At 37.3% G+C, this 576,716-nt stretch overlaps 3 protein-coding genes, 1 long non-coding RNA gene and 1 other non-coding gene across 49 annotated transcripts; 2 read left to right on the top strand and 3 right to left on the bottom strand.

Annotated features, from left to right (window-relative positions):
- Window positions 1-21,943: 21,943 nt before the first annotated feature.
- On the bottom strand, window positions 21,944-22,028 carry TRNAQ-UUG (transfer RNA glutamine (anticodon UUG)). Its single transcript has one exon. It is a non-coding gene; the product is annotated as a tRNA-Gln (tRNA).
- Window positions 22,029-65,646: 43,618 nt separating this feature from the next.
- LOC132674895 (gamma-crystallin F) lies at window positions 65,647-68,273 on the top strand. Its single transcript, XM_078450942.2, has 3 exons — window positions 65,647-65,752; window positions 65,844-66,086; window positions 67,934-68,273. The coding sequence occupies exons 1-3, from the start codon at window positions 65,744-65,746 to the stop codon at window positions 68,204-68,206; spliced, it is 525 nt and encodes a 174-aa protein (XP_078307068.1). The 5' UTR covers window positions 65,647-65,743; the 3' UTR covers window positions 68,207-68,273.
- Window positions 68,274-68,276: 3 nt separating this feature from the next.
- On the bottom strand, window positions 68,277-126,168 carry LOC132673459 (uncharacterized). 4 transcript variants are annotated; one of them, XR_009608065.3, is made up of 4 exons: window positions 125,516-126,168; window positions 71,338-71,473; window positions 69,967-70,111; window positions 68,277-68,703 (listed from the first exon to the last, which is right to left on the bottom strand). XR_009608065.3 is itself a non-coding variant. In XM_078450940.2 (3 exons), exons 1-3 carry the CDS (start codon window positions 125,990-125,992, stop codon window positions 106,413-106,415), a joined length of 603 nt encoding a protein of 200 aa, XP_078307066.2. In that variant the 5' UTR covers window positions 125,993-126,168; the 3' UTR covers window positions 106,049-106,412. The 4 variants fall into 4 exon arrangements, 3 of the variants coding, with proteins under 3 accessions (XP_078307066.2, XP_078307065.2, XP_081652476.1); XM_078450940.2 differs by lacking the exons at window positions 68,277-68,703; window positions 69,967-70,111; window positions 71,338-71,473 and adding exons at window positions 106,049-106,420; window positions 107,749-107,866; XM_081796350.1 differs by lacking the exons at window positions 68,277-68,703; window positions 69,967-70,111; window positions 71,338-71,473 and adding exons at window positions 110,335-110,921; window positions 115,183-115,248.
- Window positions 126,169-290,505: 164,337 nt separating this feature from the next.
- On the top strand, window positions 290,506-572,300 carry MAP2 (microtubule associated protein 2). 42 transcript variants are annotated; one of them, XM_060623309.3, is made up of 19 exons: window positions 290,506-290,795; window positions 359,636-359,685; window positions 433,303-433,370; window positions 470,319-470,396; window positions 495,171-495,452; window positions 518,418-518,531; window positions 520,837-520,914; window positions 530,473-530,718; window positions 532,502-536,257; window positions 536,459-536,665; window positions 536,840-536,974; window positions 539,839-539,900; window positions 543,826-543,996; window positions 544,975-545,122; window positions 550,029-550,369; window positions 561,507-561,599; window positions 563,825-563,906; window positions 568,031-568,143; window positions 568,371-572,300. In XM_060623309.3, the coding sequence occupies exons 5-19, from the start codon at window positions 495,191-495,193 to the stop codon at window positions 568,584-568,586; spliced, it is 6,024 nt and encodes a 2,007-aa protein (XP_060479292.3). In that variant the 5' UTR covers window positions 290,506-290,795; window positions 359,636-359,685; window positions 433,303-433,370; window positions 470,319-470,396; window positions 495,171-495,190; the 3' UTR covers window positions 568,587-572,300. The 42 variants fall into 42 exon arrangements, with proteins under 42 accessions (XP_060479292.3, XP_060479300.3, XP_060479301.3 ...); XM_060623317.3 differs by having other exon boundaries at window positions 495,168-495,452; window positions 520,840-520,914; XM_060623318.3 differs by having other exon boundaries at window positions 495,168-495,452; window positions 536,843-536,974.
- Window positions 512,995-530,462, bottom strand: LOC132671899 (uncharacterized). Its single transcript, XR_009607307.3, has 3 exons — window positions 527,324-530,462; window positions 520,098-520,292; window positions 512,995-513,144 (listed from the first exon to the last, which is right to left on the bottom strand). It is a non-coding gene; the product is annotated as an uncharacterized LOC132671899 (long non-coding RNA).
- Window positions 572,301-576,716: the final 4,416 nt, after the last annotated feature.

Raw genomic sequence — 576,716 nt, 5'->3', positions numbered from 1 at the left:
GTACTGTCAGCCTAAAACCATTTCAGTATCATTGTCACAGAAATGTATGGAAACATCCTGCATTTAGTAAAACAAAATATTTTACTTAGCCCTCATAGGGACACACGTGGGAAGTTGATGTGATACAGCAAGCCAAGCTAAGTGACCCCAGGAGCCTACTCTGGATTGTCTGAACAACGAACCAGGAGGGACTAGAACCAATATCAGAGACCTGAGACTTTGGCAGGATGGCTTCAGTATCTCCAGGAGCTGGATATCTTGATTCCAAGGCACCTCTTGTTAAAAGTTAGTGCCCCGAATCTAGACTGGCACCAAGCAGTATGGATATTTGCTCACTGACAAAGCTACTTTCCCATGGCTGCCTTTATAGACATGACCTTTAGAGCTGGAGACCCACAGGATGGAGGCATTCCCTTCAACTGAAATGTGACGCTAGCATTGCTCTGTCTCTGACACGTGTCCGTGTGGGATGATAGGGAAGAGTGAAGATGCCTTCACTCCTCTTATGGCTGATCCTGGTCTTAAGAGTTTACTTTGGTGTGAAAAAGCCTATTCTGTAGCCCATGTTAATGTTGTACAACCGGTCCTGAACTCTAGTGTACCACAGAGGGCACCCAGATGGCATGCCTAGACATGGTAATACACTTTTAAAAAATCAATAAACTACCTTCAGTGGAAGAAATCTTAAATGCCTTCTCAATATTTCTTTATTATATTGTTATGTTTAAATAAAATTGTATCGTCATTGTCATATACAGATCACAGATTCACAACAAAGATTTTTACCAAAATAAGAATAGCATAATTAAAAGCCTGTTTCTACAATTGGGTATTTCCCCAATAAAAAGACTATCGGTCTCATATACTTGAATACTTTTGTTATTAGAGATATTCCATTCTCAACTTTTACAACTATAGACCTAATGGCTATTTCAGATCTACTCAGAGTTAATGGAGTTCACCATCCCAGACAATGATTAACTTAATTACATGAAGTCAAGTTCCTTAGACATTAATTTTGAAAAACAGCTAGAGAAGTTAATCTGCTCCACAAACTTACCCATGGTACTACAAGCTCAATTCAAAAGACATTAAGGCCATTCATTTCCTTTTGATTATTATCTTTATTATAGACGCTAGAGGGCTAACTGCATTACAGGCTTACATTATAGTTGTTACCTTTAGTTTAGTGGAACAGGGTAACAGTCCTGACTCCTGTTTGGGACAAAGCTGTGCTTGGAAGCTCGGTTTCCAAAACAAGTAGTAGCAGAAGTCATTGTTTTCCAAGAGATTTGGTGAGTAGGGTGGAAGCAACGAGATGATCACATGACTGATCATAGTACCATAACAGATAGCTGGACAACTACTTTACTCTGGTCTGCACCCTCCTACTTCAGTTGGAAGTTTTTCCTGGTCAACCTTGGGTTTTTTTTTTTTTTCTTCTCTTGTGTTCCTACTGATGTGTGCCTGTGGCTCTCCCCCATAACACTTCCCAGTCTTGGTTGAAGGAAACTTCATTCTTTGTGTTACTGAAGCCCAAAGACATGAAGTCAAGTTTGACTTCTTTCTTCCCACAGCAAATCATGCTGGCTGTACCTTGATAATAATTCCAGAATCTGAACACTTCCTACCCCTTCCACCTACAATTCAGGCCCAAGTCACTACATGTCTAGCCTGGATTACTTTAATAACCTCAAGAATATATGTTCTTTATGCTTCTACCTTGGTCCGTGACAATTGATTAGTTTAATCATTAAGCTAAATGATACAATTCCTTTGCTCAGAACTCTACAATGGTTTCCATCATCACCGAGAATAAAAACCAAGCCTACATGACATATATGTTCTAGTCCATTTTATTTCCTTATTTCTTTAATTTCTTCTGTTCTATTCTACAGTGGCCTTCTTACTATTCCTGAAGTAGTTTAGGCATGCTGTTGCTTTTGATCCTTTGCCTTAGACACTTCACCCTCTTAGAATCCTTGCCCTCAGATATCTACATGGCTAATACACATCCTTCCTGCCTTTTTTCGATTGTTACTAGGTAACAGTTTTTCAACTGTCCTAATTAGGTAAACCATGACTCTCTTATTTAAAACTAAACCCTAGCCTTGTCTCTGGTACTCTGGATCCTGCTTGTATAACTCTTTTTTCATTTTTCTCATAGGACTTAATAATAAATATAATAAAACTTATTAAGGTATATTTCTCATTTATGGTCTGTCTCCTCATCCTTCTCAGACACATAGTATGTCATCTACACAAGAGTAGGGATATTGACATGTTTTATTCATTGGCATATAGTAGAGGTCCTAAAAATATTTGCTAGATTGAATTGAATTCAAAATAACAGCAATCTAAGCTGTTATTGCTAAGGTTGCAACTGTAATAAATAGCATGGAGTTGATATCCGTACGTAGATATCTGGTTTATCTTGAAAAATGAATTCTCTTTCTTAAGAGATTATATATATGTATGCATGTATGTGTATAATATATATGTCAAAATATATATGTACAAAAGCATTTAAGGTTTTTTGTTCTTTTTCTGTTTTTTTGTTTTGTTTTGTTTCATTTTGTTTTGTCTTGGTAAATCAGTCCAGTGTCGATAATGGTAAAGCTGTAAAAGTAAAGAAATTTAAAAAAAATTTAGAGAGATAATTAGTCTTTTCCGTCTCCTTTCAATTCTTGATATGTCTAACCAAATGGACTCACCATTAATAATGATAAAAGGGTATTTCATCTTTTTCTTGAGACGTCACATATTTTTAATAAGTACCTGAGATTTTGTGATTTATAATAAGGAATATATATATATATATATATATATATATATATATTGGGTATCCTTCCCTGTTTCTGGACAGAGCTCATAAATCCCTTAGAATTTGCTAAGTGCTGACAGCTATAAAAGTGTCTTTTGTTATGTGAAGGAGGTGACTTTTGAACTACACTTGAGGATGGGGCTTGTTGTCAGGGGAGTCAACCTTGACACTGGAGGATTGGAACTGTCAGTCCTGCCTCTGACTTTTGGGGAAGGGGCAGGGGCTGGAGGTTGAAATAAATTTCTAACGGCCAATGATTTCATCAACCCAACCTACATAATGAAGCCTCCATACAAATCCGGAATGACGTGGTTTGGAGAGCTTCTGGATCTGTAAACACACAGAGATTTGGGGAGAGTGGCACACTTCAGAGAGAGCATGGAAACTCTGCTCCCCTCCCTCATACCTTGCCCAACGCGTAGCTTCCATCTGGCTGCTCCTGAGCTCTTTATATAGTCAACTGGTAATCTAGTAAGTGACATGTTCCTCTGGGTTTTGTGAGCGACTCTAGCAAATTAGCGGAAGCCGAGAAGGACTGGTATGAACCTCTGATTGATAGCCAGTCAGCCAGAAGGCTTAACACTGGCCTCTGAAGTGTGTGAGGGCAATCTTGCAGGACTAAACCCTTGACCGGTGGAATCTGATGCTGTCTCTGGGTTGTGTCAGAACTGAGTTGAATTGTAGGACACCCAGTTGGTGTCCAAGAATTGCTTGGTCGTGTGTGGGGAAAACCCCCTCCCCTCAGTAGAATTGGGTCCAAAATACCAAAGAGTATCAAATAACTATTTTAAAATATACTTTGACTTTTAAATCAGTGATCCTTATATGTTTTAAAAATAAAAAAAAAAATTTAAAAAGTCATACTTTGAGAAGTTTCTGTCTCCCTGTGTTCCTGTCACCTGTATGTCTTTTACTTCACATACCTATACATTTATTGATTAGTTCTTCATATATCCTCTGGCATTTCTTCGTGCTGTTAATAAACAAGTAAAACTACAGATTTATAATCATCCTTTTCCTCCATGTACACTGTTTTGAAACTTGTTTTTTTTTTCTCATTTAACATTCCATTCTGAATTTCTGCATATTTGTACATTAAACATCTAGATGCATAACATACCATGGAGACTACACCAAAGTTATATTAAACAGTCCCCTATGCTGAAGTTTTGTCAAGACCATATAAAGTTCACATTTTAAATACCTGACTTTGACTGCCAAGTCCATGAACATGAAAGCAAAAATCATGGAAACTGGAAAGTTGCTCATTATGATACATTGCCTAGAGTTATATATAGGCACCTGTGTTTGCATTATTCAAGACTATGCAAGTAAGATAAATGACGCTGTTATGACAGCTATGCAGAACATGTGCTACACTTTACTGGAAAGACTTTCTGTTCTAAGGAAGGTGGAAGGTGGCTTATATTGTGTGATTATAAATTGAACATTGATTCACTAGCTACAAAACTCTTGGCTTTCATCTCTGCTTCTCACTTTTTGACATTTTTGTAATACCTTAGCTAAGTCCTTCTTTAGGAGGAATACGGTCGACCTATATAATTGGTCTGTTAACATTTTGACACACTGATATTATCTTTCAAATTACTGAGATTCGATTATACAATTCTAACACTTCAAATAATTGTTCTTGGAAGAGGGTCAAAGTTAACTATCTTTTAAAACATGAAAACGGATTTGGTGTTACATGTAAAAGTTTCAAATTCGGCACACCTGGGTGACTCAGCCGGTTGAGCATCCGACTTTGGCTCAGGTCATGATCTCATGGTTTGTGAGTTTGGGCCCTGCATTGGGTTCTTCTGTCTTGACAGTCCAGAGCCTGTTTGAGGCTTCTCTCTCCCTCTCTCTGCCCCTTCCCCATTCTCTCTAAATAAATAAATAAACCTAAAAAAAAGAGAGAGAGAGAGAGAGAGAGAATAAAAGGATAAACCACAGACTGGGAAAACATTTAGCAATGCTATTTAGAAAGCTGAAAGCTAGTTCCCTCTCAGTTTTGTTTTTTTTTTTTTTGAGGCAAAACTACAGGTCCAACTACATCCGTGAAAGTCATTGGCAGCTTTCAGACTACAGAATTTTGAATTGTGTGAGGTGTCAAATGAGTGGAATTTGAAAGAGAGCCGTGTAAACAGTAACATATGTACACTTTATCAGCAAAATCCAAAATAAAATACAGATGGTCTCCGACTTGTGGTAGTCTGACTCACTAGTTTTTGACGTCATAAGGGTGTGAAAGCGTCACACACTCAGGGGAAACGGTACTCCAGATTTTGAATTTCCACCTTTTCCCAGGCTGGTGCTATGCAATGCGATCCTCTCTTGAGAAGCCAGGTAGCAGCAGTGAGCCATAGCTCCCAGTAGGCGACGTGATCACAAGGTAAACAATACCCTCGCAACCATTACTATCCCCACAACCATTGTATTTTTCACTTTCAGTGCAGCGTTCAATGAACTACAGACATATTCAATACTTGATTATCAAATAGGCTTGGTGTTAGATGGTTTTGCTCAACTGTAGGCTGATGTAAGTGTTCTGAGCACAGAAGGCCAGGATAAGCTATAATACTCAGTAAGTCAGATGTATTAGATGCATTTTCAACCTACATTATTTTCAACTTACGGTGGATTTATTGGAATATAACCCCATCATAAGTTGAAGATGAACTGTAAATCCAGTTCCTGACTATGCCCCCACCAAATAAAATAGGGCAGAGTAAGTTTTCTTCTGAATTGGGCAGGAAGAGACTGAAATATTTAGAAGAGTGACATGATCTGATTTATATTAATATTTCTTTCAAAACATTCCACTGCCAAAGAAGCAATGTTAAACATCTGGCAGAGATTTACCACACCACGTGCCCAGTAGATCATTTATGTCAAAACGAAAAAAAAAAACTAATGAGTCAAAATCCCACAAGAGCCCCAAAGCTCTTTTCTAATTTTTATTTCTCCATGGTTGCCTCTTATTCTAATTTTGTGAATAGAAATATAAGAGGATGAGTGACATTATGGTAGTGTATAAAGAAGACCAATTTTTATTAAGGCGCTCTCTTCATTGTCATAAAACTGTCCATTTTATTAAATAAAAATATCATTTAAAATATCACTAAATCAGACAACATTTGTTACATGAAACTATGTGTTTAAAAAACACATCACAGAAGGAATTGCCTATCAAGGAATTATAGAACGAAAAGAAGATAAGAGCCCTCAGATGAGAAAAGTTTATAGCCTGCTCAGAAAACAGCATAAATTGATGCTAAGCAAAAGGAAGCCTAAAATACCTCGAAAACAAATGAACCTCTGGTAGGCCTATTCTCATCAATATATTATATAGAAACACACACGCTCCTCTTGTCACTCTCTATATTACCGATTATTATTCTGGTTCACTTTCTTCAATGCACTTATTGCTGCTAGAAACTTATTTATTAATTTTTCTTCAACCACAAGACTACCAACTTCATGCGAACTGGAAAAATGTCTACTTTGTACATCTGTGTCTTTGCGGTCTAGAACATTTGACATACAATAAACACTTATAAATGCTTAGGTGATGTTTAAATGGATGGATGTGTGAACAGAGTATTTAAAGCTGATGCTGAGGTGAGGTGTCTGGAATGGCTGAGGAGCTAAGCAAATTCTCTGCCCTGTGGCAGAGCATGGAGAAAGAGGTTCTAGCAGGCGTAATAATGGAGAAGCAGGAAACGTATATGGCGAAAGGCCAAGTGTGGGCTACTTTACCAGAATAGAACAGGACCCATGAGAGGTCCAAAAAACAGGAGTGGGAAATCTCACTCACTTAAGTACCATTGTGCATAGTCCACAGGTGCTAACAGGTAAGACTGGAAAAGAACAGGAGGACTGAGGACTGAGGAGGGCTGGGGGGGGTGGGGCACCAACCCATCTTTTCCCTCTTTTCTCTCTTAGAGAGTAAAAGCCTGAAAACACTGGGAGAGAGGTAGGAAGTATTGTCTAAATTAAGCGGAAAGGGAACTTATTACGGTGATGAAAGTGTTTTGTATCTTGATTTTTTTTAAAATTTTTTTAATGTTTATTATTTTTGAGAGAGAGACAGAGACAGAGAGCAAGCAGGGGAGGGGCAGAGAGAGAGGGAGACACAGAATCGGAAGCAGGCTCCAGGCTCTGAGCCATCAGCCCAGAGCCCTACGCGGGGCTCGAACTCACAGACCGCGAGATAGTGACCTGAGCCGAAGACAGCCGCTCAACCGACTGAGCCACCCAGGCGCCCCTTGTATCTTGATTTTGATGATGGTTACACAACTATGTGCATTTACTAAAATTAATAAATGCTACAACTAAAGAGTGCGAAATTAGTTGTGGCATTTATGAATCTTAGTAAATTTTTTCTCTACAAACCTGACTTTAGAAAAATTACTACTATGAGTTTTATGAATTTTAGTAAGTTATTTCTCTGTAAACCTTATTTTAGAAAAATTACTTTTCAACTCTACAGAGTAATGATTATGCATTTAGACCATGAAATTTCACAACTATTCTAAACTAAACGTCTTTGGTGAAAGAGGGAGTGGCTGGTTTAGGGGTGGACTGAGGCAGATGGCTCGTGTGTGTGTGTGTGTGTGTGTGTGTGTGTGTGTTTCTTTTAGGATGATGGAACTTAAGCAAACTTGTACGTTGAGGAAGAAGAGTGAATAAAGCTGGAGAAGTTGAGAGTGAAAAAAAAACTGATAGAGGTTACTATATAAACAAACACAAATTAAAAATAAGAGGCTTAATTCTCCTGGTTAAAAAAAAAAAAAAAAGAGCTATCCCCCTTTGTTTATTTTAGAAAACTTGTAAGTTCTTTCATTGTCTTCTTGAAAGGTATAGAAGTCATCTTAAAGACTCAATCAGCCAGCTTTACAACCCAGAAATGTTTTCTCCAGAACCTGAGAACTAGCTCCTTGAAATGTAATCATCAGAAAAGAAAATACCCCCATCTCCCAGCCTCTGGGAGAGGGTGAGAGCCTTACGTCAGTGGGCATCTTGCTTCCAGTTTTAAAACTACTTCCTGTCAAAAGATGCAGCAAGTTCATTTTCCCTTTGATAATCAATACTGATGATCATCCTAATAACCGGGTGATGAGCTATGGGTGACAAATGGTGCTATCAAGTCCTGTTACTTGAAGACTGTTGTTATCTCTCTTGAGAACATGTATGTAATAGGTCATATCTACTTGGCTGTATAAAAAGGTGAGATTTCTTTTTGTCTTGCCATCTCTTTCTCAGATTGTCTATGATGTGTATCATGTTGTGGTTTAATGGTGATTCGATAAGGAAACTATTTTTTTATTCTACATTTACATTTTCAAGGTTGAGAGAAGATTTTGTTTTTATTATATTTCCCACACATTAACTTTTAGAGACATATCCATCCAGCGGCAGAAGTGAGTAGAATTCCTTGCACACAAGGAGTAGTTAATTTAGAAAACAAGGAAGAAAAAAAAATCTGGGGACATGAGAATTAACAGTATTAGTCTTTGGGAATAGTATGACCAAATACCATAGGCTGCATGGTTTAAATAACAGAAATTTATTTTCTCATGGTTTGAAAGGTGGAAGTCCAAGATAAAAGGTTCAGGCCGATTCCTGGTGAGAGCTCTCTCCCTGGTTTGGAGATAGAGAGAGAGAGAGAGAGAGCAGAAGAGAGAGAGAGAGAGAGTTCTCTGATGTCTCTTCTTTATAAAGGCACCAATCCAGTCAAGAGGGTCTAACCCTCCTGACTTCTTCTAAACTTAATCAAAGTCCCAAAGGACCTACTGGTTAATACTATTACACTGAGGAGTAGGGTTTCAACAGATGAATTTTAGAGGTACACAAGTCAGTCCAGAGCTATAGACAATATTTATTGTAGACAAAATTTATCCAGTTATTATAATTATTATATTACATTTTTATATATTACATTATATTTTCAATTAGTATTAGAGAGAATCATGAAAATTCTCATGACACTGTACAGCCTAACAAGCATCTTAATCAGAATACATTTTTGTCTCCCTGAAATTCATCAAATGTACAGTTAGATAGACAGATAAATAGATAATAGAGAATATAAATTTAGACATAGAATGCTTTTTGACCAATAGTATAAGACAAAAATTTTGGTATGCAAAAATTAAAGATTGCTATAGTAACATGTATCATTTGTTTAGATAATTCAAGCATACAAATTTCCAAATTGGTAGTTTGTGCATATTAATACACCAATGAATATGTTTTGAGCAGAAATTACTTCTTTTTATACAAAACTTTTCCTTCCTGCTTAATGAATCATGGTTAAAAAACTCAACAAAGTGTATGCATCATGTTTATGAATTTTTCTTTGAATTTACATATACATTTGTCCACTCTCCCTCACACACACATCCAGAGCCATTTTTCAGAATCAGAAAATAATTGAGGGCCAGCAGTGACACTAAGAAATTAAGCTGTGGCTGGTATATTCTACAGAAACTCTGTATTCTTCCTTTCCTTTCCTTTCCTTTCCTTTCCTTTCCTTTCCTTTCCTTTCCTCTTTCCCTTCCCTTCCTTCCCTTCCCTTTCTTTCCTTTCCTCCCCCTCTTACTGAAACCATACTGTTAATACAATATAAAATGTTTACAAACAGTAACTAAACACATTTCCAGGGCTACTGCTTATAGCCACATTCAGCTCTACAGGGTAGTGTATTAGTTTGCTAGGGCCACCATAACAAAGTACCACAGATTGAGTGGCTTAAACAAAAGAAATTATTTACTCACAGTTCTGGAGGCTGAAAGTCCAAGAACAAGGTACTGTCAGGGTCATTTTCTGGCAAAACCTTTCTTCCTGGCCTGCAGACAACCACCTTCTTGCTCTTTACATAGTTTTTCCTCTGGTTATGTGTAGAGACAGAGAAAGATCTGTTGTCTTTTCCTTTTCTTGTAAGGACTCCAGTCCTATTGGATTAGGGCCCCACTCTTATAACCTCATTTAACCTTAATTACCTCCATAAAGGTTCTATCTCCAAATATAATCACTTTGGGAGTAAGGCTTCAAAATTAGACTTTGGGGATGATACAATTCAGTCCATTAACAGGCAATAAGAAGATCCACCTTCTATCATGATTGGAGCTTGGGTTTCTGTGATGTCTTATCCATACCCTACAGTGTCACCTAAAGTTCACTCAATTTCAAATGGATAGAAAGAGAAGCCATAAGATCCTGCTGCATAGCCAGTCCAGTGACATTAAAATCATGCTGGGTGCAATTACTGCCAACATGACTTGACATAAGCGAGAATTATACGGCAGAGTCCCTAAACGTCAGTGGTGTCAGCAGCCAAATCAGGATATGAATAAGGCAGTCACAGGGGATTCATGAGGTTTCCCTTTTGGGATCCCTGTATCATGATCCTATTAACAATTAGGTTCTTTTTTTAAGTTTACTTACCCATTTTTGAGAGAGGAAGGGAGAGAAAGTGTGTATGGCCAGGGGAGAGGCAGAGAGAGAGAGAGAGAGAGAACCCAAAGCAGGCTCCACACTGTCAATGTAGGGCCAGATGTGGGGCTTGATCTCACAAACTGTGAGATCATGACCTGAACCGAAATCAAGAGTCAGACTTTTAACCAACTGAGCTACCCAGATGCCCAGAATTAGTTTTTTATTTAGTAATGACTTCTTGTATTCTTTCCCTTAGAGTGATATTGTTGGCCATGGTGATTATGTTGTATTGTGAGGGGCTAGGATATATTACCTGGAAGGGACTAGATAGGTTTCTTCTAAAGAAAGTAGTATGTTAGGAGCAGATGGTACCCACGAGGATCTGTGTGGTGACCTCCTTCCAGCCTCTAGGTTGCACACAGACGTTCAGCAGCAATTTCATCAGGCTGAAAAGCTAATGGTAGGTCGGTATGGACATTTAGGTTCTCCTACTGACCTTCACTGACACCTTGTGGTGTCACATATAAATGAGAAGGGGCTTCCTGGTGCTACTGGGAGAGACTAGGAGATCAGGCTTTCCACTAGGCTTTAACTGTGGAACTTAAACTGTCCTGGCTGGGAGAGGGAAGGGCACCTCATTACTTCTCATTACTGTCTCTACTGTCACTGTAGTGGGGTGGCCTTGTTGCCACTAAATGTTGGAGGAAGTCCTGCCTCTCCACTACATGGCCTCTGACACCTTCCCCACGTCCCACCCCCCAAACAAAGAAGGGGAAGGGTAGAGGTCCACTGATACCATGAAAGTGGGGAGGTCAGGTGGGACCGGGGCTGTCTTTCCACATGATCGTCTCTGACGCCATTTTGGCAGGGAACAGAAATCTGGTCTCTCCCCTCCACCTTTGCTGGTGGAGGTGGGAGAGGGACTGAGGCTTTTACTTGGTTTGCCGGAGCGGAGTTTTCTGTTTGCCAGGCTGCTCTTCACCTGCTTCTTTACTAGTGAGAGCTGGCTTTTCTTGAGGCTTTCTTCGCCTGAGCCCATTGGCAACTCGATAATGCCAGGTTCTCGTACTTAGGCTGGCGCTCACGGGCAAGAAGAGAAGCTAAGGCGCTGGTCAGCATGTCATTCTTCAGGTTCCAAGGTCTCTAGACAGCGTGTCTTCTTGTCTTTCACCTTTCAGAGGCTCCTTATGTTTGTTTTATGTATAGTGCCCAGGGTTTCTAGTTGTATTGAAAAAGAAGAATAGGGAAAAGTATGTGTACTCCATCATCCCTGAAACTGAGTCCAGAAACTGAGTTTTTGTTTCAGTCCACTTACATTTTGTTATTTCACATGATAATACGTTATTCTTATATGGGAATGAGATCTGCAACTCTCGTTAAAATGTCACGCAAAAATTAAGTCATATATACAAATTATCATAGAAAGAAGTAAAAGTGTTGCCATTAAGAGCTAAGTATGTTTTGTAGAATATAAAAAATGACTATGAGAGAAAAAAAATAAGTGGTTTTCACCATGACAAGTTGGTTCTTTGAGGCTTGTGTAATTGATCTTTTAGAATGCAATTATGTTTTCTTACTGAAAGTTATTAATATAGTGTCCAAATACAACTTTTATGTGTCAAACTGACTATAGAAAGATTTAAAAGAGAAAACTCTAAAATCTCCTCTTCTTTTCAGTTTTCTGTTAACGTGGGGGCACTGTATCAACTTCCTTTCCAAGGCTTTCAGCAAAAAGGTTCCTGCAGATAGAACCTGACGATGTGAGGGACCCAGGAAAAAGAGTCAGTTAAGCAATAGCATCATGGATCCTGAAGATGGGATTCTGATGGCATAAAATTTTCCACCACGGTCTCTGTAGCATATATTATGATAGGAACTGCTGTCAGGATGTAGACGTATTTGGCACTTAGGTTCCAACAGCAGAGAAGCTGCAGCTAAAGAGAATAAAGATGGGTGTAAGGCAAGATGGACAATGATGAGTGTCACTGGATGGAAATTTTCTGTGTTTGATCCTGTCACTGACTCTGAGGTCATGGGTTTTACTTAAACACGAAGAGCCTTGATTGCTTTATTTATAAAATGGAATGATTATAGTACCTGCCTCAGAGTGTTTTAAGGTATAAATGCAAGAATGTACCTAAAGATTTTAGCAAATATGACATTCCTACCCTTGCTACCAATGGTGGGGGGTGAGAGGTTATCACCATTTTTTTATAATGGAAATAAACCACACTTATTAAGCACTGGCTGTGATAGCCAAGATTCTAGGCATGCCAACCTTATTGTTAATTTCCTTATAAGGGCAGACCACCATGGAATAGGCGTTATAACTAAGATAACTAAGGCTCACATTGAGTAATTTCCCCTGATTTCTAGTTAGTATGCAACAGAAACAAAGAAGGAAGAAGAGAGAAGAGAGGAAAATTAAAGAAAAGAATTTAGAATAGGGTTTGTTCATTCTATTTAATGTGTGTCAGATGTGTTGTTAGACCCTGGGACTAAAAACATGAACGAACATGATGTTCATGGGTGCTTTTAGATTAAAGTGGAAAAACAAGCAAGTGGATCACACAATTATATAATTAGGAATTAGGATCAAAGTCAGCCCTAGCCTGAGAATATATAGGAGAGACGCCTAACTCAATGGAAGAAGCCAGAAGTGTTCTCCAAGAGATGCCTAGGTTGGGATCTGAAATGAAGCAGAAATTTATTGAGCCTTACCCACTCTACTGTGCTGCCTGGTGCACTGTTTAGATTTCAGAGTATAGTTGGGATCTGTACAGCTTCTGTGTAGACCTCAGATTTGAATTAATTTGCCAGATTGGTTTGGGACAATTTGGGACTGGTCAGAATGATCTTCCCTCTGCAGGGAAGGATGGATAACTAAAAAACACCAGAAGAACAATGACAGGTTTGGCTTTTTAAAATTCCACATATAAGTGAGATCATATAGTACTTTTCTTCCTCTGCCTGACTTATTTCACTTAGCGTAAAGCCCTTGAGACTCCTTCATGTTATCACAAATGACAGAATTTCCTTCTTTTTTTTCTGAGTGTAATATTAAATTGTGTGTGTGTGTGTGTGTAACATTTTCTTTATCTATTCATCCAACAATGGACATTTAGGCTGTTTCCATGTCTTGGCTATTATAAATAAAAGCTGAACTCATAGAAACAAAGAGTAGAATGGTGGTTGCTGGAAAATGGGGGAAACGGGGAGACACTGATCATAGAGTACAGACTTTCAGTTGTTAGATGAATAAGTTCTGGAGACTTAATGTAAAGCGAGATGACTATGGCTAACAATACTGTATTATATACTTGAAAGTTGTGAAAAGAGTAGATCTTACATGTTCTGATTACCCTCTACCCACCCCCCCCAACATAACTGTGTGAGATGATGGATATGTTGACTAACATTATTGTGGTCATGATTTCACAATATATACATGTATCAAATCATGGTGTTGTACACCTTAAACGTACACAACGTTATACATCATTTATGTCTCAATAAACCTGTGGGGGTGGGGGGATGAAGAACAGTGATAGGTTAGTAAACAGGTGTGCAGTGGGTGGGGGTTAAGTAGGCAGCAAGAGCAGAATTTAAGCAGAGAGCTAGAATCTGGGACATCCGGTGGGAGGTGGTCATAGTCCAGCCGCTACAAATGCATTCGAAGGCAGACCCTGATTTCTGAAAGACTGAGTCAAAGGAAAGCAGTACTCCAGATTTAGGGGAACTGAGATGTGGTTAGGATTTCAGGTTCAAAGTGAAGGTGGAGGAACAAGACCTGGGCAGAGTCATAATGGAGGATTTAAATAAAAATAAATTAGAAAAATCAAACATCATAATGTAAAGTAGAAGAGATAAGAAACTGACTGATGGGTTGAAGACGATGTACCAAAAACCAACCAACCAACCAAACAAACAAACCTAGGAGAGCAAGGTCTCGAAGAAATCAAGTTCCAGGTGTCATTATAAAATTGGAGTCCATGACCCCCAATCTCTTTCGTATCTCAAAAGTAATATCATGGACTCCTGCGCTTTTTTATATACAGTTTTCCAGAAGAGATGATCTCTTTGCACGGACTTAATTCCTGCATTTTGGTAATGATTTGCCATCAGTAGTTCACACTTTGTCAAAATCTCCAGGTTTTTAATCACGATTTCCTCCTTCTGCACCACAGTGCAGCCTCATCCCAGCTGCGACCCAGGCTGATTTGTCCTGGTACAGTTTCTAAGTGGACGGGAATTATATTATAGGCCAAATAGCCCTGACTTGGAAGTTTTAAGTAAGTGGTCTATCCAGGAAGATACCAGATCTCCAACCATAATAAATATGGGTCATTTTACCTTATTCCAAAGTCAGTGTCTTCTGTCAAAATTTTTCACCATGACATATACCTCTATAGTCTTTTTCCTGAATTAGGAAGTTTTGAACAATACTTGACTGATCTCTATTATGTTTAGCTTTTTCTATACCTGTTTGAACTCCTGATTAAATCCAAGTTCATATATTAAGAGTAATTTTAGCCATCTCTTGCATGGCCTGCAACATCAAATTCTCCTTTATAATCCCTAAAGTTTCCTAAGGCTGATTCATATTAATTTTCTGCACTGTTTTTTATTGAAGGTCATGACTTTTAGGCTATTGTGAGAATAGTAAAGCCCAGTTTGTTACTCCCATTAAAGAATTTAGAAAATAATCACTACACAAAATAAAAGGGTATGCTTGTGCTGTTATTAAATATTTCCCCATAATAATTTTCTTGATCATTCAAGAACTAATTATTTACTCCACAACAAATTAGTTTTTCAAGTGCTAAATATTAATACAATCACTGGCTTTTCCTTTTTCAATAGCTACTTTTAATGGTTCCTTTTCACTGCTGTTTGTAAGGTTCTTTACCGTGGCACAGCCAACAAATATTGGGGTAAACAATATTTACAGGATGCAGTTTCACATTCAGCTGCCTGCCCTCTTCCCATTAGTGATTTTTTTAATGTTGTTATTTCTTTTTTTTAAATTTAAATTCAAGCTAGTTAATATAGAGCGTGGTATTGGTTTCAAGAGTAGAATTCAGCAATTCATCACTTACACCCAGTGCTCATCACAAGCGCCCTCCTTAATGCCCATCCCCCATTTAGCCCACCCACCACCCACCCACTTCCTCCATCAACCCTCCATCAACCCTCCATCAAACCCAGTTTGTTCTCTATATTTAGAAGTCTCCTATGGTTTGCCTCCCTTTCTGTTTTTATCTTATTTTATTTTTCCTTCCCTTCCCTATGTTAGCTGTTTTGTTTCTTAAATTCCACATATGAATGAAATCATATGGTATTCGCCTTTCTCTGACTGGCTTACTTCGTTTAGCATAATGCACTCTAGTTCCATCCACATTGTTGCAAGTGGCAAGATTTCTTTTTGATTGCCAAGTAATATTCATTGTGTGTGTGTGTGTGTGTGTGTGTGTGTGTGTGTATGTGTATCTTTTTTATCCACTCATCAGTCAATGGACATTTGGGCTTTTTCCATAATTTGGCTATTGTTGACAGCACTGCTATGAACATTGGGGTACATGTGCCCCTTCGAATCAGCATTTTTGTATCCTTTAGATAAATACCTAGTAGTGCATTGCTGAGTCGTGGGGGAATTCTACTTTTGACTTTTTGAGGAACTTCCACACTGTTTTCCGGAGCGGCTGCATCAGTTTGCATTCCCATCAACAGTGCAAGAGGGTTCCCCTTTCTCCCCATCCTCGCCAGCATCTGTTGTTTCCTGAGTTGTTAATTTTACCCATTCTGACAGGTGTGAGGTGGTGTCTCATTGTGGTTTGGATTTCTATTTCCCTGATGATGAATGGTGTTAAGCATCTTTTCCTGCGTCTATTATCCAAGTGATGATATTGTGAAGTTAGATGAGATAGCTCACGTGGGCATGGCAGATGACTGTAATATTAGGCATGATGCATTCAACACCTACATGTCAGCTGACACTAACAACAGCAGTAAAAATAATAACAAAAATAATTTTATAGTTATACGCTGTATATTTGTGTCACTGAAGATAAATTAGCAACGCAAAATTAGATTCATTTTAACTTGAATAATACAAAATAAGGTAAAATAGATGGCTTAGTAATTGGCTATAATAAGCAAAGTAATAAAATATCAAGTGAACTTCTCAAGAACTGCTTATCATTGCTGATGAAACCTAAAAAATGAAACGCTGTATAATAATCAACTCAGAAAGAAATACAAGTTTAAAAATAAGAAATCCAGAGCACTTAGATAATATATCCGTGTAGTTAGGGGAAAATGTTTATCTTAATTACCAAGTGATAATTAAGAATTTTTTTGTGAGAAATGGTGGTACTCAAACGGACCCTCAAATAAGTGAGACATATTGACTAACAAGCCATAGAAGTGCAAAAAAAAAAATATGTTGTCATTGGAAAAGTCTGGTTAAATATGACTACAGTAATGGGTTCTCAGTAAATCTACATAATCCAGTTTTTCCAGTTGGAAATTTAACTGAATTAACTAAATAATATCTGTGCCACCATCTTTCAAAATTTCTTCCAAAGTGTAAAATGTCCAGAGAAATATTTATGATAAATACAAGAGATGGAGAGACAGCTGGGATTTTGAGCTGGGGTCTATAGAGTCCTGTATTTGCTTTGTTGGGGTTGAACCACCTCAATAATATGCAAGTGCCCATGTGTATGCCTCAATGTAATGAAAATTTAGGGAAGAGAATGTCCCAAACATTTACCAGATCCTTAAGAATATCTATACAGACAAAATACTAAAACTTTCTAATTTAGAGGTCACATATGAAATGAATCAGATATTAAGACAAAAGATAAACTGTAGGAATGCTAAAAGCTGAAGAGTAAACTCAGGGAAAATGAAAGAAGCTATTAGATTGATAATTAGAAAAATGAGAAAAATAAAAGTCAAAGGAAAATATATGGTAACACAAATTAGCCTTCATTAAGAATTCTTTTGTCCCACTTTAAAGCAGGACAAATTCCTTTTTTTAATGTATCATTTATTTATTTTGAGGGAGAGAGAGAGAGCTCGCGTGTGCAAGTGAGAGAGGGAGGGGCAGAGAGAGCAAGAGAGAGAATCCTAAGCAAGCTCCATGCTGTCAGCACAGAACCCGACTCGACTCGGGGCTCCTTCCCACAAACCAAACCGTGAGATCACGACCCGAGCCAAAATCAAGAGTCAGACATTTAACCAACTGAGCCACCCAGGCAGCCCGGGGAAAAAAATCTCCTAAGCGGCTCTACATTGGAGTTATTGGGAATTCAGTCTGAGAAAGTTTTCAAATCCTTCAACTATGTAGATTACAACAATCATGGAAAGGAATTGGTTAGATTTCTTTTCTTTGAAGAAACATGGGAAAGTGACATATTTTAATAATAGAAGTAAAAATAGAGCCAATTCTGAAATTCTGAAAAGCATTTTTGATAACTATTTTATCATTAAATAATAGATGAGTTCTGAATTAACAGCTGAAAGCAAATATACTGAATAATATTGTTGAGTTAGAATTAGAGAGTTTTCAAATGACATATTTCATGTTTTATCTTCAGTGCTTTGAAACTTACTTTAAAATACATCAATCATGCAAGTTTTACTACTGTCATCCAAAATAAGGTTGCCAATTATGCTTCAAGAATATTCCCAGGCTAGATTCTAAAGACTGGCAGTTTCCATCTCTCTAGAAGAGCAAGTAACACTGATACTATGATCTTAATAGCTTGGAAACAGAGGCCAGGTTTTACCTAAGCAGGGCAAATAGTTCTTCGTATGATGTCATCTGAAAGCCACTTATGAAACTTACCCATGCTAGTGTTTCAATTCCCTTAAACATGATACTTCCAATTTAAAGCTTGCTGAAAGAGATCACACAATTAACAATGGTTTTGCTGACGTGACTTCTCTGTCTCCTTCTGCAACAAAATTTGGTTGCAAGCAAAAGAAATTGCCTCCTACTTTCTTAAGAACAATAAAAGGAGTTTATTGGAAATACAGAAAATTGATGATAGAGTAGAAAAATCAGGAAAAATGATCAAAAGTTAAGTGGTGATAAAAACTAAAACAGCACAATGATTCTTTTCATTCAGGAAAAAAAAAATCAGTAATTGTCTAGCTGGACTACCACACCAACTGTTGGATACTGCTCCTTTACCTTTGCTTCCCAGGAAGGAGAATCAAGTTCCTGAAGTTCCTGTACTTAAGCCCTGTCTATAAGGAAATGGGGTAAGGAAGATTGGCCAACACCACTCACTGTAGTGCAAAGTGAAGAAAACCTTTGTACGTCAGCGTTTGTCAGGATTTACTCTTGGCCTTTCACATAGGACAGTATTTAGGACAGCAAATAGGACAGGAATTTAGGTGCTTAGGAAGCTACTGGAGAGCAGGAGATGGGAAGGTGAGGAAATTGTTCAGGTCTCACATTTACTTCTATCCTTCAGACATGGGAGACAGACCAAGGCCAGGAATGGCGGTTGCCTAAAGTGTTTGGGGAGATAACTTGTGGTGGAATTTTTAGATGATGTCCCTAAAAAAATATCTGCTGCTGCTCATTGTTGACCTGCCACTGCCGTATGAGGGGAGAAGGGCTTCTGGTTCCTTTCAGCTTTCTAAATTTTGTGCAATGCATCATTTGTTAGAATATAGACAGAACTCTGATGGAAAGGGATTCTAGAAAATGTAGTTCTATGGGGCGCCTGGGTGGCTCAGTCGGTTAAGCGTGCTGACAGCTTGAAGTCTGGAGTCTGCTTCAGATTCTGTGTCTCCCTCTCTCTCTGCCCCTCCCCTGCTTGTGCTCTGTCTCTCTCTCAAAAATAAATAAACTTAAAAAAAAATGTAGTTCTAGAAAACGTTGCCTCTGTGATGAATAGGAGAGCCTAGGAGAGGGAAAAGATGTATCTGACGCAGCACATCTTCACAGGGTCAAAACCCATAACCGGCAATTTCCTCAACGGACGTGGAAGTTGCATATTGGCCAGCCAGAAGAATGACAGAATGCTTACCACTGATCACATTCAAAATTCTCTTAGGGAAATTCATCAAATCATTATCAAAACAAATACTATAAATAATAAAGTTAAATTAATAGGACGTTTTGGGGAGGGAGGCTGACTTTCAAGCAACAGCTGAAAAACTCAGGACATTAGGTATGCAATCTAGCCCCTAATAGGGTCAGACCCAAGGGCTGGGTGTCTTTGCTCATTCAGTCTGTGCTGAACCAGAGGGAACTGTGGCTCTGAGCGACTGTCCTCCCCGGAAAGAACCACCTTCCTTCTGTGTTGTCCCAGGGGACTCGTGAATGCTATGCCCAGCGTCAGCGAGAACTAGGTGATTTGGGAGCCAGTCCCTCCAGTGGCAGCTGTAACACTCGGGGTGCTGGACGTGTGGAGGCTCTGCTCCAGGAAGAAGCTGGAGGCTTGGTTTTGCTGTTAGAGCGAGTGGTGTGGGCTTGGGGGAGGCAGCAAGGAAGCTGCCTGCCAACTCCCGGGAGAAGCCCTGTCAGCTCCCACACGCAGGCTGATTAGAAGCTGGAATCCCAGCAGCAGCTGGGAGGATTGTAGTCGACTCCCATCAGGGAGCACCTCAGGAATGGATGATTTCGCTTGCTCTCTCTGTCCTGGGCCCGGGGTGGACAGCTGAGGCAAGTGCTTGCACGCCCGTTTGAAAATGACCTTTTTTTGGTTTAACATGGTCCTGTGGGACTTGTCAATGCTGAGCCCCACTGGACTCTGAGCTAGGTAATTTGAGGGCTCATTCCTCAGGTGACAGCTTCAAACATTGGGGTGCTAGGTGTGCGGACAAGCTTCTTTCAGGGAGAAACTGGAGACATGGTTTCACCTTTGGTGTAAGCCAGGGGAGACAGCGGGGGAAGAGCCTCCTGGCTCCCGTAGGCTCCCAGCAGGATCCCATTGGGCACCTACATGTAGGCTACTTAGAAGCTGGTCCCTCCTGCAGCGGCTGGGAAAATACGCAGTCGAAGCCCTTCCAGGGAGAAACTGGGCGACGAGTGTTCTTGCCTGCTCCTCTGTGGTGAGCCCTGGTTTACGGCCAGGTGGAGTTCTGGTGTGCCTATTTGAAACCTGCTTCTGTGTTTACTATAAAGTCCTGTGGGTCTTGTGAATACAAGCCCCCCCTGGCTACCAGAGCTTGGTGATTCAGAGGTCCATTTCGCGTTTCTTGGGTGGCAGACGCTGGGGTGCTCGATGTGCAGACAAGCGGTTCCTGGGGGATGCTGGCAAGCTGGCTTTATCACTGGAGTGAACGAGAGGGAGAAGGAGGGAGAACTGTGCACTATGTGCACTACCTCCTTCGGGCTCTCGGGAGGACCCCACTCAACGTAAAACGCAGGCTGATTGGAGGCTGGACCCTCAGGCAGCGGCTGGGAGAGAATACAGTGCCCCCGCCAGGGAAAAAACTGGAGATGGGTGTTTTTGCCTGTTTCCTCTGCCCCGAGGCCAGCCGTAGAGAGTGCGCATGTGCCCACTCAACAGCTGCTTCTATATTTGTCGTAGTTCTATGGGACTCATTATGGCAAGTCCCCTTGGCTCTCACAGCTAGGTGATTTGGAGGCCATCCCTCAGGTGGCAGCCTTAAAAGTTGGGGTGCTGTATGTGTGGTCCAAACCCTCCTCTCCTCCAGGAGAAGCTGGGACTTGGCCGGGAGTCCCTCCTGACTGTAAGGCACTGTGCCTTGGATGGGGTTTATGGGGAGCAGGTGTCTCAGCCTTTACCGGTTTTGATGACTCAGTGCAGCAGTCGTTCAACCGGTTTCTGGATTTCTCTTTGTGTATGAATTTTTGGCGCATCTGTGGGAGGAGAGAAATTCAGGAGCCTCCTATATCATCATTGTGGTGACATTTTCTAAAATTTCTTTTTAATATCACCAAAATAGAATGTAAAATCACAAATTAAAAGGGAAAACTTATTTTCCTTGAGAACTCATCAAGTTAGTGTTGTAAGTACAGATGGCCTGTTTTTTCTTCACTGAGCTAATAAAAATATAATCAATTATTAAATGATACAAAGGCAACTTTGTTTAAGAGGTAATTCTATTCCCAACCTCGCTGGCATTTAACAAGACTTTCTTAAATAAAGTACTGACAAAAAGACACCCTGTGTTTCATAGATACTTTGTATCAAAACTTTCATCTCATATTTTCTCTTAAATTGAACAGGTATGACTGTAATAAAACTCTTATCAACAGATAAAATCAAATTACAACTGTCCCCAAAATAACCAGGGTTAAACCCTGATTAACTTTTGTGGTATATTACTCATTTACAGAGGTTAAATTTAAATGAATTATTGATCAGTTAAATGAATTATGCATTTATCTTTGAAATCAAATTCTCAATTATTTATGTTTAAATTTTATAATTCTATTTTTTTTCTAAAAATATTTTCTTATGACAAATTTAGGACAAAATATGATAAATTTAAGCTGATGAGAACATGATTGGTTTTCTAAGAGAATTAACCCCAATATTAAAAAAAAAATTTTTTTTTAATTTTTTTTAACGTTTATTTATTTTTGAGACAGAGAGAGACAGAGCATGAACGGGGGAGGGTCAGAGAGAGAGGGAGACACAGATTTTGAAACAGGCTCCAGGCTCTGAGCAGTCAGCACAGAGCCCGAAGTGGGGCTCGAACCCACAGACCGCGAGATCATGACCTGAGCCAAAGTCAGGCGCTTAACCGACTGAGCCACCCAGGCGCCCCTAATATTCAAAAAATTAAAAAAAACCATCATTCAAACACAAAGGTAAAGGAAGAAGTAATTGTAAAAGATAAATCACTTAAATTCTCTTCCTTAAATAAGATTATTTTCTTCTAAGTAGGTTTCTGAGATAATATGAGTCAACTTACTCCCATTTTTTCTCTGAAAACTAATCATCCAGACTTTATCTTTTATTCACACAGGTAGAGGTGTGCATAATGTGTGCATAATGTGTGCACAATGTGACTCAGTAGCCTAATGCACCTGCTTATGACATTTGGCAGTTCAGTACCAAGTGATAAAAATCCATTTAAGGTCAAAAGAAATTCAGGATCCATTAGCAATACCTCTCTATAAGCATTTGAATCTCTCTCTAAAGCTCTTTACATGCTTAGTCTTAATAAATAATTTATCCTCAGATTTTTGGAGTGTGTATCACTATCTAAAAATGTGTTAGCACATGGATGCCTTCCCAGGAACCGCTTCCCATTTTTTTGGTCGTATTAACTTCCTGTCTCCTGGTATCATCTCTCACGCATTTTCTGTTGCCAGGGCTGTCACAGACTGAATGCCACCTGGAAGTGCAGAAGTTCTCACCCTGGAGACATGAGTTCCCATCATATTAGAAGTGATTTGGTTTTTAACGAGACCATCAATCCATAGTCACAATCTGTGAGCAACTTTTTGAATCCATGGGGATGAGTACGTTTGCTGATGAATAAATCATAAATATTAAATTTTTCTCAAAAATTCTCTAATCGGAAAACCACTAGCGAGCTATTAAGCCACGCAGACTACGAAGACGTGATTGAATCTTTTTTTTTTTTTCAGTGCCACTGCTGTTTTTCTTTTAATTGTGGTAAGGACTTTCAACATGAGATTATCTACTTAAAATTTTAACTGTAGGATACAATACTGTTAACTATAGACAGTTGTATAGCAGTTCTCTAAAACTTACTGGTTTTGCATAACTGAAACTTTATACCTATTGAACAATGTCCCTGTTTTCCCCTCCCCATCACCACCTAGCAACCACCATTCTCTCTGCTGCTATGAGTTCGACTAGTTCAGATACCCTCATTTAAGTGAAATTACTATATTTCTATCTGTGACTGGCTTTTTTCACTTAGCATTATGTTGTCCAACATGTTATTATATATGCCAGGATTTCTTTCTTTTTTAAGCAGAATATTATTCCATCGTGTATACAGTTAACCCTTGAACAATGTGAGGATTAGGGGCACAGACTCCTCGTGCAGTTAAAAATTGGCATATGTTGGGGTGCCTGGGTGGCTCAGTTGGTTCAGCTTCCGACTTCAGCTCAAGTCATGATCACATGGTTTGTGGGTTCAAGCCCTGCATTGGGCTCTGTGCTGACAGCTCAGAGCCTGGAGCCTGCTTCGGATTCTGTGTCTCCCTCTTTCTCTCTGACCCTCCCCTGCTTGTGCTCTCTCTCAAAAATAAATAAACATTAAAAAAAAAAAGTTAGCGTATAACTTTTGACTCCCTCAAAATGTAAATACTAATAGCCTACTATTGACTAGAAGCCTTACTGGTAACATACCAGTCGATTAACACATACCTTATGTTATATGCATTATATACTGTAGTCTTACAACAGAGTAAGCTGGAGAAAAGAAAATGTTATTAACGAAATCATAAGGAAAGCAAAATCCATTTACAGTACTGTATTTATCGAAAAAAAATCCACATGTAAGTGGACCAGAACAATTCAAACCTGTGTTGTTCAAAGCTCAATCTTCTGTTTCTTTTATCTGTTGGTAGACATTTAGGTTGTTTCCATGTCTTGGCTCTTATGAATAATGTTGCAGTGAATATGGGTGTGCAGATATATCTTCTAGAGCCTGACTTCAATCCTTCTGGATATATATCCGGAAGTGAGATTGCTAGATCATGCAGTAGTTCTATTTGTAATTTCTTGAGTTACCTCCAAACTGTAGCTACACCATTAGCAGCTACACCATTTTACATTCCCATTAACAATGTACAAGGGTTCTAATTTCTCCACCTTAAAGGCATATCTCTAAGTGAAAACGGGCAGTTTGAAAAGGCTACATACTTTATGATTCAACTTATATGATATTCTAGAAAAGTCAAAACTGCAGGGACAATAAGCAAATCTGTGGTCGTTGGGGTTTTAGGGGAGGCGGGGGGGGGGTTGGGTGGGAGGGGCAGGGGGGGTAGGGAATGGTTTAGGATGGTGGAACTATTCTTCATGACACTACACATGTCAAACCCCACAGAAAAGAACTTTACAGCACAAAGGGTAAATCTTAATGTATGCAAAATTTAAAAATGTTTAGGAGGTGGGGGAACCCCCATAGTGAACGCGGACTGTGACAGAAAAGTCTAACTATATTAAAAATGTATGAAACAGTTTCACTAAAGAAAGTGATGGCAAAATGTGCTGACATAAGCAACTTTGGCAATGAGAGGAATCTGTAAGACTCAAAGCAAAAAGTAGCTTACCACTTCAGTTGAAAAAGTTATTTCGCATGGGATACAGTTTCATAATTCTGATCATGCATCACATATATATTTTAATTGAACAGTAAAGTAAATAGATGGAGGTTGGGGGGAGCCAGATTTCTCATTGTTGCAGAGGGAGGTCATAGGAAGAAGCAAAGGAAGAAGGCCCAGAGTTGGGAATATCAGTATGAATTCATATTCGGCATAATGCAGATAAAGATGGACATATATCTAGAAATATTTAGAGCTATGTGTTTATAAAGAGGTTAGTATAAAACTGTATGTATTTTTTTCTGTTGGGTAATGTCATAAAAGATGTGACCCCTGAACTGACATTCGAGTTGGACCCAGGCACTCGGAGGTTCCTTATTCTCTCCCCTGTCCTCGGAATGTGGGTTCCACTTGTCTTTCCTGCCCCAGAGGTTTCTCCAGGGACACAGCCTGCAGATGGTGATGTGGTGTCGAAAACATCTGCATGGTATACATGACTGAGCCCAGTTAGGGCCTCTTTATAAGCTTCTGTGATTTGGAGGGCAGGCGTGGGGATCCATTTGTCTTGCTGGCACCCAAGAAAAGCCTCAGATGTAAGTTTCCTTTGCTGATGAACCCTGCCACCTGCCAACTTGGAGTGGCCTGAATCTTCTGTCTCTGGAAGCCAGTTTCAGATTACACCTGAGAAGCTCCTAAGAGAGTTGAGAACCAACACTTCCTCTGTCAGCTGAGAGGTCAAGCAACAATAATCCCAGTGACAGTGAACAGTATAACCTCCAGATCTTGGTTTCTAATGGCATTTCCCAATCAAATGAACCAATGCTCCTTATAGAAATAAATGATTCTATGGAAGGGTAAGGAATATATAAGATGAGCCTGGAGTATCTTCTAGCCTGACAGAAAGGAGTTACTTTGAGATTAAAAAGGAAAAACAACAACAACAACAACAACAACAACCACAACCACCACCCACAAGACCAGTGGTATGCCATAGGAACTCAGGTGCCAACTGAAAGAGCTTCCAGTGGCCAAAGCTAGAATAATTCAAGTAATAAGATAAATTAAATAGCATTGGATTATAACCCAAAGTATAAAATAAATATCCATGAGCCTTACTGGTATAAATAAATGATTAAATAAATAAACACACTGAGGAGAAGAGACAAACCTCCTAAACAGAAGTATTCCAAATAATTTATGTAAAAATTCTACCCTCAAAGAGATGGAGTATAACTCTCAACTCCCTAAGAGTAGGATTCCCATGTGACGTCCACACTAAAAGTACAATATGGAAAGGGGAAAAGGAAAGAAAGAGCAACAGTATAGTGGAGAATCTTGACAAACACTACCTCAGCCAGAGGACCAAGATTCATAGGAAGAGTGGTAGGTCATGTTAATTATATGTACCCTATCAAGGGTGGTATCTCTGTGGTCTGCCTTCCAAACACTTATAAACCCAATACAATCACAAGAAAACCACCAACAATTCCCAACTGAGGGGCATTCTACAAAATACCTGACCACTATTTCTCAAAGCTGTCAAGGTCATAAAAACCAGAAAAATCTGAGAAACTATCCCAGCCAAGGAGGAAGCCAAGGAGATATGAAGACCTACTGTAACTTGGTGTCCTGGATGGCATCTTGGAATAGAAAGAGGACAGATACGGGGCGCCTGGCTGGCTCAGGCATTGGAACATGCGACTCTTGATCTTGGGGTTTTAAATTCGAGCTCCACGTTGGATGTAGAGATTACTTAAAAACAAAACCTTTTTTAAAAAAAATGTTTAATGTTTTTATTCATTTTTAAATATAATTTATTGTCAAATTGGCTTACATACAACACCCAGTGTTCATCCCAACAAGTGCCCTCCTCAATGCCAACCACCCATTTTCCCCTCTCCCCCACCCTCCCCGTCCGCCTCAGTTTGTTCTCTGTATTAAAATCTTTTTTTTTTTTTTTAAAAAGAGGACAGATGTAAACTAAGGAAATCTGAATAAGGCATGGGCTTTAGTTAATAATAATGTACTAATACTGCTTTATTCGTTGTGACAAACGTACCACACAAGTAAGACGTTAGTAATAAGAGAAGTTGAGTTGGTGGTATAGCAGAGAGTACTGCCCATACTGTCATCACTTTTGTGTAAACCTAAACCTGAATATTTATTTAAAAAATAAGACTCAAAAAAAGGTTAATGTAAGAATGATAAATTGCCTATGAGTCATTCAGCAAAATAAATTACTTTTCCTTTGAATTCTGCTGAGTAGGTTATTTGCTGGATTCAAGTGCAGTGGCCTGACAATCACTTTCTAGAATTTATTCTGAGAACAAGAATTATATAAAGGGAAAATCTTCAGGGGATCAAAAGGAAACAAATCTAAGCAATACAAATGGGTGGACCAATTTAGAACCAAGAAGGGCTGACTTCTGTACTTAGAATTCAAATTAGCTCTCTAAGAGTCCGTCAAGAAAAACAGCGATGAAAAATACTGTGATTTCTATATGCCTGAAAAGTCAAGAAATAGTATTGAGGTGATTAGAATATACCAGTGGTACAATATTGCTGAAGAGGTAAAAAGTATATGAATTTAGCTAAGAATTAGAGTTTGGAAGGAGAGTACCAAAGAATTAAAATATGAAGTTAGGAGAAATTAAGCAGAGTAGATGCTAAAAATGGAGGATTTTATTGTGAACTCTGAGTAGCAACTTACATGCTCTTACATCTAAAAACGCTATTTGAGGATATGAGGGCAATCTGGCTGTGACATCTGTCACCCCATTGATTGCCAGGGTTGAGTTGGCTGATCTGGCTGGCTAGGCAGGTGTCCCCTTCCTCCCTCACCTTTCCATGTGCGTCCCTCCCAAAGCTGTGCGTGCTCAGTCGAAGAAGACAACCTTCCCCGATAGAGGAGGACTGTTCTTCCTTCAAGGGTATACGAATAGCTGTGCTCCCCTCCTAGAACCTCCAAACAAGCTTTCAAGGTCCATTTGTAAGAGAGGGTAAGGTAGACAAGCTTCCAAGACTCCAGACACTTCCAAATGAGGTGCTGCACGTGGCAGTCTGCCTTTCTTTATAAATAAATAAATATGTTATTTGAGCCCAATCAATCAATCAGAATGGTACTTGTTTACCTTATCTTTTGGTCAACACCAGGATCAGAAAGTATCATTATGCTGGGGAATGAATAAAAAGAAGAAAAAAAAAAGAAGAAAAGAGATCAAGAGAAAAGACATAAGAAAAAAGGAAGATATTGAGGATATGAAAAGGAAACTGTAAAACCAGAAGACAGATCACAGAATTCTTTAGCATTTTCAGAAGAGTACACAACTTTTCAGATGTGGGGGAAAAAATAAAGAGAACTATAATCCCTAGGTAAGGGACAAAAATGGCATAAAAGGAGACTGGATGGAATAAAAAGGTGATAGAATGTGGGGGGAGCAACGGCAAATGAAATAAAATAAAAATTTTAAAGAAACATTGAATTTACTTAGACTGCAAAAGAAAATGTGCAAAAAAGTGTAGCATAGAAATTAAAATACTGGTATAGAACATACACTTAAACATATATTAGGGTAAAGGACAAAGAAAGGAAAACAGAAAAAAAACACTAGTTATAGACAGCGAATAATGCAAAAGCAACAACAGATACAACTAGTCTTTGAGAAAGATCAAGAACATGTTAGAGAAAAGAAAAAATTTTTATAATTTAGGGAGAAATTCATGGGAAGTTTACCCTTCCCCCTAATTATTATTGTAAATTTTTAAATGTTCTGATTTCAAGATACAGTTTAAACTCATTTTTAAAAGCAGCGTAAGTATACTAAATTACTATGACTTATACAACAAATATACTCACATAGAGTGTACATACAATATACAGTAAAATCTTGGTTTGTGAGCATAATTCATTCCAGAAACATGCTTGTAATCCAAAGCACCTGTATATCAAAGCAAATTTCCCCATAAGTAATGGAAACTCAGATGATTCGTTCCACAACCCAAAAATATTCATATAAAAATGATTACAATACTATAATACAAAATAATCAACAAAATACAAAATATAAAAAAAATAAACAAATTAAGCTGCACTTACCTTTGAAAACCTTCGTGCCTGGTGTGAGGGAGACAAGAGAGAAGGGTTATGGTGTAGGACGACTTTCACTATCACTAACGGAATCACTGCTATCTATCTATTGGCTCAATGGAATCTTTATCTTTTCATGCAACTTTAACAAGGAAACTATCCAATGACACTTGCTTTTGCCTCCTTTTGAGGATTTTGCAGAAATGCGACATTGCATTACCGTTAAACAGATTCATTGCTCGTGCAGCTACAACCTTATTCAGGTGGTCTTTTCTACAGAATTTTTCACTGTTTCCCACATTTTACACATCTCCCTAATCTCATTTAAGTGAGGGATTCCTCCACCCTTTTCTCCTCTTCCTCTGCAGACCAGCTGCAGACATAGACTTATAAAATCTTGCAATTTCAGCCACTCGCATACCTTGTTTGTACTTCTCAACGATTTCCTTCTGAACTTCTACTGTAATCATCTCCTTCTTACTACCTTTGTTTTCAACCTTTTTCTGCATGGGGGCCATTGTATACGTTCAAATGGATGTTGACTACAGTACAGTATAATAAACTCTTGTCATATACTATATTGAATGTAATTGGCAATAAGGAGCAGAGGAAAGGGTCTATGTCTGCAGGCAGCCTGACCTAGAATGAAGCAAAGCATTCCTAAGCTTACTCTTGTATGGAAAAGCGAAGGACTGTCCAGAGGTGCTTTGACATGACAAAAAAATACACTTCCAACGAAAAATCATTGATTTATGCCAAACACCGCAGCCTGAGAGCAAGCATCTGAGCATGGGAGAGATCACCCACAATCTCACAGAGACAGAGATAGAGAGAGAAGAGAGAGAAGAACCATTGACTCAGTTGTGATGTTCGGCATCACGTACTACTCATATTGCAAGATATCATTCATTTATCAAATTAAAATTTATTAGAAATTTTTGCTTGTCTTGTGGAACACTCACAGAACAAGTTACTCGCAATCCAAGGTTTTACTATATACATGCTTGGTTTGTTTTATTTGGATAATATATTATATATGTGTGTGTAAATATATATACACATTCCAACATAAAACATTGGCAGATTTATTACAATAATAAAATAACATACCATTCCAGCAATAGCTGATTGACTTGCTTAAGACCAATATTTTTTTTCAATCAAGGAAAATTAGAATATCTAGGAGAAAACCTGAAAAGAAATGTTTGAAGTCAAGGGAAACCTTGAGGGCCTGGAATCCTACAGTGAACGGAAACCCAGAGGGCACAGTGAAGTATTCAGCATTGCTTTTCTTCTTGAGGAATTTAGTGCTGTGAAATTAGCAACTTAGAGACCAAGAGTGTGAACAGGACTTTTAGCGGCCTTATAGAGCTGCTGGTAAAAATAGGAGGTTCAAAACTGTTAACTGGGGGGCGCCTGGGTGGCTCAGTCGGTTAAGCGGCCGACTTCGGCTCAGGTCATGATCTCACAGTCCGTGGGTTTGAGCCCCGCGTCAGGCTCTGTGCTGAAAGCTCAGAGCCTGGAGCCTGTTTCAGATTCTGTGTCTCCCTCTCTCTGACCCTCCCCCATTCATGCTCTGTCTCTCTCTGTCTCAAAAATAAATAAATGTCAAAAAAAAATTTTTAAAAACTGTTAACTGGGAGGTTCTGTGATAAAGATATCAGGCTTCCAGTAAGGACTCCCAAGGAATTGTGTGCTTAGAATGAGGGTGAAACTGAAATAGACGAGCCCTCAAGATGGAAGTTAATGTTCAGCTCCCTTCCATCAATGATTGGCTTAGATCGGTTTTACCCTATCCTGATTGCACTTGGTTTCCAGAAACAAAAGGAAATCCTGTCTGAAGGAAGATAACACCCATAGTCTCAATTTATCTCCATAATTTTTCATAAACATGATGTGGTATTCTGTAAAAAATGCTCAGGCATGCAAAAAAAGAAAGAAAGAAAAAAAAGAAAGAAAGAAAGAAAAGAAAAAGAATCATATCCTGTTTCCCTCTGCATGGTGGTGATGGAGTTGGGTCACCCTGATCTCCTCTTGAGAGCAATCTGCAGAAAACAGAGCTGACTGACAGCATCCATCAGCCATGTCTGTAGAGACACTGAAGTGTCATGCCTAAGTTACACTTTCCCCAGGCTGTTCCCAGTGAAAACTGCACATGGCAGGTATATCAGAGCTGGGACATTTCTGCCTGGTGCACAGGACAACTTTTGCACTCAAACTTTTTTCAAAATCAAGAATTGATGGATGAGCAAAAGATTTCCAGGCACAAAAGGAAAATACTGCATTATCATCCCATTAGTCTCCTTACAGTGAGCACTTTTTCACAAAATGTTTTGTGACAAAAACCTAGACCTCCCAATTTGGTAAAAGAATATGTGACCATATTCTTTTATTTTTATGTTTGCCCTTCGAATTTCACTTGATCCTGTTTATAGATGGTCAAAGGCTAAAAGTGGGCACGCATACAAAGATGACGGGAAGGACATTGAAGATGCAGTAACTTAAGAACAATTATTGGATTGACCATTCTACCTAGGGATTCTAAATCTGAAAATGAAAACATTTTGTAATTACAGAGCAAGAAATGGTTATCATCTTTTCAACCAAATTATGAGTCGACAATTTCAAAGGTGTTGAATTTTGATAATACAAGTACAAGAAGAATTTGAGGTGAATGGAAACCAGAACCTATTAGAGATTCATTTGAAATCTGAAGTCAATATTCATAAGATGGATGTATTCCAAGTGAAAAGCGTTCATTACATTGAAGTCATCTTGTTAAAACAAGATGATGCAGGAAAAAACTGGATGCTATGACTAATTCTTATTACAATTTCCAGTAAAGTTCGTTACACTCTTTATTCTTACTTTCGTAAATTACTCTAGAATAACTTAAAGTATAAAATCAAAAGGTCCTTTGCATCTAAGTAGTAAATGTTGATGGCTACTTTTACTGGCATAATTGAAGGTCAATACATCCATCCACAGTCAACTAATTGCCCTACTCTTTTTGGCAACATTTCATCCAGAGATACTTCATCAAAATATACATTCCATTTCCAAGCAGGCTGAAATAATGTTCATTATGTTCAGGTAAATTGTAGTGGAATATCCACATTCTGATAATTCTCGGTGCATTTATTCTATTTCTGAGTTTCCTGGAAATTGTGTAAGTGGGTTTCAATCTCAACTACTGAATATCAGATATCCTACAAGGATTAATTGGAACATTCCAGCCAAATTTTAAAATCTTGCTGGTTCCTGTGAATTGGTGACAGATGATGTAGACAAGGCTGACAGGAAACTTCCTTAGTATTCATGCAGCATAGCAATGATGAGGCCTGAATTTCACCCCTTAAAGGAGAGAAATATAATAGAATCATCCTCATATTTTGTGTGTGTATTCAAAACTTTAATATTGGGGAATCTTTTAATTCATCTCTGAATGAATCTTTGAATGCAAACACACACACACACACACACACACACACACACACACACACTGAACAGGGATTGGAATAGAGTTTAACATATTAAGATTTTCTGCATTCGACGTTCTAGCAAGGGTGAACCACTTTATTAAGACCAATTTTCTCACCAAGAACAATTAGAAAATTTAGGTTGAAAAATGCAAAAAAAAAAAAAAAAAAAGTCTATTTGAAATCAAGCCAAGACTTGAATGGCAAAGACCCTGGAGCATAGGAACCCAGAATAATTAGACATATTTACAAAAATTGACACAAATCTTGTTATCTAAGAAGGAAATTGAATTGGTAATTAGAAATCTTCCCACAGAGAAAACTTCAGGCCAAGATTACTCCACTGGTGAATTCTATGAACAATTTGAAGTATAAATAATATTCAAATTATAACTCCTTCAGAATGTGAAAAAAGAGGGACATCCTTTACTCATTTTATGAGAACAGCCTAAACTTGTGATCGACCCTTTATAAAGGCATTCCTAAGAAGGCAAAATGTAAACCAATACCCCTCATAAATATTGACAAAAAAGTCCTCAACAAAATATAAGTAAATTAAGTACAATAATATGTAAAAAAAATAATAATGTAACATGGCCAAGTAAAGATTTTCCTGAAGCTAAAGTTTTATTTTACATTCAAACATCAATTATTTAATTCTAGTTTTCATCTGGAAATGTAGGGATAAACAAAAGAATGTTGTTCTCCTACTTATAAAAACAAAAAGAAAAACAAAAATCTGGACAGCCAGCCAAGTCTGTGATTCTTCTTGAAATTATCCGACAGCAGAGGTTGGAAGGCAAGCAGCAAAACTGAAATCTAAGGAGAGCCAGAAGTCTGCAGGCAGAAAGAGGGGGCCAAACCCCTAATAACCAGGAGCAGGTGCAGTTTGACACCAGCAAGGATTCAGTTAGAACAGTTCATCTGGAGGCCTGGTGTGAGATGTTGGGAGAGGATAGAGCCTCTGAGGGTGAAAACCTATGAAGGAGAGTATGCAAGTGGTCCCCCCGTTAGCAAGAATCATGAGAAAACATTCCCTCGTGGTGCAGGTCTGGGAGAGGAAAACAATACTTAATGCAAAAATGCCATAAAACTCCACTGGTAATCTCCCCTATGGCACAAAATGACTCTGTCAATGGACAATTTCTTTCCCTCCTGGGGTCTCTGAAAGTGGACTTTGGTAATCTCTAAACTAGATAATAAAAAACAATATTAACTTCTGCAGGAAAAGAAAGTGTACATTTTTTGAATTTATGTTGTACATGTAATAAATAAGAACAAAACATGAGATATTGCTATATTTCTTCTCAATTCTTTTCCTCTAAAATGTGTGGCTAGGTCTCTGTGCTAATAATGAACTGTATGACAGTAAGTTGTTAACCCCATTATTCTTCTTGCTGGAAACTTCCTGAGGAAAGCCTTACCTCTGTGAAGTGGTATTTTGTACCAGCAGGAAATAGCAGCACTGGTTAATTCAGACCAGTATAAACCTAGGGACATCTGTCTTACTATGATATTTGCCAATTATTAATTTCTTCTTTCAACAAATATTTATTTAGTGCCACTTATGTGTCAGTCACTTTCATATAATAAGGATTCATGGACCTTATATACCTATTGGGAGAGAGAGAACTTATCAAATAACAAAAAGAGCAAGGTTATCATACCCGAAATTAGTATTAAACAGGAGAGAATGGTTGTTCTCTGACAGCTTATTACAAAAGACTGTCTAGACCGGGATGTTGCAGAGGGCTTCTCTGAGGAACCATGTCAGTGAGCTCAAAGAATAAACAGAGGAAGGATGGGGAACAGAAGATGATTGGGGAATGTGCTACATACAAAGTGCCTAAGGCCTGTACAGATGTCTGTACAATAGCCCTGGGGCAGAAGGGCCACGAGATCAAGATGCTGAAAGAAGACAAGAGACTAGAACCAAGAAACAAAGACTTGAGAAGGCTGCGATAAGCCAGGAAGAGAGGGAACCTAGCAGCTCTGTGAAGGAAGTTGGTCTTTGTCCCAAAGGAAATGAAAAGCTACTACAGAGGTTTGAATTAAGCTAGGCCAAACTGGCAACAGCTTTGCATTTTGAGTAGCGCCTCTTAGTGGCCATGCTAGGAACAGCTGTGAGGAAAGCCAGATGATGACAGAACTGTTCAGAGACCTTTGCCGTCACCCAGGTAGGACTTCACGCAGCCTTGCTGTCTGAGCCCACGTGGTTGTGGTTGCTGTTGTCCCTTGGCTTGTTTGGCTGCATTTCTCAGATCCAACTGACTTGAAAACAGTGTTGTTGCTGTTTTGTTTTTTTTTTTTCTATTTCAGGAGAAATATATATGCAAAGAAAAGTGATGTACAAGAACGATGTGAGCTTGGCTGTGAGAAGCTGTCCAATGTTAATCCCTAACAATGGAAATATTAATAAGCAAAATCATTGCTTTTCCTTAAAGGAACTTACAATCACTCATTTTATTATCACAGCAGAGACACTTGATTCTCTAACACTGAAGCAGAGTCAAGAGATACACTTGGTGAGTTCTTTAGGACTACTTTCCCCACACGGAAACAGCTCATACTGTGATGCTGCAACTTAGGCAATGGCATTAGAATTAAATTGTTGAGACCTTCATTCCTACATTCAGGGTTTTGCAAACGCCACAGTTCTTAATCCATAATCTCTTCTGTGATCATTAAGCAATATAATGGTAAAATTCAAACACATTTTCAGAATGACTTATCAAATACATAATCAAAAGAATAGCTCCATAACCTTTAAGGTGTGATTTCTCTTTTTTAATTTTTTATTATTTATTTATTTATTTAAAAAAAATTTTAACGTTTATTTATTACTGAGAGACAGAGACAGAGCACGAGCACGGGAGGGGCAGAGAGAAGGGGAGACGCGGAATCTGAAGCAGGCTCCAGGCTCTGAGCTGTCAGCACAGAACCCGACGCGGGGCTTGAACTCACAAACCATGTGCTCATGACCTGAGTTGAAGTTGGACACTTAACCGACTCAGCCACCCAGGCACCCCTCTCTCTTTTCTTTAGAAGTCTGATATGATTTGGACTACTTCAAAAGAACTTCATGTCATGGTTACTTCATGATATGGAGGATGTGGAAAACAGATCATTGACTTGTAATAATATTCAATTACATAGTAACATTTTAATACACAGGTCATGGCTTATGCCACTGGGAGTCAAAAATGTGAGTGATCTTGGAGAGTGTCTTGCCCATGTTCCCAATAGGATGAATGTTGGCCTCTCCTATACTTTATTTTTTTAATTCTTTGTTTTACGTTTATTCATTTTGAGAGAGAGAGAGAGAGACAGAGACAGAGAGCGGAAGGGGCAAAGAGAAAGAGACAGAGAGAGAGAGAGAGAGAGAGAGAGAGAGAGAGAATCCCAAGCAGGCTCCACACTGTCAGTGAAGAGCCCAATTCAGGGCTTGAATTCATATACCGTGAGATCATGACTGAGCCAAAATCAAGAGTCAGATGCATAACTGACTGAAACACCCAGGCGCCCCAGCCTCTCCTTCACTTTCTAACTAACATGGAAGATACAGGGGCAGTTGCTCTCCTCAGAGAGATGGTGTGGTCACTTTGGGTCACTCTAAGGGCAGAGGTTCTTAACACTGCTGTCAATCCATATTTTCTTGCAGTAAACAAAGTATGTTTTAAAGCATTTATGGCATCATAGTCTTCTTACTCCCAAGAAAGCTTCTTTTCCCACTGATCAGAAAGATGGATGTTACAACTGCAAGAATAAAAATAAATAACTTTTTAAATGAGGGTTGACGAGCGTACCAGCAAAGAATAACTAAAAGGCTAAAAAGACAAAAGAGAACTCACTTCCTGAAAGTCACAGGACCACAGGCAAGGGCAGCTGCAATCGACCTGTGAGGTCAGTGAGCTGGAGGGAGGTTAGGATGGACAGAGAGCTGAAAAAAGGCCCTGAGACAACATGATTTCCAGGTCAGGGCTTGTGAAATCACAGTTCATGAACTGACCCTGGAAATCAACAGTCATCAATGCTTTTCTCTCTGCATCACTTCGCTTTCTGCTCGTTACACTTTATTTGGAAGCAAAGTAGAATCAATAAAATATTTTTTCGGGCAATCCACGAACTTCAGAAAACTCGGCCTTCCACTTGGCCAAAGTTTATTTTAGAGCAGAAAGACAGATTTCATGATCACGCTGATAGTCGAGGGGCCTGTAGGTCTCTGATAACCTCAAACCAACTCTGCTTCCCTGTATCAGGTGCACCTGCTCTGGCAGCAAATACTGTCAGGCCTTTTGCTGCTTCTTCCTTACCCATCAGTGATGAGCTTGTACTAATTTGATAAGAAAAGAAAAAGTATTCCTTGGTGAATGCTTTTATATCAGTGGATTTTTAAGTACTTCTAAAAAGACTTCTGAACAGGAACTATGGTCAAGGGAAGTAGGTTTAATTTTTCTCCTTGCTCCCAATGTGGTCATACCTGAATCTAAGCCAAGATATTCTGATTTAATGTCACTCAAGGTAACTATGGAGCATTGCAGCCCCTTCAAATTGTTGGGAAAGGTTTTTTTTGATGGGCTATTTCCTCCTTTTCCTTTTTATCTGACTCTTTTGTAGTTTTTTTTTTTTTTCTTTAGCATGAGTTAAACATACAATAAAAATGTCCTTTGAATTAACCTTTTGATGCTAACCTTTAGTAAAGTATTTTAGAAATGCCACTGCATAGGTGAAAACATATCAGGAATGGCTGGGTCCATCTACATGTGGAGATAAACAAGTTCCATCAGGTGTAGAACCATGTCGGTAGACCAGTGCTGGCCACTCAGGTAGCAAATGGTCTCATACAAAAACAAGACAGATGCAAAACATCAAAATACATTGAGCAGTTCTTTCTTCCACTGTGGGATGAGAGCAAATTAGCTTAACAAATATTTACTGAGACACCTTTTGTCTTCACTGATGGCTAGTGCCCAGTAAAAATATTCAATGAGGCTTGATAAAGTAACAATATGAAAAACAGGTTGAAATTGTATTTAATTTGCACAAAAATGTATTATTTGCTTATTTATTTATAGTGAAGCAACCCCCTCTAAGAGTTAACCAATTTGCCAGTTGGATTGAAAGATCACTATCTGTTAGCAGATCTTTAGATGGTCTGTGAAAGCACCTTGGTGATAATAAGACTACTTTAGAAAACCTCCTTAGCATTTGGATTTTGAGGGGCACATGGTTTTCCCTGTGATGAAGGTGTGACTTCCAGAAATCTCACGCCTCAGTCCAGATAAGAGACATATCACATGGCCTGAGGTGTTGAATAGAGAGCACTGTGCAAGCCCTATATGTGGGGAAATGAGTGAGTCTGTCAGCCATCTTTATTTTTAAAGACTCATTTACTAGATCTGAATTTTTAGAAAAAAAAAAATATCCACCCTCGATTCTTTGTTTATTTTTCTTTAGGGAGACAACCCTGAAATTGGAGGAGCAAAATGTAAACAAAAAGACCTCTGGCTAAGATATTAGTTGATATTTTCTGAAGACTGACTGCCAGGCTTTTTATTGGCGTCCACTTGAATGCTAAACTAGCTTTTCTTACTATCCTCCGGCAAGAAATCTTCCTTAGAATTCTGCCTATCCAGTAGCTCAGGCTTTGTCCCCACTTTAGAAAATGTAGCCCATCAGCATGCCTTAAACCAAATCCAGCTCCCTTGCTTTTTACTCAGTCCTTGGAGTTTATGCTAAAATTTGTATGACATTATAGACCTTTTTTCCCCTCTTGGTATATTTCTTTTAAAGTATCTCTCACCATACTTCACTTTTTAAAGAATTCTGCCCTAAAATGTGTATTTAAAAACGATTCTTCTTTTCAAGGCAATAAATACCAAAATAATTTTAGTTTTTCCTGTTCAAATTTATTCTGAGGCAAAGAGAAGAATTCTTTCAAATATAAGCCCTGCTAAGAATGAATTCAAATTTGGCAGCAGTCTTATTCATTTCAAGGAGCTTGGTAATTAGAACTTATCCAAATATGTTACTTTCATTGTTTCTTAAAATCTCTGGTCCAGGTGCCATCCCTGATCTGCTGAATCAAAATCTTTGATGTTAGGGCCTTTATTTCAAAGCACCCACAAGTGATTTGCTGGGCGCTTCTGGTTAGAGACTTAAATTTTATATCTGGCATCCTTTCAGGGAGATCAATGTTTAATATGCTAATCAATTGGCTTACCTAATGACACTTGGGGAAATCATTAACTAACCTTACATGTAAAAGTCACTTTCATTTTTATTCATTTTGGACTGTACCACATGGAGCTATCATGACAAAGAGATTGATTAGGAATCAACACCAGCCATCCAAAGCCTTCTGACCTTGTAAGTTTTTTTGGTAGGAAAAAAAAAAAAAAACAAAAAACACACAAAAACAACAAAACCAAAACCCACTGGTTTTTGTTTGGTCTGGTTTGGATCCTCCCTACAGCATGTGACTACTGAATGGTATGCGACTGTTCCTTAATTTCTACAGGTTAGAGGGATCACTACTGATCCATATGAGGTGTTCATTCACTAGGACTTCTTGAAGTGAGCTTGCTGTATGTCATAGGGCCAATTTTAAGTGATATCACACCAAGAATATTCTTCACATTTTCGGATACTCTGACCTCAGTAGTGAATGTCCTAAAACTGTCTGCCTCAAGATGTCCTGATTGAATTTTGAGTCTATCCACACGTGCAGATATTACATAAGATCATTCCAAACATACCTTCCAAATTTTGTCGATTTTTTTTGTCCAGTCATTTTTGTGGAATGTGGTAGTAGACAAACAATTCAGAAACTTTATTTGTAAAACTGGGTAAGAGAGCTGGATTGTTAATGCACAGGGCAATGAAAGGGTAAAATAATGTTTTAGGAAGACTGTCTTAGAGGTAACATGCAAATGAAATTAGGATTTGAAATAGACAGGAATCAGGGACATAGAACAATAAGGTAGGTGTGATTTCAAACCCACAGACAGATTAGGGAAGGTGAAGATGTGAATCCCGGGTGGGAATGAGCAGAGCTGGAGGCGCTGTGAAGGAGTCTATTCTACAGGAACAAATATAACACCTAAGGGCTGGCCAGACTATACAGTTATAGCTCTTGTATGCATGCCACAATGCATGCAACCTAAACAGTAGATATTACCTGCAGGATTGTATACATAAAGCATTTAAGAAGATAGCTGGCTGATACCATTGCACAAATCTGGTTATCAGCACAGACAGGATTTGAATTGTAAAGCCTTTGACTCTTTTGTTCTGCTGCCGTTCAAGGAAGCAGCTGGTGTTGAAAGCTCACTACACAGTTTCCAACAATAAAGGCAGATGAAGGAAGCATTGCGGCAGGAGAGCCACAGCCAAGAAAGCAACTGACAAAGAGGAGTATGTCATCAGTTTAGGAGACAACATTGGATGAAACAAACCAACCCAATAATCAGAGCACAGTGAAAGTAACAATGTATTACAAGGTAAAACTCTTCCAGCCTTCATTATGTGCTGCTTCCTTTTCTAAGCATTGCATATCTTTTAAGGCATTTTTCTCCTTGTAACCACCATGTGAGCGGAGAATCATTATCCTTATTCTGCAGAGAAGTTAAGTGACTTGCACAAGGTTTCCATAGCTAGAAAGTGAAGAAGCTGGAATTTGAACAGACTCTTTTTTATTACAGGTAGGCACTTAAAACGAAGAGAATTATTCAGATTGCACAGACCGGCTACACAGCCAAGCCTAACATCTATTGTAATGAAGTTCAAGGAATCTCTACAGAATGAGGGCATGGATAGATGCATGAGTAAAAGAGGACGGGAAGTGAGAAGTAAGTAAAACATGGAAGGAGCCCACGAGGAAGTGGTGAAAAGAAAGCAGGTCTGAGAAGTCTGGGGCATGTATGAGTTCTAATCAGTCTAGTGGAGCGATCTTGCAATGATTTGGAAACAGAGAACTAAATAAGAGGTGACAGAGTTGGATGAGAGTGGTTTTTGCACTGTTTAAAAACTTCCAGACATGATAAAATATTTAGAAAATACCTGAAAATGTAATAAAGCATAAAATTCCATATTCCTCTACCTGAAGATAAACACTGTTAATGTTTTCTATGCCCATGTGTAAAAAAAAAAATCTTTGTCAGAGAAAAATTGGTATTTTCAACCAAACTTGCTTGTGACTCCTTTTGTTCTAAAGCAAAGCACATGGTTTGTATTCATGGGCAATGTAAGTCGCTTTCCTATTGAAAGGGCGGGCCTACGCCGGCCAACTCCATCTTCTTCTGTGTCCTTCACCTAGACCACGCCTCCTCCCCTTGAGTAACCTCCCGCTCACCCGTTCAAACTTCCTGATCAAAACACGCCCAGCGACCTGCGTAACAGGACTCCGACCCTTCCCCAGCCAATCAGCTGAGGCCACAGCCATTACCTCACCAACTGCCCCTAGACCCCTATAAAACCTTTGTGCTTTTGAAACTCACTCTCTCTCCCTGGTATCTCACCGCTGCGTAGGTGCAGGTAGGGGATTGAGCTCGAGCTAGCTCGAATAAAGGCTCTTTTGCTTTTGCATCGGACTCGGCTCCCTGGTGGTCTTTGGGGATCACGAATTCTGGGCATAACACTATAGGCACCGGTGAGAGAATATGAAAATTTCTAAACCTCTTCCAGTTTTATTTTTTTCCTAAAAGTCAGAAACCTGGACAACAGGACACAGTAGAGCCTTTCGGTGTACAGAGTTAGGCTTGTAGATGAGAAGGGGCTTCAGAGCTGAATTGCCCAGTAAAATAAAGTGGAAACATTGGCATTTGGATGAAGCCAAAAGAACTTTCCTAAAGGAGATAAGTAAAGGTCCTAGAAAGCAATGAAACACGATGGTAGGATGAGCCGAAAGATATTTTACGATATTATATTTTACAAAACATTCTTTACAAGTGTTTCTATTGAGCACTGTAAACCACACACACCCATCTCCCTGAAGTTTCAGGAAAGCCCGTATTCTGAGAGTCTATGTCTGTGAAAATCAAGTACACAGGCAATTTTCCTATCTCTAGTAAGATGGTATACAAGAGGGACACTATTGGATGATGAGATAATTTACTTACTGAACTAAAATAATGAGTGTTGTGGCTTATACCAGGAAGGACCATTAAAAACAGGAGCCACCCTCCCACAGCGGCTCTTTCTCCCTAGGCTCTACTACTTGTTAGAGCAGTGATTACATTATGAGCTGTGTAAGGACTGTCTTGCTTAACAATAAAATTGATTTAAACTATCAGTATGGAGACCTTTGCCAGTGTTACTCGACCCTCCCTATATATTACAATCCCTTGGATAGCTTTTAAAATATATCATGCTCAGGCCGCCCCCAAAGATTCTCATTTAGTTGCTTGGTAACTGGTTTAGTTGCAACTCGTAGAAATGTAGATACGGGGAAGATCAAGTCAGGAGAACATGCAGAAGTGAAACTATAGAGAGAAATGCCCAGGGCAAAGGAGAGAGCATTTGAAAGTACCTACAGTGAGGAAGCGGAAAAAGAAAAAAACAAAACAAAACAGAAAAATTGAAATTAGAAGAAAAGAAACAAATATCCAGGAGAGAACAGCTTATGATACAGCCTCTGGATGAAGAGTCAAGAGCGATGAGGAAGGCGTACTGTCACATGCTGCTGAAGTTAACTCGATGATAAATCCCCTGGATTTGGTAAGCAGAAGGTCATAGGGAGTGACAGACAGACGAGGCTATGTAAGTGTTGGGGGTGGGGGTGTATTCAAGGGAGGAGTGGACAGGATCTGTCAGGTGAGAGATGGGGGAAGGGAGGGGTAAGGAGTGGATGCAGCAGGTGAGGAAGACATATCTTCAGCGAGGTTTGCACTTGAAGGAAAGAGAGCCATAAGGGGCTGACCATGTAGAAGTGGTGGGCTCAAGGGAACATTCTTTTGAAGACTGGAGAGAACTGAGACTGTCTGAGAGCAAACGGGAAGCAACGCTTGGAAATTGTAGAGAAAATATTGTAGGAAAATTGTAGGAAAATATTGTAGAGAAAAGGGGTATTTTAAAAAGCGACAATGAGGAGAAAGCATGAACCCCAGAGTCTAGGAGCAAAGAGCACAGTATCTGGAGGTGGATTGCTCAGTGTGACCCCTGGCCACGCCACCTCCCAGGTGGCATTTTGTAAGTGCCACACGGCGTGTGATTTTGCGTGAAGGAAATGTGGGATTTTGATTAAATTCTTTAACCTTCCCGTGTGTCGATTTCCACTTCTATAAAATGAGCATAATATCTTAAAGAGTTATTGCGAGGAATATATGAGTACGTACAAAAAAAGACATTAAGGCAGTGTAGCAGTGTTGGTTTGCTGTTATTATTAATGATATCTTTGACCCATCTAGCTTTATGTTCATAGAAAACCACACACAAAAATAAATCCCTACTATTCCTAAGAGCATTTTTCTAAAGAAAAAACTGGGGTATCTGGAGCTCCCACGAATTGAACCTGGTTTTTGAATGAAGGAGGAAGAAAGCCAGGCCAGTGCAGAATCCAAGTGCCTATGGAAACGTAAGAATGCCCTTCTTTTCAATCTAAGTTGAATAGCTGTTGGAATTGATGACTGCAGGGAATCATTTCCTTCCTTTGATACCTACTTTGCCTCCTTTAAATCAGATTCAGTTATGATCCTGTGGGTATAATGATCTTTAAAATATAGAGCATCTCACACAAAAGGCAATGCAGAGGGACCTGAAGCCATTAATGTTTTCAGTACAAGACAGGAAGCAGGGATTATGGAAGGCTATTTTCTTCATGTTTTGATAGCAAGCTATTAATATAAGGCACCTCCCTCAATTTCCAGGGGAGTCTTTTATTTTCCCTTTTTCCAAGTAATAACTTGGGGTATTATAGATGGGAGTGCCATTATTTTCCCAGTTTGGTTGTTCTGAAATTGCACAGCCTGCTCATAACCTCTCACTTCTATTTCTTGCTGGACCCTAGTGATTTTTTTTCCCTGACGACTCCTCCGTTGGCCATCTCTGGGTAGTCACCAATTGTGCATTGATTGCATTTCTGTCCTGCTCGCAGAGACTCATCCCTGTTCCCGTAACTTAGTAAATAATAGAGCTTTGTATTCATAGGTTTTTAATACCTCCAAGCTCCTTGCACTGGACTCTGCTCTTTTTGTTTGACTTCCAAGATTTTTATTATAATTTCAAATCCAAAATGTTTACTATGAAGACAGATCTGTAAGGCTCCTGTTAATCAAACGTGGTTGCTTTTTTTTATTATTTTTAAAAAAATTTTTGTTTTAATGTTTATATATTTTTGAGAGAGAGACAGAGAGACAGAGACAGAGTGCAAGCCGGGAAGGGGCAGAGAGAGAGAGGGAGACACAGAATCCGAAGTAGGCTCCAGGCTCTGAGCTGTCAGCACAGAGCCTGATGCAGGGCTCGAACCCACAAAGCATGAGATCAAGACCTGAACTGAAGTTGGACGCCCAACCAGCTGAGCCACCCAGGTGCCCCTGTGGTTGCTTTTTCTAAATTATGGCTGAAGATGGCTGCTAGCTTGGAACCGCCTGACAATATTGTTTTCTGCTTCCATTAAAAGCCTTCTAATCACATCTTGGAGGTAGATGAACAGCCTACCAAGGCCCTACTAGGAAAAAAGAATTGAAAGGAAAATTGAGGTCTAGTGATGTATGTACTGCAGAGGTATATCAGGTATTGACAGGAAGGCCACTGGGCTGGAGACCAATGGGATAGAAGTCACTAGCTGGTCAGCAAAAGCAAAAAGTAGGAAGAAAAAGAAAAAAGATGCTGAACAACAGCCAAGGAACCGAATGACCTTTTTCTGGCAACCCTGGAGAAGATTCTTAAAATTCTCCAGCCTATAAGGGCACCTGGGTGGCTCAGTCTAGATTTCACCTCAGGTCATGACCTCGCAGTTCGTGATTTCCGGTCTCAAAATGGGCTCTACACGAACAGTGCAGAGCCTGCATGGGATTGTCTCTCTCCCCCTCTCTCTCTGCCCCTCCTGTGCTATCTCCCTCTCTCTCTTTCAAAATAAATAAATAAACTTAAAAAAAGAAAACTCTCCAGCCTAGAGATTAAAATGTGCAAAGATTTTATTAGAAGAAATTCCTGGGGAGAGAAGATGGGGAATAAGCTAACAAAGACCAGGGGACCTTTCAGATTATGAAGCAAGTGTGACCCTGACTGAAGGAAATAGGGAGAGAAAGATGAATGGAAACATCCAAACTGGCATGTAGATTCTTACACTGCCATCCAGTCTAAGGAAGGTTTAGCAAGACCACCGAGGAGTCCATGAACCGAATTCAGTCATCACAGGAGTCCTGTGTCTTCCATGAATGGGCTTGCCTGAGTGGCCCTATTGCATTCAGTCAGCAGGTGGAAAATGTGGTTTCCACAGAACTTAGGGAAAAATTTCAGAGTGTAGCAGCTGGGCCCTTGGCCGATGACTCAAAATTTAGTGATCTGTAAGGCGCATTCTCATGACAACCGCAAGATCCGTATGAAGTTTACACACTTGGTATCTAAATATGTGTGTTTTTAGAATTATGCCTCATATAACTTATGGCAACAACATATTTCCAGAATTTCTGATGTTTTTCAGGAATGAGGTAAGAGTGGAATGAGCCCCTGGCTATACTCCACTGGAGACATAACGAACACTTGCGGTCATGGCACTACATACGTTATGTGTCTACCGTGGCTTCTCTAGGCTTTCTTTTTGTAAATAGTGATCTCCAGAAGGGCAGAGTCCATGCCTGAGTCTGTGTGATTTGCCAAAAAACACATCAAAGAGGGGGTAGATAAATACTGACCACCAGCCCTGACTAGATCACATAGTAATGGTGAGACATTGGAAAAGTCATGTCACTTCTTGGGCTTTGAGTTTCTCCTTAATGAAATACTGGGACTAGGTTACATTACTTTTGAGATCTCTTTGGGCTCAAAAATGTTTAGTTTTGAATGCTCCCACTTGAGTATCAAACAATAGCCTTCTTACAATTTGGAGAAGCATGAAACATTTTTTTAAGTGTGCGGAGAAAATGAAACATGTTTCCTTAATTATGCAGGAAGCCTACATAATTATGTAGGGTCTGAAAGGAAAAGTGGAAATAAAGATTACTGCAAATAGTCAAAATGTGTTTCCACTTAGAGTGTCCCAAGCCCTGAGCTGCACAGCAACAAACCACAAGTTCTCACACCCCCAAGATCCTTGCAGACTGTGTATAGGCTACGTTGTCTTTCAATCTTTGATCTGTTACTACTGAGCACATCATCAATAGAGAGGACATTTTGTTGTTTTTACTAGAACAATTTTTTTAAAAAATATGCCCCACATTTGAGGATTTTTTCCTGATACATTTTGAATCTAATATGGATAGATGGTTCTGAGGCTTTCCTGTTTAAAGAAATTGTTATGAAATCATCCAGAATCAATAGTTGAAGGTCTGTAGCCTTTTTAATTCATCAAATTTGATCAAATTTTAAGTGGCATTAATTAAATCAAAACACATTTACAGTTCTAGTTTTAAATACTCTCAGTGTTCTTTAGAAATAAGCATAATGCAACTTCTCAGAGAATTAAATTCTTCAGAGAAGAATGAATGAACAGTGCAACAAGAAAGAACACGCTTAAGTAATGGAAAGAGCTTTGTTCTTAGAAAATGTACATGCTTTGAGACTAGTGCCTAAAACTTTTAGTCACAAATCTTATAACAGTGGTATCTGGTGTAAGAAAATCTAATCAACATTCATCAATGACACAAAAAACACCTTCATCATGAATTCGAAGGAGAGATAGCTCAATTAAATGGGGACATATACAATATAACAAAAAGCTTTTTAATTCTTTGGATCTTGCAATTCTGCCACAAATAGAGGAAGAAAGCATAATATTAAATCAAAACCATACCTGTGATTTAAAAATATCGTTAATCTAGGCAATGGAGATAAAGCTTTAATAGCATTAAATTTAATAGCACTGAGATAAATTTAATAGCACTGAAAACCTTTCCATGAATTAGACTGGATGATATAAAAACTGCAGAAACCCTTGGAAGTCCGGATGACAGGTATTGCTGGAGGTTGTCTGAAATTGGCTAAAATGTCAGGAGTGTAATATTTCCCTAATGCTTCAAGAAACAAGAAGTTAAAAAGAGGCACCTGGGTGGCTCAGTTGGTTAAGCATCTGACTCTCAATTTCGGTTCAGGTCATGATCTCGTGGTTCATGGGTTCAAGCTCTGCATCGGGCTCTGTGCTGACAGCAGAGAGCCTGCTTAGGATTCTCTCTCTCCCTTTCTCTCTGCCCCTCCCTTCCTCATGCTCTCTCTCGCTCTCAGAATAAATAAATAAATATTTTTTAAAATTAAAAAATAATAAGTTAAAAACAAAAGAAAAAGTCATCTCCCTGTTTTCTGGCATTCACCAAAATTGCCAACCAGTTCTTTTTTTTTTCCCTTCCAAGATTTTATTTAAATGCAAGTTAGTTAACACACAGCATATAGTGTAATATTGGTTTCAGGAGTAGAATTTAGTGATTCATCACTTACATACAATACTCACCATAACAAGTGCCCTCCTTAATGCCCATCCCCCATTTAGCCCATCCCCCCACCCGCCTCCCATCCAGAAACCCTCAGTTTGTTCTTCAGAGTTAAAAGTCTCTTATGGTTTGCCTCCATCTGTGTTTTTATCTTATTTCATTTTTCCTTCCCTTCCCCTGTGTTATCTGTTTTTTTTTTTTTTCTTAAATTCCACATATGAGTGAAATCATATGGTATTTGTCTTTCTCTGGCTGACTGACTTCCCTTAGCATAATACCTTCTACCTCCATTCACATTGTTGCAAATGGCAAGATTTCATTCTTTTGCATGGCTGAACAATATTTCATGGTATTTATATACCGCATCTATTTTATCCACCTGGTTCTTATCTAATGTCCTGGTCCTATTGCCAACAGACTGAATGAAATTTTAATTCCAAGCAGCTGCCAGCAAGGAAGCCATCTTTCGCGGTGACCAAAAGGGATGGGACTTTCATAGACATTCACTTGCTCAAAGTGAGTTTCTTTTTGGTAGAAAGAAAAGCAAGAGTAAATTGATATTCCAACCTCTAATATCAAATAACAAGCTATTCTGAGACACATGATAACTAGCTTCTGGACCTGGGCCTGCTATGGCCTCACTAAAGTGCCTTGCACATGATAGTTAGGGTCACATAGGCTGGAGCTCCAGCAGAATGTGTACAAGTGAAGACCTCACACGTGGAGTTGTGTGGCCCACATATTCCCACATCCCCTCCGGCTGTAACACTCCAAGACCATCACTGCACCGTCCAGGGCACACGATCATGAACTATTGGAACAGCTATGTGGAGAAAGCCACAGGAGCTCATTTAGCCTTTTAATTAACAGCCATTTTTGTTGAGGATTTTTTGCTATTTCTCCACCTTTGTGAACCTTAGCCAATTTTTCTTGCTAGGCAGTTTCCTATTTCATTTCTGGTAAGAAACAAATATTAGAAAACTTCTTGTTGCAAACCAGTGACACTTAGGTCAACCAGCCTTGAGAGCTATTTAGTTTAGTCCTATAGACCTCTATAGTGTTTGAAAGGCAAGGTCACTAGGCAGGTGCTTTGTGATGCAGGCAGCTTAGCGGCTGATTTACAGTCAACCTCCTTCATGTATTGATGTTTTATGCTTGACCACTATAGACCTGAGTTTGCACTGAGATAAACTTTGCTTTTATACAAGACAGGAAAAGTAGACTGATGCACAGAATTATTTTTAAAGATTATTTAATGATTTAAAGATTATTTAATGTTTATTTTTTTTTATTTTTTTTTTATTTTTTAACATTTATTTATTTTTGAGACAGAGAGAGACAGAGCATGAACGGGGGAGGGTCAGAGAGAGGGAGACACAGAATCTGAAACAGGCTCCAGGCTCTGAGCTGTCAGCACAGAGCCTGACGCGGGGCTCGAACTCACGGACCGTGAGATCATGACCTGAGCCGAAGTCGGCCGCTTAACCGACTGAGCCACCCAGGCGCCCTTAATGTTTATTTTTGAGAGAGAGAGTAAGAGCACGAGCAGGGGAGGGGCAGACAGAGGGAGGCAGAGGATCTGAAGCAGGCTCCGTGCTGTCAGCACAGAGCCTGACATGGGGATTGAACTCACAAACCACGAGATCGTGACCTGAGCTGAAGTCAGACCTTTAACCAACTGAGCCACCCAGGTGCCCGTAAAGATTATTTTAAATAATTAGTACTTGTCTTTTTTTTCTCACAAAACCTCAAGGTATCATGTGCTACTTAGGGAAGCTGCTAAGAAGACACAGACACACACACTCACACATGCACACACAAGAACAATTCAACTTTGATAAAGTTATCCAGAGTTCTGTAGTTAGAAATATTTTTTTTAAACATTTATTTATTTTTGAGACAGAGAGAGACAGAGCATGAACAGGGGAGGGGCAGAGAGAGAGGGAGACACAGAATCTGAAACAGGCTCCAGGCTCTGAGCTGTCAGCACAGAGCCCGACGCGGGGCTCGAACTCACGGACCGTGAGATCATGACCTGAGCCGAAGTCGGACGCTTAACCGACCGAGCCACCCAGGCGCCCCAGAAATATTTTTTTTAAAGCTCTTGATTCCTCTCCTGCAGTTGCACTTGCTGGTTTGGAGGGTTGACCGTACTGTTTCATCACTGGCCCCCAACCCCAAGCCTTCCACACCTGACTCCTCTCATTCAAACATGCTGTACATTTTCTGACAACTTTCTATGCAGGTGTGAGATCTGGGGCTGGATCTGGTAGGTCTGGATTTGGATTCACTGCTTATAGGTTATTTAAAGTAAGTAATCTACTTTCTTTCCCAGCTGGGCTAAGGCATGGCCGGTGGAAGGTTTTATTTGCTCTCGTTTTTTATTTGTACACATTTAAAACTGTGTGAAAATGTTGAAATTTAGGTGGCACCATATAGCAAACTGAAGTTCAAAATGAGAATTTTGAAAAACAGAAATAATATAAGGAAGGAAAAGTTAGAAAATATAGTCATTCAAGATAATTTATTGATTCTTCCCTCTTTACCTTCTTACCTCATGATTCTGTTGTACTTTCTGAGTGAGGTCTACAATTTCCCAGAGCCCTCCCCACAGAAAAGAGAAGCTGTGTCTGAAGTCTGTGTCTCCTGTTTCTGGCTTGGGAATAAAAGCATAATTGGTCCATTTGAACAGGGGTTGGGGGGAAGGAATAAAAGTGATAAGCACTAATGTGGAAATAACTAAATAACAGCTCGCTAGACAGCAAAACTTCAGTCAAAAAAACTCACCCATAAAATGTTATTTCCAAAAGCAGTTCTGAATTTGAACTCTTCCCTGGTGATCCATACAACCCTAAGTACTGGGCTGCCCACTGGGACCTTTCTTGTCCCTCCCTCTTTGCTCCTAGGCTACCCATGTGCCCAGTAAGGTCACCGTTTTTAGAAGGGTCAAGATAATGAAGAGTCTGATCTGTTTAATAAGGGTCAAGTTTGGCAAAACAGAATTCACTTCTTCAACTGCTTTATATAGGCTGCAAATGTAATTTTCCATACTTCCATAGGTAATATTTTCCAGCAGTTTTTCAAGGAAAATTAAAACTAGATAAAGAGGGGAACCCGGGTGGCTCAGTTGGTTAAGTGTCTGAGTTCAAGTCAGGTCATGATCTCACAGTTTGTGGGTTTGGGCCCAGCATCAGGCTCTGGGCAGACAGCTCAGAACCTGGGCCTGCTTCGGATTCTGTGTCTCCTTCTCTCTCTGCCCTTCCCAGCTCGTGCTCTATCTCACTCTCTCTCAAAATAAATAAATGTAATAAAAAAAATTTTAATAAAAAAAACTAGATAAAAGAGTGATAATAACATATTCTAATGGATTTCATTAGCCCCTTCCCCATGATAATCAGAAATTATAAATAATCAGAAATATGTAATGTTGTAAGATACTAACATAGTATATCATATATATCTGGTATAATAAATAATCAGAAATTATTTGCATAACTGTAGGTGACTCTCACAATAGCCCATCCCTGTGTCAATTAGGTAATTTCATGTTACCTTATTCTTATTAGCTTTTCAGTTAAGCTTGACAAAGAGAAACAAATTTTGAGGAAAAACAAAAATCACGAATCTTACTTTTTAATTTTTAATTTAACAAATATAGGTTATTACCTGTACAATATTTTAACCAGAACAAATAAATTAAAAATTAATTAATTAATACTGAGAGAAAGGCAATGGAACAATAAGTAACTGTCATTGTATGGGAGGTTGACATCCAGAGGATTTACATGTAAAATTATGGAACTGGACGGTATTATGCTGAGTGAAATAAGTCAGTCAAAGAAGGACAGATATCATATGTTTTCACTCATATGTGGATCTTGAGAGACTTAACAGAAGACCATGGGGGAAGGGAAGGGGAAATAAAAGTAGATACAGACAGGGAGGGAGGCAAACCACAAGAGACTCTTAAATACTGAGAACAAACTGAGGGTGGGTGGAGGTGGGGGAGAGGGGAAAATGGGCGATGGGCATTGAGGAGGGCACTTGTTGGGATGAGCACTGGCTTTTGTATATAAGTCAATTTGACAATACATTATATTCATTTTAAAAATGTAAAATTATGTTTTTGAAAGGATATTATTTCTTTGGTATGTTAATTCAACTATCTACCAGGAACAGCTCAAGGAAGATTCAAATTAAATTTGCCAATGTTTTATAAAATATCCATAACTGTAGGGGCGCCTGGATGGTGCAGTCGGTTAAGCGTCCGATCTCACAGTTCATGAGTTCCCAGGTCATGATCTTGCAGTTCATGAGTTCAAGCCCTGCGTCGGGCTCTGGGCTGACAGCTCAGAGCCTGGAGCCTGCTTCAGATTCTGTGTGTCCCTTACTTTCTGCCCCTTCCCTGTTCATGCTTTCAATCTCTCTCTCTCAAAAAATAAACATTAAAATTTTTTTAATATCCATAAATTTTATTATCTCTTATTACTTGTAATGGCATAGACACACTTACAATGGACATAAACTAGCAGGTGTTCAACCTTGCTTTTTCTGAACCAAGTAATGATGAGATTTAGGTGTCCACCCCTCTCTAATGAAATCGATGTGACTAAGGAAAAGATGATTCTCATCTCGACCAGTTTCATGGCAATTTCATTACCTTGTGCCCCAGAGCCTTGGCTAATGCTAATTAAAGCATGGTATTTCCCTAAGGGTACCATTGTTCTAGATTGCCCTACATTTATGTAAAGATAAATGTCATTATTTATTCCAGTGTGAGTTAGGTATTTACTTGTATTCAAATGTACCCTATCTGAAATCTTTTTGTCAACAATTTTTGATATCATATCACCACATTTATTTTATAGTTAATGAAACTGAGGTACCCAGTGTCCATAGGATGAAACTTACAATTCTAGAACTGCCTGTTTTCTTCAAAACACAAGATCTGCCCCTGATAGAGGCTTTCTCCAGTTCCGAGGAATACTCAATAATTATGTCTGTGTTTATTTTCTTCCTGTTATTAGCTTTTTTTGTACGGGGGCACCCACTGAAGATACAGTAATTATTTTTTGGACCAGAAGTTTAAATAATAATATGGAGCCTCCAGAACTTCATATTCCTTTGATAATTATAAAGCTTCTTTCATTTATTTATTTATTTTTTGTATGGAAGAGGACATCTATGACATTAATGGACTGATGATTGAAACACTAAGAAGCTACTCTTTTACTTTGAGAAAACATTTTATTCATTTTCTTAAATGCATGTGGACCCATGTCAGGATGGTTCATTTGTCCAGCATTTTTTTTTTTTTGACATTGTAACACTATTGATGGTAACACTGAGTACTCTAGAAACTTTTTGAAAGTTCCCTAGAAAATATACAAATGTGCCACTGTTCATACTATGAATGGAGATAGACTGGGGCCTTTGGAGCTCTGTTTAGCTACAAGGAGACAGAATAACATAATAGAAAGAGCATTGAACTAACACTAAAGAAAATCAACTTCTGGTCTAGATTCTGATAAAAATATTCTGAACCTCATCTGAAAAACAGAACATTCATCCAAATAACTTCCAAAGTCCTTTCTAGTCTGAAATGGCACATATTAACAGGGTCTTTTTCTACTGAACATGGAAAAGATAAGTTTTAATCTCAAGGAGGCATTCCCTGACCTAAACTGTTATGGGGCATGAAATTTTTTGCCACATGAAATTGAGATTCTTCTTCACAAGACTTCAAAGACGAGAAAATCATCTCCTCAGACTAAGGTTTGTGCACATTTCCAAAAAGGCATGAGGGTCAGGCACTAGAGGGAGTTTCAAGGTATCTGATCAGAAGATTCTCAATTCCATTTGCAACAGTTCACCGTAACAAACAAAAATCATAGTCTAGAACACTGGGTCTGCTGGGCTATAAATGTTGCTTAGTGTAGTGAACTCCATTGACAATTGGGAGACTCTCTGTGTTCCGCCTGATGCTCTCCAGGCAATGTGTCTACATTTGGATAGTTACCAAAATCATGGAAGCCACTTCTCTAAATTGGCTGCATGGCCATTAACTTGGATAATTAATGACACTCAATAGAAGTTTGTGAGCAATTAGGAGTTAGGCAATTTACTAGATTATTTTCACATCTAATCCCTAGAACAACTATATGAAGTAATATAGTGATTTTAAAAATCTTTATTTATTTTGAGAGAGAGAGAGAGAGAGGAAGAGAGAGAGAGGGAGAGAGACGGAATCCCAAGCAGGTTCTGTGCTGGTAGTGTGGAACTGTGAGATCATGACTGAAATCAAGAGTCAGACAGTTAACTGACTGAACCACCCAGGTGCCTCATAGTGATGTTTTAGTCTTATCCATAAAATATAAAAGAAAAAAAAAATTGTGAAGTTTTGAGGGAATCAGGGAAATAATACACATAATGTATCTTAATATTTTTGGTTTGTGCTGAGCCTTACACAAATTCAAATTTCTATGTAAGCACTTTGCCACTAAGGGCCAACAGGATTCCAAAGATCACACCAGCATAGTTATAGTTCCTGTTCCTATAAGACAAAACAAACAAAAAAAGGCGTAATATAGAGTAACGGTATAGTCCACAGAGAACTTAAAAGTAATCCTTTAAAATTCTAACTGACCTGACTCATGTAACATAATTGTATCACAGAACAAAGAGCAGGATTATTTATTTTTTTTTAATTTTTTTTTCAACGTTTATTTATTTTTTTGGGACAGAGAGAGACAGAGCATGAACGGGGGAGGGACAGAGAGAGAGGGAGACACAGAATCGGAAACAGGCTCCAGGCTCCGAGCCATCAGCCCAGAGCCTGACGCGGGGCTCGAACTCACGGACCGTGAGATCGTGACCTGGCTGAAGTCGGACGCTTAACCGACTGCGCCACCCAGGCGCCCCAAGAGCAGGATTATTTAAATGAATGCAAAAAACAGGGGCACCCGGGTGGCTCAGCTGGTTAAGCATTCCACTCTTGATTTCGGCTCAGGTCATGACCTCACGGTTCCTGAATTTGAGCCCCACATTGGACTCTGCTCTGATAGCATGGGGCATGCTTGGAATTATCTGTCTCCCTCTCTCTCTCTCTGCCCTTGTCTACTCATGCTTTTTCTCAAAAATAAATAAATAAACATTAAAAAACAATAAAACAAAGATATGCAGAAAACAAAAACAAACATACACAAAAAAAACCCCCCAGCACCAAAATGTAAAATTCACAATGTCTGGCATCCAATCAAGAATTATCAGCTATGTCATGAAGCAGAAAAATATGATTTATAATTATAATAAAAATCAGTAAATAGACACAGACCTAGAAATGATAGCACTGATGGAATTGCAGGCACAGACACTTAAGAAATAGATACTATAAATGTGTCCTATAAATTAAAGACAGTACAAAAAAAATGAACATAAAGAGTAGAAAAGTTTAAGTTATAAAAAAGACTCAAGGGAACCTCTAGAGATATATAGCACATTGTATCTGAAATGAAAATTACACTGGATAGGAACTAAGCATATTAGATACTTCAGAAGAAAACATCAATGAACTCAAAGACACAGCAATATAAAGTACGCTAAAATAAAGGACAAGGAGGCAAAAGACTGAAAAAACATAGAGCCTCAGTAATTTGGGGGACAATATCAAGCAGTCTGATAAGTATGTACATGGGATCCCAAAAGGTGATGCGAGGTATAAAAATATTAGAAAAAATAATGACTTAAAACTTTCAATTTAATGAGAACTATTAAAACACAGATCCAAGAAGATCAATAACCCTGAAGCAGAATAAACAGAAGTAAAACCACTCCAAAGCATAAAATAATTGAAATGCTGAAACCAAATAATAAAGTGAAAATTTTAAATGCCATCAGAGAAAAGAGACACATTTTATACAAGGGAATAAACACAGGAATGATAGTAGCCTTTTCATTAGAAATTAGGGAAGTGAGGGGCACGTGGTTCAGCTGGTTAAACATCCAACTCTTGGTTTCGGCTCAGGTCATGATCTTGCTACTCAGGAGTTCAAGCCCTGCATCTGGTTCTGTACTGACAGCATGGAGCCTGCTTGGGATTCTCTGTCTCCCTATCTTTCTGCCTTTTCCCCCCACTCATACTTTCTCTCTGTCTCAAAAATAAATATTAAAAAAAAAATAAATTAAGGAAGTGAAAAGACAACAGAGTGGCATCTTTAAAGTGCCTTTTTTAAAAAAACATTTTTTTTAACGTTTGTTTATTTTTGAGAAAGAGAGAGAGCATGAACGGGGGAGGGTCAGAGAGAGGGAGACACAGAATCTGAAACAGGCTCCAGGCTCTGAGCTGTCAGCACAGAGCCTGACGCCGGGTTCGAACTCACCGTGAGATCATGACCTGAGCCGAAGTCGGATGCTTATCGGATGCTTAACCGACCAAGCCACCCAGGCGCCCCTTTAAAGTACCTTTTAAAAGGACTGTCAATTTGCAAATGCTGTATATAATGACGGTGGTGGTCATTATAGAACAGTATGCATTTTTCAAAAATCATGTAATTGAGCACCTAAAAGGGGTAAAGGTTAAGAAGTGCAAATTCAAACTCAATCAAATGAATTTAAAACAATATATACATATATATTGTTATTTTTTTATGTTTTATTTTTGAAACAGAGAGAGACAGACCATGAGCAGAGGAGGAGCAAAGAGAGGAGACACAGAATCTGAAGCAGGCTCCAGGTTCTGAGCTGTCAGCACAGAGCCCGACATAGAGCTTGAACCCACAAACCGCGAGATCATGACCTGAGCCAAAGTCAGATGCTTCACTGCTTAACCATCTGAGCCATCTAGGTGCCCCTAAAACAATATATTTAATGATCATGAACAGCATTGGAAAACTGAAGGTATATTGCTCATTACTTATTGAAAATTGAGAACATTATTTCTATAGGTAGTTGTTGAGTTTACAGTGGCTTTTCTGAAAAGGTACGTTAATGGGACCACCATTAATTTTTAGTATCAGCAATTCATAACTGTCAAAGCCTCTGATGAAAGCTTCTCTATGTAGAAATGATTCTAAATGTATATGATAACATTTTCTTTTCATTGTGGGAGGTTCTTGGCTTGGTTGCCTGCCGTCCATCCACATGTTCAAGTTGAGAATCCCTTGTCTATTTACAGAATTTAACCATTTTAAAACTACCAGGCTCTGAGCCACGTGAAGGTAGCCAGACACTGTGATCATCTTGTGATTGTGCAGGACTTATTAGTATGCACATTTATAGTGCACACAGAAGGGATAGAGTCAAGCCATCACTATTGATGGGCATCCAAAGCTTATATCCTCCTCTGCTTTTTGAGTGATCTTGTTTCTGTGATGACCAGTCAGTAATCAGTCATAAATGTAACCATAGATGAATCTATTGGCAAGTATACTTGAGCATGTGGGTTCTCTGCATTCTCATTCTTTCTCCCTTTTTGGATAGTATTCATATGAATGTAACAAAATTTATTTCTTTATTCTTCTCTTGAGGGACATTTATGCTGTTTTCAGTTTGGAGCCATTAAGAAGAAAACTTCTCCGAATCTTGGGTGGATAGGTGTTTTCATTTCTCTTACATATAATATATACCCATATAAAATGGGTATACCCATAATATGACCCATATAGAATGGGTCATAGGGCAGGAGTAAGATAAACTCTATGAGAAACTTCAAATGGTTTCCCCAATTGGTTATAAATACTACCTCCCACTAGAAATGTTCAGCTTTTAAAATATGTTCCCTCTAATAAAGAGTATTAACAATGACTTATGGGTATTATTTGTGTTTCCTTAAGAATTAAGAGTTTAAGCACTTTTTGTTGTGACTGTTGGATTGTATTACATCGTTTGTGAAGAGTTTATTCATGTTTTATGCATATTTTTAATTGGTTTATTTGACTTTTGGGTGTTTATTTGTAAGAGTTCTTTGAATATTTTGATACAAGTTCTTTTTCAGATACAAATGAAATGAAATGCAAATCCTGCACTATCTTGTGCCCCCCTCCAACTACCTTTCCCAACTTTCTCTTCCTTTGGGGATAATTTCCACGAAATAAATTAAAAACATAACTTGTGTTGAGGTTTAGAACAAAATATATCTATGATAAAATCTGCTTCATATAAATAGAATCCATCCCTTCCTCTTAAATGTTGTGCTGTTGCTATTTTATCACATAATAATTAATAGCTATTTCAAGTATGTCTATCAAAATAATAACTTTCAAATATCAGTTGATCTTTCAGTATCTATTAATCACATGATGAAAAGACCTAAAAATGAAATTAGTTATAAACATATAGGTGTTTAATTTAAAAGTTACAGTGAATAGTATAAAATGTGCAATTTCTAAGATTGGATGGAGTTTTCGCCTCAGTTTTCCCTAATTTAGTGCCATAAATAAGAGACTTATAAGTGAGAAAGTAATATAAGTAAAATATATAAATATATTTTATTTATATATTTAATTTAAATATTTAAATATTCACCATTTATATTTTTATTATTACACTTTTATATATAACAAGAATTTTCACTTGGAGAAGACTTCCAATCATCCTTCCCAGATAAAAATTAACTAATTAGGCAACCAGAATCTTCCATATGGAAGATGGAATCTAATACTTTGTTCCTTACAAAATTGAAAAGAAACTTTATTTTTTTATGTTATATTCTTAAATGTAATTTTTGATGATGCATTACAATGTGATTTAGAATGTAAAGTAGACAAATTAAAAAAAAAAAAAAAAGAAATGGGTGTGTCTGGGTGGCTCAGTCGGTGAGCATCCGACTTTGGCTCATATCATGATTTCATGATTCACGGGTTCAAGCCCCGCATTGGGCTCTGTGCTGACAGCTTGGAGTCTGGAGACTGCTTTGGATTCTGTGTGTGTCTCTCTCTCTGCCCTTCCCCCACTTGTGCTCTGTCTCTGTCTTAAAAATAAATAAATGTTAAAAAAAAAGAAATCATTATAAAATAAAACTTTCTACATTCCCACCAACTTATTTACATGAGCACTCATTCTCAATCTTTACAATCAGGAAGTTTAAAAAATAAGAAAAAATATGTTTTTAAATAATTTAAAATTTGGTTTGCCTGTCACTGACTGAATGGTAGCCTGCCTATCTTCCTTCCAAAAACAGAACACTTTTTTGTTTTGTCTAACATACTCTTGTATCAGCTTCCAGGTAAGACATTTCAGACTATAAATTCCATGAGGGCACATATCTTGTATGATTTGGTTTACCAATAATCTAAATCTAAATTTTAATTTGCATTTTTTTCTAATCAAGACATTGCCACAACCACGGTCTTTCTACTTTAGCTTCTTGTTTTCATGTTTTTACACCTATGTGAAAAGTCCCAGAACCCATGAATTACTAGTTTTCTGTGATGAATTTTATAAAATGCAGTTTGCATCTTTTCTGGTCCCATTAAAATCACTAAGTTCTAATGACTCCCTGAGTTTACCTTAAATAGCCAGGATTTGTTTGCTTTTTTATTCTTTTTATTCATTCATTACTTTTTTGCTTATAGATTGTTCCACTTTACCCATAACATTAATCCAGGTAAAATATGAAATGATAGCAGTTGTGTAGATCTTCCTTCTTCCCATGAACATCACCACCAGTTTGCCAAAAGAAGAGCCTTTATAATTACCAAAGGATTATAAATGAATTTATTGTGTCCACTGGAGATGGGATGTATTATTTTTTGCATCAGCTAAGATAAGACATTTTTTTCCACCAGAGAGGACCTCTCCCTTCAGACTATTTGGAAAAAAACATTATCCACTAAGGACATTTGAGAGGTGTACATATAGAAAAGTCTGTTAACCATTAACCCCACAAAATGCATTCGAGGATCAATTAAAATTAGTCTCATTATAAACAGATCGAGAGAGCTGAATTATGGACAGGGATTGTCCCTAGGGAAAGCCAAATTGAGAAAAGATTTTTTATCAATACAAGGAAAAATAATAGGCTAAATCATAAAAATTTAAGTAGTAATGAGGGAAATGATGACAAAAGGGATAACAAACAAACTATGAAAAGGAAAGATGTGACAATAAAGGGATACAGTGTCAAGGGGAATACAATCCTAATGTCTTTGATGGAAGCAATTTTGCAATTGTCCTCTTTTCCTGAGAATCATGAATTAGCAGTCACTTGACTCTATATCTAGAGTGGAGAGTGAATTAAGAATGATGGAGAGAGTGAATTAAGAATGATGGAGATAGTGAATTTTCTATGTAAGAAGAAAATCCGTATATAATTCAGTAATAACCATCTAAGAAAATGCATTACCTATCATTGAGTATATAAATCAGAATGAACAAGTAGGGATAAAGAATTCAATATATTTTTAGCCATTTTGAAAAAGGTATGCTTTAATCCATACAGATAAACACAGGGTTTCAAGTACATATTGGTAAGTCACAGAAAAAGACAATTGCATAAAGTCTACCTGGAGATGCTCAAAGACTACCACAGGACAACATTCTAGTCTGTGACCCACAGTTAGAACTCTTCCCAAATATATGTTACAAATGCAGAATGAATTGCCACATCCTCTGTTCTCCTCGAAAAGTTTAAGCATTTAATAACCCAGCCAACAGAGATATTTCATTGAGGATTTTGGCAAGAATCTGCTTGAGCTTATCTGGGGCCATTAGTTGACTGGTCTGGTTTTCCCCAATCTCATCCTCATAAACCTTTTAAACTGATTGGCTGCCATTTTGTGATATTTTACGCACTTACAATAGAAATATTAAGCTCTCCATGGATTTGTCTTCAAGTTTTACAAAGCATTTTAGTTAAGCACCATGTTTAGCTTTTGATCTACTAAGGAATTCCTATACCTTCTAAAGTAACTCTCTTAATTCATGAATTGTTTACTTTCTGAAGAGTTGACAGAGGAGTTAAAAAGAAAAACCTCTTTATTTCCTTAGCATTCCAAAGTCAGGAGTCACTAAAAATACACTGGCCATCAGTATATATGTTTAGTCTTAATATTTAATACAATGAATGCTTTATAGCATGACACAAGTTTGGCTAAATTGAACAAAATATGCCTTTCATAAAGAATTGTCTAAGAAAGTCTATAAGAGTTATTGTGTATTAACCTGTTACTGACTTTTCCCCTTTATGATAAATCCTGTCAATAAACAATATTAATTTGGAATTCGGTAAGGGAATATTCAAAAGATCTGTTTTTTGAATGAACATATATTAAACAAACATAATGATGACATTCTCTTTTTTTGGATAAGATTAATAAAGAAGCAGGGTTGATTGCTACACCTGTAAATAGTTATATGGAAAGGGAAATGTAAGAATATTTCATCATGCTGAATCAACTGTAGAAAAAAGCAGGTTAAATGGTTCTAGGAGCTCCCAGAGGGCTAAAATCAGTTCATGATCCCACTATCCAGTGTGGGAAAACCTCCTTTCTTTCCAGTTTTTACATGGCTTACCACATTTAAAAATAAAACTTAGTTATTTGACTACTTTCAGGATCCACTTCCTTCGGTTAGACTAAAATTCAAGCGGCACCTGGATGGCTCAGTTCCTTAAGCTTCTACTTTGGCTCAGGTCAGGATCTCATGGTTTGTGAGTTTGAGCCTCACCTCAGGCTCTTCTGCTGTCAGCATGGAGCTGCTTTGGATCCTCTGTCCCCTGTCTCTCTGCCTCTCCCCCTCTCTCTCTCTGTCTCTCAAAAATAAACACTTAAAAAATAATTTAAAAAAAGAATAAAATTCAAAAAGGTGGAAGTCTTTGCCTGCTTTGTGTGCGGATATATTCCGATCACCTAGAACGGAATTGCACAAAGAGTAGTATAAACATTAAGAGTAAACTTTTCTTTCTGAATCATAATTAAAAGAATAAAGCTTAACTTCTCTTTTGAAGAGGGTTTATAATGATGGTGATTTAATTCCAGTTTAGATAGTTGAGGTGTACTTTGTTCTGATGGAAAGGATTTAAAAATAATAGAAAGAAAATAGTGTTTAAGGCAGATTTTAGAAATTAGATATTAGCTAGAGTGGGACTGTGGAAAGAAATAATCCGTTATTTTAGCTGCTGCTTTATGTTCTCGAAGACAAGGTGAATTAATGGTCTCAACATTAAGATGATAATGAAATAAATTTCTCTAAGGATCAATAGTTCTGTTAAGGTAATTTGCATATAAATAAACAATTTATCTGTTAAATTAAATAATAAGCTGAGAAAACAACAGGGAGTCTATCACATCTTTTGTTTGGTAACCTAATTTTCAGTTTAAAATAAAAAAAGGATCAAAAAACTAGTCCTGCTCTTTTGCCCCTGCTTACACTTTTTTCTCCTTGTGTCGTGATGAATAGAACTTTATGTGTTAAAGATGACCTCGAACGTCTCCAGAATCTCTAAATTGAACACCCTCATTTGGTAGTAAAAGGAAACCACAGAGGTTTTGTGAGTTACTACTGTAGAGCTGAAAATATACAAAATGTATTTTAGTCATACATTATATTATTATATATCACAACCTCTAGGTTTTCAAGTATAGTATCACACATTCTGTTGTGGGGTTTTAGTAACCAACATTGCTTAATTTTAGAATTTAGTATTAATTTTTTGTTCTAGCAGCCAATATGTTTTGAATTTTCCTATTATAAACAACAACAAAAAACCACTCTGCTATTTTTTAGATATGTAGACCAACCATACAAGTATCTTTTTTTCACTTTCCTTCCAAGAAAAAAAAAATGCAGACTTTATTTTATTTTTTCAACGTTTTTTTTTTTTTTTTTATTTATTTTTGGGACAGAGAGAGACAGAGCATGAACGGGGGAGGGGCAGAGAGAGAGGGAGACACAGAATCGGAAACAGGCTCCAGGCTCCGAGCCATCAGCCCAGAGCCTGACGCGGGGCTCGAACTCACGGACCGCGAGATCGTGACCTGGCTGAAGTCAGATGCTTAACCGACTGCGCCACCCAGGCGCCCCCAGACTTTATTTTATTGAGGTTTGATCTACATAACTACTTATTTAATGTTGATATACAAAAAGCTCTTAGGGAAAAAAAGAAAACAATTTACAAAGATTTTCTCTGGGCAACACTATTATTAGATTCTCTTATTTATATTCCGTCAAAGGGATGATGCTTCTTACACATTAGTAACAACAGCACAAAGAAATGGAAGGCAAGATACGAATCATCACTTTTTGCAATGTTTATTGGCTTATGTTTTTATTTTGCTTAAACCTTATTTTTTTTTTTTCAGTTAGAAGTGTGCTATCATTCCTAGTTTAACTGTTAGTGACTATTTAATAAAGAAAGGTAATGGCTAAAATTTTTCCAGTAAAAAAAAATTCAGCAATCTTGCTCCCTGAGTATTTTTAAAATTTCTTTTCTCGTGGTTTTATTGATATACTTGAAATTAGATATTTAAAATGTATTACATTTTAATCCTTTGGCAAAAAAAATAGGTTAGCCACTTCAAATAGGAAAAATAATCTCATATCTTTAATTGTAACTTTATTTTCTCATCTGGCATTTTGGGGTCAGAGTTCTTTTTCATTATTTAAATATATATTATATACATAATCACAGATGTAGTTAGAATTTGAATTTCTTAAAATCCATAGGATGCAATATACCTCTTCTTTCCTCTTTTTCTTATTGACCTGAAATTGGAAATTTAACTTTATTTTTAGCATCTCTTTTAGCATGCTAACACGAGGGGTGGATTTTTTTACCCATGTTTTGTACGGTTTGCATTTCACAAACTGATCAAGCATGAATTGCCTTTATTTTCTGCTATCTGCAAGAATGCTGCAAATTCAATAAAAGCAAATAGCTATATTAAATATGCAGACGGTTTGTAAGACTTTGATAAAAGACATTTGTGATGGACAGAGTCACTCCTGCCTCAACTGATTAATGATCAGGCTAATAACACTTTGTATTTCTCTGCATGGCTCATTTGAGAACCTTGGTACTTCTCTGTGATCAGTGTTGGGGGAGGGCAGCGCCTCTTCCTGAAACAAACCCAATTACAGAATGTCATTGTATAGCCTGTGATTTGGAGTAGAAACATAATTTGTTGGCTGTAATATTTAATCCCCAAGATGCCTTTAAAATACTTCAGGAAAGAATACAATTACTTGGAAATTCATTATTTGATACTTGTTTAGGGAAAATAAACACTGATCAAAAGACTTAAATAATAGAGCAGTCAGTTGGAAGAAAGTTTACTACAGCCTTTTGGGAAAACATGTCATCTTCAGAAGAAAGACCCTGGTGATTCAAGTTTTTCATATTCTCTTGCCAACATACTTAGTATCACATGCTTTCTTTTGCAGGGCTTCAATTCCCATTTTACTCTGCATTATTTTCTAAAGGACTGTTTCTCGTGCTTTGCTTTTTTCCCTCAAGAGCTTGGAGATAAAGCTTAAGTGCCTCAGTAGTACTTTCGGAGATGAGATGAAAACATATTCCTGTTAAGCTATGTGCCCGTGTCTCCACACTATTTGTCCTTTTCTGTTCATACAGTTATAAAGTCTTTCACCAGATTTCCTAATATAGAAATTGGTGTTATTCATTTTCAGTGTCCTGGAAAGTTTTAGTTAAGAAGGCAACTACTCAAGGGCACCTGGGTGACTCAGTCGGTTGAATGTCCAACTCTTGATATTGGCTCAGGTCATGATCCCAGGGTTGTGAATTGAGCCATGCATTGGGCTCCACACTGAGTGTGGAGATTGCTTAAGATTCTCTCTCTCTCCTGGTGCACCTGGGTGGCACAGTAGGGTAAGTGTCTGACTTCAGCTCAGGTCACAATCTCACAGTTCCTGGGTTTGAGCCCTGCATTGGGCTTGCAAAATTGTGGTATTTAAAATTTTGTTATATGTGCACATTAACTAGCAGCTAGATCCAGATTCAGATTCTGTGTCTCCCTCTCTCTCTGCCCCTCCCCTGCTCACACTCTCTCCTTCTCTAAAAAAACCAACCAAACAAAAAAGGAATCTACTCAGTACTAAAGTCGAAATTTAAAAAGCATCATGAATAACTGAAATGATCCTTAGTGAGTTAAAAAAAGTAAACAAACCAATAAATCCCTAATTTCATCTTCAGATACTGACCATAAAGGATATTTTGAAACCTTCAAAACAGAGCCCCAAACTAAAATCAGCTTCTGGACCAGACTGAATTTGTTTGAGCCCAGTTTTAGCACATTCTCTCTGCCAGCTCTTCAAACCCTTTTTCCTGTGCCCACTGTTCATAAGCTAATCTCTGGTTGTCCAGAACATTCCACGTGGAATCCACCTCATTCTTGTTCTCTTTGGCAAGATGCCATGATCCAATGTTTCCAGACTTTATCACAACGAAATCTATCAGGCTTATGTTTGATTCTCTCAAGATCTTTTCATGAGGAACTAGCTAGCCGTCCTGGGAAATGCATTTACACTGATACAAAAAAGGATGACAATTTTATCATGTGCTGTGGTCAGTAGGCATTGTGAGAGTCACAGTACCTAAAATCAATGGTTTTCAAATATTTATTTTTTAAAAATTATTCTTAGCTAGTGATAAAACTCTGTTGTCAAATAAGGTTTATACAAAACAGATCCAAGTGAAGATGCTCAGTTTGTAGTGAAGGGATAAGATCAGGGGCACTCTGCCTTTCCCTCCAACTTGCTGTCTGAGTGGCTCCAGAGCATCTCTGAGGAATTTCTACAGTTCCCGACAGTCTACAGACCATCCTATTAAGGCAGTGGAGTAGCTAATGGGAGAACTTTAGGTATATGGTTCGCACCTTTAGATCAGTACTTTTCAAGGGGGAGGGGGGTGTCCCCCCCCCCAGGGATGTTTGGTAATATCCGAAGACATTTTTTGGTTGTCATAACTTGGGGAAGCAGAACAGGATGCTTCTGGCATCCAGTGTGTAATAGACAGGGATGTTGTTAAATACCCTACCTACGATGTACAGGACAGCCACCCACACAGAAAGTTTTTCAGTCTAAAATGTCAAATAGTGCTGAGGTTGAGAAAGTCTGCTCTAAAGAGAGTAGGGCATCAGGAACTGCTAGGGGAGGGTGGGTTGGTCTTGCTGCAGAGGAAAGAAGACTCCAGCCCCTGGAGCCAGAGCCTTAACTACCTAGCAACCACGGCTTGCCCAGGGCTGGGAAAGGTAGAGAAGACAAAAGCCTTGCAAAATTGTGGTATTTAAAATTTTGTTATATTTGCACATTAACTAGCAGCTAGATCCAAACAAATAAGCTTAGCACTTAGCAAAATTATTAAATAGAAAGCTACAGAGTAAGAACAACAAACTTGCACCTCACGAATTCCAAAGGTGAGGGTTTCCTAGCCAGAGGTGCCCCAGCTGAGGCTCCAGAGATGGCCCTGATCCCGCCCAGTGTCCGGGGAGCAGAGCAGAGGCCAGGTGCCTACACAGCACGCTTCCTCGGGGTCCAAGCCCCTGTCACCCCTCCTCAAGTGTGTCAGCATATCTGCTGTAGCCACTTGCCAGCCTGTAGGTTCAGAGAAGGGACCTCTTGGAGGGAAATCCCATCTAATTTCAAACGTATTGTGGAGAAGGCGGTTCTTGTCCCTGCTCAGACCCTCACACCAAGGAAATGCTCTCTAATCCAGATGCCTCATGCTGGGGCCTATGCTGACCTCGGTCTCAGTCACTACCCGGCCTTGGTAGTCAAAAAGGAGATCATTTTGAAACTGTAAAAGATAACCCAAATACCTCATTACAATTATTAACTGGCTAAGGGCCTTTGCTCAGTTCCAAATTCCTAAACAGGCTTCATTTAAAGGCCCCACAGGCACCAAGTGACAGTTTTAACGCGGGTCATCAGTTCGAAAGCACTGGAGAGTCTAAGAGGAAACATACAATAAGTCCCCCACCCCACCCCCGCCGTCATTATGTAGAAAAGAGCGAGAGAAAATCCCCTCCTCACCCCGCGGGCCCCTTTTGTGTTGTTCTTGCCAACGCAGCAGCCCTCGTGCTATATAGACCCGCGCGCCGGCGGCCCATCACTGACCTCCATCCACCAGCCATGGGGAAGGTGAGCCCAGCGCAGCCGCAGGCCGGGAGGGGGCCCCGCGCCCCGGGGCTGGGGGCCAGGCCTCTGAGCCTTTCCTCCCCTTGCCTTGCAGATCACCTTCTACGAGGACCGGGGCTTCCAGGGCCGCCACTACGAGTGCAGCAGTGACCACCCGAACCTGCAGCCCTATTTCAGCCGCTGCAACTCCATCCGCGTGGACAGCGGCTGCTGGATGCTCTACGAGCAGCCCAACTACTCGGGCTGCCAGTACTTCCTGCGGCGCGGGGACTACCCGGACTACCAGCAGTGGATGGGCCTCAGCGACGCGGTCCGCTCCTGCCGCCTCATCCCCCACGTGAGTCCGGCCCCGCGGGCCCCGCCGAGCCCCGGAGCCACATGGGTGCTCCAGAGGCGGCATTCGTCGTGCAGGGTGGCGGCCTCCTTTGGCTGCCTCTCGCCATGGTCTCCTCTCCTTTGTCAACATCTCTAAGCTTTCCTTCCACTGCAGAAGTATGCGAGGGGACGCTTCTCTTTTAAAAGTTCATTCTGCTCTGCTACAAGTAAACTCACCTCTACTGGGAGAAAGTAGGGCACCCGGTCCGTTCAGAGAGTCTATGCCCCAGGCGAGGCGGTGAATAAGCAGCACCTTAGCACCTTTGCATCAGGTGGCCTGGGCTACTTCCTGGGGCTCTCTCTCTCTCTTCTTCTGTAGAATGTGAAGGCGGCTAGCTCACAGGGCTGGAACGAGGGTGAGAGGTGGGCACCTGGCACCTGGCAAGCCTCCCCTCCCCCAGCCACCACTGTTAGCATGAGCCTCCCGCCCTGCTTCCCGATCAGGCAAAACAAGTGGCCGACTGTGTGATTCCAGCCGCTCCGGCCAAGCCCGCCGTTACCCAAATAAAGCCCCAGCGGCCTGGAATTCTGCAGTTAGGGATTCTCTAACCTGACTGCGACCCAGTCCTGTGGAAAAGGTACCGCTCCGGCCACGTCTGAAACCCCCTCGGAGGGTTTAACGCCTTGATAAGACCCAGCCCAGCACGAGGAGCCTGAAAACCTGGGTTTCCACGTGCCTGCCCCGACCTTCCACGTGACACGCTGAGAGCTCTAGTCACGAGCTTCTCCTAAAAGAAGAAACAGGTGTGGGGCTGGTGTGGCGACCAAATCACGTGGTGTACACGTGGGTCCTTGACGACCATGGAAGATTCCTCACTAGCAGCCCTTAATGCTGCAGGATGATTGCTCGGGAGAATTTCCTGTTTATTACCTAAAGCAGATTTGCAGGAGCATATCCTAGAGCTGAGAATTGAAGCTAATCTTTGTGATGGCTCTTGCTTTTCAGGATCTTAGAGTAGCAGGGCTTAAAGGAGAAGGGAAGGGTCTTAGGATTGCCTGGACTGGACTCTCTTCTTGAATTGCCACCAGTCTGTGGCTTCCCCTGAAGGAAAAGCAACTTGACTTCCTTTCCCACTAGCTTCTTCTAATACTGTTGAGATTCAAAATTATAACTTTTTTTTTTTCCAGGGATCATTTTAAAAAATTTATTTAAATAAATATATATAAATTATTACTTATATATAAATAGTATATAACATATAAATTTATAATACATAAATAATAAATTTAATTAATAAATTTAATAAATATATAAAATAAACATAAATTTAAAATGTATATGATATATATAAAATATACATAAATTATTACTTAAGAATGGTACTAAGGGTGCCTAGGTGGCTCAGTCAGTTGAGCATCCGACTTTGGCTCAGGTCAGTGGGTTGGAGCCCCGTGTCGGGCTCTGTGCTGATAGCTTGGAGTCTGAAGTCTACTTTGGATCCTGTGTCTCCCTCTCTCTCTCTGCCCCTTCCCCACTCAGGCTCTGTCACTCTGTTTCAAAAATAAATAAACATTAAAAAAAAAAAAAGAATGATATTAACTAGGGCCAGTATGTGTGGTTCATGTAGGTTGTGGTCTTAGCTCTAGGGAGCACCATGCATCTCTTTACGCGAATGACACCTTCTTCAGTTCTGCAGTATACAGCCTATTCAGTTGCACACAGCTGCCCTGGTGTTGGCTATCTTTAAAATTTGTCATCTTTGATGTAGAAAAGAGAAGGGAACGTCCAGTCCCTTGGGGGTTGTGTCCCTGGTTGCTAAGGGCTAGATTTTCTGACTTTTCCTCATCTGCTAATTGCTGAACCCACAGACCAGCTCCCACAGGATCAGGATTTACGAGCGAGAGGACTACAGGGGCCAGATGGTAGAGATCACCGAGGACTGCTCCTCGCTTCACGACCGCTTCCACTTCAGCGAGATCCACTCCTTCCAAGTGCTGGAGGGCTACTGGGTCCTCTACGAGATGCCCAACTACCGGGGGCGGCAGTACCTGCTAAGACCGGGGGACTACAGGCGCTACCACGACTGGGGGGCCACGAGTGCCCGAGTGGGCTCTTTGAGGAGAGCCGCGGAATACTATTGAAATATTTTTACTCTACCTTGTTCTCCATCTGGAAGCTAATAAAATATTTCCTGCGTGTTTGATGCAATCACGTGGTCCTCTTTTCCTTTTAGGCTCAGGAGAAAGAAAGCTGGGGATAATGTAAATTTGCTTATACTTACCAGTGGAAAGGGTGGTATGGGATAGCAGTTAAAAGAGCAGCCTCTGGGACCCAAATGCCTGGTCCAAACCCTTACTAGCTATAGGTGATGGGGCAAATTCCTTAGCATTTCTGGGCTTCAGTTTCCCAACTTGTAAAACTCGGGGTGATAACACTCTTCATCTCATAAGGTTGTGATGTGATTCCATGAGTTTTTATTTTAAAGTCACTGACACAGTTGAGCTTTGCATATAGTAGTTTCTAAGAAGCTGTTCTGTGAGCTTGCTGGTGAAACATCTGGCCACCTTCTTGCTAGTCTTTCTTAGTAGAATTCACTTTTGGAGATTGCATTAAGTGGGACAGCTAAGTGAAGTTGCATCTGAGGGAGACAGAGATAGATAAGTTTGTTAAGGTAACTACATCTGACATGTCTTAGGTCTAAAAATATGTGACTCGGCTGAATAGATTTATTATTTATGTATCCAGAGCATAAATATAAGAACAAAGTGTCACCTAAATAAACAGCCCAAAGGACTCTTCCAGATATTTTTCTACTTATGGGAGGTACAGAGCCCTCAGGTATTATGCTCTGCTAAAATGAGCACAGAGTGATAAAGTAAAGGCAGAAGGTACACATGATCAGGAAAATGAAATGTAATCATGCAAAGTTCGTAAACCTATTATTGGCCAGGCTGACATGGTCTCCTAACTTGAATCAATCTTCATTACATCTAATTCATGAATCAGCATTTGATAATAATAATAATAACAGCACTAAGAAAGAAAAAAAAAACTTATGGATACTATTCATTTAATTAAGTTCAACATTTCTTTGCAGGCAGATGAATTTCCTCAAATGAAATCTAAGTAGGTATTCTATTACAGTACTTCTCAATTTCTGATGTTTACATGTAATTGAGAAAAAAAACAAATTTCTTTCCAATTAGGGGTTTGCCTTAATTGTGAGAATGGCAACCTCTTGTTGAAATAGGGTCTTGGTGAGCTGAGCAGCCACAATTATGAAGGAATCACTGAAAATGATTTTCTACTTGGAGAAAAAAAAAAGGGAATATGATCAGCTAGGAAATACATTGCTTCTCAAACCTCCAACATTAGAGGAATAACGTAGTCATAATCTTTTTTTTTTTTAACGTTTATTTATTATTAAGAGACAGAGCGTGAACAGGGGAGGGGCAGAGAGAGAGGGAGACACAGCATTGGAAGCAGGCTCCAGGCTCTGAGCTGTCAGCACAGAGCCCGATGCGGGGCTGGAACTCACAAACCACAAGATCATGACCTGAGCCGAAGTCGGACGCTTAACCAACTGAACCACCCAGGCGCCCCTGTAGTCATATTCTTTATGCATTTTACTTCCCTAACACACATGCATGCTCCTAGGTGTGTGAAGAAGCATTAAGAGCATTTAGATCTGCACTGCCCAAGGCAACAGCTGTCATCACATGACATTACCAGACCACTGAAATGAGATGAACCCAAGCAAAGTCGTCCTAAGTATAAAATACACACTGGATGTCAAAGGCTTGTACAAAAAGTAGAATGCCAAAGATCTCATTATTTTTCATATGAATTTAAATGAAATTATAGTATTTTTATATATTCACTTTAATGAAATCTATTTTACCTGTTTCTTTCAATCATTTTCATGAAAATTTGAGATTCCATTTGTGTTTCTCATTCTGTGCCTATTGAGCAGACACCCAGGCTGAAGGATGAGTTGTAATTTGTATTCAGATACAGCTCAGCCTGAATACTGAATTATATAAAACCTGCAAATGAAAAGGTGGCAGAGGTCATGTTTGAGTTTTATATAGTCATCAAACATCCATTCCGTTATGAGGAGGTACTCGGTGAAGTTATCTTGGTCACCTCCCACGGACTGAGGCAGTGAGGGAATGGGTCCCTGCCTTGTCTCATCACGTGGATTTTCCACTAACTACACTGAACTGAAGTTACAACAACAAATAGGAATGATCCTCCACTCTAGAGGGCAAGCTCCTTCTTTCCTCAGCTAGTTTTTCCCATCCCTTTCCCTGTTCAGTGGTGGCCATTCAATTACAGCGTTTTTATTCTGGAAGCTGACATGATTGCCTCCCCTACCCAATTTAAAACTTCTAGAGCTAGGGATAATATCTCAAACACATTTATATCTTCTGAAGGATCTAGCAGAGTGTGCCTAATACAAAGCAGGTCCAGTGATGTTGAATGAACACATTCAAAAAAAGAGAAAGTATATGTGAGTCCGTGGTTTCTGAAGATTGGATAAAAGAGTTTAATATGTTCTTTTCTGGAAACAGTACGTTGACCTAAGTGAGGTAAAAGGGGTAAGTCTAAATGCCTTGGGTGGCCAAGAAGGTAATGGGAATGTGAGAAGCTGTTGGTAGATACTAATAGGGTGGTGAGGTTTATGACTAACTGGAAAGTACGCATCCTACTTAACGGCATTATGACTCAACAAGTTTAAAACACTTGGAAAATACGATCCATCTGAACCTAAGGGCTGCTCCTTTGCCACCTCTGCACAGACACAATCTACTCTAAAAAGAATGCTTTAGGCAAAAAGAGACAGGTTTTCATACAGGACAGTTTTTGGGAACCAGACCTTTAAATCCCACCCAGTCTGGTGACCATGGGACATCCCTTCACATAGCTCATTTCTCATGTGTTCAACTCATTATCCACAGAGACCAAATAGAACCATGTCCTCCAAGTTAAAAGGAAATTTTTCAGGGCACCTGGGTGTCTCAGTTGGTTAAATGTCCGACTCTTGGTTTCGGCTCAGGTCATGATTTCACGGTTTGTGAGATCGAGACCCGAGTCGGGTTCTCTGCTGATAGCTGCTTGGGATTTCTTACTCTCTCCCTCTCTTTCTGCCCCTACCCAGGTTGCTCTCTCTCTGTCTGTCTCTCAAAAAATAAATAAACATTAAAAAAAAATTTAAAGCAAAACTTTGCACCAAGAGCTATAGGCAGACAGGCAGGAAATGGCCACTTACCAGCCTGAAGCTGGGCTACTCCCTCAATGCACTTTCTTACATGGCCTTGTTCAGCCTGCAGTTTACATTCTCACATGATGGTAGTAGAAAACACTTCAGTTATCTTTTCTCTGTGGGCCTTCTGTTTATCTCCACCCTGTTTCATGAAAGAAAACAGAATTGTCATTTCCCCGTTGAGCCCATTAGTAACAGGAAGCGAATTCATGCTGGAGTTTCCAAAGATCTGCCCCATTGTGCCACATTCTCTACCCTCCTGGCCTCTCAGCCTCTGCTGTTCTTCTCCCTGTACAGCATCAAAAAAGAGCCTGCAGCTTTCAGCACCACTGAGGTATAATTTTACATTCTCATTTTTTACTTTCCTCCCAGTATTGCTGAAAATAGTTTGCATCCTTGATTCACCTTTTCACTTTTGTAAGATGCGTATGAGGAGAAGAAAACTGTCTTGTGCCACATATTCACACTAAACTTTTGTCTTGCAGTGGGACATAAAATGGGGAGATGAGCTCAAGGTCAAGGTGGGGAGTTGATCATCTGAACAGAGCGGTCGTGAAAAGTCCTTGATGATTACATCCAGTGCTATAGACTTGGGAGATATCTTCATGGAGATGATGGGCGAACCCGTAGAATTGTCTGACATATACAAGAACAGTGTAGGAGAGATGAAGGAGCCCAGATGAGAGAAATTCCTAGTAAGCTGGTGAAAAACAAATTGTTTAAGACAATGAATTAGAAGAAACCAGTTGGAAATCAAGATTGCCAGTACTGCTTTGCTCAACCGTTTGAAAATTTGTTAAACCAAGGATTAGGTTTCACACTTTTATGCTTTAAAATAACTTTTGTCTGTTCTTCGAGATTTTTTTAGTTTTTTTTAAATTTTAATTTCAAATTCATTTTCATTCAATCATGGCTGCCCTGAATTATTTATAAGAGAGATACATTTTAGGTAATATGCAGACCAACAATAAAGTATTGTCTAAGTGATGACTATACATTTATAAATTAAAAACTATGGAGTCATTTAACAATATTGTATAAAATGGATCTTACAGTCAAAGATAAATCTTTAAAATACAATTCGATATATTAAAATTATGTGTGTTTTCACACAAATGTGTATAGAAATTGATCTGAAATTATATATGCATATATGTGTGTATAGAAGGAAGTTTCACCAAAATATACCATATGATATTAAAGTGGTTGTCTCCATATAGATGAGATTACGTATGTCTTATTTTGTCAGTTTACTTGTGTATATTTTCTGATTCTTCTCTTAAATTATTCATTGTTTTTACAAAAAATGAAGCAAATCAAATAAACTGAAGGAGAGAAACAATCAAACTCTAAAAGAAAAAAAAAGATTTTTAATACATCCCTTAACTTTTCAAACACTGTTGACATTGTTATAGATTTTACAAAAAGCATGAAAAATCACTGTCTAAAATATATTTATCTTTGACTTTATCCTGGCCAGATCAGTGCCTTAGCCATTTCTGAACAGGGTCACTTGCTAGTACTTAGGGGAAGAACCAGATTTTATAGAAGTTGTAATGATGAGAAAAACCTCAATCTGCTAAAAAGGTAAAAGTGGTACATATAGTGGAACGTAAGAAAGAGGAGTGGAACCTCCTGGAAGCCACTGTCACTGATGCTGGAATGTCCCTCTATTTCCATTTCCCTCTATTTATTCACTCTACTTTTCCAACTACTGGGAAAAAAATCAGACAAGATGGAGTCCAGTTTGACAGTCCCTGAAATTGGAATCTAGTCTGGGAGGAAGCATAATTAAACAAGAGGGATCTAGATGCTTCTAACTTATCAATGGTCCTGACACATCTATAAGATTTTGAATAAGTTCTTGTTCCAAATATGGGATGACAGCGAAATCCTGTATTTCAGTTATAGAGGAGTTCAAAGAGAGATTTTTTTTCCCCTTCAAAATGCAGGCTCTGATATTTTGCAGAAATAGTTGAAAATGTTTGTCAAGTAGCGGGATGAGAGTAGCTATATGTGGAATATAATGTGAAAAATAAAACCCAGAGAACCTAACTATTCATTAACATGCCCAGCCAAAAACCTGGACACTGCATACTGTTCTATTTGAATAAATGTTGATAGATCAAAGGCAAAGAAAACGCCATATCAAAAAGGGACATTTTTTTTTTTTTCAAATTATATGCTGGTCTTCAAAGCTCAATTCAAGTACGTTTTTGACAAGATGAGGGCAATGGGAAGTTTCTGTTTGTTCTGACATGCAATTATTTTCACCCAGCCACATTTGTAGCAATAAAGAAAGATGCTATCAGGCTGGCTGACTGAAGGAATTCTCCGCAGTGGAGGAAACTAGAGTTTTGATAAAAGACTCTGAGTAACAAAGTGATAAACTCTACACAGCCCCGAAAAGGTAAAGAGTTACTTTAGTAAGAGTTACCTGTACTGATTAGTCTCATGAAGAACCTTTACTCTAGCCAGGAGAGGAGCTCAGGGTCATACTTACTAATTAAATGGAAAGAGAAAAACTGAAAACTTTGATTCATAACAAATACACATTGATAGTAGTTCAGCCTTACAAGTAGTGTGCATTTCACCCAAGAGGACCACGCGCAATACATAGCCATTGGTTATGTTCACTCACAAGCTTATGCCAGATGTGAGCCAAATCAAACCTGCTATCAGATCACAGAGGGACATAAGAGAATGCAGAAAAAAGTATGTCTGTCTGCAGGATTCAGAGTTTGTTTTCTATTTTGTTGTCCACATATCTCCTTTGTGAAAATGTAGGCAGTGGAGCACTTTGGAAACTAATTTCCCAGAGAGTCTCAGGCTACACGCCCACCACCCTCAGAACACGCATTATCGGAGGAGAAGACATCACACATTCCTCAATTTATATAAAAATGTGTGCCTTGCCCATGTTCTTGTCTTTAATCATGCCCTTGTGCCTTGTATTTTTTTAAATGGCACTCCTAATTACTAATAGTTTAGCTCCAGTAAGAACACGTTCACGTTAGTCTAACGGGTTTTAGTGCAAGTTGTTTCGTGGCAGAGTGAATTAGGGATGGTCTTGGAGTCAAAGCATTGGCATTGGCTTCTTGCTCTTCCAGGCACAGACGTGTGCCTTTGGGCATACTATCAAACCTTTAAAAGTCTTGATTATTTTGTCTGTCAAGTAGAGACAGTGAAATATTGCATTGTATTTGCCTTGCATGGGGCCAAGTGCAGACTGGGTGTTCAATGATTGTGCTCGTCTTTTCCTTTCCTCACCAAAACTGATGGCTCTATTTGCCTGGTAATTCATGGTGGAACACTTTGCTTTGTTGAAGATAGTAGGAAAAGCATGAATTTCAGTCAAATGGAGGTATAAAGAAAAATGAAAATACTACCTATCCGACACGTAATAAATGCCAGTTTGATTTTCTTTCTTTTCTTATATTAAAGGGACTGTATTTGAGATTAAAGTTGACAGGGGCGCCTGGGTGGCGCAGTCGGTTAAGCGTCCGACTTCAGCCAGGTCACGATCTCACGGTCCGTGAGTTCGAGCCCCGCGTCAGGCTCTGGGCTGATGGCTCAGAGCCTGGAGCCTGTTTCCGATTCTGTGTCTCCCTCTCTCTCTGTCCCTCCCCCGTTCATGCTCTGTCTCTCTCTGTCCCAAAAATAAATAAACGTTGAAATCAGATTGCTTATCTGTTTCATTAAAAAAAAAAAAAAAAAAAAAAAAAAAAAAAAAGAAGAAAGAGATTAAAGTTGACAATATTAGATTTACAAATTATACCAATCTAATCTTTCTGCTATTGGATTGGTTTTATCCAGTGAGTTGCCATCACTAAACAGCAAAACAATAGAGCAATAAGTTAGAACAGAAAATCTTGGTTCCCTGAATTCTAATGTCTCTGTTACATATTGACGAGATTACACTTAATGCCTTCCAATGCTTCCTCTGTCTCTGTCCCTCCCCTGCTTGTGCTCTCTCTCCCTCTCTCCCTCTCAAAATAAATAAATAAACCTTAAAAAAAATGTAAAAAACATTATACTCAATGCCTTCCTACACTAACTCCATCAGTAAATTAGGTCAGTCTATAAAATATTCACAGGACAATCAGGGTTTATCATCCTTTTGTAAGGTTTTCCTTATTCTGAAACTGTTTTTCCTTTGAAACTCATCAGTGGAGAAAGGGAGTGTCCCAGGAACAGGACGGTGAACTTCTGAACTGAAATCTGCTCCGATTTGAGAAATAATAAAGAAGTAAATAAGTAGGTAAGTAAGTAAATAAATAAATAAATAAATAAATAAATAATTTTGTCTTCTTTGCTTCAGGATGTATTATGTTAGATCTCCCTTGTTTGCAGGGGATGGGTTCCCTCACCCCCAGTGGATGCCCGAAAGTGGAGAGCACCAAACCCTATATATATTATGTGTTTTTCCTATATTTATACACCTATGTTAAAGTTTAATTTATAAATTAGGCACAGAAGAGATTAAAATAATAACCAATAATAATATAGAGTGATCATAACTATGTACTGTAATAAAACTTACGTGAATGTGGTCTTTCTCTCTCTCAAGATATCTTACTGTGCTGTGCTCACCCTTCTTCTTGGGTCGATGTGAGACAATAAAATGCCAATGTGGTGAGATGAAGTGAGGGGAATGATGTAGGCATAGCACGGATCATCAGGCTACTATTGACCTTCTGACATATTGTCAGATCATCTGCTTCTAAACTGTGGTTGACCTGGGGTAACTGAGGCCCTGGATAAAGGGAGACTACTGTATTTCCAGTCGGTGCATGGTGATATGAGACAAGTGCTCGTGTGAACTGGAAGCTTCATTTTTAAGAACCAGAAAATAAACTGGATAAGAGAATGCTCATCCAGAATGGGCATCAGTGCTGACTGAATGCGGAGAAACGAGATTTACTCAGAGGTTTTTGGTATTCAAAAAAAAAAAAAAAAATCGCTCAGTGTCCTCAGGATTCTCAAATTCTGTCTCAGTGTCCCTTGTCAGGAATCATCAGAATTAAGGAAAAGAAGTGACAAGATGAGGGTCTGCCCCTTCTTTCATGTGATTCATTTATTTATCCTCATTTTATCATAGTGTTCCAAAAGGGGAAAGATGGTCACTCGTGAGAACAAGGTTTTGATATTATAGGCTCAGTAATGATACTGCTGATGATGATTATAGTACAAAAATAATAATTCAAAGGATTATATTGCTACTAACTTTAAGGACCATAATGCACATGTAGTTAATGGATTTAACTCCTATTTCCATTTCATCTCTCCTTTCCCTCCTGGATGATGCATCACCGTACTGTTTCCACCAGATCCAAGCTCAACATTGAAATCGGGTAAGTGGTGGTTCCTTTGAATATTTTCTGAAATTGAAATCTAATTACTTCTAGAGTGCTACTTCTGAGTTACCATGTTTCACCCGGGCAAGGTTTTATTCACATTATCAGTCCAATGTTAAGAGGAGAAAACAACATTACCACGGGGATAATTTTTCCTTGTATTTCCTGTCAGTCACTGTCTCTTCTTCTCCGAGTTTCCTGACCGTGTGGTGTAGATGTGGACCAACCACTGTTGACTGGATATCTACCATCTATTCTTCCTTCTCTTGGAAAATCCAAATTGTGCTCAAGTGTTCAGCCTTCTCCATGTGCTCTGTGATTCTCAGGGGAGGCAACCCCAGCCCCAGCTCAGAAGCGGTTACGAATTCTAAACCAATTGTGTTAATCCTGCCTGCCCATCCAATTAAGGAATTCAGCTTTAAGCCAGACAGATCAAGACATCCTCCTGATGACTGATATCAGATGAGAGTTGACATATGACCTAAACTGGCTTCCCCATACTAAAGAAAAGCCAGTTGTTACATATTGGAGTCAAAGCTTTCTCTTTGTCCTGCTGGGTTACTTTAGCTATCTGGAAACGTCATGGGTAGGTTTGCAGTACTTAAAAAGTCCAGAAACAACTTCATTTTAGTAAAGCCAATTCATGGGGGAAGGCAGAGCCAAGGAAATTGCAGAGAAGCCAGAATCCCATTTTGACCATACTTGGAGACTGTCCTCTCTTTGAACTTCCTATTATGTGAAATACTAAATATCTTTATAGTTTAAGCTAATTTGAGATGGAGTTTCCATTACAAGTAGCCCAAAGCATCGTAACAGAGGCAGGGAAGAACTCACTGTACCTGGAGCTCCTGAGAAGGCCCTCCTGGACTTAAACCAATTACATTTTTCCAAACTTCACACTTTGCGGCTGAGATTTGGGCACATGACCAGGTCTGTCCCATCAGGGTGGAAGAGCTTCAGATCTGCAAATGGAAAGTTTGGAGGAACTGAACTTTCTTTTGATTCCCCAGTGGATAAGAATGAGACCGGATATAGCTCTGGTATCTACACTAAACCAGTGAGCTTCCTCTTCCCTTATGCCATTTTAGATTGAATTTTCTGTGCCTTACAACTGAAAGCATCCTACATGAGAGTTAAGCCTCTAAAAAAATACCAGTGTGGGTATATTTCTATTGGAGTTTTCATTTTTTTGTGCATGATCTACATTCGACGACTGCAATTATTTTTCAAAAGGATTTGCAGGTTTGAAAGGGCCAGAAACCCACTCATTTAACGTTTATTTTTGAGACAGAGAGAGATAGAGCATGAATGGGGGAGGGTCAGAGAGAGAGGGAGACACAGAATCTGAAACAGGCTCCAGGCTCTGAGCTGTCAGCACAGAGCCCGACGCAGGGCTCAAACTGCGAGATCGTGACCTGAGCTGAAGTCGGACGCTTAGCCGACTGAGCCACCCAGGCGCCCCCAGAAACCCACTCATTAAAAAATAATAATAATAAATATTCAACTGGGAAATTAAGCCAATGTGAAGACAACATATCTTTTCCTTTAAAAATTTTATAGTCGGTGGAGAACCTGTATTAGAGTTCCTCCCTTTATGCAATTCACGCACAGAGAATGGCAGATTGGTCAGCTGCCGTTTTCCAAGAGGCCATGAGACAAGCTGCAGAACATAAGAGATCATCTTCATTAAAACTGCCGTGGTGTGTTTTCACTTGTCTCAGGCCAGGCACAAACACTCCATGTTCCACATCAGGAAAATAACGAAAGTTGATGCTTACACCACTTTTACCTGCATAATAACACAACTCGTACTTTCAACACAAAGTTAAACACTAACATTAGTGCCAGAGTTTTCAATGTGGTCCTGCTGAGAAGTTATTCACATTGCTATGGCTCAGGAAAATTTGGGGGCTTATTCTTGTTTTGAAACCCTGCTATAGCATTCGACATATTCTTTCGACAATTGTCCGTGACAGCAAATCTCCTATTAAGTGTGGAAGCAGCTTGTGCATCAGCACCAGTGATGTAGCAGGACGAATTAGGTGAGGGATTCAACCAGCAAGGCAGCTTTTGATCAAAACAATGAAGTGAGGTTATGAAAAACCCAGGCACGCAAGCAAGTGCAGAATATTTTTGCCTCTGATTCCAGCGGGACCATGAAAAATACCTGCTACCATCTTCAGAAAAACAGAAAAATGTTCAACGAGTCAACCAAAATTTTCCTAGAATACTAGTCTACTATGAGAATGTATTCCCCCAGTTAGAAGAGCATTTTCCTCTTTTAGAATGTTCTCTGAGCATGCAAACATCTCTGGGTGGGACAGATGGAGGATAAGCTGCTGATCTGATACTTAATCAAAAATAGTACGAATATGATGGGGTAGGGGCCCCTGGGTGGCTCAGTCGGCTAAGCATCAGACTCCTGGTTTTGGTTTCAGTCATGATCTGATGGCTTCATGGGTTCGAGCTCCACATCAGGCTCTGTACTGGCAGTGCGGAACCTGCTTAGGATTCTCTCTCTCCCTCTCCCTCTCCCTGCCCCTACCCCACTCACACTGTCTCTGTCTCTCTCAAAATAAATAAACAAAAAAACCCCAACATGGTGGGGAAAGTGGGAACTGGAAGAGATAGTGTTAAATACATGGTTATTGAAAGGGGCAGAGAGGATGTTGATTTGAAACAACAATCTGTGTCTCCTGTGAAGTTCTGCCTAGGCCTTACCTATGGGATAGGGAAAGAATGGGTACTGTGTGATGTTCTCATATCACAAAAGGCCCCGGCAGGTATTGGGGAAGAGATACTGCCCCAGGTCCTATGAATGATAGAATTTATTGCATCTCACTTTCAGTAATTCAAAAGCTTCACCCACCCATTACCTTCTCACACTCTGAAAGACTTTATGACTTCTTTGTGTTGGTGAAGACAGTTGGACCTCGATGATTTCACATACCCCAGGTAGCTTTAGACTTCATTCTCAGGGACACTGCTCACTTTCCATGGCATGAAGAGAACAAAAAGTGACTTTTTTTCTTTAATAGATAAAGAACTGTAAGTACCTTTTTCATTTCTCCCAGTATTTTTATTTCAAAGTTTTGCCATGTCTGTTTCTGAAAGGAATGGAGATGACTTAGAGATTAAAATGGACAGGGAAAGAGCCATTTACATCTAAAACAAACCAGATCCCATTTCAAGCTAACAAAATTCACTTTAGTTGAGTAGACCTAAAGCACTTTGCGACAGTGAAGTAACTATCTCCAAGTTCTCTGGCATCTACTGCAAATAGGGGAAGCATAATGGTCTGCATAGCTTTTATTTTCTGGCAATTTCAAGTGGGTCCATTCATCTCTAGATATAAATTTTTGCTTAGACTGAAACCTCAGGTTATATTTCTCATGGGGACCCTTGTTTATAAACGGAGGGGAGGGACTTTGTGCTGGAAAGTGTACAGCCAGGAGAAGGTGGCTTGATGGGAACAAGGGGATGGTTTCCTTCATCAAATAAAACCAACTCTGCTGAGAGTTACAGGACATGTAAACTTGGAAAAACATAGAGTAGCTACTACAATTCAATAATAAAAAGATAAATACCTGAAATAAAATAGGTAAAAGGATCGGAATAGATATTTCTCCAAAGAAGATATGAAAAGATATTCAACACTAGTAGCCATCAGGGAAATGCAAACCCAAACCCCCATGAGATAACACTTCATACTCACTTGGGTGGCTCTAAAACAAACAAACAAACAAAGAAACAAACAAACAAACAAAAAACGTAAGTGTTAGAGAGGACGTGGAGAAATTGGAACCCTCATACACTGCTGGTAGGAGCATAAATGGTATAGCCGCTCTGGAAAACAGTCTGGAAGTTTCTCAAATAGTTAAATGTTATATATTTACCCAAGAGAAATGAAAGGATATGTTCATATACAAACTTGTTTATAGTTTGTATACAAAAACTTGTTTATAGTTTGTATACTTATACAGCCTAAGATGGAAACAACACAAATGTCCACCAACTGATCAACAGACAGGCAGAATGTGATATATTCATACAGTGGAATATTATTCAACAATAAAAAGAAGTAAAGTACATGCCACAACATGGGTCAGCCTCGAAAGCATAATGCTGAGCAAAGAAGCCAGCCATAGGAATTGCATACTGTACGGTTCCATTAGTAGAAAATTTCCAGAATAGACAAAGCTACAAAGATAGGAAGTAAGTTGGTGGTTGCCTAGGGATAGGGTGAATGATTGGGTTGAATGTGAATTATATCTTAAAACATTTCAAAAACGTAGAGGACGGCTTCAGGGTGTCGGGCTCACAATGTCACAGACAAAATAATCTTAGAATTTTTAAGCCTTTTTTTTTCTCTTGTTAAATTTCTTGCTCTACAATAAAATTTTATATTTGATGCTTTAACCAGAAAGTTGATAAAAAGATAATTTTTCTGAACTAAAGGATGTGCAGGACGTATAAGTGGTTTCCACAAAGTCCTATGCAATCAGTAACAGATGTGCAAACAGAAGCCTGGTTTTCTGACTTCAACCTAGGACTTGGTCTCTTAGCAACACAGCCCTTCAAATTGCTGGTTTCGAATACTCAAGCCCAGAAAATGGAATTGTATTAAACAGCGAGGAAATATGGTCACAGGGACGCAACTTCTATTTTATTCATTATTTAAGCTTATTTTATTAAAATTAATTGCCTATTTTATTCGATGAAAATAAAAATGTACAGATTTTGACCCCAGACCTTTAGAAAATACAGTACAAACAAGTCGGAGTTAATTCAAGCCAAAGTTAAAAGGGATCATTTCTCACCTCCAATTGTGATTTTTGAAAAGAGTGTCTCATTCTTCCTTGAAAGAGTGATTTCTTAGAGAGAAGGCGCAATCCGTGGTTGAGGTCAATTTTTTCCCCTCTCACTCACTGATCTTCGAATTGTATTTAGTGCTCAGTGTATTAGTGAGATGAAAAATACTGGTGAAAACTAGGAGTCTAGAAAGAACAGAGTGTTCTAAGACAGACTAGGAGGGGCTGAAAGTTAAAGAGGTCTTTTTGGCGACCCATTGAAACTCTTATTTCAGTTGGCTCTGTCCTATTTAATAGCTCAAATCAAATGAATTCTTAATGCCATCTATGCCCTGCAGATGAAATGGAAAACTGTCTGTTTGAAAGGAATGCAGAAACACAAGCAGTTTCCTAAAAGTTCCCTGTGTCTGGTGTGCTGTACCATTCATTAACTTCTTATTTTTCTTGTTCCTGTTAACATTTCTGTCATTTTACCTTCCCTTAAAGGCTTGGAGCTGTTTTAGACTTTTGGTCTCTCTGGTATCTACATGAGTTTCCTCTACAGAATAGGGACTCACAAACGTCTTAGTTGAAGGTGCTGATCTTCGTTTTGGTGACCATTTTTTTTTTTTATTTTCCTGCTTTCATGTTGTCGGCACCTAAAAATCCCACCTTTTCCAGACCCACATCTTTGTCTTCCTTATGCCTCTTCACCAAATGAATTACATTTCTAGGAATGAGGACTCACGTCCAGTCTGGGACCATGGTTAGGGTTTCATTAAAATGAACCTAAGAGAAGTACAGAGGTCGCCCTGTGGTTGTGGAGCTGGAATGCTCTGACTGATGACAGGTAACCAATAGGAGGGGCAGTCACTAAGGTTTCAGAAGAAAATGCTGCACTTCAAATTATATTTGCTTACATGTTGTTTCAATTGGTTATGTCTTTGTTGGATGCTCACTTCACGGTTTGGCTGATGGACAATGTCAAATAGTGTTGGCCTCTGGCGACTGGAATGAAAAGGAAGCTATATGCAGCCTCTTCCCAACCCCAAATCTCTACCATTTGGTAAGGAGGTAAAATTTGGCTAAACATAAATGTTGATTAGCAAGCAAAGAGATGAAGGGGCCAATAACTGAGCCAGAGTAGAAATCAAGGCATGCCATTGGCAGGCAGTAAAGCCTCTCCCGGCTCCTATCTTTGGACAAAATTAGCATCTTGTGGTAAAATAGTTGGCTATATATACCTCTGTTCTTGAATCACCTTTTCAAAAAACTTGATTCTTGTCTTTCTTGCTTTCGTGGTGTCTGTGCTTTTTAGGTATTTACAGTTTCACTTCAGTTTTGGAAGTAGAGTATAAAAAGCGTAAAAACAGGTATTATGTGAGGTCCCATACAGTGACAAATTGCTTTAAAAAACTTTAAAAAACTTTTTAAAAAACTCTTTAAAAAACTGCTACGCCCGTTTAAACCTCACGTAGATGCTCTAATCAATGTTTTGAGTTATTTTCACTTGTTACTACTAACTTAAATATCCTTCACCTGCCAGGCTGCCAAACTGTGTCACTTCCCCTTTCAAAACCTGGTTTTGAATTCATATCCCTTATCTTTTCAGTTACTCAAAATTAAAAAGAAAACATTTGGGTTATGCTTGACTCCTCTTCTTTACTATTCCACATGTAACCCACCTGTCAGCTTTTTCTTCAGTGCATCTCCGTAACCCTATCCCTTCTCCTTAGGTCCGCGACTTGCACGCTGGACTAAGTGCGCCATCATCTGTTGCCTGGGTTTACGACAATAAATAGTCTTGTGGAAGGCCCTCGGCATCTCCTTTTCTTCCACGGTGTACTTTCAACAAAGGAGCCGGTATGATCCTTTTATAACAAGTTATGTTATGTTACTTTTCTGCTAAAACTCTGGCACCGTGTTTCCATCAATTAAAGTAAACGCTGAAGTCTTTATTTTAGCCTAAAAGTCCCTATGATCTGACAGTTATCTCACTGGCCTCCTTCCCTGTTATTCTTCTGTTTGTTTTTTACTTTGAAACACTTAGATGGAGCAAGCCAGCAGGCTCTCACGTTAGAGGTTTTTCTTTAGTTATACCCTCTGCCTGATGTGTTCTTCTCCAGATACCTTCCTGACTAGCAATTTCCTAACCTTCAAGTTTGCTCAAAGGGCTCTTGTGGATCATCCCATTCCATACTACAAACCTTCCAATTCACTGCCTGCTCCAGTGTGACTAGTCACCATTACTCTACTTTTCCTTTTGACGACCCATAGAAACTGCCTCCCTTGAACATATTCTAAATTAGTTTTTACTGTAGTCTGTCTCCATCCACTAGAGTTAAGCTCCATAGGGACATAAACTTTTGCTGTGTTACTTGATGATTTCCTTGTCCACTGAACTGCACTTGGCACATGATAATTTACTCAACAAATGTATCTCTTTATGTTAAGACAGTGAGTCACTGAAACGGAGATTTGAGTTGCGATGGCTCATTTTAGTCCATTTTGTTGGAATATGTGTTTGTCATGGAACCACACGGAGACCAGGATATTGGGTAGTTGACATGTTTATCATCCCCAGTATCTCAGCTTAAATGGAATGTCTAATAGAGGTTCACTTATGAACCCCTGGGTTTTTAAATAAAAATATCTAACTCATGACAACCATTTGTCATTCACTTTACCAAATCCTGATGCAAAACAAGAACGATGGATAAGTCAGCTCCATGATTCATCTGTATTTTTTCCTTATCTGCTGATCTGTCCCTTTCACTCTTCGATCTCTTCCTATTCCATAAATCATTTCTTTTTTTTGCAGTTCCCTGATTTCTTTCCTTTCTTTTCCCTCTAATTCAAACTTCAATAAAAATAATAAATATATAGCAAATAAGATAAATGTATCAGTGAAACAAATCAAAACAAAAAAGCCTTGATGCCATGGCTTAGATTTTATATGAAATATTGTTTTATGTTACCCTTTTTTGTATATATCCATAATGTAGGGATTTTTGATATCTCCATCAGTACATTGTTGGTTTTATGTGTGTGTGCATATATGTGTGTGTGTTGGTAGGTGACATTTCATTTTCATACATATGTAATATATATATGGGTTTTTGTTTTTTTTTTTTGGAGAGAGAGAGAGAGTGAGCAGGGAAGAGGGGCAAGAGGTAGAGAGAGAGAAAATCTTAAGCAGTTTCCATGCTTAGTGAGGAGCCCAACACAGGCCTTGATCCCACTACCCTGGGACATGACCTGAGCCCAAATCAGGAGTCAGATACTTAACCAACTGAGCCACCTAGGTCCCTCTATACATATATATATTTTTAATTCCAGTATCATCTGTTATAGAAACTGGGAAAAATAAGAGAAAATATAAATAAGAAATTATGGTCACAAAAATCGCACCACTGAGAGGCAATCACTGGTTACATTATATTAGAGATCATCACTATTTACATATCTGTGTCTTAAAAATATGTTAGCTATTTCCTCCTTAATTAAAAAAAAAAACCCAAAATTGTAGTTTTAACTAGAGCTGTGTATTATCTTTGGGGATTTTATACATTTGGCATTCATTATATATGCGTTATATAAAATGGTATCATTACCATCAAACAATATAGAAAAGAGCAAAGGAAACAGTTCCAAATCCATTAAGAGTAATAATTTTTAAATCACTAGAGCTTTTTTCAAACAAGTGTCTATACTGGAAATAGGATAAAGAGAAGTAAGTTTTTTTTTTTACTTTACATCATTTTCCCATTCTATTTTTGTTAAACAGGAAGAAAGAAAATGTACTTGAATTTATCAAAAGAAAATTGAAATGAATATATGAAATTATTTTCACAGCAAGATATTTTAGGAACTAAAGTATCTAAGTTGATTTTTTTTTAAAGTGGCCTGTACTAACATATTTCAACTTCCCATGTTAACTATTGAACTACTATAAAACACTAAGGCAATTATTGTACTTACAATTTCTTCCATATCCCATTTTCTATAATTTCATGATTTTTATATTACCAAAAAACTTAATATGGAGGTAGAGTCAGTATTCGCATCCATCCTTTACTGTAGTTTCTCCATAACTGACATGGTAGGCAGGATAATGGCTCCCAAAGATATCCACCCTATAATCCCCAGGACCTGTGAATACACTACCTTACATTGCAGAAAAGACATCGTAAATATGATTAAGTTAAGGAGTCTGAGATGGGAGATGATCCGGGATTATCTGGGTGGGTCCAATATCATCACAACACAATGTTTAATATAAAGAATCCTTAGAAGTAACGGGCGGGGGGGGGGGGGGGGCAGGCACGTGAGAGTCAGAAAGAGATTTGAAAATGCTGTTCTGCTGGATTTGAAGAGAGAAAATGGCTATGAGCCAAGGAGAGTAGGCAACTTCTAGTCTCTGGAAAAGGCAAGGAAACTGATTTTTTTCTAGAGTCTCTAGAAGTTTCACCCACTCTTGATTTTAGCCCAGGAAGGCTCATTTTGGACTTCTGACCCACAGAACTGGAAGATAAGAAACTTGTGCTGTTTTAAATTTACAAAGTTGGTGTTATTTATTATAGCAGCAATAGGAAACAAATATACCTGATTTTTTTGTTCTGATTTGTGTCTTTAATATTTGGGTTTGGTCCAATAGGCTTTCATGAGTGTTCAAGATGCTGTATTCCCTGAGTTCTTAAATGTTTGAGAATATACACCTCTTGTGTTTATGTCAAAAACATACCAGCGTATCTTGCTACTCAGATCCTTTTTTTTTTTTAATATTTACTTATTTTTGAGGGAGAGAATATGAGTATAGGAGGGGCAGAGAGAGAGGAGGACAGAGGATGTGAAGCGGGCCCTGTGCTGACAGCAGCAAGCACTATGTGAGGCTCAAAGTCACAAACTGTGAGATCATGACATGAGATGAAGTTGGATGCTCCCTGTACTTAGATCTTTTTGTAAACATCACTCCACTCTCTTCTCATATTATGATTATTCCTAGAGAAGTTTTTTTCTCCTTTCTTCAAGACTAAGTTTTCCTGCCTTGATATTCTAAGATTCTTGAATTGTAGTAAACTTTACAAGTCTGCCTCTTGGTATTGATTATTTTCTGTCTATATTTTCACTCTGGAAAGTTTTTTGATCTACAGAGTGCATGTTTATTTTGGGGAAAGGTTTCTCCCATATATCCTTGGTTTGTAATTCTACATGCTTCTATCTTAGGAAAACTCAGTTAGGTTAATGCTGAACTTTCTTTATCTTTTACATACATAATCTTTATAATTTATATTTTGCATATGTTCTTTACCTTACTGAGTTTTGAAATTTCTTCAATCCTGAATACTATCACCCTGACTACAATTTCACTCTAAAGTACTTCTTCCTGTGGCTTCTAATATGACTTTGCCTCTGGAGTGTTTTTGCTTTACATCCTTTCCTCCTCACTGTCATCTAGTTTGTTTTTCTTTTTTTTTTTTTTTTTTTTTTTTTTTTTTGTCTTCTAATCTTTCCTTTAAACCTCACTGTGCCTTTGTGGAGATTTTTCTAGATAATATTTCACTTGGGACTGATTATGGAGAATTATTTACCAGATGTCTTCCTCTTCTCCATTTAGTGAGTCTCTTGCAATTCATTGTTTTCACTTGCCTTTTGCTCAAGTTTCTTCAGAGATGTTTTCATTGATTCCACACATTTCTTTATACTATTGATTTTCTTTGAATGGGGAGACCTATTTGTGAGATGTGAGCTTGGGCAGTGGCAGCTTTTGTTTGGTTTTTGATTTTTAAGAGACCCTCTTTCACTGGAGGAACATGTTTCCTTTCAGTTTTCAACATTCTTACAGGGAATCAACTACTTGACATCTAAGGATGTCTAATCTAAATCTTGAAGTTAACAGCTTACAAATTGAGCAATCTTTGCCTGCCAATTAACAACAACATTATTCTTCTGGTTTTTAAGTCAAAAACCTTGGGTCGTCCATGATGCTTCTATTTCTCTTTCTCCCTCCAATCCAACCCACAGAAAATCCTTACATTCAAAATATATCCAGGATCCATTCACTTATGTCTTGCTGTAGACTTCTCTCTGATCTCACCGTTTGGAACTAGCAACCTTAATGTCTTTTCTGCAGACAGCCACAGAGGACTACAGGTAAGTAGGTTAGATCATGGTAATCCTTGACCCAAAACTCTCCAGTGTTGTCTGTATCATGCAGAATAGAAGCCAAAGTCCTCTTGTGGTCTAATTTCCCTCTTGATCTGGGCCCAGTCTTATCACTGATTCCCTACAACTCTCTTGCTCAGTCTACTCCAACCACTGGCTTCCTCTCTGCTGTTCTAGAATACTAGGTAAGTTTGTACCCCATTCCTTGGCCTGCTGTTCCTTTGTCTAGAGTGCCTTCCCCAGGTCTCCATGTGATTTGCTACCTTTCCTATTTCAGGCTTGCCCAACTGCCATTTTCTCAAGTAGAACATCCCTGGACACTCTTAACTGAAATTTCAAACTTTCCTCCTGTGCCCCCCCCCAATCTTACTATCTATTTTCCCACTTTATTTTACCCTATAGCATTTATCATAATCTAAAATACCATATATTTGTTGAATAACTATATTTTCCCCATGAAACTAATATAACAGTATGCTAACTAAATGAAATTAAAATTTTAAACAAGAAAAAAGAGAGAGAAAATGCCATATATTTTTCACACTAATCTTGTGTGTTGCCAGTTTCCCCTGTAGAATATAAGGTTCGTGTCATAGGGCTGGTCTAGGGTGAGGTAAAGAGATGCTCAGGGTCATGCTAGTGCAGGCACTCCAGCCCCAGCCTTGCTTTCTTAAAGGCAGAGATTTTTATCCATTTGTTGGTGGACACCTCCAATATGCCCACAGTGGTACCTGGCATCTAGCAAATGTTGGACAAATGTTTACTGGTTGAAAATCGCTCATAGACTTAATAATTTCAGAAAACCCAACATATCCCAAATAGTATCTGCTGGTCAGTATTGGAGCTTAATAACAAGTTCACCTCCAGTGACCTATTTTAATTCCATTAAGTAGTTTCACATTAACAAGGTATAAAACGCTTGATAGGATATTCAACTTCACCCATATAGGCATATTTTCACACCTGATTCAGAGATGGGGTTAGTGAGAAATAGTTCTTTATCCATGGGTAGGTATTTAAAATCCTCTCCCACATGCCAGAGGTTATAAAATGCACACCTGTATTGTGCACATGTACATTTATTTGCATATTATACTTGCCTTAACATGCAAAATAAAACACATTGGCCTTAAAATACTTTGTATTTTAAACAGCTAAAACTACTCTTGTTTTGATTCGTTTTGGTTAGTTAGTTCCCTGCTATGGAGATCTACAGTCTGAGGATCATGTTATATTCCTTTAGTTTTTTCACCGCATTGCTTTTTAATTTATGTGAGAACAGAGTGGGGCAGAAGGAAGAGCACAGCATTTATCGCAAGGCTACCACGCTATAAGTGCCCTAATCCTATGCTGAGAACATTCGGCGACATTTATCGACCAGTTGAGTCAAGAAAATTCCATTAGAGCTGGATGGTAGAGAAAATTTCTAGGGATAAAACTTAGGTTATGCCTAGTATTCTAGTTGCAAAAAAGGCAAGCATCCATTATACTTGAAATTCAAATTTGTAACACGTGGGTTAGAAAAGAGACTAAAATACTGAATTCTAATATCACAAAGAGTTATTTTCTAAAACAGTTTTCTGGGATTCAACATCAGGTGACTTCTTTCTTTTTTTCTTTCTTTCTTTCTTTCTTTTTTTTTTTTTTTTTTTTTAGCTTTTAATTAAACCTTAATTTGGTCATGACATTTTGAGAGATTTAGACAATTTTCAACCTTCCCACAGTGATTCATCATTCTCCCCTTTTGACAGTGAGTTCTTCCCACACAGAGAATTTCAGCTGAACAAATATAATTAGTAGCAATATTGCATTCAATTCCATGTTTAAACACACGTACAAGAATTATTAATGATTTTGAAATAATTAAAGAAGTGGAAAGAAATTACTTTTCATTACGAAGCAGAGAACATCAAAACATTTCAGTCCAGTCTCTGGGAAAAGTGAAACAAGGAGAAAATGTGGGGAAGGAAGGAGAGTGGGGAAGAGGCAGAAAGAGAAAACTTATTCAGAGTTTTTAACCCTGTGTAGAAATGTCTGTTGTAGGGATCCCATTTGCACTCTTTTCCCTTTTCCAACCTCATTCCTTTCAAACATGTTTAGAACACTTTAGAAAGGGAAAAGCGTTTGTCACCCACCTATTGTCCAATCTATTTTTAAGTCTTTCTAGGTCAAGGAGGTGAGAACAAAATACAGAAATTTCTGATACTCTGAGCATTCTTCAAAGAACCATTCCTCCAGCTATCTGGTTTTCAGCTACTCCCGAGTTACAGGCATGGTATGGTAATATGTGCAGTGCCAATAGCGATCAATGAAATGCATAAAAAGGCAGAATTAGTAGATATTGTTAGATCAGTATTCACATTGCAAAATTTTAAAACAACCATAAAGGTATGAAATATACTTTTATTATCTTAACTAGGTACAAATATCAAGGGATATTTTTACATAGAGAACATTATTCAAAATTAATCTTGCATTAATTTACTTATTTACTCAAGCAAATACTGGAGAAAAGAAATGCGGGAAGATAAATGTCATTTGAAATGTTTTTATGTCAAAATCAAACTTCAAAATATTGAAGTGGGGTTATCTGCTTCAGAAAGGTATATGCCTCGCTGGTTAATTTTCATACAGAAACGTGATGGTGTAATTTCCAAGTTTTGCTTGGGGGTTGAAAAGAACTAGAAAGAACATGGCTCCTACCTTTAAAATAAAAATAAATTCAGGCCAATTGCAAGTTCATGAATTTCTGTGACCCCACAAGAGAGCTGAGGAAGCAGAGCACCCAACAAACCCTAATTCTAGGGGGAGACAGGGACCTGTAGGGAGAGACTAGATGAAAAGGGATGCTTCTTACCTGGAGCCCCACTGGTCAAGGGGTAAAAATAATTCAGCTAAAACTGGTGGTGAACTGGTGGAAGCTGAATGCGGCTGGCAAGACCTCGTGAGTGATGTGGGAAGGGGGTTCCATCACTCTTGCAAACCTTACTCTCTGCGCTTTCCACCTGAAGGGGCACAGTCCTGGGAATAAAGACGCCCCAGAATGAGAAGAAACACTACTTGGAATCTTCACCTTTATCTTCTTTATAAAGCAAAAGAATCTAAGTGGGAAGAAGGTGAAAAGAAAAACAAATAATAATATAACTGTAGCCCTTAAGAACTTAATGAAAACCCATTTCAGCTAAGAGACGGCAACAGAAATAAAGAAACCTAAAAATCCCTCTACGCTCTAGGGAAGTTTCTCAACTTTGACACTATTTGACACTCTGAGGCAGAGAAATCTTTGTTGGCGGAATGCTGTACTCTGGAATGCAAGATATTAAAAGCACTGCCCAGTTTTGGCAGACAAAAATGTCTTTTAAAAAAAAATTTTCTTAATGTTTATTTTATCTTTGAGACAGAGAGACAGAGCATGAGCGGGGGAGGGGGAGGGGCAGGGAGAGAGAGAGAGAGAGAGAGACAGACAGACAGACAGAATCCCAAGCAGGCTCCAGGCTCTGAGCTGTCATCACAGAACCCGATGCAGGGCTCGAACTCATCAACCGCAAGATCACGACCTGAGCCGAAGTCAGAGGCTCAACCAACTGAGCCACCCAGGTGCCCTGACAAAAATGTCTTTTGACATCCCCTAGCTACTCTCCAGCATTATGCTAATAAGTCTGGAGTATAAGTAATAATCGAATACTGTTCAAAAGCTGCAAAAGACGTATAGTCTCTGAGGCACAGAACAAGCAAAGAACTAAAACTGAGGGAAAAGCATCATTTGAGAAAAATCCTCCAGTAAATCAGCCCCCACCCTAAACACCAGGTGCCAGCAGAGAATTATGAAGCTTGTGCACCAAGGATAAGTACAGCGAAAAGAAATGTGAATCACACTGCAACTAGACTAACAAGATCTCACGCTAAATGCCTACCAGAAAGAGCTCAGGCCCATTTCCAAACTAAGCATTTACCTCACTCCACTGTTCTACATGACATGGAAAATGCAAGAAAACCAATTTTTGCTAAGAGAAAATTAATCAACAACCAGACTCAATTAACACACAGGTATTAGAATTATCTGAAAAAGAATTTAAATGATTATGCTTCGCATGGTAAAGGTTCTAACAGAAATGGTGAATACCACTCAAGATAGGATGGGTAATTTGCAGAGAGATGGAACTACAGGAATGAGTCAGGTGGGAACGCTAGCAATGGAACATAGTAGAGAGGTGAAAGATGCCCTCAGTGGGCTCATCTGTAGAATCAGCAGAGCCACAGAACCGATGACCCTGAACATAGGTCAAAAGAAATAGCCCAGACCAAAATACAAAGATTAAAAAAGACTGCCCAAAACAGAACGAAATAGCCAAGAGCTATAAGAAAATACCAAATGTCCTCACATACACATAATTAAATTCTGGAAGGAGACAGGAGATAGAACAGGGCAAAAGAAGTATTTGAAGAAATGACAGTTAGAAAGTGTCCAGGAATAGCAACAGATATGGAATCATAGATGTAAGAAACTCAGAGAACAATGGAATAAATACATACACACATATGCATACTCAAAAACACGCCACATCAATATGCAAACTGCTGACAACAACAGACAAAGGGAAAATCCTTAATAGTTCAGGTAAAGTAAGAAAATCCTCCTCTTGACATTTGAATATTAACTGCTATTAAAGGTGTCTTAACAAACACCCTCAACATTTCCCAAATTAATATGAAACAAAAATCAATGTACCTGAAAATCTATTGTAATCCTGTAAGCTGGACGAGAACAATCAGAAATTGAAATTTTAAAGTTTTTTTTAATGTTTATTTATTTTTGAGAGACAGAGAGAGAGCGTGAGTAGGGGAGGAGCAGAGAGAGAGGTAGACACAGAATCAGAAGCAGGGTCCAGGCTCCCAGCTGCCCGCACAGAGCCCGACGCAGGGTCTCAAACTCACGAACTGTGAGATCATGACCTGAGCTGAAGTCGGACGCTCAACCACTGAGCCACCCAGGCGCCCCCAGAAATTAAAATTTTAAAAAAGAAAACCATTCATAGTGATGCCAAAAATATGAAATACTTAGCGATAAATCTGACAAAACATGTACAAGTCGTGTAGAATGCCTGAATACTTAAAATTAGAAACCATTGGTGAGATAAATTAGAGAAAACCAAAATAAATGGAAAGATATACCTTGCTCATGGGTTGTGCAACTAAATATGTTCTAAATGTCTATTTTATTCAAATTGATCTGTGGAATCAATGCAGTCCGAACCAGAACTTTATGAAGTTTTTGGATAAATTGACACAATGGTTCCAAAATCTGTATGCAAATTCAATGGATCTAGAAGAACCAAAATAATTTTGAGAAAGAACTAAATTGGAGGACTAATAATTCCTGATTTCAAAAGCTACTGTAAGCAAGACCGTACGGTACTCGCATGAAGATAGATCAATGGAACAGAACAGAGAGTCTAAAGGTAGAGCATAGTCTATAAAAAGAAAAATATTTGAGACCTTGGGTCTCAAAGTGCAAGATTGCTTAGATACAACTCCAAATGTAGGGTCTATAAAAGAAATACATGGATAAATTGGACTTAACCAAAATTAAAACTGACTTATTTCAAAAGAAAAAGTTAAACATTGTTAGCTTAACTTGATTGCAGGGAAGGAAGAAAGGAAGAATCAGAAAAAAGAGCACGATGCCAATCTAGCTTCTCCTTCCCTTCCTGAAAGGCAAGGAAGGGCATCCATTCCAGTGACATGGGGAACTAAACCAGTTTTCACCAGCTTGTGTCCTTATATCCTCATACTCTCATAAAAGCCAATTTAAACTCAAAAGTCTTGCTGAGGAGGTTAGTTTTACCCAGGCCTTAGGAGCATCAGATCTTTCTGTCCGTGTTTTTTCGTTTTTGTTTTTTCCTGACAGCTGTCGCCAACAGAGTAAAGTCAATATCGGGAGTCATAAGCCTGAATCCATGAAGGATATATTCAGAAGTAGTACAGATCCCCAAAACAAGCTTAAGATAACATTCAGGTGGAAAGGTGCCCAAAATGGCCCTCAACATATTTCATGGAAAGAGCCTCAGGTTAACATTTGCCTGTTTATATTCTGAGGAATAAGGCCATACAAAAATTTCATAACAACTACTAGGAAAGATTCCACTGTAGTGAACCAAGCTCACACAGGATAGCTCTTTCAAGGGCAATGATCAAGTAACTTGATATTGCATGATTTTGTTCTATGTCTCAATCAAGATCATATTTCTCTACTCCTGCTAACTTTCTTATTTGTCTAATGTTTTATTAATGCTATTTCTTCTTGGGAAAAAATACAAAGAGAAGACGATGTTTTTGCTGCCTACTTTGAAAAGTAAAGCTCTGTATCCATTATCATTCTATTCACACTAAAAACAATTAAAAAAACAAGCCATGTAGAAGATTTGTGCATTCAATTCAATTTTATGACAATAATATTGTGAGATTCACTCCAATTTGTTTTGACTTTGTTTTTCCTTTAAAATAGTTTTTAACATTTTAACATTTTAAACAGAATTATTATTATAGAAAATTATTATAGAAAAATAGCAGCAAAATTATTATAGAATTATTTTTATAGAAAAAAATAGCTGAAAAATTAAACCAAAACATTAGTCTACTATATTGCCAGAATGCTTAAACAGATAATGACCTTTAACACCTGTACCTCAATTACAGGTAGTTTATAGATCTAAACGAAAGGGCCAGCATTGTAAAGCACTTAGATAATAATGTAAGGGAATATCTCCATGATATCCCTCTTCCCTCTAGAGAAGGGAAGAATTTGTTAAGCAAGACACACAAAAACACCAATCATAACGTCCAAAATTCATATTTATAAACTTCTTTTCATCAAAAGACATTTTAATAGTTTCCTTAAAAGTTAGGCATACACTGGGGCACCTGAGTGGCTCAGTCAATTGAGCGTCTGACTTCGGCTCAGGTCATGATCTCACGGTTTGTGGGTTCGAGCCCTGTGTCGAGCTCTGTGCTGACAGTTCAGAGCCTGGAGCCTGCCTCGGATTCTGTGTCTCCCTCTCTCTCTGCCCCTCCCCTGCTTGCTCTCTGTCTCTCTCTGTCTCTCTCTCTCAAAAATAAATAAACATTTAAAAAAAATAAAAATAAAAAGTTAGGCATACACTTATACGACCCAGCAATTCCAATTCAAAGGGTTTATCATAGAGAATCGGAAACATTTTCACACACGTGTGCATGAATGCTCATAGGATCATTATTTGCAATGATCAGTACAGGCATTCCTCAGAGATATTGTGGGTTTGGTTCCAGGCCACTGCAACAAAGCAAATACAGCAATAATGTAAGTCAAACAAATTTTCTGGCTTCCCAGTACATATGAAAGTTATGTTTACACTATAGTGTAGTTTATTAAGTGTGCAATAATATTACGCTAAAAAGACAGTGTACATGCCTTAATTTAAAAATACCTGGGGCGCCCACGTGGCTCAGTTGGTCAAGCATTGGACTCTTGATTCCGGTTCAGGTCATGATCTCATGGTTGCGAGATGGAACCCTGAGTTGGGCTCTGCACTGGGTGTGGAGCCTACTTGAGATTCTCTCTCTCCCTCTTCCTCTGCCCCTCTCCTGCTTGTGTACTTCCTCTCTCTCTCTCTCAAAATAAATACATTAAATTAAATTTAAATTTAAAAAATAAAAATACTTTATTGCTAACAAATGCTAACAATCATCTGAGCTCTCGGTAGGTCATAATCACTGATCACAGACCACCATAACAAATATAATAATGGAAGTTCGAAATATTGCAAAAGTTACCGAAGTGTGATAGAGTCACAAAGTGAACACATGGTGTTAGAGAAATGGCATCAATAGACTTGTTCAATGCACGGTCACCACAAGCCTTCAGTTTGTAAACAAACAAACAAACAAAAAAACGCACTATCTGCAAAGCACAGTCAAGTGAAGCACAATAAAACGAGGAATGCCTGTAGTTGGAAACAACATAAATGTCCTTCAACAAGTGCCTACATCAACACGCTGTGATACATCTATACTGTAGAATATTACTAAGCAATTACAAAAAGGATGAATTATTGATACAACATTGATGAATCTCAAATGCATTAAATTGAATGAAAGAAACCAGTCTCCAGAAAGTTATATACAAGATGATTTCATTTATATGGCATTCTGAAAAAGGCAAAAATAGAAAAATAGAAAAATAGAAAACAGATCAGTTGTTACCATTGGCCAAAGATGGGAAAAGGGTCTGAATACAAAAGGCAGCACAAGGAAATTCTTTGGGATGTCAGAATTGTTTTGCACTGTAGCAGTTACAAAAATTGTGCATGTTTAAAACTCATAAAACTGTATGCCAAAAACATGAATTCTGATGACTGCAGTTTTTTTAAATTAAAAATAAATTTAAAATACAATATTAAGGAGATATGCAAAAGATCCTATAAGGATGTGCCTAGAATCTAGAAAATAAAAAGAAACTAACAGAGGAGAAAACCAATACAAAATGTGTAAAAGAGTTGAAGAGTTACATCACAAAATTAAAATAAAGAAACAAATGGACAGTAAAGGAAATTATATATTTATATTCATTAACAACCAAACAGAATCATAAGACATTGCTCACATAACAAATGGTTAAATTCACTTTAACAAGTGTTTGTGAAAATAAGAAGCAACAGAACCCTTACATAATGAAAAATGGAGGGAAATTATTTCAATCGCTTTGTGGACAGTTTAGAATTAATAACATTGAAAAGATATCTGCCCATCAGTTCTAATACTACTAATATATGTGCCCAAGGAGACACGTACGGAAAAGTTTATTATAACCCCAAACTGGAAATAACCCTCGTATCATGAATTCATTTTACTACACTATGGCTTTCTAATGTTTTCAACTAGGATTCCATGTAAGTGATACATGTTGGGGATATTGTATCAATGCTCACTCCTACTCTTAGATTGATTCAGGAAAGGCAAATCAGATGTGGGAGAGTTTTCTGGTCACTTCTTCGAAAGTTTAGCTTCTAGTCCAAAAGACAGCCACAAGAAGAATTGGACAGCATGATGTTTTTGGAATTTGTCATATCAGGCTATCATGCCTGGGACTGCTGCAGCCTTTCTACAGTCAGCCTGAGGAAAAAGTTAAGGATGTTAAGTTAATGTTAGTTAAGTTACATTAAAGATAGTAGAGCCTAGGGAAAGACAGAACCAGAGTCCCTGATGCCTACATTAGTCCATTTTTATCAATGAACTCCTGAGTCCAACTTACCTCTACACTTACTTCTTTAGCCACATTGGGTCAGAGTTTCTGTTACTTAAAAAGAAACTATCCAAAATGGTACAATAGACAGACCTATAAATGCCAGTTTTGTCTCTGTGCATAATGTCCATCTAGACAATAAGTTGTTACTATGTAACTGTGCTACTGTGATCAAAACACCAGGGTAAGCTCTTTTGGACAGATCTCTCCATTTCCCATACAATGATATAATGTGTTTAAAAGCACCCTGGTGTATTTCTCATACTATTTCTAACCGTAACAAGAAATTATGAAAGTCTTATTATTGTTACTCTTAAAGACCTACATCACAGGACTTCTTAGCAATGCTATCCTATGTGGCCATGCTTTAAATATGTCTTGCCTTTTATTTTCTAAAGAGGAAAATTTTAAATTTCTAAAAATAAAATTTTATGCAAATAATCAAGGTTTTACTAGAGAAAAGATTACAAATTATATACAGTCAAAAAATCATCCATTTATGATCAGGTTTAGCATTTTGTTTAAAAACTTCCAAAAACTTTAAGAACCTATGAACACATACTTTTATTAAAAAAAAAATGACACTAATTAATGCACATTGTTCTGGGATCCGCCTTTTAAACTTACCATTATATTAAGAGAATCTTTTCCAACCACATTATGATTCATCTGTCTGATTTATTTAGAACTATGTTAAAAATGTCTGGATGATTTCAACTAGCATTTATTGTAGAAAAATTAAGTTACTGATCTAAAAACAAAAGGACTCTCAATTTACACTAGGCACCTCAAAATTAGCATTGAGAGAGAAGACTTCAATTAGAATAACAGGCTATTTATTAGAACTATTTAAAGAAAATGGCTCTAAAAATATTGTCCATTATTCAAACTAGAAAGTCATGAGCCGTGCTCTGGTTTCACCTTTATAATTAATTTAAAACATTATTATTCTTTTTCATTCTGTAAGTTCTTGGCCAGGAGACACAAAATGATAATTTTTCCTATGAATGTAATATGATATTAGTTTTGCCTTTATTCCTTTTTCTCTCATGTAATAGTGAAAACCTACTTAATGAGCTCTGCCATTAAGGGCTGCCAAAAAGTATCGGTAATCTCACTAGCTTGACATCAGATCTATAAAAATTAATCTATTTAGAGTGTGACTATGGAGACAGGCAGATAGTGCCTTACAATACTACCAAAGATCATCTAAATGCTGCTCTCCTGTGCTTGGAAAAGCCCTAGAGGTTAGTGGGCTAAGAAGAGAACCATGAAAATATCTATATACACTGCAACAGTCTGACTTGTAGTTTGTTTGCCCAGAACGTTCTTACACTCTAAGCTGCAGTCCCCAGTTTGTGGCCCACTAATGTCATCAGTCTGCAAGACACCTTTGTTTTATTTCTTTTTTCCTTTTATTTCCAGTTTTCAATCCCATCCAACCCCAACCACCATAAGTAGCACAGAATAAGATGTCTGAGTTTGGGATATAATTATTCTTAATGTGACCTACTGTTTCCACACTTTTCTGCAGGCGAGCTACATGGTCTACCCTTCCACCGGAACCTAGTTCTTCCACTATCCAATGTCCAAATGCTTTGTGTTATTTTTACTATATGTACACTTGATTACACATACACTTGATTAATAATCTTTTGACTACTGCCATAGCTTGCCTCTGAAAACAGACTGTCGTCTGTGACTTCCCCTCTTCTTTGTTCTGATTTTGCACTACTCACCCTCTCACCCCAGAGATACTCGGTGTCCTTCTCTACCCCAGGGCTCTATAAAAGAGTGGCCTTTGAAAGCTTTCCCTTCTCTGAGTATCATTACCATAATCTGGATTTTCTCTGCCCTTTCTCTTCCAGCAAAAATGTGACTTCTCTCTGTAGTCTTTTACCCCTTCTGGAGAAATTGCAAAATAACGTTATAAGTTATCCATGCTGACATCTTAAAGACCTTCAGTGTCTGCTGACTGTCTTGGCTGCTTTGAAGTGGATGAGCACCGTTATCCAAGACTGGTTGGGGTGCTCAGTATTGGTGGTGAGCACTGAGCCTTATCTGTGGCCACCACATGGGGGCGCCTTTTTCGTTTCAATGGAGAGATCCCACCCGCGCCACATCTTCGTCTCAGACTGAACCTAAGCCACAATACACACACTGTGTACCAGGGAGTCCTTGCAACCTTGTTGGACAGATGTTTGGCCCATTTCTATAACAACAATTGTAATGCATGAAGAACAGCGTTTCTGTGCAACAACAAAATAACAAATACTATTGAGGGCTCACTGTGTCTCAGGGATTTTACCTGCATACTCTCTATACAAACACCCTACAAGGTAGGTGACATTATATCCATTTTAAAGATGAAACACTGACTCTAAGATTAGGGGAAAACTAGTGAAATATGAATAAAGTGTAGTTTAAAGTTTTATTCCAATGTTAATTTCCTAGTTTTGATAGATCTACCATGAATTTATAAGATATTAACTTAGGGAAAGATGGGCAAAAGATACAAAGGAATTTTGCACTGTTTTCTAACACTTCTGTAAATCTAATAAAATTACTTCCAAATTAAACGTATTTTTTTGAATTTTCTTTTTTGAGAGAGAGAGCGTGCACGCGTGTGCTCACCCACAGGAGAGAGAAAGAGGGAGAGAGAGGATCTTAAGCAGGCTCTGTGCCCAGCACAGACCCCAGGGCTCAATCTCACAACCGTGAGATCATAACCTGAGCCAAATCAAGAGTTGGAGGCTTAACCAACCGAGCCACTCAGTTGCCCCTGAAATTAAAAGTATTTTTAAATGATGTTAAGGAGTTTGTTCAAGGTCAGTGTTCCACTATAACTTGAAATACAGTAATAGAAATATGAGATAGGTCTGTAGAGAAGCAAGCGGACCTGGGGGTTTGGAAGGAATAAGGGACAAATCAGGACCCACTAAGGGCAGAAGAATGGTATGGAAAGTACCTCTCTGGGAAGTAGACTACCCTCCTTGTGATCTCCTAGGCAGGGAGGGATTGTGGGAGAAGAGAGAGAGGGAACAAAAGGAAAGAAGGGTCACTAGGAATACATTTGTTAGGGCAAGACTCGCATTTGAATTACTGCTATTGAGTGCTTGCTTCGGCAGCACATATACTAAAATTGAATTACTTCTATTGTATTGTGCTTGTTGCAACTTCTTGAGAGGACACTAATTTGGAAGTTCCACTTAAGACAGTGGAAAATCAGTCAAAGTCACCTGAAAAAACAAAGTTCTTTTCATCAAAAATATGTCCCCGTCACCAATTGGCAAAATAACACAGACACCCCCTCCCCCCCCCCCACACACACATACACATTCAATGAGATGCCATTCATTCAAAGTCTCTCTATGGGGACAAAGGTAGAATGCAGTAACTTCCAGTCCTTTTATCAGGCAAGAAACAGCAGGGAGTCTACTGGAACAGTTCTCATTATAGGCTTACAAAATATTTAAAATTTGAAAGAAGGAAACGTGAAACACATCCAACAGTGTCAGTGAACACTGACTGAATATCCAAAAAAGATATAAAGTAGAATTTCCTAAGCTATTTAAGCTTGTCATATCGCCAAATTAAAGTTTTAAAAGACAAATAACTATTTTAATGGATTTTTAGACCCCCAAAAATGACATTACAGAATTTTCAATTGAATGCAATTTTAAGGATGGGCTAGAATATCAAACTGTTGTGTTATCTTTCCAAATATCAGTGCATTCTAGCAATTTTTTTATTGCAGTAAAAAACACATAATGTAAATACATATCCTTGTAGCAATGTTTAAGTGTACAGCACATTACTGTCAACTATATGCACCCTATTGTACAATAGATCTCTGGAACGTTTTCGTTTCTCATGACTAAAAGTCTGCACCCATTGAGCAACTCTGTTTTCCCTCCCCACCAACCCTGGCTACCACCATTCAACTTTCTAAGTGTCTGATTACTTGAGAACTTCATGTAAGTATAGTCATGCATTATTTCTCCTTCTGTGACTGACTTACTTCATTTAGTATAATGTCATCAAGGTTCATCCTTGTTGAGGCATATATGCCAGGACTTCCTTCTTTTTGGGGAGTGAATAATATTCCATTGTATTTCTATAGCACATTTCCATTTAGGTTGCTTCCATAATTTAGCTATTATAAATAATGCTGCAGTGAACATGGGTGTAAATCTGTCTCAAAGATCTAGTTTTCAATTCTTTTGGATGTATACCCAGAAGTAGGATTGCTGGATCCAATGCTAATTCTATTTTCAAATTTTTGAGGAAATTGTTTATCCTTTTCCATAGTGGTTGTATAATTTTACAATCCCATGAACAGTGCACAATGGTTTGAATTTCCCCACATTTTTGCTATTTTGTTATTTTATATTTTTTGATAGTAGCCATCCTAATACATATGGCCCCCTCTGCCATCTTTCAGTTACCATTTACATGGAGTATCTTATCCATCCTTTCACTTTCAGCCTATGTGTGTTTTTACCTCTAAGGTGAGTCTCTTGTGGACAGAAGAGACTTTGATCTTATTTTTTAATCCATGTAGCCACTCTGTCTTCCAAATGGAGAGTTTGATCCATTTACATTTAAAGTAATTACTAACAAGGAAAGACTATTGTTTTAATTATTTTGTGTCTTGTTATTTTCTCTTGCTACATTCCTTTGTGCTTCATCAAATTTTGCATTGACATGCTTTGATTTTTTTCTCTCATTTTCTTTTGTGTATTTTCTATTCTTTGATTCCTGGTGAGTCTTAAGAAATTATTAATCCAATTGATGGTAATCACTGAAAAACAAAACCAGAGTTGAACTTTCTGAATGGGTGTCCTTCTTTTAATTTTACCTCTCCTTTACTGGAGCAGTAGATAATAGACACAAAGAAACCCCAGAGAACAAGAAATCAGAATGTTCAGGCAACTAAAAATTCACTAAACTGTCTTTTGTTAAAATGCATGAATTTTCAAAAAACTTCCTTTTTCATGATTTCTTGAGCAAGATACAAAATTATTCTCTCCCAGTTTTTTATCTTTTCACTTTTATTTTTATTATTTTATTCTTTTTTAAAAATGTTTCTTTATTTCAGAGAGAGAGAGACAGAGCATGAGCAGGGGAGGGTCAGTGAGAGACAGGGAGACATAGAATCCGAAGCAGCCTTCATACGGGGCTCAAACTCATGAACTCTGAGATCATGACCTGAGCTGATGTCAGACACTTAACTGACTGAGCCACCCAGGCACCCCTATCTCCCAGTCTTTTAAAAGCCAAACTTTATTTTGCTTTCTTTCCTATTTGAGTCGTGTTCTTAGAGACAAATTTACCAAACATATGATAGAATACAATATCTCAAGATGCTCGAGGAGAAAGCAGGCAAAATCCTCTTTGATCTTGGCCGCAGCAACTTCTTACTCAACACATCTCTGGAAGCAAGGGAAACAAAAGCAAAAATGAACTACTGGGACCTCATCAAAGTAAAAAGCTTCTGCACAGTGAAGGAAACAATCAGCAAAACTAAAAGGCAACCGACAGAATGGGAGAAGATATTTGCAAATGACATATCAGATAAAGGGTTAGTATCCAAAATCTATAAAGAAGTTATCAAATTCAACACCCAAAAAACAAATAATCCAGTGAAGAAATGGGCAAAAGACATGAATAGACATTTCTCCAAAGAAGACATCCAGATAGCCAACCGACACATGAAAAAATGCTCAACATCACTCATCATCAGGGAAATACAAATCAAAACCACAATGAGATACCACCTCACACCTGTCAGAATGGTAACATTAACAACTCAGGCAACAACAGATGTTTGCCAGGATGCGGAGAAACAGGATCTCTTTTGCATTGTTGGTGGGAATGCAAGCTGGTGCAGCCACTCTGGAAAACAGGATGGAGGTTCCTCAAAAAACTAAAAATAGAACTACCCTATGACCCAGCAATTGCACTACTAGGCATTTATCCATGGGATACAGGTGTGCTGTTTCGAAGGGACACAGGCACCCCAATGTTTATAGCAGCACTATCAACAATAACCAAAGTATGGAAAGAGCCCAAATGCCCATTGATGGATGAATGGATAAAGAAGATGTGGTATGTATATATTTATATATATATATATATATATATATATATATATATATATACACACACACACACACACACACACACACACACACACGCACACAATGGACTGTTACTCGGCAATCAAAAAGAATGAAATCTTTCCATTTGCAACTACGTGGATGGAACTGTGGGGTATTATGCTAAAGAAAATTAGTCAGTCAGAGAAAGACAAATATCATATGACTTCACTCACATGAGGACTTTAAGAGACAAAACAGATGAACATAAGGGAAGGGAAACAAAAATAATATAAAAACAGGGAGGTGGACAAAACATAAGAGACTCATAAATATGGAGAACAAACAGAGGGTTACTGGAGGGGGGATGGGCTAAATGAGTAAGGGGCACTAAGGAATCTACTCCTGAAATCATTGTTGCACTACATGCTAACTAATTTGGATGTAAATTAAAAGAAAAGAAAAGAAGACGCAAATCTCATGTATACTCATAAATATTTGGATTCTGAGTCATGGAAACAATGGGTAAGATATTACATGCCAAAAATCTTATTTTTAAAATTCATTCTCAGGGTGCCTGGGTGGCTCAGTCGGTTAAGCATCTAACTTTGGCTCAGGTCATGATCTTATGGTTTGTGGGTTTGAGCCCTGAGTCTGGCTCTGTGCTGACAGCTCAGAGTCTAGAGCCTGCTTCGGATTCTGTGTCTCCCTCTCTCTGCCCCTCCCCCACTTGTGTGCACCCCCCTACTCTCTCCCTTTCTCTCTCAAAAATAAATAAATTTTAAAAAAATAATAAAATAAAATTCATTCAAAATATATATTTGGTCCTCCCATGTGCGAGGTCCATTCAAGGTGATGGCAATATGGTGACAGAGACATAGGAGGTCCCTGTTCTCTCAGAGGGTACATTCTGGCATGAGAAGGTTCAGATAAAATATGACAAATAACCACCAAAAATAATAAAATATAGTCAAAAGGGCTATGCAGGTAATTAAAAGAGGTGATGTGTTAGCTATGTTAGAGGATGACTGATTGGACTTCAAGAAAGTCCCAGCCGATGAGATTTGAATGAAAAGGAGCCAACACTGAGACTACTAAGGAGAAGGCATTTCAGGCAGAGGAAATCTGAGTACAAGGTCCTCAGGCAGGGATATGCTTGGTATATTTGAGTCATAGAAAGAAAACTGACATGGCTGGATCTTGATGGGCAAGGGCCAGTATGACTTGAGTTGAAGGAAGAAAGTTAAGTAGGGTTGGTGCATCAAGTCTTATAAATCAGCAAGTGCTTTGAAACCAGAGAAAAGAGGGTGTAGAGGAGGAGAGTGCAAAGATGCAAAAGCCATTTATGAGAACAAGATCTCCAAAAAGCACTCTTTTCCTGAAAGGAGTTGAAGAAGAGTTCACAGTGTATCCAGAGCTCCCACTGGCACCCAAGGAAAGAGTGGAGCAGGCATATGATACGATGTGATGTGGTCCGGAGACCAGGACCTGGACCAGAGTCCATCTGTGGAGTTTCCAGAAAGACAATGGAAAGCCTTTTATTAATCAACTCAAATGATTTTTAGTAAAGATAGCTTGCTTTGGGGGAGGGGCGAACCTTACTAGAGCCAAGAGCATTCTTTTTCTTCTTCGTCTCTGTTTCTACTTGTCACCATTTACTTTTCTCCCTCCTCTTTCGGTCCCATCCACTCTCAATAAGGTCATTTGTTTTTACTTCCTATAATTATTAATGCCTAGCTCTTACTAACCTCATTTACATTCTAATTGTTTAGATGATACAGTTTTCATTTTACTTTCAAATGCCTCTGCTCTGTCTTAAACCTTGTTTAACAATAAACAGTCATTATCATTATCACTGCAAATTAACCACCTTTTGCTTTTGTTTTGTTTCAGTTTTCTTGGGGACGTATTGCATTCTTTTCTTTTATTTATTTTTTTTTTTTTTGGTTCTCTAATTGTATTTATTTCCTGGAGCATTTATTTTTATTAATGTTTATTTTTGAGAGAGTGGGGGAAAGAGGGGACAGAGAGAGAGGAGCCAGATGATCCAAAGCAGGCCCCGCACTGACAGCAGAGAGCCTGTGAATTCCAGCTTGAGAACTTTGAGATCGTGACCGGAGCCGAAGTTGGATGCTTAACCATCTGAGGCACCCAGGCACCCCTTCCCTGGGACATTTACTTTGTCAATTTCCCATTCTTTCTCTTTCTCTACACATTCCCTCACCAGCAAGCATTATATCTCAAATTGTCTATACAGCTCTTTTGTCCATTTTTAAACCAACACCAACAATCTCTAATAAATCCCCAAAGCTGGCAACTTATACACGTTGCACATTTTATACATCTTCTTGCATTTTACAGGACCTTCCATTCTCTTCCTCACCTCCTAAACCCATGTGCTGGTTATTTTGTTAGTTTTACTTTTTTTAATATACTGTTAAATCAGGACTCCTTTTAATGTCTCAAATATCTCCCTTTTTCCCTTGAAGGCAAGGAAAACTCTCTGAATCATTGAAGTCCTGATAAGCTCAGTTTTTAAACCAAGACTATTTAAATATCCTTCTTTCTAGATTTTCCTCCAACAGTTTTTCATTTTCTTCCCTTTAGGTTTTGTTTTGTTTTTGTCTTAGAGAGAGAGAGAACATGTGAGCAAGGAAGAGGGGCAGACAGAGAGAGAGAGAATCTTAAGCAGACTCCACACTCAGCATGGAGCCCAATGCAAGGCTCGATCCCATGACCCTGGGATCATGACTTGACCTGAACTCAAAGAGACACACACTCAACCAACTGAGCCACCTAGGTGCTCCCCTTTTGAAACAAGAAATGTAAATGAATTGAAAGCCCAGTGGATCAAAAATAAGGAGAAATGGATTCAATTAAATAAATGGTTTACATTATCTGGCTGGCAGGTGTAGAAAAAAATTACTTGACTTGGTTTAATTATCTCTAATATATGAGGATAACATGCAAAAAAAAAGTCTATAGGAACGCTTCTACGATGTTACTAAATAATTTATTATCCATTTTCCAGATCACATCACTGTCTTCTAATCATACAGGAACTCAAAAGAAGCACAAATCGTTGACAAGTGTCCAATTTGAATGTGTGTAGTTGAACATGTGCTCTGCCCCATTCTCCTTTGCTTTTCTCATCTCTCCACTGACCACGTGCTCCTCTTGTTTCAAGGCCATCTGCTTCATTCACATTCACAGATCCCCCAGAGCCCTAGTGTGCCCTTTGTTTTAGCTGTCCCTTGTCTTCTTACCTCACACAGTGAGGTACCAACATCCATTCAATTAGAAAACACAGTTTTAGATTCTGTTGAAGCGAAAGCTTCACCAAAGTTAAACAGACTAGGAAAACCTGATTCAAGGTTATTCATTTTGCACTTCACTCTGCTGAAACAAAGAACAGAAAAAGTTTTAGAGGTGGGATGAGGGAGAGATAGTAGGCCCTATGTGTTTGCTAGCTGGATTTATACAAAGGAAAAGACAACTTTCTCCTATCTTCAAACAGCAGGTAGTTGTATAAGTTAGAGCAAGGCACCCACCAAATTTAGGTTCCTCCTCTCCCACAGAAACTGGGAGCTGGGAGTGCTAGCTTCCTTGATGATTAGATTACATTTCAAAGATATGCTGCTAGGTCTTTGAGAAATACAGTGCTGGGTTATAAAACTGGCTAGTGGGCTTTAAAAAGATTTTTAACACAAAGGGGCAAAGAAAGCATTGTAATTCCAAGTTTTCTAAAGTAAATGCTCTATGAAAGGAGCTCAGGGCCTAGGAACAGGAGGAAGACTGTCTGAAGTTAGGCAAGCTAAGGACAATTTTAAGGCAGACGTGGTTACTTCATTGTATCCGTGGCTGCATCTAGGAATAAATATCCATGAAGTTAAAGGCACTGGATTAATATGGCCTTAGCTTTAATTGTAACTGTCTCCTAATTCAACTTTCATGTACTCCCTGGAATAAGCTCATTCAGCTTCTAAGCCATAACTACTTGGGTGCCTTCTTGGATCACTGCCTGGGCTGGGCTGAGCACCAGGATACTCCTTGCAATATAATTCAATTCAGTACAACCGTGAAGGGAAAACAGTGTTAATTACACTTTCAAAAAAAGAAAAAACCTTCGAGTCTTCGAGTCAACATTATTCTAAATAGAAATTTGTCTTGTCTCTATTTTTATGAATTTCTACATACTCCTGGAAGGTTTTTTTTTTTCCCAAATAAAACTTGACTTCAATTGTTCCTATTCTAAGATACTGGCATCGGAAAATTAAGTTAAAGTGGAACATAGGGACATATGGTGTGAAAGACTCACAGATGTACAAGTGTAGAGCCAGTTTGGTTCAATGTAGCGAATGGCGAACTTAGTTACTTGTTGTGCCAGATTTTAAATATATGCATCGGGCAATGTCATCTCTTCACTCATTAAGATAGACCTTTCCATTGACACAGTCATCTAGCTCTTGGGGCACAGATTCAGTGGACGTACATCTGGTCACCCATCCAACTGTCTGCACAACCACCCACATCTTTGCAGCCCAGCTCTCTGAAAAGGAGCAGCCGTCTAATGGGAAGACTCAGGAGTGCACTGACTGATGATAGCCTTCTAGCTTCAGCTAGCACATGGAGGTGGCTGTGTGTCCAATGTCAAAGCCACGAAAGGAAAGAAATCAAAAAGTTTTATTCCCAGGTCTTGTTCAGAAAAATGAGACCTCGATACTTACTGTTCTCCAATATGTGATATTTTCTCCTCACTTCATGCCTTTCCACAATCACATCTGTTGGACCAGCACTGCTGTGGATCTCTCGTTGTGTTGTGCCATTTTGCTGAAATTTTTCCACCTGGAGTGGAATTTGGCAGTTTCAACTGTCAATTTTACTCAAAAACATCATTCCTTCATTTATTTATTTATTTGCTTAGGATTTTTATTTATTTATTTATTTTTAATTTAAGTATAAAATTTGTTGTCAAATTTTTTGTTTCCATACAACACCCAGTGTTCATCCCAACAGGTGCCCTCCTCAATACCTATCACCCACCCTCCCCTCCCTCCCACCATCCATCAACCCTCAGTTTGTTCTCAGTTTTTAAGAGTCTCTTATGCTTTGGCTCTCTCCCACTCTAACCTCTTTTTTTTTTCTTCCCCTCCCCCATGGTCTTCTGTTAAGTTTCTCAGGATCCACATAAGGGCGAAAACATATGGTATCTGTCTTTCTCTGCCTGACTTATTTCACTTAGCATAACACTCTCCAGTTCCATCCACGTTGCTACAAAAGGCCAGATTTCATTCTTTCTCATTGCCACATACAACTCCATTGTGTATATAAACCACAATTTCTTTATCCATTCATCAGTTGATGGACATTTAGGCTCTTTCCATAATTTGGCTATTGTTGAGAGTGCTGCTATAAACATTGGGGTACAAGTGCCCCTATGCATCAGTACTCCTGTATCCCTTGGGTAAAATCTTAGCTGTGCTATTGCTGGGTCATAAGGTAGGTCTATTTTTAATTTTTTGAGGAACCTCCACACTGTTTTCCAGAGCGGCTGCACCAATTTGCATTCCCACCAACAGTGGAAGAGGGTTCCCGTTTCTCCACATCCTCTCCAGCATCTATAGTCTCCTGATTTGTTCATTTTGGCCACTCTGACTGGCGTGAGGTGATATCTGAGTGTGGTTTTGATTTGTATCTCCCTGATGAGGAGCGCCGTTAAGCATCTTTTCATGTGCCTGTTGGCCATCTGGATGTCTTCTTTAGAGAAGACATGTTTTCTGCCCATTTCTTCACTGGATTATTTGTTTTTCAGGTGTGGACTTTGGTGAGCTCTTTATAGATTTTGGATACTAGCCCTTTGTCCGATATGTCATTTGCAAATATCTTTTCCCATTCTGTTGGTTGCCTTTTAGTTTTGTTGATTGTTTCCTTTGCAGTGCAGAAGCTTTTTATTTTCATGAGGTCCTGATAGTTCATTTTTTGCTTTCAATTCCCTTGCCTTTGGGGATGTGTCAAGTAAGAAATTGCTGCGGCTGAGGTCAGAGAGGTTTTTTCCTGCTTTCTCCTCTAGGGTTTTGATGGTTTCCTGTCTCATATTCAGGTCCTTTATGCATTTTGAGTTTATTTTTGTGAATGGTGTAAGAAAGTGGTCTAGTTTCATCCTTCTGCATGTTGCTGTCCAGTTCTCCCAGCACCATTTGTTAAAGAGACAGACTGTCTTTTTTCCATTGGATATTCTTTCCTGCTTTGTCAAAGATTAATTGGCCATACTTTTGTGGGTATAATTCTGGGGTTTCTATTCTGTTCCATTGGTCTATGTGTCTTTTTTTGTGCCAATACCATGCTGTCTTGATGATTACAGCTTTGTAGTAGAGGCTGAAGTCTGGAATTGTGATGCCTCCTGCTTTGGTCTTCTTCTTCAAAATTACTTTGGCTATTCGGGGCCTTTTGTGGTTCCATATGAATTTTAGGATTACTTGTTCTGGTTTCGAGAAGAATGCTGGTGCAATTCTGATTGGGATTGCATTGAATGTATAGATAGCTTTGGGTAGTATTGACATTTTAACAATATTTATTCTTCCGATCCATGAGCACAGAATGTTTTTCCATTTCTTTATATCTTCTTCCATTTCCTTCATAAGCTTTCTATAGTTTTCAGCATACAGATCTTTTACACGTTTGGTTAAGTTTATTCCCAGGTACTTTATGCTTCTTGGTGTAATTGTGAATGGGATCAGTTTCTTTATTTGTCTTTCTGTTGCTTCATTATGAGTGTATAAGAATGCAACTGATTTCTGGGGCGCCTGGGTGGCGCAGTCGGTTGGGCGTCTGACTTCAACCAGGTCACGATCTCGCCATCTGTGAGTTCGAGCCCCGCATCAGGCTCTGGGCTGATGGCTCAGAGCCTGGAGCCTGTTTCCGATTCTGTGTCTCCCTCTCTCTCTGCCCCTCCCCCGTTCATGCTCTGTCTCTCTCTGTCCCAAAAATAAATAAACGTTGGAAAAAAAAAAATAGAATGCAACTGATTTCTGTACATTGATTTTGTATCCTGTGACTTTGCTGAATTCGTGTTATCAGTTCTAGCAGACTTTTGGTGGAGTCTATCGGGTTTTCCATGTATAGTATCATGTCATCTGCAAAAAGTGAAAGCTTGACTTCATCATTGCCAATTTTGATGCCTTTGATTTCCTTTTGTTGTCTGATTGCTGATGCTAGAACTTCCAACACTATGTTAAACAACAGCGGTGAGAGTGGACATCCCTGTCGTGTTCCTGATCTCAGGGGGAAAGCTCTCAGTTTTTTCCCCACTGAGGATGATATTAGCTGTGGGCTTTTCGTAAATGACTTTTATGATGTTTAAGTATGTTCCTTCTATCCTGACTTTTTCGAGGGTTTTTATTAAGAAAGGATGCTGAATTTTGTCAAATGCTTTTTCTGCATCGATTGACAGGATCATATGGTTCTTATCTTTTCTTTTATTAATGTGATGTATCACATTGATTGATTTGTGAAACATCATTCCTTTAAAACCTCTTTGACTCTGCCTGAAGCTAAAGCAATCTTCTCTCCCACATCCCCACAGCACTTTGTATATACACCCCCTCCTGGCACTTATCTGCTTTACTCTAATGCTCTGATTGGTTTTCTGTCCCATCTGCTAGATTGTGGGTTCTTCCAAAGCTGGGGACATGTCTTATTCATCTTTCACCTTTTCTTTTTAAGTACATAGATGAGTATGTATAACGAGAAAGGCTCTCTCTCTAAATGAAGCAGCTGCCCATTGAGCACAGATACTGGACGTGCTTTGGCTTTTGCACCTGTTGTCTCATTTCTTTAGACACCATTCTTTCAAGGTTTCCATTGCACATGAGGAAGGAGGCTCAGGGATGGTGAGTACTTGCTGGGAAGTCAAAAAGAAAGTAGTGACTTCAGACTTAAAACATAGGATTGTTATTATATTATACAATAAATAATGGGTAATTTATACCAAAATACATAAACAAAAAAGTCAATTTTTTAATTTAATGCGCATTGGACATCTGCATAAACTGAAAAAGAATCAGCAAGTTTACTTCTCTATTAAATTTTGAATTTTTCCTGTATATGTTCATCCACTTTTGCTAATCACCATTGTGTTCTGCCTCACAAAGACACTGAGTTACAGGATTTAGGGGAAAAAATGTTAGTTACCATGTTTGGTCTGAATCATTCCTTGATTTTCTTCACATCAATATTGATTTAAAATAACTACTTGAATTAACCCAAGGCTCAATTTTATAAAACTGTACTAAGAGGGCTACACTTGTTTTGTAGAAATCTTTGTGTGTGAATGTGTGTGTATGTGTTTGTGTGTATATGTGTGTTTATGTGTTCAAACACAAGTCAACTACACACCTTTTTATTTTCAACTTCACTCAAGAGATTAACTCAATCTAACAGAGTATCATCAGTCTTCCAGAGAAGGTAATATCCATGCAGATGGGCTTAAGTGCTTTACATGCTATCATGCTCATTATTTTATTTTAATAAGCTTATTTAGATTTGTTTTGATACATAGGTGATAAGAAAAGATATGACTTTAAATATTTAATTTATGCTCAAAATAAAATTACACTCCACAGACTTCCTTCTCCTAAGTCTCTGTTTATAAAATAAAATTCTGCTTTCACACCATGCCTATAAGGCTTCTAAGGCTTCTGATTGAATAATGAATTCCCAAAATGAGGCAAAGCAGAGAAACAAATCATTCATGCTATTCCATTTGAATATGGATAAGGTATCACCCTGGGGAAAAAAAATATATATATATATATATATTATATAATTGTATAAATCATATTATATATATAGTAATTATAGAATATATATATATTTCCTGTTGTAACAAATCATCACAAATTTAGTGGTTTAAAATGATGCAAATTGATTATGTCATAGTTCTATAGGTCAGAAGAATGAATGGGCTGGGCTGTTTCCTCTGTTCTACCTCTCACAAAATCAAAATAAAGTGCCTTTCAAATATTCTTCTTTATATATGTATGTGTTCAAGCTATTCAACATCCACCATAGTTTCTAGGACTGAGTGTTGATGAATTCACCTGGAATCTCCAACACTATGTCCCCAGCATCTGTAATGAGAGCTTTAATGAATCAATCAGCAAAGCAGATAATGAGAATTAAATAATGTTTTAACTCTCTCAAAAATATTTTATGCAGTTGGTTTTTATGCAATTGGTTATAGGCTGATGCTTAAAGAAAAAAAGGAGAAAAATAACTTAAAAGAACCAAAAGTATGAAGGGTTAATGGGTTCTGAGTTCCATATTATTAACTGACCCATCGCAATAAGGGAACTGTTGTAATTATTTCTGAAATAATTTTTTAAATAGTTAGAATACAAGAACAACTGAGCAAATTGTAAGACTTTCCTAAGTATAGTGGAATAAAAAGTTACTTTTATTGTCATTAAAATAAAATGCAACAAATTTTCTTGATAGAGAAATCACTCTCATACTCAGAAGATGAATTTTCTTAGTTCCCAGAAAATTTCACTCAATTGTGAATAGATAAAAGGTGAAATGTGCAACAAATAATTGTCACACTTTCAGCCTAAAACCACTATAATTACTGTCCCAAGAATTTATAGAAATATCCTCTTCAGGACAGAAGGTTTACCACCCCCAATGTGGGGGAGTACTGACCACCAACAGCTCTGCCCTTGGCAATTATCCTCTCCTGAAGAGAGTCACTGAAAGTTCTGTACCCAATTATGATTCTGTCACCAATTCCAATGTGTGACAGGATAGTTTCCTAAATCACTAAGCAGTTCTCTGACACTGGGAGAGTCCTGCTGTCCTACTGTCTACCTGGGAGTAGGGGAGTCCTACTGTCTACCTGGAGATAGCACCAAGTCCCATTGTTTAAAGGCTCAGTCCTACAAGACTAGACTTCCCTCTGGCCCCAGATTGTCACCTGTGCTTCTATTCAACTGGTTATAGGTCAACCAGCTCCGTGGGTTCAATTCATTTGCCAGAGTGGTTCACAGAACTCAGAGAAACATTTTGCTGACTAGATTACTGGTTTATTATGAAGAGATACAACTTAGGAAGAGGCAGATAGAAGAGATGCAAAGAGTGGGGAAAGGGCACCAAGCTTCCATGCCCTTTCTGAGGGAGCCATTCGTCTTATACCTCCACATGTTCACCAGCCTGGAAGCTCTCCTGAGTAGTTCTCTTGGGTTTTGGGTTTCATTACATAAACATATTAATGAAATCATTGGTCATTGGTGATAGAACTCAATCTCCAGCCTCTCTCTTGTCCCAGAGGTGGTGGTGGTGGTGGTGGGGACAGGGGGGCCTTGAAGTTTCAACTGTGTGTCTGATCACATGATTACATGATTAGCTCAACTGGCAACCAGTTCCCATCCTTAAGCCCAGTCCAAAAGTTGCCTCACTGGCATAACAAAAGACACCTTTAGCTGTCTCATCACAAGAGATTTCAAAGTGGCCCACACCCCACAATGAAAGTCAGTGAGCTCTAATTTTTAGGAAAAGAAAATTTATAAGAAAAGTTCTTATACCCTTCATTTGCCAAGAACTATAGTTCTTAAAAGTTTTATGCCTAGAGGCGCCTGGGTGACTCAGTTGGTTGAGCGTCTGACTTTGGCTCAGGTCGTGATCTCACGGTTCATGGGTTCGAGCCCCATGACAGGCTCTGTGCTGACAGCTCAGAGCCTGGAGCCTGCTTCAGATTCTGTGTCTCCCTCTCTCTCTGCCCTTCCCCTCTTCGTGCTTTGTCTCTCTCTCAAAAATAAACATTAAAAAAAATTTTTTTTAAGTTTTATGCCTAGATGATGGTCAGATGGAGTGTGAATATTCGATCTTATTTAAAGGTTGTAGCAGGTTTATTATCCATAATCCAGTTTTTCTGGATTCTTATCTTGTAAATTTTTACTATTTCCTGATTGTTTGGATACTTCCAAAGTAGTGCCTGCATCAGTGTACTTTTCTGACAAAGATGTGACAAATAACCCATAAAGATCACATCCTTCAGGCCTTTGGTACTTAGAATTTGAAGTAACAGAGAACCAAGCCCCCAGCCGACATAGATTAGCTGTAGGATCTGCCATTATGACCATAAGTAACAAGTGCAAATACTCCAGGCTTCCAAAATGTTTCCCTTAGTAAACTGGGTATGAGATGCTGATTTCCATCTTTTTGGTATTTAACATGGCCGTGAGCATCTGGAAAGTAACAGCAGTTTGGTGGAAACTCCCCTTTTATAGCAAATGTGCAATGTGGAGGCTGATTTGGGGCAAAAACAATAAGGCAAAGTCATCCAAAGTGAAAAATTGGAACCTCAATTCCTCATTGTCCATAACTATCCCACATGTGTCTTAAGAACCACACACAGGAGAACACTGGCCAAGAAGTCCTGGGATTTTGAACTGCTTGCTATGGTCACTCAACAATGGAGTAAAAATTGGAATGAAAGCCTGGCATTCCTAATTTCCGATAAACGGTTATAGTCATAAAAATACATCTGGATATGGACCAAAAAGAAGTTGCAAAGGGTGGATTTGTTCTTGGACATTAGAGATAACATCAGAGAAAATCAGGAAAGCAGAAAGGAATGTGATAAATTGAATATACAATCTTAAACATCTTGTAAAAACAAAGGTGTTTCAAGGGGTTAAAGTTTGTGAGATCTTCCTGGGGCAAGGAGAATTTAGCTCAGACAGGACAACACGGTTGTATTTGCCAATTGGGGAACAACTTTTGGAACAGACTTGGTGAGGGGAGATATACAAAGAGAAGAAATCTAACATGAAGGAGGCTGCTGGCCAATTCCCTTCACAAGGAGACTACATCTTTTAGAGGTGGTATGAAAATGAATTTCAATTTTAGCAACAGTGTTTAAAATACTGAAGGACCTAACATATATCAAGTAGGCCTTTTCATCTCTGGTTTAAGCATAACATCCCCTGTGCACACACACATGGAATTAAGTTATAGAAACACATAAATGGTAAACATTAAGGACAAGGAAAAGGAGAGTGACACCTAAGTCAAGGGTGGCAGCAAAGGGCACATCTTGGCATTAGTGTCAATTCATCTATGTCCTCCCCTGAGCTCCTCTGGGGTATGGGTCATGGCTTACTCACTGGACATTCACAATAAATATTGTGCTCAGCATGTCAGTCAATGTGTTGTTTTGAAAATAAAATGACCTAGGAAAAAAGAATTTTAAGAGTGGAAAATCCATTAGCCAGTTATTTAACTACATTCTGGACCAAATTCTATTGGTGCATCAGCAAGGACTATTGAGTTCATTTGTTCCACAAACGCATGCAAAAATGTTCCTGGGGGCACCATGGCAGAAGGTGATGGACAATGCTAAAGTTATAACCATCAAGCTAGTTTAGGAGGAATGATACATTCTCAAGTACTTGCGATACAAGAAACTATATAACAACTTCTGTGTGTGTTCTCGAAGGCAATAAGCCTACAGACAGAATGCCATTACAAATATGTGACGAATCTGCTGGGTAATGGCGTTCTGTGATATACTTGAAATGGATTTAGTAGACATTTTTTATCTTGCAGAAAAAGAACCAGAGAATGTCTCATGCATTGTTTTCACTTGAGATGTCTTTAGACTTTCACATAGCTCTAGGCCACGTTAGTCAATATGAAAAAAATGCACTCAAGTTTTGCATGTGTGACAACCACAGGCTATTGAAGGCTTTTATATCTTGCAGATACTCATCCAGGAAATGAGCTGCCAGAATATGCGATGACACTAGAAGTTACATTTTGGAACCCACTTATATGTATGAGTATTTTTTGCAACTGTAGAAACCATGCTTTCTTTTAGTGTAAGCAGAAACATTTGCAAGCTCACAAGTATCTCATGCCCATTCAATTGGTCCAAATACATTGCAAGACAAGTAGCTCAAAACTTTCCCTCATAGGAAACAGGCAATCTAACCATATAAATAATTCAAGTGACCAGTTTGCATCTCTTCCTTATCAAGAGTTCTGACCTGTTGGCTGAGAACTGTCAACTTGAAGTATATAATGGCTTTTATAGTTACAGCCAGACAGACATCATCTAACATTTGATGGGCGTCTGCTAGATGCCAGTCACATTGAGCAAGTTATGAAGGGTCATTTCTTGCTCTGCCCAAAATCTGGATGAGGAGGCCCATATCACTTATTTACATATGTTCAAAATAAATGGTATATTCTTTGTAATTTTTAGTTAAATTTCGTAAATTTTAAATGCAAAATTATATCTCTTCTGGTGATTCAAAACTCTTATTACATTTAGTCAAATCATCACGATTATAAAGGATATGATACCTACCAAATAGTTATGCAAAATACATTTCATAAATGAACTTTAGATATTCTGTATTAAAGTAAGACTTCACACTTGTAACCACTACCTTTCAACACTGTACTGAGTCTTACCAATACAATAAGACTAGGAAAAAAAATGAAGTAAGCAATATACATATTGAAAATAAAAAGATACTTTTTTTCATCATTTTTTAACAGAGAAATGTTGGATGTCCCATCAATATGGTACAAGAACAAAGAGGATTCTTCTACATTGGTTATAAACAATTAGTATATAAAATAGAAATGATGATAGTGATTAATGATGACTAACATCCTCTATACAATTACTACATATAAGGCACTGATTAATTTAAGTGATTTTTGGGGGTAGATTCAGGTAATCCTGAACAACATTCCAATGAATTTTTCTCTTGCCATTATCACTTGATAGAAGAACTGAGCAAGATGTTAAATAACATACTGATTCCCCACTGGTTTGTAGTTTAACTACTCCCAAATTCAGTTGTCTGACATTATAGCCATAACCTTGGTCCTTGTGTTTGTTGTATTCCTTTCCCTGAAATCTTTGATTTTCTATATTTGGGCTCCAAACTCCAGCAGCCAAAAGTATAATTGTTAAGCCCAACACAGCCTTCTCAGAACACCAGTTAAAGTACAAATGTGGCATTTGTGAATATTGTGGAGAGATGCTTTATCACAACCACAGGACTATTGCCTTCATGTGTCTTCATCCAGGAAGCTCTATTGTCTGAAAGCTCTATTATCTTAAAGACTGAAAACAATTATAAGCTTACATTTCAAGTGAAATTAAAAGAATACATTTCTTCTAAATAGATGAAGTGCAAACTTTCTTCTCCAAAAATTTACTGAGAATCTCCCACCCTAGATGTAGACTACTCATTGCCACAGGCTATACAAAACTGTTTCTAATGTGTCATTAATCTTATAAAATTTTCTGCATGTTCCTCTAAAAGAACTACTCTAAATAACTATCTTTTTTATTTTCACACAAAGCTCTTCTTAAATAATCTTATTCACACATGTGGCTTCAGCTTCCACCATTAAATTTAAACCTTGAATCCATACCTCAAATCCAGTCTTTTTTTCGAAAATTCTGTAATGATATATCCAGTTACTTTTGGACTTCTTCAACTAGACTACTCAAACACCTTACTAAAATTCAACACGGCTTCTTCTTCTTTGTCCATACTTACCTCACTCCTTCCTAAGTTATTATATCTATCTTGTGACAATATCCACTATTTACTATACATTAAACATGTTTCTTCACAAGCATGGATGGCCTTTTATTGGAATTTTTAAAACAGTGTATATTCAACCAATGTTGAAGCTACTTAATTAGCACCATTAACTAAGTAGTATAATAAACTGTGTTAATTTTCCAAAAATACTGCCATACTTATGCTAATAAAAACAGAAACTAAATCTTGAGTAGAAAGAATACCCTTGTATTATTCAAATGGTATAATACCTGCAGATGTATCAATGAAATTTCAGAATAACCATGACTTAAAATTCTAGCCTGAGAAATATGAACTTGAAGAAAGATTAGTCCAATAACACTATATTAAAATGAAGAAACTGAAGATCAGAAAAAGTGGTAGTGTAAACACGTTTAATTTAGGGAAGATGGTGGTGTAGGAGGACGCTGGGCTCACTGCCTCCTGCTGACCACTTAGATTCCACCCACATCTGCCTAAATAACCCAGAAAACCACCAGAAGACTAGCAGGATGGACTCTCTGGAGCCAAGCTAGATGAGAGGCCCACGGAAGAGGGTAGGAAGGGTGGAGAGGCGATGCATGCTACACGGACTGGCGGGAGGGAGCTGGGGCGATGGAGGGGCAGCCCACCAGGCAAGGCAGAGCCCCCGAGTCTGGCTTGCAAAAGCGGAGGGGCCAGACTGCGTGAGTTCTGACAGCCAGTGGGACTTAACATCTGGAATGTTATATGTCAACAGCTCTGCTCCGAGAGCGGGAGGGCTAGAGGACAAACAGGAAGGAGAGTTGTCGAGCCCCGGAGGACAGAGCTCAGCTTGGCGGGGAACAAAGGGGTTGGGAAGAGCCATCTCCCTCACCCATCCCCCAGCCAAAATCCCAAAGGGACCAGTTCCCATCACGGAACTTGTTTGCACCACGCAAACACCCAACGCTGTGCTTCTGTGGATCCATCCCTCTGACAGGTCTGCCTCCCTCCCGGTGCCACAGGGCCCCTCCCGAAGCGAACCACCGAAAGCAAAGCCCCTCCCGCCCCTGTGCACCTTGCGGATCCACCCCGGGCTAATACGCCAGATCCCATTGAAGCAGCACCACCCTGGCAGTGTGCAAGTAGCCCAGACAGGGGCCACACCACTCCACAGGGAGTGCTGTCCCTGGGAGAGGGAAAGATAAGGTACACACCAGTCTGACTGTGGCCCCAGTGGTGGGCTGGGGGCAGACATCAGGTCTGACTGCGGCCCCGCCCACCAACACAAGTTACTCCAGACAGCACAAGGGAAGTGCCCTGCAGTTCCCCGCTACTCCAGGGACTATCCAAAATGATGAATTGGAAGAATTCTCTTCAAAAGAAACTCCAGGAAGTAGCGACAGCTAACAAATTGATCAAAACGATTTAAGTAATATAGCAGAAAATGAATTTAAAATAATAGTCATAAAATTAATCGCCGGGCTTGAAAAAAGTATAGAGGACAACAGAGAATCTATTACTACAGAGATCAAGGGACTAAGAAACAGTCAGGAGGAGCTAAAAAATGCTATAAATTAGCTGCAAAATAAAATGGAGGTGACCACAGCTCGGATTGAAGAGGCAGAGGAGAGAATAGGTGAATTAGAAGATAAAATTATGGAAAATGAGGAAGCTGAGAAAAACAGAGATTAAAAAAATCCAGGAGTATGAGGAGAGAATTAGAGAACTAAGTGACACAATTAAACATAATAATATACGCATAATTGGGATTCCAGAGGAGAAAGAGAGAGGGAAAGGTGCTGAAGGGGTACTTGAAGAAATAATAGCTGAGAACTTCCCTGATGTGGGGAAGGAAAAAGGCATTGAAATCCAAGAGGCACAGAGAAGTCTCTTCAGACGTACCTTGAATCGATCTTCTGCACGACATATCATAGTGAAACTGGCAAAATACAAGGATAAAGAGAAAATTCTGAAAGCAGCTAGGGATAAACGTGCTCTAACATATACAGGGAGACCGATAAGACTAGTGACGGATCTATCTACTGAAATTTGGCAGGCTAGAAAGGAATGGCAGGAAATCTTCAATGAGAGGAACAGAAAAAAATATGCAGCTGAAAATCCTTTATCTAACAAGTCTGTCACTTAGAATAGAAGGAGAGATCAAGGTCTTCCCAAACAAACAAAAACTGAAGGAATTCATCACCACTAAACCAGCCCTACAAGAGATCCTAAGGGGGATTCTGTGAGTGAAATGTTGCAAGGACCACAAAGTACCAGAGACATCACTACAAGCAGGAAACCTACAGACATCACAATGACTCTAAACCCATATCTTTCTATAATAACACTGAATGTAAATGGACTAAATGCGCCAACCAAAAGACACAGGGTATCAGAATGGATAAAAAAAAACAAGACCTATCTATTTGCTGTCTACAAGAGACTCATTTTAGACCTGAGGACACCTTCAGATTGAAAGTGAGGAGTTGGAGAACCATCTATCATGCTACTGGAAGTCAAAAGAAAGCTGGAGTAGCCATCCTTATATCAGACAAACTAGACTTTAAATTAAAGGCTATAACAAGAGATGAAGAAGGGCTTTATGTAATAATCACAGGGTCTATCCATCAGGAAGAGCTAACAATTATAAATGTCTATGTGCCAAATTCCGGAGCCCCCAAATATATAAAACAATTAATCACAAACATAAGCAACCTTATTGATAAGAATGTGGTAATTGCAAGGGACTTTAATACTCCACTTACAACAATGGATAGATCATCTAGACACAGGATCAATAAAGAAACAAAGGCCCTGAATGATACATTGGATCAGATGGACTTGACAGATATAGTTAGAACTCTGCATCCCAAAGCAACAGAATATACTTTCTTCTCGAGTGCACATGGAACATTCTCCAAGATAGATCATATACTGGGTCACAAAACAGCCCTTCATAAGTATACAAGAATTGAAATTGTACCATGCATACTTTCAGACCACAATGCTATGAAGCTTGAAATCAACCACAGGAAAAAGTCTGAAAAACCTCCAAAAGCATGGAGGTTAAAGAACACCCTACTACAGAATGAATGGGTCAACCAGGCAATTAGAGAAGAAATTAAGAAATATATGGAAACAAATGAAAATGAAAATACAATACAAACGCTTTGGGATGCAGTGAAGGCACTCCTGAGAGGAAAATACATTGCAATCCAGGCCTATCTCAAGAAACAAGAAAAATCTTGTTATACAAATCTAACAGCACACCTAAAGGAAATAGAAGCAGAACAGCAAAGACACCCCAAACCCTGCAGAAGAAGAGAAATAATAAAGATCAGAGCAGAAATAAACAATATAGAATCTAAAAAAACTGTAGAGCAGATCAATGAAACCAAGAGTTGGTTTTTTGAAAACATAAACAAAATTGATAAACCTCTAGCCAGGCTTCTCAAAAAGAAAAGGGAGATGACCCAAATAGATAAAATCATGAATGAAAATGGAATTATTACAACCAACCCCTTAGAAATACAAGCACTTATCAGGGAATACTATGACAAATTATATGCCAACAAACTGGACAACCTGGAAGAAATGGACAAATTCCTAAAAACCCACACATTTCCAAAACTCAAACAGGAAGAAATAGAAAGCTTGAACAGACACGTAACCAGCAAAGAAATTGAATCAGTTATCAAAAATCTCCCAACAAATAAGAGTCCAGGACCAGATGGCTTCCCAGGGAAATTCTGCCAGACATTTAAAGCAGAAATAATGCCTATCCTTCTCAAGCTATTCCAAAAAATAGAAAGGGAAGGAAAACTTCCAGACTCATTCTATGAAGCCAGCATTACTTTGATTCCTAAACCAGACAGAGACCCAGTAAAAAAAGAGAACTACAGGCCAATATCCCTGATGAATATGGATGCAAAATTTCTCAATAAGATACTAGCAAATAGAATTCAACAGCATATAAAAAGAATTATTCACCATGATCAAGTGGGATTCATTCCTGGGCTGCAGGGCTGGTTCAACATTCACAAATCAATCAATGTGATACATCACATTAATAAAAGAAAAGATAAGAACCATATGATCCTGTCAATCGATGCAGAAAAAGCATTTGACAAAATTCAGCATCCTTTCTTAATAAAAACCCTCAAAAAAGTCGGGATGGAAGGAACATACTTAAACATCATAAAAGCCATTTATGAAAAGCCCACAGGTAATATCATCCTCAGTGGGGAAAAAACTGAGAGCTTTCCCCCTGAGATCAGGAACACGACAGGGATGTCCACTCTCACCGCTGTTGTTTACATAGTGCTAGAAGTTGTAGCTTCAGCAATCAGACAACAAAAGGAAATCAAAGGCATCAAAATTGGCAAAGATGAAGTCAAGCTTTCACTTTTGCAGATGACATGATACTATACATGGAAAATCTGATAGACTCCACCAAAAGTCTGCTAGAACTGATACACGAATTCAGCAGTCACAGGATACAAAATCAATGTACAGAAATCAGTTGCATTCTTATACACTCATAATGAAGCAACAGAAAGACAAATAAAGAAACTGATCCCATTCACAATTGCACCAAGAAGCATAAAATACCTAGGAATAAACCTAACCAAAGATGTAAAAGATCTGTATGCTGAAAACTATAGAAACCTTATGAAAGAAATGGAAGAAGATATAAAGAAATGGAAAAACATTCCGTGCTCATGGATAGGAAGAATAAATATTGTCAAAATGTCAATACTACCCAAAGCTATCTACACATTCAATGCAATCCCAAACAGAATTGCACCAGCATTCTTCTTGAAACTAGAACAAGCAATCCTAAAATTCATATGGAACCACAAAAGGCCCCGAATAGCCAAAGTAATTTTGAAGAAGAAGACCAAAGCAGGAGGCATCACAATCCCAGGCTTTAGACTCTACTACAAAGCCGTAATCATCAAGACAGCATGGTATTGGCACAAAAACAGACACATAGACCAATGGAATAGAATAGAAACCCCAGAACTAGACCCACAAAAGTATGGCCAACTAATCTTTGACAAAGCAGGAAAGAATATCCAATGGAAAAAAGAAAGTTTGTCTCTTTAACAAATGGTGCTGGGAGAACTGGACAGCAACATGCAGAAGGATGAAACTAGACCACTTTCTTACACCATTCACAAAAATAAACTCAAAATGCATAAAGGACCTGAATGTGAGACAGGAAACCATCAAGACCCTAGAGGAGAAAGCAGGAAAAAACCTTTCTGACCTCAGCCGCAGCAATTTCTTACTTGACACATCCCCAAGGGCAAGGGAATTAAAAGCAAAAATGAACTATTGGGACCTCATGAAAATAAAAACCTTCTGCACAGCAAAGGAAACAATCAACAAAACTAAAAGGCAACCAACGGAATGGGAAAAGATATTTGCAAATGACATATCGGACAAAGGGCTAGTATCCAAAATCTATAGAGCTCACCAAACTCCACACCCGAAAAACAAATAACCCAGTGAAGAAATGGGCAGAAAACATGAATAGACACTTCTCTAAAGAAGACATCCGGATGGCCAACAGGCACATGAAAAGATGTTCAACGTCACTCCTCATCAGGGAAATACAAATCAAAACCACACTCAGATATCACCTCCCGCCAGTAAGAGTGGCCAAAATGAACAAATCAGGAGACTATAGATGCTGGAGAGGATGTGGAGAAACGGGAACCCTCTTCCACTGTTGGTGGGAATGCAAACTGGTGCAGCCGCTCTGGAAAACAGTGTGGAGGTTCCTTAAAAAATTAAAAATAGATCTACCCTATGACCCAGCAATAGCACTGCTAGGAATTTGCCCAAGGGATACAGAAGTGCTGATGCATTGAGGCACTTGTACCCCAATGTTTATAGCAGCACTCTCAACAATAGCCAAATTATGGAAAGAGCCTAAATGTCCATCAACTGATGAATGGATAAAGAAATTGTGGTTTATATACACAATGGAGTAGTATGTGGCAATGAGAAAGAATGAAATATGGCCTTTTGTAGCCACGTGGATGGAACTGGAGAGTGTGATGCTAAGTGAAATAAGTCAGGCAGAGAAAGACAGATACTATATGTTTTCACTTTTATGTGGATCCTGAGAAACTTAACAGAAGTCCATGGGGGAGGGGAAGAAAAAAAAAGAGGTTAGAGAGGGAGAGAGCCAAACCATAAGAGACTCTTAAAAACTGAGAACAAACTGAGGGTTGATGGGGGGTGGGAGGGAGGGGAGGGTGGGTGATGGGTATTGAGGAGGGCACCTGTTGGGATGAGCTCTGGGTGTTGTATGGAAATCCATTTGACAATAAATCTCATATTAAAAAAGTAAATAAGTAAACACGTTTAATTTAGCATTTAGATTTTTTTTGAAGCACCAAACACTTGATCACATTTTGTATGTCATCATAAATTATCATTTTAAATAATTTACAAGTTATAACCATAAATATACATCAGTTTGAAGCTATTATTGCAAATATAATCATTTACAACTATAGTTTTTTATAAAGTATTTTTCTTTTTTTTAAGTTTATTTATTTTGAGAGAAAGTGTGCATGCCAGCAGGGGAGGGGGCAAAGAGAGAGGGAGAGAGAGAATCTCATGCAGCCTCCTCACCGTCAGTGCAGAGCCTACAGAGGGCTTGAACCCACAAACTGTAAGATCATTACCTGATTGGAAATCAAGAGTCAGATGCTCAACCAACTGAGCCACCCAGGTGCCCAAATTTACAATTATAATTTTATATAAAGCTATAGTTTGATTTAAAGCTAGGAGCAAATTGTGGTTATCAATACAAAACACTGTACATATAATCTGTAGTGATTTCTCTCTACTCAACAAAATACAACTTTCCACTATCTTAGAAAAAGTAAGTTGGAACACATATGATAAATAACATACAAGGCAATACTTCATTTGCATCACGTATAGCAAGATATGTGTTTAAACATTTATTATAGGTTTCTCACGAAATAGAAAGAAAGGCTTTAAAGACCATCTATTTTCTACTACTATCATGTAAATTTAGTACCAAAATGTATACATAGACTTCCCTGCACTCATGTTCCTCCCACTAACTCAGGGCAAAATTCAGAGTAGATTAATTAATTGTGAGGTTAATTTACTTTTAAAAATTTGTTGCTCATGTAGTTACCCAATACACCAAACACAAGTGAGTTGGTTTTAGAATCAGTCTATTTTAAACCTCTGACCATATTTTGGTTAAAGCCAAAGACTTAGAGATCCTTTATTTTAGTAGAAATAGCTTATCTGGACTTACAGGTAATTTAAAGAGGGCGTCGTATTTTGTAATAATTGAACGTTCATCATCTGAAAGCCAAGTGTATACAGTATTATTTTGGATCATACCAGTATAGGAATCAATGACTTGGCCGCGTTAGACTTTCATTGGACAGTCTCAGCGCGCCCCCTATGGTACTGTGGTTAAAACATGAAGTAACTAAAGTGAAATAACACAGAATTAACTTTTCTAGTATCACTTGTCACACTCTTTCACTCAACGAAAAAGGTAAGTGAAAACCTGACATTTTATTTGGTTCAGTGGATCTATGGATGAACAGTTATTTTCACAGTGGAGAGGATCCATTGTGAAATAAGCCCGCACACATCGTTTAAACTGACTTAACTTTTTTCTTTTTCTTTTGTTTTTTGTTTTGTTTTTGTTTTGTTTTGTTTTGTTTTGTTTTACTACACAATCAATATTTTCCACTACCATCACAAAGTTATCCTCCCGTTTCTTCTTCCTCCCTGTGTGTGTGTGTGTGTGCCCGGATGTGTCGGCGTGAGCCCAGCGCGCCTCGGTCTCCGTCTCCCTAACGCCGCGCCCCGAGGCTCCGGGAAGCAGGTGCCGCGGGGCACGGACTCTTACCTGGGCTCCGACGAGAAGGCAACCTCCGAGCAGCAGCCACCCCCAGACGTGGGGCGACGCTCCCGGCCCGGCCATGCCTGGACCAGCCCGAGCGAGAAGACGGACGCTCACCCCGGAGCCTGGAGAGGCTCCCCACTCGCAACTTGGCCAACGCGGGGCAAACTTGTGGCCGGGAGCGCGGCGCAGCTGGGGCGGCGGGAGCGCGTCTCGGATCCCCGTCCTGCGCGCCGCCGCCCGCGCCTCGGTCGGGTCTGCCGGGGAGAGCGGCTCGGCTCCCGGCCTTGACTCACCGCCCCACGAGGCCCGCGTGGGAGAGGGGGGCGCTCTCGGACCACCCCGCCCCCCCGCCCCCGATCCCGGCGCGCCCCGCGTGGAGGCAGGAGGGGCGGAGGGACGCTCGCGCTCCTCCTCAAAGTCTCTGCGTCCCGCAGCCCAGAGGACCCGAGGGCCTCGGACCCTGGGCGCTGCTGCCGCCATCCGCAGCTCCCGCCGTCTCTACTTCTGTCCACTCTGTACCGGCTTCCAACCCGCTGTCTCTTGGGGCGCCCTGGGTCCTCGGGGAGTGGTCTCAAAGTTCCCTGCTGTCCAGAAGAGCCACCAGCCAAGGCAGGCCCTGGGTAGTGTGGTGTGCGACACGTGTGTGCTAAGCACTGTCCACAACCCTCTCAAGTTCTCAGATTGCCTCCATCTCAACATACATCAGCACCTCAATATTTATAAAGACATGTCGATTTGCCGCCTAGAATACTGAACTCATGATGTAGAAACTTAAATTTCTTACACCTATTAAAGAACAATTCTGGCTCGATATGAAAATACGAATTTTTAATCATTGGTGGATGATGCTTCAGTTAATGAAATTTAGGAACAAGCTTCTGTTGCCTTTATTGCAACATTTCACTGTGTGATCCATATTTATTTATCCCCCTGAAGCAAGCTGTACAAAATGCCTCGGATACACTGATTAACATTGTGCAGTATATACATGCAAATTATCCCTAGTTTATGCAGTTATTGAAAAATAGAAGATGATTTATTTAATGGTCTTGTATTATTTGCCAATGTTCATTAGTTAACTTTAGAAGAGTTCTACAAAATTTGTTTGAAACAAAAAGAATCCTTGACAAATATTCAATATTCAAAGGCCAAAAATACAGTAATGTAACTTATGTTCTCTCACTGCTACCACACTACAGATAAACAAGCTAAATTTGAAGCTCCAAGGAAAGTAAAAGCTTATTTTTGACTTATTAAAGAGGCCCCAAAATTTATAGTGAGTTTAAAATAGCTTAATACAAATCAGTACAAATAATTTTAAACAATTTCTAGCATTAGTATACAGAAGATCTTAATTTTATCAGCAGTATTATGTAAACTTGCTGCAAAATCTGCAAGATAAGTTGGAAGACTGCTTTGCTATATACAAAATTTTAAATTGCTTTGCAATTTATTCAATACTCCTTCATTTCAATATTAATAATACCATGTTGGTGTAAGAATTAGGAGATTTACTTAATACGTACAAATTAAAATGTATTTCTGTTGCAAATACAGTATTTAAGCTGAGATGTGCTATAAGGATTACATACCAACTTTATGTAATATGATAATACAACAACAAAAAGAATATACAGTGTCTCACCATTATATTTTATATCATTGTTATTGATAAACATTGGACTAAATTAGATATATTCTTTTTGTAATGTTTATTTATTTTTGAGAGAGAGAGAGGGAGACACAGAATCTGAAGCAGGCTCCAGGCTCTGAGCTGTCAGCACAGAGCCTTACGTGGCACTCGAACTCACACACCATGAGATCATGACCTGAGCCAAAGTCAGATGCTTAACCGACTAAGCCACCCAGGCACCCTGAAATTAAATATATTCTTAAAATCACCTGTTCTTCATTACTTTTAAATTCCATATATGGACCATATTATATTTGTTTTGGACAAAACTGTTCTAGAATAAAACTTAAGTTACCTCATACCCTTCCCAAAAGATGTGCCCTCTCACCACTTCTTTTTTTTTAATATGAAATTTATTGTCAAATTGGTTTCCATACAGTGCCCAGTGCCCCTCCCAACAGGTGCCCTCCTCAATACTCATCACCCACCGTCCCCTCCCTCCTACCCCCATCAGCCCTCAGTTTGTTCTCAGTTTTTAAGAGTCTCTTACGTTTTGATTCCCTCCCTCTCTAACCTTTTTTTTTTCTTATCCCTTCTTACAACGTTTTACTGGAAGTCCTACTTAATATAATAAGACAAGAAAAGAAAATTAAAAGCTTACAGATTGGAAAGAAAAAAAAATAAAATTGTCTTTGGTTGCAGATGACATGATTATCTATGTAGAAAAAAAAAAAACCACTCCTGGAACTAAGAAGTGATTATAGCAGAATTGAAAGTTATATGGTTAATACACAAACATCAATAACTTTCCTATATGTTAACAATGAGAATGTAGAATTTGAAGTTAAAAGCACGCTACCATTTGTATCATCATCAAAAAAAATACTTAGGTATAAATCTAACGTAATATCTATAAGGCCTATATGAAGAAAACTACAAATACTGATTTAAAGAAATCAAGGAATAACTACATAAATGGAAAGGTATTTCATGTCCATGGATAAGAAGACAGTAATATCAAGATGTCAGTTCTTCCCAACTTGATCCATAGATTAAATGCAATTCTGGTCAAAATCCCAGCAAGCTATTTTGTGGATATTGACAAACTGATTCTGAACTTTATATGGAGAGGCAAAAGACCCAGAATAGCCAACACAACATTGAAAAAGAAGAGAGTTGTAGAACTGACACTCCCCAATTTTAAAACTTACTGTAAAGCTACAGTAATCAAGACAGTGTGGTATGAGTGAAAAAATAGACCAATCAGTGGAATACGCAGACCAGAAACAGATCCCCTATGTATAATCAACTGATGTTTGACAACAGATCAAAGGTAATACAATGGATCAAAGGTAGTCTTTTCAATAAATGGTTCTCGAACAACTGGACATCCACATGCAAAAAAGTAAACTAGATTCAGACCTTACACTACTCACAAAAATGTATTCAAAATGGATTGCTTACTCAAATGTAAAACACAAAACTATAAAACTCCTAGAAGATAACATAGGAGAAAATCTAGATAACAGGAGTATTGACAATGACTTTTTAGATGAACATCAAAGACATGATCTATGAAAAAAAGAATTGGTAACCTAGACTTCACTAAAGTTTAAAAAATTCTGTACTAATGACAAGGATATTTACTCTCACTACTGTTGTTCGACATAGTACTGGAAGTCCTAGCCCCAGCAATCAGACAACAAAAAGAAATTAAAGGCATACATATTGGCAAGGAAGATGTCAAACTTTCACTCTTCACAGACAACATGATATTCTACATGGAAACCCAAAAGATTCCACCAAAAAAACTTCTAGAACTGATCCATGAATTCAGAAAAGTCACAGAATATATAATCAATGTACAGAAATTGGTTGCATTTCTATACACCAATAATGAAGCAACACAAAGAGAAATCAAAGAATAGATCCCATTTACAACTGCACTAAAACCCGTGAAATACCTAGGAATAAATTTAACCAAAGAAATAAAAGATCTGTACACTGAAAACTATAGAAAGTTTATGAAAGAAATTGAAGAAGAAATAAAGAAATGGGAAAACATTCCATGCTCATGGATTGGGAGAACAAATACTGTTAAAATGTCTATAATTTCCAAAGCAATCTGCACATTAAATGCAATCCCTATTCTTCACAGAGTTAGAATAAACAATCCTAAAATTTGTATGGAACCAGAAAAGACTCTGAATAGCCAAGTAATGTTGAAAAAGAAAACCAAAGCTGAGGCATCACAATTCCAGACTTCAAATTGTATTACAAAGCTGTAATCATCAAGACAGCATGGTACTGGCACAAAAACAGATACACAGATCAGTGGAACAGAATAGAGAACCCAGAAATGGACCCACAAATGTATGGCCAACTAATCTTCAACAAACAGGAAAGAATATCCAATGGAAAAAAAATACAGTCTCTTCAGCAAATAATGTTGGAAAAACTGGACAGTGACATGCAGAAGAATGAAATTGGATCACTTTCTTACACCATACACAAAAATAAACTCAAAGTGGATGAAAAACCTAAATGTAAGACAGGAAACCATCAAAATCATAGAGGAGAAAAAAGGTAGCAACTCTTTAACATCAGTTGCAGCCACTTCTTACTACATATGTCTCCGGAGGCAAGAGAAACAAAGGTGGAAATGAACTATTGAGACCTCAACAAGATAAAAAGCTTCACACAGTGAAGGAAACAATTAACAACACAGAAAGGCAACCCATGGAATGGGAGAAGATATTTGCAAATGACATATCAGATAAAAGGTTAGTATCCAAAGTCCATAAGGAACTTATCAAACTCAACACCCCAAAAAACAAATAATCCAGTGAAGAAATGGGCAAAAGACATGAATAGACACTTTTCCAAAGAAGACATCCAGATAGTTAAGAGACATATGAAAAGATGCTCAATATCACTCATCATCAGGGAAATACAAATCAAAACCACAGAGACTACCTCACACCTATCAGAATGGATAAAATTAACAATTCAGGAAAGAACAGATGTTGGCAAGGATGCAAAGAAAAGGGAACACTTTTGCACTGTTGGTAAGAATGCAAACTGGTGTAGCCACTCTGAAAAACATTATGGAGTTTCCTCAAAAAGTTAAAAATAGAACTACCCTATGACCCAGCAATTGCACTAGGTATTTACCCAAAGGATACAAAAATGCTGATTCAAAGGGGAACATGCACCCCAATGTTTATAGCAACACTATCAACAGTAGCCAAATTATGGAAAGAGCCCAAATGTTCATCAACTGATGAATGGATAAAGAATATGTGGTATACATATGTATAATGGACTATTACTCAGAAATAAAAAAGAATGAAATCTTGCCATTTGCAACAATGTGGATGGGACTAGAGTGTATCTAAGAGAAATCAGTCAGAGAAAGACAAATACCATATTATTTCATTTATATGTGGAATTTAAGAAACAAAACAGATGAACATATGGGAAGGGAATGAAAAATAAAATAAGATAAAAACAGAGAGGAGGCAAACCATAAAAGACTCTTAAATATAGAGAACAAACTGAGGGTTGTGGAGGGGAAGAGGGTAGGGGGATGGGCTAAATGGGTAAGGGGCATCAAGGAGGGCATTTGTTGAGATGTGCACTGGATATTATATGTAAGTGATGAGTCACTAAATTCTACTCCTGAAACCAACACTACACTATATGTTAACTAACTTGAATTTAAATATAAAAAAATTTCTATTCTGTGAAAGACAATGTCAAGAGAATGAAAAGACAAACCTCTAACTTGGAGAAAACTTTTGTAAGAGACATATCTAATAAAGGATTATTATCCAAAAAATATACAAAGAACTCTTAAAGGTCAGCAATAAGAAAACAATCCCACTTTAAAAATTGGTCAGAAAACTTATCTACCCTCCCCCAAAAGATATATAGATGGCCATTTATGCATATGCAAAGATGTTCCACATCATATGTCATCAAGGAAATACAAATTAAAACAATGATATACAACTACAAATGGTCCAAATCTAAACCACTGACAACACCAAATACTAGTGATGATATAGAGCAACAGAAATGTTCATTCATTACTAGTGTGGTGACAAATGGTACAGATACTTTAGAAGACAATTTAGCAGTTTCTATAAAATTAAATATACTTTTACCAAATGATCCAGCTATTGTATTCCTTAGTATTTACTCAAAAGAATTAAAAACTTACATCCACACAGAAACTTGCACACAGCTGTTCATAGTAACTTTATTCATAATGCCAAAACTTGGATGCAACCAAGATGTTACTCTGTAGGTGAATGGATAAACTGATATATTCAGACAATGCAATATTATTCAATATCAAAAAATGAGCTGTCAAACCGGGAAAAGACAAGGAGGAAACTTACAAGCATATTCCTAGGTGAAAGAAGCCAATCTAAAAAGGTTACATACTATGTATTTATAAAATATAACATGCTGGAAAAGGCAAAACTATGGAAATAACAAAAGTATCAGTAGTGGCCAGGGGTAAGGGAGAAGGAAGGAATGAGTAAGTAGAGCACAGAGGATTTTTAGGTCAGTGAAATTACTTAGTATGATACTATAAAGGTAGGTATATGTCATTATAAGTTTATCCAAATCCATAGAATGTACAACACTAAGAGTGAACCCCAATGTACACTATAGACTTTGGGTGATAATTATGTGTCAATGCAGGTTCATTAATTATAACAAATGTAGCACTCTGGTGGAAAATGTTGGTAATGGGGGAGGCTATGCATGTGGAGGGGAAGGAGGTATATGGGACACGTCTGTAACTTCCACTCAATTCACTGTGAACCTAAAACTTCTCTAAAAATTAAAGTCTATTTACATATTTATTTATTTATGAGTATATAAACTGATATGCTCTTTACGAGAGAGAGGTTGCAAATGAGTGAGGGGGAGATAGAGAGAGAGGGAGGGAAAGAATCCCATGAGGGGCAGAGAGAGACAGAGAGAGGGAGAAGAGATAGATAGAGGAGAGAAAGAGAAGTAGGGCTCACCCAAAGCAGGCTCATGTTCACCTGAAGTGGGACATGAGTTCGCCCAATGGGGGATTGGAAATCACCTGATGTGGGATTTGAACTTATGAACTGTGAGTTCTGGACCTGAGTCAAAGTCAGATGCTTAACTGACTGAGCCACGCAGGAATACAAAATTAAAGTCTGTTAAAAACATATGTTACATCAGCAGAAATACATATCAAAAACCTAGGTTTGGTATATCCTTTCATTTATTTTCCTTTAAGAAATATATTTATTCTCCTTTGAGAAAATATTTTTTTATAATATTGCTATATGAAAAAAATGACTTATTTCCCAATGTCCTCACTAAAAATAAAGATTTAATGTGTGCACCAAATTGTCCATTATTTTTGTCCAATTGTATAATGTCCATTTATACATACAGAGATTGATGGATAATGCAGAGTTCTCATAACTCTTTATCTAGAGCTCTAGTTAATTTGTAAAGGTTTGTAGAAGTCAGTGCAGCACACTGAGACAGTGCTGCTTGTGGTTTAAGAAAAATGAATTAGAAGGCAGAGGCTCTAAGAGACACATAGGCATGTCTACATGGCAAAGTCAGATATTAAAAACTGTAATCTGTTTCCTATCAATCCATGTGCTTTGTTCTGCAAAAAGTTATACTTCCCTCTTATTGGCTCACTCTGAAGTATTTACTGTCAAAATATTATTTGAAATGAGAAAACTTGCCCCCCATCAGAAAAAGAATAAAGTTTCTCACTATGTCCTTATAGAAACTATCAAGACTCATTTTGCATAGGAGATTAGACATAAAAATTTCTCAGCATTTATTTGACATGCAACTTATCTCTGGAAATAAAATAAACACCCCTTTAGATTTGTATAGGTAATACTGAAAAGAGCCCGTGATTTCTTCTCAGATCAGTTCCAATTCCTTGAAAGTATGATATGTCAGAACTGTAGTCTGCTGTATGTCTTGTAAATTGAAAATATATTGATTCACTACTGAAAGGAATTTTTTCATTCTTGTCCCTAAGAAAGCACTTTTACTCCTTTAGCAGTGATATTAGTTCCATCATCACACCTCATTAAGAAATTAAGACAATTACTTCATGGAAGGATATGTAAGTATCACAGAAAAGAGGCCACAAGGCCAAACATATTTCAAGCTCATACATCAGTAAAACTACTTCAAAAGGTAAAATTTTACCCTGTGTAATCCTCTGGCCAATTCCTGTGATGAATTTTCTTATTGAGCATTGTTACGAATCCAAACATCACTAGATACAAAAGTGCTTATCTTAAGAAAGAAGTCATAAATACTAAGAAGAAAAAGAAATTCTGGATGTGATCCTGAGACACGACACCATTTCAACAAAAGTTAGGTACTTATTGTTTTCTTTTACCTAGTGATTTTTTTGAAGTAAAAATGGTACATGAGAAATGAAATCCTACAAGAGTGATAGGCCACTTTTTCTTTACGTTTATTCAATATTTCAATATATAATAATGTTGGAGATACTTTGAAAAAGCTGTTTGTATCATGTACATAGTGCTTCTGAATTCTCTTGAATTCTGCATAATTCTGTGACTTTGTTATCTCAGGATGTTCAAGGTTCTTAGGTCTTCCTTTGTTCGTCTTTTGTTTCCCCATATGGACATCTCTACAATCATGTAAGGAACTGAGGTAGCTTATCCAATTGGTAAGTACAACCTGGACCCTGACTTAGAGCACCCCAAAATTAACTTTATTCAAAGTCAAATAATACTAAAGTTTAATCTATTAAGTACATGTCCATCATAAACTGAAAGACAATGCGATGCTAGGCATTGTGGGACAAATCCTACCAACAGAAAAGTTAATGAAAAGATTACAATTTATATAAAAGAAGATTAATCTTTAGAAATCATTGGTATTAAGTACCATTGGATGATGTGAAAGTTGAAAGGCAGTCTGAATTATGTGACATTTAGAATTGTGTAAAGTATTTTTATGCTCTGTATATTTATTATATTATCATCATACCACTTACTTTTTTGTATTTTTAATCATTTTAGTTTACATTCAACAGAGTCATATTTCAGTATATTATTTTCTCTGTATTTAAGTTTTGTTCACTGTGGCTTGATATTTGAAAACAATGCTCTGGTTAGCAGCAAACTATTCAAATTTATAGATACTTTACTTGTTTATTTTTTTTTCAAAGACTTTTAACATTACAGTACCATGCAGTGATTATAGATGTAAAATTCATGGTTCCAACCTCCCAAACCAAAATAGACCTTTAGTTATTTGAGTATATAAGCATGAATCCAAGTGGGCAACATGCCCAGAAAATAAGTCAACAGAAACAAAGTCTTCAAATGAATAGCTAGGAAAAACAGGTTTCGAAAAGCTCCGAGTTGAAGATCGGGATGCTGTGCCTTCTGGCCCAATGCTGCACCACATTTAATAATTACCAGTGTGTGGGAGATGAATGGCCTGAACTTGGTCATAATCCCTGCAGTTTTGCAAGGCCAGTTCAGCTGGAAATGAGAAAACTATATTTAAGCAAAAGATATCTTAAAGGCAGATCTATCAAAATCTTTTAATAGTTTTTATAGCCTTATATAAAACAAAATCCATGGTGCTCTTCAATCCTGGATATGACTCCACAATATGCTAACTCATTTCTTATAGCATTTTGGTAAAATACACGGCTGTTTGGTTTTTCTAGTCTTATAAATGTAATTTCCTTTCAAATCATAGCATCTTACTTTCTAAGAACAAATTTCATCATTCCAACCCTAAAAGTATGTTATATCATCCATCCAGGAATAATAGATTTTTAAATATATATATTTATCTATTTATCTGTATATCTATCTATGTATCTGTATATGTATCTCTCTATACATATAGACAGAGATATAACAATAAGGTGCCATAAGTTGCAATAAATGTTTATTAACTGGATAATCTGTCAACACGTGTGTATTGCACATATATGTCTGTTAAACAAGTCAAGGTCTCCACTGCCCAAGCCAAGGCTGTCCTGTGGCATGGGACAGAAGTCTACCAACTTGCAAACGTTTTCAATAAACAAAATATGAATGAATGAATAAGAAAGGCATAAGGAGGAAACTTGGAAAAAAATTTCTTTCAAGTCAAAACCCAATACTAACTCCTGATTCCTATATCTATTATGTTGCTCATTCTCAATTAACTGCCTGCCATTCCTAATATGATTTCCCTACCTATCTGTGCCCTGCTTTGTGACAAGGGAGACTGACCCTTCTGGATTGCCTTACTTGTGCTTTCTTCCCAGCTGGCTTCCGGATGAATAGGAGCCACAGGCAGGAGGGTGGGAAAAGAGAAAGCCCAGGGCATTTCTTTCTTTTCACTCCCTTTTCGAATGTAGTCCTTTCGGTGTGACTTAAATAATAATCCTTTTTGCTTTTAGAGCTGTAGGCCAGCTGGGGATTGGTTGATTGAGGGTGTGCTTTGCTAGGTGGCCCTGTGTCCTGCACACTGGTTGCCCCTCACTTAAGGTTTGGGTAGGCTGGGATTACCGAGTTCCACGTGTTTCTCACCCACTTCAACCAGTTGGTCTGTATTCTCATGGAACTGATAGTCGAGGCACACCAGACAAGCAGGAATGTGTTTAGGGTTTAGGCTCAGAACTAACACATTGCCACTTCCATCACATTTTAGTGAGCGGAGCAAAGCACGTGATCTTTTAGAAGAAAGGCGTGAGGAAACACTCACTTGCACTGGGAGAGATACTACAAAGGGCATGGAGGCAGAAAGAGTAAACAATTAGACCTAATGAGTTTCTAGAAACTCCCCCCCCCCCCCCCCGCCACTGTTATTGGCAACCAATCTCTTGAGCTGGCTTCTCCATTTGCATGTATTCTACAAAGAGATTTTCATGTATTAACAAAACTTTCAATGAAAATATGTTTTGTGACATTTTCTTTTCAAGGTCCTATTTTTTGTTTAAATAGTAATTACCAGAGGAGGGTTTAATTCCTCTACATTTAAAGTGGTAGCAGAATGATTTTTCACTACAATTCATTCAAAATTTGTGAATAAAGTACTTTTATATTATAAGAGAAATAAATAAGAAGTTGATGAAATAAATTATGTGACCTTTTCTAATCACTCATGAAATGAGATATTATTTTGTTTTACATAGATTAATAATAGGAACATGCACAATTCCAGGAGTGATGACCCCTAGAAACATATTTTAATTAAATAGTCTAACTTCAACATTTAAATAAAACTGTTTGGACTAGAAGTTATACAAATAGAGTGAAGGAGAAAAAGAAAGTCACATTTCTGAGGACACTTTTCTGATCATATATATTTGATATATTCTACACACACACACACATACACACACACGCCTTGTAACAGACTGGTGAGGCTATTTTTATTTCTAGTTCTACTGTAGAAAGGACACTGGGACTCAGAAAGCCCATAAATCACAGCGCTAGTAAGCAGTGGTCCAAGAAATAATATTTCCAGGCAAAATATACATATGTGAACAAAAAACGCACTATAAATACATTGCCTAATATTTTTGGAAAGAGCTCTGGACTTTGTATACGAAGGTGTACACTTGCAATTTGAATGTCCTATTTGCTGTGTAAACTTGAGTAGTTACTGACTTCTTTAGGCCTTTTTAAAGTAGTGTTGGGGATTGAGAAGAGAAAACATACCATTTATCACCAAATAAATTCAGAACCAGTTTACAGACACAGACAGGAATCGAGCACATGGAAATCAAGCCATCACCTCTAATACTGTAAAATTCATGTTAGAGAATATAGCTTCAATCTACTAACTACTGCCAGTGTATACTTTGGATTAGCCCACCTAAGAGAAATTTAGCTCTTTGAGCATACAAATGTATCCAGCTTTCTGTTTCCACAAGACCAGCATGAACCACACAAAAGGAGATTGAGACTTCCTCTTCCTACAAAACTATGAGGAGTGTTCAGGGAAATATTTATTCCCCAAATGGAAAAGGGATCAATATTTTAAATAAGATGAGACAGTATCACATACATGCATGATTAGTGATTCTATCTAAAATGAAACTAAGTATTTTTTTCTTCATAATACTAAGTGAAAAAAAATTACTGTCATTCATGCCTCATGAAGCATGATAAAGCCCTGGTAAGATAAGATAAAGGAGCATTTAAAAAATTTTAAATTCCCTTATAAGTGTTCTCATGATGTACAAAAGAGTAGTCTGTGAATGATATTGGGTGCATTTCTTCATTATGTAACTCCATGAAACTTCTTAAATTTAACTTAGAAATAAATGTTCCTTGGGTCCCTGGGTGGCTCTGTCGGTTCGGCATCTGACTCTTTGTTTCTGCTCAGGTCACGATGTTATGGTTTGTGGGTTAGAGCCTGGTGTTGGGTTCTGCCCTGACAGTGCAAAGCCCGCCCGCTTGGGATTCTCTCTCTCTCTCTCTCTCTCTCTCTCTCTCTCTGCCCCTCCCTGGCTCGCTCTCTCTCTTTCTCTCTCTCTCTCTCTCTTTCAGAATAAATAAATAAACTTAAAAAAAAAAAAGAAATAAATGCTCTTGATGTTAACAGAGGCTGGAGGAAATTAACATTTTAGGGGGAACCTACACTGTGTCAGGGAGACTTGCCCTGTGCTGTTTATTTAATATTTATGACTAAACTATGGGTTAGCTATTACAAAAATCTGCGGCTCATGTAAGATACATAGTGTTCAAGTTTATATTGAGAGCCTGCATGGAATCTGGAAAAAAGCCAATGGAATGCTGAAATTGATTTAGAATAATTCTGATACTTTTCACTCTGTTAGAATACACTAGATATTTTCTACAAGGAATACTCTATACCAATTATCTCTAAGCTATGCAGTTTGAATCCATTTTAAGTCTCAAAACCTTCTTAAGGTTTTTAAGAATCCATTAAAAATATTAAGCCAAATATTTACTACTATTATTATATTATTATATTCCCTCTTCAATCACTCTGAAAAATGTAAATATATTCCTAAAAGGCAGGTAATAATTTCATACTTGCTCTTTAGTCCCAAAGTTGATTAACTAAAGAACAGGGTCTAAGTGAATCACTGAAAGCCTTGACTAATTAGAAAAGTTATGATGATATATCATCATTCAATTGCATAAATGTGCTTTCAGACAGTTCTCCCTTTGTGTCTCCATATTATAGCCAAAAAAAAAAAAAAAAAAGTAGGTGTAAAGAACATTAATACCGTACTTGGTTTCATATAAAATGTTTTCCATGGAAACCCAGCAAGGCAACAACTGTTTTCACTAAATGTCACTTAGGGGCGCCTGGGTGGTTCAGTTGGTTAAGCGTGGGACTTCAGCTCAGGTCATGATCTCATAGTCTGTGAGTTCGAGCCCCACCACGGGCTCTGTGTTGACAGCCCAGAGCCTGGAGCCTGCTTCGGATTCTGTGTTTCCTTCTGCCTGCCCCTCCCCCACTCGTGCTCTGTTTCTCTCTGTCTCTCAAAATGAATAAATGTTAAAAACTGTCATTTAAAATAACTCAGCCTGGTAGTTATTACTTATTAAACATTCAAGACAGGTGATGGTATAAACTGCAGTCACACTTGAGAATCTCACCGAGGAGCTGCAGGATGTGTGGAGAGAACGACGGAGTTTGGTCAACATCTTCAGTTGTCAACTGTTTCTTCCGTTACACGGCTTGAAGTGCAACGTACTGACGTGCCAAGTACTGGTCAGTTATGTATATTGTCGCTAACCCTCATGACCACCGTGCAAGGTAGCTATTATTATGTCCATGTTATAAACAAGCAAACCAAACCTTCAAGATGTTTAGTGAGTAGTCGCGGGATCAGAACTGGCGAGCTGTTGTGGCGCCTGGGTGGCTCAGTCGGTTGAGCGACCGACTTCAGCTCAGGTCATGATCTCACGGTCTGTGAGTTCGAGCCCCGCGTCGGGCTCTGTGCTGACAGCTCAGAGCCTGGAGCCTGCTTCGGATTCTGTGTCTCCATCTCTCTCTCTGTCCCCTCCCCCGCTCATGCTCTGTCTCTCTCTGTGTGTCAAAAATAAATAAACATTAAACAACAACAACAAAAAAAAAAACAGAACTGGTGAGCTGCAAAGGTGACCTCAGATCCCAGGTGCTTTCACCTGTCCTCAACACCTCCCACCTCATTACACCGAGGTACTGCCTTGAAGAATGAAATTTCAACCAGATTTTTACTTAAGAGGAATTTTGAAGGAACAATAAAACTATTTTAATATCTTGGTATTGAGTAGACTATATTTTTTTCTATGTTTCTATAGAGTGATTTTTACTATTTTTCCCCTGGTGCCATTAAAATAGTTTACTATTTAATATGCTCAATCTATTTTTTATTGAGTTGGTGACATGAAAATGGGGAATTATTATTAATTGAAAATGTTTTGCAAGAGAGATCTATGGAAGCCAAAACACTCATGTCCAAGGCTGTCAGGGAATGTTAACAGCCCTGATACCTAGCCATTATTGCACATGTCATAAGTTAACATGATGTTTACTTTGGAAAATGTTTATATAAGTTATTTTTCCATTTAATTAACTAGGATAACTTAAGTGGATGCAAAAGAATACACTTTTGATAATATTTCTGGTTTATGAAGATCTTTAATTTCTCTATGATCACAAATTCCCAGAAAAAGTAGGCAATTTGATTAATTCTGAAAGAAAGACTAGTATTTTACCTCTGATTAAAGATGGAATACATTTCGTACCTTGAGAATTGGCAGCATTTCAGAATAAATATTTTGAATGTTCTGAGGGAATTTTTTTTTCCAATTTTCATATGAGTGGAATTTCAGGACACAAAATAGCAATCTGTGAGTACAATAAGGCAACGTTTTCTGCTTGATATCATGTTCCAACTTTCAATAACTGTTGGACAGAATCCAAAAAGAATAGCTGAGGACATATATCTCAAGAATGCACTGCAGTCTTTACAAATATTTGAAAGGAAGTAGCAACATATTAAAATACTATTGGAGCAAATATAAATTTCCCCTGGTAAATAGTCTTCATATGTGAGACATTATTTTTTTATTGAGTAAATATGTGAAAATGATAGGGGTCAATAAAAAAATCTATAAGTAATAAAACAGGATTCTGGGCATGCATAGTATTTCCAGGATGTTAAACTAGTCAAATATACTAGTCCGTACATTCAGGACTGGAAAGAAAAAAAATGAGCTAAAAAAGAAAATCTGGCAGCAATACTTTATTAGCTTTTTGTCACTTTCCTGCATTTTTAAGGTTCTCATTTTCTTGTGTGTGGATTTCTTGAATTTATAGTGAAAATGCCAGCATATATCTAACCTTTATATATTTGTAGGGCTCTTATTGTTTTTGTTCTTGTTTTCCCAGTATAACATGTGTATAACAGATCTGGGTTTGTGAATTAGTCACTTTTGTAAAATGCTTTGAAATCCGCAGAGTGGTGTAACATAGGAAAAGGAAACATATTTTCATATGACCTGAATTAGCCAGTTCTATCTAAAAAGAGTAGAGTGCTATATCCCTAAGTTGAATTTATAAGCAAAATAAATTAAAACAGATATCATCTTTTATTAAAAAATGATCTAGATTCTACCAGAGTTCAAGTTGATTGTAGGTACCAAAGAAAGCTATCAATCTTGTCCAGGGGACAAAATGCATCTGCATAATTGAGTAGATTCTTTAAAAGACATTTTCCAGGAAAGGGGATGGGATGGGAGTATATGGCAAGATGGGGAAGGGACAAAAAATGCAGACCAGGGATCCCACATTTATTAAACTTGAATACAACTGAGGCAATCTGCCAACTAATATGAGCTATGGAAACTGCATACTAGATCCCTGAAAATAGCCAAAATATGTAGATGATTCAGATGAAGATTTTCTTTTAGTACTCTTGTTACTTAATTGCCTGTGTGGGTTGAAATGTCAGTCTTAAATATCTAACGAAAAGTCATAGGTACTTTCAAAATCACTTTGCATATTCTGTATGTGTTTCTGTTTATCAATTCTTGTGGTGACATGAAGTTTTAACTGCAAATATACTGAAGGTTTGCAAAAGTATTTAATCTTCAGTTAATGAGAGCCCATGGAGAAAATGACTATTTGTCTCCTTTATTTAAATTTCCAAGAGGGAATTTTAAAGTATATATTGTAATTCAAATAATAACCATTCTAATATAGCATAGATAATAAAATCCCTTCTCAAGATTTCCTAGTTAGTTTTCTTTGTAAGCTTCTTAAACAAATATCTGTTGTAATAAAAAGGGCTGTTATTTCAACTAATAACAGTTAATACTACTCATATAATTTTTGCAAAAATATAATCATTGCTTCCTATAGTACATTAGGAGCATCATACAGCTAAACTTTAATAGTAAGTATGGTGTGATTTTGCCCAACTGTTAGAATGTATGCTGTCCCAGTACAGACTTCATTTACTACTTTCATTTTTACCACTGGGATAGAATCTTTCACTTTACAAGGAGCAGGGCATGCCAGGGTCACCAGACAGAGATTTATTAACTGTATCCCAGAAATTAGAGAAATTGAGGAAACCGTTTGAGCCTGTGGAGGACTGGAGGACCACTTGTAACATTCAAGAGACAATGACAACTTGGATGAACAAAAAGTGCTTGTTTGTTTCATCATCCCTTTGAAAGCCAGCTTCCCCTTCCTTCCCACTCCAGTGACTCCACTCTGCTTACAAACCAGCGCCCTGTCAGTTTCTGCCCCAATAACTCATGTTTACATGCAGCTCTTACTTTTGCTGCCCTCTCTAGACATCACAATGTCCAAGAAAGAGGATCAGAATAGATTCTGTGGTCACCGTCCAACACAGAGCATTCTTACCGGGTTAGAGTCCTCAAACCATATCACCTCTTAGGTTGCGAGGCTTGGGTACATCTATCTACACAGCCAATAACCAGAGTCATTCTTGAACAGCTTTGAGATATAGACAGATATCCATGAGTGAATTTATCAAGGTGAGATTCTAGTAGGCAAAGATGGCGGCAACTCCAGAAGTATGGTTTAGGGTGGCTTGTTCCCAGGAACATGATCTGTCCTGATGATGCCGCCTCTGAATATGTGTGTCACTGTAACAGGCGGCCCCACAAAAATATGCACCCTTGTCCCATATTCTTGCATGGTGAATTAATATGACTGGAAGATCTATCCTATTCAGAACATCTATCCTGACTTGTCGCAATCAGTTTTAAGGAGGAAGTTGTGGTTGAATTTTTCAAAATCGTTTGAAGGAATAATAAAAACTACTTTTTATTTCCGTACAGAAAATTTGTATCAAAATCAAACATAAGTATCTGATTTGAGTATAACTCCAATCTGTCTGAATGATATCTTTGCTTTGACTTTATTTTCTTTATGAATAGAGCAACAAATTAATCCATCGTTTTTGCTACTATTTGGAAAAATATATTCCTTTATTCTGTCAAAGGGCTTGCTTATTATCCAAATTTACAATATAGACATCATTTGTTACCACAGTGGAAAATAGTGAAATTACAATGAAATTGGAAAAATCTGATATACTAGCATTCCATTCATTTTTAAATAAGCTTTATATTTTAGGTAAGTTTCAGGTTTACCGTAAAACTGAGCAGAAATTGCAGAGATTTCCCATATATCCCCTGCTCCCTCACATGCAAAGCCTCCCCCATTGTCAAAACCCCCAATCAGAGTGGTACATTTTTTACAACTGATGGATCTACACTGAAACATCGTTATCATCCACAGTCCATAATTTACATTAGGGTTCATTCTTGGTGTTGTACATTCTATAGGCTTGGACAAATGTATAACGGCATATCTGCACAATTATAACATCATATAGAGTATTTTTGTTGCCCTAAAAATTCTCCGCGCTCCACCTATTCACCCCTTCCCTCTCCCCTGCCCCAGCAACCACTGATATTTTTATTGTATCCATAGTTTTGTCTTTTCTAGAGTGTCATACAGTTGTAATCGTACAGTATACAGCCTTTTCATATTGTCTTCTTTTGCCTAGTAATATACATTTAAGTTTATTCATTTTTATTTGACGACGTGGATGAAGAATAATGGCAATTCAACAGCAGAATACTGTGCAATCTCATTTGAGAAATACTGAGAAATAGGCTTTATGATGGTATTCATGTAAAATTTTTAATACGAGACCTAAGTAACAAAGGCCATAAGTGATAACAAAGCAGGACACAAAGTGGACTTCAAAGGGCGTCTCACTGTTTTCTATAGACACAGAAAAAATAATTTGCTCAACTGTTTCAGAAATACAGAAAGCAAGCACGCCTGGGTGGCTCAGTCGGTTGAGCATCCGACTTGAGCTCAGGTCATGATCTCGCAGTTCACGGGTTCAAGCCCTGTGTGGGGCTCTGTGCTGACAGCTCGGAGCCTGGAGCCTGCATCCGACTCTCTCTCTCTCTCTCTCTCTCTCTCTCTCTGCTCCTCCCCTGCTCGTGCTCTGTCCCTCTCTGTCTCTTAAAAAATAAAATAAAATGTTTAAAAAAATTACAGAAAGCCTATCGTGCAATCAAACACGTCACAAAATGGCTTCTATATCTGATTGCTAGAAATAAAAATATTTTTCGTGATATTCCGCAAATTCACCAACATTTGCTTACTTTTATCAAAACTTCACTACTGTTCTGTGATTCCAAAGGGAAAAAAACAAATACCTCTATGCTATAATGACAATTACCAGAACACTTCCCTACTAACGACGTAAGTTGCTGGAGGCTTATGCTACAATCTACTTACGTTTCCTTCCTTTTCTATAATAATAATGATTTATTTTCATAGAGGAATAAGACATGTACACTTATAGAAATCCTACATGAAGAAATTAAATAATATTTGTGGAGTATCTTAAAAAGATGTAAAGTTGTGGTGGAAATAGCAAGGTGCACTTGAAGTAAAATGGAGCATTGAATACGAGGCGAATGAATGGGAAGTGCTATTGTTCATGATAAGTTAGTTCTCGGAAACTTGAACTCACCATTTTTATTACTTACAGTCATGAGAACAATATCTAAATGTCTGTTTCTCAGCAGCTATAAAAACATTTGACAAGCTAAAACGCTAAAATCTCACATCCCTTTCCATTTGTATACCAAGGCAACAATGTCCCGTAGTTCCCCACCATGCTCTATGGAAAGGAGAAAATTTAGTACAGAAAAAACTTACTATAGAGATGGGAATTTAATGTTGAAAAGTAGACTTAACTTGAGAATCTCCAATTTTTACTACCAATAGAAATTGCTGTCAAAATATGGGACCTTTGGACCTTTTGCTTCAAACACGGGAGAAACTATAGCGGAAGACAGAATATGTACGGTCAGTCACTTTATGACAAACGTGAGGCAGTGAGAATGCTTCAACATTTCTTTAAATCATGCGGGGTTAATGTGATTTCCATTTGAGCAAAGCAAATCTTGAGCCCTTTGCTTCATACTTTCCGTGATTCTGAAATCTGGGAAGTTTTGACAAAATAAAGATTCCTGGACCTCCATCTCAAACTAAATTCAAAATTTGAGAAGTGAGGAATAGAAATATAAATTTTTAAAATTCCCATGTCATTTTTTGATGAAGTTGGTACATTAGTAAGAAAAATAAATTGACTTTTGGGGCACCTGCATGGCTTAGTCGGTTAAGCATCCGACTTCAGCTTAGGTCATGAGCTCATGGTTCATGGGTTCGAGCCCCACATCGGGCTGTGTGCTGACAGCTCAGAGCTTGGAACCTGCTTTGGATTCTGTGTCTGCCTCTGCCCCTCCCCCCTCACGCTCTGTCTCTCTCTCCCAAAAATAAATAAACAGTTTTTAAAAAGATTTAAAAAAAAAAAAGAAAAAGAAATAGACTTCAGAGAAGAAATTATTTTAGCACCTAAAAATTAAATCTACCTATTCCTGCGTTCATTTGAAAGAGCTGTTTGTTATCTGACGTGTTTCTCTTCTCTTTTGAGCTTTCTCTTAATTACTCTGTGTAATCATTTCCAACGTGGAAATTATCGTTCCTAATAAAAACCATGGAAAGATTAATTAATTGCATTCTGTTTTTCTTTTGTCTATTCAAAAATGACTGTTGAGCAGTTGCTGTGTTCCAGGCATTCGGGTCCTGGAGCATATGGTCACAGGCATGTGAATATTAAAGTGTGCTCACAAATCCATAAAGCATAGCTGTGTTACGAGCTATTTGGGAGAATGCAGCAACCCCACCCTAGTTCACAGCGTCAGAATGCTTCCTCTACCTTTCACAACAAACCTTCTTCGTTAAAGCACAGGGCACATTTATGCCAGACTTGTTGGATGTTATCTGAACTAAGCAAATCCACTCAGTTAGGTTTAGTCTAAGATTAAACTTCCGGAAGATGGCACGTTTTACTTATTATATTGGTCCGTAGTTAATTAAACTAAACACTAATGATTTTAAGCCTTGGTACATGGTTTTACCGCCTTTGCCTTTATTATAAAAGGTAATTTGGTCTTATGTATTAGTCATTTGGAATCTGTTATTAACTCTTATGATGTTAATGGTTAAAAGTACAACATGAAAACATGAATATAAATTCACAGGAATTAGTCTGCAATTAATTAGCTCTAGGACTTACAGTATTGAATGTCAAAGTTGGAGACCAAGGCATTCCTAGTTTTCCTGAACCAGTTCTGTAAACTACCTGCTTCACTTAGAAAAGCTTGTTAGAATATAAAGATAGTCTTAATGGGTAATTTCAAAGACATTAAAAGTACAAGCATTTGTTCTCACTTAACATTTACAATTGAAACTACTGACAATAGATACTATGTCTCAATCAAATCTTAAGAAGAATTCTTTTTCTGGAAATTTTAAACTGGCAGGAAATACCACTTAACATGTCATACTCTTACTTAATAAAATGCCACAAAAGACAGGACTATAACGCCAAGAGTAGATTTTGAGTAAATTTAAAAAATAAATGACAGTTTAATTAGGTATCTTAGTATCCCACATTCGAATCCAAGATGTTTAGTTGCTTAGAATAACTTGACAAAGAAAAACAAGGCTAAAGATGTTGTTTCATTTCTTACCACATTTCAGTGCAGTGTAAATATTAATAATGTAAAAACTGAAGTCCAACTGTCTATGTTTAAATCCTGGCTCACCAATTCCTAGCCTTATGACTTCGGGCAAGTTATTTAACCTCTATGCCTCATTTTCCTCATCTGTACAACGGGAACTTGGGACTACCTATCCCATAATTTTTTTTCAAGAATTCAATGAGTAAACACATTAACAGGATTTATTAGCATCCAATATTGACATAGTTAGCACCCAACAAATGCTATCCAAAAAACTGGTTGGGAAGGTTTGTTAGCAAAAGCAAATTTTGTTAGCTGTCACTTAATGGTCTCGGGGGAATTTTTTTTTTTTTAATTTAGATATTATATATTGTTTAATCACTTTCTTTGTTATTCTATGAACACAATCATATATATTCATCACCTAACTTCCATTTTAAAATAATGGAGAAATTAATTTCTCAGAATACTCTGAAACGCTCCTAACAGTCTTTAAAATTAGCCAGAAAGAAAAAAATTTAAGGTAGACTAACCCTAAACTTTTCAGGGTTACAGACTATGTAAAAATTTCACTCTGCAAGTGTATCAGTGACATGAAGTTCAGGGTATATAAAGTCCACAGTATGAGTGCACTCGCCAACTACAGCAGGTGTGTTGGTGTCTACCAGGAATTTCACCAGGATATTCCATCAGTCACAAAATGCAAGCAAAGTCAAGCGCATTTCGGTACAGCTTTCCAACCCTCGGGCAAAACAACACGAACATACATCCCATGGGCCCGTGGAACTAAACATACAAAGAGCATTAACTTCTTTTCTAATCTATTACTGACGTACCAAAAATTCATTGAAGGGCACCTGGGTGGCTCAAGCTAAGTGTCTGACTCTTGATTTCGGTTCAGGTCATGATTCTGGGGCCGTGGGATTGAAGCCCATGCCCAGGTCTGCGCTGAGGGTGGCGCCTTGCTTAAAAGTCTCTCTTTCTCTTTGCTCCTTTCCCCTGCTCGCATGCTCTCTCTCTCTCAAAGAAAGAGAATTCAATTTAAATTTCTCTAATTTCTTTAAAAGAAAAAAAATAACTGAATTGTAGGAGGATATTTAAATTACCATTTTTTAAAAATTTAAACAATTTTGGGGGGTGCCTGGGTGGTTTAGTCAGTTAAACGTCTGACTGGCTTGGGTAATTTCACAGTTTGTGGGTTAGAGCCCTGCACCCCCCCACACCCCCCCCACCCCCCCCACCCCCAGGCAGCGGCTCTGTGCTGACAGCTCAGAGCCTGGAGCCTGCTTGGATTCTGTCTCCTTCTCTCTCTGCCCCTCCCCCGCTCATTCTCTCTCTCTCTCTCTCTCTCTCTCTCTCTCTCTCTCTCAGTATCAGTAAACATTTTTAAAAATTAAAAATAAATAAATAAATAAACTCATGTACGTGCAAGAGGGTGCAGGTACTAAAATTTTAAAACAAATTTAGACTATTTTAGTGATTTAAACTTATTCACCTTTACTATTAAACGCGTTTCTAAATGCATATACAAGTGGAAGAAAAGCAAAAATCAGCTGCACTCTCGTTTGCACACCAACCCATCTCCACACTCCCTTTCCCATGATGCCTCGCCGCACCTCCGCAGCCCAACCCCAGGCATTTGCTCATACAATAAGACCCTACTCCCTGATATGTCTTCCGTGGGATTTTCATTAATCATAGGCCCTTGAGCAGTAATTTCAAGAGAAGAAATTTCAGACCATGTGCTAGATCCATCTTATTTCTTTCTATAAAGACTTTAATTTGAAATAAAATTTTAATTTTTGAAATGCTTCCAGCTTTAACTAAAAATCTCTTTTTGAAAATTTCTAGCTTTATTTACACGTGTTCTCGTTGTAAATGTGGTGTTTACATGTGTTGTGGAAGAAGAACACATTGATTTTTTAAAATGACCTTACCAATTTCAAAATCTGCCGGTTGTGGTAAAACAATTTAAAGTAATTAAAAATGATATTCATTTGGAGTCTACTAAGGCTGCCTGACTCCAAAGTCACATATTTTACTTCTACACAATCCTGCTTAAAAATGGCAGAACTTGATTCAACTCCAAAGTGTCCAAGTCTTTAGTCCTAAATTCACTTAATAGGAATTACTACAAATAAATATATAACTCTGATGGAAAATGAATGGAAAACATTAGTTTGTATACCTAACATGAAATCACAGATTTTGCCTGGTATTAAACAATGCATTTTTTATATAAAATTAAAAATTAAAAACCATGCCTATTATAGTTGAAACCCATTCTCATTGTACAACAAAGTCCTTGTCTTTAAATAAAAATGGAGGGGCACCTGGGTGGCTCAGTCGGTTAAGCGGCTGACTTCGGCGGCATGATCTCGCATTCCGTGAGTTCGAGCCCCACGTCAGGCTCTGTGCTGACGGCTCAGAGTCTGGAGCCTGTTTCAGATTCTGTGTCTCCCTCTCTCTGACCCTCCCCCGTTCATGCTCTGTCTCTCCCTGTCTCAAAAATGAATAAAACGTTAAAAAATAAAAAAGGATCAGTTGTTCAATCAAAATTTGAACTTTCTGAAGAAAAAGAAACTGTTTTATGAAAAAATAGCAAAATATTTCTTACATAATACATAAGAAATTGTTTATTGCTTATGTATGACATAGTTTATTTTATATGTACTGACTCAAGTACATTTATCACCTATAGACATTCATATTTTCAATATAGTCATATTTCTGTGGTTGTTGCTTTTGCTACATCTATTAATCTGAGTTCCTGAGAGTTACTTTCTATAAACAACTTTTTAGATAAATGTTTCATGTGTTATTCAGTAGTTTTATGATAGTAAAACATCGTTAAACCAACATGAAACACAACTTGAGCTTTGTATATCACAGACTGTAAGTATTTGAGAGCTCCCACCCCATTTGTTAAATGACCTTAGCCAAAATGCTTTGCTATTAAATTTTTCCTATAAATATATCATGTTAAATTTATTAATATTTAAAATTATAGATGACTATCTAAACATTTGGTGTACCCGACACTAAAATTTAGGTATTTAGAAATATTTGAAAGAAAATACAAGATGTCAAACTATTATAGAAAGGTATCTTCTGCCCTTCCTCTCCCCCACCCCATCACCTAACCTATTCTTTAGAAGATTGTATTTTTGCTTGTCTTAAATTTTTCCTTGATTTATTGAGACTGGGCAAAGAAAGTGATTTTTGCCTGGCTCAGACCCTTTGAAAACTATCTGCTTCAAAAGCAGGTGGGCCTTGCCTTACTCCACCATCTAGCCAGCAATTACAACAGAAGAGGATCCAAGTTTTTCTTCATCAGGCAGATGCGAAGGCCCATCCTTCTCTGTTTGGGCCAACAGACCAAGTAAGTATGAGGCAGTAAATTAACTCCCTTCGTACTTTTCTGGTAAATCTGCTCTGCAATTTAGGTCTTTTGTTTTTGTTCTCTAATTTAGTTTCAGATGGGATTTCCCAAAGGACAAATGTGAGGGAATATTAGGCCCCAGAGGGTGGCTTATGGACCAAAGCCAAATTCCATTTGTCAGAATAGTCCTCTGTCTGAGTCTGTCTCAGACATGAAGAGAAAATAGTATCATTATCCTATCTACAAACTCCAACATAAATATTTGTTGCTAATCAAAGTTATCTCACAAAACTAGTTTCTAAAAGAATGCACTGTTCTACTCAAAATATAACTTTAAAATCTTCTCAGTATTCTTGGGTGATGTCATTACATTTGAGAGTTGGACAGACTGTCAAGATACAGTTCACTGGCCACTTTCATGCCATTAAACATTAACTAACATCTCCAAGAAAATGTGCTTCTTGGAATTTCCTGTCTCGGTGAAAACTGTGTAGATTTAAAATGCATGAAGATAAAAAATCTTGCAATAGCAATATGGAACATCTTAAGAACGTGAGAGAGGAGTATATTCTAAGGCACTTGTGATGAAAAGTGCAGAAACAGATACAGAGAGAGTTTCCCCATTCTTGGGATTCATAATACTGACTTAATTTACTTCATCTTTCCTAAACTTATCTGACCATTAAACCTACCTCTCTTTAATTTTTCTGAAGGAAAATTAACAGCCCTTTGAACTTTTTTTTCAGGAAAAATTCTCAGGAGAATATTTGGTGACTTGAACCTGTATAAGAATGGCCTATTTATGTAATGGATTTCTGGATAGAGTGAAAGATCCAAAGTAGCTTTGTAGAAGGAGTAGAACTATATAAGGCTGCAAGAATTTTGCTTCCCGGTGTTCTTTTTAAGGAAACATACCACTTTGATAGAAGCCTTAAGAGCCTTTACACAACTATGAGCCTAACTTTAACCCATAATAATTTTATGCTCACTTTTCCAACAATAAGTATTCACCCTCCTGGGGAGGTGATAAAACGAGCTAGCAAGAGTAAGCATAGCATTCCACTTCATACTGGGTTGAGTTACGTTCTTGGTTAAATGGGTTTTGTGGGGAGTTAGCACCTGTTATTTTTCTTCTTTTTTTCACCAGAACATTATCATTATAAAATATCGTATTTTATTCAAATCACAAGTCATTTTTCTTCCTGAACAAGCGTTGCATCTGATTGTAGGACATGGAAAAGCAAAATATTAAGCAATGTGGAAAAATAATCACCTTTTGTGAAAGCAGTTTGTTTAAAAAACTGTTGCTGAAACAACAATTGCAAATTATTTTCTGAATGCTTTTGGGTGACCAATTTTGGACCTACAAAATGGAAATTATTTTCAACTTTCTATCATAGCCTTGATGAGAAATGGATTTTAAAATCATCAATGCTTAAGTAATTTTAATTGCAAGCATGGCATAAAAAGGAAAATATTGTATTTAAGGAAAATAAGATTTAAAACATTGGCATACGTAATAGTGTTATAGTAATATTCGTATACCATGGTCTAAAATTACACATAAATATAAAACTCTTACATTTGATGAGTTATACATATCTTTCAGGATACTTCAAGTTTTAGATTTCATAGTTGTATATAAATAATTGTTAACTTCATTTGAATTATTTGCTCATTTATTCTTTATAGTAGATAAAAAGTAGAACAGCATGATAATGTAAGGAACACAAATTTGTAAATCATGTAGAAATTTTACAGTGGATTGCTGAATAAAGAAACAAAAAATTATACACACACACACACACGTGTGCGTGTGTGTGTGTCTGTAATTGAAATGCTGATTTTGTTTTGGAAAAAAGTCTAAATTTCAATACTGAATACCATAAATTTCACATGAGGTTATTATTCTTAGCAAACTTGACTTTGGAAGTAAAATAAGAAGTTTCAGTGTTAATCTCACAACATTAATACTGAAAATAATGATGTTTAAAGATCTTTATTGGATCTTGAGTCTTCACTTAGAAAGAAAAATCTCACATGAATTAGGAATTAGAATACAAAATGTCCAAGGGAAGTTAAAAGAAACATATATTATGGAATATAGTTAAAGTTCAACATGAGCCATAAATTCAGTTGATTCGCAAAGCCAGTCAACAATTAAACAAGTAAAGTAAAAGCAATGGGGAATACAGACCTTACCCAAGAGGGTGTCCTGGTTAAGGGGTCACGGGTTCCTTGTTTTGAAGTTCTGGCCAATTGTTTCCTTGTAGGAATTTACCAGAGTTTTGATTTTTCAAAATACTCTAAAAATATAGATTAATATTTATAATTTTCTGGTGTTTAAAGGTTAACAATAGATGGTTGCCTACCCAAAATCCATTCTCCCCTTTCTCCTTCCTAAGAGCATTGGATATCATTCTGAAATCTATTTTTTCTTCCTCCCCCCAACCACACACACACACACTCATGACCCAAGTGCCTTGGAAAAGCTGAAGTTCTGCTCTTGAACTGAGGTTTGATTAGCTTAAGGATTAATTCCATTCCACTCTCAACCAGAAATAAAATAGCACATAAAATACCCTGAAGCAATTATTGGCCGAGCCAACCAGCTGTGTAAACTCAAATATTTAATTACAAAATATTGGGAACTTGATGTGATCGATCTTCCAGCCACTGGTCAACTGACCCTAAATCCACGCTATTTCCTGACTTTCTTTTCTGTGCGATAATATTCTTCCTTATTATTTTGGCCAATTTGAAAAATGTTTCTTCCACTTTTACCTAAAATTCTCCAAAATGGTTCAACAGATTGAAAAACAACAAGATAGAACAAGTAAGGGCCAAACTTAATCCACAGGCCCTGCAGTTATGATGCCTAAAATATATACAGGCCAACCATGACTCCATTTATATGAAATAATATCTTGGAGACAATTAGTTTCATTTGTGTTTTCCCCTTAAAAATCCAAGAACGAAAGTGAAAATGAACTTAAACTGCCATTATCAGAATGGTTACTTGTAAAAGTCAATAACAATTGCAGAAATGAAATAGGATGTTTTGTTTTTTTTTTTTTTTTGTCTTCAGGTTATTATAGCATTTTTATCAAGTAATTATGACAAACTTTTTGGAGTTTGAGTCAGGATTTTATAAACATAAAGCATTCAATCAGCTTGAAAGCCATCACTTTAGCATAAAGAATGTGGCCAACAAGTGGCCACAATGTGGCCAAACATTTGCTGTGAGGGCCTCATCTCAGGTTGACAATTTAAGTACTTTTCAGAGCGAAGTAGCAGTTAGAAAGTACCTTTATGTACTCTAAAGTACCATAGGTAAACTTTTAGTAATGAAATTATAGAGCCTTTTTTTTTGGAAATTCTCTTGATAAAGGTTATTTATCCTGATAAATTGAGAAATAAGTTAAGAGCTGCAAATTTTACAATATCCAACATTATAAAGAATATTTTGTTTCTAAATCTGTTGGATGCGATGAATTGTGAAGAAGAGCAATGAACTATTGCTGATAAATAAACTGATGCTTTATGACAACATTTCCTTCGTATTTCAGATAAAATTTCCCTTCAATGCGTCACAAAACACACGTAATGGTCTGGAGCTGACTGTGTATCAGCAAAAGTAAAACAGGCAAAAATAATCTTACAGCAAGTCCACGGCTGATGGTATCCAAATTTTTTCAAGACTAGATTACTATAATCTATCTCGATATTATTATCATAGAAATAGAATATGTATCAGTGAAAGTCTAGTCTGGATACAGAAACGTATCTGTTGTTTCAACAGAGAGAGAATTTACTATCAAGAATTATTAACTGGGTATTATTAGGAAACAAAGGGCAAAAGAAGAACACAAGGGTAGCACTTTGGGAATCAGGGCAGAAAGAAGTTAATCGGAGGGAACAAGAGGAACAGTTTGTAATTTTGAAACATAGACGCTTGGATGACAGCTAGAACAAAGCTGAGACTCAGAACTCTGAGGGGGGAGTGCTGTTTGGCTGCTCTTATGGCCTCAGAACCTTAGATGTGGAGCCAGACATCTGAGGAGAAAGCACCAAAATTGATGCTGACATTTCTGAGAGGCATAATGAGGCTGGTGCAAGGGGCTGGGAGAAGAGCCAAGTGGGATTAGCTGCTCCTGCTAGAACGAAATGTCACTGTAGCTGCAAGACACGATGCTAAGTGAAATAAGCCAGCCACAGAAAGACAAATAATTTCATGATTCCATTCATATGTGGTATCATCCAGGCATTCATTCATTCGCTTGGTTAAGGTGGTTGTCTGCCAGGTTTCTCTACTTTCATTACTTTTTTCTTTATATTTAATGGGTATGTATATTTGCTGAAGATGTTTTTAGACTGTGCAAAGATGCCGTGTCTCAAACTTTGTGCTCCCTAATTTTAGCATCTATCAGTGGGTCTTGACCGAGGCAAGGATTACTGTGGTGGTTTTAATGGTGACTTTCCATTCTCCTCTGTCTCAACCTGCGTGGCGGCCAAGGCAAAACACCACAGACCAGGTGGCGCAGGCAATACTAATGCCCTTTCTCAGGCTTCTGGAGGTTAGAAGTCCCAAATCAAGGCACCAATAGAGTTTGTTCCTGTGCCCTCACATGTTCTCTGTGTGAGCACGGAGAGAGAGACATCTCTGGTGCCTCTTCCTCTTCTAATAGGGACACCAGTTCTATTGGATTAGAGCCCCATCTTTAAAACCTCTTACAACCTTAATGACTTCCTATAGACCCTACCTCCAAGTACAGTCACATTGGGTGCTAGGGCTTTGACGTAGGAATTTTAGGGGGACACAATTCAGACCACGGCACCCTCATTCTCTGTACATGAACTAGTGGTAATGTTTTGTAAGGAAGGGGTGTCCTTTCTTATATTTATGCATTTAAATAGTTATTTATATCATTATGAAATCGGGATATTTATTTTATTCATTTTTATCCCTGTATATGATTCGTGGGAGTGTAGCAAAAATACAAATGCTTGGTAGCCCAACTGTTTCTAGCTTTGGCAGTTGGGAGCTCCAACTCTGTATTTTTGAATTTTAATTTTAGATCTAGGTTTTATCTCTGTTATATTAATCTAGATTATTTTTTATCACTATTACTTCAATAGAAAATATTTAATTTCTAAATCTATCCATCCTGTCTATTTTTTCATTTTTTTTTTACTCCAATTTCAGGGTGAGTACCTAGAATTTCTCCTCCACATAAATAATTACATTGTGTCAGATCAATTTTACTTTTAATGTAGATGTTAAATATAACGTTTTATTTATTTATTTTCTTGAGGGTTTTTTGATGCTTTTAATTATGAGTGAAAGATGCTGTTCTAGGTACTGCATTAATATCTTAATTTAATGAATATTTTTCCCACTCCTTCACAACTGAAGGAAGCAGATTGAAATTATCTTAACCCTATTAAAGTGCTCAAAGCAAGTCTACCTTTTCACAGAAGTGTGATAGGTGGATTTGTGACCCCTCTTGTGCAAAAAATAATTTTGTCCATGACCTAATTCCCCATACCTGTGAATTTGTTACCTTAGGTGGCAAAGGGAATTTTTGCTGATGAAATGAAATTAAACATCTTGATTTATTTGCAACTGGTGACATTTTTCAATATGCTAATTTTTGTACTTGATAATTTGAGTCTGACCTTTGTACTTTTCCTCTATAGTAATAATGTGCTAATTAATACCTAAGGCAGTGTCTAAGGAAATATGACAGTATGTGAGGAAAAATTTAATTCAAATTTAGACAAATTTCATGAGTATCAAGATCATCAAAATTATACCAAACTGACAATAATATACACATTTTGACTAAATATGAGAATCAAATAAATGAGATTTATTTCACATGTGGAAGATAATCAGATAATCTTCCAATTGTAGTAGTGGAAGAGAAAAGAATATCCCTCCCCCCCCCCCCATAAATCTATCAGGACTTTCCTATGTGTATTCACAATAACCCAGAGTAACTTACAATCATGAAGCCGGAGATATGTATATATTTATATCATGAAAAAGTAGAATTCTATGTTCGTAAGAATTAGAACAAATAATGTATGTGTGTGTGTGTTTAAAATCTGTGCCCGTGGTAAAAAGATTTCTACTTTGTTGGAAAGACAACACTGTAGTTTAACGTTTAGATGTTATTTAAAATCATGCCATATTACTAACATGATCAGAAGTGTTGAACAACTTATTAAACCTTGTTGGGCTTGAGGTCATTACTGCGATAGAAAAAATAAAAATATATAGTCCTATCTTATAGCACTGTTGTAAATTCCAGTTGAAGTATTTTTTTCCTCAAATTCTAAAATACAATAGAAATTCTAGATAATAACTTTTAGGGTTGTTTTGTTTTGTTTTGTTTTTTCTGTCACCATTTGTTGAAGAGATTGTCTTTTCTCCACCATATTATTGCCTTTGCTCTTTTGTCAAAGATCAGTTAACTACATTTGTCGGGTCTGTTTCTTAGTTTTTTACTTTGTTTTATTGGTCTATTTGTCTATTTTTCACCAATATAACATACCTTGATTATTACAGTTTTATAGTAAATCTTGATATTGCAAATAATCAGTCCTTTGACTTTGTTCTTCTCCCTAAATATTGTGCAGACTATTCTGAGTATTTTATTTTGGACCTCAAAGAATGACTTGGGAAGTATTTCCTCTGATTGTATTTTCTGGAAGAGATGATAGAGAATTGGTGTAACTTCTTCCCGAATCATTTGGTAGAATTCAACAGTCAGTAAATCTGAGTCTGGGATTTTCTACGTTTGAAGATTAGTAGTTATTTATTCAAGTTTCAAATACGCACAGGCCTATTCACATTGCCTGTTTCTTCTCATGTGAGCTTTTCAGTCTTAAAAAACCAGTGCTACAGATCAATTATGAACAAAATATTTTATAAGAAAAAGCATTCAATTTGAAATGTTGAAAAGGTTTATATAGGAGGACATTTTATCCTGCAAGTTTGACAGCTAGTTGCTTTACTGCCACACAACTTCAAGAGACTCTTTTAAAAGAAGCTAGTTCTTTTTGGCCCCCAAAGAATATAAGATGTGATCAAAGCTTCTTCAAATAAAAATAAAATCCCATCACACAACCAGTGTAGTGTTTATCATTTAGGCATTTATGCTAGAGAATGGGGGAAACACTAGTGAAGAAAAATAGCAGATACTTCAGCTATCAGCTGAGGTACAAAAGAAAACAAATACAAGCAAGTTTCATAACGAGGGAATGGGAAACAGACAAACTTAACAATTTTAGTTTCTTTGATGCTTGTGTATTTATGGTGATGAGGTTGGCTTTCATCATGTGCTTCCCTCAGCATGCTTTTGAGATTTATACTTACAGTTGTATGTGTCATTATCCAGTTCTCTTTTACACTGAGCATTTTGCGATTTGAATATTTTGCTACATGAATATATCACAATATGTTTATCCATCTCCTTGTCAATGCTTGCTTCCATGTTTTGGCTCTTAGGCATAACGCTGCCATGAACGCTCTTGTACAAGTCTTTTAGCCACGCTGCTATGCGTTCATTCTTCTTTGGTCTCTGCGTAAGGACGGCATGACTAGCTCAACTTATATGAAACTGCCAGATAGTTTCCCAAATGTTTGTAAAATCTTACATCAGCAATTTCATCAATGTCATTGTGATACCACGCTGTCTTAATTACTCTACCTTCTTTGTCTTTCAAAATTGGATCAACCATTTAAGGTCCTTTGCATTGCCACATACATATGCATTGTATTTCCATTAGAATCTGAAGTGGTTCCCTGAAACATGGGGATTCACTTTTGAGTGTCTAGCCCTGGGAAACCATTTCCACTACTTTGTGAATGGGAGATCAAATAGTAAAGCGGATGCACCTCCCTAACTCTAACATCATCGCCAGGGGAAAGACTAAAATTGCGTTTCCTACATAGAAAGCCAAGAGCAGTGTGGTTCTGACTAAAATGCACAGTCCACAGCCCTGAATCCTTCCTCAGTAATTGAAGTCCATTACTGCTGTGCCACAGTCTCCAAATACTCCTAGTCACTTCTGTGACTCAGTACCGTGACCCCAACTATTTCAGTACTGCTAAAAGTCCTTTCCTTCTCATCTTCCACTATGCGCCTCAAGCCCTATGCATATTCCTGGAAACACTGTCACCACTGCATGTGTTTTATGTTTTCCAGAGAGAAATTAGGGAAGTAAGATAATTCATTTTAATGGAGGAATTAAATTAAATACATTAAAATGGTTTAATTAATGTCTATAATAAAGACAGAATAGAGCAAATGAACTTCTTAAGGATTTAATATGACTCTAAGATAAACTATTTATATTACTATTTTTCCTTATTTGTATTTATTTTTATTCGCTTCAGGCAAAAATATGAATTTAAAACTATCAACATATAGAAAAGCTTTTCAAAATGGTTCCCTGTGTGGCTGAGCATGTAAAAAGATTTTTGTTTTCCCTTCTAAGGGGCAGTTGGGTGAGAAGATTGATTAACAGAATCTATGAGTGGGAAGAAAGTAGATATGGTTACTGGAACAAGCCCTTTTAAATATGAATGATCTGATGGGCCCATATAAATCTGTATACCAATACTAAAGATTTTCTACTAATTAGAAAATGAATAAAATTAATCCAATAAAATACATAACACTTTTTTATTTTCAAAAAAAAATTTTTTAACGTTTATTTATTTTTGAGACAGAGAGAGACAGAGCATGAACAGGGGAGGGGCAGAGAGAGAGGGAGACACAGAATCTGAAACAGGCTCCAGGCTCTGAGCTGTCAGCACAGAGCCCGATGCGGGGTTCGAACTCACGAACCGCGAGATCATGACCTGAGCTGAAGTCGGACGCTTAGCCGACTGAGTCACCCAGGCGCCCCCATAACACTTTTAAATAACTTCTCAAAATTGCTGTGAAAATGTTAAATTAGTAGAGTAATTATGTAAGAAGACACGTCGAAGAATTGGCTCCTTTATTCACTTATAAAAAAGACTGCAAAAATATCTTTACTCTTTTGAGATAATCTAGATATGTGACTGAAGATAGGACCTCTTATTTGGAAAGAAGGCATATCATCCAGGACAGGAATAATAATGAATATAAACTCCATAAGAGCAGAGTGGAGGTTCTTAGAGTAACATATTTTGACAGAAAAGTGGCAAGGGAGTCCTCATCAAACTAATATGATTTCAAAAATTAACTTTTCTATTTGGTGTCAGCCTTCAATGTGTCTCCATTGTCACAACAAAAAACAAAAGACTTGTAAGGCTTGCACACTGACACTCAGGCAGAATGTCATTTGGTTTATTATCTTGCTCACACAATTCAGTAATCACATCTTTGACACAGATGGGGGGAAAAATGCTCCTGGCTTTCATGCAATCTTTCCACTGTGGTTAAGAAAGATTCTAGTGACTTTGAAGTTTTATTTTAGGTTTGTTTTTTTTTTTTCCATTTACACTGGAATGGAAGTATAATAAATTGATCTCAGTCAAAATACTTCATCCTTGTCAAATTTTTAGGCTAAGGAAAGTTTCTAAAAGATAACAGAATGACAACCTTGGAAGAGCAAGTTTTTGCTCAGTAAATAAATGTGGGAAATTGTGTTTTCATTACTTTGTATTTTGTTTCTGTTTTTCTTATTTAGTGTGTCTTTTGAAGCTATCACCTCATTGAAAGCTCAGAAAGCTGAGAGAATATGAACGCTGCTTTAGTCATATATAATGTCCTTTGTGGGGAGCTAGGTGGTTCAGTCAGGTAAGCGTCCGACTCTTGGTTTCTGCTCATGACATGATTTCACGGTTCATGAGTTCGAGCCCCATGTCAGGCTCCACACTGAAGGCATGAAGCCTGCTTGGGATTCTCTCTCTCTCCCTCTCTCTGCCCCTCTCCTGCTCACGCTCTTTCTCAAAATAAATAAACTTTAAATATACAAAATGTCCTTTGCTCTTAACAAGTGACGTGAGTTCGTTTACTGATAGCCATGCTTTGACCACAGGGCTCAAAGTTCCAGGTTCGCATTCACTGACTGTGATGAACAAAACAGAGTAACACAGAACAGTCTCTGAGCTACCTCATTGAAACCATTCTTATCCTCCTTTGGCTTAAATGGTAACAGCCAGCATTTTTTTAAAAGAGGAAAAAGAAAACAGTGAGGAACTGCATGAGGGTTCTGTAGGCAAGGAAATCATACGAGTGGCACCAAAGACAATTTTCCCTTGTTGTCGCCTTGCAGAGGGCACTGGCTTGGCTTGGGCATCTCTCTCAGGATGAATGTGGCTGCTGACATATGTGATATTTCTGGTCGTTCTTGGATTATGGCATGTCTGTTTTAGATTATTACATAGGGGCCTTGTTTAGCCTCAAATTCTAATCTTCTTAACCAGACTCCATTCCCCACTCAGGATTGGATCCTCCCTCGACTCTCTGGAGCATCCCTCTGTAAGCCTGCCTACTAGAAACAGGTCTTTGAACCCTTCTAATCTCTCAGATCTCTACATCACAAGAGGGAGCTTACCTTTTAAGCCTCCTTTGCTCCTACCATATACTCAGAAGAGGACTAATGACTCAGTCACTTTATGTAACGTGGAAAATTACATTCCTCTAGCTTGGCCTCCTTCTTTAAAACTTAACACCCTCAATATCTAACTTTGAACATATTCAGTACTGGCTCTTAACTTCTCTCCCAAAGGTATATAACCATAGAAATGTTCTGCTGAGAACTCTCTGCCTCTTTAGGCTACCACTAGTCCCCTTTTCTTCCTTCCACAAAATGGAGACAATCACAAGTAGAACTTCAGATGTTCTGTGAAATACAACTTGAGAACTAATGGATTTGGAAGCATATGGTATTAATCATATTAATCAGTATAAATCAGTATTAAATCGTATAAATCAGTATTAAACAGATTTCCTACAGTCTGCAAAATACTCTCCGAAAATTCCCACCACTCTTTTTGTGGGAAGGAAAGAAAGTCAATCTTGTACAGTATTTATTTAGTTAGTTAATTTCTATTTCTATTTCTATTTCTATTTCTATTTCTATTTCTATTTCTATTTCTATTTCTATTTCATACAATGGTGAATAGCTAATAGACACCAGAAAGTATATGTATAATTCTTGGACTTTTTCTCTGTGAACGCTGGGTTCTAGTCTCTATAGCCAGCACTTTCCTTTTGATTATTAATTTAAATTAAATGAAATTCGCTTTCAAATCTGCAGCTTGAAGAGGAACAAGAAATCTGTGTGCTGCTCTAGCAGAGTCAGCTGACATCAACATCTATCGATCACAACAGGATCATTGCCTTCTCAGTATGCCTGGGCTCACTGAATTCTACAGCGTCTCCATGAGGTTGACATCATTATACACTCACATTCCATAGAAGAGAACAATTTCATGTTAATTAACCTGCCCAAAGCTACATAACTCTCTAAGAACTGAGCCGGGCTTCCAATCAAATCTTTCTGACTTCAAAATGAAGGTTTATAAAACATACTTAATAGGACTCTTCTAATGGGTATTTCTCAGAAAATCAAGGCTGATCTTATAGAGCAGCCACCTGGGTAGAATGTCACAAAACCCCTATCCAGAAATATCTCCATCAGGTATCCACACAGAAATCTAAAATTTGTCTTTCAAATTATATGGTTTGGTTTAAAGAATTAGCCCTTATTTTATGTACCTCTTAGGGGCAATATATTAAATCTTACCCACTAATTTGCTCTTTATTCTCACACACCTCTCTTTCTTTCCTCTTTTCTGAAGAAAAATATCTCTCCTACTTGCCAACAAATATTGCTTTCCTTTCCTCCTTCCTCCAGGGCCATAGATCTTGAATAACGCCTCATGGCCGAGCCCTGGCTTCTAAGTCTCTCTTCACTCAGAGGAACGTGGTCTTCATCTATGTCTCATATTGTGTCTATTAAAGTTACAAGTTCCAAGGCTAACACATTATCTAAAAACGCCTCACTCTTATATCTCAAGTTTTCTTTTTACTACCTCCCTCCTTCATGCTTCGTGAGCTACCTTGCTTTAAACGTGGGGTGGTACATAAAATCACTGAACCTTTTCACCTTTTACCTGAAACAATGAGTAATTTAATCCGTTGGATTTAATTTAGCTTTCTAGTGCTGCCAAAACAAAGTACTACAGACCGGGTTTGTAGATGGTTTATAGATGGCCGTATGTTTGCCAATGGACTATGTTTGGAGATAGGGTTTCTAAAGAGGTAATTTAGTTCAGATAAGATCATCCAATAACGGCCTAATCCAATATGACTGAAGTCCTTATAAGAAGAGGAAATTTGGACACAAACATACACCAATAAGAATGTGTGAAGACAGGGAGAAGATGGCCATCTTCAAACTGAGAAGAGAGGCTTCAGAAGAGATCAATCTAGCCAACGTCTTACATTCAGATATCCAGCCTCCAGGATTGTGAGGAGAAAAACAAAACAAAGCAAAACAAAACAAAACAAACTTGTTTAAACTGCCTGGCTGTGGTACTTTGTTATGGCAGCTCTAGCAAATAGTCCACTGGTCATTTTAACAGAAAGTAGCTTTGGGAAAGTGACACAAGCATAAAACAGATATGAAAGAGAGGAAGAATTTTAAGGAAGCAAGAAAATAAGAGAAGCAAATACCTAGATCTTTCAAGTCATATTTATCATATGATGAACCCAAATAGAATAGTGTGTTTCTTGAGTCGTCTCTTACACATTCAAGAACCCTTTTTTAAAAACAGAATATTATACATACCATCATTCGCAAATTGCCAGAAAAGGGAAAAACTATTTAATTTTGTTTTTGGAAAATGTTTTATTATCTGTCATATTTGAAAATGAGTGTCTTAGATATACAAATAATTCACATTTCCCTAAAACATTCTAATTTGGAATAAATGATCATTCAGATTGGGGCTAGTCTGATGTTCTTTTTTACTTTCTTTTTTTATGTTTATTTATTTTCTTTAGTAATCTCTAGCAGTAGGTTATGATCAAACCTAGATACTCTGTTTCCTAAATCAAAAGTAGGCATAATTTTCTGTCACCTGACCTGATAATAAGACATACAGTAAAAATGAAGATAATTCTGGAAAATCTATGCTATGTGGTTATTGTGGTCATTGTTTAGAGAAAGTCATAAAGATCTACAAATAGGTGAGGGCAAGAGGGAAGTTCATTCAGGCCAATATAAAACCTATTGACTATGATCAAGGAATAATCCTTTTAGAAATAAAATATGTCACTATCACATAAAGTCAAAGTTAAGATCCAGATGTCAGACAAATGTAAAAACACGGGCAAGTTCAGCCCAAGCCGGGAAAGCAACAGAAAAAATGTGCATAATAGGCTTATGCATTCAATTTTCCAGGCCAATCAGAAGGGGCCCATGGAAGCTAACAGCCAAGTGCACAGTTTAAGCTAAAAATATGTGTAAAAAATATGAATGTACTTTGAATCACAAACTGGGTTCATTCTTTAAGGCTTGGGACATGCATGTCAAGATACAGCAGATGTACAAACTGCCCCATGAGTTTCAATTCCAGAGAAGAAAACAGCTAGTCCCTTGGTGGGTTTTAGCCACTTTTCTGGGAGAGTAAATGACAGCTGGCCAACGACGATGCTTCCAAGACTACAACAGCCTTCCAAAGGTCCCGCAGAGGACAAGAAAAAGCTGGGAAGCTGGGTTTAACCAGGTAGGTGAGCAAAGAGTAATATATAAAGTTACCCTGCTCCAGAACCAACTTCATGCACTTCATAGACTCAAGACAATGACAGAAACACTTGGGTGGATCATAATTAGGAATATAAATTCCCCATGACTCAGTCGGTTGAGCATCTGACTTCAGTTCAGGTCATGATCTCACCCTTTGTGAGTTCGAACCCTGCAACGGGCTTTGTGCTGACAGCTCGGAGCCTGGAGCCTGCTTTGGATTCTTGTCTGCTTCTCTCTCTGCCTCTCCCCTGCTTGTGCTCTCTTTCTCTCTCTCTCTCAAAAATAAACAAACATTAAAAAAAAAACTTAAAAAAAAAAAAAAGGAATACAAATTTCCGGACTCTCTCTGAAAAATCTTAAGGCAAAAAGGAAAGAGTAAATGTAAGGGTAACAGGATATATAATTCTTTTACAGAAATGTCTCATTGTTGCTGAGTCTCTCATAAGTCAGCTTCATAAGTGTGATAATGATGGGTGGCCGATATCTCCAATGGTTTCATGAAGATGTAACCAAATTTAAACAAGAATAAAGTAAACCGGAGGAGGGAAGATGGCGGCGTAGGAGGACGCTGGGCTCACCGCGCGTCCTGCCGATCACTTAGATTCCACCTACACCTGCCTAAATAACCCAGAAAACCGCCAGAGGATTAGCAGAACAGAGTCTCCGGAGCCAAGCACAGACCCACGGAAGAGGGTAGGAAGGGTGGCGAGGCGGTACGCGCTCCACGGACTGGCGGGAGGGAGCCGGGGCGGAGGGGCGGCTCGCCGGCCAAGCAGAGCCCCCGAGTCTGGCTGGCAAAAGCGGAGGGGCCGGACAGACTGTGTTCCGACAGCAAGCGCGACTTAGCGTCTGGGAGGTCATAAGTTAACAGCTCTGCTCAGAAAGCGGGAAGGCTGGAGGACAAAGGGAGGGAGAGCTGCTGAGCCCCCGGACGACAGAGCTCAGTTTGGTGGGGAACAAAGGGGCTCGCCAGCGCCATCTCCCCCGCCCATCCTCCAGCCAAAATCCCAAAGGGAACCAGTTCCTGCCAGGGAACTTGCTTGCTCCGCGCAAACACCCAACTCTGCTTCTGCGGAGCCAAAACTCCGGCAGCAGATCTGACTCCCTCCCACTGCCACAGGGCCCCTCCTGAAGTGGATCATCTAAGGAGAAGCGAGCTAAGCCTGCCCCTCCTGCCCCCGTGTACATTGCCTACCCATCCCAGCTAATACGCCAGATCCCCAGCACCACAAGCCTGGCAGTGTGCAAGTAGCCCAGATGGGCCACGCCACCCCACAGTGAATCCCGCCCCTAGGAGAGGGGAAGAGAAGGCACACACCAGTCTGACTGTGGCCCCAGCGGTGGGCTGGGGACAGACATCAGGTCGGACTGCGGCCCTGCCCACCAACTCCAGTTATACACCACAGCACAGGGGAAATGCCCTGCAGGTCCACACCACTCCAGGGACTATCCAAAATGACCAAACAGAAATTTCCCCTCAGAGGAATCTCCAGGAAATAACAACAGCTAATGAACTGATCAAAAAGGATTTAAATAATATAACAGAAAGTGAATTTAGAATAATAGTCATAAAATTAATCGCTGGGCTTGAAAACAGCATAGAGGACAGCAGAGAATCTCTTGCCACAGAGATCAAGGGACTAAGGAACAGTCACGAGGAGCAGAAAAGCGCTTTAAACGAAATGCAAAACAAAATGGAAACAACGACAGCTCAGATTGAAGAGGCAGAGGAGAGAATAGGTGAACTAGAAGATAAAGTTATGGAAAAAGAGGAAACTGAGAGAAAGAGAGATTAAAAAAATCCAGGAGTATGAGGGGAAAATTGGAGAACTAAGTGATACACTAAAAAGAAATAATATATGCATAATTGGTATCCCAGAGGAGGAAGAGAGAGGGAAAGGTGCTGAAGGGGTACTTGAAGAAATAATAGCTGAGAACTTCCCTGAACTGGGGAAGGAAAAAGGCATTGAAATCCAAGAGGCACAGAGAACTCCCTTCAGACGTAACTTGAATCGATCTTCTGCACGACATATCATAGTGAAACTGGCAAAATACAAGGATAAAGAGAAAATTCTGAAAGCAGCAAGGGATAAACGTGCCCTAACATATAAAGGGAGACCTATAAGACTCTTGACTGATCTCTCTACTGAAACTTGGCAGGCCAGAAAGGATTGGCACGATATCTTCAGTGTGCTAAACAGAAAAAATATGCAGCCGAGAATCCTTTATCCAGCAAGTCTGTCATTTGGAATAGAAGGAGAGATAAAGATCTTCCCAAACAAACAAAAACTGAAGGAATTCGTCACCACTAAACCAGCCCTACAAGAGATCCTAAGGGGGACCCTGTGAGACAAAGTACCAGAGACATCACTACAAGCATAAAACATACAGACATCACAATGACTCTAAACCCGTATCTTTCTATAATAACACTGAATGTAAATGGATTAAATGCGCCAACCAAAAGACATAGGGTATCAGAATGGATAAAAAAACAAGACCCATCTATTTGCTGTCTACAAGAGACTCATTTTAGATCTGAGGACACCTTTAGATTGAGAGTGAGGGGATGGAGAACTATTTATCATGCTACTGGAAGCCAAAAGAAAGATGGAGTAGCCATCTTTATATCAGACAAACTAGACTTTAAATTAAAGGCTGTAACAAGAGATGAAGAAGGGCATTATATAATAATTACAGGGTCTATCCATCAGGAAGAGCTAACAATTATAAATGTCTATGCGCCGAATACCAGAGCCCCCAAATATATAAAACAATTACTCATAAACATAAACAACCTTATTGATAAGAATGTGGTAATTGCAGGGGACTTTAACACCCCACTTACAGAAATGGATAGATCAGCTAGACACACGGTCAATAAAGAAACAAGGGCCCTGAATGATACATTGGATCAGATGGACTTGACAGATATATTTAGAACTCTGCATCCCAAAGCAACAGAATATACTTTCTTCTCGAGTGCACATGGAACATTCTCCAAGATAGATCATATACTGGGTCACAAAACAGCCCTTCATAAGTATAAAGGAATTGAAATTATACCATGCATACTTTCAGACCACAATGCTATGAAGCTTGAAATCAACCACAGGAAAAAGTCTGGAAAACCTCCAAAAGCATGGAGGTTAAAGAACACCCTACTAACGAATGAGTGGGTCAACCAGGCAATTAGAGAAGAAATTAAAATATATATGGAAACAAACGAAAATGAAAATACAATACAAACGCTTTGGGACGCAGCGAAGGCAGTCCTGAGAGGAAAATACATTGCAATCCAGGCCTATCTCAAGAAACAAGAAAAATCCCAAATACAAAATCTAACAGCACACCTAAAGGAAATAGAAGCAGAACAGCAAAGGCAGCCTAAACCCAGCAGAAGAAGAGAAATCATAAAGATCAGAGCAGAAATAAACAATATAGAATCTAAAAAAACTGTAGAGCGGATCAACGAAACCAAGAATTGGTTTTTTGAAAAAATAAAATTGATAAACCTCTAGCCAGGCTTCTCAAAAATAAAAGGGAGATGACCCAAATAGATAAAATCATGAATGAAAATGGAATTATTACAACCCTCCCTCAGAGATACAAACAATTATCAGGGAATACTATGAAAAATTATATGCCAACAAATTGGACAACCTGGAAGAAATGGACAAATTCCTAAACACCCACACGCTTCCAAAACTCAATCAGGAGGAAATAGAAAGCTTGAACAGACCCATAACCAGCGAGGAAATCGAATCGGTTATCAAAAATCTCCCAACAAATAAGAGTCCAGGACCAGATGGCTTCCCAGGGGAGTTCTACCAGACGTTTAAAGCAGAGAAAATACCTATCCTTCTCATGCTATTCCAAGAAATAGGAAGGGAAGGAAAACTTCCAGACTCATTCTATGAAGCCAGTATTACTTTGATTCCTCAACCAGACAGAGACCCAGTAAAAAAAGAGAACTACAGGCCAATATCCCTGATGAATATGGATGCAAAAATCCTCAATAAGATACTAGCAAATAGAATTCAACAGCATATAAAAAGAATTATTCACCATGATCAAGTGGGATTCATTCCTGGGCTGCAGGGCTGGTTCAACATTCTCAAATCAATCAATGTGATACATCACGTTAACAAAAAAAAAGAGAAGAACCGTATGATCCTGTCAATCGATGCAGAAAAGGCCTTTGACAAAATCCAGCACCCTTTCTTAATAAAAACCCTTGAGAAAGTCGGGATAGAAGGAACGTACTTAAAGATCATAAAAGCCATTTATGAGAAGCCCACAGCTAACATCATCCTCAACGGGGAAAAACTGAGAGCTTTTTCCCTGAGATCAGGAACACGACAGGGATGCCCACTCTCACCGCTGTTGTTTAACATAGTGCTGGAAGTTCTAGCATCAGCAATCAGACAACAAAAGGAAATCAAAGGCATCAAAATGGGCAAAGATGAAGTCAAGCTTTCGCTTTTTGCAGATGACATGATATTATACATGGAAAATCCGATAGACTCCACCAAAAGTCTGCTAGAACTGATACATGAATTCAGCAAAGTTGCAGGATACAAAATCAATGTACAGAAATCAGGTGCATTCTTATACACTAACAATGAAGCAACAGAAAGACAAATAAAGAAACTGATCCCATTCACAATTGCACCAAGAAGCATAAAATACCTAGGAATAAATCTAACCAAAGATGTAAAAGATCTGTATGCTGAAAACTATAGAAAGCTTATGAAGGTAATTGAAGAAGATATAAAGAAATGGAAGGACATTCCCTGCTCATGGATTGGAAGAATAAATATTGTCAAAATGTCAATACTACCCAAAGCTATCTACACATTCAATGCAATCCCAATCAAAATTGCACCAGTATTCTTCTCGAAACCAGAACAAGCAATCCTAAAATTCATATGGAACCACAAAAGGCCCCGAATAGCCAAAGTAATTTTGAAGAAGAAGACCAAAGCAGGAGGCATCACAATCCCAGACTTTAGCCTCTACTACAAAGCTGTCATCATCAAGACAGCATGGTATTGGCATAAAAACAGACACATAGACCAATGGAATAGAATAGAAACCCCAGAACTAGACCCACAAACGTATGGCCAACTCATCTTTGACAAAGCAGGAAAGAACATCCAATGGAAAAAAGACAGTCTCTTTAACAAATGGTGCTGGGAGAACTGGACAGCAACATGCAGAAGGTTGTAACTAGACCACTTTCTCACACCATTCACAAAAATAAAGTCAACATGGATAAAGGACCTGAATGTGAGACAGGAAACCATCAAAACCCTAGAGGAGAAAGCAGGAAAAGACCTCTCTGACCTCAGCTGTAGCAATCTCTTACTGGACACATCCCCAAAGGCAAGGGAATTAAAAGCAAAAGTGAATTACTGGGACCTTATGAAGATAAAAAGCTTCTGCACAGCAAAGGAAACAACCAACAAAACTAAAAGGCAACCAACGGAATGGGAAAACATATTTGCAAATGACATATCGGACAGAGGGCTAGTATCCAAAATCTATAAAGAGCTCACCAAACTCCACACCCGAAAAACAAATAACCCAGTGAAGAAATGGGCAGAAAACATGAATAGACACTTCTCTAAAGAAGACATCCGGATGGCCAACAGGCACATGAAAAGATGTTCAATGTCGCTCCTTATCAGGGAAATACAAATGAAAACCACACTCAGATATCACCTCACGCCAGTCAGAGTGGCCAAAATGAACAAATCAGGAGACTATAGATGCTGGAGAGGATGTGGAGAAACGGGAACCCTCTTGCACTGTTGGTGGGAATGCAAATTGGTGCAGCCACTCTGGAAAGCAGTGTGGAGGTTCCTCAGAAAATTAAAAATAGACCTACCCTATGACCCAGCAATAGCACTGCTAGGAATTTATCCAAGGGATACAGGAGTACTGATGCATAGGGGCACTTGTACCCCAATGTTTAGAGCAGCACTCTCAACAATAGCCAAATTATGGAAAGAGCCTAAATGTCCATCAACTGATGAATGGATAAAGAAATTGTGGTTTATATACACAATGGAATACTACGTGGCAATGAGAAAAAATGAAATATGGCCCTTTGTAGCAACGTGGATGGAACTGGAGAGTGTGATGCTAAGTGAAATAAGCCATACAGAGAAAGACAGATACCCTATGGTTTCACTCTTATGTGGATCCTGAGAAACGTAACAGAAACCCATGGGGGAGGGGAAGAAAAAAAAAAGGGGGGTTAGAGTGGGAGAGAGCCAAAGCATAAGAGACTGTTAAAAACTGAAAACAAACTGAGGGTTGATGGGGGGTGGGAGGGAGGCTAGGGTGGGTGATGGGTATTGAGGAGGGCACCTTTTGGGATGAGCACTGGGTGTTGTATGGAAACCAATTTGATAGTAAATTTCATGTATTAAAAAAATAAAAAATAAAAAAATAAAAAAAAAGAATAAAGTAAACCAATTTGGTTTTTTAAACCGATTTGTTTTAAAAAGTGGCTTCATTTCTAATAGACTATGATTTGTAAACTTTAGCAGATACCAGTTCAATATAACCGACACAATAAGCTCACATATTTCATAGATCCTTTCAGTGAATTGAACACCCAATATAGCATGTTATAATTTTTCCTAGCTCATGTTAGATAATGATGAAAATAATCAAATGGTTATCTAAAGATAGAAGGTTTTTTTTTAAATCCCCACAACTGGGTAAGTAAGTTTAAAACTTAAAGTAAGGATGAGCACCGGGCGTTGTATGGAAACCAATTTGACAATAAATTATATTTTAAAACATTTTTAAAAAAACTTAAAGACAAATTGTTGTGATATAATGCTACTCAGTCTGCTAAGGTTAGATTTAAATTTTCCCTTTGAAGGGAAGTCAGGTACATTAATTACATTTTTCTCTGATGTTAAATCCTCAATTTGTGTCTTTAGAGTCTGTGACTTATTTCTTTCCATGTGATAAAATTACCTGATTGATCAAAAGAATAAACCCCCAAATTTAAAAATTAATACCACCTTCTACTGGCAACTTTGGCAGTTGAAAGATTTCCATCAACACCTAAACACAAAGATAAAGAAACAAGCATTTATTTAAAAAAAAAATCCATGTCAGTTAAATCCTTTCCTTTCAACTAAACTCTTTTCAGTTGAATAGGTTTCCAAAAAAACAGAATGGTCAATTTCTTCTTATTCTCTGAAAAGGCCAATCACTGGATTGTATCACGTCCTCACATATTTGAAATGTGTATGATTAGTGTGAGAAGGCAGCACACTCTCTCTGCTTGGGAGATGAAGCGATTCAGAAGCAGGTGATGATTCGTGTGGAGTTAGTGCAAATGTGTGGACACAGCACCTCGTGAGCACTGGAATGTCCATGCATTTCTGTTCCAGACGTTTCCCAGGGATGAATTTATTCTCCCTTCAATGGAGCATATGTCCATATCTAAAAATATGTGAAACACATTGCTTTAATGAAACTTCTATCTATTATTTGTCATATTAACCATCTGTCTCCCACTAGCACCCAAAGCCACAATTCTCTTCGTAAAGGACTGTTTTGACATTGAATACATACTGAATTGCAGACACAATGGTAAGCAGACACCCTGGAAACACCTGCTCTCACAAGCAAGATGGTTAATCCCTTTTAAGAACCTGTTGGCAGCTTATTGATTGTAGAATGAACAGTTCTTTCTCATGAGTATATTCACAAATGTTAGTTTAAAAAAAAGTCTGAACATAGAACTACTAGGCATTTTCAGCTTTTACAATTGCCACACTAAAATGTAAAGTATATTTATTAGCTTAATTCTGTAACTTCCTAGAGTATTTACACTATCACTCCATCTCCTGTAAGCTAATAGCCTTAGGGTTCTATCTCCACTTATGTGTGTGGGGAAGCAGGCTCAGCATCATGGGTTTTTGGTTTTTTTTTTTTTTTTAATGTTTACTTATTTTGAGAGAAAGAGAGGGAGTGAGAGCATGCATGTGAGCGGGGAAGGGCAGAGAGGGAGAGAGAGAGTCCCAAGCAGGCTCTGTGCTTAGAATAGAGTTCCATGTGGGGCTCAGTCCCATGACCGAGAGATCATGACCTGACCCAAAATCAAGAGTTGGTGGCTTAACCAACTGAACCACCCAGACACCCCTCAAACTTTATTGTTGTGTATTCTAAATTATTTCGTGTGGAATTAACTGAAATATGTCTGCCATAAAAGAGGATTGTTAGAGAGGAGCTACTGCCTTTTGCCAACTTTGGTTCACTGTATTTCAAGTATCATATAACATTTACATTTTCCGTAGAAAGGAATAAGTAATAATTTATGTCAAAATTCTGAGAAGAGCAGAAAATATGATGATATTGGAAAAACATAAAGGCCATATGGTAACAAGCTGGAAAAAGAAATTCCCAAGAAATAGGGGCTAGAATGTTTATAAAGAAATAGGTAAGCAGGAAAATGATACCGCTTATTGTGGTTTGGGAAATTATATTGAAGAACATAATTTTAGTGCATTCAAAGATAGTATTTTGATCCAACTTTATAGCTCAGTAAATGGGAAAAACCCATACCTGAAAGCACTCCAGATAATTCTGAATATTGTTAAGTATGCATGAGACACTCAAGTGCCCAAACCACAAAGCCAATTTTTTTCATATCAACTTAATAGCAAATAAACTAGAAGTAAAAATATTTAACTCTTACAGCACTCATATACGTGGTTGAAAGAAGATTTTTGGTTAAGATATGTAGCTTATTTTTCCAATATCAAAAGAAGGGGAAAACTAGATCCTTCTTCTTAGTTCTGTGTCTGAGGTTTTCCTTTAATTCTACAGATACATTCTGTGTCTCAAGGAGATTCCTAACATTATGTTAGCGTGAATCATGCTCTCTGCTCTCATAGTTTACCATCTAATGGGAAGCAAAAATAGAGGCAGTTAACAAACAATAGAGTAGCTAACTGGAAGGGGAACAGAGCGGCAAAGACTTTCTATCTATGTGGGTCACTTAGAGAAGGTTTCACAAAAATAGTTATGCTACTTCTTGTGAAGCGTTACCTAATGCAGGTATTGTGGTGTGGCTCAAGGTATGCACCTGCAAAGAAAACAATCTGTGCCTCTGTGTTAAATACACGAGAAGGAAGCACTCATGAGTCTCTTCAATGTTTTCAGTTTAGAATGACCCAATATAGAATATTTTTATCTTTTTCTCTCATTCGTTCCCACTTAGCATCAGTTGCTGTATTACCTCTAGAAGTGAACAATAGGGCGCTATAACACAACCAATGATTTATCAAAGTCGCACTGACTTGTAGAGACTGAAGGACATCGAGAGACACTAAAAATCTGAGATCATAATAAAATTTCAATATGATGAGAAGTTTACAAATGGGGATGTTTACACCTTGAAAAAGAATTAAGTCTCAAATTTTGTGAGTCTAAAAACCACCTTCCAAACACAACTTCAACATTGTGGTATTGATTTTATTATTACTTAAAATTTCAATTTTTTTTAGAGAGAGAGAGTGCACTAGTGGGGGAGAAGGGCAGAGGGAGAGAGAGAGAGAATCTTAAGCAGCTCCATGCTTAGCGTGGAGCCTGAGATGGGGCTTGATCTCACAACCTTGGGATCATGACCTGAGCCTAAATCAAGGGATAGACACTCAACTGACTGAGCCAACCTGGCGCTCCATAAAATTTGAGTTTTTTATGTGTATTGAAACTACCCCATAATAGCAAGTTATGTATGTACTAATAATTCTTGAGGTTATTAAGATACTATTTATCAGCAGATAATGCACTGACATGTTGTTCATTTTCAGGTTAAATACTTAAGGTGCAATAGTGCACAGCATGTGTTCCATATTGTTATATTATCATTAAAATAAATTCTAAGAATATACTTGCTTGGAAAATTCTAATTAGTGTGATTACTATGGAACAGAAAATAATTTATTTTTAAAAACATTTTGGAAAATAATCAATGGCAACCTAAGAAATTGCCATATGAGTCATTCAATAAAAGAAAATACCTTTCCCTTGAATTCTGAATAATATTATTTGTCCAATTTAAGGGAAGTACATTGAAGATTAGTTGGCAGAGTTTTTCTAAGAAAAACATGATATGGATAAGGCCACATCAAGAGAAGCGAAAAGAAAAAATAATCTAAGAGATGCAGACAACCAATTTAGAACCAGTAAAACTGATTGGAATTTACTCAGAATTCAAATTAGCCTTGCATTTTAGTCCAGGAGTTGTGAATAGTAATAAAGAATGAAGAGTTAACTTGTTATCGATTATTTTCAAGCAAGCAAATACTAACAGATTATTTATAGACTTGTGTATCTGTAAAGTATTTCCACAAATTGTGTATATCAAACAACCCCAAAACTCAATGGTGCGCTAGAGGAAGGATTTGTTTCCAGTCGCCTGACTTAAGATCTGCTGGGGTTCAGCTGATTGCACGTAAAATCAAGAAGGCTTGCAGTCAGACTTCAGGATCAGTGTGGGTCTGTTTCATGTGCCTCATTCTCCTGAGACTAACAGGCTACCCAAAACATGTTCTCTTGGTAGTGACAGGAATCTAAGAGACAAAGCACCTTTCGCTGTTCTGCTGTGTCATACACACTAACATCCCATTGGCAAAATAAGTCATGTGGTCGTGTTCTACATTAGTGGAATGGGAAAATTTAGCAAAACCTGAGAAATAAAAACAGGCAAAAATAAACACAGAGCCATGGGAGATCCAGATATTGGAGTTTTTAAACATGGACCCTATACTAACTTGGATTAGTATTTTCAAGAATTTAAATGACAAGATAGTGAATTTGAGCACAGAATCATAAACCATAAAAGCAAGCTAAATGGAATGTCCAGAGCTAAAAGCTACGACTAGTTAAAATTATGAACTTCATAGATATATGTAACAGTAAATTACCAAACTGGAAGATAGAAAATATACTAAGTAAAGCATGGGAAGTAAAAGGCATGGGAAACACACTAGAGATCATAAGAACGTTATAGGAAAAGGTAGGTAGGATTAACATATATATTAGAATCACTGAAAGGGAAGAGAGGAATATCTCATGGATCCAGTAATGAACACCACAGATTCAAGAAGCACTCTGAACTCCAAGCAGGATAAATAAAAAGCAAATTGCATCTGAGAACATCATAGTAAAACTGCTGTAAACCAAGCATTACTGTCCAAGATGCAACAATGAAACCAAAAGTTAATTTCTCACTAGAACACATGGAAGCCAGAAAAGAATGAAATGACATCTTTAAGATGCAAATAAATAAATAATCTAGAATTTGATACAGAGTAAAAACAGCCATCTTCATGAAAGTGAAATAAAGACATTTTCAGAAAAACAAGATAACGGAAATCATTAGTAGCAGTTTTTACTAAAAAAGCATTCTTCAGGCATAAAGAAAATGAATTTAGATGCTTAGATGGAAGTCGAGGGCCTCAGGAAAAAAAATAAAAAACAGTAACTGTATAATAATATGAATGGATATTGGCTGTACAGGCAACAATATTTTGAGAGTCTGAAACACGTATACAAAAATGTCAAAATGATTTTTAAAATACAAGAGGGAAGCAAACTAAGTTAAACTATTCTAAAGTCCTTGAATTTTGACAGAAGTGGTAAATGGGATAATTTATATTAAATTTCAATAAGACAATGATATTATAACATTCAAGGTAACCACTAAAACAAGAATCAGGATGTAAAACTAAGAAGTTTGTAGAATGCGGAGCACTTGGGTGGCTCAGTCGGTTAAGCGTTGGACTTCGGCTCAGGTCAGGATCTCACAGTTCAGTGGGTTCAAGCCCCGCATCGGGCTCTGTGCTGACAGCTCAGAGCCTGGAGCCTGCTTCAGATTCTGTGTCTCCCTCTCTGCCCCTGTCCCTGCTCATGCTCTGTCTCTCTCTGTCTCTTAAAAATAAGTAAAGGTTAAAAAAATTAAAACAAAAGGAAGTTCGTAGAATGGAAATAACAAAAAAACAAAACTTCGTCAAAGATATGTTCTGTCTCCATACAAGTTTGAGTAATAACAAAAATAATATTCCTCACATTCTAATAAACTGCACTGTGGAAAGTTCAATGCCGTCTGCCCTGCAAAATGATAGAATCTGATTTCGCTAATACATCTCAACTAAGAACTTAAAATCCCAACTAGTATTAAGTGACATTGTCCCAACATATTTGGGCCTCTTCTTGATTTCATAGATGTGGTCAGGAGACAAACAAATGTTACTGGTATTTAGCACTCCGCACTGTGTAATTTCACCACCTATGAGAGGAACTTACATTTCTATCTTCTCTATGCATATCACATGCAATGTGCCTGATAAGTGGATCACTGCATTTCCAGTTAAAAGGTACATAACATAGTATGTTCCTTCCTCAAATACATCCTGATGTTTTTCTCACTGTTATCCATTAGGAGGGAAAAAGAGGATTGAAATGAAAGTAAATTGAATCTTCCAACTTTCCACTGACTTCAAGGAAAGAAGAATTCCTTCGTTACTATTCCCAACATTTACCTTCCAATGATCCGAATTAATTTATTTGCCTTCAGACAATATCGTCAATTGATGTTTAACATTCTACTCAGTGAGGGTTTCACTATTCTCTGGATTGTGTCTATTTGGTATGACATATTTTTGGACCTGGAAAATTTAGACCCGCTGTATCACACAACTCTGGGTTTGGAAAGAGATTCTGGAGTGTCCCATCCACAATGGATCCCTCTGGGTTGTTGTGGGCTGATGGTCAATGAGTTTAACATTGTTTTACTTTGTGCTAGAAGACACATTCCATCCTGGTGACTAAGAGCACACCCTCTCACCCTGGCTAAATCCAACTCCCAGTTTCCCACTTACTCTATGACCTTGTAAGAAGGTTTGCAACAGAAGATGGCTTATAAAATGTGAGCACGTTCCTTCCATGCTTTAAAAGAATAGGTACATACTTGAAACACTTTGCCATGATGATTATATTCTTGGTGTAGATTTTGCAGAAGTCTCCAGATATCATACCTTATCCCCTACATCTCATAGATTGTAAGCTCTTTGAATAATAATGTCTTTCTTTTCTTCTCTGTGGCCCTAAAAAAGAGATGGTTGACTGACGGTGTTAAAAGGAATAAGAAGCAGCTGAAAAAGAGGCTGAAGTTGTTGCAATTTTGAAGTCAGTGCAAGTTCTGTGAAAGCCTCCATCTCTAAGACAGTCTTGATCAGAAAAGTCACGCTCAGAACATGAAGGATGACACATCCCTGAGATCTATGGCCTAACCGTCTCTGTAATATTAATTTGTGTTACTCTAGGATATTAGGAGCCACAACCACACAGGAAATGCATTCTGGATAGTTGTAACAGTTTTAGAGCTGATAGAGTGTTAATCTGAGGGTAAACTCTGACTGACTTATCGAACCACTCATTATTTTACATAAACACCATTACTTGTGAGGTAAACTGAATCACCAGACTCATATTTAATGCAAATTCTGAAACTGATTGTTTTCTGTTCTTCTATATCCCTCGAAGCAATTCTGTTTTGTGATTCAATGTGAATAGATGCTAATGCTTCTGAAAAAATATCTCTATATCTCTATATTCCAATTATCCAATTATGTGCAGCTATCTTTCACAGATAGTGACAGTGATATATCAAATCACATCACCTATTCAGCCAGTTCCACTAACTTTCATAATTAACTACTATGATCCGAGAAAAATTGAAAATCCAGAATAGGAAAAAATACATAATGTATGTATACATGTACGCACACTTGATTCTTGCTAGTTAATGTAGGCAATGAGAGACAAAGTGTCAGATGCTATTATCACCCACAATTTAGTGACAAAGGGGTGTTTCATCATCCGCCATCATTTCCCTTAGATAGAAGCTTATTATAATGTTATTTTCTGAGGAAAGAGAAATTTGTCAATGTAGAAAGCTTGGGTCGGGGCGCCTGGGTGGCTCAGTCGGTTAAGCGTCCGACTTCGGCTCAGGTCATGATCTCACGGTCCGTGGGTTCGAGCCCCGCGTCAGGCTCTGTGCTGACAGCTCAGAGCCTGGAGCCTGTTTCAGATTCTGTGTCTCCTTCTCTCTGTGACCCTCCCCCGTTCATGCTCTGTCTCTCTCTGTCTCAAAAATAAATAAACGTTAAAAAAAAAAAATTAAAAAAAAAAAAAAAAGAAAGCTTGGGTCATTGTTGCCACATAATGACGACAGTCATTCCTTTGCAATGATCCATTGATTATCATGCACTCCGTCAGGTGGAACTATAAAGAGCCTACCAGCTTTACAGAGTAGGGCATAAATCTTACCTCTCTTAAATATTCTTGTGTAGACTTTGACTTTTTCTAAAATATTTGCCTTTTATTCTACAGCATCTACTTTAAATTTATCAAAGAAGAAAATGAAAACTAAAAGCAAAAAACAAAACTCCCTAAGAGAAAATAAACTTTAAAATATACGCACAGAGTACTTGTACAGTATTGATAATGTCATTAATCAAATGAATAAGTATTATCTTTAAATGGATGACATTGGTTAAAAAAAAATTCTGAATCCCTAGTATAAATCTTTCATAACTCCAACACTGTGTTATGTGCAGTGTTCATAAATTTAACACTGCAAAATCCAAATAAAACACATTTTTCACTAACTCTCTATGAGAAATAGCAGTTTAGAGATGGAAATCAGAATATGAGTGATGCCTATAAATGTGGGAGAGACTCTTCTAGAGTCTGGAAGAGGGTAGTATTTGTTACAAGTCAAAAGAATTATATTTCCCTAAAACACTGATAAAGATATATGAAGGAGTTATGAAAACCATAAAGAAGAGTTACCTATGTCGATAAATTTAAAGACAAAGATAATTTTCTTTGAAATTCTTCAAGAAAAAAAAGCATTCACATTGTTTTTGTGGGATAGAACATTACAGTACATATTAGAAACCATTCTCAAACTGCCATGCCAAAGATGTGATAAAAAATTTTGCCACAGTTCAGTATTTTACCTCCCTTATTTTGACATTGCTTTTTTTCCCAAAATGGAAACCTCTTGGCCAGCAAACATCTATGTCCTCTAAGCAGTTCTTCTTGGTCATTTTCACTGCAATATACTCAATAATAAATTCAAGTTTAAGTGGGAAAGATCTGTGTTCCCACTTCTTCATCCCTACAACAATTTCATGGAAGCTACTTAGGAAATACTCTTTTCAACAAAGCTGTGTGTGTGTGTGTGTGTGTGTGTGTGTGTGAAGAGAGACAGACACGGAGAAACTGAAGGAGAAATAGAGAGAGGGAGAAAAGAGGAAGGACAAAGGCAGAATGAAGAAATTGGTTTGTGAATAATTTGAATGCAGTGAGGGTGACAGGATCCATTCAGTTCATAATCTCTATGTGGGGGCCTAAGGGTAGCTTCCAGTTCATTAAGCAGTAACTGTGGCCTCAGAACATCATGAAATACTCTCATATCTTAAAAGAAACATTAGGGTAGAGATATGGGCATATGTGAAAAAGGAGAGAGAACCAGTTTATCAAGGGAGGAGAGGAGTGGATGCTGATGGCTTCCCCCGCCCCCACCCCCACCACCACCTTCACTCAGTCAATGGTAAACTTTACATGTGGCCAGTCTTCCCTCAATGACTTGATGCCCCTTTGCTTATTTCCTCTTTTTGGAGGTTCTTTTATTTGCTGGTTTCACGTGACACTGAGCTCCAGATTTCTCTGTTCTCTTATTTTACCAATTCCAGTCGTTCTATGCCCCGTTTGCTCAACCAGCATTAGTATTCTTGGAATCTTAATAAAAATCAAACTCTGGGGCACCTGGCTGGCTCAGTCAGTAGAGCATGGGACTCTTGATTCCAAGGTCATAATTTCGAGCCCCACATTGGTTGTAGAGATTACTTAAATATAAAATCTTAAAAAATAAATCAAACTTGTGTGACATGATAGATTCCACTCAGCATCAATTTCATTACCTTTAAAAATAGTTACAGGATGAACATCAACACAACCCACATGACAACAACATAGTACAAGTCTCATGATTCCAACACAAAGCTTTCAGGGCCCCAGGAAACGACAGTCTGCAATTGTGTGGCCATGAGAGATGAGGCCAGATGGGTGTTAATGTCTCAGGGAAGCACATCTGCTCTGGGATCCCTTCAGTTTTGACACCTTCTTTCATGTTCTACTTTCCCTAACTCAGCCTGATGATGAGAGAAGGAGATCCCTCACCTTAGGATTCATCTTGGCATTTGCAATTCTCATTGCTTTCATTGAGACTCCTCCTTTCTCTCAAAGGCAAGTCATTTCCAGCTAGATATGATAGTTTACTAACATTGGTCCCTTCTTTCCTTCCTTCCTTCCCTTTTTCCTTTGTTTTGTGTTTGTTGTTTTGTTATCCTTTTTTTGTCCATGTCATGAAATTCAAACTCAAAGGCTTTCAGACACAACATCAATATGAAGATGCTAGGCAAACAGCATTCAAATTCTTTGAAAATATATATCAGAGGAAAACAACAGAAGCTAAATTTGGGCTATGAACTACCAATTGTTGACCTTTGGTTTTTTCCATGAGTCTTTCCCATTCTCCTAAGAGTACATATAGACCTCTAAAACCACAATTCAGTTTTTAAAATTCCTGTCTTCTTTGCTTTTATTCTTTTGTCCTATAACATCTTTGAAACAATGAAAAAGCCACAGTCAAACCAAATAAATTTCGGAAGTGGGACAGAGATGTAAAGAAATATTTAGATATAAATGCAATACATACACATAAATACATAGGTATGGAGTCATAGCTATAAACAGATATAGGCATACATGTGAAACTATGGTGTATTAGTTTCCTATTGCTGCATAACAAATAGAAGTTTAAATTTTTCTAATGTTTATTTTTGAGAGAGAGACAGAGCATGAGCAGGGGAGGGGCAGAGAGAGAGGGAGACACAGAATCCCAAGCGGACTCCAGGCTCCATGCTGTCAGCACAGAGCTCGATGTGGAGCTCAAAATCACAAACTGTGAGATCATGACCTGAGCTGAAGTCGGACGCTTAACCAACTGAGCTACCCAGGCACCCCTAACAAATAGAAGTCTAAAACAACACACATTCTTTAATCTCACAGTTTTGTGGGTCAGGAATCCAGGCATAGCCTAAATGAGTCCTCTGCAAAACTGCAATTAAAGTATCAGCCAGGGGCACCTGGGTGGCTCAGTCAGTTAGGCGTCTGACTTCATGAGTTCATGATCTCACGGTTGTGAGTTTGAGCCCCATGTGGGGCTCTGTGCTGACTGCTCAGAGCCTGGAGCCTGTTTCAGATTCTGTGTCTCCCCCTCTCTCTGCCCCTCCCCTGCTAGCATTCTGTCTCTGTCTCTGTCTCTCTCTCAAAATTAAAACATTAAAAAAATTTTTTTTAAGTATCAGCAAAGCTGGATTCTCATCTAGAAGTTCACCTGGGGGAAACGTTCCAATTCAAGCTCTTATCAGCAATTAGATTGCTGGTAAAGTTCATTTCCTTGTGGCTGTAGGACTGAGGGCTCCAGTTTCTTACTGACTGCTGGAGGTGCCCCTCAGCTTCTTATGTGGACTCCCCCAAAATGGTCACTTTTTTTTTTTAATCACATCAGCAAGGACAGTGTCCACAGTAAGTCTGCTAGCAAAATGGACTCTTACCTAACAAAGCATAATTACAGGCATAATATCCCAACACCAGTGTAATATTCTACGGGTTAAAAGGAAGTCTCAGGTCCTGCCCACACACAAGGGGAAAGAATCACAAAAATTCATGAATACCAGGAGGCAAGGATCATGGAGGAGCCACTCTGGAGTCCGTTTATCTTATAGAAGTACCAATGTTAGCGCAGTAAACATGTTCACTAATAAATTGTTGGGGGAGGTTGTCAAGAGGAAATGACCACTGATGGACTGACGATCTAGACCCAGGTAATCAGAGGCCCCTCACCCTTTCTACTGCCTTAGAAATGACCATTCCACCTACCGTTCTCACAGTGGGAACTTCTTGAGAAGTTCCCTTGAGAACTTGAGAGACTTGAGAGCCTTGAGAGACTGTGGTGTTTTTGAGACCATCTGGACTGAATATGTGATTTAACCCAGTTATAGACTCCATATAAACTTTTAAGATTCTGGCAGACTGTGGGCAGAGACCCACTCATCTTGTGGTTGCCCAAGGCAAGGATCATACATAAGTTCTTTTGCTTATTAAAACTTGCCACCTACCAATCTGGAGTTGTTTGCCTTGTTCTTCAGTCTCTCCTTGCCCTCTGTGTATGGAGGCCAGTTTGCAAGCAGACATAAATCGTGGCTGAATTTCATCTGTGATTTATATCTTGGATCATCAAACTATAGCCCATGAGCCTACTGTCTGTTTTTGTAAACAAAGTCTTATTGGCCCACAGCCACATGCACTTATTTGTAAATTGTCTTTGGCTGCTTTCATCAAACAATGATATTTGAATTTGTAGAGAAAGAGATTACAATCTGGTCCACAAATCCTAACATATTTACTCTCTGGTCCTTTAAAAAAAATTGCCCACCTCTAATTTAAGTAATGGATTTTATCAAAGTTAATCCATAAATTTATCATAAATTAATTCCTTTGTTAGTTAGATGGATTCACTATATTTTTTTCTCCAATACTTTTTGAAAAAAAAATAGGTGCACTCTAACAGCTAAGGATAATTGATGCCAAGCTTTGTGAAATTGGAAATTTGACAATTTTCTTATAGTAACATAGCACCATCTCATGGAGGATTACAGAAACTGTCAGAAAAGTTTATTGAAGTACTACTAAGTTACTGAACATCTGGAATGTCCTGGTGTAACTTCCAAATTCTACTGAAAATAATATGTCAAAAAAAGTGTTGCTTTTTCAACTTAAAAACTGTATAAAATTTAAGGAACATCTAATCCAAGTATATCATTTCCTGGATGAGAAAACTGGCCTTCTGAAATTAAATGACTTACTAAACTTACATATTAAGTTTAATAGTGGGATTTCAGAATTTTTTTCTATAAACAATGAAAGTGTGTTCATGTATATGAATGTGTGCATATTAAAAATGTTGAATTAAATATTTCAATATTAATATTTGTATTTAAAATCAATTTAGCAATTTTTAATTAAACTTTTTATTTAGAGCAGTTTTAGGTTACTGAAAAATTGCCAATATAGTAAGCAGAGCTTATTTTCATATAAAGATATATTAAATTTCTTAAATCAATACCAAAATTGTGGAGGTAAAATCATTTGGAGTATCATGTTCCATTCTACACATGTAGGTCAAGAGATGGGATCATGTTAAGAGAAACACATCATGATGAGGTAGATGAGATTACATGATTAGAAAACCATCTTGTCTAAGGAGCTATGGGAGGGACTTTGGCTGTTTACTATGGAGAAGACACAGGTGAACAGGGAGCCATATGCTAAGTATCTGAATGATTGGCATGGGAAAATGGTGCACATTCCATTTCTTGTGATCTTAAGGTACAGAATGAGTTCCTTCTTTTTTTTAATGTTTATTTATTTTTTGAGAGACAGAGATCGAGCGGGAGGGGGCAGAGACAGAGGGAGACACAGAATCTGAAGTAGGCTCCAGGCTCTGAGCTGTCAGCACAGAGCCCAAGGCGGGTCTTGAAACCACGAACTGTGAGATCATACCAGAACTGAAGTCGGTTGCTTCACCGACTGAGCCACCCAGGTGCCTCTGATGGGACAAAGATACAGGGAAACAGTTTTGTTTCAAGGCAAAACCATCACTCTAACAGGAAATAGAATGGGCAATCTGGTGAGTAATGAGTTTTCTGCTATGAGAGATATGCAATCAGAAGCCTAAACGCTACTTGTGAGCTTGGTGGGGCAGGGGATGCTGTTCAGTAGTTCATGAGAGATGCAAGTGGTCCTAAAACCTCTACTCTGTGTTTGAATTTTTAAATTTGAGGTGTAAAAATGTGGGTGGAACGTACGGTATTCCGAAACCCTGAACAGCTAAGAGTTTTCATCGAGAGGTTACATGAAGTGCATTCCAACGTACGGCATTAGGTGGAAAAAACCCAGTTGTGCCTTATTTACCAAGAAGGGCAAACAGGAGGAAGTCTGAAGGATGTTCCAGAATTTCTAAACATGCTCAGACCTGATGAGGAAGTCTCAGACCCTAATGGTGGAAAATTCTGGCTAGCATTTCTCTAAGAAAGCAAGGAGACCAGGATAGCTTTTCCAAGAGCATCCCTTCCTTTCTCATTGACACACCCTGACTTCAGAGAACTGTAAGATGTGGGGCTTCATAAAACCCAATGACTGAAAACAGTTATTAACATCACAACTTGGATGCTTTTGTGTCCTAACCATAAAGAACAAGTATTTCCTCCTGGGATGTAGATCTGGTTTTTGGTATATTCAGTCTATAGTTTGAAATCCAAATGTGCTGAGACCCACTTTGATGTCCACCACCCCTCACAGAGTTGCCTCGGATACTCAGAAATGTGCTTCTCAGGCTGTGACTCTGCACACCGTGCCATCTGTCTCCACTGTGTGCATGCTGCCCTTGCCCTGTTTGGGCTTTGATGCTCAAGGTCATGGGACACCAATGCAGGGATGCCATTCACCATAGTACTCAGGCTCAGGCGCTCCACACTGGGTATGTATGGGCACCCTGAGCCTACTCAGATTTCCATACTCATCCCTAACCCCCACATGTATCCCGTCCTTACCCTGCATGGTCTCTGACTCCCCACCTCAGATTCGCTGCCTGCAAGGATGCCCTCCCCGCCTCTGCTCTGACACCACTCACCAAGTGCCCTGTCACATGAGCTTGCTCCTCTCCTTGCTGGGGTTCTGCACCAAGCAGCCCTTCAAGGCAGCTGTCTTTCTCCTTCCTAGATCTCTGACCCCTCACTGTTCTTCCCCCACTCCCCGTCTTTTTGCTTCTTCCCTCCCCCCCTCACTATATGTCTCTACCTAGGGCTTTAGGACAAAACTGTCCTGGAGAGATATTTAGGAATGAAAAGAAGAAGAAAAGGGAAGAGAAAGGAAGAGGAAGCACAAAATTGGAAAAAAAATTGGTTATTGTTTCTGAAAACAAACATCCTTTTCTCTCTCATTGACAAATGTTAATGGCAAAATGTTACAACTATCTGCTATTCTTGGGACATGTTTTTAAATATATTGCTTAACCACAAGCAGCTGAAAACTCTGATTTGGAAGCTGACTGTGATGAATCTCTCACAAAAGAGCACACACCATGATCATCAAGCTAAACTAATTATTAAAGTACATGATAGCACAGGGGTGCCTGGCTGGCTTAATCAGTGGAGCATGCAACTCTTGACCTCAGGGTTGTGAATTTGAGCCCCACGTTGGAGGTAGAGTTTACTTAAATAATTTTTTTGAAGTACGTGATAGTACAATAAATTTTAGGTATATTTCAGAAGTACGTTTCAGCCTTTCTGAAAAGTACATTTCTTTCCCTACTTCTATCATTTTGTTAATTTTACATTAATTGAAATTAAGGAATTATAGAAACTTGAAATTAATTTAGCATTCCTCGACATTGCTATAACAAAGCAAAATTGGAAGGAGAGCACACAGCAGGAAATAAAGGAGACAAAAACTAGATATGGGAAGATGAAGTGATCCTCTTTGGGAAGGACAAATGTATGTCATTAACAAAGATCTTCAAAACTTAAAAGAGAACTTACAAAAATAATTAAGGTTTTAAAAATCAACAATGTGTTACAAAGAAACCACTTAGTAAGTCACTTTCTTTAAATAATTATAGCTTAATATTTGGGATATAAAACACACACATGTATGCCTATGACTCTTAATATTTAAACTAATTATTGCTCAGAGACATTTATTTGTAAGTCACCTGTTTAGACTTCAGAAAATTTCCTTACACTAACACTGTTGTAAATGGTTATTGGTTTCATCCATTGCATCCAGACTATTTTTTAAAAAATACATGAAGACAAAAAAGAAAGAAAGAAAGAAAGAAAGAAAAGAAAAGAAAAGAAAAGAAAAGAAAACATGTATATCCATATGTAAATCTGGCAAGTGTGATTATGTTATTATATTATATTTTAGGTTTTTTCCCCTGCTTTTTCAGTAGAATATGGGCCATACAGAATCACACATGGTTCCATGTATTCAGAAATGGGGGAAATGTGTTATAAAACATAGTGACAGCTCAAGGGACCTGACTGTGGGGAGGTTCCCACTTCCTACTCTTAGGAGCCATTTTTAAAGAAGTATTCCCCATAATTCTGTTGATATAGGTCACACCAAGGAAAACAGATCTAAAAGTCTGACTTGTTTTCGTGACGCTCCCAGCAGCAATAACAGAGACTTGAGAGCAAGTGAGGTGCTGTAGAGGTGCAGAAGCACACGTTTATATGTGAAAGTTATTTACACACCCACTGTGCATTTCTAAGCTGGAGGACAAACAACAAAATATATTCCACAGACGACCCTCCCAAAACAACTGGGACAGTGTTATCAGAAAGAGCAATGCACCGCGCTATTCTGAATTCACTAGGTTTCTGCAAAACCTTCCAAGTCAAATCTCGAATTTTACTTTTAGCATATAAATGGTATCTACTCTCCAAAGCAAAGTGATACTTCTTTTTCTAATATAGAATCTGTATTTTTGTGTATGAAGTAGAAAAATTGTATTCAATAAAGCATTTATCATTAAAAATTTTTGTTGAGGTAAGATTGGTCTATAACATGATGGTAGTTTCAGGTGTACAAAAGAATAATTTGATATCTGCATACAGTGCAAAGTGATCACAATTGGTTATCATCTGTCAGCATACAATAGCCCCCTTGCCCCCTTTCACCCACCCCCAGTGCTCTTCCCTTCTAATAACCACCAATCTATGCTCTGTATCGGTGAGTTTTGTTTTATTCCTTTGTTTTGTTTTTTTGGATTCCTCATATAAGTGCAATCCTATGAAGTTTTTAGGCCGGTAAAAGTTTCAATACAACTTACTTCTCTATCCATTCTTATTTCCTTGCAACGACAAAACATCCCCATCTCTGGCACACGTCCATCCCTCATTCTTAGCAGAATTAACTACTTACCTTTTGTCAAAACTCCAGGCAACACTGTCATCTATTTCTACAATCCGATTACATCTATTATGCTAAAACTCACATTTTTGATTAGGTAACATAAATTGGGGAAAGCTGTCTTCAATGATCCACTCATCCATCTCATCCTTTTTCTATTTGGAAGAATGAATGCTTATACCCGAAGTTACTAGGAAATCGATCCAACAAAGGTATATAGTGAGTGATTTTAGTATTACCCATCATTTTTACTTTATTTTTTATACAAACTGAAGTTCTTACAATTAAGAACTAACTTACCAGACAGGTGGCAGAATGTTTACTGTTATGAAAGCATCACTGTTTGCATTTTTTCCTATTTGCACTTTTGCGTGTTCTGTGAAAGTGTGCCCCGTTTTTCAAATATAATTTAAATTTTAAGTATTTTTGTAAATTACTTGAATGTAAGTTGCATTCTATACCTTTTTAAAGGTATGAAACAGTTATATAAAGGGAAATCAAAACATTGTTAAGCCCTCCAGAAAATAATTAAAATATAAGGCATATAGCACCATCTACTGATAAATCCACGTATTTGTGACAGTTTAATTTTATTACATTAATAATTAAAGATGAAAATTATAGGAACTATCCTATGTCTACTTATCTTGTGTATATTCCAAGAATTTTCATTTCTAAGTCTCCTTGTTGATTATGACTGTTATTGATAAAATACAGTAGAGAAAATAAGATACGTTTTAATAAAGGTTAGAAAGAGTTATGTAAATAATACTATTTATGGTGTGCCAGTTACATCAATTTATTGCCTCCAAACTCCACATCCACTCTTCATTGTCTTACTTGTGACAGTGGAGTTGAATCTTATAAGCATTTCTCTCTTTCCGGCTGGCAAGATAGCAAGCTTTGCCAGCAGAGGGACCCTGAGGGACATAGCATGAGGAGGAAGGGCCTTCCCTTTACCTTTCCGAGGTGCTTTTTTTCCTTTCTTGCTCCTACAGTATTCAGCCAGCAAGTGGGACACCCAATTGAGCTTGCTTCCAGCAAGTTTCCATGAGACACCCACGGACAGCTTCCCAGAAAGTTCTGCAGGCAGCACAACACTTTCCCAGCAAATTCAAGAACACCCTCAGTGGGTGACTTCCACCAAATGCAAAAAAATAAATAAATAAATAAAATAAAATAAAAATAAAAAGAAGAAAAAAAAGAACAAGAAAAAGAAAAGGAAAAAGAAAATGTGTTCTCTTGAAGTTCACACAGAGCTCTTACTAAAAGATTATTTTCTGTGTCATACATAAAGTCTCAATGTCTCGAAAGAAATGAAATCATGCAAAGAATATTCTCCAACCACAATGGAATTAAATTGCAAATCAAGGGAAAGATATCTGCAAAATCCCCCAAATGTTTAGAAATGAAATAGCATTTCTAAGTAACCAGGTATCAAAGAAGTTATAAGAAAAAAAAACTACAAATATGTTGCACTGTATAAGAATGGAACTACAAAACATCAAAAATTTGTTGGATAGCACCAGGCTACCAGTAGTTAGTTGTGGACCTATTTGAGGAAGCCATTTAAACTCTCAGTGCCTCGATTTGTCTGATTACAAAGTTAGTTGGCTGAGTTTGGCTCTCAGTGTTTATGAATCCATAATGGATGAGCATTAACTCTGAAAACACAATCTCAACAAGACTTTATAGGGAGGTAACAGTATTGGAGAAGAATTATGATGGAAATGGAATTTCAGTTTTCTTACTAAGTATCAGTTGAAATGAGGTGTTAGTCTAGATTTGTAGTTTTTACTTTACTCTTCAAAATCTAAATTCCACGTTGTTGGCAGACTCATAAAATACTCAATGTCATGTAACCTCAGAGGCATTAGAGAAACAATCTACTCTACGAGTCCTTTTCAATTCTGCAGCTGGAAAAAAGTGTCCAAACACACAAAAATAGTACACTGTGCTCTTCGTCACTTATTGTCATCAAAAGGAAATTGTATAAAATGTTAAAATTATTTTATATTTGGGGGGGTAAATCGGTTCAAATTATATTTTAAGTTTCAAAAAATAAAAATGACAACTTAAAGTTTTCGTTATCTCTGGTTAGAATTTAACTGCAATTAAATAAAATATTGCAAAATAAATCACTCATGGAAGGGGAGTTTAAAAAATACCTTTTTTCTTTCCTGAAGGAAACTGATTGGAAAAGAGAAACTACATTCATTGTAGAGGCTTGCTCTAATATTTTGAGATTTGCTCAATTAACCTCCCGACTCTTGATTTTGGCTCAGGTCATGATCTCATAGTCGTGAGATCAAGCCCCATGTGGGACTCAGCACAGAGCATGGAGCCTGCTTGCAATTCTCTCTCTCTCCCTCTCTCTCTACCCCTACCCTGCTCATTCTCTCTCTCTGTCTCTCAAAAATAAATAAATAAATAAATAAATAAATAAATAAATAAAGTAAAAAATAATAAAGAATTGTTTCAGCATAAAACAAGAAACCCATTTGTACCTAATGCTAGGAACATTTTCCATCTAATGACACAGATTTACAACACTGCATTGGCAGAAAAGGTAATGTAGCCATGGTGCACTTCCTGGCTTTGAAGTGAACAATATTTCTATGGTCATAGCAACGTAAGTGCCGGCTTCATTGTTTAGCTAAAAACCTATAGGCACATCATATGGTATTTCACTATTGTCATAAAACAGAATATAAGTGTTTTCAACTTCGACAAAACTGACAAAAAATGAAGGCAGGGTGAGGGTAAGAAAGGATGAGGGAAAAAATGGGGGCATTAATATGCTCTTCTGTTGTAGAATCTGGGTCTGGAATTCTTTCTTGTCCAGCAGGAAAGCGGGATGCAGGATTAAAAGTGCGAGAGATGGTTAATGTCCAGGAGAAGACAAGAGCCCGATTGCTCCATTTTTATTAGGATCAGAAGGCTTACAAACATAGTTTGGACGTGTACAAAGAGACAATGAAATCGTGAACATTAACTCATGGGTGTGAGGGAAAGGGGGTTTTGAAGATATGCAGTGTTAGGGGTTTGGGTCAATACAAAACAAAATCCTGGCGAGGGCAGAAGGATGCTTACAGCAGACATGAGGCACCACCTCTGTTTACCTAAACTGGCCTAGGGGACAAGAAAGACAGAGCTTGCTATCTCAGGGTCAGCAAGGCACCTTTCTTTTGTTAATTAGCTCCAGCTCTGGGCAACTTCACCCCATAGCAGTCTGTAGCCCTATTTACCTGTTTACCTAATTTGGTCCTTCCTTCCTGTGAAAGCAGCTTTCTGCTATAGTACAAAGTTGGGGGGCATTTCCGCCCTGAATACCTAATCTTGTTTACCTCGTATACCTTTGTCCTATACTGGGGCCTTTGCCTTGCCTTACCTATACCTATTTCCCTGATCTTGTTTACCCAAACTTGTGTGTGAACATCCTATGGCTTTCTAGTTCTTTATGCTTTGTTAACCCATCAGGGCAGGCTCAGGGAATTCCTACACTTATTCCTCACACTCTTCTATCAAGTGGTAATTGAAGAATTGGATGTTTTGCATGTTGTTAAACCTTGCAGAGCTGAGGAGTCAAGGAACCGAGAATGGTGGTAAGCTGAACAGCAGAAATGAGGAGGCTGAAATTAGGATGAAATTAAAGTTGATATCTTGTTATAGGTACAGTCTTTAGTGCTATCAGAAGAATAACAACACCAACAAAAAACCCTAAAAGCAGTCTTGTTTGTTTTTTTTCATTGGTTTTACTTTTAATCATGAGTCTAGTGTGGGGAAGGGTTAGGCAGGATATAGTTGCTCTCATATATATAGTTAATGCTATACATTTAATGTTTGTGTCCCCACCCCAAATCCATATCCTGAGTTCTGATCCCCAAGGTGATGGTACCAGGAGGTGGGGCCTTTGGGAGGTGATTAGGTCGTGAGAGTGGAACCCTCATGAAGAGATTAGTGCCCTTATGAACAAGACCACAGAGAAGTCTCTCTCCTCTTCTTCCACGGAAGGACAGAGCAGGGAGAAAATGAGCCGCCTATGAATCAAGAAGTGGGCGAGCAGGAGATACCAAATTTGCTGGCACTTTGATCTTGGACTCACCAGTGTCCAGAGCAGTTGAACAACAATTTCCTGTTGTTTATAAGCTACTCAGTCTATGGTATTTTGTTACAGCAGTCCCAACAGACTAAGATGGTTAAATCATTTAACTCTTCCAAATATGTACACAGATCATGTTTGTTTTTTAAGAGTTTAACTTCAAAAAATCACGTTAGTTGAATCTTGTCTCCTGATCTAACCATCATGCCTCTTGTTACCGCTGCCATCAGGAGGTGCACTATTGGCATAAAGTTGCAGAAAAACCTAAGCAACCAAAGAAAATCCAATCGGTTTAAGTGAAGAGAAACATCACGTCCTGCTCCAGCTTTACAATATCCAGAACTCTAATTATAATGCTTAATTTTGATCATCCTAAATGGTCCCATGTTGTAAATATTAACTTTGTTAATACATGAAGTAGTTTGCCTGAGTGTGAAAAATAATGGTCTGATTAATATTAATCCCCATAGCAATAGTTTAATTTAAATAGCATCTTTTAAAATTCTTCAATGTTGAATATACAGTTAAATATATAGACACTGAAACCAGATTTGCCAAGATGGATTTGGGTCCAACACTTATAAACTGTCCCATCTTTAACAATTTTTAAAAATCTTTCTACCTCAGTTTCCTCTTTTGAAAAATAATAGTCCCAAGGTTGAAGGATTGGTATGAAAACAAAATAAGTTAATATATGTGAAGAACTTAGAACATACCCAGGATAAGAAGTCTTAGGCATTTTTATATGACTTTCTTATCCGGCTTAAAGGCCGAAAACAAAACCCTAGCGTGCTAAGTTATATAATCTTTGAAAAAAACCCAAAACAAAACAAAACAAAAGACTGCCTCTTTACCAAAGGTAGGAGTTGCAAACTAGTCTTCGTTGGAAAATCATAAATAAGTTAAAATATGACCCTGAACAAAGACCACAAGTTTAGGTTTGTAGTTTACTTTATCATACTCTTAAAATAAACCAATAGGGAAGATATTAACTCTATTTCACAGATAAGAACACTGAGGCTCAGAGACATTCACCAACACATTCAAAGTCATCAGTTAGTGAATGAGAAAGCCAGAATGTGATTGCCATGCTGTCATTTCAGAAAATATTCTTTGCGGGGCGCCTGGGTGGCGCAGTCGGTTAAGCGTCCGACTTCAGCCAGGTCACGATCTCGCGGTCCGTGAGTTCGAGCCCCGCGTCAGGCTCTGGGCTGATGGCTCGGAGCCTGGAGCCTGTTTCCGATTCTGTGTCTCCCTCTCTCTCTGCCCCTCCCCCGTTCATGCTCTGTCTCTCTCTGTCCCAAAAATAAATAAAAAACGTTGAAAAAAAAATTAAAAAAAAAAAGAAAATATTCTTTGCAATATGCCATGCAGTCTCTCAAAGACTTTAATTTACATTCTAAAGGAAAATCAACTGCCAACTCCAGCTCTGTCTCCACTCCGCTCCCCCCCTTATTTTTTAAATCATCCTGATTTAGTTAAATACCTTAAAACACTGAAATGTGAGCGTTGCATTATAGTTATATAACACCTATGTACAAAAATTTCTAAATAGTGATTGAGGAGTAGAAGGAAAGCATAGTCTGAAATTTTCAATGCTCCCTGTGCCCACTACCACGTGAACACCCCAGACTAGCCTGAGGAAGGATGGGACACGTGTCATCACCATTACCCCAGCTAATACCTAGTTAACTGCCAGACATAGGAATGACACTACGGTGGGCAATTTACCCAATGTTTCCGTTGCTGAGACCTTTTTAACAGAAGAAACCTGGAGCTGCAGAGCATTCATCTGACCTGCAGAGGGCACCAGTGGCCCAGACAGCAGAATTTAGTGCCTCAGGCTGAGCGCTGGAAGGAAAAACTCTCCTTGCCCTGCGCACGCGCTGTGGATTGTGGAAGCCGCTGGAAGCCGGCACAAGCACTTCTTCCCCTAGAGATTTGAGTATGCCATCGAAGACTTCCATGGCTGAGCGTCACCTGAGCTTCAGAAAATTCAGAACTTTGCAGATTGTTCAGATCCTTAGCTTTTATGTTTAAAGTAGATAAATGTTTTTACAAGAACTGTATACAATTCAGGTTCTAAAATTATTCAGTCTTTCATGCCATAATACAAAAATACTAATAGTGAAACCTCATTAATTCACCCTAGCTAGAAGACCTATCTACGTGACCTAGCAAAAACCCGATGGTACACTTAAATGCAGTTATGTTGTTTTCTGTAAATATATTTCCTCCTTATTAAACTAACATCTCTTTATTCACTCGAGTCATTTGCTAGAAAGGGTATTTTAAGCGTAGGAACAAAGCTGATAAAGTGCATGGCCTTTGGTTTAACTGACTACAGTCCAAATCCTACTTCCGCCACTTACTAGCCGGGTGACCTTAAGAAGTCACTTTACTTCTCTGGGTCTCACATTCTCTCATCTGTAAATACAAATTAAACATTTGCTGCACATATCATTGTGAGATTTAAATTAGGTAATGTGTAGCAATGCTTTGTACAATGCAAATGCATGGAATAAGGGCTCTGCAAACAATGGTTATATTACTGAACAGATATTATTGATTCGTAACTAGCATATTAATACTTTGTATATGGTGCTTGTTGCAGGGAAGACAAAATCTGTGACATGGGTCACTACCCCAATACTTGAATTATATTATACGGTTTCTAGCAAAGCCTTTGGCCACATTTATTTCTATCTTTAAAATTCGCTTTTGGTCAAAGAAAAAGCATTTTTGGAGCAAGTGAGGAGTGTAGATGTTTAAACATCTATTTGCAAATATAGCCTTCAAGGTATTAGAAAAAGATTTGTCCTTAAAAATTTGGAAGATGGAACTTTAGAATTTTATAAATGCTTAAGTAGCCTATAAATAAATAACATTAAATATAAATTTAGCTTAACGTTTTTCTGAATTATGAAAAAGTATAAATTACCAAACTTTCACCAAGTTTGGAGAAATCTGTTATTAAATAAGAACATAGAAGAGGTTTATAAACTTGAATTCAAAGTAATAATTCTGAAGTGAAAAAATACAGATATTTTATGATCATAAATGAGAACGAATCATATTAACTACCTGTTCATAATCTTTATACACCAAATTACAGATCATTAAAATAATAAAAGGAAAGTTCAAGGAATATAAGTGAGATAGATACACAATAGTGACAGCCTCATCTCTGTGAACTCAGTACAGAAGTATATCCAAAATAGAGAATCTGAATTTAAAAAATAACTAAGCAGGGGCACCTGGGTGGCTCAGTCAGTTAAGCGTCCAACTTCAGCTCAGGTTATGATCTCACGGCTTGTGGTTTTGAGCCCCACGTTGGGCTCTGTGCTGACAGCTCAGAGCCTGGAGTCTCTTCAGATTCTGTGCCTCCCTCTCTCTCTGCCCCTCCCCCACTTGTGCTCTGTCTCTGTCTCTCTCTCTGTCTCAAAAATAAATGAACATGAAAAATAAAAATAAGATAAAAAATAACTAAGCAGATCTCATCACTGAAAATTAACTAAAATGTCTGATTTTTAATAATCCATGACTTTCCAAAATATTGACTATTCCAAAATTAAGGGCTAATAATATTGAAAAGTAATGTTAACTTCATTATTATGTTGTTGTTGATAATAGTATTAACAAAAATATAAATAAGCAAGGAATACATTTTGCAATTAACCTACAATGCTTATATAAAGAAAATGTTTGAAAGGGAGGCATAAGGAAAACTTATTCTTGGAAATTTTTAGTTCTCCCTGTGGCCACCACATGTGAACAGTGCCAGCTGGCCTGCTGAAGGGTGACAGCCATGTCATCATCATCACCTTCGTCAGTGTCTAGCCAGCAGCGACACCAATGAATGAAGGTCTCCTAGGCAATCCAGTCCCAGCCATGCTGCCGGGTGACCGCAGAATAATCACACAGTTGGCCCGTGAAAATAATGGACATTCGCTGAAGTTTGGGCTGGTTTGTTATACAACAAAGCCTAACTGATACACACTCCCTAGGCAAGAAGCAAAACAAGCTTACATTGTCTTTCTTTTGCCGGGACCCATGTCAGATATAGGAAAAACATACAGCATTGCCTTGAACTTGAAAGAGTAAGATGATTCTGAAGTAATGGCAACCTCTTTCCTATCACCATCAGAAAGCCAGCCCAGGGCTTGCCTTTTGACTGTCCCAGACATGAGTCAGACATGGAAGTAGTGAAAGGAATACAGTAAGCTCTCCAAGTTGTTGTTTTTTGTTTGTTTTGTTTTGTTTGTTTTTAACAACCTTTTTTCTTGTCTGAAAGAAAGGGAAAACACCTTGCCTTTTGTGGTTAGGAAGAATCTCAGAACACCAATACTCTATCCAAAAATTCTCTTGGAATTTCCAATCATCTTTTTTCTTAGCCTATTCAAGATTCATTAGAGGTAAGTGGTCAGCCAATGACAGAAATCAATATTCTCCTACGATGTTTATTTGAGTCTCACATCTCGCATCTATCAGTGTGGTTAATGCCTTTGACAAAGTCGAGTCTAAGGTAATTCTATTATAATATCTTGTATCATGTATTTATAGAATCTTTGCATAGGGAAGCCCTTTTGCAGTTTGATTTGAAATGGAGATGATTTAAAGAGAAATAACGACATGTTATTTCTCCTTCTCACTTTAATCTGGCTATTGTCCTTAGTGCTTTTGTTTTCAACAGAACCTCCATATTGCTAAATCCGCTGGTCCACTCATAGTACTCAACCTCTTAGGAGCATTGTAGACAGTAGAAATATTTTTTACAATTGGCTTCCAGGACACTACATGATCCTGGTTTATCTCCCACTCTTAAGCTGATTCTGCTTATCTTTTTTTGTTGAATTTACCTCCTCGTCCTGATCTTTAAAAGTTGGAGTTCCCTGGGTCTTCTTCATCCCCTCATTATCATTAAACCCTAAGTGATTTCTTTCAGTAGCATTACTTTAAACGTCATCCATACATTAATGATTCTTACATTTATATTTTCTCTGCTCTGTCCTCTGCCTTTGACTTTCATATTCCATTGTCTACTTGCCATCTCTTCTTGCTTATCTTATACTCATTTCAGATTCAGTACATGAAACACAACTTGATCTCTATTCATAAATTTATTTTTATTACTATTATTATTGAAGTATAGTTGACTCACAATGTTACATTAGTTTCAGGTGTACAACATAATGATTCAGCTTCTTTATATGTTAGTCTCTGTTCATCAAAGTACCATCTGTCACCATATAAAGCTATTACAATACCACTGACTATATTCCCTGGGCTGTACCTTTCATCCCTATGACCTATTCATTCCATAACTGGAAACCTGTACCTTCTACTCCCTTTCACATATAAAGCTATTTTTCAATTTTTTCCCTATACCTACTAAATAATAATGCCATTACCTTTGATCAAGGACAAACCTTTAACATCATCTGTGAGTTTCCCTTTCTTTCTATGCCATCATTTTCTTAGGAAATCCTAACTTTCTACTTTCAAAGTAACCAAATAGAATTATCTTTTACCAACTTCCTGCATACGACTCTAGTCCAAGTATACATGATTGCAATAGATTCCCATCTGGCCTTTATTCTTGAGGTCAGACAATGTCAGTTTCCTGTTAAAAATCTTTTAATAAATTTCCTTAGTGCATAGAAAAAAGAAAAAAAAAGTCACATCTTTCTATAGTCTTTAAGAACATACGTTATTTAATCAATGGTTACCTATTCAATTTCATGTGCTGCTTTTTTCCCCTTTCCTCACTCTGTTCAAGCCACAGTAGCCCTTTCTGGTTCCAGAACGTGTTAAACCTGTGTCTGACTCAGGATCTTTGCATTTGCTACTCGTTGCCTAGAGCTCGATTAACACAGGCATTTCCAAATTTCCATGGTGTGTTCTCTCACTTGGTTATGATCTTCATCCAAATATAACCATCTGAGAGCAGCTTCCACTTCTCCTCTCCCTATATCTTTCCCCTGCTTTGTCCTTAAAGCACTTGGTATTTTCCAGATACTTAACTGACATGATCTGGTATGTCTAGTTATAAATTTTCCATCTTCTCCACAAGAATATACCTTTTATAAGGTCCATAGTGTTTTATATAAATATGCTACACATACATGTCTTAAATGAAATAACACATTTGCTCATAGGCAAAAATTCAAATGTCATAAACCAAGTCAACAGAAAATGAATAAGCTATGAAAAAATATTTGCAGGAATGTGACAGATGTAGGCTAATTAATGATATAAGAATATGTATAGGTTAATAAGAAAAATAATCAAGTAGAAAAATGAAATCAGGATATAAATGGGCTATTTATAGCAAGAGAAGTACAAACGTCCAATAAACGACATTCGAAGAGGTGGAAGGTTTACTTGCATTTCATAGCTTTACATCACACAGTCCTTAGAATAACCTAAAGTGGCAGGTTTCATTACTATTGTCATTATATAGATAAAAAAAATAAATCTAAGACAAAGAGAAATGAAGCAACTTACCCTATGTCAGAATACTAGGTAGGATGTATATGTTATGATATTTAAAAAATAAGATTTTATCTCTTTGTGGGAAAAGCAGAGAGAATTCTACAGACTTCATTCATGAAAATGAGCACATATGTAAAAATAAAAACAAAACTATTATCTACAGATGCACAAATTGTACATAAATGTACAGAAAAAGTGTCTGACAGGGTAAAGGCAAAACCAATTATAGTGGTTTCCTCTGGGAATAGAATTTGTGGAGGCTGGAAAAGTCACCAAGTTGTAACTTAATTTTTATGTACACTGATTTTTTTTTTTAATAATGAGAAAGTACTTACATATTAGTATTATAATTTAAGAATTCCTAGTTAAAAATAAAAATCACTTTTGAGAGAGCTTGTAAAAATTACATGCCTTTTTAAAAAATTGATGTTTAATTCACTATTCTATGTAGGCTTCAAAGACAAAGGCTATGCATGAGCGACTGTCCATGTTTTTTCACTATATTCATTTGTCTTTCTTCCTCTTGTTAAAAAAAAAAAAGGTTTGGCTAATGAACAGAATGTACTCAGGTCTTAATAATTGAAGGGTGCTTGTGTGGCTCAGTTGATTAAGCGTCCGACTTCAGCTCAGGTCATGATCTCATGGTCTATGAGTTTGAGCCCTGCTTCGGGATCTGTGCTGACAGCTTGGAGCCTAGAACCTGCTTCAGGTCTCCTGCTTCTGTGTCTCCCTCTCTCTCTGGCCCTCCCGCTTCACGCTCTGTCTCTCTCTCTCAAAAAATAAACATTAAAAAAATTTTTTAAAAATTGATACCACAAAATGGGAATGTGGAATTAAAAAAACAGGTAAGTGTCACGTCTCAGAAAATGAAAACCGGACATGCTTATTTATAGGACCCATCTTAATTCATTGCCATCAAAGTTAAATGGGAAGCTAATATTCAGCGCGTATCCCTTAGAAAATTCAAAAGATGCCCACACATCCACACCCCTGTTGATGCTATTGCAAGAAGAACTTAGTCAGGAAGATGAGTTTGGAGTCCAACAAATTTTCAGCATCCTGTTCAGAACTCTTGGAAAAGCCACCTCTATAACCTCATAGCAACAACTACTGACACATTGCAACCCACTTGACCTGCTCACTACCTGGGCATCAGGTCACTGAAAAGGGTAAGAAATCACACTTTTATCTGCTTATATTTACACAAGGAAACTCTGGGAGAATATGCAAAATACTACTAATAATGTTTATCTGTGGGAATGGGGGTGGGGACCAGGCCAATTATAATAGAAATGTGAGACTTTTTGAATCATATAACTATACCCGTTCAAAAATATTTTATTAATAAACAATGTACTAGGAAAAAACTAAGTTGAGTCTAATGAAGCTTGGTAACAGCTTCAGAGGTCAACAAAAAAAGCAGATTTGGAAAAAAACAATGTACTAAGAAAAACTAAGTTGGGTCCAATGAAGCTTGATAACAGGTTCAGAGGTCAACACAAAAGCAGGTCTGGAAATCATTTTGCCTCTGGCAAAGTTTTGGTGAGAAACCATATGACTGCTGGGTCAGTTCAGAAAAATTCACAACTTTGTGAGGATTTTGCTGCAGTTTACGCATTGAATTGTTTTCCTTAGGTGTAGTCTAGGATCAGCATCTGCTAAACACTCCATTAATTATGTAAAATTCTCACTGTTCTAAGAGAAAGTCTCTCCCACTGAATAATTGCTGATATATCAATTTTTCCTAATTAGATCTTTGCTCCTTGGTCAGATTTCTCCCTGCAGGAATTTAAAAAGGAAACTACCCTGGGGTGCCTGGGTGGCTCAGTCGGGGACCGACTTCGGCTCAGGTCACGATCTCACGGTTTGTGGTTCGATCCCTGCGTAGGGCTCTGTGCTGACAGCTGGGAGCCTGGAGCCTGCTTCGGATTCTGTGTCTCCCTCTCTCTCTCTGCCCCTCCCCCACTCATGCTCTGTCTCTCTGTCTCTGAAATAAATAAACATTAAAAAAAAATTTAAAAGGAAACTACCCCATCGTCAGAATTTTTTTTTTAAATTACAAATTAGTTTACAACATCTCTTAAAATTCCTTAGAACTTCTAAACATGCTCTTGATTATTTCTTTTTGACATTGGGGGCTGGGTTCCTCAACTCTGAAAAACAAGCAGAGTTGAGGTAGAACTAAACTTCATTGTCTTGTTTCAGCTACAGGAGTGAAGGTTCAGGAGTCTTGCTGGAGTCCATCAACTATTGTGCCAAGTTGGGCTTCTCAGTCTAGCTTACAAAGAGGATCTGTGTACAAGTAATGTTTTAAGGAGGTATTTTCCAGGATATGAGTCATACTAGAGACAAAGGTATAGTCCAACTTGATTCTGCAGGGGAACTCTGGAGCATGAGATACACCTCAAGATTGTCTCCAGCAAATGTGAGGGAACCGAAATTTAGTACTCCCACATGGGGAGTGGAGGCCCACTGCCTAGGACAGTTAACTGAAGAGCCCCAGATTTAGCCATGGAAGACACGATGAAAGCCAAAGAGTGGAAGGAGGTTGGGGAAGAGGGCAGGGAAGAAAGCTATAGAAATGTACAAAGGGGTTGGGGGCTGGGGCTGGAGTGCTAGTTACGTGCTACCATTATACATCAAATCTTAACCACAGAAACAGAATGCATTTGTGTTCAATCTGTGTTTAGACCTAAGGCTCTTATGTTTGTTTGTTTGTTTGTTTGTTTGTTTCTAATTGTTGCCATACTTAACACTGTAAGCCAGAATTCAGTAGAAATTCCAATTCTAAATAGCATAAAAGAAGCTGCCTTAACACTTCGATTTTTAATAGCACTTGGTAAATTCATTAAATTAATGAGTTCCATTGAATAGCAAGGTAAGCATTCTTCTCTACGGTGATGTCTTCACTTAGTAGCCATAAGAAGCCTTAAGAAATTTAATCCAATGGGGGCGCCTGGGTGGCTCAGTCAGTTGAGCATCAGACTTCTTCAGCTCAGGTCATGGTCTGTGAGCTCGAGCCCCGCATCGGGCTCTGTGCTGACATCTCAGAGCCTGAAGTCTGCTTCAGATTCTGTGTCTCCCCCTCTCAATCTGTCCCTCCCCTGCTCACACTGTGTCTCTCTCTATCTCTCTCAAAAATAAATAAACATTAAAAAAATAAAAAATAAAATAAAATATTAAAAAAAAAGAAACTTAATCCATTGATTAAATGTTTCTAAAAGTGTCCAATTTGGATAAACTATTATAGAGTTAAAATTTCTATATCTGAGAGTCATTTTTCAATGATTAAGTGAAATATTTCATTAATGAATTTATGTAATAAATATTGTGCCAAGCATGTTCTGGACATTGAAAATAAAGTGGAGAACCAAACCCACAAAGTCCTTTCTTGTAGAGCTTACATTCCAGAGTGGGGAGATAGACCAAAAATAAAGAAAGGTATGTGTCACATTATTTCTGATGTGACATTATTGATAAATAAAATAAAATAGTGTGACAGAAACTGATAATAGTTTAAAAACATACATAAAAATAAAACTAAAATGCTAACAGAAGAAAATATAAACTCTTATCTTTGGAACTTTGAGGTAAAAAACAATGTCATAGGACCCAAAAAGCACAAATCATAAGACTAAGTAATTGGCTTTAAACACATCAATATAAAGAATACCTGATCAGTGAATTGAATCATAGACAAAATTAACTAATACACAAAAATAAACTAAAAATGGATTTAAGACCTGAATGTGAGACCCCAAACCATAAACTCCTAAAAGAAAACATAGGCAGTAATCTCTTGGACATCAGCCTTAACAACATATTTATAGATCTATCTCTTCAGGCAAGGGAAACAAAAGCAACAATAAACTTCTGGGACCACACCAAAATAAAAAGCCTTTGCAAAGCAAAGGAAAACATCAATAAAATGAAATAGCAACCTACTTAGTGGAAGAAGATATTTGTGAGTGATATATCTGATAAGGAGTTAGTATTCAAAATATATAAAGATATTATACAACTCAAAACCAAAAAAAAAAAAAAAAATTGAATTAAAGAGTGGCTAGAGGACCTGAATAGATATGTTTTCCAAAGAAGACATACAGATGGCCAACAGACGCATGAAAAGATGTTCAGCATCACTCATCATCAGGGAAATACAAATCAAAACTACAATGAGATATCATATCACACCAGTCAGAATGGCTAGTATCAAAAAGACAAGAAATATAAATGTTAGCAAGGATGTGGAGAGGAAAGGAAGCCTCATTCTCTATTGGTGGAAATGTAAATTGCTGCAACCACTGTGAAAACCGGTTTAGTTTCCTCAATAAATTAAAAATAGAAATAGCGCATGATCCAGTAATTCCATTATTGGGTATTTACACAAAGAAAATGAAAACACTGATTCAGGGGTGCCTGGGTGACCCAGTCGGTTAAGCTTCCAACTCTTGGTCTCAGCTCAGGTTAGGATCTCATGGGTTCATGAGTTGGAGCCCCGCATTGGGCTACGCACTGTCAGTACAGAGCCTGCTTGGGATTCTCTCTCCCTCTCTCTCTGTCCCTCCCCTGCTCGCACTCTCTCTCTTTCTCAGAACAAATAAATAAACTTTAAAAAGTTGAAAAAAAGAAAACACTGATTCAAAAAGATAAATGCAGCCTTATGTTTTTGCAGTATTATTTACAATAGTCAAGATATGAAAGCAACTCAAGTGTCCATCTTTAGATGAATGGATAAAGAAGACATGATACAAATATACACATACACACACACACACACAGAGGGAGAGAGAGAGTGAGAGAGAAAGAGAGAGGGAGGGAGGGAATATCACTCAGTCATAAAAAAGAATGAAATCTTGCCATTTGTAAAAACATGGATGGACCTAGAGAATATTATGCTAAGTGAAAGAAGTCAGAGAAAGACAAATAGCATGATTTCACTTACATGTGAAATCTAAAAAAACAAAACAAATGAACAAATAAAAAAAAAAAAACCAGACTCTTAAATACAGAGAAAAAACTGGTGGAGTCAGAGGGGAAGTTGGTGAAGGAATGGGCAAAGGTGAAGGGGATTAAGAGGTATAAATTTCCAGTTATAAAATAAATAAGTCACAAGATGAAAAGTACAGCATAGGGGATATAGTCAATAACACTGTAATAACATTGTACGGTGATAGGTGGTGACAGGCGGTAACTACATGCACCGTGGTGAGCACTGAGTAATGTGTAGAATTGTGGAATCACTATGTTGCACACCTGAAACTAATATGACATTGTATGTCAACCATACTTCAATAATAAATAAAATAAATTTTAAAAAATATTAAAAAATTAACTGATAATGACAGACTGGGAAAAGATATTTGTGATATCTAAAACTGATTGAGGATCAATATATAGACTATACATGGAATTCCTAAAAATCAAAAAGAAATGAATTGATAGAAAAAAATGATCCAATGATCTAACAAACAGACAAAATGGGAAATCTGCTAACAAGTAGGTAAAGTAATATTGTTTCATGCAATAATTGGAGAAATGCATATTAAAACAAGACAATACTCTTTTTTGTTTTATTTTTTGTTACTATTTTGTTTTAAGCTTTATTTATTTTGAGAGAGGGGGAGAGCACAAGTAGGGGAGGGGCAGAAAGAGAGAGAGAGAATCCCAAGCAGGCTCTGCACTAATAGAACAGAGCCTGACACAGGGCTCAGTCTCATGAACCGTGAGATCATGACCTGAGCTAAAATCAAGAGTCAAATGCTTAACCGACTGAGCCACCCAGACACCCAAGACGATACTCTTAACACATCATATGAGCCGAAGTTTAAAATCAGAACATTGTTTAACAGAGTTTAAAATCAAATGTTGGAAAGTGTGTAGAGAAATGGAAAGCACCATGCCCAGCAGGTAGAAGTGTAACTATTACTAAATACTCTCCAATTAAAACCCAATTAACACACATACACCAACACGAGTAGTGTCAAGCAAAAACAATTGATAAGGTCCAGAGCGACGTACCACTCATATGTATTGAAAATACACAAATGCAAAATGACACTGCATATTGTATAAGCATATGTATACATCCAAGGTAAATCAACGAATACAATGGTGGAACTAGGGGAACAAAATTAAACAAAGAATAGCCTTGCACAGAAAACTTTAAGAACTGTGCTCCAATTTTATATTTAGAATCTCTTGCAAAACTTTAACCACATTTTTATTGTGTTTCATATTTACCATGTTACAGGGATCCATTAATTCATTTTACAAGCTCTTGTGAGGGTCTACTGTGAACCAGGCTTTATGCTGAATGTTAGGATTAGAAAGATAAATGACACGGGAGCATGTGGTCTCCTGGAGGGCAGGATGCATACTTAGAATAGGTTTGTATCTTCAGGTGCATCTGGACGTTTTTTCACATAATGAGTATGATGGCTATTTCATTCAATGTGAACACTTTCTGCTCTTGGATTCTGCGCCTCAGATTTAAATTGTGAATTCCGTAAGACTAGCTAACTAATCCTAAGCTTCTGATTCAGCATTTATTCTGTTTTGCCATAGATTTTGGTCTGACTTTAAACACGTTTATTTCAAATGTTTATTTTGGATGCATAATAATGCAATTAGTCCCTGAATCCTTTAGGAAACAGATGAAGGATAAAACACAATATATCTGAATAATTAGACAACCATATTTAAATGCAGGTATTTCATGCTTTTTATCCTGCCTTTCCCATTGTTATCCAATATCAGATGTCAGATAGCAAATCTGCAAAGTAACTCTGAATGTTACAAAATATTTCTAGAAAACTTGAAAGGTCATAATACAAGAAGTAGCTTTAAGGAAATCTAAGCATGAAGGTTTTGGTAGGAACAACAGACTCCACCAGTGATTGGATTCAGCAAAGTGAAAACAAAACGGGAGTAAGCAGCTGCTGGAGAAAAGAAATGTTTCAGCTGTTTTCTATGCAATACGTCCCAGAAATGTAGCAAATGACATCTTACTTGTGCCCTAGGGCTCCTTCCGACTAAAAGTTCATTTCCTCTGAGCCTCGGAAGACCTGCAGGTTTAACCCACCTTGGGAGTCCTCAGGTAGGAGCCTGACTCAGCAACCCGCCCCAGCTTCCTGCTGCCTCTTTCTGAAACCCCTGACTGATGTCAGGAATCAGTCACTCTCCAAATGAGAGTGAGCTATTAGCTTCATTGTAGGGACACTCATTTGACTAAAACAAAACACAACATTGTGGGAGAGAAAATAACACCTCAACTACCTTGCTAGAAATTGTAGATGTATTACTGAGAGAAATATTACTAGGTTTCAGACCTCTTTTTGCTTTACATTCACATTTAATTAACTGAGCACCTTCTAAGCATATGAGCATAGGCCATCTTTGAAGCAACCCTGAATGACAAATATAATTTTCTTTGTTTTATGGTAGTAGATAATTGAAGCTCTGGTATATTAAAGGCTTATACAAGATAATATAGCTTTAAAGTGAAGCTGTTTGAGGGTGGCTCAGTTGGTTAAGCATCTGACTTTGGCTCAGGTCGTGATCTCATGGTGGGTTCGAGCCCTGTGTCAGGCTCTGTGCTGACAGCTCAGAGCCTGGAGCCTGCTTCGGATCTGTGTCTCCCTCTCTCTCTGCCCCTACGCTGCGTATGCTCTGTCTCTCTCTCTCTCTCTCTCTCTCTCTCTCTCTCTCTCTCTCTTGCTGTCAAAAATTAATAAACATTCAAAAAAATTAAGTGAAGAATATGTACTAAACGTACTGTTTAAGTCACCCAGGGTCTCAAGAAATAAAAATCCCAGACGATCTACAACAATATATATTTATTGTAAGGACGACAGTGCATGAGGTAAGAGCAGAAATCAGTTTGTTGGCGACCCATCAACTCAGATTCAGTTATCCAAATTTCATGAGGTAGAAGAGTCTTCATAAATACACAGAAAACTGGCTTGACAAGTTTTAAGACAGAAATGCTAGCCACATAACCACCCATTTCCCAAAGGGAAGCGTTTGCTTGGGGTGGCTAGGATATCATCTGGTGTGCTAGAGTTCTAATGGGCAGTTTTGGCCAACTATCCCTGTGTGATCAGCTGAAGAAACCTGCTGCCCTGAACCCCCAAGCTAGAGGGGATCCTACACCACCCCCTCCATTTAGAAAAGATTTCTTTTTATCAGGCAGGTGAAAAATAATAAGTGTCTTAAAGATCACAAAGACTCTTGGGTCACTTGTCACAGATGATCTGTAACCCGCACATCCTCTCGCTTGAGGAACGCCCTTCAAGCTCCAGAGAATAGCTACCCAACATCTTTTGCTCCACATTCTCAAAAGAAAAGCACATGCAGACGGAAGTCATGAAGGTCTGAGGGTTTTACCTCTGCTGCCTACTTTGGAAAAATATACTGCTTCAGAATGTGGGGGAATGCTGAGTAGGTAAAGCCTTCACGTCACTGAAAAGACTAATGAAGTAACTTCTTGCTACCTTCTTCTCAGATATTATGCTTCTGATTCTTGCATAATTAAGTGTTGTTTCCGAGGAATAAAGATGGTCCATTTCATTGCTTCCCTTTATATCTCAATTTGTAGAAACTCATGAACCAGTGGAGTGTTTGCAACAGTTGTGAATGGTTACTGCGATGTGATATAGCCTTATATATGCAAGTATATATATATATATACACACATATATGTATATACACACATATATGTATATATACACATACATATATATATACACATTAACTTTAGAGAAAGAAACATAGACATTAGTGCAATACTAATTTTCTCCTGGGCAACTAAGAAAATATTGAATACTAGAATGGTAGATAATTATATTCTTTATAAAAGTAATTTAATAATTTAATTAAATTTTTAAAATTAACATAAAAATTCCAGACTTAAAACAAAACTTCCAGACTTATCTAAATAATGCTGACTTTCACAGGGATAAAAGGTACAACATAGTAGGTGTAGTCAGTGGTACTGTAACAGCATTGTAGGGTGACAGATGGGAGCTACACTTGTGGGGAGCAGAGAATAACATATAGACTTTTCCAGTCACAAATGCTGGACACCTGAAGCTAATGTAAAATTGTGTGCCAGCTATACTTCAATTAAAGAGATAAATGAATGATCAAATGTTTCAATAGAAGGGATAAATAAATAATAAATGAAGAATGCTGACTTTAAGTTTCAATTTATAACTTTGGTTTAGAGATATAGTATGTGGGCCTCTGTTTCTTTTTCATTTCTTTTTTTTTTAAGGAGGCTCCATGCCCAAAGTGGGGCTTGAGCTCATGACCCTGAGATCGAGAGTGGGATAGTCCATCAACAGAGCCAGCCAGGTGCCCCTGTGGGCCTTTGTTTCTTGATGCAAGATGACAGATGTTAGGAACTAGCCTGTATTGGGGTCAGACAATAGTCCAGATAAAATTTGCTATGACCTGGGCAGCGGCTGGATACCTCCTTCTGACAAAATAAATTGCACTAGCAATGACTGCCAAGATTGGGAAAGACCCTTTGGGGTCAATTTCTTCCCAAAATGGGCATGTATGTGCATGCACTAAGGATATTTGGACTCCTCTGTCAGCTCATCCAGCTTATGACAATATGTCATGGTCGCTATTTTCCGAAACTTAAGTCAGAGATCGGCAATATTTCTGGGACAGGAAACTTCTAACTTCCTTATGAGCATTAGAGGAAGTGGGTCTAGGGCCTGCCACAGTAAAAAGCCTTTGATCATAGGAGCTAACATCACTCTTCTCTGCAATTGTAGTATGAATGGCAGGGTGGGGATGTTTATCCAGAGTCCTGTCACAGTCCAGAGACACTAAGAAGAGAAAAGAGCTGATGGCCATTTTGACTATGCCCTTCCATGAACAATATCCTTTTAAGTAAGTATCTATACTTACCCTTTAGCTAATAGGAGTTAAGGAGAACAATTCAGGGTCTTAAAAATGATAGGAATAATAGCAATAATTACAGCTACTAGTCATTAAGCCTGTATGTGTCAGAGGCTTGACATACATTAACAAACACAGAAACCATGCAAGGAACACATTAGCATGCAATACTGAAGATGAGAAAGCTGTGATTAAGTAAAGTCAGTTACCTGGAGTAACAAAGTAACTAACTTCTAGAGCCAGGATTCCAACCCAAATTTGTCTGATTCCCAAACTCAGGAAAACATTGACCTTTTTCCTAAGCCTATTGCCTGTCTTGCAGAAAGGAAAACTTGTAGAGAAGGAGACCCTCAAAGAAAAGTACAATTTCGGGTAACAAAGAATATCTGGGCCAGTGCTTTCCAAACTTGAGGTACACAGGAATCATCCATAAGTCTTGTTAATTAGTAATTCTGTAGGTCTGATTGAGACCCAATGTTCTGCATTTTCAAAGCTTTCAGTAACAAGCCTCTGGTCTAACCCCGTTATTTTCAGATGAGTAAAATGAGGTCCAGAGAAGCTAGGCGATTGGCTCAAGGCCAAGCAGCTTGTTCAGTGCGCACAGATTGATCTGGTTCTCTTTCCAGCTACACAACCTTGCAGTTAACTAACTACACAGAATGGAATGAGAGAACCAGATGACACCCATGTGCTTGAAAAGAACATTCCCCAACTGCTGGGGGTTATTGTGATCCTACACAAAGATGTTCAAAATGGGCACATCCTCATTGCTAGAGCATTTCAGTCTACTACATATCTTTTCAGGATAAATTCCACTCCCATATCCCTGTAGTCTGGTGCTATTTAATACTCAGATTAGAGATTCCCATGTTCTCTCTTTGTATCTGTTACCATGTTAGTGATTGTTTTACTTACTGCAATAGACATATTTCTGGAAAATTATGTGGAACTTTTTTTGATGCTCTGAAAGATATTATTCTTTTTTTTTTTTTGGTAGAGGGTAATAAATTCTATTAAATTTTTGGAAAAAATCTAAAGTTGCGATTTTGTTTACCATAATCTCTCATTGGAGAAACACTAGGTAATTCGTGGCGCTTACAAACAAACATAACTTACCCCAGACTCCAATATGATGCCATGGCACAGATCCATGATTATTAATATGTGAGATTATGGTATCTACACTCAGAGATAATTGTGTTACATAACTAAGAGCAATTCAAATTTATTTGATATTTCTCAGAGTTCATCCTCTCAGTTTGGAGAAACATTCTTCTGACCAAAGCACTTTAAGTAGATTTCTCTGGAACCTACTACAATGCAGCCTGCTTTGGCAAAAGGAAAGTTAATTCATCTTCCGATTTCAGAAATCCTTTAAAAAATAGTGTCAAAAATCAATCAGAAATGAGAGCGATGTGTGATAACTGTTCTTATTAGAGATGGGGCATCTCATGGAATAAGCATATATGTGATGGAATAAATTCCTCAGGCAAACTGATTCTCATTTCTCTAAAAGCCTTTTTAATTACGAGCAAAGCATGGGCCTTGAACATAACATTACATATTATCACAATCGGAAATGGCATTTATACACTATTCTTAGGCAAATCACATATTACACTTCCTTGAGTACATTAAGTAATTTCTTGGGAGCTTTTTGAACTGACTGTGTTTTAAAATCATGTCTATCTCCTTCTTGCCTTCCTTTGTGTGGCTGCCAATTCCTAAGTAGCTTTTTTTATGCCAAGCTTAATCCAATAGGAAGGATCACAATAACCCCAGCAGTTGGGGAATGTTCTTTTCAAGCACATGGGTGTCATCTGGTTTCTCATTCCATTCAACTCCTCTCCCTCCTCCCCTTCCCCGCTGCTGGAGGATTTTAATTTCTTGGACTTTCACTAAAGAATTAACCTGAGCATAAACTGAGATTAAATGGTACAGATTATTATAGTGACCATCAGGGGAAAACTATTATGTCAACTGTTTTCCCCTCTCTTCTTTATTCCCACCCCCCACCAAAAAAAATTGTTTATTTAAAAAGTTTTAGACTGCAAACAAATCACTTAGAGAATTATCACATCATGACATATGGCCAACCTGGATCATTAGTCATTTCCTAACATATAATTGAGTGTCTCTCCATCTGAGCCTAGGTCCATACTGTCCCCACTAATGTGAATGTATTCAATTCACTTAGATGCCTGCTAAGATGCTACTTTTCCTTCAAGGCCCAGTCAAAAGCCACCTCCTTGCATCTATTTCTCCTTTGTAACTGGTCTGCATGGGTTTACTCTCATAAGAGTATAAGCTCCTGAGGTCAGTGCCAACGTCTGTTTATGTTGCCTTTCCACAGGGACTGTATTAGTGTCTTGTTACTGGTGGAGTTCACTACTAGACTGATGGAGGTCACAGGACAACAAATGCCAAAGTTTCCATAAAGAATCAGTGCTATAGAAATACACAACTTCCTTGGGGTGCCATCATGAATAGTAACCAGCCAGTCTCCTGGTCATCTGTTTATTGGAGGTTTTGCCAACATACCTGAATGAACTGATCTATGTTGTCCATCACTCTATAACTTTCTCAAAAGGTTGTATTCAGATCTTTGACAACAGAACCAACGGGGGCTCTGGTTTAAAATGGAGATCGTTGGGCCTTACCTGAGATCTTCTGAGTCAGTATCTTCAGAGATAACATCTAGAAATATGATTTTTTTTTTTAAACAACAATCCTATGAGGACCTTAAACCTACAAATCTTTGAGAATTGCTGATTCAGAGTAATGAGATTTCACCTTCTTGATAGCCAAGGACATTTAAATGCTTGAAGAAAAAAAATGGCTGGTAAAGATAGAGAAAAATATACAAAGCATGACTTTAAAACTTTTCTGACCTGGCCTGTTCTAAGGTGGAGTTTCTCAAAGGCAGAGACAAGTATAAAATGGAATCGAATATCCCTTGCAGCTAAATGATCCCCTAATTTTTGTCACAGCAGTAAGAGAGCCACAATTTTTATTTGGAAGATTGACAACTGTTTAATTAAAAAAAAAAAAAAAAACAACAAACTGATTACCATGTCCAACTACAGAAAGGATGGATAAGCAGTTTAGGCAAAACTGTTCAAAATTAATCCATTGCCCTTCCGTTTTAAATAATATTCTTCCATTTCTGACCCATTTTCCTCTTTCCTAACATATTTTCCTTATTTCTTTTAACCGAAGTAGCTTGCGATCTATGAAGAGTCTGTTGAAATGATGCGTGGGAGGTTTATCTTTTCCTCCAAGGGGAAGCTCCCGAAAGGGCAAAAGCTCTATTTTGCTATATGCTGTTCAGGGTCATAAACTCCCTGGAAGCTGGGTGATGAATGCTCATATAATAAATATTTTCCCTTTTCCCGTTAGTTTTACATTAATTTCATCTCTTCCAGTGAGTAAATGAAGGCAGACATATTGGACAAGAGATTTCTCAAGTTTCTGGGGTTGGCAGTTGATGTTTTTGCTGAAACTGGTTAGTTTGGGGATCATATAATTATTTTTTCCTAGAGAAACATTCACATATAGATAAACTAGAACTTCCAATGAAACGGTCTTTGGTTCCTGTTCTGGGCAGTAGGCGTGACTGCTGTGTGTGCGCATGCAAATACTTCTGTACTCCTGGAGAACTGCCCACCTGCTCTCCCAAAGTCAGGTATTGCTGTTGAGTTGCTATTGCAAATAGAGTGTGTGTAAAAGGGCTGTGTCTTTTCTGGGTGGCAGCATTTAGTTTCTAGTGGTTGATGCCGCTGGGGCACCCATGGGAGCACATATTAGTACCAAGGTGCCTCTCCTGAGAGATACAATCTGAGAATTTACTTTAAGGTTACAGAGCTTTGTTTCCAGTCCTTTTCATTAGCTGCCAGTTTCCCCTCAGACAGTTGTTCTTAATTATCAGGCTTGATTGCCCTAGAAAACTGAGGAAGATATTGTAAAATATCTTCTTCCTGCTTCACAGAAATCTCCAGGATGAAACTCTACCTGACGTTATCTCACATCACTCACACCTGTTCTTCTTGGAGTTCAGTCTCTGGGGTGTTTCAAGGGGCCATGTGCCTAATCTCTGAGGAATTCCTCAGGGTCAAGGTACAACAGGTCAAGGCCTGTTGTAATAAGCTACCACTAGCATTTTTCACTAACAAAATAGTTTCTCTTTCTAAAATTACAGAAACACAGACTATTTCACAGGAAATGGCAGTATAGTTGGTTTCTTTTGCCAGTACTGGCTACTTCTCTTGATCCTCTTGCTTTGTCACCTCTGAGTTGTAGCGAATCCTAGTTTCTAAACATATTCCAAATGATATATTTCAAAAATTAAAACCAATCTCAGAATTAGACTAATACAGCACAAGAGTTTTAAGTTATTATTTTAGATATATATATGGATGATATACATGTTAGATATAAATATTGATATATATGTGTATACAAAACACAATTTAATGTAAGGCATGAAGAATAGACAAAAACCTCTATCTGACTACCATCAAGTTTAAAAAGTAAGTTATTAAGAATGTTTTTGAAGGCCTCTGAGTAAGCCTCTCCTATCCTACCTATTTACCTCCTTTCAGAGATAACAGTATCCCAAATCTGAATATGGGGGATATCATGCCCCTACTTTTATTTATAGTTTTACCACCTATATTTGTAATGTTATATGTTTTTATTTTGCTTGAACTTGTGTGTTTTGAACATTATATAAATGGAATTAAACTATGACTATTCCCATATAATTTGCTTTCCACTCAATATTATGATCATGAGATTTATATGATTTGTCACATATAGCTCTGAATAATTGACTCTGTTGCTAATGGTATCTCACTGCATATTCCAATGAAATACATATATTCATTCCAGTATTGACTGATATTTGGTTTTCGTCCAAGATTTTTTTTGCAATTGCAGATTATGCATATCTGAGTATCCCTCTGCATATACTTTCAAATCAGAGATGACTGAAATGAGCCCTACAAGCAAGTGCTATTGAACTTAGTTTGAAAATCTGGTTTTTCACTGCAAGTCACTGCAGAAGCAGTTTGGTGCAGAATATTTTAGGGAACCACACAGTATTGAAGAGCCCTGAGTGTCTCCATAAATTATCATAGTAAATGGAGATAATTTGGGATGAGGCAGAGAGGAAAATGACTTCAGCATTCCCTACAGAACAAAACAGAATCGTCTCGGTAGGACTGGAAGCAATCGGGGAACTGAAGTTCATGCAAGTATGACTCAGCCCAGATGCAGAAATAATGAGAAGCAAAGCCCCTTCCCGAACAGGGTGGAGTAGAGGCCAGTGTGGTTAACCTTCAAGAAGACGAGAGATCCTCTCTCTGTTAGGCAGAAGGCATCGACAAGAAAATTCCAAGTACAAAGAAAGGCAATGGGCCCTGAATCAGAAAAGTTTTAAGAATCACAATTTTTTTTTTCTTTCAAGGGAGGAAGGCATAACATGAGAGATAATAATAATTGGCTCCTATAACAAGAACTTTTCTCTAAAATCATCGCTGTATTCTTCAGAGGCACCTTGAAATGTTTAGTGAAAATTGGCATTCAGAGCTAAATAACTAAGGCAAATAGAAAGATAGAAATTGAAAATTGGGAGGGAAAAGAGAGAACCCAAGGATCCTCGGCACTACGTGGAAGAAGAAAGGGAAAGGGAATGCTGGAGGGTGGGAAGGCAGTGAAACGCATCTTCGGAAAACAACTGTAAACAAGCATGTTAGCTTGTGTAGTATTGGGTCCTCCCTCACTTCCCACGCAAGGCCTTTATAAAGGTCTGTATTGCCCTCATAGCTTTCATATGACTGGATCTTTGCAGAAACCTCGCGATTGTCGGGCTATACACCTCAGCCCATCTACTATAACACAAAGCACCTAAGGATGGAAGAAGAAGCACAAAAAAACATGAAAAAGTTAATTCTTGGAATCCGGAGATTAGTAATTCCGCAGGCCAAGGAAGTAGAGTTTTACGGCAATCCTAGATTTCTTTGGGCAGGAAGGACCCAGCTGACATCTTTTGATAATATTAATCTATATCCTTATAGAAATGTTAATTAACATTTTACCTACATAGGGATTCCATGTATCCTTCTTTCTTGTAAAAACAAATCTTAACGGGAACTAAATATATAAAAAATGAAAGTGTCTTATCAAACTTTCTCCATCTTTCCCTCATCTCAGTATCATCCCCAGAGGTATTCACTGCTATTTGTTTGATAGATTTCCTTCTGGAGCATTTTCTTTTCATTTGCATACATATATTCTGTAGCCTTTTTTACAACTCTTTTTATTCTGATACTATCCTTTTGGTAAGAGATTATAAATGTGAAATTCTGTACTTTCTGTTTTAGGAGGTAGTCTGAGTCAAAGAGGACTGCCTTCTTAAGAATGATATTCCTAAACTAGACTTCTGGATATATACCCAAAGGATGGAAAACACTCTTTCCACATTCTTTTTTTTTCTTTTAAGTTTTTTCAAAAGTTTATTTTTGAGAGGGAAAGAGAGAGCGTTAGCAGGGGTGGGGCAGAGAGCGGAGGAGACACAGAAAAGGAGGCAGGTTCCAGTCTCTGACCTGTCAGCACAGAGCCCTACATGGGGCTCGAACCCTCAAACCGCCAAGATCATGACCTGAGCCAAAGTCAGATACTTAACCCACTGAGCCACCCAGGCGCCCCACACTCTTTCCATGTTCCAAATAGAGCAACACATAATGAAGTATTGCCACTATGTAAGCCTTTTCTAATAGAATGATTGGGAAAGTGGGCAAAAGAGCAAGGAACTTTTTGCTCCTTCCCTACTTAAATCGAATCCTGTTTTCAAGTCGGACTCTGGATGGATTGGTGTGCCTCCTAATCTCTCTCGGGGCTGCTATCTACAGTCTGAGAAAGTTCCTTATGGAGTTTGCTTGCCTCTGTTTCCCTATTTGAAATCAGAATTAGGCTGATTCCTTCATTCGAAATAAGAACTGGGCTGATTCCTTCAATAAAGTTTTAGAATGGCTTAAACAAATTGCTTTGCCTATAATATCCTTTTTACATATACATAAGAACATGTAATACAAATCTGTCTGAATAAATTCAAAGTACTGTCCTTTTCAATATTTACAAGTTACGAGCGCCTGACTGCCTCTGTCAGTAGAACATGTGCTTTTGATCCTGAGGTCGTGAATTTGAGCCTCACGTTGTGGATACAGTTTACTTTAAAAATAATAATTATAGGGGCGCCTGGGTGGCTCAGTCGGTTAAGCATCCGACTTCAGCTCAGGTCACGATCTTGCGGTCTGTGAGTTCGAGCCCCACGTCAGGCTCTGGGCTGATGGCTCAGAGCCTGGAACCTGCTTCCGATTCTGTGTCTCCCTCTCTCTCTGCCGCTCCCCCGTTCATGCTCTGTCTCTCTCTGTCTCAAAAATAAATAAATGTTAAAAAAAAATTAAAAAAAAAATTAAAAAAAATAAAAATAATAATTATAAATTTAAAACTCTAAGTGAAAGCATTATATCAGAGTTTAGTGGTCAGCGTTTTCTTTTCGTTAGTGGTACATAAAATAATCATGTATTTCATAATTGATAGCTTCTTAGATGTACTGAAATCTGGTATTTCTAGGCTGTGCAAAAGCTAGGGAACAGACAGGTGGACCAGTTTCCTACAATAAAATGCACCTATGTGAGACTTAGTGTCAGTCCGACCTATGTGAATCAACAGCCTTCCATTTTTTTATGGCTTGAGTGATGGCTGCTGTCTGGGCTGGTCAAGCACAGTGGTTCAAGAAGTGTCCTAGAAGTTTGGTTCTAATCTGTTTTTCTAGCAATTGAATGACTCTGTGAGCTATATAACATCCTGAAACAAATTCCTTTTATGCAGATTTTGCTGTTTGCATCTAAGAATCTTAAGTGACACATGAATTACATTTGAGAAGACAGTTTATAGTAAAATTGCTAGAGAAAGGATAAGCAATGCATAAATGATTCTGAGCCTTTATACTCACTTGGAAAAAAAGCTATGTTTGAGTTCCACTTCACATGATACATGAAATAAATTCTAGGTGATTATCAAAGTGTACAAAATAAAATTTAAAAAAATATAATGATAATAACTGGAATTTGTGAAACTAAAAAATCACGCATACACTTGGTGAGGATATCAAAAAACACAATCTTGTTTTTTGTCAACAGTTAAGTGTTATCTATCAAAATATTAAATACACAAGTTTTTGTGGCAATGAGTTTACCTCTAAGAATCCTACAAGAATATAATACATATTTGCAAAGATTTCTATACAGAAGTATTTATTTATTTATTTATTTATTTATCTATTTATTTTAGAGAGGACTGGGAGGAGAGAGAGAGAAAGAAAGAGACAGAGAAAGAGAATCCCAAGCAGGCTCCATACTCAGTGCAGAGCCCAATGCCGGATTTGATCCCACGATGCTGGGACCATGACCTGAGCCAACATCAAGAGTCAGGCACTCAACTAACTGAGCCACAGAGGTGCCCCAATATAGATGTATTTATAAAAGCATTTTTATTACAGGAAAATAGAAAATGAATCAACCTATACAACCTTTAATAGGGAATTCTTGGAAAAATGATAGCATGCCCACAGAATAAAATACTCTGTTGCTATGCTGAAGAAGGCTGTTAGACCTCTATGTGATAAACTTGATGGTTATATATGATATAGTCCATTCAATGTGTGTGGGAATGTTCACACATTGAGAATATTTGTATACACTAAAATCTCAAAAGACACCCAACAATAATCATCCTTGGGGAAGGAGACAGTAAGAGGAAGAGGAGGAAATTTTGTAATGTTTTATTCTGTATTGTTGGGATTTATTATAATGAACATTATTGCATTCATAATTCAAAAAGCAATAAAGTCGGAAAAATGGAAACAGCCTCTTGCAAAGCAATATGAATATATTTTCCTGCTTCTGTTGGAGCAGAACAACGCTTTCTCCCGAGGCTCTTAGCTACAGATTCACTGGAAGTGATTTAGATTCTATGGGACTTTTTTCTGGGAGAATGACCACACCAATCCAGGGCAGGTAGCTGTTGTTTCGAGCTCTGTTGTCAAACCTGCTCAAATAATTTAGGGTCCCCATCTGGACTCACACACCCTTTTGGCTGGAGAAATAAATTTACCTGAGTGTGTGTATGCTGAGCCACGCCATTTCTTAAAAATACATGTGTGTGTAACAGATTTTATACAAACAATGGGAAGCAATACACTTTTTTCTTTCTTGTTTTATTTTTCTGACATCCATTAAACCCACATCTGGCATCTTTGAAACAAAAGGATCCTATATAAGCAGTAGAGAAGGACTAGATCTGTAAAGTATATATTGACCAAAAGTGAAATAGATATTCATCATTGGAAGAATTACAGTATTTAGTTACCTTCTTGTAAAGCAATAGCCTATTACATTACCGAACCAACCCAAAAAGAATAAACCTACAAGTAGACAAAACTGAATTTCGTTTTGACATTGAGAAATCTGAGGCCGTTAAAACTGATGACTATCTCAGAACAGATCAGAGAAATTTTGAAACAAGCAGGCTGATGTGACCCATCATTTTAAGTCATTAAAATGTATCTGTCAAAAGCTTCTCGCTCACTCTCTGGTTCACTCTTTTTTTCAAGAAAAGTTGTTTAATTCCCACGATGCTAAAGTCAATTAAAAGAAAAACAAATCTATGTATTCAGTTAAATAAAAAATGCTAACAGTACTGTGGTACTTTTTGCTGTGTTTTGAAATTATATTAACCATCTGAATGGTGCCAAATGATTAAAATAATGTTATAAAGAGCAATATGTACCTGTGATATTAAATATGCATATTTGCCAAGGCCCAAAAGTAAGTTAAAAGAATCTTTATACTTTCAACGTGAAGAAAACTTACTTTGTGATGCTAAACAAAGAAACAGCATATGATTTAAAAAATATTATTAGAAAAATAAAATATTGTTATTAGTTAGAAAATAAAATGTGTGTGTTCACCATAATATTTCCTAGCCGTGTCTCCTCCCCAAATACGCTGATATGAAAGTGACTATGATTTGGGGGTTTCTGGGTGGCTCAGTTGGTTGACCATTCGACTCTTGATTTAGGCTCAAGTCATAATCCCAGTGTTGTGGGATCGAGCCCTGTATCAGGCTCCACGCTGAGCATGGATCCTACTTGAGATTCTTTTTTTTTTTTCTCTCTCTCTCTCTGTTCCTCTCACCCTCTTCCCTGTTCTCTCTCTCTCTCTCAAATAAAAAGGTTTAGGGGCGCCTGGGTGGCTCAGTCGGTTAAGCATCCGACTTTGGTTCAGGTCATGATCTGATTCAGGTCAGATCATGGTTTCTGGGTTTGAGCCCCTTGTCAGGCTCTGTGCTGACAGCTCAGAGCCTGGAGCCTGCTTCAAATTCTGTGTCCCCCTCTCTCTCTCTGCCCCTCCCTCACTTATGCTCTGTCTCTGTCTCTCTCTCAAAAATAAACATTAAAAAAAAGTTTAAAAAAATGATTATGATTTGATGCAACAATAGCATTGTAGATCAAGGGCAAGTCCTTTTCTAAGCAGGCCACCATGCTTTTCTTTGTGGTTGATTTTATTGTAACTTAACATAATATTACCTTCCATTTGCATAATATAAATATGTTAATCAGATTCCCTTTTCAATTCCAACCTTGTATTGAAATTCTGTATGTACATACATAGGGTGGGTTTTTATCTTTATATTTCCCACTGTCTAGTCCAGTACATTGACCAGAATGCCTAATCAATAAGTGGTTTATGGGTAAAAGATTGACAACCAGAACGTACCATCACTGCAGATATTTTATTATCTCGACTATAACACAATAGGACAGCTTTTATTTTTCAGTGCATAGCAATTAAATGTTCCTGCTTCCATAGAAACCTAAGCTTATGGTCAGTGTGACATGTTAGTGAAATTACAAATACTGTATCTCTTTCTCTAAGGCAGTAAATTTTGCCTCAATTCAGAGATGATATGCAATACCTAATGTAAATTTGCAATATTGGAGATTCTACAAAGTTGTACTAATGCATATGAATCTGACCTTATAAGGTTTATATGGAAATTTGAGGAAATCAATTTCTTATTGTTTAATAATCTTGTCTTCATTTCTGACATGACATTATAAAAATTCCCCAGAAACCAAATACTACATTAATCATTTTGGTTAAATAGTATTTTTTAGGAAAATTAAATTCCTTTCTGTTAGCTATTTAAACATTGTCAAATGCTATTGCTAAAGCACAAATGTAACAGTTCTAAAAACATTTACTTACTTAACATTAAATTTCTTCTATAATTCCAAATTATTATATTCAGGGTAATGCAGATTACTTCTTGATTCCCTAAAACATGATTTCTGCACGTTCCTTGGAGATTTAATATAATAATATGAAACTTATGTAGTTGTTATTTTATTTATATATGATATTTCTTTAGCATAAAGTCATTCCTAATTATAGATTCAAAATAAAGACAGATAAAAATATCTCTTATATCTCCTCTTAAATATAGAGAACAAACTGAGGGCTGCTGGAGAGGTTGTGGGTGGGGGGATGGCTAAATGGGCAAGGGGCGTTGAGGAAGACACTTGGGATCAGCACTGGGTGTTATACGTAGGGGTGAATCACTGGATTCTACTCCTGAAATTATCATTGCACTATATGCTAACTAATTTGGATGTAAATTAAAAAAAATATATATAATATATACATATATATAATATATACACATATATATGATATATAATATATACACATATATAAGATATATATAATATATACACATATATATAAGATATATATATATATCATGGATATATATATATATATATATCTTATATCTCTCTAATGCTTTATTATCCAAAATACTTGCAGAAATTAAAGGGATACAACAACCAGAGCAGATTACCACAATAAGAATAAAATCTGTCATTATGAAAGAGGATGTTATATCTTCCCCTAAAACAAAATCATGATTTAATGTTTACATGTTAATTCTTGCTAAGTGGTTGTCCTTGATACAGAGTAATTGCAATCTTTGTATTCTTGCTTTTCCATTTCCTGATTCCCTCCTTCTTTTATGCTAACTTGGTCAAGCCTTTTTTTTTTTTTTTGAGATGGAAAGATAAAAGAGATCTGATTAGCTCTTATCACACATCATGTTGGATTTGCCTTCAAAGGAGTTTGAAAAAACTGTTGATCCAAAGGAAAGATCAAATAGATGGAATTTTAGACATTATTCTGTAAGTTTCTAGAAGAGAGACTATGCATATGTGAAAACGTACTTTCTCAAGAAGAATTATGTCAAAACATAAGCTTGTGACTAAAAAAAGATAATTTTGAACTATTTTCATTTATTAGCACATTAATATCATTAACTGTTTTATATTGTTTGGTTTTATAAATATTTAACATGAACCTACTGCTAAATAACATCAGCCAATAACTTTTGAGAACTTATCATGCAAGACACCTGTGTAAAGAAACAAAATAAAGACAATTCCTACTCTTAAAAAGTTCACCACCTAAAGAGGACAAAGAAAAATGAATTATGACACAAAATTATATGTGCAATAACTGTAAGTCAATTTATTGCCTTGTTAATGACTAATGGGCTATGGTAGCAGCAAATGATTATCTCATGTTTATTATGTGCCAGGCATCTACTATTTATAATCAAGAAAGTTCTTACTATTATACTCTCCATCTCACAAACGACAACACTAAAGCAAAGAGGGCAGGTCATTTTTCCAATGCCACAGAACTAGTCAGCAGTAGAGTTGTGATTAATGGTCATGTTGGGGGAAGGAATAGTGTTTTGACTTGACAATCTAAGGATAAAAATTTTAAAAATGGACAAAACACTGTACTCTAATTAGTAAATCTGTTTCTTACAGGGGTACATGCTAGCACTTCTGAAACTATTTTATAGGTGTATTAGTATGGAACAAATAAGTAACTGTATTGTAAGTGATGAAAACCAGGTTTATCACTAGGAGAACCTGTAAAGTAGGTCCTCAATGTAAAGCTACAGATATGCAAAGGGGACATGGTGGAATGAATCCTGTGGTAGTGGATTGGAATTGGGAATATATGTATGAATTTATTTAATTTTCTGTATATTTAACGATAATATGTATGTAATATAAGTGGATAGATAAATAGATACATAAATAACATAGACCACAGAAAGGGAAAAATGGTGATTTTATTGTGGAGAAATCTAGCAGGCACTACCTTAATCAAACGACCAAGAGTCACATCCCCAGTCATGGGACAGAGTGATATCACTTAACTCTGATACAGTATACCAAAAAAACAAAAAAACAAAACAAAACAAAAAAACCCACATCTTCTCTGTGATTTTCTTCTGCAAAATTCATATTCTCAATCTAATCATTAGAAAGCATCAAATGAATTCAACTGAGGGATGTTCTGCAAAGTACCTGACTGCTGCTCTTCAAAAGTATCAAGGTCATAAAGGCGAGGAAAGACTGAGAAACCACCATGGGTTGGAGGAGACTAAGGAGACATGACAAGTAACTGTAATGTGGTAGCCTGGGTGGAATCCTGGAGGACAGGATGGTCCTGAAAACCTGGGAACCTTCAAACAAAGTCTAGAGTCTGGTTAGCAGTCGCACCAACGTTACATTCTTAATTTTGTCAGCTTTACCGTGGTTATGGGAGATGCTAGCATTAGGAGAATTATGGTGAAGACTAAGTGGGAACTCTGCATTATTGCAATGTTTCTGTAAATCTAAAATTATTTTTAATTAAATTTTAAAATTTTAATTTTTAAAAATTATTTCTTTTAAATCCAATAATCATTTTATTATATTTTAAGTTAAAATGAAGTCTAAAAACAAACATAAGGGCGCCAGGGTGGCTCGGTCGGTTAAGTGTCCACTTTAGCTCAGGTCGTGATCTAGTGGTTCGTGGGTTCAAGCCCCACATCAGGCTCCACACTGGTGTGAAGCCTGCTTTGGACTCTCTCTCTCTCTCCCTCTCTCTCTCTGCCCCTCCCCTCATGCTTTCTCTCTCTCTCTCTCAAAATAAATGCAAAGGATGCAAAGGTACATAAATCTCAATACAAATTTTTTAAAGGATTTATAAATAAATATCTACAGTAGCACTACTCTTAATAATAGTTTTTTAAACTAGAAACTATCCTGGGGCACCTGAGTGGCTTAGTCAATTAAGTGTTCGATTTTGGCTCAGGTCATGATCTCACAGTTCGTGGGTTTGAGCCCCCTGTCCGGCTCTGTGCTAAGAACTCAGAGCCTGGAGCCTGCTTCAGATTCTGTGTCTCCCTCTCTCTCTGCCCTTCCCCTGCTCACACTCTGTCTCTCTCTCTCTCCCCCGCCTTCTCTCTCTCTCAAAAATACATAAACATTAAAAAAAATTTTAAAAAACCTAGAAACTAATGTTTATTAAGAGTTGAATGAGGGGCGCCTGGGTGGCGCAGTCGGTTGAGCGTCCGACTTCAGCCAGGTCACGATCTCGCAGTCCGTGAGTTCGAGCCCCGCGTCAGGCTCTGGGCTGATGGCTCGGAGCCTGGAGCCTGTTTCCGATTCTGTGTCTCCCTCTCTCTCTGCCCCTCCCCGGTTCATGCTCTGTCTCTCTCTGTCCCAAAAATAAATTTAAAAAAGTTGAAAAAAAAAAAAAAAAAAAAAAAAAGAGTTGAATGAATAAATACATTGTGACGTTTATACAATGGGATTCTACTTTAATGAAAAAAACTGCAATAAAGATCACTGTCACAAACTTTATGCTGAACAAATGAGATAAAAGTAATTATTGAACAATTCCATTAATATGGAATTTTAGAGTAAGTGAAAGTAATTTTTAATGATAACAAGCACAAAAGTGGTTGCCTGAGGCCTATAGTGGGGGTGGGGGTAGGGTATTGAATGCCAAGAGAGAGAAACTATCCTGTTGAGATGACGGAAAATTTTATAACCTGATCACGGATGAGTTCCATGGGTGATCATTTCTTATTTTTTTTTTTTTTTTTTTGGGTCCAAGATATTCGTTTATTCATTCAACAGATATTTATTTGCACCAGGAGCTAAGTTAGCCAACACGTGTCATGGCCATTCCTTTCCTTTAGTCTTTTGGATCCAACAGCAATACATGCTTCCAGAGACATTTCCAAAGATAAAGATGTTTATAAAGGAAAATTGTTTCCCTTCCTGTCTCCCTAAATGGGCGTTAACAAGCCTTTGTTAATCCCACTAACATTTTTAAATGAGTCCCCTTATACATCCTTTTTAAAAAATATTTTAATGTTTGTTTGTTTATTTATTTATTTATTTATTTATTTATTTTTAATATATGAAATTCACTGTCAAATTGGTTTCCATACAACACCCAGTGCTCATCCCAAAAGGTGCCCTCCTCAATACCCATCACCCACCCTCCCCTCCCTCCCACCCCCCATCAACCCTCAGTTTGTTCTCAGTTTTTAACAGTCTCTTATGCTTTGGCTCTCTCCCACTCTAACCTCTTTTTTTTTTTTTTTTCCTTCCCCTCCCCCCTGGGTTTCTGTTATATTTCTCAGGATCCACATAAGAGTGAAACCATATGGTATCTGTCTTTCTCTGTATGGCTTATTTCACTTAGCATCACACTCTCCAGTTGCATCCATGTTGCTACAAAAGGCCATATTTCATTTTTTCTCATTGCCACGTAGTATTCCATTGTGTATATAAACCACAATTTCTTTATCCATTCATCAGTTGATGGACATTTAGGCTCTTTCCATAATTTGGCTATTGTTGAGAGTGCTGCTCTAAACATTGGGGTACAAGTGCCCCTATGCATCAGTACTCCTGTATCTCTTGGATAAATTCCTAGCAGTGCTATTGCTGGGTCATAGGGTAGGTCTATTTTTAATTTTCTGAGGAACCTCCACACTGCTTTCCAGAGTGGCTACACCAATTTGCATTCCCACCAACAGTGGAAGAGGGTTCCCGTTTCTCCACATCCTCTCCAGCATCTATAGTCTCCTGATTTGTTCATTTTGGCCACTCTGACTGGCATGAGGTAATATCTGAGTGTGGTTTTGATTTGTATTTCCCTGATGAGGAGCGACGTTGAGCATCTTTTCATGTGCCTGTTGGCCATCCAGATGTCTTCTTTAGAGAAGTGTCTATTCATGTTTTCTGCCCATTTCTTCACTGGGTTATTTGTTTTTCAGGTGTGGAGTTTGGTGAGCTCTTTATAGATTTTGGATACTGGCCCTTTGTCTTATATGTCATTTGCAAATATGTTTTCCCATTCTGTTGGTTGCCTTTTAGTTTTGTTGGTTGTTTCCTTTGCTGTGCAGAAGCTTTTTATCTTCATAAGGTCCCAGTAATTCACTTTTGCTTTTAATTCCCTTGCCTTTGGGGATGTGTCGAGTAAGAGATTGCTACGGCTGAGGTCAGACAGGTCTTTTCCTGCTTTCTCCTCTAGGGTTTTGATGGTTTCCTGTCTCACATTCAGGTCTTTTATCCATTTTGAGTTTATTTTTGTGAGTGGTGTGAGAAAGTGGTCTAGTTTCAACCTTCTGCATGTTGCTGTCCAGTTCTCCCAGCACCATTTGTTAAAGAGACAGACTGTCTTTTTTCCATTGGATGTTCTTTCCTGCTTTGTCAAAGATGAGTTGGCCATACGTTTGTGGGTCTAGTTCTGGGGTTTCTATTCTATTCCATTGGTCTATGTGTCTGTTTTTGTGCCAATACCATGCTGTCTTGATGATGACAGCTTTGTAGTAGAGGCTAAAGTCTGGGATTGTGATGCCTCCTGCTTTGGTCTTCTTCTTCAAAATTACTTTGGCTATTCGGGGCCTTTTGTGGTTCCATATGAATTTTAGGATTGCTTGTTCTAGTTTCGAGAAGAATGCTTGTGCAATTTTGATTGGGATTGCATTGAATGTGTAAATAGCTTTGGGTAGTATTGACATTTTGACAATATTTATTCTTCCAATCCATGAGCAGGGAATGTCCTTCCATTTCTTTATATCTTCTTCAATTTCCTTCATAAGCTTTCTATAGTTGTCAGCATACAGATCTTTTACATCTTTGGTTAGATTTATTCCTAGGTATTTTATGCTTCTTGGTGCAATTGTGAATGGGATTGGTTTCTTTATTTGTCTTTCTGTTGCTTCATTGTTAGTGTATAAGAATGCAACTGACTTCTGTACATTGATTTTGTATCCTGCAACTTTGCTGAATTCATGTATCAGTTCTAGCAGACTTTTGGTGGAGTCTATCGGATTTTCCATGTATAATATCATGTCATCTGCAAAAAGCGAAAGCTTGACTTCATCTTTGCCAATTTGGATGCCTTTGATTTCCTTTTGTTGTCTGATTGCTGAAGCTAGAACTTCCAACACTATGTTAAACAACAGCGGTGAGAGTGGGCATCCCTGTCGTGTTCCTCATCTCAGGGAAAAAGCTCTCAGTTTTTCCCCGTTGAGGATGATGTTAGCTGTGGGCTTTTCATAAATGGCTTTTATGATCTTTAAGTATGTTCCTTCTATCCCGACGTTCTCAAGGGTTTTTATTAAGAAAGGGTGCTGGATTTTGTCAAAGGCCTTTTCTGCATCGATTGGCAGGATCATATGGTTCTTATCTTTTCTTTTATTAATGTGATGTATCACGTTGATTGATTTGAGAATGTTGAACCAGCCCTGCATCCCAGGAATGAATCCCACTTGATCATGGTGAATAATTCTTTTTATATGCTGTTGAATTCGATTTGCTAGTATCTTATTGAGGATTTTTGCATCCATATTCATCAGGGATATTGGCCTGTAGTTCTCTTTTTTTACTGGGTCTCTGTCTGGTTTAGGAATCAAAGTAATACTGGCTTCATAGCATGAGTTGGGAAGTTTTCCTTCCCTTTCTACTTTTTGGAATAGCTTGAGAAGGATAGGTATTTTCTCTGCTTTAAACGTCTGGTAGAACTCCCCTGGGAAGCCATCTGGTCCTGGACTCTTATTTGTTGGGAGATTTTTGATAACCGATTCGATTTCTTTGCTGGTTATGGGTCTGTTCAAGCTTTCTATTTCCTCCTGATTGAGTTTTGGGAGAGTGTGGGTGTTTAGGAATTTGTCCATTTCTTCCAGGTTGTCCAATTTGTTGGCATATAGTTTTTCATAGTATTCCCTGATAATTGTTTGTATCTCTGAGGGATTGGTTGTAGTAATTCCATTGTCATTCATGATTTTATCTATTTGGGTCATCTCCCTTTTCTTTTTGAGAAGCCTGGCTAGAGGTTTGTCAATTTTGTTTATTTTTTCAAAAAACCAACTCTTGGTTTTGTCGATCTGCTCTACCGTTTTTTTAGATTCTATATTGTTTATTTCTGCTCTGATCTTTATGATTTCTCTTCTTCTGCTGGGTTTAGGCTGGCTTTGCTGTTCTGCGTCTATTTCCTTTGGGTGTGCTGTTAGATTTTGTATTTGGGATTTTTCTTGTTTCTTGAGATAGGCCTGGATTGCAATGTATTTTCCTCTCAGGACTGCCTTCGCTGCGTCCCAAAGCGTTTGGATTGTTGTATTTTCATTTTCATTTGTTTCCATATATTTTTTAATTTCTTTTTTAATTGCCTGGTTGACCCACTCATTCGTTAGTAGGGTGTTCTTTAACCTCCACGCTTTTGGAGGTTTTCCAGACTTTTTCCTGTGGTTGATTTCAAGCTTCATAGCATTGTGGTCTGAAAGTATGCATGGTATAATTTCAATTCTTGTATACTTTTGAAGGGCTGTTTTGTGACCCAGTATATGATCTATCTTGGAGAATGTTCCATGTGCACTCGAGAAGAAAGTATTTTCTGTTGCTTTGGGATGCAGAGTTCTAAATATATCTGTCAAGTCCATCTGATCCAATGTATCATTCAGGGCCCTTGTTTCTTTATTGACTGTGTGTCTAGATGATCTATCCATTTCTGTAAGTGGGGTGTTAAAGTCCCCTGCAATTGCCACATTCTTATCAATAAGGTTGCTTATGTTTATGAGTAATTGTTTTATATATTTGGTGGCTCCGGTATTCGGCGCATAGACATTTATAATTGTTAGCTCTTCCTGATGGATAGACCCTGTAATTATTATATAATGCCCTTCTTCATCTCTTGTTACAGCCTTTAATTTAAAGTCTAGTTTGTCTGATATAAGTATGGCTACTCCAGCTTTCTTTTGGCTTCCAGTAGCATGATAAATAGTTCTCCATCTCCTCACTCTCAATCTAAAGGTGTCCTCAGGTCTAAAATGAGTCTCTTGTAGACAGCAAATAGATAGGTCTTGTTTTTTTATCCGTTCTGATACCCTATGTCTTTTGGTTGGCGCATTTAATCCATTTACATTCAGTGTTATTATAGAAAGATACGGGTTTAGAGTCATTGTGATGTCTGTAAGTTTTATGCTTGTAGTGATGTCACTGGTACTTTGTCTCACAGGGTCCCCCTTAGGATCTCTTGTAGGACTGGTTTAGTGGTGACAAATTCCTTCAGTTTTTGTTTGTTTGGGAAGACCTTTATCTCTCCTTCTATTCTAAATGACAGACTTGCTGGATAAAAGATTCTCGGCTACATATTTTTTCTGTTTAGCACACTGAAGATATCGTGCCAAGCCTTTCTGGCCTGCCAAGTTTCAGTAGAGAGATCAGTCACGAGTCTTATAGGTCTCCCTTTATATGTGAGGGCACGTTTATCCCTTGCTGCTTTCAGAATTTTCTCTTTATCCTTGTATTTTGCCAGTTTCACTATGATATGTCGTGCAGAAGATCGATTCAAGTTACGTCTGAAGGGAGTTCTCTGTGCCTCTTGGATTTCAATGCCTTTTTCCTTCCCCAGTTCAGGGAAGTTCTCAGCTATTATTTCTTCAAGTACCCCTTCAGCACCTTTCCCTCTCTCTTCCTCCTCTGGGAAACCAATTATGCGTATATTATTTCTTTTTAGTGTATCATTTAGTTCTCTAATTTTTCCCTCATACTCCTGGATTTTTTTATCTCTCTTTTTCTCAGCTTCCTCTTTTTCCATAACTTTATCTTCTAGTTCACCTATTCTCTCCTCTGCCTCTTCAATCCGAGCTGTCGTCGTTTCCATTTTGTTTTGCATTTCGTTTAAAGCGCTTTTCAGCTCCTTGTGACTGTTCCTTAGTCCCTTGATCTCTGTGGCAAGAGATTCTCTGCTGTCCTCTATACTGTTTTCAAGCCCAGCGATTAATTTTATGACTATTATTCTAAATTCACTTCCTGTTATATTATTTAAATCCTTTTTGATCAGTTCATTAGCTGTTGTTATTTCCTGGAGATTCTTTTGAGGGGAATTCTTCCGTTTGGTCATTTTGGATAGTCCCTGGAGTGGTGAGGACCTGCAGGGCACTTCTCCTGTGTTGTGGTGGATAACTGGAGTTGGTGGGCGGGGCCGCAGTCCGACCTGATGTCTGTCCCCAGCCCACCGCTGGGGCCACAGTCAGACTGGTGTGTGCCTTCTCTTCCCCTCTCCTAGGGGCGGGATTCACTGTGGGGTGGCGTGGCCCATCTGGGCTACTTGCACACTGCCAGGCTTGTGGTGCTGGGGATCTGGCGTATTAGCTGGTGTGGGTAGGCAAGGTGTACGGGGGCAGGAGGGGCAGGCTTAGCTCGCTTCTCCTTAGGTGATCCACTTCAGGAGGGGCCCTGTGGCAGCGGGAGGGGGTCAGATCCGCTGCCGGAGGTTTGGCTCCGCAGAAGCACAGAGTTGGGTGTTTGGGCGGAGCGAGCAAGTTCCCTGGCAGGAACTGGTTCCCTTTGGGATTTTGGCTGGGGGGATGGGCGGGGGAGATGGCACTGGCGAGCCCCTTTGTTCCCCACCAAACTGAGCTCTGTCGTCCGGGGGCTCAGCAGCTCTCCCTCCCTTTGTCCTCCAGCCTTCCTGCTTTCCGAGCAGAGCTGTTAACTTATGACCTCCCAGACGCTAAGTCGCGCTTGCTGTCGGAACACAGTCTGTCCGGCCCCTCCGCTTTTGCCAGCCAGACTCGGGGGCTCTGCTTGGCCGGCGAGCCGCCCCTCCGCCCCGGCTCCCTCCCGCCAGTCCGTGGAACGCGCACCGCCTCGCCGCCCTTCCTACCCTCTTCCGTGGGCCTCTCGTCTGTGCTTGACTCTGGAGACTCCGTTCTGCTAATCCTCTGGCGGTTTTCTGGGTTCTTTAGGCAGGTGTAGGTGGAATCTAAGTGATCAGCAGGACGCGAGGTGAGCCCAGCGTCCTCCTACGCCGCCATCTTCCCTCCCTCCAATGTTGGTTTCGGTGATCATTTCTTAATACTTACTGAACTATACACTTAAAATGGGTTCATTTCTTTTTATATAAATGACATCTCAACAAAGTTGATATAAAATTTAAAAAAATCATCAAGAGATTAATTTACATGTTTGCTTATTTATTATGATGACACAACCCAGCCTTGGTTTCTGGTGTATAAATGGTCTCTGGTCCCTATTTTGTCATATTGGACATGGTCTCAGAATTATTTTCGGAGGAAAAATCCCCTGCCACTCCTGTGTTGAGATGGAACAGCCATCTCTCGAGACAGCTGTTCTGATTGACTTCTCCAGGTTCACTGAAAATTTCCACCCCTCTCCTCAGCCTGGCAAGTTATCAAAGCCTGTGGAGCTCTCCTTAGTTAGCAACACAAAACAACTGCCCTTCAAGTCTCCCCCAAAATTAAGGCCTGAAGCACCCTGTTGCTAATTCTCATTAAAATTTTGGCTGTGATAAGTAATTTTATTTGGAGCACTGCCGGTGTGAGTAGTTATTCTGTTCATTCGGAGGTATACATTATTTAGTCTTCCTAGATTCTCTTTTAGTAACTTGCGCTTTGGTATTAGACCATCAGCTTGGGTTAAAGAAACGAAGAAGAAGAACATACAACTCAATATTGTATGTATTCATTTGTTCAACTTTTTAAAAAGTTGTTTTATGATGTGTTAATTTTGAGGTGCCTGTGAGAAATCCAAGTGGCTACATATTGTAGGGAATATAGTATCGAAGTCTCAAGAAGTACGTTGTTTTGATTTGGAAATGACAGCCAACACATTTCACAGCCAGTGAGGCCTGGACACTGACCCACCAGGAGGAACACTGCCAGAGTGTTGGAGCAGATCTCGAGGCACCCCTTGCTGTGCCAGATTTCATCCTTGCCTCATGGATGTTGAGGATAAGCAGAGAATTATGAAGGAAGGTTCACATCAGAAAGAGTGAAGAAAAGGCATCGAGGGCAGTGGCAGTTTACCAATCAGTAAGGAAGTATTTCAATATTTTAACAACCAGGATGCCATCCAATACGCGCCCACTGAATGGCAATCCTGAATGCAGTTGACAAGATTTATTAGTATATCAGCCAATGGCTTATTTATGAAGACCCTTGGGAAAATTTTCATTCTGAAAGTTCTCAAGCATCTGGTCTTTTAAAAATGTATCTCATGGATATTCTGAATCTCAAAAATATCTATCTCTGTCTGGCTATTGAGAAGCTTAGAACCATATTTGCAGCCAACTTCAGCTACTGTATTAAAAGTTTTTAAATAAAACATCTTGTATTCCTACATTTGGCTATATTTCATTTTTATTCTAATTTCTTATTTGTCTTTTGAATATATTTTCCCATTGATCTATTTGTATCATATTATACACAGTTCTTCAAGAAATCTCAAACAAATTTTAAATTATTTAATGTATTTTCAATTAAATATACACATTATACACACACGTGCGTGCACACACATACACACACAGGACAGGTTAAGTTTTTCTGAGTTGGAGTTAAGGGTTATATATGAAGTAGGAATTGAAAGACAATGGTGTTTATTTGGGAGATATTGCAAAAGGACATTTCAGAGAGAAGTCACAGCGTGTTCAAAGGCATAAATTTGTGAAAATAGCATTGCATGTTGCTGTTGATCTACAAGTAGTTCATTTTATATTAGAAAAGGATCGGGGAAGGAGGGAATTACAGAAATAAACAAAGGCTAGCTTTACAAAACCAAAACAATGAGCTGGACTCTTTCCTGTACTTAACAGAAATTTAAAGAATAATTTTAAGCATGAGAGAAATGTGAATTGAATTGTAATTTAGAAAAAGTACATTAGGAGCAATATAGAAAATCACTTCAAAGGTGGGAGAGTTTAGAATCTGGGATATACATTGAAATGATAATGAAGAAAAGTATGTACCAGGCACAGTGCTAAGAGCTTTTCTATATATTATTCTGTTTAGGACTCTGTTCTAAACATGCCACTCTCTTCATAGCCCCATGAAAACAGTCCTATAGTTACCCTAGGGTCTCTCACCTTTTCTGGAACAGTTGACCTGACTTCCTGACCTTCTTGGTCCCTTTCCCACCCTCCAAGGCTGAACTGAAGTGCCCCTCATCTACAGGAATCCTTCCCTGATTGTTCCAGCTTTCATAAGTCGATCACTTCTCTAAGTTTGAGATTATACCAAATTTACAAAACACTGTTAAGCACTTCATCATTGCTTCGTGTGTTTATCTCCACAGCAAGAGCCTAAGCTCCTCGAATAGCAGAGCCAGCATGATCGTCCTTTTGAGTTCTCTTTACTACCATCCTCACAGTGGTTAGCATTAAGAGTACACCGAAGAAATCTGGTTCAATTGATCAAAAAATGTTAAAAATGGATTGAATTCTTAATCAATTCCCAATGTCAGCTGCTGGCAAGAGACCAGAAATAAGTAGCTATAATAGGGTAGAAATTCATTTCTCTGCATTAAAAAAAAAAAAAAAAAAAAAAGTCTGTATAAAGCAACTCTGGTGGGAGTGGCAGCTCTTTTCGTTATCAAAGACCTTAGTAACTTTCCAGTTTCTCAGCCTTAGCAGGTAGCTCACAAACCCAAGGTTTCTTTGTAGGGCAAAGTGCCAACTAGTGCTCTAGCATATCCAAGAGGAAAGAGGAAAGGAAGGAGTGAGGGGCAGAAAAGACCCATGCCAACTGTCTACCCGCTCCTCAAAGAGGTTTTGTGGGACTTTCCACCTAACAATTTCTGCTGTTGTTTCTTTATTCTCAGTGGCTAGGAAATGTAGTCTTTTAGGTGGGCACTGTAAATCCCCTAATAAAATTAGCCGTCATACTAAGGAAGAAAAGTTGAGTGACTATTAGGTAGGCATTTCATAGTCTCTGCCACAAGTGTTTATAGCACACTCAATGCTTGTAATGTTTTCTTTCGTTTAACACAGACCGCGTTGTGCTAAGAGTCATGGCTTTAGAGTAATGTTGCCCAAATCCATGTCCCAGCTCTGGCTGCGACCAGCTGGGTGAACTCGGGCAAGTTATTTATCTACTCTGTGTCTCACTTTCCCCATCTGTAAACCGAGATAATAATAGTACCTACATCACAGATGGTTTTAAGCATTAAATGAGTTACTGGATAAAATCACTTAAAGGAGTATTTGACCGACTCACTAAGCATTTATTTTCTGTTGTTGTTTTATCTTATATTCTTGTTACATATGTTCTGTGCGGGTAGGCTTCGTTATTATTGTGAGTGGCAAGATGCAAACCTGACTGCTGACTCCAAGCTCCGTGATCAGCCCATCCCACCTCCGACTCACCCGGCACCAAGAGAGGCATGCAAGGAAAGGACTACAGAAAAAAAAGACGTGGCAAAGCCCAACGTGAGCTTCACTCCTTCACAATTTTGCTTAGGGCCAGGGCTTTCCATGCCTTGGTGGTCTGTGGCTTTAAATATTTAATAAAGCTTCATGCAGCCCCTGTATCTTGCACACTTACAAGTAAAGAATATCTCGATCTGTCATACAAAACATTGCCTGTCAAAATAAGAACTGCTATGCCATTGAAACTGCATTGCAAGAATTTAGTAATAAAAAATACTTGTTCTTTTGGGGGCACCTGGGTGGCTCAGTCAGTTAAGTGTCTGACTCTTGATTTCAGCTCAGGTTTGTGCGTTCTCATGGTTTGTGGGTTCAGGACCCGTGTCGGGGTCTGTGCTGACAGTGCGGAGCCTGCTGAGGTTCCTCTCCCTCTCTCTCTGCCCCTCCCCCACTCAAAAATAAACATTTAAAAACATTTTTAAAAAAATGTTTGTTCTTCTTGATACCTAGAGTAAATTTCAAAGTTTCAAGTGGTTTTGCACATTAACCATAATAAAGTGGTTTTAATTCTAGACAACAGCAACATTCTCTGTCCCCTCTCAGGAAGGCCTCGCATTCCTAGCAGGTTACATTGCTTCTTATCTGATTGGAGCTTTGCCAGGAATTCTGGCCTCTTACACCTGCCAGCTGAGACAACACCACACCAGCTGACTGATTCATGGCACTGGAATGAAACCAACAATGGCACCGAAACAAGAAATCTTGTTGACAAAAATGGCATCATAGACTCATGATCGAGAACTATGGCTTCATGTTGATCACAAGTGGTGGCTAGAACATTTTCTTTATGTTTAAATTATTCCTGAGACATTTCTGATTTGAATCAGAGCAAAGACCCATATTTAAACCATGCCTTTCTGTAATGTCTTTAGCTCATCTATAAGTATAACATTATTTAAAAACTTAATAGCTGGTTGTTTCAACCACTATAGAGTGTGACTTTTTTTTTTTTTTTTTTTTTTTTTTTTTTTAGGTGAAGCATCAGTTGTCTTAGTCTATTGTGAAGACAAAGTGACTATAGAGTAAAACAGAATCTCTGGACCTGTCCAACTTTTGCCCTTAGGAAGGAAAGCAACCATGCTGCAAAGAAATACAAGCATTTGGCAGAGAAGACTGCTGATTCTTTTTCTGTCTCAAGGCATAGCCATCTATTAAGCGCAGCCATGAACAATCCAACACCATCCCTTTTTTGTTTGTTCATTTGTTTGAAAGTCTAGGCAAGACACATCACTACAATATATATTGCTTTTTCCTTTACCACATCATAAAGATGATAAGAAATGTATTACTATTTGAAATAAAATAATTTTTTTTTTACATTTTTATTTATTTTTGAGACAGAGAGAGACAGAGCATGAACGGGGGAGGGTCAGAGAGAGGGAGACACAGAATCTGAAGCAGGCTCCAGGCTCTGAGCTGTCAGCACAGAGCCTGACATGGGGCTCGAACTCACGGACTGCGAGATCATGACCTGAGCCGAAGTCGGCCGCTTAACCGACTGAGCCACCCAGGCGCCCCTGAAATAAAATAATTTTTAATTGATCTGACTGGTAATAAAAAACTATGTAATAATGACAAGTGCAAAATGAATTATAAACAAAAGCTGTCGTCTGGCAGATTGCATTGCTATGGAAGCATTTATGGTCTTTTTCAAATTATTTAGAATAATGTTTGTCAAGCTGGAGGGTGCCTCAGGGCGATGATTCCCTTCAGTTAGAAGAAGTGAGAGCCAAATGAGTCCAGACAGGTGGGTCAGAGGTCAAAGTATTTGAACAGATGCTTGTTGATTTGGACTCTGTCTCCCATTTTACCCACATATGAATTAGCACCCTTACATTTAGCAGCTACATATTCAATTCTAGTTACCTGACATTGTTTTATTTGCTCCATTGCTACGCTTTGTCAGATGGTTAAGTCCATAAACCACAAAGTGGGAGAGTCTTGGGGTTCTCCATGCCCTAGGTCCTGACAGCTGTGAGAAAAACACCAGTCCTGAATTAATTTTGATAGCAAATATCACATGCAAAATGTGAAGCACATATTGTAATAGAAACATAAATAGTGCACAGTGCCCAGCACTAGTAAGCATTTAAGAAAAACGTATTTATTTAGTCAATGAAAAGTTTCAGACATGAGCTCATGGAATATGACTTCGATGCATATGGTTTTGGTGCTATTAACAACATATTTGAATCAATCATTGTATATATTAATGGAAATATGCATGTAAAAAGAAGATCATTTCTATGAAAACGAAGTTGAATGCTTTGGAAAGATCATAAATGTAATACTACCAAAATTCTTTATCAATTCAGGTGTATCTAGAAAACTAAAAATCTGAAGGGAAAATCATAAAATACATCAAAGAAATTTGTACTCTACTGGCTTTGTAAATATCTTTAAATTCCTATTCCTCTTTAAGGAAACTAAATCTCAAAATTGTATAGGATGAATTTTCGATGTGGATTGGGCAGGAAGATGACAATTCAAAGCAGGGAATCCAGAATAAAGAAGATCTTGGCACAAAATCAAAATAGTGACAAGTTACTGTGGATTTTTCAAACCACTTAAAGTTAGGCACGTATTATTTTTAAGCTTCCGCAATAAAATCATTTTTATTTTAAAACCAACTGACCATTAGACCTGTTAGTATCAAAAAATAGGGATTTATCTCAAATATACATGAAAGAATTTTACAGCTCTTCAAGTCTTATAGAAATTTAAGTTATGTGGACCCTTGTCTTTTTTACCAATAGATCACAAAGTTGGTAAATGAAGAATTCACTGAGAACCAGTGAATGGACTGATGTGCAGTTGGTTCCAAAGCCAAAAGGATATATATTATGGTTTGAAAGGAGAGGACACAAAATTTTAGTGCTCACAAATTGGAAGGCTCCCAGAGAGCCTTCCTTACTTAACCTTAGTGGCTTTAGCAGGACTAACTAACTAACTAATTAACTTCTGTTCATGTGTGTGAATGTGTGTGTGTATAAAATATTTAAACATATGTGCATCATGATTTTGTACAGGCATACCATACATACTTGTGTTCACATTATACATGTACTATATATAACATACATATGCCTATAAATACACAGTGACACGTCTGTCTATAGAACTCTGAACACTCCGCTTCCCCTTTAATCTTATTCTTATAAACTCAATTTCCAGCCAACAATGCGAAGTTTCCGAAACAAAATTACCTAAAAGGAAACTTCACACTTAGCTTGCACCTTCTTATAGATTTTCTGTGGCAGCAGGTTCTCAAACTTTACTCTTGGCATTTAGAAAGCTTTACTGCTGATCTTAGGCAATAGAACTTAACACCTAAACGATATGTCCTACATTTTATGAATACTTTGAGGATACTAATTAATCTACGTGATATCCTTGTGAGGGGAATAATTACAATTTTCACAGGTTTTTCCAGATGACACAACCGAGACTTGGTTAAATAAAGTATCTAATAACACAGGACATTAATGAAAATGATTTTAACACTATTATTTACAGAGGAAAAATAACCTAGGAAAGATGAAATGGCAGTTCCATAAACAATTATGGGGCACCTATTACGTGCCTCACAAGCAAAGAAGAAAAAGAAATCATTTCTGTCCTTAATGTGATTGCAGTATAACACGATACGTGTGAGGAGAGACTTATTTAAAGCACAACTGAAGCACAGGGGTAGGGACGACTATCTGTTGTTTGTGAGGGAATGGCAAGAAATGTGTTCCTAAAATGACTTTGATGGAGCGTGTTGAAGAGTAAGATTTCATTTATCAGACAAAGAGGAGAAGGATATTCTACTGAGAGCATCATGACATATCAAGGTACAGAATGCCTTTCTCAGCCAAATAAAATCATAGCAGTACAGTTGGCCTGATGAAACCCCAAGGTTTCAGTGGGAAATTGCAGAATATACAGAAGCCACATGATGAATGGTCTGTATTCTACCTATGGAGCTTTACATCTATTTTGGGCTCCCAGGAGCTAATGAAGATAACATAGGGGAGCGAATGACACCATCCACTGCATTCTGGAAGATTTTTCTGTAAATAAGTAGGGGTTCAATTTGTTAATTTGAACAAGAAGGAGAATATATTAAAGAAAAAAAAGTCTGGGATTAAGCCGTTGTACTGAGAATAAAAAGAGAGTGGCAGTTTGGCTTCTTATTTTAGGAGCAGAATTAACAACACTCAGTGCTTTTAAATATAACTGATGACTTTCCTCCACTAGTCGCTTCGCAAAGGGTGTCGTGATTTTTCTCCTCAGTTCATTCCTGTATTTATTTGGGGGGACAAGTTTCTCTAGGGTGGTATATAACCCAGCTCGCTGGCTTGCTGCACGACCACTTAGACCAAGTGTAGGTTTAGAAATCATACAAGTCAATATTTTATCTGAAGGTATTCTTATCTAAGGTGACAATAGTGTCTAACTCTTAACTTGGAGTCTAGGGTTACATCAGATTTACACAATCAATATCTACTTTTCTCCCAAATTAAATCGAGACCGCGACAGATTGACCAAAGGCTCTGCAGAGGGGAACTGCAGGTACCGCATGTGGGTTCTCATTTCTACCTTACTTCAGAGAAGAGAGAAGGGTGTGAAAAGTCAGGAAGGGTATTTAATTGCTCCAAACTTCATCGGCTCCATAAAAGCAACTAGAGAGTCCAGTTAATTACTCCACGAGTAATTAAATCATCAGGAGTTTAAAAATAAGTTACAAGGTACTAAAATGGAATGCTTTTCAGAAATTATGTCTCTGATAATTAAGCAAGTATTCAAATATGTGCACACACAAAATGACAACCTCCCAAGCTTTATCAATAAACATTAGCTTAAAAATTAGTTTTGGTCAAAATGATCTCCATTGTTATTAATGGAATCATGCCCCAACTTTATGCATCACGTGGGAAGCTATTAACTTGTAAATTAAGAGCCAAATAGTTTTGAGGGGCACCTGGGTGGCTCAGTCGGTTTAGTGTCTGACTTTGGCTCAGGTCATGATCTCACAGTTTGTGAGTTTAAGCCCCACATCGGGCTCTGTGCTGACAGCTCAGAGCCTGGAGCCTGCTTCGAGTTATGTTTCTCCCTGTCTCTGCCCCTCCCTCCCTCATGCTCTGTCTCTCTCTCTCTCTCTCTCTCTCTCTCTCAAAAATAAATAAACATTAACAAAATTTTTAAAAAGCCAAATAATTTTGAAATACTCCATTTTTAATACTATTTGTATTGATCCATTATGTTTTGAGGTTTGACATAGAAATGTATAACCGCGACTTTCTTCTCCTTAGTCTTACGTTAAAATCCAAAGTAGAAACCTTTGGGAAGAGTAACGTTCACTAAGCCATTAGGCAAAACGATGTAAACAGGGAGACGGCTGGTTGACCGGCCTCGTACGTACTTTCAATGCATTTCACATGTCTTCATAGGAGGACTTCATATTTCCTCTAGAGTTCTCGATGGGCACAACTCATGCTCACTCGCTAATTTGACTTCTCAGAAAATTTCCTTCCTTATGAGATTCCACTCAAGGTCTTCCCTATAAGAATCAAAATAAAATGTTCTAGCCACCCAGGAGACAGCGGTATGTAATGCTATAAGCAAGGTGGCAGACAGACTGCTCACTGATGTCAGACATAGTGAAGCTTTTGTGTACTCAGGCCTTGGTGCATTTTTTACCTTCTTATGCATGAGTTTAAGCATATGACTTAACCCAGATGTGTCTCAGTCTCTCCTGTGTAAAAAGTGTGAGGATTATAATTACTTACCTCTTAGGGATGTTATGACACTAATTAATGCCTCAGAATTCTGTGAATAAAAATTATTCTGCACAGATGTTAATTACTATTATTCAAAGAACAGCCATAAGGCCAGATGCCGGAGAAGGTGACGGGCAGGTTTTTAATGCCCGAAATGAAGGCTAAATAGAATTTATTAGGAAGAATTGTGGAGAAAAAGAAAACAACAAAAGACTTAAAATGAAGGCATTATATTAGCAGAGCTTAAGTAACTGGGCATCTACTGAAAATGACTGTGGGGTGCACATGCCATAGCCAAAAATCAACAAAAAAAAATGTAATGGCCCATGGCAGATATCCTAAAGGAAAAAAATGCTTTTAGCAGTACTTAAATCCTAGTGTTGTGAGCAAATTTTAAGGTACATTGCTATGCTCTATATAATCAAAAAAGACTAATTCACTCAAAAGACCCCATGTGAGTCCACCTGACACAGTCTTTTTATTATGTGTAGTAGCCCAAGATGTGAAAATTAACAAATCCGTAGGGATTGCAGAAGAGACAATGGTCAAATAGAGAATTACAGAATCTCCCTTATCTGTTATTTCATAACTGAAGAGATAAGGTAGTGTGTCTTAATGATGTTTCAAAGGCTTTATTTTCCCATAATTTCTACAGTTGTATCCTTCGGGCTCTGCCCTTGGTTCACTCTCTGGCTACAGCTGGGGAAGCATGAGGAAGACAGGTCTTCAGTTTTCCCTGACCATTCTTGTACACCGTGACGTGATAAATCTTGTGAGGTTATTTCTGAAAGTTTTCTGTATCAGGAAAGACAGCCTAAGCAGAAAGTGGATTCTAAAGTCCTTCCCAGCCTAACACGATGGAATTCTTAGCACTTACATATTGCGGACTATTTACTCACATTTTGCTCTTTCTCCTAAGACTTCTGCAAGATGGCTTGCATTCTTGATGTTACCAGCTGCACTATAGTCTAAGAGCAGCCATGCTGACAGAGCACTGGAGTTGTGATTGTATAGGGGTGAGCTAAGCAATAAGTGGCCCAGCTGGAACGATGGAGAACTTGCTCCTGGGGTCAGGTTTAAAGAGCATCACTTGTTATCCGATGCACCTAAACTGTATCTGACAATGGTTTATTTTTGCGGAGATCAGATTCAACATAAATTGAATTTGTACTATATGTCAAGCACAGCCATGGCTGTTTTCCCATTTTGGATTAAAAAAATTTTTTTAAATAAGCATAATAGTCATTTTCATTGCATTTCTTTTCAAGGAGGAAACTGAAGTTGAGAGAAATTAAATGACATTCTAAGGTAGTTTAGCAACACAAACGTCTTTGACTTTCAGTCTAGTGATCTTCCCTCTATACTCCATGGCATCCTCTGATGTCATAATTAGTTAAGTATCTACAAAAGTTGAATTAAACATGAGTGTGCAACTTCCTGATGGACCTTACCCCAGAAACATTCAAGCCCCAGTCATAGAGAAGCAAAAATAGTAGCCAACTCAACTGGTACCAAGCCATAGTCACAGAAAGATGAGAAAATAAGCTAAAATATTTACTTTCACCAAATCACCATGGTTAGAAAAACCATGGGTTCATTTATTTTTACAACCAGAATTTATGGATAATCTGTTATGTATAATCCCTACTAAGTATAGGGATGATCTGACAGTCAAGAGACCCTAGATCCTTTCCCTCAAGGATTAAACCATCTATGGGGGGAGACCGCTGTGAAACAAGTAAATTCCTAAACAAGCATTTAGTCACAATGTGAATAGTGCTAAAATGAATATAAACATTTAGTTACCATAATATCCAGTATATATAAAACAAACTGGGCTTCTGGCAGAAGATGGCGGCGTAGGAGGACACTGGGCTCACCGCGCGGCCTGCTGATCACTTAGATCCCACCTACACCTGCCTAAATAACCCAGAAAACCGCCAGAGGATTAGCAGAACGGAGTCTCCGGAGCCAAGCACAGACGAGAGGCCCACGGAAGAGGGTAGGAAGGGCGGCGAGGCGGTGCGCGCTCCACGGACTGGCGGGAGGGAGCCAGGGTGGAGGGGCAGCTCGCCTGCCAAGCAGACCCCCGAGTCTGGCTTGCAAAAGCGGAGGGGCCGGACAGAGTGTGTTCCGACAGCAAGCTCTACTTAGCGTCTGGGAGGTCAAAAGTTAACAGCTCTGCTCGGAAAGCGGGAAGGCTGGAGGACAAAGGGAGGGAGAGTGGCTGAGCCCCAGAACGACAAAGCTCAGCTTGGCGGGGAACAAAGGCGCTCGCCAGCGCCATCTCCCTTGCCCATCCCCCAGCCAAAATCCCAAAAGGAACGAGTTCCTGCCAAGGAACTTGCTTGCTCCGCGCAATCACCCAACGCTGTGCTTCTGCGGAGCCAAACCTCCAGTTTGGCTCCGGAGGGTCTGATTCCCTCCCGCTGCCACAGGGCCCCTCCTGAAGTGGATCACCTAAGGAGAAGCGAGCTAAGCCTGCCCCTGCCCCAGTGCATCTTGCCTACCAACCCCAGCTAATATGCCAGATCCCCAGCAACACAAGCCTGGCAGTGTGCAAGTAGCCCAGATGGGCCACGCCACCCCACAGTGAATCCCGCCCCTAGGAGAGGGGAAGAGAAGGCACACACCAGTCTGACTGTGGCCCCAGCGGTGGGCTGGGGACAGACATCAGGTCGGACTGCGGTCCCGCCCACCAACCCCAGTTATACACCACAGCACAGGGGAAGTGCCCTGCAGGTCCTCACCACTCCAGGGACTATCCAAATTGACCAAACGGAAGAATTCCCCTCAAAAGAATCTCCAGGAAATAACAATAGCTAATGAACTGATCAAAAAGGATTTAAATAATATAACAGGAAGTGAATTTAGAATAATAGTCATAAAATTAATCGCTGGGCTTGAAAACAGTATAGAGGACAGCAGAGAATCTCTTGCCACAGAGATCAAGGGACTAAGGAACAGTCACGAGGAGCTGAAAAGCGCTTTAAACAAAATGCAAAACAAAATGGAAACGACCACGGCTCGGATTGAAGAGGCAGAGGAGAGAATAGGTGAATTAGAAGATAAAATTATGGAAAAAGAGGAAAATGAGAAAAAGAGAGATAAAAAAAATCCAGGAGTATGAGGGGAAAATTAGAGAACAAAGTGATACACTAAAAAGAAATAATATACGCATAATTGGTATCCCAGAGGAGGAAGAGAGAGGGAAAGGTGCTGAAGGGGTACTTGAAGAAATAATAGCTGAGAACTTCCCTGAACTGGGGAAGGAAAAAGGCATTGAAATCCAAGAGGCACAGAGAACTCCCTTCAGACGTAACTTGAATCGATCTTCTGCACGACATATCATAGTGAAACTGGCAAAATACAAGGATAAAGAGAAAATTCTGAAAGCAGCAAGGGATAAACGTGCCCTCACATATAAAGGGAGACCTATAAGACTCGTGACTGACCTCTCTTTTGAAACTTGGCAGGCCAGAAAGGATTGGCACGAGATCTTCAATGTGTTGAACAGAAAAAATATGCAGCCAGGAATCCTTTATCCAGCAAGTCTGTCATTTAGAATAGGAGAGATAAAGGTCTTCCCAAACAAACAAAAACTGAAGGAATTCGTCACCACTAAACCAGCCCTACAAGAGATCCTAAGGGGGACCCTGTGAGACAAAGTACCAGAGACATCGCTACAAGCATAAAACATACAGACATCACAATGACTCTAAACCCATATCTTTCTATTATAACACTGAATGTAAATGGATTAAATGCGCCAACCAAAAGACATAGGGTATCAGAACGTATAAAAAAAACAAGACCTATCTATTTGCTGTCTACAAGAGACTCATTTTAGACCTGAGGACACCTTTAGATTGAGAGTGAGGGGATGGAGAACTATTTATCATGCTACTGGAAGCCAAAAGAAAGCTGGAGTAGCCATCCTTATATCAGACAAACTAGACTTTAAATTAAAGGCTGTAACAAGAGATGAAGAAGGGCATTATATAATAATTACAGGGTCTATCCATCAGGAAGAGCTAACAATTATAAATGTCTATGTGCCGAATACCGGAGCCCCCAAATATATAAAACAATTAATCACAAACATAAGCAACCTTATTGATAAGAATGTGGTAATTGCAGGGGACTTTAACACTCCTCTTACAGAAATGGATAGATCATCTAGACACATGGTCAATAAAGAAACAAGGGCCCTGAATGATACATTGGATCAGATTGACTTGACAGATATAGTTAGAACTCTGCATCCCAAAGCAACAGAATATACTTTCTTCTCGAGTGCACATGGAACATTCTCCAAGATAGATCATATACTGGGTCACAAAACAGCCCTTCAAAAGTATACAAGAATTGAAATTGTACCATGCATACTTTCAGACCACAATGCTATGAAGCTTGAAATCAACCACAGGAAAAAGTCAGGAAAACGTCCAAAAGCATGGAGGTTAAAGAACACCCTACTAAAGAATGAGTGGGTCAACCAAGCAATTAGAGAAGAAACTAAAAAATATATGGAAACAAACGAAAATGAAAATACAACAATCCAAACGCTTTGGGACGCAGCGAAGGCAGTCCTGAGAGGAAAATACATTGCAATCCAGGCCTATCTCAAGAAACAAGAAAAATCCCAAATACAAAATCTAACAGCACACCTAAAGGAAATAGAAGCAGAACAGCAAAGGCAGCCTAAACCCAGCAGAAAAAGAGAAATCATAAAGATCAGAGCAGAAAAAAACAATATAGAATCTAAAAAAACGGTAGAGCAGATTGACGAAACCAAGAGTTGGTTTTTTGAAAAAATAAACAAAATTGACAAACCTCTAGCCAGGCTTCTCAAAAAGAAAAGGGAGATGACCCAAATAGATAAAATCATGAATGAAAATGGAATTATTACAACCAATCCCTCAGAGATACAAACAATTATCAGGGAATACTATGAAAAATTATATGCCAACAAATTGGACAACCTGGAAGAAATGGACAACTTCCTAAACACCCACACTCTTCCAACACTCAATCAGGAGGAAATAGAAAGCTTGAACAGACCCATAACCAGTGAAGAAATTGAATCGGTTATCAAAAATCTCCCAACAAATAAGAGTCCAGGACCAGATGGCTTCCCAGGGGAGTTCTACCAGACGTTTAAAGCAGAGATAATACCTATCCTTCTCAAGCTATTCCAAGAAATAGGAAGGGAAGGAAAACTTCCAGACTCATTCTATGAAGCCAGTATTACTTTGATTCCTAAACCAGAGACCCAGTAAAAAAAGAGAACTACAGGCCAATATCCCTGATGAATATGGATGCAAAAATCCTCAATAAGATACTAGCAAATCGAATTCAACAGCATATAAAAAGAATTATTCACCATGATCAAGTGGGATTCATTCCTGGGATGCAGGGCTGGTTCAACATTCTCAAATCAATCAATGTGATACATCACATTAATAAAAGAAAAGATAAGAACCATATGATCCTGTCAATCGATGCAGAAAAGGCCTTTGACAAAATCCAGTACCCTTTCTTAATAAAAACCCTTGAGAAAGTCAGGATAGAAGGAACATACTTAAAGATCATAAAAGCCATTTATGAAAAGCCCACAGCTAACATCATCCTCAATGGGGAAAAACTGAGAGCTTTTTCCCTGAGATGAGGAACACGACAGGGATGCCCACTCTCACCACTGTTGTCTAACATACTGCTGGAAGTTCTAGCATCAGCAATCAGACAACAAAAGGAAATCAAAGGCATCCAAATTGGCAAAGATGAAGTCAAGCTTTCGCTTTTTGCAGATGACATGATACTATACATGGAAAATCCGATAGACTCCACTAAAACTCTGCTAGAACTGATACATGAATTCAGCAAAGTTGCAGGATACAAAATCAATGTACAGAAGTCAGTTGCATTCTTATACACTAATAATGAAGCAACAGAAAGACAAATAAAGAAACTGATGCCATTCACAATTGCACCAAGAAACATAAAATGCCTAGGAATAAATCTAACCAAAGATGTAACAGATCTGTATGCTGACAACTATAGAAAGCTTATGAAGGTATTGAAGAAGATATAAAGAAATGGAAAAACATTCCCTGCTCATGGATTGGAAGAATAAATATTGTCAAAATGTCAATACTACCCAAAGCTATCTACACATTCAATGCAATCCCAATCAAAATTGCACCAGTATTCTTCTCGAAACTAGAACAAGCAACCCTAAAATTCATATGGAACCACAAAAGGCCCCGAATAGCCAAAGTAATTTTGAAGAAGAAGACCAAAGCAGGAGGCATCACAATCCCAGACTTTAGCCTCTACTACAAAGCTGTCATCATCAAGACAGCATGGTATTGGCACAAAAACAGACACATAGACCAATGGAATAGAATAGAAACCCCAGAACTAGACCCACAAACGTATGGCCAACTCATCTTTGACAAAGCAGGAAAGAACATCCAATGGAAAAAAGACAGTCTCTTTAACAAATGGTGCTGGGAGAACTGGACAGCAACATGCAGAAGGTTGAAACTAGACCACTTTCTCACACCACTCACAAAAATAAACTCAAAATGGATAAAAGACCTGAATGTGAGACAGGAAACCATCAAAACCCTAGAGGAGAAAGCAGGAAAAGACCTCTCTGACCTCAGTGGTAGCAATCTCTTACTCGACACATCCCCAAAGGCAAGGGAATTAAAAGCAAAAATGAATTACTGGGACCTTATGAAGACAAAAAGCTTCTGCACAGCAAAGGAAACAACCAACAAAACTAAAAGGCAACCAACAGAATGGGAAAAGATATTTGCAAATGACATATCGGACAAAGGGCTAGTATCCAAAATCTATAAAGAGCTCACCAAACTCCACACCTGAAAAACAAATAACCCAGTGAAGAAATGGGCAGAAAACATGAATAGACACTTCTCTAAAGAAGACATCTGGATGGCCAACAGGCACATGAAAAGATGCTCAACGTCGCTCCTCATCAGGGAAATACAAATCAAAACCACACTCAGATATTACCTCATGCCAGTCAGAGTGGCCAAAATGAACAAATCAGGAGACTATAGATGCTGGAGAGGATGTGGAGAAACGGGAACCCTCTTGCACTGTTGGTGGGAATGCAAATTGGTGCAGCCGCTCTGGAAAACAGTGTGGAGGTTCCTCAGAAAATTAAAAATAGACCTACCCTATGACCCAGCAATAGCACTGCTAGGAATTAACCCAAGGGATACAGGAGTACTGATGCATAGGGGCACTTGTACCCCAATGTTTAGAGCAGCACTCTCAACGATAGCCAAATTATGGAAAGAGCCTAAATGTCCATCAACTGATGAATGGATAAAGAAATTGTGGTTTATATACACAATGGAGTATACATGGCAATGAGAAAGAATGAAATGTGGCCCTTTGTAGCAACGTGGATGGAACTGGAGAGTGTGATGATGAGTGAAAAAAGCCATACAGAGAAAGGCAGATACCGTATGGTTTCACTCTTATGTGGATCCTGAGAAACATAACAGAAACTCATGAGGGAGGGGAAGGAAAAAAAAAGAGGTTAGAGTAGGAGAGAACCAAAGCATAAGAGACTCCTAAAAACTGAGAACAAACTGAGGGTTGATGGGGGGTGGGAGGGAGGGGAGGGTGGGTGATGGGCATTGAGGAGGGCACCTTTTGGGATGACCACTGGGTGTTGTATGGAAACCAATTTGACAATAAATTTCATATATTGAAAAAAATAATAAAAAATAAAACAAACTTAATTTTTTTCAGAGTAGTTGTATTATTTCAATGTAAAAAAAATATAACTTTAATTAATATTCTATAACTCTGCACCCAAGTGGGATTTGGTGTCGCCTTTGCCCTGGGTTTTCACAGTTCCCAGGGTTTCCAAAGCATATTTTAAAGACTCTGCGTTGAAGGAAGATAGAGTTGAGGGTTTGGTTACCATAAGGGAATAACGAACCAGAAGTCAGGAAGTTGGCCTGAGAGGTTGAGTCAAGAACAATAAGACTACAGACACCACGGTGTGGCCTGGCTCAATCCCCCAGGGAATTAGATATCCGATGCCAGGTCATTGACAACCCTGACCAAGAACAAAGGGACTTGTCTCCTGAGCCTATAGGTGAAAGGAAATCTACAGTTTCATTTAATCACAACTGTTCTTCAAAATGCTCACTCTAACCACGAGAGACTCCTTGCGACTCTCTCAGCACTTGAACCTGAACACTGGAAGTGTGCCTTAGCAATTGGAGAGCAGTATGTGGCAACTGAGACTTGTTCATTTGTTTGCACGTGTGCCTTGATTTCTAGACTATTCTTCCTGTGAGTTGTTAAAGGTCTCTGGAATAAGCTGTACCTTCTTGCACTGCAGAGCAGCATTATATCCAGCACGCTGCCCTAGGCCAGCTCAGATAATGGGGCAGAACAGCAACATAATGGGATATTATAGCAATTCTTAACCCATTCCACACTTGACTAACCCCAGTAATGAGTCAATAAGGCCTGTAGCTCTGTAATGGGAGCTTATGCAGTGGAACATTGAGGCAGGATGTTGCAAAGGAAAACCTAGGAGCCATACTGGAGCAGTTACCGCGGCTCCTAATATTTATAATAGGCCAATTCAGTCTGCAATCTGATCTCTGTGTGGTGCCCAGAGTCTTCCTGGTTTGCTTTCCTGAATCACCTCTGTTTTTCAAGTTCCTTACACCAAAATAATTGAGATAGTCTTGCTAAAATGAGATAGACAAGGGATTTACAACTTTGAGTTTTGAAAAGGAGGAAGTAGACTGAATGAAAATAAGCCTCATCATACACAATTTAGTCTCTCATGCCCCTGATTTCTCATTCTAAACTCAGATTTCTATGCTATTATAACTAATCTCCAGGAGGGGGAGATTAGTCAGGATTATTGCCTTCTCCTTCTAGTTCTACCAATACTTTTAGATATTTTAATTCTTCAAGGATTTCTGATGGTTTTATTCTCTTTTATCCCCAATAGCCATGAGATATCTTAAAGTTGGAGGCTTCGAACACCTGCCCCATGATCTCAAATTGATTAACTGAAAAGTTCAGCATGTACCTCTTAAGACCTAAATGATATTGTAATTAGATGCAGAGTAGTATTGCTGTGAACCAATATATGTATTCCCTCCTCCCTGCCCAAATTCATATGTTGAAGCCCGTACTACCAATGTGACTGTATCTGGAGACAGGGCTTTTAGGAGGCAATTAAGGTTAAATAAGGTCATAAGGGTGAAGTCTTAATCTGATAGAATTGTGGCCTTATAAGAAGAGGAAGAGAGGGAGGTATCTTTATTGACATGCAAACATTGCAAGGAAAGGCCACAAGAGCACACAGCAAGTGGGTGGCCATCTACAAGCCAGGAAGGCGTTCTCACCAAAACATGACCAATCTAGGACTTCGAGCCTCCAGAAAGGTAAAAAATGCATTTATGTTGTTTAAGCCACCCACTCTATGATATTTTGTTATAGCAGCCTAAGCTGACTAATACAAGTATATTCAATGATGTACTTAACATTGTTTTCTACAACGATCCTAGAAGACCAGTCCAGCAGAAGAGAAGGATGGACTGTGCTACTCCTGCCAGGAGGTTGGGCACAGAGAGCAGTGTCACAGACACTGATAATATGATTATTAGAGAGCAGGAAGCCCCTGTGTATCGACTGTGGTTCAAAAGAAATCTATTCATACAGGAGCTAGCAAGACTCCGACAAACTGGACCATCCTTTCTGTGACTCTCAGATCTTCAGCAAAGTATCTAAATTTTTGACTTGTTTTTGTTTGACCACTGACTTAGAATAAAGCCAAGAGCAGAAAGGAAATTGAACCAGAAGAAGAACCATGAAAATGTAAACAGGGATTTCCAAAAGTATGGGGAGAACTTTAAATGTCCTGAGGCCATGGTGTTGGGCCAAGTTCAGTAAGCTCTTCAGAAGGCAAGGAGTTTCATTTAAAATGAGAGCAACAGGAAAAACACATACTATGAGAATATGTTATAGTTGGACCATGCTAGTCGGCATTTTTTTCCATGGGCCAGTATAAGAGAAAAGGCACTTTGGCACTTTTCTGGGGATTGAATGAGGACAAAGGAAGAATCCTTACAATATAGAGGAGGTAGAGGATACAGACCCATTACTGGGAATTCTGCTTACAACTTAATGAGTTGTTTCCCCTCAAAAATGGCGAATGTACACTTCATTATCCTTCAATATTAATGAGAATAATCAATTTCACTTAATTTGCTCCCTGACACTTTCTCCAAAGATTTAATTTGTTACTGTGTACTTTTTTAAATAATACATTACAAATTTAGTAATATAGAACAAAGAAAATAAGGCAAAGAACGGTTAAAAGGCAGATAAAGGGGAGAAAGACTAGGAAATGAAATATGAAAAAGAAAGAAGCAAACAACCTAACAAATGGGTCAAAGACCTTAACAGACATCTACCAAAAAAATAGACCAATGACAGATAAACATATAAAAAGATGCTCCGCATCATATGTCATTATGGAAATGCAAATTAGAACAATGAGATACCACTACTATTAGAATGGCCAAAATCTGTAACACCAAATGTTGGCCAGGATGTGAAGCAACAGGAAATCTCATTGCTGGTGGGAATGCAAAATGGTACAGCCATTTTGGAAGACAAAAATTACAAAATTAAACATACCCTTAACATATGATCCAGCAATTGTGCTCCTTAGTATTTGCCCAAAGGAGTTGAAACTTATATCCACACAAAAACTTGCACATGGTTGTTTATAGTAGCTTTAGTTATAACTGCCAAAACTCAGTAGCAACCAAGATGTCCTTCAGTAGGTGAATGAATAAATAGAACGTGGTATATCCAGACACTGGAATATTATTATTCAGTACTAAAATGGCATGGGCTATCAAGCCATAAAAAGACATGGGGGAACCTTAAATGCACATTACTAAGTGAAAGAAGCCAATCTGAAAAGGTTACATACTGTATGAGTCCAACTATATAACATTCTGGAAAAAGCAGATCTATGGAGACACTTGGCAAAAGTCAGGAATTCGGTAGAGCATGTGACTCTTAATCTTGGGGTTGTGAGTTTGAACCCCACGTTGGGTGTGGAGATTACTTAAAAATAAAGTCTTTTTAAAAAGTCAGGAATTAAAGAGGGTAGAGAGATGTGTGGGTGGAGCATTAAGAATTTTTAGGGCAGTGAAACTACCCTGTATGACACTATAATGATGGATGCATGTCGTTATACATATATGTATAATGAATTTATACATATAGAATTTACAACACCAAGTTGAACCATAATGTGAACTATGATCTTTGGGTGATAATAATGTTTCAATGTAGGTTCATTGATTATAACAATGCACCACTCTGGTGGGGAGTCTTAACAATGGGGGAGGCTATGCGTGCGTAGAGGCAAAGAATATATGGAAATCTCTGTACCTTCTCTTCAATTGCTATACCTAAAACTGCTCTTAAAAATACAGTCTTAATATTAAAAAAAAATGAGACTGGGAAAGGACAGATGCAAAGGAATAATGAGCAATTGTAAAACAGAGAAAAAGGACTGTATAGCAGAGATTTTGAGGACACACAAAATATCCATTTCCCATAACCCCTTAGGTTTGGGCTACATGACTAATTCTGGACAACGAAACAGGAATGAAAATGACATGCGTCATTTACAAGCTGGGCAGCTAAGAGCAGGTGGCCACATGTTCCTAGATCTGTGCTGTGCAATAAATATGATACAAACCCCATATGTAACACTAAATTTTTTAGCAGTCCATTAAAATAAATACATGAAGTTAATTCAATAATGTACTCTGTTTATCCAATACATCCAAGATATTATCCTTTCAACATGTAAGCAATATACAAATAATTATTGAGATATTTTGCGGTTTTATTTTTACTAAGGCTAAATCCAGTGTATTATCTTTAAATTCAGACTAGACACATTTCAAATGTTCAATAACCACAGGTGGCTAGAAACTGAGCAAGAAATAATTTGCAAACTGAGCAAGAAATAATTTTTGGTTGCATTAAGCAAGCAACTGAAATTTTAGGGCTTACATATTACTGTAACATTGTGTACATTTACCCTATTATAAAAATTGTTACAAATTCAGGATCAAACAACAGACCTCCCCCTCTTCCTTTTAATTTTAGAGAAATTGGATGCAATCCTTGACCAGGAAATTAGGTAAAGGGTTGATGCGCTAGAGTTGTTCACTGTTGGGAGCAAACTTACCGAAGGATTGGAAGTTGATGTCTCACTGCCAGAAGAAACATACAGAACAGATGGAGTTGATTGTTCAGCCAGTCACTATTAGATGCGTACACAAAAACAGAGTTCTAGTCACAGATTTCAAAAAAAAAAAAAAAAAAAAACTTAGCAGCCTCCTTCCCTGCTTGTTAAAAACCTAACTTTTGGGGAGGATATCGTTCAGTCAAACACTAAGTTTATTATTTAGTACATCTTTCCAAGCTTTCTTTTTTCTCATTTAATGACGATTCTCCTTCCTTCTAGTCTGACCATCAATTGCTCAGAAGTCACAGATGCCTCACTGCCAGTGGAAGGGGAAGGAGTCTGAGACCGTGAGCTGGCAGAGGTTGGCTTCGTGAGGACTGAGTTGGGCTCTTTCAGCCCTGCCTGCTTCTCAGCCAGGTGTTCGGGATGATCACGTTGCTGACAGCTGTGAAGACCCATAGGCGCTGAAGTTCTTGTTTCTGGACCACTTCGTCTTTGGGTGCCCAGTTACAACCATGTATGTCACAAACGGTGGAAAGGTGATTCTCACATTACTGAGCAATTCCTTGGGCAACTGGTAGTCAGTCTCATGATTCAAATTAATTTCTCTGGCCGACCCTCAGCCTATATGAGAAACTTAGAAATGACAGCCACTCCCGAATAGGACATGGGGGTGGAGGAACCTCTTTCCTCTCTCATTTAGAAATGCCATTCTGGGACACTTGGGTGGTGCGGTCGGTTAAGCGTCAGACTCCTGACTTCGGCTCAGGTCACGATCTCAGTTTATGCGAAGTTGAGCCCTATGTCAGGCTCTGTGCTGACAGCACAGAGCCTACTTGAGATCCTCTCTCTCCCTCTCTCTTTCTCTCTCTCTACCCCACCCCTACTTGTGTTGTCTCTCTCTTAAAATAAATAAATAAAACTTAAAAAAAGAAATGCCATTCCAGCTTATGTTCTCAAATTCTGCTGCTCTACAAACTCCAGTTAAAAAGTAGTCACCAGTCCTCTAATTAAAGACTCACCCCAAAATTCCATGGACATGTTCCATAGGGACATCTAACCTCCCAGGAAGATGAATGAAGTACCAGCAGCCCCCATTGTGAGGAGGGTGGCCTGGAGAGGGGCAACACGGCTCTCAGACACCTTTCTCCAAATCTCTTCCCCTGATGCTCCTTTCACTCCCACACCCTTTTGCTCCAACTCAGGAGTGGAGACAAACCGGTTCTTCTAGTTCTTATAATCTCTTTCCCAAAGGCCTTATTCTGACACTTAGCCAGGTCTCCACTCAAATAGCAATCTTCTGTCTTCCCTCCCTTCCTACACTCCTCTCCTGTGTGTGTGTGTGTGTGTGTGTGTGTGTGTGTGTGTGTGTGTTTTGTGATTTTTTTTTTTTTTTTGTAAGTTCATGTATTGACAGTGGAGGAGTGAGAAAGGCAAAGAACTCATTGTTCTCTTTTTCAGTTTATTGTCGCAGGTAAACATTTCACAGCTCACCCTCTCCCTTGTAATTTCTATAGCTTCACAGCAGATAAAGGAGCTTCCATAGATACTCAAGACAGGTGCACAACTGAGTTCCTGATGAAACTCTTTCTGCTTGGCTTTGTGAATAGATTTGACAACAGCTTCCAGGAAATTGCATCTGATGTTTTAAGGCTAGACCTGGCTGTCAAGCATGCTGAGTCATATCCATTGAGTCAGAGAGTGCTATGCTGTAAGGGAATTTTTCTAACATTAGCCAACCTCCCTGCTTTGGGATGAGGAAAACAGCAGAGTTTCATAGCTAATGATCCTGAAGAGGGAGGAAAGCTTCCCTTCAGTTTGTTTGTTTGGTTGGTTGGCTGGCTGGTTTTTCTTCAAGGTCTTATCATTATTGTCTCAAGGTTCAAACATAGCTCTGAGCTCACCTACCTTCGAAGTAAAGGCTTATAGCTCATACTATTTTTTTCCAATAAATGTAATTATAAAACAAAGTAAAAGATGTGACATGAATTGTTTAATTAAGCTCCCATAGGTTCAAAGTAAATACATAGTTAAATGCCATGAGGAGGAAGTTGGAGACCTCAAAATTGCAAAAGTAAAACATCAGCAATAGAGCCATATTTTTCTATTCCTTTAATTCTTAGATGTTCCCAAATGACCAAGAGTTTATTGATTTGTGGCCTAAATATGACAAATTAAAACGTTAGCAGAACCCATAAGCTCCAAATTAATTGGAAGAGGAGATCTATTAAGACTTGAGTAGAAATAAAAATAATATAAAAACAGGGAGGGGGACAAAAGAGACTCATAAATATGGAGAACAAACTGAGGGTTACTGGAGGGGTTGTGGGAGGGGGGATGAGCTAAATGAGTAAGGGGCACTAAGGAATCTACTCCTGAAATCATTGTTGCACTATATGCTAACTAATTTGGGTGTAAATTTAAAAACATAAAAATTAAAATTAAAAAAAAAAGAATTGAGTATCGGGGCACGTGGGTGGCTCAGTTGGTTAATACTCTTGATTTTGACTCAGGTCATGATCTCATGGTTCCTAAGATCAAGCCCCACACTGGGCTCTGTGCTGACAGTTCAGAGCCTGCTTGGAATTCCCTCTCTCCCTTTCTCTCTGTCCTTCCTCTGCTCATGCTCGCTTGCTGTCTCTCATTCTCTCTAAATAAATAAATTAAAAAAAAAAAGAGTTGCGCATAATACTTCCACGTAGTTTATGGTTCACAGTCAGTATAAGAATACATATTAAACAGAAACATTAGTTACCCTTTCTTAAGTGGGAAATATCCCAAGCTACAATCATTAGACTAAAGCTGTTCACATTTCAGAAACTCAAGGACCGCCTAGAATAAGTCTGTGATCTCCATAACCTGATTTCAATGGGAAAAGGACCAAATAAATTGCAGTATGTTTAAAACCACAGTGATCGCCACAAATAAAAAAATCAAGATACCTAGACACACATTCACATTACCTTCATGTGTTTCTCAATATGTAATTCCACGGTAAGATTTTAAATCTGATAATTATTTTTTTGCTTTTCTATTATTTCTTCAACAGCAACAAATAAAACTTGCTCTGCCTCTCAATAATGTGACATTAAAGAAATGGTCTACAGACTTGTTATTTTTCCAATAATGCAAAAATTTTCCTAATAAAAGCATGACTAAATGAGGATGAATATAGGGTAAAATTATTTCCATTATCTTTGCCTTCAATTTTTCATCAGAATTTCATAATTAAACTCCTTTTCAATTCTATAAACAATATACTATTCATACAAAAAAATACTAAAAGGTTTTATGAATGCTATAAAATAATTTATATATATTTATGCTGGCTTCTAAAAGAAGTGTAAAGCATTTTCTTTGCCCAAATAAAATGTATTTGGGGCAGAAACTAATATAGATTACATTGAAAAATATGTATGCATTATTTATTCCTTTTTTTCCCCAGTTCATTTTTACCCATTTGAATAAAAATGGATATATAGAAGGGTGGAAAATTCTTTACATTAAGGAGTAAATGAGTGACATTCAAAATTAGCGATAAACTAACAATTGCCCTAAGAGACACAGGTAAAGGAATGTTGGTGGTTCAGCTCTACTATCCATAAACATGTGTAGGGGCCCGATGAGGAATTTAAGGAGTTTCAAGGCAAGGCCATTGGTCCTCCTGAGTCTTCCCAACCACCTACCCAAGTCTATTAAAATCCATTATCCTGGATCTTGAAATATTTTGAGGACTTACAGTCATCCATTAAAATGCACAAAGCTGAGCAAAAGGACATATTTTGGTAGGAAACAGTTTGGGGGAGGAATAAAAAAGATGCAGGTTGGAGAAGAGGCAGAGTAAGAGAAAAGTTCTGAGATTGGGGAAGGGGCCTATAAAAGGGAAGGCAAAGGAGCCCCAAAGCTATATGTTGACATCTAGAAGCCCTCTTGTGAATGGCATGCCCTGATATCTTGAATTATTGGCCCTGATTTGTCACCTTTCCATATATCCACCATCTTTGCCATGTGCCTTTGAAGTTCTTCCCACTAAAGGCAAAATGTTCTTTCCTGCCCTTGACTTTGGGCTTGGCTTTGTGGCTATCCCAAAGACTGCTAGCCAACATGATGCACTTAGCAGCTTCAAATGTGCTTGTGCATTCTATTGTCCTCTTCAACAGCTGTGAGTAGAGCATAACCAAGCTAGTGCACAGGTCCAGGGAAGATGAGAGAGACACGTGGAGCAGAGGGGGATTCAGTCTGCACCTTGGAGCCAAATGTATATCAGCCAACCCCCTGCAGACCTGCAAACGCATGAGGAAGAATAAATGATTGTTACTTTAAGCCATTGAGCTTTCTGGTGCTTTCTTTTGCAATCTCACTGTGGCAAGGGCAAACAGATAGATTGATTCTGGTGCTGGTGCTGAGGATAAGGCAGTTAACAAGACACAATTCTTGTTTTCAAGGGATTTATAATGTAGTAGATGATACAAATCAGCAGGCAGAAGGTAAATTACTGTCTAGGATAACTATGAGATATCTAACCTAATGTCGAGGATTCAGGTGCCCTAGATGGAGTTGCATCTAAGCTCAGACCTGACGGATGAAGAGGAATGAACAAACCAAAAGGACTGGCGGGGAGTTGCGATTTGAGAGAGCCCCGTCTGCTGAGCAAATATGCAAAGATATGCAAAGACCTGGGCATATGAGACAGCACAAAATTTTCAAGTGTGAGCAATGGGAGAGTGAGAGATGTTAAGAAAGGAGATGAGAAAGAGTAATAGCCAAATGATTCCAGTCAAAGACTGTACTGTGTAAGAAGGATAGCACGAATAGGTGTGGATTTTGGTAGAGTCCAGGGGAAAGATCATCAGGTTATTGAGTTGCCTGCCCAGAGTTTCAGTTTACTCATTTTGTAGGTCTGTTTCTTTGTACACATCACCTCTGAGCCTCTATTATTTGGTTGCCTCTATTATTTTGATTTAGAAATAATTAAATCCTCTTTAAAGTGTTGTGAACTTTCTTCACTAATTATCGAATTCTATGCAAATGCTATTATTATGTTTGACAATAATAATATCCATCTGTAATGCTCTTTTCTGACAAAGGTAAAAATGGTTGCAGGTGAATTTCCATTTTTCAACTTTTTATTATTTTAACATTACTTTTAAGAGTGTCTGTAAAGATATGCATACTTAAAAATTTTTTTTTAATGTTTATTTATTTTTGACAGAGACAGAGCATGAGCAGGGGAAGGGCAGAGAGAGAGGGAGACACAGAATCTGAAGCAGGCTCCAGGCTCTGAGCTGTCAGCACAGAGCCCCACGTGGGCCTCGAACTCATGAACCAGAGGTCATGACCTGAGCCGAAGTCGGAGGCTCAACCAACTGAGCCACCCAGGCGCCCCTACGATTTCTTTTTAAAAGTAGTGGAATATTACCAGTACCCATGTTACTCTGCCAACCAAAATCATTCCCTCTCTTCTCCAAACATAAACACAATGCTGGATTGTGTGTTAATGATTCTCTTATTCTTCTTTATAATTGTATCCTTTGTGTATGCTTCCGTAAACGCTATGTTTAATTTTGAATAGTTTACTTTCTTACTGCGTATATCCTATTATGACTTGCTTCTCCATTCAACATTAGGTTGTGAGAATCATCGATGCTGATGTGTGTGAAGCATTCTGTAAAGTCCCCACCATTTTTTCTATTAAACCCGGAGATGCCAGGAACATTCTTTCTTTTTTTTTTCTTTTTTTTTTTTAATTTTTTTTTAACCTTTATTTATTTTTGAGACAGAGAGAGACAGAGCATGAATGGGGGAGGGGCAGAGAGAGAGGGAGACACAGAATTGGAAGCAGGCTCCAGGCTCTGAGCCATCAGCCCAGAGCCCGACTCGGGGCTCGAACCCACGGACCGCTAGATCGTGACCTGAGCTGAAGTCGGACGCTTAACCGACTGAGCCACCCAGGCGCCCCGCCAGGAACATTCTTGACCACGTATTCTGTTGTACATATGCAAGGATGTCTTGAGATTCTGTTCCAAGGAGTACAACTGGTGGCTCGTGGATTATGTGCATTTTCAAATCCACTGGGAATGTTAATTTTTTCCCCCAAACGTGTCACCGCCAGCGTTGCCTAAGAATTTACACTGGCCCTTTTCCTCTCTCACGTTAGATACTGTGCGTTTCAATTTTGCAAGTCATGCTGGACCCATGTCTCCTTTCTGTCTCCTCCCTCCCTTCCCTTTTCTCCTTTCCTTTCATCCCTTGTGTACCTTCTTCTCTGCCCTCCATCGCTGACATGGAAACAGATATCTATGGCTAAATTGTTTAGGGTAGAGAGTGGGGGCGGGAGGCGGGGAGAGCTAGAAATGCTTTGCAGACTTTGTAACACAGACATCCCTACTTCAAGCTATACGGTGCCAGCTTGGCAATCCTCACCGTATTGTTTTTCCAGGCTACTGTAGCATCATTGATTGCAGAATGACATTTAAAAGGTGACCTCCCGAATCAGAGTCCATGGTCAATGTCAAATGCTTTACAGGCAAAGCTGCTGCTTTGAGAATCTGCACCAACCACGTTTTGGAAGGTAGGCAAATAGAGGAAATCTTTTACTAACAGGCTGCAACCGCTGACTCCACTGTTTCCATGGCAACCCAGTCCGAGCAAGGTATTCCAAAGACTCTTTATTTAAGAAATATCAAACAGCCCCAGGGAGTCACTAGTCTTGTCAGACCACCATACCCACAATGGCAAAGATTATCCCCTGCCCGTCACAAGGGGATAATCCTTCCCCAGATTCCATGACTTTCTGACACCTCTTGAGAGGAATAAAATTCCATCCTAAAGCTTTTCTTTTCATGTTGCTTTCTTGGAGCTAATAGAGTATTCAGAGTACAAAACAGGAAGAAATGGGGGTTGAGAGATGGATCCATTCTGCCTCCAGTGGCTCTATTTATGTAAGCTGTCTGGGAATATTCAACACAAGGATTCAGAAGGCCTAGGTTTTAATCTGTCCTGCTTACTGCTTGATATTAATACTTGAGTCTTGGGTTCTTCCCCTTTAAAATGAAAGGATTGAACTCGATTACCTCCAAGGATCTTCAAGTTATCAACCAGAAAATATAATGCCATGTGCTCTCTGTCATTTAAGACCTCCATGCAAACAGACTTCCTCAGAAAAATGATCAATAACAAAAACTTCTGGTTTTGCATTGCGTAATGTTTTCATTTTGAAACGGGTGAAAAGATATGTTTTTATCCTGCACCGACTCTGTTGGGTTTTGCAGGATCAGCTTTTGTAATTCATTGTGTTACAAAATGTAGCTCTTTTCAGGGCTAATCACTGCACGTTCATAATCTCTTGTGGCAAATGTAAGAAAGTTAGAGTGTCCTAGTGCATCTTCTAACTTTACAAAGCAGGGGTGACATTAAATCTGAACTTCTCTGCTCATTTTCTCCCCATCACATCACTGATTATTTCAGAAGGTGTCACCCTGTGGATAAGAGAATAGACCCTTGGGAGTGACAATCTGGTTTCCATTCTCAGATCTGTCCCTTCCGGCTCTTTGACTTTAGGCAACTTCCATACCTTTTCTGACCTCAGTTTCTGCATATGTAAAATAAGAATGATGGTACTTCCATTATGGGGTTGTGAGAAATAAATAAGTCACTACTTGTAAGGCACTTAACAGTGCCTTGCATAGCATAAGCACTCAATAAATATTAGCTATTATTATGTTATCATTTCAGAAGCATTCCTTAGGGTACCATTTAGTGCACTGAAGTGCTCATTTACTTGATAATAGTCTAGTTGCCCAAATGTTTATTTGCCTCCAAAGTAAGCAGTCCATTGCTTGCTTAATTACCTAAGGCACTCTGGCATATTTTAATCTGCTGGAATAATAACAAAAATCTAATATGAAACATTATCCTTATCGTTTTAGGAATTATTAGAAGAAATTAATGCATATAATGAAAACAGGAAGTTGATTAAATCCAATTCTTTGAAAATATTGGCAAATGACTCTTAAAATTTATGTTGCTTAATATTTATTATTTTTTAAATTTTTTTTAATGTAATGTTTATTTATTTGGGGACAGAGAGAGACAGGGTGTGAGCAGGGGAGGGGCCAAGAGAGAGGGAGACACAGAATCCGAAGCAGTCTCCAGTCTCTGAGCTGTCAGCACAGAGCCCGATGGAAGATGAACTGCGAGATCGTGACCTGAGCCAAAGTGGGACACTTACTGGACTGAGCCATCCAGCTGCCCCAATGCTGCTTAATATTTAAAAAAAGCAGTTAAAAGAATAAAAGATTTTATGTTTTATTTAAACAAGCCTGTTTTTTAGCCTGTCCAGAGTCAGTTTCTCTGTATATCTCAGCATAATTTAGGGCCAAGATTTTTTCCACTTTACCTTTGGCAAGTGAATTTCAATTTTACAAGACCTTCAGGAACCTCCTTTTCTCCCTTCTTCCTCTCCCCCCTCTCTTCCCCGTGGTTCCCCCTTTTTAAATTCTCCAGTTAGTAAGGTTAACTAAAAATGTGCAAAAGTGACTTCAACAATCTAGACCTTTGGTAATTACAAGTGTTAGGAACCCAAAGGAAAACTGTCTTCCATAAAACTACTTACTGGCCACAGCAACATTTGTATTTTTATTTAATCATTTATATTCTATGATTAATTTCGATTCCTGATTATTTCATAAATAGATGAAAGGCAATATTGTATGTAACAATACATTTTCTATGTAATTTTTTTAAGTTTTGCACACTGAATCATCAGCATCATTAATTTTTTTTACATATATACTGGATTTCCTTTAAGTGAGTCCCATCTGTATTTTTCCATCTCCAAGAAGGGCACAGTCAGGCCAATCGCAGCAGGAATGCAGTGAGATATTTGGAAGGGTTTCTACGTTGTTGTGGCTGGCAAACCCTGGGGTGCTTTACTAAAGCAGAAAGCTCTTTCTCTGAAGTTTTTAGGAACAGGATGAGTAACTTGTCTGGGAACAATGCCATCCTGAAATCTGAAGGACAGGCCGGAGTTTCCATATCATTTAATATAGCTCCATTTATCACATTTTATCACATGCTTATCAAACTTTCAATGCATTCATTGATGGTCAGCCTCCTACAAAACACTGACATAATCAAAATGTGCCTTGCTTGGGGCGCCTGGGTGGCTCAGCCGGTTAAGCGTCTGACTTTGGTTCAGGTCATGATGTCACAGTTCGTGAGTTCAAGCCCCACGTCGGGCTCTGTGTTGACAGCTCAGAGCCTGAAGCCTGCTTCAGATTCTGTGTCTCCCTGTCCCCCACTTGCACTCTGTCTCTCTCTCTATCTCAAAAATAAATAAACATTAATTTTTTTTTTTTTAAATGTGCCTTGCTTGCCTTTCTCTACAGTAGAATGTTACTCACTATCTTACCTGAATCCTAACTGGTGTCCTCATCTCCCGAAGCCTGTGAACTATCCACAGTAGGAAAAATTAGGTGAATTAGCATCACCATAAATAGAATTCCATGTACAGAAATACTTACATGATTACATTTAATTTTCACAGAATAACTCCTTGAGGAAGACATTCTTTTCATTTTGCAACAGGAGAATCAGAAAGCTGAGTAACTTGTTCAAGGCAAACCAGCTGACTCCAAATCTGCTGCTTTTTCCAACAAAGTACGTTTTTCTATATTGCCCAACAAGTCCTCTAAATTAACCACAGAGGATGGCTAATTGGAATTTTTCAGGGACTGTGGACAAGCAGGTAGAGAAATTGTTTCAGAGTTGAGGGATAGGAGGGACTTTTTCCAAAACTCCTCAACTGTGGTAAATGACCAGGTTCATCGATTGTGTCTGAGTCCAAGATTTCAGATTTCCCTGAAATAATGACATTTGTCCTTAGCTGCCTGGCAGTCCGAATCTTGTAGAAAACAGCAGCTGTCCTTACTTCAGTCACTTGCTCGGTATGTCTGTTAGCTCATCACCCAATAGATCATCCCTTAAATCTTACCACTCATTCACTCCACAAAGATTCAGAAACATCAGGAAAGGAAGAGTGTTACTGTTGAGACTTAATAATTACTTAAAAATATTTGCTTCAGCATCTTTGTTAACACTTGCAAAGAAATGTAAATACTTTTTAAAGTTTATTTATTTATTTTGAGAGAGAGAAAGAGAGGAGGAGGGGAAGAGCAAGAGAGGGAGAGAGAGAGAATCCCAAGCAGGCTCTGCATTGTCAGTACAGAGCCCAATGTGGGGCTCGAACTCATGAACCGTGAGATCATGACCTGAGCTGAAACCAACAGTAGGACGGTTAACAAACTGAGCCACCCAGGCACCCCGGAAATGTAAACACTTTAAATTAATGTTATAAAAATAAATGAGGAGAGTAAATTTTCATCAACTGTTTAGTTATACTTGTATATTTGCCTGATGATTCAAAAACTTTAAGATTCTGGAAGGGATCAAAAACCATTTGGACAAATTAACTGATAAAAAATTAGCATATTTTGTGCTCACTTCGGCAGCACATACACTAAAAAATTAGCATATGCTAAAGTAAACATTTTTGCTTAGAATTTAAATTATATATTTAAAATAGTTCAAATTACCAATGTTTAATAGTGATATTAAATATCATTATTAAATGAGGTAATGTACATTAAGTGCTTTACCCAAGGTCTGATACATAGTAATAATGAAATAAAAATTATCATTATTTTTGCAAATCTAGAGTATGATTCTATGTCCTGTCCTCTTTTATTTCATTAATTTTTATGTGTCTCCTCCTGATAAATTGATTCATTACTATTTTTTAACAAAGACACTTTGCAATAGTAAAATAACTGAAGTTAAAACATATGTCAAGGGGCGCCTGGGTGGCTCAGTCCGGTGGGCGTCCGACTTCGGCTCAGGTCATGATCTCATGGTCCCTGAGTTCGAGCCCCGCATCGGGCTCTGTGCTGACAGCTCAGAGCCTGGAGCCTGTTTCGGATTCTGTGTCTCCCTCTCTCTCTGACCCTCCCCCTGACCCTCCCCCATTCATGCTGTCTCTCCCTGTCTCAAAAATAAATAAACATTAAAAAAAAAAAATTAAAAAAAAAACATATGTCAAGTTATACTGCTGTATTTTTAAAACATGCTTACTAGCCATTTCATTCTCAGATCTTATGAATATGTATTGTAACTCCTTTGCAGAATTTTCATATTAATCTTGATTTTATTCAGCATTAAACAAAAAAAAAAAGATTTGTTCATTTTTCAACAATAACATGGGGATTAATGGATTGAATGAAGCCCTTTGCTTATTTAGTTCAAGATCCACACAATGAAAATGATACTAAAAAAATTCTGATTATAATTGTTTGTGTTTATGTATCTCCATGATTAGATTATGCATTACCTAAGGGCAAAGATCTGATATTAGTAATTTTTTTACATTTATTTACCCATTTATTCCTTAAAGAATTATTTATTGCAAACTTATGTGCTAACCCCCAACCCCGCTGGAATGTATGCATTTATCTCCATTTTCACCACTACCATGAGGGTTCTCTTCATGAATATCTCTTGCATAGGCTCTCACAACAGCCTCCTCACTATTCTTCCTACCGACAAGAAAGCTTTGGGTTGGTTTATGACTGTCTTTATCAGGAGATATGTTAATAGGATGTTGACCCACTAATTTCTTCATCTTTCTTATCAGACATCAGTTTGTTAATATCCTTAGCGCATAGGTTATGGTGACACATATAAATCTATATGTAGAGGTATATAAAAATATATAGCTATGGATATGGAGAGAGAGAGAAATGCCAACTGGCAAGAATGAAGGCAAGGGAGGAACACTAAATTTATTTGAATGAAAAAAATATTTAACAATATTGAAGGAAGAAAGATAATACAGGTCTAGATTATTTCTAGTGACTTTTGTAAAAAAGTTCTCAATTAAACAAATACATATAGGAATCTTTATAAAAACTCACCAGCCTTTAAAAAATTGGCTAGAGTGAACCTATAAAATGTACCTGAAATATAATTACAGAGGGTTTTAAAAAGAAAGGGTGGTCATTGAGTCCAGTTATGGTCAAGAGAAAACAAACTGGAGGAGGCATTTTACTGGGTTTACTTTAAAGTGAAAAGTATACTTGATGTACATCCAAAGAGGTGTCTAATTGGTTATTATAAAATGGGTGACATAGTCAATAAAAATGATAAATATTTATAGTATTGAACAGAACGGAGTAGAAAACTACATTCATGGCCCTGAGCCCTTTGACCAAATTACAAAGAATATTTGTTTTGAAAAGAATTTTAAAACACCAGGACTATAAAGAAAGATGGGGAAAGTGATTATATTTACATATAAATGTGTTGTAAACAATATTTTTTGTGTATTTTCATACTTTTATTTCAGCATGTGCTATTTTATTATATAATAATTTATATAATGTGTGGGGCATAAAAATGTAATTAAAATTCAATAAGTAAAAGGCCCATCTTATTGCTTTTTATTGCATGTAATAAATCTTACAAGTAAATACATGAATATTGTTTTCTCTATTACAAATTCAAGACAGACTACTGGTCAAGACCCTAGGCTCTGAAGTTAGAAATTCTGGAATTAAATTCTGCTACTTATTACTTGTGTGCTTTTGCACATTAAACTTCTCTAAGATTTAATTGCTTATAAATGTAATGGGAATAACAAAAGTACTTACCTCATAGCACTGATACACAAATTAAATGGGATTATGCATAAAGTGGCACAGTATCTAGCATACGCTAAGTGCTCATTAAGTTGTTTTCATCATCCTAATGGCTATATATTATTTCAACATAATTTTATACTTACATGTATTTAACCAACCATCATATAAGGCCATTTAGACTGCTTCCAAATTTTGTTATTATTACCAAAGCTACATTGAACATTCCTGTCACAAAATCTTTATTATTTTTTTCTTTTTTATGTACTCATAGGTATAGATGGAATTGCTGGTCAAATGGCATGTCTATTTGTAGCTTTCTAGTCACTTTTATTAGTCTAAGAAAAAAAAAAAAAAAAGATTAAAAAAAAGTGCCTCTGTGGTAGAAAAATGCATGCCTGATAAAACCTTAACTTTACACTGAGGATAGAAGTTAGGAAAAACACTGAAAGTCATGACATTATGCCCTTACCTGATGCAACAATTAAAATGAACAATGTAAATTGCAGGCAGGAGATTGGAATAAGACTTGAAAAAGCCATGCAAAATAGGTCAAAGACTAAGCATTTCAGAACATTCCAGCCATAGGATAGCAGCCAGAAATAATTAGCTCTGGCACCAGCTCTTTCAAGAGAACACTGACAGGCATTATCCAATGAAGACAGAAGAAAGTAAAAATTTGAAAGATGTCAGTATCAAAGGAGATGGGTGTGCTGAAATCCTTTTAAATCTACCCAGAGCACAATGTTATATATTCACGTGCAGCTAGAAGAGAAAATAACACAGATTATGACATTCTTTTAGAGGACTGATACTTCAAAAACAAAGGGACAATTAGTTTCTGGAGAAGACTGTACATAAATCCAACATAAAATGAAGTCTAAAGAATGCAAGCTGTGTTTGACTCAGCAAGGGAGGAGATAAATCAGAGGCTTAGTTGAAGAAGTGTGGGCAGCCAGGAGCCCAACAAGAGTCAGGGGATTGAGGATGTACCCTCCCAACGAACACACACTCCTCCATGTCACGATGTGTTTACCCTGTAACTGTAAAGTAATGTTGCCATGGAAAGTTTCAAGACCCAGAGAAGGAAAGAATTACAGCTGTAGAAAACTCATTACTGCAGAAAGCATAATGGTGCATGAAATTATCGATGCAAAGCTTACAACATAACACACAATTCTTGTTGTCCTACGTCTGTGTGAAAATTGTAAAATTTTTAACACAAAAGAATCTGAAAGCAAAGATAAACTAATGAAAAGCCACTATAAGGAAAGATCTATTTCTACATCCTTACTCTCAGATAGTGTATACAGTTTTTCTCTCTCTCTCTCTCTAGGTAAAAATGTTGAGATATTAAATACATAGTAAAGCTAGTTTCTAGAGCTATAAAAAGGGTAATGAAAAACATATACATTTTACAGTTTATTAAACCAGTGAATGGAGAAAGAAAATAGGTCAAAGTATTGCCTTGGTTTTCTATAAGGTGCATCAACTGTAAGTGGATGTGGGCTAAATCTACTCGAAATAGAGGCCTCCAATTATTCCACGTGGCTAGCAGGAGGCCTTATTTATTAAAAGCTACTATTAATTAAGCTCCTACCTTTTCACTGTGTATTGCATTATTTCAGCTGAACTTTCCAACCACTCAAGAAGGATACTACTTTCCTACTTTAGGTAAGAGAGTTTGTGTATATTGTCCAACATCATCCAGCTGGTAAGAGGCAGAACTGAGACTCAAACTTAGGAATTCTGTATGATTTTGAAGCCTGTTAATTTTAAACACTCTACTATCTAACTACTGTTTAGAGACAGCAGCTCAATTCTAGAATAGGGCGTGCTCATAAAACTTGGTTGCCTATCTAAATTTCAGATTTGTATCTGGGATCAAAATAGATTATATAACCTTGTTACAGGAACATCAGGCATCACCCTCAGTTACCAAACTTCCAGTTCAATTGCAAATTGTACAGCCTAATAACACAGCAAGAGGAACTGTAAGAGAGATTTATCTATCTTAAATAGATCTGATCCCTGACCTATAAAAAAGTTAATTAATGCCGTTAAAAGACTGGGGTGTAGAATATGTATGAGAATATGGACAATTAACATGGAGGATATAAAAGCAAGGGCAAGGACTACATGAAGATATTTCAAGGATTAATGATTAGAAAGAAGTGAGTGGGAGTAAAAAGGGATACTGAGAAATGGTAAGACCATGCGGTTGCCAAGGAGACACCAAATCATGCTGTGGATGACCCAGCTAGGAGAAATATTCATAACAGAGAAAAGGATTTTGAGAGAGATATAAGGACAATCACATTCTAAAGCAGCATGTGGGGAAAGAAGACCTACTAGAACATTTGGTTTTTGAGTGCCTGGAAACAAAAAAAATGTTGGGAAAAAATAGCAATAGATTTAAGAATGCCAAGGTTAGAGAACTGTCTGTATAAAGGAAGAAATACCAAAGCACGATAAATGCATTTGCACTAAAGGGCACTGGAGGATAATTATCTAGCAAAGAATACACAGTGATTTTGCTGGTGTCACTGAGCATCGGTGGCCATAAAAACAACTTTTGTGCTAACTTGCTCATAACAAAATTGTTTTTAAGTGCCAAGTAATTTACTTTCTGGTTTGCAAGACTGGATTTGCAGAATCAATTTATTTCTACCTATCACGTAATACATTCTGCCTTGCCAGCCACCAGGTGACTGCTGACGCTGCATTTATAAAGCAAGACCTAATCACTAGGATTAGTGTCGCTATAGTTAAAAGAAGGTATGAACAAAAGCACACATTATAAAGAAATGCACTTTCCTAAAAACAAAAAAACAAAAATAACCCTAACTCTTCATTTGATTTATCTTTGCATGTTACATGGCGCCCAGCCATGCCTGGTATATATTTCTTGCTTTTTGGATCCCATTGAACAAAGCATTAACACTAAGTACTCATTAATTGTTAAGAATGGTAAAGTGGGGTCACGTTTAGAGCAAGATTTAAAGAAATGAAGACTGTGAGGAACAATTGGGATTTTTCTTTTTATATGTGACTTATGAGACATTTTTAATATTTTTTCAATTTTTAAATATGTAAGTAGTTACTAAACCTCAATCTTTAGTGGATCAAATTTTAAAATTTTGCTTTTATTATTCAAATAATAAGGAAGCTCTAGCACCTATGCAGCTCCATAATTCCTTGAAAAAAAATGATGGAACTTCACTCGGTACAGTTTAACAGAGCTATTTTAATGACATCACCTTCTACAGACAACTAATATCTCACCATCTTGAGTCACGTGCAAAAATTGCTTTATTTTGCTATATTACTTGTAAATGTTAGAAGAACTCATACATACTTGCATACAAGGGAATGGATGCTTCAATGGAACACCCTGGGCCTCTCAGAAAGAATCCTAAGAAAGAAAAATGGATGGATGAATGAATGAATGAATGAATGATAAAAATAAAAAAGAATCATAAGAAAGGAACCAACACTTAAGGGAACAAATGGAAATTCAGTTGATAAAAAAGTGAGAATTATATTAGGATATCAGTATGTTTAGAGAGAGTAATTTATTGAGAATAATATCCAATTCACATTTTGACAACTGCAAACTTCACACTTCTTCCTTAAATATCATTATATTCTCACACTGAAAGTAATCTTATAGCTTGTTCACTTCCATCTTTAGGAACTGCTGTGGTATTCTTTGTTAAACTTAGTACTCAAAATGCCTTGTGAAATGTTCAAGCCCTTCTTTCTTTAAGATCTTTATAAAATAAGAACAATCCTTGCGAAAACAGCCACATGTACTTCATTATAAAAATAATGATGTTCCAACCTTTATTTTTAAATAGCAGATACAATGATTACTTTATTTCTTACTATGACAAACTTGGATTAAATTACATGTCAGTCAAGATAGACTTTAGTAACTGATTTTCATCAGGTCAACCTATTAACAGACAAAGCTGCTGTTGGATGCAATGGCCTTGTTTGGGAGATTACTATTCAAATTCCTCCTCACTCATGGACTCAACCAGCTTCATCTTTAAAAAAAAGCATATTTCAATGAAACTGATCATTAAAGGCATCATCCACTCATTTCATTAGCTCAATTTAGAATCGTATCAGGAATATTATTTTGGCTTTCTGTGAACACCTTTCTTGAGGTAATAAAGTTTGAAGAAATGTGTAATAAATAATGGCACAAGGCATACAGTAGAAAATTTTAATGTAAGTTGCTCTAGGTTTCAGATGTTAGCCTGAATTTTACTTTAACTTAAATAATAACAAATACCCCATGGTAAAATAAAATATTAGAATATTCATTTATATTTAAAATAAAAATTAATTCCTTGAGCTTCTGAGCTGGTAGGCTTTCTGAATTCGTCATGTAAAAAGAACTAAATTAAAACAAATGCTATAGAAATATTTTGATTCACTATTCAAGAGACTAATGTGTTTTATCTTACTGCTTTGAGAAACAATATGTCTTTAAATGTACAATATATTTTAGGACATAGCATAGTTATCCAATTGTTGTTGTTGTTGTTTTTCCCTGTCTTCCTTCAGTAATTTCATAACAAAATGATGAACAAATGGGGGGCAGCATATGTGACTAGGAGGTTTCTAGTATTCTTCACTTTATGTCAAAGTACATTTATATCTGCATTTTTCAATCTTGTTAATTAAAGCACAAAGACTTATTCAGAGTGCTACAACAATTACTGCAGAATTATTTGGCCTCTAGATATCTAAAGACCTTGTCTTCTGACCTTGTCAAGTATTACAAATTTTGAAAAATGACACTCAAACTGGAAATGCTTTTCTTAATTATATGGGCTACTTTGAGCATGAGGTCATCATTTAAATGTATACTGGTGTTTTGAGTGGGGTGTATGTGTGTATAGTTAGGTGGGCTTGCAAGACATGAGAGTCTGAGAAGTTAGGAAGAGAACATAAACGATCTATCATGTGATAGGAGAAATGTATTTGTATTTTTCATTTCTGTCACTTTCAAGTATTACCAATGTTACTTTTGCAAAAGGAAAGTGAATAGGCAGTTGTTGGAGTGCTTGAGTCTTTCTGCAGAACTGAAGGTGGGTTGAAACTTCACAACACTGTCCAAAGTCTGAGCAGGCTCAGTAGCAATCACCATAACTCAGGGCTGGTTAAAGGCAGTACAAAAGTACTGTTGTTTGTTGATGGAAAAATACAAAAGCTCTGAATTATCCCCATTGGCCTTGGGGCAAACTGGCTTCTGTGTCAGGAGCTGTTCAACACTGTGCCTTTTCCAGTGCAATTATACAGAGACCTCTACTCCCTTTCCAATGGTAAGTAAGAGCAGCTTCATGGAGCTGCTGATTGATGTTATTACAGTTGCCTTCTAAGCACCTGGCAAGACATGGTGGGGGGGGGGGGGGGGAGGGGAGGCAATGGTATATGTCTCTTAACAGTTAGAGTTTATGGTATCCTGTGCTTTAATATTCATCCTACACATTTTCATAGCATTGTCACAAGAATAACTATTTTCATTTCATGTTGACTAACACTGTGCCCTGCAAAGTTGAAGATGCAGCCAAAATATCCTTGATCAGTGAGAGAGTATCATTCAGATAGAACAGGGAAAAATGCTACTTTGCACAAAGGAAGGTTTATTAACTGTATAGCAATGTCTCATTATTAAATGGTTTCTTTTGGAATGCTGAGTTGTACAGAGTGTTGAAAGAACTAAATCGTAATGACTCATGTTTGGAGAACAGCTTGCTTACACATTACAATTTAATCAATTTGGATATAATAAATTGGCACACAGCATTTCTTCCACCTTCATCCTTCCATTGCACACTGCGAAGGCTAGAAAACCAAAACAGACACATGCCCTATGCTCTTGCAGATTGGGTTCTGGAAATTACATTCACGATTTCCTGCCATTTAGAAAGAAGTAAGGATAGTGATTCGGCTACTGCTGCTGATTAGTGTAGTTGAGGAGACAATGGGTTTTTCTGCATTTATCACCAGCTGTGTGATTGTGAAGAGGCAGTTGTGGCGTAAGCAGGACTGGTTTCCTGATAGTTAGATCTCATTTAGGTCACCGCTCTTAAACTCATTACTTACAATAGCAGCTTCATGATTTGCAGCTCTCTGGTTGTGATAGAGGTAAGAGTGTTCCTGACTGACCCGTCCAGAAGGGATGTTCTCATTCTCGTTTGAAGGCCAAGCCTCAGCCCCCTATTCCATCGGTTCTAAAAATGTGTTAGTATTTTATTTCCTATATTGAATCCCTTTCTGCCTAAAGTATTTTGAGTGGTATTTGTTTACTGCAAGATAATCCAGACAGAAGTGCTCTCGTTTCCCCTAGGAACACTGAAGACTGGATAATGAAAAGAGGATGTTAGGGATTTCAGCTCTTAGTAATTGTAGAATAGTTTATTGTAGCCCGATTCTCCCTCCAAGAAGAATGCGGAGATCTGGACAAAATGTAAACATATATCTGTGTGAAAGTAACTCCAAATGAATATTGATGGTATAAAACAACAACAATAATGCGTTTGGCATTTCAAACACCCAAAGAAATAAAACATATGAAAATTGCACATGAGTCAGTAGGGGATATAAGCTGAATTAAAGTGCTCTAACTTTTCTGGATTTCCAGGAAGTGGTAAAAGGATACATGCAGGTTGAAGTCACTAGCAGAAATAAAAGAATGTACAGGCAACAATCTAATGGAGGGAATATGAAATAAAAATAGCCAATTTATTGAGACGAGGGAAGAAAGAAAGAAAAAAGAACATGAAGCAGTATGTGCAAATATAAAACACATAGTAAGATGGTAGCTTGAAGCCTCAACGTAAATGAATTACAGTAAGTGGAAACAGATGAAATAGACCAAGATTGTCAGACTGGAAAAAGAACAAAACTTAACTCAATGTTGCGTACAAACTACTTATGAATTAACATAAAAGGACTAAAATGAAATAATGGAAAAAGTTATTCCATGTGAACAGTGGCCAAAAGAGCGTTGATGGAAGTGTACAAATATGAGTAAAATAGGCTCTAAGACATTACCACAAAAAAGAGGAACAGCTCATGTTATAAAACAACCAATTAACCAAGAATATATGATCATTCGATCATTTCGATGCTTTGTTTAGCGTAGCCTTCAACATGTGAAGCAAAAACTGGCAGAATTATTATTTTTTATTTTTTAATGTGTATTTATTTTTGAGAGAGAGAGAAACAGACAGACAGAGTGTGAGTAGGGAGGGGCAGAGAGAGAGAGGGAAACACAGACTCCAAAACAGGCTCCAGGCTCTGAACTGTCAACACAGAGCCTGATGTGGGGCTCAAACCCACGAACTGCAAGATCATGAACTGAGCCAAAGTTGGATGCTTAACTGACTGAGCCACCCAAGCGACCCCAAATTTGGTGGAATTAAGAGAAGAATAGATCATCACAGTGGGAGATTTCAATACATAGCCCTCAGAAACAATGTATCTACTAGATCAATTTTTCAATTTGTAGTTTTAAATCTTGTCTTTCCTACTGATATTTTGTTAGCTTGTTCTAGTAGATACATTGTAAAACAATAACTTGAACAACTGCAGATTACATGTAATTTTTAAGTGCAAATGGGCGATTTAGCAAATTTAACCAGGTACTACGTCATAAAAGAATGTGGTCTCCGACCACAGCAGAGAAATATATGTATTTTTGATCCAGAAATAAACAAAAAAGATAATGTAAAAAGTTCTGAAGTGTTTGAAAATGAAATGCTATTCTACTAAATAACCACGGGTCAAGAAGGAAATCACAATGGGAAATAGAAAATAAGTTTGACTGAATGATAATTAAAATATGATATGTCATATCTAAGAAATAGAGCTAAAACTATGTTTAGAGAGAAAGTCATGGCCTTAAATGCAATTGTTAGAAACGAATTTCAGCTTCTATATGAAGAAGCTAGAAAAAGAACAGCATATGAATTTCAAAAAAGATAGTACAGAATAAAGAAGATAGATAATAGGAAAAAACTGATGATAGAAAGCAATTATTTTCTATTTCAATAAAGATGAAAGTCATTTTGTTAAAATGACTTAAGAAATTATAGTCTTGGCAAAGCTGATGAAAAAGAAATATAAAAGGTACAAATTGCCAATATCATGAATAAAATTATGAATGTAAAATAATAAGGATCTCATAAAAAACTTAATATCAATAAATCTGGAAATTTAGTGAGATGATAATCTGGAAAAACAAAGTATATTAAAATACACCAAAATAGCAGTAAAAATCTAAATACATTTGTTAAGTAAATTTAACTTTGAATTGGACAACTTTCTGCAAAAAAAGCACCAAGTCTGGGTGGCATTACTGGCAAATTGTTCCAGTCATTTATGAAAGAAAGAATACCAAACCTACGCCAATTCATCCAGATATAGAAAAAAAGGAAAATGTCTAAATTGGTTTCATAGGGTCAAATAAACTTGATATTAACACTTGGTAAGGATATAGCAATAAAGAAAACTTGCAGATCAATTCTTCTTTAAACATAGATGTAGCACAAAGAACATGAAACATGAACATAATAAAATATTTGCAAATCATGTCCAGCAACAAAGCTGATATAAATCATAACACAGTTGAGCTTGGAATTCAAGACTGGTATCACATTCAAAAATCAAATCTCCTCACCATATTAACATAGTAAAAAAGAAAATTACACAAGTATATCAATAGATGTTGTGGAAGATAAAATAACATTTCCTTCCTGCAATGATGTCTACATCTAGTCTCCAAAACCTGTGGATATGTTACCTTACATGGTAAAAACACTTTTCAAATGTGATTAAGGTTAAAGATCTTGAGATAGAGAGATTATTCTGAAATACCCACGTGGATTCATTCTAACAATGAGTCCTTAAAAGTGAAGAACCTTTCCCAGCTGCGGTCAGAGACATGCAATGTGACCTGATAGATTGATACCCCTTCCCTATACTGGCTTTAAGCTTGAGGAACGAGTCCAAAAAATGCAGTAGCATCTAGAAGCTGGAAATAGACCTCAGCTTACAACCAGCAAGAAAATGGGACCTTGGATCTATAACGACAAGGAACTAAATTCTATCAACAACTGAAATGAGCAAGAATGCTGATTCTTCCCTGCAACCTCCAGTAACAAAGGCAAGCCTACCGACACGTTGATTTTAGCCTGTCAAACTCATGCCAGACATTTAACCTACAAAATTGTAGATAATAAATCTGTGTTGTTTCAAGTTATTAAATTTATGGCAATTAGCTATAGCAGCCATAGTAAACTAATACAAATATATAAAAAGCATTTGATAAATTTCAATACCATTCTATGCCATAATTTAAAAAATTATTCACAAAATTTAACATAAGGGGCCATCTTTAGTGTGATGAAAAAATACAAAAAATATATATAAGCATCATATTTAATGGTAAAATATTGAAAGCATTCTCTCTGGGATAAGGAATGAGATAAAGGTATACAGTATCATAACTCATATTTTCAATAATGATACTGGGTGAATAGGAGATTCATGGTTAAAAAAACATTTATATCATACCATCAAACATTAATTTCAGGTGCACCATAGATATTAATGTAAAACCTAATCAAAAAGCTTCTGGAGGGGAGCCTGGCTGACTCAGCTGGGAGAGCATGGGACTCTTGATCTCAGGGTCGTGAGTTCAAGCCCCACATTGGGTGTAGTGATTGCTTAAAAATAAATTAAAAAAAATTAACATGGAAATTAACATGGAAAATTGCCTCATGACCTTGTGTAGGAGATGGCCAACATGAAGCATATCATTCAGAGTATGTTCTCTGACCACATTGGAAATAAATTAGAAGTTAATTTAAAGTAAAATATTTAGGATATTAAACAACATAATAATTTTTATTTAAATGATATTACAAACATAAAGGAAATTAGAAATATTTTGAACTTAATAAAAATACAACATAACATTGTTAGAGTGCAACTAAAGCAATATTCAGAGAGGATTTCAGTTTAACTGCTTATGTTAGACCATAAATGTCCAGTGTCCAACTGAAAATTACTAGATAAGTTAACAATACGATGTTAACTAAGAGAAATATCACTCAAAAGTAAAAGAAGCAGAGATAACACAGATGGCAGAAATAGAAATGAAAGGATCTTAAAAAGGTACAAATGTTGATGTTCAAGTTTTTAAAGAAAAACAAGAGCACAGTGAAGAGAAAAATGGAAGCATCAAAAACAATGGAACGTCTAAATATATTGGAAATGGAAACTCAACTTTCTGAGATGCACTGAGGATTAAATGACATAGAGACAGCATTAATGAATCTAAAGACACAAAAATAGATTATTTCTAGACACAAGCACAAAGAAAAGACAGAGAAAATTAACAATCTCAATGACATATGAAACAAGATCAAGAACTTAAATAGGCATGTATTTTAATATTTAATTTACCATGTAAACACTAATAAAATACTAAAGAAATACTGGTCAGGGACTTTTGAAATTTAAAGAAAATTATAAACCCAAGGATTTAGGGGGCTCATAAACCACTAAGGAGGATACACATCATACAACACACAAACCAACACACAAACCACTTACTAAGGAACATCATAATTAAATTCTAAAGAAAAATTATAAAAGCAGCTGTAAAACTTTATACATTACATACAGGGGGAAAATGACTGTAGTCTTCTCATCAAAAAATATGCAAGACAGAGGAAAATGGAGATATATCATTAAAGTGATGAAATGAAGAAATTTATCAACTAAAACTTGCATTACTTGTGAAAATGTTTTTAGGAAGAAAGGCAAGGCAATCAACAAAATGGGCGAATATATTTGCAAATGACATATCAGATAAAGGGTTAGTATCAAAAATCTATAAACAATTTACCAAACTCAACACCCCAAAAAACAAATAATCCAGTGAAGAAATGGGCAGAAGACATGAATAGACACTTTTCCAAAGAAGATATACAGGTGGCTAACAGACACATGAAAAGATGCTCAACATCACTCATCATCAGGGAAATACGAACCAAAACCACAATGAGATACCACTTCTCACCAGTCAGAATGGCTAAAATTAACAACTCAGGCAACAACAGATGTTGGCAAGGATGTGGAGACGGGGAACCCTCTTGCACTATTGCTGGGAAAGTAAACTGGTACAGCAACTCTGGAAAACAGTGTGGAGCTTCCTCAAAAAATTGAAAATAGAATTACCCTATGACCCAGCAATTGCACTACTAGGAACTTATCCAAAGGATACAGGAGTGCTGATTTGGAGGGACACATGCACCCCAATGTCTATAGCAGCTCTATCAACAATAACCAACTTATGGAAAGGGCCCAAATGTCCATCAACTGATGAATGGATTAAGAAGATGTGATGTGATACATATTATATATATGTATGTATCTATATATATGTATATATATGTGTATGTGTCTATATTTATATATGTATCTCTATGTATTTATGAATCTATCTATCTATCTATCTACATATACACAATGGAATACTACTTGGGGATGAAAAAGAATGAAATCTTGCCATTTGCAACAACATGGATGGAACTGGAGGGTATTGTGTTAAGCGGAGTATCAGTCAGAGAAGGACAAATATCCTATGATTTCACTCATGTGTGGAATTTGAGAAACAACAGATGACCATGGGGGAATGGAAGGAAAAATAAAATACAAACAGGGAGGCAAACCATAAGAAACTCTTAAATACAGAGAACAAACTGAGGGTTGATGGGGGTGGGGCTTGGGTGGTAGGGAAAATGGGGGTGATAAGACATAAAGGAAGGCACTTGTTGGGATGAGCACTGGGTCTTGTATGTAAGTGATAAATCACAGGATTCTGCTCCTGAAGCCAAGGCTACATTGTATGTTAGCTAACTTGACAATAAAAAAAAAAAAATTGTTTACAGTGTGAGTACACTGGGGCACTATAAAAACAAACAAACAAACAAACAAATAAATAAAAAGACAGGCAAAATTTAAAAAATTTAAAGACAATAAAATCTGAGAAAATTTGTTACCCACAGACCTAAACTATAAGAATACTACAATTGATAACTACAAAGTTTGATGATATTAAAGACAGTACAAATGTATTTTTTATTTGCAATTCTTTTGCTCTCTTTTCTGATTTAAAAGAATTTTGGAAGCAATACTTATAAATCTACATTGATGAGAATACAATGTATAAAGATATAATTTGTACAGCAGTAGTAAGACAAAAAAGAAGGGAGGAAATGATGCTAAATAGAAACACAGTTTTTAGGGGTGCCTGGGTGGCTCACTCAGTCGGGTGTCGGACTTTGGCTAAGGTCATGATCTCACAGTCTGTGAATTCAAGCCCTACATTGGGCTCTGTGCTGACAGCTCGGAGCCTGGAGCCTGCTTCAGATTCCGTGTCTCCCTCTCTCTCTCTGCCCCTCCTCTGCTCATGCTCTGTCTCTCTCTCTCAAAAATAATTAAACATTTAAAAAATTTTTAAAAAGGAAACACATTTTTTTATACCGTTGAAATTAAATTGGGGTTAATCTGAACTATATACCTATAAACTATGATGCTGATTACAATCCCAAAAGTATCCACTAGAAAATAACAGAAAAATATAGTAAAAGAAATAATGATGAAAATGATACAATATAAAATACTTAATTATCAAAGTCAGTAATGGGCCAATAGAAGAACAAAAAAGACTTAAGATATATACAAACCAATGACATATAAATCCTACCTTACCATAAATATATTAAATGTAAATGGATTGGAAAATGCAGATATTGACCAAATGCACTTTAAAAACTGTTCCAAATATATACTATCCATAAGAGAGACACACAAAACAAGTCATTAAATATAAATATATAAATAAAATCTTCAACAAATTAACCATTCAAATACAATAACATTTATTTTTATTTTTTTAATGTTTGTTTTTGAAAGGGAGAGAGAGAGAGAGAAAGAGAGAGAGAGGTAGAGAGAGAGGGAGGGGCAGAGGGAGAGGGAGACACAGAATCTGAAGCAGGCTCCAGGCTCTGAGCTGTCAGCACAGAGCCCGATGCAGGCCTTGAACACATAAACTGTGAGATTATGACCTGAGACGAATTTGGACGCTTAACCAACTGAATCACCCAGGCATCCCCAAATCCAATAACATTTAAAAAAGATTGTACAACATGATCAAGTGTGATTAATCTCAAGAATGTAAGATAAGTTCAACATGTAATCTATACGATAAATTATTTTAATAAAATAAAAGACAAAACCCAAATAATCATCCCAAAGGATACAGAAAAAGCATTTGACAAAATTCAACATCCTGTTTGATAAAAACACTCAACAAACTAATAGACGGGAATTTCCTCAACCTGATAAAGAATATTGATGAAAATTCCACAGGTAACATCATACTTCCTAAAAAAAGACTGAAATAGTTTCTTCTAAAACCAAGAACAAGAAGAAAATGTATGTTCTTACTGCTTCTATTCAGCATGGTACTGAAGATTGTAGCCAGGGAAATTAGGCAAATAATAATAATAATAATAATAATAACAACAACAACAACAACAACAACAACATCCAGATTAAAAAGGAAGAAATAAATCTGTGTCTATATGCAGATGACCCTTTTTGGAAACAGAAAAACCTAAGGAGTCAAAAAAAGATGAAAATTATTAGAATTAATAAATGAGTTCAGCAAATTTGCAGAAAACACACTCAGTTATATTTCCTTAACTATCAACAAAAAACCCCCAACATATATAACATCAAAAAGTATGAAATACTTAGAAATAAATTTAACAAAAGAAGTGGAAGATTTGTACATTAAAAATAACATTGAAAGAAAGTAATAAAAACCTAAATAAATGGAGGCACATCCTGTGTTCATGGATTAGAAGACTTAATATTGTTATAATAGTGATACTCCCAAACTTATCTATAGATTCAATGCAAGTCCTATCATTGTGGCTCATCTTTCCCAATTTCAAAAGTTACTACAAAGCTACAGTAATCAGGACAATATAGCATTGGCATAAAGATGGATATACAGATCAGTAGAATAGAAATGAGATTTCAGAAATAAATCTTCACATTTTTTTGTGAATTAATTTTTGAAGAATATGCCAAGACAATTCAATGGGGAAAGAATGGTTTTCAGGAAATGGTACTGGGACAACTGGTGGTCAATATGCAAAAGAATAAAGTTGAGCTTGTATCTCATACCACATAAAAAATCAACCCAAAATGAATTTAAAAACCTGCATGTAGATCCTGAAAGTATAAAACTCTTAGAAAAAACATAAAAATTTCCATGACTTTAGACTAGGCAATGGATTCTTACATATGACCCAACAAATATAGTAATCGCCCCCCCGCAAATGGATATATCAGACATCACTGGAATTAAAAACTGTTTCAGTGGACATGTCAAGAACATGAAAGGATAACCCACAGAATAAGGTAAAATATTTACAAGTCATATACCAGATAAAGGATTAATATCCAAAATATGCAAACAACACTTTCAACTCAACAATAAAAGACGTAACTCAATTTTCAAAATGGGTAAAGAATTTGAACAGATGATTTTCCAAGTAACATATATAAATGGCTAAGAAGCATACGAAACAATGCTCAATACCATTAGTCACTAGGGATGTGCAAATCAAGACCACAATGAGATACTACTCTACACCCACTAGAATGGCTAAAATTAAAAAAAAAAAAAAAAAGGCAAGCAATTCCAAATTTTGGTAATGATGCGGAAAGACTGAAACCTTCATACACTGCTGGTAAGAATGTAAAATGGTGCAACTACTTTAAAAAAAACAGTTTAGCAGTTAGTCAAATTATTAAAAATGTAGTTAAATACAACTATAAATATATACATATTTATAGGATGTATAGGATATATGTGTGTGTGTATGTATATACACACACACATATATACACATTATATATATATATATAAATATATATACATATATATGTATATATATAAATATATATACACATATATATAAATATATATACATACATATAAATATATATGTGTGTATATATATATACACACACACATATATATATATACATATATATACATTTCTGCTTCATTCCTAGGCATATACACAAAAGAACTAAAAACACATATCCATATAAGAAGTTATATACAAATGTGCATAGTGGCATAATTCACAGCATCCAAGAAGTGGAAACAATCCAATGTGCAGCAACTGTGTTTATCAGTGGTTGAACAAAATGTGGCATATCCTACAATGGAATATTATTAAGCCATTAAAAGGAATGAAGAACTAATACATGTTACTACATGGATTAAGCTAAGTGAAAGAATTCAGGCACAAAAGACTACATAGTATATGGTTCCATTTATACTAAATGTCCAAAATAGGGAAATCCATAGGGACATAAAGTAAATTAATACTTCTTAGGGGCTGGGAAAGGTGGGAGCAGGCAGTACACTGCTATAAGTATGGAGGTTTCTTTTTATGGTGATGAAAACATTCTGAAGTTAGTGGAGATGGTTGCACAACTTTGTGAATATGCTAAAACCCACAGAATTGCACTTTTTAGAAGGGTGAATTTTCATTAATATCTGAATTAAATCTCAATTTTAAAAGTAGAGCAAGATATACTCTATAAATCTTACTCAAAAGAAGTCTGGAGTGACTACATTAATTCAGACAAAGTGGACTTTGCAAAAACAGTATTACCGGGAAAGGAGGAACATTAATCATAATACATGGAATAATTCATCAAGAAAACATCTAATAATCCTTATATGTGCATGTATACTCTTTCAGAGCTTCAAAAACCATGATGGAAAAATCTAACAGAACTCAAAGGAGAAATAGACAAATCTACAATTACAGTTGGATATTTCAATACTCTTGTCTTCATCTCGAGATCAAATAAAAAGAAAATCTACAGGGATATTGATATAAACAACCATATGGGGCAAATTGGCATAATAGACACTTAATAAACACTTCACTTAGCAAAAGCACAAGGCATATTTTTCTCTTAACAGATTTATTGATATATAATTTACATACTATAAAATTCCCTCACTGTAAGCGTACAGTGTGATGAGCGTTAGTAGGTTTACACAGTTGTGCACCTATAACAACAGTTTTGAAACACTAAAAACACCACAAAAAAATTCCCTCATGCTGGTTTGTAGTTAATCGTTGTTCCCATTCCTCACCTCAGGCAACCAGTGATCTACTTTCTGTTTCTATTGTTTTACCTTCTCTAAAATTTCACATGGATGAAATAACTCAGTAAGTCGATTGTTGTGTCTGGCTTCTTTAACTTAGAAAAATGTCTTTGAGGTTTATCTTGCTTGTTGCATACATCACTATTTTGTCCCATTACTGTGTAGTAATATTCTAATGTAGAACAATATTATCTGCTCAATAGTTCATGGACATATGGGTGACTTCCAGTTTTCAGTTATTATGAATTATGCTGCTACGAACATGAAGATAAACATCTTTGTATGGACATATGTTTCATTTTCCTTGGGCAGAGAACCAAGAGTAGAATACCTAGTCATATGTAAGTGCACGTTTAAATGTTTAAGAAACCAACAAACTGTTTCCCAAAGTGAATGTATGGCTTTATGCTATTACCATCAATGTATAGAATTCCAATTTCCTCATATCCACACTACACATGGTAATGTTGGTCTTTGATTATACTCTTCCTAACATATATGTAATGGTATCTCATGTTCAGATTCATGTTTTCCTAATGGTTACATGCTATTAAGCATCTTATGTTCTTGGTAGCCATTACTATATATTCTGTGGTAAAGCATCTATTCAAATATTTAGTCTTTGGATGGAGGGCTGTTTATCTTCATATTATTGAGTTCTGAGAACTCTCTATAATTTCTACATACAAAGCCTTTACAGAATACATGACTCTTGGTTCACTTGGGAAGCTTGGGAGCTTCCGCGTGAAATCTGAAACTCTTCACAGAGGACAAGAAGAGACCATAGAAAGAAGCAGGCCACCTCATATTGGTAGGTGGTAGGATTAACATGCAAAGAAACTGACATTCGAGGCTTGTCTTGGGTGGCCACAAGATGAACGGATCTCTGTGCTCGCCCGCCAGGAAAAAAAGTTTACGAGGCCTCACCTCGGTTCAGATGGTCTCAGCAACACATTGCTCTCTCACAGCTGCATCCTTGAAAACTTCTCCCACTGTGGGAATAGTGGGCAGAAAGTACATTCCAAGGACAGAGGAGGGGGTGAGGAACCTCTAATTGCTCAGAGCCAGCTCACAGGTCAACTGGCGGTCACGACCTCTCGATGACCTCTTCTAACACTTCACCTCTCCAGTGACCAGCTCTTACGATCTTAAATGCCCCCGTGTCTGCAGCATTCCCTGAGTGGTTAGCAAGGGGTTTCACTAACCATGGAGGTGACTCATTTGGCAGCTCTCTGACTGCATTGGAAGTAGAAGCCACAGTGATGGTATAGGCACATGCAGGAAAAAAAAACACACACACACACAGATTAAGATAATGATCTTTAAATTAAGTAACAATGTTTTTCTACTGAAAGCCCTATGATCCAAACCACTAATTTATTAAGTGCCCTAGGCTGGGAGGCAGATCACCCAGGGTGTTCACTTGTCCTCACCTCAAGTAATTTAATCAAGATGATACATCAGCAGACTTACCATGTACGTGTACCTACTCATGTAAGTATGAACATACAACATTCTTTTTGGATAATGGCACACGTGCCTTCTTGCAAAGCAGTAATAATGTCCAAGACCATACTATTTCGGAGGACAGCTTTTCTTATGAGAGTCAAGATTTGGGGCGCCTGGGTGGCTCAGTCGGTTAAGTGTCCGACTTTGGCTCAGGTCATGATCTTGCAGTTCATGAGTTCGAGTTCCGCGTCGGGCTCTGTGGTGACAGCTCGGAGCCTGGAGCCTGTTTCAGATTCTGTCTCCCTCTCTGCCCCTTTCCCGCTTGTGCTATCTCTCTCTCTCTCTCTCTCTCTCTCTCTCTCTCTCTCTCTCAAAAATAAATAAACATTAAAAAAGAAAAGAAAAGAAAGACAAGATTTGCAGGCTGTCGTTTAAGATTATTGACTGAACTCAGTAGGGGCTTTTTCTATGTGTGCTTTAACATCCTCCAGGCCAGAAGAGGGGAAAAAAGTGGCCAAATGATCATACCAATAGAAAATAGAATCTGTCCATCTGGCCCTGAAAAGAAGAAGATTGGCAAGTTATATTGCCATGGGGCAGATTCTCCCCTATGTCCAGGGGAAACCCAGGGTACAGCAGCCCAACCACATAGGTGGAAAGTCGCAAAGATTCATATCTCGCAACCATTGGGATTCATTCAGGGCTACCCAATACACACCTGGGTGATGTGACTAGTTAGTGTCAAACCAATGGCTATCCTTAAGATGACAGAACGGCTACACAGTTCCAGTAAAATCCGTCCCATGTTCTTGGTATAATTGAGTTGGTTTTGTCTGGCATTTTTCTCTTCCCAACTTGCAATAAGGGTGCCTTTGTGCTCAAATCTGCAGAACCTGAGGTGAGCCACAGGAACGCATCCCAAATCTGAGCAAAGCCACTCATGGCCTCAATGGTGATATTTTTAGGACCCTTCCAGTCAGCGGTTTGATGGGCTGCCTGTGTAGTTTGATAGCAAAGGAATCCCATTGCCCAGGGTTGATACTATGTGCCATAGGCCAAGTTTCTGGGTCAGTATTGGTAATACCAGGTGAATTAAGAATAAGAGTCCTAGCTTGTTCTTCCTTAATGTACTGCTTTAATGCCTTCCAATTCCCTCCCTGGAGTGGTGATACCCACCACTGCAATCATGACAAGCTAGAGGGGGGCAGTTGTCCACATATCCAATAGCTGGATTGATTTTCTAGCTAGACACATGTTTGGGCCTATTGTAGGTAGGTAGTTCCATCAGATGCCTGTCCTATGACTGGGTACCATAGGAATAGCAGAAGTCTAAGGTTGAAAAATGGATATTTAGTAGGAACTTCTATGGGAGGGTCTTCCCCTCCTATAAGAATTACACTTGTGGCCTGATCCTTAGATGTTAATGTGGTACAGCTTTAGGAATTTGACCTGGCTGTGTATACCCTACCCGTTCACCAGGGGAAGCAACACTGTTCAGAATGAGGAGATGTACTGGGGAAGGCATGTGCCAGACCAGTACTTCACCTTCTCCCCTTTCAATGGTGAATTTTCCATTCCAGGTACGGTGTGTTTCAATAGGTCCAACCTGAAGCAGGACAATGGGATCTCAGTGGAGATTGAGTAGTTCCTCCTCACCCAGTGATGCCAAGTAACTCCCCATCCAGATGAGATGTCCCGTTGCCAATTCCAGTCGATGATGCCCTTCCCAGCTGTAATGGACCTTGGTGTTCTCAACAGCCTCACCCCAGTGAGAATCAGAATGCTGGCTCTTTCCCCAAACTTCTACACCTTTTACAGTATTGGGCATCTTGGCAGGCATCCCCAGTCTGGCATACAGAGCAACAGGCCCTACTGGCTGATCATTCCAGTGTATTCAAGCCTGAGAAAGTACTACTTGCCCAAGGTGGGTTTTACCTGTTAGTAATTCAGTGTGCTGCTTTAACATTCCATTCTTCCTTTTGACCAACTCTGCTGCTTGCATGTTGTAGGGGAGATGGAACCTCCATTCAATGTCATGTTCTTTTGCCCAATCTTGTACATCATAGCCTTTGAAATGTGACCCCTGGTCATTGTCTCCTGAATGAGAGTGTCTGTACATGGTACTTAGCATCCTCTCATCCCCTAATGGTGGCAAGCCTGGTTTGTGCAGCAAAAGGGGAAAGGTTAGGCCCTACCCAGTGTTTCCACACAAATGGAGGCATACTTAGAATTGTCACTCAGAGGAAGGGGGAAGAATAAGTAACTTGCCAATTCTTCACGGGTTGGGAATTCCTGTGGATGTTCCAGATTCCTTTGACGGTTGCCTTGGGTGTAGTCTAGAACACACAGAACATGCTGTTACCATATTAACCAAGTCACTGTATTTTAATCCTTCCTCCTTGACAATGCATCACGCATCCTAGGCACTATGGTAGTTGCTCTTTTTAACACTGAATCTGCTGCATCTTCTGAAAATTCAGTTGCTAGATCTCATACCCGAGCTATGGCATCAGCTTCCAAGGGGTGTCAGCCCCTTATGCACTGGGACATGAAGACAGTGAGGATTGCCTCAGACTCTTGCAGGGGAATGCAAATGTCTTTCCACATATCCTGACCCCAAAAGGGCTTATTCTTGATCATCCACCCCTTAGATTCCCATTGGTCAAGCCATAGGGTTAAACCCTTTGGAACAGTCCAACTGTCAGTGCAAAGGGTTAATGGCCAGGGCTCATGAGTGAATACCAACTAAACCACTCTGAGTTCAGCCCAGAGGTTGCTGTGGTTTGTTCCTGTTTCTACCCAGCTGGTGTCAGTATTGGGCTGCAGTCTATGTGGATGAGTTGTCCAGACTAGACTCCTCTCTTTACCATGCTTCAGGGAGAATTTCCTCTGCTCCCTTTCTATAGGCCAAAGGGACTGCCACGGGAATGTGGCGGAGGCATATAGAAATTCTACACACTCTACAGGGCCTAATAGCACTGCATTCCTAGAGACAGTGGGCTGGTGGATAGGGTGCTCCTCTGCTGTAAATAGACAGGCCTTCGTCAAAGTGGGAGTTTGAGCCACAGCAGAAGTGAGCCCATGGAACACATTCCTAAGCCACCCCGATAAGAAGGAAAGTTCGCACATCTCGTTCCTTCATGAGAGGCTCTACCTGCGGGAGTACTGTGTACACTGCTGGGAGCTCTTGTTCCATGGAGGCATCTCAGGTTTCTGCCCCCTTCCACAGCTGGGACCAAAATCCTAGGGGTGTTCTCTTCTTCTGCTGTCTCTGCCATAGCGCCCAACCTACACCTTCCAGAGTTATAGACACATCTAACTCAGATGGAATCCCAGAGCTTCAATAGGCTTCACTAACATTTTTGCTTTCTCAAAGGCAGGTTGTTATACTGATTCTCAGTCTCACATGTGCCCTTTCTTTGTCAAGTTATATAAGATGTGGAGGCATTGTGCCAGGTCCTTCAAACTAATAAAAGTCCTTCAAAATTCCCAAATCCCTACAAACTCTTGTACCTCTCTTATGTCCTTAGGGGTCAGATAGGCTTGCACCTTATGAATCGTGGTGTCTGGGACAACCCGTGTCTCCACCCAACCGAAGACTCCCAAAAACTTTATGGCAGGGCCTGGGTCTTAAAATTCTGTGGGTTCACAGCCCATCCTCTTGCTCACAGATGTTCTAGAAAAGTCTGCAGAGTGTCTTGCAGCAGAGGCAAGTCTTTATTGCACCACCAATGTAATGGACCCATTTTACTGTGGGGAAGGAGAACAGAGACAAATCTTTGGCTAGCATCCCATGATATACTGTGGGGCTGTGCAGGTAGCCTTGCAGAAGGACTTGAAAGGTCTACTGTTGCCCCTCCCTCATGAAGGCAAAATTCATCCTCTGACTTAGCAGCCAAGGTTATGCTGAAAAAAAAAAAAAAAAACAGCATTTGCAAGGTCCAGTACAGCATGGTACTCTCCTAGGACCATGGCCAAGTTATCTAAGATGATGGCAATACAGGGAACAGCCTCATGGCTTGTGGGGAGGGGGGTACTACCTTATTTAATTCTTGGTAGTCCATGGTCATCTACCATGAGCCATGTGGCTTTTTTATTGGTCACACAAGACTATTAAAAGCATTATGGACAGGACATACAATACCCACTTGGTACAGTTCTTAGATAGTTTCTCTTCTTTCCTTATGCCCTCCACCCCAGGCAATTTACATTGTTTGACAGTTACTGCTCTTCATGGAGGTGGTAGATTTACTAGTTCCCAGTTGGTGTTTTCCCTCAGAAAAAAAATCTCAGAGTTTATGTTTCGATTACTCTAACCAGGAGACAGGGGTCACTAATAGAGGAGACTGCAAATTAAATCAGCAATGAGGTACAATCATACAGCTATTAGAAAGTCTAAAATCTGAAACACTGACAACACCAAATGCTGTTGAGGATGTGGAGCAACAGGAATTTTTATCCATTATTGGTGGAAAAGTACAACCACTTCAGAAGATAATTTGGCAATCTCTACAAAGCTAAACAGTCTGCTACACAATCCAGCAATTGTGCTTCTAGGTATTTACTTAAATGAGTTGAAAACATATGTCAGCACAAAAACGTGAACTTGAATGTTTATAACAGCTTCATTCATAATTGTCAAAAATTAGTAGCAATCAAGATGCCTTCAATAGGTGAATAGATAAACTGGTACATTCATACAATGAAATGCTATTCCACAATAAAAAGAAATGAGCTATCAAGCCATGGGCATGAGGAAATCTTAAATGCTTACTGCTAAATCAAAGAAGCCAGTCTGAAAGAGCTGTGCATTATTAGATTCCAACTATATGACATCTGAGTAGGGAGCAGAAGAAGGGGGGAGGGATAAGTAGAGCATAGGGGAATTTTAGGGCAGTGAACTATTTTCCATCACACTGTAGATGGTGGATATTATATGTTTGGCAAAATCTGTAAAACTATGACACCAAGAGTAAGCCATAATGTAAACTATAGACTTTATTAATAATAATGTCTCCATATTGGTTCATCAATTATAAAAAAAATGTACCATATCTGTGCAGGAAGTTACTAATAGGAGAAAGTCTGGGCAGAGGGAAAGGAAGTATATTAGGAACTCTCTATACTTTCTGTTCAATTTTTCTGTAAATGTAAAACCACTCAGAAATAAAGTTTGTTAATAATATTTTTCTATAAAACTTCCAGAAGATCTAAAGAAATAGAGGCTTATACCATGTTCATGGATTGAAAGACTCAATATTGATAAGATGGCAATTCTGCAAAAATTGACCTGTAAATTGAATACAATTTTAACTGAAAAAAATAGCACTATTTTTTTTAAGGGTGAGATGCTTTATTTTTGTTTCAATATATGAAATTTATTGTCAAATTGGTTTCCATACAACACCCAGTGCTCATCCCAAAAGGTGCCCTCCTCAATACCCATCACCCACCCTCCCCTCCCTCCCACCCCCCATCAACCCTCAGTTTGTTCTCAGTTTTTAACAGTCTCTTATGCTTTGGCTCTCTCCCACTCTAACCTCTTTTTTTTTTTTCCTTCCCCTCACCCATGGTTTTCTGTTCAGTTTCTCAGGATCCACATAAGAGTGAAAACATATGGTATCTGTTTTTCTCTGTATGGCTTATTTCACTTAGCATCACACTCTCCAGTTCCATCCATGTTGCTACAAAGGGCCATATTTCATTCTTTCTCATTGCCATTGTGTATATAAACCACAATTTCTTTATCCATTCATCAGTTGATGGACATTTAGGCTCTTTCTATCATTTGGCTATTGTTGAGAGTGCTGCTCTAAACATTGGGGTACAAGTGCCCCTATGCATCAGTACTCCTGTATCCCTTGGGTAAATTCCTAGTAGTGCTATTGCTGGTCATAGGGTAGGTCTATTTTTAGTTTTTTGAGGAACCTCCACACTGCTTTCCAGAGTGGCTGTACCAATTTGCATTCCCACCAACAGTGCAAGAGGGTTCCTGTTTCTCCACATCCTCTCCAGCATCTATAGTCTCCTGATTTGTTCATTTTGGCCACTCTGACTGGCATGAGGTGATATCTGAGTGTGGTTTTGATTTGTATTTCCCTGATAAGGAGCGACGTTGAGCATCTTTTCATGTGCCTGTTGGCCATCCAGATGTCTTCTTTAGAGAAGTGTCTATTCATGTTTTCTGCCCATTTCTTCACTGGGTTATTTGTTTTTCAGGTGTGGAGTTTGGTGAGCTCTTTATAGAGTTTGGATACTAGCCCTTTGTCCGATATGTCATTTGCAAATATCTTTTCCCATTCTGTTGGTTGCCTTTTAGTTTTGTTGGTTGTTTCCTTTGCTGTGCAGAAGCTTTTTGTCTTCATAAGGTCCCAGTAATTCATTTTTGCTTTTAATTCCCTTGCCTTTGGGGATGTGTCGAGTAAGAGATTGCTACCGCTGAGGTCAGAGAGGTCTTTTCCTGCTTTCTCCTCTAGGGTTTTGATGGTTTTCTGTCTCACATTCAGGTCCTTTATCCATTTTGAGTTTATTTTCGTGAATGGTGTGAGAAAGTGGTCTAGTTTCAACCTTCTGCATGTTGCTGTCCAGTTCTCCCAGCACCATTTGTTAAAGAGACTGTCTTTTTTCCATTGGATGTTCTTTCCTGCTTTGTCAAAGATGAGTTGGCCATACGTTTGTGGGTCTAGTTCTGGGGTTTCTATTCTATTCCATTGGTCTATGTGTCTGTTTTTGTGCCAATACCATGCTGTCTTGCTGATTACAGCTTTGTAGTAGAGGCTAAAGTCTGGGATTGTGATGCCTCCTGCTTTGGTCTTCTTCTTCAAAATTACTTTGGCTATTCGGGGCCTTTTGTGGTTCCATATGAATTTTAGGATTGCTTGTTCTGGTTTCGAGAAGAATGCTGGTGCAATTTTGATTGGGATTGCATTGAATGTGTAGATAGCTTTGGGTAGTATTGACATTTTAACAATATTTATTCTTCCAATCCATGAGCAGGGAATGTCTTTCCATTTCTTTATATCTTCTTCAATTTCCTTCATAAGCTTTCTATAGTTGTCAGCATACAGATCTTTTACATCTTTGGTTAGGTTTATTGCTAGGTATTTTATGCTTCTTGGTGCAATTGTGAATGGCATCAGTTTCTTTATTTGTCTTTCTGTTGCTTCATTATGAGTGTATAAGAATGCAACTGATTCTGTACATTGATTTTGTATCCTGCAACTTTGCTGAATTCATGTATCAGTTCTAGCAGAGTTTTGGTGGAGTCTATCGGATTTTCCATGTATAGTGTCATGTCATCTGCAAAAAGTGAAAGCTTGACTTCATCTTTGCCAATTTTGATGCCTTTGATTTCCTTTTGTTGTCTGATTGCTGATGCTAGAACTTCCAACACTATGTTAAACAACAGTGGTGAGAGTGGGCATCCCTGTCGTGTTCCTGATCTCAGGGAGAAAGCTCTCAGTTTTTCCCCATTGAGGATGATATTAGCTGTGGGCTTTCATAAATGGCTTTTATGATGTTTAAGTATGTTCCTTCTGTCCCGACTTTCTTGAAGGTTTTTATTAAGAAAGGATGCTGAATTTTGTCAAAGGCCTTTTCTGCATTGATTGACAGGATCATATGGTTCTTATCTTTTCTTTTATTAATGTGATGTATCACATTGATTGATTTGCAAATGTTGAACCAGCCCTGCATCCCGGGAATGAATCCCACTTGATCATGGTGAATAATTCTTTTTATATGCTAAAACAGCACTGTTTTTATAGAAATTGACCTTTTGGCATTAAAATTTATATAGAAATGCAAAAAACTAGATGATTCAAAAGAATTTTGAAAATTTTGAAAGAATAATAACATTGTACGACTTGCAATACTTGATTTCAAGGCTAATTGTAAAGCTAGAACAGTACTTTTTTAAGATTTATTTATTTCTGAAAGAGAGAGAGCACAAGCAGGGAGGGGGCTGAGGGGGGGAGCAGAATATCTGAATTGGGCTCTGCACTAACAGGAGTGAGCTTGATGTGGGGCTTGCATTCAGGAAACGTGAGATCAAGACCTGAGCTGAAGTTGGACGCTCAACCGACTGAGCCACTCAGGTTGACTTGCAATGCTTGACTTCAAGACTAACTGTAAAACTGTAACTGTGTTTTTGTTTGCAGACAATGAGGATGGGCAGGATTGTATTCAAGGCCCGAAGTTGTGGTTGTCCACTTTATTCATTTTTTTAAGTTTATTTATTCATTTTGAGAGAGAGTGTGTGTGCATGAGCTGGGGAGGGGCAGAGAGAGGGAGAGAGAGAATCCCAAGCAGGCTCCATGCTGACATCCCAGCACTCGGGGCTCCATCCCAGAGCCTGAGATCATGACCTGAGTGAAACCAAGAGTCAGATGCTTAATGGACTGAGTCACCCAGGCACCCCCGCATCTGTCTACTTGAGGCTCAGAGTTGATGCAGACTCAGGGGAATTCTGCCTGGAGTGAGGGAAGACAGAAGGAGCACCTTCCTTTTGGAATGTGGTTCTTATATCAAATAGCACGGAATTAACAGGAACTGAGAAACACTCAATAATTGGACTATGTGGGACTGAAGAGATAGTCTCAGTGAGCATCCGCAACTGTGTGCTAGGTCATAATTGTCAGCCGCTAACGCTGTAGCAGGATTCTTACTTTTCCTTCCATCCCTCATATCATTTCACAGTCTCCTAAGATGTCCTTCTTCTCACGCAGGCCATGTTCTGAGGAAAAGTCCTAACTCCTCCAACTTCCCTGCTACTTGGGTGTGCCCTCATACTTTCAACCTCATTGCAAGCGTCACAGAGTCATGGGGTGTAGCTGGGCGGAGGGAAGCAACACACGGAGCATGGGGTGTGACTTCAGAAGCCGGGCTTTCAGATTTTGCTCTGTTACAGTTTTTAATCTTCATAGCCTCTCATCATTAGGTTTCTCTCTTCCACATGAAAATTAAGAGAATTGGACCCAATGCCGAGAAAATCAACTCTAATGTTCTATGGTCTATGATTCTATGGATAATTGAAATGACACAACCAAATTATGGGTGCTATTTCATCAGCACTGTTGAAACTGTGCAAGCCACACCTCTCTATCTTGGCTGACCTTAAAAACACCTTGTTACAACTTGATATAGATGCTTGAAGCAATTCTGAGTTGCATCTTACCTCTCTTACAATAAAGTGCTGTTCTCTGATTAGAAAGATTCCATGGTAAAGAATCATCTGTTGTCTCAGTTGGTCATATCACTTTCAAAAGTATTTGAGGTGGTATTTTTAATGGCGACATTTCAAAGTCAACATTTTCTGTGCTAATTCATTATTCTTATATTTGTCTTCATATTCTTCACAGACTCTTCTTATTCATGATCTAATTGTATCCTCATATTAAACATGGCAGAGGGGTATGGCTAATATTTTTAATCCTCATTCATACACTGAGATTTAGATTAAGTGAAGGGACTCTGGATCATACATCTAGCTAAGTAGCATGTAAATAAAATCCATGAAGCCAAAGTGCGGGGGAGGGAGGCAAGGCAATCTTGTTTTATTCAATGCTGTTTCCACACTGCCTACAACAGTGCCTGACAGAGTAGGTTTTAGTAAACATTTGTTGAATGAATAAATGAATGTCTGAATCTGATTGATGACAGCCATTGCTCCCTTAGCGTTGACAAAAGTTGGTCTCTGTCCTCATGCTCCCCCCAATTTTTCTGTCCTTTCCGAATGCAACTGTTGTCAGGTTTGTGGAGGCAAGTGCAATGGGCCTTCTCCGTGGAGGGGTAACGGGAACCCACGCCTCACAGTGACAGAGGAAGGAAAGGAAGGCATTTATAGAGACTCCCCCATCTCCCCCCCCCAGGAGCAGAGAAGGTCCGCTGGGTGCCTCTGATCCGAGGGCGCTGGTCTCCCTTTGGCGGCGGAGCGGGAATTCTCTGGAGCCCGGTGTGGCCGGGGCTCGGCAGGCTCTGGGTGGCTGCCACTCCCGCGGTCCCCATCGGGCGGCGGGCTGGCTGCAGCAGGAGGCGGGACTGCCGCGCTCCCCGTTCCCGGACACTGCGGCGGGGGCACAGCCCCCCGGCCGAGCGGCCGCCGCAAGGTGAGGAGGGGCCGGGGCGGGGCGCCGGGCGCGGGGAGGCGGGGCCGGCGCGGGAAGGCGGGGCCAGGGCGGGGCGGCCGCTAGGGGAGCCCGGGCCAGGGCGGCGCTCAGACTGGGCCGGGCGCTCGGGCTGCGCGGGCTCTCGGCGGCCGCGGGGCAGCATCCTCCTCCTCCTCCTCCTTCTCCTCCACCTCCTCCTCCTCCTTCTCCTCCACCTCCTCCTCCTCCTCCCTCCTCGCGTCCTTTTCTTTCCTTCCGTTTCTTTCTCTTCTCCCTCCTCTCCTTCCCCTGCCCCGTCTCCCCTTTTTCTCCTTGTCCGGAGGGCCTTTAGTCCTCAGGTCCGTGAGCGCAGGCAGCAGCCAGGGCGGGTGCATCCAGATTCTGCGTCCAGGTAAGAGAGCTGTCGCCACCTCTGGTTCTGTATTCGGTGCCCTTCCTTCCTCCGCCCAGCTTTCTGCTAGAGGGAGCCTCAGCTCGGAAACGGGTGGGACTGGAGAAGGGGCTGGGCTGTCTTGTCCTCTCTGCCTTGGAAGCCGGCACAGGTTGGTTGCCTATCCCGTCTCCCACCTGGCGGAAGCTTCAGGCCCGGCCTCTCCAGGTGTCACCACTGAGCACGGGAATGGGCGCTGCGCCTGGGCTCTAGATTTGTAGAGTGTGTGACCTTGTCAGGTACCACTTTGAAACCCGGGGAACTTACGTCGGGTTAGGATATCCATATTGAGAGCTAATATTACCTGAGCTGTAGAAAGACGAGGAGTGGGTTATACAAAGGTAATGGAGGTGGGGGGGGGGGGGTGTGTGTGTGTGTGTGTGTGGAGAATTCGAGGTAGAGAATTTTTTTGTCCATCTAGCTGCAGAGAACTGCATACTGACGAATGAGTGAGTTAGAGAAGCCTTGTCAATTTGAAATCATTTTCCTTGTAATTCTTCCAAAAACAGCTGGAAGAAAAAATTGATAAGAATAATTTTAGGCAAATGAGAAATCTATGATCGTGTTGAAGGGCGGGACACGAAAAAAAAAATGTCTGGATGAGCCTGAGCGTTTACACAATATTTCTGTTTCAAACGATAGGGGTGAGAAAGCTGCACCTACAGTCCATCTATTCTTTTTATTTTTAAAGGCTTCTGGGGACCCGCATTGCCAATTGCCCTCCTTCCCCAATGTAGTCTTTTGTTTAAGGGTGGAAATTTAAAGGAGTGTATGAAAGGAGTGGGGAGGTGTTGTGTTTGGGTGTGTGGAGGGGAGGGGAGGGGAGGGGAGAGTAAAGCAGATGGGGTCAGAAAAAAAGCATCTTTGGAAAACTGGAATTGATATTATATTGCTTGGCGTCAGGGCTTAAGGATTTTTGTCAGAAAATAAAAAGCTTTCATTAGCAACAAGCCCATTTATCACAATTACTGTGTGCCATCTGCTGTAAGCCCTTAGCACAATGATTCCAGGATACAGACCTTTAAAACTGACACAATGTGAAGGGTTTTTGTTTCAATGCATACACATACATACTCACGATGCGTGCACTTGTGCACATCACACACACGCTTACACATATGTAATACACTATATACAGAATATATACAGAAGAGAGTAACTGCTTAAAAGACAAATCTTTTAAAATTTATCTTTGAGGGTTTGGGGCTTATGGTGTGAATGAAATCTGTAGTGCAAAACAAAAAAAATATTCTCAGGTGATATATAATTTTGAATGTGAGGCAGAAGGATTAATGGATGTTGGCAGGAACTAACTCAGATATTAAAGGTGTAATTTATTTAGAAATGGTTGGTCCGGGAGAGGAAATGACTGCAAACTGAAATTGAGGTTTGCAGCCGCAGTGAGGCGATGGAGAACAAAGCCTTTTATGTGAGCCACATTATGCAAAATGTCCCATGCTTGAACTTCAGGTACCAGCCCAGTGTAAAGCATAGCTTTGTCACTCTGTCATTTCACTGTGGGCAAATATATATATATATATATATATATATATATATATATATATATATATATTTGGCAATGGAAATAGATTAAACAAATAAAACCCCTTTAGAGTGCCCAAGAGGAAGATTACAGCCTTTCACCTGAATGTGACACAGAACACCCATTTAACTGGGCATGTTTAATAGGTATGTTTAGGTAGAAATCTTTATGAATTTGTACATCCTAGGTGTTTCAGTCAACCCTCTCCCCTTCATGCACAAAGCATCGTCCCTCCAAGAAAAGGTAAATTGCATTTTTTCTTTCAATAAAGAATATTTATTTGTGTGTGTGTGTGTGTGTGTGTTTTAACATTGATTTTCTGGTGATTTTATTTGATTATCATAGGTTTATATCTGTATGTATGATTTGTATATTATCAGAGCTATGGTGCCTTTAAGATTGTTGGCACAGGCTGTTTATCTGTTCATGATTTGTTTGATTTTAATTTGTAGCATTTCACAGTTTGCTGTCATATTATTTAATTTACAAAAGTTTTTAAAAATTTTACACATAAGTAGAAAATTGTCTAATATGCATCTGGAGATCTTAGTAATTTAAAAATTGATCTTCCTTTAAGCATTGTTTTGATTACCTTAATTTCTTTTTTTAAATTTTTTTGAATGTTTATTTATTTTTGAGAGAGACAGAGACGGAGTGTGAACGGGGGAGGGGCAGAGAGAAAGGGAGACAGAATCCGGAGCAGCCTCCAGGCTCTGAGCAAGCTGTCAGCACAGAGACTGACATGGGGCTTGAACTCACAAACTGCAAGATTATGACCTGAGCTGAAGTCGGACACTTAACCAACTGAGCCACCCAGGTGCCCCATTACCTTAGTTTTCATTTCGTTTCTCTCCTATTTTCCCCCCTCTTTCTTGTCAAGTAACCTGTTTCTTTCTGGTTGTCAGGGCTGCTTTCAGCTTCTAGTTGTGTCTAGACTACCAAAAGCAGAGATAGTTCTCTCAGGAATTTTGAGTGTAGGAATTGTTCATTCTCTGCAGCAACTCTCCCTCAGGATGACCTGTTTACAGCACCTTCTCAGGGAGGAGAAAGAGAAAGAATGTGCTGAGAGAGCATGACCCAGTGAAACAGCCATTACCTCATCGTAGTAGCTACTTCAGATTCATTGAGAGAGCAGACATCCTCTCAGTGGAAACCAAACACTGGAGCACACCCATCTCTAGGCAGAAGCCCTCCTCTTCCCATAGCAGCCTCTACTGATTTTGCTTTGCTGAGGTTAAAGAGATGTTTTCTCTTTTAAGTATTTCAGAGATCTTGAACTTGGATGAAAATATGCAGCCAGAAATGAAACTTGGCACAGAATCTGAGCCTGAAGGAACTATTTCATTCCTTTACCGCTTTTGGCTTAAATCAATTTGCAAATTTTCTAAACATTGGAAGGGAAAAGGAAGAAAAATATTTGTTACTGTATTTTTTGCATGTTTTCTTATGACACACATATTTTGTGTTGAATTTTACTAGCAACTGGATAATAGACTGGAGCGCTATGCTGTTTGAGAACTATAGCTGCATTATTGGAGTTGAAAATTAAATAGTTATTATGTTTGATTAGATGTATACATGACAGTGTGTACTTTCCTGAATTATTCATCAATATCCATAGGAGGCAGACCGTATGAAACCAATTGGGCGAGTTCAATTTTCAAGTTGATTATTCTGATTCATGAAGTCTTTTCAATGCTGAATTTCTTTGTGACAAATTAAGATAAGAATCTGAAATAAGAGTTATAGTAGATGACAACAGCACCCCAGGTCAATACTGTATTTCCTAATGCTAAAAGTAGTCATTAGGTAAGTCATTACTAGATGCGTGAACCTGAAGATAACATTCTGAAGCTGTCATAAGCTCTTTTGTCTCTTGATACATGAGTTAAAGATGCTGTTAAGGTCTGCAAGTCACATCTGATTCTTTCAGATATATCAGTTCTTTTTGCTACTTTAATTCTCTCAATGCTTTTATTATCATCATCGTCTTGATCTATTCAGTGTACGCCTCTTATAGAGGCGGCAGTATTTTGATCATTTCACCAATTCTCTCCTCCCTTCACACCATTTTAATCTCACATCTGAATGTTAGACTTCTCTATTACTATTACTACTATTCTCTCATAGTATTGCTTTCAGTACAAATTAACTTTTAGGAGAACATTTATTCCTATTTACTTATTACACATCTATTAAGTTTCTACGAGATGCAAAGTATCATACGGGAGGCTATGTAATGAGATACCAAAAAAAAGGAAGACATAGTCCTTGGCTTTAAGAAACTTACAAATAAACTGAGGGTTGGTGGGGGGTGGGGTGGGGGGGAAGTGGGTGATGGGCATTGAGAAGGGCACCTGTTGGGATGAGCACTGGGTATTGTATGGAAACCAATTTGACAGTAAATTTCATATAAAAATATAAATAAAAATAAAAAAGAGGAAAGAAACTTACAAATAAAGTTGGAAGGATTTGTTTCTTTTATAAGAGGTGACATTCAAATGAGTAGCTGTTGTATTACAGATATGACAGAGTGCAAGGGACTGCAATGTCCCAGCATCTCAAAGACAAGCTATTATGCATCACTTATATAAATGCCTTAATGTAGACGTACCTTCTTTATTCCATATATATTTTTTGAATTGGAGAATGACAAAACATAACTGTGTGTGTGTGTGTGTGTGTGTGTGTGTGTGTGTGTGTGTACATATACATACCTACATAATGGAAATAGTAATAGCCCCTCAAATACTTCCATCAGTCAGCTGTAGAAAGTCATGTCATTAAATACTGTACAGCACATGAAAATTCAAATTCAGAGTTTTTTGGATATTCTCAAGGAATTATCTGTCCCAGGAATTGATTCCAGGCCTCAAAAGCGGTTAAAGAACTATGAAGTCAGAAGTGGTAGACAGAGGACCAAAATCAAGGGAAAGGGTCTATGGGAAAGTTTGGGTGGGTGGGTGGGAGTAGAGGAGATGAGGAATGAAAGCAAATTCTCAGTTGTTAATAGTTGTCCATTCAGGATGGAGAAGAGCCTGTGTCTAAGTGGGTGGGGAAGGAAGAAGTCCTTTTTTTCTACCTCCTCATAATATTTTGTTCATAATCCTCCCTTTCATTACTTTGAACTAAGGCCATAGGTGTTTCCTTATAAAATTTATAAAGGATGCTTATTGGAAGCGATTCTGTAGTGAATCAAAATTTTAAAAGAATGTGAGCACGATTAGTTGACGTTTTATGCAAAACGCTTTGAATCTAATCTTTGAACTTTATCTTTCCTGTTCAAGAGAAACAAGCTTTCCTTTGAGTGATAGTATTTTAACTGTGATATTTTTACTTATACATTTGAGGGAAATTCTGTGAGAATTTAGACAGACTAAAGAGCCCAGGATTTCCTCTTACAGTTGGTTAACTTGTACTGTGGCTTTGGGGAAAGTTGAAAACAATTTACTTCCATTAAAACACACCAGAAGTGGCAAAAATCTTTTTTTTTTTTTTAATTTTGCTTTTTTGTTATGTTAACAATCCTTTAGAGAAAACAATTTCTGGGGTGCCTGGGTGGCTCAGTCGGTTAAGCGGCCGACTTCGGCTCAGGTCATGATCTCACGGTCCGTGAGTTCGAGCCCCGCGTCGGGCTCTGTGCTGACAGCTCAGAGCCTGGAGCCTGCTTCAGATTCTGTGTCTCCATCTCTCTCTGACCCTCCCCTGTTCATGCTATCTCTCCCTGTCTCAAAAATAAATAAATGTTAAAAAAAAAATTAAAAATAAAAAAGAGAAAATAATTTCACTTAGAAGATCACACAGCTTGACTTTGCCCTTCTTTCTTTTCTTTGCTCCTTCCTTTCAATTTGTGCAAAAATCATTGATCATTAGAAAGGTGCCAATACTATTTTTATTAAAATTTATTTTCCATTACACCTATATTTCTCATTTAACATGCAGTTTTTATGCTACATTCTCCTCCTCCTTAGCATTCCATCCCTATCTTGGCTCTTTCTTTGATCCTACCTTTTATTTCCTAGCCTTGAATAATCTTTTCCTTGTATACCAGTGTTTGCTCATGTTCCCTTCCTCTAGAAGGCCTTTGTGAATCTGGAAGAAAAGTTACTACCTTGTTTCTTCCCATGATTGGAACCAAGTTTCCCCAGGTTCTCTTATCTTAAACATAAATGCTCATTCCAACTGTGTCCTCACCAGCCTTCTTTAAATTAATTTTTTAAAAAATCTGCAGGTAATGGTACATCTAAATGAGTAATTGTTTTCAAAATGAAAAATTTGGTTAACCAACTGCTATTTTTGTCATTTTGTTCACCTGAAGCCAAGTAAAATGGTTCAGCTATTTTTATAAATTAAATCGACTAGTAAAGTCAATCCATTATCTTCATTTTATGCTGCTTAACTAACTCCACAGATATACACCTAATACTTTGAGTACTAGCTAGTCAATGACTATTCTGAAAATGCTGAACCAAATTAATTCAGTTTCATATAAAATATTTCTGATTAAATTGCTCTGAACAACATCATCATTAGCCATCTTGAGTCCATTTCAAAATGATCATAAAACAGAGTGCCTGAATATCCATGAGGATATTTCATCAATTAATTGTCCAGGTCTATTACATATAAAGCAAACTCACAAGTAAATACACAAATTCTATTAATTTGAGGTCCGCTAATCATGCCAATATCAGCCTTTCACATTACTTTAAGTGTTAATGGCTTTATAGTTGGCTATGTTTTATTGCTGTAACAATTTTAACAGTACTGTGTTGTATTGTTAATGGACAGCAGTGAAATTCTATAATGAATTGATATGAAAAAGTGTTCTTAATTTTATTGGCTAGAAAGAATGATACAACATCGGTTGCACTGACATGAAAGCAATTAAGTAATGCTCAGCTTTGAAATTTCATTATTTGGGCATTGTGTCTTTCAAAATTGTAATTTAGTCTTTCCTTAAGCGTATAAATGCTTTTGGCAGAACAATATTTTAAACAATATGCTGCTCACTTTTTGTTGATGTTTGTATGAGATACCATATTCCTTTGGCCCTTTTTAAAAACAAGCAAAAAAGTTTAAGCGTTCAGTTATGCATTCTCTTTTTGTTAATGAGTACTGTATAGCTAGGAAAAGCTCTCATTAATTTACTGCACATATTTATCATTTATTGTTGAACAAAAATTTGCAATCTGTAGCATACAATTTCAGGGAACAATAATATGGAGTCATAGTACATGTAACAAGTTATGAACACATGAAATTTGTTTTCCTTCTGTTTCACAAAGGGCTTGCATGGTGTTGTGTGTGTATGTGTGTGTGTGAGATAATCTAAGACAGCCTATTATAACTATGCCATTTTTTGTAGTTGAAATAAATTATTTCACAATCAGTTGATTTAGAGAAAATTAAAATTTTACTATGATGTTCCACGTGAGAACTTTTGGTATTAAATACATTTTTAGAGGCAAAACAATGATATGGGTGTTCATTAATGAAATTAAATTGTATTAATTTCAACCTATTTGTATACTTTTCTGTTTAGAGATAATAGTCCAGATTCCATTGTCCATTATTGAAATCAAATGATAAGGCTAAATATTGTGCTCAAATAAAAATATCTGTTTTGATCAAGTCAAAATGTCCTAAAATGAAATATTGGCCACTTAAGTTTATCTTTTAAGAAGTTTAGGTGGCACTGCTTTTGCATGCAAAATGCAATTTATCTTCATTGCAACAGGAGAAGCTTGAGTTGATGGAACTTTAGAAATTTTACTGCCAAGAAAGCATTAAAACACTAAGCATCCTACTGAAAGCCAAATCTCTTCTAAAACAATAAAGTGAGTATGGTCTAGCATTATTTAAGTGGACTTTAGCCATTGTGTCTCAATCTAAAGCTTGCCTCATTCATAGATTACGTGATGGAAATTATTATAGACTACTGAGTGGCCTTTGGTGAAATTGAGATTTTGTGGGTTTTTGTTTTTTTTTAAGTTCTCTATTTCAGACTCAGTCACCAGTTCCATGATTTTTGTTCCTTTTGTTTTAAATAGGACTACATTATATGAGGGTGGTCACTATCAAAATTAGAACTTATGAAAACTGCACAACTCTGGATAATGTCACAGCCCTATATCAGCCCCTTCTTAAAAACTACATGGGGGTATGTGATAAGAATCCAAATGTTCATTAAAAAGCTGATATTGAAAATGTGTAAACTGAGGGGTGCCTGGGTAGCTCAGTTGGTTAAGTGTCTGACTTCAGCTCAGGTCATGATCTTGTGGTCCATGAGTTTGAACCCCACGTTGGGCTCTGTGCTGATGTCTCAGAGCCTGGAGCCTGCTTCGGGTTCTGTGTCTCCCTCTCTGTCCCTTCCCCATTTACGCTCTGTCTCTCTCTGTGTCTCAAAAATGAATAAATGTTAAAAAAAATTTTTTTAATTAAAAAAAAAGAAAATGAGTTAACTGATTTTTGGTTTTTAATAAAATATTTTCCTGGGGTGTCTGGGTGGCATAGCCAGTTAAACATCTAGCTCTTGATTTTGGCTCAGGTCATGCTCTCATGGTTTGTGAGATTGAGCCCCACGTCAGGCTCTGTGTCAACAGTGGGGAGCCTGCTTGGGATTCTGTCTCTCTCCCACTCTCTCTTTCTCTTTCTCTCTCAAAAATAAATAAATATTTTTTAAAAATAAAATATTTTCCTTTTGCTTCTAATTTATTTGTACTGTAAATAACAGAGTAGCTCTTCATAACCCTATTAATTAGTAGCTTCGAAGGATTATGTGCTTACGTACCTGGAAACATAAGATGACATTAATGTATTCTTTAGTTTTATGCCTCTGCCCCATTGCAGAAAGGACATTAGTTCTTAAGGCTTGCTAATTATACATGAACTAGATGATGTTTGAAGGGGAAGAGGGACTGCCGAGAGAAAATGATGTGAACCTTTGACATACATGTGAATAAACCGGTACACAGAGCTGTTAAGTGACTTACCCAAGGTCCTGAGGAGCAGAGCCAGGCCTAAAACCATCATTATGGCTTCAACTCAGAGCTTGTTAAGGGTGCCAGTGAAGAACCATTCCACTCTGACTTTCTGTTTCCAATTCTGATTATATTGTTGTTTTCTGAGCTGAGGGGTTTAGGTGAAGTGACAATCATACCTGCCCAACTTTGTGATCCTACTGTGACTTTCTCATGGATATCAAAGAGGGAGGGACTTGGAATTCTAAGGCCATTCCAACCAGCTCCATGCCAGCCACACTTCAGAAATTGTTAAGACTAAACCTGATCCAGGAAACACTGACTGGGCTCCTGCCCAGGGCCATTCCTGTGGTTTGGATCTCTTAAAACAGAAGTTTAAACTCTCTGGGGATGTGTGCCCAGACTCAAGGTACTTGGAAAGCCAAGGAGCTTTTCTCTGAGCTTGAACTATCCATACTGATGCTTCTAGATTGATGGAGTCTGTGTTTAAACTTGGGTGTATGTACAAGGGGAATTCAACAAAAATAGCCAGATTGAAACTTTTTTCTGACCTATAGCAACATGAAATTTTCTCAAAAATAGCTTTCCTTTTGTGTTTCCCCCATCTTTAATATTTTTAGCTAGGAGGAAGTGAGCTAGAAAGGCTGTGGGCCTCTGTGTCTGTGCCTGTTTCCCTCTTTCTTACTCTCGTATGTCCTCCTGTTTCTCTGTCTCCAGTGCTCCATCCCTCTTGGATTTTACTTCTTCCAAGGAGACAGCAAATTAAATAAGAATTAGGTGTTGCTATGGTTACTGTGTTCAGTAGAGCTTCACCTGCACCCACATTGCTTAGGCGTTGTAGAGTCTTGAGTTGACAAATATTTGAAAGGCATGAAAAGCATCTTGGAAGAAAGAAATTAAGCAGAAGCCATGCTTAAATATTTAAAGAGGAACATATTCCTAGTCACTGAAAACTGAAACGATATCACTACCTAGGGAATGAAGGAATTCTAGTGTTACCCTTCTGTTAGAGAATGTTATATAGCAGGTCCTGTTTATCTAGATGAACATGTTTAATCGCCCATCAGAATCGGAGTGACTTTTATCAGTGAGTAGATGTAACAGAATTCCTTAAAATATTTTCCATGTACATTTGTGAAAGACTGTGTTGTGCATATTGTCTTTCTCTGGGATGTTTTTATTTTGAGCCATAAATACAGGAAAAGTTAACTGCACACCACGAATCTACACTTTATAAAGGCAAATTTTAAAAAATTAAGATATTCCTTGCTCTTCTTTGTTGTGGTTTATTGAATTTGATAATCTGAAAATCTAAATGATCTTTAAGAAATTAAAATGGTATTCTTCCTTGGGAAGGATTCATTCTCTGTCTTTTTTCCACTTAAATATCAGGCTAGTGAGCCGTACATTTCTAGTGTCATCGTCCGTAAATCATTCATTATTTATTTAACAAAAGGTTATTGGATCCCTAGTATACATCAGAATTTTTCTGAATGTGTAGGAAATTTGGACATAGCATACAAATCCCCGCCTTTATGTAGCTTATAGTCTAATAACAGGAGACAGAAACTAATAAATAAGTAAGTGAATGAACATTTGAAGCATGAAGAAATGCTATAAGAAAGAGGAAACAAAAGCATATAATAACGCTTATTTGGGATGGGATAGGCTGCCTTTATAGACTCAAGTAATGAGAAATAGCCATGGGAATGTGGGCGGGCAAGAATTTTCAAGCTGTGGGGACAGCATAAACAACAGCCTTGAAACAGGAAGAAGCCTGGCGTATTGGAGAAACAAATACAAGGCCAATGGCACTGGAATCTAACAAACACGATAAAGGGTTGGAGAGGAAATCGGGGCAGAAGGCAGGTGCCAGGCCACATAGGTCCTCTTGATGAGGGGTTTAACTTTTATGTGACTTGCAGTGCTTTCTGATTTTTAAGGTAGTAGAAGCAGAATTTTTTGAGAACCTCATAAAAGCTTCCAAAGATTAATTATATTATCTAAGTCCCTATGGACAAATCTGTATCTTATTCACTAATGTGTTAAATCACAAGAGAGAAATAATTTAGAAAATCAAAAATCAATGGTGGGGGTAAAATTAGACATGTGTTAACCTGGTCTAATATAACAGTTTAAACATAGGTAACCCTTGAGGTGATGGGTGGCTCAGTCAGTTAAGCATCCGACTTCGGTTCAGGTAATTATTTGGCAATTCATGAGTTCGAGCCCAGCATCGGGCTCTGTGCTGACAGCTCAGAGCCTGGAGCCTGCTTCAGATTCTGTGTCTCCCCCTCTCTCTGCCCCTCCCCTGCTCGCACTCTCTCTCACTCTCTCAAAAATAAATAAACATTAAAAATTAAAAAATAAATAAATAAACATAGTAACCCAAATTGTGTCATTTTCTTTAGGTGTTGGAAAATTATGTGTATAAGTAATTTTAACCTCTTGTAGCCTTTTTGCACCCCAAACTAACCTTTAAAAAGTAAATCCAAACAGAAAAGTACAAGTATGTATATGAGAAAAGTCCCCCAAATCATTTTAGTTTCAATACGGATTTGTTCTTTGGCTATTTCCCCACAGCAGCTTTATTGTAAACAAGTCCAGGTGCCAAGCAACAACCAACATTGTACTGAAATTTCTCAATAAATTAAATAACAGAACAACACATATTTTGCTTCACATATTTTGCACATATTATTAAGGCAATAGCTTAAATCTGAGAATTTATAAGTGAGCTGATCCAATTTCCTGATGATATTGAATCACCTGTGTGATTAATGATCATGCATATATTATACTAAAATATTTAATATACTTTTCATATATTTGTAGATCTAATGTGATGCTCTATTGAGCTTAGCATTAAACACAGTTTGCCAGACATTTGATTGATTTTACCTCTGGCATACTGCAAGGCTGTTAACGTTTTCTCTAGGCATTCCTCAGTAGAAAAGAGAATTATTATTTTTTATTCCTTCATGTAATGTTATTTTCCAGACATTTCAATATGCCACATAATGTAGGAGAAATTATTATTTTTATTTTATAAGGAAGAATTGAATTAATGTTGATTTTTCTTCAAGCTTCTTTTCTTGACTCCATTTTGTTTTGTTTTTAGGATTAATTAAATCATAATGTTAATTGGTTTTATGTGGAACCATTAGATAGAGTGATATATCTATTTCCCAGATTTGCGGTTACTCAACTTAAATATTAAAAGTATGAATAACAAACCAAGAAATAATTCTGATATATATTAAATCAAATAGTATTCTTAGAATTTTATTCAAATGTGGGCTTCTTAATATTGAGATATCACTAAGCATCAAATATAGTGGAACATGTTATTTCAAAGGATTGATGATCAGGCTTTAAAAAGAAACAGTAATTTTCTTCTAAATATACAACCATGCTTATGCTATGGAATATAAAATATACAGCATATTGCTGTCCCCTAGTTGACATTCACTAGAGACGTGAGACACCAAACTAAAAAAGAATATAGTGCACAATAAGGTAAATGATATAGTATGGCCTATAAATGCTTTGCAAGTTCAGAAGAGGGAGGTATATCACCATGTGTAGAAACTGAAGATTTTGTGTGGGAAGCAGAATGTGGAGTGGGGCTGTATAAGTGGCTGGGTTTGGAAAAGTGCCCAGGTAGGACAGTTGTAAAAAGCAAAGGCAGGGAGGTGACAATGAGCAAGGTAAACCAGAGTGCCAGCAATAGAGGATTCCGTTAAGAGAGCAATGGGATTGGAAGATAGTCCTGGGTTTGTAGAGGTCCTTAAACACTGGGCTTAGTAGAGGTTTTGGTTTTATCATTAAGGCCACTGGAGGCAAGCATTTGGAAATTAGTGAGGGATTTTGACCTGGGGAGTGGCGAGAAAGCATGTGATACCCTAAGATTAACAAGACAAATTTGAGAGAACAGAATGGCAGGTTTAGAATTTCTACGTATGGCATAGCCTAGAGACACCAACCTATTTAGAGTACGAGACTAAAAGATTTGTTTGGGAGCTCTGGTTTCAGACATTTTCATGAACAGTTAAGAAAATATCAATACCGACAAATGAAAGTAGGTGACACCGATAGAGATGGAATGAGGAACGCAGCTCTTTGACATTTTTTGAAAGATAGATTTGAGGAAGCCCAAAGAGTTAGAAGCCAGGTAGAACTGCAGTTAGTAATATGAGCCTCTACTGGGGTTATGTCACATGTGTGCAAAATATGTACTTTTAAAAAGAATTGGCTTTGGAAGATAGCAAAGAATTTAGGACAAATTTCAATACAACTCCTCTGATTTCTAGGCTATATTGGAAATGGACTACATGACTTCGCAGATTACTATAGTAAACAGTTACTGAAAAATCAATGAAATGTGTGTGTGTTTAAGTAAACAGATTTTTTTTGTAAGAAATTACAAAATTATTTTTGTTATTTAGTTCTGATTTTAAATATTTGGATTCTTAAAATGTTTGACATCTTTATAACTAATATCATATGGTTATATGTAAGCTATTTTGTAAAAGGCCAGATAGAAAATGTTTAGGCTTCGTAGGTCACATACACTCTCTGTCCCCAATTACTCAGCTCTGTTTTGTAACAAGAAAGCAACCATAAGTAATATGTAAACCACTGGGTATTGAAGTGTTTCAATAAAACTTTATTTACAAATAAAGGTGATAGGCCCATTTGATCTGTGGACTGTAACTTACCAACTCCTGGCATGTAGTGTCCTGTTTTGGCATAGCTCTACAAAATGTCTTTGAAATTATGTAACCGAACATATTAAAACATATCAGAACATATTAGAAACTATAGAACTTGTCCTAAGCCACTGGATTAGTTTCATCATATGGGCATGGATTGTGTTTACATTATTTTTTCCTCAGCCTCTGGTAACTTCAGAATAAAATTGTGTTCCATTTCCAAAACCGTTTGAACCTATAGTTAATACATTTCACATACTAACTCTTCTATGCTTTACTTTCTTACGATTTTCTTTTGTCCTTATCTTTTGAACCCTTTTTTAGAACAAGGTAAGATAAAATAAGGCTACTTTCTACATTTTCATGAGAGAGCCATTTTTAATTAAAGTCTGTGTGCAGAGTATTCTTACTTTCCAGGAGTGAAGGTGGTGTGGCATTTCAATCATGTTTGCTATTAAATTAGGACAGATTGCATTGCTCTTGTTATCCTATTTACACAACTCAAATAGTTTTCTCACACATAAACTGTAACTTTTATGTGAATATGATATCAGAGGACATTTATTAAATCTGTTATCCTCACATTAAAAAAAATGGGATGGTTTGTTGCTTCTGAACATTTCACTGTGTCTGTGGTCACAAATGTCTTTCAAATGAGTTTTAAACCCTCAGGATTCAAGTGATCCTGGCAGGAAGCTGCTAAAACTCAAATATTTTCTCTCTTTTATGAGTACACGAACATGGAAATACTCTGGGGATTAGGATTCAGATAATTTAAATATTGTTCTCTTTCTCTCCAGAATGCTGTGTGAGATTTTCTCACTCCAAATTGAAATCTGGGACTCAAGGTATAAGAAACTACGAGTTTTAATTTGTTTTGTTTTGTTTTACATACTCTTCTTGTGAAATGATACTATTGCCTTCTGATTTCAGTAAGACCTTGTCAATACATTGGAATTAAATAGTTGGACAATTTTTGACCATCCAGTTAAATTAATAGTGAGATGTTTTTGTTTTACTCTTCTAGATATGGTATAATGGACAAGAGAGCTCTTAGCCTGAAAAAAAAAAAAAAAAGTGTTATCAATTAGGTGCAACTTGGTAATGATCTTTAGACCTACCCAAGGAGAGTGACATAGGAAATGGTAAATGTGTAAATGTATCTACATGGGATGTAGTTAACACTGAAACAATGTTTCAAATTTTGGATAACTATGTTATACAATTAGTTATAATATCTAATAATAGAAGAAAAATTGACCCAGTATTGGAAAAATTTATACCAAATCTAATGAGAATTTCATTTTGCACTTAAAATATAATTTAGTAGGGCTCCTGGGGGGCTCAGTGGTTAAGTGTCCGACTTTGGCTCAGGTCATGATCTCGCGGTTTGTGGGTTCGAGCCCTGCATGGGTCTCTGTGTTGACAGCTCGGAGTCTGGAGCCTGCTTCAGATTCTGTGTCTTCCTCTCTCTCTCTCTGTCTGTTCCTCTGCTCATGCGGTTTTTTTTTTTAAATAATAAAAATAAAAAATATAATTTACAGAATTTTATTCTGTCACTACTTAAATTAACAAAATTTAAAATTTAAACACTTAAAATTGTTCATGAATATATACACGTACAATTATGTACGTTGACTGGTCATTGAAGATCTATAAAAATTTCTTTCCACATCTGAAGTTAGAGAGGACAAAATGGAGAACAGAGAGGAGAATCATATGGCAATCACTTTGCTTAACTCCAGCTTTATTTGCATTATTTCTGTGAGCCTACATTGTTGCTGTTTCATTTGTTATTTGTAAGACTACACTCTTAATTACATAATTCCACAATTATGTGTGATTGCCAAGGTCCACATTTATTAATACCTATACTCCTCTGAACAAGATGCCTAATGTGTGTGCATGCGCATGTGTACCTGTATTTATGTGTATGATTTACAAAGGGCAACTTGTCTTAGCATAGACTCATAAAGGAAATGCCCTCCAAATAAATCTACAACCACCTTGGCCCTTCTTTTGTTATCTTTAAAATGAGGATAGCTGCTGGGGCACCTGGGTAGCTCAGTCGGTTGAGCAACTGACTTCGGCTCATGTCATGATCTTGTGGTTCATGGGTTTGAGCCCTGCATTGGGCTGCTGACAGCTCAGAGTCTGGAGCCTGCTTTGGATTCTGTGTCTCCCTCTCTCTCTGCCCCTCCCCCACTTGCATTCTGTCTCCCTAAAAAATAATAAACGTTAAAATAATTTTAAAAAATGAGGATAGCTGCCAAAGATCTCTCAGGCTTTTGTTTTGTTTTGTTTTTAGATATAAGAATCTGGAAGCCAAATTAGAGCTATCTTTTAGGACAAGGATTTCTTGTTTCTAGGGAGCAAAACATGGTGAACAAAATGCTCTACCTTCCACAATTATATTTCCAAAGAAGAAAGGCAGTGACAGAATTATCATATTTAAGAGATGTCTAGGAGTGCTGGGTAGCTCAGTCAGCTGAGCATCCAACTCTTGATTTCAGCTCAGGTCATGATCTCAAGGTTCATGAGTTCTACATGGAGCTCTGCACTGACAGCAAGGAGGCTGCTTGGGATTCTCTTTCTCCCTCTCTCTCTGACCCTCCCGTACACATGCACACACACACACTCTCTCTCTCTCTGTCTCTATCTCCGTCTCTCCCTCCCTCTCACCCTCTCAAAATAAATAAACATCAAAAAAGAGGGAGAGAGATGTCTGTCACCCAGTGGTTATATTAGCCAGTTGGAAACTAAGGAACTGTGCAGACTTTTTGGACATAAGGCTTAGCAGTTCACAACATCTTAAGTCAATGTTAAGTCATCCCATGAATTGATACTGGGATATACAACATGAATAGACATGGGCATTGCACTGAATTTATTTGGGAGAGAATGTAAATGAAAATAATATTTTACAGACCCTTATTTTATTGTTTGGTATAGACAACATAGTATCTTTATCATGATGAATTAAAGACTTTCTGTTACATTTCACTTAGATTTCTCTCTAAGTCATTGTATGTAGGCTATAAACATTTCACAGAGTAGTTCTTTGAAAAATTCAATAATTTCATTATTAGAGAATGTGATGTTATAGTTAGTATATAATTTTTATTTGCTTGTTTGTACAGTAACTACAAGATATCCCTACTGCCAAGAAAATTTTGTGAAGGGAGTGGTCAACAAATATTTTTGAAAGAGTGAACAATTTTAGATAAAGTTGTTTAGAATCCCAACTTATTTAGTACTGTACCCAAAAGGAAATGATGGCTCTGTTTTTGGGTGGTAATATTTTAAAAATCAATACTGTCTCTTTCTTCTTAAAAAGAAAAAAAAGCCATTTGTCTAAAATCTCAATCTTTACCTTTGTTCAAGATGTAGAAAGCATTATCAGTCTACACTCTTATTGAGACCTTGAGAAAGTTTTTGAGTCCCCGGGCCTCAGTTTTCTAATCTACAAAATGAGGAGATGAATTTCATTGTCTTTAAGACTGCTTCACATTCTATAGTGAATTGAAAGGACATCGCCTTAATTTCCACTTTTGCACAAATCAGTTTTTCATGTTAGCTAGCTATTTGGCCAGCAAAGATTTCAGTGATTAAAGTGCTGTACAGATAAGTTTTTTAATTTATTTTTTATTAGGGAAAGCTGAATGTCACCAAGAAGGTTGGCATTATGAGATGTCTTTCACACTTTATCCATTGTGGGCACCTTCTTTATATTCAGCGAATGCTTACTAAGAACCAGTTATGAGGCCCCTGCTGTGGTGAGTCATGTTAGCCGTATGAGGAAAAAAACAAGACTGCATCCTTACTCTCCAGAAACTTATGACAGGGTAGGGGAAGACAACCAGGTCACATGCTTTGGATAACTAAACAGTCTATAAATGAACACTTACAGCACATCACTAATTTTCCTGTGTCAAGTACATGGAGGAGGAAGTGTGTGTGGGCCAGCTTTGACTAGGAACCGAGTCATGGTATGGTTATGAGTGGTGCAAATACGGTGAGCTGATGGAGAGATGAGACTGTGACAAGGCTTTAGGAAAAGATGGAAGCAACTCTACACACGTGGCAGATGTTTGCCCTTCTTATAGCCAGTGGGAATTAAAAAAAGAAGACGAAGAAAGAATTGTTTTTTTTTTTTTCTTTTTTTCTTTTCAACGTTTTTTTTTTTTTTTTTATTTACTTATTTTTGGGACAGAGAGAGACAGAGCATGAACGGGGGAGGGGCAGAGAGAGAGGGAGACACAGAATCGGAAACAGGCTCCAGGCTCCGAGCCATCAGCCCAGAGCCTGACGCGGGGCTCGAACTCACGGACCGCGAGATCGTGACCTGGCTGAAGTCAGACGCCCAACCGACTGCGCCACCCAGGCACCCCAGAAAGAATTGTTTTTGAAAAAGCTATTTTGCAATAGAAGGACTATAAAAATGTTCTGTTCACTAATATATACGATACATATTTTATTTCTTTGTGTGGTAAATCTTCCATCGAAATTATTATGGAGAAAATATTTCTCATGACTCCTTTAAGTTAATTAAGTTAATTTTGTTAATTCCAGATGATCTTTAAATGTCCATTTAAATTCTATGAGAATGGCTTCTGCTTCAAATGGAAGTCCTTTGGAAGACATGATGCTTTGAAAAGGTTGGAAAGGAGGAGGAGGTGTGCCCAGAGGATTTATTGTACCATTTTTTCAAAGCAGAGGCCAGCTGTTTTGGAACTAGAATTAAAATGTAAATTATCAAAGGAGGATAATGAGAGCCATTCCTTTCAGACAATGCCCAGTGCAATCAGAGTAAGCAAAGGGTTTGGGAAGATTTTCTACTACGCACAAGTCACGGATGATGAACTCAAAGGCTGGGAGGGAAGTGATTTACAAGAACCCAACTGGACACAACCCATGGATTGTCTAGTACTCTGGACAGCTGAGTTCATTGAGGAACAGACCTTCAGTTCTGCTGGGACTGAATCCAAATCACGAGGTAACTGTACAGAATTGAGGAAGTCACTGCATCAGTACCATGGCAGGGCTATAAATTGAACTATGGTGCTGGCATGAGTTGCATTTCAATTTATGTGGTTTTATGAATCAAAACAGAAGTCTTTGAGTACAGGGCAACAGTCAGTGCCACATGGGAACAAAATAGAAAGATTAAACATGAGCTTGTTCAGGATTTTCTACATAAACCAGAGGACAAAAACCCATGAAAGCTTTCAAATGCAAGGATTTTCATGAATAAATTAGTTTTTATTTAAAATTAAAAAAAAATTTAATGTTTGTTTATTTTTGAGAGAGAGAGAGAGAGAGGATGCGAGCATGAGCAGGGGAGGGGCAGAGAGAGAGACACAGAATCTGAAGCAGGCTCCAGGCTCTGAGCTATCCTATCAGTGCAGAGCCCAATGTGGGGCTCGAGCTCACGAGCTGTGAGATCGTGACCTGAGCCCAAGTCAGATGCTCAACCGACTGAGCCATTCAGGCACCCCTATTTAAAAAAAATTTTATACATTTATTTATTTTTGAGAGACAGAGGGAGACAGAGCACAAGTGGGGGAGGGGCAGAGAGAGAAGGAGACACAGAATCTGAAGTGGGCTCCAGGCTCCAAGCAAGCGGTCAGCACAGAACCTGATGTGGGGCTCGAACCCACGAACCGTGAGATCATGACCTGAGCTGAAGTCGGTCACTTAACTGACTGAGCCACCCAGGTGCCCCAAATTAGTTTTTATTTTATTTTATTTTTTGTTCAAATTTAAGTGCTTCATAAAAGATCCAAAAGGCTACATGTAAGTCATACAGGTATATGTTCATTTGAACTGACCTTTTGGTCCTAGTATTTAATGTCACTGTTACTCAGACATCACACTTCTGTAATGAAGAAATCAAATGTCAGTGAGGAAAAAAAAATGGGGAATATATATATAATTTATATTTGGGTTTTACACAAACTGTGAAAGAGAGTAAAATAACTTTAAACTCTAAGATTTTGGGGTATGGAGCCTTATACATTTTTTTTATGAAAAAGTGGTCAATAATTGTCTTTTATATGACCATAAAGTTTATTTGCGTTGGTGAACAATTTCTATAGTGTTCTAAAATCAGATCAGCTAAAAATAAGATCAGAGTTAATGTCTGAAATAATAAGGGGTTTGATTAGCAAATAAATATTTAATTACAAGCTTAAATTTTAGCACCTTTCCTTACTCCCAACCCAGTGTTTCATTTAGATCCATGACTCTTTCTCTTTATGTACTCTTGCTGGTTTATTTGTTCCATTTTTTGAGCTTTAACAATCGTCTGTATTCTCATAACTCTCTAATCTGTGTCTCCAGCTTAGATTTCTTCTCTGGAGACTCAGATTCATATACTCCAGTGTCTACTAGGTAGCTCTACTTGGGTTCTGTGGGCATCTGAAACTCAACATGTTCATAAGGAAACTGATTCCAACATCCGTCCTACATTCCTCTCAGAGTCCCTGTTGTACGTAATGGAATTATTCCAAGTCAGAAACCAAAGGTCATCCTAGACTTCTCAAAATATTTCCTACATGTATTTTCCTTTCAGCTTTTTCTCCTTTTCATCCCCTACTCTCACTGACTTGGTTTTTCACCTTGTATCTGTAATATAGCAATTAATTTTCCTGTCTCCAATCTTTTGCTATTAAATTCCATCTTTATATGAACTGGAGTGATCTTTCTAAACATGTATCTATCTAGATTACTCTTCTCCTTAAAATCCTGAATCTATTATCTTTTTCACATAGCTTCTAAAGGCATGTAAATTAAGTATGCTGTCTCTTCTTCAATCTTATTGTCAGCCAGCCACTCCCTGCGTGTATTTTTGGCCACCCTCAGAACTACCAAACTACCAAACTACCGATGACTTACTATCTTCTTCCCATTACAGGTTTTTTTTTTTTTTCCTCCTTCACTAACTTCTTTTCATTTTTAAAAATCAGATCAGCTTTTGTATTTCTCTCCCACTGGGGTATTTATGCTTCTTGAGGGAAGGAATGATCATATTTATCTTTGTCAATCCAGGCACTGGCAGAGTGCCCTGCTATATACTACACATTTAGTAATTGTCTGTTGAACTAAACAATGCTGGATTATGGTTGCATTTAGCTTTTGCTACTGATGACTTTGATTAAGTGGGTGCTTGTCTACTACACTGAGTTTCCATCCAGGGAGCTAAGTTCAGTCAAATACTTTGGTGTACCAAGTAATTTTATGATGCTTCTTGATCTGTGCTCCCCATCTCGTCACCATCCACTCCCAGAGAGCACCTTGTTTCATTTTTCCACCCAACCCTGAGTAAGTTAAAGGCTCTGAACCTCAGTTTCTTCACCCTAGTTCCTTTTCAAAGGGTTCTTATGAGAATTAACTGTGATAGAGAGCTTTTGTGAAAATGGTAGCATGGTGTTAAGCACAGCGTTAGAGCTCAATAAGTATTTAGTGATTTTTCAGAAAAAATAATGACTCTTCATGCTTTCTTTTTTTTTAATTTTTTTTAACGTTTATTTATTTTTGAGACAGAGAGAGACAGAGCATGAATGGGGGAGGGGCAGAGAGAGAGGGACACAGAATCTGAAGCAGGCTCCAGGCTCTGAGCCATCAGCCCAGAGCCTGACGCGGGGCTCGAACTCACGGACCGCGAGATAGTGACCTGAGCTGAAGTCGGACGCTTAACCGACTGAGCCACCCAGGCGCCCCTCTTCATGCTTTCTAAAATGTTTCAGCATTGCTGTTGGGAAATAAGAATGAATGTTCAACTGCTAATAGGAGAGAGGTGAGCTAAAATTCTCAACTATCATAGGACGATGCTATGGGTCTGACTTTACACATTTGACATAACTTTGACCTCAACAAGCCTCCAAGCAAATTGAGTTTTTAGAATAAACCAGTGAGAAAGAATTATTGTAACAATATCCCTTGTATAATAATTAAATATTTAAGTGACGATTATACTAGCATTTCATAAAGTGAGCAAGGATCCTAGTATGCTTGAAATCTATATTGTTTTGCTTAGGTTAACTTAATTTAATGACAATAAATGATTTACCAAATAGATTAATCATTAAAATCAGCAAAGTGGGGGACCTGGGTGGCTCAGTCGGTTAAGCATCCGACTTTGGCTCAGGTCATGATCTCACGGTCGGTGAGTTCAAGCCCCACGTCAGGCTCTGTGCTGACAGCTCAGAGCCTGGAGCCTGTTTCAGATTCTATGTCTCCCTCTCTCTCTGACCCTCCCCCGTTCATGCTGTCTCTCCCTGTCTCAAAAATAAATAAACATTAAAAAAAATTAAAAAAAATAAAATAAAATCAGCAAAGTAATCAGAAGCTTATCATACTTGTCTTAAGTCAGTGCAGGAAATTAGGACCTGAAACTTGAAGTCTTTCATGGGAACTAAAATAGAAAATTTATGTCTATCATATTTACTATTTCTTACCTTTGCTCAAGGATTTATTGCTCAGTCTCAGTGAATAAAAAATTAATAATTTTTGTCTAAATAATATATAGTGAACATCTCTGCAGTACTAATTAGTATCTTATAATTAGAAGTCTTGGATTACATCTATATAGGGCCATCAGGTCAAATATTAATATACATTCCAATTAAATCCATCTAGTCAGTACAATGTATAGTGTGGCAAAGCTATTGGTCTAAAATTAGAACTGGGTTGATACTTTGAACCAAGATCTTAAGTAAGTTTTTGGTTGCAGCTTAATAAAATTACTTTAAAATTGTTAGGGGAAAGGAAAAATTAAAGTATAATTCAAATCCTATTGTAACTTCTAGAGGGGTATGTGAGTTATTTATTTAACTTGGAATTTAATTATAACAACTGTTTTTCAAATTGAGTCATCATTGAGACAGTTTGCTATTGAAATATCCTTTGAAGAAATGTGGGGAAAAAAAACCCCACTTGGTTTCTGTATTAATTTTATTTTAACTGGGAGCAACTTTGGAAATAGTGTATATTTAAATTTTAAAATGTTTTGTAAAATTTCACACTTTCAAAAAAATTTGTGGTTGTTACATTTTAAAAAAGCATAAGTCCAAGATTCTGTGATGATGGATGGATTACCAGCTTTACTCTGAAGACATGGGTCATCATTTTGGTTTGAATGCAATATTGTTTTTGCCTGATTCTGTAGTCAGTAAACGTCCCAGGAACTATTTAGTTTCAAAGCCTTTGGATTTAGAAAATATGTCTGGATCATTCAGATTTTGGTTTATAATCTAAGAATGTTTACATTGTGATACCTACTCACATAATGTGTTAGCTTACTTAAACATGGCTCCCATATTTAAGAAATGTTAAACATTGCTAATAAAATACAATCCAGTTCTAACATCTAATGGGCGATAAGGACACTAATGTCATTATTATCCTTATGCTCTCAGGAGCAAGGTTTATGATCACATTTAAAGAATGTATCTTTGGGGCACCTGGGTGGCTCAGTCGGTTAAGCGTCCGACTTCGCTCAGGTCATGATCTCACGGTCTGTGAGTTCGAGCCCCGCGTCGGGCTCTGTGCTGACAGCTCAGAGCCTGGAGCCTGCTTCAGATTCTGTGTCTCCCTCTCTGTCTGACCCTCCCCTGTTCATGCTCTGTCTCTCTCTGTCTCAAAAATAAATAAACATTAAAAAAAAAATTAAAAAAAGAAAAATAAAGAATGTATCTTTGAGATATACAAAGTAAGCTTCTGCTTAGGCAAGGATGAGAGTGAATATCACATGAAAATAAAAACAGTGTCATAGTCACTGTTCAGAATAGATTGACAGAGTGTGGTTTCAGTGTTTGGGTTTTCTTAAAACCCTAAAGCTATGTGGCACAGGTTTTTCAGCAGACAAGTTGCAACACATTTAAAACATGTAGCCAAAAATGTGATAAAGCCAAGAGAAAAAGTTGGTGCTTTTACTCCTTATGGAAAAGCAAAAATCGCTCGGAATATAAGATCCTGCTGGGCACATAGTCTGCATTAAGAGAGTAAGATGCCATTTTTATGTAACATCTTAACTGTGATGGCTTACTAATAAATATGATGGAGAAAATCATGTTCCACCAGTAGGACTAAACTTGGGAATAATAATCAGAAGCATTGGCAAACTATTCAACCACCTACATTTTCCAAGAAAATTACTCATAATAGCAATTTTGCATTGAGGTATTATTAAGCAGCATGTTTTAATAATATGTGGGTTTAAATTCAACAAGGAAACCATAGCAGTGCCTTTTTTTTTTTTTTGTCTACAGACCATAAAACATACCATAAACTAAGTGAACTAAAAGCCACATGTTTCTGACAATCAAAACCTAAGTTCCTGTGCTTCCTGCCCATTATAGAATACCATGCAAAAAATCAATATTCCATAACAAGATTCATCTGCAAGATGCCATATTGGAAAATATTTGGATTTGGGGGTTAACTTTAAAATTGTTCAATTTAATGTCATAACATGGTTAGAAGCTTGATGTGTTTTTAGAAAGAGTAAAATTATTTAAGAAAAGTGTAACTTTTCATATAGCTTTTCAGTTTTTACTAACCACAGTTCTATTCACTGGCTAACAAATGTTAAATATAGAAGTAAAGGAAATATTAGTAGACTGGTGGATATGGTCCTGGCATTCGATACCTGATTTCTTTAGATTTATGTAGGCCTGTATTTCTGTCCAAGGGCCTGCCTTAGATTTTTGTCTTCCTTTGATTTAGCTTCAATGTTACATTGTATATTTTATCTTTTTGTGTTGAAAAAGAAAGGTTTCAAGGATAGCTTGGACATATTTACCCTTCTTGGAACTACCACCAACCTCAGTTAAAAAAAAAAATAAGGCTACTGCCTTAAAACTATTTTGGGAATGTGGATATTTAATACTTAAAAATGAAACACGCTTTATTATTTTTTTTAATATTTACTTATTTTTGAGAGAGACAGAGACAGAATGCGGGTGGGTTAAGGGCAGAGAGAGAGGGAGACACAGAATCCGAAGCAGGCTCCAGGCTCTGAGCTGTCAGCACAGAGCCCTACGTGGGGCTTGAACTCACGAGCTGTGAGATCATGACCTGAGCCAAAGTCGGACGCTCAACCGACCTAGCCACCCAGGCACCCCTGAAACACACTTTAAAAATACAGTGGTAGAAAGTTTTTGATGTACAACTACCTAAATGTTAATGAACGAAGGGAAACAATGTTATAGTCACAACAAAAGCATCTACAATCACATTGTTAAAATGGGTGGTTCCAGCTGTTTTATCTCTCCACCCTAGTTTGAATAAATACTTGGTTTTCTCAGATCACGGGAATTGTTTTTGTTTTTAGTTTTTTTTCTCTGTGGAACCATTAATAGAGCCCAACAGGCTGCTACCTCATACCTTCCTGGTAGTCTGTAAATTCTGCAGATTTTGAAGCCGATGGCCTTCTATTGAGATTTAATTAGGTTCTCCAAGGCCAGCAAATCTTTATTGCAGGAAAGTTCCAGTTTGCCACTGCCTGTATCTGGCTTTCTCTTTGTGTAGCTAGTGTTCAGGTAAGTAAGTGGAGGAATGCCGTGGAACATCAGAGTAATTGTGGCTTCTTTTCTCAGACCTGGCTTCCACAGGGACCTGGGATTCTGACCTATCTTAGTGCCTAATGAAGATACCCCTTATAGTCAGCTCTCAGTGATGTTAAAACTGTGACTTTTGAGGAGTGCCTGGATGGCTTGGTCAAGTAAGTGTCTGACTTTGGCTCAGGTCATGATCTTGCGGTTCATGGGTTTGAGACCCGTGTTGGGCTCTGTGCTGACAGCTCAGAGCATGGAGCCTGCTTTGGATTCTGTGCCTGCCTCTCTCTCTACCCCTCCCCTGCTTGTGTTGCCTCTCTCTTTCTCTCAAAAACAAACATTAACAAAAATGTTTTTTTTTAAATGTGGCTTTTTAGTAGCTTACAAGCTTTCAAGTTTGACTGTGAGGCAAGTGGTCACTTCTGTGGAACTAGGAAATACTAGCCCACCAATATAACTTGAACCACTGAAGTTTTGGTCACCATGTCTCCTTAAACTGCCTGTGTCGTATAGGTCTCTTTTCAGCTTAACTAGAGTTAAAATATAATATGGTACAAAACCTCAAGCTCCAGAAATCTCCTCTGCTAGCATCTTATTTGTATGAAGAAATTCGTGCTAAAAATACGAGTAGCTAGCAAAAGAAGCAATACCATTTAGTCTAGAGAGTCTCAAGGGACACTCACACTTGCTGTTGGAGAGGATAGCCATATAATTCTTGATACTATCCTTGGTGATTTTGTCAACCCCCAAGGGTCACTTAACAATCCTTAAGAGGGTTGTTCCTGATCCTCTTGAGTTTGAGAGACTTGTGCTGTCAGTGCTTCCAAATAAGAAACAGAGTACCAGCCAAGTCTTGATCACTCAGGATATAGTGGACGGTACTCTATACCCTAGCTCAGGGAGTGCAGACCATCTTCTTGCGTGCTTTCCAAACAAGAATTCTTACTAATGCCTACATTTACTGCTTCCCAAGGATTAATACTTCCCTGCTTCACATACTGGGACTCTAGAACTATAACTGGTCGTATTAATTTATTGTGACTGCTGTAACAAATCGGTGCCCTGAAACAATAGAAATTCATTTTCTCACCATTCTGGAGGCTGGAATTCTTAAATCAAAATGTACAAGCTCTAAGGGGGATTCTGTATCGTGTTTCTTTCAGCTTTTTTGTTTGTTTGTTTGTTTTTAATGTTTATTTATTTTTGAGAGAGAAAGAGAGACAAAGAGAGAGAGAGACAGAATATGAGTGGGGAAAGGGCAGAGAGAGAGAGGGAGACACAGAATCTGAAGCAGACTCCGGGTTCTGAGTTATCAGCAGAGTCTGACATGAAGCTCAAACTCATGAACTGTGAGATCATGACCTTAGCCGAGGTCCTTAACTGACTTAAGGACCATTCAGTTTCTATTGGCTGTTGTTATTCCTTGCCTTGTGGCTACATCGCTCCAGTTCTCTGCCTCCATTTCACATGGCGTTCTCCCAAAGGAAGAGTCCTTTGTCTTTCAAAACTCCCTCCTGTGTCTCTTGTAAGGATACTTGTAATTGGATTTGGGGTCCATCTGGATAATTCATAATCATCTCTTCATCTCAAGATCTCTAACTTACGTCTTCAAAAATCCTTTTTACAAACATATGGTAACATTCACAAGTTCTAGGGATTAGGGAGTGGATTTATCTTTTGGGGATCACTATTCAGTCCCTTACACCCGTCTTTGTGAAAAATGTGGTAGCTACAACATACCATTGGCACTGATGGCTGTGGTTTTTGGACTAGAGACAGAGATACGGGACACTAGAGCCGACTTTCATAATGTCATTATTAGAATCCTACAACTAACTAGAGAAAGTCTTGAACCTACTTCCATTAGATGCACTCTGATTTAGTGTCTGATTTTGTTCTAGGGATTAGATATGGAGCTGCCCAAGCGTGTTTAGCATGTTGGGCTAAAGAGACAACTGGAGACCCAACCATTAGACTATAAGTTCCGTGAGTCTTATTTACCAGCCTATCACCTAGTACATTGGCTGGATCATAGTAGGTACTTAGCATATATATATTTTTTTAACGAAAGAAGGAACAACCAATAGGGTCAGAAAAGTATTTTGGGCCCAAGCACAAATATTTCGGAAGGAACAAGCAGTCCTGCTCCTTATTCCAGAACTATAGAAATACTTTTGGGAAGGACTGATTAAGAAAATCAGATATTCAGAGAATGTCCTTCCCTCTTCTCTCTGCATAACCAAATCCTGTATTTTCATTCCAAGGCTCACCTCTTCCATCAAGCTTTCCCATCTTCCCAGTCTGTGCCAGTGATCTCAAAATCCTTTGATAGACTGCCCTAGTACTACGACAGCATTGAACATACCGCCTAATATGTATTAATTTATTTTCTGTACCTTAAAAAGTTCCATGGATTAGAACTATGTTGTGTAATTATTAATATAAAAATAGAAAATAAAAAGGGTGAGTGAAGTATGGAATAAAATATCATTTAATATGTAATTTAAGTGAGTTTTATTATTAATGATATTGGATATAAATCTGTACTATAAATAATCTTCTTGATTTCCTATTTCTTTGGCCGACTTCTTGTCAGATGTGTGTAGACTTTCATCGTCTTTATCTAAAAAGACACATTGCTATACATTGTAATAAGCTAAGAACAATGAACAAGTGGGAGAAGTTCCCTTTATTAGCGACCATACGGTCATCTGCTGGATAGCTCATTTCGTCATGGTAATGTGGCATTTGACATACAGACAAAGTGAAGATGCCAGCATCAATTAACATATTAAACAGTAGCAACATTTAATTTCATTTTCCTCCCTTTCAGAAAAAAATTATAAATGGAATTTCTAATGTTTACTTCCTGTGCTACAAGAGAGACCACATTATTTTCACTGTTTCACTTAGTACTAGAATATCTAAAACTCCATTATTTGCCCTTGCTCAACTGTAGTCGTATGTTCCTCAGAACATCTGTAATGAAGATGGTCATGTCTTAAACTGCAGTATTCTATATACCATCCAAAAGCATCTTGTAAATGGTGATTAAGGGCTACAGCTAATTGGAAAGTCCTATTGTTCTATGATTTTTTTGATTCATTGAAATCATTTTAAAAGTCGGGTGCCTGGGTGGCTCAGTCTGTTGAATGTCTGACTTTGGCTCAGGTCATGATCTTGCGGTTTGTGACTTGAAACCCCACACTGGGCTCACTGCTGTCAGCACAGAGCCCACTTGGGATCCTTTATCTCCGTCTCTCTCTGCCCCTCCTTTTTTCTCTCTCTTTCTCTCCCCCCCGCCCCGTCTCAAATAAATAAACATAGAAAAATTTAAAAACGGAATAAAATAATTTTAACAGAATCTAATAGATATCACCTCAATGTAGCCTAGTAAAATGGACAGTATAGTAGAGCATATAACATTTTTTTGAATTGTACTGTAAACTATAGGCTACTATTTAATGGCTATAATTATTAGAATTTCAAAGTTCTTTTGTGAAAGAGTTGTCTGTTTTTCAAAGCTATTAGTAAGTTGGAGTTTTACCTTTTATTTCTCCTGTGGAGCATGCAACACAATATCCATTGGACTGGTAGCCTGAGGGATATAATCCAAATCCACATAATTTGTGACTATTTAAGTTGCTTATTCACCATTGCCTCCATAATATACGCCTTGATATGGAAGCTTCTTTAAAATGCAGTTGAGCCAGGTTTACAGCAAAACAAAGTTTATAAAAGATTCTTCATGTACTCTTCATCCACACTGCCTCCCCATCTTTCTCAGCCCTGGTGAGGGGATTGAATGCAACTCTCAGGATCTGCCCCATCCAATCTCCTGTTATCTCTGGCTTCCTGTCAGATTCGGCCAATGGGAAGCAAGATAGGCAAACAGCAAGTGGGAGAAGGATCTCTCCCACCTCCTTGTTGCTGCTGTAATTCGCAAGAGACTTGTATCTCTCTGGTAGATAGGGCAGCCCCCTTGGATGACTGCAGTTCTTGTGGAGTGTGGTTACACTGTTGCCTCCGCTGGCTCCCAAGTGCCAGGGTTGGAAACAGCTTCTTGCTCTTCTAGGCTCTGGTTGCTGCAACATCCCTGGTTGATTTCCTTAATTTTATCCACATCTCTGTAAAGGACCCCCTCATCAGAACTCCACTTTTCTAATCAGACCATGACAGATACACATGCTAAGCAATGTTGGAGTGTTTAACACAGGTCTTCAGCAAACTTGCTGCCGGGTATATGTAGGCACAGCTGTAGGAGGCTAAGAATAGTTCTGCCTGCAGCATCTATTTTTTTTTTTTTTTCTGGGAATCTTTTGCAATTCTAACTCCAATTTTTTGGGCTCGGTAAGAACTTTATCTTTTGGTACCAGCTTTTTACTTGCAATCGAATCCTCTCCCCATTTTCAAAAACAACCTGATACTAGTCAGCAGTTACCCTTGTTTACTTGACCACATACTATTTTAAAATAGAATTTTAGAGAAGTGTACCTCACTTCTCAGCCTAGCATCCACCTCTTTCAATCGTTTCTCATTATATATAGAAAAACTGTATTGATTGTGTGATGGAATTTTAGGCAGCTGTGAGTACTTGAGGACCCAAAAGAACATCTTGAAATAAAGCTAGGTCTATTTGCAAGTCTAGCCTTGAGAGTAAACCTGATCATTCTTTGAGGTTAGGAGTAGGAAAGAGTATGAAGTGACAGTCTAGGTATTTTTCTCCTTTAGGGGTGGACCTGTGATCTCCAGAAGCAGAGAGAGTAGGGGGAGGGTTGACCTATATGCAAATACTAAAGACCTATTTCTAGGAGCTATTTGGTTTTCCGGGCTTCTTCAAGGAGATAAAACCCACTTTAATCTCATGGCACGTCGTTTTTTCAAGAAAGGCATTCTATCAGGAGCTCTCCTATCCTTTTTTGAGACAAAATCAGTGTTCTTTCCTTTAATCTGAGGACCTCCTTATACATTTTGAATTTTGTCACACACCTAGAAACAAGTCATAGTATTTTAGTAGCCCTTTATGATGTCCTGAGGCATATCCTTAGGCATCCATTTTCCTTCTGCCTCTGATAATGACATTTCTGATAAAGTATATTTTTATAATGAAACTTTTTCAGTTGGATTAGAATAAACCCATATTAAAGGACGGACCTAAATGTTAGTTTCCTTGTTAGCAATGTGTTTGGTGCCTGCAGTACCCAGCCTCATCGGTCATGATGTTCCTTCTTCCCTTCGGTTAGCCTGCAGACACACCTTGGTACCAGCCGACAATTTTCTATGTAAGTTGAAACATGGAGGGAGGCACAGGGGAATACTTTCAGTGTCTTGTCTAAACCCTTTGCTGCAACCTTAAGTGGTTTTTCTTGTTGTTTTGTTTTGTTTTGTAATCAAAGGGGACACACTTGGTCGGTCACTGCCCTTTTTGCAAATACTATTGATCTTTCCTGTATACGAATAATAATTTACATCTGTCTAGTTTTTCTTCTCCACTCTAAAAGATTTTGAAGATATTTAGCCCTAACCTTTAATTTTCGCTCATAATTCTTCGAACTTGTTGTTTTCTTTGTTCCTTTCTATGTTTTCTCCTGCTCATCTATATTTTGAATGTAGAATAGCCAAAAAGTGAATTCTGAAGCTTATGTAAAAACATCTTTCACACAGAGTGGAAATGTGCCTTATGGTCTTTGTGTTTTATACTCTGTTATTACCTCTAAGAATGGCAATATAATTATAGAGATATTGTTGTTTCTTTAGTGAATGATCTGAACCCCTGGATATTTCTCTACTTTAATGATGCATAATCAGCCATTATCCATTTTGAATTTACGCTTTTGTTTAAGAAATTAATGACAAGCTGACCATGATAGTAACAATTTGGCACATTCCATCCTATATTAGTAAGATTTCATAAATTAAAAAGCAAACTTATTCCCTGCCCCAGGAAATAAAATGTCAAATTATGATCAATTAACATTACAATATTTTAAGATTAGAATGAACAGTTTTAATAAACAACAATGCAACATAACAATTTAAGATGGGTTAGAAGAGGGTTAGGATTACATATTAATACTTATGACTGATTATATTTGTTATCCAAAAGAATAAAACCCAAATCATCCCAAACATTTATGTGCCCGTCTTACACTGAAACTCTTTATGATAAAGATCCCACACATTCTCTTAGTAACCAAATTTCTTATTTGGATTTCTTTTTATATCAATAAAATTTTTTCCCATCCAAAGTTTCCCTAATTCTCTGTTTACTCAGAGGAAGTGTCTTATCATGGAACGCAAAGTTGGTTACATGAGTAATTATCTTGATATGGGTATTAGTACCAATACACAGACATATAGACTATATAGAATCACCCTTCTACTGTAATAAAAAAAAAAAAAAAAACAAGGGCAAGTTTAATGCCATTAGCTCAGCCAGTAGTGAGTGACAGTCCTAACATCAGATAAAAGGAATTGTGTAGTCATTCTTCTTCATGGTGTGAGGTAGGATAATACATTAGAAGCTAATACATTAGAAAATCATTAATATATTCAGTGAGTGATGAATATCTTAATAAATTCCATATATGACAAAAGTCTGTTTTAAAATATGTAGGATGCAACATGTAGGAGACATTATATGTAAATATGTGATAATAGATACTATTTATGTACTATAGTGAGGGTTAAGCATATGTCTTGTACTCTTCCCAATGTGTATGTTTGTGTGTGTAAGAGCCTCATTAATATGTACTACTATTAACCTGGTCTTACAATGGAGGAAGCTGAGGAGAAGGAGATGTTACATAATTTGTCAGGGTCACATAGGTAATTAGTTTTGAAGTTACAATTTTATTTCATAATCTTAACAATTAGAGTCAGCTTTCTCCTGTAAATTGTGTGTGTTCTCTTTTATGTGAGTTTGAGTTCAAGATACTTTTGTGGTCATCCTTAATTCCTTGATATAATTTTCTTAATAGATTGCTATATTTTTATGATTCAAAGTAATCTCTAGGTTACTTAGGTAATATTTTTACTTGTATGAAATTATTCTACACTATCTCTGGCATTTAGTGCTTATCAACTATCACATTTTAAAGGTACATTAAAATAAAATGGATTAACAAGGTGTCTTTGAAATTGCTCAAGCTCTCTGCTTAGTTATGTCAATGTAGGTCTGTACTTCAAATAACCAAAGTGAAGGGCAAATTTGTTTACTTTTGTTCTATATTCACTATTCCTTATAATAATCCCCAAATGGCTGAAATACAGTTGCATCTTTAGGAAGATTTCCTGGCGTAGGGCAAAAATTATTAATGCTAAATACTCCTGTAAGATGTAGAGCAAAATAAAAATTGCCTCTTCTATATCCCTAATATACTTACAAATGTTTTAAAGAAAACTAATAATGTTTAGAGAATCCACTTAGAAATCCAGAGCCTGATTGTGACTCAGTTTTGGTGATTCGGAATAACTGGATTCTCATTCTTATTGGTTAATCATTCACCTGGCTATGAACTTGACTGATCTACATCAACTATGTGAGAACTACCACTCTGGTACAACTACTCCTATTACACTATTACTGTGAATAGGAACTTAGGTTTCCTAAGTACCAGATATATTATTAAGCACTAAACCTATACTATGTTGCTTAAATTCTCATAATGATCTTATTAAGTTAGTTTACCCCAGGTTATTGTTAGCCTCTTAGCATTAAGGTTAAAACCTGTGCATCTTTAATCTAAAGCAGCAGTAAGAGGCAGCTGTCACTCAGGCTCCCAGATATCAGGTCATTCTCACGCCTCTGAGTACTCTTCAGGTGGCCTCTTCCAAGGGGCAGGTCTCATCTGAGATGCTCAATGGTGAATTTCCTGCTTTGACTGAGGGAACTGAAAGGATGTGTAAGATCTTCCAGTGCAGTCTAGGAATTATAATCTCAGGCTGAGGGGATTGGTTCCCTGCTCAAAAAAAAAAAAAAAAAAAAAAAAATCAAAGAATGGCAGGATTGTGAGGGACTTTATTTTCCTAAAGGAAATTAATGTTTGGAATAGAAAAAAATGGTCACATTGTAGGAATTTTAGAAGAATTTCCCCACTTAACACATTTACACACACACACACACACACGCACACACACAACACACAGATCAAAGAAGAAAGCAGATGGATCATTTTAATGAAAACCCTATTCCCACCAATAAGTGACCATCTTAATCACAATATTTATTTAGTACTTTGTTGTATAAAAGTGTATTTCACGTACATTATTCCATGGAATCATTACAACCTTTTTGAAGTGGTAGTTAATACTTTCTTGGTTTTACAGATGAAGACACTGAGTCTCAAAGAGAATGAATCTTTTTTTAAGTAAAGTCTTTTTGTTTTTGTTTTTAAAGAAATTTATGTGTTTATTTATTTTGAGAAAGAGAGAGAGAGGTCACAAGCAGGGGAGGGACAGAGAGAGAGAGAGAGAGAGAGAGAGAGAGAGAGAAAGAATGAATGAATATCCCATGCAGGCTCCACGCTCCGTGCAGAACCCAACATGGGGCTAGATCCCATGATCATTAGATCATGACTTAAACCCAGATCAGGAGTCAGACACTTAATCCACTGAGCCACCTAGGTGCCCCTGCAAGAGAATGCATCTTGAAAAGGATGAATGGTTTATGGCAGCTGCCCAGATTGGCTTTCACATGAGTACTGCCACATCTATCCTGCACTTCACTGGGTCTTGTAAGATCTTCCAAAATTATCCACCAGCTAGTCTTGAGAGGCACCTGTTACCCTGAGTATCACAGCTAGGGCGCAGTGAGCCAGCAGCTAGGAAATGACTGTGAGTAGGCACAAGAGAGCCCTATGTCATTGCCCAGTTTTGGAAGCAAGAAAAATGTAATACAACAAACTAATGAGGCCTACAAAGATTCTTTCAGTTTAGAGTTTTTGCATGAGTGGGCTACTATAGTATAGTGAAAGAGTGCTGGATTCTGTACCAAAATATGAATGTATCTACTCCAGCTTTCCTACTTATGAATTCTCTGATCCAAGCATTTAACGTATTCTCTCCAAGCATCAAACTTCCCATCCATTAAGGGCGACAAGAATATCCACTCTGTATATTTCACAGGATTGTTGAGAAGACCAAACTTAATGCAGCATATGAAAGTTCTTTGAAAACTACAAAATGCCTGAGAAGTGTTCTGAGGGTGAAGAATGGAGGTAGGGGTAGAGGTTAGGCCAGAACGTGTCCTATAGATATAGAGACCTGAGTTTCATTGCCACTTTTCCCCTTCCTTCTTGAGTTAAAATGGTCCAAAGTAAGTTATGAACCGTGTTCTGCAATATGCCAATATCCATCTCAACCATTCGAATGAACTGCAGCTACAAAAGAAGTTATCTTACTGACACGCTTTTTCCTGATTTTGTTGGGATTGGAAAATTTGCCTTGTTAAATTTAAAAAGGTCACACTGTGTAGCCCTATTGGTTATCAGTGTGTCCTAAGCATTAGGATAATAAGGATAATAATACAAATAAACAGGTACAATTTTTCTCTCTGACAGAAGTCCCTGCTGTTAAAATGCCAGGAATTCCATTTAATAAAGTAGAATCATTATCAAGGGCTTGGCTTGACTCCCAGAACAGGAGGTTCCCCAGTGAGAAACCACCTGTTAACAAAGTCTTCATCTCTCTGTTTGGAGTCGTGGAAGAGTATAAATTATCCAGAGAAAGTAACACAGAGGACCTGGAGGGAATTCACCTCCCCCAAACAATTCAAAGATGTATAGTTATACCTCTATTACATGAAAAGATGCATTCCAAGTATACCCTCTGTTGACTGAAACTTTTTAAAAAGAGGTGGAAATAATATTGGAAGCAAAGTAAATGGGGAAACAGAGGTATAGATTAATGCCAGTCAAACTCACATGAAGGAGTCAGACTGCCCATTGAGAAATGGTTGGGATTGGCTAAAAGGATGGATGACTGAATTTGAATAATGAAGTAAGTGGGAGTTTGGAAATGCTGAAAGATATTTTGAATCACAGATTTCCCCCAAAGCCTGTCTTGTTTACTTCTACTCAGAATGATAATTCGTATGGGTAGAGCTCTATAGTTCCAAACCTGGGAACATTAGGCCCCAAATCTCATAGGCTATCCCTGCACATCAGAAGTCCCATAAAGCTGTATGATGCCTTCATGGCTGCCTCCCCCTACCTGAAAAGCTGTAGAGGATACTGGCTAGAGTATAGGATCTGGAGTAGCTTTGGTTAAGTTGTTGAACCTCTCTGTATCTTAGTTTCCTCACATGTCAAGCAGGGGTAATACTTCTACCTATTGCGCAAGGCCGATGGGAAGATTGCCACAATTTAATGTATGTAAAGTTCTTAGAATTGCTAAGGGTAATGTTATCTAACAAATACTACTGATCAAAGTTGAATGACAAATTTAAATCAAGCTGTTGCTATTTATGAAATTTATTTTACCTCTAAAAGATGTTTTTATTTTCTAGTATTCTGTGTAGTGATTAAGAGAATGAGTTAGGAAGTCAAACTGCTTATGTTTGAATTATGGTTTCACTCACGGTTAGCTCTAATTTTGGGTAACTTACCTCTTATTGTCTCTGTTTCCTCATGTGTAAAGTGGAGATAATAACAACGATAGAGGTATTAGGAGGTAAGTAATGAGTAGATGAGGTAAGACATGGAAAGCCCTAGAACAATGTCTGGCACATGCTTGGTGCTCATCCAATGCTAGCATTATTATCATTAATTTCCTTTACAATTTCTCTTCACTGTAACTTTCTGGGACCACTAGATACTCCACTCGTATCTATTCCTTCCCTAATGTTTAAGACCAAACCTGGTCTAAATTGAAAGATACAGGAGCATCTTTAAGTAATCATTCTATGTGTATCTCAATGTTACATCAACCTGTCTTCCAGGCAGAGCCTGATCTTGTTGTCCAGTTTACATATGTGACTTTCTAATATGATTCTTGTGTTTTGGTTTGTACTCTAGCTCTCTGTTGACACTCCCTGGACTCTCTTGCCTCTGAGATCCTTTATTTCTGCCCCGTAGGACTGTCATACAACAGATTCATTGGCAAATTTCTTTGATATTCAGTGCATGGGGCTTCTGGACCTTACTCCTCATGCCTACAGGATTGCACTGGATGTTCCATAGGTCTTGGATCATTACATCTGATTGTTTAATGGAACCTCTCTTTAGTACCTGAAACCCTCTCCTCTCTGTGAATAGTATATCCAGGTCTTACACCCTCCTTATCTGCCTTGCCCAGTAACACTAGCCTCAATGAGCAGATAAGACCCATTTCTAGATTGATATTCTATGATTTCAACTACCCTTATAAAAAACAAATAGTTGCATACAAATCAGTAGACCAGAATTTCTCAACTCAGCATCTAAATTCTCCTCTTTGGAAATTATATCTCAGTGTTTGTACAGTGACCTGTTTTTACTTTCTAGTACAAGTGTGATATTTCAGTGTGTGTGTGTGTGTGTGTGTGTGTGTGTGTGTTTAGTTTGTGCATAGTTTCCTCGATAAATTCTGGAATTATCATTTTAACCAAGTTAGAGATACATAAAATAGATGAAAAAAATTGGCCACCATAATGTATGGAAATTACTAATATATGACTAATGTTCTCAATGACAGTCTTTGTCAGGCTATACCTATCCAAAGGAAACCAACATGGGTGGTTTGAAAAAGAACAAACTGGTTCTTTTGGGTGTGGATACTGGTTTCATAATGGAAATGTTGGTTTGCCCTAGAAAAACTATTGCAATGCAATAAATTAAGTGACTCAGAAGACGTTCTCTTTTTTTTTATTTAAAACAATTTTTTTTAATGTTTGTTCATTTTTGAGAGACAGAGAGAGACAGAGCATGAGTGGGGAACGGGCAGAGAGAGGGAGACACAGAATCTGAAACAGGCTCCAGGCTCTGAGCTGTCAACACAGAGCCCGACGCAGGGCTAGAACTCACAAACTGCGAGATCCTGCTCTGAGCCGAGGTCGGACGCTCAACCGACTGAGCCACCCAGGCTCCCCGAAGAAGTTCTCTTAGTACCTGAGATCTGGGTGGACTGTGAAGGAATAATTTTTCTCCCTTTCTCTTTACTCTTTTATTTTTCATTTTTAAACTATTAATAACAAATTTCCTTTTACCTGTTTGTGGTAAGTAGAATTGCTTAAATGGGTGATTAAAAAATGGAAACTTTAAAGATACAAACTAGTTCTACTAGAAAGTAAAAACATAAAAAAGTCACTGTAAATACTCCAGAAAACGTGTTCATTAAATGAATTTATTATTAGTAGAAAACCATTCATAGTCATTCAAAGTAAAAATAAAGCATTTTTTCCAAAATCTATGCTGTCCAAAATTCACTTCAAGTGGCTATTAAATTTGAATGTAAATACATGAGTTAAAATTAAACAAAATTTAAAATTTAACTTCTCAGTTGCATTATTTCAAGTGCTCCATGGCCACAGATGGCCAGTGGCTACAATGTTAGGCAGTTCAGAAAGCTCTCTTGGATAGCACCGATTCACATAATTTCAGTACTGGGTTACTGCAGAAAGTTCAGTTGTACATCATTGCTTCAAGTCATTTCTCTGTTTATGATTGGTTTTTAGCTTAAGAGACTCTTAGCTTAATGTTTCTATCGTTTTATTCTTTGGTTCCTGATTCTCTGGTCTTCCAGCCTCTTCTTTTGCCACTTTGCAGCTGTATTGAACCTCCTTCTGCAATCACTGATCTTTTTTATTCTTATACATTCTCAGTCCCCTTGCACGTTATTTGCCAAGATTGCCCCTTTTCCTCTGGTTGCTTTCCATCTTAGAATTTAGTCCAGATACCACCTGGCAGAAAACCTTGCTCATTCTTCTCTCTCTAGGTTAGTTGCCCTTAAAAGTCTGAGTCTCAATAGCACATTCGGTTTATTTTTACTTTATGAATCATCACCCTTGTCGAAATTCTTCCATGATTCCTTTTGTATCTTGAGTTGTCTTATAGAAAATCTTGGTAACATATGAATTTTACTTTGTTTAATTTTGGACAACCATTAAATTATTTATTCTAATTTTCTTTTTGAGAATAAATGAGAAAAAGAGGAAACTAGTATTTGGATATAGAAACGAGAAGTAAAGTGAATGGCAGAGTTTTCAAGAGACGTTATTGGGCAAGATCAATTCATATACAGGAAGAAAACTCAGGCTTCAGAACTGCACTCTAGTGGTATCCTTGAAGAGAGGGTCATGTGTAGAAAGAGCAGGGGCGTTGTAATGAACTCAACATGGGAAGAAATAATGCCTTGGAATCCAATATTGGGTCAGAGGTTTGATTAAAAAACTTAGTTATTCCAATTAGGTTATATACATGTAACCAGAAACTTTGGCAAGCACACATGCTATTTTATATCTCTGAGAGCTCTATAGACACTAGGATTTGGGATCCAATAGACTGAAGAAGTTAATTTCTGGTCATGAAACCAGAGAAGCGTTAACCCATTCGAAAACCACACCACGCCTCTTACTTTGGATGTTCTCCTCCACAAATGTTTTGCTAATTATTGCTAATTACAAATTATTACTAGTATGAGAGATAAGTCACAGATTTAGTATTTTGCTAGTGTTATGTCCTTAGTTGCTTGGTTTAATAAACATAAATATATTTTAAAGAGATTACTTAAATTTTTTCTGACACGATTTCTCTCAACTTAGTTTAAGATCTTTAGCTATAAATCACCTTAGCATAAGTGGCTTTTGGAAATGTCATCTCTTTCAGTGAGGGGGAACTTGTGTGTAATTATCTATCTACTTGTCTTCTCTTCTATCAGCACCCAGTACTCTCATGTGTGTGTGCACACACCACACCCACCCACATACCCACCCCGACAAACACACGCGCTCATGAACAACTTGAAAGCAACAATGTGTCTCTTATCTCCATATTCTCAGTATCTATCTCATCATGCTTATTTCATAAATCATAGAAGGAGGAAAGGCAGGGAGATATGGATGAAAGAATGGAGAAAGTTTGTTTTTTTTTAATTTTTTTAAGTTTATTTATTTTGAGAGAGAGCATGAGTGGTGGAGGGAGAGAGAGGGAGAGAGAGAATTGCAAGCAAGCTTTACACTGCCAGTGTGGAGCCTGACGCAGGACTCAGTCTCATGAACCCCGAGACCATGACCTGAACCAAAATCAAGAGTCAGATGCTTAACCAACTGAGCCACCCAGGTGCCTTGAGAAATGGTTTTTTATACAACACCTTACATAGTCATTCTTTTACTATAAACTTACTCTTCATTTAGTAACGTGGTCTTTAAAAAATTGTTCTGATTAGTTATAATATGACTACTATGTTTTATGTTCTAGAAAATAATGCAAATCAACTTCCTACTACTTCTTAACTTTTATTGTCTCACAAAAAAGTGTCCTTTTAATGAAGAATCCCTTTAGTGCTTTATGATCCATTTCTAAGTAAGGTCTGACTTCTCTAGCCATTAGATACCCTGAGAATGTTTTTCTTTTTCTGGTCTCTCTCTGAAGAGAAAACAGCTTTTAACCGATTCTTTATTTTTGGAGTTTTATGAGATGCACTTATGATACATTTAAAGTGAAAAATCTTAAAAATGTATGTAGCAAAAGACCAATGCCTGTAGTTCACATATGAGGAAACTAGAATCCAGAACGATAACTTAATTGCATAGGATCATAGGGTAAAAAGAGGGTTATTTCAAAAACACTGTAGGTAAAACCCAGGATTAGATTTTGTCTCCAGTTACTTCACAGGGCACTTACTGCAACACCATCTTTTAAACTATTATTAAAAGAAAGAATCGAGGGGCACCTGGGTGGCTCAGTTGGTTAAACATCTGACTTTGGCCCAGGTCACCATCTCACAGTTCATGAGTTCGAGCCCCATGTCGGGCTCTGTGCTGACAACTCAGAGCCTGGAGCCTGCTTTGGATTCTGTGTCTCCCTCTCTCTCTGCTCCTCCCCTGCTCACACTCTGTCTCCCTCTCTCTCTCTAAAAAATAAATAAACATTAAAAAATTAAAAAAAAAATTGAAAAAATCTATACTAGTTGTCTAGTCCCTTTTCCTGCTTTATCTTAACAGGTGCCTTTTTATTGAAGGTCTGAATGTTTGTAAAATATTATTATCAGCTGGAGTCAAATTAGAGACTAGATTCAGTAAAGTCAATAAAATTATCGATGTGGGGATTGCTTGCTGTTGAACTATTTCTATGTCCCAAGATTTAGAGTGGTTTGCAAACAACTTTCTCTTTCTGAGACATCCAATTCTTAACTTGATGAATGTCACAGGTGCACAAATCACAGAGTTCAGGAATGTTGAATGAATGACTAGGGTGAATGGGCTCTATTATTTTTTTATCATCAACAGGTCAGTCTGCAGTAGCAAGTCTGGAATTTGAAACCACACTCTGTGCCACTCCAAATTTCATGAATGATTGCAGTGGTTCACTAAAATAGATTAATTGGGGCACCTGGGTGACTCAGTCGGTTAGGTGTCTGACTCTTGATTTAAGCTCAGGTCCCGGTCTCATGGGGTTGCGTCCTGTGTTGGGCTCTATGCTGACAGTGCAGAGCCTGTTTGGCATTCTCTCTCTCCCTGTCCCTCTCCCCCTGCTTGCTTACACATATGTATGCTCTCTGTCTCTCTCTCAAAAATAAATAAACTTAAAAAAATAAAATAGATTATTCCATCTTAGTACCAAAATAAGACTAGCTTGTCGCTTGTTGACATAGCTTTAATTTTAGTCTTCTTTCTGAGGAATAGGCATGACTATTTTGGATGAAAATAATATAAATTTCTATAGGTATTTATAACTATTCTCTACCCTTGAAATAATGTGTTAAAAATCCCTACATGTGATTAATTAAAATAATTTCAATGAAATAACTTCAGTTTACTCAAATTATGCTGCCTAAGGAAGAAAAACTGTTGACAGACTCTTTTGGTAACATTATTAGATAATTTTTGCTCTTTAGGGAGGGGGAAGTTTCAGGATCCTGTGGGAGGAGACATATTTCTATTCCTGAAAGAATTATTTTTATTTCAATTTTCCTGAAAAACAGAGGTATGATTCTATAGATATTAAATTGTACATTATTCATTGATTCCAGTAGTGATTGATTTATCCCAATCCAGCACTCAATTAACCATCCTACAGTTAATTATCTTGAATTTATCACTAATTTTAAAAAAATAATTATTTATTTTTGAGAAAGAATGTGTGTGCATGCAAATGGGGGAGGAGCAGAGAGGAGAGAGAGAAACCGAGAATCCAAAGCAGGCTCCTTGCTGTCAGTGCAAAGCCCAATGTGGCGCTTGAATCCGTGAACTGTGATATCATGACTTGAGCCAAAGTCTCTACCTATTGAACCACCCAGGTGACCCTATCAGTAATATTTTAATAGTATACATGCTCAGGTTAAAAAATCAGCTTGAATGGAAGGCTACAAAGACATAGATGTTTCAAAATAATTCTGTCTACTTATAATATAAGGTCATTATGGACAGCTAGTAGAGTTTTTAAAGTATAAAGACAAATTAAAATTGTATTATTTCCCTAACAAGTGAAATAATTTTGTAACATCTTCTTTAAAACATGCTCTTTTTTTTTTTTAAATTAGCTCTTTTTTTTTTTTTTAAATTAGTGTGAGTATATGTGTATGTATATATACACAGGTCATTATAATTGTGTGTGAATAATTGTGTACTGTTTTGTGCTTTACCATATTCATGTCATGTCATAACATTTCTGTTCCAGGCTGAATACATTTTATCATAAGAATGGACTATGACCATTCTCTTGCTGTTGGGCACTTCAGTTATTTCCAAAAGTCATGGGTTAATAAAGTCATAGAGTTGGAAGGGGGTTAGAGAAGATTTAAGCCAGTTCTTTTCCTTTTATAATTAGATTTTATAGTTTGAATTAAGGTTTAGAAAGGTTAATTGACTTAGGGATTATTTTATTTTCTTTAGAAAAAAAATGTGAGTTATGTAATTCCAGAAATATTTTTTCTTTAAAAAAATAGTGAAAGAAAAATAAACTAAATCAGTCAAGGCACTTTCGAAATAGAATAAAAAATATGGATGAGTAATCTATCATTGGGGTGACTAATATATCATTTGCTATAAATATTTTCTTCACATTTTAAAGGGCAAAATGCATTCGCATAACATAACTTTTGTAGTTGCTATCGCTGAAAGAAAGGGACACACAAAACATCACGTTGAGTGAAAATCAGAAAGTGAGTTTCTGCTCTGCTTTCTCCAAACTGAGCTAATTACATGACTATAAAGAGAGCACATATTGAAAAGTAAACTTGGTTTCTAAAATTCTTTCCATTCTAATAATCTGAGTTATTGCAAGGAACAATAATACTTTTTCCACTCTAGGATGTAACTATTTGGCCTTTAACTTTATATTTCATTTCCTTATGTAGTGTTCACAACACTGTGATTTATGGCTTCCATGTCATTCTAAATGACAGTTTATTCAGTAAATTCCCTTCGGTCTTGGATATATGTCAGTTCTTGGGATGTTAGCCTTTTCCTGTTCTAATGGTGTCTAGAGGTGTGATTTTTTAAGAAAGGTGCATCAGTGGGCTATGCTTCATTTTCCAAGAACAGTGTGATGGTGAAGCCTAAGTCCTTCTCAGGTGTAGACCCAGTTAAGACTACCGGGCAAGGGACCAAAAGAATCAGAAATGCCAGCACTTACTTTAGGCTATGAAGAACATTTCCTTGCCAAATTACCTAAAGCTAAGATTGAAGGTATGTATTCAAATATCACCAAACTTTGAACAGGCTCGTTCTTATAAAAGTCCCATGATATTTCTGGAGAAATGATATTTAGTCCAAGGAATACTACTACAGATTTTGTCTGCTTTTTGTAGAGATATATTTAAGAATAAAATGAGATTCTATAAGCTATTGGTGTCTGCCTTTGCCACCCGATGCAATTACGTTTCCAGTATTATCTCCTGATTCAGATGTCACCTGCAAATCACTGTCTGCACCTTTCACATTCCTTTTTTCACAGTAACTTCATCTTGACACCTTATTCTAAGCTGATTTTTTTCTAAAACAGTTGATTCTAAAACAACATTCTAGGATTGTGACCCTGGACTAGTTACCTAACTTCCCTATGACTTAGTTTTCTTACCTGTAAAGTGAGACTAATAATAGTACCTTTACTAAAGGTCGTTGTGAAGATTGCCTAAGCAATTAGAGTGCCTGGGCCATAATAAGTGTTCAGTTTATAGCTACATTTATCAGGGGACTCCTAGGTACCAGACACTTTATATTATATACACCATCAGAGTTGATCTTGTGGCAATGATACCCATTATACAGATGAAGAAATGTGGACTTTGAAATGGTAACTTAATTAAGGGATAACAGAGCCAAGAGTTCAAGCCAGAATCGTTGGATTCCATTATCCAAGTACTATGTATTTCTTCCTCCATGAAAACACTTAAAGAAGGGAGTTGTATTTGTTTCTGCAATAGCAGGTTGAAAAGAACTTACTTCACCCATGACGCGCTAATAAGCCAAGAAGGGAGTAGATCAGATTCCTGCTGTCTTCAAAATAAAAGGCTTACCTGGTATCTTACTAGATGAGAGGGACTGTAGGCCTGACTAGGATGTGGGATCTTAGAGAGTGTTGGTCCGTGGAGTTAGATTTCCCCTCCTTGCCCCAACCTCCCAGATTCCAGCTACCAGTTGACATTTTTCCCTGAATGTTCCACTCATACTTCAATCTCAGTATGTCCCCATTAGAACTCACCACCTCCTCCAAACCCTCTCCTATTTATCCTATTTTTTCCCATTTTTACTGAGGACACAGGACATCCACCTTGTCATCCAGACTCTGATAGAGTGTAACCTTCCCCTCACCTCTATATTTATTCAAGTTGTGCCGTTTTTGCTGTATCTTACTTTTCACTTTTATTTCCACCCCGCTTGTTCAGGCCTTATGTCCCTCTTGTAAAAGTATTGTGACTTTATTGGAGTGTCTCTGTTCCATTTCTACCACCAGCACGTTGTCTTACAGACTGCTGCCAAATTCCATCCTCAACCCTGTCGCTCTCCTGAATAGTCACTTCCAATGTCTGTCAGTTTGTAAAAGATAAATTCTAACTTCCAACAACATACCAATAAAGGCCACTTATAATTTTGCAAATGTGCTTTCCTTAGTTTATCTTTCACTGCTTCTTTTCATGGACCCTCATCTCCAGCCAACCTGCACCCACACCATTTTCCACCATTCCTTCTTTATTTATTCCTTATTTATTTATTCCATTCTTCTCATTATGCCTTTTCTGTGCTACCCTCTCTATCTCTGTTTTGCCATTTTGTTCCCCTTCTACCAGCCGAAATCTCATATGGATCTTATTACTAAAGCACTTGATTTGCTTCCTGCATTTCCCCTGGGGGTAAGAGTCATTCACTCTCTCTTGTCTGGACAGAAGAGGCAGGATAACAAAAAAGGAAAAAAACATGGACAGATAGCCAGGGCTCATTCTCGGCTCTGCTAGTTACTAGCCATGAGACCTGTGTCATTTCTTAAGATCCCTGCGCCTCAGTTATCATGTTTGTAAAATGGGGCCAGTAATAGTGCCTATCTCCTAGATTGTTTTGAGGGTTATATTAAATGAAAAGCACTTAGAATGGTTCCTGGCTCATAGGAAGCACTATAAAAGTTTGTTAAATGAAAGAATTAAGAATTGACTGCAGCAACTGGTTAATACTTCCTTTATGAGTGGTGATCTCCTGCACCATTTTATTTGCTTGCGTGTTTACCTAAGCCTGTCCCCTCCCACCCCCAACTTGAGGATGGGATTTTTTGCTTTTTTCATCATATTTGTACATAATGGGATTTGGTACTTGGTCCTTGAAAGATCCTCATCCTTCCTTCATTCTTATCTTCATGCCCAATAGAATTGTTCTAAGGTTTGGGCCGGCCTTATCTGTCTGGTTAGCTTTGCCATATCTCTCTGAGCAAGTGAATTGAGTTTTTAAGAGAACTGAAAGTCCTATGAGTTCGGTAATTTTTAAGCACACAAAACTTTAGATTCAACTGGTGGAGGGTCTATCCCTTCAGTCCTCAGCCTCATAGGCTTTATTGTTCTTTTGTTTTCACAATCTATACCAACAGATAATGATATGGTACCTTAGCCAAAGGGTTTTACAGAGTGTATCTAATTAAACCATGTGGATGTCTTTGATCCGAGCACGTATTACCCTTACTTAGTAGGTGAGGAAACAGGAAGCAGAGGCATAGGGCAGCCAAGCAATGTGGATGGGACTTAGAGCCATCTGACTCCTCCAGTGCCCCAGGCTGCCAACATGTGGGAACATTTCTCTGCTGCTCCGAACTTCCGGGATATGTTGCCTCCGAAGGTTCCAGGATAATATCCAGGACGATACTCTCAGGACCACACTGTGAGCCACAGACTGCATCAGATCGTGGCATTTTCTTAATAAGAATCAGAGAGTTGGAAGAGGTCTTGGATATCATCTTGTTCAATTCCTTATACATGATCCCCTTTAAACAAATTTATTACCTGAGTTCATTCAGCCTTTATTTGAACTCCTATAATGTTAAGGAGCTCATTATCTCTTGTTAGCTTCCCACATTTTCTCATTGCTAGAAAGAGCTTCTGAGTATCAAGGCATAGCCTGACCTCTTGTAGTTTGCCCATTTTGCAAGTCCTTCCCTTAAACTATTCATGACTTGTCTGATATTCTTCTATAAGAAGGTTTTTTTCCAGTATAAGAAGGCAGATACTGTGCCCCATCTCCATGTCTTCTTCTCTAAGTTGAATATCCTTAGTTCTTTCATATGTTTCTAATATGGCACAAGTTTTCGTATTTTACTTAAAAACCTTTACTGACTCTATGCCAGTAAGTATATGCACAGTGTCCTTTTATGCACAGTGTCCTTTTTTTTCGTTGGTGATTAATGGGCCCTTCCTTATTTTCCTCTCCATCTTAGGAAGAGAAAAAGCAGTGATATGTTCAGTCTACTCTATCCTTTCTCTGCTTTTCTACTACACCTGCTGTTTCCTCCCTTCACACTCAACCTCTTTGTCTCTCTTTGTCTCTATTCCACCCCTCCCCCCACCCCCTACACCCCCCACCTTCAGTGCCTTGGTTCCTACCCAGGCTAAGAATTGCCTAAGCAAATTACCTCATGCTTGCAGACAGTATTATGAAGATTATTTGCCTTTCAGCTGCACAAATTAGTATTTGAATTCCAGCATTGCCACTTACTAGCTATGTTATCCTAACTGAATGCATTTCCATTTCTTCACCTGCAAAATGGAAAATTAAATTCTTTTCTCACTGGCAAGTGGTGGCTGTTAAATGAAATAGTAAATGTGAGAGAGCCTGGCTTGTATAAGTTTTTAAGAACTGTGGGTTTCCGTTCCACTGTGGGTCTACATTCTCAAGAGCCCACCTACTAGTTTTATTATGGTTTGCTGCATCAAACACACATGTTTGTTTTCAGACCTTAGTCATCCATATTTTTTTAATATAGCAAATCTTCAGTATTCAAAATTAGTATGGCATGTTTGAATTTAAACACTTGTAATTGAAAGAAGTGAAAATCCAAACAATGCTTTGGGCAAGGCAGATGATGTGCAGGAGAAGATGATCATTGGAAACAGCTTGTCATGTAGATGAGCAATGCCCCCTTGGCACTGTTTTAAAAGCAAAAAAAAAAAAAAAAATTACATATGGCAAAGTGCTCTCGTATATTTATCTAATCGGGCATATTATTAATGTGTCTTCTTTAGCAGGTTGAGCTTGTGCTACATTGTAATTATACATACTTCCCTCCCTTGTAGACTTCTGCTCTATTTAGAGAAGAAACTCAGTTAAGAAAATGTTTTTTCAATAATCCCCTTTCCCTTGTGTGTGTGTGTGTGTGTGTGTGTGTGTGTGTGTGTGTGTGTGTGCGCCTGTGCACACACACATGCGTGTTTACCCATTTAAAGCAGGTAATGCCACTGAACCACAGTGGGTAAAAAGCAAAACCTAATCAGGAAGAGACCCTGTCTTTCCCATCAACAGTGTCTCAAGGTCAGCCCCATCACCACCCTTGGTTCTGTCTCTATCAGGATTCCCATACACAGTTTGCTTTCAGCTCTGAAGTTAGCTAGGGTCACCTTCTCCCCAGTCTCGTCCATCTTCTTCCAAGATCAGACACCTGGATTCCAAAAGTGAATACAGAAAGGAAACACTTCCTAAGGGCCACAACTGCTTGCACAGAGCATTGGGAGCTTTGGATTTAAAAAGTCAGGAAAGCAGGGGCACCTGAGTGGCTCAGTCAATTAAGCATCTGATTTTGGTTCAGGTCATGATCTCATAGCTCATGAGTTTGAGCCCTGCGTTGGTCTCTGTGCTGACAGCTTGGGGCCTGGAGCCTCGTTCGGATTCTGTCTCTCTCTGCCCATCCCCTGCTTGCAAACTCTCTCTCTCTCTCTCTCTCTCTCTCTCTCAAATATAAACATTAAAAATTAAAAAAGATAAATAAAAAGTCTGAAAAGCTTTTCTGGCTTTACAAAGTCCTTAAGGGGAGCTCATGGAAATTAGGTATTGCACATTTTCACTGCTACAATAAAAAGATGAATAAGTCAAATGGTATGGTTAGAAGAGGTTTCAGCTGTACTGCTGTCCCCACCCACCTTATCCTGAAGATTTTCCATTAGGTTAATATACTAGATATGTTTTGGAAAACAGTCAAATATTAATTTTCACTTGGAGCCCCTTTGGGATATCATTACTGATGCCCCTCAGAGCCAGTGTGTGTCTGGGCCAATAGCCAGGGACTTAAATTCGCATCTGGGTGTATTAAGGAGAAAATGGGTCCCTTAGGATTGTTGCAGGTATATTAACACCGTGCTGAAAAGTAGTCCAGGCTCTTGGCTACAATTAGACCAGCATTCCAATGGGTGGGCCCAGCTCTGAGTTACGTTGGACTTATAAAGTAACCCTCCTTAGGCTTAGGGCTAGGTGAACCTCAAGGGAAGCTAAAGCTTGCAGTCCATGCTTTTTGTTTCCAAAAGATTGAAAGTAATAATTTATCAAATTACTGATGACAGAGGCATCAGCATTTAAGTGGCTCTTCCTGATGAAAGAAAGAGAAATTAAACCCTAACTACTGAGGACTTTTTGCCCCTAAAACCTGAAGGAGGAAGAAAAAAAAAAAAGACAATTATATAACACAGTTATGAATGGCTCAGACTGCTCAACTGAAAGTTATTGCCAAGTTGTTGCTTTGTCATTGTTTTACATCCAAGAACAGACAATTGTGAATTTGTATAAAATAGTGATACTACTTAATAGAATCCTAGCACTGAATTAGAAGGAAGTTTAGAGATCTTCTAGTCCAGTCTTGTTTTACAGAAAGAAAAAATAGTGAATTAAGAATTGTCAATCGATACAAATGTGTTCCAGGTTATTTTTATGTATATACGTATTTTATATTCTTCTGATTCTCTCATCATCAGACGAAGACCTTTGATGGCTAGTATCACAGTCTGAGTTCCAGGGGCAGGGTGTTGCTCTCTGGCCCAACTCGAGCCAAACCTCAAGTCAAGGTTTCGTAGAACATTGTCCCCACGGCAGCTGTTACTGCACTACCCACCGGGTACTGTGGTGTATTTGGGCTGGTCTGTGTCCACCACCGTATTTTGTTCACCTATGGATCCTACATGTTTGACAAGTGATTCACAAGCTGTTGGTTCTCAATAATTAGTTTTTGCTGGGAAAATAAATAATCATAAACTAATCTAATTAGCAACATTTGGAAGATTTATTTACAAGTAGAAATGTTTTTTTCCCCTTCATTCCTGTGAGTATTTTAATGTAGATTAATTAATTAATGAAAATCCATTTGTTACAGAGTTAGGGACTTGAGGGAAGAGGCTACAGCAGAGCCTAAGAGGTAGAAGGAGCTATTGTCACATATATATTTGAGGATTCTGCATTAACCAAGCACATTTTCATCAAGGGACCTGCACGATTTTAGTAAGAGCTATCACCCCCAAATGTCTGGATTTTAATTTTAAATTTTGTACTTGGGGATAGAGATAGACATAGAGCTACAATAGAGATATATAGTTGTCTACTTTTATTTTAAACTATTTTTTTTAATGTTTTTATTTATTTTTGAAGGAGAGAGAGAGCACGAGCAGGGGAGGGGCAGAGCGAGAGGGAGACAGAGAATCTGAAGTAGGCTCCAGGCTCTGAGCTGTCAGCACAGAGCCCGATGCGGGGCTTGAACTCACGACTGTGAGATGATGACCTGAGCCGAAGTCAGACGCTTAATGGACTGAGCCACCCAGGCGCCCTACTTTTGTAAGATAGTTGTGGCTTATAAGTAAAAAGGTACAAGAATTCTTAGTAGAGTCCTCTGAAGTATGTGTGAGACTAGTTTATGATGCATTTAATAAAGGGCTTAGATATGAAGCAACTAATAATAAATTAGAACATATCAGAGAACAAAACTAAAATTATGAATTACTCTTTTAAAACTACCTTGTCAAACAATGATTAACCATATTTATACCATGGTATTTTGCAGCATGTATTTTTTGAATAGTATTGTATATTTCTTTTTTAAGATTTCAGTAGGAGAGAATATTAGTATTTCCAACTTATTGCATTTTTTTCCATACATCACCCAGTCCTCATCACAAGTGCATTCCTTAGTCCCCATCACCTATTTCACCCATCCCCCCACCAACCTACCCTCTGGTAACCATCAGTTTGTTCTCCATGGTTAAGACTCTGTTTCTTAGTTTGTCTCTCTTTTTTTCCTTTGTTCACTTGTTTTATTTCTTCAATTGTACTTATGAGTGAAATTATAGGGTGTTTGTCTTTCTCTTACTTATTTCACTTAGTATTATACTCTCTAGCTCCATCCATGTTATTGCAAATGGCAAGATTTCATTTTTTATGGTTGAATAATATTCCATTGTATATATTACAACATCTTCTTCTCCCTTCATTTGTCAGTGGATGTTGAACAAATCTTCCATAATTTGGCTATTGTAAATAATGCTGCTATATACATCAGGGTGGCAGGTATCCTTTTGAATTAGTGTTCTTGTATTTTTTGGGTAAATATCCAGTATTGTGATTACTAGATTGTATGGTAGTTCTATTTTTAACTTTTTGTGGAAACTACATAATTGTTTCCAGTTTGCATTCCCACCAACAGTGTGAGAGGGTTCCTTTTTCTTTACATACTCCTTTTCTTTATATACTCACTAACACTTTCTGCTCATTTTTTTTTTTATGTTTTTAATTTTAGCTATTCTGACAAGGGTGATGTGATACCTCATTGTAGCTTTGATTTGCATTTCCCTGATGATGAGTGCTGTTGAGCATCATTTCATGTGTCTGTTGGCCATCTGAATGTTTTCTTGAGAGAAATGTCTGTTCATGTCTTCTGCCCATTTTTAATTGGATTATTTTTGTTTTCTGGGTGTTGAGTTTTAAAAGTTTTTTATATATTTTGGATACTAACCCTTTATTAAATATGTCATTTGCAAACGTCTTCCCCTATTCAATAGGTTGCCTTTTGATTATTTCTTTCACAGTGCAGAAACTTTTTATTATGATGTAGTCCCAATAATTTATTTTTGCTTCTATTTTCCTTGCCTCAGAAGACATATCTAGAAAAATGTTGCTGTAGCTGATGTCAGAGACATTACTATCTGAGCTCTCTTCTAAGATTTTTATGGTTTCAGGACTCACTTTCAGGTCTTTAATCCATTTTGAATTTACTTTTGTTTGTAGCGTAAGGAAATGGTTGTTTCATTCTTTTGCATGTCGCTGTTCGGTTTTGCCAAAACCGTTTGTTAAAGAGACTATCTTTTTCCCATTGCATATTCTTTCCTGCTTTGTTGAGATTAATCGACCATATAATTGTGCGTTTATTTCTGAGTTTTCTATTCTGTTCCGTTGATCTGTGTGTCTGTTTTTACTCCAGTACCATACTGTTTTGGTCACTACAGCTTTTAATATAACTTGAAGTCCAGAATTCTGATGTCTCCAGCTTTGCTTTGGTTTTTCAAAATTGCTTTGGCTATTCAGGGTCTTTCATGCTTCCATATAAATTTTAAGATTGTTCTGGTTTTGTGAAAAATGCTGTTAGTATTATGATAGGGATTGCATTAAATCTGTAGATTGCTTTGGGTGATATAGACATTTTAACAATATTTGTTCTTTCAGTCCACAAACATGAAATATCTTTCCATTTCTTTGTGTTGTCTTTGATTTCTTTCATCAATATTTTATAGTTTTCGGAGTACAGGTCTTTGATCTCTTTGGGTAGGTTTATTCCTAGGTATTTTATTCTTTTTGGTGCAATTGTAAATGGGATTGTTTTCTTAATTTCTCTTCCTGCTGTTTCATTATTCGTGTATAGAAATGGAACAGATTTCTACACGTTGATTTTGTATCCTGCAACTTCACTGAATTCATATATCAGTTCTAGTAGTTTCTCCAGATTACTGCATTTATTCACTCCATGCAATCCCCACCCTACTATTTCTCTTTGGTTTCACCAGTTGAGGGTACACTACCCAGCACTTTACTCACATTTCACAAACCTGATTCGTAGTGTTTTGTGACATTGAACCAATCTGGGGAGGCAAATTTAGAAATGAGTACTCATTACCTTAGATGCACTCTGTAGTGGTTAACCGAAGGGGAGCTTGAGATATGGGCATTCCACCAGGAGATGAACCAAAGCAATTTTGGTTACAACTGATTTGTGATTTGATCTTTGTGGATGTATTTACCTTTGATCTAGGTTTTAGGAAGTCACTGCAATTCAGTGGAGCAAAATGTTGTTAAGTGCCTGAAGACAATGCCTTTATGCATATGTTTTGTCAGCTGGATTTTTTGTCTTGGCCAGAAAAGGAAATTATGAGTCCTCCATATGATATGACAGGACCCTCCATGTCACATGATACAGGATGGTACAAAGGCAATCACACAGCCTTTAAAATAGTTATTATTCGATTATTCCAATAACCTAGGAAAAAAGCATAATCTATGGGAAAAGGATTCTCAATATTAGTTTCTGACAAAAGGTTTCTCATTATATTCAGCATGATATATTCAGTATCCCTCAGTTTTGAGATCAGTATTGTTATGAGAAAGACAGTGGGGAGGTGTGTATTTTATATATGTTATTATAAAAATATCATACATTTTATATGATACATATATTACCAATATATGTTATTACAAAAATATCATTCATTTTATATGATACATATATTACCAATTACATGTTATTATAAAAATATCATACATTTTATATGATACATATATTACCAATTACATGTTATTACAATATATATATTACAATATATACATATATATATAGTATTACAAAAATTAAATGTGCATGTCAATAACAAATGACAACTTCAGTAAGTCAAAAAATACTAGGAAAAAGCAGTGTTTCTTGGAGGTTGAAGTGAGTGATTTTCAGACAAAAAGTTAAGTAATATTTTACTTGCCAGCAAGTAAAATGCATGGGAATTGTTACTCCAGGCTTACATAGATACATCTAGTTTAAACCTATAAACAGGCATGAGGAGAACATAGGTCATTTTCTCAATTCAGCCAGTAGTATTTCTGAATCCAATTTGGTCATGATTTATCCTCTCCCTCCTAACAGGGATAATTTCAAGTATAATTTAAAATAGAGACTTTTTGCAAGTGATAGCTTTTCACTATACTATCCTTCATTTAGTGGAAAGCACATTTTCCCTACCTAATAATTTTCTGTATATATGGAGAGGAGTGAGTTTAGCTCTCTCTTCTTTATCTTGGTCCGTTAGACTGGAAAGTTGATTTATAGTCATAAATCCTTAAACACAATGTATTCTGGTGGAACATTGCTTATGTCATAAAGTTTGCATAAAAGAGGTTAACATCCTACCATGTGCTTATGATATAAACACATGTGATAGACAAATCACAAGCCAGGGAATGTAAAACCACCTTCAGTCAGGTCTTAAAAATACTTATTTGTAAGGTTTTGTATTTTCTTTATTTACTATAAAATTATAAATTGCAGATGGAATTTTAGTCATATATTTTTAACTGAAACCACTGTATACACTAAACTACAAGTGTTCCTCTTCTTCTCATTCCAGTGCAGGGTCTTGAGAGCAAAATATTCTATAACATTAGGGGAAGAATAATACTTATTTAGCAATAAATGTCTAATAGGTATATTCTTATACAAAGAGTATATTTGAAAGAAAAGTCTCACAAAACTCTTAACCAGAAATTATGTGAAATAGTGAAGTACAACTTAAGGGTCAAATCACTATTGCCATGTTCTAATGGAAGCGACCATCCTTCTGGTTTTATATGTATTCATAAAACAACAATGCCATTTTGAAGTATAGTTCTTAGCGTCTATTTATATATCAATTCTAAATAAGTATCAGCCTTTGTATGTATGCATTCTCCTCTCTTCTAATACATTTTTTACTTTAATGCTATGTATTATCTCAACTTCTGTGGAACATACATTCTAAGTACCTAAGTACAAGAAATATGAATAGGGTGGGTCACAATGTAGTACTATTCTAGAGCCTTCTATGAACATTGTCTAGGAAAATTGTTAAAGAATTAATGTGATGTCAGGCGGTAAATGTTGGATTTTTATTAGACAAAACTTTCCCTCCCTCAAGATAGACAACTTTTTCAATGTTAAAATGATTTTATCCTTTCAGATTGAATGTATTTTATTCTAGTGAGAACTTCTCATCTCAAAAAGTAAGTTTCTTACCTTCCAAGACAGAGGAAAAAGCCTCCAGAAGAAACAAACATTTAGAAAATACTTTACAAACTGGTACAAATTTTAAGCTGAGGCCTTCTCTAAGAACATAATGATAGATCTTAATTTTGGAAATAAGAGTCCTGTCCACCTAAAAGTGGTAACAGTCAGTTAGGAATAAGATCCATTGACCTCTGACTTAGGATTGTCTCTCTTACTTTGGAATTAAGCATCTCAGTAAACGGATGCTGAAGAAAGAGTCTCATTTACAGAGGAAAGTAAAATAGTCAAACTGCTATCCTCCCACGATGTTTTTTTCTTTTTTTTTAATTCTCTTATAATTCTGGCCATAATTTTGGAAATATATTGCTGTATTTCCACGAGCTATCTTGAAAGTGAAGCATACTATCCTGGTCAGAGCCCCGTTTCCCTGTTTCCCTAACGGTGATTAAAACTGGGCTGAGGGCCCAAAGTAATAAAAACAGTCTCAGAGATTTTTCACTAACCTTAGTCTGGGAAAAGCAACATTGGAGGTTTCATTTCTTGAAAAATACACAATGTCCATATGATTAAATGCTCTTCAGTTTCTTTTCAACCACAGACTGCACATTCAGGCCTTAATTGTACCAGCTGTTCCCTTAACCTGTCCCCTAAATATTGCTCTTGAACGTAATCTGTCATGATGCAAAGTCTTTTAAGTTTTCTTTATTACAATTCATCTTTTTTATATTAACGAGATGTCCTTTCTCATTTGAGAAGAGTGAGCTCTCTAGAGGAAAAAAATAAAAACAAAGATTTTTTATTCTGCATGTATTAGGGCAAATCCTTTTTCCCGTCTTAATTGAATTCAGTTAAGTGTTCAAAAACTTTGCCACAAAGATCGGCTGAGCTATTTTTCTTTTTAAATGAGGCCAAGTCTTGTTGGCACCCATGACGAAGACCATACTGTGCACGGGCAGTTTGCCAGTAGGTTTAACATTCGAGGCCAGGGTTTCACTATGTCTGCTCAAAGCTTCTTCAAGAGTCCTGCAGTGAAGCCACCTTGCAGGCCAGTGGTGTGCTTTCTGCCCAAGTATTATTTTCCCTCTTTCAGATGGTAGATTTGGAAGTAAAGCAGTCCATTTGCTTTCCCTCATACAAAAAGAAAAACAAAAAAAAAATGAAGGCTGGAATTGGGGGAAGCCAGGTGAAAGGCACACAATAATCTGAGCCTCTTCTACAACTTCTGGTGAGGCGTAAGTTATTTAAAAATAAAAAGTTATATTGTAAAAGGGACAACCAGAGCAACTAAATATGAAAGAACCGAACTGTAATGTATAAGGATGGCTTTATCTTCAAAAAATTTAGTTAAAATAAATATGGAATACAAAGTTAAACACAGGTTTTTTTTTTTCTTTCTATTGTTTAGGCACATGCATGTTAGGCACATGCATGTGCCTAAAACCCTTTACTATTGCAGGTAGTGGAGGAGGAGGTGGAAGAGTGTTAGATTATTCTGTAACCAGAGCACAGTGGGTTTAAATGGATATTTAAATCTGTCTCTGTCTCTTTGTATGTTTCCTTCGCTTCCTCTGGCCTCTCTTTCCTCCTGGCCCCCTCCCTCTATGCTGACGGTTCTGACATTAAAAGGCGTGCTGGATTCGTCTAGTTCTATTGCATTAGAGAAGTACCAAGTCAGGCTAAAGTTTTATAGAGCCTGGTTTGGATCAGTTAGGTGTGGGGAGATGAAAATGAAAAAAAAAATCATAGCAAACATGTTCTCATTGCTACAATTACCTGTGAAGGGAAGGATGTCAGTTATAGTTAGGTTAGGAACCTGGTTTCCGAAATCAAGCAGCACAGAGTCAAACCCAGATCGTGCTCCTTACCTGTGACCCTTAGTGCCTAATATCCTTATCTCTAGAAGGGGGTGGCCATCATATTATCTGCCTTTTAAGCTTATTAAGAAGACCATGTGAGTTAATATGTATACGTATATGTATGTGTGTCTGTTTAATATAAAATATCAGTGAGTATTAGCTTATTTATCTAACTACTAGTACTGCCAAGACTTCAAAATGTTTCTGGGTATTTGAAGTACAATTTGCAACACCTCATTTGAGAAGAATATGAAATATGAACAGTTAGAAACTCTTGTGAACAGTTAGCACATCACTTCTACTTAGACTCTTTTCCCGAATAGTCTACTTTCCAAATGTATGTTGGGCAGACTCATGTAAATAATTTAGTTTTTGCTGGTGTTCATCCTGCATTATTTGAACACCAACTTGTAGGGGCTGCTGTCTTCCATTCACTATAAAGTTCTGCCTATTTACTTTGTTCACTTGTTTCCCATTTCTTTTCCAGATTTAATATGCAAATGTAAATTTTTGAAATTGACATCATGGGTTATGTATTAAATTTGAAGGAGCTGCTCATATTTCAATTGGACGCCCTCACTGTAACTACATGGGGTGAAATTCAATAGGCTGTGTGGACTATGCCAGGGTTTGAGATAACTTTGTAAAGAAGCGTGTAGCATTTACCCGGTCACACAGTTTTATCGACTTGTTTTCACTTTAAGCAGTTTTATTTGAGAAGCAATTAATAAAGCATTCTGTAATAATGAATAAAATTAATATTAATATTTAATATCCTAGCATTTGGTGATTAATTTTCAAGTTATGAAATTAAGTGGTTCCTTGAAATAATTTAGGGAATTTGCCAGAGAGTGGGGAACCTCTCAACCAGTTAAGGTGTCCAGGAAGAAGAGTCCATAAATTGAGCTATAGTGTCCTATGACAGAGGCTGGGGTGGGTTTGGTTTCTGTGTCAGCCCCATCTAAAGTGTATAAAATCGGTTCTTCCCCAGAAAGGTGAATTCAGCTCCAGAAGAAGAGATACATATATGTATACATGAAAATATACATACATATACTGTACATGAAACATATGTATACATGAAAATTCCTCACATAGATCCCTTAACTATGAAGCCAGGTCATCTTAAATTTTGAAAAATGAAGGAAAGTATATGGTGGATATTTATTCAGAACATAGAATCTGGATATGTTTTTGTTCTAAACCTATCCTCTGTTATTAAGTATTTACTAGCTCACAGTATAATATAAATTAAGGGACAGCTAGTTTGCATGAATTTCTTATTCATGTGGAGTTTATGGTATTGTAGATTTTTTCTGGATTAAAGTATACATGAATCTCATTCATTTTTTTTCAAAATAGTATGTTCTTATGCATCTGAATAAACTCATTTAACTATTTAAATGAAGTGTCTTAGGAAGAAACACATAGGAAAAGCTGGGGCTGAATGATTTGTCTCAAAGACAACAGTGGAATCAGTCTTGACACCTTGTCTGTTCATACTTAAAAACTAATATCTGTAGTTCCATCATAAGGATGGGTCATGTGTCTTAGCTCTATTATTAAATTGTAACTCTCTGAAAATGGAGTATAGGTATGCTTGCCTTGTGTTGCTTAGATCACATAGCACCCAACCCTGCATAGTGTAGACAACATAAAAATATTTGTGTAAGTGAATGTGTCAGTAATAAGCATGGGTAGTTAAGGCTTGTATTAAGTAAAATAATATCACCATCAGAAATTCAATGTCGGCTTCAGTCACTTCAGTGTCAGTGTCCAGTAGCCTATCAGAGTTTGCCTCATTAAAAACTAGGTGAACCCTTTCCTATTTGGCACATGTGGTAATATGTGTACAGATTAATATATTATTGGCAAGATAGACATCAGTCTTAAAACGTAAGCAGATTTGCACACGCATGTTATAGAGTGAAAAAACTCACTATATGCCAAATTTTGTGATATACTCTGAATACGTAATATCTTATGTAATCCTCAAAGAAATCTGGGAAATAGGTATTCTTATCTCCATTCCAAAGATGAGAAAACTGAGGCTCATACATATATTTAAACACTAATTGGTTAAAAAAAAAAATGACAGGATGCAAGGACACTTCATTCAACACTTAGATTCAACTAGGGACAATCTAAATTCTTTATTACACACTAATGACTGCAAACATGACCTGAAATTTTGTTTTCAGAATGTTTTTCTTAAAGTAGAAATTTTGTACTGTGACCACAGAAAAAATATTTTCTAAAAATTATTTTTTCTTCTATTTTTTTATTACTGGATATAATGCATATTCAGTAAAGAAAACTTAATACAAAAAAATGAGATAAATATAAAAGAAGAGAAAAATAACAGCATTGAAACGGGTTCCTTGTTTTAGTGTTGATTTCATTACTAGTACTTGTACCAAAATTCAGTGGCACATTTACCCTTTGTTGAAAAAAAGTTGTTCTTGAAATTACTTATTTTACTTTGGTGATCCAGTCTATTTGTTATGGTTCTTGTTTATATACAAGAAGAAAATGCATTTTGAAATTTGAGGCCAAAATGTCATAATTCATTGTTCAATTTGCCTTTTGGGCAATGCCAGAGTTTGTAGTAATCTTTTGAAAAATTTCCAAGTCACATCAGCATGTTTTGCTGTAAGAGAGCACACACCATTTACTTCTATCCGTCCTTTCATCCTGGGAGGGATTACATAGAATGCGTGGAGTCTGGAAAGGTGGTTGACAGCTGGGAGAGATTTTTGTAGGGGCCTCAGAGTCTTCCAGAAGATTGATTATGCAGCATTTTCTGCCAGTTCCCTTATAGCTTCACCCAGGTTATCATCCCACCAGGAAATTTGGCTCTGGACCTCATTGTGTTTCTGATAATTTAGATGACTTTAGGACATCCCCTTAATCTTTTGAAGCTTGATTCTATTTTTCAAATATATGGGTAAGGTCCCATACCCTCTAATCTTCCTAAGGATGATATAAAGAAAAAATCATTTGCACTTGAAAAAAAAATTTTAACTCTTGTGGGAGCCATTCGAGTTGACTGTTAGAACAGTAAAATGACTTCCCCTGAGTTCAGTTGGAAACTCAGTTTGCCTTCTTACAGCGGTGAACATTTACTGACGTGTTGTCAGTAGTTTATAGCATACCACCAGGAAGTCAAGGGGGTTTCTTTAATGCATCCTTATACCGAATCTTACCTTTCTCAACAAGTTTGCATGGGAATGAGTTATTCCAAGTCAGGAAATACTCATTTTGTTTTTACTCTGCCTTTTTAGCACCTTGGTCTTCTTGATTTGGGATTGGCTAGAAAATAATGCCTCTTCGATTATTTAAATATCCCTTGTCAGCTGTAAACTCTAGTTTAAAAAAAAAAAATTTCTGTGAAAGAACTTAAATCTTCTAGCTCGGTTCCCAGAAGCACACTGAAACTGGCAGATGGAAACACAATAGCAATTTTGCAGTACGACTGCAGCCGTGACATACACACAACAGAAGTTGGTAATTGGGTTCCTTATTACCAGCAGGGAGAGGCCTGTTGACTTTCTCTACTGCTAAAGAGTATATTCAGTTACAGTGCTGTGGCACTAGGTCCATCAAATACTGAGTGCTCCAGGAAGTGACAAGGGGACCGGCTGTACAGGCTACTGCTGGCTGTCTTCATATGAGTCACATGGGGCAGCATGTTAGTGTTGCCTGACTGCTGTCAAAGTTTATTTCCCTCTCTGCTAACTGGTTGAAAATGTCTGTACCAAGGGGAACTTTTACTAGTGTATTGTAAGTAATTTTGTGCCCAGCCCAAGCAAGAAGAGTTAATTCATTATGGATGGATTATAGAAACTACCTTCTCCAACATTTTTTTTTTTTTTTTTATGTTAAAAGTTTGGAAACATGAAACACATGTTATTATTTGGAAATACTTCAGCACATGAGTGTATCAAAACCTAGGTCATTTGTTTTCCTCGGTCTCTGGATTATTTTCTTTCTCGCTTGACATTTGACACTTTGGTAAGCTAACAGTTGTGTATAGCCGGTTACTAGAGATTGCCTTTCATTGGGAAGCAGGTATAATGAGCCAGGACCAACTAAATCTAGGTCAACAGAGGTATCTTAGTTTACAGAATTAAGCAACACTGTATATGTGGAAGAACTTAAAGTCTCTAGATGTAAAGTGATAGTTTTTAGTGTTCGCACCAATACGACTACTAAAACCCCACGCTAGTTCACAAACTGCATCTTGGTGCATTTTGACAATGCACATGAACGTGTTACATTTGCACTTTCAAACTTGGGGACAGTTGTAAGCCAGGGATCTATCTGCTGGTTGAAATATTCCCCTCTGAAAAGGCAGCGGGTGAGGGTCTAGCTTTCTGGCCGTGATCGTGCCATTTCAGCTTGTATCTATCAGCTGCTGAAATTGGGCAGTAGAGAAGGCTCCCAACTACCATTGCTTACCCTGCTTTGTTTTCTTTATAGAAATGACCACAATCTTATGTATTTGTGTTCTGTTAGAGGAAAGGAAGCTCCAAAGGGGCAGCAATCTTGTTGATAACTTATTGGCCACCAACATATACCAGTCCCAAGAAATGACTGCCATGAAGCAGTATTCAAAAATTATTAGTTAAAAGAGTGAATAACTAACTCCCAAGTGTATTCCACTTGCTTGGGAAAATATCCTTACAGAAAATAATGACGAAGTTGTATCTTGGAACACTGTCAGGCTATAAACATTCTATTTAGCGAGGCAGCACTATTTGGTTTTACTAAGAATTAAACAGGCCAGGTTAGGAATTTAACCACCATTTGTAATAGTTTCTTTATAGTTTTCAATAAATGGTTTGGGAAATTATTAGTATAGGAGTGCCTGCATGTGAAATACAGGGAAAATATGTATTGCTAATTTACTTTCGTTCCACTATAATGCTTTTTGCTTCAGTGCTACTTTGCGGGAAATTAAAGCTTTAGCCCCTGATTTGTTCGGTTGAGGGATGGCAAGAGTCTGAGAAAATACTTAATATTTAACATTGGTAACAGCAGATCTGTTTCCAACATTAATGCTTTTAGACTTATAGGAAACCCTAACTTTTTGCTGCTGTTACATTTCTTCCAGATATAGGATTTTCCATTATTATGTATAAATTCTAGACTTTTTTCTAGAAAAAAAGTATAAATTTATGTATAAATTCTAGACTTTTTTCTAGTCCTTTGTATGTAATATGAAATGGAATAAGAATATTCAAATGGATGAAAATGTTCTTTATAATAATAGTTCTGAAGTCAATCCTTTTATACCTCGTTTGGGTATTTGCAATTCTTTATTAAATTAATTAAATTATGTTGGAAATGAGTTATAATAACAACATATGTAGGAGTTAAGTATACCTGGATTCACCCAGGAGAAAGCCTGTGACTCAGAGAAGTAGGTTCAGAAATGTGTGGAATGCTCCAATTTGGCTTGTTAGTGCCGTACTAGAGTTTTCAGGAAATGAGAGCTTTGGGCAACAGATTTACTTTATTGTTTAAGGATTGCCTATAGCTGCACATTCCTTTGAAATCCAAGTTTCACTGAGATGACAAAATGACCTGTTGGTAGGCCTAGGAGAATGTGTGCTTTCTGAATTAGAGAAAATCAGGGTTGTGACAATCTTAAAAAATATCGTGATGTTAGACACAAGCAACATTTCTCCTTCTTGATGAGTGTCTCGTATGTTTCCCACATCTTTCCAAATCTCCGCTGTAAATCCAAGTATTAGAGTCAAGATTCTTCACTATAGATTTTGAACAAATAACTAATAATGCATTCATTTTACTATAAAACCATTTCAAAGGAGACCTTGGATTTTAACGACTAATGGTTTGAGTGAACCGATAAGTTTTTCATACTGAAAAAAAGTGAGCTTATTGGCTTTTGCAGATTCTATCCTCGTTCCAGTCAGTGTACCACCTTACTACCTAAATAAATACAGCATCATTCAGATGCCTTCCAACTCTCAAATAACTCATGTTCCTTACTGCTGTGTTTCATCATAAGCCTTAAATATAACAGTTAACTTCTTAAACTATTTATATGCCTAACATTAATAAAAGAAAAATTATAAAGAAGAAAAAAAATGAAAAGCTCTTGGATGAAAATATGTTAGATCTTTTTCCTATAGACCTATAAGGTAAGGTCAGCAAAATATTTCTTAAAAAATAAATACTGCCATCTTCCAAATATTTGTCCCACTGAAAATACTTGGAGAGAGAACTACAGGAGACCAGGCTCTATTTCCAAAATTTGTCTTTTTTTTTTTTTTTTTTTTTTTTTTTTTTTTTTTTTAGAGCATGCTTACAGTCACTGTTTCTGCCTGAATTTGAATATGCCAGAATTCCTTAAGGAATCACGCAGTTGTAAAGAACCATCAGAATTCTAACTTAAGGGGCGCCTGGGTGGCTTGGTCGGTTAAGTGTCCGACTTCAGCTCAGGTCATGATTTCACGGCCATGAGTTCGAGCCCCGCGTCAGGCTCTGTGCTGACCGCTCAGAGCCTGCAGCCTGTTTCAGATTCTGTGTCTCCCTCTCTCTCTGCCCCTCCCCTGTTCATGCTCTGTCTCTCTCTGTCTCAAAAATAAATAAACGTTAAAAAAAAATTAAAAAAAAAAGAATTCTAACTTAAAATAAGAGATTAAAGAATATATGTATATATAAATATACACAGGCCATACACCCAAATGTATGTATGTATTTCACCTTGTCTCTGACTTTTTTTTTTTAATGTTTTTATTTATTTTTGTGAGACAGAGCAAGTGGGAGAGGGGTAGAGAGAGAGAGAGAGAGAGAGAGAGACACACAGAATCTGAATCAAGCTCCAGGCTATGAGCTGTCAGCACAGAGCCTGACGTGGGGCTCGAACTCACCACTGTGAGATCATGACCTGAGCCGAGGTCAGATACTCAACCAACTGAGCCACCCAGGTGCCCCATCTTGTCTCTGACTTCTATTGTTATTTCTTTGCCTTAATAAATGATGTTTGTGTAGTGTCAATTACTTAGGGATCTTTATCTATAGGTACTGGATATTTAAGCTTTATGAGCTTAGTTTTCTCCTGGGAAACTAATATATAATAACAGTATCTGCTGTATTTGGTCTTGTAAGGGTGAAGTGAATAATGCGTGTGACATATTTTTGTACAATGTCTGAGTTATGTAGACACTTAATGATCATTTCTTACTATTGCTGTTGTTTTGTATTAGAAACAGTACAATAGTTTTGGAAAACAAATTCCATGGCTGAGGTGTTTGAAAGTGCTTCACTTTAAGTGAGCTCTTATTATCCAGTTGCCCTAACACCCAGTCATTCTTTTTTCTGTGTTGTGACAGTAGATGAGTGACTTAGACACATGTAGCTGGCCCTCTGTGGTCTTAACCTGTATTTGGCATCATTATTATAGCAGCTACAGCAAACATGTCAGAGTACAGAACATTCCATTAAGAGCCATACCTAGTGCCTGGCTTCCTACAGTGTTATTTTATATGAATAATATAAAGTCTAGAGGTGAAATTAGTTGGAGTGTCCATGACTCAGCCTGTTTTTCCGGGGAGTGACTCATTCCACATTTATAGATAGATCCCTGACTTTATGCCATACACCACATTAAGTGCTTGAGATACAAACATGGATTTGCTGGGTCACTGACCCAGAGCAGCCCACAGTCTGGGTAGGCAGGCTACAGCATCATTCATTAAGAACAATATGGGTATGCATGTGGCCAGTACTTTATTAATGTTCTATCTACCTATCAAGATGGTGACTAAATATACAATAATGTGGGCTGGCTAGATTACCTGACTCTATGGTTTGGATCATACACATATACTTCTGATTTTATATTGATATGTTTTAGCCTAATTATATCACCATAGTTTTCATTCCTTTTTGTTCTGTTTTTAGTGTTAAGTAAGACTTCATTCTTTTTGCATATCACATGAATCATACTCTCCACGAATAGGTCAGTTGTCTGATAAATACCTTCCCTTGATTATCCTGCCAGAAACTCAAACTTAATGTGTCTACAAAAGCCCCTCGCCCTCTACTGTTGCTCAGCGCCTTGATCTTCTTTCAGCCTTACCCGTTCCTAAGAATGGCACCATCTTTCTGGGAGTCTGTCTCAAACCCTCAGAATTCTTTCGGCACCTTTTCTCTGTCCTGCGCTTTTCATATCCAACCGATTCCTAAGTCCCGTGACTTACACGCAGCACTATGGACTGAATTGCATCCCTTCAAAACTCCTACATTGAAGCCCTAACCCCCAAAGTGACTGTATTTAGAGACAGGACTTTGGGGAGGTAGCTAGTATTAAAGAAGGTCGATAAAAAGAGGCCCTAACTTGACAGTGGCTATGTAAGGGCACAGTGAGAAGGTGGCTGTATACAAGCCAGGATATGGGCTTTTACCAGAAACTGATCAAGCTGGTACCCTGATGTCAGACTTCCAGGCTCCAGAACTGTGAGGAAATGCATTTCTGTTGTTTAAGTCTCCTCATCTATGGCATTTTGTTCTGGCAGCCTGAGCTAAGATACTTGCTATGCAGTAGTTAGGGTATTCTTCCTCCTTTGCACTGACACTATCTCTACCTGAGTTGACTCTTCCTTATCATTCACTTGGACTTTGGAAGGAGTCATCTAAGTGGTTGACTCTTTCATCTCATCTCATCTCTGATCCAATCTATACAGTGTTGCCAGATTCAGTTACCTAATTATGCCATTCTTGAATTTAAAACCTTCAGTGGTTCACTTTAGCATACAAAATTAAATATATTTAATTATGTAGCCTCGTCAGCTTGTCATTCAAGGTTATTACCCTATACAGACCCAACCTAGCCTTTCACCCAATTAGTGTTTTTCTTATGTGTTATATTCCAGTCAGGTAGGCCTGCAGGTGTTTGTACAGACAGCCCCTGGGGTTAGCTTCTTTCATTACTTTGTTTCTGCTGAGTCCATTAATCTGAGTGGGTCTCCTTCCCATTCCATCTCTGCTTATCAAAATCCTTTACCCCCTTCAAGGCCCAACTCAAATGCCTGTCCTCTGTGAATCCTTATCTATATAATAGGATTTTGTTGTGTTTTTTATTTCCTCTTCTTTGATCTCCTGTAGCTCTTTGCTGGTATTTCTTTGTGACAGCAGGCATATTCTGTTTAGTATCATAGCTTTTGTCTTTTGGCTTTTCATAACCACCCCCATCCCACCGCATTCTCACTAAGCTCTTTGATGGTAAAGAACTTTAGATCTCTAAAATATGAAACAAGGCTATTAAAAAAATACCCCACAGAACTGTTCTATATTTTAAGAACTAAAGATTATAAACAATTAAAAAGCACTTCAATTAATTTTTTTTAACAGAATTGATTTTTAATTTGTCTTGCAACTGCAGTCTTTCCTACGTTTGTATCTGTAAATTGATGCTCAAGCAGTAACTTTTCTATTAATCAACAACAGTTTCTGTAAACTGAGATTCACGTGTAACTCTAAGGGAAAAGCACAGCAAGTGTGAAAGGTGGGTTTTCAATTCACAATGGACCTGGGTAATCTAATAGTTAAAATATGTCTGCTATTTTCCATTTTTATTTCTTGTGAGGTATAAACAAGCAAACTTAAGCTTGATACAGAGTTTATAATCTGATTTCATCATTACAATATGATTTATAAAATGTAGGCATGAGATCATTTCTTACTGGAAAAGAGAGGGGGGAAACAAACTGTAGCAGTTAACTCTCAAGATTATTTTCTGACATTTCCCCTACCTTTTTGTTGTGGAGCAAGAGGATGGAGAAGTGGTGCTTTTATATGCTGATAAGTTAAGCTGCCTGGAAGCAGATGCAGAATCCTATTGAAAAGAATTTCATTTGAGTTCTGCTTAGGGCATTGTTTAGTGCAATACTACACTGAGTCTTGACCTGTGTGTTTGAAATGGCAGATGTTCACAGTGAAGGCTGAGCCTTAGGGCAACATAAATCTTCACTATTCTGTGCCTATTTGCTCAATAACTGGGTTGAATGAAAGGAAAAAAAAACGGTCTAGAGACTTGTTATTTAGAAAGCAGCTGCTCTTGCTTGGCACTGCAAATGGAAGAGCCCCCTTAAGATAAGAAAAGCAAGCAAACAAACAAAAATCCTAAGAGCCCAAGTGAACATAAGTCCACCAGGTCAAGACTGTCCACCTCTTCTTCCTCAGAACTTTGTCTCCATTAAATATTTTTGATGCAAGTCAGGTGGGACAGGATGAAATTTTTTTTCTTATTTCTGCCCAAAGGGGAATTTTCAACTATTGAAATTTGGCAAAGCATCAGAAAAGCACAACAGCAAGCACCCTCATTCATTTGACAAATATTTATTTACATTCTCCTGGGTGCTAAACACTGTGCTAAGCCAAAGGGTTCAAATATAAGATTTGCATAGCTAAAACAGCATTATTATTATTATTATTATTATTGTTATTATTATTATTTTATTTATTTTTTTTTTGAGAGAGAGCATGAGAGCATGAGTGGGGGAGGACACAGGGAGCAAGAGAGAGAAAATTAAGCGGACTCCACTCTCAGCATGGAGCCTGACATGGGGCTTGATCCAATGACCTTGGGACCTGAGCCGAAATCAAGAGCCACCCAGGCACCCCAGAATTAATATTTTAAATAAAGTTTGTATTTGGCTCATGCTATATTGAAAAGAAAATAAACTAGAATTTTTTGGAGGCAGGGCTGGGTTGGGGTGGGGAGGTAGTGGCCGTGGCAAGTTAGAATTTCTCCCCAAGTATGGAATACATAAATAGCCAGGTTCATATTCCATAAAGCCTGACTTCTGAAAAGCTCTATAAATATCATTCTGTTTTTACTATGAAAACATATATGTAGAAAGGATAAAATCCAACTTACTTAAAAGAATATTAAAGATAACAGGATCTTGATCTAGTATGTTAAAGAAGTCTTAGCAAGCAGTAGCTATGGCCAAATCGTACATTGAGGCTTAGGACAGCACACAAATGAATGTGCAGATCTATGTAGTCTCTCTTGGCTCCAGACAACGAGGGAGCCACATTTTCTTAGGGAATGACGGCTGGTAATCAACATGGTGAGAATGTACATATATGCAGTGTGCCCACTGCTTGTTCTTTGTCGTTCATTTCTGGTATTCATGTGTACTATTTTAGCCTCCTCTTTCACACACAGTAGGACACTCACACATGCACGTGTACATATATAGCACACACAGCCACACATACAAAGTCGTCGGTGTGTTGAACCACTGACCTTCCTGCTCTCCCAGTATTTTTCTTCTTATTTTAGGAAAATTTTCCTTCCTTTTTCCTTTTCTCTCCTTCACTAGTCTTTTTTTCTTGGTTTAATCCCTCCCACTTTCTTTTTTATTTAAATTTGTGGGACAAAAAAGAAACAAAACAAAACAAAACTAGGCTTAATGGAGAGCGTCCCAGACTTTCTCTGTGGCATTCTGGGTATCTCAGTAATTTTTTTCATGGCACCCCATAGGCCAAAAGAAATGCTTCACAGTTCTGTTTCATTAGCATAAGTATGTATGTCCTAACAACTGAATGGCTTTTTGGAAAAAAAAATACACAAACATTGAAAGAAAAGTCTTTTTACTTCATACTTAGAAACCCACAGTTACTTACCAATGGTATGTGTGTGTGTGCCTGCTGGGTACAGCCCAGCCCTTAAAGCTGGGAGTCTGATTGGATGTTGTCATCCTCATTTCTTATCCCACATTGGTTTTCATGCCGTATTTGCTTTTATGTTACAAACGTTATCAAAATCCAACTTTGCAAAGTTATCGTATCATTGAAACACACATAGCAAAATCTAAAATCGAAACTGTGGCTTACTTCAAGTTAGTAGTTTGTGTTGTGCCTGATGGATGTTGCTGTGTTTTTCATTTATTGAATGTATTTATCAGTCTCTGAATTTACACTGGTGCCCTGGGGTACTGTGACACACAGCCTGGGAATTGGTGGCTTTATAGAAAAATAATAATATTGGTATCAAAGTAAGATAAAGGCAGGTGTTTGAAATGGGAGTAGACATATTAAAGGCATTAATCTTGAAAGTCCCTCCAAATGCCCCCAAATCCTATCGTTTAATCTTCACAAATTTATCCACCTGTTAATTCATTCTTGCAAAATAAAGTTCACTTTTTTTTAAGCACCTACCCTTGAGATTAAAAATCAGGAATTTCATGTCCAATCATACTTTTTTGGTTTATTAGTATTTCTTCTATATTATCTTTTAATAAAAACTATATACTTAAGGTGGATAACGTGATGCTTGGATATACATAGTGAAATGATTACTGTAGGCAAGCTAATTAACGGAACTCCCTAGAGTATATGAATATTACTTTAGACGATCTTTTCATTAAATAATTACCATTTAAGGTTAATTTTACTTTTGGATTTAACCTAGGAGTCTAATAATGACCATTTGTAACAATATCTTGGGGAACAAATTCTAACTTCTAACCAGTTAACTCACAAATATACTTCTCACTTGTTTTTTGTTTTTAATTGGAGATTTAGGAGTAGACACTCCCTGCAGCAAGTCAACAATTATGCTCTATGTCATTTTAGTTATTACCTTTACTAACTTTCCAAAAGATAGGCTGACTTTTGGCACGGAAGTTTTGGGTTTGCTTTTGTCCTTGGTGTATCTTCTTTGGTACTTCCATCTGATAGTGTGCTTCTCAGCATAATTCAGTGGCAGGACTAAAGTGTAAGACAGGAGTGGGAAGATGGATATTTTGCCCCTGGAATTGCCTTATTTGGCTTCTGTTGCTTTTTAACAGATTGTTGATACTGGACTAAAAATCTGCAGACTGTTAAACCAGATTAAGGATCCAAATGCAGTCGTTTTATTATTTTCAATTAAACATCTTTCATGAGAAATGGTAGTCTATGAGTACAGCATTGGCTAAAAAATTGAGGGGAGGTTGATGTTTTAGAACATAAAGCACAAGCGTTGTTCTGCTTTACGTAAAAACTGCTGAACATAAAAATAGGGCCTAATTTGGGCATATAATACATCTTGTTAAACAAGATCCAGAAAATAAAGTTTTATAACTACATAACCCTCCTTATTATAAACGTATGTGTTGTCAGCCAGTACATTTTATGGTCAAGGAACCAAATAACTTGACTTCATCTTCTTTCTTAGTAAAATAAAAGATTGAATCATTCAGTTGATTTAATTTACAGGATGTTTTTCTGTTTATCTTTCAGATTTTATTGATCTGATCCAAGGTATCTTGTGACTGCTGGCTGGAATTAAGGTTGGTGATGTGTTTATATCGATTATGAATAAGCTGTGAAATAAAATAGAGGCATCTTGGGCCTTTGGACAGCTGGGTCAAACAACTCTTGCAGAGCGTGGTGTTGAAAGCCGAAACTTAGTGAGAAATGGATGATTTCAGACTTGGGGCACTTAACACACGTTTTCCTCAGCAGCATTTGTTTTCATAGTTAGTATAATTTATTTCATTATCAAGTGTTGTTTCATTTATTTTACCTGTCTTACTAGCTGAATTTTGATCAAATAAATAAGATCCAATTCTAATTTATTCATTTAATAAATACATATGTCAGAAGAATGACTTCTTTGTAAGGCTGGCTAACATTTTAAAGAATGGTCAGCTTCCTGAATTTGCAGGGAAACACTTGAGACCCACAGTTTGGTGTCCACACTTCCTGAGATGGGTGGAGTTGAGACATTGCTTATCAGCTGCAAATTTCGATTAATTGGCAAAAATGTTAAGATGCCATTCCTTTTGTTCTATTTTCTTGTTAATTGGTTTTATGGGAGACTCAAAACTAGCTTAACTGGGTTTAGAGTAGTAACAGAGTCTTGAAGTTTGCTCACATCAGTAAGCTTGGAATTTTACTTATCTTCTCTATTTTCTTCTCTAGAATATGTATTCAGATTTTAAAACAAAGGAAAAAACCAGTCACTGTATGAAACGAGGGCTTTTGTTGCTCATATAACAGCAAAATGCCAGGTGTTGCTAAATTTTTTGTGTAGGGCTTTGATTAATAATTAACAAAGAAAAACATTGGCTTTTCATTTATGCTTACATTAATCACGAATTTAGCCTTCAAAGCCCACATTTACCCTTCAAATTGCCGTGTCTAGCACATGGCAGGCACACAGTAAATATGTACCTTTTCTGCCTTCAATTCTGACCTCACTCTTCTACCCCCTACACACACACACACACACACACACACACACACACACACACACACCACTGACTGTTGTTTCTCTTTTTCATATACAAACTATGCTTTCCTATCTTTGAAATATGTATGGATTATAGTAAACAGACTATGTTGGAATCATGCCTACTGATAATTAGAAACAATAAGAAAAAAAGTAAAATGTTTACACAAGGATAGTTGAAAATCTTTATTTGTATCCTGTATTATTTTATCATGTGTATTCATATAGTTTGGAGTTGAGTTTATTGAAGATACTTAGCTTGGCTTCCTTTCACGTCTGCTCTGAGTACATTCTATGTAAACTTGCACACATTTAAACATGAAATTTCTTGTAAGACTTTTTGAACTTGTGGCTACTCCTCTTTTTCCTGCCAGTCCGTATCCATCTGCCAAGCAGAAATTACAAGTAGATGAGATTTTTGGCAAAGTATAAACCTTTGAATTAGGAATGTTTTTATATATAGGGTTAACTTTGAACTGTTACTTTTTCATTTTAATTAAAAGTAAATCATACTTTGCCCCTCTTCCTTCTTGAGTTGTGTTTTATGGTTGGTATGATTGACATGGCAACTTGAAATCTTATCTCCTTTTGGCCACTTTTCAGAAAGAAGAAAAAAAAATAAAAAGAAACATGTAAAAGAAAAGAAGTAAAAAATTTTGTTAAAAAAAAAAAAAACGTTAAGAGTAATACACAGAAACTTTTCTTGATCTGAGCCACTACCCATCTTCCATATGGAGAGTTGCTTTTGTGGAAGGGTGAACATAATTTAAGTGTGTTCAGTCTAATTGAGATAAGTCAGGGTGACTTACATATTCCAAAATAAATATATCAATTAAAATATATAAAATGTATGTAGAAATGGAAACGTGTTTAATCCTCTCATTGCTAGGTGTCTTCCCACATGTATATGTGTGGTTTAGCATAATTGGTATTGTTTTTCTTTTCAGCTGAGAACGAAAAGAGTTAAATTTGTTAGTTATCTAAATCATACTTTGGAAACGTAGCTAGATATAGCAGGGCTTTTCAAAAATGTATTAATTCACCAGAAACAGCCAGACTCTCAACATAAAATAAGATAATATAATGAAAATGACCATTCTTTTCAAAACTAGAGCTGAGTCTTTTGCTTCAGGAAAAAAGTCTTCCTCATAGAAAAGCTCCTTAATATTAGCTGAGCAAAATAACTAGTGACGCTGGATAAAAGCAAGATACAGATGGGGTATACAAAAGGGGGTGCCAGAAATGTTCTTGCACTTCTGCACAGCAAAGGAAACATCAACAAAATAAAAAAGCACCCTACTGAATAGTAGAAAATATTTGCAAACATCTATCTGATAAGGTATTCGCAATATATAAATAACTCATACAACTCAATAGCAAAAACACAATCTGATTAAAAAATGGATAGAGGACTAAATAAGACATTTTCCTGAAGAAGACATACCAATAGCCACTGGACACATGAAAAGATGGTCAACATTACTAATCATCAGGGAAATGCAAATCGAAACCACAATCAGATGCCACCTTACACCTGTTAGAATGGCCAGGATCAAAAGGATAAAGAATAACAGGTGTTGGCAAGGCTGTCTAGAAGAAGAAACCTTTGTGCATTGTTGGTGGGAATGTAAATGGGTACAGCTACTATGAAAATCAGTATGGAGGTTCCTCAAAAATCTAAAAATAGAACAACCACATAATCCAGCAATTTCACTTCTGAAATGGAAACACTAACTCAAAAAGATATGCACCCTCATGTTCATTGCAGCATTATTTATAATAGCCAAGGTATGAAAACAATCTTTGTCCATTGATGGATGAATAAAGAAGATGTGGTGTGTGTGTGTGCAAAATGGACTTACTTAGACATAGAAAATAATGAAATCTGCCCATTTGTGACATCATGGGTGAATCTTGAGGGCATTATGCTAAATGAAGTAAGTCAGACAAAGAAAGACAAATACTATATGATGTCACTTATATGTGAAATCTTAAAAAAAAAAAAAAAAAAGTTGAAAACAACCTAAGTTCATAGATACAGAGAACAGATTGGTGGCTGCCAGAGGCAGGGGCATGGGGGGGTGGGCAAAATGGGTGATGGGAGTCAAAAGGTACCAACTTTCTGTATTAAAATGAATAAGTCATGGGGATGTAATATATATCATGGTAACTGGAGTTAATAATTCTGTACTACCTATTTGAAAGTTGCTGAGAAAATAGATCTTAAAAGTTCTCATCAGAACAAAATACAATTTTATAACTATGTGTGGTGACAGATTTAACACAGCTTATCATGGTGATCATTTTGCAATATATACAAATATTGAATCATGTTATATACTGGAAGTAATGTAATGTTATATGTTAGTTGTACTTCAATAAAATTTTTAAAAGAGAAATGTCTTTGCAAAATTTCATCAATTCTAAGATGTCCATTTCTTTCACATAAAACTATGTAAAATTAAAAAAGAATGCCATAGTTGGCAAATATTTTTTTCTTTTATCCTAGCAAATGAAAGTATGTCTTACAATAGATTGTATCTTAGATTCTATGAAATACAGTATTACTAAATTTAGATTGGCAAAAAATTTAAATTCCCTAAAGTTATTACAAATGGGAACCAGAATGATGTCCAGAAACTAGAAAGTCAGACTTGTTACTGATTCTTAAAACATTTTGCACCACCGTTTTATCTTTAAAAGAATGTGTATAAATGTGTATCTATTTTTCCAATTCATTTTTTCTCTTCATTATTTATACTGCTACTAATATTTCGGTATATTTCCCTCCATTTTTTATCTTGCTTTGTTTTCACAAAATTGAAGTTAAACTTTGTATCCTGTAACTTCTGGTTACTTGAAAATGTGATTTTAGTGACTGTGTGGTTTTATCCTATAGATATTCTATATTTTTTTTCACTATTTTACTTATTGTTGGACACTCAGATGATTTCTAATATCTCACCATTTCAACTTGGACGTGGTCCTTCCTCCTAATTCTAGTCTATATCTCTGCCTTGAATTCTGATGCTTTCTATTATGTTTCTATACTACTAGGCTGCTTGCCATCAAGTTCTTTGCTTTCATTATTTTGTCTCTAAAACGGGAACAAAAATAACTTATACTTCAATTAAAATATTAAATGTGGTAATGTATAATTATGAGTAAAAAAAGGGAGGGTTCCAAATCACTTTTAAAACCTCTATCAAAGGTCTTTTTTTTCCTCTAGGTTTTGCATAAGGAATACATTCTGGTGCTTCTCTTAAGGCAGGCAATAAAACTAATGAAGATCTTTAAATTGACATTAATTTTAAAAATGAAATATAAATATTCTAAAATAAAATATAAAAATGAAGGAAGCCAGAAGTTTTATACACATATATGACAAACTAAGCTGCATATTGCACAACTGAATGGACTTTCACTTAAGAAAACCAGTGTAGAATGGGCACTTCGGTGGCTCAGTCGGTTGAGCATCTGACTTTGACTCAGGTTTTGATTTCATGGGTCATGGGTTTGAGCCCTGTGTCCGGCTTTGGGCTGACAGCTCAGAGCCTGGAGTCTGCTTTAGATTCTGTCTCCCTCTCTCTGCCCCTCCCCCACTCGTATTTTGTCTCTCTCTTTCTCTCTCTCTCTCTCAAATAAACATTAAAAAAATTGAAAACAAGCAAACAAACAAAAAAAGAAAAACAATGTAGAAAATGAGAATAATATAATCAGGAGTGGGGAGAGAGGATACACTTATGTCTTCTGAATAAGGTTTGTGCTTTGAGCTTTCCAGGGTCAAGACCAACAAGTCTTTGACCAGCTATGTAGCCTTCAGTATCACCTGAGGGAGAAACTCTATTTCGCCTCTAAATTGTTTCATGTTGCTTCACACATACCTCACAGTGTTTGTTCATACCTCGATATGTTATGATTAGTTCTGGATATTTCTTATCTCTCCTAGTAACTCATAGCAACTGGGGTCTTTGCCATTTTGTCTCATGCTCTGGTCAGGCCTTGTAGGAGTGAACATCCAGGAATTGCTTATTGTATGAATTCTGAAGATTAGAAGCAAGCCACAATGAACAATTTTGTTGTGTGTCTATAAGCGAAATACACAGTTAAACATATATATGGATCTGTGCGTATATATACGTCCTAATAATTATTTTTTTAAGTTTATTTATTTATTTTGAGAGAGGCAGAGACGGCACAAGTTGGAGAGGAGCAGAGAGAGAGAAAGGGAGAGAGAGAATCTCAAGCAGCCTCTGCTGTCAGCACAGAGTCTGATGCGGGGCTCGAACACACGAACTCGTGAGATCATGACCTGAGCCCAAACCGAGAGTTGGACACTTAACCGACTGAGCCACCCAGGTGCCCCAGTCCTAATCATTATTAATCACCATATTTTCTCCCCTGGTGATGGAAAAATTTGAACAAAAAAGCAGGGACTTTTATTTGAACAATAAATCACCCAAAAAACATTTGAAGCAGTAACAATCATTAGGTTTAATATGTGGAATTTAAAAAAGTAAAGGTGATTGTTTTGTCATTCTGTTTTATCCCTACATTTAGCATAATATAATAGTATAAATATACTAATGGATGAAAACTTACCCAGAATTCTAATCATTGGATTAACATGTGACAAAGTGACTCTGAGATTCCAGGAAAATTTGCAGAATGCCTAATTATTTGATTGCCACTTTAAGGAAAGATCCAAAGCTACTAGAATCACATGTCAAACTGGAAAGACCAGTTGGTTCTAGGGAGAATTTGCTTTCTCTGGTGCAGCTTTCTGAAATCTGAAGCATCGTAAATCCTTATTTTCTCCTTTTTATAAAAGGTAATCCTTTCCCATTATGAACATTGAAATCAAGAAATAAGCTTGTGACATGATTTGGAATGGGAGAGGTGGGGGCGGGTGAAAGTGGGGGTGACAGGTGTAGGAGAGGAAAAGTTTTCTCTTCTTTCCTACCAGGTGCTTTGGCTACCCTAATAATTAAATTGACATAGGACATACTAACATAGGGGATAAACAAATTTAATTTTGTATGAGAGCTCATAAAAATATTAGACTCAAAGAAGCGACCAAAGCGGGCAGCTTTCGTACCTTTTAGACAAAGAAACAATAAATTTGTGAAACATTGACACGATAAAGAAGTTTGGGCTCAGGGGTAGTAAATTAGTGAGGAAGTAACAAGGTTTGTTCATTCAGCCTTCTGGACTCTGAATTCCCTCTCTCTGGTGATAAGGATGTCTCTTTACCTCCTAGTACAGGGAGGATACCTTTCATAATCCTTTCATAAGGATTTATTTCCTGCTTTCAGGAGGACAAAAGAGGATCAGGGTGTCTTTCTTGCACTGGCTATTCCTTAAATAAATTCTATTTAAAATAATCAATATGCCAAGTGACATACTTTGGGGTAGCCTGCCCAGAACCTAATCAGAGACAAACTTGCTATCACCTCTCAATCTCCTCGTATGATCTAGGGAAATAACCTCAGGAAGATGTATTGCCAGAATTGCTCCTTTATTTTGAGAGCGTCTTGACATACTGAGGAAACAGGCTTGTTGTTGCCACAGAGGACAAATAGGATAAAGCAACTCACTGGAAATATATCAAGTAACTACTAATGAGTCTATTTTTTCTTTGTCAAAAAAAAAAAAAATTCTAGCTGAGTCTTTTTTTCTTAACTAAATGTTTATGGTATCAAATGGCTACAAAAGACAGTCCTTTGGCTATATTTTCAAATAAATCCCTTGCTTCTGAAAACAAACTTGTGGGTTTAATTCACTGACCAGCTAATTTTTATTTTTTTCCTCAATTCATGTGAAAGAAAGAATGCTGTTCCAAAGAGTAGCTCTGCTGATCTTTTTGCAGATTATTTATATCATTAAAGAATACCATGAATTTAATTTGGGCCTATATCTTATTAGGGAAGTTTGAAGGATTTAAAAACAAGAAGTACACTTTCTTCTTATGTAAGGAGCCCATTCATTTAGAAATGCTTTATTTCTTTCACAGTCTACTTACTGCAAGGTAATAGCTTTATATTATTGAAAGGGGATATGCTTTCTTCTTCCTCAGCTTCTATAAACCCACGTGATGTTATTAAGTTTCATTAGTTATTCATCTAAGAATAGAAAATCATCAGTTGCATAGCAGAAAAAGGAATGTAACATATATAGATGTTAGATAGATACATAGATATGCCTACTGGTGTTGGATAGTTTTGGCAATAAACAATACAAGGGCTTTGCTTTGGGGCATACTTGATGGGCCATTCTTGTTAAAGAAGGTAAAATTATCTGCCTTTTCTGAACAAACTCCCTACAGTTATTTGGCAATATAAAAATGTTAGTTGAAAAACCAAGTAGACTTGGTTTCATTCCATATTATTCAATGTCCCGTGACCATTAGCTTATGTTTTTTTCAGTCTTTGCTTTGTTTACTTTTCTTGCCACGATTTTAATCTAATTAGTAAAGAGCTGAATAAAAACAAAACAATACATTATACACATGCATCCATGTCTCTCTTTCAGCCCCCCTTTCTGTCTTTTGTAAAAGTTATATGTCTTTCAAATAAAGTTTATAGTTCAAACGTAGGGCAAGCATATTTATATTTTAACTTTGAGAATATAAATAGATATTTAAAACTTTAGGTACTATCATCCTCATTTTATGAGTAGAGAAACTTAGTCACAAAACCAGACAATTTTTATTAACGACTGATTCTGTGTAAAATGTAATAGTTCGTAAAAATATAGAGGTGTTTTGGGGGATAAAATAAGTATAAAAAATGGGTCAGTAAACAGAATGTTTAATTTGATAGGCAACTTTATAGATGCAAACACTTTCAAATTCCACTTGACTTTCCATTATCTTTCAAGGACTCAGAGATGTAATACAGATGATTTGGCAATAATATCACAGGGAGAGGACCTTTGTACTCAGTTCCTTTGGGATTTTCTTCCTGTTTTAAATAACTGGAAATTAGGATATACATTTTTCACTAGTAGTAGTATATTTGAGGCATGCACAAGCAGCTATGTAGGCTAGGTGAAATCAATGACCAAAGAGAAATTTATTTCTATTTTCAAGCCAGGCTATTACATGTAGGTATTTAAGTGTAGTGTGATCACCTTTTCTTATATTTCACACAAGTATTACACAACATAAAAAAATGCATGTTACATATTTTGAAAAAACATTTTTCTTTTAATGTTTATTTTATTTTTGAGAGAGAGAGACAGAGCATGAGCATGGGAGGGGCAGAATCTGAAGCAGGCTCCAGGCTCTGAGCTGTCAGCACAGAGCCCGACGCGGGGCTCAAACTCATGAACTGCGAGATCATGACCTGAGCCGAAGTCGGATGCTTAACCGACTGAGCCACCCAGGTGCCCCCATGGTACATATTAATAATTACTTAAATGATCTTAAAATATCTCATGATACTTGAGTGATTGTGCATCAACTTATAAACATAAATTCCCCAGAGAAGTTACCTAAGTAATTTTTATTTCCCTTATCAAATATCATTCTGCCTTTTCCACCGTACCTGGAATTATATTCTCTTTTTACATTGCAGAGACTGAAGCAATGTTTGTTAATTTTATTATTTTCCTGTATTTAGTTTCTCTTTGGATTAAATGTAGTATCTTTTCCACTTCTATGTCATGGTTTGCTCAGTGATATTTTTACCAGGTTATTATTTATCCCATTAAGTCCACACAGATTTTGTTCTTGATACTTATTTGTTTATTTCATCATTTTGATTTTGCCATATATGGTGTCCAACTCAGCCTGTCAAACAATGTAGCATCTTATTGGATGCAGGAGTCATTAGCTAAGGTGGCCCCACATGGAGGTACATCACTTCATACGGTGAAATGATCATGAGGGGTGGGGGAAGCAAGAAATGTGCCCAACGAGGAGAATAGTTTATGTAAAAAAAAAAAAAAAAAAAAAATCCTAGTCACAGATAAATGTCTGATAGCCAAATGGAAATTTTTAAAAAGGAAAGAGGCAGGGAGTGGGGAGGGGAGTAAGATAGCCCAGATGTGAACTCTTTGTGCCTGTGGGGAATCAAATTATTTTTTTCAGTCTCATTGTTTCATGGAAATTTACAGATGAAAGGATTTCTAAATCCTTTGTTGTTACCTGTACTCTCATATTAAAGTCTTTGCATATATGAAATAGCCTACATGAGAAAGTATAGTTCCAGTGAAACAGAACAGTTATTAATAAGTCAAGTATTGAGAATACACTTGCAATTTATTTGAGTGCTGGGTTCTGTGGATGCTTTAGAAGTATTAAAAATGATTCATTTGTTCTCCAATAGCTTGTGGTCAAGTTAAGGAAAGGGAAACTAAAGCATGTAAATAGTAACTAATACATGTGATACAATCAATTCCTAAGTACAGACATAACCTTCTAGGGAGATCTAGAGAAGATATAATTCACTGTAATTTACAGAGACCTACCTCATTTTAAAAAGAACTTAAGTTGGGTTTAAAGGTGAATGGAATTTAGGCAAAATAGAAAGTGAGAGGTGGAGAAAGAAGGGCATTTCTTGAAAGGGGTCTATGGAAGCCAAGGCACAGAGAAGGTACCAAAGACTGAGAAGTTAGGAAACCTGAAACAGAAGGTGCAAGACGGTTTTACTTTGGACCTGATTCTACCTCTTCCCTCTCCTCTTCTCAGTCTTCCCTTTCTTGTTTTTTCTTTCCATAAATATTTGTTGAACTATGTCAGATGACAATAACAATACAATTTAGTAACAAATCTTATGTCCTCTGCTCAAGGAAAGTCAAGGAGCACAGTGGAACACAAGCAGTGGAATGGTTTTCTGGGGACTTTGGTTGGTTAACCGTGAGTTTTATAGAGCATTAGAAGAGGCAATGCAGAAACAGGGCCTCATTGGCTAGGAGGTCGAGGATTTCTTTCTAAGCAGGTTCTATTATCTAGGGAAAGGTAACCTAGCTAAAGCTGGGTTGGATGATTGTGACTGGTATATGATAGGATTCCTGGACAGTTAGTTCCCAAAAGTGCAGTCTGACTTAAGTTTAGATTTGTCACCTGGGCTGTGCCACTGGGGTGGGTAGCCTCCATTTTGTCGATCCACATATCCTTTGTCAACTTTAATGTGTATCTGTTTTTTTCACTCTAAGCAGGAATTCAATTCATTAGATCTTTCATACTCTTTTGGTGCACAAAGAATAATTACATACAGAAATACTAATGTGAATGTCTGTTCCAAGAGCTTCCATTAAGAAAGTTACATTTGTGTGTTAGATTTTATGAAAAAAAAAACAAAAAAACAAAAAAACACAGTATCTCAACATAAGGGAACTAATGCTCCAGCTGACATTCGTGCTGTCAGGTTTTATTTAATTTTGATATCAATGTTGCCAAACTTGTTTATAATTAAAGGTAAATGAAGTACTAAATTGAAGTACTATAATCAAATTTCACATGAGAAATTTGGAATTTCACCATTTAAATTATTTGTTAAATTATCTAAAAGGGCTCCACTAAAGGGAGAAGGATTAATTGGAATTGAAATTATTGGGGAAATATAATTAAAAACAAACTTCTTCCAACTCCGAAATCTTCTCCACAAAGGTAGTAGAGGAGAAACAAAAACAAAAACAAAAACAAAAACACACAAAAAAACAAAACACCACCTTTTGTTCAATAAACATTAAATGAGAATGTGATGCACATTGAAGGCAATCCAGTAAGAAGAGATTGCAAAGACCAAAAGAAATTTCAGTCTTTTTTTATAATCAAGCAGATAAAACCCATTATCTACATGCTTTCAAGAGAAACAATAACTAATCCTTCTGTAAGAGCACTAAATTTACCTGGTAATTGGGGTGACCATCTGTGTTAGCTAATTGGCTTTCTCTAGAGGAGAAACACACTTCTCCTAACCTTTATGATAGCAAGTAGTTTTACAGTTTGGAGCAAGGAGCCCACTGAAGTTAGGCTCCTCATCTCCCACAGGAAGATATAAAGAGAGAGAGAAGCTACCTCCTTTCATGTTTGCATTAAAAAAAAAAAAAAAAAAAAAAGGCTCCTAGGCCCTTGAAGAAACATTCCTGAGTGTAAGAGGGGCCAAAGGCTTAATTAGCCATTATAAAGACTTATATGCATTTGAAAAGGAGAATGAAAAAAATTCTAAAAGATAAAGGAGGAGGGTGAAGTCTCTTATTTTTAATGGGCAGAATTAAGCCTCTTATTTTTCATTTGTGTTTGCCCTTCCAATGAATAAAATCACTTTCTTTAAAAAAGTAGGCAATGGATCGTTTTGGCCCTCCAAATATACTGCTAATATATTCTAAAACAAAGGGAAAAAATAGGCTTTAAAGTGGAAAGATTTAGGTAAAATCATCACTTCTTCCTCAGTCGTTGTAACGCCATTGCCGGGTAAATTAGTGGGGCCGTACTGCTCAGATTTGGCCTTTGTCAGGGAAGGCTCAGGCTCTGCAGAGGGCGGAGTGGACAATATAAAAATAACTTAAACTACTCCTTTAAGTGTGTTCAAAGCTTTCTGGTGCATTTAACTTAAACTTTCTGAACTGGTGGACCTCTGGTACTCATTCAAATGCTAATGTTTGGCCTTCTGCTTTTTTAAAGAAATGCAAGCTGGAGGTCACGTGACCCTAATTACTGCAATTATGAGCTTTCTGGGAGTAATCACTCTGGTTGCACCCAGATGAGCATCTGCTGATGATAAATAGATCTGGAGATTACTAAGACCAGGCTTCCTTATAAGACATCCAGTTATTAATTTCTTCATATATGTATACATATACAAAGCGAAAACCCATATACTCTAATGAGAGCATTTTTTTTCCGTACAAGTTATTTTTTTTCCTTAAAATTCTTCAAATTTAATTGAACAGTTGAAAATGCGTATTTGTGTATGTGCATATATTAGCATTCTAAAGGAAGACATGGAAAAGCTCTAATAATGACTAATAATGACTAATAATGAAGGAGCACCCTTCCCCTACATACATTTTAGTTTTCTGTGCAGAGTAAAGAATGTTACAAGGGCTTAATCTTTTCAGCAGAAGTATCATTTGATATCATTTTATTCTGTTCTGTTTTATTAATTTGGGGATGAAGACCTAACTTCTAATCATAAGGGAATGTATCTAAGGGGAAATTCTCCAGACAACATAAGGCTTCTAGGAGTCATCCTTTAACAAGGAAAATTACTTTCCCATGTGAGTAAGGCCGTTTACTTCTCCAGAGGTTATCATTTCATAGGATAATTTTTAGTGGACTCAGGTTTAGATTTCATCGTATATTATTGGATTATTTTTACCCTGGCCCATATCACACAACAACATTTGAGCAAAACTCTGTTTATGCTGAATTGCTATCTTATTGAAATAATGTTGATAGACAACAGTGAGATTAAAGATCGTGTGTGGCGTCCTTGTTTGAGAATCCCTCATTTTGCCAACTTGCCTCTAAAGTCAGGGTTAGAACTTATACTTTGCTATTTTAGTGTTCAGGCAAGCTAAGCTTACTTCCAGTCTGTGTAAAATGTACATTTTACAAATAGTAAATTTCTGGTTCATTAAAGAAATGCTTTTGTGAGCACCATGACGTGCCAAGAAGTGTGCCGGAAGGTGTAGGGGAGGAAAACTAAATTTCCCCTTACCCTTCTGGGTTCTCAGCTGAGACAACCCTGTAATGAAAGAGAGATTAACAGGAGAAAAACAAATTTAATTTCATTTCATTCATGCATGGGCCCCAAAGATATGAGATCCAAAGAAGTGATCAAAGAAGGCAGATTTTATACCTTTTAGACAAAGAAACCATAAATTTGTGAAGAGTTGACAAGACAAAGAAGTTTAGGCTTGGGTAGCAAACTAATGAAGTAGCAAGATTTGTTTATATAGGCTTTTTGGCCCTGAAATCCCTATCGATGGTGAGAAGGAGGCCTTCCGCCCTCCAAGTTCAGGGAGGGTACCCTTCACAGAGGAAATTTATGTCCTGCTTTCATGAGGACAGAGAAGAATCAAACTGTCCTTCTTACTTCAGCTGTTTCTTAAGTGTCTTTAATTTCAAAGCAATCAGTATGCCAAGTGGCACATTTTGGGGTGACCGGTCCTGAACCCCATCAAAGGGAACGTGACAGGCACCGTCTTGCTTTCTAATATTCAGGACTTAAGTGGAACAGCCTTTGAAATACAAACACGTCTTCTACAGAACATTTGTGTGGCATATCTACATGTGATACAGAGTTTGCTAAATGATTTGTCTTCATCTATCAACAAGTTAAAAATGCATCTATTGATGGCTTTTAAAAGCCTTTTTGTGGCAGCACCTGTCAAGTTTCCCTCCTACCCCCTTTTTTTGTCATCACTAGGAAACGACACAATTTATTCTTAAAGAATAAAGGATGTCTGATTGGATCATAACCCTTTCCTCCTACCTTCATCTGTCTGTCTTTGTTCTTCTGCCTTGCTTCTTGTAAACTCTTTAATCTTCTTTAACAACAAAAAAAGCTACTTCATTTGTAAGGATTGAGATCTCTCTTTTCTAACTTCTCAGAGAAAGAACAGTAAAGAGACTTGGCCATATTCAAATTCTGTCAGCTGGGACTCTGTGCCTTTCAAAGACGACATTAGAAACACATTCATGTTCCATCTAAACTGATACGCCAGGAAATTGGGATCTTGAGATCAATAGTTAAAGCTTTACATATAAAATTCTATAGCATATTTTAAAGGAGACGCTTCACACACTAATTTGCCAAATTGAGTAATTATTGTGTCATAGGTATAAGAACCCCCCATTCCTTTCGCTGAAATGATAGATTAAATATTTGATAATATAGTTCAGTTGTTCAGCATTACAACTTCTTATAAGTAAAAGCATAAATCACACACACAAAATTTTTGGCAGATAGATGTTCAGAGATTTGGTTGAGAATAGGTTGTCTTCATAAATATAATTCAAATGAGTGGAGTTTGTCCACTCACTTTTAGAGATGTAGCGGAACCTGTGGCGAGCTTCTCCTGACACTAGAGATCCAACCAGACAGCTCTTGCCAGCGTCATTCCGGTCATTTCTGCCACAAATGGCAGTGCTCCTTTTATTTCACCAGTTGGATCTCCTCTACGATAGGAGAGAAAAAAAAAAAAAAAAGGAGTAACATAGACATCAAGAGCTAATCAGAGCAGAAAGGCATGGCTGTGAACGAAGAAGATAGACGTCAGGAACGTTATGCACATGGCCAGAGCAAAAATGATGTCATTTGCCACAAAATAGCATTTTGAACCCTGAAGGCAGAGAAAGAAAAGTGAGTTGGCAGAAGTCTTACAGGTTTAGATGGATGATACTAAATCATGTCATTGAAGTAGGTTGACAAATCTTCAAGACTGAGGAAAATAGTGCCTTATAGCGTGTTTCAAGAAATGTTTGTGACAAATACTTTTCAAAATAACTTGAAAGGGCTGTGAATGTATTTTATGATTTGGAGTCACTGATTGAGGGTTTAAATCAGTATATAAAATACATTTCAGGGCACTTGGGTGGCTCCGTTGGTTAAGCATCCTACTCTTGATTTCGGCTCAGGTCATGATCTCACCATTCGGGAGTTGGAGCCCTGTGCTAAGCTCTGTGCTGAGTGCGGACCCTGCCTGGGATTTTCTCTTTCTCTCTCTCTCTGCCCCTCCCCAGCTCATTCTCTCTCTCTCTCTCAAAATAAATAAATAAAATTTAAAAACATAAAATAAGTTTCAAAATTATTAATAGGTATAAAAAGCTTGCTGTTGTGGGTCTCTCCTAATGAGAGAGGCATGGAATCCTGGAAATTGTTATTAGAAGAGTCGTCAATTAGGGTCTTTCCGAAAGCTCTTACTTAGAAGTTCTTTGTCTGTTCACCTTTGGCCAAATTTTAAATCTATCTCATTAAGGGAAAGTAATAGTTGATGCTACCCCCTCAGAAATAAGTGTCACACTCAGACATATTATAATTTATGGACAGGAAACACAAACCAATAAACCATAGACATCAACTCAATGCAGCCCACAATCATAGGTGACATAAGAGTAGTCGAGTAGTCGTGACTCTAATGAATTTAGAGTTGTCTTTTCCTGTTTATCTATGGATACCTCAGTCTGGTTTTTAGATATGACATATTGCATGCTTATGGAAAGGCTGGTAAGATACAAATTAAATTCTGATATTTGTATTCACCTGAAATTAGTTCCAGTAAATAGTTCCTCAGCCTCATCTTTTGCTACTTCTTCTCCCTTTATTTTCCATTTTTCTGTTGAAATGCGTGGTCACGTATCAGTTTCATAGAGAAGCCTTCCCTCCACTGGGCTAGATGTTTTGGCTATGCATTCCTGTAACACCTCGACTTTCACCTGTCATTACACTTCACTTTTTTGCATTGCTTAATCAACCTTCATTTTTCTTAGTAATTAGATTCTAAGTTCCTTGAAGGTAGAGACCATGCATGCCTTGTCATTGCCCTCTTTCTGTAACCTGCCTAATAGAGTTTTTGTAGCTATTAAGTGTTGATTACACTGTCATTGCTGTTGTTGGGTTGCTGGTTGTTATTCCCGGTGCCTTGTGTGCCCCTCTCAAAATACTGTCTTGAGCAGTGGTATCCCTTTCTAACCACTCCGTTTGGGCTGCCCTGTGCCTGGGCCTTCTGCATTTTGGAGGCTGGGCCTCCTTTCTGCTCCTCCTGACCTGCAGAAGTCCCTTCTTCTTCCCCAGTGGAGGCCCCTGTCATACTCAGCTGTCAATCAAACTGCAGTATTTTCGCCCTTAAGGAGTTTGGCAAATAAAAAGAAATCCCTTCATACTGCATGAGAGGAATCAGCAGACCTGTTCAGCTCCATTTGACTTTTTATTCATTTATTTATTTTTTTGCTAGGTGGTCTGAATCAAGGATGGAAGTGCCCTACATTTGCGGAACTGTTGCCTACAAATTCAGTGTTAAGCACTTAGCGCCATTTATAGCTTAAGCGTAACTTTGTAAAACTCTATTTTGAAAAGCTATGACTAACTATGGAAATACATAAAAAGAAAGTTAACGGAAATGAAAAGTCCCCTTTAAATCTGTTTGACAAGGCTTCTCTCATTTAGAAAAACAAAAACTATGTTGCTTGCCTCACTGATGAGTTGTGCCAGTGTTATTTCTCCCATTTGCTAAAGATTCAAAATTTAGTTGGGCTTATTAAAACAGTTTAATGTATCAAAAGCCTACATAACGTGGTGTGAGTAAATGTTATTTCACAGCTTATTTTAGTATCTAGAATGGTTGGCATGGAAACCTTGAGAAGGCATTTTAGATGCTTGATACATAAAGATTTTCATTTTGAAAATCCTGGTTATCTTATTTATTCCTACTCAGAATCAATTTTCATGTTTATTTCCATCCAGTTTTAGAAATATGATTTTTTTCCACAGGCAGAAACAACTTCTTTAATGAAATTTTTTTAAAAGAAATACATATTTTATTAGAGACTAATAAGGAGAAGGTAGGCAGGGTCAGAGGGATAACTTTCAAGAATTAAAAGATTTAATTTGTTGGATATACATATGGACTGTGGAATCATATAGAAATGGGTTCAAATGCTGGTTCCAGCACTTACTAGCTATATGACAATTGCTATATTAAAAGTCTTAAAAAATTGAGATTAAAAGTTGATACGGTAGTTATAAAAAAATAAATGAGGTAATGTATGTAATGTACTTAGCAGAGTATCTTGCATGAAATACACATTCATCAACTTTCATACTTAAATTTGTAAAATACAAGAAGAGCAGGCAAAAGAAAAATTCCACAAAATACTTTGATTCAAAAACCTTTCCATTAGCCATTCTTTTTTCAATCATTGTCTTTTGCCTGAATATTATGACATAGTGGTTATAAAATGTCTCAAGACCTTCACTAATTTATATGTGCATAAACTTCTGTGGTTTAAAACAAGGTGTAAAAAAAGTTCCATGTCAACCATTTTTTAAATTCATTACCTGTTGTGTTGTTCTGTTACTGACTGGAGCTCTCTTACCCCATGATAGTGACCCTCAATGTCCCTTGGGATCCGGAAACCTGGGTTTGATTCCTGCCTCTTCTGCTAAGCACCTGCGTGATTTTGAATAAAAAATTTTAACTCTCAGGACCTGGGTTTTCTTGTATATAAACTAAATGGAGATAGGCCATATGGCTTCTGATGTATAGATATTCCGGGTTTTTAATACTATGATTGTTGTCAACCTGGGTGTCAGGATAAAGTCTGAACTTCTGGGCACCCATTTTTTTCTTGACACCACACACTAAATTCAAGCATGATATTGGACGTTATATAAAGATTATTTTATTTCCTTTATAGTCCTGAAACTGCCATCCCTGCAGTGCCCAAAGGCTGTCAAACTTGAAAAAAATAACTTTAAGTAAATAAGCAACTAATTTTTTAAAACTTAGAATCACAGAATATTTGGCAAGTTTGATGACCCTGGTTTTCCAAAAACTCCTAGCAAGTAAATGACAATTATTTCTAAATCTATTTTTAAAAACACAGAGATCGATTTTCCATATCCATATTTAGAATTGGCATTTCTTAGGCTTAAAACAGTTAAAAAACAATCAGTGTATTTTATACCAAAATAGCCAAGTGATATGAGGAAGTTATAATAAGAGAATGACCCAAAGGAGCAACTTTCTCAGGTTCTAAAATTTGCCAGTGTGTGGACGACTGTTAATTCATGGAAGGTTCATCTGTAGGCAGTGACTGTTGCTGAGCTGAGGAAAGTTCTGCCAGAGCAAGTCCATTCCTGAATGGACCCCACCTTGGAGTGATTTGAGTTAGGGACAAAGGTAACTATGCCTTTGGAAAGGGTATCAGGGCATAATTATACAGACCTTACTCCTCAAAAGCTTCAACCTTTGTAACTAAAGTTTTTACTAGGCTATCAGAAGAATCTCAAGATTAACTTGGAAAATTCCACTAAATCAAAACTCTGTTGTCCTTTCAAGAAACATTCACACGGAGTTCTGTATACTTCAAGACCGCATATGTAGCTTTGTCCAAACTTGGTTCATACATTAATTTACAATTTCTTTTTTTTCCCCTTCCCAAAGAAAGTCTGGGAAAAAAAAAATCTTCACTATAGTAACTGATTAGTTCCATTTCCTGCAATATTTCTTTTCTTGTGGTTGCTGGTTTCTAGCCAATTCTATTTTTGCATTTATTTTCTCCATTACATTTTTTTTTCTGAGTAGAAGAATTTTTGTGTTTTTCATTTTGTCAAAATGGAATTCTTCCCACGTCATGCCATGATTTTGATATTTTCAAAGTTTAAAAAGCAATACAGAAGAGATGTCCACATAATTAAACATGCCGTGGACTTTGAAAACCAGTCTGATAATTCAGAACGTATCCTTAACCATCAGTGGATTGGGAGTGCCCGATCACTGTTTTCCTATGTCATATGCTCTTGAGTATAGCAGTCAGCTTGAGGCAGCTGTGGTCTAAAAGAGGAAACTACAAGTATAGGAAGTGACCTGATGAGAATGCAAAAAACTAAGAGATTAAATAATAATAATATACAAAGACAAACAGCATATTTCATTGAATGTATGAAAATTCTGAAAGTGGAGGGAAATGCAATTCAAAGAGTATGCAGATAAGTGTCTACATATGAGCACATGGAGATATACAATGGAGTGAGTGAGACTTTTCTCAGTCTTTTGGTTTTCTGGGATCTTTCTGGTTTATTTTGGGGGTGGTGGTGGTGGGAGTGTGTTTAGAGCACTCTAGATTTATTTGAGTAAGCTACTGAGTATTTACAGTTCAGATGTAAGCATTTATAAAATTAGGCTAGGACTCTGCCTGGGAGCAAATCCTTCTGTCCTTCTGCCTCTATGTTATATGTTGAAAAGTAAGAAGTTGCTGCAGAATTTATCTCCTAATTGAACTCTCTGTGCTAGATCCTTGAAGAAGCATTGGCTGATTTCTGCCATTCTAAACGTAAAAGAAGGAAGTGTCACTAGAATGAGAGCTATAACTAAATCAGACGGTATTCCTATTTTCTGCTTGTGGTCATTGTCTGTTGGAAAAATTTCGTTTCGCACCTGGAAGATATGCAAACCTCTGTCCTAAGCCTGATCCTCCAAAACACATCTGTGATTGGGATGTAGTTCCAACTCTGTAAAGCTAGCAGACCAGAAACCATCAAATACTTTCTCTTCTCTCCCAGACCTAGTTAAACTGTATTTGTGAATATATGAATGCAGTAGATCTCTAAGCTGGAGGACTCCCATGAATTCTACACCCTCACTATCTGAAATTCTTTATACTAATCCTGGTATCTGGAGGATAAGTCACTGCTAAAGTTACAGGCTGGAATTGTCTCAGTTTCTTGCAGCAGCTCTTATGTCTGATATCTGGTAGGCATCCTTCCCACATTGCCCTGTGTGAAAAATGAATACTTCACTCCAATCTACCTTACCCTGTATTTTTTTTCTCCATGGCAGTTATATATTGTAGAAATATTTGATATGTTTTATTTATCTGTGAAATTACTTACTATGTGTTTCCTCTAACTAGAAAGCTCCTGAGAGCAGGAGCATTTTTAAGTTTATTAATTCATTTTGAGAGAGAGAGAGAGTTCACGAGCATGCAAACAGGGAAGGGGCAGAGAAGGAAAGGGAGGGGGAGTATTCCAAGCAGGCTCCACACTGTCAGGGCAGAGCTCCCTCGTGGGGCTCAATCTCATGAACTGTGACACCATGACCTGAGCTGAAATTAAGAGTCGGTTGCTCAAGTGACTGAGCCACCCAGGCGCCCCACATTTTCTATTTTGATTCCTGATGTGTCCCTAACCCCCGGCCCAGTTTTTATCACTTAGTAGTTGCTTACTAAATATGTGTCGAATAAATAAATCTCGTTGCTATTACCATGCATCCACTGTTGTCTGCTGGTCTTCGTTCTTCTCCTGAATACACATGCAGTCTCCCTCTCTGCTCTCTCCACAGTTCCCATCCTCAAGTAGTGGCTTGCTTCACTACAATAAAGTTACACACTCTCTTTCTTTCTTTCTTTCTTTCTTTCTTTCTTTCTTTCTTTCTAATTTGAGTATAGTTGACACCCAATGTTACATTAGTTTCAGGTGTACAACTTACTGATTTGACCAGTTTATATGTTATGCTATGTTTACCACAGTGTAGCTGTCATCTGTCCCATTACATCACTACTACAGTATCATTGACTATGTTCCTTTAGGCTGTGCCTTTTATTCCCATGACTTATTCACTACATAACTGGAGACTGCACACTTGTTTCAGGAGACTCTCTTCTAGATTTTTCCCAGGTGCTTAGTGTGACACCCTATGTGGCTATGTTCTCCTAGAAGTAGAGGTTGAGCTCCTTTGGCTTCCTTATGTTCTTCCTCCATATAAGACAGAGGTTCTCGAAGTGTGTTCCCTAGACCAGCAGCAGCAGCAGCACCTGGGAAATTTCTTTTTTTGGGCCCTGCCCAGGACCTAATGAATCAGAAATGTGTGGATGCAGCCTAAATCTGTTTTATCAAGCCTTCCATCTGATTCTAATGCTAAAATGTGGGGGCCAGTGGTAGGACACAGGTTGCATCCCTAACATTGTTTTTAAGTTTCCGAAAAGCCTGTAATTTCTGTGGCTTCATTTTTTCGGGGAATCCAATAACGGCTCATTATACTCAATTCTCTATTTAGGTTAGTATAGGGCCTAACCTGAGGCGCCTATATGGCTCAGTTGGTTAGGCCTCGGATTCTTGATTTCAGCTCAGGTCATGAATTCACTCTTCATGGGACTGAGCCCCACAGCGAGCTCTACAGTGACAATGTGGAGCCTACTTGGGATTTTCTCTCTCTCTCTCTCTCTTTGCCCCTCCTGCACTCATACATGTGTGCACGTGAGCTCTCTCTCTGTCTCAAAATAAATAAATATACATTTAAAAAAATACAAGGGCTTAAAATTTTTTTATTAAATTGTGGGCATGGTGAACAGAATCTATGTAATAAAGTATGTGCCTTTGTAGGATTTGTTTCACATTGTTGAAACTTTCTTTTTTTTTTTCTAGAAAATATTCAAAATCAAGTTTCTAGAAGAGTTGATTATAATTCCCAATCTCTTGCTATATGTCTACTTCCTCCATCCCACCTCCACTCCCACACCCCCACCACAGGACATATATAAATTCAACCCCAGAACCTGCTGGAAGTGAGCCATTGTTCTTCATGGAAAATATACAAAATAACTTATTGGGTCTAAGACTAAAAAATTAAATATTTTAGAACAGGAAATATAACACAGATATTATACATTTTTTTCCCTAGAAATCCTATGGATTTCTGTTTTAGAGGATAGGAATGATTGCCCCTGTTTAAGTATTTATGTACAAAATCTGCTTTAATTTGAAAAATAATATTGCGCCTATTTTTTGTCTAGAACTGCTTCTACCATCTATGGGAAGATATTTCAGATGCCGCATTTTACTCATCATTTGATTATAGTTTGGTTAATGTATTGAGAGTTCAGTCTTACAAGCTTTGTGTCCAGCTTCTACACCTTTTTACTGTGGTGAAAAGAGCACCCGGATTTAGGACTGTCTCTCAAAAAAGCAACTGGAAGGGTGGCTGAACTCATGTCATCCTAGACCCTGCAGAAATATATATCCATATTTCTCCTCATTTTTTTTTTTGCATACTTAAAAGCAGAATCACATCTCTTGCCTCTCTTTATTTGGAAGACCAATTCATTATGGTTCCTTAATAATCTTTGTGTCTGAGCTAAGAATAAAGAGGTGCTATTTGTCCTCCAGAGTGGAGTTTTCCTGTTCTAAATGAGAACTAAGGAGGGCTACAGTTAGGAATGTGGGGATGAAGTTGAAGTGGCAGCAGATTATCAGAGGTGCAGTAGTAGAACAATAAGGGCATTGGATTTTGAAGGGAAATAAGCAAGTTTTGGAAAACTGGGATTGTGTTGTTGTGATGGCTGCATTTAATTAGCAGACCATTCAGTCCAAACCAACTTGTAGTTAATGCATTGTAAGTGAACTTCTCAGCAAATGATTGTATGTGTGCTCTGATGAAGAGGTGGTAATTGAACTTATGGAATGAGGGGCATTGCCTGGTGTGAAGGAGGAAAAGCACATTTCTCCCATGAAAATCATAAGCATTATCATTAAGTCCATTAAAATAGCTCTTCAAGAAAAAAATGGCTTGATAATCAGGAATGTTATTTACTAGCGTACCCAGTCTTATAACGACAAAGAGTCCCCTATAATCCCATGTTTTTAAAATGTTTTTATTTTGAGAGAGAGACAGAGCACAAGCAGGAAAGGGGGGGGGGGTGGGACACAGAATCTGAAACAGGCTCCAGGCTCTGAGCTGTTGGCGCAGAGCCTGACATGGGGCTTGAACCCACGGACGGTGAGATCATGACCTGAGCTGAAGTCAGGCACTTAACCCACTGAGCCGCCCAGGCACCCCTAAAATCCTGTTTTTTAATTGCTCTAAAAGTAGAATTCCATTTGAAATAAGTAGGAGGCAAGCAAATTCATCAATCCCTAAGGCGTGTCAGCAAGATGAAAAATGGTCCAGGGAGAAGCAATAAATACTTTGAGCAAATATGTATATGTCACTAAGTACCTAAAAGCTATTTATTTCTCATTTTAACCATAAACTTTAATTGTATTCTTGGCTATCCTAGACCAGTTACTCACTTCTGGACTGCTAAAGTAATTTGTTAGGATTACATATGGCCTAAGTTTTCTTTTCAATTAGTGACTGTGAAAGGAAAATGAATCCAACAATTCTGAGGGTTGAGAGCAGAGTTTCTCTTAGGTATGTTTAATTTTGACTAGATCCAGGCAAGAATGACAAAAAAAAAAAAAAAAAAAAGAAACCCAAAACCAAACCTGAAAAATATTTGTCAGTATGGTTTGCAATTAGTTTTAAAATTTGTTATCTTAATTAAATTCTGAAATTTGAAATAACAGTAACTTCGGCCCATCGAAGTTTAGCATAGTGCTCCATCATCATCGAGGACTCGGATACCTTCTATGTTTTCGCCCTGCCATCCTCGGCATGTATCTTCCAGTTAGCGTTCCAGATGACTGCTTCAGTGCCCACTGTCTGACAGGCATCCCAGGGGGCAGGAACAGGAAAGAACAGGAGAAGGGTATGGTCCTACCTTGTACCCAGATTTCCCACTAGTCAGACACACCTCTTGTTCTCAATTCCCACTGACCAGAACTTAATTACTGGTCATACTTTGCTAGTGAGATGAAATGTGGCATTTATTCAGAATAAATACGTACCCAACTAACATTTGAGGATTCTTCTGCTGAAGAGGAAGGAGAGAATGAGTAAGGGAGGACAATGTGTATCCTCTGCCACACTAGAATTAGCTCTATTTATTTGGTTAAACGGGAGGAAATGCAGATTATTTGGGTTGCAGTGAATGTTTACCGATCAGTAACATGATTATAGGACAAATATAGAGAGGAAATTAAATGTCTTTTGCAAATTGTGTAATTTGAGACCTTAAAGTTGCCTGCTATTTATGAGGCTAAGCATTTTTCTCAGCTTGAATTAAATCATAAATGCTAGTGATTTGTGTTGATAACAGGACAAACATTTATGAAGTTCCAGGCAGGCAGCATACCAGGTTCCTGATGTATATTACCTTTTTTTTTTTTCTTTATAGCCATCCAATATATTTTTTATGACCATCCAGTAATTCACTTTCTTTTGTAGCTGAAGGATCTGAGGATTAGAAGAATTAATTGGCTCAAGGTCCCATAGATAATTAAAAAATGGAGTTGGATTTTTACCCATGTCCATGTGATCACAAAATATGTGTCTCCCCTATTACTTTTCTATGTCCCAGGAACTCTTCAGTGTCACTGGCATGGTATTTAGTTTCTTTCATCCATCTTTAGATCCTCCTTGTTAAGGGTAATAATCTATAGCTACTGATTAAATGAATGAAATACTAAATCCACTATTTTTTTCTGACACTATGAAATAATTCTTTCATTTGCAGACGATCTAATGCTAGCTAGCTACTGTCTTTGCTATGTTTAATTTCTGACCGAATTTACATAATGGCTAAAATTTTATTAAGTAGGTGACATGGTAAGTAGGAGATTCCAAGTAGTCCTTTTCTTCATAAGAAAAACAAAGGAGAGAAACAGATTAACAGGAAAGAAAAGCCAATGTCCTTCTCTTTGTTTCTGTGTTCTTATTGCACCTGACTCTTCTCGTATTGTTGGCTAATTTTGTCCATATTCTGTGTCCCAAAACATCTGTGCTTCCTCTCCTGAAGTTTGTGCTTGTTTGTTTATTTTCATCATTTAATAGCATGGTTTTAAAAGCCATTTAATTTTAAAAAGCATGTCTAGTGCCATTTAGTGGTTGTAATATTTGATTGCTACAGAAAATACAAGCAGTCCTTTTATGAACCTGAAACAGACTTTTTGAAATAAGTTATAAAATAATTAAATGTTTGCCTGCTACATTTATGTATATTAGCCTTGAGAATATTGAGACAGAAATCGAATACAATTATCCTTCAGTTCTTTTGGAATATTTATTGGTTGATTAATGTGACTAATTTGTCAGTATGCTTTCACCTAGTTTTTAAAATTTAAGTTATCTTGGCTAATTTGAATAATAAAAGTTTTGAATTTTAAGAAAATTTGAATAAGTTTGAATTATAAAATTTTCAATATATGGATCACTATCACTAATTTTGCATTCAGTTCCTTTTTCTGTTTGTAATGCTAAATTTAAGTGAGTTTAATTATCCCAGTACAAACAGTTTTGATGTTTTTGATGTACCAAATTAGGGTATTCTTAGGCAACCAACCTTAGAGCCCTGAGGGAAAGGTCTTACTGAGAAAAAGTGTTTTTAAACGATATCATTCCTTTCTAAAATATCCATGTTGATTGTTTCCTTCCTTTGGCTCACTGGAAAATAGGAGCCCTAGGTATGACTTCAATTGTTCTAGGATTTACTTATTTTATACAAGTTCTTCATCAGCATAATCATTTTCTTCATCATCGTGCCCAATTTTTACAGAGCACTAAATACTTGCCATGTGTTGTTTCATTGAATCCTTTTAACAGTTCTGAGAACTGGCTATTGTTTTTATCCTGATTTTAAATTTGACCTAACTGATATTTAATAAAGTTAAACAATTTACCCAATAACTGATTGGGCCTGGATCCAAGTGGAGGCAATCTGGAGCCTACCTTCTAAACCATGCTGTGATGCCCATATACATCAACTCAAAGATTCTCCAATCTGGAATTGGCCATATTTAGATGCCCGCTTTTAGTGCCTTCCTGCTAAATCTTCTTTCTTTGTTTTAGCTGTTGCCCTGGAATTTTGGGTTATAGATGGATATTGACTAGATCTATAGGCTGTTTGCATTTGCTGTTTGACTCAGTGGGTTGATGGCTTTCGTTGACCAATCAGCTCAATGAATTTTCACCAGAAAATTAATGTACCTTACAAACTCGGCCTAACCTGCTCTTGGGTGAACTCATGAAATAGCTGAGGTGTGCCCACCAGTCACCTAACCCTACACTCACACCACTTTTCCTTTCAGACCTTTTTTTTTTTTTTTTTCCCTTCAGGAGTTCCACACTGCCTTCTGTGTTCAATGCCCCCTTTTTACCACTTCAAAAGCAAGTCTTGTAAAATAAGTGCAAATTTACTTTCACATTATTCTTCCTTACTGCCCCCATTTCCCTAGTCAAGATATATTTTTAAATATTTTTTTTCTGGTTTTCTGATTGACCTGTTCTCTCTGTGGAAATTTTAGAAAAGTACAGAACAGTATAAAGAAGCAGAAAGAAATATAAGACCTAGGACTGTACCACCCAGATGCTGCTACAGTATGCATGTTGGCAAATTTCCTTCTAGTCTTCTTTTGTTGTATGAAAGATTTCTAAGGCATGAGGAATTATTTTGTTAATAGGATACAGCCCTTTAAAACAAAGGACTCATTGTCAGGACTTGTTTCCAGTTCAGATTAGACAAAGGTTTCTGGTCATTGGGTATTGGGGGGCGGGGGGATGTTCACTAAAGACCTAAATTGGTTTGTATTTGGGAAATTGATGTAATGCAACCCTCCAGGGGAGGACCAGAGAGTCGCTTACAGGTCAAGACTATTCCTGAGAGAACTGAGGTGAGGCAGGGTAAGGAGAGCTGGTCCAGGTACCAGAAGTCTTTCTAGGAACTTCAACACAAGGAGGATCTAAGCAGTGACCTGGCCCAGCTAGAGGGAATGGAAGCTGATGCTGGCAGAAGGAGTCAGGGGATCCCAAGAGGCCTGGATTCCAAAGGGCCAGTCAGCAGCCTGGCTGCTGCCCCAAGGGGCTATATAAAATACCAAGGTAACCTGCCAAAATGCGTGAAACCTTCAGCTTAAAGCATAGGCAGATTTCATTATTTCTGGGCCCTGCAAATAACTGATGCGAGACCTTTTGTTAGTTTGCCATTAATAACAGCTAATGTTTCTTGAGTATGTGTGCAGCACTGGCTAATCTATTTCCTGTCCTGGTGTTATCTCATTCAGCCCTTACAAGTCAGTCACTGTTAGGATCTCCATGTTACAGATAAGGAGTCAGAGGCCTTGAGAAGTTGATGGCTATGCCTAAGGCCACTTGGATAAATAGAGGGATAGGAATTCCAGTCCAGGGATTGTTTGACTCCAGAGTTCTTACTCTTAACTGCCACATGGTCTGTGATTTAGTCTTTTGTCTGGGGTTTAAGGTGGGAGTCTAATCTGCTAGAAGAAATCATGTATGTGTGTCGTGGGAGGCAGTATTTTCTGGAGGTCATCAAAGTAATGTACAAAGATAATATTGCTTACCCCTTTCAGATTACTTTATAAAATCTGACCTATAAATATGGCAGATATTCAAACTGTCTTCTGACTTAGAAGTATCCTGGGTTCTTTATTCTTTCTGGGTTCTTGATTCTGTCCGTTTTTTTCCTCCCTGGACCTCAAATTTATTCAGATAGAAGGTAGAATTATATAACAATTTCTCAATTGCCACAAGTTCTACAAGAGCTGCAATTCAATATTTAAGTGAATTGCTGCTCTGAAATAACAGTAGTGTTCAAGCTAATCTGTAGTGACATGTAGAAATGTCCATGAGTCAGAAGGTCATGTACCCTGCCTTGCATTTTATTGAATGGAATACTTATGTATTCTGTTAAATGGAATACTTGCATTTTACTTTTGTGAGTAGATTTGGGGGGGGGGGGAGATACAATTCACATACCACACTTTTCACTTATTTAAAGATACAATTCAGTGGTTTTTAGTTTATTGGCAGATACGTGCAACCATCGCCACAGTCAACTTTAGAACATTTTCATCATGTCAAGAAGAAATCCTGAACCCTTTAGCTATCACCTCCCAACCTGCCTTCCACCCTCAGGCATAAGCAACCATCAGTCTGCTTTCTGTGTCTATAGATTTCCCTATTCTGGATTTTCATATGAATGGAATCATATAATATGTGGATTTTTGTGACTGACTTCTTTCACTTAGCATAACATTCCCCAAGTTCCTCCAGGTTGTAACATATACCCAATTATTCCTTGTGTTATATTTTTCTCTAAGGGTCTTCACCCTCGATGCCACCAAAATGTTGACTCCCTATTTATTTTTGAAATGTCACTGGATATCATATCGTTTCCAAGGAGCACTGAGAATCCTAACTTCTGTAGGGCTGTAGACAGATAGTGGTTCTTGCGAAGAAAGCTTCAGAAACACTCTTTACTACTTCAGAGATGCCCATGTCCTCCTCAACACCTCTTCATCCATCATAAATATATTTTTCAGTCATGCATGCTTTGCTCAAGGCATTCGTTCTCTATAATTTTGTAAAGTATCTTTCCTTACAGAGGAAAACTGATCCATGACTTTGAATTGGAGTAAAGAGAAAGCTGTGAAGCAAATCATGAGAATGCAGTATAATCACTACATTTTGGGAGGAGTGTAGTTTAGCCTCCATTAATAAAATTGCAAAAGAGATTAAAACCGGTGATAAATAATGTATATTTTTGTATGACTTTTAAAGTTTTCTCAGTTATACCACATTGTATGTTGTATGTTGTATGTAATATTGTATGTATTGTTTTTAAGGTATTCTCAGTTACACCAAATTAAATATAATTGATTAAAAGAATATGAAAGCGAGTATAATTTAAGACTTTACTTATTCTGTTCCTCAATGTCTTTTCTTACAAGCTGACCTATTAATATAATAGTAACTGAACTGTGATTACATTTTGTAAGTCTTTGTTCTGGTCATTGTACGTTTGTAAATCTAGAATGAATTTTATCAAAAACCTCCAGAAAATTAGCTTCTTCAAAGCTTTCTTAGAATGAGACAGATTATAGGTAAAAATAAATTGTAATAAATTGGCATTTTAATTATTTGGCAACTATTTTTATTTCAGCACTGTCTCAGATTGAGGCAGCTGAATTTTGAAATTGTTCTCCTAAACATTTGTTAATCACTTGATCTGTGCCATAAACTGGACTAGGTGTTTTCAAGTATATCTCAAATTTTTATGACATATGCAAGTATAAAATACACTGGCAAAGTGATGTCACGTTTTCATACCATTACAGTTCCAGCTATCTATGCATTTCTTGCCGATGACTTTAAGAGACTGATCAATCTGCTGCATTTTGAGTTTGAGCTGACATCAGGAAAGCTAAGTGATTTGACGTGCAGTGATAAGGCCAGTCACAGATTCAGATACACTACAAACCAAATTATGTACTTGTAACAAAAATTTAAATACTGATGATATAAGCTTGTATTGGGAAAATATTCTGTCAGTCAACTCCAACTCATTAAATGCTTTTGCTGTAGCTATAAATTGTCTCTTCAGATTGATTATTTAGAATGAATTCAGAGCTTTTAGAATAGATACCATATAATGGAAATCTTTGGCTGAGCTATAGGTGGTTTTGATTCTAATATATTTGGGTTCACAGTCATAACTCTGGGAATTATTTCATGCCTCCAAAATTGTTGACCTCTTCTTCTTTAATAGCTCTGGAGTTATATTTTGATATGTGTTCAAGGAATATGAAGCAGTATTAAGGCAGTGAATATTATTGATATATTAACTTAAAAATTGCATTCTTCAGGCAATTTTTATAAGGTCATTTTTATAAGGTCAATATTTAACTTTTAGAATATGAACATATTTTGGAGCATAAATTTAGTTTCTTGTTAATCTAAAAAATAAACGTTTATTTATTTTTGAGAGAGAGACAGAGTGCTAGTGGGGGAGGGGCAGGGAGAGAGGAAGACACAGAATCCAAAGCAGGCTCCAGGCTCTGAGCTGTCAACACAGAGCCCAACATGAGGCTTGAACCCATGAACTGCAAGATTCATGACCTGAGCTGAAGTCAGAGCTTGACTGACTGAGCCACCCAGGTGCTCTGTAAAATACAATACATTTTTTAAAGAAACCCATAAGAAGTCCATGCAATGAACTGGGCAGAAGAAACATATTTGTGCCTATCCAGGATGGAAGCTTTTGTCTTCACCTTTTGTTTCCATTTCCACTCTATTGAGGTGCACCAAAGCAAGATTTGCATTGAATATGTCTGTTAATATTTGTGTACATACTCTGAAGGCAGCTCACAAGTGGGAGGCCGTGGATTTTGTAGTTTTTTCTATGTCACCAAACAACACTGACCCAAGAGTCAGTTACTATTTTTAATAGTAAAATACAGTAGACTGATGATATCAAGTACAAATATATTTTGAAAATTTTTGATGTGTCCTAATGGGGAGTAAGGAGTGTACTTTTTGTGATGAGCATTGGGTGTTATATAGAAGTGTTAAACTACTGTGTTGCTTACCTGAAACTAATATACTGTATGTTAACTAACTGGAATTTAAATAAAAACTTAAAAAAAAATAACTTAATTTCTTAAACATAAAAACAGGAAAATTCTTGATATATCCCTGAAATTTATTAGATGTTTCACTTAAAAATTTTTTTTAACGTTTATTTATTTTTGAGAGGCAGAGACAGAGCATGAGCTGAGGAGGGACAGAGAGAGAGGAGACACAGAATCTGAAGCAGGCTCCAGGCTCCAAGCTGTCAGCACAGAGCCTGATGTGGGGCTCGAACTCACAAAACTGTGAGATCATGACCTGAACTGTAGTTGGATGCTTAACTGACTGAGCCACCCAGGTGCCCCAGTGTTTCACTTTATTTAGTACTATTACTTGATAGCCCCAGACATCACTTTTATCGATGATGTGAACGTGAAGTTGCACTTCACTGGCACGTTATGAGAATGAAAAGGGCTTAGGTATTGTTGAGATGTTGGCCTTATAAAGTACCTTAGCTTTTTACTAAATGTTTTAAGTGTTTATTTTGAGAGAGAGAGCGAGAGAGCGTGTGCGTGTGCACAAGTAGGGAAGGGGCAGAGAGAGAGAGAGGGAGAGAGAGAATTCCAAGCAGGCTCCATGCTCGGTGTGGAGTCCCACGTTGGACTCTATCTCACAGCAGTGAGATCATGACCTGAGCCGGTATCAAGAGTCGGATGCTCAATGGACTGAGCCACCCAGGTGCCTCAAGCTTTTTATTAATTTTTTAATGGAGATAGTACTTAGGAATGCATTACATAAATGTGAGTCTTCAAAATTTACCTTTTTTACTTTCCTTAAAATTTTCTCTAACTTTTCCTCAAGTTGACAGTCACAGAAAGTAGTTACTGCATATTTCCTGTACTCTTTGAGCTCACTCTCAGTGAAAGATTCAGGACCAAATCTGCTTTTCTAAATTAATGTGGTTTTTGTGTGGTTTGGGCAAGTAAACAAATATGTCTTCCTTGAGCTTGTCAATAACAAATTTGCACTATTCCTTACTACAGACACAGAAAAGTAGATTGTTGAATTTTTAAGTTTAAAATACTTGACATTTATATTTAAAAGTAAATATAATTAGATTACAGTGTTCATTTAAATGATATTCAAAATTAGTGATTTCTTTTCAGAAATCAACATGTCAGCAACCATGATGAGGATCATAAAGCCATAGAAAAAGACAACCAATGAAGTCTTTAATCCTAAAATTAAGACCAATTTTTTTGGATATTGTTTAGGAAAAAGAATCCTCTAAAAGCAATAAGATCACAAAATTGCTTCTATATTTAATATTCAAATGAACATCTCAGCATAAAGGCAAATGTATTATTTTCCTTAGATATTCAGAGTATTTAATATTAATTTTTTTCTGCAGAAAATATTAGTTACTTTATATGACTAGTCCAGGTATTCTGATTCATGGTTTTTTAAAAAATTTTTTAACATCTATTTATTTTTGAGGAACAGAGCATGAGTAGGGAAGGGGCAGAGAAAGAGAGAGACACAGAATCCGAAGCAGGCTCCAGGCTCTGAACTGTCAGCACAGAGCCCGACACGGGGCTTGAACTCATGAACCATGGGATCGTGACCTGAGCCAAAGTCGGACACTCAACTGACTAAGTCACCCAGGCATCCCTGATTCATGTTTTAAGTTAGGTCACATGAGTGGCTGAATCATGGAGTGGATGTGAATATAGAATTGATTAGACCCCAAAACTTATTACATACAGAATATATTCACATGTATTACAGAAACATTTTTCAGCTAATTCTAAATAAGATATTTACTCTGATCTGTATACTTGGCACTCTGTAAGAATAGAAATAATCCATAAATTTAAGGTAATCCCCAGAGTAATAAGGATCCTGGACAACTATAGGGTTGTCAGTCAAATGAAATAGGGTTGAACTAAAAATTTATGTTTTAGTTCACAATATCATCAGTTGCCAAAGGGATATTGATCTCTGTTTTAAATATCAGGATCACACAAAAAATATGTCATTTTAATAATTTGTTGAAAAACTAGTGTTATAGGTATAGACTTGAGTTAAAAATTAAGCTATTAAAATGTACCTGATTCTTTTTTTTTTTTTTTTTTTTTTAATTTTTTAACGTTTATTTACTTCTGGAAGAGAGACAGAGTGAGAGCGGGGGAAGGGCAGAGAGAGAGAGGGAGACACAGAATCCAAAGCAGGTTTTATGCTCTGAATTGTCAGCACAGAGCCCGATGTGGGGCTTGAACCCACAAACTGTGAAATCATAATCTGAGCTGAAGTCAGACGTCCAGCACCCCAAAATGTACCCGATTCTTAAAGAAGGAAACCACTGATTATTTTTCCATAACTAACTTGATAACAACAATGATATTCTTTGTTATGTACTCTAACACATACCTGTTTAAGAGTTAGTTAACTTCCTTTTTACTGAGCAAACATTAGGGTAGTCAACAATAGATTTGATTGAATCAATGTGATGTACTGGGAAAGAAATACTTTTTTTTCCAACATCCTCAATTTCCCAATGTGTTTTCATTAACTGCAGAGGCAGAGGGGGATAATATGGAAATTTACTATGTATTTTAATTCAGAGTATACTGAGCATTTGCATTCATCTTTTCCAATGTGTACCACATTTCTCCCAAAACAGTTTATTACCAGTTCCATTTATACCCAAAGCCACATGCAGAGAAGAAAACAGGTAGTTGGCTCTTGTGCTCTGACACTGATTCATCTACATTTTTTGGATTGAATTGTGTTTTATTTCAACTGGCTCAAAAAAAAAAAATTAGCAAACATTAAAGATCCTTCATTATTACTATTTTGACAAAGAGGATTTGAAGAACTTGTTGGCATGTGAGTCAGTGATTTAAAATAACAAAAATATCATTCAGGGTTGGAAATCCACTAAATAGCTCTTTTAACCTAATGTTGGTCACCACCGAGGTCATGAATCCAAAGTATCAACCTATTCCACTGTTTTCCCTCTCTTCTCTAAGCATTGTTTTCAAAATGCAGCCCATTTATCTTATCATAAGTTGTATTAACCACTTATAAAGTATCCAATGGAGACAATATTCATAGGCAGAAATCCAAAATGTCAAAGTGCCCTTAACAAAAATTAGCCAATAGGTTTGTATGTAAGACACAGCCAGAGAGTATCTGTGTCCAACATCAAAATATTCTATAATGATGCTTAAATGAAGTGGACCAACTTGAATCTGCCAGACTGTAACCTTGGGGGAGTTATTTAACCTTGATGAGCCAGATGTTATTATGGTATTTATTATTGTATTTTTACCTGAAGATTAGAGATGAAATAATATGCAGAGTATTGGCTCAGATGCCAAATATCAAATACGGTTGATGTTATTTTCATTTCAATGCATCTTAATACCTCTGTGAGCAGTGGAAGGGAAAGGTAATTAAACTCATATTGGTCAGTAATGCAGTTTCCTCATAAGATGCATTGAAGGCTGAATCTCAGGCAGGTGAAGGAAATAAGTAAAATATTCAAGAATATCAGCTAGAGTCTTCACTGTGAGTCCGGGGTCTATTAACATCACCCCAAGGTTACTTCAGACCTTTGAAAGGACTTGGCTTAATTACAAACTAATCAACAAATACTAATAGAATTCTAGCTAGTTTCTCAATATCATGCTGGATAGTGATAGGGGCTATAGTGCAGGCACATAAACAATGCTATTGCCCTCAAAGCCCTTGAAATACAAAGAGACAAAGCTACTATACGTAAAGAAATAGTACATAATACACACACACACACACCTGTAATCAGTTTCTGAAATGCATTATCTAGAAAATTGTACAATTTGTTTTTTATGATGTTCCATGAGAGTTTTGGTTCATTTAATCGTTTCATCTAAATATAGTCTCAGTACAGAAACAACCAGAATTATTTTTATTAAGCTTCCAGTTGCCTTGTTAGTTTATACAGAGCCTCCCCAGGTATAAATTAATTCAAATTACATTGAAAAATTTGTTGTGTTGTTTCTTCTAGTGACTCATTATTTAATTGAACTTGGATGTGTATTAGTTTTCAGCCTTAAAATTTGGCATAGAGGATGCTAGTTTATCTTGAAAAAAAAAAATAAAGCTTTCCTTGGTCTTTATCTTAATTCATAATATATTACAGGGTTTTTGAATCAAGATTTTCTGTAATTTAAGAATCTTAATTAGGGGAGAGAGTACAGTAAGCAGAAATATGTACTTTATAAAAGTTAAACAGTCCTAATTATTCATCCCAAATTATTCATCCTAAATATTCACCATTTTTTTAAAAATTTTTTTTAACATTTATTTATTTTTGAGACAGAGAGAGACAGAGCATGAACGGGGGAGGGTCAGAGAGAGGGAGACACAGAATCTGAGACAGGCTCCGGGCTCCGAGCTGTCAGCACAGAGCCCGATGCGGGGCTCGAACTCACGGACCGCGAGATCATGACCCGAGCGGAAGTCGGCCGCTTAACCGACGGAGCCACCCAGGCGCCCCTCACCATTTTTTGATTAACATCTCTGGGCAGTGATTCTGCTTTTTTATACATGATCTCATTTCTTCTGTTCAATTCTGCAAGGTGGGTGTTACAATTACTCCATAGGGCAGTTGAGGGCCAGAGAGACTAAACAACTTACTCAAGAACATATAGTTTATAGGTCATGAAACTATCCTGGTTTGTGTGATTCCAGTGCCCAAAGTATGTCACTTTATTCTTCTGTAATATAATGCATTTCATTAACTCTTTCTTCTTAAAAGTAGACTGAAACTCATAACATAGAGCAGATTGGTTTAGATGGCTTCTTTTGCAAGAGAATAGCTTGATATTTTAGCCATATATTTTGGAATAAAGTCTCGAAACATGTAAATAAAAAATATATGTATTAAAAATAAAAGAGTTAAGTACGTACATTATTTAATGAAATAAAATTTTAAGAGACAAGTCCTATTTGGTGGCAGATATTTAGATATTTGTTTTATATTTTAAAGAATATATTTTTTCTCTCGATACATTACTCTGTAGAAAACAGAGCATTGAAATCTTGGCTTTAAAATTGCATGAAAATGGAATATCAAGTTTTATTTTGTAGTTGTTTAAAAATAATAATTTTGTCATAAATATGTGAAGCTTCCCTTCCTAAAAGCTTTCATTCCATTTGTATCCTTTTTTAATCCTTCTATTTCCTTTCTCTTTTTTTTTCCCCTCTGTCCCAGCAGTATCATGATAATCTTGAAAATAACAAGGATAACAAAATGGCATTGGAAAGAATTTTTATGGCAGTGGAGAAAGAGTAACAGTTTTTCATCTTGACTGTGGAAGGGAGGGATATCTATGGATTTTATTTATAGGAGCAGAAGGGCTTTAAAATAATTATTATATATATCATTTGGAACTGGTTGGGTCTGTCTGCTCTTAATGTTTTATTTCTTCACAAGTCATTGGTTAGGCCAGCACAGCGGGATATAAGCTTGAGCAAGTTGCTCACCTCTGAAACCACAGTTCTATAAAGTGGGGTTACTTCATCATAGGCTTTTTTTTCCCTTTAATTAGAATTAAAAGAGATAATCCACGTAAAGTACTGGCACTCCTAAATACTAATATATATATTAGCTATTATTTTCTGAGAAACCTTTGCATTACTGGGTAAAAGCAGAAGAGTGAAGTCACAGTCATTGACCACTCACCCTTAGATTCCTGATCCCTTTTAAAAATATAGAGTAACCCAATAATGTGATACATAAATACTATATGTAGTCAGCATTGCAAACTGTCAATATTTTTACGTGTGCATTAAAATACAATTATGACAGGTACTTGATTTTTCAGGGCTTTGGTAGGTAGGGTCTAAATTGCATCAGCCTTTGTTAAACTGGAATCTTCTTCTTCTGGCCATTTCACTGCTCATTAAAATATCTATCAGAACATGAGCAGTGGAAATGGTAGCAGATAAAATAGAATCCAAACTATTTTTGCTCCTTTTTAAAAGAAGAACACTGCTGTTAATTTTTTAAAGAGATTTCAACTATGGGATAATGATAAGAGTTTTCTTTTTTGGGTGGGTGGGGTGATCTGGCAGTGATTGGATTTTTTACACATTTAAATTAGGTTATTTATACTCTACCAATTACTGAAAGTAGTTGTGAGATTCCTGCAATGTGCTGAACCTTAATTTACACTTTACCATCTGTCTATGTCTTAAGGATTTAATAGATTCTTGCCTATAGTATCCTCTTGTGATGAAATCCACCTTTGGAAAGGCATCCTCTTTTGTAAAGTTACCTAAGCGGCACTATTGGGTCTCTAAATCAAAGAAACAAGTCCTAGTAAAATTCAAGAGACAGGTAATTATTATTTTTTAATACTGATTTTTTTTTTTTTTTTTTTTTTAATTTTCATGGGTGTAGAGCTTGGAATATAAATCAGTTGACCTGGTGACAATAATATTATGAAAACAATGTAGCTGACAGTATTGTAACATTATTAGTCAAGTCACATGATTAGTAACCTATTAACCAGAGAGTTTGTTTTCTGTTTAGACTGATCATGTCTCTTCTTTTATAAGAGTAAAAGATGGGTCCCTGGGTGGCTCAGTTAGTTAAGTGTCCGACTTTGGCTTGGATCATGATCTCACTGTTCATGGTTTGAGCCCCATGTTGGGCTCTGTGCTGACAGCTCGGAGCCTGGAGCCTGCTTCAGATTCTGTGTCTCCCTCTGTCTCTGCCCCTACCTCACTCTTGCTCTGTCTCTCTCTCAAAAAATAAAATAAAAATAAAAGAATAAACATTATAAGAGTAAAAGATTTAAAGAAAACAAAACTTACCTCATTCCTTGTGTGTAGCACACAAATTGCTGCATTTGTGTTTTGTTTTTGTTACAATTTAAATTCCTAATTAACAAGAAGTTAGATAAAGTTTAGAAACTTTTTGTGGCAATAAAACTGAATAGTTAAGTTTTCAGTTGAACATGAGAAAGTGAATGGTACTGAGTTAAATCCACATGTAACAGTAGATGATATTTAACAAGCTTAATTTAGGAAATACAAGCTTTTATAATTTATAGTCCTGTTCATTTCACCTGTGTATGGGTGTTTATCACATAGAAGTGTGTGTGTGTGTGTGTGTGTGTATCTTTCTATGCTTGCATATATGTGGACACTGTGTACATAGGGATATATACATATTGGTATATAGCTTTAATTACACAACTAAATATATATGTACGTATGTTTCTTTACATATAAATATGTATATATGCATCTATTTGTATGGGGAAGTATCTTTAATACTATATCTAAACAGTCAAATGATTATGTAGTTATGTATTGTCAATGTTGTCATAAAGAAAAAACTTGGTCTATGGAATAAGATAAAGCTGAATTTCAATTTTGTCTGCCTCTCACTGCTTATATATATTTTTTTCATCTTTTTGAGCACCAGTTGCCTCACCTATAAGTTAACGTATGTCAAAAAGACTAAGCTAGGAACAGTAAATAAGACAATATGTAATGTGTCAGGCACATACAAGGTTTTCAGTTAATTGACCTTCCCCTAAGCGTGAAGAACTACAAAATTTCTTTGAGTCTTAAAAGGATATACGTTGTTAAAAATGAGATAAAGGATATGATATGCTTGGCTTCTAAAACCATGTGGTTAGCCCAAATTAGAAAGCATTTTTGTAACATTGTTATGTAATAATTCTCCATATAATCCAGATTTTAGAAGAATTAAGTAACTAAAACTCTTTCCCCTTTATTTTTCACTGGTTAAAACAGAAAGATTGACTAAAATATGAAGTTATGAATTTACATAGTTCAGTGGCTAAAAAAATGCTTCGAGTATGGAGCACACATTATGACTTTCCAGTGAGTCAATAAATATACTAGACAAAAGAAAAGTTTTATACATATTTGGAAATAAAATATTTAAAATGCCCACTTTATTGGTCCAACAGGGAAAAATTACCCAATTATACATATCCTAAGTTGTTTTTATTGTAGATACTATAAGCTGCTATAATTGTCTCTTCTCATTTCTAAAATACTCATGCTGGTTGGTGCCAGGGTTGTGTTAAGAGATATGCACCCAGAAGCAGGACCCTTGAGCAAAGGTGGGTTTGGAGCAATAGCCTGGAGGCTCTGCTACTCTTCTTTTCCCCACAATCTGCACACAAAACTACACCCCCCACAAAAGAAAACCACCAAAACATTCCTTTGAATTAAACAAAGTATGTCTGCTTTAGCAATGTAAAAGTCCCCAGTCCCCCTCCTACTCAATTTTAAATTCTTTTTTTTAAATTTTTTTTATAATGTTTTTATTTTTGAGGGCGATAGAGAGACAGAGCATGAGTGGGGAAAGGGCAGAGAGAGGGAGACACAGAAACCGAAGCAGGTTGTAGGCTCTGAGCTGTCAGCACAGAGCCCGATGCGGGGCTGGAACCCACGAACCATGAGATCATAACCTGAGTCGAAGCTGGATGCTTAACAGACTGAGCCACCTCTTAATATGTTGTAATTTTGTAGTCATCACCACTTTAAAGGTAAGTGAGCTTTAAATAATGACATTTAATTTGTAGCAATGCTTAAAATACAAGCAGATTTTAAAGCTTGAAGGACCTAAAGAAGAAAAAAAAAATGATGTTGGTAATAAAAATATTCAAATTTCATATGAATATAGAGGATATAGAGGGTTCTGGAGCCATATCACCTGAGTTCAAATTCCTGCCTGACAACTTATTTGCTGTGTGTCTTTGGACATGTTACTTAATCTCTCTGTGCCTGAGTTCCCTCTGTCAAATGAGTAGAATAAAACCATTGGTCTCATCGTGGTTGTGAGAATTAAATAGGAAATCCATGTAAAACGCTTATAAAATAAGGATTAGTTCTTGCTGTAATTTCCATCATTGTCATCATTATTACTATTATATTAATAAATGTCATATCACATGGAAACAAACTTGTAAATGTGCCTGAAGGCTAGAATTCTTTCACATTTTTTATACTAGAATATAGTCAGTCTCTTTACAAAAAAATGATATTCATTGTGCACTAGTCTTTAAATGGGAGAAAGGATAGAAATAAGAACACAAGGCTTCTCCTTTTTTCATTTTTTTTTTTTTTACTCAAACAGTGAAGCTTTATATAGTACTTTTCTCAATAAAACACCAGAAATAAATTGACTGCTGTTTATTATCTGGACACAAATGTCCTGATTGCTTCGGTTCATCTAGGCATGTAAATTATTCAACATTCCACACTAAATTAGACTTCAGGATCAGTAGGAAAATATTTTCTGAGTAGCTTAAATGTACATTATTGTAATGAAGGCAGCCGTTCAAGGAGGCAAATCATTCAGCGTTGGTAGGGAAAGTGAAGAGTTCCACAAACCTTGTATTTGTATCTAGGGACAATTAACCGCTGTTTAGATGGACAATTAAGATGATAACCTGTCTAGGAAGACTTTGTATTTTTTTTTATTTGTTCTCTTTCTGCTACTCACCAGATATTCTAGCTCTTTTCTGTATTTTTTCTTTGCTGAACAAATAGCAGGCTTGGCTGAATCCACATATAACTTTATGAATCATTTTGGCAAATATGGAAAGAGAAGCCTTTTCAGATGTCATACAAATGACACAAGTACAGAAATTAATCTGTCAAAAATGCAATCAATGTTCAGTGATATCATTAGATACCTAGGGTCCTCTTATCTTTTTACATTTTTGTGTATCCTCATAATGTTGAGTTTTTTTTCCATCATACTTTTTGCCTCATACTTACAAAACAGCTGCTATACCATCAGGTATCATATCTGTATTCCAGGCAGGAAAAAGGAATGGTAAAGGCTTTTTCTTCCTGAGGGTTTGTATTTCAATTTAGGACAAAACGCTCTCTTCAGGATATTTTCCCTTTCATTTGTTATTTGCCCCACTCCAAACCAATCACTGGCCAAAGAAAATGGCTCTTGAAAAGACAATGGATAGTGTCTGCACACCTGTCTTTGACCAATGAAAAAATCATTCTTTTCTCCAAAGCAGACTGGCAAAGGTCTCACAGTTGGCTGCAAACTTAGTTCGCTCTAGTGGCTTCCACCTTACCCCACTATAACCCTCCATTAATCAAAGAAGCGTTCCCTTTCTAGAACTGTGTTGTTATTCCTGAAAGTTAATTTTAATTACCTTTAAAGGGCAATTAGAAACATATTGCTTATTGATAAATAAATCACCATACTATTGCCTGGAAAAAAAATACTTTTTAAAGACACATTTCTTAGATCTTTAGAGAAACTGATGTAGATTTAAATCTGTCAGAAAACTTCTTTTTCTTGTTCTTGTTTTCTTCTTTGCAGCTACTGTATATTCTACTGCCTGCTATTTTCATGGTAACAATCACAAGTTGGTTGCTCTTTTTAGCTGTAATGGCATGATGCTGAATAGGCCAGCTGATAGCTATTTTACAAGAAAATTTAGCAATTGCTTTGCGGTAATGGGTATTGGTTTGTGGCACATCCGTTCCAGTTTCTGCCTTGTTAAACACTTTAAAAGCAGCTCCAGTTTTCTTAGCCTCTCTTGCTGACCCTCTGGGAACCATAGGTTTTATGCATCTTTACAACTGGTGATGAACAAAACTAACCTAATCCTAATTGCATATTTGGCCCATGACATTATGTGAGAGGGTTACCTGGATACTTTTTAAAATAACTTTTGATTTTATTCTGCTTCCTATGCTGGAAAATATGCTGATTCATTGTAACACAAATTTCCAATATTATCTGTTAGGAGATCTTTCCCAAATTTTTTTTTAAAGGGATTTGGGTGGTCTTAGAGAAAAGAAGCAAGCATTTGGTTCATTCTATTATTGTCGATTCTTGTGGAAGCTATAATAGTGAATTAGTCAACTCTGTATTTTACATTAAAAATGTTTAAAATGCAACTGCTGTTGGAAAAATTACCTAACAATGTGCCATATTTAAAAAATGACATCCCTAGCCTCCCTCTCCTCTGAGACTATCAAACCATACTCAAAATATTGAAGCTGTTCACAACATCTATTTGATGGAAAAATGAATGGGCAGGGAGTCCATATGCTTATGGTTATAGCAATAACATATATCATGCTTTATAAAGTAATGTTTCCCCTAAGTTTCAACAGGAGACTGTCATGAGTGCTAAATTTAAAATGCATTATTAGGTCCAGTTAGAAAAGTTGATTAAAAGATTCAAAGAAATTGGAAGTTTTTTGGATTTTCTTTCACAAAAATGTTTGAGTTTTCTGATTCTAATTCCTACATTTGATATTTTCTCTGAACCTGAAACAATACTTTGAAATGTTGATGATGAATATAAGACAGACTCCTGGATAGTATTTCTTAACTTCTGAGCCAGAGTTAACCAGATACAGCTAGAACATTTAGGAAATGTTGCCAGAAGCAATGTTTAGATGATTAATAAGTAATCAAGATTAGTTATTGCAGTTAACTAAAGGCTGTAACAGTTGCAGTGTTCAGAAGACCCAAGAATAGAACTGGTTTTGTCATGGATAAAATATTTCTGGAAACACTTCCTACCACTCACAGTTCTCATAGTGTACTTTTTGTTTGATCAAATATAATTAAGTAATAAAACTTTACAGAGTTTGGTTATCTCAGGTCCCCCCAGATGAGTGCTAAATTACGTAGAAGTTGCATTAGATAGGATCTCCTAGTCACAGTGAGGAGGTCACCCTGAGCCTTCTCCTATCCCTTCTGCTAGCATACTCATTTTAGTTTGGTTCTCAGCAGAACACAATCAGAAGAAAAATATATGGTGCGGATGCTGTTTAATTTCAAACACCATCAAGGACATCCTATAAAGGATTCCAAATTACCCTACCACTAACTGTTGCCTAGCAAGTAAAAGGGCTAGGTAGAAAAAAATACAATCCATCCTTCTTTTTGCTTTTTAAAAATTTTAAGAGATTATTTATTTATTTAGTGGGGGCAGAGAAAGAGAGAGAAGGAGAGAGAATCCCAAGCAGGCTTCATGCTGTCAGCACAGAGCCCGACACGGGGCTCGAACTGAACAATCCACGAGAGCATGACCTGAGCTGAAATCAAGAGCCAGACATTTAAGTGACTGAGCCACCCAGGCACCCCTTTTTTATCTGTGGAAAATTGAGAGCTGCAAGAAAGGAGCGTACCTGGCATTATTAGATGGAAATAGTTTGTCTGTGGATTTCTGTTAAAAAACATCATCTGGGTAAGAAAAGGTGCTGTCCTAATAGTGCTCCTCTTCTCCGTGTTTATTTTTGATCAGCTAGTTTTCCCAGTTTCATCTGTCAATTTTTATTATATTTCTTTGAAAAGTGGCATACATACAATGTTGTCTTTTAGAAGCATTTTCTTATATTGCATTATTTTCTTACATTACTTTATTCACTGTGGGAAGCCCATTGCATTCACCTGATAAGATAAATTTCATAATTATTCAAAAATGTTTTAGTTTGGAATGTGTTTATCATGTTCTTGCATGGAGCCCAGAGAGTTCTAGTGTGCCTGTTCTGTCTTAAAATACATTTTGATAATTTCGTTATATGCATAGTCTAATGCAGGTGAAACCAGAGTATGGCATGGCCAATTATTAAGAAAGACAGAGGACTAACTTTATGGGGAGGGTAGGATGTACTATTACTTTGGGCACATCAAGTTATTTATTTCATATAATGATCTTATGAAGTAGGGATTTATTAAGTCTAGGCTACTTAATTTCCCCCAGGCTTTACAGCTAGCGAATAACGGAACTCAATTTTAAACTTAAGACTCATCCCACAGCCATGCACTGCTCAGTATACCATGCTGCCAGTAAAATTAAATCGCTCTAAATGAATAAGTACACTTTTGGATCTATGAGTTATTTCTGTTATGGAGTCATGGCACATGAAGTTTCTGCCTAGGCAAAAAGATGCATATGTGTTTCTTTAAAGCATATATTCCATTTTTTCCCCATTGTTAAATAGGAACTTCTATAAATAAAAATATTTATAATAAAATGAGACTTCATTATAGACAGTCTTATCTCTTTTTACTATTTCCAATTTACTGTAAAGTTTCAAACCTTAACCTGTTAGGAACAAAAATGTCTTTTAGTCCATTTGGAACCCTCGCTTATAACAACTTCCTGCATCCATTCCCTCTATTTCTATTTTTAAGGCTAGAGGCAGACTTAGCACAGTGCCAGGAACATAATATATTTAAGTAATGTTGAATTTATGCTCTTAATAACATCAGAGTTTAGAGTGAAGAAAGCAACCCAGTGGCCTCACCTTTCTTGCCATGTCTGTCACTGCGACCTTTTCCATACGATCTCTTCTTTTAAAAATCCCACATAAATGACCAAAGCCTGCTTTTAAAGGATTTTTAAGATTCACTAAAATTAAAATTAATTTAACTTGGAGGATTTTTAAAAATCTAACAAACACGGTTTGAGAGTGTGGAGTCCTCACAAAACAGAGTGAAAACATGAAACAACAACACACATTTATTTCTAGGAGGTAGTATGGTGTAGGGAGAAGACTCCTGTACTAGAAATCATGCAGCACGGCTCCTGGTGTTGCTTTGTGCAGAAACCAGAAGTCTAAGCTGATGAAGGGATGTGTGGGAAGAAAACAGTACTGGGCCCAGCACCTTTCCAAGATTCGCATCGAGGACATAGGAGGTAACATACCCAAAACAATATGATGATGTTCAGGGGCAAATGACCACCCTGATTGTCACTGCTGCCATTAAATCCACCACTTAAGAGTAGTGGTGCCACTGATTAGAACTACTCCTTTGAAGTCCAAGTCATTTCAAGTAATTTTTCCTGTTTTTATGCCTCTATTACTCTTGTTTTTGAACTGTCCTTACCATTTGAATTAACTTGTCCTCATCTGTAAGTGAGGCATTTGGGATTGTCACCACTGCTGAAAGAAGTGTAAGAATGTGTCCAAAGGAAGACTCTCAAACTTTTGAGAATCAATAGCATGCTGGTATTGGTAAACTGACTCTGAAAGGGGAAGGCGGGTGCAGCAAGAAGAAAACAATTCCAATTTGTAGAGTTAGTGGGTTTCTGTGTGTAAATCCTCCTCCTGTGGCTGATTTCATGGTGCCATCATGTCACTGGCCACAGAGTTAGGGAGAGAAGCACATGGCTGGCTCTTGCAGGCAGGTAGAAGCCAGCCCAGCACACACACATGGGCCTGGGCACAGATGGGTGTATTCAAGGTGACGGCCTCCAGGTGCCTGTCTCACTGTGCAACCTACTGAGAACAAAGGCATGGACAGAAATGCACACCTCTAATTCAGCTCAAGATCTTTTGGATCTTTGCCTCTCAATACAGTATCTATTTCTATTTTTTAAAATTTGTTTGTTTGTTTGTTTATTTATTTATTTATTTAAGAGAGAGAGAGAGAGAGAGAGAGAGAGCAAGCACGTGTGAGCCAGAGCAGAAAGGTCTTAAGCAGCCTCCACGCTCAGCACAGAGCAGGGCTTGGGACTTGATCCCACAACCCTGGGATCATGACCTGAGCCAAAGTCAAGAGTCAGATGCCCAACCAACTGAGCCACTCAGGCACCTCATAATATCTATTTCTGGTCTCTAATGGAGCATTTAAATTCAGTCTCTTGGGTATTTAAGTCTAACCTTTGTCTACTAGACCCTGACTTGCCTCAGCCTTATAGCCCAGGAAAGCGAGGTTGTCTTCAGGAGGATTCCTCTGCTCTTCTTCTGTCCCTTCCAAATTAAGCCCACCACCATTCTAGCTATGTGTACCCATCCCCCACCTCTACCTCCCACTCTCCCTCTCCTTGAGGGTACACAATTCAGGCAAATAGAACCATGGCATATTCTGGGATTAAAATTTTCAATTTATTTTAATAACAGGTAAACTGAGCCCACAGGATATAAACAAGCAATAGCTGTTTGATTTTATATATACATATGAAACCCCAGAAATGTATTTAATGTTTGTTTGATAAATTTTATGTGGGAACATTGGGCTGTTTGCTTTGGGTGCTTCTGGTAAATCTCATGGAGGCACTGAACTGAACTGTGTGTGTCGATCTGTACACACACACACACACACACACACACACACACACTTATTTATTTACTTGCTTATTCTCAGCCTTTTTTTAGAAAGGATTTGAAGTGTTGGGAAGAACTTCAGGTTAGTTATTGAAGGGGCAAAAACAATTATACAGCCTTGATTCACAGGACTTCTAACTGAAAAACTAGGAAATAGCACATGATGTGTACCAGAAGACAACAAAAGTGCCCATTGTAATCATGATTATTCTTAATTTTATGGTAGTATGTCTGCTTTTTGTTTGAATCTCTGTTACTGCCTTGAATTCAACCATGGGTATTCATTTGATAGAAAACATCTGATAAAAATTGATTTCCCTTTAAAAAAATGCATGTAGAACCAGCCTAGCTGGTTCTATCAGAAAAGCATGTGACTCTGAATCTCAGGGTTGTGAGTTTGAGTCCCACATTGGGTGTAGAGACTAGTAAATAAGTAAGTAAGTAAATAAATAAATAAAGTTTTTTAAAAAATTCATATATTCTTAGAAAGCGAAGATGCTAGCAAACATCCATTTAATTCAGTTATTGATTTATTTTTAATACTCAGGTAGACTTTACTGTGGAAGAGAGTTTTAATGCAGTCTGAGAGCTAGGCAATTTAGTTTAATGGAAAATGTAAGGAGGGTGGACAGACCTGAAGGGGATTTTTTATTGAGATTCGAACGTACTGTTGGGCTGGAAGTAAAGTAAGTTAGACATTGAGAGCATAGAGAAATACAGGAAAAGTTTTATTTTTTTAAATAACAAAGATGCTTATCTATTAGTTTTCAGTACAAAAAGTCAAAACAGAAACTCAACTTTGTCTCCTTATTTACAACTGTTTCTTTCTTTGATTCATCCATTCAGCATTTGTGAAGCCATTAGGGTGTTCCAGGCATAGTGCTCCCCCAAAACAGTTTCATCTCAGATTTGTACTATGATTCAACCACATGTGAGTTAAATAGATTTCTGTGGGCTAGCTGGGGAACCCAAGTAATATCTAATATTCTTCATAAACTGGTAAGTGCTGACATTCCACTCCCATCCTTCACTCAAGAATAAATTTAAAAGTCTTATTATTTTTTTTATTTTTTTAAATGTTTATTTATTCTTGGTGGGGAGTAGGGGCATTGAGAGGGAGAGAGAGAGAGGATCTGAAGCAGGCTCTGGGCTGACAGCAGAGAGCCCGATGCGGGAGCTCGAACTCATGCACCATGAGATCATAACTTGAGCTGAAATTGGATGCTTAACTGACTGAGCCACCCAGACACCCCCCGCCCCTGCTTCTGCAGTTGTTAACACATGTCAGTTATACACAGCTAGGGTTTAACAGTTGTGTTCTATCTTATTAATGGTGTTAATTCTGGGAAAACTACATTTTCTACTTGAGAAGAAATTGGAAACGTAGAATTGTGTTAAAGCATTCTTTCTTTTATGATTTGTAGTCCTACTGTTTATTGTTTTTGGAGGGCAAGTTACTTAGTTTTTTTGTGCTTCAGTTTCAATATCTGTGAAATGGAGATAACTACAGTGCTGCCTCCTAAATTTTGTAAGTAAGGTATCCTCTGCTTTTTGAAAGTTCATGTTTTACTGCTTTGCTGTTATGCAAAGGCCAATATCAGTGCCTGTGTTTGCTAACCAAAAGAAATCTGAAGAGGAATTTTGCCTTTACAAAAAAAAAAAAAAAAAAAGGTGAAAAGAAAAAATAGCGTCCAGCATTTGCTTTGCAGTGAACCATTATAGAGGCAGCATGTGCTCCAAATAGTGAGTGTGGCCTCTGCCAAGCTCTTCCCCAGGAACCACACTGCGCATCTCAGCATCAAGCCCCCATAGCTTTGTACTGTGTCTTGATTCATTTGTGCATCAGTTAGCAAAGATGTGTCCTAAGGTATCAGAAAAGCCAAGAGGTTATTTCAGAGGTCCAGGAACGCTCTAAAATTTTTTTCCGTATAAGTTAATGGTAATTGCTTCTTCACTTTATCACATTCTGGCTTACAAAAGATTTTGTAGGAATGTTCTACTTTTAGATAGTGTGGGAAACCTGTATTACCTGAGCCTTGTTAAGTGCAGAGCACAGTATCTGGCACATAGTATGCACAACAGTTCTGCCCTCTACTGCTTAGAGAGAAACATAGGGACCAAGAAAAAAATAGTGCCAAATTTTAGCTTGATGTGCCTCCTTCTCTCCCTCTCTCTCTCTATCTCTCTCTCACAGACACACACACACACACACACACACACACACACACACACACCTCTCTCTCTCTGTCTCTCTCTCTCACACACACACACGCACGCACACACACAGCAACATAATCTGGTTCATTAAAAAGAACAACACAGTGGAAAAAACAATCAAAATTGAAAGAAATATTTCAACTAGAGGTAACTCAGCATATAAGCATTGCAGCCTGTGTTGGCATACAAAATCCATGATTGCTCTAACCTGCCTTCTAAAAATTATTAAAGTTAGGTGACTGGGTGGCTCAGTCGGTTAAGCATTCGACTCGGCTCAACTCATGATCTCATGGTTCATGAGTTCGAGCCCTATTATTGGGCTCTCTGCTGTCAGCTCTGCTTCAGACCCTCTGTCTCCCTCTTTCTCTGTCCCTTCCCCAATCGTGCTTTCTCCCTCTCTCTATCTCAAAAATAAAAAAAACATTAAAAAAATAAAAATAAAAACTCTTAAAGGTAAATGTATTTATAAGTCACATGTGAAAAATTGTGCCTCTGGTGTTGATTTAAAAAAAAAAATTGTTAAGGAGTACAAAAGAAAAAAAAAAAGCAAGAATTTAAGTGCAGTGCTGGTTATTCTCCTAAAGGAAATATGATTAGTTGTTATATGTGTAGATTAGAATTATAGATTATTCAGATCAAGAAAGATGCTGGTGGGCACTGTATGTGAAGTCCTCTAGATGAGAAAATGAATATTATTTGAATCTTCTAGTTTAACTGAAGACATTTTCTTTTGAACTATTAAAAATAATTTAACATCTTCATAACTTGATAAAGAATATCTACAAAAAACATACAGTTAACATTATAGTTAATAGTGATAAACGTGAACATTTCCCACTAAGATCAGATATAAGGCAAAAATGCCCCCTCTCACCACTCCTTTTCAGCATAGTACTGGAAGTCCTAGATAATACAGTAAGATAAGAAAAGGAAAAGAAATGTGCACAGATTGAGAAGGAAGAAATAAAACTGTCTTTATTCACAGATCATCTGTGTAGAATATCCAAAAGAATTGACAAACAAACACACACAAAAAAAACAACCCCCTATACCAGTAAGTGATTGTAGCAGGGTTGTAAGATATAAGGTTAATATATAGAAGTCAATTGGTTTCCTATAGACCAGCAATGAACAAGTGGATTTTGAAATTAAAAACACAATACCATTTACATTAGCATACAAAAAAGAGAAAAACTTAGGTTTAATTCTAACAATATATGTATAATATCTATATGAGGAAAACTATACATTCTGATTGAAGATATCAAAGGAGAACTAAATAAATGGAGAGTTCTTGGATAGGAAGATTTAATATTGTCAAGATGTCAGATCTTCCCAACTTGATCTATAGATTCAGTGCAATCCCAATCAAAATCCCAGCAAGTTATTTTGTGGATATTAACAAAGGGATTCTAAAGTTTATATGGCGAGGCAAAAGACCCAAAATAGCCATTACAACATTGAGGAAGAACAAAGTTGGAAGACTGAAACCATGCAATTTTAAGACTTACTATAAAGCTACAGTAATCAAGACAGTGTGGTATTGACAAAAGAATAGAAAAACAACTCAATGGAACAGAATAGAGAGCCTAGAAATAGACTCATATAAATGTAGTCACTATCTTTGACAAACACGCAAAGGCAATACTATGGAGCAAAGATAGTCTTTTCAACAAATGGAGCCGGAATAACTGGATGTGCACATGCGAAAACAATCTAGACATAGATTTTACACACTTAACAAAAATTAACTCAAAAATGATCGCAAACCTAAATGTAAAATGCAAAACCATAAAACTTCTAGAAGATAACATAGGAGAAAACCCTGATGACCTTGGATATAGTGATGCCTTTTTAGATGCAACACCAAAGGCATGATTCATGAAAGAAATAAGGGATAAATTGGACTTCATTAAAATAAAAAAAAACTTTTATTCTGTAAAGAACAATGTCAAGGAATGAGAAAACAAGTCACAGACTTGGAGGAAATGTTTGCAAAAGACACATTTGATAAAAAGACTGTCATCCAAAATACAAAAAGGACTCTTAAAACTCAATAATAAGAAAAAACGCAATTAAAAAATGGGCCAAAGACCTTAATAGACACTTCACCAAAAAAGATAGACAGGTGGGGGGGCAATTGGCTGGCTCAGTCAGCAGAGCATGTGACTCCTGATCTTGGGGTCATGGGTTTGAGCCCCATGTTGGGTATAGAGTTTACTTTAAAAAATTTTAAAGCTTAAAAAAAAGAAAAAATCTTAAAAGATATACAGATGGTAAATAGACATTTGAAAAGATGTCCCATATCATATATCATCAAAGAAATACAAATAAAAACAATGAGATTTCACTACACACCTATTAGAATGGCCAAAATCTAGAGCAATGACAATACCAAATACTGATGAGCATATAGAGCAACAGGAACTCCCAATCATTGCTTATGGGAATGCAAAATGGTACAGATACTTTGGAAGGCAGTTTGGAGGTTTCTTACAAAATTACACATAGCCTTACTAAACAATACAATAATCATACTCCTTGGTATTTACCCAAAGAAGTTGAAAACTAATGTCTACACAAACACCTGCCTATGGATGTTTTAAGAGGCTTTATTTATAATTACCTAAACTTGGGAGCAACCAAGATGTCCTTGAGGAGATGAAAGGATAAATGAACTGTGGTACACCCAAGTCAATGGAATATTATTCAGCGCTAAAAAGAAATGAGCTGTCATGCCATGAAAAGACATGGAAGAAACTTCAACTTAAATACATATTACTACATAAATGAAACCAGTCTAGAAAGGCTATGTGTATACTGTGTTATTCCAAATTCTGGAAAAGGCAAAACTATGGAGGCAGTATAAAAATCAGTGGTGGCCGAGAGATGGGTGGAAGGAGGGATTAATAGATGGAGCCCAGAGAATTTTTAGGGCAGTGAAAACACTCTATGTGATACAATAATGTTGGATACATGTCATTATACATTTGTCCAAACCCATAGACTAAAACATAAAGAGGTGAACAATAATGTAAACTATGGACTTTGAGTAATTGTGATGAGTCAGAATAGTTGCATTAATTGTAACCACTCTAGTGGGGGATATGGATAATGGAGAAGGCTATGCATGTGTAGGGGCAGGGGCTATATATAGGAATTCTCAATACTTTCCCCTCAATTTTGCTATAAACCTAAAGCTGCTCTAAAAAAATTAAAATCTTAATTTAAAAAATTAATCTGGGGCGCCTGGGTGGCTCAGTCGGTTAAGCGGCCGACTTTGGCTCAGATCATGATCTCACGGTCCGTGAGTTCGAGCCCCGCGTCGGGCTCTGTACTGACTGCTCAGAGCTTGGAGCCTGTTTCAGATTCTGTGTCTCCCTCTCTCTCTGCCCCTCCCCCGTTCATGCTCTGTCTCTCTCTGTCTCAAAAATAAATAAACGTTAAAAAAATAAATAAATAAAAATTAAAAAAATAAAAAAATTAATCTAGTTAAGAAATAAATAACCCCCAGTAGACTTTGAAAAATCTATGATCTCACATTTACTGTCAATTAAAAGTGCATTCAACAAAATAATCTTGAGGTTCACATGAATCCTTGAATCTTATGACTTCTTTCCAATTGTGAGATCAAACAACAGACTTACGGAAGTTTCTTACTCACAAAATGTGACCACTTAGGGCCTCATTAAGAGTACAAAAACTTCAGTGTCACTCTGATGGCAAAATCACCTTTCTGGTAAGAAGAGAAGACCATTGTCCGGTTCTTCCAGATAATATAAAGGTAAATGGCAGGAAAATAATTGTTGTCTTTCTGCTATGTTTTAAATCATGGAGTATAATCCAGTCAAGAGGGAATCTTGTGTGAAGGCCTTTTCCAGTACAGCTACTATCCAACTCCAGTCTCAAGCATTGCTATAAGGCCCACCTAATTTTTTTCCATGTGAGTTTACAAACACCAAAATTTGTCTGTAAAAGGAGTTCTTTGTCCTGGGTATCTTGAGACCTCTTGGATCTAAAGGGGCCTGGGGGCTGAGAATAAGCCAGATGGTCTTCAGCTTAGATTAGATTTCCTTTTATCAGGCAGGTAAAGATAAGAGGTTGAGTGACTAGAGGTGAAAGTCCAGGAACAGCGTGTGAGGGTGGGAGAAGCTTAGAACAGGGTCTCAGGATCCTGAGGTTAGAATCCATCTCATCTTCCTCTGTGCTCTCATGTCTCCGTAGGAGATACTCTTGCAGAGCTTACCACATTGAACTCTAAACAACTTTTACATACCTTTCTTCACCACTTTATTGTGAGCTCTTTGGAACATAAACGACATCTTTACTCCCACCTTTTAGTTTTGAATAATTTTACAGCTACAGAAAAGTTGAAAGAATGGTAGGATGAATGTCTATGTGTTTGTAGTAGATTCACTAATTAACATGGTGCCATGTTATGACCATTCTCATAACCACAGTACCATTATCAAAGCCAAGAAATTTAAGTTACTCAATAATATTATGTAGTATACCACCCATATTCAAATTTCCTCAGTTGTCCCCAAAATGTCCTTTATTCCTTTTTTTTTTTTTTTAATCCAAGAGACAGTTAAGGTTGCCATGTCTCTTTAGTCTCCTTTAATGTAGTAGAGGCCCCTTACCTTTTTCTTTCTTTCTTTCTTTTTTCTTTTTTTTTTTTTTTCCTTTCATGACATTAATGTTTCTGGTAATTCCATACCAGGTGACTTGCAAACTATCACGTGATGAACTTTTTGTTTGCTTCCTCGTGATTGTGTTCAGAGTATATATTTCGGGAGAGAATAGGTGATATTGGGACTCCCTGGCAATTACCTATAAAAATGCCTTTCTCCCTCTGTAACAAAGAAGAAAACTGGGTGATACTTTGAGGCCATGGGAATATCCTGTTTCCTAGCAATGTTTCACCCAGTAGTTTAGTATGCATTCATGATTCCTGCTTTTGTCGCTTATATATTGGGGGTATGCTGGTGACTTGAAAAAAAAAAATCATTCTTTTTACTTTTTGTAACTAGCATTCTTCTCTAAAAAAAGACTTTAACACCACTCCTCTCCTCTAGGGTTCTTTCCCTCTTCTGACTCTCTCTTTCTCTTCCTCCCTCCCTCCCTTCATCTGTTCCCCCTGCCCTCTTTAGGGGATCTCTATAGACTCATGGGTTTTCTTTGATTTGATGTCCTACAATCTTAGTGCCATCATTATTATATTTGATGCCTAAATTCACCCAAATTTGGCCATTGGGAGCCCCTCTGAGACAGCAGTGCTGTCTTTTTGATAAGCCCCATTAATCCTTCAGCCAGTCTCTGCTTTCTGACACAACAAGATTTCCAGGGACTCTTTGTACTTTCCCTGCTGCAGCCCTGGGTTCAGCCACTTTTTTGGAAGAAGTTCTGGTTCCTTTTAGTAAAAAATGGTATTTAGAAAATAAGACAAGGATGTCATTGCTTTTAGGACAGAATGAAATAATTGATGTGAGAGTACTTCATTAACTCTAAAGCTCTATAAGATCATGATTGTTCTTAGTGTCACTGACAGGCATTCAGCTTATTGGGAGTAATGCTAAATAGCAGCACCATGAGTCTCTCTGTGTTTAGAGAGTAACTGGGAGACACAGGACACATGCGAAGGGGGAGGAGAAAAATAAGCCAGCTTTGTCAGGTACAGTGTGAATCCTTGTCTTACAGCTCTAAGAGAGTGTATAAAACAAGAAAAGCTGTGGACTGTAGTCTACCTTTTCCCCCGAGTTGCTTTCTTTCATATTTCAGATAGAAAGGCGCAAAGCATTTTATTTTGTGGGCCAATTAATATCTTTTTAAAAAATGAAACAGTCATTTGAAAGATGAAATATAAATGTGTGATTTCTTTCTGTTTTTTTTATTTAAATTTTTTTTTAACATTTATTCATTTTTAAGAGACACAGAGAGACAGAACATGAGTGGGGGAGAGGGAGAAGGAGAAACAGAATCCAAAGCAGACTCCAGGCTCTGAGCTGTCAGCACAGAGCCCGATGTGGGTCTCGAACCCACAGACCGTGAGAATATGACCTGAGCCGAAATCGGACACTTAACCAACTGAGCCACCCAGGCGCCCCTGTGATTTCTGTTTTTACATTTCTTACTTTATTTATTTAGTAGGTTCTAAAAGAATAGTGTAATTTAAAGATTTCTGAATTTTTTTATATTTCCAATACATAGCTTCTTTTATTTTCCCCAGTGGATGGTATACTTCTTGTCACATTTAAGGAAGTAATGTTGTGGTATCTTTGAGTTTCTTTGTGGGCAAATTGATTGTTGAAAGTTTTGCTTCCTGTGACTTTATTGCAAATAAAAAGCATACCTAGTTGTCTATATGATTTCACTGTTAAGATTCACACTATAAATATCATTTGGTTTAATTTCCAGCCTTTCCTACTTGTACTGCATCTCTTTATACTCTCAAATTAAAACGTTTTTATGACATTCCCTTGTGAGACCACAGATGATGATAAATTGGACAGAGGACAGAGATCGGTAAACAGGTGATGCTTAGCATCTCATTAATTCCTGGAAGGAAAGCAAAATAGGCCAGATGTCCAGGAAACAGCAATTCTTTTCTTTTTAACTGCCAGGACTATTTCTTTTGATGGTGGTGGTAAAGGGAGGAATGAAGATGGAGTAAGGAGGACACCCCACAAAGACCCAGTGGTTTTACAAGTCCTTTTTTCATAGGAAACCAGGCTAAAAATGGAGAGGAACTAAAGACATGTGATTGTATGCTCTACATTGGAATGCCCTTTATTTTTCTATTTGTGGTTTTGTATAAAACTCAGATGAAGGGATGTCAAATGCCTGTGTGTTTTGGGGGGAGGCTGAGCTAAGCAAAGAAGGTGATTGGGTTTGTTTCAGCTGTTTCAAGAACTCATCATTTTCCAATACTGAAGAAAATGGGGTAGTGCTACACAGAATTCAGAACATCTGCAGAAAAATTTAGGCTCTTGGAGAAACTCATACCAGATTGTCTAGTTGATAAAGTTCCTCAGTTTACTGGCACTTTGTCTTTGGGTAAGTTATTTAACCTCTCTGTCTCAACTTGCTTACTTAGAAAATGGAATTAATAAAAGGACCTTCCTTATAAGGTCCTATTTTATGTTCAAAGTGTTTAATATAATATAGGCAAATACTCAGCACCCAACAAACATTAGTGCTTGCTGTTGTTATTTATATATGTCGAAATAGAAACAGATACTAAGAAAATAATATTACTTATCAGTATTTGAGAATTTTAAAACAATCCAGTCAACAAATGGATCAAACACTCAATCCTAAAATCAACTTTCTGACTTTATTTTGTTATGGATTTATTTAACTTCCTTTCCTAGACATGAAGTATTTTTACACTTTTACTGCCTCTCAGTAACTAGGTCCACAACTCCATACAAGACACATTGATGAAGTACCCGCTATGGCCAGCACTCTACCAGATGCTAGGGATACAAAAATATAATGTGATACTTATCCTCAAGTGGCTAACTCTGGTGGGACTGACCATTACATAAATTAAGAATGTTATTTGGTTTGATAATTACTATTACAAGGTACAATAGTGTATGGTTGGGAAAATTAAGGAATTTTTATACTTCAGAGTCATGGTGGATGAGCAGATATTCCCCCAAATTAACAAAGCTGCAAAGAACTTTCCAAAATGAAAATATAAAATAATCTTGCTTTCTGACCAGAGTGTTTTTAAGAAAGTATGCTTTAACCTTAGAGCAGTCAATAAATGTGATTCTGAAGATTTTATTTTGGAATTTATCATAACGTCCAAGGCTCTAAGTACTAATAATTTATTTCCCCTGGTCATCTTATACTTTAAAAGAATAAGGTATCACTTTCCACTTTCAGCTGGAGCACACGAGTCACAAAGGCACTTATGCACGGGTGTGTTTCCAGCTTAAAAAGGTGATGCAAACAGCATCTACATGAAACTTCAAAAAAACTGAAACTATTGCCCAGAAGACCAACAGTGATTCCACACTGACTCAAGTACCAAAACACAGAGCTTTTTATTTCTTGACTTTTTAACTAACCTTAAAATAGAAGGCAGCTTTTAAAATTGAAGACCGGTTTCATTTTAAAAATTGAATCTTTAATGTTGTTATTCATACATCTCAGAAAATTAAAAGACTAAGAAATAAGTTACCAAAAAATATATATGTTTTTGGATTTCCATTGCTCCCTGGGTACCAGATTATCCATATCGTGTGTATTACAGATGTGGACTCATTGTCAAAATTTGCAGCTGGAAGATAGGGATGCCAAACAATAGCCTTTGTAAGATCTTTAACCATCTCCCTGCTAGGAAAAGTTTAGATTACATCCAAAATGGAGGAGAATACTGAGGAGTAGAATTTAGGGCATTTTGCTATTTTTTGTTGTTGTTGTTGTTTTATTTTAGAATACAGTTTTTTTTTTTTTTTTTTTTTTTAATTTTTTTTTTCAACGTTTTTTATTTATTTTTGGGACAGAGAGAGACACAGCATGAACGGGGGAGGGGCAGAGAGAGAGGGAGACACAGAATTGGAAACAGGCTCCAGGCTCCGGGCCATCAGCCCAGAGCCCGACGCGGGGCTCAAACTCACGGACCGCGAGATCGTGACCTGGCTGAAGTCGGACGCTTAACCGACTGCGCCACCCAGGCGCCCCTAGAATACAGTTTTAAAAGCATATCTGCAGTCAGATATGCACTGAGTTCATATCCAATAGTTTAATCTACTATTAATACATTCATTCTACTATGAATTTTGGCTTTCTAATTTATAACATGGGCATAACAGTAACTACCTCAGAGTTGCTGTGAAGATTAAATAAGTTAATGTAAATACATGCTCAAAAAAAGTGTTTCGTCTTTAGCAAGTCCCTGATAGAAATTCCTCATTATTATCTGTAGAGATTCATGGGAGCAAGTCCTTATAGAGGCCATCTGAACCCAGTTTAGGAGTAAGGACATCTGCTCCCCCTTCCTCCCTTTCCCTTTCTCAAGCTCTGAAATCAGTCCAAGGCTCTGCAGACCATGTTCATGTTAACATACTTATGGGCATACCCTCTTCTGGATGCTGGCTGTGCTGTTCCAAAATTCTTTTTTTTAATGCTTATTTATTTATTTATTTATTTATTTTGAAAGAGAAAGAGAGAGAGAGAGAGAGAGAGAGAATCAATCCCAAGCAGACTCCGCACTATTAGCACAGAGCTCAACACAGGGCTCCATCCCTTGTGAGATCATAACCTGAGCCAAAATCAAGAGTTGGACACTCAACCAACTGAGCCCCTCAGGTGCCGCATGTCCCCAAATTCTTGATAGAGGTTTTGGTTTCTAATTAAGATAAAGCCCTTTGAGAGCTAAAGTAATGTTGCGCTTATCTGACATAAACAGGTGTCTCACCTTAATGGTTGCTTGGCAGTTGAAAGAATAAGCTTTTATCTGGGGCTCCAAGTTCACAAGCATCAAGTACAAAACTCGCATTAGTTGATAGAAATAAGATAAAAATGGTGAGGGCAACATTATAATTTTACGAGCAATATTTGTAGATTTTATTTAAAGTATATATCCTAAGTGCAATCTTGGAATCCTCTTTCTGTCTTCATTTGGCTCTTAACAGTCATAGTGTAACAAAAGAGTTAATCTTAAAATGTTTGAGTAGAGCAGTACTTTTTTCTGGATATTACCTGTTATAACTGATTATAGCTAATGAGGAAAGAATACTAAGAAAGGAAAAATGAACAGAAAAATAAAAGGAAATAAAGTAAGTCATGTTCTTTAAAAAATATCTTTTGTAATTTTAGCATAATCTTTAATTATAAAAGACATTGTCGTAATTCACTACACTTGTTATTGGCACAAATTCATATTGACACATAGTTTGGCCCCTTCACCCCCTTTTTTGGAACCCCTGTTGCTTTCATTAGCACAAGAGATAAATACCTTTGCAATTAGTGAGCAATTTATCTCCTCCCTCTTTCTTTCTTTCTTTCTTTCTTTCTTTCTTTCTTTCTTTCTTTTCTCTTCTTTCTTTCTTTCTTTCTTTCTTTCTTCTTCCTTTTCTTTTCTTTCTTTCTCTCTCTCTCTCTCTCTCTCTTTCTCTCTCTCTCTTTTGTGGTATTATTTTTTCAAGATGTATTCCATGAACCAGTAGCATCAGAATCATCTGAGGTGTTACACAGTGGGTTCTTGGGCCATCTCTAGACTTCTAAATCAACACACAATGGTGAAACCTAGCATTTTAGCACAACTCTGTGGAATCCAGAACAAATGTTGGCAACCGCAGCCATGTTCTCCACTTTCGCAGTCTCTGCCCCATAGATGGTATTGGGAGGAGTGAGGGCAAGATCTCACTTCATAACCTTGCAGAATCTCAGGTTTCATAACCTTTTGTTGTTGGTGCTGATGATGGTGGTGGTGTTCTGAACCACAGGTCCAAAGAATTGAGTTCTTCATGATCTTCATTTTTGGGGGCACATCATCATCAGAAAATGAAAGTTCCTTTCTTGATTCACATTATTTAAAATTTTTCTTTTAATCTCTGACCTCCACTTCCATTTGCCTCCCTCCATCCTTCCAAGTATGCCTCATACTTGGTTGATGCATGTCTGTCTTGGCAGAGATGATGTTCTATTTATGCCTTCTCCATTCAATATTGTTGTATGTTTACTTACTTCAAAGCTTCTAAAAGCTGTGCGGGACTCCAGGACTTCTATCTCCTTTGACTTGTCCATGTGCCTCACTGTGAGCACCTCAGTTTTCTTCAACTCTTGTGGCATCATGAATAATGAATTCAACCACCTCACACACGTTCACCACTTGTAATCATGCTTCAAGAATAGTCTCACCATTTCCCTTTATCTGTTATTAAATCCAGACTTTAAAAATTATTTTTCAGGGGCGCCTGGGTGGCGCAGTCGGTTAAGCGTCCGACTTCAGCCAGGTCACGATCTCGCGGTCCGTGAGTTCGAGCCCCGCGTCAGGCTCTGGGCTGATGGCTCGGAGCCTGGAGCCTGTTTCCGATTCTGTGTCTCCCTCTCTCTCTGCCCCTCCCCCGTTCATGCTCTGTCTCTCTCTGTCCCAAAAATAAATAAAAAACGTTGAAAAAAAAAAAAATTTAAAAAAAAAAAATTATTTTTCATTGATAGTATCCTAACAAGCTGTCTGGATAACATGTATTGGAAGGAATTGCAAACTTAATGGAAAATGCCTTTAAATTGCATTGTAGAATAAGTCATATCTGAATTACCTTTAATCATGTAATTCCAGCCTCTGATTTATAAGGTCTTTTTGAAAATCTGTCATAGGTAAGATATCCTAACAACAAAGCTGTTTTCTTTTTCTTATATTTGTCATACAATCTTGTGGTCTTTCTCTTTGGAGACTTTAGCTCTTTATAAACTCTAAGTTACCTAGAATGTGTAACAGAAAGTCACAAATCTATTCTCACTAGTACAAAACACATGTCCTATGCTAGGGGTCATCATTTCTCAATGAAATATGCAATGTTAACATAAAGGTTACGGTATCAGGGACACTTGATCAAAGTGCTATCTTTGAATCTCTTGTCTGGCTGCACGGATGTTGGAAAGAAAGTTTTTCTGAGCAAAGATATTTTATGTAAGTAATCAAGCATTTAACCTAAAGAAGAATGCAGCCAGCCAGTCAATAGTGATGAAATACTCTTTGTTTTTCACTCTCCCTCACTCAGAGACTGCTGACTGTTCACCTCTAGGCCATAGGCATTTTGAGGGTGACATTCTCTCTTTCCGAGATAATCCTCATGATAGGATACACTTAATTTATGCTATTGATGGGACAGCTTCTGAACTGAACTGATTTGCATATCATCAATATACGTAAGTCCTGAGTAGAGGGCCAGCCATCCAAATTAAAATATTCCCTGTCAAGGACATGCTGTGTCTAGCAAATTCTAGAGTAATGCTGACTGCAGGTGGTTGGTGAATATTGATGCTGTTCAAGATTTATAAGGCTTCATTGGAGGGCCAATGAAACTTAAGATTTCTTTAGAACAATGTCCCTGTTTAAAACAACTCTTGTTCGGACCCAGCTGGGCATTCAGTAATGCCAGCCACTGAATAAGATCTTTCAAGTGCCTCAGCCCGCCTCACCTGTCAGACTGGCTCACTGGTTTATAAATGAAACCCTGTTTGCTTCCAAAGTTCTTGATCTTCCGACTTTTCTCTACCCTTCTCCCATATTCTTACTTTTCCTTCTGATTTGAGTGTCTTAACCCTTCTAGCACATGTCATCAGTTTTTATTTACTTTTTATCTTCTTCAGATGCTGCACAAATAGCACTGGGTCAAGGTCAGCATGTCTATGCTATTTTATTACTTTCACTCCTCTTCACTCCCCTTTCCAAAGTTTTTCCCTGTTGTAAAATAAATTTCTCTTTTGTTGCACTTGGCTTTTAATGGAATGCCTTGCCAATTTCTCAAAGGTTTCCCTTTTTGCAGTCCTTATGCATTTAACAAAAGCTTTACTTCCCCATCTCCAATCAGCAAATCAATCAATCATACATTCTACTGGGGATTTCCAAATTAACATTTGAAATTATAACAGAGTTATAATCAACCATTGCCATCCAGAAAAACCTGTCATTGAGGTACCACCTGTTCTTTTCTAATGTGGCATCTATGTGCTCACATGTGTTTCAGCAGAAGGTATCTGGAAGCTGGGCATTCTTTTTTTTTTTTTAATTTTTAAATGTTTATTCATTTTTGAGAGACACAAAGAGACAGAGGGTAAGCAGGGGAGGGGCAGAAAGAGAGGAAGACATAGAATCTGAAGCAGACTCCAGGCTCTGAGCTTCATCACAGAGCCCAATGTGTGGCTCGAACCCACAAACAGTGAGATCATGACCTGAGCCAAGGTTGGACGCGTAACTGACTGAGCCACCCAGGTGCCCCTGTAAGCTGGGCATTCTATTCCCTTGTCTTTATTTCTTTAGTTCTAGTGAGTTCAAAATAAATAGATACCATGCTATAGTATTATGTATAGTGAAAACAATAGCTATATATTTTTCTCCCCGTTTCCAGTTGCATTTTTTTCTGAGTCAGCACCCAAGACACACATTATTTATTGTGCACCAATGTAAGAAGAATCTATAGATATTGTAGAAAGAAAATGCTATAAAACACATCAAGGCTGCCCTTAACTGAAGTGAAACCAAAGGCTTTGGTAGAGAAAAGTTGTCCAAATGATTCCTTACCTATTTTCCTGTTTTCTTGTCCATGTTCCCCATGACTTTGGGGTAGAAGGAGAAGAAAGAATTGAAAAGGGATAGACAAAGCATAGAGAATGGGAGAGGAAACACACACACACACACACACACACAACAAGAGTGTAAGAGTTTAAGAAAAAAGTTAGTGTTCTCAGGGATGTGGTAATTTCTCTCACAGACAGATTCATTGGCCCGGATACTTAACAATGGCTACTTCTGCAAAGATCATGTTCTTTCAATCCATTTGAAAAATAAGTTATAATAGATGGGTGATATCTGGAAAAAAACTGAGGTTTTCCCCCAAAATATTAAATAAAACATTCTTATTTCTTTAATTATATGTTTGCTATTAGAAGCAAAAGGGAGGAAAGCCACAGAATTGTGGAAAATGATAGTATAAATATAATGTAATTTCAGACATTGTCCTATAGAATTCTTCCCACATGAACCCTTTCTAGCCAACTTGATGGTACTGTTGAGAAAGAATGTCCATATATTGACATGGATCATATCTAATATTTCCTTTTAATTTAAAAACCAATATGTCTTTTATCTAGAGTCTTTTGTAGCTTAGAAATCTGATAGGATGAAACATAAAAGTATTCCTGCTCTCCATTCCAGTTCCCCTCTCTTTTCACAAGGGGTTTGATATCCATAATCTATGTTCTCTAGCTCCAATCAACAGGAGGATTTAGGACTTTCGTGCACATTTAGGTATATCAGTGGATTTATTCTAAATATTCAAAGTGTGTGTTGTTCTGGCAAACTGTTTTATTTAAACAATGTACAAATAAACACTCATATCACCAGTAAATTCTCTTCTCATCTCTGATGTACCCTTGGTAGAAGGACTGGAAGAAGAGGAAAGATAAGGACTAAAAAACTTTATATACATTTCCTGGTGGCTGTTACCCCAGGGTATACTCTCCCCTAAACAGCAAAGAAAATAAGTATGGATTTCATAAATTTTTGGAATGTGGATTTTAGCTATTCACAGAATATATATATTTTTTAATATATGCATTTTCGAGAAGCATTCCACATATGATGTTGCATTTATGAAGCCACCACAGTAGATGTTTTATGAATTGACCTGGAAATATTTAATGCTGGAAGAAAATACTATAAGAGCTTGTAAAATGTAAACCTTTTCAGAATAATCTGGTACTGGTGTTAAGGTTAAAGACTGCCTAATTCATATGGATTGGCCTCTCAAATACTGCTAACTCTCCAGTTCTATGAAGTTGCCAAGTATTGAAGAAATGAGAAAGGTTTAGAATATTGAGATAATAATCTTGAAATCTAGAAAAGCAATGAACAAAATAACTTCTTTTAGCATTTTTCAAAAAGAAATCGGAATTTTAGAACTAATGTCATGCAATGTAGCATTTGATTTTGTAGCATTTGACTTTGTGCCATTATTTATTCTTCCATTAAATTTTAATGGTCCCATTTGTGGAGACGTTCAATCGAAGAAAGGTTCATTTCTGGCTTCCAGGAAGACCAGCCAAGAAATTCATAACTCCTGAAGATGATTCTGCTTGGCAGACTGTTAAATGAAAGTTTTCATTGAGAATTCCTCAACACCAAATCTTATAATTTTCTTTCATGACTTCCCATTTTCTCCTAATAATATAGATTCCCTATAGGCTGATTGTATACAGTGAAAGAAAACAGTTTGCATCAACTTTTAGGTGATTGGAAAGCTAAACATGCAAGTTATAACTAAGGATTCACAAGCATGTACAAAAGTTGCAAGAAGTTTTGTCAAAATAAATAATAAACACATAGATAGATAACTATTTGTAAAAATTTAAATTGTGAGATGCACTTAAAATGGCTACAAATGTGTCATAGATGAAAAGCCTAAAATGTGTATATTTAAATAACCAAGACACAAAAATAAATAAAATCATTGCACCATTTATTTTGTCAAATGATTGCTGAAACTAGTGATTTCCACCAATTTTGCCAACTGTTTCAACTCAGACTTCAGATTTTTATGAGGTCATTCATCCTTTTTATATGAGTCTTAGTGTTATAATTTCAGTCATCCGTTCATGCATACATGAGTTCAAGGAGTATTTATTATGTGCTGATTATGTACCAGGCCTAAGAACCTGCGGATATTAGTGAACAAAAGAGGCAGAGTTTTGCTTTTCTGGGGCTCACAAATGAATGAGGAGAGACAGACCACAAAGAATAAGCATAAAAAATATGTAAGTTATATAGTATATTAGGAAATGATAAGTATTCTGCCAAATGCAATAATGGAGACTGGGAATGGGAATTGCAGATTGCAATGGTCACATTAAGCCTCACTGAGAAGAGGGGCGCCTGGGTGGCTCAGTCGGTTAAGCGTCCGACTTCGGCTCAGGTCACGATCTCACGGTACGTGAGTTCGAGCCCCGCGTCGGGCTCTGGGCTGACTGCTCAGAGCCTGGAGCCTGTTTCAGATTCTGTGTCTCCCTCTCTCTCTGACCCTCCCCCGTTCATGCTCTGTCTCTCTCTGTCTCAAAAATAAATAAACGTTAGAAAAAAATTAAAAAAAAAAAGACTCACTGAGAAGATAATATTTGAGGAAGGGCTTGATGGAGGCAATGGAGTTATTTGGAAGAAAAGTATCCCACACCTTAACTGTAGATAAATTTAAGTTAATTTAAACAAGGCATGCATTGGCATATGATATTGGTGTAATGTTTTCTGATGTAACCTTTAAGGTTAACCATGGTATTCAATTATTTCTAACTTGACATAATAAAATGGAAATAGTAATTGACTATGTAAAACAAGTATTTTACCATTGTAATCTATAGTTTAAAAAAATGTTTTTAATCTTTATTTACTTTTGAGAGAGAGGGAGGCAGAGTGCAGGCGGGGGAAGAACGGAGAGAGAGGGAGACACAGAATCCAAAGCAGGCTCCAGGCTCTGAGCTATTAGCATAAAGCCTGATGCGGGGCTCAAACTCACAAACCATGAGACCATGACCTGAGCTGAAGTCAGACACTTAACCGACTGAGCCACCCAGGCACCCCTGTAATCTATATTTTTAAGACATATGTTAATTTCAACAAGAGGTTAAAAATGTGCACAATAAACCCAAATTATCAATGAAGTTCTTAAAAACCACGTGAGCATATATCTCACACATGTCACTCTGTCAAGATTAGACCAGATAGATAGTAGATAAAATTACAGTGTCTTCCTTAACTACAGGAATGCTTGTGTTTCCTCATTTATATATGAACTGATGGAAACTGAAATAATTCTGAAAGTAAAATTTTTTATTTCTAAGACTATCTCTTTTATGCACACTTAGAGTAGTATAGTCTGTCTTAAAGTACCTGACCTAGAAAAATGAAAAATTATTATTTCTATGTTCAGTTTAGCTCCTCTCTTCTGATGACACCTTAGAATTGTTAAGGTGGATTACAAACTAATTAACTCAGAAGTCCAGGGATTGAATTTCTGCTTCACCACTTACCGGCTGTGTGCGTGGCATATAACTAAACCTAATTGGGCTCTTACCTCAGTTGTAAAGTGGAGGTTCATAACTCTCAGAGTTGTGAAATAAAACAATGTGTTCTATTTATTTATTTTTTAATGTTTTATTTATTTTTTAGAGAGAGACAGCGAATGGAGAGGGGCAGAAAGAGAGGGAGACAGAATCAAAGTAGGCTCCAGGCTCTGAGCTGTCAGCACAGAGCGTGACACGGGGCTTGAACTCACGAACTGTGAGATCATGACCTGAGCTGAAGTCCGATGCTTAACCAACTGAGCCACCCAGGCACCCCTAAATAAAACAATGTGTTCAAAGAGGTTGGCACACTATAGGTACTTAAGCATTTATATTACAATTGTGTCTTATGCTTTTTAATCGGTCAATATTACAATAAATAAATGAATATAAACAACATAAGACTAGCCCAAGGCCATATATAATATCAGTCATTATAGCATCATGGTGATTTTGTTTTGTTTTATTTTATTTTATTTGGTATCAGGGTGATTCTGAGAAAGCAAAGTGTGTACTGGAGCTGTTCTGGAAGCCTTTTTATAAAAGAGGGCAGAACATTAAATGGACAAAACAGGAAGTCTAAGATTTTGGTTGGTAGCAAAGAAGTAGATGATTTTGAAGAAAACTAGTGATTATGCTGGGTGTCAATGGGCAAGGGATTTGCGTGAAAGGGACAGTATAAAAGGCACCTCACCTGTCCATGCTTTGGTCATCTCAGTGTAGTTGAGTAGGTATTGCTATCGACAAGTATTTTCACATGTTACTAAATTTCTGAGATACACATTTTACTATACAGTTTTTTAGTTCACTGTTTCCTATTTATTTATTAAAAGCCCACGTGAAATGTTCTTGCAGTTCGTTTATTTAACAAACACATAATACTCATAGGGCCTTCATTTATGAGGCCATGGTTCCACACCTGAGTATGTATGTTCATACCAGAACCCTTTGCAGAATGTTCACTGTGGATCCTAAAATGTGCTATAAACAGAATTTCTAAACCATTGGCATCATAGTATTTTATTGCTGTTGTTATTATTATTATTGAGGTATAATATACCTTAATAAAGCACATGCATCACGATTGTACACCCCCCTCAACATGTCACAGCCACCCATATCAAGACGCATTGTACTTCTTCTTAGTCAGTACTACCCTTTATCTTAATCCCCATAGAGGTAAACACTATTCTGACTTCTATTTCTGAACATTAGTTTTGTCTGTTCTTGAATTGCATACAAATGGAGTAAAACAGTATGTCCTCTTTTGTGTCTGTATCTTTTACTTATCATTATGCCTATGAGATCCATCAGTGTACTTGCATGTAACAGTAATCCTTTTTTATTCTTTATTTTTTTCACTGTGCTAATCCATTGTATGAATATACTGTAACAGCTTCTACTATTGTTGAGCATTTGAGTGGTGGCTAATTTCATGATGTTATGAATAAAGCTACTAAGAACATTTCCAAAAACGTATTTAGGTAGGCATATGTATTCAGTTCTCTTGAGTATATACCTAGAAATGGAATTACTGGCTGATGAGGTAGACTTACATTTTACTTTACTAAGTCTTGCCAAAGAAGTTTCAAAAGGGTCTATACTAGCTTGTTCTCCCACCAGCGGTGGGTTAGAGTTTCAGTTGTTCTGCCATTATAGTTTTCAGTACCTGGAGAATTTTATTCCCAACATAGTTCTTCAAGTGTAATGAGATTATAACTTGATGAATTGAACTAGCAATTATTTTTCAGAATTGAAGTTCACATAACACTGTTTTGCAAACAGAAGTTTAGTTCCGTTTACTTTGATGAAAGTATATGAGCGGAATAGAACTTGGGGTAACTGTCATTTCCTAAGCCTTGGTGGTGATGGCATACACAACTTAAATATGGCCTTTAAGCTAGCTATTTCACTAAATAGCAGTCAGACTGTATTTTGGGTGCTGACAATTGGAAAAACTTCTCTTTCCTTTCTCTATTTACATCATCTTTTTTTGGCTTCACCTTAATGAGTGAAATCAGAGTACTAATGGAATAAAGAAAAACAAGAGCATATCATTTTTGAAACTGCCTGTGAAAAATTGCCAGTGAAAGATGAATATTTCTGAGGTTAAAAATGGTGCATAACCCCAAAATAATTTGAAATGTATTTTGTGCTTATATTTGGATAAGAATATAACTGAATTTTAGAAAAAAAATCACCACACTAAGATTTAAAATGAAATTGTGAAGCCAAATTCTGATCCTGATGACTCAGAGGATTAAAACATGATACAAGAGCAAACGGAAAGTAGTCCAGTTATGTTGCCTTACTCCTCACCCTACGTGCTTAGAATATATTCATCCTTCCCAGTATGGGTCAAGTCTAATCCAAATCACAGTGAAGATGGCAAAGATGACTGTAGGTGACCCGTATGTAAGTATGCTCTTTGCTTCTTTATAAACATACTCCATTTCTGATTCACTCTATCTAAATTCAGTGAAAATACTAAGTATCTTGGCTTAAAAGTTTTTATTTTTAAAAATTTTAAATTTTCTTTTTATTTGAGAGAGAGAGAAAGAGAGAAAGAGAATATCTTAAGAAGGCTCCACTCTCAGTGCAGGGCTGGATACGGGGCTAAATCCCACAATCCTGGGATCATGACCTGAGCTGAAATCAAGAGTTGGATGGTCAACTGACTGAGCCACCAGGCTCCCCTAAAATTTTTTCTACTGGGTTGTATGTGAAGGGACAATTAATATAAATATTAAAAAGGTGAATAATTATGGAAGTTGAGGCCTGAACACTATCAATCTGTTTTCAAATTTTGGATAAGTCAAAATCCAGCTCAGTAGCATAGAGTACCTAGTGAAAGTCAATGAAAGATGAAGCACACAACAAGCTGATGAATGTAGTTCATCCTCTTTAATCATAACAAGAAGAATTTAGGGGCAAGAGTCAAGTGATTTAAAGATTTTATTGTGGGGGAAGGGATTTTTATCCTTCTATAATAAGTTTGCCCATTATCTGCTCTCAAAATCCTATATATGAATTTCTGAAGATGTTGGTTATTTATTTTTTATAAAGATAATTCAGCTTTGTTTATGTTAATAATTTTTATAGTTTGCTATGAAAACAAAAGAACATCATGTGAGTAATTTACATAAATGTGTCCTTTGGGTGCTTAGGGATTGTCTTTTACCTCCCAACCAGTTATTCATCCCACAAATAAATCAGGAATCCCCTAGAACATATGTCTTGCACTGCTGATATTACATTGAATCTGTTTGCCTAGGCATTTTTAAGAAATGAAATCCAGAGACTTACTGTAGAATTTGTCAAATAATTCAAGAAACATTTCTAGAAGATTTTCAGATCCTCACATGAATCATAGAGCCTCATGGCCTTAAAAGCAATCAGTAGTATTGGGGCCTATGCTTCTCATAATTTGTAATATTCTGGAAAGTGTCACATATTGAATTTGAAACTTGTCATATTTTATTTAGTGGCTATTGAAGACTTGCCTTTGCCTAGAGACTGGGACATTTTGTACAGTTCTCTACTCAGTTCGGTTTCCTTTTTAGGACTTCTCCAGGTATTGTTGAACAATATGAAATTGCTATCTTATAGGTTAAAAGGTAATGGAACTTCAACATTTCATATAATTCAGGCAGATACACTAATTGTGACACTTTTCTTTCTTTTTGATTTTTGTCTGACCACAGTGTACTTTTTTTTTTTACATTAACACATGTTTTTTGAATCTTTATAAACAACTGAAGCATCCATTAACCATATCTACTGACACTTCATGAGCAGTTTGGTTACCTCTGATTAGCATAGACTCAATCTGCCACCAAAACACCCAAGTTTTCTAGACTTTCTTTGAAGGAGGACACCCTGGAAGTAGCATTTCCCCAGGTTTTCCGGGCATTCAAGTCACCTGGAGTACACAGGCTTCAGGCCCATTCCATGGAAATCCTGACTCAGTAGGTCTGTCTTAAGGCAGGCAGGGTGCTGGGACACGGAGTCTGACCACAGGATACTTTTGTGTGGACAAAATTTGTTCAAAGAAGAGATGCCATCTGTGATAAATAAGGCAAAACAGTGTGCAGTGAATTTGGATGTTATATAATTTGTAAGATACTCAGATATCTGCTTATATTTCGAATGACAAATTTCAGAGTATAAGGTAAAAGTATAATTATTATTTCTATTATTAATTTTTTTAAGTGCCAAGTATAGTAATTATAGTCAATTTATAAAAAGCTACTTCAAGGGCGCATGACTGGCTCAGTCGGTAGAGCATGTGACTCTTGATCTGGGGCTTGTGGGTCCGAGCCCCACGTTGGATGTAGAGATTACTTAAAAATAAAATCTTAGAATTATTTTTAAATTAAAAAAAAATTAGCCACTCTGGAAGACAGTGTGGAGGTTCCTCAAAAAATTAAGAATAGATCTACCCTATGACCCAGCAATAGCACTGCTAGGAATTTACCCAAGGGATACAGGAGTGCTGATGCATAGGGGCACTTGTACCCCAATGTTTATAGCAGCACTCTCAACAATAGCCAAATTATGGAAAGAGCCTAAATGTCCATCAACTGACGAAGGGATAAAGAAGTTGTGGTTTATATATACAATGGAATACTACTTGGCAATGAGAAAGAATAAAATCTGGCCTTTTGCAGCAACGTGGATGGAACTGGAGAGTGTTAGGCTAAGTGAAATAAGTCATACAGAGAAAAACAGATACCATATGTTTTCACTCTTATGTGGATCCTGAGAAACTCAACAGAAGACCGGGGGGAAGGTCTTCTGAGGGGAGAAGGGGGGAAGGGAAGTTACAGAGAGGGAAGGAGACAAACCTAAGAGACTCTTATATACTGAGAATAAACTGAGGGTTGATGGGGGGTAGGGGGAGGGGAAAGTGGGTGATGGGCAATGAGGAGGGCACCTGTTGGGATGAGCACTGGGTGTTGTATGGAAACCAATTTGACAAGAAATTTCATATTAAAAAATAATAAAAAATACATTTAAAAAATTAAAAGACATTTCTAAGCATTTTGGCCATAAGGCAGCATTGATTTATTAACTATTCTAATTTTATTTAAATAATCTAAAGATTAAATGTTAGCATATTTAACACCAATAGAAGTATTATTTATCAAACAATCTCTGTCTTAGCGTTTAAGAGCTGATAATCCTGTGCTAGGAACATTGGAGAATTCAAAGAAAGCAGGAGACAAGTCCCTATGTTAAATAAATGTATATCCTTTAATGGAAATAACAAAAAATATTGATTCCATGGGAAAAATGATTTATAATACAAATAAAATACAATATTCATAAGGAAGACTGAATATATGGAACAAGGAAATCAATATAGAACACAAAGAATTTTCTTGTGCTTAAATGCTTCAATTCATCTGCTAATGTGATTTTCACATTTACTCATTAAAAATATATATATATATTTTTTTGAATGTTACTATGTTCCCAGCCACTGTTTTGGGTGCTTTGGATACACCAGCGTGTATCCCAAACGTGTGGGATACGTGTATCCCAAACATGTGGGATACATGTATCCCAAACGTGTAAAGATGATTTCCCTCACAGAACTAGCAGAATGAGGCAGGTAGTAAATAATAACATAATAAATACAGGTTTATGGTGTGATAGACAGTGGTAAGTGCTGTGGAAAAAGGGAAGCAGGAGCAGGGATGAAGGCTGTGGGAGACATGGTTGCAGTTTTCATCATAGTAGTCAGGAAAGCCCTGGCTCGGAAGATGATATGTGAGCAAAGGCTTCAAGGAGGTAAGGAAGAAATACCTCCATTATTCATTCCTAAAGAACTCCAAGAGTGATACACAAATATACAGACCACTGTATCTAGGGAGTAAAACTAAGGGTCTTCCAGAAGAGCCATAGGGCTAAGCTAACTGAATTTGGGGATGTAGTTAAATCAGATTCTTAACCATCAGGATCTGAGATGAAGTAGATTTTAACAGACGGGCAGAGACAAAGTGTGTCATCAAAGGTAGAAAATGAAGTGTTAGCTTAGATTCCTGCTTACTTTTATGTCCTCTCCACTATAGTTGAAGTTCCTGGAGAAGGAAATGTTGTTTTTCCCCCATACCTATCAAGTGTTTGAAATATATGTCTGTATGTCATCAAAATTGGTTAAACTGACGAATGGTACTAAGTGAAGGTCTAGAATATTGTCAAAGAGAAAAAAGGGAAGGAAAGCAATACAGTTTAGGCTCATAAGCACAAATATAAAAAATATAAAATGTCATGAAAGGCTCTCAATTATCTGCCATCTTGTGGTCTTAGAATAGAATTAAAGAGAAGAATTATAAATATAGTGCTTAGTATACAATGCACATGCTAAAGTAATAGTTGCTTCCATCCACTAACAAATGAAAAGAAAAAGAAAAGAAAAAGAATCTACCAATTCATTCTCAATGACAAAGCAAATATTCTCAACTATTAAATGACTCCTAAAGAGTCCTAAATATTTTTGAAGCTGTGCTATTTTTTTAGACTGACCAGGACCATTATGTATACTTTATAAGATTCTGGCAAAATATTTCTGTTTGAAGAAATGACAATCTTATGCATCTTTTTTTTGTGCTTAGAAGTTAACAATATATTATCAATAATTAATATATTAAAACATTTCTTTAAAAAAATAACTTCAGTGTCCAAATCACTAGAGAAAAATAGACAATTAACAGAAAGATCATATTTAAGAAACACTTTTTGGAGGAGAAGATGTCTAACCACTATGTAAGGTTAACTGAAATCTGAACTCTCTCGTAATTTTACTAGGGTAATCATATTTTTTAATGTTATTTCTTTATTTTGTGGTTGACATACTGGGGGCAGAGGACAATAGTAATGACAGCAACTGTATTTCAGACATCAGAAAAATCAAACTGATCCTACCTATGGATGAGTTAACCTAAAAGCAATGAGTTATAAGAACTGAATATTGAAAGAACATTTTATGAAGGAAATAAACACAGTAAAACAGCAAGGTCAAAATCCTAATCACAATTTTTGCTGACTCAGAAAGATTTTAACAAATATTGCGCCCCCCAGTGGTGGTTTTTGAGTGAAAGATCTCTTAATTTTTTTTTTTTTTTTTTTTTTTTTTTTTAACTTGGGCTCCCAGTTTTCCAGTTTCATTATTTTGGGTAACTTCATGAAACTACACAAAGTAGGGGAACCTTGGGAAAACAGCTGAGTTTGCCCGATTTCATGCTTGCAGAAAGAACAATGCCTGCCGGGGATGATAGAGTGCCTAGTATATGATGATTAAGTTCAGGCTCAACAAGATAGGTTCACAAAAGGGTAATCATGCTGGATTCATCTGGTTGTCGGGCTGGAAATGAAAGAAAAGCAGTGACATAATTACCCCAGATTCTTCAGACCCCCAATACAGTACAGCACAGCTATTAAGCAAGACTCGTCTCAGAATTATTGGAACATATTTTAAAGAGGAAGATCACTGCTTTAGCAAGTAAAGGAAAGCTTACAAAATCAAAGACAAAGGATGTTTCTGGAATCGCTTTTGCTTGCAAACAGAACGGGACAGAGCAGGGCATGAAAATCACTTGCTGAAAGAATTAAAGCAGGGCACCTGAGATAGGAAACTGGGATGGTATTTCTGCTGGATCTCCAGCCTGCTTTGTGACCTTGGTCAGATTCCCTGGGCTTCTGCTTCCTCACCTATGAGACAAAGGGTGTGGACTAGGTTGAGTGGTGTCTGTGAATCCAGAATATGGATAGAAGCAAGGAGAAGTAGGAACCATGTTGTACAAAAGAACCGTAATTTGAATATTTATGAAAGCAAAATTAGCTAGTGATCGAAAAGTGGAGAAGAAAGGTGGCTAATGGAGGATGTAAATTCATCTTAATGTGTTCAAAATAGAATGTAAAACTGATAGAGACAGTTCTTTCCAGAAGGCAAAGAATGAAGCATATCCCTTGGTCTCTAAATTTCCTCCACTGGAGTCTCCTCTTTTCTCTCTCATCACCTTATTTTTCTCAGTACTTTCTGTTTCCGGTAACCATGGTGATGCTCCCTCCTGGCAACCTCCTTCAGAGCCAGCCCTTTTGGTATACATCGAATTTTGTTCTATTCACTGATGCAGGAAGCTAACAGTGCTATAAAAATTAATTTATTTATTAACATTTTCCCCAGCTCTTTTGTCCAGGCAATAAATTCAGGGAATTATTCCACATGCAACCTCCCTACATAAAGGGCACCGTAAAACAGGGATAGTCAACTGTTCATTTCAGTTGCTAACATAAAGGGGATACTGATTATGCCAGAGATTCAGTTCCCTGCCTTGGCCCTTGGGGACAGTAAAGTCCCAGTTCTCAAGCTCCTTGCCACTTCCTTTTGCTTCTGTATGTAAACGGAATAAAATAGATTGCCCACAGAAATCACACATCAACCCTGGTTTTCCAGTCCTCTTTGTTTTTTTGCAGTATTCTCTCTCGTAAGGAAAAATTGCCAAGTGTGTAATTATCACAGTTAAAAGGGGATTGAATTTCCCCTCTGAAAATACAAATACATATATGCATTTTTCTATTGGGCACAGTTATTTATGTTGGAATATAAGTAAGCAATATGTGATACTGAGTTTTTAAAATATTGCAATTAACAGCCAATGACAAAACATCAAACAACCTCTGATGTCATTAATGCAGATGATAAAAATTCCCATAAACTACCATTTAGTCATGTCCAGTTTGTGTAGCCAGATTTATTTGTAATCCTATATGCCGGGAAACTGCCTCTCTATTTAAGCAGTGTGTGTGTGTGTGTGTGTGTGTGTGTGTGTGTGTGTGTGTGTGTATGTGTGTCTGGCATTAACACAAAGGAGACCAGACGATGACATTCATAGGCTTATAGACCCGACTCCTGGGGACACACTTGGATGGAGGCAATTAAAATGCCTGTCAGGCATTTGATACCAGAAGCCCCTATGGTAAACCGCTAAATCATAAGCCAGAGCTGCATCTTATTGTCAGTGAATGATGGCGGAGCTGGGTGGCTTGTCATCATTCTCGAAAATTCTGAGGCTAGTGAGCTCTCTCTCCCTCTCCCACTCGCCTTATTTTCCTTTTCGCCACTGCGGGGACTTTTTCTAATTTGCAGCTTCCCTTTCCCCGACACACACAGACAGGAGCTGGTGGCTTGCAGACTGCGTCTGTCTGGAGCTAGAGAGCTAGAGCCAGCCCGTAGAGATAATGCTCCGGGAGAAGGATTCTGCAGCAAACCTCAAAGGCTAGACTTGGGTGGTATCGCTGCATATTCACTGGTAATGGTTTGGGTTTTTTGGTTTTTTGGGGTTTTTTTAAATTTTATTTTGTTCTATTTTTAATCCATTTTTCAAAGGATCTGCTTGATGGGATCTCAAAGTAAAATGCTTTAAAATTCATTACTGAGCTTCCTAAAAATTCAAGTACTGCATTTTTTGTACTACAGATCTCAAGACATAGATTTATTATCTGGATTATAAAGAATACATTTGCTTACTGGTGAGTTACAATTTTCAATATTTAGTTAACAAATCTGTACATGTATTTTTTTTCTTGTGTTTTGTTTCAGTAGATTCTTCAGCTTGTTGTCTCTAACCGAAGAAACATTGATTGGGAACTACTCATTCAGAAAATTAAAAGGTACCACATGTTTTGTTTGGGTGTTTCAATGAGGGAAAATCGGGAAAGGTTTGGAATGTTTTTATTTAAATTAATCTGTCTATGGTTGATCTTTTATCCTTAAGCCTACGTTGATCATTGTCTGTAGCATGTATGATTCCCCAGGCAGAGAATGCCATTATCCAAGGCTTTTTTGATTATAAGACGTTTAAAGAATTATATCTTTTGCCTGTGTTGCAAGTTGTTAACAAATATCAATATGTCTGGCTTATTTTTGGATTTTTATTATGATAGCAGCTAAAAAAAAATGTCCAAAATTCTCTATCTTAATGAAAATTCAGTCATTTGAATTTAACAGAACTATACTAAAGTAATGATTTTTATCTGAGGGAATCCTGCTAATAAGTGATATTTTTAAACTGGTAAATGAAACGCTGGTAAATTCCCAGGTAGAATGAGCGCTAGAGACAAGAGCTTAGGAATGACTCAGTATTGTTAGGTTTTGCGAATAAAATATTGTAACTTCTTCACTGATGCTTCAGTCTTCAGCACCATGTTTAAAGGCTGAGGTTGTCAGTTATTAAAAGAACTGATTTTACATATGCTTTATTGGCATAAGAAAGTAATCCTTCATCTTGCCATGAAATCAAGTTGAATCCATTGATCCTGGGCCTTATGCCTTACATGAAAAATATTAATTTTCAAATTCAACATCACGATGTGTATTGATTGGAGATGGCAATTACAGGTATTACCTTTGTTTAATTCCTTAAGATTACCTCTGACTTCAACATACACTCATGTCAAGAAAAGCTATATTTGAAATTTGCCTTCCAAAAATGGAAGACATTTTCTGCCTTGCTGAGAAGATCAATAACATCTCTTAAATCTTTCTTTGGTATTCACATAGTATTTCCTCTCAAGATTATCGGTCTGAAATCTTTTATGCAGTGAAGTTTTTTTTTTTTTTAATGTACTTGGGAAATAGCTAATGTTCAACGACAGATCCTGAAATGCCAGAAGTATGTGAGTGTACATCTGTGAGTGTGAATATTTGTACCAGTTGAAGGAGATGAATGCATTGTCCTCCTTTAATTTTCTCTGCAGTGTGTATTATGAGGCCCTTAATTTATTCATTCCACAAGCACTTACTAAGAGCCTTGGTAATGTGGGTAGTTATTGTGGAAGAGAAGGAAGGGGCAGATGCCACTGTAACCACCCTTCCAGAGTGTAGGCGATATCACATAATATTTTTGCACAAGAGAATGAATTCATTACAATAAATCAGTGTGTTCTAAAAAAAGGAAACTGCATTATTTCAGATATTGAACAAAAATCTAATAGACGAGTCTCAGAGATACAGGAAATATATTGCATTTTTTTCCTTAGAAATTAGTGGAGTCAGGTATGGAATCCCCAGACAGGACTAAACTATTCCTCCTGGATATTGTAAAACCCTTGGGACTATTCTTTCGTTTTAGGTTTCACTCAGAGTAGTGAATACATTTCATTTTCGGTGCAAAAAAAATCTATTTGGTATTTTCCCATCTCACAAAATCCATATAGTATATATTTTATGTGAGAATCTGTTTCCTAATCTGCAGGATCATTTAGCAACTCATTATATTAATTTTGAACATTGGGGTATTTACATGAGTTGGAAAAGGATGATGTTGCTATTTAACCACTAAAAAATGTATTCAATATATTGTTAAAAAGAACGAATCTGCTCTGTTGTGATTTAACTGGGTGTTGGAAAAGTGGCATATTACCTCACCTAAAGCCTCTTAGTACCTACATTTTCTAGGACCATTTTAAAATATACCTAGGGGTGTGTTGACAGACTTTGTGTCATCAACTAGGGTTTATTGAAATAGACTGTTATGGCGTCAGATCAGAATTAAATTTGACTTTTGGACTCGAAGAGAGTCAGGGATCTGTATCACGGTTTTGCGAATCAAGCTTGTCTTGACATTGGTTAATTATTTCACTGATTTTTTTCACTGATATCTACAGCACATAAAATAGTGCCTGGAGCGTAGTAGGAGTTCAACAAATATTTACTTATTTGATGAGTAAATGTTTCATCAGCATTTTTCCTCTGTTACTTTTCTGTTCTTGTTTTTCATGAGATTACACACTGTAAAACAGACATTTGGTACTTCTTTTTTTTTCATCTACCCAAAATATTCATTATATTGTCTCTAATTAATAAAAATAATTAATTAGATAATTAATATCAGGTAGAAAATCAGGCGAACCATGTGTGGAAATTTCTCCAAGTTATATAGAAAAGAATTTTTCCAGTTTTAGGTTAAAATGGAAAGAATTTTTAAAATGTCCCTTTTCACTTTCATCAGCAAGGGAAGGGTGCCAAACTGCAGCATGAGTTTTGCTTTAAGGATGCTTCCTAAATACTACTCCCAAGCTTGACGTTGTTTATTGCTCTTCATGTCTTCAGCCAAGATTTTGCTGCAGCAGTGGGGAGGAGGCCTTCTCTTTCTGTCTCTTTCTTTCCCTCTGTTATCCTAGAAATGATGTCATAGTCTTCTTAAACGCTTTGTTGCTCATCATGGACTAGTATGACATCATTTCCTAATGTATAGAGAAACTTCTAGAGTCATGATAGTTTTAGAGAATGCTATTTTTTCTTGTCATTTATTTTTATTAATAAAGCTATGGTTTTTTGTTATTAACTATGTGCTAGATAATTACCCTTAGCCTCTAATGTAGGTTATCTTGTTTTAACTCTCTCCACAATCCTGGGAGGTGGGTATGGTCTCCATTTTATGGATGGATGAACAGAGATTCCAGCTGGGCAACCAATACAAGTCTGGCCCAAAGTCCTTCATAGTAACCACAATATACTGCCTTTTTTTCCTAGTAGATTTTTTGGCTCATAGCCATTTGCTTTAATATTTTATTTATGCACGTGACATATACTGAAATAAGGTTCAAACAGTATGCCTGTAGATTCTTGTTTTCATATGCATAAGGTGGGACTAAATAGATCTTCAAATATGTAACATAATCAAATTCTGATATATTTTATATTTTTAATATATATATATTTTTATTTAAACTGAAGAACTTTATTCTTTAAGGAGGAATGTCAGAGAGAAATTAGGAAGTCTTAAAATAAATTAATCCATAAAGGATTCCTGTGTCATTACGATGAAGACGTATTACTGAATTATAGTCTACATAACTAAATGAGCCAGATATCCAAGTGTTAAATAGCATAACTTGATGCAATACTTTGTAAAGCTTTTTTTAATTGAAATATGGCAGAAGTTTCAAATGACCAAATAAATAAATAAATAAATAAACAAACAAACAAACAACCTGGCAACAGTATGCAGTGTGCAGACAATACCTTCAACCTTAAATACAACTTAGCCAGAAAAATAGCTGAGGACACTAACAATTACAAACGCGTATTAAGATGCTCTACTTGAAAAGCATATATAGAATAGAACACTTTTGGAGCCCAGTGGGGTGCAGCAGAATAAAACAAAGAAGTAGCCTCAAGGCTCAGTGGTAGCAAAAGAAGTATTCCAGGGAGAGAGAATGCATGGAGGAACTCCAGGAAGAACAAACAACACTTAGCGCAGAAACCAAAGAAAGTGAACAAGTGGGGAGTATAGACTGATCTCATTTATATTCTGGAGTGTAGGGTAGAGGAAGGGGATTCTTAGAAGGTGTGGATGGAAATAGTGTTCAGTTGTGCCATCTGAAATGGCTACGATTCTACCCCCTTTTGAACTACAAAATAAAAATCCATTCAGGTCAACCCAATACATTGTAAAGGGGACCCTAAATGCCAACTTGAGGAAACCGTTCAGTATTTGATGAGAAGCTGTTGGGTGTATTTTGAATAGCAGACCACTATGACCTAAACTGTGTTTCAGGTGACTTATTTTATAGCTCTGTGTGAGATGGAGTTGTGAGTGAAAGTATGTTGAAGGAGGCATCACTTTGGAAGCTATAATACGGTAATCCAGGAAATAATAAAGGCTCAAAGAGGGCGACTGTCAACACAGTGGGCATAAAAAAGAGGTCATGAAAATGAAAGATGTTTCTGAGCTCAAACTCATAAGCAGAATATAGCAACTGCTTGATTAGTAAGAAGAATGAAAAGCAGAAGGACCCAGTGCTGCCTCTAATGTTGGAATTTGGTAACTGGAAAAAGGAGGGGAAAAAAGTCATGAAAAGCTTCTTGAAACAAGAGGCTCTCTTTCATTTCTGTTGCATCCTAGTCTCTAGCAGACTGTGTAGTATGTAGTGTACAGGCAATAAATATTGACTGAATGAGAGAGGGGATAAAAAGAGAAGGAGCAGGGTTAGGCCACGACGGGCTGGATATGCAGGTAGACTGATCTGGTAGTTTGCAGATCACGTAGGGCCAACACTGAGAACAGAAAGTGGGGAGACCGGACATGGGTGACATTATCAGGAGAGGAGAGAAGAGGACCCGAGAGAACATTCTTGATAGCACCAACATTTAGGTGGTAGACTAAGTAACAGGAATTGACAAAGTTAAAGGAAGAAATATTTAAAAAAAAAAAAAAAAAGGACAGGTGAAGTAATAGAAAACAAGGCTAACACTCAAATTATGCCAAAAAGTTGAAGAATGACAACAGGTAAAAGTCTGTTGCATATATTATTTATTTCAGTAATGCTTTCTGTTATAAAAACAATAAACCCACGTTTTATAAAACTTGTAAAATTTGGAAGAGTATAAAGGAAGGAAGTAATAGCCATCCATAATTACACTATCCAGAGCCTGTGGTTAATATTCTGTTTAACTTTCTTCCTTTCATCTATTGTGTTTAAATTTATGTAACTGGGATCAGAACAATACAACTTGAATTCTGCCTTTTTTTTTTTTTTTTTTTTTTGCTCAGAGTACTTAAGCATCTCTTACAATATTTTGCCACCTTTGTAATATTCTATCATGAAGACATTGGATGTGTTTATTCCCCTGTGTTTCCCAACCTTTCACTACCATCCTGATGCTGCAATGGAATTGTATTTTACTCTCACATGGTATTTCAAATTATTTCCAAGGGATGTTTCTATAACAAAAGCATCAATGTATTTTGTGTTGTGAAACTTCTGGCCAAATATTATTTGATGGCTCAAAATTAGCCTCACTTTTGTTCCAACAACGGGAATCTAGGATGACATTAGTGCCTGCCATGTGCCAGCCTCTGTGACAGGCACTTTAATCATCACAGTGACTTTAGATTCTGTTCTGTCCACGTAAATGGAGGAGCAGAGACTGTGACAGTTGCACAAGTGTCAGGACTAGTTGTGAATCTGGGTATGACTCCAGACCAGTCAAATTGTTCTTGAGGACTGAATGAGTACATAAGGACATGAAAGTAATAAGAAAACATGTTCAAGAGGTCCAGAACTCAAAGGCAAGAGAAGAGAAAATATATAAGGCAAGGAGGACAGTGACTGCAGTGTGACTTTACTCTTAGTAACCTGAGAAGTTCTAAGCCAAAGAGAGGGCACATAGAGAGAGGGAGGGTGTATGTGTAAGCAGAAGAAGGACAAAGTTATAGAAAAGGTCCTGAGATAAAGGAGATAAAAAGCACAGACAAGGATTTAGGCTTGGTAAACAAAATTCATCTTCCCTAATAAAAGCAAGAGAAAAGAGAGTGGGACTTTTCTAGTGGTAAAGAAAAGACATTGGGGGCCCTACATATCCCCTAGAATTCACCTCAGACTAGAGGAAAATCCACTTTTAATCATTCATTGAATATTTGTTGAACACCAGTACCATGCCCTTTTCCTGCCCTAATGGAACTTGATTTCTAGAGGGGGGAAATAATCAGTGGATGTACAAGTAAAATTAAAAGATTATTCATGCAGTTAGTTATGCAGAGAATGGATGATAAGGTGGTAAGAGTAGACCCAGGGAGATCAGCTCCTCAAACTTTAAAGCAGAGATGAATCCCATTAAAATGCAGATTTGGAATCATTAGGTCTGAGGAGGGACCTGAGAGCTTACGTTTTAACAAGCTCCTGGGTAATGTTGATGCTGCTGGACTGTGTACCGTGCGTTGATTGGCAAGAGGTTAGGAAGTGAATGTCCAGGCAAGAAAAGTTAGAAATAACTGGAGCAGTTGTTATGAACAAGTCAAATGTGAGCCCTTCTTTTAGTGTGGCAGCACTGCATACTTCCCCACCTCTTTGATGGTAAGAGAGAATTGTCTCTCTTGGTTTCTGACTCTTTCAATTCCAGCCAGTTGTTTTATGAAAGATCCATTAAACAAACCACAATGAGCTACTGGCATTTCAATCTTTCTGCCCTATGCTCAGTGTTTCTTGTGCCATATAATGAATTCTTATGGCTCAGGTTCAAGGATGTGTTTCCATATAACACTGTGCCAGTTTCTTAACTCCAGTTCTGTTTCCCTGCTTCATGATTTCTTTGAACTTCTCACCTCCTCTCTGCCGGGATGTTCACCACAGCACCAGCCTGATAAATTCTCTGGTCCCCTAGCACTTGACATACCTCATGCCCCTCTGTGCTTAGTGGCAAAGCTCCTGGATGTCCACATCTCATCTTCTTGCCAGCCACATCCCAATACAAACCTTGGGGGACGCTACTTAAAGCCACAGGGGACTACAGGGTATTGAGAATAGTCTCTGATTTAAGGAATGAATTTTTGCAACAAAATCATTTATCTTTGGTGGAATGTTTTGGTTGGTGGCAGCAACCTGCATTCCTCTGGAGAAAGGATGTGTTTTTTTGCAGATGATTAGAGTGTTCAAAGAGGCTAAGTGTTCACAAGAAGCCTTGACAGACTCTTGAGGGATGTTATTTTTCTGCCTCCACCATGAGTCTCTTTGTCCTCCTCTATAGCTTCAGGAGCTTGTAAACATTTGCCTGTTTGGTTCCTTCCACACTACCCTTTGCAGCAATAAAATATCTAAGAAAACAAGAAATCACATAGAAACACCTTAAGTGCATATTAAACATTTGTGATGTCCTCACACTTATTAGCACTTATCCTTCGTTTAAATGGTTGCTCCCGTCTCTAGGCCATACTGTGACCAGATCTGTGGTCTTTGTCACTGTAATTTTGACATTTGGTGTTTACTTAAACAAGCAAGTAGATGTGAGCAGTGCCATTAGAAACTTTGAATTAAAAATTCCAGTGAAATGCTAGTTTTCATATGAAGAGAAGTCAACTTAAATTGATAATATCTCTTCAAGGAAAACACTTAGGAGAGGTATCTAAGGAGCAAAGCCATGTCATGGGCATTTTTGCATTCATTATGTTGTCTGCTCAGAAACGTCCTTGATGCATAAGTCAAGATGAAGCTATGAAAATGAGTGTTGGGCATGAGTGTATGTGCGTGCATGTGTGCGTGCGTGCGTGTGTGTGTGTGTGTGTGTGTGTGTGTGTGTGTGTAACTAGTCTTCCTATAGTGGACATCACTGGTCTTTGCACAGACAAACTGGAATTGGTAAAATACCCAGAATTTGAATACCATGCCTCTGCCTTTTTGCAATTTATTCAACAGTTAAGAGTCTCAGAGTAGCACAGGATAATCTCTGGTCTTCCTGACAAATTCTCCTTTTCTCTCTCTCAAAAAAAAAAATTGAATCAATCCTCTTTTTTTGTGGATTCCATTTGGGTCTGCCACAGATGGTTTGAATTAACCTTTCTTCAGATTCTCTTCTGGTGTTAATGACTTTGGATTATGACTATTTAAAGCACCAGATGTATATTGGTCCACATCTGGTAATTGTTAAAGCTACTCTATTTAACACTTACAACCAAAATACATTTCTTTACAATGAATAGGAACTTAAGAGATGATGTTTCTTTTCAGGAAGATCTTATGTTTTTTTCCAGTGTGAATAATGTTGCTACTTTCTTTTCCTTAAAAGTATTTTCTTGCTTACTGTAGGATTTTCTCATGGTAAGATTTCATGGTTATATATACAGAATAAGATACATGTACGCATTAAGGATTCTCTCAGTGCCTAAGAGCAGCTAATTAGCATGACTTTGAGCATAGCTGCAGGTAAATTTGTGATATTCTAGAATCTTAAAAAAGAATAACTAGCCTGCTTTAAATAGTGGGGACAGAAATCCCTAAAATGATTGACTTTTAAGATGTTGGTAGTTGAGGAAATATGACATGTAACAATGAAAAGATTTTAAAATGATATATGAACTCATAGTCCTGAGTAAGTCACATAACTGGTCAGACTTTACCTCTATAAGACGGGTGGATAGTCCAATAGGTCAAAGGGCAATAATAAATGTAATATATAGTTTAATGTGTACACGCATTTTTAGTTGTTTCTTATGATATGCTCACAAAAAGGTCGAAGACATAGACTTTGGTTTATAAAATTATTGAAATAATACAACCAGTGAGGAAGTAGCATTTAGACTTTGAGAAAGAACTTATTTCTGTACCACTTTTTAAGTGCTTGAAAGCATGTGACCTCCCAAAGCTCACAACAGTTGCTGGAATGGGAATGGCAGATCTTGTTATATTTATTACAGATAGGATATCTGAAGTTTGGAGAGTGCAAATGACCTACCCAAGTCCCTCCACTAGAAAACAGTAGATCTTTGGCCCATAACCTTGCTCTAACTCTAAAGCTTTTACTTTCTACTAAGATGTAGCCAAAGCAGATAAATGAGTGTATCATCCCAAATATGGAATATTTTAATAATGCACTGACTTGACTGCTAAAATAAAGAACACATTTCCAAGGTAGCCCTGGCCTGCATTATTGCTCTGCTTTCCCAAAAGACTCCTGCCCTTTAGAGTACTGGATTAATATGGCATGGAGCTCAGTAAATACTAGTAAAAATAGCAGTTATTACTGAAATGGCTTTATACTTTTCAGTATGAAAAAGAGATCAGACTAAATATATCACAGAAAATGTAATCTTAATGATTTAAAAAGCATTTGCCAGAGGGATGGATTAATAAGAATCCATTGTTTAGTTTCAAGTTTCACAGAATTTTAAGCAAGTGGTAAGTAACTCAGCAAGAATCCTGGATCACAAAGAAAATGATTAAAGCCTCAGAAAATCAGATCTATGGAGAAAGATTTGTAAAAGCAGGCATTTTGATTTGCCTATTTTTAGGACAATTATGAGAGCTTAGAAAGAAGAAGCTGGAAGCTCCGGATCCCAATTCTGATCTCAGATGTAGAAAGAGGAGGGTAGCATATATAGAGAAAATTATAGCCTCAGAGGTCATTGAGTAGGGCTAGGGATGCGGTTAGGTGTGTTGAGGCAGACAGCAACAGGTACGGGTCCACTGAGGACATTGTCATTGTGGAGACCTAGCTCTCCCCCAGATTCTCCTTTCCACCATCTTCATCCTGGTTCTCATAGCTGCCAGGGTTGCTGAAATGCTTTTATCTTGTCTTCCTGCCCCGAACGCCATCACCCCATTAATCGCCTAAACAAACTGTTAACACAAACTTTTCTTTGGCTCTTGTTTGTTTTCTTGAGTTGTGCTAGCCAATAAGTATGGTAGCAGCTAGCTACTTGCAACTATTTAAATCTAAATTAATTAAAATGAAAATAATTAAAATTTCACTTCCTTAGTCATACTAACCACATTTCAAGTGCTCCATAGCCACATTATTTTTATAGAACATTATCTTCTATAGTACACTTCCCTAATGAGATAACTTTCATTGGAGAGGGCTGATCGGAAGCATAACCCACGCCCCTCACCAAAGCATCCAAAGCCTACATTGACCTCTCCTTATCCCTCACTACCCTTGGCACATACCCTGCACTCCACACATTTTTCTCTTCCTCTTCCTCATCATCATTACTACAATGATAATCAAAATATTAATAGTCCTTATTTATTTGATCTATATTATGTGCTAAGTATGTACAGTTCAGAAGACGAAAAGGGGAAGAGGGAGGAAGAGAAGAGGAGGAAGAAGAAAAAGAAGAACCCTGCAGATAGGATTTTTAAATCCCCAATTCACAGAAGAGGTTTAATGAAGTATATTCACCAAAGATAAATTGCTAATGGTTAGTGGAGCTCGAAGGAAACCCAGGTCTGTCTGTTCTCATAGCCAAGTGTTTTACTCTGTACCAATGATTCTTAACCAGAGACAATTTGCCCATGCTGCCGGAGGTCTTTTGGAAATGACCTATTTAAATTAGATCTTTTTAACTCAGAGAAACTTTCCTCTGGCTTCCTTTTTTTTTTGCTATCGCTGCCTCTGTCCTATATTTAGGAGATTCCTATTGACAAATGTTGGACTTACTCTGTCTTAATTGCCTTTTTTCTTTACATATTTTTAAAATCCCTTTTTCTATATTCAAGACTTTTTTTTCTTATCAGCTGAATTATTATTTGCCTTTTAGCCCTGCCAATTCTATTTTTAATTAATTCATGAACTACTTATTTGGGAAATCACATATTAATTTCCAGAAACTTTTTTCTTATCCTCTATTTGATACTTTTCTAAAATTCATTTTTGGAAGGAGGTTCATTTTTAAAATGTGCAATATTCTTTCAAATCTCTCTGAGAAAGACAATTGTAAGTTCTTTTGTTTCCTGAATCATCTCTATTTCCTCAGGAGTCATTTCTAAAAATACTTTTCTTGTTCATGCTGCTGGTGATTCTCAAAGGTCTTGATTTGGAGGACTTTTGTTTGTTTGTTTTTATGTATGAAGAACTAGGCTGAAGATGATAGGTAGCTGCTGTAAGTTTCCTCTGCAGTTGTGCAGATATGTATGTCCGCTCACCATGAAAGCTGATTGCAAATGCTGGGTAAATGGGCAGAGTTTGTCAGGAAGCAGGTATCCCAGGAGAAGCACAGAAATGTAACCAGCACATTAGCAGGTTACAATCCCTACAATTGTTCCAGTTCTGCATAGATTTATCTGTATTAGACCTGGTTCTAAAACTGATCACTTGCTTTTATTAAAGGCTAGTTCTTGCTTTCACCATTTGGGGCAAAAGCTTCTCTTATCAGCTAAAAATGTAATAGCAAGGGGAAGAAGAATAAATAGAAAGGGTCCCTATTGTTCTGAATACGTTTCTTAATGAACGGCCATGATTTTAGTCTCACAGCTTCCTAGGACCCTGTATTTGAAGACTCTAAGCTTGGGGTTTCTCCAGGTTCTTCTGTTAACGCAGGGGCTCCTGGCAGCAATTTTTCTCTTTCTTTCTTTGTCTTCATTCTAGGGTATCTTCAGAACGGTTTTGCTAGGGCTACATTATTTTCAACCTTTTTATTATTTTAATAACAACTAGAGAAAGGAGAAGGGTGTGATAACTCCTCCATTACCAATCATGTTTAATCTTCTTTACCATATACTTTCATAGCACCAGTCTAAGTTTGTACTCTTTTGCACTTATTATTCCAGTGTTCTATCTTTGCTGTTTACTAGCCAGTTGGAAAAAAATATTTCCCTTTCTTGGGCCTTTTTCTTTCTGTAAAATAAAGATAACATCTTATTTTCTGGGTTGAAATGGAACATATGAATGCATGTTGAAAACTATAATGTAGAATACAAATATAAGCTGTCTTTACATAAAAGATTTTGTCATAGGTCCTGAGTAACAAATAATGCAAACTTGAATGGCCATTGTTACAAGAAAACCCTCTCCCTATGCAATAGGAATTGCAAGACGATGCCAGTTTGACACTAGAACTATGCAGTGCAGAAGAACCAGAAGTTATGCATCAATAGAAATAATTAAATAAGCAGTTGTTTATTGATATATTTTACACCTGAGGGAATAGCAAAGATAAAAGCAGACCAAGAATGTGGTTGATATACTATAGGTCATTTAAAACAAATTTGAGTTTTTGGTTTGGCAAAGAACATATGACTTAATGTTGTGTGATCCCTTTTGATTGGCAAAATTAAGAATGTGAATATTTATGATAATAATGAGTATAATTTAGTGCTGTTAATTAGCTGCCACAAAAATATTACTGACTTAATATGGGTTCAGTTAATTGAGGGTTTCTGCTCTGTCAGTCAAGTTGAGACATGAAGCACCAGTAAAAGGAAAATGAAGAAAATGAGAATAACAGTAAAGTGGCTTACTCATAAAAGTTGCGGAAATGTTAACAGAAAATTAAATGTAGAAAGAAAGTTAAGAGTCCCAGCAGCCTTTGACTTCAACCTACTGAGAACCATTTGTGGAAAATTGATGAAAGGAGTTTTTTCCTTAAATTATTAAATCCAGCATCTTATTGATAGCTTTTATTCTTAGAAACAAAATGAGAACACATCAAACAGACAAAACAAAATAAATCAATGTGAATGTACGCTGAGTGATGCGTATATGATTCACTATCTGACAGCTATTTATTCTCATTTTCTGCATGTAGTTATTACATTCTGAAGCTGAATGTCTGTAGAGGATAAGTGACCAGCCATAGTTAAATGTTAATGGATCCAGTGACATAATTTAAATTCAAGGCCTCCTCCAAAGGAATGTGAATAAAATGCATTTGTTTGACTTTTTATGACCACTATTAAAAGTAAAGGAAATGAAACCATAAACAACTATGCTCAAATATTGGCATAGCTGAGGCTGTTTTGTAGCAGTATAAAGCCATATTTATTGATGGGGAAGCTCTGTTTAACTTACCCAGTCTATCTAGATTATAATTGAGGTTAAAAAAATGTATGTAGCAACGTAGACAAAATGTGGAATACTAATTCAAAATGAGTTCATTCTGATGTGTTTTAATTTTCTGTTGTTGTAAAGGGTGGGTACCATTTGTAAGTGTTATTTGTTCCTACTCCATCTCTAAGGCCTTAGCCCGTAGTTAATGTGGTGCAGATTACTTTTGCCCCCAATATTGATTATCTCTTCCTTCCTCAGTAATAATAGGACCCCTGCTATTTGGAGGGTTCGTGGTCACATGGACAGTCAGAATAAGATCCAGAATTCCAGCCTCCCTGACAACAGGTGTAACCATATGACTCAGTTCCAGCCAATAAGATATGAATTCCAATTGTGTGTGAAACTTACATTAAAAGGAAGGAGTGTGCTCTTCATCACTCTTTCTTCCATTCTTATGGTAGGAATTCAGAGGTGATGCCTAGAATTTCTGTAAACATTTTGAATATGAGATAACTTTGTAACGAATTTTTATTCTGTTTAAGCCACTGTTATTTGGACTTCCTCCATGACTTACCATCATTTGTATGAAAATTTTACAACTTAAAGTTACTTTCAAAGGCTCTGAAATGTCATTTTATCAAGTGCCATTGTTATTTATATAAAAACGTTTATATTAAAATTGTTAGTTAAAGGGATGCCTAGCTGACTTGTAAGGCATGCCTCTCTTGATTTTGGGTTCATAAGCTCAAGCCCCACTTTAGATGTAGAGCTTGCTTAAAAAAAAAAAAAAAAAATGTCACCTAAAACATACTGGTCCAATCTGTTACCAAGTCCTGCCAATTCTACTTCGTAAACATTTTCCAAATCTATCCATTTCATCCATATCCCCAAGGACTACATTAGTTTCCCATTACCCCTGATCTTGACAACGGCGATAGCTGCCTGCATCAACTCTTCCTCCAATAAGCCATTATACATATAGTAATTGGTGCCGTCCTTTAAAAATGCAATCTAATCATGATATTCCTGTGTTTAAAGCCATAAGTATTCATCATAAAGTCAGGAATCTATAAACTGTGCTACAAGCCTGTCCATGATCTGGCTTCTGTCTGACTCTTCAGGAGCATCCTGGGTTTATTTCGTTGGGGCTATTGCATATATTTCTATTCTCTTTGCCTGGAACACTCTTTCTATGGCTCCTCCTCTCCTGCTTTACTCTCACTTCGTCTACCCCTCTACTTAGATAAGTCCTGTTCACTGGTTAGGTCTGGGATTTCCCAGGTAAGCCTTCTTGCATCCTCTGGCCTAACAGGTCTGCTCATTACATTCTCCATGGCACTCTGCTTTTCTTTCGCTTGTATTCATCCGTTGAATGTATGTCCTCCCCACAAGACTGGAACCTCCATGACTGTATGTCTCATTCCTAACCAGAATCCCAGAATCTGCTGAGAGGACTGATACAGAGTAGGTGTTCAAACAACAATGCTGACTGACAGAATGATCCTTTATTCTCTTCACTTTCCTTGAAAAGTATACCTAATATCTCATCCAAAATTCCACTTATCAAAATCCCATCCATCTTCTGGATCATTAAAACCATTTATGTGCTCTCTCCTTCTAATTAGATATTTACTTTATTTCCACCCCTTTGCTATGACTTTATATTTTAGAAACGTTTTAAATTTACAATAAAATTGAAAGTACAGAGGTTTCCCATAAACCCACTTCCCCCACACATGGCCATCCACCCCTGTTATCAACATCCCTCACCAGAATGATACATTGTCCACCGACGATGAACATTGGCAGATCATAATTCACCCAGAGTCCATAGCTTACCTTAGGTTTCATTCTTGGTGTTTGACAAAAGTATAATGACATATATCTATGATTATACTATCATACTGTCACTGCCTTAAAACTACTCTGTGCTCAGAGCGCTTGAGTGGCTCAGTCAGTTAAGTGTATGACTCTTGATTTTGGCTCAGGTCATGATCTCGTGGTTTGTGGGCTCGAGCCCCACCTCGGGCTCCATGCTGACAGCTCAGAGCCTACTTGGGATTCTTTCTCTCTCTTTCTCTCTCTCTGCCCTGCCCCCTCAGTGCTCTTGCTCTCTCTAAATAAATAAACTTAAAAGAAAAGTCCTCTGTGGTCCATGTCATCATCCTCCCCCTTTCTACCAATATTTACTTTTCTTGTGATCATATGCTAGACTTTAATTACAGTATTTGTTTACAGAATTCTAAATTTTGGGGGAAATACATTCTAGAAAAATGAAGTCTTTTAGAAAAGTTTTTTTAAAAAACATTAACAGCCTCAATGTAAAAAGCCCTTTAACAGTGCCTTCATCCCAACAGAACAGGAATTTCTAGAGGCTATGGCTATTAACTGCCTTGCAAGCAGAATGTCTGGCAAATTAAAGGCATTTAACAAATGCTGGGTTATAATGTAGTGAAATAAGTACAGACTTTGAAATTAGATACCCTTGGCTTCAAATCCAGGTTGTGCCCCTCATCAGCTATGAGAAATTGGGAATTTATCAAACCTCAGATGTATAAAACAGGAGTGACAAAAACAACCTTATTACAATATTGCAGGAGTTAACGAAGGTAATTCACATAGTGGAAGCCCTGTAATTGTTAGTGATTATTATGACTAAGTTTTTATTTCTCCACCCTCCTCTTAACAGACAAGGTAGATGCTTGTTTCTTCCTTTATGTTGTTTTAAAGCTGAAGGGTAGAAGCTTGATAAAGACAAGGCCCAACATTAAATAAAAGATAAGACCTGTAAAAGAAGTGTTGAGGGTACTTCACAGTTTTGTTTATTGTGGCCCGCTTCTCCCTTCTGCCTACTCTACTACATAAACCAACCAGCCAACCAACCAACCAACAAACAGGTGAAAAGCAGCAAGGGAAAAGATAAAATTATGTTAAATCACCCAAGGTCTCCAGAAAGGCCTGGAAATTATATACATTCCAAATTACAACACCTGAGGCCACTCTGCTCTCTGGAGAGAAGCTGGCTTGGGGAGATGTTAAGAGTTCAGCTGTCTCCCATGAGGTTTATCTGCAATGCAGATTTTTCTAAGCCTTTCCTCATTATTTTCAGCCTCCAGACCAACCAGCTGCTCTCAGCTCTCTAGGCTCTGTCTTCTCTACAGCTGGCTTTCAGGATTGTCCACCACCAGAACATGTTCCAGATAAACATTTTCCCCTTAACTGACATCACAATCCCTACCGATCCCCAACGTCACAAGCCTCCATTATTGCTTGACTTCAAGAAAGGTACACTATTGAGAAATTATTTTGCACACTCTGCCTCTTGCTTCACAGATGTTATCTTTTGCAGGAGCTGTCAGTCCCTGTTGCAGAATAAAGAGTGGTATACCTCCTTGTAGGGCTCGTGGAGCCAGGACACTGGCCATGATCTTGGAGGCAGCTGCCTGGAATTTGCAGGCTCTCCTCCCCAGGTGTTAGTGCTTTTCAGCTATCTGATTTCACATGCCCTGCTGTTCCTTCTCTGCAGGACTCAACAAATCAGTTGAGCCAGGATTGTGACCGTACAACCTTTCCTGTAGGCTAAGGTTATACTTTCTTTACGTGCACAGATTCGTTGCTCATGTTTTTATGACTGAGCAAGCATATTGTTGACAGGCTAATAGCGGAGATCAGTGTAGCTTTGGGTTTCTCTGTGTGCTCTGGCCAGTTACTCTGTAGGGAGAGGTTTCTTACCCGTAAGTGTCAATAGTCCTTCGAAATTGTGATAAACAAATATCACATGGATTATGAAGTGCTTAGCAAGATTGTGAAGTACTTAATAAATCTTCATTTTTAAAGACTTACATTTTGTATCTACAAATAAAAATTAGATTGTAAAACAGGCTCTACTTAACATTTCTATTGCAATTGGGCACTTAGCAGTGGTGAATCATAGTAGTTGGTATTCAATTATTTTTATTTATATTTAGTGACAAGCACAAGTTATAGGTAGTCAATTAATTTTTTTTTCAGTTTATCCTTGTTTTTCTCTTTAGTCATAATGTAGGGTTTAATTTTCAGAGCATTTTCATGACGAGGTGTCTCATTCATTTCTACATCTTACATGAAAAAAATAATTTTCCTTTAGGCTTAACTTTAGCCATGTTTTACTTTTATGGAAAATGAATTTTTTTGTATCTAGAGGGAAAAATACTTATTTTCATAAGGTATTTAATAATCTTTGCTATTTAAAACATTGCTTTAAAAAAGGTGAATAGCTGTTCCTTATTTATAAAGAAAACTCATGAATTATGTCTGAAATGCAATGAGCTTGGAAGTCAATATGCTATTAAGGTAATGCTCCTGGGAGTTTTTATTTCTTTAATGTTTGCTCCCCTTGTGTCACTAATGACTTACCAAGTGTGTAAATGAGAAGACCACTGATTGATTCTGGTTTCATCAATAATGATTCTTGCATCTACTACAAATCAATTCTAGGAAGGTCAAACTACATTTGGCTGGCAATGTAGTTTTCTGCTATAGAGGACCTACAGATAAGAAAGAATAAACGGTATTCAGCATCTTAGTCTTCTTTGAAGGAGTACTAATATTTTATAAAATAAATCTTAATCTATAAAGATGTACACATTGTATCTACAAAACTGAAAGTAAATTGTAAAACTGACTACTTGACAACATTTGGGAAAGGAGGTTGTTTACTTGTGTGACGTGCATTAATTCTCCTAAACTTTAGGGTTCAGCTTCATAAATTCCTTTCTTCACAGACGTGTGGTGTGACAAATCTCCCAAACGAATGTATACAACATCTGACTCAAAGGCATATAATGTGGTGGTTGTTTTTCTAAGCTAGTTGTTCATCTTTTGAATTTTATCTGGTTAAAAAAGGAAATTGACCAATATGCCTTACCTTCAGTTCAGCTCAAACAAGGCTCAACTATTTATTTGCCTTCTGTTTTCCCTTAACATGAAACAAATACAGTCTCAGTTAAAAAGAAAAAAGTTGGTAGATTTCACTTACCGTTGGGGTTAAAAATGTAATTGACTTTTAAAGCAAATGTAAAAGCTATTAGGAATATTTTTTTCCCTCAAATACATTTAGGTAGAATTAGCAAAGGATACAGAGAGGCAGTCAGTTACCCGTTCAGTGATGAACTAAGTGTGGCTGAGCTCTCTGCATGCTCTTCTTTAGCCAGACGCAGAGCCATCATGGCATCCCCTTTGCTGTCAGGATTGAGCTTTCAGTTAGCTCACTGGATCAGAATCCCAGCACTTTGAAGAGTTAGTGTAAATAGGAAGATGAATATAGAAACTCTATCTTTACTCATATTGATAATTAATACCCGCTCCCAATAAAAGTGCACATTTGCCCTGGGAATCTCTTTTAATCAGCTCATTGAATAGGAAGCAGCTCTCCTGATAACTGAAAGAGACAAAGAAGACTCAGGTTCTTGTAAAAACCTTAGTGTGGATTTTGAGCACATCAAAACTGGACTAATTCTCCAACAGGATCTTTGTAAACGTGAAGTGCTTCCTACGGGACTTGGTGCCACTTTTCTGAAAATCAATATTACATGTTGGAAATTCTCTACCAGATTTTAAAATGGCTTCATGACTTGCCTTGTTTTCTGGAAATAGGAATCAGACTGGCAAGAGATACTCTGGCGACCACACTCTCTGACAGCCCTAGGAGGGAGGCTAATGACTCAGGCAGAGACATCTTAAGTTCAAAAATCAAGGGCTTGAACTGAGCCCATTTACAACAGAAACTGTTTAACCTTAAATATCAAAGAAAGATAAAATATCCTTAAGAAAGAGGATCACGGGCTGCGCATAGCCACTCTTGATTCAACTCCAGGTAGGAGTCAAACTGGCTTCCAGCGTGGGCATGATAGTTGGTTGAATAGGATTGGCTGTCCAAGTAGACCTGAGGCCAAGAAATGTCTGGGAAAAAGAAACCCTTTACTCTATTTAAGGTCAAAGTACAATGTGGAAACTATAACATGGCATGGGTATTATTATTTTTTTTCTACCTAGGATGTTGCCCATGACTGATGCCTAGGAAGACCATAATACTAATAAATAATCAATAGAGAGAGCTTTATCATCTCCAGTGTGCCTTCATAGTTATTGTCTCATTTGATGTAGAAACTTGAAAGTGGGGCTTAACCTACTAGTACATGAACAATACCTTCCCTAATGATGTTCTGTTGACCTTTGATATGTAGACACAGAGAAAACATTTAAGGGTAAGTTTTCAAAGCTTTTCTGCTTGATGGTGGGAAGTTCCTTTTGCTCAATGTTAATAGCTAAGTGGGGAGAGGGGTCACTCACACTCTGTCATCCATGTTTAACCTTTGCTCATTTCTTTGTGTCCTCCATTTTTGGCTAAATAACACGATAGCTATTGTTTTGCCCATTTATGACAGAATCTCAATTTTCTGAATAAATGTCATGCTATATAGGAGGACCCTTCTTTTCAGTACTGTTCTGATCTTTTCATCAGTGGGACAAGCACAAGCACTGTTACTGGCTTCAAAGTTGATCCAACAATCTACAGGATGTGTGTGCTCAGGTGGCAAAATCAGATTTGGAAAAGTTTATATAATGCCAAGGTAAAGCCACAGATGTCCTGCTTTTGCTGGACAGAGGAATGTGCAATTGCCTTGGGGGAACATGTTACGCATTCCAGTGAGCTAAGGGTTCTGCCTTGCTGAGTGGTGGCAGGTCCCGTGGTCTGTTGGAGGATTTCGTTTTTGCATAGTGTGTGCATTCACTAGTTTGCATTAATCTACCTCTGAGATTCACTGGGTCTCTCCAGCATTAAGGAGAGGTACCAAAAAGAAAGCCGTAGATTAGGGTAGGGACCAAGAAAGACGAACAGACTTTTACTCTTAGAATGATTACATTTGTTTAATCATAGCTTCAATTTAGCATTCCCGGTAGATACCAAGGTATTCATTAAGTCTGCGACCAGTGCCCTTGAAACAAGAATGCTGTACAAATCCCTATCTTAATCTGCCCTAATCCAGATGAGCTAATTTGGTAGTTTGGCCTTTGCATTAACTAAAATGACTGTCACACAGGGAGTTCAATGCCCTTTCTGCATAATCATAAATTGTAGCAAAAAGGATTTTGCTCCTGGTCTTAAGAATCTTACCAACATCATTTTAGTGATACATTTGTTGTCTGGTATGAATATCAGTAGTTAAAATATAATTAGAACTAAAACATAAAGGAGATCTTCTTAATGTGACTCTCTTGCTTTCTCTTGGAAGATTTTTGTGAAGGATTTCTATAAAATTATCATTGGCATTTTTGCTGGAGTAACTGAAAATGGCAGTCTGTTTTATGGAGAGCAATTGGGATTTTTCCATATTATGTAGACTGGCAGGCCAATAACCCTGTGCATTTGAGTCTTGTTTGTGGGGAGAACACTGTTCAGTTTTTTTTTATTGCTTAAGTAAAAATAACAAATAATTATCCTTCTGTAAAGGAAAACACTGATAATTATAATTTGTCAGGCATGTTGCATAAGGGGACAGGAAATACAAAGTGTTAGTGTCGGCAAATCCCAAAACAATGCCCTGCAGACTGAAATAAACTCCCACGTCTAACAGCCTCCCCACAGAAATCCTAAAAACTTCAAGGGCTGAACAAGAGTATATAGTTATGATATATTATGCATAATCAGAGAGACAGAGATTTTAAACATAGTCCAGAATTTCCCACTTTATTTTAGTTAGTGTGGCAGAAATATACTGAGAGAAAGTGATTGAGAGAGAGAATGCAGAAGTGAGTAAATAGCCCTGAAAGGAAAATATTTAGATAGAAGCTGCTGGACTATTGTAAGAAACAATTTTAAAAATTCAGATTCTTCTGGCTCTATTCATCAGTAGTCTCCACTAAAATATTTTGGTTAGACTCAAGTCCATATCTTAAGAAGTTTTGTATGGCTTTTAGACAGCAAATCTATGAAAATAGATTTATTCAAAATGAGATCTTTTGCATTGAACATGTACAAGATAGCTTCATTATCTGACAATAATTGGCATCAGAAAAAGACATTTAACATGAATCTTCCTCAAACACCAATCAAATTCCATTAAAACATAGTGCAAAAAAGTGTGAGGCAAGCTTTAGTTTAAAAAAGTACAATTAGACATTATGAAATACATTTATTATAACTGTACATAGACATTTTTACATTATAATTGCACCTATATGCTAATTCTAAGAAACAGCTAGTGTTAACCAAAGGATAGATGGATGTGCAGATCGACGCTCAGTTTGTCAGTGATCTGTATTCACATTATGCTGAGAGGACCCCGTAGAAAAGAAATTTTCCAAATTTGCAGAATGGTCTCCCTCACTTAAAATCATATATCAAGGTTTTTTCTTTAAGAAATAACTCATTTACAGGGTGCCTGGGTGGCTCTGTAGGTTGAACATCTGACTCTTGATTTCAGCTCAGGTCATGATCCCAGAGATAGAGCCCCGCATCAGGCTCCATGCTGAGCATGAAGCCTGCTTGAGAGTCTCTCTCTCTCTCTCTCTCTCTCTCTCTCTCTCTCTCTCTCCCTCTCCCTCTCCCTCTCCCTCTCCCTCTCCCTCTCTCCCCTTCTGCCCCTCTCCCCTGCTTATGCTCTCTCTCTCTCTGTCAAATAAATAAATAAATAAATAAATAAAAATAAATAAAATCACCCATTTACTTGACACGACCACAGAGAGCCATTATCGATAAGTTGTTTAGTCATTTTGATTTCTGGCTCTTTCAGAAAATAACTTGAAGGCTATTTCTAAATATATATCCACGGGTAAAAAATACATAAGAAATGCAGAGTTGCCAGGGATGACTACACATGTTTTGTTTTCAGGCAGAGTAAAGGAGCAGGTTGTGTTTCTGGATATTAACATGTGAAAAAGAAATGAGGACATTGGTGTTAAAGTTACAGGAGATTCACTTTGTGGATCCAATTTAATCAGAAACCAGTTAATTAGCATCGATTTCTATTAAGTTGGGCATATAGAGAAGCTTTGGAAAAATCTGTACAAATCCCTCCCTTTGTTTTGATGATATCGTTTTGAATGTAATAAATAATTATGACACTTGATAGTTGAGATCATGTCTGTGAGTCATTTGCTTTTACATCTATTGGTGAGGCTGTCTTTCCTTTCTGGAGCTGAGTAATTGCATAATTAAATTGTCATTTAAAGAAACAATAACAATCACAGAATGTCACATGCTAACTCCAGTGACACATGATAAAGAAGATCTCATATTCATATTTGAAGAGGACTCCACAGTAAACTTATAGCATTAATGATATTAAATATATTATTTGCTATTGTGTTCCTATTAAACTCCATCAGAAATATTAATTAACCTTAAATGTATTTTTCAGTGACTTTATTTTTAATGATTAGAAAAACTAATAGCATCTGCAGTGGTATAATAAAATAATAGCAAATTCATTCAATCACCAATACTATTTATATTACACGATATATATTCAAGGTACATTTCCAAGTAGGAGGTATTCTACTTTCAAATAGAGCTGGGAACAATATAAACATTGGATACAATTTATCATTTGAAACAGTTTCAAAAGTTGAGGGATGCTCTGAGTATTTAATTTTTTTCCCTTCTACTAAATTAAGAGGTATATACTTAAATACTGGGAGAAACAACTATTCTGTTGACGAAGATGAATTAGTGAAGAAATCACATAAAATTTGATCCAGGGTCAGTCCATACCAAACACATTTTGAGGTATAATAAATTATTCTCCCACCCCCTTTCAGGAGCCTTCAGTGTAATATCATGTGACTGCCTTACCCCTGTTGAGTGTGGTCCATTGCTAGATCCTGGCAAGTCTGGTAACTTTTTACAACAGAATCCTCATTGTGAAAATCCCGGGCTAAAAGCTTATTGCTTACATGATTTCCAGCTACCATCTTCTTATTCCCCTTGTTCTGCAAACTCCTCTAACATATCTACTCCTCTTACTGTCTCATTTCCCATTTGTCCTATTGTCTTCTTAGCATTTTGCTAGATGTTTTCTTTCACTCTACTACTTACTGAAAACATTTTTGAGAGATCTCCTGTGTTCATCGTATTTTAAAAATTGAATGGTTGCCTCCCAGCCTTTAGACTGAATGCCCTCTCTTGCCACAGCAATAATGCAGTGGAAAGAAAACTGAAAACCTGATTTCAGTCGACTTTGCCTCCTACCACTGACTCTGAGACCTCAGACAAATTATAAACTACCCAAAGACTGTCCAGGATTAAATATGGTACACATGCATAAAATATATTATTAGTAGCCACCCATTTCTCCTTGAGATCTCTTTTTCATTAGGTTTTGCAGTACTGACTTGTCTTGTTTCTTCATTATTGTCTTTGCTAGCTTTTCCTCATCCTGCCACCCTATTGATGATCTATCCCATGACTATTGGTCTATGCCAAAACACTTGTTCTACATATAGTTGATCAGCTCGTCCAAGTCCAGTCAATTCAAGATTAATCTTCCTAAAAGTCAACTGATTCATAAAATCTAAACTATCTAAAACCTCCAAGGAATCCGTTACTATAGAATAAATATCCATTCTCCCAATTAAGATTCTAAGCTCTCTATCATAGGACCCCAACCTACATTTCCAATTCCCCCCAAATTCCCTGTGTACCAGTTACTTGTAATTTTCATTGCCTGCTTCTCTTCTTTTGCTTCTATTATTTTCTCAATTTCTTCTCTTCTTTTTTTAATTTTTTTTAATGTTTATTCATTTTTGAGAGATGGAAAGAGACAGAGGATGAGTCAGGGAGTGGCAGAGAGAGACAGGGAGACACAGAATCCAAAGCAGGATCCGGGCTCTGAGTTGCCAGCACAGAGCCCCACACAGGGCTTGAATTCACGAACCATGAGATCATGACCTGAGCCATCAATTTCTTCTCTTCTATCCCTCTTCCTTCCTTGTCCAAATCATATGTAACTATAAAGTTTGTCTTAAATACCATGCTGTCCTGAATAATTGAAATTCAACATAATCTCTCCTTGAGCTCCAGGTAGGCCCTGATTTGTACAGTTTCATCTGTATTCTCACCCTGTGCTTTGTGTTATAGATAATTACCATCTCAGGTATGATTGTAGAAGCTCCTTGAAATCAGGGAGGGTGTTTCATGCATTTTTTAAAACAAAGTAGGTATAACTTAGTGTTTAATGTATAGTAACCAATGAAGAAGTACTCTGAATGAATATTCTGAATATTTTGTTCCACTATGTGAAGATTTCCTACTGCTTGGGCTTAAACTTCTTGGAAACTTTAACTTCTAAAAAGATGAATGTTTACTGAATTATTTAGATTAGATATATTATGAATTAACATAGCCAATGGGTCATTGATTTTTTTGGTAATAACTATATTGAGATATAATTCACAAGCAAAAATTCAGCCTTTTAAATTGTACAATTCAGTGATTTTTAGTATATTCAGAGTTATGTAGCTGTCTTCACTACCTAATTTTAGTACATTTCCATCCCCTCCCTAAAAGAATACCCATACTTATTAGCAGTCCCTCCCCATTTCCACCTCATTTATACTCTAGGCAACTGCTAATCTAGTTTCTGTCTCTGTGGATTTTCCTTTTCTTCTGAACATTTCCTGTAAGTGAAGTAATACAACATGTGGTCTTTTGAGAGAGGATTCTTCCACTCAGCGTAATATTTCAAGGATTCATTCATGTTGTGGCAAGAATCAGTACTTCATTGTTTTTTTATGGCCAAATAATGTTCCACCAATGAATATGCCACATTTTTTAATCCATTTATCAATTGATGGACATTTGAGTTGTGGAGTCACTGACTTTTAAAACTGAAAACGAACCCAGTGATTATTTACTCAAAAGCCCTCATTTTGTGCATGAGAAACTGAAGTCCAAAGAGGTATTCCTAGACTTTTAGCTAGTTATTGGGTTTTGTATTATTTTAGATGCTAGGTAGGTAACGATATGATGAAAGCATTTTTTTTTATTCATTATCAACCACCAAGTCCTTATGGTCTGGGTAGCAAAAAACAGCTGTGGTCTTCGTCCCTGTGAAGCTTAAAGTCTAGTGGGTAGAAAGCTTTAGGTCAAATAATTACATCAATAAGGGAAAAATTAGAACTATAAAAAGTGCTATGAAGGAGAGATTCATGAATTGACCTTGTTAGGGAGGATAATTTAGTAATGATCTATGAATACCTAATACTTAACTAGGCAAAGAAGGCAGAAAAGAGCATTTTAGATAGACCAAAAGCACATGCAAGAGCCTTGTGACTACAGAAGCATGGCATATAAGGGGGAATGCCAGGAGGCTGGTATAATAGAAGACCAGGGAGTTGGGGGGGGGGGGGGCATAGCATAGAATGAGGTAGGAGAGATAAATAAGTCCAAGTGAGGCAAGTTATTCCAGAACAAGGTAATGATTTAGTCTTTTTCCCCAAGAGCATTGGGCCATTGAAGCATTTTCGTCTTAGAACAATGTAAGCAAAAAGGAAATGTACATTGCCTTACATCTCTCTCCCAGGACTTAGATGCAATAAGAAAGGTAAAACTTGCTGGGCAATACATATCTGTTTTACAAAAACTTGTGGTAGAATCTGTGGCATTTAAAGTTTGTTTTTACTGAATTCCTTGTTACCAAAGTAGAAACTTGTGTTATTTTAACAGAATAAACAGCCTCCTTATTAGAATTCTCCAATTCAATTTTGTAAAGAGCTATTCTTTCCAAACCTCCTACAGAATAAGCAATCAAAGCTACTTGAGAATAAATAGATATATAAAGGTCACATTTTTTCCACTGTACAATAATCATGTTTTAGACCTGTGATATGTAAAGAGTACAGAAATAAACTGCAAATAGTTAATACCTAATTCTTTAGTCCAACTGCTTTTAACGTGAGGTTTGTTAGATCCCAGCTAGTATATGAATGGGACCCAGGAAGGTTTTGTACAAATAAAGGTCATGCCACACGGGTATTGATCCAAAGCTTCCACTGAATTTTATAAAGACTCTATCACACACAAAAAGCTAAAATCAGATTTTTTGAGAAGATAAATAACCCATAAATTACTAGGAAAAATATTTGGGATTATTTTAGATCGCTTATAGAAGGCTAAGCCTATACAATTAAAAATAACAAAAATTAACAGCTATTGCTAAGCTAATATCTTGAGAACAATATCCTCCTTTTCTTAATTGATATAGTCACAGTAAAAAACTCATGATTATTCTAATAGTATTAGTTATATATTATATACCAGTTATTTCTCAAATTGGGATCCCCAGATCACCCTCTTAGAGATCGTATTAAGTACCTGTGAGAGATACAGATTCCTATACCCACTCCAGACCTCTAGGATCAGAATCCCTGAAATGAAATTCAGGACTCTGAATTTTTAAGCAGGATCCCAGGAGATTGTGATGCCTGGCCATGTTGAAAGTTCTAAAATGCATGATAAATAGCAACACTTTTTCTTTTCACTGTTTTGACAAATAGTCCTACCCAATTCATTGAGTTGTGTCATAACACCAGTACCATGTATTGGTGAATATACGTCAGACCCTATACAAAAAGCTTTCCCTAGCCTATTCCTAGTCCTTCGAATCTTTCTACAGGAGAGTAGATATTACTATTTACAATTTATAGATGAAGAAATTATGGCCAGGTGAAATTGAGTAACTTGCTACATAGAGGTCTGGCTGGCTCTAAAACTCCTCTTTCCACTCTATTAAGTAGACTCTTGCTGTAACCATTATGCCAGTGACCCAATGCAGGAAGTATCCAGGAAAAAGAAAGTGAATGGAGTTATGTGTGAGTCTAACAGCTCTGGTCAGCATCCACTGAAATCCACAGTCATCAACAAAATTACAGATTATAATGAACAAAGTATAACACATGAGCCCCTCTTGCTAAGCACAACTGTCTGACACATTTCTAAAAGAAGCTTCCAGAGATAACACTTTATAGGCAGGAATAGTGTGAATATGAGAAAATTGCTTCCAGTTTTTACAATTTAACAAGGAGAAAATATAAAGGAAAATCAAATATTCTATCATGCAAAGTGACCCTAAAATCACTACCAAAAAAGAAAAGGGAAAAAGCTCTGTGTAACTCAATAAAGGAACTGGAAGACAGTCTGTTGGGCCTCTTTAAAATATGAGCTTTTATAATATTCCTGCCTAAGAGAGATGGCTCTGTGATATGTTCGTGCTATATCACTTAATTATGCCTTATCTCACTCAACGCCTTTTTGGGGCACTAATTATTCACTTTAAAAAACTGACATTCATCTCTATTTTATAGGCATTTACTTGAAAAGAGTTCAAACTTCTTTGCCAAAATTATAGATATAATAGAATCGATTCTTGCAATTTTGAGAATGACAAAAAACAAGTTACTCTAGTTACCGTTTAAAACTATGCTCGCATTGGGATGCCTGGGTGGCTCAGTTGGCTGAGTGTCCAACTTCAGCTCACATTTCGTGAGTTCGAGCCCCGCGTCGGGCTCTGTGCTCTCTCTCTCAAAAATAAATAAACATTAAAAAAATATGTTTGCTTTTTAGTTATGAAGTCATCATATGAAAAATTTTAATTTGATTTGTATGGAAACTTTATTACAGTAACAATGATTTCTTTTAAAATATCTTCACAGATAATTTCTTTTCAAGGAAAAAGATTTTAATTGTTTAATTAATTATTTGGGAGCAACGGCTGTTGGTTTGTAACATACTCAAAACCAATTCTCTGGTAAACTGGAAACCCGAAATTTCCCCTGGGTCTGTTGGGACTGGGTTATGTCACCTGCCATAATGGCATAAAGGCTATTATTCCTTGTTGTTCCTGCTAGAAACTGATGGTGTTATCAGCAGCTGTAGCGAGTAATTTGTTAAATGAATGGGAAAACTATTAAATAGACCTTTTTTTTATTTACACTGAAACTTCAGAGGCTGTTAGATGATGCCACACGCTAATACAATATGCAAGAACATGGTGAGAAATGAATGGTGGATGACTTTTGTGATAGTGCATGGACCCCTTTAACACTCAATTTCGTATTAGAACACATTGCAAAGGGAATCTTATTCAAGGACAGACAAGCTTATAACATTCTTCTGACACAGAAAGGTCTTTATATTTTGGTCAAGGAGTAGAATTAGATAGAACATGTTTTCTTACAGACAATTTAGTAGAAATCTGAGTTTCAGATTTTATTGCTATTTTGTTTATTTATTTTTAATAATTATTTTAACATTTATTTTATTTTTGAGAGAGAGAGACAGAGCGTGAGCATGGGAGGGGCAGGGAGAGAGAGAGAGAGAGAGAGAGAGAGAGAGAGAGAGAGAGAGAGAGAATCAGAAACAGGCTTCAGGCTCCGAGCTGTCAGCAGAGAGCCCAATATGGGGCTTGAACTCATAAATGGTGAGATCGTGACCTGAGCCGAAGTTGGACGCTCAACTGACTGAGCCACCCAAGCGCCCCGATTTTATTGTTATTTTAAAGTTATGTCAGTATCTAATGTGTCCTCACCCTTTCATGTCTATGCGCTACTGTAATGGCTTTCAGGGAATTTCTGGAAGCAATTGATAAGATTACCTTCTATTAAACCAGGGTCTATTCCCCTCTGTGGTCACCAGATCTCCAAAGAAACTGAGAGAAAGTGGAGGAGGTTGTGCATAGATAAAACATTTCAGTCCATGCTCACTAGATAGAGCCACCAAAAACATGAGGCAAAAAGGAAGTAAGGAATGGCTTGCAGCCTTAGTTTTAACTGTTTTCTCCCTTTTCTTTAGCTGTGTGAGTTTTCTTTGAGCTGAATGACTTCCAGGGTGCAGGGGGACTCACAAAGCAGGTGGCTGGCCCTCACAGTGCAGGGAAGATCCTGGAGAGATGGGGGCGGTCAGTGGGAGTCGGGCAGCGTCCTGCATGTGCAGTTAGAAGACTCTGAGACTTTCCTGATGTAACAGTTGGGAACCACAGTTGTTAAATATTACAATACAGTTTTAAAGTCTCAATAATTTTGTTTAAAGACTGTTGATTCTTCTTTGGCTCTAGCGTAGTTCTAAAAACCATTCTCAGATTGAGAGCATGGAACCTTACCTCTGAAGCAAACTTTGGTGCCTGCAGATACCAAAAGGGGCTGATGGAGTCCCAGAAGAACCAAGGAGAACCCTAGCTAGGCATCAGCAGCCCTCACATTTCCTTTGAAACAACAGTAATTAGAGCAGCTGGAATATTTGCAACCTCATTGGTTCGCTTGCTGGGTTTTTTAAAGCTTAGACTTTAATCTTATTTTCATATGTTTTTATATAAATCAGACCCATGTTGCTTGATTATAGATGTTAAGTGGCCACTGGGAGCTGTAGATAAAAGCGTTTCTGGAGAAGGCAGGGCTTGAGGTTCTCTGATATCTGGTTACAGCCCCATAGTCCCTGTCTCTCTGTGCCCCTCCTCCTGTGTTAATTTCCTAATGCCTCTTTCCTCCATTCCAACTGCCCTTCTTCTCAGTGGTGTCTATTTACTTAAATCTAAGCCAATTAAATAAAGCATAATAATAGAACACCCTTCTGAAAAGAGCACAAAGGAGAGGAATTGCATGGCCACTGACAGAATAATAGAGGAGGGGAAAAACATTTTAAAAAGCTCCCCAGCAGACGATCTGCCTCCTCCTTTGCTTCCTATTTATAGTGAGGCAAACACTTTTGTTACCAGCATCTCTGTGTCAAGCCCTCCCCTTTTGTTTGGTGAAATCTTAATGATATATCCTTATGTGTTTTAATATTTCTAAGTTTACTGATGGGAGAATTGTTGTATCATGCATGCCTTAATATTGTTACTGAATTTCAAAAGCACCTGGGAGTGCTAATGTAGTTCATTCAGGTATATTTTAAGGGAAACTTTTATTTTGATGTATTTTCTCAACCAGTAAGTAATATTCTCACTCAATTAAGAAATCTTCACTTTTTAAAATGGGTCATTACTGAAAATTTCTTTAGTAATAAAATGTTGGTTGCCACTGTTAAGAAAATAACTTAGGGAGGAGAGAAGTTATTTCAAATTAGCATTACAGAAGGGGAGGGGTAGGTGCCTACTTCATCCCCACTGTGCTGATTAAGTTATCACACATTGCCTCTTAAACAGTATGCAGCAGGAGATGAAGGGCCTGAATCAGTTGGAGATCACCCTTAATTGTAAATGCTTCTCCAAGACCTCAGTGAGTTGGTGAAATCCCTCAGCTTCTAGAGCTTTTAGGTCTTTGGGCTAGAAGTAGAGTTACCAGAATTTCATCTTTCCCATCAGATGACTACAGTACAGCAAGTATTTTCCTCTCTTTGGTGGAGCCCCCTTTCCTAAATACATGACTTTTCAAATTCTCCAGCAGTCAGGACGTCGCCCTCAGAGAGTGCAGGACCTCTGGCAGAGAACATCATCACTCAGCTGAAATCTGACTTTTTTAGACTACAGCTGGAATTTGCATGCTCACAGTGGCCTCAGAAATAGCCTGGTGCCTTGTCACCGGGGTTCAACCAGATGTCTCCTCTGCTTCCCCAGTGAAATCTCTCTTCGCTCCTGCAGGTTGACAGATGGCTCCCAGCAGGTGACCTTGGGCTATTAGTAAATGAGTTGCTTTCTTTCTCTGGCACAATCCTTCTCAAAGACACTCTCTGTCCTAAGAATTTACAAAAGGCATTTGGCTGCTAAGCAAAACTAAAGAGAAGAGGTAAAGCTAGAAACCATGTATTTGCATGAACTTTGCTCAAGTTAATGCATCCTCTCTTCATAAGGGATATAGTAGTGCTAAATGGTGAAGATATACCACCTGAGACCTTACCATTTTCCACAATTGTCAAACCACTTTTCTACAAATGATTTTCTTTAATTCTTGTATCAACTCTATAAGGGAAATCTCATCAATGATCTCCATTTTATTGATAAACTAAGGTTCCAAAAACTTAGAAGATGTGTCCAGTCTTATGCAGCCAGTAGGTGATAGGCCAGTGTTCCAACACCCATATCCAAAGTTTGTGTTATTTTTTATTTTAAAAATCTAACTTAATCAAATCCTAGTCAGAATAGTTAGAAAAATAAACTGTTATTCTTATAATTATTCATTCATTCAGCTTTTGCCAGTCACCCACTTTCAAATCAGGGAAGCAGTAAGCCAGTTAGATAAGGAGATTTCATTGGTTAGAACAGACGAGTTCACATATACAGAATTAAAGCATCAACACACTTTTCTATCTTTTTTACAGTACATGACTCAATTCTAATTCATTTGTTAAAGTTATTGAGCAAGTACTTGCTACCAGACAGGGAAGGGTCATAGTAAATATGAAAAAAAATGGCCCCTGCCCTCTAGAGCTTACAGATTCATTGGAGTGGGAAGGGGTGGGGTGGAGCAGATATTAAACAAATAAATAACACACAGTGCTGCTAATGGTGTAGGGAAATAGACAGTGGTAGAGGTGTAAATTGCTAATACTTCTTGAGACAATTTCATAATATGGTACCCTTATTTGAAGTGCATTGTATACTCTTATGTGTCTTCATATTTTTTTGTTCTTCATTTGTATTCATTTTGGATTCAGAATACTATGAGAAAAAGGAATTCATATATTTGATAGAAACCAATAGCTTCTAGTATTGAAATAAGCAGAAAAAGGATGGGGCTGCGAATTTGTTTCAATTTCAATAAGTTTCATTCATAGCATTCATATGAATGTCAAGTAGGTGATAAAAACAAGCAACATGCACCTGGAAGTCGTTGGGGAGACCTCACAGAGAACAGAGCTCCCATTCAAGGAGAAGTTGACAGACATGGAGGAGGGAGGAGACAGGGAGAGAGGAAGAGAAGAAAAAGAGAAAGAAGATGACTTTGTAGAGGGAAAGAAGAAAAATGCAAAACTGGAAAGAAGAGGGCAATTAATAGGCTGATAAAGGAGCTAGAGTGAGACAATATGAATCTTTGTGATGGTAGAAAGTTGGGGATGAAATTGAACAAGTTGAGCATAGGCACAGTGTAGAACCTTTTGAGACCAGTTCTAGAAATTTGGTTTTTATCATGTTGACAGAAGAGTTTTTAACATGATAGTGAAATCACTAAGAGGCATCCTAGTCAGATAATGTTATGGCAGCCTGCTGTTTCCTTTGTGTCCCTCCTCAGTTCTTTCTTCTTGTACCGCATGAACCTGCAAATCTGCACTAACTTATTCTACCATTTTAAAAATGGTTAGTGTTTGTATGAAAATGAGAAACAAATGAACAGATGGCTTTCTGTCAAGCAAAGAAGTGTTAGTTCTTCAGATATATTCTGACTCTGAGCAGAAAACAGCAATGTAACATATAAATACGTGAAAACACTGACACGTGCCCCGTTGCTGCCCAAGGTTCTCTATATTGCAATGCCTCTTGTATTTTATCTATAAAATAAGATATTTATTTATATCCAGTCAGAGTCAGCATATGTTAACAATTTAGCAAAATAAGTTTTTCACTGATACCACCGACCATTTCTTTTCAATCCTTTCCAACCAAGAAGGAATCTAAACCTGACCCTAAAGTAGCTACTGGACATCTCATCATGCTTCCTTCACTCTTGCAATGGAGACATTTACTACTCACCAGATCCCCATGTATTTATTTATTTTTTAAAGTAATCTCTATGCCCAACATGGAGCTTGAATTCAAACCCCAAGATCAAGAGTCACATGCTCCACTAAATGTGAGGCAGCCACGTGCCCCCAGAGTTCCATTTATCCTCCATGTTTCTCAACCCCTTAAGTAGGCAGAGCCATAGTGGTTAGTTCAGTCCATTGAGTGGTAAGAGGAGGTAATAATGTGTGTCACTTCTGTGTTACAGCATTTAAAAGCTGTGGGCAACCCTCTCATATCTTCTTCCCTGCTACTGTAATCTTGGAGGCCATGAGTTGAGCCACAAAAAGGATGTACTCTGATCATGAGAGAGAGCTGTCCTGGAGCATTACCTTACCCACATCAGGATTTGTATGAGCAGGATATAAACCTTTATTGTGCAAAGTCTCTGAGACTTAAGCTTGACTTTTCTGACTAATCCAATCCTTTATCCTTCACCTGCTTGTATCCTATTTTTATGGCCTTGAATTAGGTTGAGGTGCTTTGGACAAGACTAGCAAATTTCTACTAAACTGGATTAACCTAGTCTGCCACTCCTTAACAATAGCCTGGAGTATATCAGGTTTGGGAATCAAAGTGGAAAATTCTTACCGTCTACCTTACCTAGATATGGAGACCATATGTTTTGAGTAGGGCTTTTGTTAACTCTCCTTAATTCATATATTTCGAGGTATGTTTCCCTTGCAAAAAACATAATGTTCTCCAAAAAAGAACTTTGGCAAAAGCCCCAAGAAAGGAAGATTTTTCTCTGATCTGTTTAACTATCAGTGATTTTGGTTCACCATGACTTTTGGCTACTTACAAATAAGTAGTGATAATGAACTGCTTCTAAACCTATTAGGGAATAGAAATGGTTTAATAGCCTATCAGACTAAATGATTTTATGTTGGCAGCTTCTCTCCTGTTTAAAGACTGCTTGGATAGTGGATCCTTTCCCAATAGTACTGGCAATTTTGAACGTCCTCAGTAGTTGAAATCTTGTTATCCTTCACAAGTGCTCTGAATTACATGAACTGTTCAAAACCGCATAGAGCATATTGATAGAGGAGGCAGAGAACAATGTTACTATTGTTTATTTGAGAGCTAACTGAATAAGCTAATGATAGCCAGTGAGTTTAAGGTTAGCCTTCCGAAATGCTGCTTAGGATTTCAACTTCAAGCATCTCAGTGTTTCACTTATCTGACAAAGTCTATCAAAACAGGAAAAATAATCAAATGGTATTTATACTAAAATGTATTTCAAAGGTTAATGAAAAGTGTATCCTGGCCTAATAATCTAAGGAAGATTTTATCTTGACTTTGTTGCTTAATGAAACATTAGTTCTTACATCACTTGAGAAAACCACGTTGGTATTAATTTCTTCCTGAGATTTTAAGTCTGCATGAATTCATCATTCTAACTTCAGTGCTAGGGGTACAACATAACTTGCATATAAATATGTCAACAGCCATACATGTATTATATGCAGACTAAGTGCATTGTATGTACATCCTATTTATCTGGGTAGTAAACTGGTAAAAGCTGATTTTGTCTATAGCTGAACAATTGTCTATCTTGGCTTTCTCAGTAGATAATCTAGTCAGCTTATTTTGTGATGCCAATGTACACTCTATTCTCTATTATATATAGGCCCCTGAATATAGTGGTTAAGTAAATTAACTTTGTCAGGTGTTGCCAGCAATGATTCTCAGGATTTCACACCCAACTCTAATAGATTCTGGAACGTGGCTTAACCAAACCTGATAGAAATAATGGAGTAGAGAACAGAGGCAGAACTGCAGTTGAGTACATTTCAATTTGGTAAAAAAGCTGAATATACTGAATAAAATATATGTTTAGTAGGTGTTTCTAGTAAATTGAAGGTTGCCATTGGTGAAATACCACTTCTCAAGGGCCCACAAAAGGCTTTGTGCTTGAAATTGTCTTTCCCCAGAGTTGGAGACCTTAACACCAATTCTCAGGGTCCATAAGGAGTTGGTGTATGGTTGAAAAGTCTTGTCCACCTCCTAGCTATGTGATGCTGGGAAGGGCACTTAAAGTCTGTTGGCCTCAGTTTTCTCATCTTTAAGTAGAGATAACAATAGTTACCTGTCATAGAGAGTAATCGTGAGGACTAAGTGAATTAATATGTATGAAGTACTTGGAACATTGTGTGGCACAAAATAAATGCTGCATAAATGTTTGCTAATATTATTTTAGGGATTTGTAGCCAGTATGTGTAAGATATCAAATACTAAGACTGTGTCAAATAATATTCTTAACAAAAACCGTTAAAGTATTTTAATCTTTTGATATGGAATAAAATGATCACTTCTAGCTGCACTGTGTTAATTTAAAATGACTATTCAATTTTATGTGCCTAGTGGAATAGGCCACAAGTTGCTTTTAAAAAATAAATCCCAGATGGCATTTATCTCATTTTCATAAAATAAAGTATAGAAAGAAGCACAGCCATTTTAATTTTATAACAAACAAAAAAACCACAAAAGTCAGGATGATGGGTAAATGGGACATTATTTTTATGACTAAAATTGTTATGACTGAGTAACCTCAATTTTCTAGTAATGATCTCATCTTTTGGCCAATAATTTCCCAATTCTGTTGGAATTAAATTAGTTTTTAAGTGTTTAGGGCTGTAATTTCACTTTCATTCATATATAACTATTGAGTTAATATTTGGGAAGACTATAAAAGACAGGATATTAGTTTTTTAATATTGTTTTTGGTATTCCTCAAATGATGAACATGTTCTTTGATAACAGGTGTGAGCAAATGTTTTTGGTAAAGAGACAGATAGTAAACATTTGGGTCATATATAAATACATGAAAGGCCATACAATTTCTGTCACAGCTTCTCGACTGTGGCATTGAAGCATGAAAGCAATCATAGACAGCAAAGAAATGAATGAACATGGCTGGATGCCAATAACACTATTTGGAAAAACAGGCAACAGGACAGATGCAGTCCATGGACCACAGTTCGCTGATCCTTGTTCTATGGAATTCTTTCTTGCTTTTAAAAAGGTTTACTAGGGTCCAAGAGACATGCATACATATATAATATGTACTTGCACATTATACACACACATGGACATGTACTTCAAAATCATGAAGATGTAGTGTAAAACATATGCACATGAAGGAATTTAAGGAAAATAGGGAATTTAAAGAGGAAACAAAGCATGATATTTTATTCAGCATTCATTAATTAAATACATGAGGACCCTTTCTCTCTGAACAAGGTCCAGAGCTCCTCTACCATTCTTTTTGCTCGAAAATCAACCTACAACATTTGATATGCTTTTAATCAAAGTTACTCTTAAAAATTTTTAAGTAGTCTTAAGTTATTGTGTATAGAACTCTGTATAATAATGTTATATATATATATATATATATATATATATATATATATATTCCAAATTTGAAAAACACTGAGCTGAAATAGAGGGGGAAAAAACTGTTCAGACATGTCGGCAGTGAAAACTTTTTTCCCCTAAGATAACTGTCAAGTTATTTGAGAGATGGGAGAATTCTATTGTGTTTCTTCTTGCCTGCAGAATTTTATTTTTTTTAATGTTAAGACTTTCTAACTTTAATATGCAGTAATAGACTTATTTGCTGCTGCATATGGAACATGGCCCAGTCAATGTTTGTTACTTTTGAATCAAACCCTGTCTGCTCATATCTCTATACACATTGTTCTCTGAAGGGTGATAGAGAAGAAATGAGCCACCACTTCTTATCTTTCCAAGTTCATTTCCATTTCCTACTGGGTCTCAAAGAAGAGTTAATAGCTATCACACTTTGAGTCTTAGGGCCCTTTACTTGTAGAATGACATCTTCCTTGAGCGTATATAATGGGATCCATCCACTCTACCAGGTGTGAAATCACACAGGCCCTGGTGATAACACATAGAGATGGATAGATTTAGATACCTGTTGTAAAACAGCAAGATTTCAAAGCGATTTCTGCCCTTGTTGTATGTAAACACAAATCACTTATGTGTTGAGAATGGCTTAATGAGGTACAAAACCTAGTGCCTTCTAGTAATTGGGTTTATTTTCACATACCACTCCAGTAAGAAGTGTCCTGTATTGTTCTAGTGAAATTTCTAAGCAGAATTACTAATCCAGTATGACTTTTAGGATTATGAATGTCAAAGTAAGTTTCATACTGTATAGGGAAAATTTAATTAGTTGTTAAAAAATTCCTCTCCGTCCTGTGCTGGAGGGAATCAGTGCAGCTGGGCTAGAGGCCCAGTCCTTTAAAGATATAATTAACAATTTACTAGGATGAATATATTCTCTTGTGAGAGAATAGTTGCCTGCTATTTATCAGCTAAAAAAATTCAAACAATTAAAAATTTTATTTTTCCTTGGATATAATACTTAGGAAACTTCACTAGAGTGAAGCTAAAAAGTGAGGAAAAAGTGTGCATCTGTTAACATTTTCATTTCTCTGTTCCAAACAAATGAAAGGGCACTTAGCTGGTTGTAAATGCTCAGTGTATGACCGTAAAAGAAACCATCATTAAATCCATCTTGCAGCCTCCTAGTTACCCAACAGATCAAGAGAAAGCCACAAGTTGATCTACACGATGTAATAGATTTTTATATGGATCATAGATTATATTAATAATTTCCTAAATTCTTTTTTTTTACAGAAAGAAGCCAGAACATATTATTAACCCTTTGAGAATACAACATAACGAATTTTACCATTTTACTACTTCCTTGAGTAGGTAAGACCCTATCCTCTCTACAATAAAAGACTTATCCACAGTTTTGAAAAATAACTTGTTGTCAACCACATTTTTAAATGTTTATTTTTGAGAGAGAGAGAGAGAGAGAGAGAGAGAGAGAGACAGACAGACAGAGTGCCAGTGGGGGAGGGGCAGAGAGAGAGACACACACACACAGAATCCGAAGCAGGCTCTGAGTTGTCAGCACAGAGCCTGACAGGGGCTCAAACTCATGAAGAGTGAGATCATGACCTGAGCCAAAGTCGGAGGCTTAACCAACTGAGCCACCTAGGTGCCCATGTCAGCCACATTAAAAAAAAGAAAAAAAAAAAACAACTTTACTAAATAAATATCAATTTGTTTTGATAAGGGAGAAATACACATGAATTCTACAGCTAATAGATTTAGGTTTATTAAATTAGCACTTCAAAATGTTTTGAATGATTTAATAGTAAAAGAGTCGAAAAGATCTTTTTCTAAAATGAGGACCGAACTAAGCCTGTTTCTCGTGCTATGGGTAAAAACACCAGTGGTATTTTCTCAACACTTAGTATGTGCCAGATGTGACCTGTATGACTTACTTCATATAACTAACCCCTGTGTTCCTTACAACAACTCTGTGAGTAGATGCAGGGATCATCCCCATTATACAGACTCAGGGTTTGACGCAGAGGGAGAGGAGGCAAGTAGATGTAAGGACTTCACTCAGGTTTTATATATATGTCTGGGAAGAGCAGGCACTGGTAGAACGCCAGCCCCAGCTAGTGTTGTGAGAATAATTTCATGTTGTGGTGTAAATGCCTAGCCATCAGATTCTCCTATGTTTTGAATTGGTTCTATCCAAATTTCAAGAAGAAAAAAAATGCGTTTACTGAAAGAGTCATGGCAGACAACATTTACTTTATATTTGCACTTGTTAGTTTATAATAGTTGCATGAGTAAAAAAAAGAATATATAAACTTTAGCTCAGTTTACAAGCAGAAAGAATTTTTCTTTTGTTTTACACCTTTAAACTCAAAATTCCTATGTTAAAGCAGAATAATATGATAGAAAGAATACAAATGAATGACTTTTTATTCTAGGAAATGGAGAATGTATTTTACTGTAACTAGTTACCCAATCTTAAATTGGTCACAACAATGTATGCTTTACTGTTTTCATGAATTCTTCATCACTTTATTTTTAATCAAGAAACTTTACAAAATTTTCAAATCAAAATACAGAAAACATTATAACAATTACCTAAGTATCAGCCACATGGATTAAACAAGTGCTAATATTCAACTTTGTTCAGATCTTTTCTGATGAAATAAATCGTCACAGAGAGAACAAACGCGAACTTTGCCTTTTCCTTTTTTTCTGTAAGGTGTCATAATCCCAAAGATGATATATCCTTCCTATATGTGTTCTAAAACTTAAATGGTGTGTGTGAAACAATATGCCATATAATTATTTACATTTTAAAAGTTTACATAAATGGCATCATACTGTAGACTTCTTTTGCCTTCATCCAACATTATATTTAGAGATTCAGCCATATTGAAACATGAAGATCTGGTTGACTCATTTTGTCATAAAGTTGACTTGTTGTAATGTTTCAATCTTGTGGTATTTCGTATTATAAATTACTGCTTCCAAATAACTTTTAACATTTTGAAGATTTAATGCCAAGATGGTTTAAGCATGGCTTTCAAGGTATCTTTGGCATTTGTATATAAGAATCCAAAGTTCCTAATATGTGATACTATGCTAATTCTATTTATATTTTAGGTTTTTTTCCTAGTAGAAAATCATCCCTTTTACTGACTGTAAGAATCTTGCTAATTAATAGACTCATGTTTTGGTTGTTTTTTAATGTTTTTGCCATAATATAATAATTGAAATGTTTTATTTACCCATGGATGAAATACCAACTATTCCCAAATACAATGTAAATATTGCCTCCAAAATTTAAAAGATATTTAAAAACTCTCTCATTTGGCCTACATTAATTGCTTATATTTACTTCAAAAATCATGAGGGAAACTAAAAAAAAAGGGACTTTTTCTCTAATTTTCTCTAACATTACAGTTAATTCTAGCATTTGTTTAAGGTAAAAGAGATATCAATATGCATTAGTAAGATTTATAGACATAGAAGCTTTCATAACTTAATTTCTGGAGGGAGTAGATGAGTACCCTGGCTGTGTTGGGGAAGTAAGTAGAGATGAACTAACCTTTTCTGGGTGTATATGAGTAAATGCAAGACTGTGTATGCACCCAGATCAGAAGTGCAATGCAAATCTGCAGATGGGGAAATTGAAGTCCATATATGTCAGGCAACTTAATCAAGATCATACAGTGATTGCAGAGCTAGATTCAAATTCATTTTTCTCAGACTCTAAAACTATACTGTCTACCAGAAAAAGAAAACCTACCTAACCTATTTGACACAGAAATAGCAGTTTCCTTTATTTCACTAATATTTATTGGGATCTTTTTATATGACTTGAAGACACTGATGTTAGAAAGGCAAGAAAGCCACAAGATCTACCCAGAGAGACAAAACAGGCTATTTAGGAGTGGCAAATTTTCCTTCGGTAATACCATAAAAGTGACTATTTCATTAGATATCTCTATTTTGCTATGCTATGTTAATATCGTTTACCAGGTAAATTACCTTCCTGGTCACCTAACCATGCCAATGAGATTAAATTGAATGAGATAATAAGAGTAAAAATGCTTTGTAAATGACATAATCTTTATAATCAATTGCCATTATTACTAAATACAAATTTAGAATAAAGTATTTCAAACATAATACATGTAATTCAGACATAATACATGTAATTCAGATTCAGAATACATAATACATGTAATTCAGATGCCATGTAGAGCTTGGTATCTGTCTCTGAAGTTTAATAAGGGTCTTACTACTTCACGTAATAGCATCTCTTTGACACAAAAGCCCCATGTAAAGATTACAGTGTAATAAACAACCCTGACGATTGGTTTATTTTCAGCCTTTACTACCTATTAGAAGCATCTTGTTTAACTCCGTTAAGCTTCACAGCAGATAATAACAGTACCAAGCTGGTGTCCATCCAGAATGTGGTCATTTCTCCTTCTCTCTACTTGTACCATTGGAATCCACTCTCTCTCATCTTGACCACTGCAATAGCCTCCTGTGCTCAATCTTGCTCTCCTATAGTCTGTTCTTCACATAATGTGATCTTTTATAAATCTTAATTGATATGACTTTTTTGTTCAAAATCCACCAGTGGCTGCCCAAATCCACCAATAGTCAGAATAAAGCCCACGCTCCTCCTGTGGCCAGCAAAGTGCTATATGAACTGGCATCTTCTACCTCTATGGCATCATCTCAACCTCCTTTTCCCCCACCAAGGGGACTGTGTGACATTCTGAGTTGTGTCTAGAACAGTGTCTCTATCTTGGTGGATTTTCACTTGCTAAGGGGACTGAAGAGGTATGTAAAGGATACTGTGGAATACACACTATGTCTTTAATACACACATCAGTGATGGTTGTTGCCCTTTTCAGGATTCTTTCAGTTTGTTTTAATTGAGGCACTTGCTTCTGGGATGCTGGGGAGCTTTTGTGCATGATTTTGATGCACAACTTTATAACATTATGATAAAACTTTACTTTACTGATAAATAATCTTGAATCTTAATTTACAGTCCTAAAACCACAGAGAGAAATTAAACACAGATCAGCTGGGTAGATATGAGAAATCCATTTTAAGAGCAGAAAATATTTATTTTATAATTACATGCCATCCTTTAAATAAAAATACTAAGACTTGGTACAACATGACATTGCTTAGATTTTGCTTTATCTTTAGAATAGATGGGTATCTTTTCATCACTCATAGATGGGTGAATTTTAGCCCTTAAAACAATTTTCTGTAAAACAGGCTGACTTTTTTTCTTTTGCTTTTACAATATTCCTTAGGAACAGCACTTGATGCGTATTTACATTGCTGAGAACATCTGGCAAGAGAAAGACAAACAATAGGACCACAGTGTCCCCAACAGTTAGGGAAAAGAGAAAGAAAACCTGGTATTTTCACTATCCTCTCTGAAAATAAGTACCTTGTCTTACACTGGTTACTATCTTATCAGCACTCAGCTTTGGCCCATGGCTCTCTATGTGAATAATTTTAAAGGCAGATTAAACATTCTAAAAATATAAACTCAATTGGTAAATTAGGATATCAGATATCTCCTTTATGAAAGCCTCTTCTAATCTGTACTATCAGCTTGCAGTTATACACAGACCCCAAATTGTTCTGGCTCTTACTGAGCAAGAACCTATTCCAGGGGTGAGGTTTTGAAGAAAGATGTCTTATGGTTAACTAGAGACAGAAAAAGGGAGAATTGCCCACATACTCTGGCAGGAGTTAAAATAACAATAACAGTCCTCCTACTTAACAGGCTGAGTCATAAGCACATTCTACTGATTTCTCAGCAATTCCGAGCAGATTGTTTGGGCTGCAATTCTGTAGGCAGAGGTGGGCACCACCTGCTGCAAAAGGCTCGGGTTCTTGTCAGGGCGATGCTGTCAGCAAGTCTTGCCTTTTAACAGTTTGGCCAAATGGAGGTAGGAAAACACAACAATTTGGTGCCGATGAGCACTTTTTCTAATGCATAGAATATACGAATGATTATTATGCATTGAGTTCTTTTGCTGGCCATGAGTATAACTGACTTAAAGATGGAGGCTTGGGGCGCCTGTCGGTTGGCTCAGTCGGTTAAGTGTCCAACTTTGGCTCGGGTCATGATCTTGCGGTCCGTGGGTTTGAGCCTCACATCGGGCTCCGTGCTGACAGCTCAGAGCCTGGATTCTGCTTTGGATTCTGTGTCTCCTCTCTCTCTGCACCTCCCCCGCTCTCACTCTGTCTGTCTCTCTCTCAAAAATAAATAAACACTATTATTATTATTTTTAAAGAAGGAGGCTTACCGTGGGAGGTCTTAAAAATCAACTCTTGTTGGATGTTTGCCTTCAGAAAATTCTTGACCAGTTGCAGGGCCTTTGTCTTAGTCAATTCGGGAAAGGAATGAAAGCCAATGGAAATCTACATTTTTGCTTAAAGAAAGTGGGAAAATTATGTGGTTACTGAGGTACTTCATAATCCAAGGACTGGATACTCTTGCTCCCTCAGTTCAGCCTCCAGTGCCTTTACCCGGACCTTTCAGTGACCTTCAGAGTTGCCCTTTTCCTGACTCTTTTACAACCCGACTCTCCTGCATGCAGGCACCACATGATTTTTTTTTCTTGTGCATCAGATCGTTTCTTTTTCCTACTTAAAATTTTCCTATAATATAAAGTATCAAACTCAGTAAACACCCTTCAAAACTGGGCTCCCAGGGGCCATTTCTGGAGAATCTCTAATCTGTCTGTCTACTCAGCTGCCTTTCCTTCATTCCAACCATGGCAGACAACTTGTTGCTTCTTCTCCAACTTAATTAATTCTCTTTGTAAGCCATGTTTTTCTCACGTTACACTTGTCTTTGTTATTTCTGCAACTCCTGCCTAAATACCTAGATTCCCCTTGTCTGCCTTAGAAAAGCTATGTGTTTTCAATCCATATGTCATAGCATTAGGATGGCTAATTGCACACACAAATAGATCCAGAAATGTATTATCACATTATTTCTTGCTCACTTAACAGTCCTGCATGAGTGTTTGGATTGGGAGCTTATCTGTCTTTTTTACAGATTTGTGGGATTCCTTTCAGACAAAGGGATCTTTCCATTCATGGCTTTACTTTGTCATTGTCTCCATCCAGCTGCTAGAGGGGCAAAGACCAGGGAGGAGTACATAGGCGTTGTATATGAGCCAAACTTCCATTGGCTAGAGCTGAATTATATGACTACACCTAACTATAAGGATGGTTAGGAAATACATTCCTGCTATGTGCTCCAGAAAAAGAAGAAAAAGATTCTGATAAACTGTTGGCTGACTCTGTGATACCAAAGGAAAAATCTGTCTCCAGTATAAATATATTTGAACATTTGGATGAAACAACTCAAACCCTGGTGAAAAGAGATGCCAATCATACCATGGGAACAAAACTATGAATCATTATTTCAGTAACATGTTAAAACAGTAAATGTATTTAATACATCAGCTAATCGATGCTAATTTTTAAAATAGTACACAAATAAGATATTTTTAAAAACCTTCTTTATAGAAATAAGCATTGTGTCCAAGAAGATAATGGCTAAGAATAGCATAGTGCCTAATACCTTTAGTTTTTTAATAACTTCTTGCTAAGTGAATCAATTGATTAATTAATAGATGAAGAAAGCTTAATTGAGGGGCAAAATGAATATTTGTACTTTGACAAATTTCTAAAATTCATTATAAAAAGACATGACTGAAGTGGTCAAAACCCATTTTGAACTGAAGAAGGATGTGTCCTTTTAAAGAAAAATAACGAGTAAAGATAAAATATTGAGGGGAAAAACCCGGTTTGTACTTTTGCAAAAAATTTTTTCAAGAACTTTTATGTTTTGATGAACTCACAAATAATCATAACAGACTTCACAGTATATTTTGTGTTTGTTCCATGTATTTATTTGGAGTAAATATTGCTATTTGTATGAAGGGTAGAGCAGTCCATCTATTTTTTATGAATGGAATATCATGTCACAGTGTTGTAGAAAAGCCATTCCGTCAGCTAAATATTCCATAAAATCAACTTATCTGCTAAATAATTCTGTCATGGAGTTTCAGTTTCCTGTGACTGTGGAATGCTTGGGTGAGTGACTATATTGCATTACAGAAATGTATGATCACTGGTTTTTCCTGGAAGGTTAAAATTCCTTTACCCTTTGAGAATAGGTAGCAATTTAATAAAGTTCTCATGCCATCAGAGAAAAACTGCCTTTTCTACAAGCACAGAAGGAAGGGAAGTCTGATGCTTTAGCCTGTGTGGGAAGAATGGGAGGTGATGAACAAAAATCCAACATGGCTGATCCTGGAATCCTGGAGGCTGATTCCTTCCATATCTCTGTCAGATCCTTCTTCCTGAGAAGTAGAATGATTTACTTAAACCTTCTAATTTCTTATGATTAATTTTTTTTTTTTTTTTACTCTCCACCCCTGCACTTTTTTTTTTTTTTAAATGAATGTCAAGGACTCCAGTTGTACGATGTGCTCAGTAATTACTACAGGAAGCAGTTTGATTGTGACACAGTTGTAGTCTCTGTGAGAGAAATTTAGAATTCACTAAAGCAATACTTTAGTGAGGGGGTGCCAAAGCTTGAATCATTTAAAACCACTGTGATCAGAACTCTAGGAAAAATATGGTAGTAATCAATGCCAAATAAAGAGCAAAGGACCAAAACAATCAAATAGACGTTTTTCTAAGGCAGACTGCTGTGGTTGGGAAGCAGTGTGCACACCTTTTTGTTTTTAGTTTTCATTTTCTAGCATATGTTTCTTTTCAAAGTTGGTCTTGTTTTTGAAACCTAAGAAATCTAAAGGAAACTTTGTTTTAAAAAAGGTGTTTAAAGACCACCCGCCACAGCATTTGTGTTTCCTCTGAGTTCATCTCATCAGAGATGCTTCTCTGACTATCCTATCAAAAAAAAATGACTTCTTCTTGCCTTGCTATCTTCTTCTCATTTTTGATTTTATATTAAATATAGTAAATGATAAACTTAGTAATTTAATATTAAAAGGAAGTTCATATTCTCATATGAAATATTACAGTTTACATTTTAATTAGGGCGTTGGTTACTGTATGATCACCTCATTAAAATGTCACTTTCATTAGGATAGGAAGTTTGTACGACCTGGGGCATTTTGAGACACCTCCCTGTGTCTCAGTCTAAATGTCTTATATCTTCCCCCATCTCCACTCCCACTGCTATCTTCATTCAAACTCAATGTTGCTCTCTCATTGATTATTACATTATTGGCCCTCTATCTACTTTTCCTATTTCTGATCATAACCTGCAACTCTTTCTCTGGCTCATCTCATCAGCATATATCCAAAGTTTCTCAGTGATAGGCTGTTAAAGATGATACAAGTTATACTGCACAGCCTGACAAGCAGAGTACTTTATCATCTAGATGCTTGCCTCTCTTGGCAGCATCTTCTGCTACACTGGTTCCTGGCATTCCAAAACATCCCTTGACGTTTTCTAGCACATTTCCAGTTCTCTCGCTGCATGTCTTTGTATTGCCATTTTTGTATATAGAATTGTGCCCCTGTCCACCATGAATACCCTTCAACACTGAAAGCAAGTTTGTCATTCTGAAGTCTCCCATGACTTTCTGATTTCTTGGGAACTTCCATTGACTCATTTAATACCTCTCTTAAAGCATTTGTCATATTGTTACTTAAGTATGTTTTAAAGTGTTAGTTTCTCTCAGTAGCTCCTGAAGGCCAAAAGTGAGTCTTGACAGTATTTTCATAACCTCAGCATCTAGAACCATGCCTGTGACAGAATAGGTATTTAATAAATATTGTTAAATATCACCATCAGAGGAGAAAATTTTCTGATCTCATATTTCTCTCTTTTACTGCCTATGCTTAAGGCACCTGCCTCACTTTTTATTTTCTTGTAGATAAGGATGAGTGAGGTAGTCTCTGTCTTATGTGTAAATTATTCCTGAAAAGACTTTTATTCTTTCTAAGAAATGTTGGTTTTCTTTACATTTCAGGTCTATGGTTTCTCAAAGGAAATGTGACTATGTATTGTAATTTATATTATCCTGAGCTTACCAAGAAAATATTTATGTTTACTGAAATGTTTGTTTTCTTTTGTCTCAATGATTAAAACTCCAGACATGGAATATAGTTTTAGTTAAAATATTTAATTCTAATTTATTTTTTAAGTTAAAGAGAGAACAAGGTGGAAAAGATGAAATTAAATCTTGATGCTTAGAAATTCTCAACCAAAATTTTCCCTGGAAATATAGATCCCAGGTCAAGGTAAAGAACAGTTGTTTATAGCCATTTTCTTGGGAAAAACAAAACAAAACAAAACAAAGCAGTTATCTAGAGCATTCTTATATCACTGAGTTTCTTGATTCCATCTTGAGTTCACATGTTTTACATAGCTTAACTCTGAAATTCCTAACTTAACTTTGGAGAGTTTTCTCTCCTCTATTTACCTCCTATTTTAGCTATAATAAAATATTTTGAAAAAGTCAAAGAAGCAAAGTCTTTTGATCGCACACTTTGTTGGGTAAAGATACTGCTTTTTCCATCTATTTCTGTCAAACCCTTTTCAATAGGACCAGTTCTAAGTGTAGACGAGGAGTCTACTAGTACTTGGTTTGGCCAAATGGAGATCTGTGAGCCATGTTCTGAAAGTCCCATACCCATGTCCTCTAATCTGATGCTATATCCTGACATCTCTCTTTTCTAATAGTACATCACTTTTTTTTTTAAATGTTCATTTATTTATTTTGGAGAGAGAGACAGAGAGCACGAGTGAGGGAGGGCAGAGAGAGAGAGGGAGAGAGAATCTGAAGCAGGCTCATACTGAAAGAGCAGAGCCTGATGCAAGGCTCGAACTCAACAAACATGAGATCATGACCTGAGCCGAAGTCGGAAGCTAACCACTGAGCCACCCAGGTGCCCCAGTACATCACTTCTTTATAGGCTTTCAGAAATAGTAAGAAGAACATTTTTCATTTTAATTATCAATGTTAAGGATTTTGAGGAACCTCAGGTCAATTTGTGATTTTTTTCCCCTTTGTTTTGAAAGCCTTTCTTTGAAAGGCTCTATCTATAGCCTTTAAAAAGAACACCATGTGGAAATACTATGCTCTCCCATTGTTGAGAAGCCATTTCTTAGTCTATATATTTATTTCTGGTGCCCAAGTTCTTCAGTGTGGAATTGAAAAGAATTTCAAAAAAATGTTTTAGAGATTCACAGTAGAGACAGGAAGATTTTCCGGATTGTTCTATTCACTGCTTTGAAAAAAAATATTAAGGTGGATTCTTGGATTTTTTAGGTTAAAAATCCAAAAATCACAGAGTGCCAAACAAAAGCTCAGACAGTATCTACCTAAATGATACAGATTTACAGTGGTCATGCTTTTCTGGTTTCAGTTCATCTGGAAACCAAGGAAGGTGAGGAGCAGTCCACAGTGACCCTGTCTTTTTCAGAGATGTTACCACCAGTAACACCTCTAACCTGTGCAGAGACTTTTCAGCAGCCCTATCTGACCCCTTTTCTGCCCTTCTCCTGTTGCCATTAAAAAAGCATAAAGTTCCTATCCTTTATTAATTCAGTGGTTATGATGAACTGCTAAAAATGTATTGGGTTTAAATTAAAAGTAAGCACTTCACAATGAATATATTTAAAAAATTAATATGCTTCCTCAAATTTTTTGTGACTTTCCTATACATGTATTTCATTTTAAAATTAATTTAACATTTCTTACATTCCAAATCATGTTTTTACTTGCTCTTGGCCAGTGTTAAGTCTGTTATTTGCCTGACTTGCCCATGGTAAGTCTACTCTTACATCAAAATATTTTACCTATGAGCCTACCATCTAATATTGCCACATCTGTGCCTACACTAAGACTTTCACACATAAGACTGGAATATATTATAGAAAAATTTACTATTGTGGCTATTTGTTTACTTGAATTTTTTTTCCAGTCTAGTTTTTTACCTTCTCATAAACATAGAAAAATTACATACATTTCAGTCCTGGAGGATCTAGCAAATTAATGTCCTATCATATCACTCCAGAAGTCTGGCAGAATACAAATAACAAGCCATGAAAATTGACTTGATTTCTCGAATTCACTCCAGGGCACACGAAGATATGTCTGCTCAGAGAGATACGTCAAGCAGTATATGAAGACAATTGAATCAGACCTGAGTTATGAGGGAAGTCCAAATGATAAGGCCCAACTCAGCTGATGGAGTGAGCAAGGCTACTTTCTACTTAGAATTCCCCTGAGTCACCATTACAGCCAGCTGTGCCACAGCACAACGTAGCACACAGACTGCCCTAAATCCAAAGAAAAAAAAATAAAGAAAGGAGAAATTGATCTACTGTATATGACTCATACTTTACTCTTATATGACTCATATTTTACTTTTCTCTAGAAGACAATTAGAACTAGATTTGGGGTTCTCCGTGGATGTAAAAGTTTGGTGTATTTAAAAATGCATGTAATACAAATATTTTGCATTCTTCCTTTTTTCTTTTTAAATACATATGACTCAAAAGGCTTATATTCATTTAGCACCTGCTTTGTCCTCTTTCATTGCATTTACTGTGATATATTGTACCCTACATTTTTCAAACGTATCTGCTTTCCTCTATATAGTGTGCGCTGTTTATGGTCAGAATCTGTATCTTAACCACATCATAAGATGTGATCATCCATTTTCACTCTTCCTATAAAGACTCCCCTCCTTTCTTTGGCTAGTTCCTACTTGTTCTTAAACTCAGGTCAGGGGTTACTTCCTCCTGGGAGTACTGGTTGACTTCCCAGTGTGGTAGGAGCTGTTCATGTGCCTCTATGACTTCCTGACTTATCTGCGTGTACCATGCTGTATTTTTGTTATTGGTTTGTGTGTGAGACCCTTTAGCAAAAGGGCTACATATTTTTCTTATATCCCCAACGTATCTTTTCCCTATTGCCTGATACATGAAGCCTTTCCATTAATGTTTTAGAGACAGTTTTCAAACAATTATTTGTTTAATGAATTAAGATTTGTAATCTTAGAATTGGAAGGCATTTTGGCAGTCATATAAGCCATTGCTCCATCAGTCAAAACCACAATTGATCCTATAACATTCATCACAGGGTGGACATTTGGCTTTTGCTTAAATACATCCACTGTCAAGGAGTGCATTAAGTTCAAAGAAATATATATAACGAATGCTATGACATTATATGGTAAGTCCATGTACTTACTGTATTTGGAAAAAGATTTTAAAACATGTTAGAGACAGCATCACATGGCTTGCAACTGTGGAAGGAGAATTGTTCACCAAAAGATAAAGGAACTGAGAAGATCAGATAAAGTACAAGGAAACAGAATAAATGGAATCTTGCTTATAATTCCCCAGGTCTTCATTCTTCCTTCTGTCTTAAATAGCTAATAGCAGTTTCCTTTCATGGAAAACCGTAAGTCATTAATTTTTGAATATATGGTTCTACACATCCTTCACTTCCAATTCTCCATTCTTCTTTTATTTTCTTTTCATGACTGTCATTTCCTTCTCCAGCTTTTTGGCTTTTGTTTGGTTGGTTTTTGTTTTTAATTCTAGTATCTTATTTTGTGGTATATAACACAGCCTTCAAGTTTACCCAAGTCATGGCTCTATTCCCATCTCCTATAAAGAAATCTCTGAAGCATCTTTTCCTCAAGTAATGATTGTTGTTTTTAGATCATAACCACTTGAACATCCAGCCAGTGCCTTTCCTATTATGGATCTTAGGTGTCCAGAACTAAAGGATCTTCACTTGGTGGTGGTGCAAGTAAATACTTGTGACCTAATTTTTCCTTGGGGATGTCTGCAATTCCATAGAATATTCTTTAAATTGATACCCAAAAGAGATTTATATTTACAATGTTTTGTTATATGACACTGGACGAAGTCTGATACATCTAAAATCAGATTTCAACTGAAAAAAGTTTAAAACAAAATCATTAATTGTCCCAAATCCAAATTACAATTTCCCTGATGCTCAAATTTATGCTTATTTAAAGAAAACTTTAGTGCAATTATTATGATTGAATTTCTCCTTGTTTGGAAAAGAAAAATATTGATGTAAGGGTCAAAATGTATTTGTTGAATGCTTCAGTAGTTTGTTTCATGTTTATGAAATTAATACTCAGGTTTAGTGTCATATGTAAGTTTACAAACCTAGTAAGTGGGAGAGCCAGGATTCAGGCCTAATTTTCTGGTTGTAAATCTATTATTTATTGTACCATATCTTAGTACCTAAGTGCTGGTCCTTAATAAATATCATCAGTAGAAGCTAAAGCTTGAGAGCATTTTATAATATTTATTTCTGAAATGTATATAAGGTATTTATTAGTCATCTTAGTGGGAAAGAGGAATCAGAAATAATGTAGATTTGTGAAGTATAGCTTGTACACTAGTCACATAAAGTGTCTTACCCAGCTCAGTATGGTAGGTTGTTATCAATGGAGCAGTCTTGTGACATTAGTGTTGTTATCTGGATTGGCCTTTCTAGTTCCAACCCCATTCCACTATCTCACTATTTGGTGAAAGAGCAAACAATGACATGGATATTAGTGGATTTGGCTTCTCATTCTAGATTTTACTGGAAGTGTCTAATTTGGTGAAACAATTTACTCTCTCTGGCCTCAGTTTTTTAATTTGGGATAAACCATGTATGGATCCTATTGCTAAAAATGTTCAAATTTTAAAAGGCATAAGTAATAACAAATAATAGGTAGGGTTTATTGAGCACTTCCAACTTGCGTGGGATTATGCTTTATTTCTATTAGCTTATATAATTCCACCAATAACCTCACACTGGGTTTTGTACTTTGAGTTCATCATCATCAGAAATAATTATGCACCCGTCAACTCTCTTCGTACAAATTGTTTATTAGTCATGGTGTGTAATGAAGAATGAATCATCCTTATAGGTATTTTACAGTCATCCTGAAAAAGAACAGAGAAGGCATGAAACAAATATCTGGATTCTCAACTTAAGTTTCTCATGTCAGCATGAACTTTTCCCTCAGTTTTGCATAGAAGACAAAGAGAAGGAATAGAAGGTTATAGTCATTTCATCAACAACTGTTTAAGCTTTGAACTCAGCATTTATAAGCAAAGATGTGCGTTCTACATAAATTTCTAATACTCTTAGGGACCAAAACAAAAGTTTCTGTTTTGTAGTACTGGTATGGATAGTAATAGTATAAAGCATAATTGAGCCTACATGGAAAAGGGAAACAGCATTCATTAATTGCATTATATAACTGGTTGTTTTATTCTTTTGTTCATTCTTGGATATGCAGCAGTGCAAAATTACAATCCCAGTGTTTTTATTGAATTGGTACATTACATGATGACAGGGCAGAACATATCATAGAAAACATTCTAGAACTGTCCATGCCAAGAGCATTATAAAAATGGAGTCCTGCCTATCTGGCACACAGTGTATTTTTCCTTTAGATTTTCCAAGCTCTCATTGTTTCTCTTTTTGCCATTTTTTGAGAGTATTTAATGTTGCCTGGTAATAACTATAATCAGTGACTATTTCTGTGCTTTGTGATCTTTCTAATACTGTAATCCGAAGAAAAACAGTGAGGTTTGTGGTTGTATGGGAATCCTGAGAGAAAAAGTTATACTCTACTAAATGATATTTTCAGCATGCATCTAAATTATCAAGATAGTAAAACATTCAGTTTCTACTTTGAGAGCTTTGCTAGTTCAGATTATCACATATTCACACCACGTTTATTACCCTACCTCCATTTCTAAAATGATCTAATGGATAAAGAGAATTATAACTGGATTTGAGATATTTTAAGCAAATGCACTTTTGTCCTTAACCATTAATGAATGTCAGGGAGTATCTAAAATAAATATTCTAAAGACAATTTGAAGATGTGGATAGACTGACCAAGGACAAGTTACTGCTCTCAAAATTTGAAGTAGATTTTACCACAAACAATGGGTAATTCTAAACATTCTTCTGAAACATTTCTACCTCCTTCAAGTAGGATTAGACACAGCAGCAAACTGGCATGCTCCCAGGAATCTGACTAAAAGAAGTTGGTCCTGTGATTGGACTAGATTGCTTCATCATAAATGTACTAGACTGAGGAAGTAAAAGCTTCAGCCTATAGTTGTGAGAATGATCATGTGACCTATCAAGATTATTGTCTTAAGCTTTTACTCCACTTATTCTACAAGGTGTTTGTGTGTGTGTGTGTGTGTGTGTTTCTATCTTCCCTGTTCTTTTCTGAAGTCCTATGTAGCAGGCTTTCCTGAAAGCATGAGTCTTCCAATTTTCGTATATCAGAATCACCTGTTGGTCTTGTTAAAATACCAATCAATTTCCAAGCCCCATGCCGAGAAATTCTAATTTATCAGATCAATACTGGAGGTAATTGGTTGAAAACACTTTTAAGGTACATTGGAATGGGTGATTGCCAAAGAATGTGTCAGTTTCATGATTTTAGTACCTTTTCTGAAACGAGATAAAAGAGTTTATCTTAAAGGTATTTCTAAACCGACATTCACATGGTCTCTGTTATGTATACTAGGTCTTACCCAGGTGTAGTTACTCTTTGCACTTGGTATCATTTTTTACATGTTCTCCAGTGGACTTAGAACTTGAGAGAATGCCAAATCCTAACCATTAGACCACGAGGGAGCATCTGGAGTTAGGACTTGAGTCCAAATCTACTGTGCCTGAAAAATTAGGTTCAAAAGATTCTCTTCTCACCCAGTGAGCTAGTGTTGGCCAACATCCCATAGCTGACAGAACCTTTTTCTATGTGTTTATCTTGAGGTTGGGTATTGATGAATAATTCATTCAACATTTAACAAATATTTGAAACCCAGCTGAAAACTAAATGGCATTTTGGACAGTTTGTATATTACTATCATGTTTTCTTTGTGTGCATCTTACTTTTGCATGACCCCTTTCAGACTTTGAAAGAAAAATATGAAAACCTCCAACTAGGTAGGCAGAAAATTAAAAAATGGTTTCTTTTCAGTGCAATGTGTCTCTGATTTGCATCTTTAGCCCTGAGAAAAGAAATTCACTTGGTACTTCAGGAAGACAATAGAGCTGTAAGGGACATTTTATTCTTGGTGTTTCTACTGAGTTTTTATTTCTTCCCTTGAAATAGTGGAGAAAATGTGACAGTCGTATCTTATTTTCTTGTATCTTCAAGTGTTCAGGGCATATGTTCCTAGAAACTTTTGTTTGGTGCACTTAAATAAATGTATCTATTTGCTCCTTGTTGTAAAGAACAGGAAGTATAGGAACTATCAGAGCTTATCAAACTATTTTTTTGCTAGTACAGGATTCAGGTAGTCCAATGATAGATGGAGGTCTAGATGAAAATGCTTCTCTTTTCAAACTGGGCTTAAAATTCATTAAGTTTTAATGTGCATATATTAAACCTTTAGGGAGAACCAACAAAAATGTGTTTTTTGGACATCATCAATATAAGTCACTTCTCATTTTAAAGTTATCATTCACTTAGTACCAACATTTGCTAGAATAGTAATTAAAAGCGTACTCTATGGAAGATAGATAAAAGAGAAATACTGTTTTTAAAAAACTAAGTAATGTTAGGGGTGTCTGAGTGACTCGATCAGTTAAGCGTCCGACTCTTGATTTCAGGTCAAGTCACGATCTCAGGGTTCTTGAGCTGGAACCCTGAGTCAGGCTCTGTGCTGCTAGCATAAAGCCTGGTTGGGATTCTCTCTCTCCCTCTCTCTGCCCCTCCCCCACTCATGTGTGTGTGAGTGTGCTCTCTCTCTCTAAAAAAAAAATAATAAAACAAAAATAAATGAAAAAACTAAGTAATGTTAGTTTTTGCAAGAACTCATATTTGTCACGTGACTTTGTTAACCTATAACCTTTCTGAAAGATCTAGAACATTAAGGCCTTATAAATGTTCTCTGTGGAAAAAATTTAAGTCTTTTTGTATTTTATTCATTTTACATACATGAGGGATAATATGAGAGCTACTGTGTGCTAAATAATATTATATAATTTTCTTTTTTTTTTTAATTTTTTTTTTTTAACATTTATTTTTGAGACAGAGAGAGACAGAGCATGAACAGGGGAGGGGCAGAGAGAGAGGGAGACACAATCTGAAGCAGGCTCCAGGCTCTGAGCTATCAGCACAGAGCCCGACACGGGGCTCGAACTCACGGACTGTGAGATCATGACCAGAGCCAAAGTCGGACGCTTAACCGACCGAGTCACCAAGGCACCCCTATATAATTTTCTCAAAAGAGTGATACCTTAAAGTTAATTGTTAGAAGGCAATAGGCATGGTCATTATTTATTTATAATATATAGTTTGCCTGATTTCAGAAAAGATTTGACAAGTTTTACAATTAAAAACAGAACATAGTACCACAGTCTTAGGCTGGGAAATACTGCAGTGAAGCATTAAAGTTCCTAGTAATTAAAGAAAGATATCAAAAGTGATATATTACTTGATTGTCTAGGAAATGTCAAAAATCAGCAAAATAAATATATTTGAAATTCCAATATAAATTACTTTATTGTGTATATTCTTGTGCAAGGGACAATCATATCACAAAAGGCAATGTTTTCAAGAATGGCTTTATACAATCAGAAGCAGACTTTCAGGTTGCCTGTAGGCCAGTGCAAATTTTTTTCACACACACAAAAAGCAGTGCATATAGATATATATGAATTCATGTAAGTATCTAGATAGATACTCAGATAAAATCCGGAGTTTTGAAACATAGAGCATTACAGTCTTAGACCTGGGCAATTTGAAAAGCAGATGTATTTAAATATAGCAGAATCTTAATATAGGAGAAATATAATTATTGATATTATAATAAATATTTGAGTAATCTGATAAATAATAGTGGTGCCGACTGGTACACCTATCCATAAGCTACAAAATGTATCTCCAGGAACCTAAACTAGTTATAATATTGATATATTTATTTATTTATTTATTAAGTAATTAAAAATTGGAATTTATCTGTCCCAAGCTATCGATTGAATTTTGCCATACAGACATGTTTTATGTTAAGTTAGGCATTTAATTTTGTTGTTGTTGTTGTTGTTCCTTGTGTATCTTACTTGTATAGCTCTTCTCTTTCTTGGGATTTCTTAACTACAATTATCTAGATTTGACTACTTACAAGGCTCCTGATTCATGGTACTAAAACCTTCTACCCAATATGTGAAAAAGTACTTATTTTACTTAGCAGCATTAAACATATATGCATCAACTGTATCTAAAAACAAAATTGAATGATTTTACATAAACAAATAGACAAGGGATTAATCCATATGCCATTTCAACTTGGAATTTAATCTGTAGAAAAACTGTATTCATTCTGGTTTTAATATACGGTGGTATACATTGAATCTTTAAGAGGTTGGAAATCTGATCAATGCCAAGTCATATCATTTGGCCCATATCCCTAGAATCAAAAGTTAATGACAGATTGCCACATGGTAATGAATCTTACATTTTTTAAATAATTAGTCATCAAAGAAATGACTGAGAGTGTAGCAGTGATCAAGGGTTCAACAGCTGGGATAAGAGCATGCATTGTTGAGGGGGAAAAGCTACAATTTTTTTTTTTCTGAAGTTAGTTAATATACTGTGTAGTCTCAGCTTCAGGAGTAGAATCCGGTGATTCATCACTTACATATAACACCCAGTGCTCATCCCAACAAGTGCCCTCCTTAATGCCCATCACCCATTTTCCCCACCCCCATCAACCCTCAGTTTGTTCTCTGTATTTAAGAGTCTCTTATGGTTTGCCTCCCTCTCTGTTTGTATCTAATTTTTCCCTCTCTTCCCGTATGTTCATCTATTATGTTTCTTAAATTCCACATGTGAGTGAAATCATATATCTATCTTTCTCTGACAGACTTATTTTGCTTAGCATAATACCCTCCAGTTCCATCCACATTGTTGCGAATGGCAAGATTTCATTTTTGTTGTTGTTGTTACCTAGTAGTATTCCATTGTATATACATACACCACATCTTAACCCATTCATCAGTTTATGGACATTTGGGCTCTTTCCATACTTTGGCTATTGTCGATAGTGCTGCTGTAAACATTGGGGTGCATGTGTCCCTTCGAATCTGCACTCCTGTGTCCTTTGGATAAATTCCTAGTAGTGCTATTGCTGGGTGATAGGGTAATTCTATTTTTAATTTTTTGAGGAACCTCCATACTGTTTTCCAGAGTGGCTGTACCAGTTTGCATTCCCACCCAACAGTGCAAGAGGGTTGCCCTTTCTCCACATCCTCACCAACATCTGTTGTTTCCTGAGCTGTTTATTTTAGCTACTCTGACTGGTGTGAGGTGGTATCTCATTGTGGTTTTGATTTGTATTTCCCTGATGGTGAGTGATGTTGAGCATCTTTTCATGTGGCTGTTAGCCATCTGGATGCCTTCTTCGGAGAAGTGCTTATTTATGTCTTCTGCCCATTTCTTCACTGGAATATTTGTTTTTTGGGTGTGGAGTTTGGTAAGTTCTTTATAGATGTTCTATACTAACCCTTTATCTGATATGTCATTTGTAAGTATCTACTCCCATTCTGCCGGTTATCTTTTCATTTTGTTGATTGTTTCCTTTGGCAGAAGCAAAAAGCTAGAATTTTAAGAACTGGAATTTTAAAGCCTAGAATTTTGATGAAAGAAGAAAGAACTCTGTTCTTAGAGAAGTCTCAAATATCAGCAGGAAATTGTTAAATAAAAAAAATGGTAGCAAAGATTGAAACTTATCACTCAAGTCCATGACTGACATTTTTCGTGGCACAAGATCTTCTCTCAGCTTTCTTTCCAACTGTGTATCTTAATTGAGATGAATACTGGGGCCTGCAATATGCAGCATAATAGCAATGTAATGATAAAGTCAAGTGAAATATCTCATTCTGATATAAAGAGAAATTTGAACCCTTAAGATCTCTTTTTAAAAAATCCATTTTACAGGGTGCCAGGGTGGCTCAGTCGGTTGAGCGTCCAACTCTTGATCATAGCTTAGGTCTTAATCTCAGGGTCATGAGTTCAAGTCCTGCATTGGGCTCTGTGCTGAGCATGGAGCCTACTTAAAAATAATAATAAAAATTAAAAAAAATAAAAATCCATATTACAAGTAGCTGTATCCTCACTGATATTGGCACTTGTGTTTAGCCCTAGCAGGTAAGATTCCCATTGCAAATTTGTTGTACATTGGAAGTCAATGTCTCAGACTTAGTACAGTTCTTTTTAACTTAATAATTTCCTTGCCCACATTATCAAGCTAGGCTTTTGGAAGAGAGGGATGAGGGGAAGAATTCAGGTAGCTTTTCAGTTTAATTCTCAAGTAAGATGATTGTGTGGCAGATCCCCAGCTGCTCAGTTGTTCAGAGCAGTTAGGATCTGTGATCTTTTGCGATATGGAAAATAGAGTCTTTCTCATTACACAGTAGGAATGGATGTTACAATTTCTAGTACCTCACAAGTTTCCTTCTATATTTTGGAGGGGATTGGAGTTTATCTCAGCTTTCTTATCTTTTTTAATACTACATTCACGGTTTTCAGAGAGATTCAGGTAAAGGAAGACTATATATCAGGAAGAAGAAATGAAAGGAAGCTGTGGTCACTTTTAACTATATTGTAAAACCATTTTGAGGAGTGGAAATAATCTACGACCCTATAACACTGATTAGGAATTTAAGTGAAATTTACCATGTATGTGTGGGATTTTCATAATACCATGTTGTGATTATAAGTTTGTATGGCCAAATAGTGTGTCCTTTGATTCCAGCAACTTTTCAGTACGGCAGAAGAAAATCTTTCCAAATCATATTTTCTGTCAAAGTAGTTTTGTCAGAGCAGTGATGATTGTAGCTTGAAATCTCCTCAAATGATTTTCACTTAATAGATGGTTAGACTATGTACATTTCAAATACCCAACAAATTAGAAAGTGGCATCTGATTCGTCTACAAGTGTTTTAAAGTGTATTATCTGAATAGTCTTATCAGGAAGTCAAATAATGCATTTTAGGTAACTAATTCCCTGTATTTATGCCTCTGATATTAATTGGAGCAGCATGACCAGACAGCTCTTTCTTTTTCCAAAATTAGCTTTTATTGATTAACTGAAAAAAAAAAAAAAAAAAAAAAAAAAAAGAATCCAAAGCTCTAAAGCTTTGAACATTAAGGAGTTTGTTTACTTTGTAAATGCCTGGTTTCTTTAAAACAAAGTATCTTAACATTTTAAGATAATTAATTTTAAGATAATTAATTGATACTGTCCCCAATAAGGCATTGGTTTTTTAGGTTCAAGGTGAAGATTTTTGGTCACTGACAAATCTTCCTCAGAGAGCCTTGGGGAAAAAACTGCCAGTTTTAGCTAGGAGTTTGGGTTCTTATATTGTTTTATTTACTTGGACTCTCTGTGGCTAGGACTCTTGGTGTTAAACAAGGGCTAAAATGCAAACCTGAGAATTTCCCAAATCCTTTTGGACATGTTAATAAACATGGCACCAAAAAAAGTTTTCTATGCTGAACTGGTTGGAATGCTTTGGACATCATTGCCCATCCCTAAGATTCAAAAGTCCAGTAGCTTATCAAAAACTCTTAAAAACCTCAAGTTATATACATGCCTCTGTAGCTCAGCATTTCTCAAGCTTATTTGAGCACTTTACCACTGTCTTCTTCCCCAAAACACATAACCAAGACTAATCATGAAAAAAATCAGACAAATTTCAATAGAGGAATTATCTATACCTGACCAGTATTTTTCAAAGTCATCAAAAGCAAGGAAAGTCTGAGAAATTCTTACAGCCAAGAGGAACCTGAAGAGACATGGCAATGAAATGTAATGTATCCTGGATGGAATTTTAGAACAACAACAACAAAAGGACATTAGCTAAAACTAAGATAATCTAAATGAACTATGGACTTTAGTTAATAATATATTAATATTTTATAATTAATTATAACAAATATACCATACTAAGGTAAGATGTTAGTGATAGAAAATTGTGTACAGGGGTGCATGGGAACTTCTTGTACAATCTGGTTAATATTTCTATAAATCTAAAACTGTTCTAAAATTATAAAGCCTATTAATTTTTTTAAAGTGGCATTAACAAGGCATGTACTTGTTTTGGGGGAAACTTGCTACTTACGAGTATTTACTCAGCATGCAAACTAGATTGGATAATGTAGGAATATGGAAATTTAAATTAAACTATTTTAGTAAAGAAAAGTAAAGAAATCAAGGCATGTAAAGAAAGGATGCTGAGCCAAGGGTCTCAAATTCAAAGGTGACAATTTGAATCCACATAATTTCTTCAGCCCATTGGACATAGAAGACACTGCAACACTGAGAAAAAATATAATCTGTATATACCTAAATGAGGTCCTTTGATTTTTGACTGGAAGGCAATGACAGAATGGAGTCTAGAACAGTGCAGAATCATCTTTATAAAAGACGTAGGGAAGATTTCAGATGTGTACCTGGAGTGCTTAATTCTGACGGTGCATCCCTTCTATCAGGCTTCCATGTCTCAGACATTTCCCATGTCTGCCTTGGAACATTCTTTCAGTCCCATATAATATCCGGAGACAGATTTGCAAGTAACTCTTGTTATTGTACCAAGTTTTCAGACTCTTGTTCCTGTGGCAATAACTCCAGAAAACTACTTAAAATATTTTATATATAAGGACTTGCAGTATCATGGCTAGTAGTATAATTCTAACAACAATAACAGAGATTGTAACTGTTAATTATTGGACATGACTGGGACTGTGCTGAGCCCTGTATATTTTTCTTTTTTTTTCTTTTAATTTTTTTCAAGGTTTATTCATTTTTCAGAGACAGAGCGTGAGCAGAGGAGGGGCAGAGAGAGAAGGAGACACAGAATCTGAAACAGGCTCTAGGCTCTGAGCTGTCAGCACAGAGCCTGAAGCGGGGCCTGAACTCACAGACAGCGAGATCATGACCTGAGCTAAAGTTGGACGCCCAACCGACTGAGCCACCCAAGGCGCCCTGCCCTGTATATTTTTCTGTTCAAACTTTACAATAATAAACTAGGCATCATTGTCCTCGCTTTACAGATGAAGAGACACTTCTGGGGATAAAGTTCTTTACACATTGTCGGTGATACAGGGATGCTCCTTGGTTTATTCACAAGCCCTTCAATCAATGCTTTGAAAGCTAAATTCATATCATTTTTTAAATATGTTCTTAAGGACAATAAATAGAACCCTTATGGGAAGCAGTTTGGAGGTAGGTTTGGTATTGTAGTCAAATTAGTTTAAATGAGTTAACTCATCTAGCTCTTCAGCTATGAATAGAAAACTAGAATGAGAACCTGAAGAACACATTGAAATTTGGGGGGAAAAAAAAGACAAATGCTTGTCAGGAATTTGGTGGGAAAGCTTACTTTCTTTACAACTTAGTTTACTTGTGATGTCTCTAAACAGAGCTTAGTAACAGGAAGATTTGTTTTAATACAATTTTGTTTGCTTGTTTGGATGTTTTTACTTGAGTTACTGTTTTGAAAACAGGAAAGTAAAAAAAAAAAGGAAAGAAAAAGAAAAAGGGAAAGTGTTCTTAGTTTCCATCAGAGACAGTCATGGCCTATGTCTATATCCTCAGTCTGGGAACAGTAGGCCATGAATAAGACTACATTGCTGGCAACAGCTTTCTAGAAGTGAGTAATGAATCATCTCTTATCAACTACATGTCTAAACCTAGTGACATCAGTGTGTAAGTGAAGGCCATGCAATGTCTGTCACTGACTTAATGTGTACAAAACACCTACTCCATGACTTTTTCAAACTTTACTATAATTCACAGTTACTGATACATGTCAGTAATTTAACTTTTCCACATCTGTTTGACTTAGTTGTGAAATAACATTATAAGGTAGGATGTAGGTCTAATACTGTATTTTTTTATCTTTTCTCTGTAAGATATACTAAGACAAAATCTTAATATATCTATATATACTCTTAATACATAGGGTTTAGGAAAATTTGCTGAGAAACTAAGTCAAAACTCTCTTTTAATATACAGTATCCAAGAAAACATATCCATCTCTGGTTTGAATTGAACACCTTTGAAATGGAAAAAGCTAATGTGGGGGCACCTGCGTGGCTCAGTCGGTTAAGCATCCGACTTCAGCTCAGGTCATGATCTCACTGTCATGGGTTCAAGCCCTGCATCAGGCTTTATGCTGATAGCTCAGAGCCTGGAGCCGGCCTCACATTCTGTGTCTCCCTATCTCTCTGCCCCTCCCCAACTTGTGCTCGCTCTCTCTCTTTCTCTCTCTGTCTCTCTCTCTCTCAAAAATAAATAAACATTAATTTTTTTAAAAAAAAGACTAATGTGTTAGCCATTGTCTTTTCTAGGGTTCAGGGAGAATTGTGTTTTTAAATATTTTTTTTAAATTTTTTAAAATGTTTATTTTCGAGAGAGAGACAGAACCTGAGTGGGGGGAGGGGCAGAGAGAGAGGGTGACACAAAATCTGAAACAGGCTCCGGGCTCTGAGCTGTCAGTGTAGAGGCCGACTTGGGGCTCCAATTCACAAACTGTGAGATCATGACCTGAGCCGAAGTTGGATGCTTAACCAACTGAGGCACCCAGGCATCCCTGAGAATTGCTTTTAAAAGAGTACTTGGAGTAGTTTCCCCCAATTCATCATTTCCCCCTCAGCCATTTGTTTTCTCACATACTTCTACCCAATTTTCTCATACTACAAATTTTCCCTATCCTGAAGGATTCCTTGACTCTACTGTATAGTCAATATCATGTATCAATGAAAGTTAGATATCTCCTTAAATGCCAAATACTAGTGTAAAAAATATATATGTAAATTAATGGTGATCCTGTATTAAAAGAATTGATACGCCAGAAGAGATCTGTAAAAACTAAGGTATTAACAACAGCTGTTTTCTTGATATTAACAGTCGATTATTGAGCATGTTTTTTTGACCATAGCTAACTATTGAGTTTGCTATAAGTGTGCCCTATCTTAGTAATATTAGATCATAGTTCCCCATAGTGATGGCCGCTATTGTTTTTATTCCAATCCCAGAAGAGGTCACAAGGTGTAGAAGAATGGCAGATGATCGGAAAGATGAAGCAAAGGCACCTCACTGGACCTCAGCTCAACTAACAGAAGCATCTGCACATCCACATCCACCTGAGATTAAGGACCAAGGCGGGGCAGGGGAAGGACTTGTCAGAAGTGCCAATGGATTCCCATACAGGGAGGATGAAGAGGGCGCCTTTGGAGAACATGGGTCACAGAGCACCTATTCAGATACCAAAGAGAATGGCATCAATGGAGAGCTGACCTCAGCTGACAGAGAAACAGCAGGTAACCAAGGGCTCCTCTGTCACCAGTGCTGGCTTTGTGCTTTGAAGTCTGTTTAGTCTGAAACTGAATTAATTTACCATGATGACCTTCTTTCACCAGCACAAGGTCTAAAATTCCAGTCCGTCAGGGAAAATAGACACCAAGAAAAAAGAAAAATCTTGAGGAGGAGCCTAACATTCCCCCAAATTAGTTGTATTCTTAATCTCATCTCCCTATTTAGTTTTACCACTTTAACTTTAATGGACAGATGGCTCAGTGTGTGTGTGCTTTTGCTAGTTAACTCTCAGCTTTTTTAACTCATTGAAAGAAAACTTCACAAATGCTTTGAATGATATTGGACCTAAATCTGATTGACTGATTAGAAGCATATGTACATTTTAGGTCAGAAAGCCATATAGAGCCTATCTCCCAGCCTGTAAAAAAAAAAGGAGACAGAGAGATTGGGGCGCCTGGCTGGCTCAGTTGGTGGAACGTGTGATTCTTGATCTTGGGATTGTGAGTTCAAGGCCCAAGTTGAGTATAGATATTACTTTAAAAAAATAAAATCTTAAAATAAAAAGAGAGAGAGAGAGAATAGGGAAGGGAGGGGAGGGGAGGGAAGGGAAGGAAACACATACATGGGAACCATTTCATACTTCCTCAGAGAGCTTTTTAAGAACTAATATTACAGATGCTTGAAGGAGAACTTAATTTGGCTTACTCCTAAGTACTTCCTTTCAAAGTGCAATTTCTACCAATAGTCCTCTTTACTCTCATTGATAATAGCTTCCTTGATGGCGTAGTCATTATAAAGCATTAACAGCATAGAGAAACACTTGCTTTCACTATATTCTTCACCATTACTTTCCGTTTTTTCTGTCATAAGAATTTAATGTGTTTGTACACAATAACTTGCTGACATGCTACTCCAAAAAGAGGAGGTAAACTATAAGTAATAAGAAAGGTAATGCCTCCTTCAGAGTCATCCCTTGCTTATTCAAAGACTGATTTTCTGCACTCAGTCAGCAGCACTTATCAACTGTATGCTTTGTTCAAAAAATATACTTAAAATTAATGGGGGTAATATTAAAGGCTTCTCAAATAACTGAAGAGAAATTACATAAGGACATGCTATAATTTTTTTAATCCACTCATTTGATAAACTACTGTTGAGCATTTTCTATATGCAAGGTATATTAGCTTCTGTGCCAGAGCACTTGCAAGGAGTGGTCTCTGAACTTCACAGAGCAGAGGATGCAGTAGCAGACATGAGGCCTGTGCACACAATTCAAATGCAAAACACAATGTATTGTGTGCCAAATGAGCAGTATAGAAAGGCAAAGTTGAAGAGAGATCATTATTACTTGGGACCAAAGTTCCCAAATTGCGTACAGAAGCATCTTGATAAGTCGCAGCAAACTCAGGGGTGTGGCAGAATATTTTAAATGCTCAAAGGAAACACAGAGATACTCAACATCTGTTAAGCACTACATGACCTCAAGATAGTGCACAGTTTCAACATTCGATTACAGTATAAAATATAAATATAAAATCCTTTTCAAGATTTATCTTTGTGAAGTCAGGTTTTCGGCTGTAATAAGAAGCAAGTACCCTGCAGAAAGTCATGTGGAACAGGAGAAGAGAGTGGCAGTGTCCAATCTAATTTAAGTATTTGAGCAGCTGCACAGTGCTCAACAGACACATATGCCCCATTAGTAAGGAATTGTGGATACGAGAGAAGTAAAAATGTTATTTTTGCCTTTCGTGGCCACAATGAGGATTAAATGAGATAGTAAAGTGTACAAAGTCAATGAATCAAGAAATAGTATCTATTAATTACCATTAGTGTTATTGGTGGTGGTAGTAGTGGTGTAAATATGGACGATAGGGCACTCTTGATCAAGGAATATTTTTCTAAAGTTGAGTATAATACAACTTGAACAGGGCAGGACCTGAGTGTCAGGAGCACTAACTAGGAACATTTTGAAGAAACTGAAGCATGAAGAGATGAGGACATGAGGAGCAAAATTGTTGTGGGGAAAGCAAGAGATCATGTGATAGACCAACATTTTTCTCATCGTCATATCTTGCAACACCTGACATTACACTTCAGGGACTCACTAAATGTATGTTGAATGAGTGAGTGAATGAATGCAAAAGAAGAAAGAAAGTCCTACTTAAATTAATGGTGAATGAAAACTCTTGAAAGTCTTGCTTTGTCTCTTGGGCTCTCACCAGCTGAATCTTACTGATGATGATAGAGGCTTGAAATATACTAAGGAAAAAAATCCCTGTAGCGTGTTTGGTCAAGGAAGAACCAATATCACTTACTATTTCATTTTTTCAGTGGTCTTAATTAAATATTTAAGAGCATCAGAAAAATCTCTTTGCCAGGTCAGTATGTCCTTGCCAGCTTCTTTGAGAAAATAATATAAATTAAAAAGAGATTAACAGATGTTTCTTTTAATTTATGGGTTCAGGACCATCCAGAGTTAATTTTGAATTCAATTCAACATATATCACACGAATCTTGTACTGCCTTTGAGAAACTGATTCTGAAAGTTCTATATGTATGTTCATAGTGAAAAAAGTTGTAACCAGCTGGTTGTGGGTCACCAGAGTGAAGTGTGCAATCCAAACTATGATGTTTCTTAAGTTAAACTCCCTCCAGAAATAACAGGCCATTTTTAAGTCCATAAAATATCCATATGTAGAAAGCTGTGGGAAAGGAAAAATGTGAGATATTGTCTCATATCTACAGATGTTCTAGTGATAATTCAATGTGCAGTGAGATTTTTCTCCAAACTTTTGCTTAATAAAATAATGCATTTTATTATTGATGGTTTATATATAACTGTTTCACAAACAAAGATCATTCCCAATAAAAAGAAGTGTCCTTAAATCTCAAAGATAGTCTTTAGAAATGCTAACCATTGATAATAGGCATCACTAATGAGAGCTGGCATTGTATTTCAAGGTGATTAAAGAGGACCAGAGGAGCTATATACTGGCCTCCTCTTTTATCATTCACATGTAATCTATCAGTATATTGCATTTTTCCCTTACAAAAGATACTTCTTTGGGCACTTTTAACATAACACATTTCCTAGGAACATCAGGTCTTCAGCTACATGTTGTGGTGTCCAAGCCACTACTGGTTGAATCCAGAGATCTTTCTTCTTTCCTTCTTTGCTATAGTCCTCTCTTAATTTTTAGAAACAAATTTTTCCTCAAGTTTGTTTATTTTTATTCTTCTCTAAAAACAAGATCCCATAATAAATTAAACGCCATCACTGCATCACTTTCTTCCTTCCTTTTGTCATCAGGTGGGCTTACTTGAACCAGAGATCTTACCTCATTCTCTCTTACCTATGCTTTTCAATGTTCACCTTCATTTCTGGGCCATAATAATTCTTAATTTTTAGATGTGCAAACCCATAGTCAGCTTATCTTTGATCTTATGTGCTGAGGCTGGGAAAGGGGGAGAAGGGAATTCTAGAAGGCAATAATATTTTAAATTATATATATATTTTTTACAGATTATTCTTCTAGATGTTGGCTCTTTTCTTACAATTGAAAGCTAATCCATAGAAAAGTAGATAGATTTACTCGCTTATTGTAGCATAACTTTTAATTACTTTAAGAATTATTCCTGTATTTATTCACTAAAGTAACCTTTTTAGAAGCCATGACATAAAAGTCCCCCCCCCGCCCACCCCGCAAAAGAGAAACCATTGAGAATCTAGTCATTTAGGAAAGCTGCTATTATAATGAAACTAAATCCATCATTTTTTTTTAATTTATTTTTTTATTGAAATATAGTTGACACATAAAGTTACTTTAGTTTCAAGTATACAACATAGTGATTCAACTTCTCTACACGTTATGATACGCTCCCCACAAATATAGCTGCCATCTGTCACCATACAACACTATTACAGTACCACTGACTGTATTCCCTATGCTGTACCTTTTAGCCCCATGACCTACTCATTCCATAACTGGAAGCCTGTACCTTCCTCTCCATGCTCATCTTGCCCCGCCCCCTCACCCCATTCCCTCTTGGTTAATTCTCTTTATTTAGGAGTCTCTTTCTGCTTTTTGTTTGTTTTAAAACAGTCATTTTAAATCGTCTTCCAAAGCATGAATCATAAAAGGCTTGTAATAAACCTTTCCTCTCTTTTCTGCCTCATCTTTATTGAAGAAAGCAAGAGGACTGCATTTGGTACCCCCAGAGTTCCAATCCTGACTGGAAATTAGTAGCCGCATCTTTTTTATTTAAAAAAAAAATTTTTTTTGTTAAGTTTATTTATTTATTGAGAGAGAGAGAGAGAGAGAGCAAGCAAGCGAGTATGAGCAGGGGAGGGGCAGAGAGAGAGAGGGAGAGAGAGAGAACCTCAAGCAGGCTCCACACCATCAATACAGAGCCCAACCCACGAACCATGAGATCATGACCTGAGCTGAAACCAAAAGTCAGATGCTTAACTGACTGAGCCACTCAGGCACTCCTAAGAGCCGTATCTTTAAGTTTCTTATCTTTCTTATCATATTAGCATTCATATCAAGATCACTGCAAGAGACAGGTAAGACCACCTTTCAGTCCTCCTCTTTACTGGTGTAGTCACCCATCTGAGATCCCATGACCACAGCCAGACTGCAGGTCTCCAACTGCATAGACCTGTGCGCTTCCCACACCCCACTCTGCCAGATTCGGAGCAGCACGGCCAGCTGCAGCTGTTACCAATTATAGCCTTCTTCTATTACAGAACAGCCACATCCCTGTACCTTTCAGCATGACAGAAAATCCTAACTTTAGTCTTGATTTTAGCATGAATGGAGCAAGAAAGGGGGCAATTCTCAGAAGTTTATAGATGCCACAACATTGAAGTATTTAAAATCATGCTTTTGTGGAGCACCTGGGTAGTTCAGTCTGTTAAGCATCCGACTCTTGATTTTAGCTCAGGTCATGAACTCATCGTTTGTGAGTTCGAGCCCTGCATGGGGCTTTGCTCTGGCAGTGCAGAGCCCGCTTGGGATTCTCTCTCTCCCAAAACAAATAAATAAACGTAAAAAAAAAAAAAAAATCATGCTTTCATGATTTTGACTATCCTAAGGTGCAATGCTTTCAACACAAGTAAGAAAGACCAGTCAGGGGGTAAAGGCCTTTGTGATCATCAAAAGTCGGTATCAGCCATCTCTTGGAGTAAATTTAAAGATGAAAGGACGTTTCTCCAGTTACCCCCACTCCAGTTCTCCAGAGCTGCTTTGTTTTCCCAACATCCTGGGGATCCTATTCAGGTCTACTTCCTGCTGCGGCCGCGAGATCTGTAAAAGCTGTTCCAGGTGACACACTATTGCTTTTTCAGAGCTCACCAATGGAGCTGTGCCTTTGAAAGCCTTGACCTGCACTTTAACCTCCCCAGAGCTTAGACAGCCAGGTGATCAACATACTGAGATACGCAAGTTTATTGTTGCTGGAATTAGAAGCTGAGGCTTAAAAATACATAAAGGAGGAAAAGTTTGTCATCATTCACATGCTAAAGGTTGATTATACCTTTAAGCTTCTCTTTCCCTTTTTCATCGTAGAAAATGTGAACCTGCCTTTTTCTTACCTCTCTCATTTTTCCTGCCTCCATTCCTAGATTTGAGATTTACTGGCAGGAGTCACCATCCCATTTAAAATATGGCATATTGTATATGATATTTTATTAATGTACGCAGGGCCAAAAAAAGTACAGAACCATGTCTCTCGTGAGACGACTAAAGCCATCTGCGCCACCCCACAAGACAAGTAAACACGCTGGCCTAACAATACAAGAGGTTGCAGATTTTCCTTGTTGCCACGGCAACCACTCATTGCTCTAGCTGCCATTTCCCTGAGCTGCGCAGAGAGAGGAGTGTGCAGAGCACAGTTATTTAGCATTCAAGGCTGGATCTGCAGAAAAGCACCAGGGCCTCACTGCGAAGCGTCTGGGCCTGGAGGCGCCGATAGATGAGTACACAAAATGGGGATCTCGTCCGTGGTTTCCTTTGAATGGTTAGGCATCTGGGGCTGGAAAGAGTAAGAAAGACAGGATTGATTGAAAAAAAAAAGAAAGGCAATTCCACAAGGTTTGTATTTGTCATGTTTGCTTTGTCCTTATGTGGTCTCTATACCATTTGAGGCAGATTTGGGCATTAACTTCAATCATAAAATGTGGCTTGTCTTGTTGGTAAATAGAAGGGTCTGAACCTGATGGAGAGCTTGCTTACATGGACGTTATAACAATGAACTGTATCTCCTACTCTTGGTAAGATATGAGCTTGTATGTAGATATGAGCTTGTATATAGATATTGATAGCTAGAGCTTAAAATGTTTGCACAAAGTGGAGGAAAAGACAGGCACCAGATAACGTTGTTTACTTAAATGCGCAGTTAGGGGTGGTTCTTCCTGTAAAAATTGACTTCACATCTCTCTTTGCTCTTCAGCGGAAGTCTTAAAGTAGAATGAGATTGTCTTAAGTCAATAATTCTGAATCAAAATATAAGGAAACCATGATTTCTCTAGACTTATTTTAATTGAACCCAGTGATGTAACAAATTAAAATATGATTTTGTTCCTTGGAATTTTAATTGCCTACAAACATTTCCAGTTGTGAGGAGCAAGGCTCTAACACAATATAATAAGATATTTGAAAACTAATATTAATTTGTATACACATTTACTCCCATGTATATTCTTCCACAAAATGCCTCCCATGCACTTGGTGAAAATTAGTCCCATTTCTTTACATCTTGTTTTATACTAAATGTCAGAACCACAATCCCAATCACTAAAAAAAAATGTTGTTTATCATTCTCTTTGGGCACTGACACTGAAAAATTATTTTGTTGAATTTGAATCTTAATGACTGCAACAGATTTGAGCTAAGAAAAATTAAGACCTACTTGTAAAATTATTCTGTCTGGCTTTTTTTTTAATGTAAATATAATTTAATTATCACTGTATTTTCTTACTTGACCCTCTCCCCTGATCCTGTATTTTCCAAGACATTATCACATTTCCTCCTCTCTAATTTGCTATCACGTTTTGTCATCATATTTTTTTAAGGTATTTTTGAGGTTTTTAAAATCTCCACTTAGGGAAGAATTCTACATGCCCCATAAAATCCTTTTCATTTGCAGTGAGCAGATGAAAATAATCAGTCATGGAAGCAAGTCTTCCTGGATTTATTTTTGGACGATGTAAGCCTTTGTTTTGATTAGCCTTATGCATAGCCTTTATCTGTCTCTTGTTCCATTTCTTTTTTTTTTTTTAAGTTTATTTATTTACTTTGATGGGGGAGGGGCAGAGAGAGGGAGAGATAGAGAATCCCAAGCAGGCTGCGTGCTGTTAGTGCAAAGCCTGATGCAGGGTTTGAACTCATGGACCATAAGATAATGACCTAAGCTGAAATCACGAGTCAGACGCTCAACTGACTGTCTCTTGTTCTATTACTAAGAATTCTGTCCTCACAAGGGGTGCCTAAGCACCCAACTTCGGCTCAGGTCATGATCTCACAGTTTGTGGGTTCGAGCCCCGTGTCAGGCTCTGTGCTACAGCTCAGAGCCTGGAGCCTGCTTCAGATTCTATATCTCCCTCTCTCTCTGCTCCTCCCCCACTTGTGTTCTCTCTCTCTCAAAAATAAATAAACATTAAAAAGAAAAAAGAATTCTCTCCTCACAAAAAAAAGATAAGAGAACAACTTTAATAGTAATTTGCAACAAATAAATTCCTCTGATATCTTGAGAATATATTAATCATTGATCAACAATGTATTTTTTAAGTGTAACTTATATATAAATTAACTATATTGCTTGTATGTGTCTGAGAAAAATATCTGTCCCTGTATACAAAATAGCACCTCAAGGGCTGGCTCTGGTTTTGATGTTATTGTTGCTAAGCGGTTAGTAGACCAGGGAGTATCTCACGGTCATCGGTCATCGCTCCTCCTGTCCTTCCTCCCCTTGCGACTCTTTCTGCTTCAGGGTACCAAGCCTTTTCCTCTCATTCCCTCACCCTTCACTGCTCCTTAGCACATTACATAAAGCACGTGCTTTGACTGTCAGGGGAGTCTGGAAATTCATTTCAGGAGCAGATGAACAGAACAACTGGTGCTGCCTTGCAGATCTGATAGTGAAAGCATGATCTGACTTGGCATCGTGAGTCCTGAGGGGAAAAGGACACTGAGCCGCTTGCTGCCTGCTCACGGTGCGGCTCATCTCACAGAATGAGTCACCATTCGGCAACACTCATAGAAAATACAATTCAAAACCCAGCCAAACTGATGACATATGTCTTAGGCTCTCATTGCAACTTTTAATAAATATGCAAATGCTAGGTGGTTATTAGAACACAGAAATGAGAACAAAATGTCTGTTTCTACAACTTATTTCAAAAGTTCAAACCTTAAGACGTTAGGCAAAATGACTAATAACAGAGGAATCAAGATTCAGAGAAAAATCATCTTTAATAGTATGATTCAGCTTCAGCAGCCTGAAAGTTAGATTCAAGATTTTCTGTCCAAATTTTTTATTTGGAAAGACAGATCGAGACAGCGTTGGGATATGAGCATCTCTGATTCTTCCATAAGTGACTCCAGCATGAAGGGTCAACTCCCCTGAGTGAACTAACAACCTTCTCTTTTGCAAAACAAGTTACATTTGCCCAACTAATCGGTGGTTTTATTCATGTTCTGCATTGAAACCAGTGATGGCAAAATGTTTTGAAAAGTTGCATATCCTACAGGAGAGGTTCTCAGAGTCTACGGTCAAAGATCCAGAACTGATGTTGATTTTATTCTTTCCAAGGAATCTCTTCTTCTGAACACCTGCATGTAACATGTTCGTATCTTGCTAATAGCACTCATCATATGGATCATGTTACTGGGCTTCTTACCTGTTTTAATCTGCAGCCCTAGGTTGTTAGTGTTTCGAGGCAGAAGCTGTGCTTCATTCATCATTTCATGTCCCTTTCGGTACGTGATACAATGATTGTTTCCTATAGTAAGTACTAATAAATATTTTTGAATTGATATAGAGAAAGAGTTCATATCCATGCTAGGTTTTGAGATCAGGAATCTCATAAGCAAAACAGGGCTCCAAAACTTATTTCACAGTATGAGCAACGCACTTGAGAGAATGATTGTATTGAGAGAAATGCTGGATATAAAGAAGCAAAAGGAGAAACTAAGAGAGAAAGCTAGAATCAAAGTGAGGACTATCGAACTGTTGGCTGGAACAGAAAGGAATTAAGTAGGAACTCAGAAACACTGTAGTGAAAAGAAAGTCCAGAAAGGATATAGCGGAAGATGGCATGGTCTAAAAATAAGAGTGTAAGTTTGGAGTAAAGAAAATATACCTTTGACTTAATTAAGGTAGCAGTATGACACATGATTAGAAATATTTTCTTGATGGTAAAAATTAATGAACTGGAAAGAGTATGGAAACTCAGGGTAAATGACCTAAGAGACATCTATAGCAGCTAAGAAACACATGGACAGTGAATAAATTCTCATGCTCATTCCTGCAAAATTGAGCCCGATATAACAGTTGGCTCCACTTGAAAGGCACTGAAATATCCTGCAAACAGCTTTACAGTTCTTATCCCTGTTGATCCTCTGGTGTAACGTGTAAGGATCGCCTCACTGTTCTAGGTCAGGAGCTCATATTAGTTTCATTTCTGACAAATGGACAATCTGAATCTTAAAGCAAATGAATATTCTAAGTCATAGGTTTAATTATCCTTCTTTAAAGGAATATACCAGTTTCGTCTTGGAGAGATGAATCTTATTTTTGAAGGTCAGCCTGAATAAAAGTATCACCAATGTCCTTTTTCTCTCTACTTCATCTTTGAGTCTGGAAAATGATTTGCAAAGATAAGTTCTTCGGTAATAAACAGCATTTCTCTACTGAATAACAGAGATATTTATTTGTTAACTTTAGGAAAAATGTTTTGATTTCAATTGGATATGCTTCTCTAGTTTCATTATTTTAAAAAATGATAAGAGTTTTTTGTGACCCATTTTTTTTTCCTTTTTGGTATATTAAAATGAAAGATGCTCCCATTTGTGTTTTCTGATTCTAATCATTAAGTATTTTAGTATTTATAAGACTGTTTTTCTTCTCCATAAGAGAAAATCGTCATCATCATTTACTATTGCTTTTATAAGCAGTTTTAAAAATGAAATTTTTAGATACTTTTTCTCCTTGTTGCATTTTGCATGTTGCTATCCTTTATCTTAAAGCCTATGTACATTTTCTCTTTCTTAAAAAATTGTTTATTGTTTTTCCTCATGAGCTTAGAAACTAGAGATTTGTGCCTAAAGCATTGGAAAGATTGGAATAAATCTGCTTTACTCAAAGTTTTACCAGAACAAAAATGCTAACCTAGGGAAAACTGCTTTTTTTCCCAAAAAAAAAAAAAAAGCTTGACCTAGGTGACAAAGCATGGAAGATATTCCTCCAGATCAGTTCTCACCCAATTCTTAAAAGTCTTGATTTCAATCAGAAAACAAAGACTGAGTTTGAAGCAAATACAGATTCTACTCTCCTAAAAAGTCACATTTTAAGAGGGGAAGTTCATGTATTTGGGGTAATAATGATCCCTGTGATCCCTGTCCTCATGAAATATCTGCCATCCAGCCCATGAAAATTATAGTGCTTGAAATGCCCTGTGGACCACACTGAACTTAACACATGATCTGAATGAAGCATTAAAAATACTGCTCAAGATGGGGTGCCTGGGTGGCTCAGTCGGTTAAGCATCTGACTTCAACTCAGGTTATGATCTCATGGTTCATGGGTTCAAGCCCCACATAGGGCTCTGTACTGACAGCTCGGAGCCTGGAGCCCGCTTCAGAATCTGTGTTTCCCTGTTTCTCTGCCTCTCCCCCACTCACGTTTTCTCTCTCTCTCTCTCTCTCTCTCTCTCTCTCTCTCTTTCTCTCTCTCTTTCTCTCTCTCAAAAATAAATAAACATTAAAATAAATTTTTTTAAATACTCTCAAGAACTTGGATGTTTTGGTGACACAGATTTCCTTTCTAGTTGGATTTCATTGTTTAAGGAGGAGTAAATTGAAGCTACCCTCACTGATAATTTAATATCTTAGGACTGGATTCACCAGATGAGATTGAATTTGTTTTTTGTTTTTTTTCTTTTTTAGTGTGAAAAATTATAAACTTCCCAAATTATGTTTAACTTTTTAAAGTAAATTTTTAAAATGATGAGCATTTCTTCAATTCTAATTGGAAATGCTTGAGTCTCCTGTGCCCCAAATAATGCTGAGTTTCACCTCTGCCTTATGCTCTGTGATGCAATTGGATATGAAAAAACTATATAAATACAAAGTGTTTTTCTTCACCTGGTCTGTAGAGAAGTGAAAATTACCACATATGCTTTTTAGAAAATATTTTGGAAAATCTATTTGATTAAAATATTGAGGTGGTTCTTTTATTTTGTCCTATAAAATTTTAAGTATGATGCTTTAATTCATATGGTTGCATTAAGACCATACTTCTCTTCCTATAGCTTTTGATCACCTTTTTCCTATCAGACCACGTTATTCATGCCTCTGCATTTCATGTTGCATGTCAGAATTAGCCAAAAAACAAAAAAAGAGCAGAAATAACAAAGTTCCCTGATTTCATGAAAGTTTTTCCTTTTATACCTGTTTTCTTCAGGAAAACAAAACCCCAAAATAAGCCCAAATAAAACATTATTGAGGGGTAGAGGATATCTCTAAAAGTTGGGAAGAAAGTCTTGGTAAACTTTCAAGGGAAATAGAAATGAACCAGAAGTGTTTTCAGGCTTTTTCTTAGAACCAGGAATTGGGCAACCGGTTTGTGATCTACCGTGTACAAAATAACAAAATTATAATTTCATTTTGAAAAAATAAAAGCTACAAGTCCTGATATGCAAATTTTTCTTATACCTCAGGAAGAAAATAATATACCTTTTCATATGTTTTTCATAGTAAATTGGATTTTACTGCCATGAAATGAAATGAAGGTTTATGAAATCTGATTTACCTTAGCATGAAGTAACCCCATCTATCCCTTACATGGGATTGTGGTTTTCATGCCAAATGAAACTCTCTGTTTTTAAACATAGTATAGCTTATAGTTACGGTAGCATCTGCCTACCTGGGACCTGCCCTAAGCAAAATTATGAAGAAAATAAAACTTACCTTGAACACCTTTGGCTTTGCTTCCTGAATCTCCATTTCTTCGTTTTCTTCAGATTGTCTGTACGCATCTGAAACTACCTCATATGGTCAGGATCCCCCCCTCAACCCCATGCAAATCCCTTGCTTGATGTCAGCCTACCCACCTAGATAACATCTGGTCCTTACTTTTTTTTTTTTTTTCAATTCTGCTACTCCATCAAAATCAATCTATTTTTCTCTTTCTGCTGGGCTTCTACAATAGAACAACCAGAACTGTTACCATAATCAGTTACAGCTTTATGCTTCCTAGATGTTGTTTACATTCTGATATAAAGCTTCAATGTCTTTGGCTGATTGAAGCACGATATAGATGGCACCCACAATTTGCAAGTATTTCTAGAAGTATACTTTGTAACAATGATACCAATACACAGAGAAGAGATAGAGATTGACATGGTAAATGACACTGAAGCAAAATCATCAATGTAAAATTTTATTTCAACAGATCTCTAAGAGGTATTTTCTAAAGTAGAATGTGTATGTTATTTGCAAATTTCTGAAGAAAACTTTGAAGTTACTATTACTTGTTCTTGTTTGTTATACATAATGAAACTTTTGAATCTGTGGATGGAGAGAAATTCATTTAATAACATTTTCTATGGGATGCATTAATCAATCCAGAATACAAAAGTAGTCATCTTTATTCTAGAATAATTTTTGTCATGAAGAAATTAAAAATTCTATTGAAGTCTTTCCTCTTTCCTATCATAATGTGACCAAATTACAAATATAACTTTGGACTGGACACTTATTTTCTTACTTAAAGGATCTTGCAAAGTCTCTTGATTTTGCTACTTAGAGGTCCTAGAAAAAAGTCTTTAGGGGCGCCTGGGTGGCTCAGTTGGTTAAGCGTCCGACTTCAGCTCAGGTCATGATCTCACAGACCGTGAGTTCGAGCCCCGCGGTGGGCTCTGGGCTGATGGCTCAGAGCCTGGAGCCTACTTCCGGTTCTGTGTCTCCATCTCTCTCTGCCCCTCCCCTGTTCATGCTCTGTCTCTCTCTGTCTCAAAAATAAATAAACTTTAAAAAAAAAATTAAAAAAAGAAAAAAGTCTTTATTACCAATTTTACTTGTTTGGAACTTTTCCAGAGAATGTGCCACACTTATCTTGTGTTGTGGCTGAGCTTTTATTTAACAAAAATTATTAATGAATAATAGAGGGATAGCTCAAAACTCTATCTTCTTATTTTTCTTTTTGTTTTATTTTCACGGCATTTTATTTTTCAGAATTTCATAATGTAATTAATTCTATTGTACCTTTGCCCACAGATTATTGAATTACGGTTCTCTGGTATATGTATATTCATTTATAATTTGAAATTTATAAAGAATTACCATATACACTTATTAGTGACTTGAAATCTGCCAAGTGGTTTTGGGGCTTGTGTAAAGAGAATATTTGTGGATGATATTTTATATAGCTATAATGGCAAAAATAAAACAGGCAGTTATAGAAGATGGAGAATCACTTACTTAAAACATTTATAGTTCATGAGAGACTTGATAAGAAGAAAGCACATAAGGTTGATGTATATGCTGCTATTTGCACATTCATTCTTGGAAACATGGTGGGACTGGAGGCTTAAGCAAACTATAAATGCATAAAAATCATGTTGGTCTCTCTATGTGCTGATTGTACCCTACAATGTGTTGTGAACAAAGTGGTTTTCCCATCACACAGTTCCTAAATTCCATATGCTTCTAGGTCACAAGGCCTCCAAAGGCCTTACATACAAAGCATGCAAGTTATACTATGATGGGGATGAGATAGAAGCAGTGAACAAAAGGTGATTTCTGCCATTTTATCATAACAAACACTTTCTCCTAGAAGAAATAACTAAGTTTATAGAAGTAACTAGTAAAAACTATTCCCGGTATATAGACAACTTACATTTCGAAAGTTTACTCCAATGACTTTTTTTGGAACCTGGAATACTTTTCCATTTTTCCATCATATCCTCTGTCTGAAGCATTCCTAGGTTTTGAAACTATAGGAACATAGGGGTACCTGGGTGGCTCAGTCGGTTGAGCGTCTGACTTTGGCTCAGGTCATGATCTCACGGTTTGTGACTTCGAGCCCCGTGTCGGGCTCTGTGCTGACAGCTCAGAGCCTGGAGCCTGCTTCAGATTCTGTGTCTCCCTCTCTCTGTGCCTTCCCCACTCACACTGTCTCTCTCTCGCGCGCACACTCTCAAAAATAAATAAACATTTAAAAAAAATTTGAAACTATAGGAACATTGATTCACCCAAATCCTAGCCTCACTCTAGGTGGTCAAAGTCTTTGAGGTACTCAAGTACAAGTGGAACTTTAAAAACATGGAGAGACTTTTATGTGTATGAGTGCTGGCACACACACACACACACACACACACACACACACACTACTGCATTTCTACACAAACGTTTAAATTTTGTTTATCCCACAGTTACTCTAAGTGTGAATTTATTTAAGGTCTCTTAGTTTTATTGATATTTCATCTTCCCATTAATGTTATTAATGATGTCTCATTGGACTTAATGCAGAGATGTTATTAATGTTATTAATAACGTCTCAAGACTTAATTGACCTCAAATGCATTTCTCCTCCATAAACTAAATTGATCTTTGTTTTAATCAGTAAGTCTTTAGAAGAAATCTTTGGAAGAAAAGGCTGGTATGCAAAGACCTACAGCTGCAACATTGGCAAGGGTGACCCTTTGAGATCAGAGTCTGACTAAGGAAGGATATGCCAGAGCTGGCCTCTTTAATTAATGCTGAGGTGCCAAGGAAACAAACAAACAAAAACCAACAATCTGCTCTTTTAGTTTCCTTCTTCACCAGTTGATTGCAGGAAATAGTTTCAGAGGAACCATTTGCTCTCCAAATTAAGCAAGGAACTTTTCTTCTTTCCCTGTTTTTATGAATTTATCAAGGGTATTTGTCTAGCACAGTGCTTCCAACTACACAGTGCTTTCCTTGTTGACTAGCTTCCATCAGCAGCAGCAATTAGCACCCATTTCCTAGGCAACCATTCTGTACCCTACTGAGAAAAACCTTTCCTTGTCAGGAGCATTCTGTCTAAAATTGTTTTGTTTTCCTTCTTTCACAAGTGTACGGTAGGCTTACTTGTCATTTCTTTTAACACGGCATTATTATGTCCATTATTCTTAAAAGCAGAAACATTTACTGGCTTTTATATTCCATATGGTTGAATTTATTGTTAGTGTCTCTTACTTCTCCCTTAACAACCTGAAAGAAATCAACAAAAATATGTTCTCAAGCATATGCCAACTTGTTTTGGATTTTTTGTCCACAGTCTAATTGGTGAGCCTTTGCTTGTTCAAGTAATCACACCTGGTCCTGATGAAAACTCAAAGAGTACACGTTCAAAATCAAACTTCTGTGTCTACCAACAATGTCGTGTTGCTCAGAGGCAAGTTGAAGTTTCCAGGACCACTGAGAAAGTTTTAACTCCATTGCTTTTGTTATGAATCAGCCAAGCAATATCAATAGATTAACATAACAAAATAACTAAACTAGAAATATGTGCCAAAAAACAGGGCCTTGGGACTGTGTTAAAAATTTGACGTGATAAAATACCAGAGGAACATAGCAACGGTATAGCATGAATCAGCACTTGGAATAAGCCAGAAGGTTATAACAGCTATACATGCTGAATAGTATTGCATACTACTGAATAATACTATAGGTAGAGTAAAATCTAGTTTATCATTTTAGTTTAATGGCAGGCACCTGACATATTGTGTGTTAGGCAGTGGTTCAGCATTTAGGCGAGGAGGTACTCATGGGGGAAAATGACAGAATTATCTCTGTATGTGGCAAGAACTTTCGTATCTTTATATCTTGTCAGTCAAATGATGATTATAGACTTCGATGACCGCAAGACAGCAAGAGTGATTAAACCAGTGATACAGAATTTAAATGAGCAACTGATCTATATATCATTGCATTTAATTGCCACAACACACTAAAAGGTGAACACCAGTTTAATTCCCACTTTACAGATGGGGAATCTGAAGGTTAGACAGATTGTCACTCACTTGCAGCTAGTAAGAGATAGAGGCAGAATTTTCTGACACCACAATCTACTACTCTAAAATATTTGAACTACACCAATATAATTCAAAGTGTTGTCTAAATGGGACCGTAAGTTACCTTTATCCATTATTTTGCCAGTTTTCCCATGGAGAAAATGTATTATTGTGTGGATTCAATATGTTGATGAGAAATAAAAGTGCCTGGGGTAGCAACTTATAAATTTGTATCACAATAAGATGTTTATTCATTATTTAGGTGAAATATGAGTAGCTTAGCATGATATCTTTTGAGGATTATCAGGTAGGTTTCTGTAGATGCAAAGCATGTCTTAATTAGTGTCTTATCCCTATTTACCTCCTATATGTATTTCCACCAGTTTATTTCCCCAGTACCAACAAAAAATATTCTTTCTTTCCAGAATTCATTTTATCTACCAAGGGCTTCCTTGATAGTGTTTTTTGAATACTGGCCCCATCTCCATTGCCCAGAATAAGTTTTTAGGACAGACGTCACTTTTTACTTACAGGTGTTTATCTATATAGTGATGATCTGTTATCACCCATGGCTCTGTCACCTGGGTTGTATCTTTAAATCCCTTATTTTGTATCAGCCTATCATTTTAATAGACAAATGTGTTTTAAATAAGTTGATTTTAATGTTTTCCTTCAAACTGATTTAGGGTCGCATTACTTACCAAATTAGATCCCAGTTGTCATTCATTTTATTTAGATATGATATGATTTAGAACCATGTCATGAAATATTTTTGTAATACTTACAGAAACTGTCTCACTAACTGTAATGACACTATTGAAAAATAATAATATTCAAATACTGGTTCTCACTTCAATGCAAAAACTACCATTAGTTATTTACATTGAGAACCTGACATTAACAAGAGTGAAAATAAAATACAAATTATATACACTCCTTAACTAAGGCAATTTTTAACATAAACTAAAAAATATCCACTACCAGAAAACTTTAGATGTTCAAAAGAAAGATAACTGAGTTCTTAATAATTTCTGCTTATGCTAAGAAGTATAACGTTTTCAGCTGTGAAGATCAATGTTACCTTTCAGTTATGTATAATAATTTCGCAGTTTATGTGTAATCTAGATTCATCTTTAATTTTATGAACAACTAAGTCCTATTTATAGTTTTATACATATAATGTGTCAAAGAAAAAATAACCAAAAAATAGAGTAGAAAGTAGGATAGGGAATAAAGAAGTAGAAAAAATAAACAATGAAAAATTAAAATGTAGCTCTTACCTGAAAAAAGATTTTTTCATGTTGCTAATAGTTCTCAGGAGAAGACAGGGGTTATCAGGCCTCTTGGAGTGCTGTCCAGAAGATGGTCCTAAATTGGGACGCTAGCAGAAATCTAGAGCAGGTCATAGCCCAGGACCTCTGCAGCCAGGAAAATGGCTATGAAGCCAGAAAATAAATAACCAAAGTTTTTACTTCCCTCTAGCTTTGTCTAGGAAAGTCAAAGCAAAACCAAAAAACACTGTCCCTGAAATCAACATAGATGATTGCAGATTAACTCTATTATCTGATGTTCATAATAGTAATAGGCTAGTTGGTCTGGACCTTTAGTTGCTCTTCCTTTGAAGCAGAAATACCAGAAGACCCAGAAGAATGTATGACTGGGGGAAATAAAGACAACTTGGTGAAGAACTCCTTGGAAGTCTCAAGTTCCTTGATGTTCCAGGCCTGTTCTATAATTATGCAATTGAGTCTGCACAGCAACTTGTGAGACAAGTGCTATTAGTATTTCCATTTCATGGATGAGGGATTGAAACCCAATTAGTCCGAGTAAATTTCATATTTTTTTAAAATTTTTTTTTAACGTTTTATTTATTTTTGAGACAGAGAGAGACAGAGCATGAACGGGGGAGTGGCAGAGAGAGAGGGAGACACAGAATCGGAAGCAGACTCCAGGCTCTGAGCCATCAGCCCAGAGCCCAATGAGGGGCTCGAACTCACGGACGGCGAGATCGTGACCTGAGCTGAAGTTGGACGCCCAACCGACTGAGCCACCCAGGCGCCCCTTAATTTTTTTTATTGTGTTTTTTTTTTTTTTTTTAAGAGAGAGAGAAAATGTGATGTGGGTAGGGGCAGAGAGAGACAGAGACACAGAATCTGAAGCAGGCTCCAGGCTCCAAGCTGTCGGCACAGAGCCTGACGCGGGGCTTGATCTCATGAACCACAAGATCATGACCTGAGCTGAAGTTGGACACTTAACCGACTGACCCACCCAGGCACTCCATTCCAAGTAAATTTCTTAGTATGAAATAACTAGAAAGTAGCAACGCTAGAGTTTGTGCCCACATTTCTCAGAATTAAAGTCCATGTGACTTCCTTTAATCTACAATATAAAAGGGAAAGATCTCCCAGATAGAAAGATTTGTTGGATAGATGGATGGTTTGATGGATGGATAAGTGGATATAGTCATTTAATAGATATTTGTAGAATGAATGAGTAAATTATATATAGATATAGATTATAGATATAGATAGCTATATAGATACATCATACACACATCATAACTCTTATATTTTTATCTTTGTAGGTCTGATTTTGTGACTCTCTTCCTTTGTCTTCTGTGTTTGTTTGGCATGTTTACCGTTAATTTTCTCTGAACTTTCCTCAAACCTTGAGTGAATTTTCTCCTGTCCCAGGAGCCAGGCTTTAAGGGTAAAACTCACCCAGAGATCTGCTGATTAGGTTTCTGTTGGGAAAAGGCCATCTGTCCTTGGGGGGAGGAAGCTACCACCCTGCACTGACAGCAGCCTTTGCTTAGAGGAAGATTTTAAAGTGACTGGACCAATTGAAACCCTCAGGATAATCCTATGCTCATGTTTTATTGCACTGGGAAAATAATATGAGACAATGTGATATTTCCTGTTTGAAAAGTTTTAGCAATATTACGTTTTCAAAAAAAATGAAGATAATATGTCATTATCTTGGCTCCCACACAGCCTGTTTGCTTATTCTAAAATAGCATTTCTTAAAGTCAGTTAAGTTCTTTTAAGGAAAAATAGATAATTAATTCTCCCATGACTGAGTTAAATTATTTTCTTACACATTTTGCTTAAATATATACAAATGTAAAATTACCTTATTCATAAGCTCTTATTCAACTGTGAAACTCAAACACATTTATAAATCAATTTTATCTGAAACAACAAAGCCAACAAAATTCAAATGTTCCACTACTTATTATGTAAAATAAACTATTGCTTTACTGAAACTAAACTATTGCTCACAAGAAATGGGGTAATGGGTGATAACAGTGCATTTTTATTTAGGTTGGACATGTCCACACTAACTGGAGAAAAGTAATGATCCTATTTTTCCTTTCCTTGTCTCTAGAATATTTTGAAAGTCTGTTGTGTAGTGTACCATGATGTTATTTGGCCTACGTCTTCTGTGAATGCATTTTTTATTGTAGAGTGTTCACTCACCCCTGTTCTCTTCTCATTAGCCCACAACAGGTAAACTAATTGTCTATGGTGTCACAATTATTCTAAATGCAATTCCAAACAAAAAGACAAATAATGTGGCATTGCTCAGTTATAATTTGTTCACACAAACCAATAGATACTTTTTATTATTTTTACTGGATTATTTTTCCAAATTAAGAAATTTTATTCATGTTAAGTGTTTGCAGACTCTAGAAAATTCATCAGTAGTTACACAAGAATCTGGAACGCTCATTTAAGAAATACTGTTTTGAAATACATCAAAACTTAAACAAGAACTCAGTAAATAATTAATTTGGGGAGGTTTAAGTTAGTAAATATAATAACGAGCATGGATTATTTCTAAGCTTGTGTAAATAGCATGAACAAAACCTTTCATGTTAACTTTTCATACTTTCAAAAAACTTTGTTAGGCATCCAGTCTCAGTAAACATCAATGAGAGGAGCTTCAAGTACCGCAACAGTGATAAAGAGAAAGTCTTTGACTTGGGAAACTCTACAAAGCAAGGGAGATAAGGCATGTGTACCAGCACAATTCCATGCAAGATGTACTAAGTGCCATAGGAGATACTATACTTGGTGTAAATGCCACCAGGGTAATGCAGGAATGATCCATAAGATACACGGGTTTCATATATGTCCCAGTTTCCTCTGTGTTTGCTCCACCTCTCCATTACACTGAATTTCCTATGAAACACTGAGGTTCTAGAAGAACTGAAAATCATTTTATTGATTTTAACTGTCTGAATTTTATTGAAAATGATTATATGGAAGTGAGGTAAGTTATCTATTACACTATTCAACTTTATCTACAAGATATATAGGTAGGCAGGTAGATGGCTGATAGAGAGGACAGATAGATGGATACATACATACATACATACATACATACATACATACATAGATGCGCGGATACGTAGTTATTGCTCAGTTGTGGTCAATTACTTGTTTCATAGTCTCAGAATACATTCAGGAATAGCAGTTTTGTACTTTAGGTAGAGGAGCAGGTCTGAGAGTGAATGTTACTTTAGTTCATACCTTTAGAAGAATTTATGTATTTCCACTGGGCATTCTCACATGACTGTTAGGGAAGTTTATGGTTATTTTCTCATTATTCCTTCTGCTGTTTTTCTGCTTGAGACAAAGAACAGCCTAATAGTCAGGGAATCTGGGTTCTAATTTCAGTTTGCCTCCACTGACTGTGTGAACTTGAGCAAATCTCATAACCATGCCTAGCCTATATTTCCTCATCTACAAAATGAGAGAATATAGATCCAATCTACTCTTCAAGCCCTTTTAGCTCTACAGCTGTGGTGCTGTGAATTAAATTGCATAGGATAAAACCACCTTACAAGAATGAGCTGTATCTTATTAGTTTGAAATCATAATTATTCTTTACATTTTTTGCAATATTAAGAGAAGATCCTTCTTAGTTTAAGCTAAATTGAGAGTATAAAATGTGTCGTGTAAAAAAAATCTTTTATGAAGAATACTGAGTACATAAATATATGAGACAAATTTGCTGGAGCCTTGTTTAGAAATTAAAACTTTTTCAGAAATAATTTTAAGTAGTCTGTCAGTACTTGCTCTTTGAATACTTAAAGTTTGAATGAGGTCTCCAGCTTCCTAAAATTATATTTCAAGAATAAAAGAAATATTACATCACATTTAGTTTAGTTATAGTACCTGAAGCATTTTACAAGATCCCAATTATTTGAAAGTTGGTTTTCTAAGTATGATATTTATAGTGAGAGTGTCTAATTCTCTGGCCTGTTAGTCGTCTATTTCCTCATCTGAAACATAGAAGTAACAATAGTAAATCATTCATTGAAATAATGAGGGCAAACACTTTAGCAGAGTGCTTGGCACATAGCACCGTATTTTTAAAAAGCTGCTTCTATTCCTGTGACTGCTACCCGGTCTAGATAAGAGTGTTTCTACAGTGCATCAAGACTGTATGTAGGCTATAGTGTCAAGTGGCTATTTAAAAATCAGGAAGTTAGATATATGATGGCAAATATACTCAATAAGGTGATCTAGCTTTTAAAATTCAGATAAATCCTATGCAAGTGGATTGCTCACCCCAAAAGCTGGGTTTCAAGCACTATACTCTGTCATCCTGGGTGGGGTAAGGAAGGCTTTCCAGAGAAGGCTAAATCTAAATGAACCAGGAAAAAATAGGATTCCCACTGCCCTCTATCAACCTGCTTGTAAATGTGCAAATTCTGATCATAGAAAAGTCAAAGTAAGGATTTATTCTGAAAGCTAACATAAGAGAACAAATCCCACTGCCCCACCCTCCTTGTGTAGTACAACTTGTTTCTGTAAGGGCGGTACATGGGATTATTTGCTACTTCTTTCATTTTTAGTTGATGATATACAGAACATTGTTTCTTGAATATTTATCTGACTTGGTTATATAAAATTAGCACTGGGATATGCTCCAGGAGGCCCCACTTCAGCCCAAAAACTAGTTATCTGGCGTCTCACAAACCGATTATTTTAATGACGAACCCCCCCTTAACCCCATCTTGTTGAATGAAACTATTGTCCTGACGAGGTGAGTATATATCATATGGCCTTAAAAATCTTTAAAACTTCTGCTGTCTCAAAAAGTAGTAGCTCTTTAGAAAGAGACCATCTGATATATCATTTCCATGTGTTTCATTCAAATTTTATCCTCCCAGGATTTTCTTAATCAGTATTGTTTACACTGATCCTGAATAATGCTGTTTGATCACAAATTCACATTTTGAGGCCCATTTTTAGGTTTTAAATCATGGTATTTCGGCAAATCAGCATAGAAACTATTGTAAAGAAAGTTTTCTGGAAAACCACAAAACATACTAAGTCCAAGATGAATCTTCTCTTCTCTGAATTTGTGTTACTTGGTACAAAAACTTTGTTTCTGTTTGCATGAACAGCTTTTAAAAACAAATTGCCATCCAAATTAATTATTTTTTTTATTCTGTGTTCATTTTGCATAGCTCCCAGAATGCCAAACCCTTTTTTCTCTTTATTCTTTTTTCTTTTTCTGATTACAATATATGTATTTGTGTTTTATCTACAATTTAATAAATTCTATCGTACTTATTTGGGGGGGGGATAGAAAATAAAATCTTAATCAGCCATATTGTTTCCTTACGCTTCCTCTTTGCTGCCTGTTTTGGACGTCTCATTACTTTCTTTTCTTTTGTTACTGTGTATTACAGAGGAGGTGTCTGCAAGGATCGTTCAAGTAGTCACGGCTGAGGCTGTAGCAGTCCTGAAAGGTGAACAAGAGAAAGAAGCTGAACATAAAGTCCAGCCTGCAGCTCTGCCTTTAGGTAAATGGGAAAGAACCCTCGGTCAGGGGCTATGCCTGCTGTGCCCTGATCACAGGACCAAGTCTTCATGTTCAAAGGAAGGCCCTACTTCATACTTCATCCTTACATACAACGTTCATCAAACACCTCTGTTGGGAGGCGCTGGCACCTGTTTTCACTTTCTTCCCAGGCTCATTTGTGGTATTTGAACAGTCTTTAGGGTAATAAGCTTATAGTTAGACTTTGCCCCTAAATCGTTTTTAAATTTTCATTTCTAGACCACTGGAGATACTTACTATAAAAATAAAGCCAATGCATATTGATGTCACGACACCCACTTGTATAGAAAATGTGTTAAAACTTTAATTAGAAATGATTATTTCCCTTTATGGATTTTGGCGAATGATTATCTAGTCTTATTTCAGTCTCCCTGAACCAGCTATAGAAAACCTATAGTCAGGGCTTTGTTAGAATCATGAGTGACTTTGTATCCCAGTATGGTCTTCACTTGGTTCATCTAAGGGCACTAGATAGCATTGCTGTCTCCCTTGGTCACAAGTCAGATGCTCTCCAGAGCCAAACAAGTAATGTAATGGTGTTTGCCAAAGAAAACACTCTCAGCCAAAGGCTTGCTGACTCTTCTCTAAATAGATGGCAGATAGATAGATAGATAGATAGATACATGGTAGATAGGTAGGTAGATAGATAGATAGATAGATAGATAGATAGATAGAAGAGAGATAGGTAAATGATAGATACATGGTAGATAGGTAGATAGATAGATAGATGTAGGTGTATATACATGCAAAGACACAAAAAAGAAAACTCTTAGGTTCAACATTATGTCTATTTCACAGGTACATATAACTAATCCACAGAAAAGTATAATTTTAAAGCCTAAAAAAATAGTACATATCCAACGCATGTCTCATGTACCCTTAATATTTGATTTTCTGGTCAGTACCCCTTTAAGCAATTTGAGCAACTCAAAAAATTAAGCAATTAAAATTCTGCTCTCCCAGAATAATCAATACTCATTATTTGTAGTAGAATGTTCTTTGATTATAAAGGTTTATTTTTCTCTTAAAACAGGAGGGAAAGTATATTATTCAAAGCATTGACCTTCTGCTTGTGGTTCACTTCTATTCCTTAAATAGAAGACCCCCACCCATTTTTTTAAAATTTGAAACTTGAGGGGAGCCTGGGTGGCTGAGTCGGTTAAGTGTCCAACTTCAGCTCAGGTCATGATCTCACGGTTCATGACTCCGAGCCCTGCGTCGGACTCTGTGCTGACAGCTTGGAGCCTGGAGCCTGCTTCAGATTCTGTGTCTTCCTGTCTCTCCGCCCCTCCCCTACTTGCGCTCTGTCTCAAACAAACATTTAAAAATTAATTAATTAATTAATTAAAATAAAAATCGAAACCTGAAAATGTGTTATATAGAAACCTATGGGTCAAGGGGTTAAGAAGTCGCCTGTGACCCCAAAGCTCCAACTAGTAACTGATTTAGGAGAAGGGAAAACAGATGCTCTTTAAAATAGGTTTTCCTCTGGCCTTGATGATAAACATTTCCTTTCGCAATTTCTCACCTTCATAGGAGTAGTCATAAAGAAGGCAAGAGTCTTGAAAAGAAGTAGAGTTAACTGTGGTGTTAACATCTTTTAGAACCTTTCTCTTTGGCTCTCTATGTATAATGCCCAGGCCAGAAGATTACTCAGCTCCCACTAGTGCATGGTTTCCGTCTGAAGGTTGCCTCAGGCTCTGATAGCTTCATTTTTTCTTTTCTGAGAATACATAACAGAAGATGCATTTTGACATTAGACTCAGTGGACAAAATGTTGTTTAAAAAAAATAATTCACCTATAATACTGTGAATGACGAAGGTTACATATGTTTCCAGATCAAAAATTTAAACAATATAGAGTTCTAATTTTTTTTTCAGTCAGCCAAGCTAAATCCAAACTACAGTGCTTGCCTGTGCATTTGAATACAGTAGATTAGGGCCAGAATAAAATATTATATTAATCAAACAAGCAGACACAAATTAATGGGATTAATGATAGAACTTTAGCAGGCATCAGTAATCCATTCTTTAGAGGGAAGACAAAATGAATTTTTTAAAATATTAAATGCTTTTCTTTCTTTTTAGGTTCTTTAAAATATGTGAATCAGGTAATGGGACAAAAAAATAAGTCAAGCGCAACTTACTATTGAATCTTTTCCTAAATTTCATGGAGTGGCCTTTTTAGAGATGGCAGAGCTGTTACCCATCTACTGACCTAGCAGGATTAATTGCTGTATCTCGTTTTTCCACTGTTTGCTCTTTAGCAGCTGAAGAGACACCTAATCTGCCTCCTTCTCCACCTCCGTCACCAGCCTCAGAACAGACTGTCACAGTGGAGGAAGGTAAGGCCTATTGGACTTTTTGAGGTTTGTCTTCTGGTAAAGTGTAAATGGACATCAATCCATAAGCAGTGGACTTCAGTATAGGTTAGTACATGACCCAGCTGAGAGCTGTCTGTTTCAAACAGTCAAGAAGAAACAAAGACTCTACATAAATGTATAATCATTTATCTATACAAAATCAGAAGTAGAGGAATATGGTAAATAAAAAAAGGAAAAATCACCTTGATGCAGGAGAAGGTAACTCTGTTTAAATTGCTCAAATAGGTACAGAGAACCAGTTCACTTAATTAATGTAAATGTTTTGACAGAGAAGATACAATCCTATCTTATAAGTGACTGAACAAAAATAAATTTATTGGTGAAATTATAAGGAAGTGTTGTCTGAAATTGTCTCTGTTTTGCTCACTATTGTGCTGCCAAGGCCTTCCCTAGGGCCTGGCCCATAGCAAACTCTCAATAAATATTAATGAATAAATGAAGAAGTCAATGAATGAATTTGATATTGAGAGCAGTGAACTGGAAGCTGAGATCATGGTTTCTTTCCTGCTGAGAGCTGTTATTGTCTATGAATATATTTATGCTTTTATTCAACATAAAATGCTATGTCAGCTTTTCAGTTCCAATAAAACAGAGGGATGCCTTTGAAGAATATTCATTCAGAATCTGAGCTGAGAGGCACTACTGAAAAGCAAACTATTACTGGTTTTCTGACTTAGATCAGTTAACTTTTGTGTATTGTTTGAGTTACAGGCAAAGACAGAGAAGAGCGATAGCTAAAGTTTTGTTTCAATATAATTTAGTTTTCATATAGCAAAATCAGAATTTTAAAGCTATTTCATTTTATTCACTTACTGTTTTATTTATTTTCCTTTTGTTGTCCCTTTTAGCAATTATTTTACTGGGTTAAAAATTGAACAATGTCACAAAAGAGTCATTTTTTTTTTATAATTTATAGTTAGGTTCATTTAAAATATTCTTTGAGTTCCTCAATACAGATTTTCCGAGTTACAGTACTGTAAACTATCAATAAACATAATTTATTTATCATCACAGATTTATAAACCTAAACTTCTTTTAATGAGGTTTTTCTTTCTTAAATTGAGGCATTTTTCTAATTTACTGCCTGAAATAGCATTAACTGAGCTAAATTATTCTAAAGAATAAAAGAAAATTTGTGGACTATAATTAGTGGATATAATCAGGATTATTAGTCAATTTCCTGAAAATGTGATTTGATCTCTTCCTTTATAGATTTGAAAGATTTTTTTGTCCTTATTTTCATCCATTCATTGACACATATTTGCGGAGCACCTACAGTGTTCCCAGCACTCTTTAAATTCTAAGTATACACTAGTGGGCAAAACAGACATGATCCCTGCTTGTAAGGAGCACAGAGTCTGGTGGAGAACAGCAATCCAATAAATAAGCTTACAAATAATTTCAAGTTGGATTAGCACTAGGAAGGAAAAGAATAGAGCTTTAAGATAGAACAAGGGAAATCTTGTTTTATTGGATGGTGAGAAGACAGTTAAGTTGCTGAGCTCAAAAGCATGAGGAAGAGTTGGTCAAGTAAAGATGCAGGGAAAAGGGCATTTGGGGTGGAGAGACCAGGACATGCAGCGGAACTCAGGTGGACAGGAACATGAAGTGTTCTAGCAACTAAAGACTTCGCATGGCTACTGGGTAGTGAGAAAGGGGTTGAGTAGTGAAGGAGTTTAAGAGTCAGCGGTAGCCAACTTGGTTCATGAGCCTGGATTTCACTGGGGATGCACTGGAGAACTTTCCATGACAGCTGTACTTCCCTCAGGCCATTGAAAATGTTTCTGAGCCTCTACTTAAAGCCTTTCAAGTATCAGAGAATCTTCTTAACTCAAGATGGTCACTTGGGTATGATGTTCACTCCAAAATCGGCTGGAAAGCTAGTAATTTACTCTTCTTATTCTTATATGGGAGTTGGAGCGGAAAGGGTAGTAGGATCCGTCTATCTGCCTGGGAATTCACCCAATCTGCTTTCTGATTGGTGTGCATATAATGAAAATATAAATAAGCCATAGAATCGTTTTCATATTTTGATACACTTTCCAGAGTAACTATTTCCTTATATTTCGAGATTGCTTTCCCCAAGTTGCTTTGAATATATTTGGGGAAATTTTCAACTTACGTCCTATTGAAGATGATCCAAGATATTTTATCTTTAACATTTTTCAAACCAAACTTGTATTTTTATTGAATTATTACTTTTTATTTTTTTTGAAAGAAAGCATTAAACTATATGAATGTCTAATGATTTGCTTTTCAAAGGATAACCATTTTTTACTTATATGAAAAATATATATGTCCTTTATAAACTCTACCTCATTCATTTAAAAGATCAAGTAATATTCTTATATATGTGAAAGATATGGGTCTAGGTAATTCTACTAGCCCTGTCTGATTTTAGGCCACCCTGAAAGCATGTATAATTTTTTTTTAGGTTTTGTTTATCAGAAAATAAATAGTGAAAAGTTACAAGACAGGATTCAACTCTTCAGTTTTTCAAACCAATTGGTTTGCAAAGACCTGGGAAAAATTCTATTAATGTATAGCTCATAGAAGGTTGGGTGGAAAAGGAGTATGTGGGTTTTTCATCTGCAAGATTTTTTTTTTTACCTACCTCAACACACCCTCAAGGAAACTTTAATCTAAAGGCATGTGACTGCCAATTCATTTATACAAATGTAAGAGAGCTCTTAGATTAAATTGAGTAATTCAATGTTTTTGAGGATGTGATTATTTTTATGTTATCAAAAATTTTTAAATCTGTTCTTTCCCAAAGGGGAAGCATGAACGCTTCCACCAAAAATAATTTAAGATGTTAATTACTGTAAGTTATGAATATTCATTTATTATAATTGATGTAATAACAATTCTCAGAATGTGTGCTTATTTGGGGAAACAAAGGGATTTTGATGGCAAAAATAAATCAGTAGCACACTTAAAAGGAAACTCAGGTACAGTGAATCAATTAATACTGCACTAGTTGTCATGTTTTCAGATTAATCTCCTTTTTCTTTTTGGCCTAACCATAATAGTTGTCATTTGGACTGAACTGTTAGAATTTGGAAGCCTGTGCAAGAACAATGGAATCATCTGAAAATAGAACCAGGAAACTTTCTGCCCTCTTAGGTTTGCTCCAGAATCCTAGGGTGGTGTTTTCCTGTGTCAGTGATGTTGTAAGGTTATCGTTGCTAATCTGAAAGTATTTTTCCTTCCAACTCACTCTGGGCAGCAAAAGCTTGCAGAATGGAAAGGGCTTAGAGATAGTGGAGAACAATGTAAGTAGAGCCAATTGCCCCCAGGTGGTGGGACAGAAGCTGCGATGCCAGGACAGGCAAAATCACGAAGTCATTGATACCCCAAGAGACTCCGTGTCTATTACAAAGTGACTACTCATTTGTACCAAAGGGTACAGACAGACCAAGGCTGGGTTTTATGTGGCAAATCTTACTTTAACTCAATATAGAGTTTCCAATGCTTTAAAAAAAAATTGTACAAAAACAAATCAGGGAGATGTACTCCTCCACTGAAATCAGGTAAGCTTCATTTCTGAATATTATCATTATGCAACAGAACTATGTAAAAGTCCAAGATTCATCAGGTAACCATATCCTTTGAAATATCACATTATCAAATGAAATAGAATATTTCATGGTGAAAGCAGAGTCCCTCTCCCAAAACAGGTGTACTTTTAGTAAAAGGAAACATTCAATCCTGACCATAAACGACAAAACTAACTTATGAAATGAATTTACTTTTTATAAATTTCTCAACTCTGGCCTTGGTGTATCAAATGAATGGAAAGCACAGGTACATGACAAGTTGAGTATATTGAAGACAAAGATGCTAACATACATGGAGTCCAGCATCACACTTGGCATTTTCTCAGATATCTCCTCATTTAATCCTCCCAGCAGCCCACAGAGATAGATATATTCACTTCCACTTTTTGCCCCTGGATGTCATGGCTAGTAATTCAGGATTGCAATCCAAATCTCAGTCCTGCAGTCATAGCCCACTGTGTCCCTAAAGCCATTCTTATCTTGGTTCTTAATGTAGGGCTAAGAAATGGAAGTGATCTTCCAATGAGGGTTTTTTTTGTTTAAGCTCCTGGACCAACTTCCTTTTTTTTTTTTTTTTTTTTTTTGAAACCATACCAAAATAAATAATTCATTTACTTATAATTAGTATGTATCCCACCTCCACTGGGTGTGAACCAAGAACACCTGCCATTCACGATTCCGTAGCAAATAAGATCTATTTCTTTTATCATTATTGTTGGAACCAAGCACACTGGTTGGTCTTAGCTAGCCATGGTCCTCTTAGTATAACTTCCCTAGCACATCTCTGCAACTTGTAGACGGACTTGAGGCTCATAGGTCCTAAACAGAGACTTGGAGCACCTACAGCTAATAGTACCAAGACTGGACTTTGCCAGACATTCATTCTTTTTGGAGTTGCCTGGCCATACAGATACTACAGAGAAACTCCTTTTCACTGCAGTCCTTAAAGTTTTTTGCTGTTTTTGTTGTTTTCTGTTTAGAGTCAAAGTTTTCAGAATAGAAAATACTGTTTCTTTGAAATGTTACAGATCTGAAGCAAGACTCTGTACTGTTTTCACATTTTGGCACTTTCGAAAACAAGCAATGGCAACAAGAAAGAGGAGATCAAAATCTTCAAAAGGCTAATGCATTCAAGGAGTATTGCCTTTAAACTACCAGCTCTCAGCTTTAAATTCTTTCATTTTACATTATAGTTAACCCCTACTCCCCAGAAAATGTTGAAAAGCAGAGAGACAAATATGCCATTTTCACTTATTGTTAGTCCATGCAATCTATTGAGCATATTGGAAGTTTTAGAAGTAACTTGCGTACATGAGGTGTTTAGAGCCTTAAGGAGTCCTGGAGGAAATATGAATGGCTAGGACATGTGACAAGCCCGGGGCTTATGATTCAGCCAGTGTTGTAGGCCAATTATCTCAGTCAATTATCTGCTCAGCTGAGAAATCGTGCTGAGTTGAACTAAGAATATCAAATGTAATTTTAGTCTTCTGCTACCCCCTGATATAATAAGCATCATGGCTGAGAAAGTTCTGAGCACCCAGCCCCAAAAAATATAACATGGAACAATCAGTAAATAATGTGCTCAAAAGATTAAAAGCATTCCCTCTATAAATGTTATTTTAGTATCCTTATGATTTCAGATTTATTTCCAGTTGGCAGGACTTTGTTGCTGAAAATTAGTTATTGCCCTAAAAATACAGTGCATTTTCAAATAAATGCTCTAATCCATCTGCTTAAGTTTTGATAGAAATAAAAATTATACAGAGAGATACACAGACTTTCAGTAAATCTTAATCATTCTTATTATTGAAAGTTATGAAATTTAAAACTTATTTCTCTCTATAAGTAAACAAATAGTGATTAGCAAGTTCAGGAACCTGTCATGTAGGCCTGAGATGTAGTGTGTACACCACATCAGAAGCCGAATATTGTTTGCTGTCATCATCCTTAAAGCTCACGAAATATACCAGAATCCAAGTGCGAGCAGACTAACCTACACTTGTGTTTTTAAGGACATATATTTAAATAAGGCTGATTTCTAAGCCAAGACACTGGAAAGGATAGAAGTGAGAGCAGTTCTTTTAGCATTTCAATGAGAAATATGCAATGAGGGTTTAAAATATAAAGACAGCCAAGAGCCAGAGGTGCAAATGAAATCACATAGAATAAAGTCTTGGTGAATCTGAATCCAGCTCTGTGGAACTTCTCAGCTAATTATATCACTTTTACGCTTTCAGAAGAAAAAGAAAAGGAAATGATTTATATTATTAGGGACTTTCTTAAAACCATCTACCTTCACAGCCATGCAAATGAGAACCAGTGTTAGAAAGGACACCCCTAGGATTTGGCATCCAAAGAAAGATCTATGGAGCTATGCCACTGTGCTCTCCTTAGCAAGACAGAAAAGAGTAATACACTACAGATTTTTCTCAACTGGATTGGAATTAAAAATGGCTTTCTGGTGAAAGTCATTAACAAAAAATTAAATTAACCAAAGTGCTAACTATGTGAGCATCCTAGATAATTAAGGTTGTGCTTCAAACAGGACTGTTTTCCTCTATAATTATATAGCATCAGGTCCTAACACTTTTCTTCTTTTTTAACTTATAAAAATATTGACAGAAGCATGAAAAGAACCTGCTTGAAAACATTTCTTCCAAATACTGTTTTTGTATTGTAATGCTTTGTTTCTATTCCAGTGTTTTTGTGGTTATTCTGACTTGTTTGAGGGGAATGTATAGACCATTTCTATTATGTATACAGTAAAGGGTGTTAGCACATTTGATTTATTAAATCAATGGCAAGGTTACCTAAGGCATAGTGTAAATTCAGTGGCTGCTGAAGCATGAAACATTCACTCTCTCCCATCCTCCATCAGCTTGGTCTTGCTAATTCCCCTCCATCCCGCTCTGCTGGTTCTGTAGCCCATTGTGTCCTTGTGCAGGTGTTTGTCTCGTTCGTCTGATCTTGTGTCTGTCTTGTCCAGTTCTCCCTGCAGTTTCTTCCTGTGTGTCTGTTTGTAGATGAAGGGGCTGAGGATCAAGTGGGTCCTCTCCATAGGTTCCCCAGCCATGAACCTGCCACCAGCGGGGAGAGGCGTAGGCTCCTAGCCCCCTCCATCTCGGTGTCTGTGCCTGATGATGACCCTTGCAATTCCGATGAGGAGTACTGTGAGCATCCTTTGTTCAGCTCACAATGGACTACCTCTAGTGTGCTCCCCAGTGTCCCAGCGCAGAGTGCAGAGGCCCACTTAGGCCAGGAGAAAGGTGAACCAAGCATGGTCCCTTTTTGCTCCTCCTCCCCAGCCTGCAGCTTTGACCACATGCATCATACTAAGTGTACCTTTGTATGTGGCGTGGGAGGGGAAAGAGCCTGTTTTTTCCACATGAAAGTGAAGTCCCTATATAGTTTGTATGTCTAGCGAAATACCTCATGTACAAGAAGCCTTATTTGAGGCATGTGAGTGTTTTCTTTTTCTGTATCATTGCTTCTGAGAAGAAGGCAAAAGAGATGGGGGAGTGAAACGGAGGGAGCAAAAGGAGTTCAATTAAAGTTTGACTCCTTTCTGCTCCCTGTAAATAAATCAGTGGGGGAAGAATATATCCTCTTACTCAAACTGAAGAAGAGGATCCTGTATATAATTTTTCCTCTTTGGATACATAATATTACTAGGACCAGACTTAAATAGAATTAGCCTTCTTTTTAGTGCCATGTTAATACAATAGCTCTTTAGAAGGGAAAGATTGTGAATCTGTTTGGAACAGAATTAATGTTACAAAATGAGTGTATTTCTCCAAAACACTTAATCCTCTACAGAAAGTAGAGAGGCTCCCCCAGGTGACTGAATATTGGCTAACATCAGCAGACCTGGGCTAAAGTGAAGGAACTGATCCACAGCCTTTGTCATCATCCCACCCTCATAAAGCTAGAAGACCCTAGTGTATACCTGGCTGTGATGAGGGTAAAAAAGGTGGGCGGTGGGCTGCAATTTATCTCATTCTAATTAGGTAGTTTTGTAAAGGAAAACAAAATTAGAGCTAAAAACATTTTTTGCATAGGTGAAGAGGTTATTCTCAAATAGGGAGAAATGACTTGTTTGCATGAAGAGTTTATTTTCATATGAGACAGCATTTAATGTAAGGGCCGATAGTTCCAAGGCAACAGGGAATAAATTCATAGCTTACCAGCTACATTCATGATAATAAACTTCTTCAAGGGTGCTTTGGAAAACAAAGAGCCCCAATGGCTCGGACACTCTGACAGAGAAATCTAACCCATACTAAGTTCTTCCAATAGCGTGAACTTACCACAGTTAAGAGAAATATGTGAAATTTTGAATAAAGAACAAGTGCAGTGGAAATAAACATGATTTATAGGAAATAAGGAAAGGGAAAGCTAAAAGGTTATGTAGATTTGGAAAACATGTCGATTAAATTGATTAGACTTTATACAACAAGGTGACTTTAAAAGTCTCATCATCTGTAATCAAAATCTCTAATTCTATGCATTGTAAAAATGGCCTTAATAATAATTTGGAGTCTGAAATTTTAAAATGTTACTTACATAATTAAATGATAAAAATGAAAGTGGCTGGGTGCTAAATGGGAGGAAATAGATGAAGTATTTCTCTCCCCTGCCCCACCCAAGAATTTTAATATTTCTCAAAAAAAAAAAAGAAAAGAAAAGAAAAGAAAATTCCTTTCCTTTCCATCTGTAGTCTTTCTCACCGGGCCATTTAAATAACGTATAATTGTTTCATGAGAATTTCATAAGAATCTTTCATATGGAGGACTATAAAACAGCTTATATATCTCCCTCTAATTTCTTAAGGAATAAAATGGGATTTATTTTATTGGTATTTGAAGTGCAAATGAGAAGCAAATAAACACGACAACTCATGGCCTTCATAAGTGTGCTTTCTACATTTTAATTGTTAACATTTTTCCATGTGGTATACATCTTTTGGGAGGATATTTTGGCAGTCTAGTTGCCACTCAGTTATCTTGGTGGTTTTGTTTTGAATTGCAGAAATAAGACTTTATAGGTAATATGCACATTTTCTTATTCAGGATCAAAGAGAAGTATACATGAACTACATTATTGGTATTTTAAGGGTTTCAACAATAGGGTAACCGTTGTGTCCCAGAGGTAGACTTTTCTAAGTGGGAAGATTACATTTTACCTGGACCTTGTTTTTCACAATATTTTGCTTACCCCTTGAAATGTTTTACATTCTCTGATACCACATGATGCAAGGAAGGTAAAATAAATTGAATCAGGAAGTCATTTGCCTTAAAAATATTAAACAAATTATATTAAAATACAGTCTGAAGCTTTAAATAGTAAATACTTCTGCTTTTAAATACTAAATAAAATAGTTTTGATGGATTCCATGATAAAGCTGTTAAGGTAGTTGGTGGCTATCATTCTGAGACCAGGTGTTATTTTACTTCCCAAAGATTCTTTACTGAAGTTTGCATGGTTTAAGTAAAGTAATAAGAAATTCATATGTAGGGGCTTACTGCATTGGAGAAAACAGCAGGTGTCTAACAAACGTAAAGGTATTTTTCAGTACATCTATGCATCTATCTTTTCATGATCATCCATCGTCCAGCAGCATCATCTCTTATTTCCAGCGAGCTTTCTATACGTGTGCCACTTCCTGCCGTTTCCACCAAGGGTAATTAAGAGCAATAAAACCCTTTCAGCTCTCAAGTTTTTAAAAAAACAGTCTTTTATCAAGAGTGTAAAAGGCATCATTATTAGCAGATTATATATGATAATTTCCCAAGCAATACATAATGCACGTTGCATTAGAATATTAATTTGCTCATCCAAATGGGAAAAGAGGTTCTGGTGAGGTCAACATAATGGAGCTGAAAGTGTTCCTTGAATGATATTTCTGCCATTTTGTGTATTGTTCTGTGGTCATGATGTCAACATCTTTTTCATCCCTAAGAAGAAGAAACGCTAGAGGGAACAATGGCTGAGGAAGAGAAACCTGCCACTCTTCCTGGGAAAGAGTGCGGGGCTGCCAAGGCCTCAGACCAACCCAAGGGCCTCAGTGAGGGCCAAGTGGAGTCTAGTGCGGAGGCCCAAATAGTTCCTGAAGAGAGTGCCCCAGCAGGGGCCCCACAGGAGAAAAGTGTAAAAGAGGTCTCGGAGGTGTCTCCAGAAGTAAAAATCCCTTCCTCTGCTGGGGAAGGTGTGTCTTTCCTAGGATTTGCATGTGTTTTGTTGCAAATGATCTCTCCGGCAGCTTACCAACCTGATGCCTTTCCAATGCTATTCCATTGCTTGGTCTTCTCATGGTCCCAAGACCACTGTTTTAGGTTTAACGGGCAGAGTGTGGCTTGCACAGGTGCTGTGTGGCAGCTAGGTTTTCCACCGCTGCAGCTGATTCTTGGTTTTACTTTGCCATGATACGATACGCTTTGCGGCCAGGCTGACGATGCTGTGTGAGCTTTTTGTCCGCCCCCTCATCTCAAGTGTTTGCCAGTCACATTGCTAATACATGTATATTTTTATTTTTATTTTTGAGACAGCGATTCATATGCTTTTCTTTCAAATCGTAGAGTTGGATTTTGGCACATAGAGGCTTAAATGGTAGAATTGTTTTTGTTTGCAACCGCAGTGTGCTATATTTTTTATGCTTCGATGAATACTGGTTTGGTTTCCTTAAAAGCTCCTGCTGATGCTTCTCATATCATTTCCTCTCCATGGCAGCCAACCTCTTTGACCATCACCATATCTCTTGAGTTTTCATTCATCTAACCTTTATTAGAAGTTCATAAAGTATTTCTTTTCTATTGTTACAACAGGACACACAAGTATATAAGGTAATGATGATCCATACACTTGCTCTTTGAGAGATGACTGAATTTTCTTATTTGCCCCAAATCTTTTCCAGATAATTACATTTAGCCCTAAAGATCACAGTGAAATACCTGTGACAAAAGTGAGACTCTAAAACCTTTCGGGTTAATGAACAAACCGAAATTGAAAAAAGAGTTGTTTACTTTCTGGGAAGCATCTTTCAAGCCAATACTACTTAGTGTCTCATCATTAGTCATGTTCCAGAGAATGAGGTCATGACCAGGGAGAGAAAGATATTATAATAACTGACTCTTTTTGAAATGTGTATTCACATGACATCCCAGTATTAACAATATAATTTAGATTTTCTTATATCTGTCATGTAGGTTAACTAAAATGATTAGGAATTAAGAATTTTGAATTTGTGGTACAAATTGATTTGTCGACTTTTAGGTCATATCATATAAAGTTAATAGCAAATATTTATTTACATTATAAATATTTATATAAAATATACTTATAGATAAATATCATAAATATTTATTTATATTCCTGAAATTTAATCTCAGATGATCTCTAAAAAATTATGTCAGTAACCTTTCAGTGTTCAAAAAATTGGCCCTGGCATGTGTAAATCAAGGTAATTGAAACTATTGTTACTTATTATGAATTAATTGGCACTCTGCCCATGGCCTGCCAGTTCATTTTTAAATGAGAACAAAAATGAAAAGTTCAGTAGACATTCATCCTTTTTCATATTTAGTCCTTAATGTATTTTTATACCGTAATGTTACTGACTTATTCAATATTCTTTAATTTATGATTTTTGTCTGTAGAAGGCACATGAAATTTTTTTCCACTACAATATACATGACATACTATTTAGGAAAGACCAAACAAAGGAGAAAGGAGTATTCAAACTACACACTTAACTACAATTCCTATATGCATAGATTCTCAACAGGAGTCCATTTTAGCAGTACAAATATATCTCAGTCCTGACATTTTCATATTGATTTTTAAATGGGTAGCATGCTTGCATGTTCCATAGTTTCATTTTGTTTTGTTTTGTTTACCCTACCATTCATTTGTCATTTCAAAATATAATTTTAAGCTTACTGCCTGAAAGCACTTGCCTATTATTTGTTTAAAAATCGACCCAATTACTTCAGGTTTACTTCCAGCCTCGAAGATGGAGTTCCATGATCAGCAGGAATTGACTCCCTCCCCAGCTGAGCCATTGGACAAGAAGGAAAAGGAGTCAGAGGAACAAAGTAAGCCTGGTGAAGACCTTAAACATGCTGCCTTAGCTTCTCAGCCTGAGACGACTAAAACTTCCCCTGATAAAAAGGACACGCAAGGCACAGAAGAAGAAAAAGCACCCACTGCTCTGTTTGGGCACGCTCTTGGTGCCGGGCTGGAAGACATGAAACAGAAGACAGAACCCAGCCTGGTGGTGCCTGGTATTGACCTCTCTGCAGAGCCCCCAGCTCCAAAAGAGCAAAAGGACTGGTTCATCGAAATGCCAGTAGAAGCAAAAAAAGATGAGTGGGGTTTAGCTGCTCCCATATCACCTGGCCCCCTAACACCCATGAAGGGAAAGGATGTGTTTGAGGATATCCCCAAATGGGAAGGGAAACAATTTGATTCTCCCATGCCAAGTCCCTTTCAGGCTGGAAGCTTCACTCTTCCTTTAGATGTCATAAAGAATGAAATAGTTGCAGAAGCATCACCCTTTGCCCCTGCCCTATTGCAGCCAGATGACAAGAAATCTCTGGAAGAAACCAGTAGCCCAGTGACTGCCAAAGATAGTTCTAAAGCTGAAGAGCCTCATAAGGATAAACCCGACAAAATGGCAGAAGCACCAGCCTCAGAAGCAATCACCTTACCCAAAGATGCCCACATTCCAACTGTGGAAGAATATGTCCCAGAGAAAGTATTAGGAGAAGAAAAAGTGGCAATAAAGCAAGAGAGAGTGCAGAAAACAGAGATCTCAACCCTCAGTGGACAGGAAGCTACACTTGCTGAAAAGGAGTCTCAGCTAAAGCTTGAAGAAAAAACGACCATCTCTGACAAAGAAGCCATGCCAAAAGAGAGTGAGCCCGCCAAACTGACAGATGAAGAAACAGGCATAATTCAGCCCTCCGTGGAGCACATCCTCTCGAAAGAACAGAAAGGCCAAGACACTACCACAGATACACTAAAACAGGACTCATTCCCTGTAAGTTTGGAGCAAACAGTTACAGATTCAGCCATGACCTCCAAGACACTGGAGAAAGTCATGACTGAACCAGCTGCAGCAAGTGAACAGAGTGCAACCCAGGACCTTTTTCAAGAAAAAGTTGCTGATAAAGATCATAAGGTTGAAGGGGTTGGGGCTGAAACGTCAGCTGAGCTTGACATGCCATTTTATGAAGATAAGTCAGGAATGTCCAAGTATTTTGAAACATCTGCCTTGAAAGAAGAAGTGACAAAAAGCATCCAGCCAGGCAGTGATTACTATGAACTAAGTGACACAAGAGAAAGTGCCCAAGAGCCTTTTGATACCGTATCTCCTGCATATAAAAACGGTGACAAGGGACTTCAGGCAGGTAAAGAACCCCAGCCCAGTGCTCCAGCACAAGAAGCAGGGTATAGCACTCTTGCCCAGAGTTATCCATCTGAGGTGCCTGAAGAACCCAGTTCTCCTCAAGAAAGAATGTTTACTATTGATCCAAAAGTGTATGGGGAGAAAAGGGATCTCCACAGTAAGAATAAGGACGACTTGACATTAAGCAGGAGTTTAGGACTTGGTGGAAGGTCTGCAATAGAACAAAGAAGCATGTCAATCAATTTGCCCATGTCTTGCCTGGATTCCATAGCCCTTGGATTTAACTTTGGTCGGGGACATGATCTTTCTCCTCTGGCTTCTGATATTCTAACGAACACTAGCGGAAGTATGGACGAAGGGGATGATTACCTTCCAGCCACAACCCCTGCACTTGAGAAAGCCCCATGTTTCCCAGTAGAAAGCAAAGAGGAAGAAGAACAGATAGAGGGAGAAAAAGCTACCGGAGAGGAAAATGCTCAAGTTGAGACATCGTGTGAGTCACCTTTCCTAGCCAAAGATTATTACAAAAATGGCACTGTCATGGCCCCCGACCTGCCTGAAATGCTAGACCTGGCAGGCACAAGGTCAAGATTAGCCTCTGTGAGTGCAGATGCTGAGGTTGCCAGGAGGAAATCAGTCCCATCAGAGACTGTGGTTGAGGAGAGTAGCGCCGGCTTGCCCCCTGTCACTGATGAAAACCATGTCGTTGTTAAAACAGACAGTCAGCTGGAAGACCTGGGTTACTGTGTGTTCAATAAATACACTGTCCCACTGCCATCACCTGTTCAAGACAGTGAGAATCTGTCAGGGGAGAGTGGTTCCTTTTACGAAGGCACTGATGATAAAATGCGAAGAGATCTAGCCACAGACCTTTCGTTGATTGAAGTAAAATTGGCAGCTGCCGGCAGAGTCAAAGATGAGTTTGGTGCTGAGAAAGAAGTGTCCCCACATATCCCTGGTGACAAATCAGTACTGGGTAGGGAGTTTGATCAGGAGAGGAAAGCTAATGATAAGCTGGATACTGTACTAGAAAAGAGTGAAGAACATGCTGATGCAAAAGAACATGCCAAGGCAACGGAAGAGGCCAGTGACAAAGTCGAAACATTTGGATTAGGAGTAACCTACGAGCACCCTTCGACCAAAGAACTGACCGTATCAAAAGACACATCACCTCCTGCGGCTGAGAAAGCTGAGACCGGTCTTAGTTCAGTCCCAGAGATAGCTGAGGTGGAACCATCCAAAAAAGCTGAGCCAGAACTGGATGTCATTGCACAGAAAGCTGACCAGGGTCAATTAGATGTTAAAATCAGTGACTTTGGACAGATGGCTGCAGGACTGACCACAGATGCTGGAAAAGCAACAGAACTTCAACTCGAAGCTACACAAGATCTCACCCCCTCATCTGCAGTACCTCAGGAGGGAGATATGTTTCTGAGTGTTGATCCTGGCCACATGAAAGAAGGCACTAAAACCAGTGAGACAGAAATCAAGGAGAAGGTGGCCAAGCCTGACTTGGTGCACCAGGAGGCTGTGGACAAAGAAGAGTCCTACGAGTCCAGTGGTGAGCATGAGAGCCTCACCATGGAGTCTTTAAAAGCTGATGAGGGCAAGAAGGAAACATCCCCAGAATCCTCTCTAATTCAAGATGAGATTGCCATCAAATTGTCAGTGGAAATACCTTGTGCACCTGCTGTTTCAGAGGCTGATTTAGCCCCAGATGAGGGAGCTGATGTCCAGATGGAATTTATTCAGCAGCCAAAAGAAGAAAGCAAAGAGGCCCCAGATATATCTGTCACTCCCTCCGATGTCACTGAGCCATTACCTAAAGCCATCGGGGCTGAACCAGCAGAGGCTCAGAGTGAGGAAGAAGAGATAGAAGCCCGGGGAGAATATGATAAACTGCTCTTCCGCTCAGACACCCTTCAGATTACCGACCTGGGAATCGCAGGTGTCCGGGAGGAATTTGTGGAGACCTGCCCCGGTGAGCACAAAGGAGTGATCGAGTCCGTGGTAACCATCGAGGATGATTTTATCACTGTAGTGCAAACCACAACTGAAGAAGGGGAGTCAGGTTCCCACAGCGTGCGTTTTGCAGCCCTAGAGCAGCCTGAGGTGGAGAGGAGACCGTCCCCCCACGCCGAAGAAGAGCTCGAAGTAGAAGAGGCAGCCGAAGCCCAGGCAGAACCCAAGGATGGCTCCCCGGAGGCTCCAGCTTCCCCTGAGAGAGAAGAGGTTGCCCTCTCAGAATATAAGACGGAAACCTATGACGATTACAAAGACGAAACCACCATTGATGATTCCATCATGGATGCTGACAGCCTCTGGGTGGACACTCAAGGTGTGCATTTTTTTTTTTTTTAATTTTCTACTTCCAAATAAAATCCCATAACCTAATGGATTTTTTCGAATTTAAACATTTTTTAAAATGTCCCTTTATCTCGATTTTGCATTTTGTTAAATATATGAAGGATTTTGTACATTTGTTACTAATGTTTTCATTGTTGTTGTTGTTGTTGTCATGGTTTGCTTTGATCCACAGATGATGATAGGAGCATCATGACAGAACAGTTAGAAACTATTCCTAAAGAGGAGAAAGCTGAAAAGGAAGCTCGGAGACCATCTCTTGAGAAACATAGAAAAGAAAAGCCTTTTAAAACCGGGAGAGGCAGAATTTCCACTCCTGAAAGAAAAATAGCTAAAAAGGAACCTAGCACAGTCTCCAGAGATGAAGTGAGAAGGAAAAAAGGTTCATTTAACAATCCCTTCTTTCAAAATGTTTTTGAATTTGTTATTACTCTTTTGTAAAAGAAACTTCCTTACAGTGGTAACTAATTATTTATGAAATTTCGTTCGGTTTTGCTCCAAGTGTTTATTTTCTCCTGATGGTATGCTTTTTGTGTGTGTTTTTTTTTATTCATAGCAGTTTATAAGAAGGCTGAACTTGCTAAAAAAACAGAAGTTCAGGCCCACTCTCCCTCCAGGAAATTCATTTTAAAACCTGCTATCAAATATACTAGACCAACTCATCTCTCCTGTGTTAAGCGGAAAACGACAGGTGACTGTTCAATTGTGCAATGTGGCTGGCAAACATAGATGTGTATTTTTTTTATCTCATTACCGTAGCAGCTTCTTCATTTTGTTTTTCTTCCAAGAATCTTAGCAGTCATGAACAGTTTTGCTATTAAGTGTCTTGTATCATTATTCTTTTTTTTTTTTCTCCTCCCTGCAGAAGAGGTCATGACCATCTGTTTCTTTGTTATGCTCAGACTTAGCAGTGATTTTATCTTGGCATTGTGCTCTAGTGTCACGTTCTGGGGATTCCTATTTTCATTCTGTGTGTTTGGTTAGAGGATGACGATGAATAGGACTGTGGTATGCATTCTCATTATTTTGCTTATTTCTCTCTCTCATGCTTAAACCCATACTATATTTGTTCTATTTTCTACATGGTTACTGCCAAATCTGTTACTGATGTTGATGAATTTACCAAGAATATACAGTAATTTCAAGATTGGAAATGAAAAGCAAATCTGGGGTAAAATTGTGATTTCAAAATTACTTTGCTTCAGATGAAAGAAAAAGAAAAGGACAGGAAATGGTCTGGTCATCCCATCAGATTTTATTTTTCGTATCCAAAATTAGCAAGGCTTTCAATTCACTGTACTCCATCTCTTCACTGACTTTTTGTCATTGGGATTTTCTTAAATGTGTTGGATGCAAACTGCTAATTTTCTGATATAATTTAGTATTCAGAATTCCCAGCTAAAACTCCTTCCCCCTGAATCTCTTAGAACTTAGGTGCATTTATATTTCACTACCTCATTTTTCTGTCTTCTCCAAATACACTTGTTTTTAACTTCCCTTGAAAAAGTAGTGAAATGAAGGAGCAAAACGTATTACAAATCACAAATAAAAGTGCATACAAATATCTATAATGCAAACTCTATTCCTAAATTTCAGTACCGAGTATTTACTTTGAGTGTGTGATTACCCTTGGATAATCTTAATTTATAATACATTTTATTTTAGCATTTATTAACTAGCACACTTGCAGTCTAGAAAATAAGATTAAGAAAATAAGAAATATCAGATTGCTAAATCAGAAAGGAATATTTACCTTTACAGTGTATATTGGAAGTGCCTTTATATAAACCTTTGGATGGCTTTAAAGGTTAAGAGCAGCATTAACCTTTGTAAGAAAAAGAAAATCAAGGTAACTGATGGTTTTATGATAGTCAATAAAATTACAACTTTTTTATATTTGTGTTCCTCATATGGTAATCATCTCATGAGCTTTCCTTCAAGAAGCAGTCTTTCAGGCAGTATTTGAAAGTGGAAGGCTCAGAATTATAAAGAAACCTTGATGATAGAAGTTTAGAATGAGGAGCTTTTCTAAATTAGACATTAACATGCTATTTCTAACTCTTACATCACATCTTAATTCATTTGCATTAAACTCGGAATTTTTCTTCTAATTAGACAAATGCTTGACAGACTTTCTTGGTTTGGGCATCAAAATCAGATATCATACGTGAAAGGATGAAAGAGTGTATCAGGATTATGAAATTTTAGAGGAAATGTCAAATGGTTTGGTGAAGTGTCTACATGTCATTGGTATTCGATTTACCACATTGAGAGTAAACACCTTTTTAACTCATTCATTAAGGGAAATTTAAGATGTTTGGACTAATTAGAATCTTAGTCTGTTCAGATATTAAGATACTAAAGCAGAAAGCATATACCAAACACTAGATGTCATTGGCTTGAAGCAAGCTCTATGTCGCAGAAATTTAAGAAATGCTACAGATACATTAGGGTAGCATCATTTGCACTGCTTCTTTAAAAAAAAAATCATTCCAGAATCTGAATCTTACTAGCCAGTCCTAAATAGCATATAGCATCTTGTAGACAGTTGTTTTTTTGTGTGTGAGAGCTGCATGTGACATAAGAAACCTTTTTGAAACTCATTTGGAGTGCTTATAAGCTTTAGATTTTTCCGCCCTGACGTTTTCCCTTATGAAAGAAGATTAAGGAAGAAATAACTACACAAGCTTGTGCCTTTCATTTTCTAAGCACAGTTTTTAAATCGGGATCGTTTTTCCAAAACACAAAGGGTTGTTTTCAATCATGAGAGATATTTGAGTCAAGTCAGGTAAGTCATCAACAGAAAATGTGCTGGAGGTAGTAGAGTTTAAAATTGGAACCAGAGGTATTAAACAGCAGCAAGAGAAACAACAGTAACAGATGTGGTAATAATTTCATACAGGAAGTGCATGTGTAGAACATGTTCTATATTACTGAATTTGAAATTCCTCTCATGTTTTCTTTCCTTGACAAGCTGTTTTTCTTCTCATGTGGTGCGTTTCACGTCAAACAAATGTGTCACTCATGTTGTGAAATGAAGGGGTACAGCGGAAAAGGGGTTGGCTGACCATGACAGTTTGAATATAAAATGTAGAAATATCTGTAGGTATGCCACTGGCCATAAAAAGAGGGCTTGGGAATCTCCATGAACGCTCTTTTACATCATGCCAACCCTAGAAACCAATCACTCCCCCTTTTCTTAAATTTGACAGTATTTGGATGGTGTTCTGTGACTTCCGTTCTAAAGGATCTATGCTTATGTAGTAATAAGATTTAAAGGTACCTTGGTAACCAATAGGAAGTTATTTGGTGTGCTTACCTGTGCTTTGGTAAACACTGGGTTGTATTAATTAGCACACATTGTAGTGGGAGCCACATGCTATAATGTTGGTATTCAGATTTCTTCAGTTACTGAATTTGAATCTCAAAATAAGCAAAATTTTGCTTGCGTTAGTCTGTTGACACAACTGAATATCCAAAAGAGATTAAAAAAAATGCATCGTGTGGTTTTTAGCCACTAAGTTCGGGGTTGTTTGTATCTTCTTTTTTCGACAGCAACAGGTGGTGAAACAACTCAGGCTTCCAGTGTATTTAAACAGGCAAAGGACAAAGTCTCTGTGAGTAAAATGGTTTTTCCCTTGTTCTTCACTTGAAGCTTCTTTGGTATTGGTGGCAATGTTTTAATAACTTTAGTTGTAAGTTAGACTTCAGATGTTTACTCTTAAATGTCATTTTATTTATTTATTTATTTATTTATTTATTTACTTACTTACTTATTTATTTTTATTTATTTTTTTTTAAATCGTTCATTCGCCCAGAATGATTCTCCATGGCATTGGGCATGTCTCAGTATCTTCTAGAATGACATCTGATAGTACTTGGTGAGGGCAGAGCTGGGATTTAGGCTGTCTCTCTTTTAGTAAGATAAAAACAAACAGCACAATGATCTGGCAAAAATAGGGAAGCTCAGTTTACTTTTCATGGAATCAAGATAAATCACTATAATCCACACTAAAGTGTACGTTATAATACATTTTCATTATTGTTATTACAAAATAAGAATATGAGAAAATTAAACAATGTAGATGAGCAAATATAAGTAAAAATATATTATACTCTCCTTATCTAAAGAAAACTATAGTTACCATTTTGATATAAAATCTTTATTTTTTCCTACATATTGATAGGTTCAATGACAAAAATGGAAACACTGTGTATCAGTTTTTTACTAAAACAATGAATAGATTTGTTTATTAGATTTTAAATTTGTAATAGATTTTAAAATAATAAATCAATAAACAGATTTCCCTCTCATGAACCAGTCTTGTACATCACTTTAAGGACTACATTGGATTGTGTTTTATTTATTTATGGTGATATACATTATCAGTTCCCTGTTACTTGACTTTTAAACTATTTTTATTGTCATTTTAACAATATTACTCTAGAAATCTTTTTGGCTTAATCTGTGAATGCATCCATATGCTTTTCCTTAGGATAATTTCCTAGTAGTGAAATTATTGTTTCAAGCAGAAAGTCCACATTTAAAGTTTTTTCCTAACATTATCAAAATTGTCCTCTAGAAATGTTCTACTGACTTATATGTTCTCCAGCTGTATATAAGAGTGCCCATGTTCATTATTATTACTAGATATTCTTGTACTTTTTCTATATTTACCAAGTTATGGGGATAAAATATTGTTTTAATTTAGTTGCATTAATGATGTTTAACTTCTTCATATGTTTGTCTTTCATATTTCTTTTTTATTGTACTTTTTATGTTATTAACCATCTTTTCTTAAACTCCCAAAAGACCAAAGCAAACATGAAGTATTTTACTCCTTTCTGATTGAAAGAAAAAAAAAATTAAAAGACTACTAAAGAGGGGCACCTGGCTGACTCAGTTGGTAGAGTATGCTACTCAATCTCAGAGTTGTGAGTTTGAGCCCCACATTGGGTGTAGAGATTACTTAAAAATAAAATCTTAAAAGAAAGACTATTAAAGAAATCCTAAAATTACAAAACTTTGTACAAATAAAAATATAAATACTTTGAATGATGTTAACCAGTAGTACATCACAATGTTCTAGGTTTTAGACGTCACATGTAAATCACAACTCTTTGTTTAGCATTTTAAAAACTAGTCAGATTTTAGACTTCCACTTTTTATTTATTATGAAAAATAGAAATACATTTCCAATGAGAGCCAAACTGTTTATATCATTTTGAACCTAAAGGACTTTATGTTGATTTAAAAAAATTGATTTTTATATAAATGTTTCCAGGCATATTCCTGAACATATGGCAAGCAATAGATTCCATTTACTGCTTTAATAAATATTGGGCTTTATTTTGAAAACACTGTAACTTGAAGATTTCTCTTTACCTTTTGTTTCTGATGGGCAACTAGTGAATTGCAGTTAAGAGCAGGGCTATGAAGCACGCCCCGTCTAGGTTTTGAACATTTATTAGCTCTAATAAATAGCTCCCTATGTCTTAATTTTCCAAAAATAAAGGGAGGGTTAAAATTCCTATATCCTACTTTGTGAAAAATTAATACAGTAAATTATAAAATAGTACACTGTATTGTGCTTAGAACATAGTATTTATTCAATAAACAGTGATCGTTGTTGTTGTTGTTGTTGTTGTTATTTGAAAGGTAGAAGTCTTTAGGAGCAGATAGAGAAAGTAAGTCAGCTTTTCCCCATTTAAAAAAAAGCATTTTTAAGTGGACATTGTTTGGAAAATCTTTTTTTTTTTTTTTTTTTTTTGGCTTTTAATTCCAGTTGGTTAACATACAGTGTAATATTAGCTTCAGGTGTACAACATAGTGATTCAACACTTCCCTACAGCACTCGGTGCTCTCATCACAGGTGCCCTCCTTAATCCTCACCTATTTCACCCATCCCTCTAATCCCCTCCTGTCTGGTAACCATCAGTTTGTTCTGTATAGTTCAGAGTCTGTTTCTTGAGTCTCTCTCTCCCTCTCTTTCCCTTGGATCATTTGTTATGTTTGTTTGAAAAATATTTAGGAAATTTTCAAGTCCCTTGGTCTTCAAGTAACTCATTGGGAATTCGCATTAAATGCTTGTACTTAGGAAAGAAACCATATACATCTTCTACACAGAACTAATTTTTTTTCCTTTATAAATGCCCATCTCCCCTTTCTGAAGAAGAGAGATAGGCCACCATTCTTTCTAACTTTTTCTCATTTAACATTTTTCCCCTCATAACCTCACCCTCTTCCTATAAATTTCCTTTATAACCCCAAGACTAACCTGTTTTTATCTGTGACTTTCAGTACATTCCCCAGAACAGTTCTTTCTGATTTTTCAATTGATCTTTATTGTGAGCCTGACCTATAATCCTTCATTTGTTGCGTATTTGTTTTGTTTTTGTTTTCGTTTTAAGCACAGGATTAGTAGTTGTCTTTCATAATTTGAGGCAATCCAATTATTCCATTTTTTTTTCTTTCCTGTATCACTTTTGTAATTCACTATTTTGTGGGTAGCATCAATCAAAAAAGAATGACTTGTGCCGAGCCAGGTGCATGTCCCGCTCAAGGCGCTGGGTCTGTAAAACGAGAAGTGATTTGTGCAATCTGTTAATGGGTCTGCCCTGTTAAAGTGCCCGTGGAGGTTAAAACTCGAAATAAAGATGTCGATTTCAACTGCTATTTTTGTAACAGCAAAATCATATTAATTAATGAATAAAATCTCCTTGGCTTCTTTATACTTTTCTGCATTTTTAACAAAGTGCCCTGTGAAATATGCAACATGTCAGCATAGCTTTCTCCAGAAGCCATATGTCCGACCCCCTGATGATTCCCACTTGAGAAATATCTCTCCAGGGACTAGCAACACCCGTAATTTAAGTCCTGTGATTTTTTATGGGCAATGTCTTTAGTGCTCACTTTCATTTTTAGAATTTATAAGACACCGTACAAACTGATCTATGCACAAAATGTTATCAATTCTATGGTAAAACTTGGCCCCCAGTATGCATTTTACTCATAAAATGTACTAATTTTATATAAACTCTGTAATTTTTTTTGACGAAATCAATGTAGACATCTGAAAGAACATTTTCTCAACTTTAAGAAAGTATTTTCCATTATGAAACCTTAAATATACCTTGCTCTAAAGTTCTTGAAATGTGATCAAGATTTTGATTATAAATACACCTTAAGGGTTGTATTTATTAAAGGAACAATTCCAACAGACTCTCAAGATATTTTTCAAATATGGTATCATTGAAAGACCTATGGATTAATCAGATTTTATGCATAGAATTCATGAAGAGTATTGTAATCTGTATTCTCATATATGAGCATTCTTAAGTTAGTTGCAGTTTAACATCTGTTCAATGAAAATCTCTTGTTCTCACATAATATGCATTTCTGTCATTGATTATAACCATTTATCATGTGGTCTTTTTAGATGTCAGTATTTAATTTCTTATATGTTTAGACATTTTTTTATTTTCCTTTTACTTCATAGTTTTGTTTATTTTGTGCTTTTGTTTGTTTTCTTTCATGGCTAGAATTCTACTTTGTCAAAGATTCCTGCCTTTCAGGGTAGCTCAAAATCCCCAAGATGCAGCTCAGCCTGCCTTAGTACGTCTAAAAGGGCTACATTTTCTGACAGTTTTTCAATAAAGCCCACCTCAGCAGGCTCCACAGACCGTTTGCCATTCTCAGAATCAGGGAACAAGGTAAGGCGGCAGGTCAACTGAAGTTTCAGAAAAGAATATAATTTCAGAGGTTGTAAGACACAGTTCAGTAAATATATAAAAACAGAGACTAAACTCTAAAGTGTTTGACATATAAACAATAGACTCTCTTATAAACAAATAAAAGTTTCAATAGTTATTAATAGTCTAATCAGTAAAAAAAAAAAAAAGCCTCTAGGTATACTGTCCCTTATTAATTTATTATTTGTTTATTTGGTATCTTGTAAAATTTCAGATGCAAACCAAAAAAATAAAATATATATGCTATTATACATAATATATAACATGTAGCATATACATATATATAGCATATAGCATATAATGTATAATATGTAATATTGTATAATAATGATGAATTATATATAATATGATAGACCATTTGGACTCAGACACCTCAGGATTTAATACTGCCTCTGCTACCTATTAATTCAGTGATTTTGAAAAAATTACATACATTGATTCAACCAGTTTCCTTGGCTATAAAATGCATGTAGTATTTTGTGGCAAGAATTAAATCATAAATGGATGTAAAGTGCTTAGAATTCCTGTCACAAAAATGCACAACATACGGTAGTGTTCATTGTTAACTGTCATCATGCAATGCCCACTGCCAGTCCTTTCTGATTAATGAGTTTTCATGCTTATCAAGAGGTTTTAGTAAAATTTTTCATTTGCTGGAGATTACTTAGGTAAATTACTATATTCCCATGTTATTTAGAATTTGAATTTCATGATTAATTATTAGCACAAACTCCAGAATAATAGATTTTTATAGCACTTCTAGGCAAATAGGAACCCTTTCTAAGTTTCAAAGTGGAAATGCTTATAAGTATATGAAATTCAGTAGTGTGTATTAAAAGAAATGTATCTATCAGCACAGGAAGAAATTAGCCAGGCTAACATAATCACTTTGTATACCTGAAGATTCATGAGAACCCAATGTGTTTTTTTCCCAATCAGGATGGAGTAACCAAGAGCCCAGAAAAGCGCTCTTCCCTGCCCAGGCCCTCCTCTATCCTCCCTCCTCGCCGCGGTGTATCAGGAGACAGAGAGGAGAATTCCTTCTCTCTCAACAGTTCCATCTCCTCTTCAGCAAGGAGGACCACCAGTAGGTTTATTTTGATTTGGCTTCCTTTTTAATCCCTTAAGTGGAGTAGAGCTTATTCTAGGTCTATATTTTACATCATTCAAACAAAACATACATTGAAAACAAATTATATTTCTTCTAAGAATCAGAAAAGCCAGGGGCACCTGGGTGGCTCAGTCGGTTGAGCGTCTGACTTTGGCTCAGGTCATGATCTCACAGTTTGTGGGTTCCAGCCCCTCGTCAGGCTCTGTGCTAACAGCTCAGAGCCTGGAGCCTGCTTTGGATTCTGTGTCTCCTTCTCTCTTTGCCCCTCCCCCGCTCACGCTTTGTCTCACTCTGTTTCTCAAAAATAAATAAATGTAAAAAAAAAATTTTTTTTAAAGAATCAGAAAAGCCAGACTATTGATGGATCCAAAACAGCTGCTTGATTCAAAATGATTGTTTTGGAAAATGAGTACCTACAAGGAAGTAATTAATAGAGAAGACCAATAGTCAGGAATTTTTTTTTTAATATGTATCTATATAAGCTTAACTTCCTTAGAATTCCAAATCCTAAAGTCTAACTGGGAAGTCAGTAATCAAAACCTAGGATCCTGCTCAATTTGGTAGGAATTTACATTCCAGGGGCACCTGGGTGGTTCAGTCAGTTGAGCGTCTTGATCAGCTCAACTCATAATCTCACGGTTCTGGAGTTTGAGCCCCGCATTGACCTCACACTGACAGTGCGGAGCCTGCTTGGGATTCTCTCTCTCCTTTTCTCTCTGCCTCTCTCTCTTTCTCTTTTTCTCAAAAAAAAAAAAAAAAAAAAAAGAATTCGCATTCCAATGGGGGTGTAAACATAACATGTTCCGTGCAATAGTTTAAATTTCTTTTGGTTGATGGCCCATAATGAACTAGTTGGCGTCATCACAGTTTAAGGAAAGAATATAACAATGTTCCAATCATTACCCACTCGTGTGGTGTTACTACCAAGATTATCTGGTTAAAGGACAGATGCAAATTATTTTCACAAATAGGTTTCTATTACAACAAAAATAGCTACCATTTATTTAGTACCTGAAGATGCTAAGATCCTGAGACACGTTTTTCACTCCATTTAAGTTAATAATGCTGATGGTTAGGTAAAAATAACCTCGTTAAATCTACTCATGAGGAAACTGACCTTTTAAAGAGGGTTACTTGTCCGATGCTACTAAGCTAGAGTGGTTGAATTGGTTTTCAGCCCACTGATAATTTCATTCACCTGCCCTTTTAATGTCTTTTTTTATATTTATTTATGTGGAAGATGTAGTACTAGAAAACTATGTAGAATCACTTGGAGAATAATATCTCTGTCATTTAAAAACCATTAAAAATGGTGGAAATTGCTCCTCCCATCACATTATAGTTGATTTTGTTACTTGCTCTTAAAATATTTAATAAAAATTGGCCCACTTCAAATATTACCATTCTGTATGACACTTAAAGCATATTTTTGCCTAGAATTAAAGTGTTTATTATATTTAGAGCAGTTGTGCCCTACACCATTTAGTTTCATGAAGCATTAACATTCTTTGAAGTATATGCCAGGAACCCTTTAAGATCACAAAACTATTTCTTCACAAAAATAAAGTATTCAAACAAACTAGCAAATAAGGCATTGAAAAGATAGTGATCCCCAGAGAAAAGACTTCAATTCCAAATATCCGGAGTTGGAATTGGGCATCAGCAATATGGAGGCTGTTCAGACAAGACAAAGGCACCAAGTGCTTCCCAAAGGTATACCTTGAGTTATGCTTCTATCTGTGGTTATGGGAGCAAAATGGTACTTTATTCATAACTTCACATCTTCAAACTACTGTGCTCTGCCCTCTAAAATGCATCCATATATAAATTGTCCTTTATGATCTGAGCCAATTCTATTTTGACTTTCTAACTTTATTTACATTCATAAGCATGATGCATTTTATTTGCTAAGAAACATAACTGATGCCCTGATAATCTCAGGACATTCAGTTTATTTTGTTTCCCTATAGCAATAGCTAAAAAGCCTAAGGACAACTAAAAGAACAAGTACTGTGCTTCCCCCCATTCACCCATCATCTCCGTAACTACACACAGACACGTTCTGGCATTTTGTACCACTACTGAAAAGATTTGAAGGAAACAAAGCTATGCCCTTAGCACAAACGGAGAGAAAGGCATTGTCATCGAGGAGTTGACAAGATTAATAAGAACACAGTTTCATAAAGTAATTTGTAAATATATATTTTCTCATAGATATATTTCACATTGTTTTAGTATTTCAGATTTAATTAACTCTTTCAGTTTCAGAATAGGAAACACTCGAAGTTGCCATTTGATGACTAGAATATAATTTATTATACTTTGAATCAATCCTATCTATTCAACAGTGGTGGTAGGGCTTAATGCTTTTGGTTTTTCTTCATTCTCCAGATGTAACACAAAACTTTCATTCCTTAGTTTTCTGAAGCTTAAAGCCATTCTCTATGGGTATAGAAAGGACTCTTTAAAAACTGTTATTTCTTTTAGTGAAACTTGTTATGCACATGCAGAATATTGCTTCAGCTCAGTCTCCCTTGAGTAAAACACACCTCAACACAGTGATTAATTCTGAATCCAATTTGTACTGATAAAAAAGAAAGTATGTTGAGCTCCTACTGTATACAGATCTCATGGAAGGCACCAGCACAGTGACAAATAACAGAGAGAAGTTTCCGCTCCCCAAAAGACCTGAGCTATTCCAAGGTAATGAAGGCATAGAGAAAACATTTAAGGAGGAAATGAAGTTTCTGAAGAGATTTTTCTGAAGGACAGAATGACTGACTCAAACATCAAAAACTTGGTCCAAAAACGAACTTTGTAGCAAAGAAGCCTCAAAAAGCCAAGTTAGCTGTGGCTGTATCATCTTGGTCTTGAAATGTCATTTTTGTGGAAAGCAATAAAAATCGTAGAACGCACACTCATCTATCATGTTAGTCTTCTTATATCCCATTTCCTATTGTCAGTTAAACAGTCTGCCCATGGTTGGCCCTTACACGTAAAAAAACCAGAAGGACACAGGGCAGCTTTCACTTACATGTAAAAACTGTTCACTGAAAGAAGTGAAATGCTCCTGTTTCTCCAGGAGACTGAACACAGGCCAGTAGGTAAATAGATGTTGTCTGTAGATTATAATTATCTAAGAAACTCTCTTGAGCTCATTCCCTGTAATTATTCCAGCAATGATTAATTATCCCCTTTCTCAGGCAGAACTTCCCACACTGATGACCAATTGTACGAGATGACTCAAAGATCCCTTTCACTTCATTGATTTAAAAACTAATGACTTGTACCTTTGTCCTCGACAAAATTTCTAGATTTATTGATTTTACAAAGTATATATACTCAGTAATAAAAAATAAAATTCATGCCCTTCCTATAAAACACCAAAAAAAAAAGTGAAGGTATTTGAATAGTAAATGTAAACAATGTAAATAAGTGTTGTATTATTAGACTGAATGTGTTATTTTAAGAGAAAAGATTTTTAGAGCTCAGAGGCTAAATATCATATCTGGCTTTGAATTTAGTATCATCTGGGTAAACAAGCCTCAGTATCCTCATTCTTGAATTTAGGAATAATAAGAGCTGCCTCTAACTACTGTGTTTGTTTGCTCATCACATGTTTGGTATTCACAAAAGTGCTTTGAAATCTATAAGGTGCTGTAGTCTCACGTATCTCTTTTTTTTTTCAAAAAAGGATTTGAAATGGCATTCAAACACACAGTTAAAAAGTTAATGTGAAAGAAACATAGTACAGGAAAATGGGCGGAAGGAGCTAAATAGTAAAATGATGCCCAAGTCAGGTTGAGGCAAAGAAATGCCTCCCACAATATCATATTTAATTGACAATGGGGGATTATTGGTTTGACTCCAAACTGCAAACTAGCAATGAAAGTATAGGAGAAAACAATCAGGTACAAGATGCACAGTGGATATATTGTTAAAATACCCTATTTTTCTAAGAAGAAAAATAGATTTTTTGTGTGTGATATTAAGAGCTGAGATGAGGGACGCCCAGGTGGCTCAGTCGTTTAAGTGACCGACTTTGGCTCAGGTCATGATCTCCAATTTGTGAGTTCACGCCCCACATCAGGCTCTATGCTGACAGCTCAGAGCCCGGAGCCTGCTTCAGATTCTGTCTCCCTCTCCTCTTTGTGCTCTGTCTCTCTCTCTCTCTCTCAAAAATAAATAAACGTTAAAAAAAAACTAAAAAAAAAAAAAAAAAAGACCTGAGACGAATTTCCATACAAAGGAAAATGTAATACTGTAGAACAATGTCTAACATGACTGAATAGCCCTCAGTATACACATTTGCAATTCACAGTGTTCCTCAGTATAAATGGAAGGAGTACCACTGAAATGCAATTCAATAAATAATTTGTACACAGCTCAAAATTACTGATATAAACACACAGTTGTATGTTGTATGTCTGCCTGAATCTTGGAATGAACTTACTGCACAAAAGAGCAAATGGTCCACATTATCATTCAAGGAATCTTTAGTAAATATGAGCCCACACAAAAAATACAGTGCAGACACTTCTTCCAACTAAAGGCAGATTCATATGCCTTAATGATCACACAAGTATAAAAAACTTTTGACACATTCAAAGTTAGAAGGAAGAATAAATCAAGAAAACCCAAGTTCTTTCTTTGCATTGATAGCAATGCATTTTCACAAATGTTACCAGGTTATAAGCCTTTGAAAAAAAGGAGACTTTCACCTTTTGGAGCATTGTCGTTATCCATAAATGTTCTCAACTCCTTAAACATTAACATATTGTGAGTTCTAACAACCCGTGGGAAGACGATGTCTTGAGGAGAATTTTCTGATGCTGTGGTTTCAGTTTTGTTTTGTTTTGTTTTGTTTTGTTTGTGAATATAGGATCAGAGCCAATTCGCAGAGCAGGAAAAAGTGGCACTTCCACACCCACCACCCCTGGATCAACCGCGATCACTCCTGGCACCCCACCAAGCTATTCTTCACGCACACCAGGCACTCCTGGAACCCCTAGCTATCCCAGAACCCCTCACACACCAGGAACCCCCAAATCTGCCATCTTGGTGCCCAGTGAGAAGAAAGTTGCCATCATACGTACTCCTCCAAAATCTCCTGCTACTCCCAAGCAGCTTCGGCTTATTAACCAACCACTGCCAGACCTGAAGAATGTCAAATCCAAAATCGGATCAACAGACAACATCAAATACCAGCCTAAAGGGGGGCAGGTAAGAATCATATGAACCCATATTTGCTGCTGGAAGTAAATTGCCACTAATTATTAGAAAGCCTTCCTCATATTATATGCTAACAGTTCTTACAATAAAAGGGAGGTGGAGGTGTTAAAAAAAATTAATGGTTATGGTTCATTGCCAAGAGTTTAGACCTTATCTGAGCAATCTAGCTTATCAAATATAATGAAAATGGCATGAGATATCCATTCCTTCTGGTTATTATCAGGTAAAAATGGATTTGAACATGCAGGAGAATTTTTCCATTAATTGCTAGCAGATCTTTTCTGAATGTATGTCTATTGCCTTGTGGACTTTGGTTTAAGAGATTAAAATTACATTTCTGATATGAATTTGAGTGTTCTAGTTTAGATCCTGTGACCTCATTTGACTATCTTTTAAGAATTCCACTTTTATCTCCTTTCTCCTTCGATGATTTTCTATGACATCTTCTACCATTTCCCCATCTCTATACCAACACCAGAACAGTTCGCCAAATTTCTTTTCTGGCTGCTCATGTTTACAAATTGCAAAGGGTAGACATTCGTGTTGATGATAAACAGGCAGTTTTGTATAGTTCTGATGCATGAGATTATTATAGCAGAACTCTTTTAGATTAAGTATATTGGATAGAATTCTTAGTAAAGCTCTACCTATTAAGTCTTAACTTCGGCTCCAGTATGAACGTTCACATTTTTACCAACCAAGGGTGTTTGAATTCTGCCTTGACCTGAACCTTGCTTACATACTGTTTGTTTAGATGAAACAATTAGCCTGGAAGGAGATAATACCATATCATTTCTTGTTTTTGTTGTGATATTGATCTGCCTATGGGATAGTTTGACTTTTCTTGTCAGTAAAGAGATAAAACACCCATCCTTGAGAGAAAGAAGAAAGAAAGTATCATTTCCTTTGTGCATCACCAAACTTGTAATGCCCTCTCAGCATCTCCAAAAGCCTTTCTTTTAACTTCAGTATTCTTTTCTGCCTCTCTTTATTTTGTGTCTTATATTTTCTGCCGCTGATTTTTGGTATCCTTCTTCCATGCCAAAGAAAATATATTTTCAGGCAGGTTTAGAAAAAAGATCTTGCCAAAATGTGAAGCTATCAAGGATTCCTACTCACTGCTGAAACAAAAACTCAGTATTGCCCCTTCCTTTAGCACCAAACTTGATTGCTGTCTCATTGTGATTCCGTTCCGCAAAGCCCAAGGAGTTATGAAAAATCAACCAAAAGTTGGAAGAAGTGGAGGGCAGGGGTGGTGCTCAGTATGCCCTCTGCAGAATGACTGTAACATTCTCTAGTAATAAAGTCATCGACAAATGCTTTTTCATACAAGATGTTATTAAAATATGAGCTGCAAGAAATCTTTTTTAAACAATACAAAACAAAAAACTAATTCTACCAAATTTGATCCTGTAATTCCATAAATCTCATAGTATTCTTGGATTCCTCAGAGTTTTACACACTCCAGAGAATGAAATATTTTGAGTCTTTAGGAAATACCCAAATGCTGTATTACACACCATTTGTAATATTTATGTTTTATATTTATATATAAATATTAGTTGACTAAAATAAATTTAGTACAAATTTTAAAGTATCATTTTAGTTTTTGTTGAGATACCTATTAAAATACAATAGCCAGTAAGTATATTTAGAATCAAATCTCTTTCTATAAATATCCTTTTGGTTTGTATTTTCCTGATCTAAATGTGGGGTTTATTTGCTTATATTCTAGAAAATACTGATACTTAAAAGAACATGTTTCTTCTTAGAATCACAAGGGAATATAACTCATCTCCAAAATATTTTCCTGAAAGTAAAAAGAAAATGTAATCAAAATGGAATAATTATTGATATAATTTGACATGGAAATTCTACATGTGACTCCTCAAGGTAGAGAGTCATAAAGAATGGTTTTAGCCTCCGCTTTGCCAGAGTCACTAAGGTTAAACCAGTCCAAAAAATATGAATACTTCATCCTTCTGCTTCTTTACCATATCTGATTGTGAATATTTTTATGTCTAATTAATTGACTTCTACTATACTTGGTAATTCATAAAAGTGACATAAAGATGTCTCATTCTCTTGAATTCAACTAAAATGGCCTCAGAGATTGTCGTAATTAAGGGCTAGTAAAGACATATGACACAAAAATTACAGAATAAAAATAGCCTCAAACTCATGCTGTCCTTTGAAGAAAATCTCTTCTTTCATAAGGCAAGTGTTAATCTGCTGCAAAATTATCCTATCTCAGCTGCAGATGACTTGGAAAAATGTCCACAACAGTGGAGTTATGAAGCGACTCTTGTTGGAGAAGCAGGAGATATTTCCTCACCAAGATAAACAGATGGAAGGAAGATACTTGCCTTCTATTTGGTGATAGATGGTACAATGTGTTTAGGTTGGAGGAGGAAATAAATTGGGAAATTGAGGTGCCCTGTAGTTGAACTGTCTTGGTAGGAAAAATACATCACTTAACACTTTAACAGTGTTAATATAAGCTGCAAGAAATCTTTTTCTTTGAGGCTTAAAAGCCTCAAACACAAGGAGTAAGGAGAGATTCTTTTTCTGTACATGTTAAACTGGAGGTTTTGACTGGATGATTCAAGATTCCACTTTACAGAATGACTAGGAAACATTTTTATGTTAAAACATGTTAGAAATTATCAGGATGATATACTAAAGACCCTTGTTATCTGATTGAGGATCCATAAATGCACTCTACTGGGGAGACCGTAGCCAATGGCATGTTGTTCCCAATTATAAATTGATAATCCTAAGATATTTGAATGGATGGTGTTCAACTCAGAATCATTGAAGAGGACAGGATAATAGCAATACTTTCCGTAGAAGGCAAGTTTTGTAATAGAGATATGTAGTCTATAGATATTAGGAAAAATAGTCACACAATTCTTATTAATAAATAAAGGAGGAAAATTATAGATGTAACCTTAATTCTTCTACACAGGCTCTTTTGTTAAATCTGAAGTGGTAGACTGTATGCCAATGATTTCATTTTAAAAGCTATATTATTGCTGTTTTAAAGTTTGTATAATCATGAAGAAATGGGAGGGGAAATATGTAATAAAAAATACATATGTCTTGGGAACCCAACAACTTTCAAGTTGGGAAGCTTTATTATTTGCCTGAATCTGAGCATTTATTGCCCTTCTGTATGTATAGGTTGTGTGCTTACATTTATTATCGCTTCTGTTAAAAGTCCAATTTTATATTGGAAGAGAGACTTATCTCTGTGGCTCAGTTCAGTGAAGCAAATCAATGCATAATGGAATAGATAAACTAGCTGAAGATGTGAGGAGCTTTACAGAAAGCAATAATATTAATCTTTTCAGCTAAAACACAAATTCATTCTGCTGGAAAGAACATACCCAATCCTAGATTCACTGTACATTGTGACCTTGGTTAATTTAACTCGAGGCTCAGGTAAGACTATCTTAGTGTATTAACTTGAAACTATTTCAATGTAGTTAGCTCCCTATTCTACATGAAATCTAAATCTAGATTTTACAATCAATAGTGTTAGCTTTTGAAGAACACAGCTGCTTGATTTAAACAGAAGTAGGAAAATAAACAGTTTCTCTAAATGCGTGGCATAAAAAATTTAGGCAAGAACTCAGTAATGGTACTTTTTACCCTTCCTATCAATGGATCAGCTTTTTTATAGGTACTTTGATTTATGTGGAATACTTTTACATGCTTTAACAAGTTTCTCATTTTTTTCTCCAAAAGCTTTATGAAGATCACTATACAAAGAACAATTTTTGTACCCTTGTCATAGTTGAAAGTTACTGATGGGGTGACTTCACAAAAACTATTGTATTTTATAGCTTTTTGGATATGATGGTTAGCTAGATCATGATCTCTGCAAGGACATGTCTATGGATTTGACTGATTACCTTGTGGATTATATACTTCTCCTTCGTTCATGGAACAGTCAGTCATTTTCAGGTCAGCTGCGCTACAGATGGTGGCATCTTCAAGCAAGTCACACCTGTTAAAGAAAAGAACAGTACTTCTCTTTTATATACAGAATCTTGTAGAATGTGTCAGTCTATTACCTTCCCAGTCAGTGTTGCCCTAGCATCTTTTTAAAAAACTTATTTAGAGGAGCACCTGGGTGCCTCAGTTGGTTAAACATCCAACTCTTGATTTCGGCTCAGGTGATGATCTCATGGTTCATGAGACTTGAACCCCGCGTGAGGCTCGGCCCAGAGCCTGCTTGGGATTCTCTCTCTCCCTCTTTCTCTGCCCCCTCCCCCAGTCACACTCTCTCTCCCTCCCTCTCAAAATCAATAAGTGAACTTTTTTAAAAAGACAATAGAAACAACAAAATATACTTCTTTTTGTGGTGCCATTAATATAATGTATTTGTACCATCTTGATGCCATACCATTTCATTTAAGCAGATGGTGAGGTCACTTTAAACTCTCAAATTCATGGTTCTACTTAAGAGATTGATAGTATTTTTGCACTACAACTCATTAAGAATATTCACTTAGCTATTCTAACAAATTCCTTAAGTATGTGCCACAAAGGGCAAGCTGAACTTGAGTAAAGCAATCAGTGCTTCTGAAATGTAATTGGGAGAGAGGGAGGAAGGAGGGAACGGATGAGGGAAATGTGGACAGGAACCTTTTTTAGATTTTCTTATAAAGTTTTAGGAATTAGAAAACTTTTTGGGCCTTTCACATGTAATTTGAATAAGTTACTTTTAGTTTCATATTCAAGGAGAAAATGAAATTAATGCTGGAGGCAAGTAATAAATTATACTGAAACAGGGTTTTTTTTCTCATTCTGTCAAATTATGATGGCCACCATTGTGAAAGGTCTACTGAGTGCTATTAACATATAAGTAAATTAATAAAATTATAAGCTTTATAAATTAAAAGAGAATTAAAATTTATTTAGATTTATTCCTCATTCTCATTGGGTATGATTTCATCAAACATTTATTAAGACCCTGATGGGTACTCTATGACAAATGGAAAGAGACATAGTCTCTACAATCTAGGCAGAAAAGAAGTGGCTTTTTTTTTTTCATTTCCTATCTTCCCCTAGCTGTCTTGCCCTTATGTAATAATTTAAAGTCCTTTCCAAGCCATTTCTTTCCATCTCATTGGGCTATAAATAAGTGCTAAATAAGAAAAGCAATAAAATACCCCATAAGCTTTAAAATACTGTCAATCCAGCATGAAGAAAAACTATTCACTGAATATGCATTATATTATACTGACAAGGGTGTGTGTGTGTGTGTGTGTGTGTGTGTGTGTGTGTGTGTGTGTTTGAAAGTCAACATTATCTCAAAGCAAAAGCTCCTTAATATCATGGACCCTGTCTTTATGCAAGAGAAATTTTATAACTATAATTCAAGTATCTTTCGTAGGGTAATGAAAAATTTTGGAGCTAGGCTTCATAAATATTAATTATTTAAAAACTATGATAAAAATCATTACAAGTTGAGTTCTATAGAGTCCTTTTTATGTTTGCTATTTACTTACAAGCCAAGCAAGGACATAGGAACAACTTTGAATCTCAGATTATTTTCAAACAACTGAACTAAATTAAAATTTTTTTAATGTTTATTCATTTTTTGAGAGAGAGACAGAGTATGAGTGGGGGAGGGGCAGAGAGAGAGGGAGACAAAGAATCTCAGAGCTCCAGGCTCTGAGATGTCAGCACAGAGCCTGATGTGGGGCTCAAACTCACAAACTGCAAGACCATGACTTGAACTGAAGTTGGATGCTTAACCTACTGAGCTACCCAGGCACCCCCTAAATAAACCCTTTAAAACTTCCTGCCTTGGGGTGCCTGGGTGGCTCAGTGGAAATGACAGCTTCCAATTCTGTCTCTCCCTCTCTCTCTCTCTACCCCTTCCCCGCTTGTAGTCTGCCTCTCTCTCGAAAATAAATAAACATTAAAAAATTAAAAAAAAAAAACTTACTGCCTTTACACTTGGTCCACTATTCCTTAAATTTCTTACAAATTTAAGCTGAACAAAAAAATGTAGTGCCAGTGTTCAACCATGAGGTTAATGCCTAAACTCAGTGTCTGTTCCACCAAATATTTCTTTACAAATTTTTCAGCATTATTTGCTTATTCAGGGTTTTTGATGTGGTTCTGTTTTTTGCTGTGTGGCATAGCCTGCATAGAAAAATTGGGCTGGCATCTTGATGGGCCCCTCCAATGTATCCTTTTGCTTTAGAGCTCTGTGGAATTGTAGGTTTTGATATAAACTGTTATTTCTATTTACATGTGCACTCTATTTATTGCTTATATTTGATACATCAAATTCTGAAGAAGTTATAGGTCAGTATAGGAAGAGTTAAAGTTTGAAATAGAGGGGCATCTGGGTGGCTCAGTGGGTTGAATAAACGGCTCTGGATTTCTGCTCAGGTCATGATCCCAGAGTCGTGGGATCAAGCCCCAAGTCGGGTTCCGTGCTGAGCATGGAGCCAACTTAAGATTCTCTTCTTTCTCTCCCTCTGCTCCTCTCTCCTGCTTGCACTCTGTCTCTCTCTCTGTGTAAATTAAAAAGAAAAGAGACCTTGCAATTCAATAAATAAAAAAAATGTGAAATAGACTATAAAGTCTATATGCATTTTAATCTGAGTACATGGTTGTTAACAAAAGAGTCTTTGTAAAACATCATCTGTTCCAGAGAACTTTTATTCTTCAGAAATATCTGAGGTTGTCATTTTTTTAAGTGTTTATTTCTTTATTTTGAGAGGCGGGAGAGGCAGAGAGAGAGGGAGAGAGAGAGAGAGTCACAGCAGGCTCCATGGTCAGCACAGAGCTCCACACGAGGCTCAAACTCATGAGATCATGACCTGAGCCGAAACTGAGTCCAATGCTTAACTGACTGAGTCACCCAGGAGCCCCTTTTGTTTTAATACATGATACTGCAGGACCCTAAATAGGCTCAATAAATAGTTTTCATTAAAATTGAATGCTATAAAATGGGAAATACTTTTGAGAGAGAGAGAGGGAGAGAAAGTGTTTTTCTAATGCAAGGCCAAGGAAAGGCTTTATTTTTAAGCACTCCTGAGAAATCATGTAAAGCCAAGGGAAAAGCTTAATCTCCTGGAAAGTTGAAGGGAAATCAGTTGAGTGTCACTGGCCACTACCTGTTCAAAAGAAAAAAAAAAGTATTCTTTCTAAGACAACGTTAGATGGAGGAATAAAGAAGTGATACAGCAATTAAGGACCATACCTAGCTAGAGGTTGTCTGTAGAGCCTAGCACTATCATGTAGGAGAGCCAAGAAGAGAATCCAAACTTTTGAACTCCCAGTTAATCTCCATATCTTGCTATCTTGAGCTGCATGTGGATCTTTTGATAAAGAAACCAGCATCAGAGTGTGTCAAATTTTAAAAAAAGATCAAAACACCAATGCTTAAGAAATTCAAGTTGACATGGTGATTAATGCCTCTGGTTTATAAATCGTTTTACTAAAAACCATAAGCCAGGATTATATTTTCTTTCATTTTACACGTTTTGTATTTCCAACGAGGCTCCGGTAAAAAGAAATTTGTTCTTGCCTTCAGACATATCCTACGTTTTGTCTTCTGGTCCTTTCTTAAAGCAACCTCATTTGGGGAGAAAAAGAAGTGTATTTCTCTAAAGGAGCATTCAAACTTCCATGCAGAGAGAGTACAGTGGCATATCATTTCAACTGAACCATCATTATAAAATCCAACTAGAGTCGCACCAGGAATATCCAGAAAGTCACTACACTGGTCTTCCCTAATGTGGTGGAGGAAGATAGAATTAGTAAAAAGTAAAATAAGATAATTCTGATTAATTATTCAATTACATTAGTCTATTCTTTTTAACTCTTTCTTATATGACTCTTATGTAAATGAAAAGTCAACAGTGAATGCAAGCAAGTCGCCAACCTTTGTTCCTGAGACTGAAATCCTTTTTTGCCAGCCTCCCTTGAGAGGGACTGATGGGCTGATCCTTGAAGAATGACGAGTTCCAGACTCAACTTGGAATGAGGCATTCTAGCGAGAGATAACATAAAGAAAGCATGGGAATAAACTTCAAAATGTAAACAAGGGCCTTAAAGTATGGAATGCAACACTGTCTGGCCAAAATGTAAAATTTTGAGAAGCAGGCTCAAAAATAAGAATTTGGAGAACCTGATGGCCTACCTAAGAATTTTTGATGCATCTAATAGAAAATAGACTTTGGGAGAATTTTGAGTAAGGCAGAGCTTTAGGAAGATGATTCAGTTAATTGAAATAATACATTTCCCTTCCACTATAAAGTACACAGAAGGAAAGATTGCTACTGTTTCAAATGACTCCATTTTGCATTAATAGTGCAGGTAAAAATTTTGACTGAAAGAAATTGACAAAAAAGATAAAATGTGCTTTAGAGTTAACCTTGTATAATGATTATTCAAATATTTTTTCCTCCACATCACGAATATAGAAAATTAGTTCATCAAATAGAAGTTTGTTATATTTTTTCTAGACCATCTCTGAAATGTCAAAATAATTTTCCCTTGATATATAGGAAAACAAAAGCTCGATGGAAATTCCTTACCCAAAAAAGTCATTTTTATTTAGACCCATCCATAGAGCACAGAGAGTTAAAATTTGAGTCTCTGATTTAGAAAAAGAGCACGAATCTGGAATAAAGCTTTCTCCTTCACAGCAGCTATCTATTTTTCTATTTTGTGGAATGATTTCCGAGGACTGCTGATATTTGTGGAATTAACTCCCTAAGGTGTTAATTATTTGTAAATGATCCCAGAGTTCTTTGCCATGAAGTATTTTGTGGTTTTGTTAAAGCATAAATGTGCATCACATGGACTAGGTGGGTGCAAGTTGTCAAGCTAGAGCATAACTTTACTGAGCATCAAGCATCTAGTGGCCAAAGTGATTTTGTTTCTGTCTATTCAACCATCAAGCAAAATGGTGAATGTCATATTCTGCCTTATTTGTTTAGCAAAAACAATATACTCTGAAGCTATTACAAATATGGAAATATGTAAAGAACATGCCATTAATGCATGTCAAAGGTCTGCTTCATCTTAAGAATTGAAAAGACATAGGTTGGGAAAGTCTACCGTCAAAAAAGACCCCTGGTTGTTTCACTAGAAAATCTATGATTCTGTAGAAAATCTGAGGAAAATCGACAGAAGTCAGCCTTTAAGTTTTAGGATTTTAAGATTTAAAGTGTCTTTAAATAATGCTAGCAATGTGCCCCCTTTAGGTTTGAATCATTTGTTTTAGAAATCATAAAAATTGCCGGTTGATTAAATGTTAGAGTCAAACAGATTCATGCAACTAAAATTGGAATTTCCATTTTTGCAACAAGTGAATCAGATTTAACATTTGGCTTTGATCACTTGGTAATGAGTCACTTGATTTGTATTCTAATGATCTCTAAATTAAAATTTGCAAATGGAATATGAGACCCTGTACATCCACAAGGATTAGGAAAAATGGCTTAGATGAATTCTGTTTCATTGACAAAATAGATACTCATGGAGGATAATTAAAAATATTATTATTTGAAATAATAAAATGATTTGCTTTCTACAAATAATTTATCTGTGAGGCTTGAGGTGTAATGGCCCTTGTTGACAAAGTTATTTGTGTCTCCATTTTATGTGAAATTCCTAGCATACAACTACACTTATTGTTAGATACAGACTCAGTGATATTACCCCCTTCTTTTTAAATTGGAATTTTTATCATGCCCTAAAGTGTGGCCCAGTCATCATGTTTTCTGAATTCAGATTTTGGCAAGAGGCCCTTTCCTTGGGCAGCCGATGAGAGCTGTCAATGATATTTCCCTGTAAGGGACAAGCTCTCTTGTCAGTGGTAGGCAGGCACTGCAATTTAAGCTTTGTCTAGTTAAAAATAGTCAGGACTCAGTGTCAACTTGAATTTTTTACTCTGTTTTGCAAATACCAAGAGATGTGATACCACTCTTGGAGAGGGCTGTATATCTAGGATATATTTATTTAGCTTTTTATAATAAGAGGACAAACTGTCCCCTAAAGCATTGAAAACATAATTTCTCTTTAGCTATTAAAGGGATACCGGCAGAGTAGTAGAAGTAGCCAAAGTAAAATCAAAGAAACAAACAACAAAAATAAACCTTTCTTTCCCTGCTTACGTTATTCATGTGCCCTCCAAAACATGCAAAATTTAAGACACACGAAAGAAGTCACAAGAGCTATTACTTTACACATTACATTACACTAGAGTAATATCTGTCCAGATCTAGATTTGCTATTGTGCTTAAGATGAATACTGAACTTTCTGAAAATAGAAATAAAACGCCTAGCCTCAAACCTTTTGGACCTAATGAAGGCCTGGACTACCTTTACATGACCTAGTATAAGTCAGCTAACTAATGGTCCTTGGTTTGCTTCCTTCTAAAAATGGAAAGAATGCTTCCACACCAATCATCCAAGGTTTATGGCTGTTTATGAGCAGCTGTCAGAGAGAGGCCTCTCAGAAGACCACTGAACCAAACCTGCAAGGCAGTAGTGAAGCCTTTTCAGCAGAGGAGGCCCTGAGCCTCCTTGTTGACCCCCTTGGGAAAGCAAGGGTTCTTCCACTGGATGCATAAGAACCCTCATCAATGGCATTCAGCCCAACCAGTCATGAACCTCACCTGTGCTATGTCAACCAATAAAAAGTCAAATGTACCAGGTAATTTATAATTACAATGGCTGATACTGTAGGATTTAAGGGGATAGGGCATCTACTACACTGAATTACGCTATTGGGCCTTTCATAGAGTAGACCTGAGTCCCAGCATTGTCCACAGTATCAGGAGCCTCCCCATCACAGATGACCCAATTTTTATTTTTCTATTCTTCTCATCATTTCCAGATTACACCTGCCTACAACTTGGATATCTAAAGTTCTTGAGCATTTGGCCCTTGGGGATTCAGGAGAATAGCGGTTCATATTTATATGATAGATCTATTCTTCAGTTCCAGTGTTAGGTTTTTTTTCTCTTAAATGATTATGTAGGTGGAAGGAAGTTTGGAGCCTCCTTGGCACTGATCCATTCTGGCTCCCTATACCCAGCATACTGAAAGAAAAATGCACGGTGAAGTTACCTCCAATTCCTTTTAGGTTAGGATTTTAAACAAGAAGATCGATTTTAGCAAGGTTCAGTCCAGATGTGGTTCCAAGGATAACATCAAACATTCTGCTGGGGGCGGAAATGTAAGTAGAAGCTTCTATTAGAAAGCTGTCCTGATTGTGTGGAGCCATCTGCACAGCCAGCACACTGTCTCTTTTCCTGCCTTCCTCACAATACACACCCCCCTTCTTGTTGCTGCTCCACGTGTGCCCTGGTCGGGGAGCTGGTCACCCTTGCATTTTTGCTGGTGGACTTCCCATCCTTCCCTGTAAGGTCATCAACAAATTTCTTTCTTTGAATTGAGGAATAAAACCTTAATGGACTGCACAGTGGTTTTCAGGGGGATGGCAAACCCACCTCACTTGCCAATTTTGTTTGCTGGCCTTTGGCTTCAAGGTATTTCCTCATGCTGTCTCTACTCCCCAACAGAAGTCAGCTGGGCACACACACATTTATAGTTCCATTTAAATTACTCTTGGGGCGCCTGGGTGGCGCAGTCGGTTAAGCGTCCGACTTCAGCCAGGTCACGATCTCGCGGTCCGTGAGTTCGAGCCCCGCGTCAGGCTCTGTGCTGATGGCTCGGAGCCTGGAGCCTGTTTCCGATTCTGTGTCTCCCTCTCTCTCTGCCCCTCCCCCGTTCATGCTCTGTCTCTCTCTGTCCCAAAAATAAATAAAAAAACGTTGAAAAAATAAAAAAAAAATAAAAATAAAAAAAATAAATAAATTACTCTTGAAGCAAAGGCTGATACACTTGAAAGTACCTAAAGTGTATTATGACAGTCTTTTGTCCATCGCTATTCATGAGAGTTAGGATATCATTTGCAATAATGCAAAACTAATGAAGCACAGTTCATGTGTCATTCAAAGTCCCAATATAAATTTCGTCTTGACGGGATTTTGTTTTCTGTGCCTTGAATTGAGTGGAAATAATGTCCTTTGAGAGGAAGGGAAAGATGAATCCATGTTTCTAAAATGTAGTTGAGGCAGAGGCAAACCCAAGGTATAGTCAGCATGATTCTTCACAAAATAAGAATAATAAAAGAGGTGAGCCAGGCTGACTATCTGTTCTACAGATCCTGTCACCTAAAACTTCAGAACCTGGCCATCTGTGACTTAAGTAATTTACAGTGTAAAGTCCAGATTTCTCACCTGTTTAATAACTCTTGGCTCCTTGCTCCTCAGCTGGGCAGAGATGGAGTCAAGCAGTGAAAGGGGACAAACAACTGCCTTCTACCAGGAGCTGTCACCTCTTGCTTGAACTAGTCCCACTGAGCATGAAAATGTCACTGTCATAGGAAGTCTATAACAAGGTTTGCTGGGCTCCTTTAAGGGTGCTGGGCTAAGCCTCAGGATCAGTATTTACATTGGCACGCTGCCCTCCTCCCTGTGTCCTGACTGTAAGTGCAAACCATGTGATACTTTCACAGAAACAGTCTCGGTCCTGGGAAATAACTGGAGGGTATCAAAGGGTGACCCCTATCCTCTACTGCAGGGCCTGCTGGTCCAAACAGCTAAGTGGCAAAGGATAAATGAGATAACTAACCATCTTAAAGAAATTGGGGGAGCTTCCAACCTCCAAAACAATAGTCTTAAGCTTTCCTCTAGAAAAGAATCACTTGTTCAAATATGCAGATTCCATGGCCTCATTTCCACAGTGTCCAATTCAGTAATCCCATGTACATCTAATGCAAATGGACAACAGCCCACATTTGGAAAAGCACTGTTTCTAACACGGGGAGAGGAAATAATTTCAATAAAATACAAGAAAAAATGTTGATACCATCTTATATAATTTGGTGTATGAGAAAAATTCCATTAGCCAAGACATGACAATAGTATTCTAGAAAAGCATGGTTACAGCTTTCTTCTTGTATCTTAAAGCAGTGGTGGTCTTCTTATATCTATGAGCAATGGTGGTCACTTTTATGTAAAAGTCACTTTTAAAAAAAATAATTCATCTCTTCACTTGGCTTTTTGCTTATGGGAAGGTTTAACACCGTGTGGTTTCATTCTCTGAGTGGAAGCTTGCTCTATTAATCCAGGTGTTGCTATCCTCTTGTGGCATGATCTGTTTTCTACTAATAAAATCTTCTATTCTAGGATTTTCTTTCACTTTAGTCCTTCTCCCCAACCAAACGTGGGAGGATATTGGGAGGTTATGTTTTCCTGTGTGTGTGTATGTACTTCAGTTTGGGTTTCTGTGTTGTTAGGTGTTGTGAGCTTGGATATGTTTGTGGGTTTTGCATATGAGCTTGGGAGCTTGTCTATGTCCCAACCATTTTAAGCATATTTTATGTGGCTCATACAGGTACAGATTGTTACCAAGAAGATAGACCTAAGCCATGTGACATCCAAATGTGGCTCTCTGAAGAACATCCGCCACAGGCCAGGTAAATAAATTCTTCTTAGTAGTTAGAGAAATATTAAATTGTGTTTAAGAAATTGACAAGCAAAATTTTGTTATGAAATATCTAATTGGAAAAATGTCTCAAAATCCTGAAAATGCATGCTTTTATTAATAGAAACTTAAGCTAGAAACTTCAAGCCATCTTCATTTGGACAGGTAAACTTCAATATCACAAAGAGGCCACATATCATAGGACAAGTTCAAAATCAAAAGATATATAAAATGCATTTATCTCTACGTTCTCAACCTGCACACTGGAGTTCTTTTAAAATATATAGTCCATAAAATACCTTGGGCCATGTATTCATACATAATTACATGAGCTGAAATTAGCATTTCCAAAGATTTTTCATGAAAACGTTTTTTCTACATTATGTGAAATAGGGCTTATGCTTAAGCAAAGCTGATGAAATGTGTTTATCTGCTGAATTTCTCAGATCCTATAGTAGGTCAATAAGCATTACGAACCCTCAGCAGAATGCAGTGCTTAATGGATCCATTGCTTGATGCAGTGCTTATCCCAATTTATTTAACCATTGGCCTCCTGTTTTTCTAGAATATCCTATGGGACTAGTGGTCTAAAGTAGAATTTATATTCATACTTGCTGGGAATTATTTCATCTTTAAAATGTAAATCTAACATATTATGAGTCATTTTTTATTCTGAGTATCATTATCACAGATTTTTATTAAATTCTACCTGCATGCCTATCTAAATAGTGGACAACTGTCAAATTTATAATTTTCTTAAGAATGTTTTGACACAGTATATACCATTCAATTATAGAAGGACACGATGTTAGTATGCCTGATAACTTAATTAAACCAAGTAATAGGTTATTACCATTCATTATCTCAAATGTTATCAGAAATGAGGGATAAGAACTGTGAGCCCCAGGGCACCTGGGTAGCTCAGTTGGTTAAGCACCGACTCTTGATCTCAGCTCAGATCTTGATCACAGGGTCATGAGTTCAAGCCCTGCATTGGGCTCCACGCTGAGCTTGAAGCCTATTTAAAAAGAAAAAGAGCAACGACAACAACAATTGAGTCCAATAAGATTTGTGACCCAGAGAAGATTATTAGCAATGTACTAATTGAAAATTAGTTGAAAATCAAATGTAGATAGGATAAGTTTCAAAATGAATAAATGCATTGGAAACATGTCTAGGGGTCAGGCTTCACTTTGAGAAGGTGTGTTCATAAAGTAAATCAAGGAGTTAGAAAATACATATATGGAATCTCTGTTGGTTCACGATCCTCTTGGGAGCTTCCCTGGTATAATCTGAAATTGGCCCCTGTACTCAGAAGGCAGGAAGAAACTGAAGAAAGAGGCAGGCCACTCCAGGTTGGCAGTGGAAATTTTAATAAGGAAAGGGAATTTACATATGACGTTTGTCTTGGGTAGCAGCAAGGTGGATCCCAACACCTACTTGCCAAATCTTAGAAGCTTATAAAGAGGCCTTAACTGGGTTTAGTCATGTTTACAGTGTAGCTGTCAACACCACATCGTTATCACAGAGCTATGTCCTTCGAGCAGCCTCTGGAAGCAGGAAAGGCAAGCAGAACCCACATTCCCAGGACAGGGTAGGGAACGAGAAGTCTCTAAGTGCCCGGGTCCAGCTCTCAGGTCAATCAGTGGTCATGTCTTTTTTGTAGATTATCCCCAATAATGTCCAATACTAATTTCAGAACTGTTACCCTGGAATTAGCTTCTCTTTCATTCCTGAGGCAGCAGGGACATGGTGTCATACTGCATATCGTCACAATTCTGTCTGTACCTCAAGCTTACAAACACTTAGTTGACTCTACTCCTGTGTCAACATAACAAGTATTTGGCCATACCACCTATTTTCTTCCAGAATTCAAAATAAAATTTTGAATTCTTTATTTTAGACAGTAAGTATTCCATTAGCCAAATTCAACCAGACTCTTGATGCACAGAAAAATGTTACACAGTTAAGGAAATAGTCTATGTAAGATTTATTGGTCATAAAAGACTATTGTCATAGACTCCCACCTATTTCTAAATCTGGATCTTACTTTTCTAAGAACTGCAGCAGATGACTAAATTCATAAAGAAGTGTTAACACTATGATCCTTGACAACAGCAAGCTTTTCACAAAGTTACTTTGGAATGTGGAATATGTACAGAGAAAATAAAGGCAACAACTCAATACCTGGAAGCTCAACTTTAGGATGTATGAGGCCTGATAAAGATTATAGTCCTTCACAATCACTGCTCCTGGTGGGTGCCAGGATTCTTCAGGACCAAGGGGATAGATCCATGAATTCAAATGGGCTTCTCTAATAGTTATATAAAAGTTTCTAGTAGGATTTTCACAAAAACAGACTTCTCGAGCTTCCTTTCCTGAATATATTTGGGGTCAGCCTTACTTTTTTTTTTCTGTCGTAAAATAGAATTCAACAAAAATTTTAACACAGTTATGTTGACACAACATAGAATCATAAAAGAGAGCTTGAAAAGGCCACTTCTATTAAAGGCTACCAAAAAATAATAGAAAAGGTCCCAAGAAAGTGGATCTCATCTAGAGAATTCAACATCCTCTATGCTCTAATCAAGATAAGTATGTTTTATAAATCACACTAATCCCATCACAACTAACAAGTGAGACCCACATGGCCAGGTGAAATGTTGGAAGAATAAAGTTTATTGCAATAATACATATTTTGAGGGAGGGACAACTACATGTCTCCTGTAAGCACGAGCTAAATAACATCATGCACATCCTATACCTTCAGAAGAACGAATGGATATATCTTCAAAATGTAATCTAATCACACCATTTAATTTCAAGGGGCACTTTCCCAGGTAGTTGGGTGTCATTGTAAATGTCCAGGTATCATATGAGAAAAATACTGCAAGGTCTAAGTCTGTGAAGACTTAACAGACCTTTCTTTGCTGACCTTGAGAGATAAATAAGCGTCAAGAGTCCAAAATTGAAAAAGATTTTCCATGTTTCTCCCAAGTCAAAATCCTAAGACAGATGCAATAGTAGTAGAGGATCATGTCATTTACCACTGGCCTTTCAAAGAAATGCACACAGCCAAAACCAAATTGCTAATCAAAGTGAAAGCAAATCTTAGGTGGAGAGGTAAAGGAGTCTAATTCAAACTAAAGGACAATGGATACCAACTGGGCTTGAACTCCTTGCATTTGCAAGATGGAAAAGGCATGCAGAGATAGGGGCATCACTCTAAAAGGTGGCATGTTGGCACTCTCATCTATCAGTAGATCCTCAAATTTAAGACTAGCATTTAGGGAAATGGCATGGTCCAAACTGTATCCCCGTTATCAGATCAAAATGAGTGTAAGATTGGTCCTATGGCATCTGTGTAAGAATGGGATCTCTTAATGTTCTCCTCCTATTACTCCATCTGCTAATGATAACGGGACACTCTCAAAACTCTCTAGTTATAAACCACTTAGTTTCCAGCTCGAATTTCATCAGTCAAGCTCTCAGTGTTGAAATTTTACAAATGAATATATGACCCATATGTGCACCATTCCTAACCTATAGTTTTTTGGAAACGTGACCTATTACCATGAAGAACATTAAAGAAGATCTTCATTTCAATTTAATTTGCACCCTTAAGGATAAGAGATTGGATGTTCCATGTTTTAGAAAGGGTGAAAGGAGATATTTTCATTGTGTTATTTTTAGAGTTTTTGTTGTATAGATAGGGAAATGCCCCTCGTATATTTTAGGTTAGACATAGGTAGATTACTAAGAAGAATTTATTAGTTGAAAAGTAAAGAGCAGAGGGGATAAGTTTCAAAATAGATAAGTGCATTGGAAACTTATCTAGAAATCAGCCTTCACTTTGGCTTAGAGGAAAAAGATATTAATATGTAGAGCACGCCATATAATGGTACAAAATAAAGATGTCATTACCTTGGGTGGTATGGGAATAATGGTATGGACTAGAATTCTAAAAAAATCCCCATCACATCCGTGGTCAAAAGAATAGTAAATGAAGTTTGTGCTTTGTGATGGTCTATCTACTGAAATCGTTTTAGGGAAATAGTCACCATAAATAGAAGATGTCATGGTAGCAAGGCATTTAAAAGCTTTGTCCTCTCACAGGTGGTGGGCGTGTGAAGATTGAGAGTGTAAAACTGGATTTCAAAGAAAAGGCCCAAGCTAAAGTTGGCTCACTCGACAATGCTCACCATGTACCTGGAGGTGGTAATGTCAAGGTAAGAAACAAGGTCGAGAGCCGAGCCTGTCTTATTTTGTTTTGTTTTAATCCTTCTGAAATACTCCTTATCAAAATGGGTCCCAGATGGAAGACCTGGGCACAGAGGAAGGAGAGATGGCAGAGCTGAACAGAAGTGACATTGACATCAGCTCTGAGACACGATGGGAGGTCTAGGGGCCATTTAAGATGCTTGAGTTAACAAGGACTGATGTTTGTCTTGAACAGATTGACAGTCAAAAGCTGAACTTCAGAGAGCATGCTAAGGCCCGTGTGGACCACGGAGCTGAGATCATCACGCAGTCCCCAGGCAGATCCAGCGTGGCGTCCCCCCGACGACTCAGCAATGTCTCCTCCTCTGGAAGCATCAACCTGCTCGAATCCCCTCAGCTTGCCACTTTGGCCGAGGATGTCACTGCTGCACTCGCTAAGCAGGGCTTGTGAATATTTCTCATTTAGCGTTGAAGTAATAATATTTAGGCATGAGCTCTTGGCAGGCGTGGGCTCTGAGCAGGTGTTATATTCATTCTTTACAAACCATAAAATAAATAATCTCATTCCCAAACTGTAGTAATTGTTACAATTTTATAAAAAAACAATGAATAGTATATGCAGAAATTGACTTGATTTCCATTTGCAACAGGAAGACACTGGCTTTACATGAGTACAGTTGGACAATTATTTTTGCTCTGCTCTGTTTTGCATGGAGTATTATTATTTTAAAACTTGCATTTTTACCTTTCATGTGCCTGAAGGCTATCCATACATTCTGAAAGGCCTTGTTGAAATCCAAGCTGCTCATTTCACTATTCTGTTGCTGGGTGAAAAGATAAAAGCTGCCCATTTTAACTTATTACAGGTTAAATTAAATCAAGGAGTCTGATTGCAGGAAGGAAAGAGCATGTAAGAAATAAGTTGTTGTTTTTTTTTTTTTTAAGTGTTATTTTGTATAAATGGGAAGAAAGATTCAGTTAAGTTATTAACATTTGGGACCTGGATAATTATATCAGAGTATAAGTCAATCCAATAAATTATTTAACTAATTAAAAATAGTTACGAAGCTTTTGATCTGTGGTTGAGGAAGTGGTATAAAAGTGCATCTCTTAGGAATGAAGCACTTTCATTAGGATGGGCTCGTGTCTGATTAGAATGTCAGTTGATCAGCTAGATTTGTGTCCACACTACCAGTTTCACACTCCCTTTCCGTCTGTTTGATACAGTATTATAGATATAAATATATATATATTTCTCTGTGGCCATTTGTGATACTTCCTCATATACTTGAATATTATACTTCCTTATTCACAGTATCTGTGTCTCCTGCACCCTTTGGTGTTGCAATTTTAGGTATGTGAAAGTAGATGTTAGCAGGGTTCTTTCCCTACTCAAAAAAAAAAAAAAATACATTAAAAAAGAACAAAAAGTTTTAGCATGAAGTTGCTTCCTGTAACAACTCAGAGCTGTAACCCTGTTTTAGTGCCAGATACAAGTCTCTCCCGTGATGCTAGGAAAAATTTTTTTTCTTTGCTTTTACCAACATGGAGTTTGTGGGGGTGGGTCCAGTTATACATTGAAAGGGTTTACAGATTATTGGTTTAAGATTATGGATTTATCTCATTTTGAATTATGGAATAGTTTGGGTTTTATTCCTGTAATCATTCACAAAACAGACTTCTTAGGATTTCTTTCTTTTTTTTTTTTTTTTCCATTTGCTAAAGTTGAAACTCACAGAGGGAGTTTGGGACATGTTGCCCCACTCCTCCAAAAAGTTACTGCTAATTAAATTACCTGATAGAAAACATTTGGCTTTCTTACCCAAAGTAAAGATCCCTTGATCAGAAAGGACAAATACAGTATTTTGAGAAGGCATAGCTACAAAACATTTGAGATACAGATATCTAAATCAGTTTTTTCAGGACTCCCAACATTGCCCTCTGTAAAGGAGCACTATATGACTATTACTTATCAAAAGGTAATGTTGGTCTGGCTTAATATTGAATCTAGAAATCACAAATGAATTAATTCCTCTCACAAATCATTCATTTTAGACTTGTGAATAAGCAATTTATAGTCAATGGCCTGAATATGCAATGAGTTACCAGTCTGGGTGGATGCTCTTATGTATTTTATCTCTGTTTTTTCTTGCTCGGGGCTGGTAGGTTGGATATGAACAGTCAAAGGCAAATGGTCTGATAGGTGTTTGATGTCCGTACGCCAATTCCTGAATATAAAGGAGGAAATGATGAGCATGGATGTAGCAATGAGGAAGTATAGTAGTATCTAAGAACACAGCCAAGGGATACAAAGACAGAGAGACACAGGTACTGCCATTTTGTGACCACTGGATATTGCAACCAATGTGACTCCCATCAAAAAAACTCTAGGAGCAAAATCATATCATTCATTCTCAACAAGAAAGCTTTACATAGGCAAACATGTCTGAAAATATAAATCCGTTCTTTTACACGGCAGTCAAAAAATTAGAAACTGCTCAGTATGACCATGGATATGTCTATTTTCTGCCTAGTAAGTGCTGTGATGTGGATTTGACCAATCTGAGCATTTTATTCATCAACTTCCCTTGAAATGCACCAGAAAATAATGGAAGAAAGAATAGTTATATGGAGACTTATGGTACTTTCTTACATGTTTGATAGTGTTAGATAGTGATTAAAGTTCTCCAGAAAGAAGTTAACAGTTGATTAGGACAGTCTTAACCCACAAAATAAGCATTTTTTTATCAACCTGGTTTAAATTTTTTGTGAAACTTAAGAATAAGTAATTATGCTGTACATATTAAAATTCCATTTCCTACAAATACTTGCCCCAAATAAAGATTATATAAAGCACTAAGTTTAACTTAGATTTGGCATTAAAACAAATGTTTATTTCAAATCACAGCAAAATTATAATGAATAAATGCCCTTCCTTTGTATGGAAATGTGATTCTTTACAATGTTAACAAAAAGAAACTGATAATTTGTACCAATGGAAGAGGGAAACACACAGGCTAAATGTCTTCTTATGGGAAGAGGGGGTGGAACCTATCTTGCCTTCACTCTCAAGATTAACGACACAAATTAAGCTTTTTGAACACCACTCTTGTGGGGATACCCATACGCTGATCTAGAAATTAAAGCTTCATAGTTCCAATTCTAGATCTACTAATGCCAGTTTCTCTCTGGCTTTAGCCTTTGAGAACCTGTTTAAGGATACATAAGTAATCCAGAGCTGCGAAGAGTTAAAAGGCCAGCTTCTCCAATGAACTCACTCTCTTGGGTCACCTGCAACCAATAATTGGGTACTTCATAATGACACAGGGAAGATCCAAGTTCCTGATGAGTTTCAAAGGCCATGTTCATTTAGGAACCAACTCTCTCTGGATTCTCCTGCTGAGTTCCAGCAGGGTGATAGGCTGAAATCCCACCCACAAGCAAGACACCTGTGTAACACCAACTAGGTTTGGCTAAAGAAGGCTGAAGAGAGAACTCTGTTAAATGGAAGAATCTCCTGATGGTAGCTGGTCTTCTCCACACATTCATATAGTAATACAGCAGGAAATAGAATCATCAGTCAAAATATAACATCATGTCGATATTGTTAAAGAAATCATCTCAATGTGGTTGATTGTGACATTGCTACAATTACACTTTTTCTCCTATTTTTCATGCCACAAAAATGAGGAAAATAAACTATTCATGGTCTAAGTACCCAAAAACAAAAATACATTCATGACTTGGAAAGACAAACTTTAGGCATTCCTTCCAAGATTGATGTGCTAAAATCAACACTGATGTTTGTGTTTTTACACCTAGGATTTTTAGCCTGGGTGTGTAGGTTGAGGCCAAGTCCCTCTGCAGGAAATAGCTTATTTTTAAACTTAGAAAATGTCAATCATGAAAATCTACTTCAACTTTAGCAAAAAGAAAAAAAAATCAACACAAAGTATACTCTGTATGCTGGGATTCCAAGGTTCCAACATGCCGCTACAAATCTCTGGGGGGTTTCTTTCTTCTGATAATTCTAGAGCCTGTTACCATAGAAAGGCATTTCTTCAATGGCTGGTTGTAGTTAGTTCATGTTTTTCAATCAAAATTTGCAAATGTATTTGTTGCTGTATAGTGATTGTTTTGCAAAATAAAATTGCTTGTCACCTAACTTACAGTCTCAGATTGTTTCTTCTCTGGAAAAAAACATTATACACACATGCACACACAGTGCTCAGTTCAATCAAGGAAAAATTATGCTGAGAAGGCTACAATTATCTCCCTAATTCCTACTGTGTACCAGGCTTCATCTACTACTGTATTTAGCAGGATGCTATCTGTTTTAAGTGACAGAAGCACAGATCAAATTGACTTAAGTGACCAACAATTCAAGCCTCAGGCATGGATGGATCCAGGCATTCAAAGGATGTCATTAGGAATCTTTCTTTTTCTAAATCTTAGCTCTGCTTCTTCTGTGTTGGCTTTATTGACCTTTCATGATGGTCACTGGAAGCTCCAGGTTTTACAACCCACTAAAGAAAGCCTCCTTCCCACTAGCATTAGCCAAGGTCCCGGGTCTGAAAATCATTTAAACTTTGGGTCACCTGCGTACTTCTGCTGATTGCCCATGGTTGGGTCACATGATTAACTCTATCCCAGGTGGTTGGGGTAGGAGGAGAGCAAAGGAAGAAGTGGTCTTATCTGGACTACATAAACTAATCGTGAAGAGGAAATGTTCCCTTCTAATTAAATGTTCTGTCCTAAGTAAAGTCGGGTTCTACTGCTAGAAAAAAGAGGAATTGATTCTGTGCAGGTCCTAATGTGGACTTCCTGTGGGTCCGTATGCCCTTTTCACTATCTTTATTCAATCCTTTAGCTTCTTGCTACTCAAATTGTGCTCAGGCATCACCTGGGACCTGGTTACACATGCAAATTCACAGGCTCCACCCCGATGCCAACTTCCAGCATTTCCCTAGGTGAACCAGTCTGCATGTTAAAGATGAGAAGCATTCACCTCTTCTAGTCCAAGGGGAAAGAGCTCCCCTGCAGCCCCCTAACAGGTAAGAATTACTCCTAAGACTACATGAGATAATATCACCAAGTCTAATATCAAAGAGTCTAGATAATTCTATCACAAGTGGTAGAAACTTGTGACTGGTGGAAGAAGTGTCGTATTAGAAGTTTTCCAGACTTGCCATTCTAGCTTGGCTGAAACCTACATCTACCAATGGAGTTATCACCTTCCATTCCATCTTTCTTTACTAATGCAGATCTTGTCCAATATAGCCAACATCACTGGACTTTCTCTTTAATAGTGTTTTTTTTTTATTAGTATCCTTGTCCTTCAAGTAAGTCTTTACACAGGATTTAGACATTTATTTGGTAGCACTAATCACAATAAAGTCTTAATTTTCTCTTTTTATTAACAAGGCAAAGATTTTACTTGTCTTGAGAAGAGATAAGTAACTCACATATAATGTAGGGTTACAAAATAACCCTCTAGCTTATATAGAGAAAAATTTTTCCTCTTTTATGATATGGTACTTCTAGAACATTGACTGAAGTAATTCAGGGATAGGATGTTGTCCCTGTCAAAAGTACACAGTCCAGCAACCTAAAATTGTTTCAAACCACTGTCCTTTACTGTCCTTTAGGTTTTCTTGAGTGTGTCAAAGAAACATCACAGACACGCTCCAAAAAGCCTTATTTTTTTTCTCTCCTGCCTTTTATCACAAATATACCACAGCCGTTCCCACTTCTAATCCTTCAAATTCCATTAAAATCTCCTGCCTCGGGCCTGGTTGAGGTAATAGACCTGTGGCCTCCAGATGTGCTTTGTTTGGCCCGCACAGTGTTTTCAAGCCCAAGGAAGTTCACACGCCACCCCCCAGACCCACACTCTTAGATTTGGATCTTTCAAAAGTTAAAAAATTTGGCAACATCGGGCCTCCATTCATGATATCAATTGGCTGGAGCTGGTTCGTGAATGATGCTATGGGTTTGTTCCTTGCACTCGGCCATAATGCCAACCCTAGCCAGTTAGTACTCTCAGACCACGTATTCACATTCACTCATTACCGTAGGTGCTAGACCCTACAGATTTAGTTTGTAACCTCAGGTGTAGACCCACTTATTTTTCTCTCCCTCCTAAGTATTTCCTTATCCTGTAAAGCAAAAACCCAAAAGAATAAACCCCTAATCCTAAAGTGGGAGTGGGAAGGGTCAGGTTGAATAGGTCAGATCAGAATCCACTGGGAGCCTGGGGAACCAATATTTAATCAACTTTTGCCCTATCTCAACAAAGAAGAAAAGAAATCTTTAAGTAGTACATTTATTTAACAGTAACAATTGGTAATTTTCATACCAGTGATAAACACATTTAAAATTCTTTTCCCACCTGTATTTATCATTAACATAAAGGAAAAAGAAAAATATAGTGGAGTTTGTTTGCTTGTTTCCCCACCCTATGATAGATAAAAATCTCATTATCAAGTGAGAAATGACAAAAGCTATCCTCTTACTTAGTAGGCCTGAACTTATAGAGTACTTGTCTATAACTTTTGGAAGTAGAAAAAAGACATGGTTGGAAAGATGTTCTAACCTGGGGAAGCAAGTGACATGTTCTTAAATCCGGGGCTGATCTTCAGCCAACAGACCCCTTATTCACTTGAATAAATAATGAGAATATTGAAAGACTTGCTGCCCAAGCTTCTCCTTACCAATGCCCCTCTTTGGCCCTCCAGGTCTATTCCTCCAGCCTCCACAGATCTCATCCAGTTCTAACACCTGTAAGGTCAATCAGTGCCTTATACAACCGAGAGCCTCCAAGATCTGTCCCAGTCCCCACAAAAGTCCTGCCTTTTAGGGATCACCAATGGCCATGATCCCCTCAGCGGGCTCTGGAGGACTGGCCTGTGCATTACCAGGTGTTCCAGGAAGCCCAGATGGTCTATGCTGGCATCTAGCAGCCTGCCAGCCAGCCACAGCCATCACTTGCCTACCCTTGTCCCTGCATTGCCCCTCTCCTCCAAGTCAGAGGAAGACTGGAAGCCCACAGGGGAGACAGTGCCTCTTCTGGCATTGTCAAATAGCAGGTGATCAGTAACCACACTGTGGTCATCTGCTACCAGTCTTCATTCCACCCAGAACTTCCCTCATATGGTTGCTTGTAGGAACTATAGTCACCATAGGACTTTAACTCTTAACAGGGTATAGAGAAGAGCAAAAGGCACTGAGGAGGTAATGGGTTTCCTGAGGCCAACAACAGAAGATTATGGGCAATAGATAGGCCCCCTGGGGCAATGTGCAGTTAACGATGCCTAAGGAAAAGAAGCCGTTTTATGGTTCCTGTTGAAATTCACCTTTGCCTAAAACCCATGAAGAGCCCAACTGGAGTTGGCATAGATATTGATTTTATAAATATTTAGTGACTGTCTTGAAGGCTCCCTTACAAACATGTTAACTCCTATGAGTACTGGTAATCACCAGCGTCCCCATCTCACAGATCAGAAAACTGAGCATAGGAAGGTTGTTTAAAACTTAATGGGCACAGCCAGAATTTGAACCCAAGCAGCCCAAGATGTCTCATCTGGTCTAATAGATTAGCTTTGATCTCTTTAAATATTCTAATCAGCAATTTTCATGACAGTCAATAACAAAGATGCCAAATATACATCATGTAAAACTCTGAGCATTATAGGAGCTAGAAAAATGGTCATGTATTTGCTGTTAATTCAGCAAATAAGGAAGGAGGATTACATCTCATAAACAATGTCATTATGTAAACCGCAATTTTTTCTTTTTTTTTTAAATTGAATTATAGTTTATGTACAATGTTACATTAGTTTTAGGCATACAGCATACTGATTTGAGAAGTCTATACATTGTGCTGTACTCACCACAAGTATAGCTATCATTTGTTACCATATAACACTACTACACTACCATCGATTATACACTCTATGCTGTACCTTTTATCCCCATGACTTGTTCCATAACCGAAAGCCTGTATCTCTCACTCCCCTTCACTCATTTTGCCCATCTCCCCACCCTCTGGCAACCATCAATTTGTTCTCTATACTTATGGGTCTGTTTCTGCTTTCTGTTTATTCATTTGTTTTATAGATTCCAGATATAAGTGAAATCGTATGGGATTTGTTTCTCCCTGTCTGACTTCTTTTACTTAATACCCTCTTGTTCCGTCCATGTTGTTGCAAATGGAAAGATCTCATCCCTTTTTTGTGGCTGAGTAATATTCCATTGTGTGTGTGTGCTGCTTCTTCTTTATCCATTCATCTATCAATGGACTGTGAACACTTGGATTGCTTCTGTATCTTCGCCATTGTAAATAATGTTACAATGTGCATAGGTGAGCATATTTCTTTTTGAGTTAGTGTTTTCGGTTTTAGGGGGTAAATACACAGTAGTGGTGTTTCTATTTTTAATTTTTTGAAAAATCCCTATACTGTTTTTCATAGTGGCGTCACCAAATTGCATTCCTACCAGCAGTACGTGAGGGTTCCTTTCTCTCTACATCCTCACAACACTTATTAATTCTTTTCTTTTTGAATCTAGTCATTCTGACAGG

The sequence above is a fragment of the Panthera onca genome, chromosome C1, assembly GCF_046562875.1.
Source record: "Panthera onca isolate mPanOnc1 chromosome C1, mPanOnc1 haplotype 2, whole genome shotgun sequence".
NCBI classification, from domain to species: domain Eukaryota; kingdom Metazoa; phylum Chordata; class Mammalia; order Carnivora; family Felidae; genus Panthera; species Panthera onca.
This window is presented reverse-complemented; position numbering and strand designations above follow the sequence as displayed.

Excerpts from the sequence above, each read along its gene's own strand:
- LOC132674895 (XM_078450942.2), top strand. Across the intron at positions 66,087-67,933 it reads CCTGCCGCCTCATCCCCCAC|ACCAGCTCCCACAGGATCAG; the intron begins GTGAGTCCGGCC and ends CTGAACCCACAG.
- LOC132673459 (XM_078450939.2), bottom strand. The coding sequence starts at position 125,992 with ATGGCGGCAGCAGCGCCCAGGGTCCGAGGCCCTCGGGTCCTCTGGGCT. Across the intron at positions 107,867-125,515 it reads GCCTTCTCGTCGGAGCCCAG|GTGGAAAAATTTCAGCAAAA; the intron begins GTAAGAGTCCGT and ends ATTCCACTCCAG.
- MAP2 (XM_060623311.3), top strand. The coding sequence starts at position 495,191 with ATGGCAGATGATCGGAAAGATGAAGCAAAGGCACCTCACTGGACCTCA. Across the intron at positions 536,666-536,839 it reads TGAAGTGAGAAGGAAAAAAG|CAGTTTATAAGAAGGCTGAA; the intron begins GTTCATTTAACA and ends TTTTATTCATAG. Across the intron at positions 568,144-568,370 it reads CTGGAGGTGGTAATGTCAAG|ATTGACAGTCAAAAGCTGAA; the intron begins GTAAGAAACAAG and ends TGTCTTGAACAG.